This window comes from Canis lupus, chromosome 31 (assembly GCF_003254725.2).
Source record: "Canis lupus dingo isolate Sandy chromosome 31, ASM325472v2, whole genome shotgun sequence".
NCBI lineage: Eukaryota > Metazoa > Chordata > Mammalia > Carnivora > Canidae > Canis > Canis lupus.
Genome location: NC_064273.1, coordinates 5,927,804 through 6,504,519, shown reverse-complemented (window position 1 = coordinate 6,504,519; position 576,716 = coordinate 5,927,804). Strand labels below are relative to the sequence as shown.

General features: G+C 36.3%; 1 protein-coding gene and 3 long non-coding RNA genes across 6 annotated transcripts; 2 read left to right on the top strand and 2 right to left on the bottom strand.

Annotated features, from left to right (window-relative positions):
• Window positions 1-120,762: 120,762 nt before the first annotated feature.
• Window positions 120,763-388,792, bottom strand: GBE1 (1,4-alpha-glucan branching enzyme 1). The gene is given in 17 exon segments (XM_025449943.3): window positions 120,763-123,408; window positions 132,043-132,160; window positions 154,271-154,340; window positions 154,343-154,400; window positions 155,993-156,177; window positions 193,971-194,142; window positions 197,141-197,251; window positions 201,624-201,722; window positions 206,290-206,417; window positions 210,913-211,028; window positions 255,332-255,541; window positions 258,965-259,055; window positions 261,208-261,343; window positions 262,148-262,273; window positions 306,266-306,381; window positions 338,834-339,003; window positions 388,417-388,792. Coding segments are annotated over 17 exon segments (2,097 nt in total). The 5' UTR covers window positions 388,551-388,792; the 3' UTR covers window positions 120,763-123,351.
• Window positions 149,555-154,250, bottom strand: LOC125754163 (uncharacterized). Its single transcript, XR_007407689.1, has 2 exons — window positions 154,126-154,250; window positions 149,555-153,974 (listed from the first exon to the last, which is right to left on the bottom strand). It is a non-coding gene; the product is annotated as an uncharacterized LOC125754163 (long non-coding RNA).
• LOC112661561 (uncharacterized) lies at window positions 387,832-478,382 on the top strand. Of its 2 annotated transcripts, XR_007407688.1 has the most exons (7): window positions 387,832-388,056; window positions 430,611-430,731; window positions 440,033-440,083; window positions 464,766-464,799; window positions 468,033-468,115; window positions 470,969-471,021; window positions 478,101-478,382. It is a non-coding gene; the product is annotated as an uncharacterized LOC112661561 (long non-coding RNA). The 2 variants fall into 2 exon arrangements; XR_003137790.3 differs by lacking the exon at window positions 430,611-430,731.
• A 2,609-nt stretch (window positions 478,383-480,991) lies between these two features.
• Window positions 480,992-532,910, top strand: LOC118353053 (uncharacterized). Of its 2 annotated transcripts, XR_007407687.1 has the most exons (4): window positions 480,992-481,235; window positions 482,367-482,444; window positions 529,581-529,661; window positions 532,775-532,910. It is a non-coding gene; the product is annotated as an uncharacterized LOC118353053 (long non-coding RNA). The 2 variants fall into 2 exon arrangements; XR_004811213.2 differs by lacking the exons at window positions 480,992-481,235; window positions 482,367-482,444 and adding an exon at window positions 515,846-516,000.
• The last annotated feature ends 43,806 nt before the right edge of the window (window positions 532,911-576,716 follow it).

The window sequence follows — 576,716 nt, the reverse complement described above, 5'->3', positions numbered from 1 at the left end:
TTATTAAGACATGTTTTATAGCTTAATATTTAATGTCTTTAACATTATATTTTAAGTGACCTTCTTGTGACAGCACATATTTTGTCCAATATGACAACTTCTGTCTCTTAATAGTGTGTGCTTCATGCATTTGCATTTATTACAAGCCAATCCTCTAATTCCCATGGACTTGCAAGAGCCCTGCATAGCTAAAACAATCCTGAAAGAGAATAAACCTGAAGGAGTTAACTTCTTGATTTCAAAACCTACTACAAAGCTACAATAATCAAAAATTAATGGGATACCAGCATAAGGATAGATATATAAACAAATGGAATAGAACTGAGAATCCAGGAATAAACCTATGTCTTTATAGCTAACTGATTTTTCACAAAATTGCCAAGTCCATTCAATAGGGAAAGAATAGTCTCTTCAATAGATGATTTCAAGACAACTGAATTTTCACATGCAAAATAATGAATTTGCATTGCTACTTCACAGCATGTGCTGTACAAAAATTAAGACTTAACCAATGATCTAAATATAAGAACTAAATCTATTAAACTCTTAGAAGAAAACAAGGGTAAAACCTCATGACCTTGTGTTTGGCAATGGATTCTTTTTTTTTTTTTTTAAGGTTTCATTTATCTATTTGACAGAGAGAGAGAGCACAAGCAGGGACGCAGCAGGCAGAGAGAGAGAGAGAGAAAAGCAGGCTCCTGAGCAGGAAGCCGAACTTGGGGCTCAATCCTCGGACCCTGAGATCATGACCTGAACTGAAGGCAAATGCTTAACCAGCTGAGTCACCCAAGTGCCCTGGCAATGGATTCTTAACATGACACCAAAAGCATGAGTAACAAAAGAAAAAGAAATCAGCAGTTTGGACTTTATCATAATTTAAAATTTTTGTGCATTAAAGGACATTATACAAAAAGTAAAAAAGACTTACCTAAAAAATAGAAAATTTTGCAATCATATATCTAAAAAGGATTTAATATTCATAACATGTAAGGAAATTTTAAATCACAAGAATAACAAAAAAACAACCAACCAACTTAAAGAATGGGCAAAGGGCTTGAATAGTCATTTTCCAAAGAAGATATACAAATGGTCAATAAGCACATGAAAAGATGCTCAATATCACTAGTTATCAGGGAAATGCAAATCAAAATCATGATGAAGTATCACTTTACACCTACTAGGATAGCCATCATGCAGACAAAAAAAAAAAAGGAAAGTAAAATAAGTATTGCTGAGAATGTAAAGAAAAGGGAATCTTTGTACATGGCCAGTAAGAATGTAGAATGGTGTAGCTGCTGTAGAAGCAGCTGATTCCTCAGAAAGATAAACATAGCAATTCTGCTCTTAGGTATAAACCCCAAATAACTGAAAGCAAGCACCCATGCAGATATTTGTTTGTTTTTTAAATATTTTATTTATTTATTCATGAGAGACACAGGGAGAGAGAGGCAGAGACACAGGCAGAGGGAGAAGCAGGCTCCATGCAGGGAGCCTGATGTGGGGTTCTATCCCAGGACCCCAGGATCACGCCCTGGGCTGAAGGCAGATGCTCAACCACTGAGCCACCCAGGCATCCCTCATGCAGATATTTGTATACCAGTGTTCAATAATTCACAATAACTGAAAGGTAGAAATTACCAAAGGGTACACCAACAGAATGAATAACAAAATTTGGTTTTATACATGCAATGGCATATTATTTGGCTGTAAAGAAGAAGGAAGTTCTGATACATGCTACAACATGAATGAGTCTTGAAAATACGATACAAAGTGAAATAAGCCATTCACAAAGGAAAATATTGTTTAATTCCATTTATATAAACTACCTAGAATAGGTAATTTCCTAAAGACAGAGATTAGAGATTACCAGGAACTGGGAAGAGGGAAGAGGAACAGATTTGTTGCGTTGGAAGATGGGGCAAAGTTGTGGTTCAAAGGACCAGCATGAGAGACTTTTTTGGGATGATGGATCTGTGATCCACAACTCTGCGTGTCCATATTCATAGAACTGTACACCAAAGCATGTGAATTTCATTGTATAGAGATTTTGAAATGTAACTCACCCCCCAAAAGTAAAAATGTTTTAGAAATAGTCAGTAGAAATAGAATGTTTTAACCAACTAAAATGATTGATAGGATTCAATAATTTTCCAGGAAGTTGTGATTTTTGTGGATATTCTTTACTGGGACTGTTTCCTTACAATTGGAAAATATTTCCAAATTGTATGAAAAAAATATAAGTGCTTCATTTGTGGGGACCCCTGGCTATCCATCCAGGTTATAACTATAATTTACAGAACATGCACCAGTATAGCATTCATGAAAATTGAACAAGAATATTATTAAGTGCCTCATCAAATAGAAGGAATTTCATGATTTTCTGATGGAATGGGTTGGCTCAATCTTTAACAACTGACAGGCCAACCCCATCATTATATTTAAACCTTTACTTTGTCTCAGGTTCAATTCTGTTCCTGTTAAAGGACAATGACCATTGGTCCTTTGAGTCCTGCTGTTAATCATTTCCGAAGTTATGCCACTAAAATGTTTAGTAATTTTCATAAGATTGAAGAAGTGCTCTATTTTTTCCACTAAGATAAAACTCTAGCTATCTTCTTTATTCTGTTTCTTCCTGAAGATTCATGAATCACATTATCTGTAACTATTTCTGATTTTTCGTATTAGAAGTAATCATTTTTCTCCCAATGTATTTTTAATAAGTCCAATAGTGAGGAGTATTATCATTTCAGTTCTTTCAAAGTGACTAAAGTGAATAGTGGCTATGCTTGTCATAACTGTCTCTCAGACTTTGAGTTCTTTACCTGACTATGACTTCAGCTGCTAGTAACTTCCAAAACACACCCTTTTCTTCAGAGAATCATTCCACATTCCATCTTTCAATTCCACCAACTCCCCCTGCCTGTACTACTAATGCAGAGTTCCTCTAGAACTGCCCTCTTATATTTGTTATTTGTAAATACACCACCATAGGCAAAAGTTCAGAATCAACACAATCCATTCTTTATTAGCCATGATTCCTGATCTCCCGAAATGAAACAACAACAAAAAAACTCATAACTCACAGAATTGCACTGAAGTTACAAACATTCCATTCAATGCCATATGGAAACACCACTCTCATTATTGATCTCACAATAACCATACAAAATGAGATTTGTAGTTACCAGTATGAACTTGGATGATCTGTAGTAAGTATGCCATCTTTATGGAAATCCCATTGGAAAGAAAACTCATGTGTATTTCTTTCCAGTATGTAAGATTGCTTTTATTTGAAACATTGTTCACTGAGCTGAAACCCTGCACTGTGATTTATTGTACTTCATATCTGGATTTTACAGTTATAATCTAACAGTAATCGAAGCAGAGTTATCTACATGCACTAAAGTTCTTGTAATATTCTCCCCTGTGTTCTGAGGCAAGGCCTATTACAATGTATTTACATCTTATATTTGAAATCTTTTAAGTTACACATTACATATTCACAGGTTTTAAATTATCCACATCTACTTGAAATAATGTTGACAAATCTATGGTTTCTCTTGGGTCTTTAATAGATCTTCCTCCTCCCCACCATCAGGGTTTAAACAAAGGTCCATGAGTAAAAATAATGTTTATATCTTTTCTGCATTTGTCATGCATGGACACACATATACCATGGCACTATGAGGTATAAATGTAAAATGAAAGAGGATTTAATGGGAAAACTCACAAGCAGAGAGGCAGCAGTGTTCATGACTCCTCTATCCTCTCAGCACTGAGTGGAGGGGCATGCTTGGGTAGAGCACAGTTGGAGAGCCTTTGAGCTTAGCTTCTGGTATCAGGCTGTTTTACCATTGAGCTAATTCAAAACTGCTGTGCTAGCTGCTTGCTAAGCTACCAAAAAGAGTGAGTTGGGGGCAGGGGGGCGGGGGAGAATGAGCCCCAGAACCATCCAAATTTGTCTCTTCTCAGTCCACCACCATGTCCTTGGTGGCTCATTAAGTGTGAGTCTTTCCATTAGCTCTCATGGATACTGGTTCACAGTGATTCTTGCATAATTGTCTGGAAGGTCTCCTGCAGCTGGGACAGATAGCAAGCCACTGCTTGAAACAATCGTGAAAGACAATTTCAGCCTTTTCATCCATATCTGAAATAGGAAATCCACAGACACCAGACACTTTCTGGGGCTCCGAGGTGTTCGTGCATGACTAATTAAGGTCTGTCATTCCTCTCTGTTTATAAGTTAGGCTGTATATCCAGTTTACTTTTTTTTTTAAGATTTATTTATTTATTTATTCATGAGAGAGAGAGCGAGAGAGAGAGGCAGAGACACAGGCATAGGGAGAAGCAGGCTCCCTGCAGGAACCTGATGCGGGACTCTATCCCCAGACCCGGGATCATGCCCTAAATCAAAGGCAGATGCTCAAACCGCTGAGCCACCCAGGTGTCCCTATATATCCACTTACTTACTTACTTACTTTATTTATTTATTATTTTTTTATGATTTTATTCATTCATTCATGATAGACACACAGAGAGAGAGAGAGAGAGAGAGGCAGAGACACAGGCAGAGGGAGAAGTATGCTCCATGCCGGCAGCCCGACATGGGACTGGATCCTGGGACTCCAGGATCACACCCTGGGCCAAAGGCAGGCACCAAACCACTGAGCCACCCAGGGATCCCCTGTATAACCACTTTAAAAAATTACAAGATCTTCCACAATTTAGGAATTATTTTTTGTCATCAAGGCAATTTCTGGACATAGAAGATTTTTGTACAACCATGAGAGCAAAGTCACTATTCAGAATTATGTCTTTCCAGATGTCCTCAATCTGGACTATATATCTTATCCGTCCATTCACCAAGGTCATAAATTGTTCATCCATATACCATCGCCAAAGCAATCACCAATCTTAAAGATATTGAAGATGGCAAAAATGTTCTTCTTCAAACTTACTCAGCTTTTTACCCCCATGACCCATGACTTCTGGGTGCATTGCTGTGCAAGGCAGATATAACAGTATACAACTTTTAAAGAACAGCAGCCAGCAAGCCCAGACAGAAATAATTAATGGAGAGGCTAAAATAAGTGACAAAAACAGGGTTCTATGAATGTCTAAGCTTTTTCCCATGGGGCATTATCATCAATTATTCCCGTTCAGTTCAGATTTTAACAATTCTATTCCACTATTAAAATATACTAAGGAAAATATTCAGTAGGAGCATGGCAATGGATATGGGGAACTAATGTAATGGGAACTTGTAGAAAGAAACCAGACTCAAATTCAAATACTGCATTGGCAAAAGGAAATTTGTAACCAAAGAACAGGGTGAAGGTCCATGGATAAAGAATTATCATGAGCGGGGGAGGGGGGATTCTTGCTGAAATCAGGCCAGTGTGATCAGAAACTACCTGGGGCATAGTGGAGGATGAAGAGCTTGATTAGTTATTGAGGGTGAGAGGATACGGATAAAACATTTTTTTAATCTGTAAAAGTACATTTTTAATGGCCAGCTAATTATACCACTACATTTTTGTGGTAATACAGTATTCATTTTAGCAGTTAAAAATGGAAAATAAAGATTAAATTACAACATGGTAAATACTTGGGTTTTATACAAATAAATCTCAGGGCCACACTGTTGACATGTGATAGTGCTATGATACAACAGATAAACCTATAAGCCTACAAAATAAGTAAGCTGTAATTAAATAAGAAACAAAGTTAAAAAGAATATGTTAAACAAAACTGGTACTAGCAGGTTAGAATTCTAAGTAGCAACAAATGTATTCACTCAGCTCCTGTGTATTTCAAATTTTACAGTTAGATTAACCAACCTAGTAGGATTTCGCTAAAAATGGACAACACAGAAACAAACATGTTAGTCTAAAAATGAAAGTCCAGTTAAAAAGTTCAGGGGAGCCTGAGTGAAGTTTGGTCCAGTAGAGACTCTTTATCATATACTATACATCTATGAGGATGTTTATGTCAATTCTAGGAATGCAACTCTATCACATAAGGACCAAGGCACCCAATTAGTGGCCAAACTTGACTGGCAGGCCACAATCTTGAGAAGAGTTCAGATAACAGGTCCTTATCAGGACCATAAATTTTAGGAGGACTAAAATTGGCAGATAGCCAGGGCATTCCATAGGATTCCCTCACCTTGGCGGAGGGTTATGTCTTTTGTTTTGTTTTGTTTTGTTTTGTTTTGTTTTGTTTTGTTTTATCATCTTTTCTTATAAGACATGATTGAGTGAAGATGCTTTACAGGAAAAACAATCTTCTTTTAGTGAGAATAATTTGCCTTCAGTAGGACCCAAACACAGGCTAGCAACTGTTGCTAGATCTCAGAATAAAGTTTTCAAGTACAAAAGCCCAGAAGCCACTGAATACCAGTGGAGAGTTTTATTTGTTTGTTTTATTTTGATCTGATTTTGGTTGTTTTTGTTAAGGCTTATTATAGTCATAAGATTGGTTCTAAGAATCTGAATTTGGGATCTAAAGTAATTGATAACCCAAGGATAGAACTTGTCTTACTGTTATCTGAACACTTCTCAAGATTATGGCCTGCCAGTCAAGTTTGGCCACTAATTGGGTGCCTTGGGATGGAGATTTTAATAAAACTCCATGCATTTCCTCCAATATCCAAACAGGTCAAACAATTGGTAGGAAGCAGCAATTCCTTTACAGTGGGAGACAGAAAGACTAGCAAATTATACTTAATAGGTCATGAAATGTCTGTAAAGACAGCAGTCCAGTTAACCCCCAAAGTTAGTTGTATGGCAGAGCCTTAGAGTCTGCCCTCATTTAAGGTTCCATTCATATTTACTCACTTGTGTTTGGATGCTATGTCATGTAACAAGACATTTCACAGTGGGGACTACTATCAAAATATCAACAATATTCTAGACTGTTTAGACCTCACCTAGAAATCTACACTGTATCTAAGTTTGTCCAATTCCTGATGACACTTCCCAAGAAGGTTTGGGTGAGTAAAAACATACTGTGTTACTTGTCAAGTAATGAACAACTGATTTGGGGGATTTTTAGTTAAGAACTACGGAAAAGAGAGCATTAGCAATGCCTAAGGTTACATACAAAATATCATTCATTGGTGACAGCTATTTGTTTAGTCACTGTAATGAAATGCTGCATTACAAAACAGCAGTTCCTTCTTAAAAAAATGATTATATTTATTTATTCATGAGAGACACAGAGAAAGAGGCAGAGATAAAAGACAGAGGGAGAAGCAGGCTCCCTGAGGGGAGCCCAATGTGGGAGTCGATCCCGGGACTCTGGAATCACGATCTGAGCTGAAGGCAGATGTTCAACCACTGAGCCACGGAGGCACCCCCAGCAGTTCCTTCTTTATAAACCTCAACACTCCAGAGTAAGTCTCTAAGTACCAGTGACTTTTAATGACTTTTCACTGGCCAGAATGGGAGGTTGTTTTTACAGCTTCCAATGGTACTTGTATGAGAAGAGTAAAATTTGCTGCTTCTTGTGAAAAAGGACATTATTTCAGTGTCACACCCTTGGCAACCTTAAATTTACAAGTCGATGCAAGCCATGCATTCAAACACTTGAGAAGCCACCAACAAGAGTCACAGTGAATGTACCTTGATCAGTAGGTCCAGATACGCATGTACTCATAACATGCATATTAATTAAAGGTAGGATAATACAGAAGAACAAGCATAGTCCAGAATCCCCTTCTCTGTTAGTCCAGAATACCCTCCTCCCAACAAAATGATTGACAACTTGTAAGAATGAGATTTCCTCATAATTTCCTTAAATCCAATCATCCACATTTTCACACTAATGCATTGGGTTGTTTACATTTTTCTCTGCAAATGTAGCCAAATAAATTCCAGGTATTGATATCTGCCAATCAGCCTGGATGTACTTCTGAGCAGCCCCTACCTTGTTTTATCCCAAGTATTTTTATTCTCTAGAAGTTTCTGTCTTTCCTTCCCCAGAGTGCTAATATTCTTAAATCTCTTTTAGGCCCCTTCATCCTTAAACACAGCCACTGGCCCCAGCATTGCTCCTCTCTGTAATAGTATCAACTCTCTGACCATCAGCTCATTTACATTGAATGGGACTCTTCGCACTACCCAGTTCATCCTAACCCACCCAGTCTCAATCCTGCCTCCTTCCCACCTTTTACTGACAGCTTCATTACAGCTTTATTTCCCGGGAAATCCATCATTCTGAGATTTCAGATCACGGGATTTTGCTGCCATCTTCCCAACCACTGTATAGATCTGAAAGACACCACAGAGAACCTATTGTCCTTAGAGCTTGGGATACAAAGGGTAGCTCACCTAATCTGGGTCTATGTTACTCAGTTTTGAGCTCTCCCACTTTCCTTAGTTTGGAAGGGAATATAGCTGAGCTCCTCTATTCCCCAAAACACAAAACCCAGAATGGAGTGGTATAAGTTCCCTCAAGGTTGCTTGCTATTATGTAAAAGACTCATTCACCCACCACTCCAAATGTAAAATAAAGTTCTTTTAGAGGAAACTCAAAGGCGATGAGATAGGTGGGATGGGGAATCAGAGGTCAGCTATAATTGTTAATTTGCTTTACCCAGAGGAAAAGCAATAATGGGAAGTAGTTTCACAATTTAGAGCAAGGTATCCCGCCTAAATTAAATTCTTACTCTCCTACAGAGACTGCAAAGACAGAGGCGTTATGTTCCTTGATTACATTTCAAAAGGATGGCTCTCAGGTCCTTGAGAATGACTATGTGGGGTTGTAAAACTGGCAAGAAGCTTCTTAAAGATTTACACCTCAAAGGGGCAGGGAAAGAATTTACCATTTTACTAGTTTTCTAAAGTAATTGTTCTAAGAAAGGGGAGATCAGAGACTTGGAGATTAGAAAAAAAACGTATCTAAATTTATTCAAGCTGAGGCAAACGTTAAGGTCTTCTTGGGTACCAGATGTCCTGCCTAGACCTTACAGTCACCAGCCTGGAAACTGTGAATGAATGGACAGTTGGCTTTAAGCTCTGACTCTGATCTATTCAAGTAAATATCTATTATTCAGAGAGATACTATACGTTGAGCCAGGAACACTGAGCCTAAGAAATAAAGTCAGAAGTAATTCAGGAGTGGAGGATCCAAAAATTACCCATCTTGAATAAAACATGGGATGTGTATGACACACACATTTGGCAAGGGAGCCAAATATCAATGTGACATCTCCTGGCTCAGGACATGACGTTCTTCTGCCAGCCATTGAACACCTCAACCTTGGCATCTTTCTTCAAAGACTCTGGCATCAAAATAGTTTTTCCAGGGAGTCTGTGGTCCACTCTTGTAACAGCTGCATTCTCCTTAATTTGAGTGCCCTTAAAACATACTTTAATTGGTAGTTCAAATTCATCCTGATTAATGCCAATTAACTGAGTCTCACACATTTTTTTTTAAATTTTTTTGCAAAGCTATCAAGTCTTAGAGACTGATGCTTTCCTTTTAGGCCACTCAGGAGGTAAGCACAAGTCAACAGGGCATGTGGATGGAGTCTCCAGAGTAACTGGGGAAAATAAAAGTAGCAGATGGGCATGTGAAATCAAGCAGAAAGGGAAGGAGAGAGGCCAACCATCTCCCTTCCTTCTACCACATGCGCTATTACCTGGAATTGAATCAGTTGATACATTTGCCATTTTTCACCACAAAAATATTAAACACATTTAGTTTCATCTTATTTCAAATGGAATATTGAAATTCTCCCTGCCTTCAAATAACACTTGATGCTGCCATTTAGCTTTTTAAAACTGAGAAACACTCCCATCATTCATTCCCTTAAAACTCTTAATGGCTCTTCCCAACTTTAGAATAAATTCATCAAATTCCTTCCCCTAGCAAAAAGGATAATGCATTGCAAACATTTCTTCTTCCCCATTCCACATCAGTGGGGCCTTGCGTACTGGCCCCGTATGAAAGGTGGTTGCTGGAATTAGACAGTACACTGAAAATTTGCAACAGTTCTGTTCAGCTGTTCCCTGATTGAAGCTGCCCTTCCATCCCACAGAAGACATTAATCACACACTAATATCATTATTATTTGAAGCAAATAATGGAATTCTCATCGATGGAGTCAAAGTGTTTCATTTGATCTCCCTTAAAAGCAGAACATAACCTTTTTAGGGATTAGCTCGATTGCATTCATCTTTTGTCTATACTGCCTTTAGTGCAGAGCTTGGCTCATGGTTGACCCTCAATAGGACTGTGCCAATTGAATGAAATTAATTAATCGTGAATGAATGAGTGGATAACTAGTTAGAATTAACTTATAGCTCTGGAAAAGAGAAATGCAAATATGCACTCCAAGGAATCAAATTAATGATGTTAACCTGCATTAACCATGCTGGATAACTGAGTTAATGAGCCACAGATTCACCCTACACAGATACACAAAAACACCCATATATATACACGGAAAAGAATGGCACAATGCCAAGAATTCTTTTATCTTATTCTCCTACTTTTTCGAAAAGCAGGAAAATGCATTTTGTTTCCTGAAATCACTTTCCCTGACAATTTTTTTTCAGTCTGTTGTATTGATTGATCTTCATCAGTTTTAGCCTTGAAATGATAAAAAGGGTGGAATATAAACAAAGAGCTGCCTGCACAATATTTACGTGGAGAACATTCATCAGCGTGAACAGCTCTTACTTAAAGGCAGTAAGAAGAGTATTCCCCCAATGCCCAAGTACAGTTCTCAGCTTTAATGAAAAAGAGACAATTAGAACAAAGGCACTTGCTCACTTCAAGTCACAATTCATCAAGCTGTCAAAGACAATAAAATGCTACATACCTAATCTTTCCTGTTAACCATAATGTAGGCAATGCAATTACATTGTTGCAGCAAATTGGCAAGAATTAGAGGAAGAATTAATGTAAAAACCTTGTGAAATTTTCTGTTCCAGTAAATGGTGTCATTTATATTTTAAAATCTGGTAAAGAAATATTAAGTATTAAGTGAATTAGAGATAAATACTTCTTATTAAGCCCATTGTCTTGCTCAGAAGTATTGGAGTTTTTTTAAGTACATAAGCAAGGAAAAAATCAATTAGGACTACCAAAGCCATCTATTAAAATTAAAACCAAGAGAAAATTTTAGGTGAAATGGAAAGTAGCAACACAAACACTTTATAAAACTTAGAAATACAAAGGAATAGATACATTTAATCTCAAAGATGGTCAAAATGCTTTAAGTACATTTCTTCCAAAAATGGTAGATCCATATTCTCACAGAAGAAGAAACTAGAGACTATGAAATCATATAAATACAGAGCTTTCTCTAAATGACCTCTATTTGTGAAGCTCAGTTCTTGACGCTGTAAGGAATACAGAAAAGGAAAACAAGTCCCTTCCTCTAAAGGTGCAAACATTAACTGAGGACCTATAAATGCTGGGCCCAGGAACAAGAAAGATGAGGAGGGGCCATGTCTGACCTGGAAGAGCCCACAATCCCCTAGAGGATATTAAGTATAAAAACCCATTGCAATTTATACTGCATTCTTCATGTATGCCAAGAAAATGAAGGACATTTATTTGTCATGTCTGATCTAACCTTGCTTCAAGTCTGCAAGACCCTGGTGCATAACAGTGACAAGACTGGTTTCTTGAATTTGGTTGATATTTTATTAATTATTCAGTTAATTCAAAGTTAAACATCCATCATTGCTGTTTCTCCTACCTCCAGTTCTTCATAAGAAACCAGTGCATATATGGAGAGGTGGGGCTTAAAGGACGAGAATTTGGACATCCTCCAACTTACATCCTGTCCTCTGAATCCTGGCTGCTCCCTGCTGAACCCAGCTCTCCTTTGCTCCCCCATCAACACCTCAATTCTTGTTGCTGTTTGGGTTCTCCCTTGGTTCTCAGTATTGCCTTGGCCATGTTTGTACTCTGCCCCACCAGATCAAGCTTCCTTCCTCATCCTCCTTCAAGCTCATCAGCCAACAGTGCCAGTCACCTGCTCATGGAGGAACATCTCTACCCATTCTGCATGCATACCAAGACCACCACTTGCTCCAGCTCCGTCTCTCTGCTTGATCAAATAGGATAGACATGGATTTCTACTCTGATATAGATGCCTCGTGTGGAATTTTCATCCTAGATTTCAAATTAGAAGTGGGAAAAAAGGGCACTCCCTCTATTCTTTTTTGTTTTTCCTTGACAAAACACTTGACTACATCTCTCGTGTCTATTCTGTAAATCTCACACTCCTCTAGAGAAAAAGAACTTTCTTACACTATTTTCTGTTGGCAGATATTTTATTCTTCTCATGTTACTTCCAAGAGGCATAAAGACACATACTTTAACCCTAATTATGGACAGATTTTAAGAAGAAGAAACACTTCCTTCCAGTAAGCAAAACACATACAGAAATTTTTTGCAAGTATTATCCCTGTTAGGACATAATCTCATCATAAGTATGGCAGAAGAAGACAATGTCAATGCTGTGAAAGAAAAACAGAATAAGGGGCACCTGGGTGGCTCAGTGGTTGAGTATCTGCCTTTGGCTCAGGTCATGCTCCCTGCAGGGAGCCTGCTTCTCCCTCTTTCTGTGTCTCTGCCTCTCTCTCTGTGTCTCTCATGAATATATAAATAAAATCTTTAAAGAAAGGAAAAACAGATTAATTTATGAGTCTGAAGAAGGTTTGGGGGCAAAAAAGAGCATTTAATTACAATGCTAAGGATGAGCACAATTTCCAAAAAATGAAATGACAAATATTAAAACCCAAAGATCTACTTATATCTATGCAAGTGTATTTATTGACTGACAAAATACAGTAAGAGTTGTACGGAAGACACAAATATGTGTTGCCAGAGGCATTTCTTCGAGAATGAACTTGCTGCTAAACTACAGCATATTCAACAAGTAGCCTTCAGTTGTTAGCTCCTCCGGGATCTGCCTCTGTTTCAGAAATCACATCATTTTTGAGCCCATACTTATTGACTGAGCAAAATGAGGGTATAAAGTCCCAGGAATTGGGCCTGACTCTGGTGGTCATTACTCACACCAAGTTGGTTGGGGTTTTGTAAGCTTACATCACAATTCAGTGACTTCCATAGCAAGATTTTTCCTCTTCTCCCTTTCATAGAAGTTGATCCTTAATAAACACTTTGTACCCCAAACTCTAAATCAGCTCCTGGAGTACCCAGAAATGGGGTCCAAGTACACAGGCCATAATAAGAAGCCCTGGAGCTAGCTGACCCAGCAATGAGGACCCATCACTGGTGGCAAGTCAAGAATGTTCCTCCAGAAAGGTGGCAGGTAATGCTTTCCAAGTGCTAAAATGGGAGGCTATACCAGGGAAGGAGGGAATACATTAGTACAGGTGAAGATCAGGTGCTACAACTTAGGGAGGAACCGGCAGCTGTAAGGATAACCAGATGAGGTGGCTATGGCTACAGGCCACCAATGCTCCATTTAGGAAGGAAACAAACAGCTGAGGTTACAGGCAACCAAAAGCCAAATAGGAATGCCAGAAGCCTACAAAGTCACTCTTATCATTGCCTACAGAGGCAGTCTTATCATCTGCTTGGCAGGGCAGAAAAAGCCAAAGACCAAGTACAGGATCTAATAGTCCAGTGGTGAAATGCCCAACAACTGACAAACACAAAATGCTCAACAAAGGCAAGTCAGTTTCACTCCAGTCAGGGCTCTGACTAGGAAAACCTTGGACCCTGGCACATGAGATAGAGCTTCTCTCTGAATATGTACAGAGTGGATCCTGTGGAGCAAGGGGACAGGGGTAGATGTGGAGATGAGCCACCGCATCCTCCTTGAAAGAAGACGTGACATGGGGCGTAGACACTGGCCACCAGACACTGGCCAGCTGTTATAGGCTTCAGGTCTGCCTCAGTAGTAAAGAACAGCCTACCCTGAGGTCACACTCACTCCGGGCAGCCCATAACTGGTTACTACATGAGGAGGGGGTGCAGAGAGTTCAGCCTGATGTGCGACACTCGAGCAGGTGAACTTGCTCCAGAGCCTGCACTGGTCTGGTGGGAGCCTGTCTAGTCTGACTCTCCGTCTGCCCAGTCTGCCTTCTGCCTTTTGCCCACACAAGTTTCCCTCTCTAATATACATCTTGAATCCAAATTGCATCTCAACTGCCTCCAAGATTACCAGACTGCACTCAAACAGTTCAAATAGAAACCGGATCCAAGAATTAACGTGCAATTAGAAGGTATTTGTTTTGTTGCCTGTAGTTTATAGTAGATGCATATTCGATAGGAAGTGTTTGGGCTGATTTTGGGCACTTCTGAGAAAGAGTTTTCTCCTGTGTAAAGCTATCCAATGCTTCAGTGGTTTGTAACCTCAAGAATTTCCCCCAGTGAAATCTGAAACCAGCCCCGAGACACGGAGGGCAGAGACAGACCAGAGAAAGAATCAAGCCCCCACCGCCCAGACTGATAGGCAGCGGTTAACAGGAACTTATTTGCAAGTCTTGTGCTGGGCAGCCACGTGCATGAGGAAATCTGCGCACCTGCCCACCAGGATCTTGGCTTTCATTTAAGAACCATTACTGTGTTGAACCACATATACTGGCAAACAACACCCTATTTTCATAAGGCCGTATCCTTGAAAATGGTTCTCACTGTGGGAAGGGAGGGCAAAATGTAACTCCCAAGGATAGGAGGGGCTAGGAGGAGCCTCCAACTGCTCTCAGGTCACCACAGGGTCATGTCCTTCCAATGACCTCCTACCACACTCCACCCCACGTGCCCAACTTTTACCTTCCCAAAAGCTCCCCACAATGGTCCTGAGCATCAGTGAGGCATCTTATTGGCATGGAGGCGGCTCTGTGGCGGCCATTTGACTGCAGTGGAAGCAGATGCCACAGTAACAGTGTAAGTACAAGCAAGAGAAAATACAGAAAAGATAATGATTCCCGATGTAAGTAACCACTTTTTTTTTTTTCTACCAAGAGTGCCATGATCCGAACCATTGATTTACTGAGTCCCCTGGGCTGGGGTTTTCATCACTCAGTGCATTCACTTGGGTCCTTAGATGATTTAGCAAAGATGATGCATTGGCAGGTTCACCAGCTATGAACACACAATATTCGGTTTGGATAATGGCATAGGTTCCTCTTTGAGAGGCAATAATGTCCAAGTCCATTTTATTTTAGAGGACAGTTTTTCTCATTAGAGATATTTCAGTGTTTTCAGTAAAGACAGGCTTTGCCAGCTATCATTTAAGGCTTGCTGGGGGAATGGAGTAAAGGCATGCACGTGTACTAGAATGCCCTTTAGACCAATGCAAGGGACAAAGAAGGTGGTCAGTGCAATACAGAATGTGCCCATCTGGCCTTGAGCAGAAGGTTGAAAATTGTTACTTGTGGGGCAGCTTTTCCCTGTGTCCAAGGGAAGCCCATAGCCCAACCACTCACGTAGAAGCCATGGTCAAAGATTTGTGCCATACAATACTGGGCCCCTTTTGGGTCTACCTAATAAATGCTGGCACAAAGATGGGTCAGTGCCAAAGTAGTAATAATCCTTTAATATGACAGACTGACTACATGGTTCCAGTGATATCCATTCCATATTCCTGTACCATTGAGTTAGCTCTGTTTAGAGTGATTTTTCAATTCCCAACATAGGGGTACCAGGGTATTCAAATGTCCATAAGCCAGGCCATATGAACCCATCCCAGATCAGCACACAGCCATGCATAACTCTAATGGTGATATGTTTTAAGTAATATTTTTTCTGGTGATATTTTTCCAGTCAGTAGTTTGATGAGCTGCCTCTGTAGTTTGACCAACAGAAAAAGAATACTCATGTCCAGGGTTATTAACCACACTGTTAATACCACAGGCCAAGTTTCTGAATCAGCATTGACAATATCTCATGAATCAAGAGTACCGGACCTACGTTGTTCTCCCTTAATGTTCTGCTTTAGGGCCTTTCTGGTTTACAGATGTGGCCTTGTAGGATATCAGTGCCTGATGTGTTCTCTGGTGTTGGAAAGATAAAAACCTATATTCATGGAGGAAAATATGCCTGGTTTGAGGTTTCTGACCATAACCATTTGTCCTCTGTAACCATTGATGGCTCTGAAGGGGTGAGGAAACTTCTGAGGGTTCCATGAATAACCCTCATTAGAGTACATTCAGCTGCACCATCAGCCAGAACCATCCCTTTTAATTTATTTCTGAGGGACCAGTGAATATTGAGCTTAACATTAGGCCTCTGATCACCTCCAACAGCACCCACTGGAGTCAGTTGTGGCCTGCACCCTATACGCAGGGTGTGGAAAGCATCCACCTGACCAGGACTAAATCTCTCAGGCTTCCACTGGAGCAGGTAGGTCATCAGGTGGCCAGCCAAACCATGCACAGTAGAGGCCAGCCTGCTGTGGCAATCATTCCCTTCTTTGTCACAGGGTCCTACGTATATTTCCTCAAACAAGTGAATTAGACTTGTGTTTTCAGGGTGTCCCTGCACTCATGTGGTAGTTCGCAAGCATCTGATGTATGTGGTATCCCTCCCGAGCCTTTCCCTACAAATCCCTGTTTTCCAAGATTCATTCCTTCAGCCTCCTGGTTGACTCACCAACTGTTGCTTTGCAAACTCTGGAATTTCTTCGATAGCATCTGAAACTGGCCGCCATTCAGGAGGGCATGGAGAGACTAAAGAAAGAAGTAGGCCTAGGCCACTCCAGACTGATAGCTGGCAGTTTTAATAAGCAAGGGAACTTAGATTCAAGTCTTATCTTTGATAGCCTCAAGACAGGTAGATCTCTGAACCTGCTCACCAAGACTGTTAAAGTTTATACAGAGGTCTTAAATGGGTTCAGTCACATATACCAACTGGTTGGTCTGAACAGTACATTGCTCTCTTTGCACTTTTGAAACAGCTCCCAATGTAAGATGATGGGCACCCACTGTACATTCCAACAACAGGGGAGGAGATAAGGAGTCTCTGATTGTCCAGGTCCCACTCTTAGGTCAGGGAGTGGTCACATCTTGTCAATGGCCACCTCCAACATTCTTCCAAGTACCAAAACAAAACATTTTATTATAAGCTTCCATCTCAATTGTCCTTTGGGGTGTTTCTATGTCTTTGGTTTAGTCTTAATATACTATCTTCATTCTTAGTCTTAAGACTGACAAAACTTTGTCTGGGCCTTGAATTTTATACGATTTCACTGCCCATCCTCTCATTTACAGATATTCCAGCAAATTCCTCAGAATGCTCTGCAGCACAGGCAAGTCTTTGCTTGTTAACATTATATCCGTGACAAAGTATATGGATTCTCTCGTGTTCCTGAGATAAGTGAGATAAAGTGCATATTTAGAAGGTAGATAATGCATATGAATTGACCAAGATGAATATATATTTAATATAGCATAGCTATAACAATAATTATTATTATTTTATAACCATTCACTCTACCTTTGTTAAGGTTCAAAATAGGAAAGCCATGAAATTAGACATGATGAAGGAGTGAGTATAGAAAGAAAAACGAAGATGTCTGTGGGCTTCCAACATTAAAACGTCAGGTTGTTGAAGAGGAACTGAATGAGCAGCCAGTGAGGAAAAGGGGAACCTACTGAGCACGTGTGCCATAAGCCAAACAAACAAGAAGTACAATTAGCAGTTGATTTTGGAATGTGGAGGTCATTGGTAGCCTTGGTGGGGCATTTTTTATCAAATCAGAGTTACAACATTTTTACCAACTAAGAATTACAATTAGCAGTCGGATTTTGGAATTCGGAGGTCATCGGTCGCCTTGGTGGGGTATTTTCACAGTTGGCACTGTCGACAAACCTATTGGAGTGGATATAAGAGAAGATCAAATAAGGTCACATCTATAGCTGACTCCTTTGAAGCTCTTTGTTAGAAAGAGGATGGAGAAGTTGGAGAGTTGCTGAAGATAAAATGGAGAAACAGAATGGATGAAAAAGATGACATAAATGGCCTCTAGGCTCCCTTTGAACTTCAAGATTCATGTCATGATCAAGTGAACAACAGCAACACAAATGCACTATTCTGCCTGGCTGGATTAATTTTTTTTTCATAGGGAGCTTTTACCAAAGACTTTAACGCATAAATGCCATTAAAAAGGATTCCTAGTTTTCAGTCGAGCACTTTAAATTATGATCCACTTCCTTAAACACCTGCTTACTTATAATACGCTTCAAAACAACTCATTGTTAAACACCCAAGTTAACTTATAATATCTTAACTGGTTAAACACTAGCACTTAACTCCCAAAGTATATTTGCTACAAATTGAACATTAAGTAAAAAGCACTCAAGGCTATTTAAGGCTTTTGTGCCTTTTTATAAAGGTATGGTATTTGCAAACAGATATGGCTTTCATCAGCTGTTAGGAAAATAATCCAGAGAACAATGTTTTTAATTGGCATTATAAGATAATGTTTCTCTTGGAGCAAGAGCTGAATCAAGATGAAGATTTGGGTTAAAGTAAATGACTCCCTTATTTCCTGGGCCCATTTATTTGTATCTCTCTCTGGTTGTTTGGCCAAGTATAAGCAGGGACCCTGAAATGCAGGTTATATTTAATTGACTCTGCTAGTAGCTGTTTGCTTTGGGAGGCAGGTGAGTGTCTGAGCATCACCAGCACCCACTGCCAGAATCAGTAGACCTCTAACTACTCCTTTGACTCCTGGCAGTAACTGCATTACTACTTTCCTTTCCAATTCCCTGCCCTGCTGCCCCAAGATGAGTGTTAAATGCCCAGGGCTCAAGGTGAAGAGACTGAAGCTACGGCGAAGAGTTATCCCAATTTCCAGTGAATTTGTATTGTTAACAATTTAACTTTTCAACGGATTTTGGAGTAAAGCAATCAACTCTCTGCTGGAGTTGGGCAGGACACAAGGCTGAGTTTGCTGAATCAATATGTGGAAACCTGACTGACAACTTAGGTAATTTGATGCAGGATTTGGGACAACAACTGGAGATAAATTACTTAACACAGTTAGGAACCAAAATTGTGTTCAGAAAGAGATTCGCATTTCCCTGAGAGGAGTGAGGAGAATTGTACTGACAGGGAAGTGATGGGCAGGAACTAAACTCCTACAATGATTCTATATGCAACTGTGTAAGTTCTGATGAATCTCTTTGAACTGTGAATCAGTATTGTGAAATATATGGACATCAACAGTGGTATGAGTGCCCACTCTTTAAAGTATGGAACTACAGAACAGTTAGGGCTGAAATATATGGAAGGACTTATTTCTTGGAGAGAAAAAGACAGTATATATAAAAGCCGTATTTTTGTTTCTCTGCATCATGAGGCAGTGCTTTTAGAATTCAATTTGACTATGACAACCATGTAAACATACTTTATTAAAGTTTATTTGTGCACTTAACCTGCTTGTATTTGTGTACTAAAAGAAGGTTCTTCCCACCACTCAAACTAACATCCCTCTATAATGCAGAATATTCAGTAGCTGCGAAAATCAAGATGAATAAACCTGGCCAACCCTAGAACCTATGAAGTGAAGACAAAGGAAAGGAGGATGCAGAGAGGGATAAGCTCAATTAATAATTCAGTCACGGTCACTGCCAATTAAGAAAAGATGCTTCCTCTTAATATGAGTGATCAAGCAACTGTTTGGAAGGGTTGCTTCATTGCTGCATTGCTTCAGTGAAGACTTAAAAAAGAGAAAGGTAAATGCCTTCCAAGGTGTAGGAGAGCTTAGTTTTTGACTTTTCAGATTTCACTTCCCTTTTTGAATTGAATCTTGAGATCCTTTTGAGAAATTATCTTCTCCACTATGATCTGCTGTTGCCACATTCAGTAGATGACATACACCATGAGCTAGGTCAATCAGATATTTCTCCTGAGCCAACAAAGACACCAGAGATCATTGGAATCCATACACTCTAAAAGCTATAACTCACCCAGATTGTTACTATCCCTAGACTTTTGTTGTGCTTCTTGCTTTTTGGGTCTCTGGGGCTACTTGATCTGCTTAATTTCCAAGTCCTATGTTCACATGTAGCATTCCATGAATTCTGTAATCTCCCATTATTTGGCCAATAAATTAACTTTTGCTTAATTTAACCTGAGTTGATTTCTGTCATTTGCAATCAAAAGTTTCAAAATTCATAACAAGGGGCACCAGCCTGGCTCAGTTGGTAGAGCATGCAACTCTTGATCTTGGGGTTGTGAGCTCAAGCCCCACATTGGGCAGAGAACTTAAAAAAATTTCATACACAAGATCATAATTGGCCCCAATGCTGACAATTCTATCTCAATCCTCGAATAACATACGTGTGTGGGTGTTCATGTGTGTGTATGAAAAACTCAGTATGAGTTCTCCAACACTGTGCTACATCTCAGCCACTCCCTTTAGTGTCTCTAGCAACTTGGGCATATGATGGTAGCAAAACTGACCCTTCTTCTCAGCATCTTTTTTCGATGAAATTGGTTAATAAAGAGTACAATTACAAGTGGCAAATACCTAGGAATTATCTAAAATACCTCCCTCCTGTATTATAAGTGAAATAAGTCAATCAGAGAAAGACAATTATCATATGATCTCACTCATATGATATGTGGAATTTAAGAAACAAAACAGAGGATCATAGGGGAAGGGAGGGAAAAATAAAACAAGATGAAATCAGAAAGGGATACAAACCATAAGAGACTCTTAATCATAGGAAACAAACTGAGAGCTGCTGGAGGGAAAATGGGTGGGAAGTGGGGTAACTGGATGATAGATATTAAGGAGGGCACAGATGTAATGAGGACTAGAATAAGACTGATGAATCACTGAACTCCACCTCTGAAACTAATAACACACTATATGTTAATTAATTGAATTTAAATTAAAAAAATAAATTAAAAAAATACCTCCCTCCCTTTCACTGCCTTTGTCGGATACTTTACCAAGTCTTAATGATTATAACTTTTAAATATCTCTCAGATCTGTATAGAGGACTCCCATCACTACTGCCACTGCTCTGCAAGATGATTGTTTCTCTTCTGAGATATTGCAAGTATTGCCTGAAAGTTCTGTTCATATTTACTTCTGTAAATCTATTCTTCATATATGACCACAAAAACAATCTTAATGAAATAATGATTTAAATGTATCACATCACACTCTGCTTTGAACACTTATGTAGCCTCTCAGAAGTCTTGGGACAGTGTTCAAAATCTTTAATATGCCCTTCAAGCCAAGTACCCTACCACCCCTCACTCAGCCCTTTACTCCACGTACCATCTGTACACATTGCTCTTTCACCTCCAGGAAAGATCTGTTTCCTTCCATCACAGCATCTTTATACTTGCTCCCACCTATTTTGCCCACTGGTCTCTCCCATCTTTTCTAATTAAATTTTAAGCATTCTTCAGATGTCAGCTAAATATCTTGTCCCCAGAAACACTTCCTATCCTCACCAAGAAGATTAAATCCCTCTACTATGGTCTTTTTGGAACTATGAACTTTTCTTGACACCACTTATCCCAATAGTATTTGATTAATTACTACTCCTTTTCTCTCTCCCAACAATGGAGTCTAAGCAACATGAGGTCAGGGACAAAATCATTGGTTTTCATCATTGTTTCCCTAGAACTAAGTGCAGGGTCTGACATATGTTAGGCACTTGATAATTCATGAATAAGGTCAATCTTCCCTGTGAAAATATGAATTCCTTGAGAACAAGAACAACGTCTGATATAAGTGTCCAAAAAATCAACTATTGATGTAACTTCCATTTGGGCTCAGTAAAGGAATTCTTTATTGTAACCACTGATGAAGCTTACAAATGTATTTATTATTCAAGGTCACATACACATTTTGACCACTTTCTTATATTGCATAATTTTAAAAAGTTATTTTCAGATTCCTTTTGATTAGTCAGACTCCAATAAGCCAGGTAAGCAGTCACTAATCTTTCAACAGTCCATGATATTCTTCTTTGACAGAGAACATCTCAATCTGAAATCATCAACTTCAGCAAAACAATTAAATTTTCCATTAAAAAATTACTTTATTTGAAATGCTTATTAAAAAGCTCTTAAGATATCTATGTAAAACCTCAAATCAAATATCAACCTTGTCCCAATTAACTGCCATTGATGTATCTTTGATTTTCTGGAGGCAACCTAGAAGTATAGATTCAAACTCAAATCCCAATCCCAACCCCAATATTCACAATCCTCCCAAGAATCCCTGTGCTTGATGAGCCTTGGTCTGCTCTTATTTTTCAAAGTTTTCCATGATCCTCAAATGCTGACTAGCATTGACAATTGTTTCTGACTGAAGATGAGTCACACTTCCCACAAAGGTGACACTGTCTTCACAAAGGGAATAGCAAGTCTCTTTTTCTGGGAGCATTAGTTCTCACCTGAACTTCAGAAAGATCCAAAAACAACAAAAAATGTTTCAGTAAACCAAAAGACCTTAATATCCATTTGATATATAAAGCCAGGAAGCATATTGCTGTTGTGTATAGTTGGTATATAGTAGGCCCTTAATAAATACTTGTGGGATTAATAAATAAACTGTAGTGGAAAGAGATTCATTCTTCTCCAGTCATATTGTGTTGTGCCCTGGCGGGAGGGTTTTAAAGTTACTTCATTTAATCTAAACTAAGAGAGATAGTCCATTTTGACACAAGAAAGTTTTATTGGCCTGTAGATACTCTATTCTGGAAAAAACACACACACACACAAAATCAAAAACTACATGTCTGATCTTCTGCCTACTAAGGAATCGCCAGGGATTCAAACATGCTTTCAGAAAGCACCTATAATATCACACCTATCCCTTGTCAATCCAAACATGCTCTATTAGACTAGTTATTTCCTAATCCTTAGATTAAAGAAGATGTAGAAATATGTCTTTATCCATTACACTTCAATAATAAAACATGCTCTGGACAACTTTGAAGCACTAAACACATGTTGGGGTTCAGTAGTCATCATAGCTGATCTATCAAAGCTTACACTGGTATCTAGCAACCTGGCATAATTTCATTAGAGGAAATCATCCTGGAGCTCCTTTGTGTCAGCAGGAGCCAGGCCTCCAGATCATGAATGCATTCTTGAAGAAGACATCCAGTAGGTATTCATGAAAGTAAACCTTGGAGTATTTGGCTGTGCTGATCTACAGGAAACCTGTGGACTTTATTGGTTAATGTCTGCATGGCATGAGAGTAGTTAAATTATTCATAAACTGGGTTTAAGCTTTGATTTGATCAGTAGGAAGTATGTATAGAGGGTATCTTTCAAATGTGAATTGAAAATAACCCTCTTTTCTAGGCCCTTACCAGGGCTGAATTAGACCCTATGGGAAAGCACTAGAAGAAGACTTTAACATTCTCTAATTTTATAATTCATTATCAATCAAGATTAAGCACTATCAGTGCAGATTCTCTGTTTCATAGGCCTCAACAGGCTGCTAAAAAATGTGGAGATGGGCTGCCAACCATCTCCCAAAAATAGAGAACCATTTCCTTTATAGGAGAGGCCTGGCAGCCTAGGGCCATCCCATGCTATATGCCACAAAAGGGATGATTTCACTGTCCCCATTTATCTTTGCCCCTTTCCACCCTAGATGAGGGAGGTCGATGGATAAAATGTTCAGGAGTAAGATTCAGAGTTGCAAACAGCATAACGAAGCTAATCTTTCAGCAGATATTCAAGTGTTGGGACTTTTATTCCCCCAAGACACAATATATTAACCACAGGGTTTGGAGTATTGGAAACTCCAGAAGGTTGGACAGCCATCTTGTGGCATTTGAAGCTGAAGAAGGAAGGCAAAACTAAGAGAAAGAAGTCAAAAAAGTATAGAAGATATTTAGTCCATGATGAAAATGTTTCAGCCTCAGACCATATTTATTCAATTATGTGAGTCAATAATGTTTTTCTTTTACTTACATTAGCTTGCTACATTTTCAGTTCCACGCATAACTGGCCTAAGATCTGCCAAGTATGGTATGTGGTGCTTAGATATTTTACTCCAACTCCCAAAACACAAGTCCACTCAATGAGAAAAGATAAACAGTGGTATCTGTTCCAAAAACTCAAGGAAGACCACTAGGGAAAGAGAGTCTCAGGTAGAAGTTTTCTGCTCTTCTTATTCCTTTGCTTTCTCACACTTGATGATAAGGAAGTCTTTTGATATTTCACTGTGATTATGTTGAAAGACTTAGGCCCAATTCCTACCAAAGACATGAGGACATAGTTGCTGTCAAGTACACCTGAGCCTGCCCAGGATGGAGCCAAGGCCTTAAACCTTAAACCTCCCTGTCAGGATGGAGCCAAGGCCCCAAGATCCTGGTGAAAAGGGCACAGATACCTAGAAAAATGCAGAAGAAACTAAGGCATCGGAGTTGGGAAGCAGTGGAGAAAAAGAAAGTATGTCGGAGAAAGATGGTTTCTAAATGCCCATTTTACCTAGGTACAACCTGTGTACACTGAAAGGTGGCAGGGTAAAAAGAAAAGAATGTTTTGTATCATCTACAGTCTCTGTGTGCTTTCTTTTTTTATGAAGAATAAGATTGTGCTCCCTCTACTAACAGACTGTTCCTGCAAAGCCTTTTAAATTGTGCAAGTCATAGCAAAGCAGTTAGAAAATAAACAGTCCTAGAACATGTTTAAACATTTCTTCTCCACTCTTTCAGCATTGAGTCCCACTTCTGGCACCCTTTGAGAGTGTCTTTGACTCTTTTATAATAAATCAATAAATCATTGATCTGAAGGCTATATATATCATTTTCACAAGAGAAGCTTTAAAATGAAAAAAAATACCTGTTGCATATATATATGGATAATTGTAAAAAGTTATATATATATATAATATATAATATATATACGTATATAATATACATATCATACAATTGTCCATTATAAAATTTGTGCCAGAACCTATACTTGGTCTAACATATGAAGGACCCATTTTTCTATGTTTTGTGCAAATTTCTTCTTGCTTATCTGTTTTTTTAAATTAATTAATTTATTTATTTATTTTTGGCTTATCTGTTTTTATACTTCTTTTCCACCTCTCCCTGACCATCAGAATTGTTGTGCAATGAGATTTTACATAGAAATTGTGGCAAGAAGTCAATATTTCATTGTTGGTTTTAAATAGCATAGTTATTTATGATTAAATTAACTATATATGAAGCACATTAATAGCTCAACATTTTACAGACAGAAAATATTGTAAATTGTTCTTAAGGAGCGGTAGAAATTCAAATCACTTCCAAATACAGATACCACCGATTCATAAAAACTTGGAGTGCAAAGAAAGGAAATGGGGATATATTATCTACCCTGTGTCTGGAGGGCAATTGTTTTCTTCCGACTTGCCAAGGAGAGAAGTGAACTGAAAAAAAGCTGCTTACCCAAAGCTGCCATGGGTATGTAGATGCTTTTGGAATTTTTCCAGAGATTTTAACCAAATATTCAACCCATAACAAGTATTCCCTGTGGCACTGTTGAAGCATGCTGCAGTTACACATTATAAATGGAAGCCAAATCACACACTTATGTAAAATGACTGGTATAGCAGAAAAACAAGTTATGTATTTAATAAGCACTCTCAAGCTTGTAATGTAGTGAAACCCACTTGTAATTTCTTTCATAGTTGTTTTCTTCCTCCCCGCACATACTGTTCATTTTTAAAGTTCTCTACAAGGCTTTTATAAAAATCAACTTAGTCAATATAACATCACTCCAATTTCCTTTGCCCATTGCTCTGAAAAACTGTGCTCCCATTCACAAATATTAGTCATATCAAAATGCATGAAATGTGGTTGTACGACATGCCTTAAAGCATGGCTTTTACTTACAAAATATGCACATTACAGGAAGAAGCCCTCCATACATGCTTACACTCCCTATAGGCATGCTTTCTATCTTCCCAATCTGTAGGTTACTTTTACACACGAAAGCCATTTATCTGTTTTGTCTACCAAATGAAGGTTGTTATAGTTTATCATACTGACATTTACTACCCCATGATTCTGAGTGCCTTCACAAAGAAGCATAATGGGCATTTTTGCCAATTAAACATAAGGTTATTGTTAAAAATTAAAATACTGGAGAAGGCAATCAGTTCTGAAACAACTACACTGAAATTCTGCCAGCAAATTTAAGCTGTCCATTCAGAGGGGCACCTATTCATTGTGGCTTTCTGCAGACCTTTTACTAGTTGGGTTCCCTCTCTCTTGAATTGCTCATTAATTCCTGTGACATTTTACTTTTCTTTAATTAGATAATTATCTAATTCCATTTTAGCTATTTGTAAATGTGTTTTCATGCATCCAGATCCTCAGAACACATTGTTTTCCATCAGAGAGGGGAAAAAAATTATATTGATAATTAATTTCCCCCTGGGACAACACTATAAGAAATTTTCTTTCATCAACACTGATTGAAAAGAAAACAAGACAGTATTTTGCCAGTGAGTGCACATTGGCTTAGATTTATGGTGTATTTTAGATTTATTTTTAACCTTGGCTTTCTGTTTCAGCCAAAAAAGATCATCTTCTTCCTGAGGATTTTTCTCCTTTTTTGCTGATTAGCTATAGAATGAGAAGAAGCACCTGACAGGCCCACATTAAGAAGGATGCTAAGCGGTTTACAAGTCTCAGTAATTAATGACTATTTTTATCACAAAGAATATAGACTGGCTTCTTCCATCTATCTGAGACTCAATGTAAGCCCCTATAAGCCTCAATGCAGCATAATTGGTGCAATAGAGCTGAAAATGAGATGGAGGATATAATGCAGCTTCAGTAATCCTGTCTTTAGCTAAAAGGGAACAGTAGAAGCCCCTGGCAGCCTCCAGTATGGTTGCCACTAAGATTTAAAGCCAACCAGCTGTCTAGTGCTCCTTGTGAAACCCATATCACTGTTTATATCCCTAAATAGAGTTCAAATGTTCTAAATAATTATATTTATGAGAATGATTCACTGTGGTAAACAATTTGTTTCCAGCCTTTTGGCTCTAATTTGGTGTTTTCTTCGATTAGGAACAATCATGGACCATGTACTTGTGTCAGTTTTTATTCTGACCACCCTGTGCTTATAATGTGCTCTCAAACCTCTTTGGATGAACAAATGGGTTTTGCTTTCTCAGTGTTGTTATTTAAAAAAAAAAAAACAACCCACTCTCTTGTAAATCATAATGCTAATAATAGGTCTGGGCACTCAATTGGGAAAATGAAAAAAGCTACACATTCATGAAGGCATGCTAAGTGAGAGCACAGTAAGTGCTGGGGAATGTGTTCATTTTAGATTTGTGACCATCCCTTCTATAGCCCGGATGGCACTGAAATGTGCAAACCAGCCATGATCACAAATAAACTCCTGGTAGGTTTCTACAGTATGACTGGAAAGAACACTCAAAGCAAAAAAGCAAACAAAGGAAGGGGATGGAAATACCTTCTCAGAGATTCAGAGTCTCGGGTATTTTCATAATGTGTAATGTGTTTCACTCATGTTCTTCTTCACAACGCTGGCACTACCAACTAGAAAAATAAAGATTGTTGTCTTCAAAAGAGGGCTATGTTTGGAAATCTAGTAGCAGCATCTTCCATGAATATCCTATGGCAGTTACATGCCACCTCCCTGTGGATATCAAAAGTTAGAAAGTCTTTCTAAAAGCATCTCTAGAGGATATGCCAGCTATCCAGAAATCAAATGATTCACTGAAGAAGCCAAATGGAAGGAGATTAATCAGGAGCGTGGTTAGATTTAACATGATAATACAGATAAATCTAACAGAATAGAGATATACATTGTAGTTCAAATTATTACTGATCTACTATAAATTATTATATAATAATTGCAAGAATTATTGTAGATGATGAAATCCTATGTTAGGATGGAAGTCCCAAAGGCTACCTATTCCATTATCCCATTACGTATAACGTGATGGTTCCAATGTGAGTTAGAGTCTTCCAACAGATGTTTTCTACTACCCAGTTCCCAGCCTTAGTAGAGGAACAAATTCATGAGGACTTGTGGAAGAAGGTCCAAGAATGACTCCAACTGTTGAATGAAAAATGAAATTTGAATTCACTCGGCAAAAAAAAACAATCATCATAACAGAACACATTAGGTTTTATCTAATAGAGGTTAGAGATTATTTTCCTCTATTCCCATAAGGTTAAAGACTTTGGCAATCTAAATTACAGTTTCTTGTGATATAGATAGAGATGAGCACACAAAATTTCATTCCTTTAAACATAAACCCAAATAGTATTAAGATTTGAAGTTTTTTTTTTTTTTTTTCTTTTTTTTAGCCGCAAAGTTACAGCATCCAGGCAATATTTACAGCAGTGATATAGCACAACAGTCAAGATTCCTGGACTCTGGAACTAGATTACCTGGGGGTGATTCTTTTTTTTTTTTTTTTTAAGATTATTTATTTATTTATTCATAGAGATGCAGAGAGAGAGGCAGAGGGAGAAACAGGCTCCATGCAGAGAGCCTGACGTGGGACTCGATCCAGGGTCTCCAGGATCACACCCTGCGCTGCAGGCGGCGCTAAACCGCTGCACCACCGGGCCTGCCCCCTGGGGGTGATTCTTATTTCTGCAAATTTCAGTTGTTTTATAAACTTGGGCAAGTTCTTTACTTAATAACTAAAATGTAAATAATAAATTACCTTAATAGATTCTATTCATTATTAAGTAAGTTAGTGAACAGAAATAGAGTATTATTTAGTAAAAGAGTAAATAGAAGCCCAAACACATAGGTCACCTTCCCAAGATCACATAATTAGGAAGTGGGGTGGAACTGGTGATTCAGAGATGCCTCCACCAGAACCTCCACACTGACTTTATAAAAGTACTGAAGATTCTGATGAGAGTGATTCTGGTGATGGAAGTATAGGTGAATGTAGGGACAAGTAGTCAGAAGAGGAAGATACAACATAGGTTGTGAACAACTGAAATGAAAGATGAACATAGAAAGGATTAGAAGATCAAAGGAAGGTACTAAATGTTCCACAGCAGTGCCCACCCAGGTAGTTGATTGGAACTATTATATATTATATCAGGCACTTCCACTAAATCAATGTGAAGCATTGCTTCAGGTGAATCATGTACAACCTGTATTTGCATTTAGTCCTCTTCTGCCCTGCACATCTATGACACTTTACATACAGGGTTCCGAAGAACTGCTAATCTCTCAGTCTCTTCCAACTTCAGTACAGTCCTGCAACTGGTTGGTCAGTCTATTCTAAACACCCCGGCATTCCTTTTAAGCAGATTTTCAATAATATAAAAAGTAAATATCATGTTTGCCTCCTTTTTAATTGTTTAGTTTTGTAAACTATTCATACTATTAAAAGCTACTGGCTATTCTGCATAAGAATGCTGATAATGTGGAACATGTCATATATTTGACTTATTCATCCTTCCAAAGCATTTTCACCAAACACTGTCTATGCCAGAAATGTCTTCTTTATTAAAAAAATATTATCAAATCTCACATGGAATGTTTTGAAAAAAATTATTATTATTATTATTATTATTATTATTATTATTATTATTTTGCCATTTGGCACTTCTGCATCTGATTTAAAATGATTTCTTTACCAGATAACCTTGGCTACATCTGACTCAGGACAATGCCCCACATTTTCTACAGGATTATCATAGTTCTATTGCTACAGTAATATTGCATTAAAATAGTAATGCACCCCAGATAGGATTCCAGATTATAAATTTTTTAAGGCAAGAAAATAATTCATTTTCCCAACCATCTTAGGATTTAATATTTTCATGAACTTATTGTTATTTGTGTTTAGAATACCTATACATCAAGCTTTACTTATTCTCTTGCTTACTTCTTCAGTCTCAGACTTTCATAGAGACTTTTGTTACATATTTTGGTTACTGCAGAATTGGAATTGATAGGTAGCTGTTAATAAAGACAAATACCTACTCAATAATAGAGTATTAAAAAATTACAGTGGTCTCTGATTGGTGTAGATGCACAGATGCCTTAAAAGAATAATACTTTACTGCTATTAGAAACATTTAGAAGAAGCAACAGATCTATCACCAATATTGTAGAGAGGATTCCTGAATCAAATGAAAGATTAAACAAGGGCTTATTAAGATTCCATAATTGAATGAGCTCACAATAGATCAAAGAAAAAAAAGTTAAAAAAAGAAGTACTAATTTTTAGTATATTTTCTACTTGATATTTGGAAATCAACTTATTAGGTTATCATTGTGTAAAAGCAAGTCTTGGACTCTGGAGACCTATGGACTTGACTTTGAATGACAGATTTGACATTTATTACTTATGTAATAAATAAATTAGTAAATTTACTTTACCCTTGGAAAGTACTTTTTTTTTAATTGGTAAAACAAGACTAATAATACCTATTACATAGGCATAATGTAAGAAATCAATAAAATAACCTTAATACTAATATAATTCTCAGCAAAGAGTGAGTGCACAATACATAGCTGCTATTACAACACCTATAAATCAGTAGAAATAAAACTTATAAACAGCCATATTACTGAAAATATTTCAAAAAGTTCTAAAATGCAGCATGCCTGGCTGGCTCAGTTGGTGGAATGTGGGACTCCTGATATTGGGTTCATGAGTTTGAGCTTCAAGTTGGGCATAGAGCTTATTTAAAATAAATAAAAAATAAATATATACAAAAAAACAAACAAGTTGTAAAAGACAATTACACTATGGCTGTGCATAGAAAGGATTCATTGATAAAATAATTAAGTCATTTTTTAATTAGATCAATGTTTATTCCTGTGTTTCAATTATGACTTCTTAATCTGTTAATATTTCTTTGTTTGTTTATGTCATCTAAATTGTTATCTTGACAGCCTTTGAAATCAGTTTAAATGAATCAAGTAATATGTTTTTGTCTTGTTTGGCAGATTTACCTTTTTGTAAAGCTATAAATTCAGAGACCATTAGCACTGATGGATTTGAAGGAAGTTGGGAGGGCAGTGGAAGGCAAATAGAAGTACTCCCTGAGGCTGTGGACTGTGGGCCGCCGGGGTCAGTGAAGGATCTCAAGATGGCTGGGTGAAAACTTGCTCTAAAAACCATTGACTAGGTAGCTTTTGGGGAGATCATACCCTGAAACCAGAGGCCATTGCCAACTCCCTGAAATCCTGGAATGAGATGCTTACCTCCAGTTTGGCTACTCTTCCTGAGAAACCACCTGCTATCGACTGGGCTTACTACAAGGCCAATGTGGCAAAGGCTGGCTTGGTAGATGACTTTGAGAAGAAGTTTAATGCCCTGAAGGTTCCTGTGCCAGAGGATAAATATACTGTCCAGGTGGATGCTGAGGAAAAAGAAGATGTGAAAAGCTGTGCTGAGTTTTTGTCCCTCTCAAAGGCCAGGATTGAAGAATATGAAAAAGAGCTGGAGAAGATGAAGAACATAATTCCATTTGATCAGATGACCATTGAGGACCTGAATGAAGTCTTCCCAGAAACCAAATTAGACAAGAAGAAGTATCCCTATTGACCTCACAAGCCAATTGAAAATTTATAAACTTGAGTTGAGGAGAAAGCCCTGGCCCTCATATTATAAACGTTGGACATTAAAAATAATGATATGGAAAAAAAAGAAATACTCCCTGAAAAGAACCTGTTTAGTACTGAATACAGAAATAAATGTTGGCATATAGAGAATAAAAGCTTTAAATAAATGCAAGGAGAAAATCAACCCTGAGATTCTAAACACTAAATAGAAAATTAAGAAGCCAAGGAACCCAACAACAACAACAACAACAACAACAACAAAATAGGATTTATGAGAAAACTAGTTTAAACTGAGGATAATGCCCTTATGAAATACTCATTTTAAATTTATACGTTTTTATATTTGGACTATAGAATCTTAGCATGGAAGAATGAAGGGAGCATAAAGTTATCCGGTCAACCTCTCTGCCTATATCAGGACTGAAGCATTTCTAGAGCATAATGAAGACAGGCAACACAGATAGTGGACTACACAAAACACTTTCCTTGATCTTAAGCTATTTCAGGAATTATTTATTGGAGAAAAGCTACTTAATCATAACTTATAAATTACCGTCAGACATCAGTTATTTTTTTATTTACTAAGGCAGTGGGCAATAAAAACTTATATTTATATTTCATTGATTTAATTGATCAGTATCAATAAAATCAAAAGAAAAAGAAAATTAGTATCACCAAACAACAGAAATGTTGAGTAAACTGCACTCAGCCAGAATACAGAAATCGGTTTCAAGTCTTCTTAATTCATACATATATATGTTTGTATTTACTTATTTGTATGTTTATTTTTATTTTGGCAGAGTTGACACACAATGTTACATTGGTTTCAGGTGTGCAACATAGTGATTCAAAAGTTAAAGCATTATGCTATGTTCACCATGACTGTGGCTACCACCTGTCCTAAAACATCAGTATTAACCATTATCATTGACTATACTCCCATGCTGTGCCTTTTATTCCTGTGACTTATTCATTCTATAACTGGAAGCCTGTGTCTCCCACTCTTCTTCAGCCACTTGGTGCCCCCCTCCTCCTCTCTGGCAACCATTAGCTTATTCTCTGTGTTTATAGGTCTGATTCTGCTTTTTGTTTCTTCATTTGTGGGGTTTTTGTTTATGTTTTTTTTAGATTCCACTTTATGAGTGAAATCATGTTGTTTGTCTTTCTCATTCTGACTTATTTCATTCAATATAACACCCTCTAGGTCCATCTATGTTGTCTGAAGTCTTTTTTATAATCTCTAAAATCTGTTTCTGTCAGAGTTTAAGTCATAAGACATTAATAAAGCAGAAACATTTGTCTCCCTTTGATTCCCATGTTACTTAAGTTGCTTCACTACTCCATTGACAACACTCACTGTCCAACATACCTCTTTGGTTCTTCTACTCTTCTTTCTGCCCTATGGTAGCTGAAGCTTGCAGATTTAAAAACCAAAATAAAAATACCAATGGTTTCAGCCTTTCTGTATCCCCTTGTCATGAAAGACATTTCTTGCTCTGCCTACTAATTTTCTTCCTTTTTCTTAGATGATGAAGAACATTCTGAAATTCCAAACATATCTTTGTATTATTGTGATACAATATTATGGGGAAATTGGAAGAAATTGCACTAGAGGCTGGAAGGATGGGGAAGGTACTATTATAGGTGATTCAGATGTTGGGGTTTGATATTGGTTTTGTTGAAGGTAGATAGGAGAGTAACATCACAATGAGCCTTGTATCTTTTTGGGAGTTTGAGACATGTAATCAATTTATGTTGATATTTCTTTTTTGTGGCTAGTGTCTGTTTTTTTTTGACCAACACAAGACCAAAGACTAGATGCTTGAAGTGTGGCAGCATTATCTACACAACATTTTACTACCAGTTTATTGAATTCTTACAGTCACAAATGAAGAGAACTGTAAACAATGTGGAAGATGAAGCATGTTGGTACTGTTTTCAGCAAAATCTGCCCAGTATAGGATCCACCCCCACTTACCTGGCAGTGGTATTCAGCTGTGAGGTAGTGCTATTATAATGGTGCTTGGAAATTAAGTGTATAATACAGGTTGAATCACATGAGGACATTTAGATCTACCTTGGGGATTAGATTTTGAATCAGGTTTCATAGGCGCTTATGTTGCAGACAAGCTGGAAGGTCACGAGGAGAGGAATTTGAGTTAATTTCAAGTACGATGAATTACAGTCATAAGTTCACCTGAGCTCCAGAACACTGCATACCATTTGCTTTGCCTACCGACGCTCACCATATGAGTGTCCATAATAAATGACCTTGTATACCCACAAAGCTCTTCCTGGCCTACTGGTTGGCACATCTGTCTGGAAGAAAAATCCAAGAACTGGGAAATGGAGAAATCTCTCCATTTAACTTAAAGTGGCCTAGGATGAGAGAAATTGTTGCAGTTTGACCTTTCTATCCCCTAAAAGGGTAGTGGAATATAATATAAACGTTATATTCCAAGCTCATCACATATATCATCTCCTTTAATGCCAACAATGACCAAATGCAGTATGAATTATGTTTATGTTTTATTAATGAAGAAACTATGATGTTCAGAACTAACATTTTCCAAATCACACAGCGAGTTTGTTTTAAAGCCAGGATGGGAATAAAGCATAACAGGGTGTTTTGGTTTTTTTTTCATATTACAGTACATCCTTTCATACTTGCTTCCCTTTTTCTCATTGTTTTTCCATCTATAATAATATGCCTTTCTACACTTTCTACTATTTGTTTTTCTATCACAACTATTGTAAGAACAAGGGCAGTATTATCATTATTGAAATAATATACCTTATAATAACTTGTTGGAAAAAAAAAAGTCTAAAGCTTTGGTTTATATAAAACAAATTACCCTAACAATCAGGCTTTTGTCCTAAATTCAAACAGCCAGATAACTTAAAAACTAATTTTTCCCCAAGATTGCAATGTCATTAATGAGGATCCTAAATTGATGCAAATTTTCTAAGTGGCTTTGAAGCCATTAAGGAAATATTAAAATATCTTTAGTGTGGTATTGGTGTTGTATATTTTTATTGCATTATAATACTCAGAACAATTTTCAATTTATTTATGGTGTATATTGTTATTCTTGGCCAATACCCTGATTGTGACTTATAAATGAAAGTTTAATAGAATTATCTTTATTCAAAGCTACAGGGTCACTGAGCTTCTCCACTGCTTTTCTGTACTAAAATATTTACCTTTAAAGTCCTAGAAATTATAGTACGCAGTGAGAAGAGAAATATTCTTTCTACCAGGGTTGCAGAGTTTCCAAAATAAATTGAAGTAGAATCTGCATAAATATTTAAATACTCCTTGGCCTATTAGTATCCTTGTGTTCATAGTATAAGATTCATCTGTGAAAGGAATCAAAGGCTGAATTTAAATTCTCTAGCAAGATAATTACCCATTGCATCTAATTTTGAGGGTAAGTTATTAAAGAAACTGGGGTCATCTACTTGTAGAGGACAGACGTTAGCTAGAATCAAGGTATGACCCTTCCTGTCATATCTTAAGATTAATATCTTTCCCTCATGGTCTTTGTGCTTACTTTCTTGCTGCATTAACCAAAGAGTTTCCAGAGTGTCCATTGAGAACTGATGTTTATTTGCATACAGATTCTTACTGTGAAAAGTTATGTGGTCATGATGGTCATGATTCTGAAATAATCCTGGTGGGTGAATGTGGATACACCAATATTCTCTGGTGATGTTCTTAAAAGATTCCAAATGGATCAGATGGAACTCAGGCTTTTAAAGAATTTCGAATCTGTATCTACTCCTGGATGCTAGCTGCCAGCATCAATTTCTTTACTTTAAAGGACTAATCTCCTTTTAAGGAAGGGCATTAACTCACCAAAAAGGAAATGGTGTGCTTGTAATGACAAATGAACATGACTCTTCTTTTCTATTTGATAGAAGGGCACTTGTTCTGTCTAAATTGTATATTCTTTTGTAAACAGACTTTCCAGCCCTCTGGCTAGAGGAATCAATGCCCTGTGCAGATGGTGCCAGACCTTTATTCAGAAATGTATGCACTTGATTTATATTAAAGTTTTGATATTTAACCTTCTGTCTAAACCTTAAATCAGGGCCCTAGGGCAAGGACAAATGTCTTCATCTTTTTAAATTTAAAAATTTGTTTCAAACTATAGAAGAGAAATTAAAATCCCAGAATGATGTGAGTCTGTGAGCATAAAAATAGCCCTCTAGCATAGTATGCATTTATAACGAGAGTCATAATCTAAGGATCAGTCTCACAAAATGAGAATGAGAATCAAAAAGAATTAGAGGGAAAAAGTTGTGTCTATAGAAGGACATGTATAAAGCCCTATGCATATAAAAACCAAGCCAACCCAATTAAAATTCAAGCTTATTTAAATACATCTCTATACCCTGTTCTCCAACATACATACAAATATACACATAAAAAATACAATATAACCTAAAATTATGCTATTTAGAATTTTTAAAAAGTAATTACAGGACTTAACTCATACGGCAGCTAGGGAAATTATCACAGGTTGTAGCTACTGCCACCATAAGAATTGGTTTCAATTCAGCCTTTAATGAGATCAGCTATTTCTATTCATTTTCATGGGTACCTACTTCTGTAATGAAAAGGATTAATTTGAAGTTCCTAGAAATGCATCATCTAGCTCATGTTGGAGTTGCTAGTCTGCTGGCCATAAATATAAATTCTTCAAGTAGTAGGTTGACTATTTCATTAAAACTGATGATGTTTTAGTATTTCATATGCAGAGCCATGCAAAGGTTGTATAAAACAGGGTTTTAATATAGAATGTATTTGAGGAGGAAAAGCTGTTATAGAAAGGTGATTGTTAGTTACTCAGAGATGTGTAAGTGAGGGTTAGGGATGCTTCCTTTGTCAAGCAAGTGCAGAGTTATCTCTGAATCTCAGATGTCTCCTATGGATAGGACAGGCCCACAAACCATCCCCACATTTGACACACCCAATACAAAGGCAGAAGGCCTCTGTGATCTGGCTACCATTCAAATACCTATGGTATTAATTTATTTCACTTTCCCCTGAGTAAAAATAATAATGACTAGAGGGCAACATTTGTGGTTTGGGAGAAGACAGTGCACATAGTAGGGTCACCCAAACCTCTGGATGCGGACATTTCCCAGCAGTCCTCCTCCAACCCCTTAATCAATGCCTGTCAGATAGACAGCATTGGCAGTGGCAGCTCACTGTCATGCTAAATAAATATGGAGGAAGCTGCAAAACTGGCATTGGATCTGTAATGCACAAGTTCAAGTTTGTGGTTAAATTCCCAGAGAAGCCTGTTGTGACTCAGAACCTTGTGTCATGTAATCGAGCAAGGAATTTAGCCCCAGTTCAATCAATTCACTGGGGAATAAATAAATAAATAAATAAATAAATAAATAAGCCAGTCTCATACAAAATCAGGGGTAATTGGTGTCCTGGACTTTTCACCAAGAGTGTTACAGACATGTTTTCCAGATTTCTAGTTTCCAGGAAAAAAAGGAGTTGACTAGGATTTTGAGAAGTGACTAGTAAGGACATTTAAATATCAAAACTTATTTATGGAATAGTGATTAGCCATCTACTTTGTTAAACTGGAAATTTTGTAGAAAAATGATAAAACGTATATTTCTTTGAAAATTCTTTCCAGAAGAATCTTAACATAGCATGAATCTTAACATAGCATTCATCATGCTGCAAGTGGATAATAACCTATAATGATTCTTGGCCCTCCTGCAGAAATCCCAGTTCGAGACCAGCATCTTCTGTGACATCCATAAACGAATGACAAGACAAGATCACTGATAATGATGTCCTGGACAGCAATCAGCCTTAAGGTACTAAGCCTATCTGGGGTTACTCTCTTCCCTTGCACCAGACAGGTGAGGAGGGAAATTTGTAAATGATGTATGAATCCCTCTGTTGTACCTAACAGATGCAGAGTGTTTATCTTCCTAAATTTTTGTAAGACTCCTGTCACTTAGATATATAATACCCCAGGAAAACAAAAGGGAGAGGAAAAAAGGAAGCTTAAAGAAATGTATCTTTCAAGCCATTGTACGTAGGAGTATTGGAGGAGGGGTGACTGCCGAGTCTGAGTAGCTTTTCAGTGAATGTGTTGATATGAAATGAAAACCATAAATTAATTCAGTGAGAAGAAGAGAATGAAAAGAATTCCAACTTCATTATTTCCATAACACAGTGCAAAACACTGACTGACTTTTTCATGCTCAAGTATTCATTCATTGGTTGTTTTGTAGGTGTCAGAGCAATTAAAACCACAATTGATAGAATATTATATGAAATCAAAGAGCATTCATTTTTTTCAGCTTTATTGAGGTATAATTGACAAATATCACCTTCTCTTAAATATCCAACTAATGTGGATTTTAACCTCTAAAAGAAAACATTTATTCAACCTACAGCTAAGCACAACAACACTTTTATCTGTTCACAAGAGAGACTTATGGATGTTAGAGCTTGAAGGATCTATACAATTCACCAAATCCAATTTGAATATTTCAAAGACTAAAGCTAGAGTTGAGAAAATGGCCCCATCTAAATATAACTTCTAAAATAAATCATGATTTTATCTCATGATATACAATGAATAAAGCAAATACACTTTTCTTAGTTGATAATTGTGTACATGAGCAGCAACCCATTCAACATTCATGTCCCCTTATGTGCTATTGTGTTTACTAAGTGGTTGAGGGTAAGGTGTGTAATAAGAGCTGGTTTATGATGTTATACCCAGTTCCCAAATATAGTGCCTCTATCTCCTAGGACTATAAACAGGCAATTACTTTATCACTCTCATCCTGAGTTCCATCCATAAAATGGGATGGATAATTCACTCGATGGCTATAAAGATTAAGTGAAGTAACATATGTAGAGTGAGTAGCATATTACAAGCACTAAGTAAATATTAAATGTCATTATATTTTCACTTCTACAAGTACAAAATGGTTTTAGTAAATGAATTGGTAAAAATCAACTTTTCCTTAATTCAGACAATGGAGCAAGCATTAGTTACAGTTTGAAAAAAGTAGAACAGAAGATTACAAGAAACTGAAGATCCAGATAACTATTATTCACTATAATTGAATTTCCATTTGTGATTAAACTTCAGTTTCTTCATAACTACGAAGATACTAGAATAATAGGTCATAACATCTGTTGTGGACATCCCCACATGTGAAAAGACTGATTGTTTCTGACTACAAGACATCAGAATACTTATAGTGCACTTCACAATTAGGATCCCAATGTCAGTTCCTGATTTCATATGTGAATACAGTGGAAAAAGCCTGGGCAATTTGAAACTCAGTGTATAAACTGTATTTTTGTTTTCCTTTAATAGCTCATTTTCTTATACAGTTAGTTATTAATTTAGCAAATATATTTTGAATAGCTACCATGTGGCAAACACAGTGCTAGTGTTAGCAGAAGATACTAAAGTTAATAAATATGATTGACACACACATTTGCAATTTGTTGAAAATATTGAACAAGATGGTCAGCCACAGATTCTAGAGTTCAGTGGGATTTTGATAGAGATTAAGGAGAGAGAATTAGGGGCAGAAAGAATAACACAAACAAATAGCCAGAGAATGAAAACATCATATCTGATTTGTTCTTTTGTTCTTTTTGTTTTGTCAGCTAAAATCCCATTCTTTCTTCAAAATCTAATACAAATTTTAAACTGACTACTTATTTTCTCCCTTCTGTTCTTGATTGTCTTCTTCCCATAACAGTTTTCACTTTGCATGAGTAAGACTTCTCCAGATCAGGAACAATGAATTGGCAGGGTTTCCTCCTCCAGGACCTTATATAATACTGGCACATAATAGTCACTAACACACATGGTCAGGCTAGAATAAGAAGAGTGAGGAAAAATGAAAACTTGTCAAGTCGTTATTTATAAAATTATAAAATCTATCTATCTACCTGTCTGTGTATGTATGTATGTATCTATCTATCTCTCTAGATTTGGTCTCCCTCCACATTTTAGGCACAGAGCTCCTAGAACTCTTGGAATTTTCTAAGTGAAGAGAATGATCAAGGTTTCTTTTGTTATGTTAATGAGATGACTGGTGGACCTCACCTAAGGATGGCAGCTGGTTGCTTGGAGAACAAACCATGTAATTAGAGAGTTAGAATGTTCTCTCCCACCCCCAACCTCCAGGGAAGGGCAGGGGGGCTGGAGGTTGAATAAAATACCAACGGCAAATGATTAATCGATCATACATATGCAGTGAAGCCTCCATAAAAAAGTCTGGCTTTGGAGAGCTTCCTAACTGGTGAACACATGGAGCTGCTGGGAGAGTGATGCACCTGGGAAGGGCATGGAATCTCTACACCCATTTCCCATACCTGGCCCTATACACCTCTTCAGCAGGCTCTTCCTCAGTTACATCCTTTTCTAATTAGCTAGTAATCTAGTAACTACAAGGTTCCTCTGAGTTCTATGAGCCACTCTGACAAAGTAATGGAACCAGAGAAGGAGTTTATGAGAACTTCCAACCTGTAGTCAGTTCATCAGAAGCAGAGATAATAACTTAGACTTTTGACTGGCAGCTGAAGTTGAGGATGGGGGGTAGTCTTGTAAGACTGAACCTTCAACCTGTGGTATCTACTGTTTTTGGGTAGATAGCATCAGAATTGAGTTGAACTATAGGATACCCAGCTGGTATCTGGAGAGTACTTGGTGCTATGTGGGATGCCCCCAAACTTCTCACTTTGAAATTTGTACCAGAAGCGGTTTAGAAGCCAAGTTGACTTCTAGAATTTAAATTTCAATGATGGGTGGTAAAAAAAAAAATAATGAGGTATCTTAATTTGAGAAGGGGAGTATGGTGACTCTAGTTTTGATGACCTCTGAATGGCCAAGTGAAGTTTCTGGCCAATATTTGCATATATAGGAATAGAAATAAAAAGGAAGCCAGGATTTTAGAAAGTTATTTGAGGGTAGTCCACATAATGCTGTGTAAAATGAAATGAGGAATGCTCTAATAAAAAACAAGCAAACAAAAACAAAACAAAAAGCAGAAACATTAAAGAACACCTATTTAAGGGATGGAAAGAAAATGAGAAAACACATGATTGAAAAAATTAGGATAATAGCTAGAGAAGTTTATTTATTGTCAGAGGACCAAATGGTAAAAGAAATAGAAGAGAGATCAAGAAGAACAGAATTATGAGATTTTTTACTTCTGTGCTCATTGCATACTATCAAAAAATATTTGGGGTCAGAATGAAGGGCCTTTTAGCAGAAGGAAAGTTTTTTTCCCATGTTGGGTATACTTAGATCTAGGAACATCATATCACAGAACAGAGTCTATAAAAAGTAATATGATATATCAATAGCTGTACAAGGAGTGAAAAGAAAGCATTTATTCAAAGCAATTTCAATATATTACTATGATTTGCACAGTGACACCATTTTAATAGTGCATTAGATAAAGATTTTGCACTTTCTTATGACTTTATAATAGAAATTTTTTTAGAAACCTATCATTATTAACACTCTTAAAAGTCAGAAAATTTACACCAACTATCACAATTAAACTACAATGGGAAATCATTCTTGATGCAGGAATAAGAAGCCTGCATGCTATTTTGGAATCAGTGGTTACTATTTTTATGAAGAAAAGTAGATGGACTTATAAAATACAGTAGGCGGAAAATCAGACTACTTACAGGTAATTTCGCCTGCATGTAGCCTGAATGTTTTGCATTTTGGAAATTGTGTATAGCTTGAAAGGGTAGGAGTGTAAAAAGTGAAGAAATGAAAATCTATGACCAGCTACCCAGACAATCTCCCTGACCTAGTTTGCTGTAAGTATGTAATTAGATGTTTAGATTATTACTTTTAACCTTTAAATTATTTCAATTCTATTGAAAGTGGAAGTCAAATTACAAATTGTAGGATCTGGTTAGTTGAGCTAGTTTAAGACAGAAAAAAATCACACTGAGCATGACTTTCTATACTGTTATATAATGAGCAAAGAAAACATTTTCCGTAGTAATATAAAGGCGAGTACATTTCTGCAGTGAAAGCAACTTAGTAATCTAGATTTATGTCCTGTGAAACCACGTAGAAGTCAGTATATTATCCTTTTCCCCTTTGGTGTAGATATTTATTCAACCATCCACTGATTCATCCATTCAAATAATAATTGGATGTTTATTATATGTCAGGCATTATGGTAGGCAGTGTTCGTATGGTTATGAACAAGATTCATCTTTTACTCTCAAGAGCTGAAAACCTAGAAGTACTTCCTAGATTTTTCAAAAATTGTTAAAGAACATTAATAGAACAACCTTTAAAACCCAATATATATGCCATACGACTACCATATATCATCCTATTAACCAACATTCTTAATTAGTTCTGTGATGATGTACCTGATGTCCATAGCATACCAAGTGCTATGCTTGGCACTTTGACTCATCCTTTAAAAACTAAAAAGCAAAAAACAACTTTGGTCTAACATTTAAAAAATGTTAATGAACATATATTTATAGGTTTTAGCTTAATAGAAAAACTTTAATGTATGCATATAACAAATTATCTCATGATTTCTCACTGTAATCAACTTTTTTAGTTAATTGGCCTACTTACTACCTACACTGCTTGCTTCTGATGGAAGGCTTTTTGCTATGCTAGCCACAGACAATCCTAAAGGTACACGGATATGGCATAAAGATGCTATGTACTAACTGCTTCTATAGGTGGATATTACTTTGTTACTTTAAAACAGAGAAAGATGTTTTTACTTCCCAGTGTGAACAAAGAAATGGGAAGTTATCATTCAAATTACAAAGAACTCACAAGGACCATAACTGCTTCACACACGAACATTTGTCAACTACTTTATAAAAATGAGTACAATTTAACTTGTCACATAATACTACCCAACTTCTAGAAAATAACCAAATGTGTTATTTAAACTCAGTCTGCGCTTAGGGGAATACTTTCTTTTATGAAAACACTTTTTATTGGGAAAAATAAGAACTTAGAACCTCATAGCCCTAAGGTCCTATTTTATGCTTTCTTCTTAGAGGCACAACACTTCTCTCAGTTGATGGATAAAAAGTTCACGTAGGGGAGCCATGAGTAGGGTAGCATGTCTCTAGTAAGAAATGAGATATGATAGCTTGAAAATTGAGTTTTCTATTGAAAAAGTTGAGTTATTTAATTCTCAGTGATTCAGAGTATTGGTAAATGTTTTTACTTGGAATGCACATCCTAGAAGGTTATGTTGTAAAAATGTCCAGAAAATGGGATCTGAACACCATTTTTCTTCCATTACATACTAATAGAGCAAAGAAAAACAAATGTGTTTATATACTCTACGCTTTATTAAACTATCATGACTTCAGTTGTTGCCTATGGCATTTTTATGAGAAACTTTTCTTATTTTACTCACACTTAGGTATTTACTGGTCATACTTATTCACCACTTATTAGCTGACTTACTGACTTAGTTACAACATAAAAACTAAAATAACAGTTTAAACTCTAAAAAATGATCCTCAGAGGATGAAGATTTTCTCTTGTGAATCTCTTTGGAAAAGAGAGAAGCTCTAGTGTACTACTCATTTGGTCTAGAAAAGATATATAATTCAAACTATGACTTTTCTTTCCCATTTTTTCTTTCTTGTTTTATCCCAGTTGCTGACTTTAATAAAGTCGCCATTTTATTTAGCTATCTCCACCATTTACTTTTAAATCTAATTGTTTAAACATCAAATTCTGTCGATTCTTCCTTTCCCATTTCATTCATGATTTTCAAAGCTGCCACCCAAGGCAAGGCCCTCTTTAGTTTACACCTGACTAGCTGACATGAGTGTGCTAGGAATTCACTTTAGCTCATTTCCTTTCGCGGTCCACACCGTAGAGCATTTCCAGATGAATCTTCTTCAAAAGTTGTTTTTATCACTTAATTCTGCTTAAAGAATAAATAAAGCAATCTCCTGACAACATCATTTATCTAAATGCCTCTTTTTGTTATTCAAAGCCTTCTGTAATCTGTTCCCACTCAAGCTGATATTACAGTCTCTTCTAATCTACTTTTAATTAGTGTGGGTTTTTAATATGTAATTTCTTAACAGTAGCATAAATCCCATAGCTTAAAGCAGGGATCTGCAAACTATGGCCCATGGATCAAATCTGGCCTATTGTCTGTTTTAGTATGGCCTGTGGTCTAAATATGGTTTTGATGAGTTTTTAAAGTTTTTATTTAAATTCCAGTTAATTAACATACAATGTAACATGAGTTTCAGGTATACAATAGGGTGACTCGACACTAACATATAAAACCAGATGCTTATCACAAGTGCTTTCCTTAATCCCCATCATCCAACCTCCCCGAGGTCCCCAGTGGTATCATTTTGTTCTCTATAGTGAAGAGTCTGTTTCTTGGTTGTCTCTCTTTTTCCCCCTCTTTGTTTTGTTTCTTCAGTTCCACATATGAGTGAAATCATATGTTATTTGTCTTTCTCGGGCACTTATTTTGCTTAGCATAATACTCTCTAACTCCATCCATATTGTTGCAAATGGCTGGTTTTACACTTTTAAACGCTTGGAAAAGAAATCAAAAGAACGATATTTCACTATATGTGAAAACTGTATAAAAATTCAAATTTCAATGTCCATAAATAAAGTTTTATTGGAACATAGCCATGCTCACTTGTTTATGTATTGTCTATGGCAGATTTCACACAACAGCAGAGTTGAATAATTGAAACAGAGACCATATGGTCTACAAAGTCTAATATATTTACTGTCTGGTCCTTTACAAAAATATTGTCAACTCCTGGCCTAAAGAATATCATGTCAATTGATAGTAGACAATTACAGCATATACATATTTCCCTTTATTCAAAACAATGTGTGCTAGCCATTCTTATATTCTACTTTGTGAGTAATTTTAAATATGAATCTCTTTTCAGCAAACTTAGAAAAATGCTTTCATCAAAATGCTACTTTGGGTTTAGTGGAAAATAAGAAGGAAAAAAAGGGAAGAGAAGAGAAAACATTCACATGGAATAAGAGGAAATTTAGTGAAAGAAAGAGGTAAATAAGTAGGGCAACAGAGAATAGTTTTTGTAGACATAGGAAAATAGAATCAGAATTGTTAAGGGAAAGTCAGAGCAATATGCCTACATGTAGCCAACTCCTACCATGCTGCCTTTTCTCCCTATTAAAATAAAACCTCTACTTATTAGTTCTTATTTATTAAATTTAATTATATTATCTCAATTAAGCCTCAAAACAGCCCTAATTAAGGAAATTACATTATCCTAAGTTAAAGATGAGGAATGTAAGACGTAGAGATGCTGGCCAAAAATGACAGACCTGTAATTGTAACTCAGGTATGGTGCTATCACCCATTGTTATAACACCACACTGACTTTCATTATTTTTCAGTATTGTGCTCCTTATTCAAGAGTGTATATTTAGTTCTTTAGAAAATCATGCATTTTTAAAATTACTGCGGAATACTGTCAAATTGAAACTCAGCTTGCCTCTTACACTTAATAACCTCAAAACCTTCTTGTAAAATCCAGGTGTTGATTTTTACCTAAGAGTCTCTTGTCAGAAAGAGTAATCGAGATTTTGTTGACACAGAGAAATAAACTAGACTGGTAGGTTTCAAGGCTATTGACTGGTGATTAAATATCCATCTAACAGTGATTATTTATTGGCCTCTTAATAGGCTTCAGTCATTCTTTTCTCACAATAATCCTAAAGAGAAGGTACTATTATTATCCCTATTTGCATCAGATAATCGTATAGCAGAAAGGTTTTAAGTAAGTTACCCAAAGTTACAGAGCTCGGCAGAAGCTGATATGAATTTAAGTAATCTAATTCCAGAGCCATGAGATTAACCATTAGGCCAGGCTGAGAAAATCTTTAAAGGAGTTAAATATGTAAAACTCATGAGGACCTAAATCCATGAGACGTATATTAGTGGATTCCTTTTTCAAAAGAAAATGAATTACCTTTCCTTGATAAGGCAAGAATTTGAATATATAATAAGACTTTTGAAATATATACAACACTATTTTTGAAAACAAAGCAGCACAGCATCCTGACTAAAAAAAACACATGCACACACACATATATACACTATTAACAATTGCAGTGGTAAAATGTACTCTTGTGGTCAGGAAAATCCCTTGTGGCATTACGCTTACCAACTTACTAGTAAATAGACTCCTGCTATGATAAACTGCGTGTTTGGACTGGAGTAAGAGGAATTGCTTTAGGTTCAAGAAGTGTCTGTCCTTCAGGCAACACTCCAAACCAGTTTTCCTCATCATCAGATCTTGATACTGTTAACATAAAATGTTTGCTGTCATTAGTGGGCTGTGAATGGTGCATAATGAACAATCTGCCACGGGAAGCCACAGTTCATGTAGTCCCCAAACACTGATGAGCACAGAGATTGAGCTATCTGTTCAACTTTATTACTGTTTTTAAGTCGATTTCAGGATATAAGAGGTCTCTAGAATGAAGTGGAGGAAGCTCACTGCTGCTGACATACCCTTTTATCGGTAAATTGCCTTGGATATTTTATCAACACAATGCGCTGCAATTCACAGGAACTTATACAATTTAAAAAGACAAATGTTAAAATTATAATGTAATATTTAGCCACTCTTCTCCTGGAGGTCATTGTGAGGACGTGGAGTAATCACACCATAACATGAGATACTTAATTACAGAGGTACCTATTACCTCCACTGAGAAAATCATTTTTATCATAGTAATTTCTTGTTCCTAAGACACACTCCCCCCTTCCCATATAGAATGTCTGACACCAGAATGCATTTTAACATCCTGAAATCAGATGTAAATGCAAACATTTAGTGAGGTGATACCTATCCCCAAATATTGATTATAATTCTAAGGTCCATCTTACCTACAGGGCTTCTTAAAACTGAGGGATGTTGGGGGGGGGGGGGGCGGAGAAATGAAATAATCCAATATTGGTATGGTATAGAAATAATTTCTAAAAATCTAAAGAAAGCCCTTGAGTGTTTTCCACTGCTGCTTAAAATTAAGCATGTTTGTCTGTATCACATGGAATGTTCACACCTCCTCCTGACTACCGAAAGCATCGATAGTGGCAGCAACCATAACGTCTTGCCTCTCTTACTGCCAGAACCAGCACCCTGGGACGTAGTGAGAATTAAAAGTTCCCAACCTTCAACTCAGTTGATTGGAAAGTTTTCATTAGAAGTAGGTTGTACTGCGGCCCCATAACCTACATTTTAAAGCTCATTATCCTCTGTTTTAGCACTGATAAGCTGACAACTGTAAAACATTCATGAAAACACAATTGCAATCTTGATAAATGCCTCCACTGTGTAATCTATTGTGGCAATGATCTATGAATTACAATTACTTCTTAAAGTACCAGAGATTCACAAATACACATTGTTTACACAGGCGCACATGAGAGCCTACATACACGCACATAAGGATAGAGTTCTAGGCTTTAAAACTTGGCTTCAGATTATGCCTTTGTCTTTCTTTTATGATCAAAGAATTTTGCATTCCCTACCCTTCCAGTTATTTAACATGAACAACTTTCTTTCCATCCATCAAGCAGTAGTACTGACCAAGAATACAAATAACCTAAAGACAGTCCACCCTGATAGTCAGGAAAATGTGAATCATTATATGCGCCTTGGTACATTTACCAACCTGCAATGTATTATTTCCTTTTTTCTTATACGAGGTGAAGAAATTTGTAATTGGTCTCAACTAAAAGGTTTCTTATAATGTAACTACCAAAATGGTTATATAAATAAAAAATAGAAAGAAATGTACTTTCATTTAAGTTTTAAAGTTCAAAATTTAAAATATCCTGTGTAGATTCAATAATAAAGTAAATGTTCTCCGTTTACCTTAATCTTTATCGTATTAAGACATTAAACATTTAAATATCAGGACTTTAGATTATAGAAAAAGCATCTGAAAATACTTTCCAAAATATACCCCTAAAGGCCTCTAGATGGCAAGCTTTAGCAAATGTTTAGGACTGGATTCAGTTTCTTACCAATTCTGTCTAAACCACCTATTGAAATGATTTTCTGTTTAATAATCTGCTCAGATGTATTTGTGCTCTTATGGAACAATGCATGAGAAACTGAATTATAATTTTTTTTCTAAAATTTAAGCCTTTATTTTTGGAAAACCTAATTGTACCAAAATGGTATCCTAGTCTCTTTGGTACACTGCATAGCCTGGAAAAGTTTGACCTGACAAAGTATTTCAGCTGGCTTCTAAAATCAACTATTCCTTTATAATTTAAAGATTAGTTACAGTTTTTATTATAGAAGTTTCAGAGATCTCAAATAGCAGTAACAAGGTCTTCTTAGAAATATAAAGTAGAAGATAAGTGTATGAGTCTTATTAGAACCCTTTCCAACCCAAGCATGTCCTTTACAAAACATATAACACAATCAATTTCCAAAGCATGTATCTTTTTGTGATATGCCATTCATGTCTGTTTAATTCTATAATCATTGTTATTCCTTTAGTTGAGTTAAAAAATATTTATTTTAATGCCAGCTATATTCAAGAATTGTTGTGGAATGAATAGAAATAAAATTAGTAAGAGAGCTGATCATTAACAAGTATGCAAGAGGCATTGAAAAGAACAAGTCTACTTTGCATGTAATATTGTCAGCAATAATGTTGAAGTATAAAATCCAGTTACAGCTATGATACACATGTTAAATTTTCAACGGGAGCTTGAACTAATACCCTAAAGCTACCACTAGCTATGAGAAAATCCATTACTTAGTGTGCTGGATATTGGAGAACCCCGTTTCTGAAAGAGAGTTACTCCTCTATACACATAGGAACTACGATGTAATATTGGCTGACAAGAACTGGGCATCTGACCTAAGTGGCATAAACATCTGACAAAAGCTGGGACAAAGTTCTTTTCAAATTTCAACTTCTGGTTACTAGGATGGTTCCCTGATCCAAGATGAACCAATAAGTGTCTTTCTCCAAGGACTATAAAACTAGACAAAGGAGAACAAACCTCTCGCTAGTGTCTGAAGCTATGCTATACATAAAGATGTGAGGTTTTTGAGTTAGAGGCAGTCATTTTGGATTTGGATTGGAGAGGTGGGGGAGGTTGAACTGGGAAAGACAGGGAGAGAGGCAGATAGAGTTCTGAGGGTATTAGGCCCCTGATTCCAGTTTTTTGTGAGGCTGAGCTCTCTTCTTATCCTTCCAATCTGTAAGACAGACTAGAAGCTTCCATTAAGTTTGCATTTTACTTAAGCTTGCTCCAATTGTATTTTGAACACTTGAAACTAAAAGAATCTTAAGTAATCTTCTTTATGATTTTGTAGTTACAGTTTTGAAGGTAAATCATTTTAGAGGTAAATTAAATTGCTAAGTTTTAAATTCTTATTTATGCCAATATTAACTGAGAATGAACCCACTGTAAAATATGACAAAAGCAAGATATACCATCTTATAAAATCCAAGTATATTAGTTATTAGTTATAAGCAATGAAATAATACATTTAACTTAGGAGACTTCAATATGAAGAAAAGTTTGTGACTATAGAAATGTACAGACAACCCAAGTGAATAAAGATGGTAAGGTTTTGGGGTGCTTGGGTGGCTTAGTCAGTTAAGCATCGGCATTTCATTTCAGCACAAGTCATGATCTCCAGGTGGTAGTATTGAGACCTGCATCAGGCTCCACACTAGGTGGAAAGGCTTCTTGGGATTCTCTCTCTCTCCCTCTCCCTCTGCCCACTACCCCTCCCCACCTTCAAATAAATAAATAAGTGTTAAATAAAAAAAGATTGTAAGATTTTCTTTCATTTACATTATAAATGTCAATGAGTTTTTCAGGGGATACATATATGTAACATCCTAGAAAAACAAAGACAGAATTTTTATAGCTCTTGTAAAATATTTTGAGCTAGATTGTGCATGTTCAACTAAAGCGAGGCATAAAGGTTGAGCCCTGGTTTGAGTACAGCTCTTCTAGTCACAAACTGGGTGTTCTTTCAAAAAATTTTTAAACTCCTATTATTTTCAAGTGATAGAATTCCTCTTTTCAACACAAAACCTTGAGATTTTTTTTAGATGCTCATGGATTTTCTCTTAATTTTGGATGGTGAAAAGTGCAGATGATTTCCACTAGGGACTCCTAAAGCCCTGCAAGTTGGCAAACAACTGCCTGAGAGTTATGTCAATTCACAGAAAGAAGTAGAGTGGAAAGACCATGCCCTGAAGATATCACTTAAGCACATGGATCCAGTTGTGCCTAAGTCAGTTCTGTTCTTTGACTACATTTATATGAGCTAATAATTTCTTATTTTTATCAAAACCTTGTGTATGGTCTCCTTAGGAACCAAAGGAGTCTTAAAAAATAGTCAAATGCCACTTTTCTGACTCATAGTTTTCAGTGGAATCTTTTATTCTTCATGGCTCCAAAGAGCAGAATCAGAGCTAGATGATAAGAGAGAAATCAAATGTGTGTGTTTTTATTTTATTTATTTATTTATTTATGATAGTCACACACAGAGAGAGAGAGAGGCAGACACATAGGCAGAGGGAGAAGCAGGCTCCATGCACCGGGAGCCCGACGTGGGATTCGATCCCGGGTCTCCAGGATCGCGCCCTGGGCCAAACCACTGCGCCACCCAGGGATCCCTGTGTGTGTTTTTAAAAAATATTTTCTTTTATTTATTCATGAGAGACACACAGAGAGAGGCAGAGACATAGGCAAAGGGAGAAGCAGGCTCCCTGTGGGGAGCCCGATGTGGAACTCAACCCCAGGACCCTGGTATCACAACCTGAGCCAAAGGCAGATGCTCAACCACTGATCCACCCAGGTGCCCCTAATTGTGTCTGTTTTTTTTTTTTTTTTTTTTTTTAAGATTTTTTAAATTTACTCATGACAGAGAGAGAGAGAGAGAGAGAGAGACAGGCAGAGGGAGAAGCAGGCTCCATGCAGGGAGCCTGACGTGGGACTCCATCCCAGGTCTCCAGGATCATACCCCCAGCTGAAGGCATTGCTAAACCTCTGGCCCACCCGGGCTCCCCTGAATTGTGTTTTTAAAATCATTCTTGTTATGCTGATGGCTAGATGGAATTACAAATGTAGATGCTGCATAAAGATACATCAGATTACATATCCAGACATTTGTGTTCAGAAAAATTTTATTGACATATAACGATTAATCCAATAAGGTCTTTAAAAATTTTGAGAAGCTAAAAGGAAAAAGTGGTCGATACTTGAAATATGAAATCTCAAAGATATTTATTTTATAACATAAGATTAGTAAATCCAACCTAACACATATTTTCAAGTGAAAAACACAGAGGGTTTTTTCAAGGAGCTGAAAAGACCTGCACTCTGAAAACTACAAAACACTGATGAAAAGAAATTGAAGATGATATTCCACGCTCATAGATTGGGAGAAAAAATATTGTTAAAATATCTATACTGCCCAAAGAAATTGACACATTTAATGCAATTCTTATTAAAATGCCACCAGCATATTTCACAGAACTAGAACAAATAATCCTAAGATCTGTATGGAACCGCTAAAGACCCCAAATAGCCAAAACGTCTTGAAAAAGAAAAAACAAACCTGGAAGCATCACAATTCCAGATTTCAAGGTATATTACAAAGCTGCAGTAATCTATTATCATGACAATAGACAGAGGAATGGAACCGGATAGAAAGTCCAGAAACAAACTCACAATTATATAGTCAAATTAAACTTCAACAAAAGAAGCAAGAATATATAATGGGAAAGAAATCCCATCAACAAATTGTGTTGGGAAAACTGAATAGCAAAACAATGAAATTGGACAACTTTCTTATGTATACACACACAAAAATAAACCGAAAATAGATTAAGGACCTAAATGTGAGACCTGAAATCACAAAAATCCTAGAAGAAAACATAGGCAGTAATTTCTCTTATATCAGCTGTAGCAACATTTTTCTAGGGATGTCTCCTGATGCAAGGGAGATAAAAGCAAAAATAAACTATTGGGACTTCATCAAGATAAAAACTTCTGCACAGAAAAGGAAACAATCAACAAAACTAAAAGACAATCTACAAAGGGGAGAAGTTATTTGCAAAGAACATATCCAATAAAGGGTTAGTATGCAAAATATATAAATAACTTATAAAACTCAACATCCCAAAACCAAATAATCCAATTTAAAAATGAGCAGAAGACTTGAACAGACATTTCTCCAAAGACGACACACAAAAGGCCAACAGACACATGAAAAGATGCTCAACACACTCATCTCAGGGAAATGCAAATTAAAACTACAATAAAATATCTCCTCACACTTGTCAGAATAGCTAAAATCAGAAACACAAGAAATAACAATTGCTGGTGAGGATGTGGAGGAAAAGGAACCTTGTGTGTTGTTGGTAAGAATACAAACTGGAGCAGCCATTGTGGAAAAAAATATGGGGGTTCTTCAAAGCATTAAAAATAGAACTACCCTTTGGGCAAATAATCACACTATTGGGTATTTACCCAAAACATACATAGCCACTATTTCTAAGGGATACATGCACCCCTATGTTTATTCCAGCATTATTTACAATAGCCAAAATACAGAAGCAGCCCATGTTCATGAGTCGGTGACTGGATTAAGAGGTGGTCTATACACACACATACAATGGAATATCATTCAGCCATAAAAAGAACGAAATTTTGCTATTTGCAACAACACAGATGGACCTAGAGGGTATAATTCTAAATGAAATAAGTCAGTCAGAGAAAGACAAACACCATATGTTTATATGTATAGAGTTATCGAATCAATATGTTGTATACTCAAAACTAATATAAAACATTATATTAGAGAGAGATTTTCCACTTAGCTATTCCAGTTAACTACACTGAAATTACAATTAAAGATGTAATTAAAAAAAAAAAAACACAAAGACCACAAACCTCAAAAAAGAGGGGGGGAAGGTTTAGATTATTGCAGATATCCAAAATGACTAATGTGGCTTAATGAAATAATAACAGTTTAATAATGACATTAAAGGGAATATTTTGTCTATTTTCCTTGGTTTCCCTTAATCTGTAATATAATTTTGCTAAATTCTGAGTACCAAGATATTCATAAATGGAACACTTTCAGAAAAATGTAATTGAAAGATCACATAAGGACACTTAGGTAAAAAACAGAAGTAATGCAGATTAGAAAAGAGAAAACTGTGGGGAAAGACCAAAAAAATAACATAATGTCAAAAGACCTGCAGTTTTTGGCCTGTCAATCGCAAGAGAGCATCTTGAATAGATTGCCTGATATCTCTATGGATCAGTGTCTCCATCCTTAGAATGAGATTGCTATAATAGATCATAGTGTGACTGTTTTCCCAACAGCCTGTCCGAGACACTATCCACCGTCCATATGGCAACTGTGACACAACCTTGTGTATAAGGGACCTTGGGAATTTCCTGGGTGAAATCTGAAACCGACCTCCATACACAGAGCATGAGGAGAAACCAAAGAAAGAGGCAGACCACTCCGGGTTGGGTAGGTGACAGTTTTAATAAGGAACTTATATATGAGTCTTGTCTTGGGTGGCTGGAAGATGACTAGATCTTAACTAGATCTAGAGAGACCTTAACTAGCTTTAGTTGAGTGTACCACCCAGATGGTCTCAACATCGTACCTTCTCAAGGCTATGTCCTGGAAACAACTCCTAGTGTAGGTTGTCGGTCTACTTTTTGAGTGGGACCCTAGCAGCAATGAGATCAAACCACATTTACTTCTGAGTGACTTTTACCAGCCCCTTTACAGCTAATTGGGATCGGCTTTGGCTTTTTGAGCTCCCTTTCTGCCTTGAGTCTTTCTCACAGTTTGTACCTTCCTAGGATTTGTCAGTTTCTAACAGATCTGCAATGAATTGCTCAGATCAAAAATGTCTTGTCCCAGGACACCTGGGTGGCTCAGTTGTTAAGTGTCTGCCTTTGGCTCAGGGTGTGATCCTGGGTTCCAGGACTCCATCCCACATCAGGCTCCCACAGGGAACCTGCTTCTCCCTCTGCCTGTGGCTCTGCCTCTCTCGGTGTCTCTCATGAATAAATAAATAAAATCTTAAAAAAAAGTCTTGTCCCATAAGTGGTCTCAGTATGGATATAGGCATCTCATACCAGATGCTTGGGCTTGACTCCAGACTATCTTAGCTTTCATTCCTTCAGTAAATACAACATGATCAAGGCATTCAAAGACAGGAGCATGGATGGCCTGTCTCATTCCCAACTACCTTAAAATTTGTTGAACTTTCTCTATAGATTTCCAGGAGTCCATGTGCCCTGGGAGATTCCTTTCATTGGGCCAAGCCTTTCTGTGGACTAGAAAAATTCACTCTATAAGACAGCGTGTACTTTAATGCCCTCAAGTCATAATGTGGGCACTGCCAGACAACAGGATATATGATGATATTGCTCATTTTCTCTGCCTTCTGTCTGGTCAGAGAAATACCAGTACTCTGATACTGGTAGTACCAAAAGTAGAAATACTACTTTTGTAAGTAGTTTCAAATGGTAGCACCAGGGGAAATGATTTGGTAACATTTAAAGGGAGAAAGTTCAGCTCAATACAAGAAATAAGATTTTAAAAACTGGAGTTTTCTTCTAGTTTTCTGGCGTTCAACCCTAAAATTCTATGACATGAAATCTCCATGATTTTATCCCAATGGCTGTGCCCATTCTAGCCTATGACAATTTTTCCTTTGCTCTATTTTTCCTTAGATAAAAAGCTATCGTTTTAAGTTTTCCATCACCTTTGTTTAATACCCACACAGATATTAAACATATTTTGATTTCCTCTCTATATGATATATGTATATAGTTTTAAACCAGTGATTCTCAAAAAAATAGTGTAGTCAATGATTGTTATTCCTTTTCCAGCACTAATCACCTTTCTTGTGGCAAGAAGAAAAGGTTAAAATTTAAGGGAACCATTCATCCCCATTCTATGTCCATGTTTTTCAGTCGAATCTGAATATTGGGCTGGGATTATTCAGGACTAGAGAATGTGCCCTCAATTAAACCCACCCTGTATTGAATTTCCTGCTCTTAAAAAAAAAAAAAAAAAAAAAATCAGTTAAGGGACAGGCCCATAACCTAAGCTAAGTCAATTAGTGTGAAATCAGAAAGTTGCTCTGGACCAATCAAATGCGCCATCAGGAATTTTGCTGGGAATTTGAAAACCAAGTTTTTCTTCCCTCTGTTGTAGGTGTCTGGCCCTAGAATCTCCTGACAATCTTCATATACATGACCATGAGGAAAACTCTCACAGCCTAGGAGCTTATTCCCTTAAAAATGGAGAGGAAGAATAAACCAAAACTGTGTCCTTGATAACCAGGTTGTCTGTGGATTGAACCTAATATTAAACCCATCATAGGGACGTCTGGATGGCTCAGTGGTTGTGTCTGCCTTTGGCCCAGGGTGTGACCCTGGAGTCCCCGGATCAGGATCCAGTCCCACATCAGGCTCCCTGCGGGGAGCCTGCTTCTCTCTCTGCCTGTGTCTCTCCCTCTCTCTGTGTGTCTCTCATAAATAAATAAAATCTTTAAAAAAAAAAAAACTATCATAGAGTTCAAATTTTATATTTCTTTTTATTGTTTAAGACAGTTTGAGCTCTTTTGTCTTTATCTTGTAACTGAAAGCATCTTAACGCAAGTGAGGGGAATGAAAGAAAGTCAGAATAGGCAATACATTGGTATATTCTTTGGCATATTGATTACTTTGACCTAAAAGACTTTGAGAACCAGTATATGTGGGAAAAGCTACAAAGACAGGGCACAAGTTTTCCTTTTGTAAAAGATATTTACATTTATGAAGGAAATCTCCATTTGTAAAGGTTTTTCCCTCTCCTGTACCATAACTGTGGAGAACTGGTAACAGTTGTTCATTAGAGAAGGTAAGACAAATCTGTATAACAAACCTTACTAACATCCCTTATTTACCATACTTTTCCTAACCACCTTCCTAGAACTTGCCACCCTGGGACAGAAATCCAAAACCTTTTTTCCCTTTGTTTAGCCTAAATTGATAATGAGCCCAAATTCTAACCATCCTTTTGGGCTACTCATCACTAGATGCTTCCATGTGTATGTATGATACATATGTTAATAGACTTCTCTTAGTTTTTCTCTTGTTAATCTGTCATTTACCAGTGTGTGGGTCAAGGACAAGCCAGACCAAGATGGGCCACTTTGGCATGAAGATTATTTTGAGTGAAAAAGCATTCAAAGTGGTGCCTGGGTGGCTTAGTCAGTTGAGTCTGATTTGGGCTCAGGTTGTGATCTCAGATCCCTGAGATTGCCCTACATCAGGCTCCCCTCCCCTGCTGAGGGAGTCTGAATCTGCTTGTCTCTCTGCCCCTCCTCCACCTCGTGCTCACTTGAGTGTACACACTCTCTTTCTTTCTCAGATACATAAATGAAATCTTTAGAAAAACAAAAAAAAAGAAAAGCACTCAAAACCCAGCAGATTCAAGAGAATCTCTTTACCTCCCCTACATTTGCCTAAAAAGAGTATAGATAGAAGACCTGCTCTAGGAAGAGAGCTATCACTATCGATAATTACATTATGATATAATTAGGTATGGTAGATAAGGAGGACCCTAGCAAGGCCTGTTTGACCAAAGTTCTCTGTGTCCCTTTGTTTCTCAGTAGCCAGCAAACATTTACTTACCAAATATTTACCTTTCTCATCTTCTGTGAGTTGCATTTCTTCCCTTTGAAGTGTCAGACCACTACCCTCTTCTCCTTAGTTCAAAGTAACATATATACCTCTTTTTGCTGTCTTTGCAATTTCCATGTCTGTGTGAATTCTGCATGTGTACAGGATTACATTCGGTTTTCTCCTGATTATCTCATGACAATTTGATTCTTAATTCAGCTAGAAGGCCCTTAAAGGGGACAGAAATTCTTGCTCCCCACATTCTGTCTAATTTAGCTCTAGCTGGAGAAACTAAGAAGGTAGAGCAAAAATATTTTTTATTCCTCCCTTACATGACAACACTGCCCCCACTATCTTGGTACAAACCTTATACACCTGCACAGTCTGACATTTTATCTAGTGACAACATTTACAAAATCTACCAAAGTAAAGGTTGAGACAGTAAAATTTCAAAAATAAAGTTAAAAAGTCTTGCATAAAATACTCATTCACATGTCCATGGACTATGAATTGCCTGGTAAATGTGACTGAGAAAACAACAACATCTGGAGTTCCAAATGAACTTATATAATACTTCCGTGTTGTCAGGACCATATTCCTCCCCTCTCACTCTGAACTTATGCCTTCTTCTCTGAAGAAACTGTGAAGATTAGTAATGGGAAACCTCACTAAAATGGAGTTGAGAGGTTAGGTGGGGGGAGCTCATTCTCTACCACTCCTAGTCAATTGCAGACCCAACAGGAAGAGACAAATTTGACCTACATAGACTTGACCTTACACATGGATTCTACTCTCCTTCTCCAGGGGCAGAAAAAAGATGCTTTACTGTCCCCAGTGCCCAAACAGCTCAGCCTGTGAGAAAGCACCACACTTCAAACTCCCACTTTACACTAATGGATTTTTAGTTTCTAGCAGCCTTCCCAATGTATTCCTTTCCTCCTCATAAAAGCACACTTCTCTTCTTGTTCCCTGGACTTGGCTACAGTCTTGCCACAGCTTGTTTGACCCAAACAAAACCTATCCTTTGCTGATAAAACAACTGGCAGTTTTTGTTTTCAAGGCTAACAAAATATATACCTAGAATATACACGTTTCTCATCTGTAACCACACATGTGTATTGAATACTTCCTGGATTTTGGTATCTCTTGTTTTTTCTGCAAGAACTACATGTGGATGGGTATTGGGGTGGAAAGGACTTTATATTTAGCCACATTCTAAGACAGTATGCCTGTGTGAGCAAACAAAAGTAGAACTCCTGTAATAATGTTTATAAGAACAATTATAACAGAACATAACTGAAACTACTGTAAGAGATACAGATCTCATAGTCCACAGATGCAGGTGAAAAAAACAAAAACAAAACTTGTTCATCACTTAATTTCTATCTACTCTCCTCATTTTCTCTTATGACAAAACACATCTTTGCCTACTCTCTGCCTTCTATTATTATCTCCCTTCTGGGAAAGGACAAGGAGATTACAGATGCTGAATTTAATTTGGAAATGTAAAAAATAAAATTCTGTTTCAAAATGTTGTCTACCACTGTTTTTACTAGTAAAGTTCTAAGAATTGAGAATTCTGAATTCTATATTGCTATATGTAATGAAACTTTATCTTAACCCAATTGCTTTATCTTAACCCAATCTTAAACTTTATCTTAACCCAATCTTAAAGCCTCACTTTACCAAAATAATATTAGTTTGTGGGTATAATTGGAAAGACAGTACTACAGAAAGCAGAATGAGTGGCTAATGGTGAAATCTCCAACATCAGTGATTAGAAGACAGGAAGCAGACTATTTACCCTATGCTAACAAAAGGATTCAGAAGAGGGGAGAGATAGAAAGGAATTTTTTTTTCAAAGAAAGTGTCTGATAACCAGAATTTGCATACAGTTTCCAGAAAACGGATCTGATAAAGCAAGAAGAGAAGGTAATGAGCTGGGACATTTCTTCCTCTCCTGCAAGTCCGTGCAACATCATCAAAATTAAACATAACCTGGCCTGGCTACAAGTCAATTGGTAAAATAAATTACCAAAAATATAATTAAGCAAGCAGAGAAGCCTGGGCAAGCTTCTTGGGCTTTTTTTTATATCAAAGCTGTAAAAATGGAGTTTCCTGGGGTCATTCTATCAAAATCACTAACAAAGCCTACATCTGGCTTGACTCTGACCAAAGATCTCTCCTCAGAATCAATTAGGACAATTACAAACTAGTCGTGCACAAGGGCACATCTGTGGTTAATTGAGTAAAACATACTTAATCAACCTTTCTGAGTAATAAGCATGTAGGCAATCAAAATCTCTGGTGTCTGTTGGCTCTAAGTCCTGCTACTTAAAATCCAGCTCTTTTATGGATATAGGGAGGAAAATGTTTGAAGGAGGAGAATGAATGTATCAGGGTGGCTTTTCTGGCATAAGAGAGAATTGGAGGAGTCCTCTTCTTATCACCATTAAATGCTTTCCAGTATCAGAAGATGCTTTTCTTTATGTCCTAGTGAGAGCACTAGCTCTAGCACATGTAAACACAAAATTAACCAATCAAAAGCAGCTAATCTATAAATTGCATTGGTCAACAAGCTAAACATGAACCTTGATCCAAAATTCTAGCCCTTAAACATTTTTGCAAGGATCCTAATTTGTTCTCCCTCCCCTACTGATGACATAGTCTGAAAATTAAGTTTAAAAAAAATGCTACCAGTTTATTAACTTAGCTCAGCACTCCTATTTTCAAGCTATTCCAAGAGGCAAGGCCAGAGAGTGCCTGCTTTGGCAAGATAGCAGAAAATATAACTCATGCTGGAATCCTGCATTCTCCAAATAGAACATTTCAGAATCAATCTCCAATATATCTATCTCATTTTTTTGAAGATAGCTCTGTTATGAAAAGGATAGCCAAAAACCATTTCTACTGGGCATGGGAGGAGGAGCCTAAGAGTAAAGTATGAAAGAATCAGGGTAAACCATCAAAGTCCAGAGGTAACACATTTCTCACCTCAGCTATTTGAAGAGTGAGCCCCTTGTATCTATGGAAAGACTACCCTCTAATTGTTATCTAATGCAGTGGGCAAATAAGCAAGAACTATTTTAAAGAATCCAAACAGCTCACATTCTTCTCCTGCTGGGCACACTTCTAACAAGTTGGCATTAGCACACACCTTTCTCTGAATGGAAGAGAACAAAGAGAAAGAACAAACGAGATATAAAACAGAAAACAAAAATGCCCTAGGGTTGTTCTGAACTCCAGCGGCTCAGACTAGGTGAACTGTGCTTCATCAGCACAGTGGGAAGTTCCCAAGCAGGCAGGTCCAGTGCCCTAGAAAACACCTCTGATGTGGATCTCCAATCAAACTAAACAAAGAATTTTAAAGAGAGGATTGGAAAAAAAGAAGAAAAAAGTAGCGTGTTTTTGTGGGAAGAATATTATGCTGCCTTACCTTCTCTGGAATCCGCACTCTGGCACCACACAACTGTGTGGAGCTTTCGTTCCCAGCAAAACAGGGCCCAAATTATTTATGTTTTCATTGTGTCACATTACATGAGGCTACAATGCAAAATAATCAACAAAAAGAAGCCTCAGGTGACACAGATGGTAGTACCAATTGTTTAAGGAAAAAAAAAAAAAAAAAACCTGATCACAAGCTTTGCATTAAAACTACTCTGACAAATGAAATCATCACAAGAGGAAAATAGAACTTTGATTGAATAATAATTCTGAGTAAATGTCAACCTCCCCCATATCCTCATTCATCTTTGGCATTAAAAATGGCTTTGGAATAAAATGAGAGGGACGTTGTTTCTTGTTTCACATGAATAGACATTAAGTACTAGAAGAACCAGAGAGAAACAAGGAGAATTCCTGCCAGGTACAGATGCGCTCAGATTTTAGAAAATAAAGATACAGGTATGTGCTGCCTATAAACACACCATCGTATCTTCACACATGTACTGTTTCTTCGTGTTTAATATCTCAGATTAGTGGAAATAGGGGCCAACACATTAACAGAAGAAGAGAAGGGAAGAGGCTAACCTAAGCTGAAATGTATTTTCCCATTTTTTTCATGGCCCACATGAGGTGGCAGTGTACATAAAAATATCTGCTACATAGAGCACTTAGACAACCTTTTCTAAAATGTGTATGGCTGTGATCTCATGTGGAGAGTGTCATTTGGATAGCCTTCATATTTAAGATGTCGCTACAGCTCTTTAGTTTTTTGACCTTTATATTCAACAATGACACAGATGACACTGACAGTATCAAATACAGCTGTCAAGTTTGATAGATAACCCAGGGATCCTTGTAACCCTGGGTTCAAATGACCACAACCCTGCATTTACAGCTGCAGGCACTCTGGGCAGGTCTTATCTCTGCGTTTGACACGGCTCCTGCATCCTCAACGTGGATTCTCTGTTCTCTTTTCTGTCTGTCTGCTTCTAGGGAGCTAAGCCAAATACTTCTCTTCTGTGAGTCTTTTTAGGTCTTGTTGCCTGCCGTTCTCAGGCTGCCCCCCTTTCTCATGCTATCCATAAGCTATTTTGGCATCTGGCTGTCTTCTCTCCCCTGTGCGTGACTTGCCTTACGAAGCTCACTTCCAGCTGCACACTTTCCATGCTGGTTGGCAGGCTAAGCTGTAGGATTTCATTTTTCGTGATTGTTGTGGTATTTCATGTCCCTTCTGATGTAAATAGAGCACCACTGTTCAGAAAAAAAAAAAAAAATTGGAGCATTCCCCTTAAAGCCTTGTAAGTAGAGGTAGAAGGCTTAAAGGAGATTAATCAATTTGTCCCACTCTGGATGAGTTCCCCAAGTGGACCCAGAGTGAAAAGTTGGTATCCATGACCTGCTCTACTGCCTCATTTTTCACCGTATCAAAGGGTGGCCTTGAAAAAGGGGATACTGTTTAATAACTGCCCCCAGTGAATTCTCAAGCTATTTTAGCACCCCCAACCAAAGGTTAGATCTCTTTTCTCACCTACTGCTATTAACAATAATTTGTCAGAAGGCTTACAAGTCAGCAGGCAATACCGACAGCTTTCATGTCTGCATCTCCAAGGATTATCCTTGGCCTTGAGAATGGTCATCGTGGTGCAAGGTGATGATGTTATTTCAGTTTTCCAAATGAAGACACTCTCCTCTGTGTTTCTGCTGTGTGTGGCTGGCTCTGAATTTCTGGTGAGTTATAGTGTATGCATAATGGTTCTGAATGTCATAAAGATGTCCATAATTTTTTGAGCTGGAAGGGCTTCCCCGGAGGCCAAATTTATATTCTAATAACATAATCCTCATTTCTCATCTCCCTAAGCAGACCTTCAGGAAAAGATGATCCTGAAGCCAAATCTACAAGCTATTTATACTTCTATACCATTAGCAATGGGCAGTGGCTCTAACACAGCCCTCAATTGTCACCCACAAGGCCATAACCTCCTGTACTAGCTTTGGATCATAATTAATTCTATTCATACCCATATCTATTTAGAAGTACCACAGTTTTGGCCTGCTAATAATTGAAAACAGATCCATACAAAGTTCTGAGACACGTTTCTAACTATTCAAATTATTTCTTGTATTTCCCTCCTAGCAAGAAAATACTTTCCTATTGCAGGCAAGAACTACCAATGACTCTGACATAGTTATTTCACCCTGCACAGTAACTGATCGAAAGCAGCCCATTCAGGGATTGTGCCACTGCTGGAGAGAGATGACAAGTCCTGCCAATTGCTACAGTCAGCATTTCTACTCTCTTCTTTACAGATGGTGGTGGCGGGCATGCTGCATCCCGAAACACAGTACCAGTGCTTTATGGGAAGAATCCTGGAAATGTCGAAGAAGCGCCTTCTTGTTTAGAAATCCTTGGCAAGGATGTGGCCAAGTCCGATGGCTTCACTATTTTCATACACCTTCCTTGTCAGCTTCTAGCAAAGTTTAAAATTATCCTCAGCAGCTTCTTGAGTTTTCTGTGTAACAGAGAGCCTGATGCATGATGGTAGAAGCCTTTAAGGAGATTGATAAATTATTACTATTCAGCATTCCTTCTCCAAAGGCCCTCACAGTGAAGGGGTAAACCCCATATCATTTCTGTCACTTGCTCCCATAAGATATTTCAGGGTACCAAATCAGGAGGAGCCCAGCAGAGGTGTGGGAATATAGAGAAAAGCCAGAAATGGCTTTTCCCTCACAGTAGGTGTGAAAGTTTGCTCCTTTTGACCCTTAACAGTCTGTCAGAGCTGATCTTCCATGATGAGTGGTTCTCTTTGAAAGGAAGGCAACTTAGGCTTAGTTTCAAGCTTAAAAGTTTGGAGTTTGGGTCTGAGCTTTGTCATGAATAGGTTTTACTTTCTTAGCTTCTAATTTTCTATATTTTATTAGGAGATGTTGTGTGACTATCACAGCAAATCTGTCATGTGTGGCTTACAATTTAGGGTTTTTCTATTTCTGAGTTGAAAGAGCCATGTTGTTGAACAGAATGATAAAACATTAATATTTTGATATTTTTCGAGGATGTCCAGAACCATACATCATAGCTAAGAAGAGCATAGCTCATCACAAGGGAAAGAACAAGAAGGAAATTCATTAAGAAAGGTTTTTTTTGTTTTGTTTTGTTTTGTTTTGTTTTACGCACAGGAGCAATAGCATTTCTTGAGCGTGCACCTCATGCTAGGCACAGTTCTAAGTGTTTTTCATATTTTCACAACTTAATACTCATAACAAAATTTGTGAGGTACTTGCTATTATTTTCCACATTTTATAGATGAGAAAACAAGCCTATCATGAGTTAGTAGATCATTGAGGTCAAATTATTAATAAGTGCAAAAATGAGGTTAAACCCAAGTAGCCTGGCTTTAGAGCATGCTATTTTAACCATTTACTCCATACTGTCTATGGTCAACACTAATTATGGCTTTGTTTTTGCCAGGAGTATAGCTTCATTAAGATCACCAATCATCATAGGTGTGTCACTTCTGTATTGTGACAACATTGCATAATAAAACACCCAAAACTTCAGTGGCCTATAATAATGAGCATTTATTTGTCATGCATCACTGGGATTCAGCTGATGTAGGATAGACTTGACAGGGTTTGGCTGGGCTCATTCATTCTTCTGTCAAGTGGTTCTAATTCCTATGCTTCTCCACAAATCTCCGCTTATGTCTTGTGTACCCACATTTCACTGTCCTAATGCAAGTCACAGGGCTGAGTTTAAGAATCACAATGTAAAGGTCATATCAAAAGTATATGATGATAGATATGGACACAGGGAGAGCTAAGGAATCAGGCCATATGTCAGTCTACTATAGTTTGTAACAAGGAAAGTGAATTGGATTGGGAGCAAAATTCTATTCATTCCCCATTCATCCAGTCAGTAAACTCCCTTCAATTTCATATAAGCACTGTCCTTACGTCTTAGGCATATCAAGGTAAAATTCAGAATTTCTCCTTCAAAAAGGCTTGTAATCTTATAGCCAAGTCAATAATTACAACACGCCATAGTGTTGCCATGAATATTATGACAACTAAGACTGAAGCTCCAAAGAAAGCTTATGTTTAAACAGAGGAAAGAAGAAAGGGCGAGTGACTCTGCTACGATAATGTTTGTGGTGGACCTTGAAGTGTAGGTAGTTTATAAGAGATCAAGAATATAACATCCATTACATGCTGCAGGATGTCATGAGATGACGATATGGAAGTCAGATCATGAAGGGATTTACATATCACCCTAAATAGCTCAAACTTTATCCTGAAGGCAATAGGAGGTTATGGAAGATTTTTGAAAAACTATTAAACTTTGCATAAAAACTATAAATAATGCCTGATTATTTTTGATGGATACTTTAGAAATTAATATAAAAATAAGTAAGTGGTATCAAACCTTCTATAACATTTCTTCATTTTGAAGTCCCCAAAGACGCTGTCTTATTAATGTCTCAGAATGGGATCAGGTCCTGAATGGACTAGTTCACGGTTACTAATAGACAATATGTAAGATAAATACAAAGGATAAACTTATTTATATGTACTGAGAAATACAACAGTCACACAAACTATATATATTTGAGTTAGTGTTGGCACATTGGCTCCCAGTGGCCAAACTATATGGCCATACAATAAGCATAATTAAAGTCTGTTTTATTGATTTACTGTGAAATTGTAGTGACAGGACTGAAAAACAGAAAAGGAGAAAGATATGGGAATCAGATTTCTTGGTGAGTATGAGATCAAAACTAGTTGTCAGATGATTTCAATGCTTAATGGCAACAGGTGAGAATAGCTGTTGTTTCATCTCAAAATAAACTTGGATTATCCATTCAGATCAGAAAGACTTGAAGGCCCTCTGGCTCCAAATCTAAGGGCCAGCCTTGCTAGTGGGATATAAATAACTTGATATCCAATGACTAAGGTCCTCTTTTCATTTCATGATGGTTACCATTTGCCCCAAGACATTGCTTTTCCTGCATTTCCATGGTTCACTGATGCCCCTTCTGTGCAGCACCTTCTTTCTTTAAATATGTTAATACTTCATCCAGAAGCCATCTGGTCTCTCATAAATCTGCTGACTGTAATCTAATATAGATTTTATCATTTACCTCTCTGAGAGCCAATTACTTCCTTCATTGTCAACATCCCTAGTGGGCTCCTTATTGTAGCTTCTTAACACTAAAAAAAAAAAAGAAAGAAAAAGAAAAAGAAAAGAAAGAAAACAAAATAAAACAAAAGAACAAGAATACTAAAGTGTATTGTTGTATTCAACAACTATTATAAAAACACACTTATGCAGTCAAATTGAAAGGATAAAAAGACATTTTATGGGTATTTAATGATGGAGCTTCACTGGTGAGTTTTGGCCTGCAATAAAAGCATATGAGTTTCCTCTAAGTTATTTAGATCAATATATTCATGAAAACCTGTTTTTTATTCACCAGAAATTTTAACTTCAAGTAATGCATCTTACTAATTATATAGTAAAGGGCAACGGATACCTCCAGGTAATCTTTGAAATAGAAGAAACAACTTGTTTGTTCTGTGATTTCTCATCTCTTTCTTATGTTCTTTATTACAGTGAGCAAAATGTTTGAATGAAACAGGATTTTTGTTTATAGATGACTGTCTTCTGTTAATGTGGAGAAACCCTCCTGACTCCTCAATAATACTTTAATTATATTCCATATGCTTCCCTGGCAGTGAATGAAGAAAAGAAAATAAAGTAACCAATCTCCAAATTGCTCATTGAGATTGACTATGACTTCAACTATGTCGCTATGAGATAAGCAATTAAAGTAAGGTATTGCATTATCCATGATTTACGCATAGGCGATCAGAAGACAGTTTCCACTTCTATAGAAATATTACTGCTTACTTGATCTGTTCCTGTTTCTCTTTCTTCTTCTTCTTTTTAAAGATTTATTTATTTATTGGAGAGAGAGAGAGAGCATGAGAGGGAGGACCAAAGGGAGAGGGAGAGAGAATCTCAAGCAGACTCAGCACTAAACACAGAGCCCCATGTGAGGCTTGATCTAACAATCCTGAGATCACAAACTGAGCCAAAATCAAGAATGGGATGCTTAACTGACTGAATCACCTTGGTGCCCCTTTCTTCCTCCTCCTCCTCTTACTCCTCCTCCTCCCCTTCCTCCTCCTCCTCTCTTCTTCTTCTTCTTCTTCTTCTTCTTCTTCTTCTTCTTCTTATTCTTATTCTTATTCTTGTTCTTATTCTTCCATATATGATTTAGGGATTAGAGAATGGAGGATTGTCACATTTATCAGAATGCTTTTGTTTGCAAATAATAGAAAACACAACTTACATAGGTTTAATTAGTGAAGGTACCTTATTGCTTTTGTTGCTAAAAAGTCTTTCACATAGTCTTGAACCACAGCTTAAAATGTATTACCAGAACTTATTTTATTCATTTTGTATGTCACTATTCCTTTATCTCAGTGTGTCTTTCACTCATTAAAGGCTTCTCTTCTCATAGTCCAAGATGGATGACAGTGAATCCTAAGAAATCATACTCTGCATTCCTAGCCAGTGAAAGAGAGCAGCTTTGCTACAATCTCCAAATAAATGTCCAGAGATCATTCTGATCAGACCAGTTAAAGTGCAGATCCATCTCTGAATAAATCACTATGCCCAGGGAGCCCATGTGCCACCTCTGTACCTAACAATAGAGTCAGCTTCTTTTTTCAAAATTAATTAATTAATTTGAGAGAGAGAAAAAGTGTATGCAAGAGCAGGTGATAGAGGCAGAGAATCTCAAGCAGACTCAGCACTGAGCCCCAAGCTGTCTGGGGCTCAATCTCACAACCTGAAGTTGGAGACCTGAACCAAAACCAAAGGTTGCTCACTCAATCAACTGAGGCATGCAGGCACCCCTAGAGTCAGCTTCTTGAACACACAGTCTTCGTGGGAGCAGGAGATGCTCGTTAAAATCAAAAAGAAAGGAAAGAAATTCAGGAGTCCAGTAAATGACTTCATGCTCTGGCTTTAACATCAAATACACATGCGAAAATATTACTACTGCTTGTAGGCATACATTTGAGCAACATGAGTAGGGCACACAAAGAAAACTATTTCAATTAAAATTTTTTTAAAAATTCACTTGTAAAAAGGATTAGTGGGAACAATGAGAGAACTTCACTGGGCTAGATTGAGGTCATTGATGTTTACCTTCATCTACAACAGAACTTCATAACCATTTCCATCAGTCTTTAGGAGATCCCAGATTACCACTGCTAATCAATACCTGTTGCAAGCTCAGTTCAACTTTTCTTTTCATCCTCTAAGTATTCACAAACCCGCTGTCCAGTTTTGCTTATTATCTTCTGCCATCCTCCTTCTCTACACCATAAAATGATGAATGATAAAAAGCCCCTAGTCACTGGCAAGGAACAAATGGTTCACCTAACTCCAGGGTGTTGAGTTTGCATCTGATTAGGAAGTTTGGTTGTTTAAAAACCAGAAAGCATCTATTGCATGAAAATGGAGACATATTTCTGCATTGTAATACTTTATAGCTGTTTGTTGCTTGCTTCATATTTTACCTTGCTTTAAACTGCTTCTACTGAGAGATTTACACCTTAAATTTTTCCTAAAGAGCTACTAATTTTCCTGAGGTAGTGACTAAACTAAAAGTCTGAATCTCTGTCTTCGGGGCTATTTAAACCTGTTCTATCTTTATTTGTTTCCATTTGCCAGGAAGCATTTATTCTATTTCAAGTGGCACAGAAACCTTACTGGTTCCTGCAAAAGTAAGTTCTTTTGCATGTAATCTGAAAACAAGGTAAAGTGACTTGACAGGTCTCCTCTTTATCCTCTTCCAAGATGGATTGCCATTTTCCAGGTACTTCTAGCTAGGAGTGGGGGGAAATTTTCAAGATGCCCACTTCATAGCATCTAGACTTCACTGAACTGAACCAACAAGCTGTTCTGTGCATTAAATAAATTGCATCTTGGCAATGAATATTTCTGTAGTCAAGGTTGGTGTTACAAGGATTTAAGATGCAGAAGCTCGGCAATAAAAGTGAATATATATAGTCAATAGCCTTGGAAAATAATTGATTGAATATGGGTTTAAAAGCAAGTTTTACACAATCTCACGAGTGCTTAATGAAGCATTAGGTGTTTTATTCTAACGGAAACTTGACTTCTATGCTAATCAACTAAGAGAAGATGTATTTGCTTTAGATTAATACTTCTATATAACTTGATTTACTTTCAAAAGTTCCTCTTTTAACTTTTGCCAGCTTATACATAATAAAGGAAAAAATCTCGTAAGTCACTGTTAACTTTTTGAACTAGTAAGATAGTCTATTGCCTAATCACAACATAAAACTCCTTATCCATATTTATTATAACCATAGCTGACTTCAGGAGAGCTGTTGATAGTAAAGAATGCTTAATTAATTGCATATATTAGATGAATAATTGAGATTAAGAAAAAGGTGAATGGAAAAGGAGGTTCCGTGTACGTTCTCATAATTCATATTCAAATTGTTTAATTTGTTTTCTCTGTCCTTTCTGCTCAAACTGTCTTAAATATTCCTAACTCAGAATAGAAGCCGCTGCCAGCAGACTGGTCTTTCCAACATCACATACTGATGATGCAGGGGTGCTGCCCACAGGCTTCCCCTTCAGGAGCCATACACGTACTCCCCAGTTTCTGAGAGTCTAGACTGCTGGCAATTTTCAGCCAAGTCTCTTTCCAAAATTTCCTGAAGCCAATGGTTCTGAAACATTAACTTGTATTAGAATCACAGAGAGAGTTTAACACACAGATGGCTGTGCCCCCAGACTTCTGATTTAGTAGGTCCACTGTGGGGGCTGATATTCCACCTTTCTACTAAACAGCAAGGCGATGCTCATGCTGATGTTCTGGGAACCACACTTTGAGAACCACTGCCCTAAGCTGAAAAGAGCTGCCTCATCCAAAGTCACACCTTCCTCCACAGAAGCTGCCCAGATCCCAGATTGGGAGTATAAAAAAGCCAGGCTTCCTTGCAAATGCAAATTGCATTACCATTTCACTATTCGCCTTCTCCCCCTATTGGTGTTGATCCTACATGTTCTGTGAGACCAAAATTGATCTATTTAAAATACCTATCTAACAGTTTTTTTTGTTTTGTTTTGTTTTGTTTTTGATTAGGGAACATGGGGACTGCAAGAGTAGGATAATGTAGTTCAAATAGCTTTGAGGGAGTATGAAGGAGTGCAAGGCCAATAACTGGTATGAGGTGGAGGTGGTTAGTGAAGGTTTTTGTAGTGGCCAATTCTTTGAATTGCATTAAAATATTAAAATAGTTAGGAATATGCTTGATTTTCATCACTTGGCTACATACACACACACATCTTTAAAATGCCACCCAAGCTTATGTGTATCTTTTGCATTCTCCCTAGTTCTGGGTTAATAAAACTACCAAGCTCCTACTGGCTATTGAATACCACTGGGGAAACCATGTACAAATTCATAAGGTCTGGTTCCAGATGAGCCCGGCACCCTGCCTGTTAGTACTAGAATATGTGTAGGTAGTTTCCTCTCCCACGGTCCACATTAACATTTTTTTTCTAATTTCTCCCTACCTCCTACCTCACAATTTTCTAACACTCTCAGAAGATCATATTTTCATCACCTTACCAATTACATGAACCAGATGCCCACGTCATCCTCCATAGCCCTCTCCTTTAAACCCCAAATCGAGCCCAATATCAAGTTCTGATGAATCTGTCTACAATACATCTTTCCAAATTTTCCACATCTCTGCTTCTCCACTACTCTATTCATATTTAGTGGAGGCAAATACTATTTCTCACTCTGCTAACATTAAAGTTTTCCTGACCAGACCCAGGCTTTTGTCATCTTCAACCTGGTTCTCCCTTGGTGAAGTTTTTAAACAAAACCTTTCATTTCTCTCTTTAATGAACTCTCTCTATTGTCTTCTACCATAAACAGTCTCATGACCCACCCCCACTGCACACATATACATATTGATCTTAGGATAAAATTCAAAATCCTTAACTTGGCTTACAAGGCTGTTTACATATACATTCTGCTGATAGCTCCTGTCTCATTCTGCATCCCCACACAGTACGACGTGTTTCAATTTATACTGAACAACATGAAGTTCTTGAGCCCTTGCATAAGCCACTCATCCAGAAAAGTGCATCCAAGTTCCCAAGGCTATGAAAACAAGCAAACAACAACAACAACAAAAAAAACTTTATGGCAACAAATTTTAAAGCTTTCCAATCCTTGAGTGTATATCCTCAGACCCTGAAAGGCTGGTCATGAATCCCAGGTTAAGAAACACTGTCATAGATGCAATACTCTAATATAAAAGCAAAAAAAAAAAAAAGAATTTTAGGGATAGAATTGACATTAAATAAAAGCAAGTCTAACTCTCTTATTTTCTAAATAAAGAAAATGATGCTCAGAGAAGTTCTGATGGTTCAGAGAGAACCATGTGCAGTGGAGGTTAAAGGAGTCAGAACTAGGTTTGGAGGAGGGTGGGAAAAATTGAAGAAAATTTATAAAATAAAATACAAAAGAACTAAAAAAAGTTGCAAGGGTGTCACCATCGATTTTTGAAATCTGATAGAGATAAATTCAATGTGTATCTGAGGTACAGGGGACAGACGGGGGGGCAAAATTCCAAATGGTCTCCAAGACTGATGCCCTTTCAGAGGCATTGTTGCCAATGCTTCCTTGTTAAAGGCCGTGGAGGCTTGGAACGAGAGGATTTACTGACATCTTTATCTTTTTGAGTATGCTGGGCATGGCTCTAATACTTGCTGTCTCAGGAAGAAGCCTCTGTTGTATTATGAACTGGTATACACACACATGAAGCAAATATGCCCGTGCTCACAACTAAATAATAAAACCTTTCACGAAGCAATGTTCTGTTATTTTCTACCTTGTTTTGTTCTATTCTAAATCATTAAGAGGAAGGATAATTATGACCTACTTAATTGTCTTCATCATCCATTAATGGGTTGTATCCTACTGTTTGAAAAATAATGTATACATAATTTCTCATTATTTACTCTGAATTTGAGGTCTTCTTTGCATTCTTCTATCCATAACACCAATAATACTTGATAATAGCCCTAGCATATGTTGCTTTCTTGGTAAATTGCATTTAGTCCCCCAACAATCCCTCTTATTAAGATTAAGCCATGCAGTAGTAGGAAGAAGATATAACATATCTTCATCAGCTTTGGCTACCATAGTAGAACACCAAGACCAGGCAGCTTAAATTTTATATATATATATATATATATATATATATATATATATATATACACACACACACACATATACATATACACATATATATATATTGTCTTACAATTCTAGGGGCAGGACGTCAGAATCAGGGTGGCAGCATGATCAGATTCTGGTGAAAGACCTCTTCCTGTCACTCAGCCAGCAGCTTCTTGCTGTGTCCTCCCAAGGTAGAGAGAGAGAGAGAGAGAGAAAGGAAGCTTTCTGATGCCTCTTTTCATGAGGACACTAATTCCCATCCTGAGGCCTTTTTCATGACCTCATCTAAACCTAATTACCTTTCAAAGGTCTCCTCTCCAAATACCAACCACATTAGGTTAGTGCTTCAACATATGGATTTGGGGAGGACATAATTCAGTCCATAGCATAATGTGAAGGGATACCCTTCCTAAAAGAGTCCTTCTAGTCTTGGTGGAAAGGAAGTCATAGGGAAAGGGAAAGATAATCCTTTGAAACAAAAATCCCATCTGCCTGAGGAATCAAAATTCTAGGCTAGATTGTTAAAATTACCCATATACAAGGACAAGGACTTATTCCTCATTTTTAGATTATAACCTACAAAATTTCAAAGTTCTTTGAAGAAGCAGCCTGACAATACAAGATAGTATGGTGACATAACACAGATAGGCAGTGAACAGATCCTGAGATGGTGACACCTTCATTCTCCATAGCCTGGGAAAAGTATGAAAGAAATCTAGAGGTTTTTGGTTGACGTCTCAGTGGTTGCATGGTAGATAACCCAAAGTCAGAGAGTTTCACATCATAGTATCAGAAATCTTTGTGAGGATTTCTGTTAGAATTAACTGAGGTGTTTGTCACGGATAACAGAAGGAGATGGCCAGCATTCCAGGAATTTTCTTGTGCAGAGAGAGAGATACATTAAGACACTTCCAGAAGATACAGCAAGGACAGGAACCAGATCTGGAAACCAGGCAAGATGATTTACATCTCAACTGGCACAACCCAGAAGCCAATGGGGAAGGACGACATAACATTACATCTGTTCTGTGTGCCTAAATGTCATCCTGAGAAAGGAGTGAAGTAGGGGAGATGGAAACAAAGCATGCAAATCTGGATAGGTACCACAAAGATTTTGAAAAAAGCAGAAAGAAATTGTTAAACTGAAATCGACTGTGATATATTTAATTGCTAAGTTTGTGACTTAAAAACGTGACATTATTATACTTCACTTTTCTTTCATTGCTCAATCTCCATTAAAGTATTCTGACTTGTCATTATAACTTAAGAAAATTATAAGGTGATTCCTAAAAATATAACATAGGTTATCATAAAAGCTTGGGTCAAAAACAATGTGATTTTATGCTAATATTTTTGGAACCAAGTAGTTAACTCCTCATTTCCCTTTACTTCAAAGATGGTGATAGATTGATCTATGTCACATGTGAATATTACAGGTGTCACACAGATTTTCACACAATTGTCATTTATAAAGCTGGTGTTCTTTGTATTGTTCTCTATAAAAAAAAATCCCTCTACTTTTGAAAGTCCTTCAAAATGTGCGAAAAGATAACTGTATAACAAAGGCTATATCCAAGATAAATAGTGTGCCATTTCTGGATAAATTTGTAAATCAGAATACAAGAACTCCATTTGGTCATGGAACACCATAATACTTCAGCCAAGTGTGCAACATTTAGCTATTCCTAAGTCATCACTGACTTACTTACACCTACTAGTACTTCCCGCTGTGGTAAATAGGCACTGAGGATGGAACTGACCAGGACAGAATTCCTGCCCTATCAAAGTGGATTGCCTAAACCAAAATAAGAGAAAAATTAAATAGTTACAAACATGAATATTGTAATCTGTGGCATGTTTCATGTGCTAAGGGAGTGGGAGGCAGGGTCTTGGTTGTGCAAGGGGGATGTGTAGGGAACATTAGAAGGGACATCTTCACAAAGAGGTGGGTGATAACTGGACTAAATTTTATGTTATGGAAAGGAATGTTGTGGTAATATTTTTTTGTCTTGTTTCCTGTGTGTGTGTGAGTGTGTGTTTTAGTGTTCCTTTTCTACATTAAAGAAATTTGACAGAATAAAGTGAAAATATTAGAATGAGGTAAACTGGTGCCCCCAAAATATGGAGATTTAATTTTGTGGGTTGGGTGCTATGACAGAAAAGCCATGTGAAGATAGCTTTTAAAATCCATGCAGTAGGGGTGCCTGAGTGACTCAGTCGGTTAAGCATCTGCCTTCAGCTCAGGTCGTGATCTCAGGGTCCTGGGATGGACCCCACATTGCACAGAGCTCCCCTGTGGCTGCTCCTCCCTCTGCCTGCCACTTCCCCCGCTTATGCTTTTTCTCGGTTAAATAAATAAATAAAATCTTAAAAAATAAAATTCATGCTTATTTATTTTGTTATTTATTTTGAGGAAACTGCAATATACCTTATAAATATCAACAAATACCAATGATCAGAATGACTACTTGTAGCGCGGATAAAATATCAAGCAGCCACATTGTGCACCACTTCAAATATTTTTGTACTTTAAAATATGTAGACAGATGAAGATAGGTAACCTAGAAAACTTTTTGGTGATTCAAAAATGGTTCAGGTAATGTTGATAAAATGTGATTATACATGAGTAAGACCTTGACCCAGGTTCAGCCAATCAAATTCCCTTTCTCAAGAATGACCCAGGTTCAGCCAATCAAATTCCCTTTCTCAAGAATGTTAAGTCGGAACAGATTCTATTTGGCTTTGGGTGCTGGCCTCTGCAGATCCTGTAAAATTAGGACTGGGATGATCATGCCTGCCTACCAGCTTTGTTGGGCAAGCAGTGAAAGTCGAATTTCAGAAGAGTAAAGCACAGAAGAAAGCAGAATGAAAGGGCCACATAGTCCCAAAGGGAGGGAGGGAGAGGCAAGGATTTCTGGGTTGTCCTGATTGCCTAGGTTTCAGGGTCTGGCTGCACTCCTCATGCTTGGATTTCCTGAGATATGGCAAGATTGCTCCAAGTTTTGCTGGGTAATTATGGTTGGATTTTGTTCCATCTAAGCAAATAATACACTATGTCTTTAAAATATATAGATATATACATAGAAGGTAGCTCAAGAGCAAGCAAGAGAAGGCAACAAATTGTTCAAAGCACAATATATGCAACCTCCCTATCACTTTGTGTTATTGATGCTGCTGAATGAAAAGCAATAGAATATAAATAAATTCAAATGCTGCCTTTATAGTCCCTTGGGGCATACAGTAGAGCTAAAATCATATATAATCTTAGTTGAATGAAATGGCTCCATAATTTTAGTCATAATATTTAGTTTAGAGAAAAATTATTCATTTTATCATCTCCATGTTTATTCTTTTGGTAAGTAGATTAAACAAAAATGCTCAGATGATCCCGGAATTTCATTTAGGATTATGGTTCTTTCCATCTGGAAAGAAGGTTGAAAGAAGAGTGGTTGATTAGTCAGTTACTTCCAGATACTTAAATATATTGAGTGTCTAACTGAATTTTCAATTATCTAGACGTTGGATATACATAAATCTTAAAAATAGAATAAGCAACTGCCACATGATAAGTCATAGATTAGGGCAGCATTGCGCATAGAAAAAACTTTGCAGAGGCAAATGTGGTCTTGATGACATCAACGAATTTTCCTATTGAGTGGCTACCCTCACGATCCTGTTCTATTATTCAGGATCTTTGTAGAAGCTCTCCTTGCCACTGGCTCCCTCTAAATTCCTTTTCTTATTAGCTCTTCAGAAATGTATTCACACAAAAGGGATTGATAGTTGCTCAGTGTAAGCCCTCCCAGGAGAACTGTCACTTTAAGCCTTTAATTAAACAGAACAATCTTTCAGTGCAGGATTTTTCAAAATGTAGTCGATAGAAAAGGGAGTATTTGAGGAACAGGGGAAGTTTCCTTGCTGCCTCTGACTGTGCCACAGAGGTGACTGTCCACTCCATTTCTCTCCTTTAACAAATCAGGCCTTGTTTGGCAGAAAAAAAAAATATGAAGCCGAAGGAGTTCTTATACCAATTCTGTCTTATCTTTGTAACCATTATTATTACTATTCTCATTCATGAATCTTTTTTTTTTTCCACATTGAAAGTTTATATATTCTCCCCTAAGGAGAAGAAGAAAAAAGTTGCATTCAACTCAATGAAGGATTAAGCAGATGGTATCAAGGAGCTATGGCACCAATGGCAATTTTTGTGAACACATATAAAATAAAATTATACAAACAATAATGGTAATGTACATAGAAGGTATGAAGCAACTTATTCAAATCTATTTCCTGCATGTTGGTCCCTTGCAAAAGTTCCATGAAACCTGGCGGTGCGGGTGCTTAAGGCAAATAATGCTTGTAGAGGGCTGAAGCGGTACTCGGCCACTGTCTACACCTGACTGTAACTGTAACAGCGGAGAGAAACTCTGCTCCGTGACTGCATCAGACAAGAGCTGGTACTCCTCTAACCCAGACGGCTGAGCTGGCAGGACAGGCCTGCGACCAATACATCACAGAGCTATAACCACAGGGGTTGGACCTGTGATCATGACTGTTTAAAAACCCCACAGCCTAAGAGCTGAGGTCTCTCTTCCAAGTCTGATCTCTGTTTCAGCCAGAGTGGAATGGGCAGCAGAAAAACCCACATCTGCAACTCCTATTGTTTTGTGAATGTTCTAAATAAACACTTCCTCAGGTCAGGTATGTGTAAGGTCTGACCACTTGCATGTGTTTTTATGAAAATAGAAAAATATAAAATGTAATATAGAGATTTAATATATGTACATCTCTATTGCTTTATCAAGTACTTACTCTTCACCCCTCAACAAACAATTTCTGTGCCAAAAACTGTGTTTCATACAACACATATAGGCACTGGAACACATGGCAAAGAGCAAGAATGGGCTTTGGAATTAGGGTGACAGGGTTAGAGCCCCAGTGTTGCTGGTGACCGACTGTATGACTTGAGCAAGTCGTACTCTCCAAGCCATACTTCTTGTTCCATACAGTAGATATGCTTGCAAGGTTGTCATGGGGATTAATGAAAACTTATGAATAGCACCTAATGTTAATATGATAGCTATGGTATTGCATCTTGATCAGTTTGTTCATATTATTACATTTTACTCTGAAAAAGAATTCTGGTAATCAGGACATGTACGTAAATTCTTAATTTCAAAAACATAGGTGATCAGACAACAAATTAAAATAATATTGGATCGGGCAGCCCTGGTGGCGCAGCGGTTTGGCACCGCCTGCAGCCTGGGGTGTGGTCCTGGAGACCCGGGATCGAATCCCGCATCGGGCTCCCTGCATGGAGCCTGCTTCTCCCTCTGCCTGTGTCTCTGCCTCTCTCTCTCTCTCTCTCTGAATAAAATATATAAATCTTTTAAAAAATAAAATAAATAAAATAAAATAATATTGGATCAGATTAAAAAATAACTCTTCAGTAAAACATGGGGGTGCTTTTTATTGAATTAGTCTATTAGAGCATAGATGCATAAAACTAAGAGTATTTTTAAATAGTTTCTTTCCAAATTCACGTTGCTAACTGTTAATTATTAGACCATTAATCAGTAGGAAATATATCCATTCTTAGTAATAAGAAAAGAGAAAGAGTGGGGGCTTCTCAGAAAGCTCCTCACACACAATTCCATAGAACACATCTAAATAAGTCAGTAGTGTGGGTGGGTTGCTAGGGAATGCTGTAACTTAAAGTACTTATTTTATAACTTAGAAAACATGGGTCCATGTGGAAATTAAATTATAGGAATTAAGTGGTCAAAGCCATCCACACGTACATATTTTGGAGATATTGCCTACTGTCAGATTGTACAAACTATCCCACTTGTAAGCTATAATAACCAGGTGATTTCTGCTTGAAAACATACCCAGGATAGAGCTGAGAGGATGTTCACTGTTTAACAGGAATGGTCTTTGTCATACCTTGCTCTAGTTACAGCTTGAAGATCCTTAAATTTAAGCAAACAAGCCCAAAGCCTCCAGTCCAGGGCTCCGAATTCAAAGATCCCTCAGGGATGTGAAGTAGCAAATTAACTAAGTTGATTTATTCCCTCAGGAATTTACTGTCTAAAAGTATTCCTATTCCTATCCATTCCTGAGGAATTTATTTCCTCAAATTATTGTTATATAATGAAGTTAACTTGGAGTCTATTTATAAGAAGGCATAAAGAAAAAAACACGTATTTTTAACAAAAAAAAAAAATGCATTGCTTGCCTATTTTTATGAGCCAGACTTACTTCAAAACAGGACCAGGACATCTTTAGCATCCAGTGAGTACACTGTCAGTTAAGTTAGATGTTTTGAATACAATGTAGACTAATAGTATAAGTACAATATTTATAGGTGTTTTGTGGGAAAAAAAATAATTTAAATAAGTAGAATATATAATCCTCAATTAAGTATTTAGAAGCATAAATAAATAATAAGCAAAAAAATAAATCATCATTGTTCAATGCTTTAAGCATATCATATTTTTCCATCTTCACAAGATTTCCAATTCCGAAGATCTTCTCCATCATTTTACAGATGAGGAAACTGACACATTGTGAGCCTTTCCTACACCAGGAGGCAGTGATGGAATGTCAGTATTCTAGTTACGGTCACACCCTCAAATCAATCATCATTGCAAAGGGTATAGGTGGAAATCAAAGGACTATTGAGGAGATACATAAAATGTACTCATGCAATCTGATCATGGAAGAGAAAAGGTGACTGAAATGTATTTCCTGTTACTGAGACTAAATAAAGAAAAATGATCTAGTAGGTGGCATCTAACTTGATTGGTGAGACACAGAACAGGACTGAAGTAGTTGAGCTTCCATGTGAAGGGACATAGGCTAAACTTGTAAAGGGATTAGGTATTGTTTTTAAAAACAGTGAGTTTCACCTTGAGGCATTGTCATCTCTACTGCTTTCTTCCTTACCTGAAGATAGTTAAGCAAGTTAGTACTTTTCCCTAAATTAAAATTAAATTCATAGATGGAATATATTTTTGAAATTAAGATCTATAATAAAGAATGGATTTTACAGAGCTTCTATAGTTTTGCCACCATTTTTAGAGTACACAATTGAATCAGCTAAAGGCTTGGAAAAAATACACTTCAGGGAGCCATTTAGTATTGGCTAAAAAATACACTCTGTTTTAATGGGGTTTTGTTGTTGTTGTTGATTTTATCACTTATTTTGAAAATGCTATGATCAAGCCCTTGGAAATCCTGACTTCTCAGTTTCTTACATGGATTCTATGGGAGTGCAGAATAATTTAAGCTTTTCATCTGAGTTAGGATCTTCTGTAGTTCATCAACCTTATCTGTCACGTATATGTCACTGAAATGAGAAAAACCTTAGAAGGCAGGAAAAAAATTAAAAACAAATTAATGTGGGAAGATGATATAAATCAAGTGGTGAAGCCAAGAGTGAATTATCAAAAGATCTTTCATCAGGAGTGAATACATTTTTCTTTCTCAAGAGGAACCCATTATGTGTTTTTGTTTGCACTATTATACATCAAGTGGCATATTAAAGAAATAGATTTATTAGGATTTAGAATGTGTTTTACTCTGATAGGAAAGAACAGTGGTCCTTCAAATTTAATTTGAAAAGGCTTAAACCGTGAAAGTCCACATAGACCCTGTCTAGTAATGAATGCTAAGAAAAACAAATACTATTTTTAACTCAAAAGACATGAATGCCAATTTGAATGCCTTTAATGTCTTTTTGTTGTCTGATTGCTGAGGCTAGGACTTCCAGTACTATGTTGAACAGCAGTGGTGAGAGTGGACATCCCTGTCTTGTTCCTGATCTTAGGAGAAAGGCTCCCAGTGCTTCCCCATTGAGAATGATATTTGCTGTGGGCTTTTCATAGATGGCTTTTAAGATGTCGAGGAAAGTTCCCTCTATCCCTACACTCTGAAGAGTTTTGATCAGGAATGGATGCTGTATTTTGTCAAATGCTTTCTCTGCATCCAATGAGATGAATGATACTCTACATAGAAAACCCAAAAGTCTCCACCCCAAGATTGCTAGAACTCATACAGCAATTCGGTAGCGTGGCAGGATACAAAATCAATGCCCAGAAATCAGTGGCATTTCTATACACTAACAATGAGACTGAAGAAAGAGAAATTAAGGAGTCAATCCCATTTACAATTGCACCAAAAAGCATAAGATACCTAGGAATAAACCTAACCAAAGATGTAAAGGATCTATACCCTCAAAACTATAGAACACTTCTGAAAGAAATTGAGGAAGACACAAAGAGATGGAAAAATATTCCATGCTCATGGATTGGCAGAATTAATATTGTGAAAATGTCTATGCTACCAGGGAAATTTACACGTTTAATGCAATTCCTATCAAAATACCATGGACTTTCTTCAGAGAGTTAGAACAAATTATTTTAAGATTTGTGTGGAATCAGAAAAGACCCCGAATAGCCAGGGGAATTTTAAAAAAGAAAACCATATCTGGGGGCATCACAATGCCAGATTTCAGGTTGTACTACAAAGCTGTGGTCATCAAGACAGTGTGGTACTGGCACAAAAACAGACACATAGATCAGTGGAACAGAATAGAGAATCCAGAAGTGGACCCTGAACTTTATGGGCAACTAATATTCGATAAAGGAGGAAAGACTCTCCATTGGAAGAAAGACAGTCTCTTCAATAAATGGTGCTGGGAAAATTGGACATCCACATGCAGAAGAATGAAACTAGACCACTCTCTTTCACCATACACAAGGATAAACTCAAAATGGATGAAAGATCTAAATGTGAGACAAGATTCCATCAAAATCCTAGAGAAGAACACAGGCAACACCCTTTCTGAACTCGGCCACAGTAACTTCTTGCAAGATACATCCACGAAGGCAAAAGAAACAAAAGCAAAAATGAACTATTGGGACTTAATCAAGATAAGAAGCTTTTGCACAGCAAAGGATACAGTCAACAAAACTCAAAGACAACCTACAGAATGGGAGAAGATATTTGCAAATGACCTATCAGATAAAGGGCTAGTTTCCAAGATCTATAAAGAACTTATTAAACTCAACACCAAAGAAACAAACAATCCAATCATGAAATGGGCAAAAGACATGAAGAGAAATCTCACAGAGGAAGACATAGACATGGCCAACATGCACATGAGAAAATGCTCTGCATCACTTGCCATCAGGGAAATACAAATCAAAACCACAATGAGATACCACCTCACACCAGTGAGAATGGGGAAAATTAACAAGGCAGGAAACAACAAATGTTGGAGAGGATGTGGAGAAAAGGGAACCCTCATACACTGTTGGTGGGAATGTGACCTGGTGCAGCCACTCTGGAAAACTGTGTGGAGGTTCCTCAAAGAGTTAAAAATAGACCTGCCCTACGACCCAGCAATTGCACTGCTGGGGATTTACCCCAAAGATACAGATGCAATGAAACGCCGGGACACCTGCACCCCGATGTTTATAGCAGCAATGGCCACAATAGCCAAACTGTGGAAGGAGCCTCGGTGTCCAACGAAAGATGAATGGATAAAAAAGATGTGGTTTATGTATACAATGGAATATTACTCAGCTATTAGAAATGACAAATACCCACCATTTGCTTCAACGTGGATGGAACTGGAGGGTATTATGCTGAGTGAAGTAAGCCAGTCGGAGAAGGACAAACATTATATGTTCTCATTCATTTGGGGAATATAAATAATAGTGAAAGGGAATATAAGGGAAGGGGGAAGAAATGTGTGGGAAATATCAGAAAGGGAGACAGAACGTAAAGACTGCTAACTCTGGGAAACGAACTAGGGGTGTTGGAAGGGGAGGTGGGCGGGGGGTGGGAGTGAATGGGTGACGGGCACTGGGGGTTATTCTGTATGTTAGTAAATTGAACACCAATAAAAAATAAATAAAAAAAATAAAAAATTAAAAAAAAAACAGAGGGCTTGCAACTGGCATAAAAAAAAATAAAATGAGATGTGAAAACAAACAAACAAACAAAAAAGACATGAATGGATCCTCTCCCATAAGAAAGAAAAATACCAAAACAATACCATTTTAGAATAAGCATTGTTTATTTTATCTAAACTCCTCAGAATTTATTTAGTCAGATATGGTAGTCTAGCGTTTTTGTGGTAAATCATGCTCTGTTTACCGAAAGGGGAAAGAAACAATTAAAACAAGGATGTTCTAAGCTTGTTTCTCCTCTGGGGCAAACGGATTGGCTTTACCAATGGGTTCTGAAGGATGCATCTATGTAAAATGGAGATCTCAATAAGGGTTCGAGATGGCCAAGCAATTTGGGAGAACATCAAAGGGACACAGAAATTCAGAGATAAAGAAAAATTTGCTTTTCTTTGGTAATCTCCTTGTAACTTGCTCAATCACCACACCTGTTCTTTTATTAGAGAAATAGAAATAGCCATATTGGAGTCTTTCTGGAGAAGAGTATGTGTGAAGGGTGTGTGTGGGGGGGAGGGTATGTTCACGAGAGATTGAGAGGGAGGAAGAGGATTGTTGGGGAAGAAGTGTGTAGACATCTGATTTGGTCTAATGTAAAGATTAGGGTCTATCACAAACAGGAGAATGCTCTAACCAGATATTTGCAAATGTCTTACATGTTAAGCAGAAAAGGGATTTTCTTTTCCAGGGAGAAGGAAACAAGCTAGAAAGCACCAGGTGTGGTAACGTAGGATTGGGTTGTCCTGATGGGACAGTGGATCAGAGAATGTTTTGCTATTCTTGACCAGCCTATTCTTGACCAGCTGCCCTTCGGTCTGTTCATATGCTCACTCAGGCTGAAGGTGAGTCAAGGTTCAGGTACCTGGGGGAGGAAAAATACTTAAGATACTTATGTTTAGTTAACCATCATTTTGTTCTGATTGCTCAGAGGTGACAAACAGTTCAGCTAAACAGGTTTGAGACAAAACAAAAGTCTGAAGAATCTGTCTGGCCTTGTTCTAGGTAAACAAGGGGATGTATATCAAAGTCGTATTTCATAGCCTCGTTCTCTGAAGGACATTGCTCTCCGGAACAAAAAGGGGAGGGGAATTTCTTTAATCCCCTCTGTGTTCCAGGATCACAGGGGCTGGGGTAAAACTTCCATCCTGTCAGTCTTGATGTCACTCTCAACTCAGCCTTTTTCCTTGAACTTGCCCTAAAGAAGAAAGACTCTCCCTCATCCTCTCCTGCCAGAAAGATCCTGGAAGAACCAGTTCCCTCTACCAAAGTGCTAGGGGAAAGGTCAGGAAAGAAGAAAGACATTGGAAAATCTTTACAGAGGAAAGGGACTCCTTGGGACAACAGTAGCTGAGCTGGGAACAGCCTCCTAAAATAATCGGGGTTCCACTAACAACACACAAAAGCCTGAGGGACCTATCATGTCATAAAGTCCCCTCAGCTGATCAGAGGGTCGCTGCTGGGGTGTGTGGCTTATTTCCAGAGCTCTGAGCATGGGAGGCATTAGATGCAGCCTCTGGGCAGGCTGGCTGAAGAAAACACAGCATACAAGGAGTTAAGTGGAGGTTTGAAGACTCTTCCAGGCACATGTTGGTGACCGGGTTTGGTCTGAACAGAAAGAGGTAACATCTGACAGGAGATTTCATCAGAGTGAGAAAATATATACCACTGATTCTATTATGTCCCAGAGGCTCAGAGAGAGGAGGCATCTGAAATTAAGCAAGTGGTGATACTTTTTTTTTCCCTCCTGGGAAATAAATACTGCATAAACTTGAATAAAATTCATAAACCTTTGAACTCCTTGTGTTTCATTTTCTTAATCAAGAACCCTATTTACCACCTCGATGACTAGTAAGCTCATTCTGTGAATTTATAGGCACCTAAGAGCTTGAGAAAAAGTTCTTCAAAGTAGAACACCCAGGATTGTGATAGTTATATACACTACTACCACCAAAAGCAGCAAAAATGCATCGTTCCTTACATAATTAACTCCATAAGGGTGAAAAGAAATTAGTTCTGCTCATAGTAACAAAGAGCTGATAACGCTCAATCAATTTTGCCGTTTAGGAGCATTTAGACCTTTTATCACTATTGTGATAAATTAGAAGCAGGAATGGAGTCTGTGTTTTTTGTAATTTTGCAGTAATAATGCCATTTCTGACATACTTTGTTTCTGTCATTAGGTAATATGATTTGCTTCTTAATTACATTTCTGGGTGAAGGTAAAATAACAAAGAACCACACCAATGAATTCTTCTCCCTAGAATACGTGTTACGATGAGCCTTGGTTAATGCTAAAGAGATGGAGCGGAGAGAGGCTCAGGGAACCAGATTAGATTTTCCCTTTTTTTCTTACTTGTCCTAGTTTACAGAATGTTATTATTCTGCATTCAATAAATTAAATGTAATTACATTTTACTGTCATCTCCATTTCTCACAATGTTGCAGTGTTCATTTCAGCTTACCCAGAAGCCTTAAATGTGGTGCACGGGAAGTCAGAATGACCAAAATCATTCCCATCTGGTTTTCTGTATCCCATTATCAAAGAAAGCTTCATTTAACCGCTCTCCTAGAGGAGGAGCAGTCGTACCAGAATCATAGCACCCGTTAATGGAGATCACCTAGAGAAACTCCAAGTCTCACGCACAGTAATTTTTAGAGATTTTCCATTATCTTTTAATCAGAAATATTCACAATACCCCTCTTAGTGATGGGTGAATGATTACAATTCTAAGCTTCCCTTTCTCCCCTAATCTCCCCTTACCTGCTGCAAGGTCAGGAAAGTTCTAGTACCCTCTAGGGCCCCTCTTAAAGCTGCCCTATCTTTGGACTGTTATGGTGTAGACTTGAGCAGAACAAGGAGCACCAGAGACTAGGAAAAGACCCTCTTCCTTGGCCTCACCCCCAACCTGGAAGAGCCAGCTGAGAGCAGTACTACAGCGCAAGCTGACCTCAGTTGGCACGCCAAAAACATTTATTTAGCACTGCACTTGATGTGAATAGAAATAAAGATAAATAAATACAAGGCCCAAGCCCTCCAGAAGCTGACAACGTATTAATCCACTTGGGAAGATTTGATAAATTTATTCGCACTAAACTGTTATTAGCTGACAAGTGTTGGTTCCATCAGGTGTGATTGCAACAGGTTTCTTAGCAACACAATTTCTCTTTCCTCCATTGGAACGTAGCAGGGGGAGAGGCTGGGTTACTGGGTATTGTGCAGGAACAGCTTCAGAGAAAATCTGTCAGAGAATTATAAAGTTGCCCAACAGAGACTCCAGAGAACCGGCTGTCATTTTATTTCATCCTGGACCTTTTACAGAATTGGCTCTCTGAAATTTCCCTTAACAGATTCTCCGCCAACTAAAAGGGCAAGTATGCAGAGCTGACCTTGGAGCCAGAAGTCTCAGGAGACTCATTTTCTCATTAAGGATTTTATTCCCTTTACAAGCACCATAATGTAGCTTGAAAAACTACTTTCCTTTAAAAGCTTGGTTCACAGCCTGATGTTCTTTTCAGGGTAATGGCCATAGGATTTAGGTTCAACGGGCAGTAAGCCTAAAGGCCACCATGTCCAATGTTCAAAACATTGGGAATTTCAGGCTGGAAATAAAGTGGTCTTCTGAGTGAATTTCACATTTCAGTGAGTAGATCATGAGGTGTCCTCAAATAAAGCTTTTAGGGGAAAAAGTCTAGGTGATCCTTTCTATGAGAAATATCTGGATTTCTGTCTATAGATATTTTTAGATCTATATACCCAAAATACCATATGTGTGTATATATACACATATATAATCTCTTATATACATTTATGGTAATTTAACAGTTAAACAAAAAATGAAAACCAGACGCCAACCTGCTTACACAAAATTAAATGATAAGATATTTCTTTTTTTTTGGTCTATAATTATAAGAGAGTAAAAATATATAACAATAATAATGATAATAAAACTAGGGACTATACTACTTATGTAAGTTTTCCTGAAAAAAATTTACAATGACTTCTATAATTTAGGGAGGCCATTGAATGCATATGGGTTTAAAATATATAAGATCTGCCCTGCTGGTCAAAGCCTTGGCCTGTTTTCTTGGAATAGGATTATTTCATCTCTGAATTTATAGATTCAATAAACTATTGTTTTGGATAGTATCTTGTCTTCCTATGCCCTAATACCAAGGTATAACTCATATTAAATAAACAGAGAAGAAATGAAGACTACGGGGTGTTCTGTCCTCTGCATATTTTGTAACTTGTCATGAAATTTTTCATGACAAAATTGTTACCATGTAACGTCCAATAGCAGATACAAGAAGGCTCACTTCTCAGAGGCTCCAGAAAAGAAATAAAGTGCTGTAATTGAATATTTACATTGCCTGCCATGTCAAGTACAAAGATATGAGATAAGTCATCTCAGGAGCAGAAACCAGATGTTTGAAGGAACTTGAGGATGTCTGAACACTCTTGTGAAGGGGGCTGGATGAGTGAGGGGTTGAGATGAGATCAGCAACTAGTTCCAGTTCTTGGAGCCCTACCACCGCCAGATTAGAATCTAATATATAACAAGTTGACTATAGTTGATAACACTGTATTGTAGGATTGAAATTTGCTAAGAGAGTACAACTTACATGTTCTCACATACAAAAAAAATATATATAAATATATAAGGTGATGGATGTGTTAACTGATGAAGGGAATTCTTTCACATTATATACATTAATCATCATATCACACATACTTTAAATACTTTACAATTTTATCTGTCAATTATCCATCATAAAAATTTTTTTGAAAGAAAATAATGTGCACTGTATTTAAATATTAAAGTTATCCAGAGGAGAAAATGAAAAGATCTTGTTAGAAAAACTTTTCTTTTTTTTTTTTTTTAAAGGTTTTAGTTATCCACTCAGGAGAGAGACACAGAGGGAGAGAGAGGCAGAGGGAGAAGCAGGCTCCATGCAGGGAGCCCGATGTGGGACTCGATCCAGGGTCTCCAGGATCATGCCCCGGGCTGCAGGCGGCGCTAAACCGCTGCGCCACCGGGGCTGCCCAGAAAAACTTTTCTGATACCTAGCTCCTCAACTTCTGAAGGTTTCACTCAATCTTTAAAAAATTAAGTATTGGCACCTGCGTGGCTCAGTCAGTTAAGTACCTGACTCTTGGACTCCCTTCTGGTCCTGATCTCAGAGTCATGAGATTGAGACCAGTGTTGGCTCTGTGCTCAGTGGGGAATCTGCTAAAGTTCTCTCTCCCTTTCCCTCTGCCCCTCCTCTGCCTTGCTCACTCTAAAATAGATGAATAAATCTTTTTAAAAATTTTAAGTATTAATGAATCAGAACCAGACAAGAAGGGAGGGGCCCTGAACTTAATCAAAACAATAACATACCAAAATAAATAATGTAAGGTAGGCATTCAACAAATGTTTTTATTGAATAATAATGATAATAAACAATGTCTTTGAGGAACTTATTATCTGTTAAACACTTGGCTAAACACTACATTCATGTGGTTCCAACGTTGAAACATATATATTATAACTCATTTGATAGTAACACCTGACCTAAGCTTCTATGTGGCTATTTCTAGTCTTGGTATGCATATCCATCATATCCATATGTTTTCTGACAGAATTGCCAATACGTTTGACTATGCTACCCAATGCCAATGGGGCATTGTGTAATACATTGTATATACTTCATATAAACTTCCTTTAAAAAATAAAAATTTCTTAATTCTAGGCTACATCTAATCTCAAGGGTTTTAGACAAGAGTTGTAGACACTAAGTGCTTCCGATCACCATTGATTTAGTATTACTATTATATTTATTTTGTTGAGAAATTGAAGCACAGAGAGGCTCAGGAGTTTCTTTTAAGGTCACGCAGCTAGTTGGAGTTCTGAGCTCAATTTAGGCAGTTTGTCGCCAAGACCTATCATTTCTATCCACTATTTTATTCTGTTTCTTATATAGATGATGAAATAATCAGGTTTAAGAGTAAGACAATGGAATGCCTATGTGTAAGCAATAAAATATTTTATGAACACATATTTCTACTACACGTTTGACAGTCTAATGTGTTGATTAGGAGCTATAGGCACCTTAAAGCAAAGCTAGATAGAAGAGGAAGTTGTCAGGTAGCAGGGCCTGGGACACCCAGGAGGTCAAAAAAGAAACAATTATCGAGGCAAGTCTTAGGGACCTTTGTGTTAGAAGCTTAGAGAAACCTCAAGGCAGCTGCGGAAACGCAGGGACCCGAGCAATCAGGAGAACCACAGTCCACAGAGGTCCAGGAGAGAACTGGGAATCTCCACTTCCTTTTTCAATGTCTTGTGAACACTCCTGGATTGCAAGGCTCTGAACCAGCTGGCTACTGAAAGCCTATCCTCTTACTTCTCATTGACAGGCAAACACATTCCAAGTCAAAGAGCGATGTCACTATGGGATGCTCCCCACTCCCTGTATAAATGTCACAACGGGTGGAGGCTGGGGTAGAGGTTACAAGGGAAAAGTGAGACAAAGAGAAATAGCTTGCATGAGGTTATTCATCTTGAGAGCATCTCTTTGAAAACATGTCTTCAACCTGTTTTTCATATTTAGGAGTATATGTAAAATGATAAAAAAAAAAAGGAAGATGAGATAGAAAGATGGAAAGCAATACCTACAGCAACAAAGGAGAGAAAAAGGGTACTTGGTTATGCGTGAAAGGGGCTGAGGCGGCAAACAGGTACAGAGGGCATGCAAGGGGAAGCTGAAAAATCAGATGCTAATAGCCATTAGATAAATGAATTTTCCAGAGAGTTCTGTTATATCATGGTATGGTATGTTCTGGCGTTATTAGGGAACTATCTGTACAAGTAAGAAAAGGGTAATTGAGTCTGCTAAGTGCTGGCCAATAGAATGGATTGCCTAAGGCACTGTCTGGAGTGGTGTCCAATTTATTCTGGGACACTCAGGTCCTGACTGGAATTAGGAAGGCAAGTTCTTAAAACCAAACAAAGATAGTATTGAAGTACATGGCAATTCATTTTCCAGCATGTTTTTTATTTTTTTATTTTTTATTAAGCCATGGTATTTGAAGATAACCCCTAGAGTATCCTAAGGACAGTGACGTATTGTGGTAGTCACATTGATCCACAGAAATGCAAAGCTATTTTGTCAAAATAAGATCAAAAGGTGATGTTAAAACAAGTTTGCTAACCTTGAGATAATGTTGGAGTTAATTAATATGTGGACTTTGGATGATTTGAATCAGAGACTGAAAAATAACTTCAGAAAGATTTAAACTCTCCTCTTCTTTACCCATATAAAATGCCCTTCTCCAAAGACTTCCAATGGGTTTCTAATATCAAGTTCTTACAAGGCTGAGAAATCAGCTAACTGGACTTTTTAATCACTGTGAAGATGAAGCATACTTGCAGAAATCAGAATGCCAATTATTTTATCTAAAATTTCTTTCAGAGAAATTACATTGTAAACTATCAAAACCCAGCCTAGAATTGATTATAAAAGATCAATGGATCCAAAAAAAAAAAAAAAAAGAAGATCAATGTATCCATACTACTATTGCTACTGGCCAGAAATGTTATTGAACAGTCAAAAATATCCATTGTTTGATATCCAATCATACATGTCACAAGTTTTTTTTTTTTATGTCACAAGTTTTAATAAGATAAATGTGATACAGTTTCAATGTTTTCAGATAAACTCTAAGTACTCATTGTACATCAGAGATACCTTGAAATATGTTGCAAGAAGAAACTGGATGTTTTCTTGCTCTGGAACAGAAGGGAGGTGAAAAGTAGAGAAGAAAGTTATGGAATGAGACTTCTTTTAAAAATAAATGCTTCAGCATGTTTATCTAATTTGACTACTTGATATCCTCAAACTGCAGTAATAGTCTTCATTTTGTCTGCTTAGCATGCATTGTCCCTTTTTCTGGAAATGAGCAACTCTATTTTTCTTTGCAAATTAATTTAGGTAAACCTGGCTCTAATCCATCTTACTCTGAGGGATGGGAAGTAACCTATACCCAGTCAAACAGATTTATAATGAGTAGCTCAAGGACAGGCATGTGGCTGAGTCAGGGAGTTAAGGCCAAGACTTTAAGTAATAAGAAAAAAGAAAAGAAAGAAAGATTTTAGGGGCATCTGGGTGGCTCAGGGGTTGAGAGTCGGCCTTTGGCCAGGTTGTGATCCTCAGGTCCCAGGATTGAGTTTGCATCAGGCTCCCCACAGGGAGCCTGCTTCTCCCTCTGCCTCTCTCTGTCTCATGAATAAATATCTTTAAAAATATATTTTAAAAAGATTTTGTTTACTTATTTGAGAAAGCTAGAGAGAGAGCCCAATCTGAGGTGTGACAGAGAGGGAGAAACAGACTTTCTGCTGAGTGGGGAGCCTGACATGGAGCTGGATCCCAGGACCCTGGGATTATAATCTTAGCCAAAAGTGGATGCTTAACCAACTGAACCACTCAAGTGGTGCCTCAAGACCAAGACTTTTTTTGAAGAAATAATTGGAAAGAGAAGCTGAGGGCCACTGTATGGTGAGAACCTGTTTGAGAATGAAATTAACATGGAGAACGAAAGAGCTAAGAGATGGATAGAAGTGGTCATTGGAAAGAGGGGTGGGAAATGGGAAGAAGCTGATGAAGGCCTGAGGGTACTCTTCAAATATATGGAGCTCTTCCTCAAGCTGGCTCTCTTCCTCTGGATTTTTCTGTTATATAAATTAATAATGATCCTCCTTGTATTTATTGTTATTTTAAGCAAGTTTAGGATTGAGATTCTGTCATTTACAGTTAAAAATTTTAAATGTACAGAAATTGATACTTGCAGGGGGTAAAGTGCAAACTTTTGAATTAGCTGAGTTAAAGTGGAATATGAGAAAGCTCGAATTTGTCTACCCTAAGGAGATGATTGACATGATATATTATGCAGTAACAAAGTGTGGTTAAATTATCTCTAGCGATCTTTCAGGAGTCTGGTGATATATACTGTAGCTGGAATTTTAGGTCACTAGGTGTAAAAATATCAGGAAGACAACTAAATCTTTTATCCTGTGTTCTTAAAGATAAAGCACGTGACCAAATGTGGCATACCTAACCACAGGCATGAGGAAAAAAGAACACTGCTCTTATTTGTTTATTAGTTTGTTGTTATGAAATTATAGTAATCAAGACAGGTCAGTATTGGTAGAATGACAGACAAATAGATAAATGGAAGAGTAAGGAAAATCCAGAAATAGACTGATTTTTTACAAGGCTTATCCAAGCAACTCAATGGGGAAATGGAAAGTCTGCCAGCAAATGGCCAGGAAAATGGCATAGATGTCTGAAAAAATATGGACTTTTAAGCACTATCTCATAAAAGTAAAAAAACAAGTTGAGATGTTCATAGACCTAAAACATTAAGCCAAAACCATAACATTTTTAGAAGTAAACAGAGACAAATATTTTCTGGGGACCTTATGCAGCAAAAGATTTCTGAGAGGAGATTTTTTTTTGAAAAAAAAAAAAAAACCCAAAAAACAAAAACCAAAACACTACCAAAAAAAGAAAAAACATGCAATGGACTTCATCTAATTTAAACGTTTCTGGTCATTAAAATATACCATAAGAGAATGAAAAGGCTAGGAAAATATTTGTAACTCATATGTCTAACAAAGGATTTGGGTGCAAAATACAACTCAAAAGAAAAACAATAGAACTGAAAATGAGCGAAATATTGGAAAACACTTCACAAAATAACAAATCTAAGTTGCTACTTAAGCCCATAGAAAGATACTCTATATCATTAGTCATCAGGAAGAGGCAAATTAAAACCACAGTGAGCTACAGCATCCGGTCAATTAGAAACAAATTGAAGGAAATGGTACCAAATGTTGGCAAGGGTGTAGGACCTCTGGAATCTCACACATTGCTGGGGGAGACAGTAGAAAGTGGAACCACTTTGGAGATATGTTTCACATTTCTTATAAAGGTAGACATTAACTTATGTCAAAACAATTCCTTCTCTAGATATTTACCAAAGAGAAATGAAGAAAAATTTACGCACCAAAATCCATGCAGGAAGGTTTATAGCAGCTCTAGTCAACTGTATCTCAAACTAAAAAGAGTTCAAGTACCCCTCAGCAGGAATTTAGAAACCAGTGTGTGTTGTAGTCATACGCGGGGTGGGAGTGCTATTCAACAACAACAACTGTAGCAACTACTGATACATAAAATGCAGTGAATGATTCTCAAAATATGTTGAGCAAAAATATCCAGGCACACAAGATCACCTAGTTCATGTTTTCCTTCCTATGAAGTTCAGGAACAGAGCGTGTTCTGAAGCAAACCCCAAAGCACTTAGCTTAGCCCTAACCCTGTCCTTAATAATATGGCTTCCCCAACACCGGGCTTTCCTATATCCAAGACTTTCTGCTGCCTTCCAAATCAAAATGTTCCATACCAACTCCACCTACACTCCCAGATTTCCTACCCTAGATAGGGTAAAGGAGAAAAGGAAATGCTTTGGTTGATGCATTCTATGACTAAAAGTTTTTAAGATGAGGGGCAACAAAGAGCCTTTACTCTGCACTGAGTAGATACTGGTTTTTTGAGAGGGCAGTGGTGAATGCTGCTACTATTTCTGACCTAAAAACTTGGCAAGAGGGGAAGACTATGATAATACTAACCTATGGTGGTAAAATAAGAGCAGTGGCTGCCTGTGTTGGGTAGAAACAAACTCGAAGAGAACTGGAGGTGACTTTTTGGGGTGATGGAAAGATTCCTGACCTTGACTGGGGTGTTGGATACATGAGTGCATACATTTAAAAAATTCATTAATTTGTATACCTAAGGACTTTTCATGGCCTTATATATAAGTTTTCCTTTAGTGAATAATGAAAATTGATGTGTTTAACAGTGTTTTTGTTTGTTTAACTGGAAAAAACAAAAAGATTTGAAGGTCATAGGTTGCTTTGTGGCTAATAATCTGTGATGCCAGCAAATCAAGTGATCGAGTGTTATAAGACTGAAAAAGCTGAATTCTGTGTAATATGTTAGCTCCAGCGGGAAGCAGGATATAAGATTGAAACCAAGGAAACCAGAACTTGAACTCTCATACCCATTCCTCTGTCTCCTTCCTGCTCGAGGAGTTGGTGGAGCAACGTTTTCACACTTGTGATGGAACAGGGCTTTCAACCTATATTAGACTCAGCACACTTGTTAACAAAGTGACTAGAATAGAAACATTTTCAGAGGCAAAAAAAAAAAAAAACTCAAAGAATTTTACTATGTAATATTCTTAGGAAGCTCTTGGAGGATGTGCTTCAAGCAAACAAGGAAGTAGATGAGGAGATAAGAAGTCACCACTCTTAGGAACAGGGAATCCCACTGGGATCAAGGAAGGGACACAAGGAAATCTCAGAATGGTCACTGTGTACTACATGTGACCCGAATGGAGGGTGGGGTCACAAGACATCATCAGACAGTACTTTACTCAATAGAGGCAAACGCGCAGATTGGAGATCACCACCAAGTCTCCATGAAAATCTCTAATAGGATCCCCCAGAGAACCAGGCCATTTATACTTGCCGCACAAAGGACTATAAATCATACAGAAATTGCAGTGGCTAAATTACAGAAGTGCCAGTGACATAAGGCCCTTGCCGCTTTTGCCCTTGACCCCTTTTGCCATCTCCTTCTCCTCCTGCAGGAGCCAGCAAGTATGTGGCCTGGGGTGAAAGCTGGAGAAAGAGAAGGAGCAGAGCATACAACCCCTTTCCTTTAGAGCGTCTGAGCCTAGCCCAAGGCCTCCTGAGTTTAAGGCAGGAGGAAAATTGAATTAGAGGTCATGCTGCAGATTTGTGTTGGAGTGGTGGGGACGTGTTACCCAAGAGTGGTCACAGTTAACTTGCTCTTACAGATGAAAGTGACTAGAAGGAGATGGGGTAGGAGATCTGATATAGTGGGCTTAAACATGGTGATAGGGAAAAGCCATCTCTCCTCTGTTTTGAGCTTATTGAGTCTGGACTGTGCGATAAGCTACTTACAGCATCTGCTTCTTGCCTGTTATGATGATTGAACATTTAGCTTCACATTTTTGTTATCACCACCTATATCCCGTCCCTAGTTACCAAATGGACTTCTACCCTAATATTTGATTCAGTGTATTTACTGTTTACATCATCATGACTATGTGAGAGGATTGTTCAACGTGAATCCAAATAGACTACTATGATCACATTTGTAAAAAAAAGTTTGCATTTTTTCTGAGTTATATCTTGTCTTGACTTTTCAAAACTCAATCAGAAAATCAATGACTATGTTTTTAGCACAATAAAGATCCTTAATAACCTTTGGAAATGTGTGTATATTTGTTAAAAATACTAGGTATGCATCAGTTACTTGTGTTCATTTATATTGTTTGAATTTCTTTCTTTTTTTTTTTTTTACTCTTTCTTTTTGAAATTAAGGTGTTGTGTATTCTGAGTATAGTGTGGTTCAGTCCTACCATTTTGACAGTTTTTTGCTCATGCTTAACTTCTGGCCATTTGCATTGGTTTATTGAATGAAATAGAGTGAGTCTTCTTACGTAAGCTGCACCATTTTTAAACAGTTCGGCATCTACCTATTATTGGCCATAAAACAATTAGATAGATGAAAAGAAAGATAGATATAAATATATATGACAGTAAACAAATATTTATTATATATCTAATATGACTTGTGTAAAATTGAGATTAATTACTTCATGATATTATTATAAGGATTTACTGAAATAATTTATATAGAAAGTATTACTTGTCAGGTAAGTGCTCAATAAATACTTTTTACTGTTTTTAGGATAATATATCTAAAATCATTTTCTCATACTGTAGCATATTGAGAAATATGGACATATTCTAATTATTTAAGAAGTACAGAACACAATATTGAGGTTTACAAAACAAGATTTTTAGTCCTAACTTCTACAACCAGCTACCTTTGTGATTGTTACTAAAATGTTCCACCTCTGTGGGCCACAATAAACTGAAAGTCTAATATACCCTTTCTCTTTAAAGTCTACTTCAAACTCTAACTTCCATGATTTTCTAACTTTAATAGCTTTCCAACCAGGGAAGATTTGTAAAATTGAGAAAAACTAAAGGGGAAAATTAGAGGCAAGGAATAAGGCAAGAAAATGCATTTTGCAGTAGCCAATCATGCAAAAGACTCAGGCAGAAGTCAAGCAAGTTTGGGGTTGTTACCTTTAGTACTTATGGAATACTTCTCATTAGCAAGGCTTCTTTTGAAGCACTGGACTCAGGGCTGGGACACAAAAGGATTCCTGCCAATTTAGGAATTATATTGCAAATGATATTCTACATTTATTAAAATACATCTTAAAGCAATGAGTACAGCAGCTTATTTATACAACTATTGCATTTCTTTTTTCTTTTCTTTTCTTTTTTTTTTTTTTTTGAGAGAGAGAGAGAGAGAGAGAGAGAGAGAGAAAGGTGGGTAGGAGGCACATGTGCGGCAGGTGGAGGGGTGGAGGGGCCGGGGAGTAAGAATGCCAAGCAGCCTCCATGCTCAGTGCAGAGTCCATTACAAGGCTTGATCCTGTGACCCTGAGATCATGGCCCTACCAACTGAGCCAGCCAGGCACCACCAACTGTAGCACTAGCTCTAGCATCTTCAACTTAGACAGGTAAAGGACCTTAATATGAAATTCTAGAATTTGTTTTTCTCCCTTGTGACATTTAGATGCAAGTCCATCAGCCATTGGCCGACTCTGCAGAAACTGGAAAACAACTTTGGGAACCAGTTCCTGCTTCCAGGTGGATTTCTGACAGATGTCCTTGCCTTGTGAATTCCACCTCCTTACTTCCACTGCCCTCCTTGGCACTAGCAACAGGAGTCACCCAGGCACCAAATGCATCTGTGGAAAGCTATGTAGATCAGTCGATGGAAACACATCCAGATTAGGATTGCATTTCTCCCCTGACATACAAGCACAAAGTACTTCATGTGGCTTACTTTCTCTGTTTCAGGGTTGTTTGTGAAGGGCCTGGCAACTTGAGAGGTTTAACACAATGACATTCTAAACACAGGACCACAGGACTGACATTAAGGCATCAGAATGTATGAATGTATAAAAGCTGTCACCATTGAAACACTTCATTAGTGGCCACGCAAATTTTTTCTTTTTCTTTTTTTTTTTTCTTTTTTTTTTTTAACTTGGGATAAATAGTGTTCTAGTGAAGGGTCTGAACCATTCAGGAGTAAATCACATCTGGTCCCTTTGGAATTACACTGTACCTGCAATCAGGATTCTGATTGGAACTGATTTCAAATACTCATTTTTAGGAAGTTCTCATTAAAATCAACAGTGGTGGGCAAAAAGGTAAAATAACACATGTTTATTTCATAGGGTAGATAATTTTATCTGATAAATGCTGTGTACTCACACAGCTTTTGTACGATAAGTACAAAGCTAAATAAAAATGGAAATTATTTTGCAAGCCTTCCTACAACTTAAAAAAATGAAAGAAAGATACCTTGGGACTTATTTTCGAGATACAGATTCTTGAAATTCTTTATTCTTTTATCAGCTCTGTTGCCCAACGGGAAATCTGTACAACAGACATCATATGTCTTTAATAATGAAGCAAACTACTGTAGCTCAAATCTTTGGAGCAGCTAAAAAAACCAATTGTGTGTATGAAATGCCAGAAGAGTTTGTTTTACTAGAGCTATAAATTCAGTAACATTCAAAGGGTAGGCTCATTTCAATCGAAGGCAGAAAGGCAAAACTGATGAAAACATTTTAAAGGATAATCCATATGGACTGAATCTGAGAGAAATTTCCCATGAAGCAAATACCGTCCATATGAACCAGAGAGTTCTAGAATCTTCCCCTTTGTTTAGAGGTTCAAACTCCACAGGACTTCACCAAACAAAGTTTCATCCCTCTTGAAAAAAAAGGAAAAGAAAGATATTTTAAGAGCTTCTGGTTAAATTTCTCCAAGTGAAATGTTTTTTCCTTGATCCAATTTATATCTGCATTTCAGATCGAAAACTGTAAAATTGGAGTAAGAAAATTAGATATTAAAGATTTTGCTTCTAATAACACTTTGTTACACCAGACAGCACATTATGTGTCTTCGCTGGAGCAAGCTGCTATTAAACAAAGTAGATACATTAAAGATAACCGTAAAAATAAATGTATTTAAAGCTTTGAGTAAATATTCTAGTCATCATTTCCATATGGTCTTCTTGGAGTTTCAAATTGATGTCATATTAAATACTATCCATTGAAAGCCAAACTCAATCCGAAGATGTTCATTCAAAGTATTTCAGATTTAAACAGTGTTTAGGCCAATAGTTCATTTTTCTTTCAGAAATATTCATTCAGTTGAACCAAGTGTAATTTTCGTGAAAGGAAAGGAACATTTTACTCGATGTTTTTGTGTGGGGGATCAGGACGCTGTGGACAAAGTGGCCCTGCTAACAGACCAGCTCCGTCATGAGCTGGGAATAGCTAACAGAAACCCATGACAACTGAGTGTGCATTCAGGAGTTTGAAGGATCAAATGAGATGGTGACTAATGTGCCTTCTAGCTCAGGATTCCTCACAGATCTGAAATTTACATGTCAGTTTGGCAACAAGCCTACTTCAGGGCAAAATCCAAATTAATTCAGTGCAAATATTACTCAAAACAATCCCTTCAATTTTAAGAGATTTAACAGAAAAATCCCTTTCACACACAAGTGAGCTCTTTATTTTGTAATTAGCAAATGGTAAGATCGTTTCTCCTGACTCCCATCTGTCCTGACGTCTTTAAATAGCCCAAATGAAATAACTCAATGTCTTTGTTCCAGAACTTGGTAATATTAGACAAATCCTTTCCTAAAAACTCTTGACTTTTTTTTTTTTTTTGACACAGTTCTAAAAGGCGTGCCGATTTGACTTTCTAATCTAGAACAGGTTAAAGCAGAAAATTAGAAGGGGGCATGACTGTATTGGTGGGACATCAAAGAGCAGCAAGAAATGACAAGTGACAGCCTGACAGGGAGGGGGCAAGTCAGAGGAACCGTGAAAAAACAAAATAATTACAAAGAGTAAATACAACCCCCTCTAAAAAAACAAAAAACAAAAAAACGAAACAAAACAAAAAAAACACAGAATTTAAAAGGCAGAGCACCTGGATGCAAATGTCTCCTCAAATAGTTACTTTACTACACACTGTACAATTGGTGCACAGGTCAAGGGCTCTGAGTCACCAAGGAAACATGAAATTGTGCATCCTGCCCCAATAAGGCAGGAAGTATTTAACACCTCAGACAAAAATTCCTATAAAAATACTTAGCTTATTTAAAAAAAAAAGAAAACAAAAAGAAGAAAGCTTGATTATTCTGGGTCAGCTTCCCAGGAGATAGCTCATTCCCAGTGATGTCAGGCCTCTGAGGCCTAAGCACATTCATACCAGAATATAAAAATTTTGATATGACTGCCAGATGCCCCCTGATAGCTCTGGTAATGAAATGTGAACAGATCATTTATTTTTCACCTGAAAAGTATCCTATGTAGATGTGGGATACATCTCTGTAGTCTGTAGTCTTTATGGACATAACATTTAATGTCACCCAAATATTTCTTTGAGTGAATATTTAAACATTTATTTTCCCCTCCTCTTTGGTTGGTCATTTATGTTGTTTGCAATGATATTGTAATTAAAGCTCCATGTCTCAGGGTGTTTTGTAACATAAGCAATGCAAGGAAAGGCAAGAGATAACTTAAATCTGAAGGACAAGCATTTGTTTAGATTGTTGTATATACAAAAATAAGAAAACCTTCCATGCTTTTAATACAATGGTGCTGATTTCATTTCTCTGTGACTTCTCAGCTGTGCCCTTCCAGGGCCATCGGCCACAGGACTGGCTTCTTCAGTGCTTACAAAATGCCTCCAGTAGTACCAGACTCCACAGATCCACAGATCAAGATAGGAAGCAGAACAGTGAACTTCCCCCAGCCCGACCTCTCTCATGTAAAAACTCAGTAGACTTCTTTTCTGTCACTCCCAGGAAAACTCCCTCCAATTTCATGGTCATGAGTTACATAAATCCTGGTACCAGAGCCCTGTGGCCAGCAGAAGGCTCTTCACTGATTGACTTCAAATCTGGGTCCTTGAACTGATCACGAGGACATTTCCTTCAGAAAATGACCTTGAGTGCAGAGGAGTCAATACCTACATGAAAATCAGGTTACAAAAATGATGGGGGAAAAATGAATTTTAGGTGGTAACAAACATTGACTGTTACATTAAAATGGACAGTGTATGTAAAGCACTTTCTCTTTTCTTTGGATTTTTTCTTTAATATGGTTTATTATACATAATAAAAAATAATAATTTAAGTCTTTTTGGTCACAATGACTGGAACCCAGTTGAATCTGTTTAAGCAAATGAGGAAACATTTTGGATCATGTGAGATATACATTTGTATCTTGTTTTTCCAAAACAGTACCCTATCTCCTTCCTTGGGAAAATTTTTTGAAGGGAGCAGGTTTATTAGTCGTTTGCATGCTTGTACTTTCCCAGCAATAGTGACTGGTTGAAAAATGAGTACCTGATCCAGGTTCGGCCTGTCCTAGTTCCCTATCTCCCTGGCTAGATTGTGATTCATCCAGGGTATAGACATGTGGTTCAAGCCTGCTTAGGACATTTTCCCAAGAGCTTTGCACCTAGGTTTTGTAGGTGTCAGGGGAGGGTGGTGAAACAAGTGCCCTGAAGGCATTGACAAAGATTCTCTCCTCTACCAAATTCTACTCAGGCTCCCTGAACTTTTTCTTTTTTTTTTTTTCCCTGAACTTTTTCAATGAGGCCTCCACTTTGGGGCTTCCATGATCATCTTTGCCTCATCTAATTTTAGCAAGAATTCTACTTATCTTTATCTGATCACCTTTGATATCTCATTGAGTTCCTCATCCTTCACCGTTCCCCAGAAAATGTCTGATCACCCTGGCCTTCCTTCATCAAGACGCCTCTTACGTTGGTTTAGCCAGAATCTTCCCTCACTCTTGATGTTTCATCTCAGCAATTTTCCATACACACTTTGCTCCTTTTCCTATGAATTTTCAATTATCTATGCTGTATTTGGAGTTGAGGCCAATCTCTCCCACTGCAAGACCCCATTGTAATGGTTCCTTCCTTCCTTCCTTCCTTCCTTCCTTCCTTCCTTCCTTCCTTCCTTCCTTCCTTCCTCCCTCCCTCCCTCCTCCCTCCCTCCCTCCTTTCTTTCTTTCTTTCTTTCTTTCTTCTTTCTTTCTTTCTTCTTTCTTTCTTTCTTTCTTTTTCTTTCTTTCTTTCTTTCTTTCTTTCTTTCTTTCTTTCTTTCTTTCTTCTTTCTTCTTTCTTTTCTTTCTTTCTTTTTCTTTCTTTCTTTCTTCTTTCTTCTTTCTTTCTTCTTTTAATTAAGATTTATTTATTTGCAGGGGTGCCTGGGGGGCACAGTTGGTTAAGCATCCAATTTTTGGTTTCAGGTCAGGTCATGATCTCAGGGTCCTGGGATCCCCTGCGTGGGGCTCCAAGCTCAGGGCAGAGTCTGCTTGAGAATCCCTCTCCCTCTCCCACTGCCCCTCCCACTCATGCTCTCTCTTTCTCTCTCAATAAATAAACAAATCTTGTTTTTAAAGATTTATTTATTCTTAGAGAGGAGGGAGGGGCAGAGGGAAGGAGACACAGAAAGAGAATCCCAAGCAGACTCCCTATTGAATGGGGAGCCTGATGTGGGGCTCGATCCCAGGACCCCAGGACCTGAGCCAAAATCAATAGCTAAATGCTTAGCTGACTGAGCCACCCAGGTGCCCCAATTTTCCTTATTTCTATCGTAGTGAAAGCCCTCGACTAACATCTTCCTTATCATCTTTAACAGTCTCATTGAACAATTTGTCTTTTTCTTTAGCAAGATGCAAGCACCTAATTCTAATTGTGTCCAGCAACATTCTAGCCCTTCCCATTTATTGAGGTAGGCAGTTTCCAGAAATTTTGTCTTCAGTTACTTAAATAGATATCTGCTATATACTGCCAATTTACTTTCCCAAAATGTCATGACTCACCAATGTATTTTGTCATAAATCAGCATGTACTGGTTATTTAAGAGATTACAAATAAATACCTCTGAAATGCACATAGAATCACAGAAAAGTAGAAGAAGAAATCTGTTAAGGTGAAAGGAGTATAGTTTTCAGAATCAGGCAAACCTGAATTCAAAACTCTACTCCTGCTTATTATTAACCATATAATTTTTGGACAGTCATCATCAAGCTAAGTCCAAGGTGGTAAATGCATGAGGTTTTGGTATTTCTCAGAAAACTGTCTCCAATCTTTATATTCTCTGCTCCTTTTGATAATACTTGGTTGCAACAAATTTATATCTTTGGGGATTTAGAGGGTACATTTAGAAAAATGGAAGATCTACCTGTGTGAAATCACTGGCTTTGTGAAGTTCCCAATTATACACTCAAAATGTATACAATCATATAAATTTCATGTGTTAATGAAATTTTATAATAAAATAATAAATCTGATTTATCAGCATTCTTATATTGGTATCTATTTTTTGTAGATTTTTTCAAGTTAATTTGCAAGCTCGATAAGAAATATTCATTAGTATATATTCTTGAAGTTTGAATTATTTTTAAAGATTTAATGAATCATTTCAGCAAGTTCTCTTTAATTCAAAGAGAATACTTTATTGCTTGCCTTAAATTTTAAATTTATATGTATGCTCACTTCTGGAAAGCACCTTAATTATTTAAAGCTTTCCTTAACATATGCAGATATAAAACAATAGTTTTTTGAAGGCCGAAATATTTTTACATCAGAAGAGACCAGTAAAAAATGGATAAGAGTAGAAACACTGCTGTTTTTCATTTCCTTACATGCTTTGTCAGCTAAAGGTTACTTTTCAGGTCAAGAAAACTTGTACGTTAATCCCTTCTGATGAGAGAATCAAGGAACCATGTTGGGACTCTGGTTTTCTTAAGTAAAAGAATATTGTAATACTCAGAATAGTAGAGACGTGCAAACATGGTGTTACATTTAATCTAATTTCTTCCTTATCTGTATATTTTGGTTGGCTATAAGCATCAATAATCCACACACACACACGCACACACACACACACACTGACACCTATCATTATTTTTATCTGAAATTTTGTTTAACAGTTTTCAAGACCTAAGTACCTTTGTAATGCCTACACTGCCACACATAATCTGGAAAGCCTGTAGGCACACTTATTCTAGGGGTAAAACGATCAGACATTGCACAAAAGTGGACATGCAAGGGGAAGAAATTTGAGAAGTAAAAGGATTAGAGGAAATTGAAGGGGGGTGCAGAGTGTGAGGGTTGATTTGCATAAAGTGAGCAATTTGATTCTGCTTTCACTTGATCTATATTATTCCCTAGGAAGGAACACACACATCTATACCCACAAAGGTGCGTACACACAGAGCTCACTATGATTAGAGAAACAGTCACTGGCAGTTTGTTGTTTTTTCAGAGAGTGGACAGAGATATTAAAAATAGAAAATATTTGTCATTTTCTTCTCTAGATGTATTCTTGAATATGAAGAATTCACTAAGATTAAAGATTGTGAATATTCTTATACTGAGTCTCGAATAGGTAAGAGGAGGTGGTAGATTTTGGCACAAATTCAGGAGTGGAGTTTTGCTTTGTTGGTATCATGGAAGGTCAGCAAGGGAGTTGAGAGTGTAAGTGTGTCACTAAGTATTTTTGGTAAAGGCAAAAACAGCTGTCATTGGGAAATTATTGATATCAGGAGTGAAGGTATGAGAGAGATGGAATGAAGATATATTGTGGTTATACCAAGACATGCCGGATTTCAAAATTTCAGAGGAGGAATAGTAGCTCTTCATGTCAGATCTTGGAGAAAGGAAGCAATGATTAAGGTATCAATATCTCAAAAATGTTTAAGGGTAATAGATAATCAAAGAATGACGGGGTAGAGTGTGGCACGAAATTCAAAAGAAGAAGAATCCCTTCTGTACAAGGGTAGGAGAATAAATGTTGGGTAATTGTAATGCTTTCTATCATAGTGAAAAAAAAAGATTTGATCCCTCTTTGGCAGTCTCGAAGGGGCTTCTGTAAAACATAGTGGGTACGCATTCCCTCGGCTGCGAGCAGTATCAGGTGAGGCCACTTTCCTGTTATTCACTAGCCTCCTACAGACTGGGTTGACATTGATACATTACTTTTTAATGAATAAATTCATTGAACAGTCAAGGTGGCAGAGCTAGGTAAACACACCGAACATTTTATTACTCATTAGAGATATTTGGTCATTTGTAAGGTTGGCATATTGCTGACTGTGTTTTCACTTCCATTCTCTTCAACTAAGTCATAACACTCAATTGTTTTTTTTTCCTGAAACTCTCTTACATTTATACATTCCTCTCAGTCCTTTTTCTCAGCAGTCATTCAGAGTTGGAAACCTGTAACTGTTTTTTCCAACTGTCACCTCTCTCCCTTTTCAATCATTTTAATGCATCAATCTGATTAACCTTTGCAGGAGGGTGATGTCACTAACTCACTTCCCTGCTCAAACACACACACAATATTGATTCTCCACCGAGTACGGTATTTAGTTTTTTTAAGTCCTTTGCAAGTGGATGTCTTCAGCATTATTCCCCCCAAACTCCCCCCAAGCATGGTCTATTCTATGCAGGCTGATGCTCCCTCCGTCCTCTGACATACAATGTTCATGCTCACATTTGTGCCTTTGCTGGTGTTGCTTCATTTGCTTCACTTGACCTTGCTTTTCTCATAGATGAGTCCAAATTCTGCCCTACTCTGTGCCCAAATTAGAACCCAGTTTCAAGAAAAAAACTTTTTAAAAAATATTCCAGCCTATTATAACTCCTCCCTTCTCTTACTTTTATACATATAACCATTCTCTTATTTTGTATCTCCAAATTGATTTTGAGCTATTTGAAGGAAAGTGTCATATACTTCTTGTCTAGGCCAGGGTGTCCAGGAACATGATATTGGTAGTCTATGTGAATCACACCCAGCTGTCACTGTGCTTTCAGTACACCACAAAAAAACTCAATACATCTCTTGAATGATTACCTTGACAGTTTTTTTTTTTTTTAAGATTTTATTTATTCATGATAGACACGGGGGGGTGGGGGCAGAGACACAGGCAGAGCGAGAAGCAGGCTCCATGTAGGGAGCCCGACATGGGACTTGATCCCGGGACTCCAGGATCACGCTCTGGGCCAAAGGCAGGCACTAAATAAACTGCTGAGCCACTCAGGGATCCCTACCTTGACAGTTTTTAAAGAATTTCATCAACTGTTGACTACTTAGTATAATACTTTTTACGTTGCTCGGTTCTTCTTTGTATCAGAATTTGCCCCAAAATACTGCTAACGTCAGCTCATAATAAAGTCACCACTGAAATTATTGAGGCCAAAGCACAAATGGACTTTGATTATAGCTGGACATTAACTTTCAAAGAGCAAGCTTTGACTATTCAATTCTTAAGTTTCCATTAAAAGACACCCTGTGACCTCAGCCTTAAGCCCCAAGAGAATCAATCTAATTTGTACTTCATAACCTAGGAAGGCCAGATGCTGGTCTACTCAGTTCTGTGGCAGAAAGATATTCAGAAGCATCTGAAGGTCAATCACGAGGAAAAACTCAAGCTCAATAAAAGAAATTAAAAAAATGAATAATTTAAAGTGATGCATAACACACCATTTCGTTGCAGTTAATTCTATTTTCCACCTCTTTACTGTAAAACAGTCCAAACATAAGAAATTCTAATTCTTTTCATACCCCGGAAAACATTTTTATGAAGAATTAAGTGTGAAAGTGACTCAGGTTCAAAAGTAATGAAATTATTCCTATGCCTCAAATTCATATTGTAGAAAATCCAAACAAATGAAATTTCTCCATTCAGGTCAGAAAACAATATATTTCAGGATAGACAACAATCCTGCATAAATGTTATGTGACTTTTGTCTTGGTTGTTGCTACTATTTTCCTCCAATGTCTTTAGGACATTAAAGTCATCTGAGTAAACATTCTTGCTCCCTCACCTGCAAAATGAAAGAGCTAAATCCAATCAGCCCTCCTAGTTTGCACCACTGCAAAATGGAAATTAGATTATTGTCTCAGTATATCAGAGTCAGTGACCTGCATTACACGAGCCTTTTGTAGGCAAAATATTGACAGAAAATTTAAGACAGTTAGGTGAAAATTCTCTCTTCTATTGGAAAAACTATTTGTTCACACAAAAAATTGAGCATATTCTCCTGTCACTGTGTGCAATACGTTGCATTGTGAGTTGAGAAAGGAAGGAAGGAAGGAAGGCAGGCAGGCATCTCAATATTAGGAATTGAATTTCAAGATTTCATAATACAGGGGTCCCTGACTTACAATGGTTCAACTTAACAATCTTGCTACTTTACGATGGTGTGAAAACAATACACATTCAGTAGAAATCTTATTTTGAATTTAAAATTTTGATCTTCTAGGCTAGTGATATGTGATCCGTTCCTCTATCATGACTCTGGGCAGTGGCATCTAGCCGCAGCTCCCAGCCAGCCATGGGATCCTGAGGGTAAGCAACCCATACACTTAACAACCACACTGTACCCATACAACCATTCTGTTTTTCACTTTCAGTATAGTATTCAATATATTACATGAGATATTGAACACTTTATTATGAAGCAGGCTTTATGTTAGATGATTTTGCCCAAACGTAGGTTAATGTAGGTGTTCTGAGCACATGTAAGGTAGGTGAGGCTAAGCTATGATCTTGGGTGGGCTAGGAGTATTAAATGTATTTTTGACTTACGATATTTTCACTTTACAATGGGTTTATCAGGACATAACCCCATTATAAGTTGGGAAAGAGCTGTAATATAGGTAAGGAAACAAGACACAAATACATGAAATGCTCATAGCAATGAACTATTATACTTAAATTAACAGACGTCACTAGGAAATGTTAAACACCATGAGTTCAGGGTAATTGGTGAGTTAAGAAATCAAATTCATTTCAGCTGTTGTATTGAAAACCACTACATCCCATATGCTAGATGCTCTTCATACATTATTTTCTTTAAGGAAATTCAGAGTGGGTTTTGAGCAAGCAGACTATGGCACAAGAGGAAGATTGAAGTCAGAAGACTGATGGGACTGCTGAACATGCACAGGTTAGCAGGAGCAAAGATCATTCTGGAAGTAGAGGCATATTGGAAATTAATCTAGGGCTGTACAGAGAAATTGAGATACCTTCATCCCTTCATAGCTACCAAATTATTGTCTTCCTGAGACCCCTTCACCAGTTCATTGTCAAAGGTTTAAAGGTACTTTTTTGGGGGTTTCAAAAGCATTGTATAGTGAGTATTCTTTCCTTGTGGCTTGACTCAGTACATCACTAGCAAATGCCACATAAAAGCATTTTTTATCCAATCTTTTGATAATTGTGAACTGCTATGCATCCCAGTGCCAATAAATATAAATAAAAAATATAAATATGTTGCATGCACATATTCATGTGTAGATTTATTTCTCAGCCATTTCTTGTTCATGCTCAGTCTCTTGGTTGGCTGTCTCAGTTCATGCAACTTTTCTTCTCCCCTCTGTCCTCTAAGTGTGCTGTTGTCAAACTTCATTCATAGGCCAAACACCTTTTGGGAACAGTAGTTAAATCCAGAAAATTACTGTTAGAACTTTGCCAATCATGCAGAGTCCTCAGGTCTATTGTGAATTCACTTACACCTTTCATGAATATATTAGGGTTCCAATTTTTATCTTTAATACATGTACGTTGTATGTAAGTTAAGTTCTTTGATTAACCTCCATTTAGGACATTATATGTAAAAGAATTAATCTCTCTTTATCCTCATAAGCTCAAAGCTTCATCCCAGTTAGGTTTTCTCTTTTAGTCAAAAGTTTTCTTTTCCACAGGTTCCAAAGCAAGAATGGCAAATTCACTGCTAAAACTGAAGTGCGCACATCTACACCAAACTCTCAACACAAACAGATATGGCTCATTTCCTTGTTTGTGGTCATCAAACACCATACTCAAATGAAAATAGTCCTGTGGAAGGAAAGATAACCTGTAACTTGTTCCGTCCAGTTCATGTACACAAAGCTATTAGGTGTTCTTAAAAACAAATGAATGAACAAACAAAAGGCAAAATCTCTCTTTTCACACAATAGTAAGTTTTTTTTAAAAAGCTCTGGAATAATCTATTTGATAGAAAAGAAACTAAAATGAAGTTACATTGAATAATGTCAGAAGTGAATCTCATAAAGAAAAAAGCTTCCCAAGAAAAAAGCAGAAGATCCAATAGTCTGACATAATTTTCTGAAAAAGAGATAAACACATGCAGGGCTTGAACAGGCAGGCACCCTAGAGTTGTATGAATATTATTATGTATTTGAACTTGAAGATAAAGTATTTGACATTGGCGAACATTCACTGAACACCTGTAAAGATAAATGCTTTTTTTTTCAACAAACAATTGCTTGCCACTCCTTAATAAACTTGATATTCCCTATCACCCTGTCTTATAGTCAACATACATTCTCAGTTCTTTCACACCGGCTTTACACTTCTCATTCAGACATCGTTTTAAAAATGTTTCCTAACACTAAAAGATCACTTTCTCACTTAACTTCCTGCTATATCACTATCCCTCTAGGAATACTATTGTTCCTTTTTTTTTCAATTCAACTTTCAGGTAGCTAAGAACTGAAATTAAAAAAAAAATCATAAAAATTCAGCTTATCTGTGGGTCAAAGTCATGTGATCTGACCTATGAGATAAGGTTAAAGTAATATTGAACAACCCCTTTGGCTATGTTTTACCAGCTCCTATAATGAGTATTATAAACCATTCTCAGCTCTCCACAAGTTCTCAACTAGACACCGCACTATTACTTTTCAAGGTGAAGAGAGGAGCTCCACCTGTTTCCTTCTTTTTCACCTAAGAATCTTACTTGATATCTCCTTTTTTCTCTCTCAAGAAACATTACCCTTACTCAGGTCCAAGTCATACTCAATCTGTTCTCGACTCCAGACATCTCCACTTCTTCTGAACCTATATCTTCAATTTTTCTCTTTCCACTGGCTCCTTCTCTGTAGTAAAATGTATCCTCTCCTCTCCTAAGAAAAGAGACTATGCTTTCTTGTCCAGGTGCATTACCAAACTCTCCTTTCTTTTTCTAACCAATGTCTCAAAAGTATAACCCACATTTGCTGGTCATCAACATCTACTGCTCATCTCTCATTTTTTTCCAGTCTCTTTCTCCTCCTACTCCTAGCTTTTTATTGCTGGTTTTCTCTTAAAGAATCACCATGGACATTCTAAATGGGAGATCTAATAATGGGTTTTTACTTAGAACTTGTCTTGCTTCAGTTCTTACTGTTGCCTACCTTTCGTCATTGTTGCTGTTACTTCTGTTCTAAATACTTACTTTCCTTTGTGACATGATTTTACCTTTTCTGGATCCATATTGTCTGTTAGAATGCTACTATCTTCCATTCTCTTGGTTTGTTATTTTTTACATACCAGATATGTGTCAGATCTTGGAAAGGTCTGCGTTCAGCAATTTAATCTCCTAACTTCATTTACCATCTCTTTATGGATGGCATTCAAATTTATATCTCTGGTTCCTAAATCTCCTGAAATATGAATTGAAATTTTAATAGCCTGCTGGCTACTTCCACATGGATTATTCTTCAGGATCTAAAACTTAGGGATTTCAAAATCAATATTCTCATTTTTTCCTTAACTTCTCTACCATTTGTTTCTATGTAGTTGTGTCAACATTTTTCCTCTTTACATTTTTGAAGTCGCCATTGATGTTTTTTTTCTTTTCAACGGTTACTCCCCACATCATTACAGGACCCCAGTTGATCACCAAGCCAGGTAATCTTCCCTTTGCAAGGTTCCAATATATAAGAATTTGGGTCATTATGTTTTAGCTAAATAATACCAGTTCTAAATAAGGTTCAAATTTCAGTTACCATGGTATATTTACTGTGTAATTGCATAAAGTCTGAACTTTCTGATAGCTCTTCATCATTAAGTAAGTAACGGCTTGGCATCATGGCTAGTGGCCAGTAACAACACTTCTTTCAAAGTATGTTGATTATTGGTCACTGTACGTCTGGTTTTCCATTCATGCCCAAATCACACGTAGTTGTGTTGACTTCTGTCTTTCATGACAAATCTATGGGCTATTTTACAGAAATGAAGAGTTGGAAAAGGGAATTGGCCAACAATGGTGAAAGTACAGTAAAGAAAAGGTAAGTGATAATGACGGAAGGAAAATTAGAATCAAATGCAAATGATGTTATAGAAAAACATTGCTGACTGTGGGAAAGTTGCCACCACCGACATTCGAGAGACTCTGGATATGTAGCCAGATACTCACTAGTCTACTACAGGTGGCTTACTGACATAAATGAGGCAAGTGGTTGTGATGAAAAGGATAAAGGTGTTCCAGAGGAAGTGATGCTGGCAAAACAACAACAACAACAACAAAACCTACATTCAAGGAATTTTCAGATATTTCATGGCACCGAAAGTTCAAAGCATAAAATGTTGGAAGCTGATGTAAACCTAGAAAGGGGTACAATTCACCCAGGCATAGAAAAGGTGTTTTTGCCATACAGCACATTACATGACACAAAGGCAAGCCCTGTTCAAACTACTCATCAAATGTTTTACAGAGAAAAGTCAAACACACTCATCTTCAATGTTTCAAATGTTCAAAATTACTGTGTACTAAATAAGTATTAATTTTGCTATTTTTTCCACTTCCCTTTACATTTATAATCTAGAGTAAGAGAAGTTTTAATGCTTTGATGAACATTTCGAAAGGCTGTATAACAGTGATAATTTTTTCTTTCTGGATTAGGAGGTCCTTTTGCATAGTTTCAGCGTGTACAGTCATCTTTATGATTTCTTATTAGTACGCAAAACAAGAACTGCAGACACTGTCGATTAGGTTCCAATAGTTTTTGCATGTGTCCTGTCCTGTATTTTGGTATTTTTGCTCAGGAACTTCCTTACTCTTCTCACAGAAGGGCAGCAACAGATGGCACAAGGGGACGTTTGCCAGGGGCTTCTAGGCATTCTCCTGAGAATTACCTACTTCAGTGCTATAGGCAGCTGCAATAATCAACAGCAGCTTCTAGCAATATCTGGGCATCCTCCTGAGAGTCACCGGCTTTGGTGTTGCAGACAGCCCAAGTTTATTAGTAGTGGCTTTTCTGTAAGTCTTGTATTTCTGGAGTTTCTGAAAGCCAGAAGTAGTCTTTCTTACCTTTGCTTTACCAGTCCTTTCATGTTCTTAAAATAAATCGCTTTGTATTTTTTTAAAAATATATATTTATTTACTATTTATGATAGACATAGAGAGAGAGAGAGAGGCAGAGACACAGGAGGAGGGAGAAGCAGGCTCCATGCCAGGAGCCAGACGCGGGACTCGATCCCGGGACTCCAGGATCGCGCCCTGGGCCAAAGGCAGGCGCTAAACCACTAAGGCACCCAGGGATCCCCTGTATTTTTAATGCCTGTAGTGATGTCTGTTTTCCTGACTGCCTCTGACTGATTCAATATTTGGCATCAGAAGAATATCCTAGGTAAAGAGTCACCAAAAGATGAGTCTCTGTATTAGTTATCTTGCATAGTGAGAATTGAAGGTAATAGTGACTCCATCATTAGTGGAAAATGAGATGGTAGTCCATAAGATACGGTGAAAGACAGTTATTTAAATTATCACTGGTAGTTATCAGAATGTGAAGCCCAATGAAAGCAAATAAGGAGACTCCAGGTGCCTCTTGGAAAACAATGACATGATACAGATGAGCATGAGGACCGTGGGGACAATATCTATGTCCAAGCATACTAAGATTAAGAAAGAAAATTCTCGGGGTTTTAGAGTCACAGGTCAAAATATGATCAGGAAATTAGCTTGAAATAATCTTTCATGTCTGATAGCCTCAGGACTGAAGAGTCCAAATATCGGACTGAAAAATCGAGGCTCCAGTTCGCAAAGTTACAGTACAAGCTCAGTTTCCTTCACTGGTTCTCTTCAGTAGCCAGTTTCCCAGCCACCAACATTTTTCCCCTGCAAAGTATACTTCAGAGCATCTTCCCGAGGCTCAGCTCTCTGAATACCTTAACATAATGGGGAGTGTGGCTAATGTTCTGTACACGTGTGGTTAAGTCCTAACTTGCAGTGGGATCATGGGCAAAAGGCTCCTCTGAGTCAAAATTTTCCAAAAGTAGAACGAAGGGTTTGGTTGGTAGATTTCACATTCTTTTAGCCTTGTAATAGTCTCTTCAAAAAAGCACCATGTGGAATTACAAACATAAAAATGGGTGTCCCCCATAGCACATTTTAAAAAACACTAGAGTAGCCAATTTTAAGGTCTATTCAGCTCTAAATATTACTTTTTCTTATTTTGTAAATAATTCTAATGACCATTTCATAAGTAAAACAGAAACCAATCTTCTTAGCTTACGCATTGAAGGCCATTTAGAAACCGGTTCTAACTTATCATTCCTCCGTTCTTCTTTATCTTTTTCTTCATAGACTCTGAACTAGTAAGTCATGTTGAATGAATTAATGTGTTAGAGAATGCTCAATGTAACTTCCTACTTCTAATATACTAATACACCTTCTCTCTGTGTATTGACAGCCTTATTCACCTACTTACTGGAATCTTATACACACAAGACCTAACTCTTGATTTTTTTTCATCAGTTAGATCATTTTGTTTCACTAGAAGTGAATCATTTATGTGTTTAGCTGCATGTAACAGAAAATCTTAAATATATGAGTAAATATGTAAGGGCTTATTTTTCTTTTCAAAAAAAAAAAAGAAAGAAAGAAATCCGGAGTAAAGGTGGCCCACGGCTGTATAATCATCAAGAATCTAGCATCTTCTTTCTCTTCTATCATCTAGCATGTAAAGGTGTCTCATGAACTAAGAGGGATGTAGACCTCCAGTCATTTTGTCTACACACCAAGGAGCTGGAGGGAGAAGGTAGAGGTTGTTATTAGGAAATACCCTAATTTTCTATTTTCCATCTTAAGAAGTCTTCCTGAAAGTTCTACCCAGCTTCTTGTTTTTGCTTGGAAGTTAGTCACATGCCTGGGAAGTGAAGTCTTTTGGCACCTGAATAATGATTCTATTATTATGGAAGACAGAAGAATGGACATTGGATAGAAAACCTGTAGACTCTGCCACAACGACAATCTATTTGCTCCTTTGAGACTACAGTCAGCATACTAATTTGTGAAATTCTATTACTTATTTATCTTTACATTCCTAGCACCTGGCCCAGTATCTCAATACATGGTTGAATAATAATGAATGAATAACAACCTTATCTTTTTTTAAACTGACATTTGGCTAGCCAGCCAGAATGTCAAGAAGGGGCCCACATCATGCTAGGACTCTGAGCAGTACCAGAAATAACTGGCCAAGGGGGACAAGAATGATTTTTATTTGGGAATGCTCCTTCAAAAGACAGAAACTAAAGCTGAATATTACTAACTTCATTTCTGTAACTGCCTGTCAATAAGCATATTTTATTTTACCCATTTAATTTTTAGTTTTGTCCAATATTGAGTTTATCCTAACTTTTTATATTACCTTCATATTTCTACTATAATACATTTTAAGAGGTGTGTGTGTGTGTGTGTATGAAGTTTGATAAAGTACACAAAATAATTTATTATTTTTGTCACACAAGGAAAATTCATCATTTTTTCACATATATTTTAATATGTTTCACACATCATAATTAGATTTAACATTCTGCTGCCACAATACTGCATAGAAATCTTCATGAATCTAGAAAATCCAAGTTTTAGACTAATGAAATATCAAGGGAAGCCCCTATACTTCTCATTAACTCTAAGTGGTTCCTCAGCAACTAGTCACAAAATACAGAAACACATAGCTACAGACTGTGCAATCAGAACAACAAAAGCCATATTTAAAATATTTATTCATCTGTCTACCTGTCTATCTAATCTATGATCTATCTACAGATCATCTATTTACTGCCTTACCCCCAAAATGATTTAGGTGGCTTACAAATGCATACTATGATAAGTGATATAAAAATGAAATTTAAATGTACAGGTAAAAATAATCAGAGCAAAAGAAAACTAAGAGTAAACCAATTCAGGAATTAGGTAATTAAATGACATGCATACCATGAAATTTTATTCTCTTTCTAGAAGAAGTCAGCCATCAATCTGGTTCTAAGATTTCTGAGAATCTGGGGAAACTGGCTTCACAGAACTGTGAGGTCAGGAGAGGCAGACCTTAGGGATATCACAGGTGCAGGCACAGACCATTGCAATACAGCTAGTATTTCAATAATGTGAGTCAAATTAATTTTTTGGCTTTCCAGTGTATGTAAAAGCTATGTTTACATAATCCCGTAGTCCATTAAGTGTGCAGTATCATTCTTTCTAAAAAAAAAGTACATAATTTAATTAAAAATACTTTATTTCTAAAAAAAATGCTATCATCTGAGCTTTCAATGAGTTGTCATCTTTTTGTGGTGGAAGGTCTTGCCTCAAAGATGATGGCTGCTGACTGATCAAGGTGGTGGCTGCTGAACGTTGACATGGCTGTGGCAATTTCTTAAAATAAGACAACAGTCAAGAATGTCACATCAATTGACTTTTCCTTTCACAAATGATTTCTCTGTAGCATGCAATGCTGTTTGATGATTTTACCTATAGAACTTCTTCAAAATTGGTCAATCCTTTCACGCTTGGCTGCTCCTTTATCAACAAAGTTTATATGCTATTCCAAACCTTTTGTCGTCATTTCAACAATCTTCACAGCATCTTTACTGGGAGTAGATTCCATCTGAAGAAACCACTCTGCTCATCCATCAGAGTCAACTCCTCATCTGTTAAAGTTTTATCCTGAGATTGCAGCAATGCAGTCACATCTTGGAGCTCTACTTCTAATTTTGCTTCTCCTGCTGTTTCTACCACATCTGCAGTTACTTCCCACACTGAAGGCTTGAATCCCTCAGTCATCCATAAGGTTGGAATCAACTTTTTCCAAACTTCTGTTCATGTTGATATTTTGACCTCTTCCTATGAGTCAGGAATGCTCTTAATGACATCTAGAATAGTGAGAATCCTTTCCAGGATGTTTTCAACTGACTTTGACCAGACCCATCAGAAGAATCACTTTCTAGGCCAGCCATAGCTTTAAAAAATGCACTTCTCACATAGTAAGACTCATAAGTTGAAATTACTCCTTGATCTGTGGGCTGCAGAATGGATGCTGTACTCCCAGCCATGAAAACAATATTAATCTCATACATCTCCATCAGAGGTCTTGGGTGACTGGGTGCATTGTCAATGAACAGTTATATTTTGAATGGTATCATTTCTTCTTAGCAGTAGGTCTCAGCAGTAGGCTAAAAACATTCAGTAAAACATGTTGTAAAGAGATGTGCTGTCATCCAGGCTTTCTGTTCCATTTATAGAGCACAGATAGAGTAGATTTAGTATAATTCTTTCTTTTTTAAGGATTTTATTTATTTATTCATGAGAGACAGAGAGAGAGAGAGAGAGAGAGAGAGAGAGGCAGAGACACAGGCAGAGGGAGAAGCAGGCTCCATGCAAGGAGCCTGATGCGGGACTCGATCCCAGGACTCCAGGACCAGGCCCTGGGCCGAAGGCAGGCGCTAAACCACTGAGCCACCCAGGGATTCCCAGATTCAACATAATTCTTAAGGGTCCTAGGATTTGGAGGATGGTAAATGAACACTGGCTTCAACTTCAAGTCACCAGCTTCATTTAGCCCCCAGATAAGAAAGTCAGCCTATCCTCTGAGGCTTTGAAACCAGGCATTGACTTTTCTCTAGGTATGTGAGAAAAGACTGTCCCATCTACATTGAAAATCTGTTGTTTAGTGTAATCACCTGCAATAATGATCTTCACTTTATGTTCTGGATAACTTGCTGCCACTTCCAAGAAAGTTAGGTCTTTGCTCTGGATTAGACTTTAAGGAAATGTTGTGGCTGATATGATCTTCCATCCAGACCACAAAAACTCTCCCTATTAGCAATATTGCTCTTTTGCTTTCTTATCTATCATTCATGTGTTCCTTGGAGTAGCACTTTTAATTTCCTTTTAGAAGTTTTTCTCTGCATTCACAACTTGGCTAATTGGTGCACAAGGCTTACCTTTTAGACCATCTCAGCTTTCAATATGCTTCCTTACTAAACTTAGTCATTTTTAGCTTTTGACTTAGAGAGATATGTGACTCTTCCTTTCACTTGAACACTTAGAAGCCATTGTGGGGTTATTAATTGGCCTAATTTCAGTATAATTGTGTCTCAGTGAATAGGGAGGTCCAAGGAGAATAAGAGAAACGGAGAAACAGCAGGTCAGTGGAACAGTCAGAACACATACAATAGTTATTAAATTCACCATCTTTTCGGGGTGCATCTCCGAACAAATTTTTGGCATCCCCAAACAATTACAGCAGTAACATCAAAGACCACTGATGACAGATTACCATCACAAATATGATAATGAAAAAGTTTGAAATATTGTGAAAAGTACCAAAATGCTACAGACATGAATTAAGCAATTGTCGTTGGAAAAATTGCACTGATAGATTTGCTCAACTCAGGGTTGTTACAAACCTTCGATTTGGGGGGGAAAAAAAACACCGCCACAAAACCAACATTGTATCTGTGAAGTGCAATAAGAGGATGTATTGGAGGATTCTATTAAATACCTACCAATCAGGAGATTTCTGAATCTAGGGAAATAAAATTGTCCACTAGTGGTTAAATTATGAGATCAAGAAAAGATTTTGATGGTAACATTGACTCCTAGATAAGCTGACTTGGAAGTGAACACACACACACACACACACACACACACAGATTTTGAGAAGAATTGTTGTACATTGAAGCACAGAAAAAGGAGAGCTATGTATCTTCAAGTTAGTGCATCCAAATGGGGCTTAAGCAAACATAGTGCTTTTTTTCAAGATATTTATTGATGTTCCTTGAGGATAAGAACCGAGCTAAACAATGTTAAAAAAAGTTTGGGAAACAATGTTAAACTAGTTTCCTTACTATAGAAATTCACAGGGTATTTAATATTTAATTTGCATTATAAACCTGTAAGGGAGAACTAAGCACGTAAGATTTTCCAAACTTAGTTGACAATTCTGGCAGATGCAATGCTATGTTTTTATTACACTGTTTCCCCTTCCTGGACACAGAAAGATCCTGACTCCTCAGCAGTTAGGTCAGGACAACGTAACTCAATTCTAACAAGGTGGGACAAAAGGAGCACAAACTATTTCCAAACCTGGTCTTGTTTTTGCAATTCTTCAGTTTTCTCTTCTTTTATTATGACTCTGGAGGCCACATATTCCAGATAGCATAGCTACAAGATGGAGGGTTACCTGTCCTGCACTGAAATGTGATATGAGTGAAAAGTAAACTTTCATTTGTCTAGTGATTTTTAGGATTTATGTGTAATTTCAGCCTAACTTTGTCCAGCCTGAGGATTGTAGTAAGCTCTTAATTTTTGGAGGACATTCATAAGCATTTTATTTCTTAACATGAAATATTGTTCTAAGAGAGATGGTTGAAAGCTATATGTCCAACCAGCTAAATGAATGATTTTCCCTATAGCATTGCTAACAAGTTATTTCTGAAAGACATTTTACCAAGAATCCTGAGTATTGGTTTCATAATGTTTTATTTGTGCCCTTGGAGGGCATGACCCATATAAAAAGTAGAATGTCTCAGAGGAAATAATCCAATAACAACCAACAAGACGTAAGTTTTAGACATTTACTTCCACGTAGTCATGATTTTAGACTTTTGCTTTATCTGTTGGTCAGGAAAGAAGATGGTGAAAAGACAATTGGCCAACACTATTTCTGTCACCTCAGAGTCATGTTTTTAGGCTCCTACGCTTGTCAGTGTTGTCAGTGTTGGTTTGTCTCCCAGGGAACACTGGATGTGATCTGTTGTAACACTACCTTTCCACTATAAAGAAGAATTTATATAAGAATTTATAATAGTGTATAAAAATTATGTAAAAGAAGACATGTCTGTTTAGGCATCTGTCTTCTTTTACATAATTTTATTATACACTATTAACTAAGCTACCTCTTATTTGAATTTCACTAGTTTTTTCCCCAATGTTTCTTTTGCTTCAGAATCCCATTTTGGATATCAGAGTGCATTTAGTTGTCACACTTCTTTAACCAACTCTGGACTGTGAGAGTTTCTTAGACCTACCCTGTTTGGCATTCCTTACCTGGGGAGATATCTCTATGATGATTACTCTTATATTAAATCAACTTGGCTAAATTATGACACCTGGTCATTTTTGTTAATAAAATGTTCAACATCTTCAGGGTTGACTTTAAGTAAAGATTACTTGATTATGTGGGTGGGGCCTCATCCAATCAGTTGATGACCTTAAGAGCAAAAACTGAGATTTCCCAGAAAAGAACTCTGTTTCAAGACCACAGTATCATTTCTTGTCCAAGTTTCAAATTCTCCAGCCTGCCCTGAAGGTTTCAGATTTGTCAGTACCCATAATCATAGGAGCCAATTCCTCAAAATAAAACTCTTTATATATGTTGTACATATTATACACAGGGATATACACACACGTACATGAAATCTAACACACACAATCTTATATGCATAATCTCCTGATATATAATTGATAGACACACTAGCCCCCAAATTTTTTATAATTTTTTTTATGGTAAGACTAGAGTTACAGGTTTGGAGGACTGTATTTTTGTCATTCTCCTCACTTCATCACATCGTATCAGGAGTACATGCTACCAACATGACTCACTGATGATGCTAACCACAGTCACCTGGCTGAGGTAGTTTTTCAGCTTTTCCCACTGTGATTTATTTTTCTCCTTTCTTTGTCTTGAGGAGGGGATCACTAAGGGCAGCCCACACATAAGGGAGAGAGTTGGGGTTCAGGTTAGGGAGAGTCAAGCTCTCCCTTTTATAGGGGTACAAATTATTTAGCATTCTTCTGTGCAGGAGATTTGTCCCCCCCCCCCATTAAGTTATTTATTCAAGTATTTATATCAGTATGAACTCACGGGTACTTATTTTATACTTTTTGCAGTAATACATTATTTATGTATTATGTATTATGTTGCTCAAATGGTTTCAGGTGTAGCTGTTGGGTGCCTTTCAATTGGCTCCTGTGTCCCTTTGACATGCTCCCGTTCTTTTGATTTGGGGGCACTTCTTCATTTTCTAGCACTACAAGAAACCTCAGGTTCATCTTGTATATTCCCTGTAGCTGTAGAATCAGCCATCTCTGCAAGGAGTCCTAGTTCCTTTTATTGGAGAAGAGCATTAGAAAGCAGGATCTGGGAACTGGGTTCCCAGATTTTTTATCTTTTTTTTTTTATGCAATTCATGACAAAAATAATTGCTGGAACTTGAATACCATCAAACAGAGTGTGGGGCATTACACACCCCAGTGTGATTTCACAAGTCCCCCCATTCCCTCGTCAAAGACATTCAAATCCAATCAAAGACAAACTAATACAAATGGGAGCCAAATTTCGGCTCCTGATTTAGACATTGTCAAGGATCTGCTGTGGAATATGGCAGAGGGTAATAGGATGAGGAGCAGCACTGACGCAAGCAAGGGTAATTATAAGCATTTTGCAGAGTTTAAGAGACTCAGTGATAAGTATAATGTACCAGCACAGGGCATGGGGTAAGAAGAAAGCACTTAGTACATGACAGCTAATACGGTATGTCTTAATATATATTTTACAGAATTAGGCATTCTTCTTCTTTTTTTTTTTAAGATTTTATTTATTCATGAGAGCCACACACAGAGAGAGGTAGAGACATAGGCAGAGGGAGAAGCAGGCTCTCTGCGGGGAGCCTGATGTGGGACTCCATCCCAAGACTCCGGGATCACGCCCTGAGCCAAAGGCAGATGCTCAACCGCTGAGCCACCCAGGTGCCCTAGAATTAGGCATTCTACTGCAGTTTTGATATAACTGAGTGATAGAGGGGATTGAAAGTACATATGTTTGGGGGACTTCTGTATCACATGACTGGTTTTAATCAATAGTTGACAACGCAGCTAGAGGCATTTATGAAATGAAATTACATGTAGTATTTTTCACCATATATATTGCTGGAGTGAATGGAAAGTGACATTACAAACTCAGTTAAAAAGAAACCCTAGTGGACATACATAAAGAAGTAATAAAGGTATTTCATTCCCCTCCTCTTCTTTTTCTCGAAGAAAAATAAAAGACTCATAGCCAAGTAGTCTGAAGTGACAAATTCTAAAGGGATTGAAATACTTACGGCATTTCATCCCAAGATTTGAAAACTTCTTTAAATCCAAATAAAATCACATGTTTAGATTTGATGTTCATATTATGACCAGAAAAGTAGCCTACATTACGTAGTATCACACAAAGATCACACAATTCATTAGTTCAAGATAAATATTAGAATCAGTAAACTTTGTGGGTTTTCAGTTTACTTACAAATTCTGCATGTATGACTGCATGTATTCATGGAGCCCTATATATATGTTATAAATACATATATAGGTTGGATCGCTTTATTCATGCATTTACAACTATTTCCTGTAAGACCTTAGGCAAGCATGCACAAACAGTTTGAAGACATGTCACCTAATTTACATCCTCATGTGGTAAGATAATTTAGGGTGGTAGCTTTTTTGCTAGTTTTCTGCTATGCATTGTCTTACTGTAAGTAGCAAACAACTGTGGGAATTGCAGGTCAAGCTCCCCCTTCTTGAAAAAATTACTATTTAGTTGTGCAAACATTTATGTAATAAATATGCGTATGTCTGAGAGAGTACAGACTTTCAATCCCAAAAATGATGGGCCAAAGTGTTTCTAACCTAAGCTCTCTTGTGCAATTCTTAAGAGTTTCCTCTGCAATTAATTCCCTCTGTTAGTAGTGTGAGCAGAAGGGGAAGAAGGAAACACAGACCCCTTTAGCACGTGGTTGCCATCCCTCACTGGAGGGCACCTGTGGCTATTTCATTGCATATACACTTTCCCTTGCCCTGTTGGGTACCAGAAATGGGCTGTGAACTTCCATTCACAAGGCTGAGTTATGCAAGTGCAAAGTTCAGAGGGTAATGGACCACTAAGGAGGCAGAACACTGGCTGCAGGGGAATGGAATTCACTGGAATGTCCCAGTGCACTCAGAGAGAAAGCTAAAATAAGCAAAGGAAAGCAGCGGTGGAGGAGGATTGACATTTGGTCACTTGCATTGGGGGAGGAAATGCAAAATGCCTTTCTCTTTAAAGCAGCCCACACATTCCTGCCTGGGGGAGGGCGGATAACTCAGTGCAGAAGCTTTGAAGGATAGGCAGGTGATGGTGAGGTAGTGTGTCCCTGACATCGAACTTCAGACTTCAAAGATGTTCACCATTCATTTGGCTGTTGATCAAACAATAGCATTTATAAAACCGATGGTTGTTGTTGTTTTTTTCCCCTTTGTCTTATTGCCCTAGATAAGAACTAAGAGTCAGTGAGTGCTTTCTGACAGGAGGCTCTGAAAGGAAGAGCTGTAACTGGAGCACAGGCCTTCTGACCATTGTATCGCATGGCTCTTGTAAAATACAGTGCAGGCTTCTAGGTGAAGTGGTCTATCCAGAATATGTGAGGGCCAAATAGCTCTCTCTGGTCTGGCACAAATCACAAGAAAAACTGTAGATCATAAGCCAACTTCTGAATGACATGCCCTGTAGCATAAGCATATCTATCACAAAATACATTTTTTCATGTAAATAAACATTACATTCTCTACACAGTTTTTGCCAAGAGTTAAAATCCAGATGTAATGTTTTAAATTACAGAAAGGCAAAAACACTTAGAGCTACTGTATCTTAATTTCTCACACTACCAATTAAGAAATGCTGCCCTTAAGTATGAATGTTTCTCTGCAATTCTCTACAAATCACCATTAATAAGATAATAGAGCAAAAAAATTAGTAGGGAGTTCATTTGATTTTTTCCCTCCTGAAGGCTGGCTTTAGTGGGGGAAATTTATCTACATTTTAATTCTAACGCATCGTGAATGATAAATGAACTCTGCTGAATAAAGGACATGACATTGCTAGGCTTAGATTTCTATTTTCTTTCATCAAATATTCTACGTAGCAAAGTTCTTAGCTCAGGGCTTGTTTCCCTAAAAGGAATCTACAGATTAATGAAACCCAAGACTCTAAAGAACCCCAGTTCAGGATATGACTCAAAAGAGGCAAAAATAAATCGTCTCAGAGGTGTGAGGCCAGTCAGAAAGCTGCTTTACTGTTTTGGTTTCTATCAGGTATATCTGCTTTGGCTTGCTCTAAACAGGAAGAGCAACAGGAAACCTATTTTATGTTGCTTTCATCACAGGATTCAATGGCTGCAGGACCAGAGACAGTGAAAAGATATTTGCCCTGAAGCCGCAGCTGAACATGAGAGGAAAACATATTACCCTTCATCGCTTCCCCGAGATCTGTCTGCATTCTCTTCTGTATTATTTGAAGAATAGGCTCCTTATTCAGACAACCTCCTGTATGATCCCGCATAGCAATGGCTGTAACCCTGATGGTTGACAAATGTTGAACCGATATTGCTAAGGGGAGTGCTCGAGTCAAGAGGAAAAAATACATGCATTCTTTCACAGTTGCCTCAAGAAAAGTCAATTTATTGTCACTGGTTATTTTTTGAACTTGAGGAACATGGTGGCTAAATCCCTCATTTTATGTTAGAGATGAATGCATCAGCAAAGAATGGGACAATGTAAGAAACATCAAATGTACAGGAAAAAATCATATGAAAGGAGTTGACCCTCAGAGTTCAAGTGATATCAAGTGGGAAACATTCTAGGGAAAATGTTTACAGTTCAGTTTTTGATTATTAAAGACTGGTATTTTCCACAAGAGCTACTGTTAAAACATTCAACATCATTGGCATTAGGGGTAAATTCTATTTTGGATAAAAGAGTAATTACTAGCCATTCACTGATATTAAAAAACAATGGAAAGATATCTGTAATCATATGTTTTCTAGAACATACAGGAGCAGAATGGTAAAAATATTTGCTCTAAAACAGTCAACAAAGAGGACTCTCAGTTTTGGTGTGAGTGATAATCATATTAGAGGACAAAAAAAATTATAAGGCATAGAGAGTAAAATTTTGTATCTCTCTGTGGTGATTGTTGAAAATGTTTCACCAGTAAAAACACAGAACTTCTCACTAGAGTACATGATGAGAAAGTTTTTGATACAAAAATGAAGACCCGTATAGAGAAATGCCATATAATATTATTAGAATGTTCTAAAAAGGCTGTCTGCTCTGATAGGAAAAACACTAACAACAAAACTACATTCTATTTTGAACTCTTACTATTTCGTTTGCATGTATTATAGTTTCTACCTCGCGACATCTTTTTATTGTTCTTTTTTTGTGTGGGGGGGGAGCATTTGACAAAGGCAACTTAGATTACATTATTAAATTTGAACTTTAGACCAATAAAGTCTAAAACTCATATTAGTAAAGTCAATCAATATAATGAAAACATAGCATTATACTTTTTCTGGTCTTTTTGATTTTGCCGCAGAGGTCACAAGGGAATGAAAATGGGCTCAAGGTGTGAAGCAACTTCTTGTTATTTTCAAGGAGCTGTGATAGAAAACTCCCAGTCTCTTCAAACAAAAGATATGCAAAAGTAAGAAATTATAAACTAGGACACAAAACATCTTGGTTGTACATTGTACTGTTATCAATAATGGGTATAATGTACACAGATCATGGCAGTGCTAACATATTCATAACATTCCTGTAACAGGCAAAGCAACACAGAGGCTTTCGGCAATGCTTCCTAGGATATATAATCCTCAGCTGGCATCACTGATTCTTTCAGGAAATCAAACTATTATTCTACTTTGAAGTTATAGCAAACAACATGTTTCAGACCTAAGTTATAAGAAAAATGGTAAATATATGGTAGGTTTAGCTACAGAAGTCTCTTTTACTAATCTTTTCTAGTACTGTATAAGTTTTTAATAGACAGACTTCCAAGTACTGTTCATTAGTCACGAATAATCAGGCTAAAAGCAAAAAAAGGAGCAGTCATTATTAATGTATTATTGTAAAGGGAAAATAAGATCTTTAAAAATGTGACAGACACTTTGTCTTATAAATGCATCATAATTTTTCAGTTATGAATGAATTATGTATCAATGATTTTAGACCTGTGTAGCCTTCTATTTAATGACTTGACTAGCAATTTCATGATTGAGTATCCCACTGAGTTGAGATAGTAAATTCAACTTCTACAAGTGCTCAGGTTTACAGCTGCAGGGTAGCTTGGATATCTGAATTAGTATGATTTTACATTACAAAATGGTACCTAAAGAAAACATTATTAATCCCAATGCCTAGTCCATTGGGCAGGTGTGCATATATGTGGGGAAGGTATCAGAGTTAAGATAAGCATTTTAACATTCATTCCAAATCCATCCCTGCGGTAGTACAGCTAAGTAAACATTAGCAAAGGCAATTCTGCATTTTTTTTAATTGATCCAAAGTAAAAGACATTTTCTGAAATGTTACAATTACTAATTCAGGTCTTCAGAATGACGGACATATCAGCATCCACCAAGATACTAAGTGAAGCAGAGATCACAAGACAAAACTTATGCAAAATGAAGCATGGATGAGTTTATAATGACTTTATATTATCTTTGATCCAATTCTTTTTATATTATTACTACATATTTATTACAGTATTTCTAAACACAATTTGGAAAAAAAAAAAACATAGTAGCAACCTTGGTGCTTTGTATTTTAAACCAAGATATACTTAGAACAAATAAAGTCATGAAATGTTCATCTTTAAAAAGTACTGTGTACATTCAACAGTAATTATCATACATGACACATGATTCAAATTTGAACTTTAAGTATCATATATCGACCTAGAAAGTAAAGTTGTTTAAAGACATTACATATAATACTTCATTTGGGAATCGTAGCTGCTCAGATGCCTGGAAAATACAGTCTAGCTTCCTTGAAATTTCAAAAACTATTCCCCCCTGCACTTCTTAAAGCAAAATGTGACATTCATTTGCATAAACCAATATTAAATTTCAGACATCTGACGTTTCGTCTAGACAACTGTATTTTGAAAAGCTTGCACACTAGAAGCTCTGTGACAATGAGAAGACGAAAACAAGCGCACATTTTCCTGGAAGCTGAAATCCCGTGGGTTCAGTTGGGCATATCCACATTCTGCAGGATGAGGCCCACTCGGCTCGGAATGTACACCTAAGTGAACACAATCATGTCAGTGCAATAGGAAGAAATACCGGACACGACAACGTTATGTCAAAAGGACAAGATGCAGTCTCACATTTGCTTCAGGTTACGGGTTCTTTAGGAGTCTTGGGGCTCCCAGGAGGCATCTTTACGATCCTGGCGTCCACCTGAGTCTCTTTGGAGGCAGTCACCCTAGAGGGCTCTGCAGTGTCCCCCCCACCACCCCAGCCTGCGGAGGAGCACCCCTCACCTCCACCCCCTCACCCCCCAGAGGGCTCCGCAGTGTTACCCGTCCCCCCGCAGCCTGCGACGGGGGCACCCCCTCATACCCACCCACCCTGCGGTCCGGCTCAGCTCTGTCCCAGAACCCGTCTCCCATCCTGGCTCGAGGTGGGGGACGCATCTCCTCCTCTCCCCTCACCCCTCGCTCCCTAAACCCGGCACATCTTCCCAACTCTGGTCTCTGCTCCGAATGCTCTTTGCTGTGCTAGCCCCTTAGCTCTTGCATTTTAAAAAGTTTCAGCTCCACAGAGCTGTTGTCCCTTGACAACGCTAGACAGTTTCTTCACTTCGTTTGCTATTAGTCCATTTTTGTTTGCTTCCTCCTCCTCCTCCTTTTTCATTTTTATTTTTATATTTTCCTTCTTTTTTTAATCTGGGTCACCATGGCTATGTTGCTTTGCCTCCCGGGTCCCAGAGTTCCCTTCTGTAACGTGAGGATGCCAAACGATGACAGCAGCTAACAGTTGCTCAGTACTTGTTTGGGACACACGCGACATTAGTCTATGTGTCTTTTTCTTTTAAGTCCTAGTTCATTCAATCCTTACAACAGCCCTAGGAGGCAGTACTGCTATCACCTCCGTTTTTCAGATGAGGAAATGGAGGCATGGGGCAGCTAAATAGTTTTCCCAGTGTCACACACTTGGTAAGTGGCAGAGACAAGAGTTGAATCCGAGTTCTCCAGTTAAAGGGCATTGTAATTTCTTTCTGAACATCTAACAATTGTGATTTTTTCACATTTATGATCGGTTCTCCCCATCAGACTATGAACTTTACAAGGGCAGAAGCCCTATGTCTTCATATTTCTAACTCTTAGCAGGTGCCAGTGGGCAAAGTAGGTGCCAATGATGACTAACTAAAAGAATAAAGTGGGACCAATAAATGCATATATCATAAGATATTCTTTAATATACTTACTTATATATGAAAAAGTTTCTTATAAAATTGAGAAGTGATCTGAACTGCTTGATATTTATGTCCTATTTTACATACAACATGTTTACTATTAACAAATAGCCAAAACAGGGACACCCACGGCTCAGTGGATGAGCGTCTGCCTTCCACTAAGGGCGAGATCCCAGGTCCAGGGGTGGCGTCCCACATCAGGCTCCCTGTGGGGAACCTGCTTCTCCCTCTGCCTGTGTCTCTGCCTCTCTCTCTCTCTCTGTGCCTTTCATGAATAAATAAATAAAATCTTTAAAACAAAACAAAAAGAGCAAAAATAATGAGACTGCTGTTATTGTGACAGTATCTCTCCATTTCTAACACTGCTGGCATTTTATTATTTCAGTCATCTTATCTTTAAGGGAAAGTCTGACTGATGAGTTAAAAAAAAACTTTATAGTTTAAAATCAGGATGAAAGATGCAAAGCAGGCAGAGCTTAAGGAAGAAATAAATAAAAGAACAACAGCTGATTTTCACTGAATGAGACTATGGTATGTCCCAATATATCTCAAGGCTGCAAATGGACACAATGTTTTCCCCTAAGATTTTTGTGATAAAGAACTCTCACAACGCTAAAAAAAAAAAAAAAAAAAAAAAAAAGAAAAAAAAATCAGATACACTAACATAGTTGGTTGGTTTTGAACAATAGATTAAAGTGGTTGTAAAATGACAGCACTTTAAGAAATTTATATTATGATTGTAATAACTAGAGAAGAGTTTTTCTAATCTTCAGTTAATAGTGATTTAGAAAATGATCATCATTATCTGAGAAAAATTTCACAAATGCTAACAGCCACTGGGTAGTTCAATGTCTCACGGTTTGATTTGCTTCCAGTACTCCCAAAAGACAAACATTATATCCTTGAAGTCATTAAGTGTGGAGAAACCCTGTATGTCAATGCCATAATTTGTTTCCCTGTATTTTCCTTATAATTTATAGGTTCAACCAAATCTCTCTCCAACTCTTATCAAAATAGGCAGCAGTTGAGAGATAGTGTTGTGCCCATTCAAAGGAGTTTGCCATGTACTTACTGTATTCTATGTGGGTTGTTTGGGGAATCATAGGAACTAGGAGGAACTAATCAGTGGGGCAGCAGGTTATAAGAGAATGATTCTGAACTAAGCATTTTAAAACAGAAGAGCAATCTACATTTTTCAGTAGCACCAAAGACTGGACAAAAGAATCTCAGTTCCCTTTACATTAAAAACATGTCTCTGATTTTAGATATGGTCTTATATGAATATGAAAGGATTCTGGTAAGTCCAAGGCTCTCTAGGCAGGTGCCATGAAACAAACAAGTCAGACCTAAACAAATAACGACAGGTCTCTGCTCAGTGTGGCCCAGGGATCTATCAGGACAGGTCACATCAATCTCCTGTTTGAATCCTGCAGTTTTGGTATCTACTCTGTTGGATGCATAACCTCGTAACTCATTTCATTAATAAAATACAGATGATAATTATAAACCTGTAATTTAGAAACAATCTTACCTTCTGTGATCTTTTGGTATTTTAGCCACCTCAAATTTAGGAAGAAAACAAAAGGGATGACATAAGAAGTTCAAGGCTTGCAATATATGCATTGAATTTCCCTATTTTGGCATTTGATGGTTAAAAAATGTTCTAAGAACTCTTACTAAATGAGGCCAGTCATTTTATGTAAGGAGCTTTCTGATGCCAATTCCAGTCACACTCAGAGACCTCTTAATATTATCTGCTCAAAAACCTTCAGTTGATAATTGTATAGTATCATTAACGAGAATATTGTGTAATTATATTTTTCACCACAGTATTAATTACTAGAATGTGTTTATGTTGCTCTAGAGCCCTTGCAGTATAGGCAACATGAAAAAATTTCCCCAAGCAAGTGATTTTTCTTAACTATGGCTGTTTATGGAATTTTGAGTTTTCTTTTTTATTAGGGTTCTGAGTATGGAAATCAATTTTCTTAGTGGTTAGGAAATGACTAGCAATTATAGTAAAGGATTTAAGATAATCAGAACTAATCCTTATGATGAGACAATTACAGACATGAACAGTTTGGGGGCTCTATAATTTAGTGCTAAGTATTGGCTCTGTAACTCATTTTATAATTTTAATTCTAAAAATAGTTTTGATTCATACAGCAAGTAAAAAGAAATATGAACATAATTTAAGTAGGTTTAAACATAAAAATGTTTAAGCATATTTAAATATAAACAATTTATATTTAAGTACATGTACATAAAAACTGTTTAGTAGGCATATCACAGAAAATATATGCTGATCAACATATTTACCATGCCCATGTGTTAGCATTAAGCCCTAAAGATTTTATAGTTAGGATCACATTAAGGACATATGAGACAATGTAATGTATGGCCATGAATTTAATTTTTTTTTGAATTTTTTTGACTTTAATTTTTTCTAGCTATATTTATAGTCAACACTTCAGAAGGAATCAGAATGCAACAGTATAATCCAATTCATTTATTAAGAGAGACAAAATGCATACTAATCTATCCAGTTATTTTGACTACCTTAATGACTTAATCACTATGCTGAACACTCACATGGCCAAAACAACAACAACAACAACAAAACCAAAATGGATCACACAATAATCTACTATATTATAAAGGCAAAGTATTATGTTCTTCTAGGATTGCAAAATTGAGTCATAAAAAGTAATTATACAGTTTTTGAAAACAGGTGTCACAAATTTGAAAACTAAATTTAAAGATGACTTTTAAATAAAAAATAATTTTAAATTTTCTTAGAAATTGCTAAATTTAGTAATAGCACATAATTCAAGAGTGAAAACATCATTTGATGAAAAGGGCATTAGACCTTTAATAGTCTACATACACATATTCATCATAAAAGAATTACAAATTATTTTGAAAAATAAGTGTGATATATAAAATAATTTTAATTTTCACATATGTGTTTTAGTTCATAAAGTGTTTTCTAAGAAAAAATAAATCTTATTCTAATTCATTATTTTGCATTAAGAGAAAAGTGATGCTAATAAATATTTCTGTTTAGAAATCTATATTATCTAATTTAGAAATATTAAAAAAGCTTTAAGAATCAAATTTGATTTTTTTCTTATCTGAAAAACCTAAACATGTTTATGATTTTGGATAGAGCAAGAGACACTTCCCAATTGTTAAACTGTATGTTCAATACCTAGGACAATAAAAGATACATCTACACCGAATTCCTTACTTAAACCAAAAGTCTACTTTTGAATTCCCAAATTTAGAATAAGAATAAACAGATCTACTTCTTAATGATAAGGAGTCTAACTGGCAAAATAATAAATGCTAAAATTACTGCCTTATTTACATATCACCCTTGAGACTACTTGAGTTACTATAAAAGAAACGAATTCATTTTAGGTTCAATAATCTGTTCTTCCATTTGTGCCATGGAATTTGAATTTATGAACCAGAGAAGGGAAAGAAAACCTCCCTGCTTCCAGTGCACTGACTGACACATAAGTAACATACAAGTTCCTCTATCAGAAATCAAGATATAGAGAAATGGGTGTGCTAAAATGGAGTTTTCAATAATTGCCAGTAAAGCAGAATGGAGAAATTCTGCCCTAATGCTTCTTGGCATTTGTGGGATACTCTGACCTTAGCAAACATGTCTCAACAGTAGTACACATACAGTTCTCCTCTGGCTTCATAGTTTCACCTTACGGACTATATAATAAGGAAGATGCTAGAATGGTACCTGCTGAGGCTGCAGCTTGTATGGTTATTTTAAGATTCCTTCATATTTTAAGATTCTTTCAAGCTGTATTTGTTACTATCTTTGAAGACAGATTTGACACATATTCAGCAGATCCTTTGGATTATTGAGCTTGCAAATTAAGCTTTAGTAAATACTGCAAACTTGTTTTGATGGGCAGAAATTTCATGGAGGAGGAAAGAAGGCTTTGTTTCTCCCCCTTATTCCAGGCATGTGAGAGGCAAAAGTGATCTCACAATGGTGGTGGAATAAAAGACCTGTAGTGCCTACAGTCGTGTTCAAGAAACCTGACTGGATCCCAGCACATATGACCCAGTTTAATAAAGAATTCTATTATAATGAGGCATTCTTAGAATAGGTTTGTTCTTTAATGTGATTTTCCCCCCTTTGGCTCTTCAAAGGATAAGTCTGGCAAGAAGGAACATGTTTTATTGGATTTTCTGGTCTATTTGGGCTCCCTTATTCCTATATTAAAGCCAGTAATCATTTCACCTAGAGCCCAAAGACATTTAAATGAGTGTTTCCTGAATGCCTGAAGTTATTATTTTTTTAAAGATTTTATTTATTCATGAGAGACACAGAGAGAGAGGCAGAGACACAGGCAGAGGGAGAAGTAGGTTCCCCAGAGGGAGCCTGTTGTGGGACTCGATCCCAGGACCTTGGGATCATGACCTGAGCCAAAGGCAGATGCTCAACCACTGAGCCACCCAGGCACCCAAGCACCTGAAGTTATTGAAACAAGATGCTGCTGCTGGGAGGACAGAGCTAATTATCACCTTTGTGGACCAAGTTGGATCAGAATTCCAATGCAGGCAGTGGTTAAGCTATGTTCTATTTTTCGTGTGTTTGCAGCACTGTATTCCTCTAACTGGTATCAAGGCTTATGTGATTCTCTCCACTCCACCTGCTAATTTAGAACTGTGCATTCCTTATTTGCAAGTAAATTCAATAAGTACTTGCCAAATAATCTCCTCACTGTTGCTGCCACTGGTTAGTTGGCTTGCTTTAATTATGATAGAATATTTTTACTCTTACAAAAACTGAAAGGATGGCAAGATATTTTCTGCCCATCTCCAAAGATTGTGAGCCCTTGCCTAAGATTATAATTTCCCTCAAATTGGGAGAAAGTCTTTTTAACTATGTGTCCTCAAAGCACCTAGTATTTTGATGTGGCTTAAAATACTTAAAAACATAACTGAATAGCCATGACAATTATAACTTTAAAAATACATGTGCAATAGCATGTTGCAGTTTCCAAAAATATTGGCCATATTAATGAGTTTATGCTGCCTAAGAATCTCTTGCTGTAGAAAGTATACTATTACTGATCCTCACTACACAGGTGAGGGAAAAATGCAGCACAGAAAGGTGAGTTCTCATAGTGACTAAGTAGAAGACAGGGGGCTCGATCCCAAGTTTGCTGCCACAACATTCTGTGGTCTTTTCAATGTACTACCAGGCCTCTCTAACCTACAGAATCTTCCCTGGATACGCGAAGCTTATAAAGTTTGCTACCTACGAATTTTGCCTGCCTCTTCCAAATTCCTTTCAGCCTGGTTTGATTGGTTCAAGTTCCACTTTAATGCAGCCAAGATTCCTCTTTGCAAGCTGAATGATCTTCCTTAATCCCTCAGGGGTTTCTAACTCTTGGTTATTGCAGAACTTTAAGATAATTTTCCTAAGATCTTATTTAGAGAGAGAAAGCATATGAATGGGGTGGGGAGGGACAGAGAGAGAAGTAGAAAATCTGAAGCAGACTCCATGCTGAGTATGGAACTGGACTTGGGGCTTGATCTCACTACCCTGAGATCATGAACTGAGTTGAAACCAAGAGTTGGATGCTTAACTGACAGAGCCACTCAGGACCCCTCTAAGATAATTTTAAAAATTCATTTCCGAGGGAATTAGCTTAGTGCAGAATTAGCTTGGGATTCTCTCTCTTTCTCCCTCTGCCCCTCCCCCTACTCATGTGTTCTCGCTAAATAAAGTCTTAAAAAAATAAAATTCATTTCAAAAACTGTGTTTTATCAATCTTTATATGGCAAAACTGAATATTCTGACAAACTACAATAATTATTCTTTGTGGAGAAAAAATCTGATAGTACCATTAAGTCCTCCCTCTTAAAAATGTGTATGTATCTACACCTGTATCTAAAGCTATATAAGTATCCCCATCATCACCACCTATATGCACACACACAGAGGATAATACGCAAGTCTCCTGTGGCCATTACACTTTCCTCAGAACCTGCAATCAGCAATTCAATTTTGCTCATCTCTGCTCTTTTCATTTATTTTATGCCACTGTCTTTGGCAAGCGAATTCTGTATATAACATGGTTGACTTACAGAGTGATGTACTTGCCACCATTTTAGGAGGTGGGAATATATAGAAAAATGAAGGAACCAAGGGTCCCTTACAGATGCTCCCTTTTGACTTATACCTAAATTTTTGGAAAATGAAACAATTTAACAGCTGTGATAAAGCTATCTATACATAGGTTAGATACATCCTGGCCTCACAAAAGTGAAACAAATCTTAATCCAAGACCTCTCATGGTGAAAAAAATGCAGATCTGAAGCAGAGTGACAAAAGAGGAAAGGGACAAGAAAATGAGAGTTGCAAAAGATAGGGAGGGAGGAAGGAAGGAAGGACGGGGAAAGAGAGGCAGAGGGAGGGAGAAAGAAGGAGGGAAGGAGAGGGAGGGAGAATGAGGAAGAGAGAGTAAAAGGGAGGAGAGAGAGAGGGAGAGGAAAAGAGGCATAGGACTAATCAGGAAAAGGAAAAAAAAAAAAAAACATAATGTAGATATATAGACTTTAGACCTGAGCTTACTGTCTGGACGTAAATTAAACAAATTTTCCTCCAAATCTGGATAGTTTCTAAATTCTACATTTTTAAAAAAAATTGAAACCTTGTAGTTTAAAGCAATATTCTTTCATATGTGTTATCAACACAAAGTAAAAGTTAGTCATATGATTTAAAGTTTTCCTTAGTGACATGAGGAAATTAGAAACTTTTTAAGTAGAATAAATTCAGTCTTTAATTACTACAGGAAAGAAAAAAAGATTGTTTTAGACCCTCATAAAGTTGTTTTAAATCAAACTTCATTAGAGAATCAGTAATATAGAAATCTGCTGGATGTAAAATATTATACAGAAAGTAACAATAGGGGCACCTGGGTGGCTCAGTGGTTGAGCATCTGCCTTTGGCTCAGGTAGTGATCCCAGGTCTGGGGATCGAGTCCCACATTGGGCTCCCCACAGAGAGCCTGCTTCTGCCTCTGCCTGTGTCTCTGCCTCTCTCTGTATTTCTCCTGAATAAATAGATAAAATCTTAAAAAAAAAAAAAAAGGCGACAATAGAAGGGAAATAAACTATTGCATAAAAAATAGAAAAAAAATGCCTTCCCTTTATTTTTTGAGAAATAGTTTTTAATCCTATTAATGTCCAAACTTCCTCAACTGTCCACCAAATACCCCTTAGTTTCCAACACCAAATTCAGCACAGCACCGTATTTCAGCTCACTTCTCCATCAACCCCACCGAGTTTTGATTTGGTTTTGTTTTTTGCATGCCACTTTGTTGAAGAGTTGTTTCTTTGAACAAAAACATTGCTTTAAAAATAAAGGGTTAAATGAAAATGCAATGAAAAGATCTTTTTAAAGACCTTACTTACCAAAAGAGAAAAGGGACGCTCATTATGTTTAAAATCTTCAGAAAAAAAATCGGTATTGTGGTCCAATCTCTGGTGTCCTCCATATTCTGCTGCGTCTGTATCTAGCACAATTCTGAATGTACAACTTTTAAGGAATCACAATGGTACAGTAGTGAAATGAAACACTATAAATTTGTTCTGAGATAGCAATTTAAAAGCGAGTATTCTGAACACTGCGAAATCATGATTTGTGTTATATACCCACGCCTTTTCTAACATTTCAGATATACTCATGTTTGAAAGGGGTGTTAAAGACCATCTGGCCCAAACACCCATGGGATCCTTGCTATCCTATCACAGCTTATCACATGATCATCCAACCTGGGACTGACATACCTATTAATAACAGAGAATCTACTTTTCTCTTAATACAGCCCATCCCATTCATTAGAAATTCATCTCTATAGTGAATGGAAATTTGACTTCTTGAGACTTTTCAACCCAGAAAAGCCAACAAGAATAAATTAAAAAAAAAGTAACCTTTCAAATATTTAATAATAGTTATGCTATCTCTATGTGTTCTCTACATATACATACGTATTATTAAATACATACTAAATGCAATCCCAGGACCTTTAAGAATTTCTCATTTGATATGGTTTTTTACTCCTTCTTTATCTCCAAATTCATTACAGTTTTTTGGTTCCTGGTTATCAAACTGAGGAACACAAATATGAACCAAGGGTCCGTGTGTGGTCTGAAGAGTGCAGAACCAAGCAGGCCTCCTCCTGCTAACACACAAGATCATGCAAATATACTATCCATCCATGTTACAGGTAGATTCATGTTGTAATCATGTGGTCTGCTACAATTTAAAACCTGGCTCTTCAGGTGAGTTATTAGACATGTTTTATACTGTATTTACAACAAAACAAAAGTGATGGTTATTACATTCAAATTTATTATGCTCTGAACGTCTAGACATGATATTTAATACAAAACTGCTTCAGTAAATGTACCTCAATACACTGAAATCTTACCTTTCTTCTAGCTTCAGGAGGGATACAAAGAGATTTAAGTGCTCTGTGTTTTCTTCATCTGGTACATAAATTTTTAACCCAGAGATGTTTGTATATTTTCATTAAACAATACCACATTAAAAGTACACGTGGTGACAAACAGTGACCATCATTTTCACGCCTAGGAAACACGTCTGTCTGGATAGGGGATGTAGACAAACTCCCTAAAGGAACTTTTGCTGGGAGTGGGTGGCTCCATTTCACTCAATTTAGATCAGCCTGCTCTGACTCAAATTTAAACTGGTAATTTGAATGTTAGTATTTAACAAGAGAGGGATAAAGAGAGAAAGATTGGGATTCAAAAGATGACTACTGGGCACAGGCACCTTTTAAAGTCACTCAATATAGCTGAAAATTACCTGAGTGTACCAAATCACTTAATGGCAAAAAACAGATAGTGAAAATAGATAACCGGAGACATTGTAAATAAATGAAGCCATGTGGGATGAAAGAAACAATTAAAATAAAAGTTTAGCTTTTGTTCTTTTTACCCTAGTTTGTTAAATACTTGTACAAGTATTCAAAATGCAAAAGCAAGAACAAAAACAAAACAATTCCAGAGTACTTTCAAAACTTTTGAAATATAGTATCAATTATTAAATTATGGGGGATCCCTGGGTGGCGCAGCGGTTTGGCGCCTGCCTTTGGCCCAGGGCGCGATCCTGGAGACCCGGGATCGAATCCAACATCGGGCTTCCGGTGCATGGAGCCTGCTTCTCCCTCTGCCTATGTCTCTGCCTCTCTCTCTTTCTATCTCTGTGACTATCATAAATAAATAAAAATTAAAAAAAAAAAAAACACTTGACTTTAAAAAAAAAATTATTAAATTATGAGGTAAGGTCACAGATTTTTGGTAGTAGTGTCTGAAGAAAGCAAGTATCTCATCAGAAGCAGGGGGTTCCAACCTGTGAGCTGATATTCACTGGTAGCTGTGTTATTATGAAATCTCACCGAATGAGTAATTATGTTGTTATAAGGGACTGAGAATCTATATTTGCATCAGGCACTGTCTGAAGATTAAATTATGTTATTATACACATTTGATACTGTATTTTAAATAACATGCATCTCTTTTGATTACTAAAATACAGACTCATTTAAAAAGTCACAAGTTTTAGAGTAAACTAAAACTATATATTTTTTCAATAAAGGATACTGAAAGAACAATTGTTATAAAAGAGTCCCTTTCAGGGATCCCTGGGTGGCGCAGCGGTTTGGCGCCTGCCTTTGGCCCAGGGCGCGATCCTGGAGACCCGGGATCGAGTCCCACGTCGGGCTCCCGGTGCATGGAGCCTGCTTCTCCCTCTGCCTGTGTCTCTGCCTCTCTCTCTCTCTGTGACTATCATAAAAAAAAAAAAAAAAAAAAAAAAAGAGTCCCTTTCTTTTTGATATTGAAAGGGATTATCACACTTAAAATGGTTGGAATCTAACCACTGAATATATATAATTTGTAGTCCTAAAGCAAAAGCTTACAAAAGCCATAGTGAAAGTTTTAGAACATCAGTTTGGATTTGTTTCTCTGATGTATAATTAAAAAAAAAAAATTCTGCTGTGGCCACTTTTGGAATTACTCAGCCCTGTGTCTATCTTACTCAGGGAACATAATAACTTCCTTTAGAAAAGCAACCCTTAAACTCCAGAAGTTACAATAATTTAAAACACAAGATTAAAAGTAGTAATTGTGGAAGAGCCTCATATTTGTGAATTACTAACCATGTATTATTTGAGTATTAGAAAACCGTAAGGGACACTGCTTAGAACAATTTTACAGTGGTTATTTGAGCAACTGGATTGACTGATTTCTGGTCTCGCCTTCAAGCATTCCCTTATTCCTTCTCATGAACAAACACACAATAGGGTACCCACACAACACTCAAATCCCTGCAAACCCCCATCTTTCACTGAAGAATATCTCTCTGAAAATATAACTGAACCAACTTACACCTATTTTAAATTATTTTTTTAAATATGGTTTCCAATTCCATAGCAGACAGAATAAATTTAGCAGGATAGCTCAAAAGCCTCTCTTTCATTCATAGCTACCTCCTGACACTTAGCAGAATGTCTTTTCATAAAAAGTTCTCAATACATCTTTGAAACATTCAGGAAAATTCTGATTCACCAAGAAAGGTCAAATTCCATATCTTACATTTTTGTATTCGAGGAAAGTAGAATAAGTTATCTTTACTCCCCCACTCATTTACTAAATACACACAATGTATAAGGAACTGTGCAAGATAAAAAAAAAATGACTAAGATATGGTCTTAGTTTACATACAACTTACAGCTGTAAGGAGAGATAACACATGCTCACGAATGTCAATAAATAAAGCAGAAAGCAATATGCAATGAGAGCTGGAGCCAAGGAGGAAAAAGGTAGGATTGATTGTCTATAAAGAGTTTTCAAGGCTGGGCTAGGATGTTAAGATTTAGTTTCGTAATTAAATATGAGAATGTTGACGATTGGTGAGAAAGAGTATGACAACCAAGAAAATTAACCTGGAAGTCGGGAGTAGAATAAGATGGACAAGAAAAGGACCAGGTCAGGGAGAAAAATCAGGTGTCTTACCATGGTAAGGAGAGTAGTATGGCTAAACTCAGAGAGGATGAATGGAGAGGCACAGAAACATCAATGAGATTTGGGATGGAAAATATGGACATTGATGCACAATTTGGGGAGACAGAAGCAGAAGGGGACAATGTGTGTGCCCAGAGACACACAGCTAGTTCAGTGGCAGAGGTGGGACATACTCAACAGTCAAATGTAATCTAATTACCCTACCCTCTACACCTGGGCACCTATTCTATATGGAGACTCAGCCAAAGTCCTTTCATAAACAGTTCCTTGTTTAATTCTAAAGTTGAGATTCTTAGGATAAAAATGCCAGAATGACATGAGAGGAATACAAATTTAAAAAGCAGATAAAGTGATATTCATTTAAATGATTTAATCTAGTTAAATTCAAAAGACTGATGTTAAAAAACTGAATTCTTAACATTCCTTATGGAGTCTGGATATCTGAAGTTTATTGTATTTGTTCTAGATCCATTTTTGTTCATTAGATTCATTTGGTCATTTTATTGGTGAATACAAAATATTGGAACAAAAAGTTTACCTCGTTCAATTTGGGAAAATACAGCAAGAAAAAAAAAGAATGATGGAATTATCTTATGATGATTTCTTTTTTCTACAAGAGAGATCAAATAGGTCCTTATCCATTTGAATGTCATTTAAAATATTATGATTTCCTCTTATTTTAAATTCAAGTGCTTCCTAAGTATTTGACACAGCTATCAACAGGTTGAAATAGATAAGAAGTTTTAAGCATTATTGTATAATCTATGTCCTTAAATTTGAACCAAGAAAGAGCCATGTTCTGAAGACCTGTACTAATAAGATTAAAGCAGAGTGAAGGCATGAAGACTCTTAAATTCAATGGCTCTTCAAATACTTCAAAAGCTGCTGTGTTTGCTCAGCCACTTGATAAAGTGTCTGTTCAAAGTATAAGGATTTTGCTGTAAGAAGTACTATCATTTATATCATTCTGCACTACACTCACTTCACTCCCGCTGATGAAGCTAAGGAAATTTATTGTAAGGTACAACCCCTGAGGTTTCAAATTGAGTGACAATGAAAGGGGTTCTCCAGCCACAAGGTGACCATAAAGATGGCAAAGATGGTAAGTTACCATCTACCTTTACATCTAAGGCCTCATCAATTTTAAGATGAATTATTTTATATATCCCCAATAAAGAGAAAAAAAAATATCACTACCATGCCATTCATTGTAGGACACATCCCAATTGAAGACATGCTAAAATGTGAAAAAAATGTACCTTAGAATATATGTATTTATTATGTCATTTTCAGATCTGATTCTTTAATCAACCCACCCATATTATAATAATTGTAATTTTCTTCTGGGATCTCAAAGACCCCAGGAGAGAGAAACTATATCACAGGCAGGAAACATTCCATATGAAATTTTAGGGAACTGGTAAAGTAAAAACAGGTTGCTGGAAAGCAAAGACAATTTTATCTTTTTACCAGTCTAAAAACAATTATCAGCACAGCACTAGCTCCAGTGTTCTAACATAATCCTCTTTTTATGTATCATGAGTTGAATTTTATTTATTGCCAGCTACCATACACAAAATCTTCAGTTATAACTGTATACTATCTTAAATAGATGGCCCTTTACTTTATAAATATAGCTAAATTATGCCTAGGCAATACACTGGGCCAAACATTACATCTCTTAGCTGCTCTCTCTGGTTTTTTTCCAAATGCAAAAGTAGCAAAGACTTGTGATGTATTGCTGTATATTTTATGAATCTGTATGTGTGTTAATGTGAGGTAGGTGTGTGTGTGTGTGTGTGTGTGTGTGATTTAGGCATTCCCACATCTACTTCTGTCATCTAAAATATATATATGAACTTAAAAATTCATCATTGAAAAGGAATTCTGATATTTTAATTATTTTTCCCAAACTATTTTATGGCAATGTGGCAATTGTGACTATGCTTTCAATGGAAAATATGCATTTAAAATTTTTCTTGTCTTGACTGTAGTTTTAAAAAATCCCAAATATTATATTTTTAAAACAAAATTAAAACAGAGAATAATGTGAAAATAAATAAGGGAATTTATTACTGACTATAACTAAAGTGTAATTTAAGATTTTATAAATGCCAACACAACTTCTCTCAAGAGAACACTTTTTTTTTTTTTAACTCTTATTAGTTCATATTAAAATTTTGGTGTTTTTGTAAAAAGCTACATATGCATTCAAGTTTGTGAGCAATGTCTTAATTAAAAGTTTAAATGACAACCACATGTTTTAAATAAGTACATAATAGAAGTATATTTCTAGTATATTCTAGGATGTGCTCGTTTCATCAACAATAGGTTTCTGCAATTAACTATAATTCCTTCAAGTTTACTTTCTTGGCTGTAAATTTTTAAGAACTGTATAATGCAGAATAGCAATAAAACAAACTCAAAGAATGAGGGGCTCAAGTATTATCTACCATGTTAATTAATGATTGCTATGTTTTTTGAAACAAATTTTCATGCAAATTATTAGTTTATGCTTAGGCATGCTTAATGACATATACCAGTAAATAGCAAATTGAATGACAATAGCAAGTATCGAGTACCACATATTTCTCTATGCATATAGAAAAATTATTCTAAATGTTCTACAGAATACTTTGACTAACCCGAGGAACTTTTCTTTATCCTAGAAGATTATATAATTTGAAATAAACAATGTCATTGTTTTTCAATACTGAAGAGAGAATAATAATGAAAAAATGTGCCCACAGTTAAAGTATAATAATGAAAAAATATGCCCACAATTCTAGCCTAACCATCTTCTAAAATTGTTGCTTTTTGTCTGTGCCATTAAGGATTAGCTAAAGAACTTGTAAATTCAGTTATTTGATGAAGCAATAGCAATTATTTAGAATTGAAAAAGAAAAAAAAATAAGATTTTCTTCACCTTATAACCACCTACTTTGTCATCTAAATGAGTTTTGACCATGCAGATTCAACACTTTTTACAAACACATTGTGCTTTTGAACTCAAAATAATTTTGACTTAGGCTATAAAGAAACGTCTTTTCCCAAACTTACTTTAATATAGCCTTCAATGGAATCCATGAAATATATATAAATGGAAAAAGATAATTGGAAACTTCAAAGTCCCTAAAAAATAATGACAATTATAAGCAGTAAGAAAGTATCATCTGAGCTATGTCTTGCAGACAGACTGCAAACCTACAACAGGAAAACATGGTGGGGACATCTGTGTACTTTGGAGTCAACAATTGCATTCTAATACCAATTCTGGCAATTGCTAACTATGTGTCCCTAAGAAAGCTACTGAACTTTCCAGTGGCTCAGTTTCTCATTTGTTAAAACAGGGGTGCCCATAGCAGAGGGTTGCTGTGAAGCAATGTGTATCAAGTGGTTGGCACTGTGTCTAGTGTGGGGGAAAATTCTCAAGTTATTAGCTGCTATTTATATTATTATTATTGACCCTGGATCATTTCAACTGATATCTTAAGTGATGAAAATATAAAATGGGTCTATTTATTCTTCTACTTTTTTACACTGAATTTGGCGTCTTTTTCTATAATGACCCATACTTCTGTGCCCTTCTTTCCTTCTCTTTGTTCCACTAGGATTCAAACATTTTTCCTGTTGTAAAAAATTTGTAATATTAAAGATTAATAGGACAGAATATCAACTGTTTGAAAACTAGATGCCTTTTAAAATTTTAGTTTTTTTTTTTTTTTTTTTAAAGAAAAATCTCCTTAAGCTACTGAGAAAGGTTGAGAAGCTATCTCTGAATACCCTGAGAACTAAATACCTCCCCACACCCTCTTCGTACATGTCCTGGGTTTTTACCACATAATTAGCAACCTTTGACACACTATAAACCTATTTCATTTTCCTGTCTTCTTTTACTAAAATACAATTTCCATGGAATTTCTGTCTTCACCCATCCCACCCCTCACCTCCTCGCTACTTAGGACCTAGATTAGTAGCTAGCATATTTATTGAGTGGGTCTTTTCATTATTGGGACATAACTGTATCCTTCTTGGGTTTTATCTATGCACGCTTTTGCTAAACCTGAAGAAATAATTTAATACTACTTTGGTTATAAAAAAAGCAACCTTGATTTTCTTTCCTTGTTTTATAGAGTTAACATTTAAGATCTGTACAATATCCCTTCTAACACAATCCCATTTCATAATCTATACAGTTTTACTTGGACATTTTAAAAGATTTCTTTCCTTCTTTTTGGAGAAGTCACAATAGTAAAAACAAATGCATATCGGTTTGAAGTAGTTAATTCTTAAAGTGAATAACTGTGATTGGTACGAGCCCTGGAGATAGACATTTTGTATATGTGGTTAGTTGAACTGGATGACTGATTACACATTTACTAAAGTCAGCATATAAAGACCGGCATTATCAACCTGGTCAATTAGCTTTCTTTATACAGATGATTGAACTTAAGCATAGAACATCAAAACGAGTAATCAAAAACCATACATATACTTATATATATATGCATATATATAACAAAAATATACAAAATATAAAAATATATGTATAACAAAAATATTTTTAAAATTATTTGGAAGGGCCAGGATGTACATCTCATTATAATAAGTTCTAGCACTCTACCACCATCTGCCATTGAATGACTGCAAAGTTTGTGAACATTAAAATAATCATTTGAAAGCTGATTATCTTAGTAATCAGCTTTCAAATGATTTGGTAGTAAACATTTTTTTTTAATTTGAAGTCATAACTTACACGTATAGTTAATAGATATTCCTCTTTCTCTTGTAAGTTTCAGGCCAAAGAGAAAATCATAATACTCTAGGGTTCACTCAGTGCTTCAGAAAATTGATTGAGAATGGGCTGAGCTAGCTTCCTATGAAAAATTATAAAGAAAAGACTGCAGCCGTGTGTGTGTGCATGCATGCACCCATATGCACCCCATCACCCCCCAGTTATTCCTGAGCACTTCTGGGCACCCAGCCCATAACTCTCATAACTGTATCTAGATTAATGATTGTGAGGGAAAAGATTCAAAGTCAACATTTCCCCATAGGCACTAAAATAATGAGTGTGAGAGCTTTAAACATACATGTGACTGCTAATAAATTTATTTTCCAGGGGCCTAATAAATATAATATGGTAGTTTGCAATCACCTTTAAAACAATCATATTGGTTTAATCTTACTTGGTAAACATGGGAAGTAATACAAGCAAAGAGTAAAGTTGCTAAGTTATTTCTGCAAAGTTCATGTTTGTACCGTTCAAAACAAAATCAACAAATATTTTGGCTATAGTCAGACATGAAATGACCTATAGAATTCAAATGAGCAAAATTTCTGGAGGTTTTGAATCAATTTCTATTTAATTATTTATTTTCAAACTTATTTCAGAAATGTATTATTTAGATTTTATTTATTTTTTTAACAATTTTATTTATTCATGAGAGACAGAGAGACAGAGAGAGAGAGAGAGAGAGAGAGAGAGGCAGAGACACAGGCAGAGGGAAAAGCAGGCTTCCTGTAAGGAGCCCGATGTGGGACTTGATCTCGCATCCCGGGATCACGCCCTGAGCCAAAGGTAGACGCTCAACCGCTGAGCCACCCAGGCGTCCCTATTTAGATTTTATTTAAACTATCCAACTATTATTAAATTCCAAAGTGATGAGACAATATGGTCATGAGAGAGTTACTCGAATACAGTGATATGATTCTATGTATCCTTTAGGTAAATTGCCTGAGGCAGCCAGCAGACAAAATGTCACCAGGGATGAATTTCCTACATTCAAAATTAAGGTGAGAAAAGGAAATATATACAGTTATATGCTTCTAATATAAATCGACATGGAGGCTCGTCTCCCTAAATCTGTCGTGGACCACTGTGTGTGGCTAAAACAAATTATAGAGCTGTAAACCTGTGCTGGTAATCTGGAACTAGCACACAGATCATAACTCCCACTACTCAAGGAAGAACACAAGCAACAGCTTATCAAGAAAGCTGATGAAAGCAGAACTCTTTATCTCTCACCTCTTTGCAAAGTGTTCTTTTCTCTGTTTTATGGGATGTTTAGTCCCCAAACCCTTTTGTCCTCTAATATCCTTCAGGATCTACACTTTCCCAGTCAGCGCCTGAAAGCTGAAATACACTTAAGTTTATATCCTGGTTTAATAAAAAAAATTAAGTAGCCATCTTTTTCCATAAAAAGTTACTTTATCCTTAAAAAGTTTGTTTCTTTATTTGTATATGAGAGAGAGAGAGAGCACACAGGAGTGGGGGGCGGGAAGGGGAGAGAGGGAGAGAGAGAATCTTAGGCAGGTGCCATGCCCAACGCAGAGCCCAATGCTCCATCTCAAGACCCTGAGATCATGACCTGAGCAGAAATCAATAGTCTAATGCTTAACTGACTGAGCCACCCAGGCGCCCCCCCAAAAAGTTTTTAAAATGAGCAATTGGTTTAAAAAGATCCCATTTAAACTGATCTGTGTTTATGAGTGTGTTAGAAACTAGGAGAGTATAACACTTCAGAGAAATGACATTTAGTCAGAGGCATCATTAGCTCTTACAAAGAAATGCAAAGAAAACATAAAATTATAAGTAATTAGTGTGAGACATGCTTTACCTATTTTAATGGCATTTCAACAGGGCAACAAGTGAATTATCTGGTGCTCACATGAAAAACTAGGCTGAAATTAGGGGAAGCAGATTTAAATAGTATTTGTTCACTTACTAGGAATATGATCTTGTGAAAGTTTTTAATCTTTCTAGTGCTCATATTTAGGTTGAGGATAAGAATACTTGCCTGATCCGTATCGCTAAGATGATGTGAAGATAAGCGGACTCAATGTAAATAAAAGCATTTACACACCATAAAGTATTATGCAGATTTAATTTTTGGTACTAATTTGGAAATCATGTCCTAAAACACATGTTCTAACCCAATCAATTTGATCTAATTTCAATGGGCTAAACCAGGTCACGCTAGAGTTCTTCCCCTTGTCAGAAAGCTACGATTCCATGCTGCTGGGTATTTCCTAAGGGGCATTAACTATCACAAAATTATAGTCGGTGAACAGGGCACACCTCCAAGGAGGAGGGGTGATTAGGGCCCATCTTCACAGGGCTGGAGCTATGAGTATGAGTGAGTTGTGCAAGGAAGAAAAAAGAATAAATAACTGGATTTGGACCTGAGAGAACAAGATAGCACAAGAGAGGAGAGGGGGCTCAAGATAACGCTGCAGCATATGGAGCAAGGGGGTAAGGAAGAAAGGTGAGCCAATCATGCAAGTGTGTGGGAAGGATTTAGCCAGGAGCAGGAGACTTCATTCCAAGACTGTGACAGGACAGAAGTCACCTTGTGGTGGTGAACTGGTGAATAGGAAATGAACAAAGCAGGACCAGAGAATTGTAGGTAATCGAGAGGATTAGGATCTACTCCTCTCACCCCTTCCTTTCCTTCCTTTTATTACAAAATCTCTAAGGCACTTTTAGAGCGCTGATGAGGGCAGTAGTGATAACCACAGCAGGCAACACTGCCTGAGCTTACAGAATGAGCAGGACACTGCGGCTGAGCCTTTCACAGGCATCAACTCATTTAAGTCTGACAATAATTCTACAAGAAGGTGTTTTGCGGATGAGGAAACTAAGAAACAGAGGTTACTTCCATAACATGAATAGGTGGGAGGTTTAGAACTTGAATGCTTAGACAGTCTGGTTCCATCTAAAGAGCCCATGCTTTTAGCCACTATCCTAAGTAATGTGAACAAATTCCTCTATGTTCACACCTACAAGAACTGGAAACACTTATAACTACTGAGCCTCTGGGAGACAAAAATGTTAGAGTAAGACAACAGACTGAAGAAAATACTGTTTCAGAATCAGAAAAGAATGCTACCATCAGAGAAGCTTCTTTTTCTTTTTTCCTTAGCTGGAAAGACAGGAAGAGTGTTGAAAGGGAAGGTACTAAACTGAAAATAATGGACTATCTCCAAATATAAATGTATGAAGAAAAAAATTACAGTGATGTTTATCATTTAACAGACAAAATATTTTTCTGTTCTAATGTTCTTTAATGAAACACTTATTGTGTGTCAGTGAAAGCTAATGTGATTGCATTTCATTAAATTACACGTTAAATATTTTTTTCAATAACATCTAAAGAATACTTTCCTTATTCAATACCATATAGCAACTGATTTCACAAATAAACTTCACAAACATAATAGGAATTAATTTGGTATTTTTCTACCATTTTGCCAAGAAATACTACATTAATAGAATTGGAAATGATTCTCCCACATGGTTATAACTGAAGTCATTGTCTCCAAGAACACATTGTTCATAGCTCTACATTTTCTACTTTTCTCTGGAGAAGTGGAAATTCTACCTTTGGTTGCAGCATCCATATATTCTTGGGAGGACTTAAATAATTATAGTGTACCAGTAATTATATCATGGCTTCATTTTATGAATTTTTTGGAGAATTCAGGTACCATTTGCACATATAAGTGAAACACTGACTACTCAGTTTGGCCCTGTGAGATTCTGAGTTAGAATAGCTCAACAGAAAATAATGAAAATGAAAATACCTCATTTATAGAAGATCTAAACAGTTTTATGGCAGGCAGGAGATAGTTACTAAAAAAAAAAAAAAAAAAAAAAAAAAAAATTGGCTATTTTCTACTGAGATCCAGAAGTAAAAAGTAATTTAACATTCAATATTAGAAAATTTATTTTAGACACAGAATGCTCTATTTAAAAAACACTGGCGGGATCCCTGGGTGGCTCAGCGGTTTGGCGCCTGCCTTTGGCCCGGGGTGCGATCCTGGAGTCCCGGGATCGAGTCCCGGGATGGAGTCCCGCGTCTGGCTCCTGGCATGGGGCCTGCTTCTCCCTCCTCCTGTGTCTCTGCCTCTCTCTCTCTCTATGTCTATCATAAATAAATAAATACATCTTAAAAAAAATAAAAAACACTGGCATCAGATATAAAGAAAGGTGATGAATAAAATTATATAATTATTTTTCCTTTAAACAGTAGAGAATGATGTATTTTGGACTTTTTTTTTTTAAAGGACTATTTTAAAGAAAAGGTTAGATATGGAATTTTTTAGGTCAATGATTTCATTGTAGATTTTCTTTTTCTTTTCTTTCAATTAATCAATCAATTAATTTTAAAATATTTTATTTATTTGAGAGAGAGAAGGTGCAAGTGCAGGAGCAGGGAGGAGGTGCAAAGGGAGAGGGAGAAGCCAACTTCCTGCTGAGAAGGGAGCTCGATGCAGGACTTGATGCAGGACTCCATCCCAGGACCGTGAGATCGAGATCTGAGCTGAAAGCAGATACTCAACTGGTTGAGCCACCTGGGTGCCCTCATTGCAGATTTTCATATTTGCAATACTATTTGCTAGGAAATGAAAAGGTCTACTAAATGAGATAATGAGTGTGAAGTGCTTGCAGAGTGCAGGCATATAATAAGTCTGTAATGGATGGTAGACCTTATTATGAAAGTCTGCTCAGCAAGTATTCTGACAATACATTTTAGTGTATTAATTTTGAGTCGTACAAAATCATGATGCATCTTATTGATAATATTTCATCAATTTTTCCTTTCTGCCATTTAATTAAATATCTACTTTAAGGGAAACCCAATAAATTCTAGCAATTTTTGTGCTTTAATTATTAATTTTAAACAACCCTAGGGGTTCTTTTGCCATTAGGTAGTTGTATCTTCCATCTATCCACCTCATCTATCCGTCTCTGTTCATACATTCATCTCTCCAACACCCATCCGTTCATCTATCCATCTGCTGCTTCTGTCTGTCCATCCTATTCATCATCCATCCAACAGAAATTTAGCTTTATGTGTGAGAACCTAATACATTTTAACTTGAGATATAATTGCTAATGTGCAGGTAAGACTCTGAGTCTTACGTGTATCTCAGAGTCAATTTCCATATACTCATACCTCTTTTTACAAATTGGTAATAATAATCAACCTAAGCACAAATGGTTTTCCCCCTATTAGCAATACAATTGTTATGTAAGTGTGTATTGTTTTTAAAAGTTACCATAATGTTTCTGATTTCTTTTTTCCCATAGAAGGACAAGAAATAGAGGGCAGAGATCTTGACTGAGCTATTGTTAGATGAATTTCCGGAACCTAGGAGACCATTGCCAGACAACTGAGCTATGAAGCAAAACAAACCCAGAAATGCTGTTGAATACCGCAGAACACTGAGACCCTGGAATACTACTCAGATATTGAAGAAAAAAAAAAAAGGAAAAAAGCCTCACATCTAAAACCATTTGCGTTTTAAGGGTTTGCTCATTATTCATTACTGCCTATAGTCTTATGAATATATATTAAGCCAACCTAAAACTGTTATAACTGTAGCAATATTTTAATCATGCAAAATATTTTTCTCATTTTGTGATTCATCTTAAATTCCTGGGTAGAAAATGATGTTAAATACAGGCTCTTTCTTGCCAGTGGAGGTGGGGATACACATCTGTCATTATCATTAAATCACAGGGATATCTGGATAGTGTTTAACAACAAAAAAATGATCAAAAAGACCTCTAGATAATGTTTAAAAGTATTACTGTCTTCTTGAAACTAAAGAGGGCTAACCTGGCAAAGAATACACACCCACTTGGAAGCTAGAAAAACAAAAGTAGGACCTATATTAAATATGAAATTGTTAGTAGGATCATCTCTGTTCACATAAAGAATAGCATCATTAAATTGTAGCATAGAGTAAAAGCAAACATACATACACAAGGAAAAGAAACATGCTTGCATCTGTTCAAAGTGATTGTTGTAGATCTTCTTTGAGAAAATCTTGTATTTTTTTTAAAGTTTTTTTTAAATCAAAACATATGTAACCTAGAAAACTAGAAAGTTGAGATGCTCTATTTTTTGTTGTTGTTCAGAAATTAACCTTTATATATAAATTCTGGATGGAATATGGCATTTAGCTAATCCTAAATTAAGACTTTTGTTTTTATTTGTTGCATAAAGCATAGATTCTAATAAACACAGGGTGTTATATAACCATGCTTCAAAGGCTTCTGTAAACTAAGCAACTCACAGCCACATCTCTGCCTTCAGCAATCACACTCCAGTGAATCATCCAAGTGACCTTATTTGCTCATTAGAAACTCTGTGTACAGGTTGCAAATGTCAGAGTCTGAATTTACATTTTAAAAAGTACATCTTGAGGCAGTTTAATGAAAATATTTCAAAGATCTCAGGTCAAATTCAACTATTTACTCATCTGTTCCCTTAGCTTTAAATATTTTTGGCTGGGATTCACATATTTTTCACAAGACATACTTTATGATCACTCCTCTTAACATTTCAGTATTGTAACAGTTTGAAACGCCATTTGGAAAGGGGGCTGCTATTACACTATTATTTCCACCCCCATCTCAGCATGGTGACAAATAATTTAAAAACATTTGATTTTAGTGTTGTTTATGTTCTCAGAACAGTATGAATCTGCACATACCCAGACACACACCTTACAAACAAAGTGTGAAGGCTTAAATTTCACTTTAAATGTTATACAATATACTTAAATTGATGTGAAGGCATCAAAGGGGTCTAACTTTGGACATGGAATGAGGATACATTTATATTCTACTCTAGAATATAGAGAAATCACATTGACCTGTACATGTACATTCCAGTTTTTTTTTTTTTTTCTTATCTGGTGGAGGATGATGTCAGGGATCATAAGGAAGAAAGAATTTCTGGGGAGGAATTTGTGTGGGTTATGGTGGGTGCTGAGAGAAGTTAGTTGAAGAGAGAGAAGCTTGCCTGAGCCATGAACTTGTGTATTTGATACGCAGGATATCCAGGTTCATTTTCTTATGCTACCTATTGCCCTAGAACAATACAAAAATTATTTTAGCATTACAGAAATAGGTCATCATCAGCAATATCACCACTGTTACCACCACCAACCACACATAGGCACCCATGAACAGAAAGAGGCTTCAGGTACAGTACAAAGAACTCGAGCTTTGCAGTACACTGCTCAACCTTTGTGGCTGTGTCCTGGAGTGAAGTTAGGTAGTTACAAAGGCCTTGGCTTATTGACCTGTTCCATGAGGCTAACACAACCTACCTCATAGGGTCACTGGGGATATTAAACTAGATACTTATTAAAAATGGCCAGCAGGGGATCCTTGGGTGGCTCAGCGGTTTAGCGCCTGCCTTTGGCCCAGGGCGTGATCCTGGAGTCCCGGGATTGAGTCCCATGTCGGGCTCCCGGCATGGAGCCTGCTTCTCCCTCCTCCTGTGTCTCTGCCTCTCTCTCTCTCTCTCTCTCTCTGTCTATCATAAATAAATAAATAAATAAATAAATAAATAAATAAATAAATAAATAAATAAATCTTAAAAAAAAAAAAAGGCCAGCAAGCATAAGGTCCTCAGAATAGGTCCCCTAACACCCACTTTCCTTTGTATCACTCAAAATGTGGTACCACCATTAATGTTCTTCAAAAGGGATTAGAAAGATAGGTTTGTCCTTGGGGACTTAGCAGTTCTCTGTTTGATTTGATACCGTTCTAAGCAAAGAAATGCAATGGAAGAAAGACAGTAATGATTCTGATAATATAAAGGGCATTATGTTTTTTTCCCTTTCTTTCTCTACAGCTAAAAAATGTGAAATCATAGGCAAATGATACACTAAGAAAGTGTGCTGTATCTTCATAGTATGAAATGTGTGACCTGCCTACTTGTCTAGGATGTTTAGATCTGAGTTCTGCATCACCTACATTGATATTTACTAATTAAAGAGTGTTGGTGGGTATTACACTGAAGATTAGTAGCAAAAAGACCAACATGAGACAGTGTATAAGTAAAGGGTTTTGCTGTGTTTTTTAAAAAAAATTCTAGATTATGAGCTATAGATTCTTTTTCCACAAACAATACTGTCTTTTAGCAGTCACCACTAAGACCACATTCCAAAACCTTAGTGATACAAATCAGACTTCCCTTTTAGCTTTCCAAAATGTATCATCTTATTTTGAAGTGATAGGTAAAGGTATCCTTAAAGTGTTTCTTCTACTTTACCTGGCATTATTCCCAAAATAGTTTACCTTACAACAGTTTCTTGGGAAGATAGTTACCACCTATTCTCCACAGATTTGAGTGAAAGTTGATGCCTTGCTATTGACATACAGGATATACAGGTTCAAAAAATGGAACTCCTCAAGAATTCAGATATGTTACCCATTTGCAGTTTATATTTCACAGTGACAGAAGATGTTCAAATGACTTCTTTAGAAACTTTCATTTTGTTCTGGCACCAAATCCTCTTCTCCAGAGAGTTAAAAATTTGATGAATTTCTTACCTTGATTAATATATCCCATCTTGCCACTGTGTATTTTTCACAGTGAAAAATCTGTATTCAATTCACTGGCTCAGTAGTTGGAAATACCAATGGCACAGAACACTTTGGCAAAATGAGAAAATACAGCATAGAAATCCTAATTTCTTGTACTTTCCATATCTGAAATGGTTCTATAATGCTGAGCTACAATGTCATATAAAGGTATAAGAATAAAGTCAGAAAGATGAAAGACCAAAAAGAACTGAGACTTGTAAAATGCTAAGGATAATAAAAAGAACTCTTAAAGCTAAGCTTGGAACAGAAAGAACAGCAAGAAAGCACAGACGTATCTGCTATTATGGAACATGGTACAATCATAACAATAAGAGAGAACTGTTGCCTTCCCTGTTACTAGGTTAGAGGCAAAAAACAACATCTCTATTTTTTTATGTTCAATGTTAAATTTCAGGTTTTAGGCTAAAGTTATTAGCTGAATAAAGAATAAGGGAGCTTGACATCAGAGAAGTACACATTAAGAAAAACTAAAGATTTTTATTTGATTGCAGATACAAGTAGAAAATGTGATGGCTGCCAGTATAAAGCTATTTTCACTTTGGCCGTATTAACAAGAGAGTAGCAAGATAAAGGGAGGTAATGAGGGTACTCTACATCATACTTGCCAGACCCTCCCTGGAATATTGTGCTGTTAGTTCTGGAGACATGTTGTAAGAAGGATGTGCACCATGCTGAGTGCATTTTGATCAGAGACGGGATGGTAAGAGGTCTGGAAAACATCATGAGAATCTGTTGAAGAAACCAGAGGCATTTGGTCTGGAAGGAAAGACTAGGGAGGCAGTTACTGTGGGCAGCATGCTAAGTGCCTTTCTGACTTGAGTAGCGGCATGTACAACAGGTGTTGGGTCCAGAGTACAGAATTTATGCATTTCTTTCAATACATTTAAAGCAATATTTAAAAAAATTAAAAAATACCCACTTTGAATTGTTTACCTTATGAAACAGTGAGATTCCTAAGACTGGAATGTGTTCTCATGATGGTTAGCTATCACATGTGGGAGGAACTCTTAAATGGTATTTCTGCACTGAACTGGGTTACTGGAGTATAGGACATCACAAATCCAGGAGATTTTAAGATCACTATAGGAGTTAAAGCTGGGGTTATAAACTTTCAGCTAATTAGGTATGGTTTAAGGTATGTTGGAGTCCTCTCCTGCTCTTCTCCCCTCAAAAAAACATCTTTGTTATAAAAAAATATTTCATTAAATAACCAGTCCATCAGGTCTTGTATATTTCTTGAGTTTTCAAAGAGACCATTATTAAAAGGTATGTATCTTCAGAGGAAGCAGTAACTTATGGGAATTAGTTACATACAGCTTGTCGACAGAAAGACAAGAATGAGAAAGGTAGCAAGAACAAATAAGGTCTAAGTGGGCACAAATCGGTAGAAAACAAAATCCCTATAGGAAAAGAACCAAGAGTATTTTCTGCAAGGTTTTCCTGGAGATCCAACTGATAGAACCAAGGTTTCAGGTATTACTTATATATTACTTATATGAAAGTATGGCCCAATTTTCCAAGGTGTCTATATCATTAGAGCTTTTAATAGTACAGTTTCTGAAAGGGGTCACTAACCTAAAGCATTCAGTGTTTAATACAGAGAATTTCTGTATAACAGACGCCTATAGACATTTAGATAAATAAACCAAATTTCAGAATACTCAATTTGTGACAAAGTTTTATCAAAACCAAACCAGAGGGGTACCTGGCTGGCTCAGCTGGTGACTTCAAGTCCCATGTTTAGTGTAGAGATCACTTTAAAGCAAAACAAAATACAAAAAAGCAAACTAGACTTTCATGTATAGTGTAATATTGTATCATTAAATAAAATTAACTTTGGAGTGGGTTCTACTTCATAAAATGTGCTATATTATTATTTATATTTTCACTTAATAATATTTGTTAAAGTTACATAGTTACATAGGAGATGAATGTAGCTTGAGTCAAGATTTTTCTTCTAAATATTATCATTGAAATTGTATGTATTTCCATTTATCAAAATTCTAAATTAAACTTATATTTTAATATATATAAATAAATATATATGTATATTTTTAAGTGAGTTCTGTACCTAACATGGGGCTTAAAGTCACAACCCTGAGATCAAGAGGCATATGCTCTATCAACTGAGCCAGCCAGGAACCCCCAAACTTATATTTTTATTCCTCTAACTGGTTATTCCTCCTTGCTTTCTTGCTTTGGTATCCTAAGTAATAATACCACTACCATTCTTCCCTTGGTCAAAATGAAATCTTATATTTTCTCTTTTACATCCCAAGTCCAAACAATTGCTGAGTTCTTTCACTCTAAGAAAACGTTCATATACCTCTTTCTATCCTATTGTCATTCCTTTAGCTCATGCGTTAATTATCTTTTACATGTACTGTAATTTCTCATAATTAATATCTATACTTCCAATCTCTTTCCTCAAGAAAGCTCTCCTACACTCTGGGTACATGAGAACTTTTCCTAAAGCATGCATTCTTATCAAGTAGTTCCACAGCTCAAAAACCTTCAGTGATTCAATATAGAACTATGGAAGAAGTCTAAACTAATTAATATAGCATTGAAATCTTCTATTATGTGATCCCAATCTATCTTTTCAGCTTTATCTCTTATTCCTTTTTAGGGTCATCATTCTCCAATTAATACATTGTGCTATTCATTATCTGAGAATATTCTATGCTCTCCTACAGCTGAGATAGCCTTCCTCATTTTTTTCTACTATGATTTTTATCTATTTCTCAAGGTCCAGGCTTAAAGGTCTTTTCTAAATCAACCCATCAATCAATTTCTGGCTCTCTGGCTGTCTCTCTCTCTCTCTCTTTTTCTTTTATTTATCTCTTCTTTGCCCATGGAACATTCTTATCCCCTTCCCATTTATTGCATGATGCCGTAGTTTGGTTCTATACATCTCTTCTCTCTTACTGACTTAGGGTCAAGGATAATGCTTAACAAAGACTGCAGGGTAGATCCCAAGTGTACTGTAAATGTATTTTGGTTTGATTATAAAAAATTATTGACTGCAAATTGATTATATTAAACTTCCAGGTAAATAGGCATTTAGTCTAGGGGCATTACTTCAACAGTTTGGAGCTGAGAGGGGTCACGTAGAGTGGCTACATACCTAGCATGTATTTGCATTTCTTTATAGAAACAGTGAGTATATCTGCTTCCTGGAACAGTGCAGCTCTTCTTTAGTGCAGGTAATCCCATCACACCGAAGGGAGCATCCCCTGTGTTACCTGAGGCACATGTGGGCCATCAGCCACAGCCACAGCCACCTCACCCAGATGCTCTGATGCCACATGACACTGTGATCTGCCGGGCAAGAAAAGGGTAGGGAACCATCTCTCAGTGCCTTCACTGAGGGTAGGGGGAGGTGCTGCCAGCTACTTAACTGGATGGCATGGGCCCCTTCTCTTTTACTGTTGGAGAAATGGTCTGTCTGGGGAACCACTTCTCCAATGACTTCACTTCCTGAGCCCACTTTCCACTTCCTGGAAACTCCAGGGTAATTCCCGTGATTCAGCCAGTCATGGCAATACACTTCTCCTTGCTAGAAATTTCTTTGGGGATATGTAACTGAATTCTGGTCAACAGAAAAATGAAAGAAAATTTGGTAAAGTGATTTTATTCTTAAAAACAGGGACACCTGGGTCATTCAGTGGTTGAGCATCTCCCTTTGACTCAGGTTGTGATCCTGGAGTCTTGGGATTGAGTTCCACAACTGGCTCCTTGTAGGGAGCCTGCTTTTCCCTCTGCCTGTGTCTCTGCCTCTCTTTGTGTGTCTCTCATGAATAAATAAATAAAATCTTAAGAGAGAGAGAGAGAGAGAGAGAGAGAGATATTGAGAGACAGAGAAAGTCTATTTGGCTTTTGTCACGTCTGAAGGTTCCATCCAGAACCATAGCTGCTCTTTGCAACTCTAGCAGGTGCCATCCCTTGGACGTTGGTGGCACCCTGAAAGTTGAAAGCAGAAAGACAGAATGAACCAGGGAACTGGATAACATTGTCACAGTGCAGAGGTCACCCTACCGTAAGACTTTTTCTTGTGTGGCAAAATACATCTTCCTCACTCTTTGAGCCAGTTGAGCAGACGGTTTCTTTTTTTTTTTTTTTTTTTTTTAAATTTTTTTAATTTATTTATGATAGGCACACAGTGAGAGAGAGAGAGGCAGAGACACAGGCAGAGGGAGAAGCAGGCTCCACGCACCGGGAGCCCGACGTGGGATTCGATCCCGGGTCTCCAGGATCGCGCCCTGGGCCAAAGGCAGGCGCCAAACCGCTGCGCCACCCAGGGATCCCCCGAGCAGACGGTTTCTATTATTGTAGGTAGAGATACCCTGACGCATCAGACTTCATGTTGGCATCAGGCACCTTGCTCAGGTGGCAGACGTTAATCATTGTCAGAGCGTCAGGGGAGAAGGACATTGTTTATAGGGTCTGCTTAAAATTTTTTGCTGGGCTGTTGCTAGGTCCTCGATCTGGTAAGTTATAATCTTAAAATACACTGCACTTTTCCTTTTGCAACAATTATCAAACCTAGAGTTACTAATGCTTTTCCTCTTCACTAGTTTAAAAGCTACATGAGGGCAGTGACTAAGTGCACCAGGACAGGGAGGGCACACAGGCGTTCAGTAAGAAGGTGCTCAGCAATTATCTGTGAAACACGAATGAGTAAATGAATATACAAAATAACAACAACATTCTCCTTATTTCCTTTGCTCACACTCCCATGCCCTGATTCCTACTCAGTTCATGCCTTCAAAAATAAGCTACGTCCTGCATTTGAGGAGACAGGAAAGAAGAGGGGAGGAAGTTACCTTTATAGCTACTCTCTCGGTGGTGAAGGGGAAAGGAGACAATTCTTAAAGGTAACCTATGAAATAATTTCATAAAGAAAAAACTACAGTTATCTCCTGGATTGCATATTGGCTCAAAATATTGTTTTAAAAAATGTTCAGAATCATTTTAGAACCGGAATGAAGCTTAGGATTGATTCAGTATAACCAAGCAGAGCAAAGATTTACCAATCAACTATCTCAAGGCCCTCATTTTTCAAAAGAGGAACTGAGAGCTACTGTCACCAAGATCTGCACTGGTCTTTCTTATTCTTCATGATGTAATAAATAATTGAATGCAGACAGTTACATTCTACAGCAACAAAAAGGATATTTTCCTGGCAATGTCGTTCCCACTCGGTAATCAGTGTAGCTCTTGCTTGGATGAAAGTTGAAAATAAAAGAAGACCTGCTCTCTCAAAAGCGATGATCTTATTGCCTTCATGCTTTTCACTCACATAGGCCTGCAAGAATTAACACATATATTACATTATGACATTATAGATGCTGTTATAAGCAAATTAATTATAAAATTGTTTGTGTGCTTATTAGTAACCTTGTTATTAAGCCAACAAATGAAAATGTACTATATTTTTTTGAAACTGTTGCAATTTGCCCTATCAAACTCTACACTAACAAAAGTCTCAAAAACAGCTTAAAGAGTCTAAAAATCTCACTAGCCATTGACAACTTCAGACAAAGCATAGAGGATTAGCATTGTGGCTCAGGTTTTAGAACACAGTACCTATTACATATAAAGTGTGTGTGTGTGTGTGTGAGTGTATACTGGATCTGTTTACAAGTGAATTTTCTTTAAGATTTTTAGTCCCCAGATCAATGAGGTAAGGTACATGAAATTACTTTAAAAAATGTAACATTGTTATTGTACTGAGATTTCTGAAGTTGTAGTTATCTTAAAAACTTTACCTTATTGTTAGATTTGTTAGATTTTGTTAGATTCAATGGCGACCTAATGTTCTTTACAATATATCTTTTTTTCTAATAAAAGGGAAGATCTGAAAAATTATATCTACAAAGTCTCCCATTTTATAACCCATGTTTTATAGTAGGCAGTGAGAAGCCTTTGCTTTTTCAACACCACCCTCTTGCAGCTCCAGCTTTGAAAGACTTATTTCCATGCATATGAGCACCACCTACTCTTAGTAATTTAGCAATGTGAACTAAGGCTCTAGAGTAAACAGCATGCCTTTGGTATTCAACATTGTTCCTGTTGAAAAGGAGCATCATTTTGCTCTCTCTTCTGGAAATTGCATTACTAATAAACGTGATTAGGGTATTCGTGTCATGTAGCCAATCTTGGTGAATATATAAGTACCTTTGTTCAACCATTAAAAAAAAAAATCATAGATACCAAAGTAAAAACACATCAACAGTAATTTCAAACAGCACCAGTAAAAAGTAAATGGATTATAAGTAACACATACTATATGCTAATTTTTGCAAGGGAAAAAAAGCCGGTATAAAATTTGCACCTGTTAATTACATTTTCTAAACTTATTGAAAACTGAGACTTTAATTCCAGAGGAGAGTCAGGCTCATGAAAAATACAAAACAGCATGCAGGTCTAACGGCATCTATTGAGATGACAAGTTAGAGACCAGTAAAGGAAGGGGCAAAAAAAAAAAAAAAAAAAGGAATAAAGAAATCTACATGTTGTCAAAGTAGTCTCTTTATGACAGCAAAATTATTTATATAAAGAAAACCAGTCAAAACAATTAAGATGTTTCCACAGCAATTTCCAAAATGGACTCCATGCTGAGCTTTTGTTATTTTAACCAATTGAAATAAAAATTACTAAATTTAACCAACAACAAACTAAACAGGAAAGTAAGCAGGGCATTGTGCTTAAGATTTTCATTATCTGTTGGAGAGACTTCAGTGACATGTTTTGACAACCTGAAGTATGTTTCAGGGCACTACACACTGAATAATAAAGTAGTGTTTAAAAGATCCGCATATAGATTTAAATCGATTGCCATTCCAAGCATGTACAACACTGGTGACTAAAACATAACATTTAGAATAAAGAGCTTACCTGTGGAGCTGAAAGCCAACCACATCTTTCTTCCAATTTATTCATATCTCTGTCAAAGTTATTTAGGAACTTATAGCGAAGGAGGTCATCGTCAGTTAAATGAAATTGCCTTCTGGCATAATGATAACTCTCATTATTTCCTTTTCTTGGGAAGTCTAACCATTCAGGATGCCCAAACTCATTACCTGTGTTAAAAAAAAAAATTATATATATATATATATATGCGCCTCACCCAGTAATATTGCATTTCTTATTAAGGTGACTCTGTAATTTTACATGTTAAAGTCCTTAAAATCTGTTTAGGTTATAATTTACTACAGCTGTGCCCTGTGAAGGATATACGACCAACCTCAGTTCAAAAACAGCACAGCGTATCCCAATGAGTAGTGACCGCATCTGAACTCAGAATACCAGGGGCCAGTTCTAGCCCAGCCCTGCGGCCTGTGGGACACATCTTCTTCCCCTCATGCATGAACTGAGAAAGCTATCTCTATCATACTTAAATCCTCTCTGAAACAATCTCATATCTCAGAGTAATTTCTGAAATTGCTTTTCCATAATTTCTGTAATGTATACAATGCTTTACAATTCCCCAAGGCTTTTGATCCTCAGTGGGACTCTTCATTATATCTAACTCACAGATGAGAAATCCAAAGTTTTAGACAGTTAAGAGATTTGCCCAAGCTCACACAGATAATAAGTGCAAAAGCAACCATTAAAATTTAGTTCTGATTAAAATCCAAAAATTTTAATGAGGTTCTTTCTACTTCATCCAGAGAATAGACAGGTACATTTTAAACTTCAGGTGCCAGGGATCCCTGGGTGGCTCAGCAGTTTGGCACCTGCCTTTGGCCCAGGGCATGATCCTCAAGTCTCGGGATCGAGTCCCACATTGGGCTCCCTGCATGGAGTCTGCTTCTCCCTCTGCCTGTGTCTCTGCCTCTCTCTCTCTCTCTCAATGTGTCTCTCATGAATAAATAAAATAAAATATTTTTTAAAAAGTAAATTAAAAAACAAACTCCAGGTGCCACAGAAACCCAAGTTATCACTCTTATTATTCATTTTTCCTATTTTTTCATTTTTCCTATTTCTTTCTCAGATCTACATGTTAGCATTAGATGTGTATCTTTAATTTCAAATGTATCTGCATGTATGTGCATGTGCATGTGTGCAGCTAGGACACTTGATTTGGAACCATTTAAATATTGTTTATCACTATAATGATAAGAACCAGAAACTCAATACATTGAAAAAAATGAAATAAAATAGTAACACAAAAATATTATCCATTGTCAAAATTAAATTTAGATATTGGTTGTCTAGTAGACTGGATCCTATTGTTGTCCCTAAGATGGATTTCTAACTTTACAGTTTCTTTTTTCCCTTACAAATTAAATACTGCTTTCCAAAATCTACTTTGATTTGCCACTTTAATGCTGCAATTTTCTAAGCCATGAACTTCTCTTTTGTGTCAGAAAGTATAGCCAATATAAGAATGTCCTATTTTATTTAATTTAAAGATTTTATTTATTTATTCATAAGAGACAGAGAGAGAGAGAGAGACAGAGACAGAGACAGAGACACAGGCAGAGAGAGAAGCAGGCTCCCTATGGGGAGTCCAATGTGGGACTTGATCCTGGGACTCCAGGATCATGCCCTGAGCTGAAGGCAGATGCTCAACCACTGAACCACCCAGGAGTCCCAAGAATGTCCTATTTTAAAGAAGCTAATGTATTAATATTCTAATAAAAACTAGTAAACTAGGGTGTAATTCAAAATGATTTATTGTAGGGTTGCTTTAAATGGTAAACTTTGCTAAGAAACACTGGAATTTGCTTTGAACTTTTTGGGACTGTAGTCATCAAAATAAAAATAGCATCCAAACAAATATGTCTGCTGCAGTTTCGTAAGAATTCAAGTATCTACAAATATTTTGCTAAATTCTAGTATTTCAGCCTACATAACGCTTCTTGCAACTTTACCTACTATGTGACAGAGGAGGGGGATGAAATTCTGACTCTGTTGACTTGAGGATGCATTCTTTACCTCTGCCATAGGGCAGTCATAGCCAGCCTGCTCGCTCATCCACTCCACTGGCAAACTCATACACCTTCAGGATGGTAAGGAGCACATTCCTTACTGATAAGGAAAATTGTATGTTTTAAGTACTAGTGAGATTTCAACTAGTGGAGAACTTTAGAAAGACTAGAAATGATACGAGGTAGCTCAAGTATAGTAGCCTCCAAACTAGGTCCAGGCTTTCTATTAGTACAATACTTTTATTTTGGTATGACCATGAACTCTGGATTGACTACAGAATTAAACATTTTTTTTTCTGATTTTATTTATTTATTCCTGAGAGACACAGAGAGACACAGGCAGAGACACAGGCAAAGGGAGAAGCAGGCTCCATGCAGGGAGCCTGATGTGGGACTCGATCCTGGGTCTCCAGGATCAGGCCCTGAGCTGAAGGCAGATGCTCAACCACTGAGCCACCCAGGTGTCCCTGGGTTGACTCACAGTATTAATAAGCAATTCCTTTCGCCTTTTCTGGGGGAGAATGTTACATCACTGTCATCATGATCATCACACTAGAGGCAGCAGGCATATGCTTAATGTCTGCTTAGTATTTGTTAGGCACATGCATTGTACGTCAATTTATTCTTTCCATCTTCAGCAACACTAAAGTAGGTAGTATTATTGTTGCAAGTTTCTAAGTAAGGAAGCTGAGTCACAGACATTTATTCAGTACTGGGACCAAGAACCCAGACAGTCTGGTTTCAGCACCCTGACTCTTACTACTCCAGCATATCATCAGAAATAAATACCATGGAAATACCATGCAAATAACGACCAGCCTCCCATACATGGACAGAGACTCCAAGCTAATGGAAATGTCATGTGCAGAAGTAAGAAGGTGAGATGTAGTGAGGAGTCTGGTTTAGCTATCTATCAAAAAGGGTTAGTGGTGATAAAAGATGAGACAAACAAGATGAAGTTAAATTAGGATAGGCCTCAGAAAATTAGGACATTACATTGCAGGCAATAGGGAACTAAAGGCTATTTTCTAAGTAGGGGAATGAGAAATTCAGATGCATTTATTATTAAAACAGCTATAAAGCTGTGAAAAGACACTGGATATTGAGGATGGTTAAACAGAAAAGCTAACATGGAATCCAAAGTATAAAGTAAGAGATGACAAGATGCAGTGGGAATGAGGAAAAGAATGATTCAAATAACATGTCTTGTACACAGCTGGCAGGAATGTGAATTGGTATAGGCACTGTAATAAACAGTATGGAGGTGCGTCAAAAAATTAAAAGTAGAATTACTGTACGAGCCAATAATTCTACTACTAGGTATTTATTCAAAGAAAACAAAAACACTATATCTGAAAGGTATATGTGCCCCTATGTTTATTGGGGCATTATTTACAATTGCCAAGATAAGGAAGCAACGTGTCAATTGATAAACGAATAAGGAAGAAGTGGTATATGTATGTATGTGTATGTATGTATGTGTGTGTGCGTGTGTGTGTATGTGTGTGGGGGGAAACAAGGAATATTATGCAGGCATAAAACGGATGAGGTTGTGTCACTTGCAACATTATGGATGGACCTAGAGGATATTACGCTAAATGAAACAAGTCCGATTGAGAAAGACAAATACCATACGACTTCACTCAGATGCAGAATGTGAAAAAAAAAGAAGATATAAACCACAAAAGCAAAATCAGAAATACAGAAGTACAAACTAATGGTTGTTGGGGCAGGATGGGCAAAATAGGTGAAGGGAATGGGAGATATAGGTTCCAGTTATGTAATGAATGAAAGGCACAGCATAAGGAACAGAGTCAATGATATTATAATAGTGTTATATGGTACTAGATGGTAGCTAAGCATGTGATGAGCACTGTATAATGTATAAATTTGTCAATCACTACGTTGTACACCTGAAGCTAATGTAACATTGTGTGTCAACCATACTCAACTCAAACCAATTAACCAACCAAACAAAAAAACAAGTGACATTTCTGAGGAGGCAAACAACAGAATTTGATGACTGCCTGATGAATGTAGGTTGTAAAGAAAAGGGAATTCTGAGTGCAGTTGTAAAGTTTCAAGCTCACGTGACTGAGTAGTGCCTGCATTAACCACACTGAGGAAATACAGTGATGGGGTAAGTGTGTGGGAGGAAGATAATGAGTTTTTTGGGCATGCTAAATTTAACATCGGAAGAATACACAAGCATTCATGGATATATAGTACCATTGATAAAAACAAGGTACTGCAATTCAGTAGAGAACTGGGGATGAGGACCGAGAGCAATTTGTTAAGGCCTCCATAAGAAACAGTGGTTGCAGCCACAAAAGGACAAAGGCAAATGGACAGCATCCTAAGGAACTGCAGGCAGAGATTAATTAGAAAAGACTGAGTAATGATGGTTAGCAAAGTCAGGGGGACATCAACAACTATATATTATTTATATTTATATTTATATTTATATATGGATGGAACAAATATATATGTTTATATATATAAAATTTGTTTATATATATAAAATATATATATCGTCCTTTTTGAAATATATATATAAAATATATATACCATCCTTTTTGAAACTCTTCTTAGCCTTCTATATATAGAAGAGTTTCAAAAAGGATGGTCAGTGACAAATGCTACAAACACACACAAAACCCAAAACCCAGACCTTGCTATATTACCACCCATTTGGTATAGGAATGAAATAATGTACAGCCGTGCTTTTCAATCTATAGTATGCTCCAGAGCAAGCATACAGATTCCAAGGAAGCTTGTTAAAAATGTCATCTTCCCTATGAACATTCATTACCTGATTCATTCCCTTTGGAGACAGTCCCAGGCAGAAATCTACATTTTTATCAATTTCCCTGTACTGAAAGTAGGTGGGCTAAAGGCCATTTCCTGAAGGTAGGAGAGTACAGATTTGAAAATTGTTTATATGTCTAAGGAGAAGGCAGTTAACGTAACATGATGCCCATAGACACAGCGAGATTTGGGTTTTAATTCGAGTGAGCCACTTACAAGTGAATTTAGGCAATTTAATCTCTCTGGTGCTCAGTTTACTCATCTATAAGATAGGACAATATGTTTCATAAAAGCTCTTTTAAGATTCAAACATGGTAAATGAGGCACTGGGCACAGGGTCTGGCACCCATCAGCTTTCATGTATGGAAGCTTTTATGTTACACATGTCTACTTATTACGGATATTGTTCAGGAAAGAATTACCTACAGGGTAATAGATGAGAGTTATAATAAAGCTAAAATCAGAGTGAAGGAACTGACCAGCCCTACTGTGCAGCAAACATACAAGTAACTGGGATGAATTCAACAGGCAACTAGTGAAGTTGGCTCTTCTTGACTTAGTTTTCATAGTGCAACTTTATTCCTTCCTTTAAAGTCCTGAAATGGTACACTGATGCATTTATTCATATTTTAATAATACAAATAAATTTCCCTGAGCCTAGTGTTAATGACCTTTGAGTTATCCACTATTTTAGATTTTTAAGAGGCATAACTGAATGTGAAAATAATTTTGCTACAAGACACCCACAGGGACGGAGCAAACCAGATTGCTACGTTAGGAATCTCCTCTTCAGTCTCTTCCTTCATTATTCTTACATGTTCACCTTACAAAACCTCTGAACAAGCTCTCAAGGAGAGAGTGTATTTAAAGTATATATTTATAGTATATATATTCTTAGTATATGTATTACATAATACTATAGATAGCATGTACATTTATATACCTTACTTATATGGCATATTTATTACTTACTTTCTATATTATATATACTTGTATATATGGTATATAGTTGATTATATTCCACTTAACATTTTAGGAACCTTCTAAAACTAGAGTTCTCCCTCAGCTGGAACACTACTGACATTTGAGGCTCCCCATCTTCTGATTTCTCTCTACCCTTCCCGAAAATATGACCTCAGGTTATAGCTTTTGTTGCTTACAATCTTTTCTAACTGTCTCAGGTAGACCAAGAAGGTAAAAATGTAAATTCTCCACTGTATGGTTTACTTGCTCTCTTGGTATTCCTCCTTGGAAGTATAGTTTTCATTAGTATAGAATCGAATAGTTAGTTTGACCAAAACTACTTAGAATGGTATGAACCCATCTCACAATCTGATTAAAAGCTAAGTATCTGCTCTCCAGAAACACACACACGCGCGCGCGCACACACACACACACACACACAGGATAAAACCTTAAAGGTTCACAAATTCCACAAGAAAACTAATACAATGTGAAATCACATTGTTACGATTTATCTCTAACATTCTAGCATGAAAATTCACATCCTTATGATCTATAGCATACATTAGGACTTAAGAATAGTGCAATTATAATGAGGTAAGATGTACAAATTAGTAGAGTATAAAACACAAGTATGTGACAATAAATATTAGTCACTATTATTATGGTATTATATTTTCTCTTATTTTATTATATAAGTAACAAACACACAGACATTTTTTTAAATATACACACACAATCTAAAATCTTATAAAACAGCTGCTTGCTATGGTCTGAATGTTACTGTCTCCCCAGAATTCCTGTTGCAATCCTAATCCTCACTGTGAGGGTATTAGGAGGTGGGGACTTTGGCAAATGCTTATGTCATGAGGGTGGAGCCATCCTGAATAGGATTAACGTTCTTCTAAATAAGACTCCACAGAGCTCCCTAGAACCTTCCACAATGTGAGGATACAACTAAAAGTCTGGGAATGGGAAGGGGGTCCTCATTCAACCATCCTGGTCCTTGGACTTCCAAAATCCATAAAGCATGAGAAATAAATTTCTGTTTTTTATCATAAGCTACCATGTCTGTGGTATTTTGTTATAGCAGCCCAAGTGGACTAAGATACCACTGCTTTCCTTCTGGTCAATATATTATTTGTTTTCTATATCTAGAACTATAAGCCTACATTTCTCTATCCATACATATCCATCAACCCATCTATCTTATCTACAACTTGTTTTGAACAAAAATAGAGTTATATTGCTATTTTGAATTTTGATATTAGCATTTTCTATGTCAATAAGTATATCTCCTCCATGATGGTACCTCTTAGGTGCATACAACACAATTTTATTTAATCATTTTCCTCATGTTAGTCATTTTGGCTTTCTCTACTACTTTAGTATTATAAAACATTGGCAATCTTATAAATCCATCTCTGTACACTTGTCTAGTATCTCCCTAAGAAAACTAACTATGTAGAATACTTGTTGAGAAGGTAAAAAGCAGATATGATTTTAAAAGATAACATTTCCCATTTTGAACATTAATCATTTGAAGACACAGGTACAAGTTAACAAATTGTTACTGGAAATAATGTTCAACACACACGCAAAATTATATTCCTTAATGTATATGTTCATTTTTCATCATTTAAACTTAAGATTTCATTTTATTGCACTCTAAGACTCGTCCATTTTAAACATTCATCTTTTTAATAGCATAACTAAACATTAGTAACAATAAAAAAGCTTATTACATGAGATGAAGTTAAGTGCTTGGAAAAATAAAGGAAAAAGATGAAAGCAAGACAAATGTTTGGTGTTATAATCCAATTTAGGATTTTTATGTATTTTGATTTTCACTTCATTTATCCTTTGTTAAGTATAAAGTCACTACTTTAATATATATACCAATATGCATATTTATATGTTATGGAATACAAAATTGAAATTCTAAGTTAGAAAAAAGAGCTATTTAAAAAAATTCAAGATATGATGAAGACCCTATTCTATTAGAGAATTATTTATTAATCTCTATTAGAGACTAATTTAGATCTTCTGAAAATCTTTTCCTGGAGAGGCTTCTTTTTAAACTGGAAGACATAGAAAGTTGCAAACAACAAAGAAATAGATAGAAAAATTACATTAGTGATTGCAGACAAAACATTCTACAGGGTGGCTTTGAATGTTATCTCTGTTGTAAATGAGCTGACAAGGGGCAAATTAAGTTTAATGTAGACAAACGCAACATTAAATTTCATATTTGGTTCAAAACTGTAAACACAAGCATAAAATAAATGGAAGCAAATCACAGAAAGACTTTCAAAGTGACCTTGGAATAATAGTGAACCATTCTCAGACTGAACAAAGAAAACTGGAAAATGCCCGTTAGTATCTTATACTAGCTCACAGCTCACAAACCTAATGAAGAAAAATACTATCATTAAAACAAGTTAAGAATGTTCTTCTCAGCTATGGTCTACAAATTACTTAGGAAATGTGGCAGCACTTGAGACAGTACAGTGAAATATGGCCACCCAAATAAGCTTATAACTAAGGGCTGCTATATAAAGATAGATAAGAAATCTAAATGTATTCAGGTGATGGCAAAAAAAGGTAGTTGATTTGTTTTAGTATAGATAACTTGCTGGAATAGGAAACACATAATATGAATAAGTAATTTAACAAAACAAAAAATATATGTAGGTATATATATTTCTAAATTATATACAAATGTTATGTAAACATGCATATATAATATATGTATATATTCCTCAATGAATGCAACAGGCATTTGTAACTTGGAGCTCATGTATTGATTTCCTGATATTTCATGTGAAACACTGTATGCATGTTCATCTGTGTGCTTTTCTGAGGACAGAGAAAGGTTTCCTTTACATTTGCCAGGAACCTGAGCCTTAAAAAGGGTAAGTACCACTTATTGTATTAGAATATTAGTAACTAAAGAATGGGTCAGAGGTAAATTTCTAAGCTATATAAAAAATTAAAAAAAAAGTGAAAGCCTAAATTGAGAGAAGCATTTTTCAAACCTTGGGCTGGTTTATTCAACAGATAAGAAGCTTAGAAAAATCACATTTAAACTAACTCTAGCACAAAGAGGCAAAGACTGTGACATTTGGGAACAATACTTCCAAATCAAAAATATGCATTGCAAGTAACCTGGCACTAACCATCAAAGGAGATATTTCTACTTGTTAAGTTATGATTATGATCACTAATGTAATACATAGAATGTTACTTATTTCAGAATGAAGGGAAGACAGTAATTTTTTGAGCTGTCACTTGGGATACTTTGTAAGAAAATTCACAGTTCATGCCGTGATTCACTGCATTCACTATAATAACAGAACTCGGTGCTTCCAGATATGAGAAGACAGAAAGCTCTGGGTAATAAGTAACCTTAAAACCAAAACAGGGAAGCAAGTGACTAACATTGCTATAATTAATGATTCCAGAAAATTCTACCGAGTTTCTTCTCTCCATTTCCTCTGTAAACAGCACCATTCATGTCTGGTTAATTGTGTAAAACCTCTAGGCACAAAATTCCTATTGGGATTGCTTTTCCTGTAATTAATTTTTTGTTGTTTGATGTAAAGGTCCAAACTATAAATTGACATGAAGTCAGCTGGTACAGTGATGGAATTCGAGACAATACAACTAATGAAAAAAGCCCCAGCTCTATTAGCTGAACATTTTGATTAGCAGGTTTGTGTGTTTTGTTTCTCCAAACTGTAATGCATACTAATTTTACCTAGGAATTAATTAAAGCCTATCACAGCCTCCATGCTGTGGATATGATGCAACTTCTTGTTGAAACTATGCTTATGTATATATGAGAATAAGGTATAGTCCTCCCAAGAATGTATAAAACTTTAGTTCCTACTCCTCTTAACTGTACTGAAGACCAACTCTTAAAAGGAAGTATCTGTTTTCAAATCAAATGCTTTGGTTTTCCTCTAGTCTTTTACTGGGTGTTCAACTCTTCAAAGGGTGGGGCACAACATAGAATATTTTTCCAAATCAGAGACTGTGGTATTCCTTTTTAGAAAAATCAACTTGCTATCATTCCTCTGACCCACTTTTGATACTGATTAATATGGCTCTGAGCAGGGGCCACACCTAATTTTTTTTTGTTTCCTCCATAGTATGCTCCTACTACACTAAACCTACAACAGGGGCTGCCTTAATATTTGTTAAAGTTGGATTATTCCCTCTACAGCTGTTAAAGAGCTAACATCATCTCTTTTGAGAAATAGAAACAAAATAACTCAGATAAAGAAGATGACATAAAGGTGGCCTGTCACCTGAGGCAAGCAAAACAAAACTCATCAGTGCTGCTGAGAGCTTAAACATTAAAGTCTACCACTGCCTCTGTGCTGTGGACTTGCAGTAACTCATTGTTGATATCAAGTATATCTACATATGCACTTTAAATATTAAACATAGATTTGTGTAAGAATATATATGTGTGTGCATGTACATATGTGTATGACAGTCCTGATGAGAACAGTAAAAACAAACTTCAATGCCTATTCCTCTTAATATCCTGAAGACTATTTTTTAAAAATTAATTATATAATTAATTAATTCATGAGAGACACAGAGAGGCAGAGACATAGGCAGAGAGAGAAGCAGGCTCCCTGCAGGGAGCCCAATATGAGACTCGATCCCAGGACCCCAGGATCACGACCTGAGCCGAAGGTAGACGCTCCACCGCTGAGCCCCCCAGGTGACCCTCCCGAAAGACTATTTTGAAATCAAACGTTTTGGTCTCTAGGTCTCCAGGTTCTCTTGTGGGGTCCGTCTCGTGCACATTCCTCCTTTAAAAAGTACAAGTCATTTATTATATTCTGAGCCCTAGGACTTGCTCTATTGGTCATATGCACAACTATAATAAAAGATTATAACTTCAGAAGTACTGAAGTGCATCCTGCGTGTCAGACAACCTGTTTGATGTAGGTCAGCATGATCCCTGCCCTCATAATGCTTATAATCTAATAGGGGAGAGAGGCAGAATTGAACAAGTATAAACATACCTATTTCCTTTTGAGAGGGTATGGAGGAGAGGGCTCGAAAGACAGGATAAAAGTAAAAACAACTAAGGGTTTGTAGGGGCGGAAAGGCGAGAATACTAGTAAATCTCATGTTCATGCCTCTAACCACATAAAGATGTGGAGGCGCCTGGGTAGCTGAGTCAGTTAAGGGTCTGCCTTTGACTCAGGTCATGATCCCAGGGTCCTGGGGCCCAGCCCCAGGTCAGTGCTACACTCAGCATGGAGCCTGCTTCTCCCTCTGCATCAAACCCCCCTTCATGCTCTCTCCCTCAAGTGAATAAATAAAATCTTAAAAAAAAAAAAAAATAGAAGAAGAAGAAGAAGATGTGAAGGCATTGAGATGGTGGCACAGAAAAGTAGAGAGGACAGGCCTAGAACTCTGCCTGGTATGCAGGCGGCAGGGGAATGGCCGTCTTAGAAAGTCCATCTTGGAATTCTAGAAATTACTTGTGGTGTTAAGAAACAAAAAACACCTTTGCATACTAGGCACGTAGTGGCTTTTACAAACCTGTGGGGTAACTGATGCCCCGGGAGTGGATGGAATTGCCTGGGAAGAGCAAGCAGGAAAGAGTAGAGTGGGACAAAGCCCAAGAATCCTCCCATGGCAGGTGGGGCAGAGGAAGAGAGGCCTGGAAGGAGGCCTGAGGAGAAAAGGCCAGTGAGAGAGAAGAGGATCCAAGAAGAAACGATGGTCAGTGGTAATAGGAGCTGGTAGTTGAAGTAAAACCTAAAGAATAAATACACTGAGTAATAAGGGAACATTCATGAACTGAAAGGAAGCAATGGCAGTGATGTTTGGGGCAAAACTAAAAAATTGAAAACTGTGTTGTGAGTGCGAAGTGCTTTGTTTTTCCTTTTTGTTTATTCTAGGATATTATGACAGGTAGTATTTAACTAAATTCCTGGGAGTGGATGGTCTGTCCTAATCATAAGTAAACTTTGTATTCATGAATTTTGAATTCTGAGGTGTCTTATGGTATATAATACGGGCCATATCTTAAGACTAGTACACTATAAGGTTTCCTTAAAATTCCTATAATAAATTTACAAACTAATATTTTGAATAAAATAAAACACATGATAAAGTTCCAGTTCTTCATCCCCTTGACAGGGGTGGCCTGAGTCACATGTATACCTGTTCTCCCACTCCACCTGGCATTACCAGCCATGCCTCCGACCCTGTGATAGGTGGTAAGAGGCCAGGAACGTTGCTAAAGGTTAAAGCCACTGTAGCAAGGCTGGTCAATACCCTCCTTGTGTTCTGCTCTCCCCAGTTTTCCCCTTGATAAATTATGCATAAAAAGTCTTGAGGCAATGGCCAAATGACCTCTGAGAACTTTGGAAAAAAAAATAAAATTCCAACTTGAACTATGCTTGGACCACAGCCAAATCCATCAATCCCTTTACTTATCTACAAGATTATAACTGCTTTAAATGGTAAGTTCCTATCAGCAAGGAACAGGGTAGTAGAGGAAGTAAATACTCCGGTCAAGCATACTGATGAGAAGGTTGTCAAAATAAAGCAAATGTAAAACATTTTTAACTATCAATGTCCATAAGTACAAAATAAGAATAATTTTATATTGCAAATATATGCAGTAAAAAATGAAGACACACTTATAAACCAGTTTTAGTGGAAACACTAAAGAATTAGCCTTATTATATGGAAGGGTCATGATATATCTCACAATGCTTTTATTTAAACCAAGACTATGGAAGAACATTTTAAATAAATGAAATCATAAAACTATCTTAAAATAATAAAAGCAACAGTAATTCTTGAGGGCCCTCTATGTACATGGACTCTGGGCTAGAATTCTAGCATTTCAAATGACAGTCACGAAAACCCTTCAGTTTGGGAGGGGACATTATTCCCATTTTAAGACAAAGATCAGGAAGGTAATGCGACATTCTACAGTTATGCAGGTACAAGGTTTCAAAGTCAGCATTCAAACTTAGATTTGTCTGTATTCTTTCCATGGTATCTGGCGCTAGGTACTTGAGTGGAGCAACATTAGCTGAAACCTATTACAAATACATAGACATTAGGGAAGATAATAAAAGAGCTATAAAAAGATATATAAAGATGTATATCCAGTTTTACTATGACGTATACAAATAAAGTATATTTATTATGGACCTGTGCTCCCTTTGTGCTTTGCATGTTCTGCTATCTTGATGTTATTACTCCATGCTACAGCTGTTCGGTCTCCATGAGGCCTTTTTAAAATCTTGCAGGAAAACTTTGGTGTCTGTGTTTCCACTTATACTTAGGTATATTTTTTTCGTTATTAAAGCAATTATTAAATAGTGTGATTTTTGTGTGTTCGTTGCTTTTGCCTGTCTCTACTCAACTGAGGATAGACACACTATGTTTTTATCTTTTATCCTTACTGCCTACTTTATGTAATTGTAGGCACACATTAGAGGATTTATTAAACACGTGTTGAAAGAAGAAAATGAAGGAAATCATGTCTGCTTCCTATAGCAGACTATATACTACTTAGGGAAAGTTCTAGCTTATTTTTGAATACAAAGGGGAAGGACTCAAAGAAAGTGTAACAGATGCTTCCTCACTGATTGCAAAATGAGGGCTTTAAAAAACACAGAGGAAAGTGCTAAAGGATAGAAAGGGGGGCAAAGGAGGAGTCCATCGATACGTGGGGAGAAGAGGGGATGTAAATCAGGAGAGAGAATATAGTCACTTGGGTCCTGTATTCTTGAGGCTTCCTTGGGTGCTTTCCTACTCTGAATGCCACGCCAATAAGAGGTAGAATTTCAAAGGGCTCATGTTACTATGTGTGCTTTGACCTCATGCAATTTTTGTGGCATGGTTCTGATTTAAAACAAATAATAAAAGTATAATCAAACCAAGTAAAAATGAACAAAACAAACAAGACTAAATTGAGAAAACCTGTCATTTTTGGACAAAAGTAATTTCTTAAAAACTACACATTATTTTCTTAAAAAAATTCACAGCAACAGTGGTGGACTTTGTCCTTCATTCTGAAACCATTTTGATGCTGCATGAAGCAGAAGACTCAGAGTATTCTTTAAGGGGGAGAAGAGGGAGAATGACCCACACTAAGGAAGAGAGATGGTGGGAAAGAAAAAAAAAACGAGGTTATTTAATACAATCCTAACTGAATTTGCATTTTTCACAAGTAAATTGCAAATGCCTTAGAAAATGGTTTGCTAATGGGCAGCATTGTAAAAAGGGTAAAAGTTTTGCATGTGAATAGGGCACCAGCTGAAAGACTCCACACCTTTTTTGGTGGTAGAAAACAAGAAAACAGGAATGTGAAAAATAATATATGTATGACTACAAAATTGATTATACACATGGGATTTTATGGCTATTCTAACTTTAGGCTTAGACCCCCAAATCTAGTAATTGAGTCGAATTGTGCTATTTTTCCCTAAAATTTACCTATAATTAGGATAAGCTACCACTCACTGCCTCAGAGTTAGTTCCTTTTATCACATCCAACATACATAGTGATAGAGAGTAACAAATTTCCCTAATGGATTATTGAGAGCGAAGCAGAGACATTTAAAGGGGAAGCATATAACCACAGGAAATATGACTGGAAAGAAACTGTTCACTTAAATCCTCTGTATGGCATAACTGACATCAGGTTAATTCAATCCTGATATCATTCCAGGCTAGATAGATGAGCCTAAGAACCTCAGGCTCTTTCAAGACACAGCCTGCTACAGCTTTCCTAGGTTTCAATCTCCCACAGCCTTTCTTCTGTAGTCAGCAACTCCAACCCCCTAGTAGAGAGACTTAACTACCTGCTTATAACTTAATCAAAGGGCCAGTATCAGTTTGCCTTTGGAAGATGCTTCTATTGCTCCAAGTTCCTGCCAACAGCTAGTTAGCCTTCTCTGCTTCCCTGCTGTCAGCTCTTGCTTCCTCTCAGGCCACTGGTGCCAAATAAATGAGAAAAAAGTTCCAGAGCAGCATGATGGCTTGCGGCGAAACACTGTGAACTTCTTCCCTGAGTAAGAAGAAAAGTTCTCAGTATTTGCACTGACTTGCTTCAGGTGTCTCCCTTTGCTCTGGCTAACCCTGATTTTGAATATCAAAAATAGAAGGACGTTATGAATTAGCCTATCAACTGTCTTTGAAGGCAATTAAAAAAGAGAGGCTTCAAAACCACACAAACAATTTTAAGGTCTTAAAAGTTAAATTATCATACACAAATGTCCCAGAGAGATTTGATACAATGTAAACTACCGCCACCTCCACTCTCCATATAAACCAGAAAATTTTCCATTGGTTTAAATCATTCTCTGCACTTCCATAAAAGTTAAAATTCTAAATGAGAGAAACAGTTTGGTAAAGAGAAGAGAACACAGAAACAAAGCAATAAATTTGATCAGCTTTGTATTTATATCCAAGAATTTCATTAAACCATTCCATTTAGAGATACTTATTATTTGTCTCTGGTTGAGGACATTTCTGTGCCTTTGAGCCTTATCTCCCAATACACAGATCTTGCTTCAATCAAAAAGATGACCCAAGTAATATGATCATGGCCAGTGTTTCCTGCCTGTACATCTTCTTTCTAGTCAGTCCTTGACTTGTAATGCTTGTTTTTGCCTCTAGAAATCCTGTCTATTCTTCAACAACCAGGTTAAATGTCATCTCCTATGTTAGAAATACATCTCTCCTTCAGTCTGAGAAACAGTTTGTATTTTTTTCTAAACTGCTTTCAAGAAAAGACACATTTTTCTAACTTTCCTTTTTGGCTCTGGATCTAAGTTTCGTCCAGTGATATACAAGCAGAATTGTTATGAGAAGATTGTTTTAAGAGAGCTGATATATATGGGAGATATTCACTTTTTGTTCTTTCCTCTTCCTGCTTCCTTGGAGGAAAGGGTGTCTTGGCAATTTGATTGGACCATACAGGAAGGGCAGCATTTTGGTTTTGTGCCTTTCATTCTGTACAGTGAAATGTTTGTACATACAGGCATACAATTGGGTGAATTTAACATAACTGTACCAAAAAGCCTAAGGGTGTAACAGATATCTATCTAAGTGAACCTCCATTCTTCAAGTTATAAAGTATTTGTATAGTGCAGAGAGAAACAATATAAAATATGCTATTTCCAAAGAACATATTAAAGTCAGTATGAAACAAATATATTGTATTAAATTTTAAACAACATAAAGAAAGCTATTTAGAAATAAATGCTACAGTTTGCCTAAAAGGTAAAGAAATATCCAAGAGACTCTATACTAAAAAGAAGATTAAAATAAACATCCAGAATTATGGCACAATAATATCTGGATCCTTCATGAACTGTCAAAGTTTTCCCCAAACTTCTTGGAGCTGAACAAAGAATCATTTAATGAAAAAAAAAAAAAAAAAAAAAAGAATCATTAAATGTGTCAGGTATTTGGGGGGGAAAAAGAAGCTTTTAACATTCCAAGTGACAGATGTCAAGACTCATGAATATTTAAATATTCATAAGTTAGAAGACATTCTAAACAACCATGTAGGAATATATACATATTTGCTTTAATGCTATTCTTGCGATCCATTATAAAAAGTTTATAGGAATAGTGGGAGCACAGAGTGATAACACATTAAAAAGGTAAAATCTACTAACTGACGTACAGAACTACAAATTCTGGGATGCCTGAGTGGCTCAGCGGTTGACTGTCTGCCTTTGGCTCAGGGCATGATCTCGGGGTCCTGGGATCAAGTCCTACATCAGGCTCCCTGCATGGAGCCTGCTTCTCCCTCTGCCTATGTCTCTGCCTCTCTCTGTGTGTCTCTCATGAATAAAGAAATAAAAATCTTTATAAAAAAAAAGTCACTTAAAAAAAGCTACAAATTCTATTGCTCGGATTTAGGCTTTCAAACACTTTTCTGACTATAAATTAGGCCATCCAATAAATTAAAAAATTCTCTTTAGAAAATAGACAAAATTATGTGTCATTACAGTATGGGAAGCAGGAGATATGGGTACAAAAGATATGAATTTTAGGACTCAATTTCTCACTTATGATACCTTGTAACTTTCTCTTACTTGTAATATAGTTAGAACTTACAAATATAATATAGTTTATCACACATTTAGTACATGTTAGACATTACTGAAAACTCTTACCATCATTAAATATTTTAATTCTTTACAAGTGCTAAATAAAATAGTTATCATTATAATCCTTATTCTCGAGATTATGAATGAGGTACAGAAAGATCAAGTAATGGGCCAAAGATGAAACAATGAGGAAGTAAAGTAACCAGGATCAGAATCTAGGCAGACTGTCTCCAAACCTCAACTCAACCATTATGTTACACTGCCTCAAATTGACATTATAAAAAGGATACTGACTTCACAGGTGTCACTGTGTGAAATCATGTATGTGAAAATGCCTGAAAACTTTAAAAGTCTAAACAAATGCAATATACATAGAAAATCATGTGGGAATGCATATAGAAAAAAGGAAATGGATAATAAGGATGCTGTGACTTAGCTACTGGCTGAATGTTAAGAATAAGGAAAAGAAAGGAACAACTGAAATGGGTCTTAGAGTTCAAACACCGGTTACTGGAAAAAGATAATGATACTAATAGTAATAATAATTTTAAAAGGCATTGTAATTTGTAGGGGGGATGATTTCAGTTTGGGTTCAGTAATTTTGAGGAGCCACAAGATACCATGCAGAGATCTCAGGCACATAGTTTCAAAATTTATATTTGTTGTTTAGAGCAAAAGTTTTGTTGGATTTTCAGATGTTGATTTGAGAATGATCTATTTAAAGGGATGTCCAAAGTCTAAAAGTAGATGAGCTTTCTGAGAAATAAGGAATAGGGCCGACATAATAGAGGCCTGGGACGACAAAGGAGCAAATGAGAACATGGCAGGAGAAACAAGATGAAAAGAAGTGTGTGAGACAGGGAGGCACTGTTGGTAGAACAGAGAAGGCAGGGAAGGAAAACACAAGGAAAGTCAACCAAACCAGGTAAAGAAGGGAGTTCAGGGAGTGGGTGCAAAGACCTGCAAGCCAATGATGACCTTGGAAACCAGATTTTCCCCCTTTGTAGAGAAGATAGCAGGATACCTGCAATGGTCTGAGTGTTGAATATGAGAAAGCAGAGTTAGCGTACGTAACTACATAATGGAGTCTGGCAAAGTAGAGGGAAAACAGATAAAAGATTAGCTTCACATGTTAGTAACCTATTTCTCAATTTGCAAAATGTGCATTTTAAGTAATGTTTCTAAAGTTTCTAATATTTTCTCAGATTCATTTCTTAGTTATTTTATTATAATTATTAAGATAATTAAATGTGTATCAAAATCATGGTAAAAAAAAACACATCCAGTCCAATGCCTACTGTTGACATTGCATGTTTAGCCATATCATAAATGGAAATATTTACTGTTTCATTTAACTACAATTTAAAGACAAAAACTACTTAGGTGTTGCTAATGTGTATCACCAATTTGCAGAGGAAATGCTGCTCAGTATAAAATATCTTGTGTTAAGGTCAGAAAAGAGCAAATTGCTGCTAATTATTAAAATGCAAAAAGATTTTTTCTACCAGTAAGTCATAATAATTATACTTGCCTTTCATACTTAATCTTTCCAAGACAAAACAAGGTATCACTTATGAAAATATTCTTGACTCATAAGAAAACAAGCATTTTATGTACCAAGTTTACATAGATAGAAAATGATATTGGGAACAAAACTGTTTATACAAGTGGATTTCAATATTAAATGCTAATGTGTACAATGATTACAGTATTTTCATCTCTAAGAAAGTAAATAAGTTTTACAATATGCATATAATAATATAGAGATATTAGAACTGCTTCCAATTTAAACATGTGACCTTAAAGTCAACTGATTCAATATGAATGGATATCTTTTTCTTTTACTAAAAAAAAAAATGATGGGTGTCTACAGGAAGGAAAATTAGAATTTAAAAATTTCCTTTCTTTATCTTAAATTGTATTGGCCTTTGATGTTATATTTGCTCAGGCAACTCTTGCCCTCCTTCAGTCAGTGGCAGCAGATGCTAGTAAGGGAAGGAGAAAAAAGCCATGAAGAATACAAGAATTAAGTTGGAAGTAAACTGGCAGCCCCAGAAAGACCTGCCCACCCCTTCCCACCCCCCACACTTTCAAAAACATTTAAAACCTAAACTTGTTCATTTATAGTTAGTTGAGAAATATTTTCCAAGGGAATAAGATCTCATCAATACCTACTGGGAAAAATATGAGGCCAAAGCCTTTGTTTTATTTTACACAATAGAACATCTAGTTGCATGGGAATGGCTGAGCCAGGATTAAAATCTTACCTGTCTATACTAAAAGTAGAAACTACACATCAAACTGGAAAATGGAAATGATTATCTCTGAGATGCTATTTTAAGAAACAGAACCTGATGGGCACTACTTGAGGAGAAGCCCCAGAAGTGACAATGAAGAAGTGTTCAGTGTTTCCCAACCTTTCTGCCACTGTTTCTCTTCCCCTCCCAACTCCACACACACTGAGGAGCCTTTTCAGACATTTTGTTCCTAATAGCTTCCACCCCATGAAATTTAAATACTACAGATGGTGTTTATATGCAGAGGTGTTTATATGCTGTGATGCTCTGAAGGACAAATACTGTCAAAATATATAAGATTATCATTAATTATGTTTTCCCTCCCTTAATAATGGATTTTTATACCCCTTCAGTGATATCACCCCTGCTGAGAATGCATGTAAAGGCATGTTTATGAAACTAGGAAGCTAGACATCTTCCTGGAAATGGGTACACATATTCTCTATGTATAGAAGGTACATGCTGTCTGCCTCAGGTAGTCAAGAAATTGTTTGATTATGCGTCTTCAAAGAATATATAAAGGGATCCTACCTCATCCATGTGATCACTGCCCCTGGATTTTAGCCCCATCAAGCTCTCTTGAAGAGCTGTTGTAAAGGTCTGGATCCAAAAATACTGAGATTGACTAACAAATATCATAGTAGTAGCTTTCCAATTTTGTCGGTAAAAAAATATGTTCAACTATTTTTATTTATTCTGTTAATATTTATTCGGTCTCATTTATAAGAGAATTCGTATACACAGAATTTAAGTCTCCTACTTAAAAGACAGATTATTATTAGTTCGCATAGCTTTCAGAAGACTCTGGCTTTAAGAAATAAAATGTCTTTCAAAAAGTCAATAAATGGATTTTTAAAACTATACCAGGGTTACAAATGTTTATTTGCTCAACATGTAATAATTAAGTAGCCACATCATACTACTATTTTAAAGTCTAAAGCTAGGGATAAAATAAGCTGATCTGGGATGCCTGCCTTTGGCTCAGGGTGTGATCCCGGGGTCCGGGATGGAGTCCCACATCAGGCTCCCTGTGAGGATCCTGCTTCTCCCTCTGCCTGTGTCTCTGTGTCTCTCTGTGTATCTCTCATGAATAAATAAATTCTTTAAAAAAAATTAAGCTGATCCTTAAAAAAATATTTTTAAGTGCACAGCATTTTCACATTATAATAAAGAAAAAGGAAAGACAATATAAGATGTGGGGTGAATTTTTAACCACATAATTTAATATTTTTTATTAAACTGTATATAATTGATTTTAATGATAATCCAAGATATCTAGATGTTTTGTTTGTGGAAAGGTGTGATTAAGGTTGACTAGTGTGGTGGGAAGGCAAGATCATGACAATAAGTCAGTATAACAACCTCACAATAAATTTACTTACCCACGCTATCAGTTTGTTACTAAGTGTAACATGAAACTTTAACTCATGACCCATACATAATCAAGCATGACGTATACATGGTTAAAGTATCAAAAAGGTGTGGATTATCTAGATTTTCAGACTTTTATTTTTCTCATCTCATTTCTTCAACACAAAATGGTCATCTCAGCACGTGTCAAATGATAGTGGTTTTGTGTGTGCTGATGAGGCTCAAACACCTATCATTTGTTTTTATTAAAGGTAAAGTCAAGAGTCTATTAGACAATGGTGTGCAAGCAAAGTTGTAAGGTTTGTTTCTGGGTTATTTCTCCCAAGCTATAAAATTCCTCTATAAAATTGAATGTTGGCTTATATTTTCAAGAATAATCACATAAGCTTTTTAGTTAATTGTCAACAGATTTCTTAAATATAGTTCTAAAGGGAAGATAATTATTGTAGGCATTTCTACAATATAATTAGAAGCTATATTTCTGCTTTAAAGCTATATTACTCTTTTTCATTTGTAATTTATGCTTCTACAGGTACAACCTACTTTAAACAAATGTATGAAAGTGTTTTCAGGAAAGATAAATCAGGTGATAACTCTTGACTATATCACAGAATTCTTTAAAATATCATTTTCATTTATACCTCAAATTATTTGTTATATAACCTCAATATTAAAGAAAAAATTTCCAAATGATAGTTACTGTATAATATGAGTTATACCTATACTACTTTATACTTTCAAAATTACTTAATTAGCTGGATCATTTCTGAGTTATGAAATAAAATGCATATGTTGATTCAAACTTGCTCAAAGAAACATGTCTCTTACATAATCCACATTGGACAAAAAAACTCCAAACAAACCAATATTCAGCATTCAAGTGTTTGGTTACATAAGAGGGAGAGAGAGAGAGAGAGAGAGAGAGAGAGAGAGAGGAGTGTAAAAATAACTTGCCTAAATAATATAATGTTATTTTTATCTTGTATTACATAATTTAGGCAGAGTTAACCACTAAATATCGCTTTCATTTTGGTTCATAATCAGCTGGATCTTAGTATCTGTGTGACCCTAAAAAATGGTGACTTTATTTTCCCCATAATCTTAAGAAAAATCTTACTTAAAAAAATAAATGATTTTGAACCCATAAAATAAATTTAAATATATTCAATTTATGGAGTTATGTGAACAGTGTGGAAAGAATTTAGACCTGCAATTTTATACCAATTTTAAAGAATTCCAGTAGCAGAAAATCTTGCAGTGCTATATTTAGTTTGAGGTGACTGCCCCTTCAAATCTATCTTTCACATTTTTAGTTGAGTAACATATCTAAACTGTGGCTCTGACTCTGTCAATCTCCTATAAAACCCTTCAGTAGCTTTCTATAACCTGGCCTCTGCTCCCGTCTATAGCCTTCTCTCTCATCATTCATGTTCTAAATTAATGGGTCCCTTATTCTGTCTCACCTTCTCAGCTTTGTGTAGGTACCAGTCCAGTGAGGTATCAGGATAGAGGAGAAAGGGATAGTCTGAACTCAAGCCACTGCAGTAAGCCTTCTCTGACAGCCCAAACCTACTCCTTTCCTGAGTATCAGTTCAGTGTCTTCTAGAATGTGCTCTGTGCAGATTGTGAAGATGACACATGTCTGTCTGCTTTGTTTGTCTCTTTCCTGGACATGGACCCCTTGAGTGAATGGCTAGGTCTTCTCTTGCTTACTCAGGTCCTTGGCTAGTGCCTGACCCAGCAGTAAGAATAAGCAAAGAGGACTAATAAGTGATTTGTAAGACTGGCTCAAACTTTGGCAATAAGTCACTTTCTCCTTTGATTCATGTTACAGATCACTACACAATACAAAATTTATTTTGCTGTTTTCCTCTTTGATTCATCTCTTCTTCGTGGATATCTCTAGTTAGAAATTTGCTAATACCACAGACAATCTTAGCACTCATTTCAGATAAAATAATAATGTTGGCTTATATGGGATGGTGTGTTTTGGAGGCAGATAGACCGAGGTTCAAATTCTGACTTCTGTATTAAAGATTTATCTTCATTTTCCTCATGTGCAAAATGAAGGGAATCATTCTTACTTCTCAGGGCTGCAACTCAATTTAAATGAGATATAATAAATAAAGCAATTAGCATACTGCCTTGCACAGGGTAAATATTACAGACGTAGCTATTTTAAGAACAGTACGCTCAAAGATACTAATTTGACAATAGCATGAAAAATTAAGACAGATCACACAAACAATCTGCATTCCCCAAATGCTCACCGAAAATATATTCCCAAAAGAGAAACTTAAGTTTCTCCAGTAAAAAAGTAAAAAAAAATTATGTTTTCCAAGGAACTCAGAAATTATAAATTACTCTTCTCTACTATTAACTGAGATTATTGTGTATAGTTCATCTTTCTGCTTTGTTTTGGGAGTGAGCTGGGGCAAGGTAAGACTCAGATAATGATTTAAAGTTTTAGAGGCAGAGGAATTTATTTTCTAAATTCTTGTCTCCTGTTGGCAAGTGGCTCAGGAGAAAGGTTGCCAGAGCAGATTATTTGTGTTTAGAGCACTCACAATCACATTTTAAAAGATGACAACCATATAGCTCACCAGCTCTGGCAATGTAGAATCAATCACATTTTGTATCCTATGGTCACAAGGATCTTTACAGCCTGCTTGAATAATACTGGAAGAATCAGCATGTACTCTTTTAGCTAAAAATACTCCCTGATCAATTCTTTTTGGAAAGAAAATCTGTGGTTTTCTTGATAACCTCTAGAAACCTATGGAAACTTCTAAGAGACTGTGAGCCAAATAATGAAACTTAGTACACAGTGAAACTAGAAAGGAGAGAATCAGTGAAGGTAAAAAATAATCCAAGAGCCCAACACCACAGAAGAAATACTAGGAAAGCATGAAGAAAATACACACCATGGGATGGGTTGGAGTGAGTGCGATACTATTCATTCACTGGCATCTCATTTAGGATGATTCCACCAATGAGATGAGCTTATCACTCAAATGGGTCTTTGGAATTAGATTGGGAGGAAGTTTGGTTGAAGATGTAAGACTGAATTAGGAACTCAGGGCTGGGCAGCCTGGGTGGCTCAGCGGTTTAGCGCCGCCTTCAGCCCAGGGCGTGATCCTGGAGTCCTGGGATCGAGTCCCACGTCGGGCTCCCTGCATGGAGCTTGCTTCTCCCTCTGCCTGTGTCCCTACCTCTCTCTCTGTGTCTCTCATGAATAAATAAACAAAATCTTAAAGAAAAAAAAAAGAATTCAGGGCTAGGTATAATGCCTGTTACATATTAATTTATTTTTACTCACATCTCCTAGCATAACATCCTATTTTTCCTTCCTTAGGAAGACAAGCTATTTGACAGAGGATCCTGGACCTAGCTGACTTTCTGGATTTAGGAGAAGCTTCTGTGAGATACTGAAGTTCATGAAGTGAGGCTCTGGAGTTCTTCCAAAATGCTTGGTAATAAATAAAGAAGGTTTGATAAAATTTCTGTATTTCTAAACATTTCCAAAAATTGCTAAAGTACTACAAATGCAACTGTTTATAACTCAGCAATGGAGCTGGTGAGGTTTACATACTATGGGTCTCCTTAATCCAGGGCTATGTAAAAGTGAGTCCAATCGATGGTGTGTCTATGTTTTGCATATGTGTGCACATATATCTGCAGTGTGCATGTGCATGTGTGTGTGTGTGTTTGTGTGTGTGCTGGCCTAAGAGCAAAGAATTCAGATGTTAACTTTAGAAAAAATTGCACTCTCTTCATGTAGCTTATTCTAAGATCCAATCCCACTTTATCATTTTGTTAGATTAGGAAATATGCTCTGCAGCCTCCAGGTACAAATTCCTATTTTTGATGACCTCATCTTGAAGAGACAGAGCTGAAAAGAAAAAAAAACAAAAAAACAAAACAAAAAAAACAAGTGCTTTCCAGTATATAGGGCTTTTATTTCTTTATGATGATATGATGATATACCTTCACTAGGAGAAAAATCAATGCCCTAGATGGTAGGTTTTGGTTTAAAATCTGTGACATGTGAGGGATCATATAGAATGGGTTTTGCATGTCCTGCACAGAAAAAAAAATTATTTTACCAACAGGTCTTTATAATGAAGATGAGAAACTAATAGCAATAATTATTATCTCCACTTTTCTGGCAGGCTTTTACAGAAATAAACCAAAGAGAAAGTTCCTGCTTTTAGAGGCTTAGAGGCAGCAGACCAGATGCATGGACCTTGCTTAGATGAAAAGCTGTGGTGGGTCCCATCCCACTGCTCTCTTTCTTTGGAACTTCAGTAGGAGGTCATCCTGCTGAATAGCAGTTCAGGAGGAGCCATTAACACGCACACATTGAGGGCCAGAGACAACCACACACATCCCAAAAGAAGAAATGCAGGGACCATACAAGTATCCTACCCTGAGACCAAGGCTGAAAGAATTAAGGACAGAGAGTTAGGTTCAGTTGCTTCTTTTTTCCTCTCAACATTCAGATTTTTAGTAGACCCTTTTCCTATTGTAAAGGTGTGATGTATTCAATTTGATCAATGTGAGCAGGCCAGAGAAAAAGGTAGATTAAGTTACATCAGAAACATTCCCTACTAGTTTAACACATGATTTCTCGAAAGTGACTCCGCTTCTAGGTTCTGATTGTCAGCAAAGATTTGAAGGTTCTTTTATGAAAAGTAACCTGGCAGAAAGAACACATCCAGTACTAAGGAGGGCATTTAAGTCACATGGGGAGACGAAGAGGAGATTCCATCTGCTAACTTCCAGTGATTCTAGATCTATTTCTGTCCCGGTGTTTTTGTTTTTTATATTTCCCTCCATCGATGGAGTGGATCTCTATGTAGTAGGTCCACATATTAAAATCACTGGGTGAGATTTTTAAAAACTACTACTGCTAGAACCTCACAAGAGGGATCCTGACTCAAATGGTTGGTGTGGGGCTCAGGCTTCAGTATTTAAAGCTCCCCAGGTAACTGTAGCAGCACTTCCTTAACTCTTAGCACAATGTCAAACTCACGGTAAGTTCTCATCTAATGCCAGCTGATACTGGTTATCAGTGTGCTGTGAATCAAACCAGAGCCATTACTTGTAAGTCCTATGCCATTTAAAATAGATGCTACTTGTGTCTCTTGAGCACTTTAACAGGGCTTCACGCCATTCACAACTGCTCATATTGAGAATTTTGCAGTTTTTCACAGCTCAGTTTTATAGACATTTACTAGTCCTGTTACATTCAGTAAACTTGCCTCAACAAGCTATGAGAAAATGCCAAAAATTAGCACTCCTACTGTTCAGGAGAGTGTATTTTGTCTTCCTATAACTGCTTCAATTCCAGCACTTAGCAGGAAGGCATTTAAATTTTTATTGTATTCCCATCTACTAGAAAAAAAGGATTTACAAGTCTGACACTAAACAATCATAGATGGAAATGTGAAGTAAGATCACACATTTGACCCTGAAACATAATGGAGCTATCACTGGATGCAGACGGACATTTAGGACAAAATCCATCCAACTTTCCCAGTGACTTCAGTGAGAATGTGACATACTCATTAAAGAATGTCCCCCAGAATTTCAAATGTCAAAATACAATATAATCATATTGAGAAAATCCTTCAAATTTAGTCATAGAGATTTCATTATACTGCTGAGAGAGAAAATTGCCAGTTTGTAATTATGCCTCTTTCTCCACAGGTATCATTCATTACAGAAACTAGAATAACATCACGGTAATGAGATTCCTAAACAAGAAAGTAGTAAAAACACATGTGCACCTATCAGATGACCCACATTATGGACAAAATAGAGTTTGTTCTCTATTCTCATGATTTTAGTTTGTTCGTAAATAGAGCAAGTAGTTTAAGAAAAGCATAAAATGCTGCTGATTTAAATTTTATCTATTGATAAAAATGTATTTGAGAAAGCTTCTTAATACCAACCAGGAAAACTCCAGAAGTAGCCCCAATCCTGCTTTGTTTACTTCTAGGAAATCCAAGTCTAGCCTTCTGGTCATTGATTGACAGTTGGCACCCATGACACACCACCATCTGTCCCAGCTGGCCTCTTCCCCCTGCGTCCTCCTCATGTGCCTTCTATGGTTTCTGTCCTAGAACCAGGGGACTTTCCTGTATCTTTTATGTCATCTTGGAATTCTCTTCACATCGTAGCCTTAAGAATCGCCTGAGAATCTTTTAAAAATTCCAAAGCCCAGGCTATGTCCAACACTAATTCAATCACAATTTCTAGTTTGTTTGTTTGTTTTTTAAACTCCACAGGTTATTTCAATGTGCAATTTTAAGAACCAGTTGCTTACTGGTTCTAGATTATGTGAGTTTCTTTTCCTAATACCTTCAAAATGTGTCCTTCTTTTTGACAGATGCCTGACAAAATTCCTATTTTTGATTAAACATGCCTTCTAGAAAAAAGTCACACAATCAAAAGGCTGATGCAATTTACAACCTTGATTCAATATTACCTAGACGTCCTACTATGGTTTCCTAGTATTTTCATATCTGGAGTGGTTTATTTCATGCTTCTACTTTTTTTCCCCAAGCATCAGTTATTCCTTCCACTCCCAGATGATGACCTCACTTGAGAATATAAAGCTATCAAACCTGAACTTCTTCGCTTTCATACAACTCCACTTATAACTACCCTATACCTGTATCCAGAAACTGAAATGAAAATGAGTTTAATTTGAATGAATGAATGAGCAAATGAATCAATGAGTCCCACTGATTCCAGATTATTTTTGACATTTCAGTTTAGGCATTAACATCTGATGTCATGGAGAATATGTGTTTTATGATTATGACATGAGTTTTCAGTTTTCTGGACTATTGTGCTATATTAGTGAAACATTACCACTTTTGTTGATTTAACTTTGCTAGTTCAGTATTTTTTAAATGAGAAATTTGAATCATTTATGTTTTGAGAGTTATATGCAGCATTAATATTTCAAGTTGAATGAAGGTGTACTCATTTAGAAAATGTTCTTCTATAACTCTATCCCCAAGAGGAGGAAAGAAAATGACAACCGAGAAAGCAAAGCTTCTGTTGCAGGAATAATTCTTACTTTAGTTCAAAGGCTTTCTGAACAAGTGGATTGTGAACATGACAGTACTGAAAGTGATGCATTCACTCTGCATTTGAATGTCTATCTATATGTGATAAAACTAAAGAAGATGAAGTCAAATCAGGGGGGAAACGAAACAACTTTCTTTGAAACAAAACTGGCACTTCTCAATAAAAGTTCTCAGTAAAAGGATTTGCATTCTCTACCCCCCAAAAAAGTTATTTAAAAGGATTTTCTTAAAGTTATTAGATAAAACACTTGATTACCTGAGGATGAAGAAAATATCTGGAGTTAGTTGTTCGGTGTAACTTTCTCTGTACCACTGCCTACACTTAGGATGGGGTTACAAAGAGCTTTCTGAAAAGCCACAACATTTTCACAAAAGCCAACTTGAAACTCAGGGATGGGGACATTTTAATGCAGTTTCTTTTTTAAATTTACATTTAAAAAACTATTAAATGATATTGTCATTTTCAAAATTATGATGGATTTTTTTTTCATTTTGTTTGGATACCTGATTCTTAAAATTTCATTCTGCTTTGTCTGCCAGTATTTTAAACCTGCCAGAGATGTGCTTAAGGCTTAGATTTTAATTTTTGCCCTAGTTGGTATTGTAAAATGTTTATATATTTTATATTTAAATTAGTGAAATGTTGTTTCTTCTTTTTCCAGAATTCTAAACAGTCTTTAATAAAAAACAGTATCAATGCCATTATTTTGGCATTATATGAAATACTCTAGTAGTCTTTCCTTATTTATGGGGATATTCTCCAAAAACCCCTGAAATCACAGATAGTCTCAAACCCTATATATACTATACATACTATTCTTATACATACATTCAAATCTATAATGAAGTTTAATTCATAAATTAGGTATAGTAACAGATTAACAAAAATAAATAATAAATAGAATTATAATAATATGCCATAATAAAACAATGTAAAAGTGTTCTCTCTCTCTCAATAAATCTCATTGTAGTGTATCTACTCTTTTTCTTCTTGTGATGGTGTGAGATGATAAAATGTCTACACTACAGATGAAGTGAAGTGAATGACTTAAGCAATGTGACATAGCTTAGGCTACTACTGATTCTCTAACCACAGGTCAGAAAGAGGATCATCTGCATCTGGATCCAAGTTAACTGGGTGGTAAACTGAAACTGCAGAAAGCAGAACCTAAGGGGGACCATTGTTATCAGTACTTCTTCCCTAGTAGATATAGTACCCCACATGCTTGCCTGGCCACACCTCTTTATAGCAATTCCTGATGAGTCACATGATGAAGTACTGTGACTACTCTCGTTTCCAGTGACTGCATTTGGAAATAGCATTACTTCCAGCATAACCAAGTAGTTACTAGAAATCTGATCAAAATATATCCCTATCCTCATTTTCTTCTCCTTTGAATGGCTTTAGGAGTTTATCCACATGCAATGAACATATATTAGTGAGGTTATCCTATGTGTACAGCAGATATTTTTTATGTTATATTTATTTTTAGCCATCTATTAAACATTCTTAAGTAACCTGTGTTTACAAAGGGGAGCAAGACATAACCACATATTTAGTTATAAATACAGAAGAAGGTAAACCATAAAGCCATTCAGTCATCAACACCCGGTCTTTCTTACCGAAGGATTCATGATATGTTAAAGTGATGACAACCACATTTTTTCATTCAACTTTCTAATCAACAAATGACCATTAAAATTTGTTTCCTTAGATCCCACTTTTTTCATTTATTTGAAGTTTAATATTTCCAAATGACTTCAATCTCACTCTGGTATGTTAGTTCTATTCCTATCTGACTTTCTGATTTCATTGCCAGGCTTCCTTGTGCCTTTGTATTCTACATTTGTCTAACTGAAGTTGCTCATAAGTTCCACCACCAATCTCCTAATCCAGTTTCCTACATATTTATATGACATTTTCTACTTATCCCTGTCATAGTATCTAGGGCATGTACTAGTAAAAAGATACTTGTCTGCTTACTTGTCTCTATTCCCTTTTGGATTTTGAGACCTGGAGGGCAAGAACTGTTTTTCACCTCAGAATATCTGCCACTTAGTGATACTTGGTACATAGTAGATACATTTACATGTCTGAAGCATGAAGGAATTTTATAAATTGTGTTAGAACGCTTTCTAGAATGTGTTATGCATATGTTAGATTTATAGTTTAAATCGATATATAACTCAAATTTTTAAAATTGCATTTGAGTCAATCTGCCTTCTTTTTCTCTCTGTTTCTGTGTATATAGAAATTCTCTGTACAGGTATGCCAGAAAAACCTATTAAATTTTATCTAATGCCTACACAGATTAACACATGAATACCACATAGCAGATACATAATAAATGCTAACTGATCAAATATATATCCTAGAAGTCATCTAGAAATGGAAACTAGCTGAGGTAACCCTCGGACTTCATTGGACATGAAAGCTAAGTAAGGGGTTTTGGCAGCAACATTCAGTAAATGTCACTATGAATTAAAAACAAAAGAAGTGATATTCACTCTTAGTGAGGCTCACTATAGAAATGGTTTAATTTACCACATATATCAACTTGGAAAGTGTCCTTTGATTTCTAACAAAGGATTATTACATTTACTCATGTTTTAAAAATGAAATGAATTAAGGGATTCCTGGGTGGCTCAGCGGTTTAGCGCCTGCCTTCGGCTCAGGGCGTGATCCTGAGGTTCTGGGATCGAGTCCCAGATTGGGCTCTCTGCATGGAGCCTGCATCTCCCTCAAATCTGTGTCTGTGTCTCTGCCTCTCTCTCTCTCTCTCTCTCTTTCTGTGTCTCTCATGAATAAATAAATAAAATGTTTAAAAAAAATGAAATGAATTAAACATTTTAAGAAACTTTTACATTAAACAATATACCATTAGGCAAGATTCTAAAGAAATTCTATTAGATGGAATTGGAACATCAACACTCAGGACCTATTTATTTAATGGAATAATTAATAATATTAAAAATAGCTAATAGTAAATTTAATTTTAAATTCAACTTAATTTAAATAAAAGTTAACTATGAGCTATGTGCTTGGCAGTATTCTGAGTCTTGTAACCATATTAACTCATTTCACCCTCAAAATAGTCCTCTGTGGCAGGCAGTACTCCATTTTATCACTGGGCAAACAAAGGCCCAGGATGGCAATGTATCCTACCCAAGTCACGTAGCTAGAAGTCTTGGAGTCCCACTTCGTTTTCTTAACCACTCTGCTCTATCTTTTCCTAAAAAATCTTCATTAGTTAGACTTTGGTAGCTAATCTACATATTGATATAAGAATTTTTTAAAAATTTTCTCAAATTGGACATAAGAAAAAGACAACCAACCAGCTGCTGTATTTTGTAGCTGTACAACATATCACGTGTCCCTTTACCCTTACAAATTGCAGTATTGGCAAAATGTGACTTCGGACGTTCACCTAGCAGACCTTAGTACTCCTCTAACTTTTCCACAAGGCTTCTTTTGAACAAAGACATGATGTAAAGAAAAAAAAGCTATAAAGATTAAGTTAGAAGATGCATATGAAAGTGCTTTAGAAAGTATAGAATGCCACATCAATATAAATTTACTTTTATTCATATTTTTTATTTTAACTCTCGTATGATCAATGATATAAAAATATAAAAATAATGTAGCCATCCCTGCTCGCCTCTCCATTATTTGATCTTTCAGATGACTACATGGGAGAAGAATAAGAAATATAAATGTATTTATTCACAGCCAAATAAAATAATCTAGGAAACAAAAAAATCACAGCAAATATTCCTCTGCCTTAGCCAGAGTGAAAGAATTTTTTTGAAACTCAAAATTAGGAATATATAAGACAAAAAACAAGCAAAACAAAACAAATCAGCCAAACTGGTATCATTCTGAGAAAATCAGTATTGATCTTAATGATTTGTTATGAAGAGAACACATATCTAAGTGCCTAATGAATTTATATAAACATGTTTTAATAAAAAAACTATAAAAATGTGTTTTCTTCCCTTAACTCATTCTTCCTCTACTAAAGAAAAATAAAAATAAAGTTCCAGAAAGCTAACAAGTTTAAAATGCCTGCAACATGAATAAACAACCAGGTTGTTCCTCAGTCTTGAAAATTTCTTAAATTGATCTTTTAAATATTAATTTCTTATATGCCACTTGAAAAAAATTAGTCTGCTTATAACTACAACTGGTGATTGCAGCTAATGAACTACTGCTAAAAATATTACAAGGTAATATTTTATATATATATATTTAACTATTTATTGCATATATATACATCTACCTGATAACCTTTTTTAGAAAAATGTGAAAACCTTGTGATGTGCTAGATACTGTGACAGTTGCTACTAGTTCTTGGAGATATTATAGTAAATAAGATACAGATAATCCCTATTTTCATTGAGTTTTAAATATGAGTCATATATTTAATAGTTTTTCAAATATAATTTTGTTAAGTGCCATGAAAAGGAAGTATAGAGTAATATAATAATGTGTAACAGGGAAAACTAACATAGCCTGAGGCCTTAGGAAAAGCTTCCCCCAAGAAATGAGATTTGCAGATAAAAGAATTTGGTCAGGTATGGGAGGGAGTGTTTGAATGGAATGTTTCTAAGAAAGGAGAACTGCAAATGTATGGAGCTCATAGTGGAAGGAGTTTGGTACATTCAATGAACTGAAAGAAGGCTTGCTTGGCTGGAGCAGAGTGATCTACAGGAGACCATTCATGTGAGACTTACAGGTCAGCTGGAGGACACTAGTCATTGAAGTCATTAAGCAGGACAGTGTCATGATCAGGAAATGGAGAAAAAAAATATTTAAAGTCATGATAGCTCATAGGGAAATATTAAACTTCATAAACAACATCAATAATCAGAAATTATAGAGCTATTTGAGGATTATTGATTTTAAAGTATAGAGAAATGCTAGAAAAAAAAAGAGAAATGCTAGGTTTAGATAAGATAATAAGCAGAAGGAATAAAAAAAAGATGTTATATTGGTGTTAAATATTAGGAGCCATTTGTTTTAAGGATAAAAGATAAACTTCAGAGATCTCTCAGTCCTACATCAAAGAATAATCTCAAGATTATATTTGATATCACATATATGCTCATTGAATAGACCTTATAGAAAGAGATGGTAGAAATAATGATGTTTATTTATTGCTATCTATCTATTGTTACTATGGGAAGAGTTTCCAAAACGGAACACATGCTCAGCCTGCCTTAGATGGAATATATACAGTTAAGGTGATCATTAATATGCAATCCCTATCAAAATGCCATGGACTTTCTTCAGAGAGTTAGAACAAATTATTTTAAGATTTGTGTGGAATCAGAAAAGACCCCGAATAGCCAGGGGAATTTTAAAAAAGAAAACCATATCTGGGGGCATCACAATGCCAGATTTCAGGTTGTACTACAAAGCTGTGGTCATCAAGACAGTGTGGTACTGGCACAAAAACAGACACATAGATCAGTGGAACAGAATAGAGAACCCAGAAGTGGACCCTGAACTTTATGGTCAACTAATATTCGATAAAGGAGGAAAGACTATCCACTGGAAGAAGGACAGTCTCTTCAATAAATGGTGCTGGGAAAATTGGTACATCCACAATGCAGAAGAATGAAACTAGACCACTCTCTTTCACCATACACAAAGATAAACTCAAAATGGATGAAAGATCTAAATGTGAGACAAGATTCCATCAAAATCCTAGAGAAGAACACAGGCAACACCCTTTTTGAACTCAGTAACTTCTTGCAAGATACATCTACGAAGGCAAAAGAAACAAAAGCAAAAATGAACTATTGGGACTTCATCAAGATAAGAAGCTTTTGCACAGCAAAGGATACAGTCAACAAAACTCAAAGACAACCTACAGAATGGGAGAAGATATTTGCAAATGACATATCAGATAAAGGACTAGTTTCCCAGATCTATAAAGAACTTATTAAACTCAACACCAAAGAAACAAACAATCCAATCATGAAATGGGCAAAAGACATGAACAGAAAACTCACAGAGGAAGACATAGACATGGCCAACATGCACATGAGAAAATGCTCTGCATCACTTGCCATCAGGGAAATACAAATCAAAACCACAATGAGATACCACCTCACACCAGTGAGAATGGGGAAAATTAACAAGGCAGGAAACCACAAATGTTGGAGAGGATGCAGAGAAAAGGGAACCCTCTTGCACTGTTGGTGGGAATGTGACCTGGTGCAGCCACTCTGGAAAACTGTGTGGAGGTTCCTCAAAGAGTTAAAAATAGACCTGCCCTACGACCCAGCAATTGCACTGTTGGGGATTTACCCCAAAGATTCAGATGCAATGAAACGCTGGGACACCTGCACCCCAATGTTTCTAGCAGCAATGTCCACAATAGCCAAACTGTGGAAGGAGCCTCGGTGTCCATCGAAAGATGAATGGATAAAGAAGATGTGGTTTATGTATAAACTGGAATATTACTCAGCCATTAGAAAAGACAAATACCCACCATTTGCTTCAACGTGGATGGAACTGGAGGGTATTATGCTGAGTGAAGTAAGTTAATTGGAGAAGGACAAACATTATATGTTCTCATTCATTTGGGGAATATAAATAATAGTGAAAGGGAATAAATATAAGGGAAGAGAGAAGAAATGGGTAGGAAATTTCAGAAAGGGAGACAACATAAAGACTCCTAACTCTGGGAAATGAACTAGGGGTGGTGGAAGGGGAGGAGGGCGGGGGGTGGGGGTGAATGGATGACGGGCACTGAGGGGGGCACTTGACGGGATGAGAACTGGGTGTTATTCTGTATGTTGGTAAATTGAACACCAATAAAAAATAAATTTATTAAAAAAAGTGATCATTAATAAAAATATTTCACAAAGTTTATGAAGTTACTGAGATTTGTTAATGTCTTAGCTGTCCATGACCCATTTTTACCCTCATAGAATATACACCAAGACTCTTTCTATCTTTCTTATGTTTAATGAGCAAATAGTAAAATAAAACAAACTCTAGTGATTAGATTAGATTAGATTAGATTAGGGGAAATAATTCTTATTATAAATTTATATTGGACCTTTCTTATTTAGAAGTTATCAATATTAATTTAACTCGGCTATTAAATCTGTCAAGTGCTTGCCTACAGGTTCTCTTACATGCTACATATAGGCCAGAAATGTTCTTCAACAAAAAGGACAGTCTCAGGAAAAGGACTTTATTAACTCCTTCCAACTACTGACACTCTCCCCCCACCACCGAGATGACTGCCTACAAACTTCCAGGCAAAGCAGTAAATTGAGTCAAGATTACTAGAATTTTTTTTTTTTAAAGGATCTTTTTTTTCTTTTCAATTATTTTTTTTAAGTAGGCTCCATGCCCAGTGTGGGGTTCACACTCAATAACCCTGAGGTCAAGAGTCATGTGCTCTACTCACTGAGCCAGCCAGACATCCCAAGATTACTAGAATTCTTGAATGCAGTGGGTTTTGGGAATTAACGATGTAGGACTGACTGCATAAACTCAGCGGCTTTATTTTAGTTCTCTGTTTAGAAAACTGTTTTAGTTTCCACACATACAAGGGAGACCTTTCAGTTTCTTTCTTTCTTTTTATTTTATTTTATTTTTTATTGGTGTTCAATTTACCAACATACAGAATAACCCCCAGTGCCCGTCACCCATTCACTCCCACCCCCCGCCCTCCTCCCCTTCCACCACCCCTAGTTCGTTTCCCAGAGTTAGCAGTCTTTACGTTCTGTCTCCCTTTCTGATATTTCCCACACATTTCTTCTCCCTTCCCTTATATTCCCTTTCACTATTATTTATATTCCCCAAATGAATGAGACCATATAATGTTTGTCCTCCTCCAATTGACTTACTTCACTCAGCATAATACCCTCCAGTTCCATCCACGTTGAAGCAAATGGTGGGTATCTGTCATTTCTAATAGCTGAGTAATATTCCATTGTATACATAAACCACATCATCTTTATCCATTCATCTTTCGTTGGACACCGAGGCTCCTTCCACAGTTTGGCTATAGTGGCCATTGCTGCTAGAAACATCGGGGTGCAGGTGTCCCGGCGTTTCATTGCATCTGAATCTTTGGGGTAAATCCCCAGCAGTGCAATTGCTGGGTGGTAGGGCAGGTCTATTTTTAACTCTTTGAAGAACCTCCACACAGTTTTCCAGAGTGGCTGCACCAGTTCACATTCCCACCAACAGTGTAAGAGGGTTCCCTTTTCTCCGCATCCTCTCCAACATTTGTGGTTTCCTGCCTTGTTAATTTTCCCCATTCTCACTGGTGTGAGGTGGTATCTCATTGTGGTTTTGATTTGTATTTCCCTGATGGCAAGTGATGCAGAGCATTTCCTCATGTGCTTGCTGGCCATGTGTAGGTATTCTTTGGTGAAATTTCTGTTCATGTCTTCTGCCCATTGCATGATTGGATTGTTTGTTTTTTGGCTGTTGAGTTTAATAAGTTCTTTATAGATCTGGGAAACTAGTCCTTTATCTGATATGTCATTTGCAAATATCTTCTCCCATTCTGTAGGTTGTCTTTTAGTTTTGTTAACTGTATCCTTTGCTGTGCAAAAGCTTCTTATCTTGATGAAGTCCCAATAGTTCATTTTTGCTTTTGTTTCTCTTGCCTTTGTGGATGTATCTTGCAAGAAGTTACTGTGGCTGAGTTCTAAAAGGGTGTTGCCTGTATTCTTCTCTAGGATTTTGATGGAACCTTGTCTCACATTTAGAATCTTTCATCCATTTTGAGTTTATCTTTGTGTATGGTGAAAGAGAGTGGTCTAGTCTTTTTAAGCCATCTTAGATTGTAACAACTAAATGAATTGCATTTGTAAATGAAATGAAACATTAAAAAAATCACTCACTAAACTCCCATTTCTCCTTACTTTCCATGGAGACATATTTATACAGGTTCATAGGCCCTATTTTTTATCAGGATATAATTCAATGAATTGATTGTGCAAGTAAGGCCTTACTGGAATGGCTGTATTTGTGAACAATGTTCTTTTTTTTTTTTTTTTTTTTTTTTTTTACATTTTTAAATTTATTTATGATAGTCACACACAGAGAGAGAGGCAGAGACACAGGCAGAGGGAGAAGCAGGCTCCATGCACCGGGAGCCCGACGTGGGATTCGATCCCGGGTCTCCAGGATCGCGCCCTGGGCCAAAGGCAGGCGCCAAACCGCTGCGCCACCCAGGGATCCCTGAACAATGTTCTTTGAGTCAGGGAGGACCAGTTGCTTTTAAGAAAATGAGGCTGATTTTACTTATGGATATAATGCCTGCAAAGTTCACTCAGGGAACTTGGCCTGCAGCCTGGTAAGCACAGTGCAGTCTCCCAAACAGGAAAGTCACTTCTGGACAGCTTAGGGATATTAACAAATTTTGGTGATCCTAGGAGCAGAGGAATACACCCAAAGGTACAGGCCATCCAGGTGAAATCCAGTGTATAGTTTATAGGTTTGGGCTTCCTAAGCTCAAGTAAAAGTCCAATCTGAGGTTCTCTATACAAATTTCCAGATAGAAATGAATTAATTTAAAGCCCTAAGGCTTTTACTATAGAAAAATAAGTCAGCCTCCCATACACATTTCCCAGTCTATCTCTCTCTAGCCTAAAAACTGGTAAAATCTCCTAAAACTTAAATGCTCAAAAGATCATTGTAGACCAAATAGAACAGAAAATACTATTAGTTAACTGCTATATTTTATCATTCAAGATCCTTTGGACAACAATGACCTTTGAAAATTCATAGTTTTCCTATTTTATATATATATATAAATATACTTTATATATATATATAATAACTCCTTTGCTTTATATTTCACATTTATAATATAAATATACTAGTGTACAATTACCTCAAAGACCAATAATCTTAGCTTGACATGTTATGACATGACAATTATGTCTTTCTTATGTTTAATGTGCAAATACTAAAATAATAAAACAACCTCTAGTGATTAGATTCAGAATAATAATTCTAAGTTTTAAAAATAGTTCACTCCACTAGTTGACAAAAGCATTAAACAAAATGCCAGCTTATCAGACTGCTTTTTATCACATATTAGTATAACAGTGATCTTATAGTAATTTAATTTGTTCAGGTCATATATGACTGTGTATTAAAGAAACAGGGCTGTAATTTTCTGTTTTCAAATCTGAACAGCCAATTCAATCTATTCTACATGATTTATGTCACATGGAATCTTAGTTAATGTTCTGAACGTAGATGGGATATGTGTTCAACTCATACTTACCCATGAAATTGAGATAACCTTCTCCACCAAGAGCATGAGTAATGAGTCGAATCATTTTATGAAGTTGTATTCCACGATCAATAACTGGAGTAAATGGGGTCAGAACACTCATGTTGGTATACATTTCAGCATCCATCAACCAAAATGCCAGTGTCTTATCCCCAACAAGTGCCTAGGGAAATAGAAGTCACTGAGATAAGTACAAAGAATAGGTACTAAGCAGTTGTGTTTTATATTAGAATAACATGTAATTAATCACGAGTTGGGAAAGAATGTAGGAGAGGTGTTTGAATTAGTATTAATTTCAGGTATTTTCCAATTGTTGCTTTCTACACCGAAAGTGAAGTGGTAAAATCAGGTGAGCTGGTCAGAGATCAACACCATCTATTTTCAAGATATATTTTTATTTTTAAAGAGCTTGGTGAAAACTCAGGATAAGAGCCACCTGAATATTAGACCTGAGGTGATGTTTCAAGTTTTCTCAAATTGGAATAAATATTTATTATAATGTTGAGAATACTACGTAAATTTTAAAATAGTTTGTGTTACTATGATTTTGTTTGTTTTGAAAGAATGGAAGACTTAAAAATGATTTATATGCATATGTATTTATATTTATGTATGTGTATTTATATATAAAACATAGGTACATAAATACAGTAAAATGGACCCTATTTACCCTTTAGCAGAGGGTTGACAGGTTTTTCTTAAAATGTAAAGTTTGCTTTCTCATTGAATTTGGCACCTAATCTAAAATTAGTTTATTTTATATGAAAATATAACAGTTGATAAATAGGATGGGTAATTCAGAAACATCTTGAGTAGCAGAAGAGAGCCTTCTTAAAAATCTTAATTATTAATGGTTAAGAATTGGCTAACTAATGCAAAGTATTTTTCATTGACAAAAAATAATATATAGTGAAACATATAAGAACGATTAAACCATTAATTTCCTTACTCTATTATAATAATTTTAATTTTTAGAAAAATATTTTTTACCTATAAACCTGTTATAATTTCCAAACAATTTTGATTAAAATAACTTTTCTTTAATATACTGTTAGAAGAATGTCTACTTATTCTGTGGGTTTTGTCCTTATTTTAAGGGCCAATAAAGAATTGCCTCAGAATATGGTTCCGGGCATTAGAATTCTCAGAGTTTGATTAGATGGTAATCGTCATCTGTATTACTTGAGTTCAAATTATTTTACTTTATCAAAGTAGACTCTTTGTTCTCTGACTTAGAGGTAAGTATTTTAAATCTAAACATATAAAGTGAATGTGTACAGTTACGGACTAAACTGTGCCTTCTTCAAATTCATGTTGAAGCCATAACCTCCGATATGACTACATTTAGAGAGAGCACCTGTAAAGAGGTAATCAAGATTAAAGAAGGTCATTAAGACTGTGACTTTATTCTAATATGCGTGGAGTCCTGATATGAAGAGGAAGAAATTCTAGGATGAGTGTGCATGGAAAAAAAAGACTACTTGAGAACAGAAAGATGATGGCCATCTGCAAGCCTCTTCAGGAGAAACTAAACCTGCTGACATCTTAAATCTTAAATCTGATAAAATTATAAATATGTATGTTTATTAAGTGAATAATACAAAAAATATACAGCAGAAATATCGAAATAATTTTGTAATAGGATCATAGGTTAAAGAGATAAACATATTTACACATAAGAATATAATCAAATGATTCAAAACAAGGGAAAAGGACAAACTGTTCAAGAACCAGTACTGTCTAATAATTATTTAGCAAATACATCATGTATACGCTGTCTCCAAACTTCTTTAACAATGAAGCCTATTTCTGAGCTACACTTACATGGTGGTATCTTATGTGCCAGATTGAAGCTGTATTTCATTGGTACGTGTGTCAGTCTGCTAGGGCTGCCATAACAAAATTCCACAGAAAGGGTGTATATAAACACAGAAATTTATTTCTCACAGTTCTGGAGGTTAGAAATCCAGGATCAAGGTGACACTAAAACTCTACCTGTTTACCTTAAATGGTCAATTTCTGCAAAAATAACAGGTTTATTGTTTAAGCTTCCATTTTCTTAATACACATAATGTAAATAATTTTTTTTTACAGATTTTATTTACTTATCTGAGAAAGAGACAGAGAGAGGGAGAGGAAGGAGAGAGTGTGAGCCAGGGAGAGGGGAAAGGGGCAGGGAGAAGAAGAGAGAGAATCTCAAGCAGGCTCCAAGCTGAGCACGGAGCCTGAGATCATGACCTGAGCTGAAACCAAGAGTCAGCTTAGAGTCACCAATAAACATAATACTTACGTTTATTGAACAGTAAGGCTGGAAATATAAAGCTAATGGAAACAAATATTCTGCCTAAATGTGATGAAAGCATGAAGGATGAGGCAACTACTTTTCCCTATACAACTAGACAAAATCTTGAGGGAGAATATGACATCTGAAGCAAGGTGGCAGGACTTCATAGAAACTTCCCAGGGGCACTAGGCATTTGCAGGGGTGTGTGGGAAAGTACAGGATTGGAACAAGGTTGGCTTATTCAAGAAAGGTTGGGAATTTTATCAGATTGAAAAATAAAATGCTTGGGGAGTTGAGCAGAGAATGAAGGCAGAAACTTTGGCTTAGGCCAGAATATGAGTAGCCTTGAATGAAAAGATTTAATCAAAGATCTGGGTTGACAAAATGAGCTTTGCTCTTTGGAAAATATCTCAGGCTGCATTAGAAAGGATGAGCCAAAGCTGGACAAACAGAGGTCAGGGCAATTACTTAGTAAGATATTTCAGTGATTATGGGCAAAAATGATGAAAGCTTGTCAAAAAGCATAAAAGAAAACCTTTAGAAGGAACCCTAAAATGGAAATTAAAATTAATCTGGATCAGCACCAATATTCCTCTTGCTACAACAAAGGAAAACACATAAGAGAACACTTGCAACTGTCATTTACCATTTTTTAATTACAGTTTGGCAGAATAAAAATAGTACTTCATTTTGAAGCTGGAATTTATAGATCTGCAAAATAATTTTAAATGTTTTTCAAATATGAAAAGTTTTCACATAAAGGTATAATTCTATTAGCTGTTTTAAACTATAGATACTTGCATTTAGATATGTTTGTGTTAGATATGTTAATAAATACATAAAGAGATACAATTAATTTATACACATATTCATTTACCTGATCATGACTCTCTGCATAAGCAATGCATTTTTCAAGGTAGCGTCTGTTTGTGAGTGTGTACACAATATTGCCCATATTCCAATCTTCGTCTTTAAACTCTTTAAGTAGCTAAATGCAAGAGAGAAAATAATTTGAATAAACCATTACTGTTCTTACCTTAAATCACTATCTGAGGGCATTCATCATATCAGTTCAAGCTTTTTGACATATAGATACAAGTGCACCCCATGTAGCAAAAATATCTTTGGTTAAACTTTCACTAAAATCACAGCTTTTATACAGACTATTCAATGACAGTGATATGGTGTGTCCGTGCGGGTATGTTTGTTTTGTGCAGATCATCGCACTTTAGGATTTTTTCGACCTTTTTTCCCCCTGTAACAACTGCTACCTCTTGGTTAATGACCACAGTGAAGTGTTATTGTACACGTATCTTTCTGTAACTTTCACAAAAGAGAGATATTCTTGCTACATTTTTAGATTTGAATAAAGAAAATTTTAGCAGGAATAATGTTGTGTTCCATTCTTTAAAAAAAGATAATAACTAAACAACAATTGTTATTTCAAAGTTTAAAGGCTAATTATCATGAAATAATTACCATCTTAACAGACCAGACATTTCCTTCTCCACTTCAGTTATACTCAGTCTACAATCTGGCTTCTGCTCTATTTCAGTGCAAGTGACCGTCCCAAGATTGCAGATGACTGCCTCTTAGGTAATAATTTCTCTTCCTTAGGCAATTATTTGCTGTACAGGTTGAGAGTACTGACTCCAACCCTTCCTATGAAAGACTTTTCTTCTTAGTCTACTGGCGTGAAACTCTTGATTGTTTTGTTTTGTTTTCTTACCACTCTAGGCATCCTGCATTTTCTTCTTCTGCCTATCCTATAAAGCTGATGTTCCTGGAAGCTGTTCCTAAAAATAACCTCTCTTTTCTAATTAATACGTTCTTTCTGCATGCATTCATTTCTCTGTCCAAAGTGTCAACTGCCCTCCAATAGGCAGAATTCTAGATGGTCCTCATGATTCCTTCTTCCCCATATTCACATCTCTGTGCAATCAATTCTTTACCTACAGTGGAGGTAATATGATGGATGTCCTTTGAAGAAACCATGAGATAGCAACTGAGTAATGTTTTAAGTTATTAGGTTTGTGGTAATTTGTCGAAGAGCAACTAATGCAAAACTAATGCAGATTTTGATACGAGAAATGGGGTTCAGGCCTTCTTGAATCTTTATTTTCTGACTTTTGCCCTATAGAATTCAGATGTGCTTAGCCATCTCTCATAATTACAGTGTGAATCACTGAGCATGAGATAGCAGACTGTGTTAGGCAGAATAATGGCCACCTATAGATGTTCACATCCTAGTGCCCACAGCCTATGAATGAATATGTTGTCTTCCAAGCAAAAGGACTTTAGAGATGGAATAAACTGTAATACATTGAGATGGAAAGATTATCCTGGATAACTTGGATAGGTCCAAGGTAATTAGAGGTAATTAGATCCCTCTTTGGATCTTTCTCCAAAGGTGGCATAAGTTGTCAAAACAGGAGAAAGGAAGGAAGGAACTTGAATAAAGAACTAAGTCTTAAACATTGGTTGAACAAAAATTAATCCAAAATGGACCATGGATTTAAATATAAAAGTATAAAATGTTTAATAGAAAACATAGGAGAGTCAAAGAATTCTTAGGCTTGACACCAAAAAAGGTCTTTATAAGAAAAAAAGAAAGATAAATTGGACTTTGTCAAATTTAATAGACAAAGAACTTTTGTTCTGTCAAAGTCTATATGAACAGAATCAAAAGGCAATAGACTGGGAGAAAACATTTGCCAACCACATATCCAACAAAAGAGCTTAATTTAGATTATATAAAGAACTCTCAAAACTCCATAGTAAACAGATGATCCAATTAGAAAATGGTCAAAAGATATGAATAGACATTTCATTAAGGAGGACATATAGAAGGCAAATAAACACCTGAAAAGATAAGCCACTAAGGAAATGCAAATTAAAACCACAGTTAGATATCACTACACACCTATTATAGAAAGACAAAAATAGGTGCAAGGATATACAGAAACTGGATCTCTCCAACATTGTTGATGGGAATGTAAAATGGTATAGTTACTCTGGATAAGTTTGGTAGTTTCTTAAGAAATTAAATATCCAGCTACTCAAATAAATATTCAATTACTATATGAGCCAATAATTACACTTTTTGGCATTTATCTTAATTAAAATTTATGGCCATACAAAATCTTCACACACTTGTTTATAGCAGCTTTATTTATATATAATAGCCAAAACCTAGAAACAGACCTGCTGTCTATAATGGGCAACTGATTAGGCAAACTGTGGTATATCCATACCATGGAATATCATTCAGCAATAAAAAAGAATAAACTACTGATACATGCAACAACCAATATGAATCTCCAGAGAATTTTGCTGAGTGAAAAATGGCAATCCCAAAAGGTTGCATATTATATGATTTCATTTATATCACATTCTTGAAATGAAAAAAAATTACAGAAATGGAGATCAGATTAGTGGTTGCCAGTTAAAAAGTGACTGGGACAATATGAAAGAACTTTATGGTGATGGAAATATTCTATACTTTAATGGTATCAGTTGTCAGTATCATAGATGTGAGACTATACCATAACTTTACGAGATGTTACCATTGGAAAATGCTGGTAAAGGGTATCAGATCTCACTGTATTACAACTGTTCTTACACTAACTACATGGGAATCTACAACTACCTTAATATAAAAAGCTTAATTAAGAAATTTTATATCATAAAAATACAAAATGCTTAATAAATATTTGGTTAAGTTAATGAATTCAATTAAATACTTAATTTAACATAAAAAGGTGATAAAAGGTAGATAATAAAAATGATCAACTAAATGAAAAGAGATGCTACAAATTCGGCATATTTTAGATAGGCAAGTATTTGTTCAGTAAGTGATTAAATATGATTAAATATGATATTCCAAACTACTGACTTTGAACTAATAGAAGTAGAAAGTGGTAAATAATTTGTTTTTGAACAACAAGAACACGAATGAAATTTAGCATTCAAACCTAACTCAGACCCTATCGGTAGATCACGGTGATTACCATATACATTCTGAGTACAGCTATCATTTGGATTGATACTCTTGTGTGCTTTACTGACATTTGGAGAAACAACAGTTATTTATGGAATTTTCTTTTTAAATGTACAAATTATAAAAGTAGAGGAAATCACTGAGTTTTTAAAAAATATTATTTTAGTTATCTCTTGTCTTATTAACTGAGTTTCCTGCTTTGGTGATAAAAAAGATTTTTAAATAATTACATAAAACAGAAGATGACATCTGTCTTCAGAGAATTCATGATCTAACAAGACATTATGGTCATATCCTAAACATAGGACAATACATTTTTCCATTCGTATGAGGTACTAATTCAGTACCTTAAGGATACAAGGTACTAAAATGTTTTATAAGTTAAATTAATTTTATTTTTTAAACTGTCATCATTGTTCAGAAAATGAAATATTCTTGAATCTGCACAAAAACTGGTAAAGGCTTTTCAGTAGGAGGTGAAAAAAGGAAGATTTGGCTCTTGTGAAGGGAAAAAAGTCTGCATGGAAGATTAGAAATCCTAAAAGATGGTGGGTAAAGACCCTTAAACCAAGGTGAGAGAACTGAAGATCACAGTATTTTTGTGCAAATTCAAGAATATTTCAAGGTGTACATCAACCTAGAATTATTCCCCAGTCACAGCCCACACTGGGATATTTCCTTATACATATTCATACTATGATTATGGACATAGCCACTCAGAAATGTTCTATGTCAAATCTAAGTCTATATAACAACATTGGTCTTTTAGGCAAATATTAAATAAAACAAAATATAATCCAAGGTACTTAAGCGTCATTAAATTTAATAAAATTGCATTAGAAATTATATGCAAAGTATAATGTATTCATTCCTAGGGCTTGACACATGGTAAGAATTTCTATAAGTTAAATAAAGGAGTAGATGAATCCAAATCTGTTGAGGAAAACAAATACTATGAAGCAAGTAGTGGGAATTAAGGAGTAACTTCTACACTGATGGTCTGGAGGCAGAAATGGATGCCTTAATGATGTTTAATGTGTTTAAAATAGAGAACTAAAGTTTCATAAAACTTCAATGATAATTGTACAATTCCATGTACACAGCTAACATTACATTAATATTTTTCCCTTGCCTGAATAACTCAAGTATGAATACTTTAAACTAGAACCTTTAGAACTTTAAGTACCTTATTAAAGAGGACAAGAATCAACACACTAATGGGAAGATTTAATATTTCAATTAGAATAGTTAATAATATTTATAACCAATGACCACAAATTATAAGATAAATCAAAGACATAATAAATAAACCAACATAATAATAGTATTTGCAGGAAAAATAAATCATATGAAATCTTACCTGGATCCATTTATCTGGAATTGCCATGGCTAATCGATAATCAAAGCCAACCCCTCCCTGGGAAATTGGAGAACAGAGAGCTGGCATTCCTGATACATCCTGAAACAAAATACACCAGCATTATCAGTTCATATCGCTCAGATTCTTGCTAAATATTCCTCTGACGGTAAATTCTAGGCCAATAAATAAAAACAGTAAATGGGAGCATGTATTTTTGGAATGTTTCAGCAGGATAATTGTGATGGTAGTTTCAACTATGACAGTAAAAGGCAAAAGATTTATTCGATCTGAAGAGAAACCAGAGTATAGTATATCTCATTTCCAAGTAAGGACAGCTTCAATCTCATGAGGCGATTTTTTTTTTTCTTTTTCTTAGTATCATAAAGTAGACACAAAAGAGTAAGACGATTACTGCTAAAATAGTTTTTTAGACTTATTTTTGAGCTACTGTCTGAACATTTTCCTATTGCTTTCATCAAACACAAAAATGCACGTGGAATTTATCTGTAACACTTATTCTCTTTGTATATAGTACTGACATGGAGTGTATTTTGTGAGCACCTAGCTTCTGAGGAGATTAAAAGAAGACAGTACATTAAGAATGAAACAATAAGATGGCTTTCACTATAGTCAGCTATACTTGAAGTGGGTCTTAAGGTTATCTGGGGGATCCTCTTCATCTAGAAGATACAGAAACTGAAGCTCACTCAGGTGAAGGGATCTTTAAAGATATGTGTCTCAATGGTAGAGTCAGGACTCAGATGTCAGGCCACTTGACAGAGTGTCTTCTTCCTCTGTCATGCTACCACTAGATTACTGATAATCGAAAAAACACACAAGAGGAAAAAAAAGGTGGTGTAAAACCCCAGATGTAGCAAAAATATATTATACCAGCAACTATGGTGAAATATGAGCCACATATTAGCAACTCTAACTCTATAATATCTCTCAAATAAATCCTTTTCCCTTGCTTCATTTCTATTGCCATTGTCTCATTTAATCTTCATTACTCCTTACTTAGACCATTATGCTTCTAAATGCAATTCCCCATCTCCAATTTCCCTTCACCCAAACTGCAGCCAAATTACCATTTCTTGTTTTTAAAGATTTATTTATTTACTTTAGAGAGAGCATGAGAGCACGAGCTGGGGGGAGGGGTGGTACAGAGAGAGAAGGGGAGAGAGAGAGAGAGACAGAGACAAGCAGACTTCCCACTAAGCATGGAGCCCCACATGGGCTCAATCTCACCACCTTGAGATCATGACCTGAGCCAAAATCAAGAGTGGGACACTTAATCAACAGCCTCCCAGGAGCCCCACAAATTAACAATTTATGAGACCGTGCCCTATCACTGCCCATCAATAACTTCCAATAGCCAAAAATCAAAACATCAAATTCTTTAGCTAAAGATTCAATTCAACAATCATGCTTTAAGCACTGATGATATAATTTCCTATTTGATTATCTGCCTCCTTACTGGCTGTTAGAATGTAAGATCTACAAAGCAAGGGTTTTGTGGTTGTTGCTATTGTTGTTTACTGACTGACATGCCAAGAATTCAGAGTAGTAGAAGAGTACCTGAAATAAAGCAGGAACTCAATAAAATTTTTTGAGTGAGTGAATAAAGGCACTGTCAGGAATTTAAAGGTAAATAAGACATGATATTTTACCTTTGGGATTCATAAACTAGAACCAAAATAAACATATACACATTCATTATCATGAGATGATAATGTAATATAGTTGTTACAATTGTTAACTGAGGTACACAGAAAGCACAATGGAGAGATCTATATCTTTCCACCATAATTTCTACTGCTATATTTCAAGTACTAAATATATCACTCACTTTGAAATATTTACTCTTTCCTGTGCTTGTCACAAGCTCTTCTATGCATGTCACTGCCCAAACTCTTCCATGTATTATTATCCTTACTTTCTATAAAAGACTGTCACACACTCTGAGCTCTTTGAAACTTGACTCAAATGCTTCTTCATCTGTAACACCATCCCCAAACTCTTCACACAGAAGAGTGTGAAAAAAGGAATATATGACCTCTTTTGACTTCTAAAATAATTTAATTGTTTTCTAATGAAAGAGAGAGACATTTAAATATAGTACATAATGGAATTATTGGTAAGAAAGTGAAATATTTGTCAATAATATCTTATTTCTACATAGCACTTCATAGTTTATAACTGAAAAAAGGACAAAAAAGTGAAAAGGATGAATGCTTAAAAGAAAAAAATGTAAATGAGATTATATCTACCAAATATGTCACATTTTCACTAATATAGTAGGCATTTAGTTTGATTCTTTATAAAAACTAGTTGAATATGTATTAAATATCAGGCTCTCGAGTAATTATAGACAAAACGCCTTCCCAGAAGACTTTTCCTAAGACTGGTGATAGGCTAGTATTAAAGACCAAGATAATTTTTCTCAAAAAACCTTAAGGAGCTTTCTATATTTGTTTTAAAGGTAGTTTTAGGAAATACTTTGATAGCTAAAAACAAAAAAATAAAAAACTATTTGTGGACACCAAATGGTCTTGACTCTTAATTCTGAATCCTAGAAAGTTACTCTGTTAATGCACATGAGACATTTATAGCTCTCTTTTGAAAGAGAAGAGTTCATGACTTTTCTTTTAAAATCTTAAAAAAAGAAAAAAAAACGGTAAACATAAAGATCACTAAAATAAATATACTTTAAATATAAAAAATTCAATACCTACCAACAGAGCATATAAAAATGATTATGTGTTCCAAATAAAGTTGAAATACTTTTATTTTTTTAATATCTAAGGTTTGCTATGACTATTCCAAAAGGGAAAGAAAATATCAATCACAAAATATTTTTAATTAATATAGCAAAGAAAACCATGGGAAATGGTAGATACATTCCAGAAAAAAAGTCTTCAATTTTAGTAATTGTCATTATAAATAAATTTAAATTTCTACTATAGGACTTTATATAAATTACTTATGTTATACCACATTCCTTTCTTAAAAAAAAAAGTTCATGAGGATCAATTTTCACATTGAAGAGACTCCCACTAGACAGAAAAGTGATGTACTGAAATTGAAGTAGTTTTCAATTTAAGTAGAATAAATTGAAGACACATCTTGTTAAAAAAAAAAAAAAAGTAAAACCAAGTAATATAAAGTAGGCTAAAGTCTCAAAGTTTCATTGGTAAAAACACTGATAATCAGACAAGGCTCCCTAGATGATGAAAGTATTTGACTTGAAATGAACGGAAAGATCAATGTAACAATTTTAAGTTTCATGTATTAAATAATTGCTTCTTTTTCTCCAGTACCCACTTTTGATTTGTACTGTCATTAATTGTTTGTAGTAAATTTTCATTTATACTGTCTCTGCTTTGAATTGTCATAAATATAATTGACAAAAGTTTTTTTTGATGTTTGACAGATAACAATATAGAAAAGACAAAATAAAAGTTTAAAATACACTCTGACATTAAAAGATTTTCGGTACATAAATTAATTAGTGAGATATAAGATATGACCAAAAAAAAAAAAAAAGATATGACCAAATGTAGGGAAGAACAGAGGGTAGAATAATACAGGTTTATCAAAATGTTATTATAGTTGTGTTTTTTATAATTCTGTATAAGAATTTATTCTAGAAATTTAGGGTCCATTTCTCTGTTCCTAGAGTATATTTAGAAGACAAAATGTAATAACTGCTCTCTATCCAGGGATAAACAAGGAAATCATTCCACCTAGTTGAAGAGTCAGGGTTTTGAGAAAAGATGTATAGAAAAAAGTCTATACAAATAATAAATACCACAGAAGGGAGATTTGTCACTACTACATTTCCATGAACTAAATGCCGACAATGTGCAAATACAACTGAACTATGACTCTTTGAACAATATTCTTGCTATTTTCATATGCCAACCACTACACTTTGTACAGAACAGTTTTAACACACTAAATTCAATTTTAATAATAATTTCTAGTAAGAGGACTCAGAAAACCAGAGGGATTTTAGAACGAAATCTAAATTAGCATAAGCATTTAACAAACTTCTTAATTTATCACATTTATCACCAAGAGGGGAATTGTCAATTATGCATATACTGAATTATATCATTACAGTGCAGCTTTGGGACAGTTAATCATGAAACTTCAGTAATCATGAATAACTAGTGAACATTTGGCAATCCAAGAGCAATAACGTAAACAAGAAAGGTAATCACATCAGAACAAGAGAGACTTCAGAGAAGCTTGCAGGCAGTGAGCCATGCCATCTCTAATGATTAAACCAGAAAAGGAAAAATAAATAAATAAATAAATAAATAAATAAATAAATAGACACACATTAATATTCAATTCTTTTCTCTGCTGAAGGTCTCACAGTGAAAGGATCTGTCCACTGATTAGGATATTTTACTTTCTAACCACTGGCATTTTCTTTTGTAACAATGGAATGATAACAAGTAATTAGTGCACACTATCTCCTAATAAGAAAACACTGAATTCTAAATAATGTGCCACTCATACAAGATAGCTGCACTATAGTGAGGCTATAATTTCAGTTATGCAATTATTGACAAGAGATTAATCGCTCCAATATTGTATGCTGACAAAATGTTCTATGTTAAAGGGGGTCATAGGGTAGAGATGATCATGGCTTTACCTCGGCTACTGTTATAGAATCTGGATATAACGTGTGAACCAAATGATTTGCCAACATGAGATAAACCAAGGCATCTTCATCTACTTGAAGTCCAAAATATTCATGGTAATCACCTGAAAAACCTTCACCTAGAAAACAGAAAATCAATATAGATGCATGTTTTAAACTTGCAAGTCTTAACTTAGCATAAATGCCCCCACCAATCGGCTTGTTGAGATCTGTTTTGTTATCATAGTAAAGTGTAATGAGCCTTAAGCCTTAATATCACGAAATATTATCATCAGCAAATATATGTTCTAGCTTAGAAAAGTTCTACATATCAAACATTCAGATTTCAGATAATCCTGCAGTTCAAGTTTTGTTTTTCAAAAGCAAACACAGCATTTTAATTGAAAATTTTAATGTAATTTCAAAATAACAACAAAAAAATGAAATGATACCAAAGGGAGTTCTAGATTTCAATTTTTAGAAACTTTATTATTATTATTATTTTTTTTTTTGGTAAGGAGATGTTAATGTTATTAGCTGGTTACTATTAGATCCCTTTGAAGTAAAGAAAAGCAAATATGAAAACCATCATAACATTGAGAAATAGTTTATATTTTTTAAATATGTGCTTCAATTTATGCAATGCAGATTTACTATATGAAAAAAATTTTAACATCTTCCCAATTTTCTTCTGCCTTCCCTTCCCACACTCCTAATTTTGGTTGCTTAGCACTTAATGGGGTTATACTACTTACTTTCAATTATTTGATTGTTTACTCACTTTTAATTAAATCAAATTAGTGTCCAACACCTGCCTTCTTCCTCCTGTTTCCCTATACCAAATTTTTTATTTTGACTCACTTTTTTTTTTTCCAGTTTGCTGGATTTCATCACTAAATGATATTCTCAAATATAATTATGGAAGTTTTATTCCTCAAGCTCTTTCAAATTAATATCTGAATAGCAATTCAATTATCAAAATCTTGATTCAAATTTTGTTTCCTAAGAATTTTGTAGACATTGCTTTTGGCAATAGAAAAGTATGAGTTCAGCCACTGTTTTCATCCACACAGGTAAATTGCTTTTTCTGTCACCTGCTGAACTTCTCTTTATCACTAAATTTTATATATTGAACACTTTGTGTCTTGATGTTAATTGCTTTATCTCATTTTTTTTTTTTTTGGTTCATTTCCCTAACTACACAATTCCTTGGGAAATACTAAGGCCTCAGAAGAGAAAGTTTCTACAGGGATATTGCAGGTGTTATAATCTAGGAGAGGCTCTTTCTTGATCTTTGCCATGCTTTCCTTCTTCATCCTTTAAGTCAGCTTCTCTCCAAACTCGAAGCTACCAGTGAAACCTGTCATGTTTTATAGATACAACTTCTTTCCTAGGAACATTTCATGGGGGCAGCACCATGATTAAGAGCAGATAACAGGGCATTTAGAATATAGCTTCTTTCCTTAGCAGCCACTTTTCAAGATTTTCAGTTTAAAGTCCCTTCTTCAGGTTGGTTATTGCTGGTAAATATTTGCCCATTAAAAATAAAAATTATTTACCATATTATCTGCTGAGGGATTAGGATCTGTGATCCTACTTCTTTGAACAGTTCTTAAACTGAAGATCTCTGATCAATGTTTTTTAACTACAAATTAATGTATAATTTAATTTTAACTGTGAACACCTATATTTCAAATACACACATTTTTGTCAGTGTTTAATATGCAAAGGGACCTACACATTTACAAATATTCCTATTTATTTATTTATTTATTTATTTATTTATTTATTTATTTATATGTTACTTAGTTCTCATTGCAGTGATGTCATGTTCAAATTCTATGAGTGCTGCAAAACATGGTTGACTTAGGAAACATTTTATTTCTTTGGCTAGGACTTCCAGTACTGTGTTGAATAAAAGAGGTGAGAGTGGACATCGTTGACTAGTTCCTGATCTTAGAGGAAAAGCTCTCAGTTTTTCATCATTTTCAGTATTTGCAGATGACACACCATATACAGGAAAACCCTAAAGATTCTATGAAAAACTAACAGAACTGATAAATGGATTTAGTAAAATTGCAGGAAACAAAATTAATATGTAGGAATTCACTGAGTTTCTATACATTAATATGAAGTAACAGAAAGAGAAATTGAGAAAACAATCCCATACTGTTGCACCAACAAGAATTAAATACCTAGAAATGAACTTAATCAAGGAGGTGAAATACCTGTACTCTATAAAACAATGATGGAAGAAATTAAAGGTAATACAAACAAATGGAAAGCTATTCCATGTTGATGGAATGGGAGAAACAGTACTGTTAAAATGTCTATTCTAGGGGCAGCCCAGGTGGCTCAGCGATTTAGCGCTGCCTTCAGCCCAGGGTCTGATCCTGGAGACCCGAGATCAAGTTCCACGTTGGGCTCCCTGCATGGAACCTGTTTCTCCCTCTGCCTGTGTCTCTGCCTCTCTCTCTCTTTCAATCTCTCATGAATAAATAAAATCTTTTAAAAAATTAAAATGTATATTCTATCTAAAGTAATCTTCAGATTCAATGAAATTCCTATCAAACATCAATAGCATTTTTTCACAGAACTAGAATATATAACCCTAAATTTGCATAGTACCACAAAATCCCCCACATGGCCAAAGCAATCTTGAAAAAGGAAAACGAAACTGGAGGCATCACAATCTCACATTTCAATATCTACCACAAAGCTGTAGTAATTAAAACACAACTGTACTGGAACAAAAAACAAACACAGAGATCAACAAACAGAATAGAGAGTCAGAAATAAATCCACACTTTTATGGTCAATTAATCTATGACAAAGAAGGCAAGAAAATATAAAACTGGACTCCTTTCTTAGACCATACACAAAAATAAACCCAAAATAGATTAAAGACTTAAATGTGAGACCTGAAGCTATAAAATGTCTAGAGAAAACACGGGCAGTAATCTCTTTGACATCAGCCATGGAAACATCTTTCTACATAGGTCTTCTTTGGTGCGGGAAACAAAAGCAAATTAAACTACTGGGACTATATGCAAATAAAAGGCTTTTGCACAGTGAAGGAAATCATTAACAAAACAAAAAGACAACCTAAAGAATGGGAGAAGATGAATGCAAATGATGTATTGATAAGGGGTTAATATCCAAAATATATAAAGATGTATTGATAAGGAGTTAATATCCAAAATATATAAAGAATTTATATAACCTAACATCAAAAAAAAACAAATAATCCAATTAAAAATGGGCAGAGGATATGAATAAAGATTTCAAAGAAGACATACAGACAGCAGACACATGAAAAGATGGTCAACACTAATCATCAAGAAAATACCAATTTTATTTTTTAATATTTTATTTATTTCTTCATGAGACACACACACACACACACACACACACACACACACACACAGAGGCAGAGATACAGGAAGAGAGAGAAGCAGGCTCCATGCAGGGAGCCTGATGTGGGACTTGATCCTGGGACTCCAGGATCCTACCCTGGGCCAAAGGCAGGTACTCAACTGCTAAGTCACCCAGGCATCCCCAGAAAATACCAATTAAAACCACGATGAGATATCACCTCATACCCATCAGAATGATAAAACTAAAAAACAAGAAATAACAAGTGTTAGCAAGAATGTGGAGAAAAAGAACCCTTGTACAGTGTCGGTGGGAACGTAAGTTGGTGCAGCCACTGTGGAAAACAGTATGAAGGCTCCCTCCAAAATTAAAAATAGAACTGCTATATCATCTGGTAATTCTACTATTATTTACCCAAAGAATACAAAAACACTAATTCAAAAAGATATATGCACCCCTATGTTTATTGCAGCATTACTTATAATAACCAAGATATGGAAGTAACCCAAGTGTCCATCCAGAGGTGAATAAAGAAATTGTTATTATACACACACACACACACACACACACACAAAATGGAATACTACACAGCCATAAAAGAGTGAAATCTTGCCATGTGCAACAACATGGATGAGCCTAGATACTATTATGATAAGTGAAATAAGTCAGTCAGAGAAATACAAATACCATATGATTTCACTCAGATGTAGAATTTAAGAAACCAATAAAATGAACAAAGAAAAAAAGAGACAAAACCAGGCTCTTAAATATACAGAATAAATTGATAGTTGCCAAAGGAGAGGTAGGTGTGGGGATGTATGAAATAGGTGAAGGGGATTAAGTATACACTTATTTAAATGAACATTTAGTAATGTACAGAATTGTGGAATCATTATTTTGTAGACTTTTAATCTAACACTGTATGTTAATTATATTTAAGAAGAAAATTTTAAAAAAAGACATTTTTAAAGGAGAGCTACATATTAAGGATAACATATTATTAAATAGATATATTTCAAAGAAAGCATTATCATTTATTTACTTATAAAATGCATTTATATCCAACTTCTTGCCAAAAAGGATTAGAAGTCACTAGATAAAGGACATACACAATGGAACTAATAAAAATCAAGCCAACAATAATGGTCATTGCAAATCTGCAACTGAACTCTAAATCTAGTTTTAATCTTCCAATAAAAAAAAAGATAAAAAGAAAAAATGAAATCATTAGTTGCATCTGTAATATATCAGGCTACCTACCCATTCCGTGGTGATGATAGAGCATGGATGTAACACCATCAAAACGAAATCCATCAAAGTAATATTCTTCTAACCACCATCTTATGTTTGACAGAAGGAATCTTAAAACTTCCCAGCTAAAATATTAGAAAAAAAATTGAAACATTGTATATAAAAAAATAAAAAAATAAAAAATAAACATTGTATATAGTGGTTTCTTTGATTGTTATACATTGTTTGCAAAGAGTATTAATTATGATTATAAATATCTTAGTAATCATGATGTCCAAAGAAATATATAAAAACTAGAAAGCTATTATTTATTACATTTGTTTGACGAAATTCATTCTAAGAGATTATTAAATTTCTTTAGTTGCAAAATCACTTGATATCAAAGAAAGGCTGAAAAAATGTATGTTTGGTCCAAAGTACAGGGACTCTCTTGTTCAATGCTGTGTCCTCAGCAACCATACAGTGATTACTACATAGTATTGCTTACAACAACAGCAATAAAAAAGACTGTTACTTATCTCTAAATTTTTATCAAGATTTTTCATGCAACATAACCATAGTTACATAGTTCCTCCTTTTAGAAAATATAATTTCATTATCATTAGAAAAACTACCTTCAATGTTTTCTTAAGATATTTCCTCATTCTACAATTTCAAGCATACATTAAAAATAAAAAATTTTAAAAAAGACTTAAAGTCAACCACATGATAACCAATAGTACATTTACTAGACTATTATGTTTTGTGAGGATAAAGAAAAAGGAACCTAATTACTAAAACACACTTGAGTACTAAAGTAACAAGTTTATCAAGTTAAAGAGTCCTACATCCATAAAAACAGAAAGAAAACAAGGAACTGTTATAACTCAATTAAAACACCACACAAAACAAGCCTATTTTGGACAATTGAAAAAAAAAGGCATTATCAATTAGTATTTTCTTTAGTCATACAGCTATGGTTGAATTCTCTATCTTATTATAACTCTGGTTTTAAGACTTTAATACCTCATTTAGTTTAATGACAAAGCAGTTATAGCAAACACAAATCTTTAACCCAGTTAAAATTTATGTATATTTTAAACCTTCCATAAATTAAAGAGCAATCTTACATAAGTGGATATTAAGTCAACACAATCAACTTCAGAAAAGTAAATGCAAACTTTGGGAAAAGATGAATTGTTCATAATTAACTGCTTTAAATAAGTTACTTTGACTTTTGCAAACTTACTGAAATAAAAAAAAAAATAAATGAAAAAACAGAAATACAAGCAATCCAGTAGATCCAAAAAGGTAGTGAGGAGGTTTTAGATTGCTAGGTCCAAGTCATGATGAAGGTAGAATTTGCTTGCTAATGTTTCTACGAATGCATATTCATTTAGGAATTAAGGGAAAAACAACAAAAACAACAACAAAAAAAAGTTTACCAAAAAGAAACTAATAAAAACAAAGAGGTATTCCACAACTGAACATAATCAAAATTAATTTATTTGTATAGGACTTTCTACCATCTACATAGTTTTTGAAGTTTTATTTAAATTAAAAAAACTTATTTTTAGAGCCATTTTGGTTCACAGTAAAATAGAAAGGAAGCATGTCTATATGTTTTAAACAAAGTTGCTATGGGAGTACTCCAGAAGCATATCAATAATCCTTAGTAAACAATATTTTGAAAAGAACATACTTTTCTAATTTGATTATTCAACTGGTAATGTATATTATACCTCTGAAAGGTAAATGGAAAGATATTTTTAGTCATAAATACCCAAGAGCAGGAACAAAACCTATTTAAATACTATATATCTTGGGTAAATGAATGAAGATATGAATGTGTAAACCAGAGGTCACAAACGGTCTCTGGGCCTAATGTGGCATGTACTACTGTTTTGTCTACCTTGCACAGTACTTCAAATCCTCCCTTTGAATGCCAACTCTTCCCAGTCTCTGTCACTCCATGTTTACCAATTCCAGCCCTATTTACTCATTTATACCACTAGCTTGGGCTTATGGACAGTTGCTATCAATTTATAATATAAATATTATGGACTGAATGTTTTCTAGGTAGACTAGACACAGATTTAAATGTAAAAACTGTGTCCTAATATCTACAAAGATAAAAGAAAAAAAAAAGAGCCAACGATAGTGGAATTCAATAAAAACAAAAAAGGGGGATAATGTAAACTTAATAACTGAAAAGAAAGTATTGCCCAATATCATTTAGTTGATTATAGGCAGCATTATTAATGACCTATTCATTCCTATCACTGCAAAATTTATTCTCTTCTTGACCAAAAAAAGCTCAATGTATTAAAAGAAAAAGACATATTTAGCTGAGTAGACAGATTCTTGGCATGGATAAACAGGAAACAACTCCCTGTGATAATCTGAAAAGAAACAACAATGACAATGGAACATCCAAATTTTGGAAATCTAATGGGTTAAAAAAATACTAAATCCTACATGTAAAAGCTTAAAATGTTCTTAACCTGAAACAATGTCTAATCCATATTAATAGTCCTGGAAAAAATTACTGTAAGATTGAATTGATAGGAATGAATCAAATTTGTACTGCTTTCAAAATTATTCATTTTATTATATCTTTTAAATCATGGGTGAAGCATAAAATAGCTGCATTATCTGTAAAGACAGAAAGAGACATACAAAATTTTATGGGAGTCCAAACTACCTAGAACAAAAACAGTAAAGAAATAAAATCTAGAAAGCTTTTTTTATAACAAAATATCAGGAAACACATTCAAAGGAAAAAAAAATCAGACCTAAAATTTTGAAGTTGTTAGCAGCAAATGAAAAGTAAAAAGTCAAAAATATTAATCCTCTGGTTATATACATTTTCTAAAATTAGGTTATTAAGAAGAGTTAAGTAACAACAACAATTAGTCTTATAAGAGTAATATTTTATAATTAACTTTTGTTGATTCAGAAAAAATAAATTACTAGTGCAGGAAATAAGGGGAAAGACAGACTCATAAATATGTACTCAATAGTTCTGTGATCCCAGTTTTGTGTCTCTTACCTACTTACCAGATAAATCTAGACAGACTAATTCACTCTTGGTAAACACCGTACCCTGATGAAACTAACTTGAAAACACAGATTGCTTGTACAAAATGAGAACTTTAGAGATCTAAACAAGACAGAACCAGGAAGACTGAGATTTGAGTCTATAAAATAACCAGACCTTTCATGGACACAATCTGGAACTCAAACTTGAAAAACAGTAGGTCATGGAGCCTATATTGTCATTGGAATGAAGATGTAGCTTCCCCACCCTTTTCTTCTTACACTCTGTAAACGTCCAATATAATATAGACAGTGTATTAACTATTATATAAATAGATTTATCCTAGGTTACTGAACTTAAAATACAAGAGGAAGGTTATGCCAGGGGTCTTCAGAACCTCCAGGTTCAGGATTCACTAACAGGACACACAGGACTCAGCATATACTTGTGATCATGGCTATGATTTATTATAACAAAAGGATAAAGAGCAAAATAAGCAAAAGAAAGGGCACAAGGATGGGGCAACGTTCAGAGGAGTCTAGACACAAGCCTCCAAGAGTCCTCTCCTGATGGAGTCACACTTCAGCCTTCCAACAACAAACTGTTACAACATTTGTGAAATGCCTACCAGGGAAACTCATTAGAAACTCAGTTCCTAGTAATTTTATTGGAAGCTGGTGACTGGGTATCCTCTGCCTTAGCAATATCAAAATCTAGATTTCCAGAAGGAAACTGGGTGTTTGGCATAAGACATACTGTTTGTAATAAGTGTTTAGGTACAGTGATTCACTGTTTTCACAGTACTGGGAATGGCAAGAACCCTCTCCAAATTCAAGTCCCCAGTGGCTAGCTAGGGGCCAATCTTGCAGGCAGGCATTTCTAAGAATAGCAATCTTAATTGTGCTATACTCTTTTCTGCATGAAGCACAGCCTAAGATATATTATATAATCCCAAAATACTTAGTATAGGTAACTGGAGAAAACTTCTAAAGTCATTTTCTCTCATGGGTATTCAGATTTCAAAGCCCAGTGGAAGAATCTAAAATACATATTAAAAATCTAAACATGTTAGTGCCTGGGTGGCTCAGTGAGTTAAGCCTCCCACTCTTGGTTTCCTTGGGTTATGGTCTCATGGTGGTGGATTTAAGCCCCCCTTGGGCTCCACATTCAGTGGGGATCTGCTTGAGATTCCCTCTCCCTCTCTCACTCTTCTCTCTTTCCCTAAAATAAGGAAATAATCTTTAAAAAATATCTAAATATGTAAGGAGTCCAGGTTGAGGCATTCTGCTCTACATGCTACCTTCCAGCATCACATGGACAATGAAGTCAAGAAGCCTGTACCTGAATGAACTAGTTCACTGAATCTAAGATTTGCCTTTTAAAGAGGACACCAGAACAAGTTTAAGGAACACAGTAGAAACACAGGTTTTTGAGAGATGTTTATTACTATTTCCACTAACATAATTTTCAAATTCTGTACCCATCAATTCCATTTTTCCTTCTTTGAGAGGGGGTGCTGAGAAGAAGAAAGGTTATGATGTATTCCAAAGTATGACTGAATTAGAAACATAACTCAACATGCCCCGTGGTAATAAATGAACTTAATCATCAATTGTATGGTTTGCCTTGATCAAAGTGTGAAAATGTCTGGCAAAGGGTACAATAAAAAAGGCAATTTACTTCTTCTACCTTAAAATGTCATCAGACAGCCCATAACACAGTTGATATATCCTGTTGATTAGAGTTCCATAAAAATATAAAGCAGAATTTAGGAGCACGGTTTTATTCTAGTGAGTTCTAGCAGGCAAGATAGGCCTTTGATTTTAAGATTTCTCCATTGATGCAAGGTTTCTAAGGCCTATTCTTGGAAACCAAAGGGCAGCCTGGTTTCCAGACACCTGGAAGAGTTAGATGCTAAATTTTAGAAGATGATGCCAAACTTTGGAGGCCAAGACTAATGTGTATGAGAAGTAACTTATTTTAGTTATTAGCCTTCTTTCTTAATTAACATATAAGTTGTTAGAAACTAATATTGTCATCTATACTGCCAAATAAATGGATTCGTTTACTTGTATTTTTTTATTAAGTAAAAAAAAAACTGCTACAATCCAGAAAAAAGATAATAAAATGCAGCTGACTTTGCTATGAATCATAAACCATTAAAAATATTTAAATCACAGGTGTCTGGTATAAAAACTGAATATATGGCTAAATAATATATACATTTAAGAATTCTGGCAATCAAAATAATCAGGATTCTAATTGGTGTAGCTGTCTGAAATATTCACCCTGTAATCAAGTAATGAAGATTTATTAAGGAAATTTTGTTACACAGATAACTCCAATATTAAGGTTTCTAGAAAATATCCTTAAAATAAAAAAACTGATGATTGTTTCATACTCTGCCAATGAACTTTATAATGAAATAAAACAGTCAAATTTTTGTGGTGAACAAGGATAATCAGATATAAAAGTATTTATTAGAGGAAGTTACATCTTGTAATTTAAGCCTATTTGTCTAAATGTTGTTTTTACTTGTGGTCCTGAGATTCTGGGATTCTGGGATTCTGATTCTGGGATTTTCCAAATAAACAACTTTGTCCACTGGATGTTATTAAAACTACTAGTGATGTATAATTAATAGGAAACATTATTAAGGAGTCTTTAAATATAAAAATCTAAAGAATTTTGTAAATTCTCAGTTATTCCATATCTTTGAAGCTGAGTGGCTATCAAATGGTACATCATAACACCATGAACCAAAACTATACATTTTGATCTGGGTACTTCAATTCAGGCAGCAGGTTGACCTTGAAGACAGAAGATACTTTTAGACTTTTTCTTTTATGAAGAAGATATAGGATGTAGAATAAAAGGACAAAGTGTTAAATTATGATAAAAATAACATTTTGAAAAATAAGATACTCTGTTGAAGCTGCTGCTGTTGGAAAGCAGGTAATATCTACCTACTCCATTTTTAAAAATTAAAAAAAACCCTCACCCAATTTAAATTTCATTTAATTTAATGAAATTTCATTTTTAACTAAAGAAAAATGTATTTTTGTTTTTAATTTGTCAACAGAAATTATATTTTGTCAGTCATTGAAAAATGATCAATATAATCTAATGATCATATCTAAAACTAGACAGTGGTGTTATTGATCATAAAATGCATCTGGTTTTTCAGACACTGAGAATTATACTGAAGCTATTGTATACATTAATTTCAAATAAAATTAGGTAGCAATAGCACAAAACTCTAGTGAGACAGATTGTTAATTCATGTACTAAAAATCTGTAATAATATAAATTTCAGAACATAGACGGTTATTATAAGATATGATTTTGAAGATTTCTTTTCAGTATCACATTATTTTCTGTATTTCAACCCACACAACTTTATTTTATGTAAATTAATATGTTGTTTAATCATATTATATCCACTGAGCCCTGGTTATGTACATTCATTATTATAATAAATTTTTTTCTTTCCCTGAAGGCCTAAATTGTACTTAGCTTATTAAATATTGTATAAAAATTACCACTATTTTTAGTATTTATAAGTCCAATCAGGTATTCTCTAGGAAAGAAGTATGAAAAGACAGCATAATGTACTTGTAGATGCTAAATGCTTCCAATTATACCTTTGCTTAAAAAAAAAAAATACTTGAGAAATTTTCAAGTCTCTTTTTTCTCTAATTTGATCTATTTCTTAACAAGCTTGGTCATCTGCTCAAATAAGATTAGGAAAAAGTATACTTGAAGGGGCGTGTGTTTGTACCGGTGTATGTAGGCATGCATGCAGTTGGGGAGTAGTGAGAAACCAGAGGGATCAGCAGTGAAAGCAAAAGTGAAAGTTTTCAGTCTGATATAACAAAAAAGAGACAAATATAAATCAATAATAACCCAACCTAATAGTGACTGCCCTTGGTGATTAAGAAAATAATATATCATTTGTTTTTAAATTGGATCCTATTCTCTGCTTCCTCACAAAGACTGTTACTAAAAGTGATTTTTCAAAGCATTACTGCTTATAAAATATCCTACTAAAGTTTGGAGAGAACTTAGATCTTTTTCAAAGTAGAAGATCCAAAAAGTTGAGTAGGCAAAGGTACAGAAAGTAGAAAGCCAAACTATGTCACCCCCTCTGGTGAAGCATAGGTGAGGTATTCTGTGAAATTATTAGACATCTCATCTGAACAAAACATTGTTTTTCTCCAGAATAAGTCACTGTAAATTAACTAATTATACTTGAAAACATATAGACATAGGCACCTAGATACACACATATCCATGTCTTCAAACAAGGTTAAAAAGCCTTTTGTTACTTATGGAATGAAGCTAATTACTGCTCCAGATCAAAACAAGTGACAGTGATTTGAATGTATATACATATACATCATTGATAAATACTAAACTATAATAGGTAACCAGCTTTTAAAAGCTTATTTTAATTGTATAAATTTGGAGACATTAACTATTCATATGCTTCTGATTTTCATTTTTTCCCTTCTAATTGATTTTTTCTAATAAATTAACTATGATATTTAAGTAGGCTATTATAACACTTGTATTATAGAAAAATACATTCCTGAACTTGATAATTGCCTATTATCTTATTAAAATTTAAAATTAGGTATAACATGTTTATTTGCTTTTATTTAGCCAGATTCATTTCAAAAGATGATTTGAGGGAACTTACAGATAAATATATTTGAACATCAGCAAAAATAAATGAAAAAAATACAGGTGAAGGAGAATAAAACCTTGCAGATATATAAGCATAAAGCATCTGGTAATTGGTTTTCTTCTCCAGTCCAAAATAATCATGATTTCATAGACTATAGTAACTATAAGAAGATTTTCCTCGACTATCACCCCCCAATAGTGAATATTTTAGGGCAACATTCGAGGTTTATATAGTTTATATACAGATATTTAGATATTTAAATATAGATACTTAGAACTCCAAGTAAGTTGTTTTCAATACGCAACAATGTGTGACCAAAACCAGACAAATACTCCAGAGAGGAGATGAACTGAAGAATACCAGTAACATATCAATTAATAGGGATAGAGGTAAGGCAGGATATAAAAAGAGAGACATCTAGTTCCTCAGTAAGTGGGTGTGTGTGCACACCCATGCGCACCTGTGTGTGTGTTCTGGGGTGTTCAGGGAAAACTGGTATTAGTCATATTTAAATTTCAATCATATCCCCTTCAGCAGAGTTCAACTTTGCCCTGAACATGCTAAATAGTATATAGATCTCTAATGTATATTTGCACACATTCCTACAAATAAAGGGAACTGATTTTGGCAAGCTGGCTGGAGTAGAATAGAAGGGAGAAATGTAAATATTAAATAGGAAATAAAAAGGAATTCAAACTTCTTGAGTGTCTACTGGCTTCCAGACTCCACATATTATATACATATGGTCTCACTTTAAGTGAAGGCTGTAATATCAAGTATGTTTTATGGTTTGAGGAAACTAAAATTTAGAAAAGTTAAATAAAATGCTCAGGGTCACCCAGGTAATAGGTACAGATGAAATCAATCTTTTGAGCCCAAAACCACAATTCTCTCTTTTATAAAAAAATATTTTATTTGTTCACGAAAGACACACAGAAAGAAGCAGAGACATAGACAGAGGGGGAAGCAGGCTCCTCACAGGGAACCCGATGTGGGACTGGATCCCTGGACCTGGGATCACACCCTGAGACAAAGGCAGATGCTCAACCACTGATCCACCGAGGCATCTCTCATTTTTTTTAAATTTTATTTATATATTTGACAGAGAGAGAGAGAGAGAGAGAGAGAGAGAGCAGAAGTCGGTGAGGGAGGGGCGAAGGGAGAAGCAGACTCCTTGCTGAGCAAGGAACTTGACATGGGATCCCAAGACCCCAAGATCATGACCTGAGGTAAAAGCAGACGCTTAACCAACTGAGCCACCCAGGCACCCCCAAAACTGCAATTCTTAAGTATAATTTTATACTGCCACATTTGGTACGACCATGAATACATTAATTCTTGTTTTGGCAATTTCCTTGGTACACCAACTTTTTTAACACTGTGTAAATCCCACATATTTATTGCTCTTATATATAGTTATATTAATTGTATGAACTTGAGTAAGGTATTTAACTTCTCCGGGACTCAGTTTTCTCTACTGTGAAAAGGAAGATAACTTCAGCACCCTCTTGAAGGGGATTAAATGAGATAATGGGATAATCACATTATTAGCAGTTTAATATACAATAAGGAATTAAGGAGAGCTCCATTAGATAATAAACCGATTTTAAATATGCATTTGTTTAAATAATAGGTTAAATATAAATTGGAATAAACCAATGTGTTCTAGTACTATATCTTTTATATTGAAAATAAATTTTCATAAAGATAAGCATGTTTTGGGTAATATCAAAACAAAACAAGCCTTATTTTTTAAGTCAGCTTTTTTTTTTCCTGGAGTAGTGTAATATTTCCTTATTGATGCATTCAACAATTATTTCTTGAGTACCCGCATTGTGCCAGGCACAATGCTAGGTGCTGGAGGTATAGTAATGAGTATGAAATACACAGTATATTTTCATGGAGTTTGGAGTCTAATGGGAGAGATGGATATTTTACAAATAATACCATAAATACATTTAATTATAATAGTGAATAATAATACTGATGATTCTATAGGATAAATTAGACAATATATCACTCATTCAAATTTATAAGAAATAAATTAAGTTCAGAAAAGCTGCCAATCCATTTTTGACTGATAGCAGGAATATGTTTCTATTACCATCAGTCCTTTAGTATAGTACTTAACATTGATTCTTTAAAGTTGATTCTAATATGTGGTCAACAAAATCATATTTTGTAGAAAGGTATCATATTAGTCATCAAATAAACAGGTAAAAGTAAGAAATTATAAGATGAATATTTTTATGTGATCACTTTGTGACTGACCTCCCCACATAAAGACTGATTATTCTTCCCTGTTTTAATCATGTTTCCTCCAGAATTTTTCTCTTTAAAGAGAATACCTTTGGGATAGTATTCTTTCTAGCAATATACATCCCTGGGAATTCTCTACTATATGTCATAGACTCTTTACCTATCAACTTTCACTCTGTTCTTAACTCCTTCCCAATTCTTATCTTTCAGCCCAGACTCAGATCTACCAATCTTGAGAATCCATTCTTTCCCACTGCTCTCTGTGGCTCCTTTACCCCTAAACTAGCTTTCCATATGATCTTTTCTTCTCTTTCCTTTTCCTTCTTTAATCTTTCTTTTTCTCTCCTTTTACTCTCTTGTTAGCCTCTTTTCCTTTTAAACCTTCATTGAAGAAGCCAAGATGAAAGCCCATCAAACTAAACCAGCTGTTGCTTGAAATCCATTAAATATATACATATATATATATATATATATATATGAATTTGAAAAGTTACAGATATTAGGTACTCTGGTTTGATGCATTTTATGAGAAAATTATGCCTTACTCCACTTAATCAAAATTAACGAAACATTTGTAGTCACAAAGAAACAGCAGTAAATTAGGAGTCAAGAAAACTGTATTCAAGCCAATTTTGCTAAAATGAGTATAAACATATAATCCCTCTGAATCTTAATGTGATAATTTTTTAAAAGATTGTATTTATTTATTCATGAGAGACACAGAGAGAGAGAAGCAGACACATAGGCAGAGGGAGAAGCAGGCTCCACGCAGGGAGCCTGATGTGGGACTTGATCCTGGGACTCCAGGATCACGCCCTGGGCCTAAGGCAGGTACTCAACTGCTGAGCCACCCAAGCATCCCAATGTGATAACTTTTAAAAGAGCGTATTCTATTATTTGTTCTCCTAATCTCATAAACTTTTTGTTAAAGTAAAATATTAAGATAAAAAATCTGAGTTTTAGGGTATAGACTAAATAATTTGAAAAATTTCATTATACATTCTAACAGAATCCAGACCAAAAGGTTTATCACATCAAATACTGTGCTTTAGACATTAGCACAATTCTGGATGACCTGGAAAAATAAACAATCACATTCAAAAACAAAACTAAAACTGTCCAGTGTATATCCCCTTAAGGATCAAAAAGAATCATTTGCTATTTCTCTCCTATCCAAATATATTCATTATTCAAAACCTGGCATATGCTTCACAAAATATTTTTGACAATTCTTTAAAATAATGCTACATAAAAGACAACAGGAGATAAACTGGTTCATGCAAATAATAAACTTGGTCTTCCCAACTTAACCATAAATGTCTGTGTGGTAGGAACTTACGTCCTAGATATTTTTTTTAAATTAATTTTAAACAAATTGACCTGAATTAATAAGGTGCATGAAGAAACTCAAATAATAACATTTATTTTAAAAAATCAAACATTAATTCTGAAGCACTAAAAAATGAACAAAAAAGACAAACTAAACTAATACATATTACTTAAGAAATGTTATTTTCGGGGTGCCTTCATGGCTCAGTAAGTTAAATCATCTGCCTTGGGCTCAGGTTATGATTCTGAGGTCCTGATATTGAGCCCCGCATTGGACTCCCTGCTGAGCAGGGAGCTTGTCTCTCTTCCTCTACTTGTGCACTTTCTCTATCATATAAATAAATAAAATCTTAAAAGAAAAAAAAAGAAATCCTATTTTCAGAGTCAAAGAAATAGGAAATGAAAAGTAAGAACAAAAAACTATTTCACTGGAATAAATGCAACTTAAATGATGATTATGATACACCTGGACACCTATGAAAGTGGCTCTGTAATTAGTATGGCTTTTAGCAAGATATTCTCATGAAGAAAACAAATTCAGAAATTACTTAATTGGAATACTCAAATAAAGGATTACCCCTCCCCCCCCTCCTCCCCCATTTATAATTCTTGTTTAGGGAACTTTTACATGTTTACCACTATGAAGAGTCAATTATTAAACTCTTCACTAATCATATTTCCTTATCAATGCATGTATTTGTTTATTGTAAATTTTAATACACATGGGCATTTTCAAACATATTCTCCAATTAAAAAAAAATTAGAGGCTTACTCTAACTATAGGCTGGATGGACTCTAGTCAGAGTAAGTTCAGAGTGGCCTGTATGTATAGCCTACACTGGAATAAGACTGCTTATGATTAAATATTGAAAATTTCCCCAAATGTTATATAAATCTCTGGTGATGACAACAAAAGGAAGAAACCACAAAAACATCAGTATCCTTAAGGAATCATCAGTTTCTTTTTGTTTGCTCCAGTTATAAATTTTGCATTTGCACATTGCTGCCTAGATTTTCAAAGGATCCTGCAATGATTAATTTAACAATCTCCCCATATTGCTGTAATATAGTCAAGGACTTTTACCTATATATAATTTATAATATCCATATCAAGGACAGATTAGTGGGCAAAATAAAATTTCCAACATCTATTCATGTAGAAATGGGCAAGTGTTACCAGAATATTACAACTTAAAAACACTTCTCAAACTCGGATGCTGGGTACCCCCAAAAGATATACATAAAGATCTATCTTCTTGAGAGTCAATTTCACATGATTAATTTGGAAGTAAACAAAATGAATTTTTAAAAATTCTCATAATTACAAATATATATTCAATAGTTACTACATGCCAGGCCTTACATTAAGTGTTTCCACACTCAGACATGTATAGTATAATTTCAGTTGGTGAAATTTTTTTTTTTTTTAAGGGTCGGATATAAACATTTTAGGTCTTGTGGGCTATGTAAGATCTCAGTCTATGTTGTAATGACTCTGCTTTTCCGGGTGAGAGAGGTAATAGGCAATATGAAAAGGAATAGGCATGCCTGAATTTTACTAAAACTTTATTTACAAAAATAGGCAACAGATTTAGACCAGAGTTTGCCTCCTTCTGCCATTAAAAGTCACTTTTTACCAGTGTCCGTATGTAACATACACACATCCACACAGCTGACTGGTGATGAAGTAAGAATTTAAACTCAGGTCTCCTTCATTGCAGAATCAAAGCAGCTGGGCCACTATGAATCTCTCTCTCTCCTGACAGCAATTGAAGGAGCTATTTAAGAGTAAAATAAACACAAATATATTCTAGAGTAAAAGCAAAGTGACATGTTTGTAAAAGCTAAAACAATAGAGTAGAAAAAACTTTGCATTTGCAATGGATGCAGGCCCTGGGAAATTAAAAAAAAAAAAAAAAAACTGCTCCTCAGAATATCAGGATATCTGGTGAAAGATCTAAGAATTTAGCCTATGCTTACAAAATGAGTTTTAAAAAAAGCCACAAAATTATTTCAAAGTTTCATGATATGTTTTAAGATTCCTTTTCCAATATAATGACACAGGATGAACTACTAAAACCACTTGGGGAAAAAAAATATATATGTATATTTAGTTACAGTTATAGTATTAGAGGTATTGTTCCTAATGCCCAGGCACTTTCCAAGTGTGCAGTGTGATGCCAGGTAGAGAATAATGACACATAGTTTGGCTAAAATCCTATCCATTCAGAGTGACACTACCTACTGAATCAAGTTCTATCTCACTTTGAATAAAATCCAGTGTAGAGCTGATTACAAGGTCCAGTGTGACCTGGCACTGTCTAATACCATGACTTTCTCCCCTCCACTAAGCACTGGTTACAGTGGCCTTCTTTCTGATACCTCAAGCACATCTCAACTATAGGGACTTCACACTTTTGCCTGGAATTCTCTGCTCCTAAGTGGGACCCCAGCTCAAATGTCAAGTAGATTTTACTAGATAGGACATCAGAGAGGTCTTCTTTGGACACCAGGCTACTCTACCAACTACGTCTTCATTCTCATTTGTTTTGCTTACCAGTAATGTGATACAGTGATCTTTCTTCTGGTTTATTATTTGAATTTTTTGTTACGATTGTTGTTCCTTTATTTTCTACATAACAAATATGTAATACTGTATGGTTTTAAAAATTACCTTTTTATCTTTAACATAATAAATCTATGCTTCTGAAGTAGAGGTGGCCTGTTAAAACTGCTGCATCCCTGAGCCTAGCAGAGTGCCTGGCACATAGGAGCCACATACATGGAAAATGAAGGAATAAATGAGAGAGGAGAGGAGCCCAGACTTAGGCATCAGAACTCACAGCCTGTTATGCACATTGTACCACAGGTCCCTCCTGCTTATTTACTCAACATTGGAGAACCACTCATAGGAAAGAAGAGAAAAAAAAGTGTCTAGGCCTCATGGAAACTATGCAGTTTATAGTATGCTTTAACTCTTTGTAATTAAAGTTCTCAAAATTTCAGCTTTGTTTTAATTAACTTTTTGATAGACCTTTAATCATTTCTTACTATTTCTTTAGTATTTGTTATCATTTTTAGTTTATTGTAGGACAGCACAGAGAGTACAGATAAATGGGGATCACATATAAGAAGAAATGTCTTAAGCAGGAGTGTTATAATGCTGTTCATTTATGTTTTTAATAATTTATTTATATATTTACGTGAGAGAGAGAGAGAGAGAGCAGAGCAGGGGGAGAAGCAGAGGGAGAGGGACAAGCAGACCCAGTGCTGACCGTGGAGCCAGAGGTGGGGCTTGATCCCAGGACCCTGATCAGGACCTGAGAAGAAATCAAGAGTCAGTTGCTGAAATGACCAAGCCACTCAGGCATCCCTAATGCTGTTCATTTACAATTAGTTTGTAGTGGCCCCTCAAGTTCCTCAGAACTAAATCTGCTACTTTTACCAAAATTAATTCTTGCTGCTAAAAACCACTAGTTGGATACTTGTTGAATAACGGTAGGTCATTACATCAACAATGTTTTTCTGGATCAGTGGTTAACTTTTCATAACGAACCATTTATTTCCACCAAGATGGAATCTACAACCTGTGCCCTATAGTTTTCTCCTTTTTAATCACTGGTTATGGCTATGCCACATAACATTACTTTTGCATGATATGGAAGGAAAATTAGGGCAGGCACTGTAGTTAAATATACTGTGCTTCTTCCACTGAATATTGTTCTTGAGAGAAATTTTATTTAAGAAATATAAATTCTGAATGTTATTCTCTGATTAAATCAGGCATTTAGGAAAGCTTTTTATTTGAGCTACAGCATCTTTTTCCTGTAAAGGGAAAAAGCCCTCCCAAACTACATTTTCAATACCTTTTTCAACATCGTGCACTGAAAGTCATCGAATAGGTTTCTGATATTTGCTTTTTCACTGGCATATAGAACTGTCACTGTGAACAGTTTCCACTACATTACTCAATGACACTCAAACAATAAGCAATATGAGATAACTGGCAGTCATGATATATATTTTGTTAACTCCTGAAGATGATTTCCTCTCCTCTTTGGCTGCGGGCAGTTTCTATGCTGAGGAAACAAAGAAAGCACAGAAGAGGGGATCCCTGGGTGACTCAGTGGTTTAGTGCTTGCCTTTGGCCCAGGGTGCGATCCTGGGGTCCTGGGATCGAGTGCCACATCGGGCTCCCTGCATGGAGCCTGCTTCTCCCTCTGCCTGTGTCTCTGTCTCTCTCTCTCTCTCTCTGTCTCTCATGAATAAACAAATAAAATCTTAAAAAAAAAATAAAAGAAAGCACAGAAGACTACCTTAAGTATACCACAGATCTATAATGGATCAAATGCTTTATCCCTTTAATTATATTTAATTTTCTCCTTACACTTATAGTAGAGAGTAATATACTTGAAATATAGATGAGGAAACTAAAAAAGAGATGTTGAGTGACTTCTCCAAAATTACCTGGGCGGATGGGTGAAAGACTGGGACACTGGTCCACATCTGTCCAACTATCCCCCTTTCAAAACGATGCTCAAGGACTAAAACCAATTACCTCAGATTTCATCCTCAGACACAGCAAAATATACCAATGATTATAACCATAGATTTCCCTGCCTCCAAAATTATTTTGTCATTTTGCTTTCTAGGCTTTCTCTTTTTTATTTTTTTTTGCTTTCTCTTGTTTTGCTTGTTATTAATTTCTGATAAAGTTAATAACATTTTAGGTCTATTATAGGAAGCTCATGGAGTGTACCCCAATGTGCCACTTTACTAGCTATCTCAACTTGCCTTTTCTAGAGCCCTCTTGTTCACTAATGCTTTCTTCTAACTTACTAATTACTGCCACGATATATTTCATTGTTGATAGTGTTGATTGTTAATGGTCAAACATAACTTTAGAAATAATTATGAGAGTAGTTTAATACAGATGTCAGAAATTGTAAACATAAAAATTTCTTACAACAGAACGTCAAATAGCTCAAATTTGGCACTCCAACTTTTAATTAACCTAAGAATGTGATTCAGATTCATTCACAGCCAGTTACAGGAGGGATAAATGAGACAAAAAGAAAAAGAAAGGATATACAAAATTAATAACGATATAAATGTGAATAGAGGATAAAAAAGACATGTAGGCAAGTGGAAAGGTCAAGAAAACATGGCCTTACACAGAAATTAGTATTGCTCTGAAATATAAATTCTTATCATAATTTTCTGATTTTTCCCCCAACTATTATGATGTCCCATGTTACATGTCTACCCCATTGGTTCAAAATACACCTTCTCAATCACTAGAGCAACAGCAGTATTAAGCCAGCGAAAGCAAGTCTGAACATGATGTTTCCACATCTCTCCATCACCATACAGGGATACAATTCATTGACCTTTGTTTGATATAGCAAGTTAATCAAAGAATAATTTGAAAGATGCTTTCTTTTATAGATACTTGTTAGTCTTTGGCAATGATTTATTTCATGAAAAGTGTGTGTCTTTTAAAGATGAAATAGAGGAATATCCAGTTGAAGCAAATTAATTTTTTGTGAGTTAAATATTTGTCATGTTTGTAAGATAAAGGGCTACATTTTTTCCTCCTAATTCATAACACTTCATAAGGAAAGACTTCTTTGAAGGTTTATGATCTTATTAAAACAAGAAAGAAAAAGCAATTTTGATAAATTAGAGGTGTAATATACATTTCTAATGTGGCTTTTAAGTGACAGAAGTTTGAAAGTGGCCCAGTAACCTCTGAAAGGCTATTATCACAATGGCTGGCTGAAGCAAAAATACAATAGCTCTCTGAAGCTCCAAGACTTGTTGATAACACCTATGATTGCTGGTGGCTCCACTTGAAAAGAAACGTACCACTTTCCTCTTCAGTGGTGAGCACTGTGCTCTACAGTGGGTCAGAGGTGACCAGGGTGCTTTTAAGTTCAGTTTAATAATTCTGAAAAACTGGACTGTGAGTACGGACAAGTTTCCAATTTAGCCTTTTGAAAAGTAAATGGGATCTGCTTTTCCTCTTTTAACATACTCCATTCATTCACTAAGTAGAGCAGGCGATTTAATCTAGTGACCTTTTGGAATTAAATTCAAATTCAATGATTTGATTCAATGATTCAGTGATTAGTTTTAAGATTTTTGACTAGATAAATATTCAAGTCATTTAAAAAAATTTTTTTTTATTTATTTATGATAGTCACACAGAGAGAGAGAGAGAGAGAGAGAGAGAGAGAGAGAGGCAAAGACACAGGCAGAGGGAGAAGCAGGCTCCATGCACCGGGAGCCCGATGTGGGATTCGATCCCGGGTCTCCAGGATCGCGCCCTGGGCCAAAGGCAGGCGCCAAACCGCTGCGCCACCCAGGGATCCCTCAAGTCGTTTTTTTAATGTAATCTTTACAATATTCTCCATGGAGATTAAAAGAGGTTAACAAACAAAACACAACAAAACACTGTCATTAAAGAGTGATTTTTCCTGTTCCCTTGCTTACAAGTTATTTAGAAATCTAGAAGCCACAACAGCACCACTTCTTAATACACAACTTGCATTCTGACACAGATGCAGTCTTGAAGTATAAAATAAGTAGCAAACAACAAGGATACAACACATTCCTATACTGGGCAATGGCTAAGATACTCTGACTAAAATGTAACATGGTATAGTCAGAACCCATCTGGTATATGACATTGATTTCAGGATCCCACATTTAAGAGGGACATATACAAAATTACATTTGCTAAATAAATAAGAATTTGAAACCCTGTAATGCACAGGAGCAGAAAAACAACTGCGGCCGGGCCAGGGTTAGGGGGATGGAAATACATGCATTGAAAATAGAAAGAGCCCCAGGCTATAATATTCAAAGAATATGATAATATTCTTATCATAAAAATGATAAGAATATTACAGAATGTAGAATATTACAGGATGTAGAAAAGTGACTGGATCTGTTTTGTGAACTTCCATGGGTTACCAATTGGTGGACAGATTTTAAACTCCATATGACAAAACATTTTCTAATTGAGACACCTGTCCAAATATGAAGTGGGCTACCTAATGAGGTAAGTTTGACACTGATGAGGACATGTAAGGGCAAGCAGAATCAGGATTACTGAAGAAAGGCCTAAAGATTAACGATGATACAGAGGCTTCTTCAAAATCTTGTGTCTATGAATTTTCTACTATGAGAGTTCTCTACAATGAGACAGCTCCCAGATTGATAAAGAGAGCCTCTCAGAGTAAAAAAAAAATACAAGCATACAATGAATAACATAAACTAGCAGCAGAAATACACATAACTAAGATACAGTTTATGAATCCTTTTTTTTAAATGTGGGGTTAGGGAATACCCAAATATAATCAAGGTGACCAGTATGAATTGTCAAAACTAGGATGTACCAAAAAATGTGAGAAAAATCTCAAGAAAATTAGTTTATTGAGACAAGAGCAATGATCTTCATTATGCCTGGTAAAACCAAACACTATTACTAATCCTACTATTACTAATATGCATTAGCCAGTATAAACCAACAGTGAGGAGAAAAGGAACACTCGTTAATAAACCCAAACTTTTCAGTTTTATAGGGGTAATAACACTCGTTAGACACAAATGATTCATAACAAATTTACTTTTTTTTTTTTTAAGATTTTATTTATTTATTCATGAGAAACAGAGAGACAGAGAGGTAGAGACACAGGCAGAGGGAGAAGCAGGCTCCATGCAAGGGGCCTGATGTGGGACCCAATTTCGGGTCCCCAGGATCATGCCCTGGGCTGCAGGCAGTGCTAAACTGCTGAGCCACCCAGGCTGCCCAGAAATTTACTTTACCAAGTTTATCTATCTTATAAGATCATGTAACTATTATACTGTTACTTTTATGCTCATTTAAAAATCCGTAAAATTACTTATTTGGATTGAAAAATCTTTGGAATAAAACAAAGGTAACTTACTTTATTGAATGCAAGGATCCCAAAAACTTTCTAAGGCATATAATCCATCTACTATTATTAGATTAGCATATTTTTTATACCTTTCTCTTATGAGTTCAGTGTGTTTTCTCTATAGCTCATTCTAATCTATGGGGAGAATTTTTGAACTTTAAAATTGAGGATCAGTTTTGAACCACAATGATTTTAACTGGCCTTGATATTCTAAGCCTGCATGCACACCAGATGTCCTGATTTCACTAAGTTTAAACACAAGTTACTTCTTAAAAGTAAAAAATTATTACCTAGGTCAATATGTCTTTGAAAATGAAGATCACTATCAAGTCCCTATGAGAGGTAATAGTTAAATAACCATTAACATTTTCATATATTTTCTCCCAGCCACGTTCTTTTGCAAAGAGGCTTTTAAATTTTTTTCAAGTTTTTACTTAAATTCCATGTAGTTAACACATAAGGCTTTAAATTTTTTTAAACTTTTGATTTTGAGATATAGATTACCATACCATAGGAAATAATACAGAGAGATCCTGTGTAGATTTTACTTGGTTTCCCCAAATGGTAACACTTGAAAAGCTATCATACAATATCACAGCCAAGGTATTGCCATGGATATAGTCAAGATACAGAACAATTACAACAAAGAAGCATTCTACTGATGCCTTTTTTGGTCACATATTTAACTCCTACCTTCCCATCATTATCCTTGATCCCTGGCAAGCACTAATTTGTTTCCATTTCTTTATTTGGTCACTACAAGTATGACATATAAATGGAACCAAACAGTATGTATGTGCCCTTTGGGGATAGTTTTTTCTCCATTTAGCATAATCCTCTGGAAATTAATCCAAATTGCTGTATACACCAGGCAGGTGTCCCTTTTTTATTGCTAAATAGTATTCCATGGTATGGATATACAACAATTTGTTTAACCGTTCATTCACTGAAGCATACTTGGGTTGTTTCTGGGTACTGGGCATTATTAAAAAGCTGCTATGAATATTGATGTAGTTTTTTTTTTTGTTTTTTTGTTTTGTTTTGTTTTGTTTTGTTTTTGTGGCAGGGGGTGGGCAGTTTTAATTTCTTTGGGATAAATGTCCTTAAGTGTGATTGCTGGGTTTATGGTAGTTGCATATTTAGTTTTACAACTATCACACTGTTTCACAGAGTGATTGCAACATGCCACATTCTCACCAAGAATGATCATCTTTTGGTATCCTCACCAGCATTGGTGTCATCACTATCTTTTACTTTAGCCATTTGGATAGGCAATATATCATTGTAGTTTTAGTGGTTAATGATATTGAATGCATTCTCATCTGTTTATTATTATTTTTATATGTATATCTACTGTTCATGTCCTCTGACTATATTTATATATGTACTGACTATATAAATGGAACATATAGTACATATGTATGTATGTAATGGCATTTTATATTTAAATTTTAATTATCATATAGTTGTTGCTAGTATATAGAAACAGAATTGATTTTTGTATATTATTCTTGCATTTTGCAAGATTTAGAAGACGTTGGAAGATTTTTGTTTGTATTCCTTGAAATTTTCTACATATCTCTGCAAATAAGGACAATTTTATTTCTTCTATTTTAATCCACCTTCTCTTCCATTCCTTTCCCTTCCCTTTCTTTTTTTCATTGGCGAGGACTTCCCTTCCAACACTGTGTTTCATAAGAACAGTGAGACCAGACTCAGTAATCATGCTATAGCATTTTTTAAATGTAAATCTTGACAAATTGTTTCCTAAAGGAATTGCAGAGAACTATACTGTGAAAAGTGATGCGCAGAAGTTATCCCTACTCCTAAAGAGAGGGTGGACTAGTTCGCTTCAGAAGATCCCTACAACTCCTTAGTCTATGAATTCAAATGATACCACTGAGGATCATTTATCATATCAATTTTTAAACATGACTATATTAGTCTAAACTAAGTTCTATAGAAAAACAACCACCCATCATTTATGAAGTTTATGAGAACACTTATTATAGGAATTAGCTCATGCAGTTGTGGAGGCAGACAGGTCCCACAATCTGCCTTCTACCAGCTGGAAACTAGGAAAGCCAATGATATATATACTTCAGTTCAAGGAGAGATGTGTAATTCCCAATCCCAATCTGAAGGCCTGAGAACCAGAGGGATCCTGCTATAACTCCCAGAGTCCAAAGGACCAAGGACCTGGAACTCTCATGTCCAAGGCGAGGGAAAGATAGACGTCCCAACTCAAGAAGAGAAAGAATTTTCCCTTTCTTCACTTTTTTGTTCCATTCAGGTCTTAAAAGTACTGGATGATACTGGCCCACACTGGTTGGGCAGAGCTCTTTACTTAGTTACTGAACTGAATGTTAATCTCTTCCAGAAACACCCTCACAGACACTACCCAAAATAATATTTACCAACTATCTGGACATCCCCCAGGTGAATTAATACAAAAATTTCACTATCAAAATGACAGAGAATAATAAACTTTGAATATTAGTGAGAAGTTTATTTTGCCTTTGACATTCTTAGCACCTGTTTCTCCCACTCTATTTCACGTTATCACCTAACTTCTCTCCCACAGCTCAGAAATTTCATTGGTGACATCTCCTACACTGCATTTTCCTTTGTATAGACAGGTTAGGGATTGGTTTATGCCATGCTGTATTTTATAACTATAGGATAAGTCCTTGAGAAAGTAAAATTACTTACTTACATCCCTACTGGAAAAGTTATGACTAGAGTCAGAGATATTTTGTTCCATTATTGATTTTTAACTTTTAGTAAATCTACTCATCAAGCACTTTTCTGGGCCTGAAAAACTGCTACATACCCAGAAACACCTTACCTAATACACCCTTGAAAATGTTTGAACTTGTATACGAGTCACTCTTCAAACACTGATTCTTTACATCAAAATAATAGGTAGAAAATTATTATAATTTTGCCACATATTTAAAGAAAAGTAATTTTTAATTCATTTATTTTTCAAAAGAAATCTTGTAAGTGGTAAAGTCATTAACAGTGATAATATTGACACACTGGTCTCTGCCATTATAAAAGCAGTATAAATAATGATTTTGTGTAGATATTTAGTATTGTGGCTAAACTATAACTGATATTCATTCTATGGAAAACATCCTTCCCATCATTAACATCTATATTAACTTGACTCAAATTTATCTTGCAAAAGTATCTTAATATATACATTAAGATAATCTATTTTTCCACTTAAGCTTGGAATGAACATAGTGGTTTATGGTCTTCTACTGTATTTGCCCATGCTGAGGTCAGAATAAAGAGAAATGAGAAAAATACATCTGACACATATTAAATATTCAATTACAGGTTATTATGCTAATTAAATAAAATTGGCAATTATTGCATATTTAAGTGCATATTTCTGTATTTTTATATTTATATAGTGTTTATAAATAAAAATAATTATAGCAGTTAATTATATGCCATGATAGGATAGATAATGAGATGGTATGTTGGAACTTATAAATATTTTAACATTTAACATATATTTCATGGGAGGTAGGTAAGATAAGTACTTGACAAAATTATGACTTTATGTGGAATGGAGAAAAACTGCAAAGCAAACAATTACGCCCATAATTGTTTGAAAATTATCTTCTAGGTCAGAGATATCACATTTAAGAATTCTTTAGGGACTTAATTAAAACAGAGTTATCACTTCTCAAAAATATAATCAAGAGACTTAATTTTGGTTGTTCATGTTTATTTTGACATTTTTAAATGCATTTTAATGTGAGAAAGCAAAGCATCATTTTACATTTAAAATAAAGTTTTTCTATTTACTTTTTAGTAATAGGTCTTTTTAGTAGGTCTCTTAGAGTAAAACCTTTCCATCATAAGTAAAACAGTAAAGTGTTAAAATGTCATGACCATTAAGATGTATACAAACTTATAAACTAAAATATCTCCATACTTAGGAAGAAGTAGACTTTATAAATGAGTTGTATATTAAAAAATATCTCATCATTTCCTATTTTTTCCAAAAAGTATTGCTTCCATAGATTACTCAGAGCATTTATAAAACTAAAATGGAATGATACAAAACATATCAATTAAAAAGTCTGTACTATGTGGTAGCATAGGAAGATGAAAATATTTTTTAAATAGAAATAATTGTTAATATCAAAAGCCAAAGGAAATGGCAGAGCATTTTGCATAAAATATCTCAAGAAATGTACAGAATACTACTATCTCAGGATACATACTTTTATTTTAGGTATAATTCTTTTTGTTTTTAAAGATTTTATTTATTTATTCATGAGAGACACAGAGAGAGAGGCAGAGACACCGGCAGAGGGAGAAGCAGGCTCCATGTGGGGAGCCCGATGTAAGGACTCGATCCCAGAACCCTGGGATCAGGCCCTGAGCCCAAGGCAGATGCTCAACCGCTGAGCCACCCAGGTGCCCCTATTTTAGGTATAATTCTAACAGTTAATAAGAATTTGCACTGAAGAGCAAACACATGATGTGGAAATCAAGTCAAAGACAGTTTGCTTAGGACACCTGGCTCACTTAGTCAGTAAAGCATGTAACTCTTGATCTCAAGGTTGTGAATTTGAGCCCTGCTAGGGCATGGTGTCACTTAAAAACAACAACAAAAAGGCAGGCCACTGAAGTGACATGTTGTCCAGTAGAAAAGACTAACATGGGGAGTTTTTCAATGTCATACCTTATTAGACCTATAAATGCAGTATTTAAAAAGGGGAAGTCCAGATTAAATCTGCTACAATGAAGAGGGAGAGAGAGCATTTAAGGGGGCAGGGACTGAGATGGTAATGGGAAGGCTTTTATGAAAGTTTCCTACAAATGGAGATAAATATTTTGTCTTGAAATAGAAGATACTCCAGAAGGTATAGTAGAGTAGGAAAAGCTTTCAAAGGAGAAGGAATAGCATGGGTAAAGACACAGAGACTCAGTATAGGAGAGGAATTCCACATTGTAGAATTTAGAGAGGTAGAAAGAGGTCAGACATTAATTAGAGCTCCCAGTTTGCCAAGATCCTAGAATTCATCCTCTAGCACAATTACTTTAAAAATATGATCCTTCCCCCTCTAGGGCTTTAATGAGATACCTCAGCACCCAGTGGACAGGAATCAAGGGGCTGAAGGAATAGGCAGTCAAGGAGACACCCAACCTTGATGCCTCAAGACACACACAGGGATAAGCCATTGTCACTACTGCCTGTTGTTCTTAAGGTGTGTACTTCTTCGCAGAGCTGGCTAAGGGCACACCTATGATGTGGGAAAGAAATGCAGCCACATCCCTATTACAAACACCTTTCAAAAATAGTATCAATTTATTTTAATACGTGTATTTTCTTAAAATTTAGAATTAGGTCCTTTTATATATCAAAAAGTTGTCATTGAATGTATCCAAGGGACCGGAGTTTCTGCCCTGGATAAAAACCATATAAGGAGCTAGGATTCTGCTGTCACACTCCACATACTATCCCAAACACATGTACACACGCACACACAGACATTTGTGTACATTTTTACATAATGCACACACATGCATGAACACCAGACTTTTCTTGACATAGCTGCAAACCAGACAATGCCCTTGTGTAGTTTCCTACTAACTGAAATTCTAACCATCTAGTGAACAATGCATTTTCTTGTGCTCAGGACCATTCAGGCATTCAAAGAATCCATCTTTGGTTAGTAGGATTAGAAACAGTAAGGATAATGTCTAAGAAATACTTGGGATCCTACTTGATATGGATTAACTGGCACATGAAACCCTCTTTTCTATGTCTTTGGGTCCCATACTTCTATCTTATGTGATCAAGTATCATGCCGTGACATCATCTATAAGGAGGAGCCAGTCTCAAGTGTGAGAGACTCTCCATTTTCACCAAAGCTGTTAGCATTCATCTGTTTAGAAGCAACTGCCACAGGCTATAGTTTACCACTGAATGATTTACCTTAGTGAGTCACGTACCAAATTTGCAGTTGAGGAAGATCACTCCAATAATACTACGAAGAATATGCTTAGTGATGAAGTGAGTATATTCCAATCAATTGTCTCTCAAGCTTACTTGTCATTAATTATACCCTCTGCTGAGACTTAATACCTAACAGATCTGACCTGAATGACTGTGACTCTTTTTGTTGTTATGATTAAGTTTCTGGAAAAATTAACTCTGAAAATTTAAGGGAAATGGAGACAGCAAAATTGTCTTTCACAAATTTATTGAGGGAGTCTTAGGAGACTGCCCTTCTCTCAACTTTAAAATAGCTCTCAGTGGGATTGAAGAGAAGGCTCCTAATCCTAGCAGAACTAGCCCTCGTCAAATCTAACCTTCTGCTTAGCCAGGACCAGGTTGGTCCTAAGAATTACTCAGGAATCCCATCAAATTTCTTTGATGAAACAATTCCCCCACTCTCTCAGATGACAATTTTATACCTCTTCTCACCTGGAATTTCCAAGACCTTTCCCTTAACTTTTCACTTGCCGCTGACTGTCTGCTTTTTTATTTAACTGGAAAAATAGAAGCAAATAGAAAACACCATCAACCTCCTATCAAATCTACCTCCCTTGCTACTTAAAACCCATTGACTGTCTCTTTGTATATCAGAGAAATTGTTCCTGCACTTTTCCAAGAGCAACTCTCCATGAGGTCACCAAATCCCATCTTTTCTTCCTTTCTGAAGGAGTTTGCACCTGTCGTTACCATTCTCTACTGACTTAGCAATTTCCCCTTCTGTCAGCAGCCCAAGTGTCCATTGATAGAGGAATGGAATTCAATACTTCATACAACATGCTGTGCTCATCACAGCAAATGCCCTCCTTAATCCCCATCACCTATTTAACCCATCCCCCCACCCACCTCTGTTAACCCTCAGTTTGTTCTCTATAATTAAGAGTCTGTTTCTTGATTCACCTCTCTCTCTCTTTTTTTCTTTTGCTCATTTGTTTTGTTTCTGAAATTCCACATATGAATGAAATCACATGGTATTTGTCTTTCTCTGACTTATTTCGCTTGGATGATACTCTCTAGATCCACCTATGTTGTTGTAAGTGGCAAGATTTCATTCTTTTTATGGCTGAATAATATTCCATTATATCTATATATCTATATAGATATATATCTCACATCTTCCTTGTCCATTCCTCTATTGAAGGACACTTGGGCTACTTCCATAATTTGGCTATTGTAAATAACGCTACAATAAACATAGGGGTACATATATATCCCTTTGAGTTAGTGTTTCTGTATTCCTTGGGCAGATATCTAGTAGAATGACAAAATTAGAATTTTAGCCCAACTATTGGGGAGATATCTAGTAGAATGACAAAATCAGAATTTTAGCCGAACTATTCCACCAAAAACCCTTTTTAGTCCAAACAAATGACCATCAGTCCAAATCAGCAGTCTTGGGCTCTGCAGATGCAGCTGGCATTATTGGACACTCCCTCCTGTTTCACTTGCAGACTCTTCTCTTAGTTGCCTTCTGTTTGTCTTCTTAACCTCTGCATGCGAGAGTAACTCAGAGCTCAGGGTTGGACCATATCTCTCCTCACCCTCACTCTTCAAGTGCTTCTGATATAATCTCATAAGTTGAAATAACTTCTTTTGAAAATATTTATTTATTTATTTATTTATTTATTTATTTATTTATTTATTTATTTGAGAGAAACAGAGAGAGAGAGAGTTGGGGGGGGGTGGGGAAAGGCAGAGGGAGAGAATCTTCCAGCCGACTCTCTGCTGAGCGCGGAGCCAGCTTGGGGCTTGATCTCACAACCCATGAGATCATGACAGCCAAAACCAAGAGTCCAATGCTCAACTGAGCCACCCAGATGTTCCTTGAAATAACTTCTCTTAACAGATATTTTTTTATTTTATATTGCCAGCCCATTGATTCCATACCTGCCCCCATACCTTCTCCTCCTTTATCCTATAGTAGGCAGAATTATTTTTTCAATATTGTCACATCATTCCTGTGATCCAAATCTTTTAACAGCTTCCCATCAAACAGAGAATGAATTTAATAAAAGAGAAGAAAACCAAAACTCCTTGTAAGGGCCTACCAGGCTTTCCATGATCTGACAACTGCCAAACTCTCTGGATCTTCCTAAAATTCTCTCTTGCTTACCATTCTACATTTCTCTTGCCTTCTCTTGAACAAACCAAGCCCATTTATTCCCCACAGAGGGACTCTGCAGTTGCTTTTCTTCTCACAGTTTATACTGGATTTTACATTGCACTCTTACATTTGGGTCTCTATTTAAATATTACCTCTTCAGAAATGCTTACTTTGACTACGCTAAAAGACAGCTGCCATGCAACATACGACTGAATTAGTTGGCTTTGGGTTTCTTCAGGTACCTGCCACTATCTGAAAATTTGCTTTGTATTGTCTGTCTTCCCCACAGATAGGGCTCTGAGGATTGCTGTCCTACTATTTTTTTACTGCCTCATTCCCAGTGTTTAGGAATGTTGGGTACACAGCAACTACTCAATACATTTTTCATTAAATAAGAACTTGCATATACCAAAAATATTTTTGATAAGTGATTCTCAGCAACAGATTATTTAATCATTAATATGTGTCCATAAAGCCACTGGCCTGTAACACTTATTTACTCATTTTAAAAAGCAAAGACCTTGAGAAATTCACTTTATGTTCCTTTATATACAGTTTATATATACACACATACATACATGCTTATGTTCCCTAAAGACATTTACAGACATTTTGAATACAGAAAAGGTATTTCATATACATTTCTTTTTTTTTTTTTTAATTTTTTTTTTTATTTACGATAGGCACACAGTGAGAGAGAGAGAGGCAGAGACACAGGCAGAGGGAGAAGCAGGCTCCATGCACCGGGAGCCCGATGTGGGACTCGATCCCGGATCTCCAGGATCACGCCCTGGGCCAAAGGCAGGCGCCAAACCGCTGCGCCACCCAGGGATCCCCTCATATACATTTCTAAAACAAAACTTCCTTTGCTTTAAAACAAATCTAACTTGCACAGCTTAAAAATGTATATTCTTGTCCTGTCTTCTATCAATTTTAGGGGTGTAGAGATTATGAGCTATAGTTAATGGAGAGATACCAAAACATTAATTTCTGACTAACCTGTATAAACATTTGGATTTCAGATGTGTCTATACACATATATACATATATACACATTTATATATACATGTATATAAATCATGAGAACACAACCTAAGTGCATAGTCATATGAGCAATATCTATATGCTATATTTATATGCCTAGTGCAATATCTATATGAATAGTGCAATATTCATATGCCATATTTACATGACAAGATAATTTATAAATACATACAAGAATCACCTTTCTATTTTCTCCAGGATTTTTAATACATCTTGCATAAAGAGTGGATAAAAGGAACAAACTTCCCTTAGGTTTGTTCCCAACATCTCTACATTTTAGGTTTATGCTCAAATGGCCTGAAAGGTTCACATTTCTTAAGGCAAATTTGTCACCACAGCCTTTTCTACCACATGCTAAAATAATTAGCACTGGAGAAAACAAAACCAAACAAGGAAGACAAAAAAGGAGGACCAAAGAGAAAACCATAGTTAATCTGACACACATCCAAATCCTCCTTTGTCTTAGAACTTTGCCCTCCTTGTATTATTATTATTTTTTAAAAGATTTTATTTATTTATTCATGAGAGAAATAGAGAAAGAGGCAGAGACATGGGCAGAGGGAACAGCAGGCTCCTCAGGGAGCCTGATGTGGGACTCAATCCCAGAACCCCAGGATCATGACCTGAGATGAAGGCAGATAGATGCTCAATCACTGAGCCATCCAGGTGCCCAGCCCTCCCTTGTATTATTATTATTAAAAAAAAAAAAGTGGCGGGAGAGAAAGGACAGAAGAAAGAAGGTGGGGAGGGGAGGGTCAGAGAGGAAAGAAGGAAGAAAGGAACAAAGGTTACTGAGGAAGAAAACAGTGCATGATTCCTGCCTTGATGGGAAAAATTCTTAAATCTTAATCAATTCAGAGATTACAATGGATAGCTTCTTTTTAAGAGTATTTGTTTCTGAATGGGGTCTTATTTTTGCATTCGCTATGCTATTTTAGTATTGTACACCTTAATTTCTTTTAGCAATTGGAGCCTATATATTAAGAGTTTTTAAAAAGAACATAACAGATAATTTTCCTTCAGCTTGTTCCAGAAATTGACAAGCATGGATAAAAAAATAAAATCTTTATTTTTTTTATTTTTGGCCATCTTCTTTTAAATATCATAAAGCTGAAATTGCCAAATGTACAGCTGAGATGAGAGAGAGACATGAGAATGAGAGACAGAGACAGATATATTCTCAAATATTTTCTTTATTTTTTTAAGATTTTATTTATTTATCCATAAGACACAGAGAGAGAGAGGCAGAGACATAGGCAGCAGAAGAAGCCTATGCTCCATGTGGGGAGCCCGATGTGGGACTTGATCCCAGTACCTGGGGATCATAACCTGAGCCAAAGACAGATGCTCAACCACTGAGTCACTCAGGTGCCCCTATTATTTTCTTTAAATAAGTGTAAATCCTGAAGCAGATTGTGATATTTTGTTCTGCTTGAGGAAATAACAGTAAAGAATAGTAAAGTAATAATAAATAAGTATCATTTTTCCAAAATGTACATTATAAATAAAGAGTACTACAGGTTGATGGGTTTGGGAGTGGTAAGAAGAAATGGAAATGAAAAGAGCTCAGTGAAGTAAACAATTAAAGATGATGACAAGCACCCCTCAAGAAGGAGTAGCCACAGCTTGGACACAGCAGAACTTGAATGCCAAAGCCACACTATCCTAATTCACTCCCTTAACTACCACATGTCACTGTCACTATACATTCATTGCTTAAAGGATTAATGAAAATTTGTGTTTTACTTCATATGCAGATTTCAAAAAAGATATATTTTTTTAAGATTTTATTTATTTATTTGAGAGACAGAGATTGCAAGAAAGAGCATAAGTGGGAGGAGAGGAGGAGCATGCTTCTCGCTGAGCACTGAGCCAGATGTGGGGCTCATCCCAGGTCACTGGGATCATGACCTGAGCCAAAGGCAGATGCTTAACACCCTGAGTCACCCAGACACACTCAAACAGGACATTCTTTACAAAAATGTAAAGCTACCATCAACAATGTTTGTATGTGATGTTTTCACATGCACATTGATCCAATGGGAAATCGTCTGAATTTGGGATCAAAGGAAAAATCAGTAAGTGATAACTATTTTAAAATACAGAATGAAAATACAATCACAAATTTTAACCACAGATTATCATAAATAAATGAAGGATGAAAAGAGGGAACCATGAGAATTTACACTGGTAAAGTTAAGAAGGGGCTTTTCCACTCTGGACTAGAAAATCAATAGGAGATGGTCATACAAGGGAAATACCACAGGCAGAGGGAGAAGCATGCACAGAGGTCCCGATGTGGGAAAAGCACCAGGGATGGTAAGAGATTAATAAGTGAGAGAAAGAGTATTTAAGATGAGATCAGATCCAGGCCCTTCAAAAACCTCTTAAGCCATGTTAAGATTTTAAAAAAATCTTTTCAAAGTGCATTGAAGTACTCTGAGGTCAAAGAAATTTGAGAAATTAAGTATTATTTTATAGGACTTACTTGTAGGTTCAAAATGCACATTAGCTAATTAAATATTCCAAGAATTTCAACTATGAAGAAATGTGTTGAGCTTGATTTAATTCAGGGTTTTCCAAATTTATTTGAGCTTTGAACACTCTTCATGTGACACACATTGATAATTCTGCTGAACTTTCCTCTTTGGTGGATCATTTCCCAAAGTAGTTATATTGCAACAAAGGGCACTGACAAACCTAGATGCTATTGTTACTTCATGAATTAACTGAAACACCATTTGCTATATCTGGGTATAAAGGGAGCTAAAATATTCAAAAGCATTACATGGTAGAGATAATGGGTTTCATTGTTACTCAGCTGGACAAACATTGAACAGTCTACTCTGGTAGGTTCTAAGGGATTATGCTTAACAATGGGGTTATAAGATGTATAAAACCTATATTCTTATTTGGAAGACTTCGAAAGCATAAATACATTCATCCATTTATTTATCCATCCAACAAATTTGTGTCTAAATGAGTCAAGCACTCATTGTTCTAGCCCTGAGGGCTAACAAAAAAAACAAGACAAACACTGTCTTTGCCTTGTTGAAGCTTACATTCATGCTTGGTGTAGAGGAGAAAAGCCAAATAATAATAATAATACTAATAATACTACTACTACTAATAATAATGCAATCTAGTAACTGATAAAATAAAACATATATTCACAGGTAAGAGAGCAAAGAGTGAAGGCAGATAAATAAGAGCATATAACTCAGGGTGGGGAGTAGGAAAGACAATCTTTATTTGAGAAATAATTTGGACATACTATAAAGAGGAATTGTAATTGCTAAAGGGATATATGTTCATAGATTGCTTGATACATAAATTTGAGCTCAACAACTTAGTATGGATGTGGAGCAAACAAATCATGGAAGTTTTAAGAAACAAAACTAATTCTTATAATAGTCCAGGAACTATGTTAAGATTTGCACATATTTTTAATATTTAAAATCTTCCAACAGCTCTATGAGGTAGGTTTCTTTTTAATCACTACTTTAGAGATGAGCGTAGACACTAGAACATTTTTAAATTATGTATGTGGTTTGCATTATATTTCTTTTTGACAGTATTATTCTATATGAGCCTCAGCAGGACTGTTGGGTTTCTATTTTGCATGCTTCTTTAGTGTACATCTTCCCTATAATTTCCCATTTTTCCCAATAACCATGCCAGCCAGCAGCCTGGTAGCAGAGACGGCACCCTCAATGAATCTTGCACCACCCCTATGGTCTGAAAGGGTCTGCTATGTTTATCTATCATTTTATCACTAAACTCCCTGAATTCTCTTCTTGTACAGGAGATGTTAGATACCTTACTTCTGGAAAAGTTTTGGGAAAGATAGAGAGAGAGACTATTTCTGATAGCCTTTCAACTGTAACCACACAAACTAGTAGATTAGCTCATGGCAGAATCAAGGACCAACTGTAGGTCAAGCAAAGCCCATGCTAGCTTATTATAAGGCAATTCTTAATAATAACACTTTGCCAGAAAGAAAAACATCAGGGGTAAATGCCATTCCAGACTGGGCACAGAAATAACAAGCATAAAGGTATGATCTCCACACTTATAATCATGGCCACAACAATGGTCACTCAAAACAGAAAGAAAAGAGGACTATAAGAATGAAGTAGGCCCTTCCTGAGTGAATTAGTCTAGATACTACTATCAAAAACAGCCTGGCCATTACAGTAAAAACAAAAACAAAAACAAAACAAAACAAAACAAAACAAAAAAACCCAACTCCATTATTGGGAAAGACTAAACAATCTGATGTACAATAAACCTTCTGAGACTCAAAATCAGAATGGAGTACCATAAAATATTGATTGATGAAAAATAGAAAAGATGGTCTCTGATTTCAAAGTTAATTCAACACTGTTTAATACAATGCCTTTTGTGCCAGAAAATTTAAAAATAATAATTAGTAGAAAGATGTTTTGCTTACTACACGGGAAGGGAACAAAGAAGTCCACTCAAAGTTTTCATGGTGATCCTCATTAAAAACAAAAAACAAAAAAACAAAAAACAAAAACTGCTGACAGATAACTTTAACTTAACCCTTAAAACAACATTTAAAATTTTAACATGTTTAGCAGCAATACTTCAAAGTTACATTTTCCTTTTGCCTGCCATCTTAAAATTTTCAAACAAAACATTTATTAATGACTCACATTCATTATGATGATTCTACACTGCAGTTTAATGATGCCCAGAGAGATACCAGAGTGTGGAACTGTCTGCTGTTGCACCTAAGTGGCCTTACAGTGCTGTGCTTTCCATTCTGGTTTCTGACCTTAATGGGTTTTCTCTCTCTCTACCATTGCTCTTGTCTGTGACCATTAGATGTTGATCATCATCAGTCATTTCCCACAAATGTTCCTAATTTTGTGCTTCTACCACAAACAAAATAGCTTAACATGCTTTTAAAATATAGTATGAGACGACATGAAGAAAGATCCACAGTGATTATGGGACATATTTTGGTTCATGAAAAAAAATGCCATTACTTGTTTTCAGGCCTCTAATTATGTTTCAGAGGATGAGGCTGGCTGGTTAATCTGTCCACAAGAAAATTATGACAATGATGATATGGCAATGATGGTGACAATGCAATTATCACAACTGCAAGTCAGACATGGGGGTAAATGTGTCACTAAATCTTCACAGTCGTAGGAGCAAGGTACAATTAAAATATTTTTTTTTAAGAGGAGGAAATCAAATTTTAGAAAGATTCATGAATCTGACTGTATTTACATGGTAATCACTGGTGGAACTAGTATTTGAGTCCAGGCTTCCTCCCATTCCCTATATCTGTACTGCCTCCAAATATTGATAACCACATTTACAATTTTTTTTTAGAGAAATCACAACTTAGGTGCAAGGTCTTAAAAGAAACAAAGGTCACTGCATTTTAACTATGTAGATTTCTTTAATAAATGTACATTTTGTTTTACTGAGACTGTCTTAAAAGGCACTTATTTTTTGATTCCTCTGCTACTTGAAATCAAGGAGATGTTAATTCTGAGTGATAATATCCTGCAATCAGGTTAAGTTTAAAAAATTCTCATTGCTAATCCAAAAACAAAGAATTACAAAGAATCCTGTTTATTCTATAGAAGTATCATTGTCCTTATCATATTTGACTCACTACTTAATTTATTACTTAATTTCGGAAATTTGGTAGAATCTGATATATTCACAACCCAAGGTTGTATCTTAGGGTACAAAGATAGCCCCAGTGGTCCAGGAATTATATCCATCTCAAATTATGCTCCTTTGGTCTGTGTGGTAATTTCAAAATTTTAAATTAATTGCTTTTTGACTGCAATCTCAGGGACCTTCTAGGTATGATCTGAGACTGGAATACATGATCTGGTGGGGAGACAAGAAAGAGGCAGGCTACTTCAGATTGAGAGGGGGCAGTTTTAACAAGCAAGAGAATTTAAGTACAAGGCTTGTCTCAGGCAGCTGCAAGATGATTGGCTCTCCATACCTGCCCATCAGAATCTTAGAAGTTTGTAGAGGGGACCTTAACTGTGCTCAGGTACACACACTATCCAGATGGTCAAAAACACTTCACTATCTCAGAGCTTTGTCCACACAACAGTTCCCACTACGGAAACGGTGGGCAGTGTACATTCTGTACTAAGGAGCCTGAGTCTTGCATGCAGGTCTATCCGCGGTTACATCCTATTGCTTACCCCTTCCAACAATGGAGACATTTAAAAATGGAGAGATTTCTAAAGATTTTATTTATTTATTCATGAGAGACACACAGAGAGGCAGAGACATAGGCAGAGGGAGGAACAGGCTCCCCATAGGGAGCCTGATGTGGGACTTGGACTCAATCCTGGGACTGCCCCTGGCCAAAGGCACATGCTCAACCGCTGAGCCACCCAGGTGTCCCAAAACTGGAGAGATTTCAAATAAAATGTGGATGTACAGGTCACGCTGTCACAAGGAAAGTGGCAGCCCATTCAGACTGAACCTGTTTGCACCAGATTCCCAATGGCACCATCCGGCCTGCTTCCCTCGGTTGCCTTGGGTTTGTAAGGTAAGCCCTGCTTGCCTTCTTTAGTAAAAATCTGAAAGTACAACTCCAAACTTTCCTTTTGCTCCACTTTGTATTTTAGTTTACTGTGCATTTTCAATCATTATTTAAAGTAGTCTGAACGGCTGCCTTATGGCACATAAAAAATATCATTAAGAGTTCTTTATACAGGAAATGGATTCAAGCATTAAGCTACTTGGCTCATGATCCAAGTCACCCAATTTCAAAACCCCCTACTTTATATTACACCAGATCTTTACCATTTTTTAAACATTTTTTTAAATTTATTTATTTACGATAGTCACACACAGAGAGAGAGAGAGAGGCAGAGACACAGGCAGAGAGAGAAGCAGGCTCCATGCACTGGGAGCCCGACGTGGGATTCGATCCCGGGTCTCCAGGATCGCGCCTTGAGCCAAAGGCAGGCGCCAAACCGCTGCGCCACCCAGGGATCCCACCATTTTTAATTATAACAATATTAATTATATATATATAAAATTATATATATTTATATATAAATAAGTAAATTTTATTATAAATAAAATTTATATATATACATATATACATATATATGTGTATATGTGTGTGTGTGTGTGTATATATATATATATATATATATATATAGGCTGGTGGTACCTTTTGTAGCTTCCTTCACTGAATTCAGTTTGAAAGAAAATACAACCCCACCAAATCAATACTGTGCAGCATCACTTTCATGGGAAGCAGATTTGATAGTGAAAAGCTTGTAAGATAGAGAAAACTCAAGACTGCTTTTCTTTAAATCAAAGATATTCTATAAAAAAACAATTATTTCACTTTTTTATATAATACAAACAGCTCATATGACATGAAAATGAAAAACAGTACCTACTTAGAATGTCACACATAAGTACAATGGAGAAAAACGAGAGAACAGGGGAGAGGGAATGGTGGGGAGACAAGAGGAGTCGTTTTCTTATGTCAGGTAGTCACGGAAGGAAGTTCAATAATTCCTCCAAGCTGAATGTCCCTTACCAACAGTGACCCCTGAAATCATCATTGCTCCATAGAGACCAGAGGAACACACCTGCACAGCCAGTCAGCTCCATTTGCTACCCCTCACACAGTACCAGGAACAGAACTCAAGCTTTAAAAAGTTGGCTATTATGCTATTTTGTTTCCTGAAGCACTCAGAGAAAATGTTAACTCTAACTGCTCCTGAGGTTTACTGATGCTTTCAGCAGACAGAATTTTGAAAGACTACACAGGCAAACATCTGATCTTTGGAAAACAGATTAACCTGGAAGGAGACAATGAAATAAATCCTGAGGTGGAAGGCTTCTCTTACTAACAATGAAAGAAAAATAGGCCTGATCGCTAATCTATACGAATAGGGGAAAGGCCTCAAAAATGAATAATCTTTATATTACTTATAAATGTGTCCTTCCAAAATTATGAGATACCTATATTTTCTGAAAATAATTGGTTCAATACAACATGGATTATTTATCTGCAGCTTAATGCTAAGGAAATCATGTGACTAGTAAACTATGAAATATTGCTTCGTAACTTCAAAACTGCTAGTCCATACCCTAGGAAACAGACACGCTGAAACAAGTTGTTTGTTACTCTCAGATGGAAAATATTGTTTTCACTTTCTACCTGCCTGTTTAAAAAGTCATAAACAAAACAAGGTACTAACATTATAGACTCCATGTTATTTCCACACTTAAATGAATAATCATTGAATAGGGACTTTCAGGCCATTTTCACTAACATGGACCACTGTCTTAGGCTAAAGAAGCTACATTTAGAGCGATCGATGCACAGCATTTTCAAATTTAGGGCAAATTACCAAGTAGAACTGTCCTACTTTACAGTAAGTTTGGATTTGAGAATGAATGTTACAGGTGAATAAGACCTAAATACTCAAAATATTTTCACAATACCCTTGTGCACCTAAATTTTAGACTTGAGGGGAATAAACGGGGCAGATAATACGAGGAACAAAGTTCATACAAAGACTGTAAATCCTGACCCCTGTGCTGTGCTCTGCATCAACAGAAACCTTTCTGCTAGGCTGAATAATCTCATAAACCCTGTGAGAGAAGTTACATTCCTACTATTCACACTCAATTCCAGGCAGATTAGATTGATATAGCAACTTTCTTAATCTCTTTTACAAAAGAGAATTAGTCTGTCTGAATTTTGAATCTAACTTTACTTTCTTTGAAATACTAGATTTAACCATTTTCTTTAATCAAGCTGAAATAAGGTTCTGGTTTATACAACAAAGAAACACGAAAAGGAAAAGAAACAAATACTATGAAAAAAGAAAACAAGACTTTTTATGGAATATTCAGCATTCACTGAAGCTATTAACAATCTTACTGTGAGATTTTAATATTCTTAATGAAGAAGAGGCTATTATTTGTTTCTTTTTAATTGTCTGTCTTTGGAATAGTTAGCTGTTTGCTAAATCTATGTCCAAAATTGTCTTTTAATTATCTATCATTTGCTTTATAAAAATCATCTTTTTTCTTTTTGTCAATTTCAAAGCAAATAGGACAGATACTTGTCTGTCTAAAAAGATGATGTATTACTTCAATTAAAAAGTATGAAATGTTTGGCAATCTATCCAAAGAAATTAAAAACATGTATTTTATTTTAGGGTTTGTGTTACATTTAAATATATTGAAAACATCATCTCTCTGAAGACATGACTCTTGGTAGATGTTTAATGTTAAACAAGTCAATAGAATAAATGAATTATTCAGAAAAAGTAGTTTATTTTTTAAAAAATCTATGTCAACCTAACAAGTTTATTTTTAAAAAATCTACAATGTTAACCTTAATTTACCTAAAAAATGGTCTAATTCAGTGATTTGTAAACTTTTTTGTTGTATGCCTTATCAGTGAAAACTTTTCAACACATTCCTCCATATATATATTTATTAATTGTATATCTATGCCACTTTTTTAATACATTAAGTGACTGTTAACTCATACACACAAAGACACTAATTTTAAAATAAAGATAAAATAATCAAGAGTCTGATTGAAATTAAGAGTCACTTTAATATGTGATGTTAATGCTTGTCCTGGCTGTAACAGCTCGCTAAAATACACAGATGTAAATGAGAGGGTCAATGGCTATGATTATTATGTTATAAAATTCCTTTTTCAACTCCCTTCATCATCTACCATCTTTGCTGAAATGTGACTTGTATATTTCAATTTTCCCTGAAGCTAGGTTATTTTTGCCAAGTAACCACAGGAGGATTCATTTATATTTATATTTAGAACCATTGGGCTTAAGATATACTAAAACTGAACCCACTTTAAAAGTTTGGGGGATCCCTGGGTGGCGCAGCGGTTTAGCGCCTGCCTTTAGCCCAGAGCGCGATTCTGGAGACCTGGGATCGAATCCCACATCGGGCTTCTGGTGCATGGAGCCTGCTTCTCCCTCTGCCTATGTCTCTGCCTCTCTCTCTCTCTGTGACTATCATAAATAAATAAAAAAACTTGAAAAAAAAAAAAAGTTTGGTAAAAACTACCTCCAAGATTTATGTGTATGCAAAGAACTTTTATGACTAAAACATTTTATGTGGCTATAAAATCACAATGATAGAAATTTTTTCTTGGTATTTTCCCCAAAATGTTTTCTTCATAGCAGAGATTTAAAGACCATTACTTCAAGTTAATTTTTAAAATATCACCTGTATCCCAAAGGGAATGACTTTGGGGTCTATTTTTCCCCAAAGTTCTGATAAGTATATGCTCAAGAGTTAACCAAGCATATATACTCTGTAACACATCCTAGGACATATGACTCTGTAAGTTTTCTAGATAATACCAAACTGTTTTCAAAAGTAGTTGCACACATATACTTTTACTATGCTTTTATCTGTTATTGTAGTCTTTTTTTTTTTTTTTTTTTTTAAAGAGAAAGAGCATGTGAGAGCAGGGAGCAAGGAGGGGCAATGGGAGAGAGAGAGAGAGAGAGAAAGAGAACCTTAAGCCAGCTCCAATCTGCACTTAGCATAGAGATCCACCTGAGGCTTGAACTCATGACCCTGAGATGAAATCAAGAGTCAGATGCTTAACTGACTGAGCCACCGAGGTGTCCTATGGCCATTTCTACTACAGAAAAAATGAAATTATTTCACCCAATGACATGGTTTTCTTTTTTTTTCTTTTTTTTTTTTTTTTTCTTTAAGAAACCACATAGAAGTATATGACTTTTAAGTTCTCTTTAAAATAATAATTTTAGGGCAGCCAGGGTGGCTCAGTGGTTTAGTGCTGCCTTCAGCCTAGGGCGTGATCCTGGGGACTCAGGATGGAGTACCACATCAGGCTCCCTGCATGGAGCCTGCTTCTCCCTCTGCCCGTGTCTCTGCTTCTCTCTCTGTGTCTCTCATGAAAAAAAAAAAAATCTTTAAAAAAAGAAACTTCCAAAATTATTGTTTTATTTTATCATTTTTAAAGATTTTATCTATTCATTCTCATGAGAGACACAGAAGGAGAGAGAGACAGAGACATAGGCAGAGGGAGAAACAGGCTCCATGCAGGGAGCCCCATGTGGGACTTGATCTCTGGACCCAGGATCATGCCCTGAGCTGAAGGCAGATGCTCAACGGCCGAGCCACCCAGGCATCCCTAGAAGTTTCTATTCATGTCCTGAATACTAGTTTTTAAACATCTTTCTCCTACTAGCTAATATATCAGTGCACAATAATCCTTAAATTAAGATTCAACATTAAGAACTGATTTGGTCATGGTAAAACATCATTTATTAATATGCTAAAATTTTGTTCAGAATATTAGCAACTATGTTCATGAGGGTTTATCCCAGGAATGCAAGACTGGCCTAACATTCAAAAATCAACAAATGTAATTTACTATATTGACAAACCAAAAAAAAAGGAAAAAAATATGATACCATAGACTGCTTAAGATACAAATATCCACTCTAAACAGGGCAAGCCCACATGAATTTTATTCCACATTCTAAATTATGGAAAAGTTATTAAAAGTTTTATTAAACTTTTATTAAAAGGATTAAAAACCCAATTATTATAGTGTTTATACTATGAAGTATTTGATTAAGACCTTAAAAAGCAAACTGGATTTACTTTTGTTTCTAGAAGGAACTCTAGTAACTCAAGATAACTGTAGAGCATCTTCCTATCTAATAGTTGTTTCATCACAAAATCATGCTGATGGAATAGGATTGTACTACCTTTGTACCCAAATGTAAGGTTCAGAGATAATATGAGCATTAGCTCTACTATGTTATCTCCTTTGAGATCCAATATATCTTATCTCTGATAGAAATATTTAACAAAGAAAAGGTACTCATTTGAAGCTTTAGTAATAGTTAAGGCATAATAATTGTTTAGGCTCAACAAATCTGCAGTTGTCTTGTTATTTTATCAACTACATTTACATGCCAGATATAATTCATCTGTGCCAGATGAATATGCAAAAACAGAATCTAAAACCAAGACCTCTAAATTGTATCCATTATTTCTTAACTCTATAAACTTCAGAAACTTATAGATGACAGATCTGTCAGAAAGTTCTCTTTACCAACTAAAGTAAGGACAACCCAATCTCTGTTATGGACTGTCATTAGTAATTTAGCGGAGCTAGAAGGCAGTTCAGCCGAGTAGACAGAAAATTAAAACATGGGCAGCTCCTGATTGGAAATTTATTCATAGCAGGTAATGAAATAGTGCAGTCAGGATCTCTGGTATTACTCAGAGAGAGAGATTTAATTCTGATAACTTGATGATGGCACTTGAATCAGAGATTATAAACGGTGACAGGTTGTGACATATAGATAGGATGAAATGAGCATCAGCAACCTATCTCTACAGAAGCTGATTTTATATAAGATTATTTTTTTCAAGCAGTAAATATATAATTTCAAAAATTATTACAAGTTTTCAAAAAAGAGACTTAGGCCTTACATAAACCAGGTACCATTTTCATATGTACTTTTCCATGGAGTATAGTAAAAATCAACAAATCAATGATAAGGGGTTGAAGAGAACTTATCTTTTAAAATATGTAGTTTCTGATTTCACCTGGATAAGGAACAAACCCAAAATCACAGGCAGAGTAGCTATTCTATGGGGAGGTGGCTGGGTTTTCATGTGTTTATTTACATGTTTAATGAATTTATACTCATTAAATGCACTCATGTACAAAGAATGCTATTTATATTTACTAAGAAAAATAAGTTTTTATTTTGGAAAACGTGTGCCTTTTTATATTAATTAATTATCAACAATGACATTACTTTTATAATGAAAAGTATATTTTTTTAAAAAATTGCTTATAGACAAAGCTATAACAAAAATATGACAAAAAAGTATTTCCACATAGACAGGTATTTCAAAATTTTTTTTTTAATTTGTGAAGTGGCATATTTATTGTGTATGGTCAAAACTTGTTAGATGTGGGGGGTTTAAAACACAGCACAAAAATTCTTTAATGCTCCTGCCACTGAATGAAGGGGTTCATGTGCCTTGTCCTTGAAATTGTGTTTGACCTACAGTTTATAGCAAGAAATGAAGCTAGGTCAGTTTCTCCATCCAGACCATAAGAAATGCAAGCCATTTGGAATATTCACTATTGTAAGAAAGCTCAAGTAACCTGTGGAGTGAGCTCTAAGAAGAGGAACTGAGGCCTGCTGGCCCATCATAGTCATGGCTGAGCTCCTAGCTGACAGCCAACACTATGTCAGTCAAGTAAGTGAACCATCTTTAAAATGGACACTGAAAGATCCGCCCCTTAACTGAGCCACTCCAATTGACACAACGTGTAGAAAGGAACAGCTATCCCTCTGAATTATGCCCAAATTGCAGATTTGGAGGCAAAATAAACAACTGCTGTTATCTGAAGTCACTAAATTTTGAGCTGGTTTGTTAAGCAGCAATAAATAACTGAAAGGACAGAAGAGGACTTGAAACGTGAATGCTGATTATAAAAATGGCTTTAGTATTGCAGCAGAGCAATGTTATGTTACATATACTCTAATCAGAAGAGAAGAAAGAAAATGTAAAAGAAAAACCTTGATAAGTTTTATCAAGCTAATACAAATTTTGTTTAAAAAAAGCTTTTAATAAATAACATAAAGTATTGAGAAAATAATTCAGAGTCCTAGAATCTGTAGTATTTTATATACTGAGAAACCTAAGTATTAAAAATTATTTGTTTAAATTTGGTGATTTAAATTGTTTAATTTTGCTTTGTAGGGTTGTATCTATTTTATATAATGATGTTACAACCAATAGTATAAACCTATATAGAAAAAACTAATTCTACTAAATTGGAAAAAAGAGATATTATCAAACAGAACTATATAAATGCATTTTAAATAAAACTATATTTACAAAGGACTAAGCCTATATGACATAATGCAACCAAAAAAATTAGTCATAATATAAATAAGCCAAAACCATGCTATATTATTTGCCAAAAGTAAGCACCTGAGAAAGATTAATAGTTAATTCCATAACAAAAGAAACCAAGTATTAAATAAAATGTTACATATGACTTAACTTCTACAACAGAGATGTTTTTTAAAACAATTACGTATAATCCCTTTTATTTAGAAAATTGTATAACTTTTAGTGGACTATGAGAGCTCGAGGTACAGAAAAACACACTATAATAAATATTTTAATAAAATAATCATTTTTAACATAAAAATTCACCCACTTAAAGTATTTCTTTTTAAAGACACAGTTCTACAGAATAATTGGTTCATAACACAAAAATTTAACCATTTAATGAATGTCTTTCATAAGGCACAGTTCTATAGTATAAAGTCCACTCTGACTCATCTAAATAAGAACCAGAGAGTTCAATTAATTGTATCTTTTGCCCACAATCTACTTTTATAAGATTTTTTCAATAGTGGAGTTATACTATAGAATTAGCACAGGTTTAGTTCTTTTTACTTGTTGAAAATCTGTACTAGGAAAAGCAATGTTCAAAAAGGTGACACAGATACAAAATACCGTTACAAAGGGAATTGTATTAGCCCCTAAACACTGCCTCCTCTTATAATGAAAAACCTGAGAACCAGAATGATTAATCGATTTGTTTCAGAATGAAAGTAGGCCTGGAACCCTGCCACCTGCTTCTACCTCTTGTGTCTTTTCTCATATGTTATGCTGCTTCGTCTGGCGTGAGTGAGTCCTATATGGTTATGAAATATAAAGCAATGTATACTATTCAGGAAAGAGCAAAGGAAAACAATGTCCTCCATATGAAAGTCATCTAATTTATGGTGAAAAATTAGAAATCTTCATTTTGTCAAAGTACTTACTAAAGCATTTTTCTACACTGCTCATTTTCCACACATGTGTATATTTGTGTATAATGCAACATCCAAAAGAAAATTCATTAAGCTTCTTTCAAAAATATTTATTATAAAAATTAGTTACACATTGATGCTCTGCTGGTTTTGATATTCCTGACAGCATGTTTTCATTATATTTTCACTTATAATCAATAACAGATATAAACTGATAGTATTTTTGGCTTTTTAAAATATTTTTGCCATGTAATGCTATTTAATCACCTAAAACACCCTTTATTTAAATGGCAAAAGAAGTCAGAGATGTGTTTAATCTTGTTTCAACATTAAGCCTTAGTTTATTTTTACGTAACATGGTCCTAACAAAAGGACTTACCACATTTAAATAGAGATGCTATGCAGAATAAGTAAAATAAAATATGTAGCTAGGACAGCTCCAGTGGTTCAGCAGTTTAGCGCTGCCTTCAGCCCAGGGCCTGATCCTGGAGACCTGGGATCTAGTCCCACATTGGGCTCCCTGCATGGAGTCTGCTTCTCCCTCTGCCTGTGTCTCTGCCTCCCTTCTCTCTCTCTGTATCTCTCATTAATAAATAATTAAAAAAAAATCTTAAAAAAAATAAAATAATAAATATGTAGCTAATGTATCTAAAACATTTGACATCATATCTGATGTATTACATCCTAACAGATGTTAGTTGTTATTACAGTTATATTAATATAGCTGCGATCAAGAACATGGCAATATTATTAAGATAGCAAAATATGAAGTACAATTTTTAAAAACAGATTACTTAAAACAATGCATATTTATTAAAGAGATGTACTATAGTTAATTCAACCTTAGAAAGTATTCTTTTATATACTAAAAAACATTCATATTAATCCTTTTAAATGCTATATAACCAATATGTTTTAAATGACATAAGATTAGTAAACCTGAAATTTAGTGCAACTTGCGACAAATACATACGCTATTCAAAAGAAGATAAATTCTTCTATGTAAACATTCCTTATAAAATTTTAAATAATCGGATTAAGAAATTATATACCAGTGAAAGACTACACACACAATGAACTTAGTAAAATTCCTTGAAATGTTTTTTAAACAAAGACATTTCCATATGATAGGTACCTACCTGGAGTAGGCAAACAATCGACTATCCCAAAGATCATGATTTCCTCTAGGTCCAGAATGAAAATAACAGGAATCTGTCCCGTCAAACATATTTAATCCATCTTCTGAATTTTTTGAAGCATGGCTGTGCACCACATCTAAGAGGACTGTAATACCCATTGAGTGAGCTGTGTCAATTAGTTCTTTTAGCTCTTCAGGTGTTCCATAACGGCTAAAGGTAAAGAATAAAGTAAAAGCAAAATTGTATCTTTAAAGCAAACAACCAATCATTTACTGCATATCAATTGTTTTATCAGTACAGTCCTACTTTAAATATGCAAATTCAATATGATATAATACTTAGATGCAAGTCAAAGTGGCATAATATTTTCTCTTAAACAAAATTTAAAGGCATTAGATAAAAAATAATAATTTAAATACAGCAATTAGATGTAGACTTATATTTCAGTAAAAATTCATAATTTAAGTAGATATACAGTAAATTCTGCTTTCTATACTCAGAGATTTTGATTTCCTTCTCCAAGCCTACATAGCCTGAAGAGAATGGTCATCCCTGTTTATATACTTGGCCATTCCTGTGAATGTGTATGCTTGAGGATGGGGACTGTTGGAGTATTTCTTTGAATAACCTTGGTGTCTTGAGTGAGGCCAGCTCTCCTGCACTTCCTTATTCCCAAACTGGAATGCCCGCAGGAACTAGAAGGCCAAGAGAATATACCATGTCTGTCACCACCCAAGCAGAAAACATGGGTAGCTCAAAGGCACATGTGTTTGTATTAATAGCAGTTTTCTAGTCTACATGAAATAGAAAACAAAAATCACTCCTAAGGGGGAAGGTTTTTCTTAACCTATGCAAAATCTTAATATTGGCCTTCCATAGCATCAACTTTGCCTTTTATATAAATAATCACCCAATCACCCTTGTGATTATTTGTTGTCTCATTTCTTCACTAGGCCATATTCTTCTTGAAAGCAGGAGCTGTGACCATCTGGTTTCCCATGATACAGTACAACACTTAGTATATAGCAGGTCTCCTGGTAGCCAACTCCCCTAGGCAGTAAGAACTATCTTTAAAAAATGCAAATGTTATCATTTCATATTTACCTAAAATTATACTTGCATTCCCATGGTCCTTAGGATAAGACTGTGGACTGCACTGCCTAATTTGGCTCCTTCCAATAACTTTAGATTAATGACACTTTACTGTTTTCTCTCCTTATTCCAGCCACCTAGCCTTTTTTTCCCCCTATGCAATGAACAGCGTGTTCAATGAATAAATAGCCTCAAAATTTCATTCATTCACTTGCTTTTTTCAACAAATACTTATTAAGCTATCTACCATGTGTCATGAAATTTTCTATGCTCTGGGATTTAGCAGTGAACAAAATAAATATCACTGCCCTTATGGAATTTACATTCTATTTGGAGGACTACAAATAAATAAGCAAAACACGAGGGATGCCAGACAGCAATAACTTCTCTAAAGAAAAAAAACAAAACAAAGCCACTGGTAGAAAGGGTGGGTTTGCTATCTTAAACAGGGTTATGAAGTGAAAGTTTCATGAAGAAGGCAATGTTTGAGGGAATACATGAAAGAAGAAGGGAGTAAGGCATGTGAATATCTAAAAGATAGAAGGTTTAGGGAGAGAGGGTACTGGGGAAATAAGCTGGAACACCTGGAAGAATAGCAAATAGGCTAGTATGTGGCCAGAGTGGAATGATCAATAGAGATGAGGCCAGAGAGTCAGCTAAGACCCAGATTATATGGGGTCTTATGGGCCAATATAGGGCCTTTCACTTTTAACCTGAAAGAGTTAAGGAATCATTAGATGGTGCTGAGCAAGAAAGTGACATGATCTTTTATTTTTTAATTTTTTTAAAATTTAAATTCAATTTGCCAACATTTAGTATAATACCCAGTGCTCATCACATTATGTATTTTGAAGTGGTTACTCTGGTCACTATGCAGAAAGTAGTCATGTGTATGGAGGGAGAGAAGGCCAGGGAAGGGGAAGGAGAACAAGAGAAAACAGAGTGCTCAGTTAACTGAAATAATTCACGTTATAGATAATGGCAGCTTGGACCAGGGTGATAGCAGTTGAAGAAGCCAGATTTGGGATACACTTTGAAGTTACAGGTGGTTAGGTTTTATGATAAGCTAGATATAGGAATGGGCAAAAAGGGAAGAGTCTGGTATAATGTAAAGTGTATTTCGGCCATAAGAATGGATGAAACTTGATGAGACTCCCCAACATATGTTATTCATATACAGAGGAGAATGGAAATGAGGGCTGAGACCTGGAAGTTCAACATTGGTGGTCAGGAAAAGCAAAGGAAATTTTAAAAAATTAAAAAGCAGCAAGAGAGATAGGAAAAACACAAACAGGAGAATAATAGTTTTCCTGAACACTGAAGGAAAGAAAAATGTCCTAACAAGGTACAGGAAACTAGTTGTGCCAAGTGCTGCTGACAGTTCAAGTAAGTTAACAGACGATCAGTGGACTTAACAGCCTGGAATTCATCAGTACACTTGACAAGAGCAATTTCAATGAAGAGGTGAGGAGCCTACTTGGAATGAGTTCAAGAAAGAAAAGAGAAATGAAAGATTTAGAGTTTATAAATACAGGTAATTTATTGAAGGAGAAGGACTATCAAAAGAAACAGATAAAATGATCAGTATTTTTTTCTCTAGCCTGGAATGCTATCTCCCTATCTCCACTTCATCCTTCCTCCCAGTTCACTCTTAATTATGTTCTGGATCTCAGTTCCAACATCGGTTCACATCTAACCTAAACCGATTAGATACCTCATTCTAGGCTGTTATACCATCCTGTCATTTTCTTCTTAGTTTTTATCATGGGAAGAAATCAATATGTATGATTATTGGATTAACGTCTATGTGCCACACAGTGTGAGCTCCATGAGGTGGAAGCACTGTTAAAGTTGTTCAACTTGTAGTCATTCAGGTCAGCACTTCTTCAATTACATAGGACTCCTTGGTGTCTTTCTGCCCAGAGAGACACATTCCTTGGATTTTAGCCTAGAAAGAAGGATAATCTTTCTACAGATAGTAGTATATCCTTTTTTGTGTGTGTATTTTTTAATTGGAGTTTGATTTGCCAACATATAGTATAACACCCAGTGCTCATCCCACAAAGTGCCCCCCCTCAGTGCCTGTCACCCAGTCACCCATCCCTCCACCCACCTCCCCTTCCACTACCCCTTGTTCATTTAGAGAGCTAGGAGTCTCTCAGGTTTTGTCCAAGAGCCTTCTGAGTCACATTTCTACAGGAGTCAATCTCTTTCCAGAAAAGGATGTGAGCCCTAGCAATAATGACTTCCATGAGACATGATTTTCTGACTAAAGCTTGGACCTCCAAATGTATGACAATTTTAGTAAGTTAACTGGATATTCTTCATCTGAAATCATTTTATGGAAAGCAATGTTGAATCACGGCCAACCTCTAAGGCTTGACGCAAAGCCTATGATCTCAGTCCAAAAAAAAATTCTCAGCTTCTATTAAACTCTGGTAACTCTAAATGAGGTTACAAAACAACATCATATAAAAGGTAAAAATTCATTTTATTTTTTTCCTCGAATAAAAATGGTTATATGTTGGACTTTCATTTTACCTTGAAGCTGCAAAGAAGCTTGTGATCTGGTAACCAAAACTTGCATAGTAAGCATGCTCCATGATTGCCATCAACTGAATGCAGTTGTATCCTATACAAGCAAAGGTCGAGTAGAGATTAAAAGCAATATTTTTAAAGAAAGAAACGAAAAAAATATATAAACACAGCATCCTTTTTCTAAAGACATTAAATTTTACATATGATCATTTATATATAAATGATCTGATCACTTTGAAAAGTTCTACTTTAAAATATTTTGCTTGTCTTGACCTTCTAACACAAAATTAGACAGTTAGTTCTTGAGAGTTGTACTCTAACTAGCTATTTGAAATGCCTTCATTTAACATGTAATAAATGATATGCAAATATACTCTTAATTTGACTTTAGAATATTAAAGATGGCAATCTACATATGCTAAACTTCAGTTGCACTTGTAATATTCATAGTATAGATTATGAAAGCTGAAAAAAAGTAACCAGTTGCATGCCACATACTTTTATTTTACCTTTTCCTGTTTCAATTATTTCTACCACAGAACATAAGATTTTCCAGTTAAGTTCATTCTTCCACAAGGTAGCTTTTACAAAACCAGCATTAATTCTTTTATTTTCTGCAATTTCTTAACCCATATAAGAACTCCAAAGTTGGATGTGTGCACACATGGGCACACATAACCTTAAAGGCATTTACTAACATGTTTTTAATATAAACAAATAATCAAAGAGGAAGAAACTTTTGACCTTTAAAAAAATAACTGAGATAACCATTTTTTTCTTCAAGTTTGGTAAAATTTGGCAAAATTTTCAAATATGGTTTGACTGCTCTGAAAGTTACATTGCTGTAACATACATAGAAAATACTCTCTTCTCAAAGTCCAGTTGATGTCAATACAGTCTCTCAGGTACATATTTTCGTACATTACTAATATTGGAACAATTGCAAAGTCACATTCAGAATTAGAGACTTCTGTTTAAAGAATAACATAAACTATGGGTCATAGCTGTTGTTGGCTTTTTCATTGTAAAAACAATCTAACTCTATCACATTTCCATCATGGTAGAAATATGTGTATAAACTCCCGCTCGGATTAACATACATCAATTATATATTTTATAACAATATACACTTTGTAGTTTATTTCTCTAATGTGAAATATTATTCTTATGATCAAGCACCAATCTATAGTTTTTGTTATTAATTTTATGGCATTACTCATTCTTAGATTCATTTATGTTCAGAGTCCTGGGCTTTTCAACTCAAACACAATGATGAACAAGAAAATCCTTGCTCTGTCTAGCTTCTGCAAGACCAGGGGCATAAACAATGTGTTACAATATTAAATTGTAGAACATCCCAAACACGACAATTCAAATATAGTATCTATAAAACACAATCAATATTAAATTCTTCATACCTTTAATTAATTTAAGTTTCTGGAATCTGACCTTACCATTATAGATAACTAAGATCCATGTATAACCAAAAACTTGAACAGTGAGTTGTAAACCTTTCTTCTAGCCAAAGTTTAGACTGCCTACCAGAAACAGAATAATTAAATGTGCTTTATCTCCCTGCCTAGCTGTTGGAGCAGGTGCTAATATGCTGTGAAATGATTAAAAAAAAAAGCATTACCTATAAAAAGAAAAATAACAACTTTAAAGCATACCAAATCAATAGTTCAGCATTATACACTAACTCTCCTAGTTGTTCCCCTGAAGACGAGGATCTGTGTCATTACAGTCCAACATATAAACATCTAGAACAATGTGTCTTAGAAGAAGATGCACCATAAATATTTGTCAAGTAAATCATCCAGACTATATATATGTATATACTTTCATACAAAATGAATTCCAGTAACCTTAAAAAATGTAAGATTTTTTTCCCCTAACAGACTAAAATGAACAGGCTATAATCAATGACCACTCAAATTGATAAAAGTTCTCTCCTGTAGAAAAGTAATTATGCTTACATATTTATCTACAGTTTGGAAGCCATCAGTTCACATTACTTAAAATTGAAATTGGAATAATATCTTGAATTCTTATGCTCTATCTTATTCCATTTCTCTTTTCTATGCTATCACTATTACAGGGCAATTTGAGAAGCCTAATAAAATGCATTTCTATTACATATTTAATCTCTTAACACACACAAAAAAAGACACTTGTAATTAGCTTTTCTAATAAGAGAACAGACTCATTAAAATTTTATCTGAATAAAAATCACAGTTATTACTTACCAAGGTCTTTGATTCTTGGTAGTACATTGCATGTAAAATGTTTATAAGAAGCTATTTTTCCTTCATATGAAGAAATTCCCACATGAGATTCATAAATTCTTAGACCTCTTGGTTTCTTTGGCTTGGAATGCTTAAACTACAGAATATAAAATTATATAAAGAATTAGATCAGAAATTCAGGTATGATACTACCTGATTAAGCATGTTAAGTGAAATCATGAATCAACTCAAATAGTTTGGAACTGTTTTTGCATATAAAAGGCACTTGGCTAATCCATTAAATTTTCTCTTGAAAATAAATTCCTTTTTAGGAAAATGTTAATAGATCTGTTTTAAAAGAGTAATCACGTAATGGCTTATACCTTATCATTGAGCCTTAGAGAAAACATAAAACCTTAAAATGCATAATTATTAAATGCAAAGCATTTATCAACAAGCTCTAATAACTTAGAAGATAGAAGGGTGAGTTCAAAGATACATATAAACTTTGACAATAATATAGCCTTAAAAATAACCCTAAATAATACACCATGAGATATCATGAGATATCTTTCTTCCCTATCCCTTGCTTCAAAGCACACTAATCCTGCTTCAAACCAATGACAATGAGAAATACTCTATCACTGAGGTATCTGTGATGAATCAGAAATTATGATTAAAAAAACAACAAAAAACAGTATCCCTTTCAGGTCCGTATGTAGAGATTTCTTTCTCCATCCTAACCTCAGAAACACATGATAAAACAACTCACTTCTATATTTTACTGGCTACAGATGATGGACTCTGATATATGTATAGCATATCAGGTACACTATGATGTAAAATATAAAACTGGCAGTGAAGAGAGAAGTTGAACATTACTATAAAAGTTATGGAAGTAAAAATTAATTTTCCTAGAAATACTGGAACAAGAATTTATTTAAAGATTTGTTGTTCTCACTTTATATGGGTGTTCTGGATCCCAGTGTATCCAATCATAATTCACATTATCACCTTCACGAGTCACATACTTCGCCCATGGTGAAATACGATACAAGATCTCTCCACTTTTACTCCTAATAACTACCTAAAAAGAGAATGAGATGTTATTGCTTTAAAACACTTTGAAAACTCTGAGATAATGCATAAGAGTTTATAAGCACTGCTACAAGTAAGAAAAGGAGGCATGGTCTTAAGAATTTAAACTACTATATAGATGTGTACCCTTAAAGATGTATAAATTCCATGGACTTTACTTTCTTATCTGTTATAGTTATGATCATTAAACTCAATTCCACTTGAAATATTTTATAATTCTCTGGCACCTTCCATCATTGTCAATCAGCCATTAGAGTGGTCAATTAAAGTAAACATAAAATAGATAGTAAAAAGACAAGAATATTGTTTGAAAGCTACCGTGAATAAATCAACAGGAGGACATAATCTTACTATATATTAAAAAAGTAATGAGCTATGTTGCTAACTCTTTCATTTCATTTTTCTAGCAATAATAACATTTTCAAGAAGCTAAAGGAGAAAAATGTGTTTTGATTAACCTTTATATTGTGCACACACAAATATGCATACATACATACATACACACAGATATTACCCTGCAAATATTTTCTATCTCTTTTCAACTTCTTCTATACCCTATTCATAGTATGCTTTACCATATAAAACCAAGCATTTCCCCTTTTAGATATCCATTCTTATATTTGCCAATAGTATCACTATTGTTATCAAAAATAAAAAACAATAAAATGTAAATACACCCTTTTAGACTTACACTGAATAAAATAGCACAGATAACAAAGTGAGCCACATGAGCAGGGTTTCTAAGTGGGGTAGGGGTGGTAGGGTTTTTTTTTAAGAGATTTTTAAAAATTAAATCTTCTAAAAGTAAGTATAGGATGGTCAAAATTGTTCAGATTAGGAGCTATATTATGCCCTTAGCATTGACAGAGAATATGTTCTTGAGTCTCCTTTAGTAGAGAAAAGCTCTAGCATACATAATTCTTGGTAATTAAATATGTGTGTAACAATTTACAGTTTTGAAAGGATTTTCGTCATTATACCTTAACTCGATTCTAGAGAATATAACCCAAATATCAAGCGAGATTGAGTTGACAAAAGTCACTGAATAGCAGAGCCGAAAGCTAAATACAGAGCCTCTGATACTTACTTTCTTGCTCTTAAAGGCAACCATAGCACTTTCTACAGATACCAAAAAATAATGAATCATGATTTATGATGTAAGAGCAGGTAAGTGGTGAAAAGCAATGTCTAAGTTACATGAACAAAATTCTTTCTCCTTCATTATGCCTCCTACTTATTTTTTTTTTAAATTTTTATTTATTTATGATAGTCACACAGAGAGAGAGAGGCAGAGACACAGGCAGAGGGAGAAGCAGGCTCCATGCACTGGGAGCCCGATGTGGGATTCGATCCCGGGTCTCCAGGATCACGCCCTGGGCCAAAGGCAGGCGCTAAACCGCTGCACCACCCAGGGATCCCTGCCTCCTACTTATTGAAGCCAATGACAGCTAACTATTGCTATCATTCAAATAATTATCACAAAAAGATGAATGAATAGAATTCATCCATTTTAGTAGTGTTCATTTCAAAAGATATGTCCCTTGAGCCATATGAATTTCAGGTGTAATATACAATAGTAACATGTTTAAGAGAAGGTCTTTTGTCTCACTCATCAACTGAGAACAGGTCATGAGGAAATAAAATACAGAAATCAGTTTTCAGTAAATAACACTCTGCTTAATCCATCTATCTTTTCTCTCTTTTGCAAAATTGCTCTACAGTCCCTGTAAAGGATATTCATATACCCATAATTATTTGTGAAGGTGCCTGATGGCAGAGAGAATATTTGAAACTTTACGTAGAGCACATCAAAAATCTCCTCACGCTGAAAATAATTTTCACATTCTTTAGAACATTAATTTGCTTGTTGTTGGAAGGAACAGTCCTTTCATTGGTCTCTCATGTTCCTACGTATGTTGCTGAGTATACCAAGAATACAAGGTCCTGACAGTTATTGACAGAAGCTATTTCTCAGAATTGTGTTTGTAGCATGCAACCATGACGGAAATGTCTCCTCTGAAGATACAGAACAGGTTTGCTTATTGCTTGCTATGAAAGAATGGATTCCTCAAGATAAATATTCTGGAGCTATGATGCAAACCAACTGTGTGAGTATCATCCATCTGGATCACTTGATGTCACTCCATAAGATTTGGAAGACAAAGGGAACCATACTGCTTACTGTGTTGCAATTAATAAAATAATTTGTCTCTAACCCAAGGGTTGTATGTATTCTGCCAGATTCCATGAAACAATAACAAGTTACAAGCTTGTAGGTAGGGTAAAATCAAACTCTACACCTGACGAATGATTATTTATTTAATCATTCACTGAATGACTTCAGTATTCTTGTTTCCAAAAATGCTGTTTCTTCCTTCCCTGTCATTTTGATTAGTATTGTTTCTTAGGGTGGAAACTTCTAATATCCAATTTCTTTTTTCCTTCTCAGTAACAGAACTAAAGGGTGGGTCTTTCAATGATATAGTAAAGCAAAAGTTCCCACCAAATCTGGAACACTTATCTGTGATCATTACATAAAAGGTAAATAAATTTCTGTTCTTTAGGCCCCTACATTTTGGAGGCTTCTTTATTACATTAGTTCAATGTTTCTTAAGCACTCCCCTGTAGAAGCCACTTAGTTCATTTTTGACTTGCTGTCCTTAAATTGTCATGGCACAGCTAAGAATATTCTAGTAAATCTAAATATAATTTGAGAGGTGTTCCAATGAATAAGGAATATAATCTTTCTTGACTAAATTCTGCTCATATGTTTTGGGGGAGAGGGCAATTCCTAGATTTTGTCTTTCATAAGTTCAGATTCAGATGAAAAGTTTTTTAAGTCATGAGATAAGACTACATCATTTAATTTACAACATTAAAATAGCAAATGCTATAAAGCAAATTGAAAAGAGATAGCTTGATAGATCTTTCAACGATATTAAGTCTAACAGCTGATGAAGTAGAAGAATTTACTTGATACTACTAAATTGAAAGTCTTATACACCGCTAGTATAAGTATGAAATAGTATGAAAGCTCTGAATAGCAATTTGGCAATATGCATTAAAAAAAAAGTAATTCTCAATACTTAGCAATTCTAATTACAGAACTTTGCCATGGAAGTAATTGGAGATCTGTCCAAAGAACTATATCCCTGTCTATTGATCTTACTATTAATTGGCAAAAAGTGATAGACTAAATAATATATAGTAGTAAAACTATAGTACTGAATTATATTGAAGGTTATAAGAATATTCTTTCACGTTATGAAAAAGAATGTATTGTCTCCTAATGTAAATGCACAGAAACCCATGGACTAAAGCATTTTAATAAATAGAAAAAAATATTTAGGTGAATCTATCTATGGATAGATTATTGGTAGCTTTTATTTCCTGGTTGTATGTGTGTATATATCACTTCATTTCATTTGTGTAACTTTTTTTTCCCTAAATATCTATTTATTTATTTTAGAGAGAAAGAAAGAGCGCATGTGAGTGGGGGTTGGGACAAAGGGAGAGGGAGACAAGCAGACTCCCTGTTCAGCAGGGAGCCCATTGCAGGGCTCCATCCCAGGACCATGAGATCATGACCTGAGCTGAAATGAAGACTGGAACACTTAACTAATGGAGCCACCCAGGCATCCCTTCTCTGTACAACATTTTTGATCTGAAACAAATAAATATTTTAGTAAGTATTGTGAATACATTAATTACATAACTGCATATGCATCTATGGAGCTGTGCTATTCCGGTTGCATATAGTATGTACCTTAAATATACTGCCAGAGTATTAAAATAAAACTTCAAAAAATATGTCAAATTACTTCAAGAAATATGCTAATGAATACAATATCATGATGAGCTTTTTACAGGGCAAATGTATATTTTATAAAATTATAACATTTTGTAACATGGTAAAAATATAAACAGGCTTTTTTAATAAGTCAAAGTATCTCTTTGACTTATGGGACGTTACCATCCAAAGATATTAATCAATAAACAAGTATATAAACGAAATCTCTACCTGTGCAAAAGTCAAACTGACTTAGTGTGAGGATCCCTGGGTGGCTCGGTGGTTTATCGCTTTCTTCCAGCCCAGGGTGTGATCCTGAAGTCCCGGGATCATGTCCCACATCAGGCTCCCTGCATGGAGCCTGCTTCTCCCTCTGCCTGTGCCTCTGCCTTTCTCTCTCTCTCTCTGTGTCTCTCATGAATAAATAAATAAAATCTTAAAAAAAAAAATGACTTAGTGAACTATTTGAAATCAAATTTTATTTAGAAAATATCACTTAGAACTCAAACAATAAAAAAAAAAAAAAAAAAGAACTCAAACAATATAAGAAATAGTTTGGTAAAACAGTGAAGAATTTTTTTAAAAAAATATATGTATACATGTATTCATTCATTCTAGGAGTATCTTTTGAAATGCTTCTTGCCAAAGATTATTGTTCCTATGGACTGGAAAATTATGACATAACATGCTCCTCAGGTGGTCAACAATTTAATATAAAAACAGTGGACATGTTCAACTGGTTAGAAGTATTAGCATACTCTGGAAAACAGCATTTGAATGTAACTTGGTTTCTTTTATTTTTTTTTTTTTAAGATTTTATTTATTTATTCATGAGAGGCACAGAGAGAGAGACAGAGATGTAGGCAGAGGGAGAAGCAGGCTCCCTCTGGGGAGCCCGATGTGGTACTTGATCCTGAGACTCCAGGATCATGTCCTGGGCCAAAGGCAGACACTTAACCTCTGAGCCACCCAGACATCCCTGTAACTTGGTTTCATGACTGAATTGTAGAATACCAAGGGAAAAGACACAGATGTTGAATATTATAATTTAATTTTCCTAAATAGTAGCGATGTGATACAAGGAAAACCTTTCTTTATATTAAAAAAAAAAGTTAAAAGCAGGGTTAATTAAAAATATAGTAATAAAAATAACTATTTAGTAGCATACAGTTTAAAGTAAATAACCAAGCAGAGTCATTTCTAATATATAAAGCAATGTTATCTCCACTTTTAAATTACCTCTAATTTATATAATATCTAATGTAATCAAAACTATATATAGAAAGCACATAAATATAATATGTTGAAATAGTACATATTATATGCTAAAATATATCAATACATATAAATATATACAAATATAATACATATATACTTTGGTATTCATATCAATATATATGAAAACATTTATAAAACAATGGGTACAGTCATACACAATGCACCATAATGAATATGAATACTCTGCCTTTGTATGTTTAAAATGTGACTGAAATATATATATGTATATATAAATATATACATTTACAGAGAAAGAGAATGATACATACATAGAAAATATACTGTAATTTATTCTTAAGTAATTTTTAGAAGTATGGGAGATGGGCTAGATGAGTGATGGGTATTAAAGAGGGCACTTATTGTGATGGGTAGTGGGTGTTGCATGTGAATGATGAATCATTCAATTCTACTCCATAAATCAATATTGAACTGTATGTTAATTAAAATTAAAATTTTTTTAAAAGTTCAGGGAACAAAAATAAAGATCAATTTTTAGAAAAAGTAATCAATGTTCATAATTAAGTAGGAAAATAAGTGATATATTCCAGAGAATGTACTGATTCTTTCAGTGAGCAGAATCCTAAATAAATGTTTTTAATATTTATAAATATAAGGTAAACATTTTAAATGCATAGATATAATTACTAAAGCTTTAAAATAGCTTAATATAATTTTAAAAGGACATCAAATCTCATTTTAATTCAACTATGGCTTTCCTACTAACCTTTGTTTTAAAAATGACATATGAGTATACTTTTTTCCATAGTTTTGTTTGTTTGTTCTTCCCACTTGGATCACTTTTAAGATTCACTAACATTATATAAGAATGAATCTCTTTGCTATTTTGGGAGGCTCAAAGTGGCCCCTCAAAAGATACTCACTTCCTACGCTCTAGATTCTGTAAATGATACTTTATGTAGCAAAAAATGGGTCTTTGAAGCAATGATAAAAGGATTAAAATGAATGGATTATCTAGAGCATCCAAAAGGGTAATCACATTAATCCTTATAAGAGGAAAAGAGGGATATTTACACACAGAGAGTAAAGGAAAAAGTAATGTGACCAAGGAAGTAGAGACTGAAGTGATGCTGACACAAGCCAAAGAATGCCAGGAGCCACCAAAAGTTGGAAGTGGCAAAGAACAGAGTCTCCTAGTCCAGAGAGACTGTGGTCATTCCAATACCTTGATTTCAGCCCAGTGATACTGATTTGGAACTTTTGGCTTCCAAAAATGTGGAAATTTCTATTGTTTAAATCCACCAAATTTGTGTAGCAGCTACAGTAAACTAAATTAAAAGGGAAAAATTAGAGGCAATCAGTTTTTAAGAATAAAATGGAATGTACTTAAATTTAATTAAATGTCAGTGTTAGAGTTAAAAAATAAAGTTATTTTAGTGAATAGTCTAAATAACATATTTTATCACTTACTAACTTCCTACTCCCTAAATGAAGGCATCTACCAATGTATTTCAGTAACCTTCACTAAACAAGTCTCCTTGACAATTCCCAGGAAAAGCAAACTCTTTCAGAATAAATGTTGCTGAGCTTCAGAATTATAGAAAAGCCTACAAAAAAAGTGGATTTGTAATATGCAGTTTTTATTGCTAGTCTACCCACATGTAATTATATTCAAAAATTGAATAAAAGGGATTACTCTATATGATGCAAATAAAATTTCTGAATTTACCATAAACAAAACCTAAAGGGCTACTTTCTACCCTATATTTGATATATTTGATTCATTAGAGATGAGAGTATTTCAATAAACAGGTAATCAGCAATAATAATAATGTTTTTTGAAAAAATTTCATTCTGAATTTTCTAGTTAGGGATATCAGAAACACTATCTGATATTAAAAGATATTTCACTGTGAATTTTAAGTTTATATTTCAATTAATTGATGGGGAAAAAAAACAAGATACCAATAAAAGTATCAAGATAGTTTTCTAATAATAATAAGTCCATAACATGTAAATGAGTATTTTATAGATATACTTTCATAAAACTACATATATTTAATTGGTAAACTTATATAAGTTAGGTTTATATGTGAACTATATATAATTGGCATTACCATTGTTTACATATTGAGCCTGCTATGGGGACTTGAATTTTGTTATGTGAATTTTTTTTATAATGAATTTTTTTACCATTTTATTTATTTATTTATTCATGAGACACACAAGGAAAGAGAGAGGCAGAGACACAGGCAGAGGGAGAAGCAGGCTCCATGCAGGGAGCCTGCCGTGGGACTCGATCCCGGGTCTCCAGGATCAGGTCCTGGGGTGAAGGCGCTAAACTGCTGAGCCACCCAGGCTGTGCTGTTATTTGATTTTTGTAAAAAAAAAATTCTGCTAATTTAACTGGATAACAAAGTTCACACATTTTAGAGATCTCCATTTTTGATCTCATAATTTAGATAATTTTATTTAATCAAACAACCTTATATAAGTTATATGCATATAAAATCATCACAAAAATTATCACCTCTTTAAAGACACATGCAGATTGGAAGTGAGGAGATGGAGAACCATTTATCAGACAAATGGATGTGAAAAGAAAGCCAGAGTAGCAATACTAATATGAGACAAAATAGACTTTAAAACAGACTATACCAAGAGACATAGAAGAATAATTATTAGGGGACAATCCAACAAGAAGACACAATTATAAATACTTATGTACCCAACATGGGAGTATCCAAATACACAAAACAGTTACTAAAAAATATAAAGGAATTGATAGTAACACAGTAATAGTTGGGGACTTCCACAGCTGTGTCTGTCTCTCTCTTTCTCTATCAAACAAATAAATAAGATCCTGAAAATAAATAAGTAAAGACACCAATGGAAAAAAACAAACTATAAGCCATGACCTCTGAAGAACATAGATGCAAAAATCCTCAACAAAATATTAGCAAACAGAACTCAAAAATACAGTAAAAAATCATTCACTATGATCAAGTGGGATTTATTCCTGAGATGCAGTGGTGGTCAATATTCACAAATCAATTAAAGCGATACATTACAACAATAAGAGAGAGGATAAGAATCATATGATCATTTCATTAGACACAGAAAAAGCATTTGACAAAGTACATCCATTCATGATAAAAACTCTCATCAAAGTAGGTTTAGAGGGAACATACCTCAACATAATAAAGGCGATATATGAAAAACCTACAGCTGACATCATATTCAATAAGGGAAAACTTAGAGCTTTTCCCCTAAGGTCAGGCACAAGACCAGGATGTCCACTCTCATCATTGTTATTCAAAATAGTACTGGAAGTCCTAGCCACAGCAATCAGACAAAAGAAAAGAATAAAAGGCATCCAAATTGATAAAGAAGCATAACTTTCACTATCTGCAGATGACATTATATATAGAAAATCCTAAAGACTCTACCAAAAAAACATATTGGAACTGATAAATGAATTCAGCAAAGCCACAGAATACAAAATCAATCTCTAGCACTACACTGTACACTAATAATGAAGCAGCAGAAAGAGAAATTAAGACAACAATCACTTTTACAATTGCACCAAAAATAAGATAGGCATCAACCCAACTAAACAAGTGAAAGACGTGTACACTGAAAACTAAGAAACACTGATGAAAGAAATTGAAAAGCACGCAAACAAATGGAGAGCTAATGAATGAAAAAGAATGAAATCTTGCCATTTGCAATGACATAGAGCTAGAGAGTATGATGCTAAGCAAAATAAGTCAGTCAGTCTAAGACAAATATCATATGATTTCACTCACTTGTGGAATTTAAGAAACAGATGAGCAAAGTGAAGACTAGAGAAAGAGAGACAAATCAAAAAACACTCAAGTGTAGAGACAGAGGAGAGGTGGGAGGGGGCATGGGGAAATCGGTGATAGGGATTAAGGAATGCATTTGTCATGATAAGCACTGGGTGATATATGGAATTATTGAATCACTACATCATGTACCTGAAACTAATATTACACTGTTAACTAACTGGAATTAAAATAAAAACTTTTAAAAATGCTTTGAAATCAGCAGACAAGAAATTATCCAAATGCATATCTGAAGTTAACATTTCACATATAGTCATCTCTCCCTATTAAACCATCTGTTTAATCACTGTCTCATTTCTTGATGGGTGTACTTATTTCCTTATCAATATTTATATTAGCCTATTTGTAGATCTTCCCCTAATACCATGGATACCTAGGAAAATATATGTATTTTTGAATGAAAAGAGAGATGAGGGTTAGCGTTCTAATCTATGAGACTTTAATATATAAAGAATGTTAAATATTCAGGAAGAATTCTTTTCATCATTAACTGTTTGCTTAGTAGTCATCAATTACATTGTTGGAGATACTAGACTCAATATGTATTAAATACATGATTGTATGTTTTCTCAAATCTTGTAATTTTTACAATTATGTATTTTGAATCTAGTCTCTATAGTTTCTCTACATATCTTCTAGGGGCTGAATTATTTATTTTTCTCCCCCACACTTTCTATCTTCCTCATTGCAAAAGCACTTCATATGATTGCTTAAGCATCACATTTTTTTCTTCAAATGATTCGATTTATCACCATATAGACTTTTGTAATTAAACTCAATAAAATATTTTTAAAGAGAACTTTAACTCATCTTATGATAGTACCCCCTATTCTAGCACTTCTGAAAATACTTCAGATATTTTTCTATTGGCATTATACCAGGTTATAACTCTGTTTACTTAATAGAATTCTAGCCTTCACTGCACATGGATGAGTCTCTTTGAAGCACACTTTTTCAGTAATGAAAACTCACTGATTTTTTCCCCTTTTCATAGCTTTTTTCTTTTATTACTGTATTGATCTTTCAGTATCTTGGAAGTTTAAATCCTATATTTTTATATCATGTGTAATTCATTTGTTTTCTAGTCTAAGACACTTAATCAATCTTTACCTGATTACAACATTTTAGCATTGTTCCTATTCTTTTCACTTAGGAGTAGTTATTCTCACTTGCTCAGGGGTATCCTTTTCAGTGCCTGCTTCCTAAATCTCGCATAATCCCTTTGGATTTTGTCTTTTTATAGTGACCTCACTTTACAGGGTTTTTGTTCAGGTAATGTACTTGAAATGAAGCAAACACTTTATCAGTTCTACTTAGTTGTTTATTTCTTTAAAGATTTGCTTCAGTCAAAAGACAAAGTAAAAATATTATAGTTGTAATACTTCTTAACTAGACTAGAAGGTTGGGAAAGTGGGGTGGAAACCTTAGGGAGTAATACTCCTTTTTACAAGTACAGGTGCGTCTGTCGCCTTAAAAATCATTCTAAATAACGATCTGCTTTTATAAGAAGCAACTACTGATCCTCATTAATTTCTTTTTTACAATATTCTGAAGTCTCTTCCCTCCCATGTGTAAGTATTACAGAAATGAATGTTTATATCTCTGTAATTCTACAATTGGTGTTAAATCAGGAGCAGAGTAGCTATGAGTGTTATGTCTCAAATGTAATCTCTTTTTGTTCTGTATATTGGTGTCCTTGATGTCAAAGTTTGGTATAATTTGATCTGATACTCCTCTGTGTCATATTACAGATTTATTTTTCATAGCTAGCATGCTTAATCTTTTCTTTTAAAGACTTTTCTTAAAGTCTTTCTTGGCTTCATTTTTTTGAAAGAAATACTTTATTTCTACTTAAGCCATTGTTACTGGATTCAACATTGGAAAAAATTTCTTGTTTCTTATGAAAGAAAGAAACTGAATTATGATACCATATTTTAAAATTAAAAATCTCTAAAAAGCTAAAATAATGGTAGTCAATGAAAATTTATCAATAGATTATCGCTTTCAAAGTTCAACTGATTTCTGTATATTCTTAATTAAGCTACTAGGAAAGATATCACCTTTTATTTTCCATAGTGTTGAGTACTGCATAATATAGGAGTTTATGGGCTTAATCAAATCACTCAATCTCTTTTCCATTTACCTCAATCTCTGAATGTTGTGGATATACAGTATATCAGAAGGATGTGATCATTTTTTTCAGTTGTTTTTTTAAATTTTAGTTCCAGTGTTGCTGGCATACTGCGTTATATTAGTTTCAGTTGTACAACACAGTGATTCAACAATTCTGCACATTAGTGCTCATGAAGATAAGTGTATTCTTAATCACCTTCACCTATTTAACCCATCCTCCAAGCCACCTCCCTTCTGGTAGCCATTAGTTTGCTCTCTATCATTAATACTCTGTTTTTTTTGGTTAGTCTCTTTTATTTCTCATTCATTTGTTTTGTTTCTTAAATTCTAGATGAGTGAAATAATATTTGTTTTGTTATTCTCTGGTTTATTTCATTTAGCATCATACTGTCTAGCTCCATCTGTGTCTTTGCAAATGGCAAGATTCATTATTTCTTACGGCTGAATAATATTCCTGTTTGTGTGTATTGGAAATATATTTATTCTTCTTTATCCATTCATTAGTCGATGGATACTGGTTGCTTCCATGTCTTCTCTACTGTAAATAATGCTGCAATAAATGTAGGGGTGCATTTAATATTTTTGTATTCTTTGGGTAACTGCCTAGTACCACGACTGCTGGATGATTTGGTAGCATGTTTTTATGTTTTGGGGGAAATTCCATACTGTTTTCCAGAGTGGCTATGTCAGTTTGCAGTCCCACCACCACTGCAAAAGGGTTCCTTTTTCTCCACATCCTCACCAACAACTACTGTTTCCTCTTTTTCATTTTAGCCATTCTGACAGGTGTGAAGTGATAGCGCATTGTAGTTTTCATTGGCATTTTTCCTAATGATGATGAGTAATGATTAAGTTTCTTTTCATGTGTCTGTTGGCCATCTGTATGTCTTCTTTGGAGAAACACCTGTTCATGTCTTCTACCCATTTTTTAATGGATTATTCATTTTTCAGGTGTTGAGTGTTAGAAGTTCTTTACATATTTTGGATATGTCATCTGCAAATATCTTCTCCCATTCAGTAGGCTGTCTTTCAATTTTGCTGATTGCTTCCTTCACTGTGCAGAAGCGTTTTATTTTGATGCAGTCCCAATAATTTATGTTTGCTATTGTTTCCCTTCCCCCAGGAGTCTTATCTAGAGAAAAGCTGCTATGGCCAATGTTAGAGAAGTTACTGCCTGTGCTCTCTTCTAGGAGTTTAATGAAAGTGGTCCATTCTTTTGCAGGTAGCTATCCAGTTTTCTCAACACTATTGGTGAAGAGGCTGTATTTTTCTCATTGCATATTCTTTCTGCTTTGTGGAAGATTAATTGGGCATATAACTGTGGGTTCATTTCTGGGTTTTCTATTCTGTTCCATTGATCTATGTGTGTATTGTTGAGCCAACACCAGTGTTCTGATTACTAATTCTTTGTAATAGGTCTTAAGTCCAGAATCGTGATGCCTCCAGCTTTGCTTTCCTTTTTCAAGACTGCTTTGGTGATTCTGGATCTTTTGTGGTTCCATACAAATTTTAGGATTTTTCATTCTAGTTCTATAAAAAATGTTGTTGGTGTTTTGACAGGGATTGCCTTAAATCTGTAGATTGCTTTAGGCAGTATGCACCTTTTAACAAAATTTGTTTTTTCAATCCATGAGTACGGAATATTTTCATTTGTGTCATCTTCAATTTTTTTTTCATCAGTGTTTTATAGTTTTCAGAGTACAGGTCTTTCACCTCCTCTGTTAAGTTTATTTCCAGGTATTTAATTATTTTTGGTATAATTGTAAATGGTGTTATTTTCTCAATTTCTCCTTCTGCTGCTTCTTTATTGGTATATAGAAATGAAACTAGTTTCCGTAGATTGATTTTTCTATCCTGCAACCTTACTGCAATTTTTTGGAGGAATTTTTGGAGGTTTCTCCATATAGTATCAAGTCATCTGTAAACAGTGAAAGCTTTACTTCTTCTTTACTGATTTAGATAATTGTTATATCTTTTTGTTGTCTGATTGCTGTGGGTAGCACCTCCAGGACTATGTTGAATTATACTAGTGAGAGTGGACATCCTTGTCCTTATTCCTGACCTTAAGGAAAAGCTATCAGTTTTCCCCAATAAGGCTGATGTTAGCTATGGGTTTGTTGTATACGACCTTTACTATGTTGAGATATGTTCTCTAAACCTCCTTATTGAGGGTTTTTATCATGAATGGATATTATACTTTGTCAAATGCTTTTTCTGTGCCTATTAAAAAGATCATATGCTTTTCACCCTTTCTGTTTTTGATGTGATGTATCACATTGATTGATATGCATTTATAGCATTTTTGTAGGTCATATAATAGGGCAAAGTATTGAAGTGATCCTTTTGATAATGGACTGGAGGTATTAACAGAGATGACAGGAAGAAATAGTGGTAAATAACAGGAGTCTTCACAACAGAGCTATTTACTTTAAACTACCCTAGCTCAAGTGTATTTAAGTTATTAAACATAGACACTCCCATCTTATGTAGAAAAGAAAGGCAAAGGACAGCAAATAAGCTTTAACTTCCAAATCTTCTGGAGAAGGAGACAAGACCTCTGGAGAAGTAGGGAAACTTCTTTGACAATGCAATCCATAAAGTGTAGGTTAGAGAATTGCCCACCAGACTTCTCAGTGAGGCTCAGAGAATATACATGTGGGAAGATGCATGACCTGTAGTTGACTTTATAAACTCATCTGTCTATCTATATCTGTCCATGAGCTTTTTTTTTTTTCCCAATCAGAGTACACGGAGTCACTTAAAGAAATTTATAGCTATTAGCATATAAGCACAGGTAAAGATGAATAGATGGAAGAGTAAAAAACAAACAAAAATAAACCAAAGAAACTACTTTAAGTAGAAGAGGATTAAACATTAATGCTGACATTTAACATACATTTAACTGTGCTACTCAATAAAATAACTTAGTTTAAATGTAAATATTTAAATCAAAAAAAGATTATATACTATATACTTTACCATGAGAAAAAGGTTATGTCCTATAGGCATACCTTTATTCACTAATATTTGAAGGCTGACTTTGCCAAAGTGCAAATACTTCTATTAAATATAACGCAAAATAATATTCACCTTAACAGTTATAAAATGCAATTTTCTTCCTTTTTCTGGCACGGTATTAAAAGATCAAATCCTAAGTAAAAGCTCTGTAAAAAAAATAAAAAACAAAAACAAAACAAAACAAAAAACCCTAATGCCTACATAATTTAGAGGACAAAAGCATGAACTACTTTTATTAAAAAAAAAAAAAAACAACAAACAAACAAACAAACAAACAAAAAAACTCCTAGGGATGAAAGTACTCAATTCTCCAGACTTTATAATCATATTTAAAATCTAGTATGCTCTGACTGAAGGACAAAAGAAGTTTATAAAATAAGTGTAAGATATTTCATAGTGCATGGATATAAGGAAAAGAAAGTCTACTAATACATTTAAAGTATTTCTAGAATTAATGTTGACATCAAGAAAGCAATCAGGCAACAGGTATTTATGGGCAGTCTAATTTTCTAGATACCTGTGACTTACTTCTATAAGCAGTAAAGCTGGAGGTAGAAAATAATATTTTTTAAGTTATCTTTCTAAAATGTATTTTACATTCCCTTGTGGCTTTAACGGAATTAAACACTTGTTGAAATTGATTTATATATGCTGAACTGTGACACGTTTGAAATATTAACATTTTCTCCCTGAATTCAGTAAAGAGACTATTGGACTTTTATATGTGTCTCTGGCAGCAGTTTTCAAGCCTGGATATGCAATGAGGACTACCTGAGGAACATTTTAAAATAAAGAGTCCTATTTATAACCTGTACCACCAACACTACCTATCACCCTTGATTCTGATTCTGTGATCTGCACTCTCATGCCTTAGCAGATGAAAGCCATACCTGAAACTAACAACAACAACAACAAAAGTCCATTTAAAAATGGAAAGGAAGGAAGGAAGGAAGGAAGGAAGGAAGGAAGGGAGGGAGGGAGGGAGGGAGGGAGGGAGGGAGGGAGGGAGGGAGGGAGGGAGGGAGGAAAACTCACACCAGAGTTATAGGGAATGGATTCTCTAAACCTTGATACTAATAAATACCTTTACAGATGATAAAAAGTATTTTGCAATAAGATCTGTCTCAATCTCTACTTTGAATTTTTCATTTATTTCTTATTCAGTAATAATTTACAATTCTTTTCTCACTCTTCATAGTCTAATCTCCCTACCAATTTGTTATTCTCAATCATCTTGTAAACTTAATCTCACTGAGTATGTCTATGAATGTCTTCACATCATCTACTTTTCCTAAATTTCCACTGTAGCTAGGAATGCCTTCAGAAAAGGATATGGTGAACCTATTCAAGTTTTGGATCTTACCCTATAGTTGCTACCCATTATTTAAAAAACTTCACAATTTCTCTACCATGTATCACACAAATCATTTAAACAAAACAAGATTTATCATTGCTATTTTAAATTTCATCACTAAAACTGGATGATTTTCTTTTCAACACTATGTTCTTAGGAGTTCCATTTATAATTTTTACTTAAAAGTTGTAGCAGGGACACCTGGGTGGCTTGGCGGTTGAGTGCCTGCCTTCTGCCCAGGGCGAGATCCTGGGGTTCCAGGATCGAGTCCCACATCAGGCTCCCAGCATGAAGCCTGCTTCTCCCTCTGTCTCTGCTTCTCTCTCTCTTTCTCTCTCTCTGTCTCATGAATAAATAAATAAAAAATCTTAAAAAAAAATCATTGTAGCAGATACTGTCTCTTTCAGTCAAATCACTTTCTGACATTCTTTCCTATAAACGGAGGATGTAAAGTTTAAAACCACATTTAAAAAAAAATAAAATAAAATAAAACCACATTTTTCACACTCCCTTGCAGCTAGGTTTCTACACCTAGAAGATGTACCTACATAAACCTTGGGAAAAAGGAACCAGTGCATGAGAGAAGTCATATGATCAATCTTTTTTTGCCTAAGAACACTGAATAATGCTTAAACTAATAAAATGCCATTATCTCCATAGGCATGAATAGTGGAAAACTCAAAGATAATTGACATGCCACAATTAATTAGCTCACACATTCCTTTTTATTTTTAATTTTTTTAAAATTTTTATTTATTTATGATAGTCACAGAGAGAGAGAGAGAGAAAGGCAGAGACACAGGCAGAGGGAGAAGCAGGCTCCATGCACCGGGAGCCCAACGTGGGATTCGATCCAGGGTCTCCAGGATCACGCCCTGGGCCAAAGGCAGGCGCCAAACCACTGCGCCACCCAGGGATCCCAGCTCACACATTCCTTATTTCCATTTGTATGTATACATTCAAAATCAGCCTGTTGATGGGACACAATCACAAAAAGGTGTTTGGCATGGAGAAAGTTCTTTTCCTTCCTCCTGCATATGGTTTCAAAGTTGAAATTTAAAAATTTAAATTTTATATGCAGAGTTGATAAGAATGTCACATGGAAAGAAACAGACATTGACAATACATAGGAATCCTCAGGGGGCAAAAAGAGGATTGAGAGGTAGGAATAATCTGTATCTAAATTGGGATTTGAAGCAGTGCTCTTATCATGAAAAATAAGAGGAAGATGCAAAATAAGTTTGAGAAAAGAAATAAAATAAGCAGGCTCATATGACAAAAAGTTGGAAGTAGATCTTCAAAATTGGAGACCTAAAGATTTAGAGAAAAATGGACCAAACTTTGAGATTAGATGGGAAAAAAACAGAAAACTCCTAAGATGTGTTTTAAAAGTGCCAGCAATGGGGCACTTGGGTGGCTCAGTAGTTGAGTGTCTGCCTTCAGCTCAGGGCGTGATCCCGGGTCCAGGGATTGAGTTCCACATCGGGCTTCCCGCATGGAACCTGCTTCTCCTCCCTCTGCCTGTGTCTCTGCTTCTCTTGTCTGTCTCTCATGAATAAATAAATAAAATCTTAAAAAAAAATTTTTTAAAAATTGCCAGCACTAAGACAAACAGCATAATTAAGTACAAACCTGGGCCTCAGATGGCAGCTGCCTCAACCCCTCCAGCCAAGCTGGTAGTCTGTTAAGCTTTAGCAAGCACCCTTAGCCCCTGTGATTGATCAACTAAACTTTTTCGGATTATTTATCAATAGTGCATTCTCTCCAAGAAAGAACAGAGTACTTCCACATGACATCAGGCTCTCTTGCACCATCCTCAGCACCAGAGAACCAGATCCCCTTGTATGATCTCCGAGCACTGCAATAACATCTGTACTTGGCACCACTGAGACTGCACATAATCAAGAATTGTCAGACCCCTGCACTCCCTTGACTGATTAACTGCCCTAAATCCCTTTAAAAATCTCTGGGCCAGGCAGAAACCAGAGTTGGCTCTTAGACAAGAGTCCGCCTTCTCCTCAGGTGGCTGCCCTCCTGAATAAAGCTCTTACTCCTTTCCATCAAAATTTGTCTTTTGAAAATTGGCCTTTGGCTTTTGGTAACAACCAAAAAGCTTTGGAAAGAAAAAGAAAACACCTACAGGATTAATTTCTTCAGACATTAAAACTATTCCCATTATAACTATTAATTTAAAAATAAGTTCATAAAAAAAAAAAATAAATAAAAATAAGTTCATGTCTCAGGAACAAAAGGAAAGGGTTGCCCCCAGCTGAGAAACAACTCTTTATAGCTGTTGCTTTAAAAAAAAAAAAAAAAAAAAAAAGCCCATGTTTATGGGATAGCTTACAACTGCTTCAATCACCAACCAGATATTTATTAAAAGTACCCACAGTAAAATTACTTATTTGCCAGAAATAATGTTTCAAGTTTGACAGTTGAGTGAGGTGTTACTTTCATCTCTGACTTATAGATTCATTTGAAAGAATGGTGAAAATATCCCCATAAACAAAGATTTGCAAAAATCTCCCACTGTAATTACAAGTGTAACACATTATGAATTATGATTTCATTATTACTATTATCACAAACCTCTCAACATGACTATTTGTAAATGTGACTTCTTAAGTCAATGACAGAGAATTAATTGGCCATCATAAACTAACAATATTTAGCATAATGACAGAGTAAATCCAGTTTAATTAAAATATGCAAATGTCAATAACATTGTTATTTACAAAGGTAACAAACAAAAGGCATTATCTGTATATTCTTTTTTCTTTTAAAGATTTATTTATTTATTTATGATAGACCTAGAGAGAGAGAGAGGCTGAGACACAGGAGGAGGGAGAAGCAGGCTCCATGCTGGGAGCCCGATGTGGGACTCGATCCCGGGTCTCCAGGATCGCGCCCTGGGCCAAAGGCAGGGGCCAAACCTTTGAGCCACCCAGGGATCCCCATTATCTGTATATTCTTTGACTTATACTATTTCATTAAATTCTAATGTGTATATGAAATAAGGCCTATTCTAACAGTTTTTTTCCTTAAATTCAGTGGCAGTTCACAACCATGTTTCATAAGTTACATATTTATGTGTGTATATCTCACATATATTATTGTATATTCTGCATATATTGTATATTCTATTGTATATTCTGTAGGCTGAAGTAATGTTTTCAACCTCTTAGAAATGATGATTAAATCATTAAGTTCTAACAATATATGAAAATTAAACAAATTAAAACTACCAAGTTGATATAAGACGTGTGACTTTTAAAGTAAAATAACCTACTTGATTCTTGCAAATAGTGTCTTTTTATTTTACATGTAAGCAGTCTTCTTGTGATATGGTATTGGTTAACTGAAAATCTCTAAATCTGAATCCCTTTACATTCTGTACACAAAATTGCAAAGGAGCACAAAACAAAATCTAATACCGTATCCAACAAGACCCTCAGCACTTCCTAAGGTGCAGATGCAGGCTGCAAAGAGGGCAGAAGAAGAAAATGTTCTTCTAAACAAAGGTGGTACAGGTAAAGTCCCGATTTTAATACCTCAAGAAAGCACAAAATTATTATAAAATTAGGGTAGCTATTAAAACAGATTTGTGTGATATATATACATTAAGTATACTAATAAACTTTTATTTCTTTTTGTAATAGTTTGTTAGGCCAAGGTAGAATGCAATTAGTTACTAGCTTGTAGGCATCACTTGATTAATATGAGTATCGAGTTGATTCAAGTCAGTAAAACACTAATGTACCTTTTGAGATTTGTATGATATATGGAGTGGGGAGGTTAGGTGGTGGGTAAGAGAAAGAAACTGGAATAATTTCATTTCAGAATAATCACATTTTATGATAATAAAAGGCATATAAATACAGAGAAGCAGAGTGACAGGGAGGAAGACAGTTTATAAATGCCTAGAAACACATCAGAAAGAAGACCCACGAAAACTCAGTGGGTGGGAAGGGAGAGGCCAGGCTGTTAATTATGAGAAGAGCTACTTTGCTGTTCTCTTGCTCTATGTCTTAATTGCTTTAAATTATGTTTTTAACAGACATTATAAATTATGTTTAATATTTTTGCTTTGACAAAAGAGTAAAACTGATTCTCTCGAAGTAAAAGTGAAAGCATTTCAAATACGGAAATAAAGTTTTCCTGGGTTCAAACACACATCAAATGGCCTGTAGCTCTCAAGCTTAAACAAATAAATATGTACATATGTGCAAACAAAAGTTTTACTTTTTCATTAACGTTAAAAAATTCAAAAGGAAAAATTATTCCAAAGAAACATGTTATTTTTACAATTGTTTGCTCAGAAAACTTTGTAAACTGAAAATCTACAAATAATTTAATTGCAATCAAATGCCATGCCTTGACTTTCCAAAAGAGGGAGATATAACTCCATTGCCACAAATGTATTGATTGGATGCATAAAATATATATTCAAACACAAAACTTACTGAGTTACTTAAAAACAATTTTAAGAAAAAACTTTAAATTATGTGTTTATTTTATCCATATGATTTTAATTGCCTAAAGAGCAGAGTTAAACCTATGAAAAATATCATGATTCACAGTAATAAAATGGAAGCTGCTCCAATTGTTTGACAAAACTCTCAATTGTAGAATAAAAATATATGACAGAAATCTTATACTGTTATAATTTGAAAATAACACAGATTTAGAGACCACAGATGTCATGGGTACTAAAAATTATGAGCTCTTATTATTATTTGAAAATAAGATTTAGTATCGTTCAGAACTAGAGACAGAACGCCATTTCCTGCAGTGATTATTAAAAACATGAATATCAAATGCTGTACCTGGGGGCTTCCTACTGAAAACAATGTTCACAGAATCTGCTTCATAAATTAAATCAAATCTTAAAAAATGTACTGCATCTCTTGAAAAACAAAAAGAATATAACCTAGTTTCTAGATTACAAAAAATATCAACCAATGAATTAGAAAAGTCAAAGTAAAAGAATATATGAGTTACAGCCAAGAAGACACACTAATGATGAAAGAAGGGATATTAGTATCAAATCCCAGATATTAATTCAACTTGATAACACAGCACTGGTATCATTCTCTGGAAAACTATATTCTAAAAAGGATGTGAAATTGTTCCAGGTTAAATACACACACATATACATTTAAATATGAAATGCAAGTAAGCAAAAACAGTTGAAAACAGGGCACCTATTTCTTCAGAATGCTATTTACCATATTTATTTGTCTTATCCACTTTCAATATAATTACAGTTAAAAATAGATGGTTTGTTTCTCTTAATCAGCATGTGAGCAAATCACTAAGTTTCCACACATATAATTCAAGGTTTGAGCTAGCTGATTACCACAGTTCTCCTCAACTTCAACATGTAAGTCAGTATATCTCAGAGAAGACACTGGAAGATTAACATTTCAGTTTGATTATTGTTTTAGCCGCTTATGACACTGGACAAGACACTTAATCTAGCGAACATCCACTTTCTTCAGCTAAAACTAGGAATAATTATAGTATCTATGCCTCATAGGACTGTTAAGTAAGGGTTATAAACCAAAACAAGCTGTTAAACAAATAAAATGTACCTTTAACATACTGAATACTCAAAATAATACTTTCTAAAATTTCAACAAAAATGCTCTAACAATTTAAAATCACAAAAGAAGAACAGTATCTGTGGAAGACGATTCACGGTCAGGAAACATACAAATAAAAACAACTGTATTGATAATATTTCCTTATTTAAACCTTAAGCAACTACAGATGATTCATTTTGTGATAAGCATGAGCTGGTATTTTGTAGGTTCAGGTCTTACTAATGTGAAGAGATGCATGATCTTGGGCAAATTATAACTTCCCTGAAATTCAGTTTTCTTAACTAAATCAAAAATATTTGACGAAGATGATTTCAAAGGTTCCTTCTTGTTTGCAAACTCTAGGATTGCTCATTAAAAGAGAAAATATTGTGTGTATGTGTACATACAGACTGATTTACATATGTACAGATATACAGAGAAAGAACAGGATAAGGATAAGAAGAGTAAGAAAAACAACGTATGTAAGTTCTGAGGTTATGTGAAATAGGTGCTTAATCACAGTGTTATTTCATTAAGAAGAGACTTCTAAGCCCCTTTGAAGAAAGAAATGGATCTGGAAAGGCAAAAACACAGAAAATGGGCCATTCTAGGAAGTGAATAAAATAAAATAGATATTCAGAGGTGGAAACAAATTCAATGAGAATAGCAAAACCCGATTCTAGAAGATCACACAAAACTCCAAGTAAGAAACTGGCAAGCTGAACACAAGAAAGTTTTAAACAACAGCAATTAATTAAATTAATGAAGAAAATGAAAATGCCACCCTGAGGAGTTTAAGATTGGGTAACAGCTAAAAAAAGTTACCAACTCCTTAAGGCACCAACAGTATGATAAAATATTAATGACAGATCATTAGATCATTCTTACCTTTAAAAGCTATCTTCACAAAGTCATTAGGTGGGACATGTGAAATATAAATAGATTAAACACATAAACTGAGGGACCAAGATATAAAATCAAATAGCTAATTACTAATAGTTAAACAACAACCCAAAGTGCCTGACCCCTTGCCTAGTGTTATTTCTATAAGGCCCGGTAGGTTTATTTACTTATTTATATTAAAGACTTTATTTACTTGAGAGACAGAGCACACGCACAAGCAGCGGGATAGCAATGGGAGAGGAAAAGGGAAAAGCAGATTCCTTAATGAGCAGGGAGCTTGGTGCAGGACTGATCCCAGGACTCCCGGATCATGACCTGAGCCAAAGGCAGACACTCAACCAACTGAGCCACTCAGGTGCCAAAGTGAGGTAGTTTTAAGCTTGCCATCCACCAATATCATTGAGAGCTGTTTAAAAATACACATCCCTCCTCCTTTGTAGTGGTGATACAAAAGCTGCCTTTGAAGACTACTGTCTGCTGTGGTGGGAAGGAAAAACCACTCCAGTAATTCAGACAAAAGGCAATAAAGGCCCAAGCTTACAAGTGAAGAGAACAGTATTCCACAAATCCTACAGAGGTAAAATCAGCTAAATTTCTTGACTGATTGAATGTGATGGTAATAGAAGACAAGAGATAAAAGAACTGTACCCTTACAGTTTGGGGGCACTAAGAGGATGCCAGACCCTTTGAGAATGATAAGGCAGATGAAAATTTATGCTGTTTTACAACTGTTAAAAGCCAAAGCTAAAGAGTTAAACTGTATTAATTTCATTATTTACTTCTCTTAAAAAAATGTTATTTTTAGTTCATTAGGTCAGCAAAAAAAAAAGTTCAATAAGTCTAAAATTATGGGATCCCTGGGTGGCGCAGCGGTTTAGCGCCTGCCTTTGGCACGGGGCGTGATCCTGGAGACCCGGGATCAAATCCCACGTCGGGCTCCCGGTGAATGGAGCCTGCTTCTCCCTCTGCCTATGTCTCTGCCTCTCTCTCTCTCTCTCTCTATGTGACTATAATAAATAAATAAAAACTAAAAAAAAAAAGTCTAAAATTATAAAAATCCTTACTTTCAAATATTTGTTATCTTCGAAGTTTAGTCTAATTTAAATTAGTATCCTTCTAGTAAATCTAGTAGAAGCTTTCTCCTCATAAACAATATAAAGCACTTTGTTTAAGTAAAGCAAATATTTGCTTGGTAGTACAGAATACATGTGTGAACTATTCTTCAATAAAGTTGAATCACATTAAAGTTAAGGATCCTTTTGCAGTGGTATCTTTCTTTTAGCATACATTCTCATTACCTATTGGCCTAAGAAATTTGTTATATTTGTATATTGCTTATAAATTATGATAAATTAAGACAAATTTTGTTTTTTAGGCAAGTTTCAAAATAGTATGTTTGGACATATAAAACACAAAATAATTGTATTAAATTAGGTGGGACATGTGAGACGATTTGCTCTGTAGTTGATATAGTTGATAACCTTCAGAAGGCATAAGCAGCAACAGCCACATTTGTTCTTGTGACTTGTTGGAGGACACTGAAAAGAATGGTCTTCACGGAAATATGAAAGGCTCTCTTGGTTATCGGATGGGCAAAAACGTGTGTGCAATATGAGAACAGTATCCAAGTTCATTCCAGTGCTCACAGTTTAATACATTTCCTATGATGTGTTTTTTCACATTGATTAGAACTTATTGATCATTCACATCCAGTCCTTGTATTTGATTAGTTTCAAAACATCTAGTTTCTCATTTCCAATAGTTCCTTTCTTCATTAAGGATTCTCTATCCATCTTCACTGTGGTAGCTTCATTTTGGTCTCAGAGTCTCCTTGATCTCTCCCATAACATTTCATTAAGATTTCCTTTAAAGTTGTACAGAGATTTTATGCATAGTTTCAAGATTCTTAGAATGTAAACTTTGAATTAGAAAAATGAATGCTCAAAAGCACATAAAATTCTTTACATGAACAGGCACTGGGCAAAGCACACAGTTTTTATAAACACTCCTGTGAATTTTCAGATATTGGTGGAGTGATCCCATGAACACACCAGCTGAGTCTCAGGAAACAGAGCATTTGTAAAGGAGGCAGACAATGCTGATTTACAGACTCATCAGATACTGCTTTATTTTATAATTTATAAAATATTTGGCCTGTACTCACAAAATCAGCAAAGATGTGATTACTGAAAGCATAACAAGCATGGCTCTGAGCACTTGTGTGCAAAAAAATATGGTTGAGATTATAATTAACCTAGTACCAATCATTGCTGTAAATACTTGCACCTTCTCATCAATTCCATGGGGTACTATTATGAATCCCAGTTTAGGGGAAGGAACTGAGATACAAGAATGATTAGCCAAAGGTCACACCAATAGCAGGTGCTGGAAACATCAAGGGAACGTAAACAGTAAGCGAACATAAATATGGAGTCCATATTTATATAAATTATGCTTTTACCACTACTCAAGGGAACACAGAGAAACTTATACTCTGAAATACAGGGAGGACTGGCATGGACATAAAGTCAAAGCCTTCCACTGGGCAGAGTGCACAGGAGGAATGTTACATGGCATCAGTATTCAGATGTATTCAGATATTCAGGTGAGAAAAAAAAAGATATTCAGGTGAGACATGGTGCACTGTTTTGAAGAATGTTATTGGGCAGTGTACTCAAAAGAGACAATTTGCTCTGTAGGAGTATTATGAGAAGACAAAAATTTTAAAAATGAAATATATTCCTTGAGAGAATAAAAACAATCACCATATTTCTTATTTATTATGAATATGAAAAACTCAGAAAGCTGAAATCTACTTGAGTACTATTTATTTGAAAGGTTTTTGAAAGAATAGTTATATAAAAAAAAAAGAACAGTTATATATTTTTTTAAATGTAAACTGGGGAATACTCAAAAGGTGCAGACATATATCTTGCTCAAAGCCATAAATGGCATATAATAAGCTTTTATATTCCAAAGTCTTTTATTCAATTCTCTATATAATTTGTCATGACACCTAGTTAATAAGATAGTAAATGGACCCTTCATAAACACTGACTTAGTTATTTTAACTCCTACCCTGATGCTTTGCCTATAGAAGGATTCCCAGGCTGGCTTAACATAAAGTAACTATATGAGTTCATGTATCCTAATATTGCATAAGGGGAGAAGGGCTGAAGAAGGTCTCTATGACTTTAAGGAATTCTGCAACTGTGATTGTCTGAGTTTCACCAATTATAGTGATTTGATGGGACAGTAAAAGAGCATACTTTGAGTAGTAAGGGGAAAAAGGCATTTAACAGAGTTTCCCTTGAGTTTCTTGGTTCAATACAAAATCTTATTCAAGCACCCATTTATTGCACCTTGCCCATATTCTTCAAAATTCGAATTTAAACAGTTGTATACAACTAATCCAAAAAGAACCCAACATATTTTTTCAAGAGAACTTGAGATCTACAAAATAAACAAAAAACCCAAAGAAAGAAAACGAAAAGAAATAAGATCTGAGGACACAATTCTGTCTTTTTAAAGCATCATCAACTAGAGGCATATGCTCTACAGTAACAGAATCCCTGAGCAGTTTTCAGTGTGGTCTCCACACCAGCAGCACTGGCATCATCTAGGAACTTACAAATGCAATTTCTCAAGTTCACCCCAGACCTGTTGAATCAGACACCCTGAGCAGTATCTTTTAATACGCCTACCAGGGGATTCTGATCGACACCAAAGTGTGAGGACCAGTGCTTTAGGGTACTGTTATACAGTTGTGAACATGCAAGTGGATGGTATGCATGTTGGGAGTGAAGAGTTTATGAGCAGGCACAGATCTGCAGTATGGTCACCAGAGCAGGTGTCTGAGAGTCATAAAACTTAGAGGAGTGAGTAGAGAGGAGGTGAGGAACTGAAAGGGTAGCATGCTGACAGGTCTCTTAGGAGGATACTGAAATCAACAAAATTCTTTTTCCTTAAAATATCCTCTCAAGGCACCAGGGTGGCTCAGTCAGTTAAGCATCTGTCTTTAGCTCAGGTCATGATCTTAGAGCCCTGAGAGAGCATTGCCATCTGGTTCTCTGCTCAGTGGGGAGTCAGATTCTCCCCCTCACTCTCCCTTGTCTCAAGTAAATAAATAAAATCATAAGCAAATAAATAACCTCAGGGTACAACTGAAACATTTTGATATACGTCTGTCCTTCCCATATTTTATGTTTTTTTCCCTAAAATACTTTTTAATCAAGATAAATTTGAAAATATAATTCTTATTTCAGTAAGATTCAGTTTACTAATGGTTGCCTTTAAAAAGTTTAACCAATTTAGCAAGTTTAGACAGCAGTCCTCTTTCTAAAATGATACCATATAAAATATTTTTAAAAGTCCTCTCATTATTATAATTTTACAGATAAATGCTGGCTCATACTTTTTCCTTATCTGATGCTCCTACAAATTTATTTTAGAAAGTGAAGAATTAAATAAACATTTGTATTTAAAAAATGCTCACCACCAATACAAAAGATAAGTGATTAGAGCCAATATTTATTTAGCTTTCTTAAGAAGGGAAGGAAAATCATTCTTCTTAAACCTTAATTTAGATTTTAAGTATCTTAAATGTACCAATCCAGTTATCCTAAGAATTCTCAGTTATACAGGCGATTGGTTTATGTGCTCAGTTTTGATATTCAAGAAAACCAGTGTAGGGCCTGGTTGCTGTCCCGTTGCAAATTCTGCTCAGTATGCTTTTACATTCCACACTGATATTTACATGCAATGTTTTCATTAAAATCCTACTCTTACTTTATGCAGAAGTTGTTGTCAAATTAAAAATAGCATTAAAAGTGCGACTACCATTTCATGATAATGTGACATCCTTTAAAAAGTGGCAAAATTTTAAGCCTCATGTAATATTTTCTAACAAATTCCAGATTGCTTTAGGATTTTACTTTCACTTTACTTGTATAATGTTGGAGTTCACAATGATCTAAAACAAATGATTATAATTTTACATTATTAACAATACTAGTTATATCTTTGAGTATTATCAGCTGTCTTCTCTACATTCTTATTTTATTTTAAAAACACCACTCTTTTTCTAAGTTATAATGATTGAATCATAACTTTTTAAACATTTTAGGTTTTAAAGGATATATTATTTATAGTTGATAGTTGATCTGAGAAGTATATGAAAATAAGTTTCTAGCACAAGGTTAATTCTTCCATTTCCTTAAAAAGCTCCTTTCAAATGGCTATGGCAGTAAATGCTAATTGCATTTCAAAAGCAATTCTTTTTGTTTTTGTTTTTCTTTTTTTTTCTTTTCTTTTCTTTTCTTTTCTTTTTTTTTTTTTTTTTTGAAGACAGAACCTGCTGAATTTTAGTTGGACAAATGGCCCCCAACCTAAAACCACAGTTCCCAGCATTCCTTGCAGCTTGGATGGCCAATGAAACTAAGATCTGGTCAAAAAGATGTGTATAGAAATGTTGTGTTTACTTAAAAGGGAATGCCTTGACTTTGTTCTCCTCTTTCTGTAGGAAACACAGAGATAGCAAGTATTGTTTATCATGTGGGTAACATACTTCTGGGTGACAGAAGGCCAACAGGAAGTAACAAGGCCACTGGTCTAAACATACACGTGGAACAGAAAGACACAGACTATCCACAGAGCACCTACTGACTTGAACTTTTACTTCAGAGAGAAATGAATCATCTATATTGATTAAGACACTGTTATTTTGATGCTTGACAAAGCAAAATAACCAATATCTTACTTAACATGGTGACTGAGGGCAGCCCCGGTGGCACAGCGGTTTGGCGCCACCTGCAGTCCGGGGTGTGATCCTGGAGACCTGGGATAGAGTCCCATGTCGGGCTCCCCGCATGGAGCCTGCTTCTCCCTCTGCCTGTGTCTCTACCTCCCTCTCTCTCCCTCTCTCTCTCTCTCTCTGTGTCTCTCATGAATAAATAAATAAAATCTTTAAAAAAAATATGGTGACTGAGAAAGATGTCTATGTCCCATTGAAACAACCTTAATACAGACAACCAAGTGTAGTCCCAGGCCAGTAAAACACATTACCAAGACAAAAAAAAAAAAAACAAAAAACAAAAAAGCCCCACCAATAACAAAAATGGAACAACACGGTGGAGCCCCACTCACCACACTGACCATTCCAGGTTCATGTCACACCTTGTTTTGTTTCTTGAACCACATTTATTATGGACTTCTCCAACCATCCACTGTTTAGCCACACAAGCTTTACAAACAACGGAATTTACTTCATCCTCTATCTTTTGCTTTTCTGTGTGGATACGTTAGTCTCCTTCTTTTTTGACTCTATAATAACACCAATGTCCTTCCAGGTATCATGTCTGATCTCACCCAACCACTAGGTCCTTGCTTTCTGAGCTCCTTTGTCAGTGCCCAAGCTGACAGGTCTAGTCATAAAGGTAGGACATGGATATATGGTCACACTAGGGATAGAGACTAGTCTAGATTTTAAAAAGAAGTAAAATCCACCTTACTTTAGAATGCTCTGGCTTACATAGCTATAAAACTTAACTATACACATATCTACTGCCATGTATACATACTACATAGTGATTAGCAATATTGTAAGATCAAGCTATTTCAATCTGTGTGCATAGCTTCCTTTGAGGATCTTCACTATAATCTGCCTTCACTGTACTCTGCCCTCACATCATAGTAGTTATGATTCCACAAATACCTAACTTGAAATATATATATACTTTACATATATAAATACATGTATATTCAATATGTTTTATTGAATGTTCCTAACAATTAAAAAGGTATCAGACTGGTTTTGTTTTGTTTTCTCCCAAATCTATTACTGGCATTGCATTGCCACTTGCTCACAGGAAAACGTGTATTCTAAAAAACATATCAGAATTTGCAAAAGGTTTATCATTTAAGCGAAGGGCTATGCTTAGTAGTGTTTTTAAATAAACTAATCAAGAAGTCACAGGAATTGTAATTAAACTAATAAATTACAGCAACACAGCATAATGGTTAAGGGCATAACCTTTAGAGCCAGACTTCCTGGGTTTCAATCCCAGGTCTACCAACTATGAGCTATCAGCTAGCTAGGGGACATTGAGCAAGCGATATAATCTCTTAGTGCCTCTCTCTCCTCATCTGAAAAATGGGAATAATGATAATAGGACATTCTTGATAGGGCTGCATTGAGAACTAAATGAATTAATATTTATAATGTGTTTAAAATACTACCTGGGACATAGTAAGTTCTATAAAATAAACAAAGGAATTTTTTTACAAAGAAACAAACATATTTATAGCCTAGCTTAGCCTATAAATTCTGTATACTCAATCACTGCATATATTAAATTATGAAAGAATTATTTTATATACTAAATTCTTAAAAGAAGGAAGAGGAGAAATGAAGAAAATCAACAGGTTTATGAGATTTTTTTCTTGTGCTTGTCTCTGAAGGTGACCTTTTGGGGAAAACGTATGTTATTTGTTCTCTGAGCTGTGTATGATTAGTTTCTTCATCATACACAGACAAATTAGAAAGGCTGCTGTGGTGCCCAGAAGTCATCCGTTAAACAAAGTCAAAATTAATGATAAAATTGAGTTCCCTTTGTGTTTGATTTTCATCTATCTGCACTCAATTATAAACGAGCTACCAAAGAACGCTACCCATTAGCTGTTAATTCATAATGACTTCAGAAAGCAATCCCTATACTGCCAGTGATATCTCACTAACAGCCTCTTACTCTGCAGGGCTTTAGCTTGAAAACGGAAGGGGAAACAAAACTACATACTCCAAGCTGCTCCTCATCCTGCCATGGAAAATTCTAATGCTTTATATAAAGCTATAATAAGATTGCATCTATATATCTAAAAAAGACTTGAACCATTTTTTTCTTTCATCATAATTGATTGTAGCTTAAGCAAAATAGACCTAGATATAGTAACAGTGCATCTCACATTTCTATTTCATCGTGTCAAAAGTAAGTATTCCTCAAGGTTAGAGAAAGTTTTCAATGAGGAAAATGTCTAAAACAGAGATGATATGTGTCTCACCTGGAGAGAAATAACATACGATTATTAATTTGGGATAGGATAAGAGTGACATCATCCCATAATTGGACTTGTCTCTTTTCACAATACTCATCTAAATATTCTGACCTCTGGCACATCCCATAGTAAATCCATTTTGTGGTCTCCTAACTGACTGGTTCTGAACTATAAAGAAAAAGATTTAGGCTCCATTTATTTACTCATAGGTGATGTAAAGAAATATTAAAATTTGGGTCTTGATTGGAAGTAAAATCAAGCCCTTATTCACAGCTTTATATACTTTAATTTATATTCTGACTTTAAAATAGGAAAAAAGACTTATAATTAAATATATATGTATATATAATGTAATATTTAAAAAGAAAATTAGAAAGAAAAATCAACAATTACAAGGCAAATAGTCAGAAGGCAAGAAGGGCTAGAGGGCAAGGAGGCAAGATAATGGTATAGGCTCTGGAACTGGATGGTTATTGCAAAGGTACATTTCACTTAATTTTAAGTTTTCTGATCATGAGATAAAGATAAGCATTTTGAATATTCAGAGAAAGGCAAACTTTTTCTAATACCGAGCTGCCTAAACAATAACTCTCAAGGATCTTTGTATTACCACAAAAAATGCTAAAGACTCATTAAAACTAGCTGTGATTTCCAGATTCTAATATTTGTTCGCTTGTTTTTAACCCTGATACCTATAGGATTCTTATAAATAATAAATCTATAGGTCAAAGATGCCTAAGCTCAAAGAATATAAAGTTACTGACATACAACTTTATAAATCTATTTCACTTTCTGTATAATGTGCAAATGCAAAAATATTTCCAACAGTGGCAAATGGACTTACCTGATGGTCTGTACCTGTTTCATCCATAAAGTTAATAAACATTTATTAAGTACCTTTTATTAGACATTACTAGGTCCCAGAGACATAAAGATGACCAAGACATTGACCCTGTCCTCAAAAAGTTCACAGTCTAAAACTATATATCATCACAGTGAACAAGGAGGGAACAGGCTCCAGAAAGGTTCATGGTAGAAGGGGTAGGTGGGTTAATGGAAGTAGAGTTTGGCATTATGGAAAACTTCACCAGAAATAAATAGCACATAAATTCTATATCAAAGACTAGGAGTTTGTCAGACTATAACAGGGGAAGCCATTCCATGTATAAGGGATGTTGCCTTTGCATTTGCTGAGACATGATGCGAATAGCATTTGAGCAACAGCAAGTACTTCACTGTGGACTATATACTGGATTGCTATGAATTGAATGTTTGTGTCCCCCTCATCCCAAATTCATATGTTGAAATCCTCCCTGCCCCCAATGTGATGGTATTAGAAGACAGAGAGTATAGGAGGTAATGAAAGTATAGGAGTATTAAATGAGGTCAAGAAGGTAGAGCTCTCATGAATGGGATTAGCATTATTATAAGAGTTCAAGAGCTTGTTTCCTCTCTCTGCTGTCCACCATATGAGAAGTTGCCAATGTGAAGCTGACAGTCTGTAACCCAAAAGGGCGCCCTCACCAGAACTCTACTATGTTAGCATTCTAATCTCAGAACTTTGAGAAATAAGGCTCCAGAACTTTGAGAAATAAGTTTCTGTGGTCTGTAAGGCACCTCATCTATAATACTTTGTTACAGCAGCCCCAATGGACTGAGGCAAGGATAAAGGCAAAGCTGGAGGTCCAGAGGTCAGGGTATGGAGGGCGTGGTAGGCCAAGCTTGAGAGTACAGAATTTAAACTAGAGGCCAGTGTTTTTCAATTCTTTCAAAACAGAAAAATTATTTAAACATAATCATACATAGGAACCCAATGTAAAACAGAAAAAGGATCTCCTTATTTCAAGAGAGTTCTGGGGACTCTGAAAACTTACCAGGTCAGATTCTTCATACACAATGTGAAAACCCTGGCTCTAACCAAATTAGAGGTTGGAGGAGCTCATCACAAAGGGTTTAAACCAGAAGCATAACATGAGCAGATTTCAAATCTTAGAAAGATGACTATGGCTATAATATGAAAATGAACTGGGGTATTTCAGGAGTAGAATTTAGTGATTCATCACTTACATATGATATCCCAGTGCTCAACACAAGTGCCCTTCTTAATCGCCATCACACATTTAACCCATCCCCCTGCCTACCTTCCCTCCAGCAACCCTCGGTTTGTTATCTACAGTTATAAGAGTATCTTATAGTTTGCTTCTCTCTCTTCTTTTTTCTCCCCTTCCCCTAGGTTCATAAAAACAACTTTGAATCTAGATGTTCATAATAAGTAAACTTTATCCTAGACAAAATGTAAAATATAGAAGATCTCAAGCCACTGCTGAAAGAATTTCTAGGGTAATGTGCATAAGAAAAGAAAGTGTTAACAAGTAAACTACAAAAACAATGATTTATGACAAGTTTGAGTTGGCAGGTGGTACACAGCAAAAGGATGTACTTCTTCCAAGAGCATAACTAGAAATGATCCTTCAGAAACTGCAGAAGATTGAGACCCTATCATAGACCGTGACACAGTAAAACTCATTTACGAATTTACGAAATATTGATGTAAATATATGGTTCAAATGATTTATATTGTTAAATGAGATTTAAGGGAGGATAAAAACCAACGAATGGGAAGTAAGGATATGAAAAGCACATGTACATGACAGTAGGTTTTTCTTCCCAAGTATCTCTACCATACAAGAGAAAAAGAACATTCAGGGTCCAGTAACAGTAGCTAACTTTTGTCCACTGGAAATAAGATTATTTTTATATGCTTTAGAAGAGAGAACATGAATTTTTGTGAGGAAAACCATGAGATCATTAAGGGTCAAAATCCTGGGGGGGAGGAAAACACAGGTTAAAGAATAATTCTTTATAAAGAATTATAAATTATTGAAGTTTTAAGAAATGAAGGACTTGAAAAAGGCAGAATTAAAGAAAAAAAGCAAAAAAAAAGTTTAGCAATTATATTGTCTGGCACATTTTCAGACTATAATTTCCTCAAAGAGATGCATTATTATTTTTTTTTTAGTCTCCTGGTATATGATATCCTCATAAGTCAAATTGGCCACTGTCTCCTACCTAGAATTGTTAATTCCTGTTCAATCTTGCTTGACTTTATATTCTTTTATTCCCTAATTGACCCTTGACAACCTATTAATCTACATCTATTAACTCCCACAAGACCAAGCTTAAAAAGTATCTTCCTATAATCATTTCCTAACTATTAAACCTGTGACCTTTATTCTCCATCTGTCCACTTGCCCAAGAATCTATTTCTAATTCCTTGTTCTTTCTCCCTGTTATCTTCTCTCTTGGGTTCCTTTATGGCCCCATCAATATTTAGCCCAAAGAGAAGAGAAATAAATCACTGACAAATAAAAAAAGAAATGCCCCCCCCCCACGTATTCCACTTACTTATTCCTCTTTTTCTGTCAAAACTTCCTCAAGAAATACAAGCTTCTTCCTCTACCTTCCTCCCAGCCACAGATTGCCCAAGCAACTCATTTGTTTATGGGAAGTTTTCTCCCAATAGACAATCAATACAAAGTACAGGCATTTTATCATTTATCTTTTCACATACATCTGGGAAAACAGTACAATACATCAAGTGTAGAAAACATCAAATTAAATATATGTTAACTGAGATATTAAGAAAGAAAAAGCAAAATTTGATGAAGAAATTAATGTGGAGCAAACTCAAAGTAGGAAAAAAACACTCCCACTTTTATTATATTGTTATTTATTTTTTTGTCTGTATTTTTTATTGGAGTTTGATTTGCCAACATATATCACCCAGTGCTCGTCCCATCAAGTACCCCCCTTAGTGCCCATCACCCAGTCACCCCAACACCCTGCTCACCTCCCTTTCCACTACCCCTTGTTCGTTTCCCGGAGTTAGGAGTCTCTCATGTTCTGTCACCTTCACTGATATTTCCCACTCATTTTTTCTCCTTTCCCCTTTAATCCCTTTTTTTTTTTAATATTCCCCAAATGAATGAGGCCGTATAATGTTTATCCTTCTCTGACTAACTTACTTCACTTAGCATAATACCCTCCGGTTCCATCCACATTGAAGCAAATGGTGGGTATTTGTCGTTTCTAATGGCTGAGGAATATTCCAGTGTATACATAAACCACATCTTCTTTATCCATTCATCTTTCAATGGACACCAAGGCTCCTTCCACAGTTTGGCTATTGTGGCCTTGCTGCTATAAACATCGGGGTGCAGGTGTCTCGGCGTTTCACTGCATCTGTATCTTTGGGGTAAATCCCCAACAGTGCAATTGCTGGGTTGTAGGGCAGGTATATTTTTAACTGTTTGAGGAACCTCCACACAGTTTTCCAGAGTGGCTGCACCAGGTCACATTCCCACCAACAGTGCAGGAGGGTTCCCCTTTCTCCTCATCCTCTCCAACATTTGTGGTTTCCTGCCTTGTTAATTTTCCCCATGCTCACTGGTGTGAGGTGGTATCTCATTGTGGTTTTGATTTGTATTTCCCTGATGGCAAGTGATGCAGAGCATTTTCTCATGTACTTGTTGCCCATGATTATGTCTTCCTCTGTGAAATTTTTGTTCATGCCTTCTGCCCATTTCATGATTGGATTGTTTGTTTCTTTGCTATTGAGTTTAAGAAGTTCTTTATGGATCTTGGATACTAGCCCTCTGATATGTCATTTGCAAATATCTTCTCCCATTCTGTAGGTTGTCTTTTAGTTTTGTTAACTGTTTATTTTGCTGTGGAAAAAGAAAACATTTATCTTGATGAAGTCCCAATAGTTAATTTTTGCTTTTGTTTCCCTTGCCTTCATGGATGTATCTTGCAAGAAGTTGCTGTGGCCAAGTTCCAAAGGGTGTTGCCTTTGTTCTCCTCTAGGATTTTGATGGATTCTAGTCTCACATTTAGATCTTTCATCCATTTTGAGTTTATCTTTGTGTACAGTGTAAGAGAATGGTCTAGTTTCATTCTTCTGCACGTGGCTGTCCAATTTTTATGATTTGTTCAAATATGCTTTCTGGTCCTCTGTCCCTTTCGGCGTCCTCTGGAATCCCAATTAAACATAGATTTTTTCCTTCTGAGGCTGTCATTTATTTCCCTTAACCTTTCCTCATGGTCTTTTCATTGTTTTTCTCTTTTTTCCTCACCTTTTTTCTCTTTTCTTCCTTGCCATCAACTTGTCTTCTATGTCATTCACTCTTTCTTCTACCTCATTATCCCTCGTCCTTAGGACCTCCAGTTTGGATTGCATCTCATTTAATTGATGTTTAATTTCAGCCTGATTAGATCTAAATTCTGCAGTCATGAAGTCTCTTGAATCCTTTATGCTTTTTTCCAGAGCCACCAGTAGCTTTATAATTGTGCTTCTGAATTGGCTTTCTGACATCGAATGGTAATCCAAATTCTGTAACTCTGGCAGAGAGTACTGTTTCTGATTCTTTCTTTTGGAGTGAGTTCTTTTTTCTAGTCATTTTGCTCAGTGCAGAGTGGATAAAAACAAGTTGTACTTGTTTGAAGCATAAACGCTTCTCTCTGTAGTGTTCCAGCTGTTCTCTCTTTAAGTCTCAGGTCTCTTTAAGTTTCTCAGGATGATTTGAAAGTTATCTAGGTAAGTTGGTGGGGACAGGTGACTTGGGGACCCTACTCCTCCTCCATCTTGCCCTGCCCCCCCACTCCCACTTTCTACCTCACCCATCCTCTCTAGGCAAAAAGAGTTACTCTTTAGACTGGCAAATAGACTCCTTTGGAAATTTAGATATTTATCTTGTGTTTCTACCAACATTTTAAAGAACTTCTGAAAAAAAGTAAAGAAAATGAATCAATTAACAAACCTTTATTCATATCTACAGAGGAGGACCATTTCCTGATATGCTATTTAGGTTTATTAACATTCATATTGTATTTTGCAAACACAAAGAAGTACAATCTCTGTGGTAAGGGAAGGAGCATCTAAATCTAACTATGCATTCTCTCACAAATTAGATGTTTCAGGGTCTTAAAGGTTGATTAAGTTGAACACGGTAACAAATGAAGTGAGTAGAGGATTTTCTATGGTCATAAAGAAGAAAATTTTTATCACATATAATAATATGTAAAGATATCACAAGCAAGAAATAATCAGTTTGGACAAAATCTTATAATCACAGCATATGATAAGAATACAATGACCTAACTGAGGTGCCAGAACTATAAAATATTCTTCTATCCAGTAGATGTGCTTTGCTTCTCTTTCCATTTAAAGGGGGTTTAGAAATGTGAATTTAAAACGACAAGCCTAGGGCAGCACGGATGGCTCAGCGGTTTAGCACCACCTTCAGCCCAGGGCCTGATCCTGGATCAAGTCCCACGTCAGGCTCCCTGCATGGAGCCTGCTTCTTCCTCTGCTTGTCTCTCTGCCCCTCTCTCTCTCTCTCTCTCTCTCTCTCTGTGTGTGTGTCTGTGTGTGTCTCTCATGAATAAATAAATAAAATCTTAAAAAAATAAATAAATAAAAATAAAATGACAAGCCTAACAAATGCCTGTTGAAATTAACAGCAAAGCAATACAAACAGTATTAACAGAAAAGGAGGCAAAGAGAACAGAAATTCCAACAAATTTTGGAAGTCAGAAAGCAGTTAAAGGGGGAAGGAACTAAGGCAAAAATTAAAACTGGATACTGCAGAGGAAAAACCTGAAGAGAACTGGTCAATCTGCTTCATACCACCAGGAAGCGGCTCGGCATCCATAGGCTCCTAATACTACCATGGAAGAAGGAAAGATGCTGTGTTAAACGAGGGGACTGTGGGCTCTGGAATGCACCTTCTACCTAACCTATATAGACAAGCATATATACCTCCAGAAAACCACCTCTTACCCCTCAAACAGATGATCAGAGGTTCATGATCTTAAAAACAATGAACTAGGAAGGCTCCAGAGACAATGAGTACAGATGACAGAGGTGAGTCACATGATTGAAAGTAGGAGGATTACGTGTCTTTGTGTCAGCTTTCAAGGTGGAACCCTCCTCCAACTTTCACTGTCCTTATCCAGGAATGCCAACAGCCAGGTATAAAGTCCTCCAGTTCAACACCCCTTCCACCTGCCCCTATGGGGACCTGGAAGATTCATCTGGAAAGATCAGAGGGCAGTGCAGGTGGCTCAGCAGGTTGGCGCCACCTTCAGCCCAGGGCATGATCCTGAAGTCTCGGGATCGAGTCCCACTCAGGCTCCCTGCCTGGAGCCTGCTTCTCCCTCTGCCTGTGCCTCTGCCTCTCTCTCTCTCTCTCTCTCTGTGTCTCTCATGAATAAATAAATAAAATCCTTAAAAAACAAAAACAGGAAAACGAAAAAGAAAGATCTCAGAGAAAAATCTTCATTTATTGTTGTCAATTTAAAGGCTGGCTCATTTTCTGACTGCTCCACAGTGAAGTTCACCAGGAATAAAACCCTGTTTATGTGCATAGAATTTTCAAATGTTTTTTCCTACCTCATTCTAGAATATGACCATATAGCCATGGATTACCAGGCATTTGAAAATAGCATGCAAAATGAAAGAGTCGAAAAGAAACACGGGAATAAAATTCGAAAAAAAAAAAAAAAAAGAGTAGCAGGCTAGGGAATAAGAACCAAATTTGGGAAAAGAACATATCTATAATAATTTTCAAAAAATAGAATTATCTGGCATTTAACATGACAGAATCCAGGCAAAAGGAAGAACATAGGCATGTTATTAGAAATCTTTAAAAATATGATTATTAAAATGAAAATAGTTAGAAGATAAAGTAATTTCTTTGAGTGGAACAAAGAGTCCAAATGATGGGCAACTTGAAAGAAAAAGATAAGAAAACAAGAGATTCAATATCCAGATAACTAGAAATTCCTGAAACAGTGAACAAAGAATGCAGGGACAAGAAAACTGGCATAAAAATAACACAAGAAAGTATTCCAGAAATGAAGGATAGAGCTCTTAGATTTGTCTTCTTCTCCCCCCCACCCCCACCCCCAAGGATTTTAGGAGCTATATGCTAGGAACTGGGACAAAGACCAAATATGTTTGTCTTATTGTATCAGAGAAATAATTCACAGAATGTGACATTCACCCTTTTAAAGTATTCAGTGGTTTTTAGTATGGCTTACAAGGTTGCATGGTATATAAACAACACCATGATCTAATTCCAGAACATTTCATCATATTAAAAGGAAACCATATACTCCTTAGCAGTCATTTCCCATCCCCTCCTAGCTCTTGGCAACCACTAATCTACTTTCTGTCTCTATGGGTTAGCCTATTCTGGATGCTCATAAAAATAAAACCATACAAAATCCGACTATTGTGACTGGCTTCTTTCCCTAAGCATAGCGTTTTCAAGGTTCATTCATAATTTATCATGTATCAGTACTCCATGTGTTTATATGGCTGAATGATACTCCACTGTATGGGTTTCCCATATTTTGTTTGTAGAGACGTTGACTGACATTTGGGCTATTTCTACTTTTTGGCTCTTTTGAATAATGCTGCTATAAGCAATCATGTACAAATGAGAATTTATCTTCTTAACCAAATATTCAGAGAGTAATTTTCTAACATGTCATATCCCTGCCCCAAACTACCCCATGGCATCCTGCTGCCTAGCAATCTCATTCCAGCTCTCAATTAGCAGTTTCACTTTACTTAACAAATCTGATATTTTACCTCCTAAAATCCAAACTTTGTCTACAAATTACCTATCTCCTTTCTATTCTCAGGGAAGGTCACTTCAATAGTCTCTTTCTCAGCACCCTGAAAATTGGGGGTAGTGGTTTTCACACAAAAAAGTAAAGATAAATATGGTATAAAGTGATTTGCTCAATCTATGACTCCTGTTTTATTTCCTCTGTATCACTTTTTTTCTTTCTTTTCTCTGGCAACTTTTAGCCTAAAGGACATTGCTGAAGGACACTGTAACGTAATGGTTAAGAGTGTGGACTTTGCTGTCAGATAATCCTGAATTTAAGTCCACAGATGAGTGTAGGTCACATACAGAAATATATAATAACAATACCTTCTCTTATGGTATTACCATGAGGAGAAAAATTAACTATGAATGTAAAGCAATCTCTGGTGTTTTTCATTGTGTCTAAGAAAATTCCAAATGTATAGGAATTGGGTTCTATGTTCCTTTTCTACTTATTGATTGTGTAACATCTCAATATAACTAGAAAAGCAAAATTGTCTGGTCTGAATTGTGCTCACCTTCAAACTTATATGTCAGAGCCCTAACCCTATACTGTGATAGTGTTGAAAGATGGATCATTTGGGAGATAATTAGATTTAAATGAGGTCATGGCATGGGGGTCCTGATGATGGAATTAGAGCCATGTGAGGACACAGCAAGAAGGCAGTCATATGCAAGCCAGGAAAGGAGCTTTCACCAGAACCCAACCATGCTGACTAGTAGTCTCAAACTCCCTGCCCCCAGAACTGTGAGAAAATAAATTCCTGATATGTAAGCCACACGGTGTGTTGTATTTTGTTATAGCATCCTAGGCTGACTAAACAAATTCACTGAAAATACCAAAGGTCTAATATCAAGAAACCTCTGTTGTGGGACACTTGAGTGGCTCAGTGGTTGAATGTCTGCCTTTGGCTCAGGGCATGATCCCAGGGTCCTGGGATTGAGTTCTACTCCCTGCAGGGAGCCTGCGTCTCCCTCTATGTATCTGCCTCTCTGTCTCCCTCTCTCTCTCTCTCTCTCTCTGTCTCTCACAAATAAATAAATAAAATGTTAACAAAAGAAAGAAAGAAAGAAAGAAAGAAAGAAAGAAAGAAAGAAAGAAAGAAAGAAAGAAAAGAAAAGAAAAGAAAAGAAACCTCTGTTGTAGTCCATTTTTGTTACTGATTGGCAAGGAAAAGCCAAAATATACAAACATCCTAGACACTAAAAAGAAGACAATTCTCTTTATTGGCAGTCATTTGAGTATTAATCAGAATGAGAAAAGAAAAAAAAAAAAAAGAGCATCAGAAAGAAAAGAAAAAAATTTTCAGTTTGCCTCCAACCCACCTTCCAGGTTTACTTTCCCTGACCTCTTACTTTTTCTGACCTGAGGTTTCACGACCTCCTCCTGAGCTACATTTTACTGATTAGGACAGAATCACTTCACAGCCAGCTCTGCCCAGGATGCCAACCCATGTGGACCATATTCCTCAGAAAACTAGCTTCTCTTTGGGTTTGGCCAACGTGCAGTCCCAGTAAAAGATCAGAGAGAGGGAGAGGAAGGAGAGAAGAGACTACTTGTTTCTTTATTCCCCTGACTCCTTCCCTGCAAGGTTGCCACAAATTAACTGTGTGTGTGCTGCTCTCAGCAGAGCTCAGGGCTTCTTTCAAGATGGCCAACTCTCTCTCCCTGTAGTTCTAGTACTTGATCCCTTGTTCCCCGTGGCCTGGGCACGGTAACAATTTGAGTGCTACTAAGCCCCCTTACCCACCCTCCTTTGAACTTTTGACTGGATCCCCTGGATACTCAACTTTGAAAACAGCCTCTGGAAAAGCAAACAAATAAACAGACAAAAAACATTATTCAAACTGCCCTATTTCTGTGTGTGTGCTATATGCTTCCTGTTGGGACATCTATCAATACACATATTTTTATTCATAAAGTACTTCTTCCCTCTAATTCAGGGGCCTGAATGTTGCTGCCCCTCTGTTAGTTCCCCTGTTACCAAGGCAGAAGAAATAAACTGTTTGCTAATATTTTGCTCTAACAGCACTTTATTTTAAAAGCACACACAGCCCACATATATATCACAATTCAGTACAAGCATCACATATCAAGGACAGCAGCTGACATACAGCAGTCAATAATCGTGTTAAATTTCTATGAAACAACTTGAGAAGTTTTTTTTCAATGTAACAATGCTATTAAATATTTATATTTTGAAATAGTGAACAACAATAAAAATACCTTTAGGTATATTAGTTTGGCTAAGTATCCTGGAAGAAAAAGTACTGAAGACATGAATAACATAGGTCTCATTTTCCTTCAGGAATGTAGTCTTCTTTCTTTATATTTCTATAGTCTTGAATATTTAATTTGCCTTACTATATAAATTTTTAAAATTTTTTTTTATTTGGTAAACTCATAAACATACAAAGGAGTCATTTACACGGCCACATAAACAGTTAGGTATTTTCTTCCAAGGTATTCAAATGAAAAATGTTTTACAGAGAAAACAAAGCTATTATCTCAATGGTAGGTAACATTTCTTTGTTAGCGGTTACCAGACAATTCATAAGAGAAATATCCTCAAGTGAGTTATAAAGGTCAATCCCTTGTGAACTGAAATAAATTTTCAAGTTCAATTTTAAACAAGATTTTTAATTACCAAGATAGACTATCTAGGGATAACTTGAAATTGAAAAGCCAAAACCTCAAGTTAGTTGATTTTTTTATAGAAAATTTAACTCCTCCCTCAAAGAAAATCTTATACATAATTTCCCATAAATGAAAAACTAATTATATCACCATATTAGCAGCATCTGAATGTTTTCCTCAATATTTGAAAACATCTAAACACTATGAATAATATTTTGGGCCTAAATTTCTAGTTAATTATCCTTCTGGAAACTTTTAGAGAATAATAATGAAGAATGATTACACAACAGTTTACTTGATACTTGTTGAACATTTGTTTATGTTAACCATAGATTTTCAAAGCCAAGTGAAAAGGTAAAAGCTATTTTTTTTAACATAGGATCATTTCCTCTCATCTAAGTCAAATAAATTTTTAAAAGAAAGCATACTATAGTACATAATATAGTGTACAAAACATATTAATCTGTTTGGGCGGCTATAGCAAAATACCACAGCCTGGGTGGTACACCCAGCAAACCCAACACCCAACAAAAATCCAATTCTCACAGTTCTGGAAATTGGAAGTTTGAGATCAGGATACCAACCTAGTTACATGAGGGCTCTCTTTAGGGTTGCAGACTTTTACTTGTTTTTTGTTTTTTGTTTTTTTTTTACAATTTTTTTAAATTTTTTTTTTTTATTATTTATTTATGATAGTCACAGAGAGAGAGAGAGAGAGAGGCAGAGACACAGGCAGAGGGAGAAGCAGGCTCCATGCACTGGAAACCTGATGTAGGATTCGATCCCGGGTCTCCAGGATCGCGCCCTGGGCCAAAGGCAGGTGCCAAACCGCTGCGCCACCCAGGGATCCCGGGTTGCAGACTTTTATATCTTCACTAGATGTAAGGACTAGGGATCTCTCTGGACCCCTTTTTATAAGGGTATTAATCCTATTCAGAAAGCTACACCCTTATGACGTAAGTACCTCCAAATCCCCACCTACTAGTAATCATGACGTCAAACATCAGGATTTCAACATATGCTTTTTTGGGAAGGATCCCAAACATTCAGACCACAGTACAAAGTATAAAAGATTTGGAATTGGATGGGAGAGGCAAATGTTTACTATTTTTCCCTGTATATATCAATAATCATTCCTTCCTGGTAATCAATTAATTTTCCCCATGTATAAAAACAACTTGTCAAAATTAATTCAGTCACCATTTAACACAAGAAGTAGGTAAGGTGTCAGAGCTCATAAATTTTTCTAATTTAAAATGGCAAATTTAAAAAGGCAAAAAAATAAAATAAAAAAGTTAGTAAATTCAGTTCTCCACACAACCTAAAGTGACAATGAAAGCAGTACTAATAATAATTGCCTTGCCTCACAGTTTCCTAAAATCAGGCCACATAAACTATAGAAAAATCAAGCTCTTTGGCTTGATTCTTTCAAAGACTGGGCCTAAAAATGGCTTTAATATTTAATAAATATTTCTTGAGTGCCTACTCTGTGCCAAACACTGCTCTAAGAATTGAGAATGGCTAATATTAAGAAACAAAACAGCATAGAGGCCCCTGCTCTCGTGGAGTTCATACTGACTTGGAAAGGGATTATTTACACTAAATGTAAATTCCTCTTATTGTATAACTGTAGCTGTTTTTTCTCCTTTTTCACTATAGATTAAGAACCTTGGCTGCCATCCCATGTCAAAATGTCTCTTTATTCCAGACTATATGTTCTTTTGGTAACCGTATTATGTATGGCAGTATTTCAGATATTTTCTGATATGCTTATAATTTCATGAATTGTTAAAAAAAAATCTGTAAAATAGCCATACAAATACATTTTTATTTTACTTTAAGTAACTGAGTTAATAATGTTAAATAATAAATACCAATAAAAATAACAATTCGGTCACAGGATTTATCATGATAAATGCTTTGAATGTAACCATATGTCCAAAGAAGGGGAAAAAAAAGAGACATGGAAATATTATATAAATTCATGAGCATGGGATAAAATCAATTAAATGTTAAAGAATTTAGATAACCTTTTTTATAATCAAACACCTGAAATCTGTAATCCAGGCTTTTGGACCCATCCTTCAAACCTCCCTTGAGGAGACATGACAGGCTGGCTGTGTGGGCTCTGTAAACCCTGGATACAAAAATTATGGTTAGCCAAAGTAGAGAATATGTGAAGGACAATGAGCCTGCCTCTGACAGACAGGCCCCCAGGCTAATCCAGGTAGGCATAATACAGGGGAACAGGAAAAACTAGAGCCTTGATGTTAAAGACCAGAAAAAAGAATAACCAAGAAAATCATGTCCCCAGAAGGCACAGATCTGCAACACACAGTATTACCTCCCCCATTCATGTAGCTCATCACAGAATCAATTTTATAGGTAAATATTCTCTCCACATTTGTCGACTTGAAGACAGGTTTTCATTTTTCTACTAAAATTTCTGTTCTTCAAACTAGATTTCTGCAATCACTCAATCCCTCCTTACATCACGTTTCCAAAGTCAATAATAATACAATTAATAAGTTCAGGGCTTTACCAAATAAACAGCCCCAGTGTAACTCACTCTGTTGATGACATGTCTCTTAAGTTCTCATCTATTTAAACATTTAGACTGTTTCTCCCATAATTATCATGTTTACAATCTAAAATTTTAAATCAAATTTTAAATGAAACAAAAAGAAAATATAAGTTCACATAAGAACAGGAGGGAAGAATGTACCTTTAATTTGGATCCATGAGGGACAAGTAGAGATTTATTCTGCTTTGGTGGGATATAGAGCTCCCACTTCCCATAATCCAGTTTTTTATATGGGTATGAAAATGGATTCCAATCATCTAAAAAAAAAAATTAGAAAAGATCAGTTAACAACAGCATGGTAGGACTAATATTTAATGAATTTCAAGCAAAGCGTAATATGCTGCCTACTTGTACAGAATCAAATTGCCTAAGATGTTAAGTTTTCTAGGGTGTTAGGCAACATACTCTACTAGCTACTTAGGAAAAAAAGCAAGCTTTTTTTTTTTTATTTTTAAGAAATGTATTTGAAAGTTTGCCTTTTGCATCTTAAAATTAAAAATCGCAACATTTTCAACTGTCCTTCCAATTCTGTTATGTCCATCAATAAATAGAATGTAAAAGAAAATAATGGGTCCTCGTATAGAAAAAACCATCAACAATGGAAGTTAATATGAAAAAACAATGTATTCTTGGTGATTAGAGAAGGCACATCTCAGGTTAGAAAAAATTATGAAAAATAATTACAATCATATTACATTTATTCAAATCTACAGATGTAAGACAGAACTGAGTTAAAAAGCTAAAGAAATGGAGAAAAGCAAGAAAGAGAGGAGGTTACAAACTATAGGGAGCAAAGGAAAAGTAGATCGCAGATCCTGGAGGAAAGCCAAAATGAAAAATAACAGATCCATGCACATGTGAAAACAGAATCAGTAAGTAAAGGACATACCACTTAATAAGCAGTGCTATGACAATTGGCTATCCTTATGTAAAAAGAAAAAAAAAGAAAGGAAGAAAGAAATAATCTCTACCTAATACTATACCCAAGAATCATTTGAGCACAGACTGATGTTTAAATATGATAGGCAAAACTGCAAAATGTTTACGAGAAAATACAGGGAAATATATATATAATCTCAGGTATAGAAAGTGTTTTTTTAAACAAGATACAAACATAAAAATTAGGAACAAGCCTGATAAATTTGAACAGTAAAATTATAAATTTATTTTCACAGATAGATGCATAGATAGACAGAATAACATACATTCTGTGTATGGGAGAATACATTTTTAATGAATATATCAAGAAAGAATATCCAAAATATATGAAAAAAATGTCTATAACTCAACAAGAAAAAGAAAACACACCAAATGAAAAATGACAAAGACATCTGACAGAGGACAAATAAATGGCCAAGGAACGTGTAATAATACTCAATCTCACTTGTAATTAGGGAAACACAAATTAAAAGAACAGTGAGACTCCATTTACCACCCGTTGGATTAGCAAAATTTAAGAGTCTGAAAATATCAGGTAGTCAGCAAGGATATAAAATAACACGGCGACTGAGAGTATAAATTGGTAAAACAACTTGGCACTGTACAGAAAAGTGGAAGATACATTCACTCGAAAGTCCAACCATCCTCCCCCTAAGGTAACAGCCTGGAGAAATTCTGACAAATGTGCACAAGACAGCATTCACAAATGCTTGGTAAAGAACTGTTTGTAATAGCAAAAGATGGAAGCCATCAAATTGTAAGTCAGACAAGTAAATACGTATACTGGTATAATTAAACAATGGAATGCTATAAGATAATATAGACTAAATGAAACAGAACAAATATATATGGGCAAATAGCTAAAGCATAAAAGTTAATTTTAAAAGGGTACAGAAGAATACCATTTATATGAAGTTGAAAAAAATATGCAAAAGAGTGTTATGTAACACTTATGGATATATATGCATATAGTAAAAATATCAAAAGAAAAGTGAGTATGTTAAACACCAAATTCTATGAGTGATCTCCACTGGGTAAAGGAAAATGAACACAGGAAGCTTCAATAATATCTGTAGTAGTTTATAACTTACGGGAGGTGGTGTATAGGGATGCTTATTACATTATTTCCGATTTGTTTATACCTAAAATATTTCACTGTAATGCCATTTTTCTGTAGTGCTATGATATTAGATTCTCAGCGGAGGAGGTAATAAAAGAATCCGGAAGCTTGTTTTATGCCATGATTTCCTTCTTTACACACCAACTCTTTCACTCCATCAGTTCCAAGGATCTTTACCCCCAGACAGTTTAAATGTTGGGGACAGAGTGGGTGTAAGAAACAATATTTATATAAAGACCCTTCTAAACATTTCCCTACTCCTCATTATTACAACATTCTGAAAATGTCTTAAGATTTATATTTAAAAACAGCTCAACAGGCTCCATTTTCCTAAATTCTCCTGCTCCTAAAATCTCAAATGTATCTGATCTACATACGGTGTGACATTCCTTTACCAAAGCAAAGAATTCAGGGCATAATTAGAAAACAAAACAAAAAAAGCTTGAAATACAAATATCTAGGTACTGTAATACTTCATACATTTACTGAATTTCTTTTTAAGCTAGTCACTTAAGACAATTAATAAACTTAAGACAAGCTGGAGATCTTTTCCTGGTTAGTTAGATCTGAAAATAAAGGGTACAGTTCATTAGTTCATTCATTAAATATGAACTGAATGCTTATCAGGCCCTGCTCAATGCCAAACTCAAAATTAGTGTTCAGAATGACAGTCACATCGTCTCAAGAAAATGTTAAACTGAGTAACAGTACACCAAAATGAATAAATTTATAATTTGCAGATTCACTAAAAACTCAACTATAAATAAGATTTTGTTACTTTGAAAGTGAATCTTCAATTATATGGGTAATTTACATATGCAGATTTATTTAAAAGCTGTTTTCAGTACTGCAAAAATCAATGTGCTTTTGAATATTACTGTTTGAATATCAGTTTAACTGGTTCTTCAACTTGCATTCCCTTGAGTTTTAAGGTCTATTTAAACAAGTATTAATATTTATATAAAGAAAATATTTTTACTGAATCACATTTTCCTTTTATAATATCTTAAAGTTCTAACTCTCCTAAAGCACATGTTGACTATTTGTAATTCTACACTGTGAATTTCTTTATCATCTTCAAGAGTCTTTTTTTTATTAACACCTCTCCTACTCATGAAAACTCAGGTGTTTACTTTTATGTTGTTTTTTTTTTTTTTAAGATTTTATTTATTTATTCATGATAGAGAGAGAGAGAGAGAGAGGCAGAGACACAGGCAGAGGGAGAAGCAGGCTCCACGACGGGAGCCCAACGCGGGACTCGATCCCGGGACTCCAGGATCGCGCCCTAGGCCAAAGGTGGCGCCAAACCACTGAGCCACCCAGGTATCCCCTCAGGTGTTTACTTTTAATGCAGTTATTCAATGTTCTGTTATTAATGTGTATAGATAATGTTTTCTATAATATTCTCATCAAGAGATCACTTGGTTAAAATGTTTGGCTCACTGATCATGAATAAAAATTTGAAGTATTTTATCTAGAAAAGTAATATTAAAGTTTCAAAATGTTGACATATTAACTCATTTTCCTTTCTATGTCTCATTTCTCACCATAATACAGACATAGCTAGGTTCGAGGGTTAGGAACACCCAAAAGAATGTGTTTAGTTATTCTAATTTTGGTCAAATTTCAAGATCATGTTTCCTGCCTACATAAATTATTTCATTATAACATTTTTTAAGACACTTGATATTTATCAAGTTATGATGACATGACACATTTTTAAAGCAAACATGTTAATAGGTATTTTATTAATAACAGGCTAAAATTTATCATCATATTTGATAATGTAAAAGATTCTGTTTGTCCATAGACTTTAGACCAGCAGACAAAATTCAAATCAAGATATGGAAAAGAAACAATGTGTGATGCACAGTTTAATATGAACTGCAAACACACATTCGGTACAGGCCATCAAACATTAATGTAAGGTCACTGCATCAGGAGAACAGACTCTATATTTATCTCAAACCCAACAACCTTTCTTTTTCTATGTAATAGTCCTCAGTAAAATTCCTAAATGTCAACCTCCTTCAAATATTCCCAAACTCTTTGACTCACAGTGAAGTATTTTTCTTCATCAGCACTTAGCTACCTCGTTTCTGTAGAATTCTTGAGTTTCATACAAAATTTCCTTCTGTATGGTTGAAATTGTCCCAACTTACTATGTAGAGCCTTACATCTTGAATGCGGATGCTAGTGTGCTACAGAACATGGTCCACACTTTGGCCAATCCCTGCCACATAGACTTCACCCAGCAGTGATGTAGATCCCAGGTGAATGCAGCAGATAAGTCTAATAAAATAAAGCCACCACCTGTATGGCACATTTCAGTCATTTTCCATCTGAGTGGATATCCCTTATGTCATAACAGTTGTAGAATATTTGGAATATCACCTCCTCAAAACAACAAAACACCCTTCCTCATCATACAGTATTAACTATTTCAAGTTGATATCATGAAGAGTTTACATAGATTTATGCAAAGTTAGCTTGCCAAATGGAAGTTTTAGGGACTTCTCTTGTGCCAAGAAAGCATCTGTTCTGTTCCCAAGAAATCACAATGTTCAGAACTGAAGCTTCCTATGGCATTGCGCCTACTTAGGATTATGGGAGGACCGCACAGCCTTTATAGGTGGAAGACAGTGGTCCTTTCTGATGTAAACCCCTGTGACTTTTTGATCTCCTTTCTTTCTCCCCCAGATAATTCTTTCCCGTAATTGGGTGCCTGGGAACAATCATTCTTCAACTTCTTCTGGCAGCTGGTACCCTGGGGATAAGCTTATTAAAACCTCCAGCATTATTTCTTTGGGGAAATCCTCTTAATATATATTAGTTAAGGCTACCACTTCTTTTCAAAACCAAAATCTAGAATATCTACAAAGATAGATCATACAACAGAACACCTCTTAGAACTGAGTTTTGAGTGGTAGGCTCTGAACAGAGCAATAAATGGTGAGGAGGGGGCACAGCTAGGAAGGGGCACTTCAAGCAGAGCAGCCTTGCTTTTACATGTTTTATGTAGTTTTCATAGTGGAGTTTTCCACAGTCTATTTTGAGGTATCTGAATGGTTTATAATATTAAAAATAAATAGATTGGTAAATTAGTAGCTGGATTAATTACCACCAAACTGGGCCATAAAGTACACCACATTTTTTATTTTATTTCAATGAAACTAGAAATAAATGAAAATATTTGAAAAATAAATATAATACCCACCACTCAATTCTTCCCAAATAATAACAGGAGAAAAGAGAATAATCAAAAGTTATAATTATTGCCTGTTTTTTTATTTTTTAAAGATTTTATTTATTCATGAGAGACGGGGGGAGGGGGGGGCAGAGAGGCAGAGACACAGGCAGAGGGAGAAGCAGAAGCAGGCTCCATGCAGGGAGCCCAATGCAGAACTCAATCCCAGGACTCCAGGATCATGCCCTGAGCTGAAGTCAGGACACTTAACCGCTAAGCCACCTAGGCATCCCTATAGCCTGTTTTAAAAAGAAATGAGAACACTGTGTATCAAAAACTATCTCTTATAGCTGGGACAATAATGAGAGACAATTTTTTCATGTTGGTTCCTCATCTGATCACAGAACACAAAAAATGATTCAAATGTCTATTTTCTGAATTCTCTGAATTCTGGCCATGAGTACTATTCTAGATGTACTGAAGAGAAATTAATTTATTGCATACAGTGGATCTTTTGGGCCTTAAGGCCACATTCTCTTAGTGATCCCTGGTTGAGCGAGGCTGGCATTGCCTTGTTAAAATTATAATCCCCAGTATTGATGAGGATATGGGTAATTGAGCATGCTCATGTGCTGCTAGTGGAAATATGAAGTGCTCTGGTTGAAGTGCCCTTTCCTAACTGGGCCCCCAACTCACCAGTTATTGTTCCGTTCAGAGCCTACCACTCAAACTCAGTTCTAAAAAGTGTTCTGATGTATGATCTGCCTTTGTAGATATTCCATATCCTTGAAAAATATTTGTTTTAAATCCTCCATTTATTTTTAGTTTACTTGATTTAGCACAAGTTAAGAAAATACTAATTTCCATCATGGCAATTGAGTCTGAAAACCTATCCAATTTCTAGCAGTTCTTGCCATCTATACTTGACCAAAAGTAAATGTTACTTGGGACCCAGGGATAATGGCATTTATCTTTGCTGTGACTTCTATTATTGATTTCTATGCCATTTTACCTGGGTTTGTTTTTGGTCTGGAATTGACTATCCTTTTATTTTATAATCTTTAAGTGACAGTAAAGCAGGGGGAAATGAATAGTTAAACCTAGGAAGTGGTACAATATTTGCTTAAAAAGAACATAGGAAAAAAAACAAAATAGGACAGGGAAAGAATGGGAGAAAGGTACTATAATCCATTACAATTAATCATCAGAGGCAGCAATATCATCCCATAGGCAAAGAATGCCCTTGATTATGTTTTAACTGACTAGTATATTGAACTGTATTCCTCCAGGTCAGTAAACATCTGGAGCTGAGTAGAGAGGCTCTCTTAGAGCCCATACTTCAGCTCATTCTTATGTGCTATATATCACTATGGATCACAACTTAACCCATTTCTGACTTCCCTGGGTTTAGCACAGATTTGAGCTTAGAAACTCTTCTCTACACAACTCCATCTTACACCTTAAGATATTCTACCTGAACTAGCCCCTGGGGTGGATGCATGACAGAGATCAACAGTAATCAGGAAAGCAATTATACAAGTGACCCTTCTGACCCTATAGCCACTTTCAAAAGTATACCAATGGAAGCAAAATAATATTTTCTACTATGTTCAGCAATGTAACAATCCAGGTGTCTGTGATCAAGTGATTTTCGACAAAGATGGCCAAGATCATTCAATGGGGAAATAGTCTTTTCAATAGATAGTACAAGGACAACTGCATCTCTACATACAATAGGATATATCTGGACCCTTACTGCAAAACATGCACAAAACTAACTCAAAATGAATCAAAGACTAAAATATAGGGGTTCTTGGGTGGCTCAAACTTCAACTTTTGATTTTGGCTCAGGTCATGATCTCAGGGTCATGGACTTGAGCCCTGAGCTGGGCTCTGAACTCAGCAGAGTCAGCTTGTCCCTCTCCTCTCACTCTTTCTCCATCTCAAGTAAGTAAAATCTTTTTTTTTTTTTTTTTCAGACTTAAATGTAAGAGCTAAAGCTATAAAGTTCATAGAAGAAAACACAGGGGTAAGTCCAATTCACAATTCAATTCTTAAATATAGCACCACAAGTACCAGTAACAAAAGAAAAACACGATATATTGGACTTCTTCAAAAGTAAAAATTTTCTGTGTCAAAGGACACTATCAAGAAAGTGAAAATATAACCTACAGAATGGGAGAAAATATTTGCATATCATATATCTATTAAGAGACTTAGGTCTTGAACATGCAGAGAACATTTACAACTTAAAAAGATAAATAACCATTTTTTTTAAATGAGCAAAGATCTATTCAGATAAAGATATATCTTTCTACAAGGAAGGTATAGAAATAGCAAATAAACACATGAAACGTTGTTCAACCTCATTTGTCAGTAGGAAAATGCAAATCAAAACCACAATGAGATATCACTTCATTCACAATGGGATGACAACAGTCAAAATGATAGATAATATTTATTGGTGATGGTGTGGGTAAATTGGAAATCTCATCTACTGCTGGTGGAAATGTAAAACCGCACAGCCACCTTGGAAAACAGTCTGAAAGTTCCTCAAAAAGCTAAAGATATAGTTACTATTTAACTCAACAATTCCATTCCTAGTTATATACCCAAGAGAAATTAAAAACATATATCCATATAAAAACTTGTATTTGGATGTTCACAGCATTACTCATGATAGTCAAAGGTAAACATATACATGTCAATTAATTAAGAAATAGATAAAGAAAATTTTGCATATTGATACAGTAGAATATTACTTGGCCATTTAGAGGAACTACTGATAACATGCTACAACACGGAACCTTGAAAACATCATGCTAAGTGTATGAAACCAGGCACAAAAGACCACATAATTACATTTATATAAAATATTGAGGATAGGCAAATTTATATAAAGTATTGGTTGCCTAGGGCTAGAGGAGGGATAGAAGAATTATGAGATGATAGTTGTAGGATACAGGGTTTCTTATGGGGTGGTGAATATTTTCTAAAATTGATTGTGGCTATGGTTGCACAACACTATTTTTAATACACTAAAAACCACAGAATTGTACACTTTAAGTAATTAAGTTAAGTTATATAGTATATGAATTCTATCTCAATAAAGTTCTTAAAAATAATACATATTTTAAAGGTCAGATAGCCTTTATCTGCTTCATTTTTACTGAGCTTTTGCCCTACACTAAGATCAGATTGTATCAGAGATATCAAGGGAAAGACTATGTAGGGAGACATATATAAAAATTTAATGCTGAGAAGATAAGATTGGTCAATAAGTAGAATAAAGAGTCAAGTTAGATAGCTGAAGACTTCTTTGAAGAGAAAATGATTAAACGTTTCAAGGCTTCACAAAGGTAGAACAACTTAACGATATGAGAAGATAGAGGGAAAACAGGCTTTTGAGAGAAAAAAAAAAGATATATCTTCTTCTGGAGCCCAGATTAGCAAGATTTATGGATTATTACCAAAATAAATATACAAGCTGCTGCTGATGTTAGAACCTACGTTGGACTCTGGAAGAGCCTATAAAGAAAATAAATCTATAAAACTATCACAAAACCCACTCTCTTAAAAAAGATGGTTTGAGCAGAGGCTGTTTCAGATGATACAGGAATGGAGAGTTTTATTGTGATAGAAGAAGTAATAAAAGTCATTACATTAACAAAAAAGAGGATGACCTGGTGACACTGGTGGCAGCAACAGTAGTTACGGATTATCCTCAGAGCTTGACATTCAATATCTAATTCAATTATCTCCAAAGTCCTATAAAGCGGTACAGATTTCATTTGATGGATGAGGAAACAAGCTCAAAGAGTGAAAGCAATAAAGCCAAAGTCCCACAGCTATTAAGTGACAGAGCAAGGATTTGAATCCATGTGAGTAGGACTACTGCTTCTGGGTACTCTTACCCTGCGGGACATACATAAACAGTCTGGACCCAGTCCGGCATCTCTCTACATCGGAAATGTACATAACAGCCCTTGGGCTGTTAACTAGATTTCATGCCTGCACTATGAATTAAAGCTCTTCATCTGGGATCTCATGTTTTAGGAAATAAATTCTGCATGTGGATTTTTCATCAATAAAAAGCTTGGCAGTAAATGTTTGTAAGCCTTGGAACAGGTAGGCAGCTCTGTGGCAGTCCCAGCAGAGAAAGATCTGCAAGGGTCCACCAGATACAGGGCACTCTGGACCACAGCACCACTCCCAGCCAAGCAACTCACAGAGCAGGTGACTCAGGCTGCTCCCTGGACACTCAACCTTAACGGTCAGCAACAGTCCCATTGTTATCCTCAGTGTATAGTCATAGAGTGGACAACCACAGAAGAAAAAGAGAGTGACAGCAAAACAGAAAGAGAGAGGGAGTGATGGTAGGAGATAGAGAGGTAGAGAGAGGAGGGGGGAGAGAAAGAGAAAAATAAAAAATGACCCCCTTCTATTGAGTAGCTTCCAATAGGTCCACAGAGAGGTAAGCATGTATACTTCCTTCCTTGCAGCAGAAAACTTTGTTTTCAACTTCACAGAGAAAACTAGGGCCGTCAGACAAGAACTCCCTCAGCTTTCTGCTTTCAACCCTACAAACAGATACCAGCAGCCATCTTTACCTCCTTCCCTTTAGTCTGTAGAAGAGGGTTTTGCTTTAGCAGTTTTTTCTCTCTTGTTCAAGGCTAGGTTCTACATTGCATTCTTTCCTTTTGTCTGCTTTTAATTGTTTTTCATGTCCTGAGGTTTTCAAACACTCTTTCTATAGGCTTGTTACTCTTAACATTCAAATATGATGAACTGATATACTCACTAATTCTCAAATAACATCAAGGACAATGAAGAAAACCTCCCTTTTGATCCAAGTCACTGTCCTTCTCCTATCACTGATAGCCCTTTTTTTTTTAACTACTATCTCCACTTCCTCTACATCTTCATCCCCTAAAATAGTTCCTGAAATACTCTGTCAAATTTTACCAGTGAAGACCTCCAACCTTCCAATCCCAACTGTTTTCTTCAGACTTCAACTTACATGAGCTTTCAGAAGCATATGAAACCCCTGGTAACTTCCTCCTTGGGGGTCAGTGATTATCTACCTCAGTTGGTTCTCTCATATCACAAGATTAAAGATGGGGAGGAAAAAGAATGCATTTAAAAGCTATTTCAGAGTTGAAATTGATAAGAAGGTATTTGGTTATTAGAGGAGATAGTGATAATTTCTTGCTCCTAAAAAAGGACAGGGAATATGGAAATAAGAGAAAAGAGAGTTCAAAAGGACAAGAAATGGCCAACATGACTGCAGTAAGGTGAAATACTACGGGAAAGATACCAAATGGGTATCTATACCATAAGAGGTTTAAAAAAGGAAATCATGTCCATGAGGGTACTATTGTTTCTCTATATTTTTCTTACTAGAAAATATATATTCTGTATAGAATAAAAGGCAAAAAGTACAACTAAAAAAAGCACTCATATATGCAACTCTCTCATTAATATCTTAGTACAAAATTTTTTTTACTATACAAGTATTTACATGCACATACATGTTTCCACATTATGAATTATATATAAAAGCATGTGTATACACATACTTTTTTAAACTTACAATTTTGTAACCTTATTCACTTACTAATAGTCAGTGTTATTTCTACCAATACATATTCATTTATGTATTGTTCCATTGTTGGAATAATGGAACAATACATAAACCATTGTTCCCCAACATGGCTGCTTTCAAAACACTTTATTTATTTATTTACTTACTTATTTACAACAGAGAAAGAGAGAGAGAGAACCAGTAGGTGGGTGGGAGCAGAGGGAGAGAGAGAATCCCAAATAGGCTCCATACCCAGCCCTAAATCCAGCTCTGGGCTTGATCCCATGACCCTGATACCATGACCTGAGCTGAAATCAAGAGTCGGACACTTAACCAAGTGAGCCATCCAGGCACCCCTCAACATGGTTGCTTTTAAATTTAGAAATCAATAGACTCCATCCCAGAGCCTTGAATCAGACCCAGGAGTAGGACTGTACTTTTATAAAGCTCCCTAGTTTTTTGCTGTGCACACACAGGTTTGATAACCAATGATCTACAGTATCATTCTAGAAATCTGATCAAGAATTAAAGAAGGGATTGTTTTTAGTTTTCTAGTATATTTGAGGAAGGAAAGATGTGAAAAACCTTATGTGCAGAGAGAAAGGAAGCAGTAGAGCGAGAAGCTGATGGGAGAAAAAGAGGTAAACAGATGTACCATAGGAAGAAGAAAAGAGAAAGGAATTCAATATAGGGATTCATAACATCAATTTCTTTTACTACCTATTGAAAGCACGTGGGAAGGATGAATAGATCTCTTCAGGGAAATGATTTGGAAGTTGAAACTTTCCCTTCTAGTAGCTTCTACTTTCTCTGAAAGGAAAGAGCAAGTCTTATGCTAAGGGAGAATGAGGAGGCAGTGAAATGAGAGATTCAGAAGAGGTAGTGAAACTCAATAGTTCCTGTGGAGGGTGTAAGGAAGGGCGGGCTGGGGGGTGTGCAAATGGTTTCTGTGGAGTGTTAAAGGCCATGCACCCCTAGAAGCAGCAGTACACATGGCTGTGTGATTATTCTTCACAGGACCTAGAAGCTGTGCAGGAACAGAGATATTAGACAATCTGATACAGATTTACAGGGCAAATGTGGTAGGCCAATGTTCAAAGAAGAAACTTGCAGGAAGATAGTATTTGGAGAAGTTGAAGCAGACATCAGAGACCTACTCATGTCAGAAGGCACCATGGATCTAGAGGTCTCATTCAGTCTGGAATAAACTGGATCATGGAGTCTGGAACAGGAAAATGCTACTATTGCAATCTTTGCACTTTTTTTTTCCTTTCACCTTTTACACAATGAATTTTGATAATGCTTTGCAACAATTCCCCCATCCCTCATCAGCAACCTCATCCCCCACCAAAAAAATCTTGATTGCTACCCCATCATTTTCCCTATGTATATCCAGACCTCTACAAACCAAAGCCACCCAAGCAGATCCATCAATACGTGAGTAAGTAATAAACGCTACTGTTGTTACATATGACGTTTGGGATGGTTTATTACATGGCATTAGTATGGCCACAGCTAACTTATGTACCAAGTAAGAGTATGTGCTACCTTTCTGAACATCCCACAAGTAGCCTAAATCTATATCTATTACAGCACTTATTACATGTGTCTGTGTTGATTTTTTTTTTACTATAAGCTATCTAAAGGTAAGGATCAATTTTTATCCATCTTTATATGTCAACATCTAGTATAGTACCTCCCTCATAATAAGGGCTCAACAACTTTTAATGAAAGAATAAATACGTCAATCTTTTAATAGCAAATTGGATTCATAAGATAACTAGGCAACTTCAAATTCACTAAAGAACAGAATTAACAAAAAAAATCATTTCCTTTTAGTTTTGCAAGTGAACATAAATAGTATTTCCTTTAATAAGATTTCATTATACACTAAGATTTTTAAAAAGTATCTCTATATTTAGGAAGTAGTATAAATGATTAAGAAGCACAAACATCTAGGTAAGTCCTTTTTATTAATCTTTTCAATTAATATGTATCACTAATTAAATTATGTAGACTTAAAAGCAAAATTATAATAATTAAAAGAAATATGAATGTATTTACTTGTATTTTAAAAGAGATCTTGATTTTCTCCTTTGTGTTCTCAATTCTAAAGCCATTATGTGTAATTTATATAATAAATAAACATATTCCAGAAGATCACCTTCTTATGAGTGGCAATATTTAATAATGTATTAATTATATGTAATATATAAAGTAAAAAAGCTATAAAACTCAGTTTTAAAAGTGTGTGTATATATTATATGTAATATAATATGTAAATATATAATTAATCTACCACATATAATTAAAATATCACTCAGGAGCACCTGCCTAGCTCAGTCAGTACAGCATGCGACTCTTGATCTCAGGGTCATGAATTCAAGTCCCATGCTGGGCATAGAGCTTACTTAAAAAAAAAAAAAAAAAAAGTATCACCACTCAAAGCTGATTTTCTTAAATGTTCAATAAGCTGTCAATCTAACGATTCACAAAATGCCTAATTATCCCTGTCTACACACAAGTAGCATCTAAAATAGACCTCTATGTGTGATTTCTACATTTATAAAACACACAACACATAATTCATTAGGCTATGCTCCTTCTTTTCTGAAATCCCAAATCCAAGAAAATTGAATCACTTTTAAATGAACCAATGTGTTTATTAGATCTGTAGGGTGTAAGAAAACTTCAATTGCTGCTCTGTGTCATGCTGATATAGGCATAAACTCTCAGGTTAAACTTCTCTCTTTGTAGTACAAGTTTCAATTTGGATTTTAAAAAGCTTGAGGCCATCAATTTTCACATCTTTCCCCACTCCCATTTCAGAAATCAGAGAGCCAATTTCAGGAAAATACTGGCAAGTTATATGGAGGTTTAACATGTTCAAGAATAAATCTGACTTCCATTAAGGCAGTTCCATTAAAATAAAGCACATTGAAACCACTTACTATTACCAAGTTTTCTGGCTTCTAATTTAATACCCATTTATCTAAAGTCAAACAAAGTGAATAATCATGTTTTTCTTAACTATTGGACTGAACAGATTCAAAACCTCTAAAATTTGAAACAAAATCATTAAAATGTTTCTGTCACTTTTAACCACCTCCTAACAGAGCCCAGGCTCTACCTGCTTTATCCCATTAACACTCTCCCCCATCACTGGAGGGCTAGTCCACTGCACTACTTTTTTTTTTTTTTTTTTTTTTTAAGCAGAATAAGCTCATTTCATCCTCTCTTGACCACTCCATTTGCTCATTTCACAAATCCCTTGAATCTGATACTCAGACAAAGAACTATCTGCTTTCTCTGTGCCTGCCCCTGGTCTCTACTGAACACAGTACGGAGATCTCAGTTATGGGCACGGCTATCCTACTTGAGGCTATGTGGACTCAAGTTCTCTGCTACTCGGTGGACACTCAACACCAACGGTAGTCATATATACGTCCCTTTAGACCTTTATACGTCTATGTGCATGCTTTCTCTCTAAATTCCTCTTCTTAAAGTTCCCAAAGAAATGAATGAGCTACATCTCAGATGTAGCACTATCAATCAGCTAAGACAGTAAGAGCTAGATACAGAAGTAGCAACCACAGAGTAATAAGGTAGACATCTCTCCAGCTCTAGTGGTGGATTTGGCACATAGAAGAAAATAGATGTGTGCATTAAATAGTTACCAAAACTACTCATTATTGTATAGTTACAAATGTATATTAAATAATATGCATTTTAAACTACAATAGTGATATATTCATCTTAAAGTCTGTACTAAATGTTTGCTAATTATTCATTTTCTTTTTTATCATTACTACTTATCTTAACTAAGTATCTCCAAAATATTCCACAAAGTAGCATAGTTTTAAATAATTGTTTTTTTTAATTTTCTGCGATTAAATCTACAAGATTCATCTATGAGAAGCATCTATGATTCTCTTTATTGTCCTGTTTTTGCTATACTAGACATTACCATAGTTGTGTGATTAAATCTAACATAATTCAACTGACCACCTCCTCAAAACCCCCTCTTCCTCTAAAATAATCCAAGTCATGTGGTTCTTCTATAATACCTAGTTTTCATACACACACACACACTTCAATAAATTCACACACACTTGATACACATATTTATAAGTATATTTATTTATAGAAACAAAAGGTTCTCTGTGTTGTATATGTTTGTATCTAAAAATAAATGCATAATATTGCATGTTACATGTTCTGTAACTTGATTTCCACCTTTCCCTCACCCACCATATTCAATTTATCATTAGGTCATGTCATCAAACAAACAAAATTTCTTTGAAACCTCCTTGAAGTTTCAAAATTACCTTGAAAGGTGAAATTCACACAACAGGAACAATCCAGTGAAACTATATGTGGTTGATACAGCCAAATAAGTTTAGATTTGAAAGTGGTAAACCGAAGTCCAAAACAAATGTAATCTTAATGATATGAAGTTTGATTCTTCAAATACTTTGAAAAAAAATGAAAAGAAATTAAGTATATAGGAGTTCTCTTTCAAGTCAGCCCACTTTGGATTTTCTTGTCTCACACCTCATAGGTAAAGAATGTAAACCATTTAATTATTTATATGTCTATTGTATTATATATGTATAAAATGTCTTACACACACACACACTCAACACTGATGTCTTAAAGTTTAGATACAATATTATCTCAAAAGTATAAATCAGGTTTGAGAGATATAAACATGAGTTTCAGATGTATATCATAGGAATCATATGTAATTCAAAGATACAAAATTGGGATGCTCTATTAGTTAGCAGAGCCTTGATGGAATGAATATGTGTAGAATACATGTAGATAAATCTTTCAATTACTATTAATTTAGATATGTGACTTTTGGCAGATTATATAACTTCTTGAATTTGAATTTCCACATCTGGAAAATAGAGAAACAACTCTCTGTTACAGAACATTTCCTATCACTACCCAGAAGAGTTGCAAATGAAACTCACTTTCCTTAACGCCTGTTGTCCTCAATTCTCTTCTAGTTCAGTGGCTAGAACACACAGACCAAATGGTTTGAATGAAATCCTGACTCTGGCATGGGTTAACAGGTGTAACTTCCAGAGTCTAAGTCTCAGTGTACTCTCCTGGATTGTGAGGACAGTAACAGTATCTACTTCAATGGGCTACTGGGAAGATTTATTGCAAGTCTATATTAAGCACCTACTGCACAGTTAAGTGTTCACTATCTTTTAGATATTAAGATAATAATATTGTATACATCCATCTCTTCCTTGAAACCCCTCTCCTTTTTCTGTATTAGAAAAGGACACTCTCCTCATTTTCCTAACACTGTTTCTGCTTTCATGCCTTTACCACCTCTTCATCATCCTATTTCCCTATATGTGAGCTTTCCATGGCTCTATCTTCAACTATCTATTAATATTATTCCAATGACTTCTAAACAAAATATTGAAACATTTGGTAAAGGGATGAATCCAAATTCCTTAAGAAAGGAATTATCCTGGAGAAACAAGAGTGGTTTTAGCAGGTACAGTCTAACTATCCCATAGAAAAAAAAAATTGTTATGCTTTCAACTTGAGACAATATCCTCACCAATAAGCCTAGCCAGAGAGTCCACAACTTCAAAAAGTAATCCAGCAAGGGCATGTTTTGACCATCTGTGGACAATAATATTCATGTTCTTCATTTAAACTGGAAAATACTAGACAAAGGCAAAAATTAGTTAATCAAGAAATATTTGTTGTGAATGCACAAGACGTCAGGCACTGTGCTGGGAGCTCTTACACACACATTTTCATCTGGTCTTACTTGTTCTATAGCACTGTACAGAGCAGGCTCTTCTCACATGGCTAATGATGAAGGTGTGAAACAAAGTCTAGATGAGGATAATCTATATGCTTACAACAATGAATTTCCATTTTCTGTATGCCTAACATGGCCATGCTTTCTCACTAAGCCTCTGAGAGTGAATGAATCTCAATCTTCATTGAGAAAAGATTAACAACTATATAATGTGCAATTACCTTCTGGGTAATGGTGGTATATTTATAGGAGATTGCAGTTTGTGATTACCTTACCCCGTAGAGAGGAGGGAAAGGGGGAACAAATATGGACTATTTTCTATAGAAACTTTTCCTTTAAGAAGAAAATGAAAGTTATAGTGAATAGACTTAACCTTTTGAAAGAGTTTGATTTAATATGTACAGTTAATCTGAGATATTTCTGTGCTAGTCAGCATGACCTAGCTATTAAAAAGAAAGTTTTAATTCCTGAGAAGAATACAGAGTAGATCCAAAATAAAACCACTCTTCTGACTTTGTAACCATTAGAAAAAAAGTTGATTCATAGGAGCCATGGGCCTGATGACAGACCATCCTCCATCTCTACTCCTCTGGCTTTTCTTCAGTAAGAGAACTGGCATGGCCCAAAACACAGCCCAAACCTCTGAGCCTGCTCAGATGAGGGGGTAAATGAGGTCCTGAACTACAGGATGTATTTCCAGGGCTAGGAGGTATGTTCAAAATTAGTAGTTAACTATATACAACCTTCTTTATTTAACTTATTTGTTTTTAATGCCTTGAACTAAGGATGCACAATTAGGTAAGATCACAGAATGAGCTTGGAGCATTCTAATTTCCTCTAATCAGCCTAAAACTGAATCTGTAGTATCAGAGTTCACAAATCTGGCACATGTGTATGCAAATGTGCATACACACATATGCTCATTTAATTTCTACTTTGGTAACTTCATTCTTCATATATTTCAACTTCACAACAGTTTTCAACAGTAAACAGTATTATGAATGAGAAACCAACCCATCAGGTGTTAACAATAAAAGCACCAGGAAATATAATTTTTACTAATTAAGGAGTTGTGTCGATGAAGCATTAGGAGAGTTCAGGATGCAGATCCCCTTTTGGTCTCTCTTTTTAGTTCAGTGTGATAAGTTTGGTTACTTTCTCCATCGGCAGAAAAGTAAACCATATTTTGATCCAATATACAAAGTTATAACATCCTTTCAGAAACTTTCTTTATATGTTCACTGTAATAGTTCAATTAAAATGTACCTTTTTGGGGCTAAACCTTATAAAGAATCCCTATTAAAGGCAAGTCCTGAATACAAGTTAAATACAAACTAACTATAAATTTAATTTAAGATTTTAAACCTATTTCTAACTTAAAGAAAGGTTAAAGCAATCTACTTTTAATTAAATATATCTATGGCAACTTAATTCCAAATCTTAAGGTTCTGCAACCCAATTTCTCATGATAAAAATATTACTAAAACTCATCTGCATTGAATGACAATCTTCCATTCCTCTCGGCTCTCTGAATCCATTATCTCCCTCATGGGAATGAATGCTTTGCTATGACTGATGATGAATAAGATATATAGGACAAATGATGCACTTTTTCATTTAAAAGACTAAAAAGGAAATTCACTTTAGTCTCCTTTCTGCCTAGTTTCATTAAAATCTAAATACAGCTATTCTAAGAGATTTTTTTCTAGCTCACTTCAGTTTGACAAAAAATGTCTCATGTATCATTTAAATCAATTACAGACTATCTGGAAATATACCTCAAAAGTTTCATTTCCATACTTTTGATTTAAAAATAAACACACAAAATATCACCGAACTAAATAAGCAATAAAATAAATCTTACAAAAAACCTAGTATCCTGAAAGAGTATATTGTTTATTACTAAAGTATATTCTAAGAGTTGTTTCAGCTTTAGAAAGTACTTAAGGAAATATCTTTACATAACTCTTTAATTCCTAAAATATCTTTGTAAAGTGGTATCTTTAATCATTTATTTATTTTACCTAAAAAGTCATATAGCAATGCCCACAATACTTAGAATAATATCAAAATCCCAGTTTAATTTCACCACCAGATGACATTAGGCAATTATTGCTAGTTAAAAGGAGACCACCCATTTCCCCTGCTGGATGAGAAGGTTATTTCCTCTCTTTTGCATCAGTGAACTTCCATTACTTAGCACAGTAGAAGGTGCTCATAGAAAGTGTTCAATAAATATTGATAGTTAAGGGAACGGAAGATAGGGAGAAATGAAGGTGAAATTGTAGAATTTAAATTCCATATCCTAACTTCAAAGACTCTAGATTTTTTTTTAAATAAACCTACTTTTAAAAAAAAGTCACTATATACTCACATGCAACTGTGTATTTAGTGAATTGGAATATTATTTGAGAGACACTACAACTTTAACAGAGTAAACACTTTAAGACTATATTCTGTAATTCCAGCAGGAAAAGGAAAAAAGAAAAAACTAGATTTTACTTGCTCATATTTAAGATGTACTGGTAATTGTATATACATTGTTTTTTTTTAACATTGTTTTATAATATCTTAGAAGCCTTTGATAAATTGCTACAAAGTTAATTGCTTGCTTTACGTAGACTAAGAAATAAAAGTCCCATCTCCTTTTCCCTAAGAATTCAAACCCTTTTGAAAACCTGAAACTCTTCAGCTTCTTAATATTAGCTATTAGCCTTGTTCAGGAATGTTATAGCCACCAAAAAGAAGGAAGAGAGGGTAGAAGGAAGAGAAGAATGAAAAGAGAGAGGGAGGATGGGAGGGGAGGACAGGGAGGGAAAAAGGGATAGGGAGGGAGCAAGCAAGGCAGGAAGGAAGGGGGAAAGAAACCAATGTACCAAAAATGTTTTCTTCCTCTTTGAATGGAAATGCACTTAATACACTGATGTTATTTAAAGAAGTTGTGATCACTTAGGAGAAAATAAAGTCAGAATGCCTCCAGTAATAGGAGTCCCCTCTAAATCAGGTTAAGAGAAATCTGGGTAGCGATCCTGGTTATTCTCCATTTCTCCATGCTAGTAACTACTTTAAGATCCTTCTGAATTTCTCAGACCTGCTCGAGGCCCTGAGGCTGACGTCAGTAGATGGCAGTGCCAGGACTCCCTTGTACTCCGGCAGCAAGTTGTGACTGGCCAATGGTGGATATTGGCATAGGAGAAATGGAGATATTTAACACCTACTTCATCCTTAATTCCTCCTGGCAGTGGCTGCTTTTCTCTCTGGCCCCAGATCCTGGATCCTGTAACTAGACTTTTATGACTTCAGCCTGAACTATGTTCCAGTAACCACTCCCTTCTTTCTCATACCTATGCCCAAAGAGGCAACAGCTTCCAATTCTACTTGTTCCCTTAACCCTCACCAGCCTTCTGTAATAAGCCCTTCATTAAACTCTCTCCAGTGAAACCCCTGAGCATGCCATCTCTGTCCTACTGCTCCATGACTAATAGAGAAGCTAAAATCTTGTGACTCACAACTAAAACTCTTCAACAGAAGCAAGTCTGTAAATAATTACCACCTAGAGATGACACCTTGTTCATTGGAGCCAGGCACATTTATCAGTCAATTGATATAGCAAGAATAGAGAAAGCAAATTAGAGTAGCCTGTTTTAAAAACCAAAGCAAACATATAAAATCCTATAATGTGCCCAGGGTTATCAATCTGCACATGGTTCATTCACCATCAGTCCCAATTAAGAACTTTTGTCACTTCTTTTTTCTAATTAGGATAAATAGTTCCATCCATATTTCATATTTCCATCCATAAAGCAATATCTAAATTAAGCATATATCTTCCCAGCATATCTGTTTCATCAAGTGGCAAGTATATTAGATATATTACACTGATATATATATCAAATAGATAGATATAAATATTTATCACCATGTACATTTTTAATGAGTAGTCTTTAATTATACGGTCATGGTCATTCATATAATGATAGCCTTTTAAAAATATCTTCCAAAATCTTTCAGTATTATTTTTACAAAAACAATTAAAACCCTAAGTGTTTAGTGATACCTCTACAGGTTAATTAAAAAGTTAAAAACTAATGAATGGTTCTTATGTTATAGTAAATATTGTTCATTGCAGAGCCAAGTAGAAAGCTAGGATTGCAGGCTTCTCCACAGTAAAATAACATGACCATGTGTACTCTATTAGTCTGTCTGGGTAGCCATAACAAAATGGGTGGCTTCAACAATAGACATTTATTTCTCATAGTATGAAGTCTGGGAAGTTCAGGATCAAAATGCCAAAAGATGTGGCTCGTGGTGAGGGCCCTCATCCTGGCTTGTAGACTGTCACCTTCTCTCCATGTCCTCACATGGGACAAAGACAGAAAGAGTATTCTAGTCTTACTTCCTCTTATTTTAAGGACACTAATTCCATCACAGGGTCTCCATGACCTCATCTAAGCCTAATTACTTCACCACCTTCAAACACCATCACATTAGGGGTTAGGGCTTCAACATACAAATCTACTCGAGGCACACAAAACTTTAATCCTTAGCCACCTAAAGAAGACTCTTTCCAGCATCATATTTAAATTGAGCCTTACTTTTTTCTTCTACTGCAAAGCTTGATTCATATCTTCAAGTTTTCTAAATTCCCAGATGGTTTCTCCATTCTGCCATTTTCCTCCCAGGGAACACTGTGGAGTCTTCTCCACCTGGTCCCTTCCTAACTGTCTGTTCTCTTATCCCTGTTGCACAACCTAACAAATTCTCTTTCCCCTTTACTCTTGCCTGAACCTGAGTCACGGGTTCCTGCATCCCATGTCTTCCTCTTTCTTGATTTATTCCCTTATTTTGCTGGTATCCATATGTAACATCCTAAGAAAGAAAATGCTTTGAAGATAAACTTTCTGCATCCCTATATATCTGAAAATGTCTCAACTCTGTCTACACACCAATAATAAATTGGCCAGGGCATAACAACCAAATTTCCTCCACCCCAGGAATCTGAAATAATGTTTCATTGCTCTCCACTTTCCACTTTAAAATGTGACCATCTGATTCTTTGGAGACAGTTTTTTCCTCCTTCTATAAAATCTTTCTAAATAAAGAATATATAGGTCACTTCTTTTAGGTTGCACATTGCTACTATGTGTGAGGAAAAGAAACTATGTCTATAACTTCCTCACGAAAATGGGAGTGGGGGGGAAGATGAAAAGGAGGAATATATGACACTAGCCACTAGCATCTAAATGATACCAATCCTCAAAAAGGAGGTTAATACATCATCAACATTAAACTCTACCCTAAGACTGTGATTCAGAAGATTTGTTATTTACCCTGGAATCTTCATTTACCAACACCAGGTTACTCTGCTACAAGTGACATATGGACCACACATTGGGAAAAGTTGTTTTAGATTTAACAAAGCATGATGAAGATGAAACTATTCTCTAATAGAGAAAACATCAAAATCCTGTTTAAAGTAAAGCATAACTAATTTGCTATAATATAAAAAATAGTTTAACAATATCTCCCATTACTAAGTTTTCTAGAAATTTGAATAACATAACTGAAATTCTGGAGCACCTGAGTGGCTCAGCTCAGTTAGTTAAGCATCTGTCTTCAGCTCAGGTCATGATCCCAGGGTTCCAGAGAATCAGGCTCTCTACTCAGTGGGGAGTCTGCTTCCCCCTCTGCCCCTCCTCCTGCTTGCACTCTCTCTCCTTCTCTCAAATAAATAAATAAATAATATCTTAAAAAAAAGAACGGAAATTTTTTAATACATATCTCTTTATCACAAAAAAAAGATTTAAAAATTCACAAAGTTAATAAACGTAACTTTTAAAAAAATCATTGAAAATACTAAGTAATATTACTACTACTAATGGAGACAGAGCCATTGAGCTGAACCATTCCAGGGGTGCTTTAAAATATCTACAATACAATGTGAAAGGTGTCCTGTGTATTTGCATAACTCAGTGCTCCTGATGGAAGGGAAATACTATTCCAGAGATGAGAAGCCAGAGTGGAAACCAAGCTACCTATTTCCAAGAAAGAGCCTGGTAACTGCTTACACAGAAAGTAGAAGAACTAAGAATTCAAATAGAGATGAGCAAGAACAGGAACCTGGTGACACCCCTAAAGGAGAAGCAGGATTAACTGGAACTCAGAAGCCAGGGCCATTCAACAGAAGCTGGCAGTAAGGCAAGCCTAGCTGGCGGGAGCTGAGCTCAGAGAGAGAGAAAAGCAACAAGAACAAGACACAACTGCTGCTGCATGAGAAACAGGTAGTCTCACTTTAGACAGAGGAGTAGGCAAGGGATTGAGGAGAAGTCCCTGGCTTCTCCCTCCTCCTACCCTTAAGTAATCCACTAGCACCTCCCACTAAGCCAACTCCACAGAAGTGGAGGCCTAGAGAGTTGGGGAAATGTGGTGCAGAGCAAAGCAAGGTAGATAAAAGGATCTTAGGGCAAATAATGATAAGAGCATCAATTATCAAGGCGCCCCAAGAGAACTGAAAGCACATGTTCATATAAAATCTTGTACACAAATGTTAATAAATTTAATGCACAAATTGCATTTTTCGCAATAGCCAGAGTGGAAACAACCCAAATGTCCTGCCACTGAAGAATGGATAAACAAAATGTAGGTATGTACATCTATGCCATAGAATATTATCCAGCCACAAAAAAAGAAATAAAGGACTGTCACATGCTACACTCTTAATGAACCTTGAAAACATTATGTAAGTGAAAGAAACTGGAAAGATGGGCACACATATTATATGATTCCATTTATAAGAAATGTCCAAAACAGGCAAATTCATAGAAACAGAAAAAAAAATAGATTAGTAGTGGCCAGAGAATGGAGGGAGAGGACATTTGAGACTTAACTGCTACCAGTTAGATGTTTCTGTTTAGAGTAATGGAAATGTCCTGGAATTAGGTAGTGGTGATAGTGGTACAACACAGCAAGTACACTAAAAACCACTGAAGTGTCTATTTTGAAATGGTAAACTTTATGATATGTGAATAACAGCTCATCTTTTAAAATGTTAAAAAAAAATAATGACAGAAAATAAAACACTGAGAAGTGGGAGTATGTAATAAGCCTACAAAATTTAGGTCAAACATCATTTAGTCTCCACGGTTGTTAGGCAGTGACACTGCACAACATATCACTACTGAAGGTCACTGACACTTGCTGAGAAAATGTAGTATTATTTTCACAGGTTCCTAATTTCTAAACAATGTATCTGAGTTACTTCTGCCACGATTTATAAGCAACCAAGATGGCTAAGTGACTTTTTCAGGAATCTATCATGACAGCTGGGTCTCTGGCAGTCAAAATTAAAATTAATATTTTCAATTTCACGTGGGGGACTGCCACACAACAAAGAAACAAAATTTTCCCTTTTAATTTTTTTCAAGGTCTACCCAAGCTTAAACATTCAATATTTTTTCTTAAAGAAGAAAATTGTTGGACAGGGATTGAAAATGTAAAGAATACAAGCTAGTCGTAGGAAAAAGGATGTGAAGAGAGAGCTACAAATTCAAAGCCTGGCAGTAAACAAGACAAAGCTTTAGGACCCATCAGCAAATTTCAGTTGACCTGCCTGGGACAACTGTTTGGATAAGAAAAACAAACAGTATTATACACCTTTTACAGATTGACTACGTTTCTATAAACTTCTCCACAGTGCAAAATGATGCTCAGGTATGTCGTCTGTGGCATAACAAAAAAAAAAAAAAAATCAACAAATTAAATTGGAATTGCCTAAAATGTCTATCATAAGTGACAGCTTCTTAGAATAATGCAATTTGAACATAAAATGAATAGTTTAGTTATGATCAGGATACAGAGATGTTGACATATGTTATCATCAATGGCACCTGGGGCTAGATATGACTATTAAGAAAAAACCAAAACACTTCTTTGAGAAAACATCTAACTTGATAAAAGAATATTAATTATGCACTGTCTTGGGGTAAGTAAATGGTGAGTTTAATAAAGTCACTTCAGTGGATAAAATTATGAGCACTTTCAAAAGACAAATGCTGATGAACAACCACAAACAAAATAATTTTACACACCTTAACTTCAGGGGAAATACCAAAACTGAAACCTAACAAAAAGTATTGTAGTATCCAAACAGCATAAATTTTTAACAGGATATTTATGAAAAACCAACACAAGATTAGAAAATTATCATTTATGTCACACAGTTCAAAATCTACCTTCTAGCATTAAGGTCTCTAGCAGCAATTTCCTAAAATCCCGGGAGGTAAGGATGCTTCCCTATAAAAATAATCCCATTAAGCATTATAACAAAGCTCTCTGATTCAGCACAATTGGGGCAGAGTTGGTACATATATTGAAAATATTGGTTAAAGCAGAGAATGATAAAATATGTATAACATGTTTAAACACACACAAACAGTAAAAACAAAATTGTTTTACTTAAAATACAAATATAAATATTCACTCATACTCTGATATAAGATTAAAGCCATTTTTCCTTAGGTCCTCTGATTAGGATTTTATAGTATTTTTTATATATGAACCTACAGATACAATGAAATATTTATATTTCCAATTCTCTTTGACTTATAGAGGCATAAAAGCTAAAAGGTACAAAGTAATCTGCATGTCAAATTGTTAGATTTATATCATTTTCTCACAGTTCATTTGTGCACACTTAATTCAAAATCATTTTTTTCAACTTGTCCTTACTGAGAGTTTCCCAATACTTAATAATTTTCTTTGTTCTCACACTTAATAGTTCATCACTTTATATATTATATTGCAGAATTATAATGAGAAGAACTGGCATTCAGAGGATTTGAAGGGGGTGGGAAACTAGCTCACTACTAAACAGAACTGCATACATACAGTAGACAACAGTCAACTACCCATGTGTGCTTAGTATCCCGTGGAAAGCTGTCAGTATCATTGTGGTGAGCCTGTCAAGCAGAAGTAAATTCACTAAGTTTGGTAAGTAGACATTAGCTAAGTGAACCTCCACTGTACCTCTACTCCTTGAAAACAAATATTCTATCAGTGAAAATGGATAAAGGGGGTGAGTATATCAACAACAGGTTGGAAAGCTAGAGAAACTCCTGACAACTTTCTACAAAACGCCTGGGCTGATTATTTATTTTAAGTTTACATACATCAATGAGGCCATTTCTCAGTATTGGTGTTGGTTTGTTAATAGTCCTAAAGCTTTCTACTTCTACGTAGCAGTTGCCACCTCTTTGCCGAAATAAATATCAAGAGTCTTCGGAACACCCCAGAAATTTGCTTTTTAGAAACATCACAATCTCCAATGAGCCAAACTTATGAGAACCCATATAACAAAAACGCATTCACAGAGGACCCACAGAAAGTTGAAAGTATCTACCTGACGAAAAACTCCTTGAAGTTCCACTTGAATCCAGAGGTCAGTAGAGACTCCAGCAAAAAACCTCAACAATTAAGGTGGAGAGAAGTACTGCACCCACCTAACCAACGCCACTCTGATTACACTTACACACACACATGCATGCACACACACACACTATATGACATCTAGAGTATCAAAAAATCCAGAAATTTTACACTTTATGAATATGTGTTTTTGGGCATGGGGAACATTCATACTATTCCCAAATTTTCATGAGCCTCCATAAAAGAAGATTCTGCTTCTGTGCCCTATTGACATAAGGCTTGGCCAGACTATTTGGTTAATGTAATGGAAGTACAAATCACATTTGTCACTTCTTAGCTGAAGCTTTTAAAGCCATAACAGGAGGTCATTACTCTTTCTCTCTGTCAGGAGATCAGCATGTTGCAAACAGGGGCTGCTCCATCATCTTTGATCCTGGGAAGAATCTGACCCTTGGGACTGGTGCACAGCTGATAATTGTAGTCTTGGCTGTTGCAAACCATTATGTTTTTTGTAACATGCCATACCACAGCGAAAGCTAACACAGCCATGTTAGTGGCTATCTATCTATCAAAGCAATGGTAGATTTATTTCAAGGAAGACTCTATAAAGGAGGTTGACACCATAACTATACCTTCCAACCATAAAAAACTTCTAAACCAATAAATAATCACTAATTTTCAGATCAGTGTTTCTCCAACCATCTGTGATGATGAATGACTTACCTATATATATAAAAAAAAATCTCCAATCTATTAGACCAAATCTTATGTAAAATGCAATAAAATGATTTAAAAAATCAAAAGAAAAAAAAAGACTTTCAAAATTTAAGCCTCAATTTTTATATTATCAATAAATTCACCAAAAAAAAAAATTCTCTGTCAAACTGCAACTAAAGTTTCTAAATGCTTGCAATCCCAATTTCTGTCAACACATCACTGCAAAACAATTACAGTGCACAGAACCACACTGGTCCACAGAGTATGCTTTCAGTAGCACTGTTTCAGAGCATGGGGAATTAAGAAATACAAAGGCTTTAATGATGATATAAACTTCTGGGCAAATGTATAACTGAAAACAAAATTACAGACTAACTTTGTCCAGGAAGCAGGCAAAATTTTCCTTAATATTTTTCCTACTCTGCAAAAATATCTGTGATTCCTCTACAGGCATAAATCAGGGTGTTATTTTTTCCTTTTTTTTTTTTTTTTTTTTTTGTACATCAGTGATAGACATTTAGCTTATTTGAAAAGTGCCTAGCTCCCAGACTTAGTAATTTTAAATGAAATGTTTTCAGTTATAGCAAATAGAACCCAATTATTTTATATTGACATATGTAGTTTACTGCCTTTTTCTCTACTTATTATCATCTAGCTACTGGGAAGCACCTAGTTTTCCTCAATTATATAGCAACCTGCAATAAACACAGTTTACTTCCAAAACTCCAAGAATATTTTAAATCGCATTTAATTTTCTAAAGAATGAATCTTTGCTGTATTGAAGATGATTCAAAGTTTTAGAAATTCATCTCCAAACTTTAAGTAGTTTCTAGCTCGCCCAGAAATACTTTTGGGTGGTAAGATTCCAATGCTGATGAACGTCATTATCCATCCACTGTCCTGGGTTGCTGTAGCAGCTGTAGCTGCTTAGAAAGCTAGTTTTAAACAAAATGACTGAAAGGAAAAGAAATTATTGTTTCATTTTCTCTCAAATAAATAAAAATATATGTAATATATTTAAAGTGAAGTTGTTCTCCAAGTTTTAAAAATGTGGATGGCAAAAGCTAGATCTACTTCGGTTTGGACAACACAGACTAAATCACTGGACTCAAGCAAGAGTCAACTGTCTTTTGAAGTTAATAGTAATTTATCTAATAAGAAAAAAAGACCCTTAAAATGAGAGAAGTTTTTCAATCTTGTCAATTAAAATTTCTTTAGCACTGAATAGGTATTAAAAAGGTTTTCACATTTACAATCTAATTAATGTATCCGACAACCCAGTTTAGACAAGTAAGATAAATATCATTACTTTATCCTCACTGAGCCAAAGGAAGAACTGTGTTTCAACAGTTCAACTATGATTTCAAACTTTTTTTTTTTTTTTACATATCAAATCGTGGCAATTTCCTCCTTAAAGATCATTTGTATTTAACTGCTCTAAGTAGTTGTACCTAAAATATCTTCAAATCAGCTGGCAAAAAAATACAACAGAACAACAAGAATTTACTAGCAATATTATGAACAAGCCCAGAGAAAGAACACAGAGTACAGTCCTTTTCTAAAATGATTAGAAGAGAAAGACAACACAGTAAGCTAAAGTATTTCGATTACAACTATAATTTTTCATAATACAAAATTAAAGTCTAGACATTCTTTAAATTCTTCTGAAAAAATACCACAAATGTCTAATCATGTAGGTAAAAACTCAATTAAGAAAATTTCCATTTTCAGGTATATATTAGTAATAGTCAATTTAACTATTAGCAGAAATAAAGTTTTTGTTACTGGTGTCTGAAGATCTATTTTATATTATTATCTTTGGGGGTTGAGAGAAGAGGTAGCTACAAAAGCAGTATTTTATATTTTTTTATTTTTTTTTACAGATTTTATGTATTTATTCATGAGAGCCACAGAGAGAGAGGCAGAGACAAAGGCAGAGGGAGAAGCAGGCTCCACTCAGAGAACCCAATGTGGGACTCGATCCTAGGACCCCAGGATCACGCCCTGATCCAAAGGCAGATGCTCAACTGCTTAGCCACCCAGCCATCCCAGGAATATTTTAAATTATAGTACACTTTGATGGTAAAAATATAAATAAAATTATGTTACTTTTTAAATCTCTGCCAATAGGTGAACCAATTGTTTTTATTTAAAGCAGTATTTCAAGTACGTATAAAGTAAAACTGTGTTAAAGGAAAAAGAATTCTAAAAACTGATCAGTGTTATAGTTGGAGATTAATTCTATATAATCTTTTAAGTTTATTGTTGTCAACCTATCAGTTGATAAATGTGAATACAGTCCTGAATATAGTTAAATGTTTTAAATTTTTTAAATGTTTTTTAGAACATTTTAATATGATCAGCAAAACTACCAAGAACAAGATTTTAATTAATCTTCATACGCATTTTGTAATGAAAAAAGATACTGTAACTGTTTAGCTAATTAATATCCATTTTCTTTTCCTTTTGGTTTAGTACAAATTTATGCATTAGAAGACTTAACAATAAAATTATGTCATCTATTTTTGATCCTGAGAAAAAGCTCAACAAAGAAAAATGACTTTTTTCTTGTTCAATTCTCCTTAAAGAAAAAAAAAAGTAAAGAAAATATAAATAGGGAAAAGCAAAATATAGAATTCCTTGTGTTAAAGGCATGGTTAGCTCAGTTATGTTAGGGTACATTTTCAGCTAAGTTATTATCATCAAAATTCTGTGCTCTACACAATCATAACAAATTAATGCTCACTATTCACAGGTACACTTTTTTCCAAAGACATTCTTTTAAATGCATTATTAACCTAAAAGCTTGACTCTACTCTTAATTTTCAAACTTTTTCAAGTGAAAACTCCTTAGTGAGAACAAGTTGAGATCTTATGTATACAGAGACTCTCAGACCCTGTAACTTTAGGCAGAAAAGCTATTCTTTCATCTAGATAAGAAAAGAGATTAGTCACTTAAATTTTCCCAGCATACTGCCTGTTCCAATTTTCTATCACAGTTTCATGTATCTTAGTTTTTCCCAGCTCTCCAGTAAAAATAAAGGCTCATTGATTGGGATCCATGGGTGGCACAGCGGTTTGGCGCCTGCCTTTGGCCCAGGGCGTGATCCTGGAGACTCGGGATCAAATCTCACGTTGGGCTCCCGGTGCATGGAGCCTGCTTCTCCCTCTGCCTGTGTCTCTGCCTCTCTCTCTCTCTCTCTGTGACTATCATAAAAAAAAAAAAAAAAGGCTCATTGATTAAATCTGATGTTCTTCATGTTCTTGGACATGAAGTAAACATTTGCTGATGAAAATAATTTACCAAATGCTATCCCAAGTATGGAGAGATTTTAAATTATGTGATATACCTTCACAAAGGATAGTTTTTTTTTTAATAGAGGGCATTTTAACATTAAAATAAGCAGATATTTTTAGTTTTCTGTTTACAAAATTTTTTAATTATTATACTTTTAATATATAAGCAGTTAAATCCTAAATAAAATTTCAAAATGCAGTTCTCCAAATGCACATATGGCCCAACTATAATTACAAGGCACAATTTGTAATAAATCAGCAGTAATCCCTATGCTAGTTCCTAAATCTAATTTTCATATAGTTTCTTTCCCATATTTTTATGTTTCTAAAACCTACCTAGTGGGATTAATCTTAAATATGTGAGAGGGGGTACCTAACGCAGGTACCAAATTTTAACTGAGGTTCTTATAGTAGTTTTTGTATCTCTATGTAAAAATTAACTTGCGCACATTCTCAATCAATACTTCTCAGTCTTATAAATGGCCGGAAAAAGAAGTAATAAAATAGAATGCCAAAAAGTGCCTTAAAGATAGGTTGATATCTAAATAGTCTTTTAACAAAAAAACACTAGTCAAAGCAGTTGTATAAAGAAGATGGAGAAATATTAATGTCTGTGTGTAAGAAAAAAATTATTAATGACTATTTTAACAATAATTTAAGAAATCTCTTATCCCCATAATTTTATATAATTTCATAATTTTCATCAGGCAAACAAAACAATCTAAGTCAGCAGATCACATGGTCTTTCTCAAAACTTTCCCTGAAGTTTTCAATAACTCTGAAGAAACAGGCCTCATCTAATTTGGGGTACTGAAGTCCTTAGACTTGTGTTTTCCAATAGAGTAGCCAGTAGACACATGTGGCCATTGAGCACCTGAAATAAGGTTAGTGCAACTGAGAAACTGAATTTTAAATTTTATTTAATTTTACTTTATTAAATTTAAATTTTAAAACTATTATTCAACTCCATTACTAGCACTTTTAATAATGTTGGAAAAAACTTGGGTTTGTATTGTTAAACTGAAAATTTTATTAAATCTAAATATAGATCAAGTATTGCCAATGAAAAAATATCAGAGCTAAACGAATGCAAAAGAACAAAAATAGCACAATGAATTTTATACCGATTATATTAATATTAAAATATTTTGATATACTGGATTAAATAAAATTTTTCATTATTAAAATTCATTCAACTGTCCTTTTACTTTTTATTTTTTATTTTTTTTAAGATTTTATTTATTTACTCATGAGAGATACAGAGAGAGAGGCAGAGACACAGGCAGAGGGAGAAGCAGGCTCCCTTCAGGAAGCCCAATGCAGGACTCGATCCTGGGACTCCGGGATCATGCCCTGAGCCAAAGGCAGACGCTCAACCACTGAGCCATCCAGGTGTCCCATCCTTTTACTTTTTTAATATGGCTACTAAAAGTTCTGAATTACATATGTGGTTTACATTATATTTCTATTAGTACACTTTTAGACAACAATTATAAAACCAAACTTTTTAAAAGTCAGCTTTTTTTAAGGTATAATTTGCATGCATAAAATATACTCTTTTAAGTGTATAGGTCTATAAATTTTGATAAATGTATGCAGTCATGTAACAACCAGCATAACTGGGACATAAAATATTTTCATCACCCCAAGAAGTGATCCTGTGTAATCAACTCACAACTCCTACCTCCAAATCCTGACAACTCTGTCTTCTGTCCTTAAAGCTTTGCCAGTTCTAGAATGTTATATAAATGGAATATACTAGCATATCGACCCTTAAAGCTGATAAAATCAACTTTTAAATACTATAGTACTCTCACAACACCAAAGGATGATAATTATTCTGATATTTCCTTGTATTATGAACATTTTGCCAAGACCTATTTATCATTATTCTACTTCCAAAACTGAGTTTTCTTCCTTGTCACTATTATAGTAATTTATTTATACCACTAGAATAAAACTGAGCAAATTATATTATAGTTATTTACATACAGGTCCCTCTTCCCACTGGACTGTAAGCTAGAACCCTGCTGTCTAGACCAACTATGCTTTCCATAGGGTTTCCTGCCTAATGAAACTGATGGGGCAAATAAGAAGGCTGAGAAGATACTTGTTACAAAAAAAAAAAAAAAATTGAGATTAAATTATAAAAAACGGAAAACAAAAATAAAAAGAACGGAGTGATGAAGTTTACCCTTTAGATTAGATGCCTACTTTTACTGAGGTCTCAAAAAAGGATATTAGGCTCTAAACGTTCTAAGAACTACAATGCCAGCTAACCAGGTGCAAATGCTAGTGGAGATTTAACTTACACCAGTATTTTTACCAGATTGCTATTGATTTTGTCAGGGCTTCCTAACAAAGTCGGATAAATTTCAAGCAGTCTGCCTCGCACTATTTTTCTCATAAACTCTTACTTTTAGTATATGATTTTACAGAACATAGAAGTTTTTCAGGAACACATGCATTACATTTCAGCAGGAACACCAGTACCAAGTGAACATAAGGACTTAACAAATCATATAGCTCTATCTGAAAAGTCAGATATTTGTAATCATTAATTTTCATATAAATATATGAAATATAACAAATCTATGTTTTTAAATGAAATAGTATAACCAACTTTAAATCTTTCAAACACTTACTAAAGTCTCCAGTAAGAAAAACTCCTTCTGCTCCTGGGGCCCATTCTTTGCAGTATAAACCGCCATCAGCACATCTGTGGACACCAAATGATTCATAACCTCTGGAAAATTTATCAATACCACCTTCGTTCTCTCCAATGTTGTTCAAAGTCTCATTAAACCGCTTATACCTTTGAAAAAGTGCAAAAGAAGGAAGTTAGAAAATAAAATCGTCTTCCAGGAAAGCGACTGTAATTAATGCTTTATTTACTCTTATTCAGGAAAAGAAATGCTTTATTTACTCTTATTCAGAAAAAGAAAGAAAAAAGATATTAAAGAGGAATAATGTGAAAAATTTCACATATAGGTAGCAGTTACCTCATAGAATAAAACCATTCTTAAACTGAACCAATCTAAAATTTTTTGGCAATTTCATGCATTTTGGTATAAGAGAGAAAATATGATTGTTCTATATGTTCCATGAAATTTTAAAAATCAGCATTATAGCAACTTCTATGTCAAAATAGTATAATGAAGGAGCCTCCCTATGTGTCTCCCTATGTGTCTCTCTCTTCTAACCCCTAAGAAAATAAAAGAAAAATAGTCAAAAGCCAGCAAGATAAATAAAATTACCCTACAACAGGGTTTGGCACTTTTCCTGTTAAAGGGTATATAGTTGGTCCATTTCACAAATACTCAACTATCTCTCTGAAGCATGAAAACTGCTGTAGACAACATGTAAATGAATGAGTATGACTGATGCCAATAACACATTATTTTTGAAACAGTTATTGGCCAAATTTGGTCTATAGGCTGTACTCTGCCAAGTTCTGCATATAGCAACTAAGCATGGGAAGAATATGCTACATCATGTCAAACTGTAAAAGCTAGTGGCCATGAGAAGAAATCGAAGATTCCTTCCCAAGTAGGACCAAAAGTAGCACATAGTTGTTCCTGGCCCTCTCCCAGATCCACAGAGTCCATACAGCTACACTTAAAAAATGTTACTATTGTCACTAATACCAACAGATTAGAACAAGGAAGCAATGACATTTATGTACACAATGATAATCATTATGGCACTATTTACAACACCAAACCATGAATAACCTACCAGATCAGCAACTGGAAGACTAGCTGAATAAATTATGGAACATTCAAACAATAAATTACATGAGTCATTAAGAATGAGATAGAGGGGCCCCTGAGTGCCTCAGTCAGTTAACCATCTGCCTTCAGCTCAGGTCATGATCACAGGGCCCTGGGATGGAGCCCCACATTGGGCTCTCTGCTCAGCAGGGAGCCTGCTTCTCTCTCTCCCTGCTGATCCCCCTATTTGTGATATCAGATAAATAAATAAAATCGAAGAAGAAGAAGAAGAAGAGGAGAGGAGGAGGAGGAAGTGGAGGAGAAGGAAGAGGAGGAGGAAGAAGGAGGAGGAGGAAGAAGTAGAGAGAAGTGGGTTGATATGCAAAGATGCCCAAAACAGATTGCTTTTAGAGAAAGAAGTTATAAAATAGTATTCTGAAAAGCACATATTTGCATAAAGAAAATATAGATATAGTTATGATACAGATACAGATCCATTTTCACAGGGCCTTTTTCTCAGCTCGAGGGGTGGGGTTCCAATGGCCTGAGGTAGACGGGGGCCTTAAGACTTCCTACCACCACCACAGTCACCACATTTGCTTCAATGACAGTAAGAAATGTACTACATAATCAGATCAATGGAGTGAGGTGGCCTATAGGAGTGGTAGGCGTGGGTGAAATATTTTGACCCCCTTTTGTATTTCTCTGTATTTTTATGTCTGTTGTTCATTTATTTTTTATATTTCACATATACATGAAATCATAAGGTATTTGTCTTTCTCTTATTTCATTAGTAGCTAATACCCTCAGGTCTATCCATGCTGTCACAAATGGCAAGATCTTATAATCTCTTTTCATGACTGAGTAATATTCCATTGTGGATGTATGTACACGTCACTTTTTCCTTGTTCATTTACCTACTGATGGACAATTAGGTTGCTTCCATACTTCAGGTATTGTAAATAACACTGTAGTAAACATAGGGTGCATATATTTTTTTGAATTGGTCTTTCTGTTTTCTTTGTATAATATCCAGTGGTAGAATTAATGAATCATATGTTGTTTCTATTTTTAATTTTTTGAGGACCCTCCATACTATTTTCTACAGTGGCTGCACCAATTTACATTCTCACCAATAGTACACAAGGCTTCCTTTTTCTTCACATCACTGTCAACACTTGTTATATGTCTTTTTGATACTAGCCATTCTGACAGGTGTAAGAAATCTCATGGTTTTGATTTGCACTTCCCTGATGATTAGTGATGTTGAGCATCTTTTCATGAGCATCTTTTCATAACCTGTTGGCTATCTGTATGTCTTCTTTAGAAAAATGTCTATTCATGACCTCTGCACATTTTCAATCAGATTATTTGGGGGTCTTTGGTATTGAGTTGCCCTTTTGTATTGTATATATACCCAATACATACAAGTGCACTCACATCCACACATATGTGCACATCCATGGTTTTATAAGTATAAAAATTATATTTAATCCATGAACTAAAACAAATTAGATTTTTAACAAAATGGCATAACCCCAGTTTCACTAACAGTCCTTACTCCCGGGGACACAAACTGAACCATCCACAGGAACCAGACAGGTATCACATATATGAGAAGCTGCCCCACATAAGAAACACAAAAGTGCAAGCCTGATGAGAAAAGATGAGGTTGGCCTTAGAGTATGGAAAATAATATAGAAAGGAACTCTGGTAAGATGGTAAGTAAAAACCCCATGGAAAACAAAAGCTTCTACTTAATACCTGAGCCCATTGTTACCAAGCGTAATTTGCCAGATCAAAGTTTTCAAGAACAAAAAAAAAAAAAAAAAAAAAAAAAAAATTCTGAGATTTTTCTATGAACCCTCCAAATTTAAACACTGGCAATGTTTCAAAAATCCTTAAAATACTGACCTCGACCAAAAACAAACAAACAAAAAACAAAACAAAAAAGATCTATAGATATGAGATACTAATATGCAAACCCTCTCATATTCTCAGAGTTCTATGAGAATATGCGTTTTTTGGTTTTTTGTTTTGTTTTTACTTGTTACAAATTTATCATTCAGCTATAATTCTTGAGTGTATGAAAACTCTAACCCATATTAAACAACATAGTAACAACATTCAAAAAAATGATAAACAGTAAGGACCAATCAACAAAATTAAGTTGGACTTAGGGTCAAAAGAATACAAACACATATATACATAATACAAGGAAAATTAGTGATAAAAAAGATAGAACTCTGGGAGATTAAACAAATGTGGCAATAATTTTATTGTTAATATGAGCCTAATATCTTAAAAACACACTTAAGATTTAAGGTTTAAGTTAAAAAAATCATTCATAAGAACTTTCATAAAATATGTACAAATGTCTCATTTACCAAAATTTCAACAGAAACAGGATTATAGCGTTATATTACTTTAACTAAATATCTTGACTTCCCTCAAGGTCAGCCCTATAGCTTCTGATACAGAAATACACATTCCACTTTGAAATCACTGTGGCTCAAAAAAGAAAATGCCTGAGGATACAGCAAGCTCATCATGCCTGTGCCCTCTCCTACTACAGTCATCTCTCTTAATATTTTGCTATGAATTTATAGGATATTTAAAAACTAGGTCAAATTCTTAGTAACCAAAGAACATAAAATGAAGTTAGTACAGCAACTAGCATTTTGTGCAGATATAAAACGCTATAAATATCATCAGATTTGATCTCTACATTGATGTTTTTAATCCTTTTTACAAAGGAAGAAACGGAGGTACAGATAAATATGTTAAGTTGTCCAAGGTCGAGAAGGTAAAAAGCAATAGAGAGTGAAGCATCATTCATTACAAAAGGTATACTTGAAGTGAGTCAAGAGACCAAAATCTCAAATTAAATGTCACATTTTCTATTTAAAGAAAGTCCTTAAAGTTTCATTCATAAAGCTATTAATCTTTTAATTAAGAGAATCAGCTTAGTCTTTAGAAATAAAGTGTAGGCTATATCCTAACACTGTTATATACTATATGTGATTTCGAACAAGTCACTTATCTCCCTTTTCCTTAGTTTCTTCCCCTGTTAAACAGGGAAAACATTATAGGCTCTAAGGAATTAATAAAATCACACTGGGAGCCATCCCCACAGTAGCCAGCAAGTGCTCAGTAATTGTTGGCTACAACTTTTCTCTACTTCAGTGAGAAGCAATGCTGTAAAATGCTTTTTAATTTATAGCATTTATTTAGATTTTAATACACCTGTTAATTATCAGCAAACATTAAGGATTTTTTCCCCTTAATTCCAAAAGTGTTTGAGAATCTTACCATCTTTTTTCCTGCTATGGAAATTACAAATAAAGGCATACTAACACATAACACTAAGTACTCTATATTGACTTTAATGTATGGATTATGGAAAGTTTGGGGAAAAAATTAAATAGATTGTGTTGACTGGGGAAAAATGGTTATTTTACAGAAGTAGCAAGAGATAAATTGAGGGGAAAAAAATGAAACAAACTGAAATCTTTGCTTTCCTGGAAGATAGTTCATCTTAGATCAGTACTGAATTTCTAATTTCAGGCAGAGTTGAGAACATAGGAGAGATAAGTCAAGGAAGATGGATCATACATTATCTAGAAATGTCTAGGATGTAGAATCCTTTCTCAAGTGTTTCTGAGTGGTCTTGAAACCTAAGGAACCCATGGGGGAAATTCCATTCCTGCTAGCTTAGTTTTCAAGATTTTATATTGTCATTTGCTTCCCCAGGGAGACTTGGGTTAGAGGCAAGAAAAAGCACAGAAGCAAAAGCTCACCAGGAATTTTTAATAGCTAAAAAAGGAGAAATATGGTTAAAAGAGGGGTGAATGGGATTTTTGAAATAAAAAAATAGCTTTTTAAATCAGTCTTTAAAAAGACTTCAAGATTTCTCGTAGAAACTTTCCTCTCAGGTGAAAACTATCCAGAATATGCAAAATTATCCACATATTAAAACTGTCAAGTGAAGATTTAGGTATTTGGAACTTTAAAGTGAACAGTTTATGTCTCTTAATTAAGGATAAATATTCTATAACAAAAATGCAAAATATTTATTACAGGACAAAAGTATTTATTGTGTACAAATAATTCAGTTACATAAAATAAAAATCCTTCCCTTTAGAAGCTCATTAGTGCAATGGAAGAGTGTTCAATTCACCACAGAAGACGGCTGGGATAAGTAAGCATTAACTAGAGAGTATGCAAGACACCAGAAGGAATTAGTGAGAGAAGAGGAGGTTGAAAAGGCTTTATACTGTATCTTGAAGGATAAGTAGTATATTTTGAAAGCTAAAGACAGAGAAGAACATTACATGTGTAAAAACTGGGAGGTTCTTGTTGACATGACAGGAAGCTGTGTGTAACCAGAGCAAGAGAACAGGTAGGAATCTAGAAGCCAATCAGGATGGAAAAGACAGTTTTCAACTAGACAATAAAACAAAAAACAAAACCCTTAAAGACTTTAAAAAGGAGACAATTGATATGATCAAAGACAGGCTTTAAAGGGAGCAATATGAAGGATGAATTTTGGTAGGCAGAGTCCATATTTAATGAAATGTTCATTAAAATAGACTCAATAGGGGATCCCTGGGTGGCTCAGCGGTTTAGCAGCTGCCTTTGGCCCAGGGCGCGATCCTGGAGTCCCGGGATGGAGTCCTGCGTCAGGCTCCCAGCATGGAGTCTGCTTCTCCCTCCTCCTATCTGTCTCTTTCTCTCTCTCTATGTCTATCAAAAATAAATAAATAAATAAATAAATCTTTTTAAAAAATAGACTCCATATTAAAAGCACAGGGAACTGTAGACTCTTCTGCTATACAAGATTGATCAATTAAAAGAATTTTGAGATTGGTATCATACTACATGTGGTTTATTATTTTTGAATGCTTTTCCTTATTTTTAAATGTTTAAATGTCATAATCAACAAATATATGCATTTCCATGCTTCCATTTAAAAATCCCTATCACTCTCCTAATCTCTATTCAATTAAGTGTATACACAACTTCACCTATCAGGAAACACCAGAGATGCGACCATTTAAGTAAAGGAGATGAACAAGGAGTGGCAAAATCCATCCATTTATTCCATATGTATTACTGAACATCTACTATAGATCCACTGCCATGCTAAGCACTGCAAACACAGAGATGAAAGACATTAAAACATCCATGGCTTCAAGACATTCTTCGTAATGTGTAGAAGACAGTAAAACAAAAAGCAAAGTGGGAAAGCATTACGTAGGGCATTGGTAAAGGTTTTTAACCAGAAAACAGAAGTAGCTAAAATATAAATTCCACAAAGAAAGGAAAAACTATCTGTTTTGCATGCTGATGTAACCAAACATCTAAAGTATTAGCACATAGTAAGTACTCAATGAAAAATTTTTGGTGAGCACTTAACACATTCAGATTGTGGCTAAGTAACAGTGATACAATGGTTAGATTTAGGTTTAAAATTAGAATTATTATGCTGGGATTTGAATCCCAATCCTACCTCTTGCCAGCTATAACTAAGACTAATAAATTTCCTAATCTAAGAATAATAACAGAACCCACTTCACATAAGGTTGCTTTGATAATCAAATGAGATACTACATCTAAAAATGCTTAGTATGATACCTTTGCATGAAATGAATAAACACCACTTGGACAATAAAAGTATTAAATATGACTGCTGCATTTGAGATCAACATAAAGAAGAGTCTCTTAAAATATAAGAGAGTTACAATGCACTGTAACTGGACTACACTCATGGACTCACTCTGTCCCACTGGCCATCCAGGCTTCGTGCACTCCTTTTATTGGATTGATGGAGATTGTGGCTTGCAAGCAACTGCCAGTGGAGGTCAGATTCTACAACATGGATGTGTGGAGGAATAAAGGCTTCACGGGACAAACTTTGACCAAGAAGATCTAGAAAATGGGTAGGAGTCCTCAGAGAAATCCTTTCCCCTTCTTCCTAAAGGTCCTGTGTGACCGAACAACCAACTTTGTAAAGAAATACATGATCTCGCATAAGAAGCCGATTCGTCAACTTGATGCTGTATCAAGATCAATATACAGAATCATAAAAGTGAACAGCAACCCGGAGGATGTGATGACCCAATAAAGACAGCAACTACTGCCAGGAGCCAACCTCCTCCTCAGCAGTTAGTACTTTTTTTTTTTTTTTAATTTATTTATTTATTTATGATAGGCACACAGTGAGAGAGAGAGAGGCAGAGACACAGGCAGAGGGAGAAGCAGGCTCCATGCACCGGGAGCCCGAGGTGGGATTCGATCCTGGGTCTCCAGGATCGCGCCCTGGGCCAAAGGCAGGAGCTAAACCGCTGCACCACCCAGGGATCCCAGCAGTTAGTACTTTTAAAGATGAATGCAAACCATTCTGTGCTTTAGAACTAATCAACATACACAGGTATGTGGTTTTTATTCAAGTAGTTTGTCTATTACAATTCTTACCAATACCTCTGTTTATGCAACTGGGACTTGATGTTAATTAAAATAATGATTTCACATATGGAATGAGCCTAAGACTAAATGGTATGGACCACCTACTATGTGCCAGGCATGATGGCATACTAGAAAGAACAGACTTTAGAAATAAAAGATTAGGTTCGGGACACCTGAGTGGTTCAGAGGTTGAGTGTCTGGCTTCCACTCAGGGCATGATCCTGGGGCCCTGGGATCAAGTCCCACATCAGGCTCCCCAGAGGGAGCCTGCTTCTCTCTCTGCCTATGTCTCTGCCTCTCTGTGTCTCTCATGAATAAATAAAATCTTTAAAAAGAAATTAAAAAAATAAAAAATAGGGTTCAGTTGATAGGTCCATTAGCAAATTGCCCTTAGCTTTTTTATACTTAATGATCTCAGAGGTTCAGCTTGCCCAGTAATTAAGCAGAAAGAGAATAAAGAGAGAAGAGCTTGCCCAGTAATAAAGCAGAAAAAGAATAAAGCACCCATTGATGGCAGGGTGGTGCTTACTGTTAACCTTTGAACAACATAGGTTTGAACTGTGTGGGTCCACTTATACTGCTATATATATATATATATATATATATATATAGTTAGTACAATGCTATAAATGTATTTTCTCATCTTTACGATTTTCTTAATATTTATTTCACTGGCTTACCTTATTGTAAGAATACAATACATAATATATACAATACAGGATACATGTTAATAGATACTATTGGTAAGGCTTTCAGTCAATAGTAGTAGGCTATGGGAGTCAAAAGTTAGATGCTGATTTTTGACTGTGCAGGGATTTAGTTCCCCTAACCTCATCATTATTCAAGGGTTAACTGGATTAATTATTTATAAATTTATTAAAAATAAATTACTTATGGCATATTTCTTAAAAAAAGAAAAAAGAAATTAAGGGATTTCTAATTAGAGAATCAATGAAACATTCAAAAAAATCAAATAGTTCTATCATGCTAATTATAGTGCAATACTAAAATCTAAATATATTCAATGATAAGCAAGCATTAAGTGTATTAATTTTAACTTTTTCAAAAAAACCTTATTCATTTTGTATCGTATCTACAACACAATCAAATGCACTGAGCCAATCCGATAAATATATCATCAGATCACATTTAAGAACAAATAGTTGATCTCTTATTTATGATGTTATAGAATAAAAGCTGTTTAAATTTAAAGCTATTTAAATTAAATAACTTTATTCTTACTTGACCTAAAGTTAAGTGTAATTTGACTACTTTGAGTTTCAAATTAATAAAATAGATGTAGAAATCATGATTATATAGAAATCATTAACCCCTTCTTTTTTGAGGAGAGAGGGAATGGGGAGAGAGGAACATTTCAAAACTGTTAAAAATTAACTCTTAAAAGTTAGTTGCTACTATTTAAAATACGGTCTTGAAAGTAAATAGTGGTTGTTATTTATTAAATGTTCTTTCCTAATTCTGGCTCTCAATCATAGAGGTGAAGGGGTCGAGGTGAAGTTATTGCTGAGATCCTGCCAGTTCTAAATCCTACAAAACCAAAAACATGAAATATTCTTAATCAATGAAAAACTAGAAATACTCTGCTCAGTGGTGTTACTGAGCTGTATGCAATACCCTATTTATTTTAATAATAAAATACTTATTTCTAGAATCCTACATTTAAGATAATGGAAATGATATTTAATGACACAATTTAAAAAGCCTACAATATAGCCATTAATGTAAACATATTTTTACTTCTTAACAGATTAATTAATTAGAATAAATTAACAAAATGTAGCTAGAAATTAATTTTAATCACTGTGCCTTGTCTCTTGGTTGCAAATAAATTAATAATATATTGCCCTTGCATTTTACCAAGGTATGATTAATGGTCAATATTAAAATTTCTGGGGTCTTCTGGCAACGTGAAAACCTGACTGCCTAACTAGGAAAAAATATCATGTGAATGTAATAAATCAGAATTACTGAAGGTAAGCCCTGTGAGACGGCCCATCTGGTCAGGCCTGGAAGTGTCAAGTATTGTCCCAAGCACTTTGAGCAGCCAGCCTCTTTATCAGCCACTCTCTTTCCAGTCACGCTCCTGTTCACGTCTTTGCTACATGCTCTGCTGATTACCTTGGAAAAGGGCAATGCTGTAACTGTTCAACTGACCTTTCAGTTTATTTTCTCTCGTGTAATATGAAACATGAGCTAACACAGTCTTAGTCTACTGATTTCTAGGAAGAAATCTAACTTAATGTTTCAACAGTTCCTGGCTCAAATAACATTCTGTTCTGTGGTCAGCTTTCTCTTTTTGGAAAAATGATATGGCAAAGACCACAGGTTTGGGTTAGAGAGGGGCTTTAGATGATGATGGAGACCACAACCTACACAAAAAGCTATGTTACTGAGAACATATGGGCAACTAATCTGCTGGGAAGCAATTCCAATCTTCCCAATCACCACCAGAATCTTCTTCCTAACATGACTCACCGTAACAACAGATCAAAATCAATGATGGTTAAGTCTTTTCATCTCTTAATATGAATGTCATTGTTACTCAAACACTGTCAAAAGTTCTTTACTCACCAAAACAGAGAGGGAGGTTAAGAAGTCAAAAGACACAGGTTCTAGACGGAATCTACAGCATTTGACATATGAACTTCAGTTAAGATAACCACCCAAAGCTTCAACTTCCTCTGGTAAAACTGAGGAAGCTGAATTGAAAAGTTCCATCCAGGGCTAAGAAACTGGAATTCATACTCTAATCTTCTCTGATTCAAAGTTGGGTCCTAATACCAACCAAGAAAGTAAAAAACACATTTCAATACAAAGGCTATTTTAGGCATCTCCCACATATGTCAAAAAGGGTATATTTTACCATTGTGCAAGTGATATAAATATATATATATTTTTTTAGAGATTTTATTTATTTATTCATGAGAGACAGAGAGAACGGCAGAGACATAGGCAGAGGGAGAAACAGGCTCCTTGCAAGGAGCCCCATGTGGGACTGGATCCCTAAACCCAGGATCACACCCTGAGCTGAAGGCAGACGCTCAACCACTGAGCCACCCAGGTGTCCCTATATTTTTTTCTTAAAATATTTTAAGCAGCATATAAGCCATCTATGAAATATAAAACACACAGCAAATAAAACAAGAAAAAGTCTGTCAACAGAAAAAAATTATAATAAATTATAAATATCACAAATCATAAATGATAATCCCTAACCTCGTGGAGTATTTACTATGGTCTAGGTTCTGTTAAGTAGTAATTTACTTAAACTCTCACAATAACCCAGTATGAGGGAAACTACTGTCAGTCTCATGATACAGATGAAGAAACAAGAGGTTAAATAATTTTGCCAAGGTTACACAGCTATAAAGCGGGTGAAGCTGAAATGTAAATCCAAGATTTTGTTTCCAGAGTATCTGACCTTAACCATTAGCCAGAATACTACCCAATACATTTTGTAGTTTACAGTTTCCCAGTTGATTAGGACTTTGTACTAAATTTGAATTGTTATTTAATATTTGCTAAATAATTTTAATACGCTAAACTTCTGAAGGAAAAAAAAATCCTTTTGTTCTAAGCGTGGTATAAATGGCCAAAAAATAAAATCATCAGAAAACTCACTTAAAAAAAATAAAACTCATCATCTTTACACTGAATAAATCCAGAAAGCATTTTTTAAATTTATTTTTTAAAGCCAAAAAAGAGCAGAAATTACAGTGGTCCTGGATTCTAAATGCCTGGAAATTTTTATTTGGGGAATGGATATATCTGTCACAATGAATCTGAATTCATTTACTAAAGTAAAATATGCAAACAGATACTATTTATACCTCTGATATATATGTTTCAAACTGGATGGTAATTATATTTATTGTAAGATAAAAACACTTTTTTTTAAGCTAAAAAATTGCTAAAGATCAGATACTGACACTTGAAAACAAATTAACAAATCCAATCACAGTTTTGAATTTATTAAATATAGCCAGATAGCCATGAACTTTATCCTTGTGTATGTTTTTAATATTTGAAACAGGATAAATGAATCAATTTTCATTTTGACAATGGCATAGAACACACTATACTAATATATATCAAAGAATCCAAGGAGATAAATATATATATATATATATCTCCAACAAAAAAATCCACATCTTTTGCACTAAATAGCCATGAAATATCAAAGGTCTATCAAATACCCTGACAGTTCTTTGCCTTTACTGAGGGAGACAAAGGTTTCAAAATTCTGTCAGCTACAAAACCAACAGATCAAAGAGCTTTCACAGTGACTTCCAACATATTGGCAAGATCTCTTTTAAGTTAAAAAAAAAAAAATCCAAGTTTCTTTCTATCCATCCATATATCCATACTATAAATATATTGTGTGCATCATATATGCTTATATATACACATATATATTATGCATTTATAGAAAATCATATATAAAAAATACACACACATGAAAATTTCTTTTTTTTACATTCAATGACCTAAAACAGACTGAACAGGATAGATCTGCAACCATTGTATAGTTTGTGTAGGGTGGTCTGCTATATTGTTTATGTGTCCCAGTTAACTATTCCTCCCAAATTACATGTTTTATTCTTTTAAATATTTCCAAACTGAGACTGAGATTAAAGTACTTCACTATTATTGAGCTTATTACTCTGTAAGTTTATAATGAAGTATGGATGTAAAAGAACATTTATAAATTTGACTTACCATATTACCAAGAGACCCTGCACCAAATTAAACTACTATAACCAAGACCATAATGCTATAAGCAGATCTGCAAGAAAACCCAACATTAAAATCCATTTAAGTACAAGCAAATCTGTTTAATAATGCCACCCCGAAGCTCAATTTGGTAGCTTATTCAACATCAGTAAAATGGAAGCTTCAAATTCATCTAGGACTCTTATTGCTTATGGGCCACTGTTTCCTAATTTGATGCTCCCAAAATGCTGTGGCCAGATCACACAGTGGTACTTATAATTAATATGACCTACTCATAATCAAAACTACTGGAATTGTGAACTCATAGATTTCTCATTGCTCATGGGCCAACCATTTCCAAGGCAGAGTTCACAAAGAGCTCTGGTCAAACTGTCCCAATGGTATAATTATACAGTTTTACAAATTTCCCTGCTGACGTTTTTCTCCACCAGATTATGGGTACCATAAAGCCAACGATCATCTTTTGTTTAATTTTACATCCTCAACATCTAGTACAGCATCCATTAAGGTATACTGACTGAATAAATGGTTCCCTCAGTAAATTTCACCATGAGGCATTTACAATCACAGACAATTGTCTTAGTAGCCTGGGGAGATTTCAACAATAACTGTTAATTATTCCTGAGCACTTACCATGTACCTAGCATTGTGCCAAGTTCTCTACAAGCAATATTTCATTTAATTCTCTCAATTCTATGTGCTGGAAACTCTATATTACACAAAAATGAGGAAGAACTCAAGCATCAGAGACTAAGCAACTTGATCAAGATCACTCAGCAAGTTATTGTCAGAACCAATTTTTTTTTAATTTCTTTAATTCCAGTGTAGTTAACATACAGTGTTATGGTAGTTTCAGGCATATAATACAGTGATTCAACACTCTTAATACATTACTCAGTGCTCACCATAAGTGTACTCTTTATTCCCCATCACTGATTTCACTCACCCCCCATCCAGCTCCCCTCTGCTAACCATCAGTTTGTTCTCTCTAGTTAAGAGTCTGTTTTTTGGTTTGTTTTTCTCTCTTTTTCTTCCTTTTCTCATTTGTTTTGTTCCTTAAGTTCCAAAAATAAATGAAATTTTACAGTATTTGTATCAGAAACAGGATTTTAAAAGATTTCTTTAATTCTATGTTATCTTAAAAATAGTCATCATTGTAATACAGTAGCCCAGCCTCCCTTATATACTGTTCTGTTGCTCACTGGTTTCAGTAAACTATTGTCAACCATGGTCCAGAATCAGATGATGCTCTTTCAGACTTCAGAAAGTGAATAGTAGCCTAATGTTATGTTACAATGCCTGTCATTCACCTCACTTCATCCCATCATGTAGGCATTTTATTATCCCATATAATAAGAAGAAGAGTGAGAACAGTACAATAAAATATTTTAAGAGACCACATTCACATAACTTTTATTAAGGTATATTGTTATGATTGTTCTATTTTATCGTTAGCTATTGTTGTTAATCTCTTACTGTGCCTAATTTATAAATGAAGCTTTATCATTGGTATGTATATATAGGAAAAATATGTAAATATATATTTAAATATATATAAATCTATATATATAGTTTGGTACTATCTGTAGCTTTAGGCATCCACTGGGGTTCTTAGAACATATCCCCAGCAGAAAAGGGTGGACAACTGTAATGATGTATAACAGTGGTTAATTTTTTGGCTGGACATTCAATTCAATTTCAAATTCTTTTTAAGAATTCCCAAAGTTCATGTGGAATAATTTGGCCATTGGGATTAATATTCATACATAATATCTTCAAAATTTGTAGCACCCCCATGCAAATCACAGGTATGATTTTATTGACTATGTATGCTATGTCACATATAAAATATACATTTTTTTAAAGATTTTATTTATTTATTCATGACAGACACAGAGAGAGAGAGGCTGAGACACAGGCAGAGAGGGAGAAGCAGGCCCCATGCAGGGATCCCAATGTGGGACTCGATCCCGGGACTCAGGATCACACCCTGGGCTGAAGGCGGTGCTATATCGCTGGGCCACCGGGGCTGCCCTAAAATATACATTTTAAATCTGTATTTACTGACATAAAAAGATGTTTGTAGCACACTGTTATGTGAAAAATAATAAAAGTTAATAGGTCTTTTGTTATTTAATTATAAATGCATAGAAAAGTATCGAAATGTTAACTATCATCTCAAGATAATGAAGTTATGAATAACTTTACTGTATTTTTGTCTTTATTTTTCTATTTGTTCCTGTCATAAAAATGCAAACACAACAGAACATGAAGTAAATTATGAAAGGACCTACAATTATGATTTTAAAGTGTATTGTCTAAAAAACAATTTAAAAGTTCTAAGGTAGAGTATATTTCATCTAATTGTCTAATTTAACAAAAGTTTGAAAGGCAACTTGTTGAAAAGCAAATGAGGAAGATACTGGGAAGACAACCAAATAATGAAAACTTACCATCTCTTTAGCTCTTCTACTATTCAAATCATTGTAATAGAAGGCATAACTCTCCTAAGTCAATAATATGATCTGCTACCACAGATCACTGTGCTGAAATGGAACGCACAAGGCCCTTTAAAGCCTTAAAGCTTGTGCACTGTGCTTGTGCGTTCCATTTCAGCACAGTGATCTGTGGTATTTATGATACTGATGTTTATATTAATATATGATATTAATATTTATGATATTGATTCTGCCTATACACATTTCTCCACTCCCTTTACCCATGTATTAATTCTCCTACTTTCAATCTCCAACTCCTAAACAGGTGCCTAACAACAGCAGGTGCTCCTGAAGAAAATATCTCTTGAGCTAAAAAGAAAAAAATAAAATAAAATGTAATGCCTGTCTTCAAGAAAATTCAGTTTGGTAGGGCTTCCAGTATTATTTGCTTATGGCCTCACTTCCTGAAGTATATAACCTACCACAATATTCCTGATTCTTCCTTACTTGCTCTCAAAATGTCAAACTCACCCCACAGCAGAAACTGACACACATCCTATTAAATCGAATTAATGACTTTTTTAAAAAGAAGACTGCAATATCAAAGGTGCCATGTTTAAATAAAGACTACCACTTGAAGAACAGTAGAATGAACCATTCAATTTTTTCACCATATATTTTTTTCTTTAAAAACACTGCAATACATCTTAAATTACTTCACTGCTTGTTGCACAGACAGTTCCAGTGATAGATCTATTTTATTATTGTTTGCTTCAATACCTATTTCCCTCCTTTCTTCTTACTTCCAGCAACATTCTCAAAACCACGGTTACAAACAATAAATACTAAAAGCAGTGGCACTGAAGCATGACATACTCATTCTCTTCTAAGACTGGTTACCACCAGAGCACAAAAGTCCAGCTCTGCACCCTCTAGAGTAACATTATTTCTATTTTAAAACCCCAGAGAAGACGGAGGCAGCCATGTAATTATGTATCTGCAGCCGTGCTATCTGCCCTGCCTCCTGCTTTACAGGCAGTAGGCAGTACTAGGAAAGGCATTAGTCATTCCGTCTCACAAATCAACCCAAAGTCAAAGCTCTGGTTGTGTGTTTGCTTGTTTTGCTTTGTTTTATTTTTCATCCCTGGAAAACACTGGGTTTCAAATTCCTTCCCTTTAACTTGCTACTAGAATGAACACCTAAACAATAATTGCACCCCATCAAGAACCGGGCAGCTCAACAACTGCTGAGAAAAGTATGTTTGACATTTTTCTCCACAAGACTCCATTCTTGGGTCCTGTACTGGTTCAGTGAACATGGCTATAATTGCGAGAAGTCCGAATGCAAAGAAAGATTCATTTTACAGGAAATATAGATGTATATCTTTAAAATATTTTATACAACCCACTTTAAATGAAACTAGATTTGTTTCCAAATTCACACTAAAAATAGATTTGCCAGCATTTTCGTATTAACTTTCTAAATGTAAAAGATCAAAATGCTTCCAAGTATGATCATAAGTGAATTATGATACTGTTCACTAATTATTTCCTACAGTTCTATGGTATCAAGATGGGACTTAAAATTAACATATTTAACCAAAATCTCCCACTCTCCAAGATCATTTTAGTCAATAAAAAGAATCACAGACAGATTTTCAGGACAGAAAAAAATGTTTTCTGTTGTTCGAGGAGGAAAAAAAAAAAAAAGCTAAAAGTCTCAACCAGTTACAAAATAAGTATTCCAAAGTTCAATGTCCTAGTTTCCACAACTCCTCTACAGAATTTGAAAACCCCTTTGTAGTCATAACACCTTAGGTTAGCAAATAGTGCTTTAATATGCACATATGAAAATGTAGTGTCTTGCAACGGGGGGGGGGGGGGGGACGGACTCATTCATCGGAAGCAAAAATTAATTTTTCTGAAAGTATAAAATACAAATATTAAATATGGGGAAAAAAAGAAAACGTCTTCATATCCAAACACTCTAAAACTAAATACTAATGCCAATTTTAGATATTTACATCATACAAATCATTTACAGCCAATGAATGTATTTTAACTTCCATAAAATTCCTAAAACCCGTGTTCCTGTAGTGCTGTCCTTACTGCATCCAACTTAAATGGGGTGCTTACCAGAATCAAGATTTTTGAGAGGACTGCCAAAATACCTGCTCCTAGACCTGATTTCTGGAGATGAGGCTCACAAACAGCCTTATAAACAAAACTTTTCCACATTACTAGTATATCAATCAGTTTTAAATGCTTACTAATGGGTAGGTTGATTGTTTCTCAAATAAGGCTACTTTAACTAATAATGAATTTTTTTTTTTTTTGCCTCTTAAAAGAATAAGATGAAACATCAATAACCCAATTTTACCCAATGTCCCAATTTTGGTAAAATCCAAATACATTTATTTTTTCACAAGATCCTATTTCTCCTTTCAGGGTAAGAGTCTCAAACAATTCATCCCCTCTTCAGGATATTTTTTTTTTGTACTAAAAATTACTTTGGGACTCTCCTGAGACACATCAGCATTGAGAATATTTATATTAGAAATATCTCTTCTCCAAAGTAGGCCGTTAGTTTCTTTTTAAGTACAATGAGATGTTCAATTCTGGACAGGAAGAGGCAGAGATCACTCAAAGTGTTATATATAGAAGTTGCTAGGCAACATTGGCTTTATATGAATTGTGTTTGAAGTCTGTACCAACAGAGGGATTACTCTAAATGCCCCAGCAATACTTCCCAGAGCTTATGATGTGCACTTACCTTGGGCACCAAACAAAGTGATGTTGCCCAGCTAAAAAGATGGCCTTATCTTGGTGACTTCAGAGAGCGGTGCCAAGGGAGGAGAAGGGATATGAGTGAGAGGTTTCTGGTCCCTTCTGCTCTCATTCCTAAAGCAGAAATGATGCCCATGGTGATATCCAAATCAACCAAATTACCAAATTGAGACAATTTGGTAATGGGCAAGATACTTGGTATTTTTTAATGAAAATATGAAAATGTAAACTTGCTTATTAATTCCTAGGCAAAATTCCCTTCTAACAGGTATTTTGTAATCATCATAATTCTCTTCCCTTGATGGAATATGTGTAGCATCTTCTGAAAAGAGGCTAACAGATCATATCTTTATTTGAAACCAAAAGTCACAAATTACTAATCTATTATGAGAACAGGAAAAAAATTATCAATCGTGTGGCATTAGAGATCTTTAAGCCAATAGATGGGAATTTGATCAAGCATTCCCAGAACAACTACTTTTTATGAAGTATTATCAAACCAGACATGTTAACTTCCTATACTTAAATGTTTATAAATAAGTAATTTTTAATCCCCTGCCACTGAGCAATCTTCACATAATATAAAGCTAAATATCTCAGTGCAATTCTTCCTACGATAAGTAACTTTAACAACAATTTTCAAGCTAAAATATAAAAGAGAATATGAATGTCATTATAAAGCAAGACTCTCAGCAAAAATAGTGGGGAAAAAGTAGGCAGTATATTTTTAAGCTTCTTTTGGAAGATAAATTCGTGCTGAATAAATTGAAGTGACATTTGGTTTCTCATAATTCTAGCCTGTCCGGATGGCCTCCAAAGTAACAGATTCTTAAATGTAGCCTTTTTTTCATGAAACCTGACAGCTAGCCAGAATTGTCAAGAAAAAGATTATTTTTAAAGATGCTCATATTATGATTATTTAGAATCATATTAACTAATTATATAGCAGAATTATCAATTACCTCCTAATTACCACAGAGTTACCAGTAAAAATTAGTTTCTCGGCAATACCTATTTTATGTACAGCTTGGGACTGTTAAATCATAAACATTATAAAACATTGAAAATGAATCAAAAGATAAAGTACTGAGGAGAAAAAAAGGATGATATGAAAACTTTCTGAATTTAAAAGGTCTCATTGAGCAAAAATCTGCCTATATATATGTGTGTATATATACACACGCACACACGTATATTATAGAAATAAAAACATCTGCCATCCTAAATATAGCTAAATGTGTTGAAAGTGATTTGAACTTTGTAAAAAAAAAAAAAAAATTTAGTAATAATGAAGTAGGAGCTCTACAGTTGGGAGTGAGGAAGAACTACAATAGTGTTAGGGAAACTGATTTATTCCAGCTATAGGATTTCTAATTACCTTGCCCATAGACTTAACTCCATGTAGATAGATAATGAAAATAATATGAAACTACCTCATTCACTTTTCCCTCAGAACAGCAGAAACAGGCAGGTATTAGCAGAAAGGAAACAAGAAATGGTCAATCTGCCAGCTGGGAATCAGCAGTCCAGTCTGGAGCTCACTGCTTTAGTTTAGCCATATACTGCAATGGAATATACAACTGAAATACATACTAATTATTATTTGGCCATGTGGGGGGCGGGGAGGAAAGAAAAAGAAGTAAGAGTCTCTGACAAAAAAAAAAAAAAAAAAAGGCACAAGAGAAAAAAGACTCCTTTGAAATTAAGTCTAAATTCTAATATCAAATCAAATCATTACCAATGTCCTCTCATACAAAAAAATACAACTGAAGAGCTGATTAAATATTTATCATTAAAAAGGTGAGGAAATTCTTTAAAGAGTTCAAAGTATGCCAGATACCTTCCCTTTGCCCCTCCAAATTCACGGTCCAAACTTTTCTACCTGGCCCTCTCACCTCAAGAAGCTAATATATGTGGTTTGCATCAAAGGAAACTCATGTCATTCTCTGCAGACAAGTGCTCTAAATTGAAAAGCAGCTCCTGGCTTACTACTACTAGGTGCTAGTGGAGATTAACCACCTTCCCACTAACATCTAGTGACTATGAGATTTGAATTGCTCATGTTAAGGGATACCTGGGTGGCTCAGCAGTTGAGCGTCTGCCTTTGGCCCAGGGCATGACCCTGGAGTCCCAGGATCGAGTCCTGCATTGGGCTTCCTGCACGGAGCCTGCTTCTCCCTCTGCCTGTGTCTCTGCCTCTCTCTCTGTGTCTCTCATGAATAAATAAATAAAATCTTAAAACAATAATAATAATAATTGTTCATGTTGAAGTAGGTATTATCTGATCCACCAAACCTTCCATTCTGGACATACAGGATGGGATTCCATTACAAAACTGAAGCAGTATATACAAGTAAACCAACCCATACAAAACAAGAGGCTCAGACTCCCAAGGCACTTGCTCCTACTACATTGCTGCCTCTCCCTCAACCTGCACATCTGGCCTCAGGCCAAGATCCCAAAGGGCCAGGAAACAGGAAGAAAAAGCTTGAGCTTGGATAATGAATGCACGTGCATAATATGCCTGTATAAGCTAGGAGGGTACTATCATTCCATTCAGCAGTAACCTTCCCAGTGAGCAAAACTAAGTTGTACATCTGGTTTTCTACTTTGAGTGGAATTAGAAGTAAATACAAGTACAGTCTGACACTGCCTTACAGGCTAGTAACTACAGGGTCTAGCCAGTAAGACATCAATTTGGAAACAAATTTAAAAATCAGTGACAAACAGGTATGTTGATTGATTTCTAGGAATAAGTACAGAATATGATGATATACATGCCAGTCAGCCATCGTCCTCAGCCCATGTTCATGTACAAAGTTGCTAGGGTGGTAGTGATGGATGCCTGCATTCATCTTCCCCTCCCCAAGTCTAATCCAGCTACTACCCAAGCTGAGTATGCAGCCAGCCAAGAGCAGGTTGTCCCAACAAAAACCCAAGAAAATTACCATTTTCTGGCCTGATCAAGTACTTGGTAGTGGGCTGATTACATTAGACACATCACATCAAGGAGGGACTCAAGGAGGGATTCAAGGAGGGGCAGTATTTTGTCCTTATAAGGATAAACATATTCTGGGTATAGATCCACCTTTGATTTACCTTATAATTTATCAGTTGTCATGTTGGATGAAACAACAGTGCTTCTGACAACAAGATATATAATATAGATAATGAGCTAATTCTTAGGCAATTTACTAGTACTACTACATGTTCTGTCACCCGGAAACAGCTGGCTTTATAAAATAGTAGAATGGCCTACTGAAGGATAAATTATGACATCTGGAAGGCAACAGCCTGAGAGGTTGAGGTATGGTCTTAGAGGATTCAGTACATGTTTCAAATTTGCAGCCAACATATGGTATTCTCTCTCTCCAGAATACAGGTCCAGGAATCAAATAGAGGATATGGGCATAGCCCCTCTCATTATCATATCTGATAACAGATACAGGAAGAATTTTGCTATATACCAACTTGGGCTTGGTGGGTGTGGAGGTCCCAGTTCCCAAGGGAGGAAGAATTCTTCCAACAAGAAATATGGTCATATTTTTGATTAACTGAAAGCTAAGACTACTCTCTGGCCATTTCATACTCCATTTGCCATTGGACCATGGGAAGACTAGGAGGAAAATGAGTTGTAGTTTCACAATGGAGGCCAAGAAGACAATGTTTAAAATCAAGGGAAATACTGGGATGCCTTACAGTCCCAACAAGATACAGCCCAATCAAAACAAAGCTACCAAGGACTCCCATAGAAAAGAACCTTGAAAAGGTTCACCATAAAGGTTCACCTTGCAAAGAACCCCATTCAGCCAAGATGGAGGGTGATTACAATAGCCTGTAGCAATTATGTTTTATATTACTTAGTCATTTTTTTCTCCTATTTTTTTTTTCTCTGAAGAATACTTTCGGTAGCCAATGCTTTATATTTCAGTGAGGATAGGACCACTCTGACATCACCTGATGGTAGCACAGTTGATGGGACTTTGTGCACTGCCTACATTAGGATCACAAACATTTCACCTTGAAAAAGGCTGAGTGTAGGCTGAGGCAAAAGGGGCAAACTGTCCAAACATCTTTCATTTGCTCCTCCAGGCCCATTCTCCATCATTCTGCACACTGTTCTCTGTTCCAATACCAACCCATATGGACTATATTATCAGATCTCTGGCTGCCAATAGGGTTTGGCCACTAGAGAGATCCAAGAAGGGGCGTGGGGGTGGATATCAGGAGGTGGATATCAGCTCCCAGCTCCCTCCCTGCAATTGAGTTTACCATGTCCCCTGACCTAAGATCACTGCCCTTCTTAAAATGGATGTCTCTATATTATATTCTCCTAGAGTTATATTGACTCCCTTTCCCTTATTCCTTCAGACTACCCATGTAAGCAACTCAGAAGCTAAGCCCTTGTATTATCCACTGAGGCTTCCCTACCACCAATCTTCATAAATATTCACTTAATAAGTAAATCAGGCTTAAATTATACTGCTTTCATTGACATCTATTTCCTGTAGAAGCCCTGACAGATATGTCTAAAAACTTATATTTATTCTCCAAATAAACATTAATTTTTGTATCCAATTCTATAGGAAATAATGGGAAAAACAAAAACAAAGCAATAACAAAAAAATCTTTAGACATACTGATTATAACACTATTAAGACAACTGTCTACTTCATGTTTATTCTTTAGCCCAGACCTAACATAATGCCTGAGACATAGTAACTATTGAAATATAGTTGTTAAAATCAATGAATATACATAACACATGCGAAATGCATTGAGCCAGGTCAGTATGTAAAATAAAATAGAAACCTACGATTAATAAAGATAATTAACACTCAAAAATAGGACATTAGACTATAATATAATACCTTTTATATCAGGCAAACATATACAGCCAGTCCATTTCCATCTAATAGAAGTAAAATCTGAGATTCAACTATATAAAAAAAACTGACAAATGTAGTCACTTAAATTCTTTCCTCTTGTTCATAACAAAAACCTTGGAGTTATCCTTGATTCCCTTCTCTTTCTCATATCCAATCCATCAGGAGGTCCTTTTGATTCAAATTTTGTAACAGATCCATAATTCAAACACATTTTATCACCTCCACTGCTAAATTACGAGTCCAAACCACCATCTTCTTGCTCACTTGGATTATGTAACAGCCATAATTAGTCTTCCTGCTTGCATCCTAGTCTCCCACAATCTATTTTCTGTCTCCTAAGATCTATTACCCAGATATTTGGCTAAACATTATTTCTGGGTATGTCTGTGAGGATGTTTCCAGAGGAGATTAGCACTTGAACCAGTAGACTGAGTAAAGAAGTACGTTCTCCCCAATGCAACTAGGTATCATCCAATCCACTGAAGTCCTAAACAGAAAAAAAAAGGTGAGAAATAAAAAAAATATCTCTGCCAAACTATTGAGCTACACCTTCTCCTGCTCTCAGACTGATTTATAACATCTGTACTTGTGGATGCCTGGTCAGGCCTTCAGAGTCAGACTAAAATTCACACCATCCATTCTCCTGGTTCTTAGGCCTTTGAACATTTACTGGCACTATACCACTACTGTGCAGCTTGTACACAGCAGATCAAAGACTTTTCAGTGTACATAATCACATAAGCAAATTCCTCATAATAAAATTTTCCTTTATTTGTTGGATGAGAGAGAAGGAGATTATTGATCTGTTTCTCTGGAGAACCCTAATACAGTAACCATAAAATCATGTCATTTCTCTGCTCAGGACTTTCAAGTTGTCCAAACAGTAAGAACCAACCAATCTTTCAGTAATCTACAAATACTTGTATAATCTGAGCCTTACTCAATTTATCTTTCTATGCCATCTCTTAGTGCTCTGCTGCTACCTAGCTCACTATGTCCCAAGCAGACTATTCTTTTTTTTTTAATTTATTTTTTATTGGTGTTCAATTTACTAACATACAGAATATCCCCCAGTGCCCGTCACCCATTCACTCCCACCCCCCACCCTTCTCCCCTTCTACCACCCCTAGTTCGTTTCCCAGAGTTAGCAGTCTTTACGTTCTGTCTCCCTTTCTGATATTTCCCACACATTTCTTCTCCCTTCCCTTATATTCCCTTTCACTATTATTTATATTCCCCAAATGAATGAGAACATATAATGTTTGTCCTTCTCCGACTGACTTACTTCACTCAGCATAATACCCTCCAGTTCCATCCACGTTGAAGCAAATGGTGGGTATTTGTCATTTCTAATAGCTGAGTAATATTCCAAGCAGACTATTCTACTACAGTTTCTTAAATACTTTAGGCAAACCCCTAAGGGCGTTTGCACTGGCCATTTCCTCTGTCTACAACATTCTTACACCCAATAACTACATAACTAATTTCCCTTCACATCTTTGCAGTGACTATCTTAAAAAATAAATAAATAAATAAATTTTAAAAAGCCTATATAAAACTACTGCCCCATTCCTGTATCCTTTATATTTTTCTATGTTTTCCTTTTGCCATAGTATTTATCATACAATATTTGTTACATTTATTGTGTATCACCTATCTCCTCCTTATAAAGTAAGCTCCTCAAATGTACAGATTTTAGTCTGTTTCTGTTCGCTCGTATTACAAATGCCAATAACAGCACTTAGCCCATAGTAGACACTAAAAAAAAAACTGCTGAAATAAATTCCATTCCTTTACATGAACAGAGGGTGGGAGATGGAAAGATTTGCCTCTCTTACCTAGACATTTGTTATTTTACTAAATAAAACTGAAATTTTACTTGCTTAAAAGTATAAAATTTTACTTGCTTAAAAGTATTTTACTTGCTTAAAACTTGAGGGACACCTGGGTGGCTCAATGGTTGAGCCTTTCGCTCAGGTCATGATCCCGGGGTACTGGGATGGAGTTCCACATCAGGCTTCCTTCAGGCAGCCTGCTTCTACCCCTGCTTATGTCTCTGCCTCTCTTTCTGTTATCTCTCATGAATAAATAAAATCTTTAAAAACAAAGATAAAACAAGTCAAAAGGCTCTAGAACTTTTTATGTTTCAGAGGTTTAATACTATAGAAGTTGTTGAAAGTGAGTACCCTCTTTCCAAATTAATGTAAAATTCTTTATTTTTCTATGTTTAATTAATGCCAGTCATTTGGAGAAAGGAATAAAGTTTATAGACTCAGAAATGTTAAACCAATATTTGAAAAGTATATTAAGTTAAATTGTGCAGGATTACCAGTTTAAAGCACAGAGTTTAACATCTACCATCTGGCATGTGTGAATCCTTCTAAGGCATCTAACCTGTTTGCTACTCCCTACTCATCAGATTCAAAAAGTATGGTATCTCTACTGTACTGGCACATGATGATGTTTTCTAGATACACAAATGATTAAAATCTGTATTAGTCTGAGTTCCTCGGAGATACAGAACCAATAAGAAATTATAGGTATTTATTAAGGAGATTTATTATAAGGAATTGGTTCATGTGCTATGGAGACTGAGAAGTCATAAGATCTCCAGTGGACAAGCTAAAGAACTAGGAAAGCCAATGGTTTAGTTCTGCCAGTTCAACTATGAAGGCCTGAGAACCAAGAGAGCTAATGGTATAGTTCCAATCAGAGCTCAAAGGCCTAAGAATTAGAGCTCATGGTGTAAATTCTGGTTCAAGTCCAAGTCCGAAAGCAGAAGACCTATGTTTCAGCTCAAAGACAGGCAGGGAGAAAGAGAATACTCCCTTAGTCCACATCTTTTTGCTTAATTCAGGCCTTCAATGGATTGGATTAAGCCAACCCAGAATGGTGATGGCAGTCAGCTTTACTCAGTCTACAAACTCAAATGTTAATTTCATTTACAATTTCCCTTATAGAACCTGTAGGGTAAGATTTAACTGAATACATGGGCAACCTGTGTTCCAGTTAGGTTGACAAATAAAATTAACCATCATAAAATCACTATGGGCCATATCATGACAGAGATCAAGAACACCATCATTGCACTATCCTAAAAATATAAAGGTTTTTCAGCTCTTCCTGCAAGTTGAAGAGGCCATCTGCCTGTGACTGTCCTTAATAATTGGCATAGAGAAAAAAAAAATCCCAGGTCAATTGCTACATATGAGGTATCAAGGACTGTACTGATACCTATTTTAGAAAGCAAAACAATTGGAGCCAGTCTAATTAGGTTTATTTAGTCCACAGTTGTTCTGAGATCATTCATCAAATCAGAAAATCAAGAGAATGTTATAGGACTCTTGTATCTTTGCTGTACCATTCAAGTCTTTGAAAGTGACCCTACTTGCTACAATGTTTCCAGAGATGTAATACTGCTTAGGATCTTTCTTTTTTGTTAGTGAGGGGCAGTTCTAGAGGCTTCCACCTGGTTCTTCCTAAACAGTCCTAACTCCATAAGAGGTCAGTGTGAAAACTGTGTCAATTCCCAAGTCTGTTCCAACTATGCACTCAGGAAACTAACTACAATATCTGTCTGCCAAGCCATTTGGACCTACAGTGATAAAGATCAAGTGACCTACAGAAGCTTTAAGTTTAACTGATATGACACTGTGGCATTTATATCCCTAGGATTACTCTAGATCCTGTGTTTATTAATTCTCAAAAGTCTGAGCTTTTTCCTGGTAAATAGCAGGTCTCCTTGGGAAAGCGTTGAAAGATTTTAAATATATATGTTTTCTATATATTTGTATATAAAATATGTATTTTACACATATTTGCATATGTATAATATATTTTATATATGTGTATATAAAATATTTATATATTTGTGTATACAGCATATTTTATATGTAAAATCTATACACATATGTACATTTGAGGTTGAGATATATATGGTGGTATCTTACGTTCTTTCTCAAGGGAAATCAGCCTTTCTTTTAGTCAAATGACTTCAAGAGAAGTGGTTCTTCCTATTTCAAGTCAAGCTTCTTCTCAACATATCTAGAATTTCCCCAGTTATATGGGTCAGGTACCAATTTAGTAATCTACCAATATATCATATTCCTGAAGACACTATGATCTATTACCCACACCACACAACCCTACATTTCAAAACAATGACTGCCACTCTACGCTTGAAGCCTATTATGCTAATTATAGTTAATCAGTGAAGCCTAACACTGTCAAAGCATTTTGCTACCAGATCCCATAATCCCCACTAAAATCAATGAATCCAGTTCAAAGTCAGCATATCCCAATGACATTTCGAAATCTGTAGCTACTACCACAGAGGTCTATTCCTCTCATCACTACATTTTTAAATTATTGATCAACGGTGTGGCTTTATCGAGGACAGGGTGACATGGTAGATGAGACTGTACAGGATACGGTCTACCATTCTCATCTTCCCATGCCTCTCTCCTCTTTCACAGCCTAGGAATGGCCAGGCATCTCAACCTCATTAAATGTTAGCTGTTGTTGAGCTCAAGTTCCAGTCAAATAATCCAGAAAACTGCTGGAGTCATTAAGTTAAATCTACATTAAATCCAGATTCTTAAGAATATTCATATAGAGGGGCACCTGGGTGACTCAGTGGTTGAGCATCTGCCTTTGGCTCAGGTTGTGATCCCGCAGTCCTGGGATCCAGTCCTACATCATGCTCCCTGCAGGGAGCCTGCTTCTCCTTTTCCCTATGTCTCTGCCTCTCTGTGTCTCTCATGAATAAATAAAATTAAAAAAAAAAAAAAAGAATACTCATATAGATAAATTTGGCTCAATCTAAATTAAGTATACACATATCAGTATGTTCCTTCCTCCTTGGTCTACATTTCTTAGAATTCAACCCAGTACACTATTTCCAGGTTGCTGCTAATATAAATAAGCTTGCTACCTAAAATGCCAATCTTCCCTGTGAAAAGGCTAGGATCGGACTCCATTATGGGCCTCAAGGAACCAAGAGGCATACATAGATCTTGAGAAGAACTGTATTCTTTTCTCTATAGAAGCAAAAATGGTCTCCATACCTCTGGTTTATTTATATTGATTTTAATACCTGTAAATCTTTTAAATCAGTATTTGTTTTCCACTTACACAAATACCACCCCAATCTAAGCTATCATAATCACTTGCCTAGAATGCTGCAATTTCCTCCTAACCCTTTGAAAATGTAATTGTTACATACCTCTCAGCCAAGGAGATTATAATTAAAATATAAAGACATTAGAAGTTTATAAAAAGATTTACTTTTTCCAAGATAAACCATTCTTGTAGACATAAGGGTGGGAGGTGAACAAGAAACATGAAGGCAAGTTCCAAATTGGCTCAGACATTGATGGTGGGGTGAACTTGAGTGTTAACACTAGAGATTAGAAACAATGGTGAGATTCAATAGGACAGAAATGAGCTGGTTGGGGGAGGAGCAGAGAGGAAAGAGAAGAATCAATAATGGTAGGTAGATTTCTACTGAATAGTACAATTTACTTAAAAGAGATGGTCATCACCAAGCGTGCATCTAAAGATCAGAGAAAAGATATCTGGGTATAGATATAAATTTGAAAGTAAATCAAAATATACATTAACGCAATACTACTCAAACGTGTGATCCAGGGACCAGTGCTGAGACGCCAACTATGTATCACTGGTCCATGATGACATAAGTGGAGAACTTGAGAATAAGCATCTAGAAACTGTTATAGCAAATGCACAAAGTAATTCATATATTGTAATTGTAATTTTTAAAAAAGGGCTTTCATTTTATATTTAATTTTTCTAATAACTTTTGTTGAATTTTCTAAAAGTATTAGTCTTTATTAGATTAGAAATTTTTTAAATAAAAAAAATTTATATAAAAGACCAATCTTTCTCCATGGGTTGGAAAACACTGATTTAAAGCTATGGTAGTAGATGCAATCATTTAAGGAAAGAAATCTAGAGAGAAACCCTACCTTTTAGGGATTGGGGATGATTATATTGTCAACTTTCCAATCAGACAGTTTATATATTTAAAAAAAATATATTGCATGAAGCTCAGCAAAAACACCTGCATACATTTCTTCCAGAACTAGGAATTTATTTATATCTTGGTTTTATTTACATCTTGGTTATCAGGAAAGTTTTTGTATACTGGCATTTATCACTGGATTACTCTTAGTACTTCCAAGTAGGCAATAATTGCTCAGAAAGGAAAAAAAAAAACAAAAAAAAAAAACACATGTTCTATAACCTAACATACTACCTAGTAAACATTGAGTGAATTAATGCATATTTCAGGAGAGTTTGGATCTAAGAAGCTAACTTTTCCTCACAGAAAAATAATTTAATCTATTCATCAACTTAGGCAACGCAATAATGTGATCATACTGGTTGTCTAGGTGACTTGATTTTATTGAGAGTGTTCTCATTATTGACTCGAATCCTTTCCATTAGGTTTCCCAAATGGGTTAGGCCAATTTTACCCTGGCTCATCATCCTTTAAGAACTGACTCATATATCTACTCCTTTAGAAAATATCTCTACTAGTTTTATTTTTATTTTAAAACATAAACACATATCGAACCTTATACAAATTAGGCATGGCTTTTGCCTAATTTTCAAGAATACCTTACTATAGCCCATTATAAATAATTAAAAATAAAAATTAAACATTATATATTACAGTGCTTTTATTTAACCTATAACTTTTTCCATTTTTGTCTCACACTTGAATTTTTTCTTAGCTCCAAGAAAATATAATATTAAGTAATATTAGCAATGACTACTACTTATTTCAGTGTTTAGTATCTACCAGGCAACATGCTGCATGCCTTTAATACATCTTCCCACTAAAGTTAATTCCTGGAGCAAGTCTGGCACATAAGTTTTTTTTTTTTTTTTTTTTTTTTTTTTGCCTCATTTTCACATGTGAAAAAACTGTGGTTCAGTGAAACAAAAAAAAGTCCCAAGGTAGAGCCAAAATTCATACCCAATCTCATCCCAAAGTCCATGTTCTTAATCTTATATACATATCTTCCCTCTTTAGAACACAAACTCCCACTGATGACCACTTCTGCAGAGAAGTTTGCTAACATATATTTTCTTGCATTAATTTCCTCCAACAGATTATAATACAAACATTTCCTTCTCTAGATTTGTGGGCATATATTGGATACTGGATAATTTTTTTTAAAAAGTCAGGTGGAAAAGTGGATGATTTTCTAATTAAAAATCTGAATTATGATTCATTTGTGATGAAATCCTGACCTGTTAAGTCTGTTCCACATGCAAAAAACTCTCTGAAAGACATCAGGAATATGATCTGAAGTAATGCAATTTCTACAGGAATGATCACTAGAATATCTCTGTTGGTTTTAATATGAGATATTTTAGCACAATGTAAAGATTACTAGAGTAAGTTTCAACCCTTATAGAGAGAAATTCTACCCTCTTAGATGGGCTACTCCAAGTGGCAATAGCACTGGCTCCTTAATTATAGAATAGCGATAAAGGCATAAAATCAACTTTAACCCAAAGATCTATAAGAATTTTGCAGCAATGTATTTGTATGCATTACTAGCACTACAAGAAAAAAGGGAAAAGAGAAAACTTTAGATTCTTATAATAAATTAAAAGACTATGATTTCATTGAAATATAGGTAAATATGTTTTGGTTAACTGAAAGAAGAAAAGAATAAGTAATAATTTGGGGGGAGGGGTGCAGAATGGACATTCAATACGATCAACAACTTCATGCACTCCTTGACCTTGCCACTCAGTGTGGTCCAACAGCATCACCTGTTAACTTGTCCAAATGCAAACTTGCCAGCCCCTGCCCAAGCCTACTGTATTTTCAATCTAACAAAACCCACCACAGGTTATCTGGAGGCACCATTCTTAGCTATCTGCATAGTTAGGGAGAGAAAGCAAAATCTCATTATGGCTCTAGCTATCTCATACTCCCCATTTTCAATTCCAGGCTTTATCTTGTGGCCTTTGGTTTGTTAGTGCGAGCAATTTCCCTTCCTTACCCCTCAGTCTAGTATGTTTACTAGGAAAAAGTAATCAGAACTTACGTAGTCTCCAACATGTAATAGCAATAGTGCAGTTCATGATTGTTTTGTTTTGGGCTTTTTGTATTGTTTTGGCTTTTCAAAAGGGTCAGCATTACACAAAAGTGAGCACCAGTTTAAAAACAAAAAATGCGGGATCCCTGGGTGGCGCAGCGGTTTGGCGCCTGCCTTTGGCCCAGGGCGCGATCCTAGAGACCCGGGATCGAATCCCACGTCGGGCTCCCGGTGCATGGAGCCTGCTTCTCCCTCTGCCTGTGTCTCTGCGCCTCTCTCTCTCTCTCTCTGTGACTATCATAAATAAATAAAAATTTAGATAAATAAATAAATAAATAAATACATACATACAAACAAAAAATGCTCCCTGGCTGAAAGTTCAACAATTCTCAAATGGCTGATCTTGAATTAGCCTGCAAACACCATCATTTAAATGTATGTAATATATAATGATATAATATTACGTTATTAACAGCTATTATCATTTTACCTCTAATTGGCTGATCAGCCAAAAAATCAACTAAAGGTCACAGAAAAGAAATGGAACCAAAGGAAAGCAAACAGGAGGAAAGGAAACAGAATAAAAGGTTCAGTTAACCACAAAAATATGTCTAATATCTAATGAATGTTTGTCTCTGAAATTAGTAATTAGCTTTTATTGATCATTGAGAAATTATGTAGTAGGGTCTCCACCTTTCATCTATGCATCTACCAAAAAGGCAAATACTTCCCTATTTAATACATTCAAAAACATATCCCAATCCTACCACACTGCACTATGCAGAAACATCAAAATAAGACACAAAGAAATCTAGTATAGGGATCCCTAGGTGGCGCAGCGGTTTGGCGCCTGCCTTCGGCCTAGGGCGTGATCCTGGAGACCCGGGATCGAATCCCACATCGGGCTCCCAGTGCATGGAGCCTGCTTCTCCCTCTGCCTGTGTCTCTGCCTCTCTCTCTCTCTCTCTCTGTGACTATCATAAATAAATAAAAATTAAAAAATAAATAAATAAATAAAAATTAAAAAAAAGTTTATAAAAAAAAAAAGAAATCTAGTATAAATTATTTGCATCCTTTCCTTCTTTATAAGTTAAATGCGCCTACAGATTTCTAAGGACTCGGCAAAGAGGAAGGTGAAAAGAAGTACCTTAAGGATCTTGTTCAAAAACGTTAAAATGAATGCTTAATTGTTGGTATGACAACCACTTGTATCTGTTTAGTACAGAGTTAGCACTATATTTATTGTTACTTTTTGTTAGAAAATCTAAAATGCAGTAAATGCTCTTAAAATATCTGTTCCTTCTCAGATCTTACATAAACCTCATTTGCATTGTTCTTATTTTTCTCCAAAAGAATTTCATTATAATTTTTTCAACTTAAGGAAATAAACAGCTTAACTATTCCTTCCCAAGGTACCCGATGAATGAATTATGTCCACCTATAACCAGACCTCTGCCTCACTTCCCACGAACCCTGGAACATTTAATGCTCCCAGTCTTTCCAATTTGACGGTAACAAATTTTGGGGGACCTGCACTATTCTTTTTTTGCCTTTCACAGTACTTAAAATGAATGGCCTCCAAAACCTACCACTCCCTAATTTCAATCATGTAGCCTTCATTATTAAAAGTGATTATTAAATTATCACTAGCCTCATGACAATGACAATGACCTTCTGCTGTATTGCCCAAAAGTGCCAGAAAATACACATGCATGCATAAACGTACACACTGTTTAAAATCTAAAAACTAATTTTATCCACAATATCGATCACAAACATTAAGAGCTAGAAAGCCTTGGGGAATTGTTATGAACTGTATGCTTGCGTGCCCCTGAAATTCATTTGTTGAAACTCTAACTCCAATGTGATGGTAGTAGAAGGTAGGGTGTTTGGGAGGAGATTAGGTCATGGCAACGGAGCCCTCATGAACAGGAGTGGCCTTATGAAAACAGGTTGGAGAGAACTTACTGCTTTTCTCTCTCTCCTGTCAAGTGAAGAAATGAGTAGAAGACAGAAATCAGCAAACCAGGAAGAGTGCCCTTACCAGACACTCCTTCTGCTAATGCCTTTATCTCAGACTTCTCAGGGTTCACCATATTGAGAAATAAGTTTTTGTTGTTCAAGCCATTCTGGTGTTGTTATAGCAGTTCAAACTGACTAAAACAGGAATCCATCACCCAAACCTGTCAGTAATTAAACAGAGGTGTAGGCCACTAATTATTCAGCCAAGAGAGTCTCTCTTTCCTTCACACACACACACACACACACGCATGTGCGAGGTGTGGGGAAGAGTGAATGAATGCCAATGCTCTGGGATTTAGAAAGTTTAAAGGAAAAAAATCATACAGCACCCAATCTATTTGTGGCTATTCGCAGCTTATCCACATTTTTATCAATTCCAAGGTTACAAGTGAACTTTAATTAAAAAATAAAGTAAAATAAAATAAAACCATAATGTCATTAATATTTTTTTAAAGATGTATTTATTTATTCATGAGAGACACAGAAAGAGAGGCAGAGACACAGGCAGAGGGAGGAGAGCAGGCTCCATACAAGGAGACTGATGTGGGACTTGATCCTGAATCCGGGATCACACCCTGAGCCAAAAGCAGACACTCAACCACTGGGCTACCCAGGCATCCCACCATGTCATTAATAAATAGCAATCAGTTCATGGTACACCCATATGAACACATCTCTTAGATGTAAAATATTAAGTGCCTAAAATTTTAATATTTATCATTGTGTTTTCATCCTTAACTTTCCATTTATGAAAATTGTTGTTAATAATATATAATAATGAGTAGTGTTATAAGCTTGAGAAATATTTCGTTCAACAGTTTTTGTTGTTGTTGTTTGTTTGGTTGCTTTTTTTTTGGGGGGGGGGGGGGGAGTTGGCCAAAGAAAAAATACTCAGACCTGGAGTGAATCACGATGTGATAGAACCTCCATTGTATTTTAAAGTGTAAATTCTGTTTTAAGCTTTTCCACTCTACTTGAGAAAGAGCAACGACAAAATTCCCAAATGTCAACACAGATGGAAGTTGAGAGGAACAGCAATGAAATTTAAAATGCAAACTATAACCCAAAAAAAGAAGTACTCTTCCTTTCTCCTTTTTAACACTATGATGACTATCCCCAAAGAAGAAAATCCCCATTTTCTGCCCTGTTTTTACACAGATATTAGCACACTGAATAGGAAAACATTTATTCTGACTCAGATGAGACACGATATAAAAGCCATTTATGCACACACACACACACACACACGATACGTATGTATCCACAAATACATAATACGTATTTACAGCATAGCCAGAGGTTTTCTTTTGAATGCCTGTTTACCAGACTTGCCCCATTAAAAACCTAAATCAGTGCCTGTAGAGGATATAATTATTACTGAATTCAGACCCAAAATCACCTCAAGAACCTCAATTTATAATGCTGCTTTATCTCAAGCCAAAATCAAGCCTGAATCCAAGCCAAAATCAAGCCTGAATTGTGATCATTTGGGATGGCAATCCAGATAATCTATTTCACTCACTTTTAAGAGACCACCTTAAAAAGGAATGTGCTACCTATTAAGTGAACTTGAATAACCCCTTTTTTAAAGTTAGTGAAACAGCTTCATGTGCTACTGTTAATACTGTTATTCAAGAACATTTTGTAGATGACTTTAACAGTTCACGTGACAAGTTAAAATTCTAATTCATTAAGAAAACAAAGTCTGGTTTACAATCTAAATAACATTGATTTGAAACAGAAAATAAAAACTACACACGTCTTCCGCTTAGTAATAAAAGAGAAATGATATTTTGGTAAACCAAAGTAATATCAGCAAATAGAAGGCTTACACATCCTAGCATTTGCTATGCCATAAAAAATAATAACAATAATAAAGACGTTCCTAGGAAATCTTTATAAAATTTTAACAGTGAAGGTGAATGAAGCCAGCAAGGATAGAAATTACTACTGGCCTGGCTGGAAAAGCATGTTGGGCCTGAGGCGAAAGAAGTTTTTTAAATAGGAGAATGTTCTGAAATAGAAAGCATGTTAAATAGAATTGCCTGAGGACGGTTAGGAAATGAAAAATTACACTAACTGCATTGGGAACAGCAACCTGATAAAAGCACAATGCACAAATTACAATCTTCTTCACAAGTAGTATTAGACATGAGAAAGGTTAAGCTGTATGTGAGAGAGGTTTTGCCCACCACAGGCCACTACATGATAGAAGAATTACTTTCAAGCATTTCCAGGGACCTTCCAACAACTATGGTAATAAATATTTCTGTATTTCTAATATCATAGAACAAGCGGGACCAGACCCTCCATCAATATCTACTTGCAAAGCACCCCCTGAATAAAAGCCTCTAATTCTAAGCTCTCTGGAAAACACCTAAAAGGCATAATGTGTTCCCTAAATATATTCTTCTCTTCTTAAACTCAAGACACACTTTCAGCATCTCAGAGATGCACAGTGAGTCAGCATGTACGGAGCAGCTATAAGGTGGAGAACATAATACTGAAGAGAGAAGGAAAACAGCATTCCATTGGAAGAATTTGATTAGCACTTCTTCATGACCACAAATACTTTTATAAACAGTAATTTTTTTATTATCACAAGGGTAACTATTAAGTATGCAAAGTAAGCAGGAGCAAAAGAAATAAACAGTATAAACACTGAAGAAACTAGCATACAGAGGAAATAAGAAAAGCAAGTCATAAAGCAAGTCATAAAATATAAAACACTCGTGTTCATTCACACACACCCATCCACAAGTCTGTCAATAGTTTGAAGGTGGTCAAGAACAATCCTTCCAACCCTTCTCTCTTACAAGCAGAGACCAACTCAGGAATAATGCAAGTCATAATGAGTCAGTGCAAATAAGCTAGATTCTTAGGACAACAAAGTTAGGAACAGCTGTCATAGGCTGAGTCAAAGTAAGGCTGGCACATCCTGAAAGGTCTAGGGACATTACAGCACAGAGGTGCTACCTAATTTCACTTTATCAAGAAAAACCAGATTTACTTTGGCTGTTTAGTTTCATTTTGTGTTTGTTTTTGCCTTATGGGACAGATTAAATGCATTTAGCATATGAAAATATGACATAACTAAGAATCACCCAAATGAAAAGGGCACTGTGGACAAGCCGTGTCAAATCACTTGGGGAAGACATGGCTACCTAGTTGGGCCCAGTTAATTAAGTACGTGGCATATCTCCATGTTAACGTTTACAACATCATCCATTTATATTTCTCTTCAAGTATTCAGTATTTAAAAAAAACAAAAGTCACCACTCAATAATTGCTAACTCCCTCTCTTAGGCAAAATCAGAATCACTATGGGAATACTTTCCTCTGTTATCAAGAACACAGAGCTGACTGAACCTCTCTCCTTCCTTAGTCTTCCCTTTCATTGTCTTCATCAGTCATACCACCTCTTTCTAGAAAAACTCTTCCTCCTAATACAATATTTTGAATACATGGAATTAAACAATACATATTATAAGAATTCATTTTATACATTTCTTTTTGTCTTTTTCCATGAGGTTACTAGACAATTTGAAATTACATCTGTGGCTGATATTATATTTCCTTTCAGTAGTGCTGATCTAGATGAGACACTTAGGGTGGGGGCAGGAGGAGGCCCTCAGCATTCATGTGCATTTCTGAGACCTTTCTGACTGGGTGACAATCATCAAAATATCTCCCTAATTCAGGAATGGGTGCCCTTAACTTACTTAGGAATTGCTTCAGTGCCTCTAAAGAATCCGCAATCCCTTCCAAAATGGGTTTATCTGTTAAAGAAATATGCTGATAGGTTATCAAATATGATTTATGAACTATTTTAAAGGCTTCAGTTCTTTCATGCAATTCTTACACAATCATATTTTGCAACTGAACAATTTTTGCAACTTTCACTTAAAAGCAACAAAAACTGTATAGAGGTCATATGATAACTTCATTATAGTTTTAATGAAGATTGTTTTAACTATCATATACTTTGACTCCTTCCAAAAAAGTCTCAGACGTTGTCCACACTTGTCAAGACTCAGTCCCTCTTTTTTTTTTTTTTTTTTTTTTTTTTAAACATGACTCAGTCCCTCTTTTATAGAGAAATGGTTTTAAGAATTTCAGGCAACTCAAATGAACTTCTACATGGTACATACTCCCCTTCCTTAACAGAATAGGGTATGCTTTCATCTGTCTTATACTGAATTTTACACACAAATATCTACTATAACTGCATTTATTCGTTGATCTGCCTAGTCCAAGCTCCCAACAGGGAGGAAGCCTACTTTACTCAAAATTGCCTTACTATAACATAGAGAAATGCCTAAGACAATAAAGATATTGAAAACAGGTTAAATAAGCAAATTAATGAAGAAGCCTATGACCCAGATGCACACATATATCCTGGAACACCAGTGTGGGGAATAATTTTCTCTATGTAGTCACCTTCTGTACCTTATCCTAAAGACCTATATGCAACATTGAAACTCACAATGCAGGTGTTAAGAAAAAGTAACTTTGATAGTGATAAACTAAAATCCCTTTACCAATAGTAAGTAGAAAAATCATTTTGACCATTAAAAAATTAAATAATCTGGTTAGCTACCTGGGTATATATAGACTATTCATTTTCAAAAAATTAGAGCATATAGCTTAAATATTTATAGAATAAAATTTGGTCCATTACTAACTCAGTTTTAAATTGAGATTGGGGTCATGCTGTGCCTTGCTAATCATAATATCTGTGAAACGGCAGCATCAGCACCACCTGAGAGCTCCTTCGAAATGCAGATCTCAGACCCAGTGCACATAAAATGATGCATACATAAATCATAATTATTATTATTGTGATGATGACAACTTATTATCAGTAAAATTGGCAGACATCTCTTAGATGCTCAGCGCCTCATATTCATCACAGTGAGTAATGAATGTAGAATGAACAATCCTCAAAAGTTCCACTTATTTTTCTGCTTAAAAATGGGTAAATTTTTAGCTATCACACTCATAAATTCTACAAATTTTGCCAAATAAATGTGCTAAGAACTTTCATCTCTCAACATCTAAGCAATTTCTGTCTGGAAGTTGACATGCTCTGATTTCTATTATATTAATAGCACAATGAATCTGACAAACATCAAAGTAAATATTAAGATTGAAGTAAACCAAAGGCTAATTTCAGTTAGATAAAAAGCAGCTCATCTTAAGGAATATTAACATTACCTTAGCTAAGATTTAACACATTCATTCCTACAAGTAAAAGTATAGCAAAAATTTTTTGAAGATTTGCTTCTTATTTAAGCCAAGTAAACACAAAATGAATGAAATTTGTTCTTTTTCTTTGAAACTTGTTTTTTAAAGCAACATTTTTACAATACAGAGCTGAACAATATGTAATACTGACAAGCGGTTCTAAGATATGAAATAAGAAAAACCTTAAAAAGTCAAATTAAAATTCAATCTACATACATTTATAATATATATCAAAAAATGTTATGGTATAAGAAAAAATATGAAAAGTAAATATTGAAAAAACTGTAACACAAGATAACATTGTCATCATTCATATATTTCAGTGATACCTAGCTAAATACTAATTTATTTTTGGGCCAAGTGACTTCCTAATACAAGTCTGTCAGTTTATGATCTTCAAAAAGAATCAAATAACCATAGGCAATAAAATAAACCTCAACCCAAACCTCAAGCCTTACATAAAAATTTACTCGAGATGGGTCATATATTTGCATGTAAAATGTAAACCAATAAAACTTCTAGGAGAAACGTTAGAGGAAATCTTCAGATTCTAGAGCTAGGCAAAGAGCTCTTATACATGAGAACAAAAGCACAACCCAGACAGCAACAACAATAAAAATCAATAAATTGGACTTTATGAAAATTAAAAACATTTCTGTTAAAGACCCTCTTTAGAAGATGCAAAGATAAATAGTTACAAAACAAATATCTGACAAAGAACTTATATCTAGAATACATTTTTTAAAAGTCTCAAACTCAAAGGTAAAAAATAATAATAATAATAATCAACCCAATTAGAAAATGGACAAACAGCATGAGAAAACATTTCACCAAACAGGACCTATAATTAGCAAGTAACATTTAAAAAGATTTTCAACATAATTAGCTCTTAGAAAAATGCTAATTAAAACCATAATGATCTATCCCTATACAACTAACAGAACTTTTACTATTAAAAAATGTGACTAAAACCAAATGTTAACAAGGATGCAGACGAACTAGATCTTGCACATATATCTGGTTGGAATGCAGAATGGCACAGACACTATGGAATAGTTTGGCAATTTCTTATAACACTAACATATTCTTGCCATATGAACCAACAATCACACTCATGGGCATTTCTCCCAGAAAAGTAAAACCCGTATGTAAATATTAATATTTCAAATTTATTGAAATATTTTAATAGCCAAAAACTAGAAATAATCCATATGTCCTTCAATAGGTAAACAGTTAAGCTGTGATACATATACACACAGTAAAATACTATTCAGTGACAAAAAGGAACAAACTAGTGATCTATGCAGCTTGGATAGATCTCAAGAGCATTATGCTGAGTGAAAAAAGTCAATGACCAAAGATTACATACTGTAGGATTTAATTTTCATATCATTATAAAAAAGGAAAAGAAATGTTACACAGATGGAAAACAAACCACTGGTTGCCAAAGGTTAGAGATAGGGTAAGAGGGTAGTGTGAGTAAAAAAGAATGAGGGAGTTCCTTTCCAACTGCAGATGTAATAGTTCCATATCATCATCATCATGGTGGTGGTTACATTAATATATACTTGTGATTAAATTGCAAAGAAGTAGATACACACAAATAAGTGCATGTAAAAAAAAAAAAAAAAAAAAACTCATGAAATCTGAAAGAGGTCTGCAGATTGTATCAATGTTCACTTCTTGGTTTTGAGACTGCAATATAGTTATGCAAGAATACTGCCATGGGGGCAAGCTTGAGAAAGGGTACAGGAGCCTTCTTTGAACTATTTTGCAACTTCCTATTAGTCTATAATTATTTCAAAATATTTATTTTTTAAATCCAGCCTAACACAATTTGCAGTTCTCAAAATTCACTCTATTTTTAAATGTCTTCTAACCTTTTTTTTTTTTTTCTTTTCTTTTGGCTTATTGTTTTTTGTTTGTTTTTAATGTCTTTTAGCACTAAAGGTACTCTGGACCTGCTACAACAAAACTTCAGTTATTTTAATACACTTGCTTCTATGTACTTCCTGCTTCTCCATTGTATTTATGAGTAGAGGTTTACCTAATACTGCATGAATAGCATATAGTTTTCAATAAAGGGCACCTTGGGGAAGTGAAGCAAAAAAAAAGATCTGTTAGTTTCATTACATTCTTATCGCTAGCAAGCACAATTTTAAACAACCAGCATAACACTGCCAACTGAAACGGTCAAGAGGATTGAAGACTCCCATGTGTAAATAACAACAACAACAAAAATATACAAATAACAAAAGTCTCAGAGATTTTTAATGCAGAAAGATGAGAGCTGGAAAAAACATGGAATTGACAAACATGAACTCATTCGTGAAACTCCAAATCCTGGAATAATAACTAACCCTCTGGAGAGAAGACTATAAAGCAATTAAAAAGCAATAGTAAGTTAGACATAATTACTCATGATCTAAATAATGGTACACAATAATCATGGGTAGTAAGATCATAATCTCTTAGGAGAGAAAACTTTTTTTTTTTTTAAAGATTTTATTTTTGGGGACGCCAGGCAGCTCAGCGGTTAAGCATCTGCCTTCGGCTCAGGGCGTGATCCTGGAGTTCCAGGACCCAGTCCCACATCAGGCTCCCCGCAGGAAGCCTGCTTCTCCCTCTGCCTGTGTCTCTGCCTCTCTCTCCATGTCTCTCATGAATAAATAAATAAAATCTTTTAAAAAATAAAAAGATTTTATTTCTTCGAGAGAGAGAGAGCACGAACCAGCACGAACAGGAAGGGCAGAAGGAAAAGGAGAGAGTGAATCTTACACAGACTCCACACTGAGCATGGAGCCCAATGTGGGGCTTGATTCCAGGACCCTGAGATCATGACCTGAGCTGAAACCAAGAGTTGGATGCTTAAATGACCGTGCCACCCAGGTGCCCCTTAGGAAAGAAAACTAATACGACACTAGACACAGCAATGATCTTCTACTCTGACATCAAAGAAGAATTGTTGTACTCTTCCACAAATTGCTCTTTCATCCTATTATCACAAACAAAACACTAAATTTGCCTATAATGATAAAATCCTATATTTATATAAAAAGTCTGTGCTAGGTATGTTGTAAGAATGACAGTTACACATCTGAAGCTTTCAAAAGAAAAACATACGAAGGTATATTGTTAAAGCCCCATAAACATATAAGTCATTACATAACGAAACACAATCTGTGTTTAAAGATTGAGCATAAATTAACTGACATCTTTTAGTTCTTCTTTCTAACCTCACAAATACAATATAACTTGAAGATAAATCAGATCATTTTTAATGAACCCAAGAATACATGAAAAAGTGCTAGTAATTGACAAATTCATTTCCTCCCAAAATATTCTCATATTTTTAAAGAGTAAAATATCTGTGAAATTAAAAGGAAAAGATAGTGATGTGCCCAAGTCTTGGAGCCAGGTAGCTGAGGAGACCCAATCAGCTCATTTTGGACCAGAGCAGTCAAAAGTCTCTATATTCCCCTAAGAAAATAATCCAGAAAAAAATACTGATAAGTTTTAGAGAAATGAAAGCCATGACTCGGGGACTGATAATATTGAGGGATGTGGCTCTAGACTTCTCCTGAGATAAATGGGTTTTGCTGGGTTCTGCTCAGAAGGTTTGGTATACAGATGTGAGATTAGAGAACTACAACATATATTCTCCCCAGGACTTTTCATCTTAGGCAGAAGTAGTGTCCTTTATGGAGAAAAGGAAAGAGTTCTGGGATGCTCTGATTAGGTAAGGCCAAAGGACTTTTCTCAGAAAGATGTGAATAACTAAAAGCCTTGACTACTGAGGCTCACTTTCAGCTAAGAATGACCATGAGACAGTTCCAGTCAATAATTTTTAAAGTGAAAGACCTAGATGGAGTTTACAGGAAATCTAATGTATGCTTGGCTAAAATGGACAAAGTAAGCTGGCATGAACATGCTCCTACTGGGAAGACAGATGTGAGGTTTAGATGTGCCCCACCATCTTCTAAGCATAAGAATAAAGACCGTGGGCAAAGGAGAGTAGAGCAGAAAGATAAAGGGCTCACTGCAAAAGCCCAAACCATTCACCTCCACCTTCTTTGTGAGAAATACGAAGTTCTACTTTAATAACTCAGTTTGTGGGATTTTCTGTTTATTGAGGGTACATAGGGTTTTCTGTTATAGAGACCTACATAAATAACTGATTTTATTATGCTTCTGCAACAGAGAACGTACCTGTATAATGCAGTTATTCATAATTAAATATAACCTGTGGCTGTTGTTTACAATTTATGAAAATGAAAATAAATTAGATATGATATTGAGTAACATATGATTTCACTGGTAAAAGAAATATTTAATTCTCACTTGCTAAATATTTGGAAAACTTCAAGGTTACCTATACAAGAAGTGTACCTGTAGACTTGGTTTCTGATTCTCATATTTTAGATTACAGACCTAGAGTACATACCCATAAACTGTGACTCATTGTAATTTCTGTTCAACAGATCAACTAAAACATACATGAATATTCCATTTTTCTGTTTTTTATCTCATTGCAAAATAAACATATCAAAAATAGCTGAACTCATCAAGTAAAGAGAGAGAAAAGACAAGGCAAAATATAGTATTTAAGTTTTATTCTTACTAATAGATTATATGTTCCGATTCCACTGGACAATTCTTTCATTTTCAAACTTTTAAGCGCTGTTATATATTTTCCCTTATTTTCAAAGTTATTCCTGTTTATCAATAAACCTGATATAACCATTCCTCCAACCATCCAGAGTTCAGGAGAAAGAAAATCCCAGTAGCTGTTTGATGCCCAAGAATATGAACAGTTAGCAGTCAGATCAAAGACGAGAAAAGACAGAAAAGAAAGATCAAAAGAAGAGTGATTGTAAGCTTCTGCAGGCTAGCATTTACCTCTCTCTCTAAAGGGAGTTTTGTGCTCATTATATCCAGGACTCATCTTGCCTTCAGCTTATAGTAAACAGGCAATTGCCTTATCATTTCCTCCCCAAATTAAAGGATCAAAGTTTAAACATATTCTTTTCCTTGTATACTAGACTATAATTAAAATTACTACTTCCAAAAAAAAAAAAAATATTACCACCTCCTCACCTCATTCACACAATGCTCTACTAGGAAAGAGAAAGAACCCCTAAAAGTAAAGACACCATCCAACAAAATGAAGAGTTGTGGAGAATTCCTGGTCACGTTATTTATCTGATGCTTGATTTTATGATATAGCATTAAAGAAGCTAACAGTAATAAAATCTTTTGAAAATAATATCTCAGTGAATATTTATGATGGAAGGCTATGTTGCTTATATTATTATCATCATGAAATAACTATTATTTATTCACTGAGGATCTTTAATATATCCCTAGTCTCCAAGACACTCCTAGAAGATAGGTCCCACCCAATTCTTTCCAGAAGAAGAAACTGAGGCTCACAGAGTTTGGTGAATTTGCTCTCAGATTCAAAGCTATTAGCACACATGAGAGCTCAAATTCAAGCTTCATCTCACTCTTATACTTTGCAACACACACACAGCAATATTTTTATACATTTTCCCATTTTACATGTTAGGAAACTAAATCTAGAACCTAAATTATTCTAATTACTTAAACATCAAAAACACAAGTTTTACAAATTAGTCACTATAACTTAAATAACATCAAATAAGATGCAACATAATTATATAATAAATTAATGATTGCAAACTGTATAATAATGTATGTTTAATGTGGTTTTACCTTTTATTAATGTACTTAGTTCCTGTTACTCTAAACACAAAACAGAATCTGCTGCTTTGGGATGTTAAGCACAAAAGAACCCTGGGTTCAAAACAGTGGTAAGCATCTACTGATGGGTAGACATCATAAGAGGAGAATGTACTCTTCAGTAAAAAATAAACTTACTTCAGAATGAACTGGTAGCAGCAATTCTCTCCAATGAAAACACTTTCATGTTTTCCTTTAATATCTATAAATGTATAATTGAAGTTTAATCCATGCTTTCAAATAACAGCAGCATGATATTCTTATCAGTCTAAAACTATAGCACATTTCACAGGGACTATATTAACATCTCGCTGACTAACTAGGGCCAGCTTGGTGGGAGCTGAACTGAATCCTCTAAGAAGTTATCACATAAAGAGTCATTTCTCAGGAGGTGGTACAGCAGGCACCAGAGCCTAAACTAAACCAAAATGCTCCATCAAGTCATTTTAAGGCACTTTGAAAATGAAAAGAGGTCAGAGCCTCTTGCCCACCACTGTAGAAAATTCAGGAGTAACTGGAATTGGTACAGATCTCAGCTGCAAAGGGCAAATAAATCTACTAGTACAGAAGACTGGGCAAGATACATCTTGTAATCTTCAGATTTTCCCCTGCCTTCTAGAATCACTGACATTTGACTTTCCTCAGAGCCAACAACTTGGCCAGGTACTGAGAAAAAAGTGCACCATGCGGCTTTGATGTAAAACTTCTATGCTGTGAGAATCAATTTTTGGTGTGGCTGCTGATACACCAAGTCCAAAGTACTTTGCCACTCTGATTAGCTACCAATGCAAAAGCTATTTTCATCTCTAACAAAATAGAGATGTTCACTGTAATTGTAACATGTAGTGTACTTGGGGTCACAGAAACCTCTCCTCCCATTCTTGGGCACACAATCTGACATCAGGTTCCCTAAAACTGAATACCCTTCAGTGATTAAACCTTTAGGTTCTGTGAAAGTATCTAATTAATAATGGTTTTCTTGATTTTCTCTAGTTATCTTCAACTCTTTACTCAGACATATATTTCCCTTCCCTAGACTGTCAAACATCATCCCTGGTAACTACTGCTTCTTTTCTGTTCATCCAAGCATTCCCAACATTTTTAGCTTATCGTAAGTTGACCTGAGACTCATTGCTATGAAAAAAGAGAAAAATAAATAGACTCAGAACACATTCATTCAAATACTATACTGTTCCCTATAAACCAGGTATACTAAACAAACAATACAGAAAAAGTGCCCACCCGTGGGAGCAAACAATCTAGTAGGGGATACAAAAGGGCAGAAAGATAATTACATTACAGTGGATGAACATCCATAGGACGAGGGTGTTCAAAGTGATACTTAAGAAGTCAGGCTCCTCATCCAGCCTGGAAGAAGGTGTAGGATGGGGAGAAATCAAGGAAGGTCTATGTCTCTAACCTGTTTCCAGAAGCATGTATAGGGACATATAAGATAAGCAAAGTATGCATAAAACAGAACAAACAGCATGTACAAAAGCACAGCTAGAACCATTATCTAGACCAAAACACGTGGCCTCCAACACAGAATATTCTGGCACACTTTCAACTGATATTCCTTCAACATTTGTTAAAGAACTATTTAAGGACGACTGAGTGGCTCAGCAGTTGAGCATCCACCTTCAGCTCAGGGCATAGTCCTGGAGCCCCAGGATCGAGTCCCGCATCAGGCTCCCCTCCAGGAGCCTGCTTCTCCCTCTGCCTCTCTCTCTCTGTGTGTCTCTCATGAATAAATAAATATTTTTTTAAATCTATCTAATGGGGTAGAGGAAAATTATATTAGTAAAAAGTATATAAAAGGATTCACTTGTTCATTCATTTCCACTAAGCTAAAGGAGTCACTTCTGATAAAGATCAAAAATGTATCCAATGCTTAATCTTTTGCCTTTTTTTCAGTGATTTTTCTAGACCCCTAACTTCTTGTGAGCCCTCACAAACTAAGAAATGAAAACTTTCAATATTTTAAAAGTGCATGTGTAAAATGGATATCATGTTTCCAATTTATTCTAGTGATATTTAGTGCCCCTTATAAAATGGCTCTCGGACATCTCAGCTACCTCTCCAGACCCATAGGCTCCCTCTGGTTAGATGGTACAGAGTGAGAAGGAAGGTCCAAAGATGAGGCTATAAAGGTAGACAGAGACCAGATAATACAGACTCTTGCACATCATGAGAAATAGTCTGTAATGCCTTAAAAACCATGGGGAATTATTGAGAAAATTTGAAAAGAGGGAGCAACTATGTGACTGTGCAAACCAGGCTAGAGATGCTAGAAACTTGAGTAGGATGAAAGCAGTAGAAATATAAAATGGCATGTAGTTGAAAAACAGGAGCTATAATTAACTAGACTTGGAGATAAGAAGAAAGAAGAGGTGAGAATTAAGGATAAGTGTTAAGTTTTTAGGCTTGAGTAGTTGGTAAATAAGGATACCACACACAGAGATGTTGAATTTTGTACCTCTAGGACATCAGAAAATGAAGCTATTTATAAATATGACCAAGACAAGGAGATTTGGGGTTGAAGATAGACATGGGCAGCCTCAGTATATAGATGGAATCCAAAGGATAGGGGAGAATGCCCAGGGAAAGTATACAAAGTAGAAATACAAAAAAGGACATAGGGAAGAGCCCTGAGAATCTCTCAAGTTAAACGGTCAGAAAGAAATAGAGGAAAAACCATTAGAGATAATAGAAGAAAAGCAAAAGATTTTCATGACTCCAGGGATCCACAAACTGGCACAAAATGTCCAATGCTAGAGATAAAGAGGAAAGAGGTATTCATTAAATTACCAAGAAGTCATTGTTTGTAAACTTGTTGAAAATAGTTCTAGAAAGAAAGATCAACCCCAGCCACAGTACTACTAACCATGTGAACTTAAGCATTTGACCAAATCTCAGATTCTTCATCTGTAAGTCATGAAAAATAAAAACCCTTCCTACCTCATGGTTTTGTTATCAGGATTAAATCAAAATCTAAAAATACTATGTAAACTTTAAACAGGGGGTAGAGACAAGTGTTATTGCAATTGTGCTGTTCTTCAAGCCATTCACAAATGTCAATTCTCTGCGTTCACACCCATGGCTCAGAAGTCAAATTTGACTTTCACTGGCCCATATAATGTGTCAGCAGAAGTGACTCACTCCTAAACAAAAGCTGTAAGAAACAGTGTATAGTTTAACATGTTCTGTGCTCCCTACAGCTAACATTATAGAAGCATATTTCAAACTGAAGCCTTCATCATCCTAAATCCTTGAGTGATGGCCATGAGAAGAGCCTAACTCACGATGACATGTAATACAGGGACAATTAAATGTTACTGTTTTAAAACACTAAGATTTTGAAATTATGATCACAGCAGCTAATTGCAGTATAAATAACAGATGATAAAAGGACAGCCAAAAGGAAAATCCCATCTTAGAAGGTAATCAATGAGACATAAGGGCTATCACAATGCCCTTATGTACTAATTTTTATTTCTCAGAGTAATTCATTAGTCCTCACACTTGATTTAACAGTCTTACAGTTACAGAAAAGGTAAATAGATGTACTTAACAGAGTTTCTAACAAAGATACCTTGGTTGGGAAAGAATGAGACAGTCCATCAATGACAAGAAACTGTCTCCCTCATCATCATTCTTAAATACTGTTGTTTGTGCTATATTTTTTTTTTACTCCTTAGTTAGCTCTACTCTGCCCCTAAATGACTGGTTGTATATTTGTGTTAGGCTGAAGACACAACACCTCAGTGGTTTATTAGAAATAAACAGAAAATATAAAAAGTAACCAGGACCAAACTTTATGAGGGAAGAATTTTTTATTCTTTAAATGTTAACAGTAAAAGTTGCCGCTGCCAAATGCCAAGTTACTATTTGATATGCTTAAACGCAACATGTGTGCTGGAAAATGGCAACTACTGAGAACCAAGGCCAGAAGTAGAATCCAGGTCAGAATGAGCCCACTGGACCAGCCTTTTCACCAAGAACATTGGATTGCCCCATCTTTATTCTGGCCTTTGTCCCTCTCATTAGTTCTGACAAACCATGAAAGAGGATGGTAACTGCTTCAATCCCAATGGAGCTGAAGTGAATTACATGAAAGAAACACTTACCAAGGGTTGTCCAGCTGTAACCTCTTTTTTTTTTTTATGGGGTGAGGAAATGTAAACAAAATCTTTCACAATTCTTCTTTTAGAAATGTCTTAAGTATCATTTCCAAAGCATAGAAACAAACTAGTATCATCATAAATAAGCACATTAAAGTTTGTCCACCATCTTTCGCTCTAAAATTTTTGACTATTTGTAAATCAAATCCAATTTTGAACTATGAAGATTATGCACTTTGAAAGCATAAACTGTAAATACTGAGAGCAATCTCACAAAGCTGTAGAAGGGCCCAACCTGATGAGCCCAGCAACAGCTCAAGCGGACTACTCTGAGAAGGGCTCTTTCAACAGGATATACAAACTCTGCAATGAGATGTTACATTGAACTTTGTGTTCCTTTTTTGTTCATAGGGAATCCTTAGTAAATGGTTGCTGGGGGGGGGGGGGGGGGGAACACCCGGGGGGTTCAGTGGGTCAAGCATCTGCATTCAGCCTGGTCCCTGATTCCAGGGTCCTGAGATTGAGCCCAGCATCCAGTTCCCTGCTGAGCGGGGAGTCTGCTTTCCCTCTCCCCACACCCCTCCCCTGCTCATGCTCTCTCTCTCTCTCTCTCAAATAAATAAGATCTAAACAGTTGATGGATTAAATGCAGGTAGTAAGGGACAATGCCAAGACATGAACTTAAGATTTTTTTCCAAATTCCAAATGAATCCTGTTTCATTACCCCCAATACTGCGTCTGGCCAATACTTAACTAGCCATTTTCTACTACTTGAAAATTTGATCATGCATGTTCTGTTACCACGGACGTTTTTGTGCTGGAGTCACTTGGCTAAAAGGGCAGAAACCATTAAGTCATCATGTGCTTATCTCATAAATCTAACTACTATAACTAATATAACAACTATTGTAATCTTAAAAACTATACTTTGAAGTTGAGCACACGACTAAAATTGTCCTAGCGACTTAATTGTCCTAAACCAATTTATTGCAGCAAAAGAAAGCTAACAGCACCTAAGTCGACCCCTAGAAGTCTGGCTTTCCTGGCCTTCCTCCCTCTTCCCCTCTGCGGGAGGGCAAGGCCGAACGCAGACAAATGTTGCTGACAAATGTTGACTCATCAACGTTGGCCCACGGAGGTGGGAAATAAAGCGGCCAAGATACACTTCCTGCTCCCCAGGAGGGGAACTATTAACAAGGGAAGAACAAAAACTGCCTGAAAGGATCCAGTTGGATGTAAAAGTCACAATATTTGCAATGAAATACATGAAAGTCGTACAGGCGCGATCACACACGCCGGGCGTTAAGCACAGGGAAAGCTCAAGGGCACCCCCTCCCCCCGCCCCCGGGCATCCCCCCTCCCCCGGGGCATCCCCCCCCCCCCAGGCCCTAGCGGGGAGCCACAGCGCGGGCCAACGGCGCAACACCGCGGATTCGAAAGCAAGGGAGGGGGAGGAGGAAAGTTTATTCAGAGCTGCCACGTCTAGTCCGGGGGCCAGAGCCGTCACACCCGCACTCCCGCAGCCCCTGAACCCAGCTCACGGAGCCGACCCGGCGCAACCTCAAACCGGGGCTACCCTGCAAGGTCCGGCGGTGGGCCCGGGCGGGGCCGGCGGGGGGCGGGGCCGGCGGGGGCGGGGCCGGCGGGGGCGGGGCCGGCGGGGCGGGGCCGGCGAGGGGCGGGGCCGGCGAGGGGCGGGGCCGGCGAGGGGCGGGGCCGGCGAGGGGCGGGGCCGGCGAGGGGCGGGGCCGGCGGGGGCGGGGCCGGCGAGGGGCGGGGCCGGCGAGGGGCGGGGCCGGCGAGGGGCGGGGCCGGCGAGGGGCGGGGCCGGCGAGGGGCGGGGCCTGCGCGCGCGGAGCCCGCGCCTGGAAACGCAGCCAGCCTTTCCCTTGGTGAAGGAAGGGGGGATGGGGAGGAGCACCCCGAGGTGGCGTCGGGCCGTACCTGCGCTGGAAGTCCGGGGCGAAGGGTTTCAGGTACGGGTCGATCTCCAGAAGCCGGGCCAGCTCCGGCACGTCCGCCAGGGCTGCCGCCAGCGCCTCCTCGGAGCAGTCGGCCCGAGCCGCCGGAGCCGCCATCTTCTGCCGCAGCCCGCGTAGCCGAGCCCGAGCGCGTCGATGGGAGCCCGAGCGGGCCCCCGAGCTCTCGCTGGAGGGAAGGCGGCGGAGGCGGCGGAGGCGGAGCCGGAGGACGCCGAGGGAGCTCCGGCGGCCCTGGGCCCTTTATAGCCGGAGAGAACGGCCGTCGGCCCCCTCCCCCCGCCTCCTGCGCGGCGGGCGGAGCGGGACCCGGGGTGATCCCCGGACGCACGTCCCGAGGCGGGCGGGGCGGGGCGGGGCGGCGGGCGGCGGCGGGCCCCTGCGGCCGCGGAGCTCGGCCCTGCCCTCCCCCGGCCCCTCCCGCGCGCGGCGCTGGGCCCAGGTGGGTGTGTGGTTTCCTGGCCGGGACCTCCTCCGAGTTCGGAGACCCGGGCCGCTGTCGGGGAGCAACACCCTGGAACGTGTGCCCCGTTCCCTAACCGGAGCCCCTGCGGGCTTTCCTGTCGTCGCAGGGATCAGCCAAAAGAGTTAGGATGCTGGAAAGGTCCCACGGAAACTGGGATGTTCCGGCACGATTCAGTGTTGCCAACGCAGAGAGTTGAAGCCGTGGCGAGAACTCTGACCACCATTCCCCAGACCTCAGAGAGAAACGAAAGGGGGAAAAAAAAGCAAAACACCTTTTTGCCTTTGTTTATAATTGTAAGAAACGTTTTTCAACGATTAAACTGAAGTATCCTTGGTAAGACAGATGGTATACGGACGATCATTAAACATTAAATGGGGGGATCCGTGGGTGGCGCAGCGGTTCGGCGCCTGCCTTTGGCCCAGGGCGCGATCCTGGAGACCCGGGATCGAGTCCCACGTCGGGCTCCCGGTGCATGGAGCCTGCTTCTCCCTCTGCCTGTGTCTCTGCCTCTCTCTCTCTCTGTGACTATCATAAATAAAAATTAAAATAATAAACATCAAATTGGGTTTCAACTGCACCACTTACTAATGCAGTGCTCCCGCAGGAAATCCCTCTTCCTCTTGGCTTAAGAAGAGAGGCCCCTCTGCAAACTTCCCCGATTGGAACTTACTTAGTTCTTTGATTTCTGCTGCTAGCTCAACAATTCTTTTTTGGAAAATACAGAATCGTATGTACGTGGAGAGAATTGGACCCACCCACCCAGGAGTCTCCAAATTGCTTTGAACCTAGGAACTGGACTCAAGCCTCTTTCCCCGTTAAGACTTGGGTGTGGAGAATCCTAGGGGCTGTGGAAAAGAAAGAGCATTGATTAAAATTGGCCTTGAATTTTAAGACCTTGAAAACACTTTTTGTGAAAGGGTTTATAAAGGACTTGATGAGAAATACCTAGCAACAGAGGACCTCAAGTGAAAGAGTGGAGGACTTGAACAACTTTCAGGAAGACGAGTCTATTTTCCATGTACATAACAACATGCAAATGTCAGTAAAATGTAAAACAACATTGACACTCAGAAACAGGTTACCCAATAAAACCACAAATCTGTATCTCCAATCCTCAACTTTTCTCACAAATCCAGATTCACTATGTGCCAGCTGTAATCTCCCCCTCTAGCTGGCTAGTAGACCTAAACCAACTATCTCCAAAATACATCCTAAATCAGTCTTATGTGTGCTGTCACTCATGCAAGTAGTCTCTCATTTGGACTAACATACCTAACTGGTTTCTTTTTTACATTCTCATCTCTAACCCTCTGTCGGGTGTTTTTTCAAACTAATGTGCATATGAATCACCTGATGATGTCATTAGAAGTGCTTCCTCCAATTTAGTTCTGGGTGGTACCTCAGATTCTGCAATTTAAACAAGCTCAGAGGCAATGCTGCTGTTGCAGGGTAGGGGCACAGTTTGAACAGTTAGGATCTCCACAAGGAATAAATCATACAACTTAGATGACATACTGGTTCACCCAGAGTTAAACTTCTTACCATTCCCTAACAATGCTTGTATAATCTAGTCCCCAACTATCTTTCCACCACTTTTCTCTACTTCTTCTCTTCTTATCTGGCTTTACCATTCTTTAAGAATACTGACTTTCTTGGGACTCACGGAGCAGTTTGTAGCCTTGGAGACTTTTTACTTGCCCTTCTCTATTGGGAATTGTCTTCATGACTCAGCTCTCCATGGCTGGTTTCTTCCCAGCATTCCTTGAGATCTCCACATAAATGTCAACTCATCTAGAGAAGCCTCTGCTTTTACTACTTAAATAAGATTCTTCAGTATCTATTACAGCATGTTCTCTCCTATGCAACAATTAACAAGATTGAGGTGTTTATTTTTTCTCTCTCTTTTATTCTTTTATGTACTGATCTCCCCCTTTAGAATGTAAACTCCAAGAGAGCTAGGACCTATTCTCTGTTACTCACTATTGAGAAGTACTTAATGAAGTCCTATGTGACAGCCAGTTCAGTTTCCTAGGTACTGGGATTAAATGGTAAGACAAGCCTCAGTTGTTACAAAGCTCATATAGAGGGTGGGAGGGGAGAGAATGTCAAATAACATATAAGAAATGCTTCTCAAAACCCACAAATGCCCAGTTGTAAATAAATGCAATAGTAATAAATGTAGCTTAATTAAAATTAAGCTAATATGCCTGCTTAGTTCTGGTGATAAAGGAAGGCTTCTCAGAACTGACATTTAAACTGAAGTGTAATGACAAGGAACAAACCATAAGAGGAAGAGCATTGCAAGTAAAGAGTTTGTGCAATGGGAATGAGTTGAGTTGATTTAGTCACAGAAAAAGAATTTTTGTGTACCTGCTAGATAGTGAGAAGGAGAATACCAGGAAGTACGGAAGTACGATGTGAGCTAGGCAGCTGTTTGATCATATAGGACCTCTAATTTTAGTTTTATACGATGCTGTTGAAGAGTTTGGGCAGAAAACTGATTTAATTTTATTTACATTTAAAAAAAGGTTTTCTTTATGGAAAATGGATTATAGGCTTACAAAAATGAGAGCAAAGAGACTATTAGGATGACACTACAATGCCTAATTGGATATGTATTCCTTTAAATGCCTCTATAAAGGGATGCCTGGGTGGCTCAGCAGTTGAGCACCTGCCTTTGGCTCAGGACGTGATCCCGGGGTCCTGGGATCGAGTCCCGCATTAGACTCCCCACAGGGAGTCTGCTTCTCCCTCTGCCTACATCTCTGCCCCTCTCTCTGTCTCTCATGAATAAATAAATAAAAACTTTAAAAAATAAATAAATTCGTCTATAAAAATGTGCTAAAACTGGATGAGGTAAAGTTTACACAATTCTATAAGATTACCAAAAGTCATTGAATTACACATTTAAAACAGGTGAATTTCATAGTGTAAAGTATACTCTATGAAGCTAGTTTAAAATTTTCTCTTATGTAAGACTGTAAGACTCTCCTTACAGTGTATATAATGGCTACCAGGTTTTGATATCCCGGTCTTCAAATGATAACCATTTATTTTTGGATTAAATTCAGCAGAGGCAATAGTCAGCTAAAGTTCCTCTCTACACCTACCTGCCACACTTCTCAGAGGACCTGGGAGGAACAGATTGTCATTTTATCCTCAGACTTGTTCACCCCCTAACCTCTCTCTAGATGGCCAAGTGGTGGGTGTTCAATGTGATGGTAATTGTCACCACCTGGAAGTCAATGTGAGGCAAACAACTTTTTTCAGAGTACTTAATACTTTTTAGATGATAATGATTTTCAATTACTTTGGTCACAAGTTGGAGGAGAATCAGTGACCTAAAGGTGAAAGGCTCTAACTTTTGTGACAAATCCTCTGAACTTTTTGTCCTCTCCATTAAAACTTAAACAATTTTCTTTGGTCTCAGACCTACCCAAGCAAAATGGCAGTTTTTATTTAACTCAGAGTTACAGACTTCCTTTATGCCTTTATGTCATCTCTAGTGATTATTTTTTATGTATGAAATTTTCAGTATTCTTCAACTGTTCCTTATTTTACAAACATTTTAGGCATAAAACCTTGTAAATGGACTTATAATGGATTTATTCTGAAAGAAGACTGTAGTGCTTCTTTACAATAATAGCTAATAATAATAACACACTGCTTTCCACAGTCTAGGCACTGTTTTAACCATTGTATGATGGGATGTCTGTGCGTGTAAAATCCTTAGTTAACCCTACATTTGTCAAATGTACTTAAAGATGAAGAAAATTGCTTAATATAGCTAGGAAGAGGCAGTCAGGATTTGAATCCAGATACATCTTTTACAGTCTATGATTTTAAGAACTATTTTATCCTGCCTCTCAGAAAGATGAATATGAAGACAAATAAGTAAAAGGTTTTTTTTTTTTTTTAAGACTTCAAGACAAGAACTGAACAAAATTTAAAACACCACATATCTATGAACTTGACCTGAGTGAAACCCAGGTCCCCAGCAAACTTAACTGGTCCACAACAAAAGAGCCAGGAAGTAGATGGAAAATAAAAAGACTTTTTACAAGTAAAATTTAAGTCACGGGACACCTGGATGGCTCAGTGGTTGAGCATCTGCCTTCAGCTCAGAGCATGATCCTGGGGTCCTGGGATCAAGTTCTGCATCGGGCTCCCCATGGGGACCCTGCTTCTCCCTCTATGTCTCTGCCTCTCTCTGTGTGTCTCTCATGAGTAAATAAAGTCTTTTGGGGAAAAAAAAAAAATGTTTAAGTCACAAAGCCCATGGATTAAAACCTCATGCAACTACCATCACCTATTCTGGTGGCTTGAGTGGTGACTCCCCAAAAGATATGCCCATGTCGTAATCCCCAGAATCTGTAAATGTTAGCTTATTTGGAAAAAGGTGCTTTGCAGATATAATTAAGTTAAGGATCTTGAGATGAGGAGATCATCCTGGATTATCTAGATTAGCTGGTTCCTAAATCCAATGACATTGTCCTTAGAAGAGACATGCAGAACAAACAGACACAAGAGGAGGAAATAAAGTGACTGTGAAGAGATTGGAGTGATACAGACACAAGTCAAAGAATGTCAATAAGCACCAGAAACTGGAAGAGGCAAAGAATTAATTCTCCCTAGAGTCTCCAGAGGAAATGTGGCTCTGCTGACACGTTGATTTCAGATGACTGATCTCCAAAACTATTAGTGAATAGTTTTTTGTTATTTAAAACACACAGAACTGCTGTAGGACACTAGTTGGCATATCTGGATACCACCTATTTAACAAAAATAATTTGAGGTGGCTAATAACAATACTTGGGGGTGCCTGGGTGGCTCATTCAGGTAAGTGTCTGCCTTCCACTCAGGTCATGATTCCAGGGTCCTGGGATGGCTCCCCACATCAGGCCCCTTGCTCAGCGGGGAGTCTGCTTCTCCAGCTCCCTCTGCCCCTTCTCTCATGTTCTCTTTCTCTCTCTCTCTCTCTCTCAAATAAATAAATAAAATCTTTTTAAAATACATGAAATAAGTAAAACAATACATGACAAAAGCAAATAACAAAACAAAATCTTAGAGAAAGTCTAGGGCATTTGAGTTCAGACCTTAGTTCTCTGGTTCCCAGGAGCAAAAGCTAAAAAGACAGTTTAAATTTTTATACTTCTATAAGCTTTAAATTGTCCCTTCTAGGGATCTCTGGGTGGCTCAGTGGTTGAGCATCTGCCTTCGGTTCAGGGTGTGATCCTAGATCCTCGGGATCAAATCCCATATCGGACTCCCTGCATGGAGCCTGCTTCTCCCTCTGCCTATGTCTCTGCCTCTCTCTCTCTCTCTCTCTATATATATATATATATGTATAGATAGATAGATATTTAGATATTTAAGTAAATAAATAAAGCAGCATTGACAATAGCCAAATTATCTAAAGAGCCCAAACATCAATCAGCTGATGAATGGATAAAAAAGAGATGGTGTGTGTGTGTATACACACATATATATGTATGTGTATATATATATATATATTTATACATATATAATGGAATATTAGCTATCAAAAATAATGAAATCTTGCCATTTGCAATAACATAGATGGAACTAGAAGACATTATGCTAAGCAAAAGATGTCAGAGAAAGATACCACATGATTTTATTCATTTGTGGAATTTAAGAAATAAAACTGATGAACATAAGGGAGGGGGAGGAAAATAAAAACAGAGAGTGAGGCAAACCATAAGAGACTCTTAACTATAGGGAACAAACTGAGGTTGCTGGAGGGGTGGTGGCAGGGAGATGAGTTAAATGGGATGGCTATTAAGGAGTGTGCTTTTTGTATTGAGCACTGGGTGTTACATGTAAGTGATGAATCAAAGTTCTATTACTGAAACTACTACTACACCATATGTTAATTAACTGAAATTTTAAAAACTTGAATAAGAAGAAAAATGGCTCAGTAAGTGGTAAGTATTGAGAAGCGTTTTGAACCATGTACTCGGAAGCCAATTTTATATAAACACAAGGAACTTTCCAAATAGTTTCTTCTTGTGGATAGCAGTGTGACAAGGCAAGGACACAGACTTAAGAGCCAGGCTGCCTGAGTTTGTATCTCAACTCTGCTACTCACTATGTGATCATGGGAAGTCCATCTCTTTGTGCCTCAGTTTCCATTTTTTATAAAGTAGGAATGATAATAGTACCTGCTTTCATATTGAGAGGATTAAATGACTTAATACGTGTAAGATATTTAAAACTGTATGTAACATATAATAATGATTTAATAAATGGTAACATTTATATTTCTGTAAAGGCAATACTAAGGAAAGAAGAGAAATATCTTCCATATAGGATGCTTTTCAATAACTTGGATTAGTACAAAAGTAAGAAAGTGTTAAGATTTGAGGATTGTTAACACATCTCCAGGTGGAAAAAAAAAATATGTCAGTGAAACCTGACTTAGAATGTGATGGGCACTAACACTGAGCTGAGGTCTTCTAAAGGAATCCTCTAACCAGTGACCAATATGGTCCATAGATCAATGCTGGTAAACAAATGCTTGGGACCACTTCACAAACAGAAAAATGCAGAAATTGAGAAAAAATGAAAAAATACAATATCAATTTGAAAAATATAAAATATAACCAATTCAAAATTGGATCTTGTGTTTGGTATTTTAAATTTTGTATTTCTTTGGAAAAATATTTTAATTTTATTTTAAGAAGCTATCAATCCATTACTATTCATAGGGGGAAAAGAAAAAAAAAAGCTTTTCTTTGATAAGCTTGGTGCTAGATAGAACCAGAACTATTCTCAGAAAATTATTTATCTGTGCAAATGTCCCAATGAGTACATACTAGATGCTCCCAAATCCTCATAAAACAAAACAAAAATGGAATAGGAATTAGAGCAACTTCAAACATTTTAATGAAATTACACTTTTATTTCACATGTTCAAAGTAAAAGCTAAATTATTCAAGTAGTGCCAATCTATTCAAATTGTAAGATAACCATGCCAAGTTACCTACAGACAAAAGACAAATTATAAACTATTACAAAATTGACTAGAATAGGACCCTGTTTATATTTTTCAGGTAGAAACATCTCTAGAGTTGCATAGTTTGAGCCAACTGACAGTGAAGAAATAGACAATGGATGACTCAAAGACTATAAAAAATGACTAAAGCAAAATATCTGGGTGTCTTAATCATGCACCCAACCATACTGTATTATTCTGCAGTACATGAAGTTCTAACACTTATATAATTTTTCATATATTTGGACTTTGGATACAACTGAATTCTAGCTTCAGCTCTATCATTTATAAACCATATGACCTTGGACAAGTCACTTTCAGAACCTCAGTTTCATTTTCTATAATATATAGTAAAGCACGTCATTGGGAAGATGTGACATTAAAATATTATATCAAGACCATGACAAGAAGGGTAGCAGACCAAAGCAACTCAATTAATTTAGAGGGGAGGAGGCAGAGTTGTGCTATTGTGGCTGTATCTAATAAAAGTCACGGCAGGTAGTCTTCCCCAAGTCTGCCTTCACTCTTGTAGAACTTGGTACAATGCTGTACAGAACTTGGTACAATGCTGTAATTGGTCCACTTAAAAGGTAAAGAGCTCTGATATTGTAGTGAGTTATAATCTGATGGATTATAATGCTTTAGAGTACCGTTCTGTAAAAATTAATGACAACTTCAAGATGAACTTTTGCAACATTACATTTCTAAATTCCATATTGCCCATATTATGTTTTTTACTCAAGATAATTCTTTTTGAAACCACGTTATTGAAGAAAAAGAAGCTAAACGAAATTAAATTCAGAAAATATTGTTTTGACTGGCTACGTTAAGGGTAAAAACAAAATGAACTGTACATAAACACTATATTCTAGTTGGTAAATTTATTTTTCACAGTAGTGTGGACCAGGAATTCTAAGGCTCCTCTGCATGCATACCACAATTGGTTGAGCAAATAAGTAAATAAGTTGTGGATAACTTGAGCCAGATTTCATGCCATCAGAGATAGAAGTTACAAATGAGTGATAGAATAAACACTGCAGTTCTGAATTTAGAGTCAGAGGTAGTGATATGAGCTCACCTACCCCCCTATACACACCTACAAAGAGATAAATGTGTGTATATGCATTTTATAATACGTATATTTCTTAGCTCTGCCTGCTGAGAGGACATGGAAGCAGTGACATCACAGTAACAACAAACATACCCAGCACTGAGATCTTAGTTTCTGAACACCATTCTCCAACAAAAAGAACCAGAGCTCCTTAAAAAAATGGTGATTCTAGGGCTTGGTAGAGAAAATGTAAGATAACCTGGAGCATTTTAAGAGTGCCAGAAAGAGAGTGTTAAGAAGGAGAAGAAGAAGAAAAGGAGGGGGAGGAGATAGAAACAACAGGGGGATAAGTCAGAAGGACAGAGGAACCAACCAGAAAGAGTCCCAGATAGAGAAGGAATCATTTGAGCAACAAAATAAATAATAGTAGTATTGGACTCTTAGTAGTACACACATACCTCATTTTATTGTACTTCACAGATACTGCATTCTTGCAAATTGAAAGTCTGTGGCAACCCTGCATCAAGCAAATTTATTGGTGACATTTTTTCCAATAGCATTTGCTCACTTCATGTCTCTGTGTCACATTTGGGTAATTCTCATAATAATTCAATTTTTTTCTTATTATATTTGTTATAGTGATCTGTGTGATCAGTGATCTTTGATTTACTATTGTAATTTGGGGTGTCATGAACCACACTCATATAAAATGGTGAACTTAATAGGTAAGTGTATATGTTCTGACTTCTCTACTGACTGGCCATTCTCTCTCTCTCTCTCTCTCTCGCCTCCCCTCCCCCATTTCTTGAGACCCAACCATACTGAAATCAGGACAATAAATGACTCTACAATGGCCTCTAAGGAGTCAAGTGAAAGTAAGAGTCACATGTCTCTCACTTTAAATCAAAAGCTAGAAGTGATTAAGGATTGTGATGAAGGCATATCAAAAGCTGAACTAGGCCAAACACAAGGTTTCTTGTGCCAAATAGCCAGTTTATGAATGCAAAGGAAAAGTTCTTGAAGGAAATGTAAAGTGATACCTCTGTGAACACACAAATAATAAAGCAAAACAAACAGCTTTATTGCTGATTTGGAGAATGCTTTAGTCATCTGGATAGAAGATCAAGCCAGCCAGTGTTCCCTTAAGCTGAAGCCTAATCAAGAGCAAGTCCCTAACTTTCTTTAAATTTATAAAGGCTGAGAGAGCAGAAGCTGCAGAAGGAAAGTTTGAAGATACCTAAGGCAGTTTCCTGAACTTTAAGGAAAGGAGCTTTTTCCTTAACATTAAAGTACAAGGTAAAGCACCAAATACTAATGTAGAAACTGCAGCACATCATCCGGGAGTCCTAGCTGGAGTAATCAATGAAGATGGCTACTCTAAACAATAGATTTTTAGTGTAGGTAGAATAGCCTTCTATTGGAAGGAGATGCAATCTAGGTCTTTTGTAGTTAGAGAGGAGAAGTAAATGCCTGGCTTCAAAGGCTGACTCTTGTTAGGGTGCTAATGCAGCTGATGACTTGAAATTGAAGCCAATGCTCATTTACCATTCTGAAAATCCTAGGATTCTTAAGGATTATACTAAGTCTACTCTGACTGTGACCTATAAATGGAAAACCAAGGTTTGGATGACAACACATCTCTTTACAATATGGTTTACCAAATATTTTAAGACTAGTGTTGAGACCAACTGCTCAGAAAAAGAAAAAAAAAAGATTTCTTTCAAAACATTACTCATTAACAATGTGCCTAGTCAGCTAAGAGCTCTGATGGAGATGTACAAGGAGATTAATGCCTGTCAATTTAACATCCAATCTGCAACTATAAGAAATACTTTAAAAAAAAAGATTTAATTTAATTTATTTATTTAAGAGAGAGAGAGTGAGCAAGCACAAGCAGGGGGAGGGGGAGAGGGAGCAACAGACTTTCTACCCAATGCAAGTCACTATCTCAGGACTCTGGGATCACAACCTGAGCTGAAGGCAGAAGCTTAACTGACTGAGCCACCCATGTGCCCCAAGAGTGCATTTTTACAAGGCTATAGCTGCCAGAGATAGTGATTCTTCTAATGGATCTGGGAATAGTCAATTGGAAACTTTCTGGAAAGGATTCACCATTCTAGATGCCATTAAGAACATTTGTGACTCAGTGGAAGAGGTCAAAATATCAATTTTAGAAGTTAATTCCAATCTTCATGGATGACTTTGAGAGGTTTAAGGCTTCAGTGAAGAAAGTAATTGGAGATGTGGTGGAAATAGCAAGAAAACTAAAATTACAAGTGGAGCCTGAAGATGTGACTGAATGGCTGCAGTCTTATGATAAAACTTGAATGGATGGAGAGTTATGGATAAGCAAAGAAAGTGGTTTCTTCAAATGGAATCTACTCCCAGTGAAGATGTTTGAAGATTATTGAAAAAAAGACAGTTTTTCTGACAAATGGTGTTGGGAAAATTGGACAGCTACATGCAAAAGACTGAAACTGGGCCATTTTCTTATACCATATACAAAAATAAACTCAAAATGGATTAATGAATGACTTTAATGTAAAACCTGAAACTATGAGACTCCTAGAATAAAACATACACAATAAGTTCTTTGACATTCCTCTTGGCAATTTTTGTTTGTTTGTTTGATATGTCTTCTCAGGCAAGAAAAAAGAAAAGACAAACAAATGGGACTACATCAATCTGAAAGGCTCTTGCACAGTAAAGGAAACCATCAACAAAACAAAAAAGCACCCTATTGAATGGGAGAAGATACCTGCAAATGATATATCTGATAAGGAGTTGTTACCTAAAACAAAAAGAGAATTCATACAATTAGGTGACAACAACAACAAAGAACCTGATTGAAAAAAATAGAGGACCTGAAGAGACATTTTTCCGAACAAGACATACAGATGGCCAACGGAGATATAAAAAGTGCTGAACATCAGTAACCATCAGAGAAATGTATATCAAAACCAAAATGAGATACTATCTCAGACATATCAGAATGGCTATTAACAAAAAGATAAGAAATAATAAGTGTTGGTGAGCATATGGAGAAAAGGGAACCCTGGTGCACTATGGGTGGAAATTAAATCGGTAATCGGTGCAGCCAATATGCACAACAGTATGGAGATTCCTTAAAAAATTATTGCAACCCAGCCATTCCACTTCTGGGTATTTAGATAAAGAAAAAAATGAAAAGACTAATTTTAAAAGATATATATATATATGGGATGCCTGGGTGGCTCAGCTGTTGAGTATCTACCTTTGGCTCAGGGTGTGATCCCCAAGTCCTGGGATCAAGTCCCACATTAGGTTCTTTGCATGCCCTCTGTCTGTGTCTCTGTTTCTCTGTCTCTGTCTCTCTCTCTCTGTCATGAATAAATAAATAAATACAAATCATTAAAAAAAGAAAATATATATACCTCTATGTTCACTGCAGCATTATTTATAATAGCCAAGATATGAAAGTAACCTGTGCTTATTGATAGATAAATGGATAACACTTATATATAGATGTTATTTAGCCATAAAAAAGAATTGAACCTTGCCATTTATGACAATATAGATGGATCTAAGAGGCTGTTGTGTTAAGTCAAATAACTCAGAGGAAGACAAAAACTGTATGATTCTACTTATATGTGGAATATAAAAAAAAACAAAACAAATGGACTAGCAAAACAAAACTGAAACAGACTCATAGATAGAATAAACTAGTGGTTGCCAGAGAGCAGGTTGGTGGAGGGATGCACAAAATCAGTGAAGGATTAAGAGGTACAAACTTCCAGTTATAAAATAACTTAGTTATAAAATACATAAGTCACAGGGATATAATATACAGCAGAGAGAATATAATCAATACTGTGTAAGAACCTTGTGTGGTGACAGATAGTAACTAGACCTACCATGGTAATCATTTCATAATGAATAAAAATAACATCACTATCTTTTACACTTAAAACTAATGTAATATTGTATTTAATTTAATTCAATTTAAAAATAAATAAAATAGGGGCACCTGGATGGTGTGGTTGGTTAAGTGTCTGATTCTTGGTTTTGGCTCAGATTGTGATCTGAGGGTCATGAGACCCAGTCCTGTGTGGGGCTCCAAGCTGAGTGTGGAGTCTGCTTAAGACTCTCTCTCTCTCTCTCTCTGCCCCTCCCCCCTGCACACTCATTCTCTCTCTCTCTCAAATAAATAAATGAATCTCCAATAAATAAATAAAATAAAGATTAATGGAAAGAAAAAATATATGTATAGTTCTGACAAAGTTTAAAGTTGTGTTTGATAGAAAATAAAAGTACATACATGCATACATATGTACATACACATACAGGTAAAGTGATGTTCTGGAATGGATCCTAGAATTTAAAAAAGGTGAAATATTAATAAAATCTGCAGCTTAGTTAATAGCATTGTGCCAGTGTTAGTATCTTAATTTTAATATATGCATTTGTAAAAGATGTTAGCATTGAGAAAGTTCAGTGAAGGTATATAGAAACTTTATACTGTCTTTGCAATTTTTCTATAAATCTGAAATTATTCCAAAATAATTCTTCTTAAACTTCTAATACCTATATTTCTAAAATCTTACTATTTATTAGTTTTGGAGAGAGAAAATATGCAGGTTTCAAAAACTATTGTTATATGTATTTTTCTATAATTTTAATTTTTTTCTGAAAGAAAAATATTGCAATATTAATTTTACCCTCTTTGCTAATGGTATTTAGTGCTTACACAAGCTTTAATATTAAATGAAAACATGATAATATTAAGAACGTCATAATAAAAAACTTCTGACTCTTCTAGTGAATTAAGTGTAATGGATTTTTTGAGCTTCTGTTAACTGAGTTTACAAGGCTGCTGCTTAGTTATCTGGTGGCATAGTGCTCTGAGAAATTTAAAGGAACTGCTACAAGTGCCTAATTAATCCTTACAAAGTTGAGATAATCTGATTCATTAAAAGAACAATGTGTGCCTGGTACTGAACTAGAAATTTTTAATTACCATTTTGTACTTTGCTGATAACTTGATCTTCAGTGAAAAAAAAAAGTGACTGTCTCTAGGTGACGCGTCAAAAAGTTTAAAGCACAAAACTACAAGAAATATAGGAAATCTCAGGTAAATGACCTAGATTTTAAGAATTTCTTTTTCTTACTTTGAGGTCATTTATTTTCCTTAGACTATTTGATTCTCAAAAAAATTTTAATAAAATCCCTTTTTCAAATACAAAATTTTCATAACACTGAGTTACTTAAGCTATTGAACACTTTGAAGTTTCTTTCTAATTTAATTCTTCCACTATTTGCTTCCATCAATTTTTATTCAAATGTTTCCTGCTTTTCTGGAAATGTATCCTATTTTCAAAATTTTCTCTTTTTTTTTTTTTATTAGCAGTTGCGGTAATGCCTTAAAAAATTTTATTTTAGAAAGAGAGCAGATTGGGGAGAAAGGGACAGAAGAAGAGAGAGTCCCAGACTCCTACTGAGCACGGACCCTGGGGCGGGGCTTGATCTCAGGACCCAGAGATCACCACTGGAGCCTAAATCGAGACTAACTGTACCACCCTGGTGATCCTGTAACAATGCCTTTTAAACTTGAAAAGACTCCTAGTGTTCAAAGATATTACAGTGAAACCAAGGTTATTTATTTGATATTGGTTTTAATACTAAGGATGTTTTTAGACAAACATTCTGTCTTTAGATGAAATTAATAATCTAAGTATGAATTTACCTATATTAAAACTTCTTTGGGGAACTTCTTCGGAGATAATTAATCTTGGAGATATCTCTGCATTACCTGCATTCACGAACACCTCCTAAAATTAACTCTTGTGTAGGAAGGTAACATTTCCTAGGCCAAACTTACTAAATTATTTCATGAGAGAGTTTATCATTTCACCTGACTCAGTACTCTACTAGCTATACTATACTTTTGATCCTAAAAAAAGTATTTGACAGGTAAAGGTTGAAATTTTTCCTTAGTGGGATGAGGTCAGAAAATTCTTTAAGATCTAAGAATAGTTCTAATATAAAAGGATTGTAGAGGAGGGATTTGAGGTGTACATTTCTATGAAGTTATCACTACCTATTAAATGACAGACACTCTGGCAGTATCAGGTTTTTTGTTTGTTTGTTTGTTTGTTTTTTTCTTATTTTTTAAGCAAACAGTATTTAGAATTGAATTTCATGCTCATTAAACTTGATACTTCCTCAGAGTAGGATAATGTAGTTTAAATAAAAAAGATATACATATGTATGTGTATGTAGAAAGAAACTTTGATTCAATATTTTACCATAAGCTGGATTTTCTGCAGTAGAACTATATATAGATTTCTTAATCTTCCAATGTCCCACTTCCATTATTAAGATCAGCTGGGACTTCAGTTTCAAATCAGACAGAGTAACAAGGACTTGATTTACCCTCCTGCAGGAAACAACAACAATATCAAATCACGATGCTGGGCATTGGGCAACCAAAGACAGTGATCCCAGGAGAGAGAAAATATCTGAGGTAATCCCTACAAATGTCCCAGCTACTTCCATGAGAGAATTTCTAAGCTATGGTTCAGAGAAGAAGAATACAGGCAGAACCTGGCCTGGAGAAGTGGAGATCCAGAGAGAAAAGCAGCCTAGAGTTCACAGGACAACACCACAAAAGAGAGACCTGTATAGACAAATAACCCAGAGTCATGTAGAAGGTCTCTGATGAATATTCCCCAGAGTACTGATAGCATTTGCTTTTGAGAAGATTGCCAGAGGCAGTGAAAACCATCCAAAAGAATTAAAGCAAACAGTGCACAACATTCACACAGGCCAGGAAAACTACCTGTTCCATATATCCATGCCAGAAAAACTCATAATTCATGTAGCATTGGGTAGAGTACTCAGAAAAGCCTTGGCTTAGTAATGGGGGATAATTAGCCCTGTGCTGAGTACTTTTCTGGGGCTACCTAACAAGTCATAAAAGCAAGACTATTAAAAAAAAAAAAGCAAGACTATAAAGGATCTAATCCCAAGATCCTTTAACTGCATACAAGAACAAAGCTTAAGAATATTTACATGAATAAGAAAACTCAGAAAGTAAAATCCACAAGGTCTGGCACCCAACCAAAGCTTTGGAGACATGCAATGAAGCAGGCAGATCTGATACATACTGAAGAGAATAATCAATCAATCAAAACTGACGTAAAACTGACATCAATGTTAGAATTAGCAGACCCAAGAAATAAACATGGGTTATTTTGCCTTGAATACATGTATCCAAAAGTTAAATAGAAATACTGAAGATATGAAAAAGACCCACATCAAACTGGTAGAAGTGAAAGCTACAACATCTGAAGTGAGAATTTAGGGTACTGAAGAAAGAAATAGAAACTATGCAAAATTTAAAACAGAAAATATGGGGTGCCTGGGTGCCTCAGTCAGTTGAGCATCCAACTCTTGATTTTAGATCAGGTCATGATCTCAGGTTCATGGGATCAAGCCCCACACTGGACTCTGTGCTGAGTGTGGAACCTGCTTAAGATTCTCTCTCTCTCTCTCTCTCTCTCTCTGCACCCCCTACCACCACTACACAAGCACGTTCTTGCTCTCTCAAAAATTAATCAATGAGAAAATACAATTTTTTAAAAGAATGCAGGCACATCAAGTGAGTTCTGGAACAACTTCAAGCAACCTTTTAAATATGTAATTGGATCCCTGAAGTAGTGAAAAGAGAAGAAGCAAACAAAAAATTTAAAGAAACAATGGCCATTTTTTTCAAATTTCATAAAAATTAAACACCCACATTCCAAGAAGCTAAATGAGCTTTAAGCACAAAAAAAGTGAAGAAAATCACATCAACACACTTCATAACGAAATTGCTTAAAACCAGTTGCAAAGGAAAAATCTTAAAAGCAGCCAAAAAGGATATGTATACAAACAAAAATAAGGAAGACAGCAAATTTCTCATTGGAAAAATTCAAACAATGAGGGACATCTTAAAAAATGTGAAAGAAAGGACAACCTAGAATTTATTACCCAGTGAATATATTTTTCAAAAATAAATGCAAAAAATAATAGCTCAGACATATAAAAGCTGAAAAAATAATTTTGAGGGGACTTATGCTACAATAAACTGAAAAGAAATTTATCAAACAGATGAAAAATGATGCCAGATGAAAATAAACATCTAAAGGAATGAGGAACACTGGGAAAGGTAATTAGATGAGTATAAAAAAAAAAAAAAAGAGTTTTTGCTTATAATTTACAATTCTTCAGAAGACAGTTCACCATTTAAACAAAATTACTGTGTGTTTTATAACATGTGTAAGTGAAATAAATGAAAAAATAGTAAAGACTAGAAAGTAGAAATGAAAGTAAACTGAAAGTAAACTGTTGTCATCTTCCATGTACATATAGTGATATAAAAAAATCACTTTAAGTGGAATGTGGTAAGCTAAAGATATATACTATGAACCTTACTACAATCAATAAAAAAACCAAAGAATTATAACTAATGATCCAACAAAGAAGATGAAACAGAATCACCAAAAAATACTGAGTCCAAAAGAAGGTAGAAAAGGCAGGAAAATGGAACAAAGAACAGAAAGGACAAAAAGAAAACAAATAGGAGATGATAAACTTATATCTAATATAGCAATGATCATATTAACTTTAATAGGTGCAGACATTCCAATGAAAAAGAGATTGTCAGATTAGAAGACCCAACTCAATTTTGCCTATAATAAATTCACTTTAAATATGAATATACAAAAGAGATGCTATGCTATTACTGTTCAAAATGAAGTTGGAGCATCCAAACTAATATCAGACCAAGTATTTCAAGGCAAATAATATTATCAGGAATAAAGAAGATAATTTCATAATGATAAAGGGATTTATTTATCAAAAAGACACAGTAATTATAAATCTTTCTGCATCTAATAACAGATTTTTGAAATACATAAAGCAAAAACTAATAGAAGCAAAAGAAGAAATAGACAAATACAGTATTATCAGTAGAGATTTCAATACCTTTCTCTCAGGATACAATAGAATAAATAGACAAGATCAGTAACAGTATAGAATATTTGTATAACATTTTCAACGCACTAACCTAATGGGCACTGCTATAACACGCCCTCCAATTTAAGTAGAATTCATACTCTTCCAGTGCACATGGAAAATTTACCAAGATAGATTATTATGGATAAGACAAGTCTCAATAACTTTAAAGGATTAAAATTATAAAGAGTGTATTCTGTGACTATAATTAAATGAGAAAACAACAAGAATAACATATCTGGAAAATACACGAATAATTGGTAATAAATAACACACTTCTGAATAACACGTGAATTAAATACAAAGTAATAGAATTGGAAAATTTTTTATAATAAATTGCAATGAAAACACGATATAACAGAGTTTCTGGGATGCCACTAAAGTGGTACTTAGGAGGAAATGTATAGCATTAAGCACCTGTTGGAGAAGAAAGGTCTCAAATCAGAGATCTCAGCTTCTACACTAAGACATTAGAAAAAGAAAGGCTAACTAAACCAAACTGAGTAGAAGAAATTAAAAGATGAAGACAGAAACCAATGAAATGGAAAAAAAAATCAATAAACCAAAGAAATCAATACCGAATTTGTTGAAAAGATTGATAAAATTGGTAATCCGATAGCCAGATTGATTAAAGGGAAGGAGGGGAAAAAGGAAAGGAGGGAGGATAAACACAAGTTACCAATATTCCAATATCAAGAATGGAGGCAAGAACATCACTATGGATTCTGCAAATATTAAAAAGGCATTAAAGGGTTGTTATGAGAAACTTTATGCATATAAATTCAATAATTGAAACAAAATAGAAAAAGCCCTTGAAAAACACAAACTACTAAAGCTTATTCAAGAAGAAAAAATTTATAAATATACATGCACACACACAAATATGTATATGTATATATATGACATCAAATTTGTACTAATAAATTTCCTGTGAAGAAAGCCCAGGTGATGTCATTGATTAATTTTTAGCAAACTTTTAAGGAAGAAAGAATAACAATGCAGCACAAACTCTTCCAGAAAATTGAAGAGTGGGGAATACTTCCCAGCTCATTCTATAAAGCCATCGTTACCATTATAACAAAATCAGACAGAGATATTACAAAAAAAAGAAGAAGACTACACACCAATATCCTTTATAAACCTATATGCAAAAAATAGTTCTTTAGAAAATTATTAAATAAATTTTAATCATATTTAAAAGGGATAGCATATCATGAACATGTAAGGTTATCTAAGGAATGCAAGGTTGGTTTAACACTTATAAATTAACCAATATAATTCACCATATGAAAAATCATTTGATAATTTCCATAAGCACAGGAAAAGAATTTGACAAAATCCAACATCCATTTCTGATCATAATTCTCATCAAAATATGAAAAGAAGGGACCTTCCTCAACCTGATGAAGGTCATTTACAAAAGTTCTTCTGCTAACATAATGGTAAAAGACTAAATGATTTCTTTCTAAAATCAGGGACAACACAAGGATGTCCATTCTTTCACTTCCATTCAGTATTGTACTGAAAGTTCTGGACAGTGCATTTTGGGACATAAATATGTCATCTAAATTGGAAAGAAAGTACTTATTTGCAAATTATGTGATTATCTATAAGGAAACCTGGAAAAAACCTATTAGAACTAGTGAGTTTAATGAAGTTACAGAATATGAGATCAAAATACAAAAATCAATTGTTTCTGTACATTAGCAATTAATGAGAGGTAATTGAAATTTTTAAAAGATTGCAGCTGCAAGAACATTTTTAAAAATATGAAGTACTTTAGGGGTGCCTGGATGGCTCAGTCAGTTAAGTGTCTGTCTTTGGCTCAGGTCATGATCTTGGGGTCCTCAGATGGAATCTTGTGTCAGCTCCCTGCTCAGTGGGGAGTCTGCTCCTCCCTCTCCCTCTCCTGCTCCTTTCCATTTGTGCTCTCATTGTCAAATAAATAAATAAAATCTTTAAAAATAAAATATGAAATACTTCAGAATAAATCTGAATTTAATATTTTTTTTCCTTTTGAGAACATTTGCCCTTTAATTTGCATTTAAAATCAGTTTCTTTAAATATTTTAGTTACAAGTTCTGAATAGTGAAGACAGAGTAGATGCTGCAGGCACTCAGTATCAGCTCCCAACCCCCTCCTCCCCCAAGCCTTGCTTCTCTGCTCAAGATCCAAAGGGGCACTAAGTGGCTCCTGGTGTCAAGTGGCCACTGCCTCAGGCCTGGATGCAGCTGGATACAAAGTGATGAAGCTCAGAAGCTTTCGTGACAAGTATTTAAACTTGCTCCAGGCAATTCCAATGATTGTACCCAGACCCAAGGGACAGTATCACCTCAGAGGTGTGTTAGCATCTTGGGGCTGGTTTCAACCACGGTCCACCCTCCCCGAGACCCCGCGTTCTACAGATGAAGCACTTAGGCCCCACTCCCCAAGGGCCATGATGCAGAGAAACAGCTGCCGCTTCAGTCCGAGTGCTTCCACCCAGGGCCTGTAAAAGCTCAAATCAATCCAAGCCAGTCCACAGCAAGCCTCCTCACCCCAACCTCACCAGGCTCTCGATCTTGGCACCACACCCTGTCCCACTGCCATGTGCTAGAATGGTTCCAAGCAGCCCAGAAAGGTCAGCACGATCACAGCTGTTACTGTGCCAAAATAGAGTTCTGATAGAAGATGGGCTCTGTTCCTGTCCTGTCTACACCATACTACCTCTGAGGAGGACTCTGTACCACTCCCTTTAACAGGGACCTACTCCCCCCTTCCCTGAGCCCCTGGCCTGTGTTCACGTTCTGTACACTGAAAGCTACAAAATAATGTTTCCAGACACTTAAATATAGAGACACAACACGTTCAATGATAAGAAGAATCAATATTAAAAAAAAGAAGAATCAATATTGTTAAGATGATCATTCTCCCCATGCTAATCTATAGAATCAATGAGATCCCAGTGAAAATCCTGGTAAAGTGTTTTTAGAAATTTCTAAATTGATTCTTAAAAAATTCGTAAGGAAATTCACAAGATTTGGACTAACCAAAACAAACATTGAAAATAATACATACTACCTGATTTACAATACTTATTATAATGCTGTAATATAATGACATTGTGCCTTGGAGCAAAGACATAAATGGACTGTTGGGACAGAATTGAAAATCTACTAATAGACCCACACCAAGTGATCATTTGGTTTATGACAAAGATTTTAAGGCTCTTTGGTGCAGAAGGGATATAATCTTTGATACAAAATACCTGGATTTTTATATGTATTCCATGTGATTCATATCACTAAATAAACACAAATTTCATTAAGGAGAATCATAAAACTAAATGTTACACCTAAAACTATTAAAAGTGTAGAAGAAAACATAGGGCAAACGCTGACCTTGGGTTAGACAAAGATTTCTTTGACTCAAAGGAAAAGCATGGTCCATAAGTAAATATATTGGTAAATTTAACCTAATAAAATTAAACTTTTCTGATCTTTGAAAGATACTCTTAAAAGACTAAAATAATGGGACACTGACTGAAAGAAAATATTTACAAAGCATTTATCTGAAAAATGACTATAACCAGAATACGTAGAACTTACAAAAACAATGATAAGGTGGTTTGACTTCTGAACACACTCTCAGCTCTATCGTCTCCTGGACAGTACAAAGAGTGTTATGGAATTATCCACAGGCCAACTAGGCTGTGGTAATAAAGTCATAGATGGAAACTACCCTGCAATATTAAGTGTAATATTAAGTTAAAGCACAAGGTATTCTGGAGCTAGGAAATATCATTGGAAATGGCAGAGTAAAGCAATGCAGGAGCATGGAACTGGGACCTATCTCATTAGATTATGGACATAGCTTTGACCAGTTAGCAAGGATCAAAGCACAAGGTCTACAGGTGGCTGTGCCAGTATGTGGTTCTACTAGGGTACTGAGGTCTTTGTTCAGAAAATTTCCTTTAAGGGCCTTATTCCTAAAGGAAGCTAAAGCACTATATATATATTTGTACTCACAGTTGAAGACTTGAGACAAATACATCCTTAGAGGACAGATGCAGAAGAGCCAAAAAGAGAGAGAACAGGGACAGAGATGTTAAAAAAAAAAAAAAAAAGTAAAAAACAGGATATTTACAGATAATCAAGGAACAAAAAAGATTCAAAACAGACTTCATTAAAAACTTTAGTGAAGTCAAGAAGGGGACATTAAGAGTTGATGAATAGATTATTATTTGTGACCTGTAAGAACATAGTACTAGTAGAGAGGTCAGATAGAGAATTGATGCTATGGAGACAAGGTTGGATTAAGGTTGTTCAGGTTTAAATACCGATTTTCTCCTTTAAAAATGCTGCAACTTTGGCCAAGTTGTTTAATCCTTCTGTCCCAGTGAAATGAGTATAATATAATTGTAATTACATCATAAGTTGTCAAGACAAAGTAAAAACCTTGTCATTAGTGAGTGTTCAGTAAAACTAGCTATTAAAGCCATATATTTATTTGAGAAGTTTGGCTATGAAAGGCAGAAGATAAATAGGTACATTTCTCTCTTTTTTTTTTTTTTTGGATCATACCAGTTATAGAGAAAATTAACGATCTATCTTACTAGAATAAGCGATATCTCATCCTAGATCAGGAATGTTTTTTTATTTTTTTATTTTTTATTTTATTTTTATTTTTTAAAGACTTTATTTATTCATGAGAGAGAGAGAGAGAGAGGCAGAGACACAGGCAGAGACACAGGCAGAGGGAGAAGCAGGCTCCATGCAGGGAGCTCGACATGGGACTCGATCTTAGGACTCCAGGATAACGCCCTGGGCCAAAGGCAGGTGCTAAACCGCTGAGCTACCCAGGGATCCCCCAGAAATGTTTTTTTTTTTTTTTAATTGAGATTAGAACTCCATCAGCCTTCCTTGCTTTCTGCCCTTAACTCCTATATCAGAAGATATTTCTCAGTAGTCCTGTTTCTTAAATGTCTCATCTGTTGGCTACCCCTGCTGTTCCCAACCCTATCCTCTTTCTTCTTCCACACGGGTGCCACTGATTCTCCTAATGTCTGCCCATTAACATGAAGTCACACAATGAAGGGTGTAAGAAGGCTCTACTAACAAGAGTGTAATTTGAATATAAATATTCTTAAATTATATCACTGTCAAGAATCATTAATAATTTTTTGTTATATTTATAAAAATATTCATAAGAATATGTGCACCAAAAATATATTCATTCTTGTAATTATACTATCTTATGCACTTCAAACTTCTTTACCCTGGTCTTCTAGCAATAAAGAGTTGGGGCAGAGACATAAATAAATATTCCCACAAATACTTTATGTAATCGCAATAAAATCTGGTCAACTAAAACTAAATAGTCAAACAAATAAATTTAGAAATTAGTAAGTTAGTGGATTGGATTCTGGCAAATTGTGTTCCCTGCCTGCCCTTGGGTTCATTGAGATTTCTTTTTTATGCTTATATTTCCTCTCGTTTTATTTAAATTATTTAAGATGAGTTTTTATTACTTGTTTTCAAAAAGATGTTGACTAACATACACTCTCATATCTGGCACCTTCCCATATGCATGTTTCATATCTTCCCTTTCTCTTTCAAATTCCTTAAATGAATTTATATTCTGTAATTTCATACCTCCCTTTGCAGTCATCCTAGTGGTTTCTACTGGTACTCTGCTGCCAAAACAGTCTAACCACACTTGTCAGTCAGTTCCATGTCAGTAAATCTGAAAGAATTATTCCAGTTTTTGTCTAGCTTGATTTTTCAGCAGCATTTGAAATTACTAATCCTCACTTTAGAAATTCTTTCCTTGGCTTATTTAATAATTTTTTCCCAGATTTTTTTGTGTACTGATTCAGCTGTACCTTTTTGATCTCCTTTGTCACACTTTCATTCTTCTCTGACCTTAAATGTCAAAGTTCCTCTAGAATTTCCCCCCCTCCTTCTGTTTTCTTTTTCTTCTTTTTTTTTTCTCTCTGGTTTTCTTTTCTTTTCTCTTCTTTCTTTTCCTTTCCTTTTCTTTTTTTCAGAAATGTTATCACCACATACCCAGTTACTCAAGAGAGAAGACTGGGACTCATGCAGTCCTGTAGTCATCCTTGATGGTTTCTTTTTCTTTACTGCCCTTATAAATCTTGAGTCTACCTGCAAACTGCTCTCAGATTTATCTATTTTTCTTTAGCTTCACTGCTCTGATTCTCACCATCACGGTCCCACCTGGACTTGTTGCAGTGATCTTTAAGTGTTCTCCATTCATTTGATTCCTTCCCTAAACTATTCTTTAATCTCAGTTATAATTAAAAAAAAAACTTTTAAAGAATGATTTTTTAAAAATTTTAAAGATGAAACGCCGGGACACCTGCACCCCGATGTTTATAGCAGCAATGGCCACAATAGCCAAACTGTGGAAGGAGCCTCGGTGTCCGTCGAAAGATGAATGGATAAAGAAGATGTGGTCTATGTATACAATGGAATATTCCTCAGCCATTAGAAACGACAAATACCCACCATTTGCTTCCACGTGGATGGAACTGGAGGGTATTATGCTGAGTGAAGTAAGTCAATCGGAGAAGGACAAACATTATATGTTCTCATTCATTTGGGGAATATAAATAATAGTGAAAGGGAATATAAAGGAAGGGAGAAGAAATGTGTGGGAAATATCAGAAAGGGAGACAGAACGTAAAGACTCTGGAAACTCTGGGAAACGAACTAGGGGTGGTGGAAGGGGAGGAGGGCGGGGGGTGGGAGTGAATGGGTGACGGGCACTGGGGGTTATTCTGTATGTTGGTAAATTGAACACCAATAAAAAATAAATTTAAAAAATTTAAAAATTTAAAAATAGAATTTTAATGATTTTTTTTAAAAATTTAAAGAATTAAAAAAAATTTAATTTAAAAAAATTTTAAAGAATTAATGAATTAATTCTTGCTTAAGACACTTCAACAGCTTTCTAACGGTTTTAGATAAAGTCCAAACTTTTAAAATGATTTACAGGGCTTCCCACAGTGTGGATGGTCCCCACTTATTATCTCCAACCTCATCCCTTATATGCTTCCTTTAGATTACATTCGCATTTTGTTTCCTTTGGCTCTAGCAAGTTATTAAGCTCTCTGGCTTACGGGCCCCCAAAGAGATGTACTTCCTCAAGCCTGGATAAACCATTCCCTACTTTCTTTTTTTTTTTTTTAAGATTTTATTTATTTATTCATGAGAGACAGAGAGACAGAGAGAGAGAGAGGCAGAGATACAGGCAGAGGGAGAGGGAGAAGCAGGCTCCATGCAGGGAGCCTGACGCAAGACTCGATCCCGGACCCCAGGATCACAACCTGAGCTGAAGGCGGCACTAAACCGCTGAGCCACCCAGGCTTCCTCATTCCCTACTCTCACCAAGTTTAATATGCACCCATCCTTGAAGTCTTAAGTAAGTTGTCATCTCTTTGGCTCTTGACACTGGCTGAGTCCTGCACATCTCTTTTATAACATCTATTTCACACACTTATTTAATACCTACATTTTTCTTCTATATTATAAACTCCATAAAGGCAAAGACTGAAACTACCTTATTGCCGTGTCTCTAAAACCTAGCCTATGCCAGGCTGATAACAGATGTTTAAAAATATTAAATGAACGAATGAATTTTTTTCCAGAATTTATTGTGTGAGGATAAACTGTATTATATTTGCAAACAATACTGTAAGCTTTTCCTTGAGATGAAGCAAATGCTTTCCCTAAACATAGGTTGGTGCTTGGCATTAATGGCTTAAAGTTCTATCTTCTGTGGATGGATGAAAGGTCCATTCGACCCAAAATATCTTACCTGGTAACCTATCACATCTCTCTTCCTTACTATTTGTTTTAAAACTGCCCTGTTTCCAATCATACTCATTTGGAATTCTTAATTATGGGACAAAATATTAATTGCTTTCCAAAATGTCAGTGTTAAATGTGTATCAATTTTTTTCTGGGGGCAGAATCCCACTTCTCTTTCTCTGGCCAGTTGGAAGAATTATCAGATTCTCTAATTGCTAAATGCTACCCTTGAGGATATGAGAGAGAGAATACATAGCTATTACTAGGGGCTGTAAGTTTAGCCCAGAACAATAGGGCACCCTCTGACCTTTATGTTTTGGAAGGCTAAGTAAGAAAATTGGCAATCAGAATGAAGGATGGCACTGATGACTAACTTTTCCTCCCTCACAGTTTTGTAGAACTAGTCCAAATGCCTTTGAAATGGATATATATTTTGGAGTAATCCTTTTAATATGGAATAAGAGTAGTGCCCAGACACTGCACCCTTGTGCCAACTTTTCCTGATATCTATGTCACTGGCCAACTGAAGGCAGAATAAATGAAATTAACTCTGCAGGAATAAATGGTGCCAAGTTCCATGATATAGGTTGGAGGGCACCCAAGCACAGGCTTTAAATTGCATCTTAAAATCAAGGCCAAATCAGCAAAATAACTTGCACATAAATATGATATGAAAAAAAGAAAAATGAAAGAGGCAGGTAAGTAAAATATACTGTGTTCAAAAAAATATATATATATACTGTGTTCAGTCGTTGGGACTAGAAGTACTACAAGGGAAAAAGGCACACCAATGTACATAAGCTTACCACATTTCACCAACTCTATGGTTACACCCCTTTTCCATATTTCTCATCTATGAAATAGAGGTGTTTCTTATAATTGACAATATGTCAAATTTACATGGGAATATGTGTTCTTTCTTAGTGGTGCATATAATGATGTGCCTTATACTCAATGACATCTTAGAATGATTTATTGAAATAAGGTATTTTCATATATATATATATATATATATATATATATATATATATACTGGTACCATATGTTCACTGCCATATTTTCAGTTCATGTCATAATCGATCATCTCATTTTTATTTTTGGCAGAATTTTCACATAAATTATAGCCTGTGAAAGAGAATGAGAAACTTATGTAATAGATATATCTGATGGAGAGTTATAACGTGACACAACTTCCACAGATAGCAGCAATCCAGAAAGGGCAATAAATTTGAATGGATCAGTAAAGACCCTGTATTCTAGAGAAATAAATTATTAGAGATACATAGAGAGGGGAGGATAAGTGAGGGGGTTAAGGTGGAGAAATGGAAGGGGGTGAAGAAGGAGGGCACGCACATAATACACGGATTTATAAAAGCACCAATATAGTTTTCTTCTATTTAAAGATGACAGGGAAGAAGTTAGGCAGCAAGAAATACTTTTTTTTTCTTACTCAGGACTTTCTTTTTTAAAGTTTACATTGAGTGATAACATAATTAGTTGAGTTGGAAAATGCCAAATGAAATGAAAAATCTAACACATGCTGCATATGAGTGTCTTCAGAGGAAATTCTTGTAGATTTTTTTCTTGTTAAGCAGTGTTTATCTGTGAACTGTACCTAAAGAAAGATGACTATCAAACTGGTAGCACCAAAAATAGTCAAAATATACTCAGCTGTGCTCAAGAACAGCAGAGAAAAGTAGAAGAGCACAATATTAAAAAACAAAACAAAACAATCCTTTAGTGTACAAAGAGCAAGAAATAATCACAAAGAAACCTCAGTATTGTCTTCCCACAAATGTTATTTACAGCACAGTGCACTATTTTACAAGTCACTATCAATTAAAAGTTACTTTCAATAAGGTATGGCTATGACTGGTAAATGGCTTACCCCAGTGGACTCTTGATTACGTGTGTGTATTTTTCCTGCAAAGATATGAAGATTTTAAAAATATGGCATGCTCTTGCATGTTACAAAAAGCTCCTGAGTACATCAGAATTGAGAGCAGGTAGAAACAGCTGCTGCTGCTACTCATCCTCCCCCACCCATCCCCTCTTCTCTTCCTCTTCCTCCTCTTTCTTCTTCCCAACAGTGTCAGATTAAGAACTGACTATAAGATTTTTGTTGTTGTTGTTTTTAAGTATAATTAACACACAATGTTATATTAGTTTCAGATGTACAACATATTGACTAAACAATTCTATACATTATTCAAAGCTCACCATGAAGTGTAGTCACCACCTGTCACTACACAACTTTATTACAATATTATTCACTATATTCCCTATACTGTACTTTTCAGCTCTATGACTTATTTATTTTATTTTATTATTTTATAACTGGAAGTTTCTATCTCTTAATCCCCTTTATCTGTTTCACCTCCTTACCTCCCACCAACCTCCCACCAACCTCCCTTCTAGCAACCATCAATTTGTTCTGTGTATTTAAGGCTGTTTTTATTTATTTGTTCATTTTGTTTTTGAAATTCCACATATAAGTGAAATCATATGGTATTTGTCTTTCTCTCTCTCACTTATTTCACAGGTTACATTCCCACCAACAGTGCCATGAGGGTTCTTTTTTCTTCACATCCTCACCAACACTTGTTCATTCTTTTCTTCCTTTCATCTCCTCTATCTCTCTCTCATTCTTGTTCTCTCTTTTTCTTTCCTTCTTTCTTTCTGATTCTAGCCATTTTGACAGATGTAAAGTGATATCTTGAGGTTTTTATTTGTATTTCCATGATGATTTGGGATGTAAAGTATGTGTCTATTCATGTGTCTGCTGACCATCTATATGTCTTCTTTGGAAAAATGTCTATTTATGTCCTCTGCCCATTTTTAACCAGATTATTTGAATTTTGAGTTATTTACATATTTTGGATATTAACTCCTTATTGGATATATCATTTGCAAATATCTTCTCCCATTCAGTAGACTGCCCTTGTTTTTTTTTTTTTTTAAAGACTTTATTTTTTATTTGAGAGAGAGAAAGATGCAGAGAGAGCAATTGAGAGCACAAGCTGAGGGAGATGCAGAGGGAGTGGGATAAGCAGACTCCCCACTAAGCAGGGAGCCCAACACAGGGCTCAAAGCCAGGACCCTGGGATCATGACCTGAGATGAAGGCAGACATTTAATCAACTGAGCCACCCAGGCACTCCGATTATTGCTTTTTTTGTGTTGTTTTGTTGATTGCTTCCTTCACTGTGTAAAAGCTTTTTATTTTGATGTGATCCCAATAGTTTATTTTGCTTTTGTTTCCCTTGCTAAGAAAACATATTTAGAAAAATGTGCTAAGGCCAATGCCAAAGAGATTACTGTCCATGTTTTCTTTTATGACTTTTATAGTTTCAGGACTCACATTTAGGTCTTTAATCCATTTTGAGTTTATTTTTGTGTATGGTCTATAAAAGTCCAAATTCATTATTTTCCATGTAGCTGTCCAGTTATCCCAGCAGCATTTATTGGAGACAGTGTCTCTTCCCCATTGTATATTCTTGCCTCCTTTGTCATAGATTGATTGACCATATAAACATGGGTATATGGCAGGGGTCCATTCTGTTCCATTGATCTTTGTATCTATATTTGTGCCATTATCATACTGTTTGATTACTATACTTTTGTGTAGTATATCTTCAAATCTGAGATTGTGATACTTCCAGCTTTGTTTTCTTTCTCAAGATTGCTTTGGCTAATCAGAGTCTTTTGTGGTTCCAGATGAATTTTAGTATTATTTATTTTAGTTCTGTAAAAAAGCCTCCCGTTGATTTTGACCAAATAAGCTTTAGAAGGAGACAGTGTGTTAGCATTACATGGCACCAAAAAAAGAGTGATGGTGCTCATTATCCCTAATGTTCCAGCTTTGGTTTTAATTTTTAACACTGTCAAGATATGGTTCTGTACTTCACAGTGGAGGTGGCAGATTATTGCTTGGCTGGTCCTGACGCTTCCTGGACTTTGGATCTGGTGCTTCCGTGCAGCTTATTTGCTTTTTTCTATGTTTCAGAAGAGTAGGATCACCCTGTAAGAATAGCACTTTGTGATCCAGGTAGCAGAATTCAACTTCTGTATATAGTTTCAACCCTAATTTTTGTCATTGGAAGAATGAGCTGCTCTTCAAAAATCAATTTTCCAGAATGTTTAAGATGAGAAACGGGGAGGAGGGGGGATTTCTGGATTGGCTTATTTCCTTTTAAGTTACACTTGCTGAGCATGGAGATTTTAATTTTATTTGTTGCCTTGAAATGAAATGAAATTTAGCAGTACTAGAAAATAAAACATTTGTTGTAATCTGCAGTACCCAACCTATACAAAATTGTTACTTTGTCTTTTTTTTTTTAAATCAAAATGCTTTTCATCCATAATAGCTTGGCATATATATATTCTCCTTTCCTCATCTCCATTATTGGGATAGTATCAAATAATTTTAAACATCCCCTATACAGTTGGAAATTTTAAATTTCAAATCTGTTAGCATCAATACAGAGATTAAATGTTATTAAATTTTGTAGTTTGGTTTTATTCTAGCCAAAACGTAGTACAAATGCTAAACAAAAAAACAATAGAGTAGGTGGCTAATTATTATTTGAAATAAGCAAGATCACACATACTTTCAGCTTTACTTGAACAATCAATTTTAATGGCAATTATTAAAACAAAAATCTTATCTAATTCAAAATAGAATTAATATGACATCACTTTTCAACTTGCTAAAGCTAACCTAATAGGGTGAAATTTAACTTCAGTCAACTTTTGGAAGTTTTACTTGGTAGTTCTGGAAATCAAACTAAGCTTTTAAGTGTGGTACTACCTCTACATTAGCTTCCTGGATTTGTTGAGTTAATGTGTCATTGGACTTATTCCTCAAACTGTTATTTTTCCATTTTTGAAGAGTAATGTTCTTGGCCAGTTCTGTATGATATAGACTAATGATTGGACTCTCCATCCTTTAACTGCTATATCTGTGACATAGCCCTTAATCGGCAAAGTCTGCTTTTGACAATTGAAAACATAAACATAACAGATAGGATAATGATACATACACATCAATTAAATTGATTTGAGCTTGCAATGTTGATGCCTCATTTAGTTTTGCAGACAGGTATCTTTAATCAGACAGTGCAGGAGCTACCTTTGGTTCCCAGAGAACTTTTTTAGAGCACTGAACCTCAAATACACTTTAGCACTACATTTATATTAATAGTCCGTGGTGATGCTTGTATTTAAAGAATGCTAATATTCCATTGTAATTTTGTCAGTAATCTTGAAGCACTTTGTGAATTTTGCTTTTAAAAAGAGGAAAGAAATACATCAGAGCCGTCACAAATCTCTCATACCCTCAAACCCTATTCCCCCTCCAATCCACATCTCTTTTATTAAATACCACTATGCCTCTGTAGGAAATATGAATAGTCATTGAAACTGGTTCAATGCCAGGATTTGAAAGCTGATACTTTGAAGAATGTACCCAGTGTATATTAAATGAACACCAAACTCCCTGGCAATGAGAGGAATAATATGAGACGATGACACAGTTAAATTTAGAAACAGAATGCAAAATAGCCACTGCGTTTTCATTTCAAGGTCATTCACAGACACAGTCTCATAATCCTGTGGAATTCCATCCCAGTTGGATTCCATTTCACGTGTGGTATAGTCTTTTATTTTTCAGTCTATTAAGATTTTTGAGCACACAAGAAAGAAAACCATTATTTATTAAGTATCTACTGGAGACCTGAGATTGTGCTTGATACTTCCCTTTATATCTAGTGATTACAGTAAGAATAATAGCTAATGTTTTTTGGACAACTTGCTGGGGGAAAGACAGTATACAAAGCAATTGCCACTCCTACTTATACCTTTTCCTCACCTAAAGCTAATGATTTTTACAAATGAAAAAAACTGTTTACAAAAGTTTAATAACTGATTCAAAGTGACTGCTACTTTTACTAAATGGCACAAGATCGGAACCTGAGTTTTTTTCTTTCCAGACCCATATTCTCAAAAGAATGTCAATACAAGGGTTTTGGATTCAGACTGTTTAATATGTCTTCATTTGTGAATTGCTAACAATAATAATACCTACACTAAAGGATTGTTATGAGGATAAAATTAGTGAATATAGGTTTTATATTGATAATGCCTGGCACGTGATAAACATCCAAGAGACATTAGCTGTTAGTGTTTTTGTTTAATGATAACAATAGTTATTAGGTTGTTATATTCTAAAAGATAGTGGTTTTTTCTTTACATTTTACCTTATTATATTATTAAAAATGCAAAGCACTAAAATTTTTAAAAATTCCCCTTTTATTCTAACTTCCCAGTACCTTAAAATAGTTAAGTTTGAAATATTTATGCTAAGTATTATTTAACAAATGTAATATTTTGGGTTTCTGTGACCTATTATGTAAAATCAGCATGTCACAGATCACAATATTTCAAAAGCAACATCCACTAAATGCTTTGCTATTTGATCTTCAAACCACTATTTCATTTTTAAAATGTTCATCATCCCAGAGAAAATAAGAAATTGAACGTAAGACACTGTGTGAAACTAACTATGCTGTTAGTTGTTTGCATCACACAGATAATGTTTTGAGATTCGGACTCTGATGGATCTTTTATTTTATTTTTTAAAAATATTTTATTTATTTATTTGAGAGACAGAGATAATGAGCAGTGGGGAGAGGCAGAGGAGAGAGAGAAAGGGAGAAACAGACTTCTCACCGAGTAGGAAGCCCTTCTCAGAACTCGATCCCAGGACCCAGAGATCATGACCTGAGCTGAAGGCAGATGCTCAACCTACTGAACTACTCAGGGGGTCCCTATTTTTTAAACCATCCCTAAAATTCTTTTCTCTCATATCCTTCGTGGACCGGAAGATGGTTCCTGTATTGGAGACTTCAGTCTATTTCTCAATTGATTAGTTACACATTGTCTGGTAGCAGCCAGTCAAAAGGTATTTAGGCAAAACACCTATCCTTAAAATGGCTGTTTTCAACAATGCCTTGATGAAAGAACTTTAAAGACCGAAATGAGTCTTAGCTTAAAGCAACGATAACAGTATTTACCTGTTATTCTCTTTTACAGACCTTTGTTTCCCAGTGAGGCAGCTTGCTTGCCAAGAGCTGACCACTCCTGCTGAAGTGTTTTTGTAGCTGACATCACTCAACCTCTCAAAATAGCAGTTTTATCCAAGCTTACAATTAGCAGAAGGCTTTTGAAGTGCACTGGAACTTTAGCCAGGCTCCTCAGCAGGAGGTGGATCTTGAGAGACCTTCTTTTACCTTTGCAGGCCAGAAAAAGTGTCCTATGAATATTACTTTTTTAGTTACGGTTGTGTTTTAAAGAGGTCAACTCTTAAATGGGTTATCCAATCAATAACAGTTGCCTTAAAAAAAAAATAACAGTTGCCTTTACCTCAGTGAGGTTGGCGCTGTAAGTAGTGTGGAAATCGTTATACTCTTCACCAGCTCTTTCTGTGCTGGCTGCCTGGGGGGCTTTTCTTTCCAGATTTCCTTTTGACTTGGCTTCCTCAGGGGGAGTCCATGTGACTAGTCCTGGCCAAAGGAGGCAAGAACATTACACGGGCCACATCAGGGCCAGAGCATTTAATTGGCAGAGTGAGATCCTCACCAATTGTCCTTTGTGCGCTGCCCCAGGATTCCAGGTACCAGCTACAACCTGAGCTCTGAAAGTCAATGAAGAGGGGTGCCTGGGTGGGTTAGTGGTTGAGCATCTGCCTTTGGCTCAGAGCATGGTCCTGGGATCAAGTCCCACGTTAGACTTCTGCAGGGAGCCTGCTTCTCCCTCTGCCTGTGACTCTGCCTCTCTCTCTGTGTGTCTCTCATAGATGAATAAATGGAATCTTAAAAAAAACAATTAAAAGACAATGAAGAGCAAACCCCCCCCAACTGCTCTGTTGTGCAGAGGGAGTCAAAAGATGAACATCTGTTGTGTTAAGCACTGAGATGTTTAGGGTTGTTTGTTACTATAGGATAACTAAGCCTACCCTGACACATGAGCACAAGAATTACAAATGAAAATTTGTGGCCCTTTAAAGGGCAAGCTGGATAAAGCAAGCAGGCAGGTTTAGATTTCATTTTTAGCCTTCAATGACAACTTTGGCTTATTGCATAATAAGGCTGCCAATTTTGTTTCAGATGAACTTAAATCCTAAAATCACATCCATGACTTATGAAGTCAATACCTAATACTTTAGTAGTCATTATGAAGCAAGCAATCACAATGAATTTTTGTACTATCTTAAACTTTATTGTAAATGTATGCATGATTATAATCTTTTCTTTGATTTTTTTTGTTTTTTTTTTTGTTTTTTTTTTTTACTTAGAGTGAAGAACCAGAGTGAATTGTCTTATAAATCAATTATTTCTTAAACTCATTCAAAATAATATTTCTTTGGATCATTCATTTTTCTTGATAGTCTGTATTATGGAAGTCAAAGTGAAAAAAAAAAGAAACGTAATAATTACAGACAGGGGCACTGGATGGCTCAGTCAGTTAAGCATCTGTCATTGATTCCAGTCATGATCTCGGGGTCCTGGGAATGAGCCTCATAAGCTTCATGTCAGGCTCCCCACTCAGTGGGGGGGGGGCCTGCTTCTCCCGCTTTCTCTGCCCCTCCCTGCTGCTTGTGCTCACTCTCCATCTCTCTCAAATAAATTAAATCTTAAAAAATATTATAGACAAATTGTTATTTGCACAGGGGCACCAAGGTATGGTTGCTTTCCTTGCTTTGACCTGAAGTACTTCTCTCAAGCTTATTTCCTATAGTAACCAAATTATGCACCATTATCCATACATATCTAAATCTGGCAGGAATTATTTTGTGTTTTTACTATATATCATCTCCTAAGGTTCAACAATCACCTATGTTTAGAACTTATTATGAAACGAAATGCTTAAAAAATAATTCTTAGTTTTTTTCTAAACATCTTCCAACACTGAGTTTATTAGAAAAGTCACAGTTCAGCCTATTATTCTTTTGTATATATATTTTTTATTGGAGTTCGATATGCCGACATATAGCATAACACCCATGCTCATCCTACCAAGTGACCACTCAGTGCCTGTCACCCAGTCACCCCATCCCCTTACCTCTGCTTTCACTACATCTTGTACGTTTCCCAGAGTTAGGAGTCTCTCATGTTCTGTCACCCTCTCTGATATTCTCCACTCATTTTCTCTCTTTTCCCCTTTATTCCCTTTCACTATTTTCTATATTCCACAAATAAGTGAGACCATATATCGTTTGTCCTTCTCCGATTGTACTTCACTCAGCATAATACCCTCCAGTTCCAACCATGTTGAAGCAAATGGTGGGTATTTGTCCTTTCTGATGGCTAGGTAATATTCCATTGTATACATAAACCACATCTTCTTTATCCATTCAAGTTTCGATAGACACCAAGGCTCATCCACAGTTTGGCTATTGTGGACATTGCTGCTAGAAACATTGGAGTGCAGGTGTCCTGCCATTTCACTGCATCTGTATCTTTGGGGTAAATCCCCAGCAGGGCAATTTATGGGTCATAGGGTAGCTCTATATTTAAGTCTTTGAGGAACCTCCACACAGTTTACCAGAGTGGCTGCACCAGTTCACATTCCCACCAACAGTGCAAGAGGGTTCCCCTTTCTCCACATCCTCTCCAACATTTGTGGTTTCCTGTCTTGTTACTTTTCACCGTTCTCACTGGTGTGAGGTGGTATCTCATTGTGGCTTTGATTTGTATTTCCCTGACGGCAAGTGATGCAGAGCATTTTCTCATGTGCTTGTTGGCCATGTCTATGTCTCCCTCTGTGAAATTTCTGTTCATGTCTTCTGCCCATTCCATGATTGGATTGTTTGTTTCTTTGCTGTTGAGTTTAATAAGTTCTCTATAGATCTTGGATACTAGCCCTTTATCTGATAGGTCATTTGCAAATATCTTCTCCCATTCTGTAGGTTGTCTTTTAGTTTTGTTGACTGTTTCTTTTGCTGTGCAGAAGCTTTTTATCTTGATGAAGTCCCAATAACTCATTTTTGCTTTTGTTTCCCTTGCCTTCATAGATGTATCTTGCAAGAAGTTACTGTGGCCAAGTTCAAAAAGGGTGTTGCCTTTGTTCTCCTCTAAGATTTTGATGGATTCTTGTCTCACATTTAGATCTTTCATCCATTTTGAGTTTATCTTTGTGAATGGTGTAAGGGAATGGTCTAGTTTCATTCTTCTGCGTGTGGCTGTCCAATTTTCCCAGCACCATTTATTGAAGAGACTGTCTTTTTCCAGTGGATAGTCTTTCCTGCTTTGTTGCATATTAGTTGACCATAATGTTGAGAGCCCATTTCTGGGTTCTCCATTCGGTTCCATTGATCTATGTGTCTGTTTTGGTGCCAGTACCACACTGTCTTGATGACCACAGCTTTGTAGTACAACCTGAAATCTGGCATTGTGATGCCCCCAGATATGGTTTTCTTTTTTAAAATTCCCCTGGCTATTCGGGGTCTTTTCTGATTCTACACAAATCTTAAAATAATTTGTTCTAACTCTCTAAAGAAAGTCCATGGTATTTTGATAGGGATTGCATTAAACGTGTAAATTTCCCTGGGTAACATTGACATTTTCGCAATATTAATTCTGCCAATCCATGAGCATGGAATATTTTTCCATCTCTTTGTGTCTTCCTCAATTTCTTTCAGAAGTGTTCTGTAGTGTTCAGGGTATAGATCCTTTACTTCTTTGGTTAGGTTTATTTCTAGGTATCTTATGCTTTTGGGTGCAATTGTAAATGGGATTGACTCCTTAATTTCTCTTTCTTCAGTCTCATTGTTAGTGTAGAGAAATGCCACTGATATCTGGGCATTGATTTTGTATCCTGCCACGCTACCGAATTGCTGTGCGAGTTCTAGCAATCTTGGGGTGGAGACTTTTGGGTGTTTTCTATGTAGAGTATCATGTCATCGGTGAAGAGGGAGAGTTTGACTTCTTTGCCGATTTGAATGCCTTTAATGTCTTTTTGTTGTCTGACTGCTGAGGCTAGGACTTCCAGTACTATGTTGAATAGCAGTGGTGAGAGTGGACATTCCAGTCATGTTTCTGATATTGGGGAAAGGCTCTCAGTTTTTCCCCATGGAGAATTATATTCACTGTGGGCTTTTCATAGATTGCTTTTAAGATGCTGAGGAATGTTCCCTCTATCCCTACACTCTGAAGAGTTTTGATCAGGAATGGATGCTGTATTTTGTCAAATGCTTTCTCTGCATCAATTGAGAAGATCATATGGTTCCTGGTTTTTCTCTTGTTGATATGATCTATCACGTTGATTGCTTCATGAGTGTTGAACCACCCTAGCATCCCGGGGATAAATCCCACTTGGTCATGATGAATAATCTTCTTAATGTACTGTTGGATCCTATTGGCTAGTATCTGGTTGAGAATTTTTCATCCATGTTCATCAGGGATATTGGTCTGTAATTCTCCTTTTTGGTGGGGTCTTTGGTTTTGGAATTAAGGTGATGCTGGCCTCATATAACAAGTTTGGAAGTACTCCATCCCTTTCTATTTTTCAGAACAGCTTTAGTAGAATAGGTATTGTTTCTTCTTTAAGCATTTGATAGAATTCCCCTGGGAAGCCATCTGTCCCTGGACTTTTGTGTCTTGGGAGGTTTTTGATGACTGCTTCAATGTCCTCCCTGGTTATTGGCCTGTTCAGGTTTTCTATTTTTTCCTGTGCCAGTTTTGGTAGTTTGTGGTTTTCCAGAAATGTGTCCATTTCTTCTAGATTGCCTAATTTATTGGTGTATAGCTGCTCATATTATGTTTTTAAAATCGTTTGTATTTTCTTAGTATTGGTTGTGTGCTCTCCTTTTTCATTCATGATTTTATTAATTAGAGTCTTTTCTCTTTTGTTTTTAATAAGGCTGACTAATGTTTTATCTATCTTATTAATTCTTTCAAAGAACCAACTCCGGGTTTTGCTGATCTGTTCCACAGTTCTTCTGGTCTCTATTTCATTGAGTTCTGCTCGAATCTTTATTAACTCTCTTCTGCTGCTTGGTGTAGGTTTTATTTGCTGTTCTTTCTCCAGTTCCTTTAGGTGCAAGGTTAGCTTGTGTATTTGCGTTTTTTCCAATGTTTTGAGGGATGCTTGTATTGTGATGTACTTCCCCCTCAGGACTGCTTTTGCTGTGTCCCAAAGATTTTGAATGGTTATGTCTTTATCCTCATTAGTTTCCACGAATGTTTTTAATTCTTCTCTAATTTCCTGGTTGACCCTTTCATCTTTAGCAGGATGCTCTTTAAGCTCCACGTGTTTGAGTTTCTTCCAAATTTCTTCTTGTGATTGAGTTCAAGTTTCAAAGTATTATGGTCTGAAAACATGCAGGGGACAACCCCATCTTTTAGTATTGGTTAAGACCTGATTTGTGACCCAGTATGTGGTCTATTCTGGAGAAAGTTCCATGTGCACTTGAGAAGAATGTGCATTCAGTTGTGTTTGGATGTAAATTTCTGTAAATATCTGTGAAATCTATCTGGTCCAGTGCATCATTTAAAGCTCTTGTTTCTTTGGAGATGTTGTGCTTAGAAGATATGTCATTTGCAGAAAGTACTGTGTTGAAGTCTCCCAGTATTAGTGTATTACTATCTAAGTATGTCTTTACTTTGGTTATTAATTGATATACTTGGCAGCTCCCACATTTGGGGCATAAATATTCATGATTGTTATGTCCTCTTTTTGGATAGATCCTTATGATATAGTGTCCCTCTTCATCTCTTACTACAGTCTTTGGGATAAACTTTAATTTACCTGATATGAGGATGGCTACCCCTGCTTTCTTTTGAGGACCATTTGAATTATAAATGGTTCCTCAACCTTTCATTTTCAGGCTGTTGGTGTCCTTACATCTCTAATCAGTCTCTTGTAGACAGCAAATAGATGGGTCTTGCTTTTTTTCCAGTCTGAAACCCTGCGTCTTTTGATGGGATCATTAAGCCTACTCAAGTTCAGAGTAAACTATTGAAAGATATGAACTTAGTGTCATCATAATACCTATTCGGTCCCTGTTTTTGTGGATTATTTATTTGGGCATCCTCTTTCTTTTACAGAGTCCCCCTTAAAATTTCTTGCAGAGCTGGGTTCGTGGTCACATATTCTTTCAGTTTCTGCCTGTCCTGGAAGTTCTTTATCTCTATTTCTATTCTGAATGAGAGCCTTGCTGGATAAAGTATTCTTGGCTGCATTTCTTCTCATTTAGGACCCTGAATATATCCTGCCAGCCCTTTCTGGCCTGCCAGGTTTCTGTGGAGAGGTCTGCTGTTAATCTAATATTTATCTCAATATAAGTTAGGGATCTCTTGTCTCTTGCTGTTTTAAGGATTTTCTCTTTATCTTTGGAATTTTCAAGTTTCGCTATTAAATTCCGAGGTGTTGAACGGTTTTTATTGATTTAGGGGGGGATCTCTCTATCTCCTGGATCTGAATGCATGTTTCCCTCCCCAAATTAGGGAAGTTCTCAGCTATGATTTGTTCAAATAAACTTTCTTGTCCTCTGTCCCTTTCAGCATCCTCTGGAACCCCAATTAAACGTAGATTTTTCCTTCTGAGGCTGTCATTTATTTCCCTTAACCTTTCCTCATGGTCTTTTAGTTGTTTCTCTCTTTTTTTCTCAGCTTCCTTCCTTGCCATCAACTTGTCTGCTATGTCACTTACTCTGTCTTCTACCTAATTATCCCTCATCGTTAGGACCTCCAATTTGGATTGCATCTCATTTAATTGATGTTTAATTTCAGCCTGAATAGATCTAAATTCTGCAGTCATGAAGTCTCTTGAATCCTTTATGCTTTTTTCCAGAGCCACCAGTAGTTTTATAATTGTGCTTCTGAATTGGCTTTCTGACATTGAATGGTAATCCAAATTCTGTAACTCTGTGGCAGAGAGTACTGTTTCTGATTCTTTCTTTTATGGTAAATTCTTCTTTCTAGTCATTTTGCTCAGTGCAGAGTGGCTAAAAACGAGTTGTATTGGAAAAAGGAAGAAAAAGAAAAACAGAAAAAAAATTAAAACAAAAGCAAAAACAAGGAGGGGTATCCTCTGGTTCTATATACTGTAAGTCCCTCGACTTCCCTTGGAGCTTTCCAACGCTGCTCGGCCAAGAATTTGCTCTTCCCCTGTCCTTCCAGCTGGTCTTCTGGGGGAGGGGCCTGCTGTGCTGACTCTCAGGTGAGTGCACGGCTCAGTGGGAGCCTTTTATCCTGTGAGGACCTTGTTCCTGGTGGTCCTGCTCCTCCCAGGCACAGGGTGACACCAGGAGGAAATCACCACCCTGGCGGCAGCCAGTTTTCCAGCCCTGGAGTCAGCTCCTGCAGTAACTACCACAGTCTCCCAGGGGGCACTGGCCTGGATGCTCCCAGGGGGCAGGGGGTGCTGACCTGCACAATTTTGGGGCGCCTGGCAGCAGGAGGGTCCTCGCTGTCCTGCGCCCTCCCGACTCTGCCTGGCCCTGGGGGGAACCACAGGCTGGGGGCTGTGTCCCCTGGTGCCCTGGGCTCTGGGGCCTATGCTGGTGGAATCGTGCTCCTGGGGCGGCAGCTCCCAAAAGCAGCAGAGCGCAGCCCCCTCTACCCAGAGCTGCCGCCTGAACTTCTCCCTAGGCCCCACGGAGTGCCCCCTCTAGCCCTTCACCGAGCTTGGTCTGCCGTCTATGGTGGGCTCTCCCCGGGGCGCCCTCTTCTCCTTTTTTTTATTTTCATAACTTTTTTTTTTTTAAGATTTTATTTATTTATCCATGAGAATACACAGAGAGGAGAGAAAGAGAGGCAGAGACACAGGCAGAGGAGAAGCAGGCTCCATGCAGGAAGCCTGAGGTGGGACTCGATTCAGGGACTCCAGGACCACACCCTGGGCTGCAGGCGGCGCTAAACCGCTGAGCCACCTGGGCTGCCCCGCCCTCCTCTCCTAATCACCCTGGGAACCTGGAGACTCTACTGCCCCTCCTGTGGTTCTGTCCATGTTCTCTGCTGAGAGCCTTTCTGTCCGGGAAGAATCCCATACGGATTTTTAAAGTTCCTGCTTCTCCAGGCTGGGCTTCCCTCTCCTGGATGCTTTCGTTGCCCAGCCTTAGCCCGGCTCCTCAGGGGGCCCCTCCGCCACTGGATTCTTTTTTAGTTTATTTTTTTCCACCTTCCTACCTTGTTAGGAGCGCAAACTCTTCTCTCTGTAGCATTCCAGCTGTTCTCTCTTTAAATCTCAGGTCAAATTCATAGGTTTCCAGGATGATTTGAAAGTTATCTAGGCAAATTGTTGGGGACAGGTGACTTGGGGACCCTACTCCCCCACCATCTTCCCCGCCCCTCCCCAGTTCAGCCTATTAATATATCCCATATTTTAATTTATTTCAGTATCATTTCCTCTATTCTAGGTTTTGCAGGCTTAGCAGCATCAACTATTTTAGTCCATTCTATTATGGCATCACTTTTTTTTAAAGATTTTATTTATTTATTAGGGAGAGAGAACATGAATGATGGAGGTCAGGGGTGGGGGACAGAGGGGCAGAGAGAGAGGGAGAAGCAGATTCCCGACTGAGCAGGAAGCCCACTGCATGGGGCTGGACTCCAGGACCCTAATATCATGACCTGAGGGGAAGGCAAACTCCTAACCGACTGCCCCTCTATTATGGCATCACTCTTAATCTTTCATCCTTTTCATTATCCTTTTAAGACTATTGTGCTATCAAACATTCAAACAATGACCAAGTATCATAAATGACAGCTTATAATAATGTGGGATTATGTTATGTTCAGAAGAGGAACTAAGATTGTCAATTCTAAAAGAACTCAAATTTTTTAACTTTATAGTTTTATAAGGCTTATTACTTAGGCAGTATTTTCATTATAACCTGAACTAGCACTTTCCCTCAGAAAATATCTTCAAATATTTAATTGTTCTTTCTCATCCATGCAATAACATGCTATATTTGTCTGCAAAATGGTATAAAATCAAATTTCCTGAATTAATGGGCTTCAAAAATTACTATAACGCATAGCAAGGTACACACCATGAAACAAACCATCTTTTGGTTGTTAAGAAATGAAATCACTCTATCTTGGATGAGTCAACATAAGATGTGTGAAATTAATTTATTGCACAACACAAATTTGAAGTAAGGTACTGAAATTTAGTTTTTTCATGGGAGGGTAGACAGTGATTTCCTTCAGAATATATACCTGACTTTGATTAAAATTCTTCTGTTATGCTGCACAGATGGAAAAAAAAAAACAACAACAACAACCCAAAACTATTTTGTTTTAGATGCTAGCACTGGGTTCTGTAACAGCCTACAAGATAAGATGCAGATTTCAAAGGGTAGTACACACTGTGTGCTAATGCATGTTCTTAAAACTCCATACCACAAGGTCAAATGAAAATACCAGTGACCATTTGCTGTTTGCTGTTATGTGACAAAACAGATTGGCAATAGCTAATATTTCTACAGCTTATTTTATGCAAATTTAAAACAAATGTTAATCACAACACAAAAGCTGCATCAACACAAACTCATTTCTACTTTTGCCTGCTGATTAAAAAGTAATCTCCCACCTCTGCTATTTTTCAATATGATTAAATAATCCATATGGATAAGAAATGATACCTAATGTATATTTAGTTATCAACTACCTAGGATTTTGGAAAGTTGAAGCAACATAGGTAGTTCAAAATTATATAAAATAAAAACTTTATCATATGTTTTGAGTGGAATGAACTGCATTTTATTTACATAGCATATGCCAAATGGAACCAAAGGAGGCAGATCAGAAAGGTCCAAGGTAATCAGCCACATATTACAAAATTGTCATGGACAACCTACAAAATAAAGGATCTATGTACAAAGAGTCATAAATGGTAAGTTTAATCCATCTATTTTTTAATAAATTTATTTTTTATTGGTGTTCAATTTACCAACATACAGAATAACACCCAGTGCTCATCCCGTCAAGCGCCCCCCTCAGTGCCTGTCACCCATTCACCCCCACCCCCGCCCTCCTCCCCTTCCATACCCCTAGTTCGTTTCCCAGAGTTAGGAGTCTTTATGTTCTGTCTCCCTTTCTGATATTTCCCACACATTTCTTCTCCCTTCCCTTATATTCCCTTTCACTATTATTTATATTCCCCAAATGAATGAGAACATACAATGTTTGTCCTTCTCCGATTGACTTCCTTCACTCAGCATAATACCCTCCAGTTCCATCCACGTTGAAGCAAATGGTGGGTATTTGTCGTTTCTAATGGCTGAGGAATATTCCATTGTATACATAAACCACATCTTCTTTATCCATTCATCTTTCGATGGACACCGAGGCTCCTTCCACAGTTTGGCTATTGTGGCCATTGCTGCTAGAAACATCGGGGTGCAGGTGTCCAGGCGTTTCATTGCATCTGAATCTTTGGGGTAAATCCCCAACAGTGCAATTGCTGGGTCGTAGGGCACGTCTATTTGTAACTCTTTGAGGAACCTCCACACAGTTTTCCAGAGTGGCTGAACCAGTTCACATTCCCACCAACAGTGCAAGAGGGTTCCCTTTTCTCTGCATCCTCTCCAACATTTGTGGTTTCCCGCCTTGTTAATTTTCCCCATTCTCACTGGCGTGACGTGGTATCTCATTGTGGTTTTGATTTGTATTTCCCTAATGGCAAGTGATGCAGAGCATTTTCTCATGTGCATGTTGGCCATGTCTATGTCTTCCTCTGTGAGATTTCTCTTCATGTCTTTTGCCCATTTCATGATTGGATTGTTTGTTTCTCGGTGTTGAATTTAATAAGTTCTTTATAGATCTTGGAAACTAGCCCTTTATCTGATATGTCATTTGCAAATATCTTCTCCCATTCTGTAGGTTGTCCTTTAGTTTTGTTGACTGTATCCTTTGCTGTGCAAAAGCTTCTTATCTTGATGAAGTCCCAATAGTTCATTTTTGCTTTTGTTTCTTTTGCCTTCGTGGATGTATCTTGCAAGAAGTTACTGTGACCGAACTCAAAAAGGGTGTTGCCTGTGTTCTCCTCTAGGATTTTGATGGACTCTTGTCTCACATTTAGATCTTTCATCCATTTTGAGTTTATCTTTGTTCATGGTGAAAGAGAGTGGTCTAGTTTCATTCTTCTGCATGTGGATGTCCAATTTTCCCAGCACCATTTATTGAAGAGACTGTCTTTCTTCCAAAGGATAGTCTTTCCTCCTTTATCGAATATTAGTTGACCATCAAGTTCAGGGTCCACTTCTGGGTTCTCTATTCTGTTCCACTGATCTATGTGTCTGTTTTTGTGCCAGTACCACACTGTCTTGATGACCACAGCTTTGTAGTACAACCTGAAATCTGGCATTGTGATGCCCCCAGATATGGTTTTCTTTTTTAAAATTCCCCTGGCTATTCGGGGTCTTTTCTGATTCCACACAAATCTTAAAATAATTTGTTCTAACTCTCTAAAGAAAGTCCATGGTATTTTGATAGGGATTGCATTAAACGTGTACATTGTCCTGGGTAACATTGACATTTTCGCAATATTAATTCTGCCAATCCATGAGCATGGAATATTTTTCCATCTCTTTGTGTCTTCCTCAATTTCTTTCAGAAGTGTTCTATAGTTTTAAGGGTATAGATCCTTTACCTCTTTGGTTAGGTTTATTCCTAGGTATCTTATGCTTTTGGGTGCAATTGTAAATGGGATTGACTCCTTAATTTCTCTTTCTTCAGTCTCATTGTTAGTGTAGAGAAATGCCACTGACTTCTGGGCATTGATTTTGCCACGCTGCCAAATTGCTGTATGAGTTCTAGCAATCTTGGGGTGGAGGCTTTTGGGTTTTCTACGTAGAGTATCATGTCATCGGCGAAGAGGGAGAGTTTGACTTCTTCTTTGCCAATTTGAAAGCCTTTAATGTCTTTTTGTTGTCTGATTGCTGAGGCTAGAACTTCCAGTACTATGTTGAATAGCAGTGGTGAGAGTGGACATCCCTGTCTTGTTCCTGATCTTAGGGGAAAGGCTCCCAGTGCTTCCCCATTGAGAATGATATTTCCTGTGGGCTTTTTGTAGATGGCTTTTAAGATGTCGAGGAATGTTCCCTATGCTCTGAAGTGTTTTGATCAGGAATGGATGCTGTATTTTGTCAAATGCTTTCTCTGCATCTAATGAGAGGATCATATGGTTCTTGGTTTTTCTCTTGCTGATATGATGAATCACATTGATTGTTTTACGGGTGTTGAACCAGCCTTGTGTCCCGGGGATAAATCCTACTTGGTCATGGTGAATAATTTTCTTAATGTACTGTTGGATCCTATTGGCTAGTATCTGGTTGAGAATTTTTACATCCATGTTCATCAGGGATATTGGTCTGTAATTCTCCTTTTTGGTGGGGTCTTTGTCTGGTTTTGGAATTAAGGTGATGCTGGCCTCATAGAACGAATTTGGAAGTACTCCATCTCTTTCTATCTTTCCAAACAGCTTTAGTAGAATAGGTATTATTTCTTCTTTAAACGTTTGATAGAATTCTCCTGGGAAGCCATCTGGCCCTGGACTTCTGTGTCTTGGGAGGTTTTTGATGACTGCTTCAATTTCCTCCCTGGTTATTGGCCTGTTCAGGTTTTCTATTTCTTCCTTTTCCAGTTTTGGTAGTTTGTGGCTTTCCAGGAATGCGTCCATTTCTTCTAGATTGCCTAATTTATTGGCCTATAACTGTTCATAATATGTTTTTAAAATTGTTTGTATTTCTTTGGTGTTGGTAGTGATCTCTCCTTTCTCATTCATGATTTTATTAATTTGAGTCTTCTTTCTCTTGTTTTTAATAAGGCTGGCTAATGGTTTATCTATCTTATTAATTCTTTCAAAGAACCAACTCCTGGTTCTGTTGATCTGTTCCACAGTTGTTCTGGTCTCGATATCGTTGAGTTCTGCTCGAAACTTTATTAACTCTCTTCTGCTGCTGGGTGTAGGATCTATTTGCTGTTTTTTCTCTAGCTCCTTTATGTGCAAGGTTAGCTTTTGTATTTGAGTTCTTTCCAGTTTTTGAATGGATGCTTGTATTGCGATGTATTTCCCCCTCAGGACTGCTTTTGCTGCATCCCAAAGATTTTGAACGCTTGTATCTTCATTCTCATTAGTTTCGATGAACCTTTTTAGTTCTTCCTTAATTTCCTGGTTGACCCTTTCATCTTTTAGCAGGATGGTCCTTAACCTCCACGTGTTTGAGATCCTTCCAAACTTCTTGTTGTGATTTAGTTCTAACTTCAAGGCATTATGGTCTGAGAATATGCAGGGGACTATCCTAATATTTTGGTATCGGTTCAGACCCGATTTGTGACCCAATATGTGGTCTATTCTGGAGAAAGTTCCATGTGCGCTTGAGAAGAATGTGTATTCAGTTGAGTTTGGATGTAAAGTTCTGTACATATCTGTGAAATCCATCTGGTCCAGTGTATCATTTAAAGCTCTCGTTTCTTTGGAGATATTGTGCTTAGAAGACCTATTGAGTATAGAAAGAGCTAGGTTGAAGTCACCAAGTATTAGTGTATTATTATCTAAGTATTTCTTCACTTTCGTTATTAATTGATATATTTGCAGCTCCCACATTCGGGGCATATATATTGAGGATTGTTAAGTCCTCTTGTTGGATAGATCCTTTAAGTATGATATAGTGTCCCTCTTCATCTCTCACTACAGTCTTTGGGGTAAATTTTAGTTTATCTGATATAAGGATGGCTACCCTTGCTTTCTTTTGAGGACCATCTGAATGGTAAATGGTTCTCCAACCTTTTATTTTCAGGCTGTAGGTGTCCTTCTGTCTAAAATGAGTCTCTTGTAGACAGCAAATAGATGGGTCCTGCTTTTTTATCCAGTCTGAAACCCTCCGCCTTTTGATGGGGTCATTAAGCCCGTTCACATTCAGAGTTACTATTGAGAGATATGAGTTTAGTGTCATCATGATATCTATTCAGTCCTTATTTTTGTGGATTGTTCCACTGAAATTCTTCTTAAAGGGGAATTTTAAGAGTCCCCCTTAAAATTTCTTGCAGAGCTGGTTTGGAGGTCACATATTCTTTCAGTTTCTGCTTGTCTTGGAAGCTCTTTATCTCTCCTTCCATTTTTGAATGAGAGCCTTGTTGGATAAAGTATTCTTGGTTGCATGTTCTTCTCATTTAGGACCCTGAATATATCCTTCCAGCCCTTTCTGGCCTGCCAGGTCTCTGTGGGAGGTCTGCTGTTACCCTAATACTCCTCCCCATAAAAGTCAGGGATTTCTTGTCTCTTGCTGCTTTAAGGATCTTCTCTTTATCTTTGGAATTTGCAAGCTTCACAATTAAATGTCGAGGTGTTGAATGGTTTTTATTGATTTTAGGGGGGGATCTCTCTATTTCCTGGATCTGAATGCCTGTTTCCCTTCCCAGATTAGGAAAGTTTTCAGCTATGATTTGTTCAAATACATATTCTGGCCCTCTGTCCCTTTCGGCGCCCTTGGGAACCCCAATTAAACGTAGGTTTTTCTTCCTTAGGCTGTCGTTTATTTCCCTTAATCTATCTTCATGGTCTTTTAATTGTTTGTCTTTTTCCTCAGTTTCCCTCTTTGCTATCAACTTGTCTTCTATGTCACTCACTCGTTCTTCCACCTCGTTAACCCTCGTCGTTAGGACTTCTAGTTTGGATTGCATCTCATTCAATTGATTTTTAATTTCTGCCTGATTGGATCTAAATTCTGCAGTCATGAAGTCTCTTGAGTCCTTTATGGTTTTTTCTAGAGCCACCAGTAGCTGTATAATAGTGCTTCTGAATCGGCTTTCTGACATTGAATTGTAATCCAGATTTTGTAACTCTGTGGGAGAGAGGACTGTTTCTGATTCTTTCTTTTGAGGTGAGGTTTTCCTTCTAGTCATTTTGCTCAGTGCAGAGTGGCCAAAAACAAGTTGTATTGGGAAAAGGAGAAAAAGAGAGGAGAGAAAGAATGTAAGAAAAGAGAAAAAGCGAAAAGAAAAAAGGAAGAAAAAAAGAAAAAAAGAGAAAGAAAAAGAAAGAGGAAAAAATGGGGAGGGGGAAGCAAATAAATCAAAAAGAAAAAAAATATCATGGGGGAGTGTCTTCTGATTCTGTGTACTTTAAGTCCCTTGACTTCCCCTGGAACTTGTCCGTCTAGCTGGTCTTCTGGGGGAGGGGCCTGTTGTGCTGATTCTCAGGTGTGAGCACTTGGGGGAGCTGCTCTGCCCCTGCCTGGTTCAGGGCTCAGTGGGGGTTGTTCACCCCGTGAGGCCCCAGGAGGAACAGCCGCAGTGGCGGGGCCAGCTCTGCAGCCCTGGAGTCAGCCCCCGAAGTAGCTCCGCAGCTCTCCGTCTGCAGGGCCTGGAGGCTCCGGGCGGGGCCGCTGATCTGCTCAGCTGGGGCAGGAGCGTCCTCGCTGTCCTGGGCCCTCCCGGCCTCTGCCTGTCCCGGGGAGGCCGGATCCTGGGCTGTGTCCGGCGCCCTGTGCTCCGGGGCCTGCGCTGTTGGATTTGCGCTCCCACCCCACAGCCCCCTCCGCGGAGCCGCCCCCGAGCCCCCCGAGCTGCTCCCGCCCCGCAGCCCCCTCCGCGGAGCCGCCCCCGAGCCCCCCCTGCTGCTCCCGCCGCGCAGCCCCCTCCTCGGAGCCGCCCCCGAGCCCCCCGAGCTGCTCCCGCCGCGCAGCCCCCTCCTCGGAGCCGCCCCCGAGCCCCCCGAGCTGCTCCCGCCCCGCAGCCCCCTCCGCGGAGCCCCCCCCCCCCGAGCCCCCCGAGCCCCCCGAGCTGCTCCCGCCCCGCAGCCCCCTCCGCGGAGCCGCCCCCGAGCCCCCCCAGCTGCTCCCCCCCGCAGCCCCCTCCGCGGAGCCGCCCCCGAGCCCCCCGAGCTGCTCCGGGTCCCCCGTGCGCGCTGCAGCCCTTAGGGAGCTCGGCGCATCTCCCGGGGCGCAGGTGTCTGTTAGTGTCCCCGGGAGCCCGAGGGCATCCCCGCCCTCCTGGGTCCTGCTCCACCTCCCCGCGAGCCCCTTTCCCCCGGGAAGGTCGGTGCAGCTCCTGCTCCTCCGGGTCGGGGCTCTCCTGTCCTGGGGACACTCGCCCCGGCCTCAGCCCGGCTCCTCGCGGGCCCCTCCCCCTTGGAGGCCTTTTGTGTCTTTATTTCTTTTTCCCCGTCTTCCTGCCTTGATAGAAGCGCGAACTCTTCTCACTGCAGCATTCCAGCTGGTCTCTTTAATTCTCAGGCCAAATTCGTAGATTTTCAGGATGATTTGAAGGTTATCTAGGTAATTTGGTGGGGACAGGGGACTTGGGGACCCTACTCTTCCGCCGTCTTGCCCCTCCTCCCTATTTTTTAAAAGATTTTATTTATTTATTCATGAGAGACACACACAGAGAGAGAGAGAGAGAGGCAGAGACACAGGCAGAGGGAGGAGCAGGCTCCATGCAGGGAACCCAACGTGGGACTCGGGACTTGATTCTGGGTCTCCAGGATCAGTCCCTGGACCAAAGGCAGCGCTAAACCACTGAGCCACCAGGGCTGCCCTAATCCATCTATTTTGAAACAATTTTGAGGGAGTTTATTATATAAGCACATTTATAGGAAATGTTAAACCATCAGTCCAAAATTAAAATATACAAATTAAATTGTAAAAGGTGAGGATGGGGAAAATTAAACAAAAAAAAAAATCTGTTAAATAACTTCCATGTAATTCTTTACACAAATAAAAAGCCTTGGATAGCAATCAAAAGATTGACAAATGAATATTTATGTGTTATATTAAAGCATATGTTTACTTATGTGTATGTAATTTTTTATAATTTCCATATTTTCCAGAAATTTCAGTTAACCAACCAGATTCCAATTGTGTAAGGAGAAGAGGGTAGCTAGTGCATTAAGAATGGTGATAGAGGAAAATAATAGCATTTGGGTATAAACTTAGTTCCAAGCAGAGATGGATTTGTCATGTAGCTAATAAAGCCTAAGCTTTAAAATCTCTGAATTTGGATGACACTCTTCCACAACGCTGTACCTAATTTTGTATTCATGATTCTTTTTCTTAAATAGGGTTCCCTAAATTATATATACCTGAGGTCCCATCCACAACGCTTGGATCGATTTCTGGCTTTAAGTTTTTTGGAAATTAAAGAAAAATGTAGTTGATCTCACAATGCTTATGATAGGGACATTTCCAGTTTATCAAGAATAATAAACATTTTTTCCATTGATATGCTTATAGAGAAATTTGCTATTAAATGCTTCATGTAAAGGTACTGAAAAAAATAGAATAAAGTTACAGTTGCTTGGCAACCCTGTTGCAAATGGCAATATGTCAGAAAAATGCAACATTACTTTACCTATAGTGTTTCTTTATATAGGCAGTAAAGGCATGCTATTAGAATATATTTCACATACAGTTTTCTCTTCAGGATGGGACAAAGGAACCCTGGAGTCAAGTTTGCTGGAAAGTTTGTTACGGGGGGTGGGGGGGGTGGGGGTGGGGGGAGGTTAAAAAAGAATGATAGGAAACTCAAGAGGGAGGACAGCAAATAAAATATAAAGAGATGAGCTTAAAGAACAAGCACATTGTGTATGGAAAGGATATTACCCAGTCACAGTAAAATGAAAAGATGAACCATCTTGTGGAACTGCAAGATTCAACAGGTTGTGCAGAATTTTCCATAACCATCATGTATAAAATGAAAGCAATAAAATTTAGAGCATTAATGGTCGTGTGGAACCTGAATTTTCAACACAACTCACTGACAAGATGTTATAAAAGTAATTGGTTATGAGGCTATTATTTAGCAATAGTAATGGTTGTCTATTAAAATAACTGCTTTATCATAAATGAATTATAAAAAATAATTGTTTCATTGCAGTATATTCCTATATACCATATTAAAGAGAACAATAACTATTTCAAACAGTTTGAATATTATTTCCCAACAATAATCATTAAAATCAAGATTCATTCATCACTATATTACTGACACATTGAGAGTGTTTGACATTTACCAGTTTCTCATAAATATTTTTAGTAAATTCAAAAAAGCTCTCATGACACTAGAGAAATTTAAATGTAGTGTAGTTATGAAGGCATAATATGAGTATAGATACACTTACTCTACATAATAATTATTTAAAAAGGACTTAGTGTGTAATAAACTATATATAACAAAAAATCACAATTTAATATATTACAATCTAATATAATATTAAATATTATATTATTAATATCAACAATCAAATTTAACATATTACAAACTCTTAGCTAATCATAGTAAACATAAATTACACTATGCAACCAATAATTTGCTTAGAGAACACTGGGAACGGAAGGTGAATCTGCTGGTTTACATCACTTTAAAAAACTATCCAGTGAAACTTATAATCCCATTTCATTTTCACATATAGCAAATGGAAATACTTAAAGTCATTCACTAAACTCTAGAAAAGCACTAAAATTTGAGAAAATTTTTTATAGAATTAACAACTGAGGTATGTAAGTGTAAGAGTTGCATCAAAGGCTTTAGTTGGGAAACTCTAGGGAAGTGTTTCTTAATGATGTTAACTTCCTTTTTCTTTGTACCTTTACCTCTATACTCCCAAAGGATAGCCTTGAAGGGTAAAAGAATTCAGAAAAGAACTAAGACTATTTCTTCAGGGGCACCTCAGTGGCTTAGTTATTGAGTGTCTTCCTTTAGCTCAGGGCATGATCCCGGGGTCCCGGAATTGAGTCCTGCATTGGACTCCCCACAGGGACCCCACTTCTCCCTCTGTCTGTGTCTCTGCCTTTCTCTCTGTGTCTCTCATGTATAAATAAATAAAATTAAAAAAAAAAGAAATAAAACTATTTCTCTAGAAGTGTGTGTAGAAAGCAGATATAAAATGGCACAGTCATCCTCATCTGTTTTTGCAATAATTGGTGTTTACATGCTTATTATATGATAGTGCCTATTTAAGCATTCCCTGACAAAGTCAGTTTCTGACTCTCTATTCTCAGCTTGTGTCTTTGTCTAGTGCCAGGAGCTTGGGACTTTACCTTAGACATTATGGAATAAATTAAAGGTAGGGTTATTTAGATTATTTTGAATGAATCAGTGCAGAAATTCAGAGACTTTTAGTTAGGATAAGTATTTCCTATTTAAATTTCTATACAGTAAAGATTTGCTATTCCATCTACCCTTTTCTCCTTCAGGCTAGAGACAACTTCTAGATGATAAAACAAGAAAGAGTAAGAAGATAGAAGGTATTCTTTTTTGTTTTTATATGCCTTTTACTAATTAAAACAATATATCACTACATGTGTTTGAGTGGTAAAAACACATTAATAAATTACCACCTGAGTCAGCCATTTCAACCTTTAAATTAAGTTACTTCATGACTAAATTCACAGTCTGGCAAAGTGATTCTTATGTGTGTATAAGCTGATTTACTACACTTTCCTAATTTTGAGTTATGGAGCATGATATGATCTTTAAGTTATATAAGTGGAACATATTGATTCTTGCCTATCTAATTAAAATTTTGGAAAACATTTTATGGAAATTTTAATTCCCATTATTTTAGGGAAATCATAGATGTTTGGGAACAAGAATAAGCAATAACAAGGTTTTCTATATTTGAGATAAAATGTTTTTGGTTTAAAACAGAAAAACTAGAAATGCATCATTGTGTGTATTTTGGGGACATAATTATTGAATCTTAAAGGGCAAGATCAGGCTCTTAAAGAGAGTTATCAGCTAAAGTAAAGTGCTGCTTAGGTGTAAGGAAAAAGGCATAAAAACATGAAAGCAAGTACGGATAGGGCAGAGAGCACACACATTGGAAATAATCTAAGGCCTAAAAGTAGGCACTTTCCTGAAGCAAATACAGAATTAATCAAAAGACTGACATCTAATTATAGGAAAGTCCTAGGATAACAAATACAGGAGTCTATGAAAAATAAGAAAATTAACATTTAATCTGAAAGGGTTAAACCTGGCAATGATTATCTTAGAAATTGAAATGGAAATGTTCCTTCCTGGCTGTAATGAATCAGCCCTAAAGTCTGAAGCTGTTCATGACCAAGGACAAAGGCAATTCAATACAACCACATAGATTTTCTCATCTCACTTGTCTGAGAATCATATATAATCATATAGCTGGAAATGACTTTAGAAATTATCCATCCCAACTCCTTTGCTTTACAGATAAGAAAACTGAGGCACAAGGTTATTACTAACTTCTAACTTCTCCAGGCATTCTGTTATTAGGGAAAAAGTTCAGTTTAGAATCTAAAGTCTGTTTTACCTGGTACAGTGTACTCTGAGTCATTCAAATATGCAGAATCACATGGACACGTATTAAAAAGTAATTTATACTTGGCTTTTGTGTATGTATTTTGAGGTGTGTGTGTGTGTGTGTGTGTGTGTGTGTGTAGAGGTTAATAGTCTAAATGAACAGAGAAATCTCTTTCTAAATAGCCCACTCTAATCTCAAATGACCAGGTTGACCACAAATGACCACAAATCACAGATTGTTTCAGACAAAAATTACCCTTTCTAATTTTGGTGCACTGATTTGGAAATGATCAGAAGAAAGCTGCCCAAATGGAAAATATATCCTCAGATTTTTCCTTTGGCGAGCAGTATTTTAAATATTTGTTGGGGCACCTGGGTGGCTCAGTTGGATAAGCATCTGTCTTTGGCTCAGGTCCTGAGGGATCCCAGGGTCCTGGGATTGAGTCCTGCAGGCAGGGCTCTGTGCTCAGTGGGGAGTCTGCTTCTCCCCCTTGCTCTCCCCTGCACTCATGTTCTCCCTCTCACTCTCTCTCAAATAAATAAATAAAATCTTTAAAAAATAAAAAATATATATTTACTTTTCTCCGTGGATCTCTGAATTTTTTTATTCTTCAACAAATATATAGTATATGTCCATAAACACTGATCTTTGTTTCTGGGTGCCTTGCTCACATATCAATTATAAATTGAAACAATTTGGGACAAAAACTTCTGGAATTTCCCTTGCTTATAGATTGCATACCTGCATAAACTTATTAGGATGTCCCTGTAGGTCTCGGTTCTCTTCTTGAGCTTCACAGTTGTAATTGTTGAAAAGGTTTTTTTCTTATATTTGACCAAAATCTGCTTCCCAGAACTTTAACTCACTGATAACCTTAACTCATTAGTAACCTTGAAAGTGTCTAAGTTCTAGGATTCAGTAAAACCAGGGACATATTATACACCTCTGGCAATACAGACAATCTAGCTGATAGTTTTGAGCTTTAGTTTCCTTATCTGTAAAACAGGAATGGCAGCGCAGCATATGTATATGCTTGAATGAAAAACATACTAAGAGTTTGTACATGTTGGCTCATTCCACCCACTCCCCTTTTTTCCCTTCCTCAAAAAGTATCTCCTATCCTTGAAGATGGAAATGATTGAAATAATTAATGAACAGTATGTCTGTATGTAATTAAGCATTTAATTGCTACTATATCTAAATATACGTGTTGATTTGTGGGACAGATTATAGTATACATGTTGTACATTTAACTTAGAGCCCAATGCTTTTCAAAAATGTAATAATGTTCCTCTGTGACACTTGGAAGTTTATTTTTTTTTCTTTCTCTGTTTATGGACGTGTCTGCTAACTACTCCTACTGTCTCTTCTCTCTATCCAATCAATTACCAAATCTTATTGATTATATACCAGTGCTGTTGCACATTTGATACCCTATTTTCTCTTCCACTTACAGCTCTAATCCAGGCCCTTGTTAACTCCTTCCTAGACTATAGCATTCCATTCCCAAACTGGTCTATTTGGCACAAGTTATGTCCTTCTTCAGTTCATACTATAGACTCCAGCTGGTTTAATCTTCCTAAGCAGAATTCTGACCAGGAAATTGCCTTTATCAAATACTCTCAATAATTTCTTACTTTTTCATGTTCTGGAATGAAGTCCAAGCACCTTTTCTTGGAAATTAATATCATCTAGATGAAACTTCACCCTGACTTACTCCTGTCTTACTCTTCACTGCCCTGCTTAACAAACCCTAAGGCCCTGCCAAATGTGATATTTGCTGCTTTCTTTCCTTTTGAACTTTACAATTCTCATCTCTGAGCAACGCTTGCCTATCATCTCAAATTGTCCTTCCCTCTTTCTAGAATTTTTGCCATCTTTAATTGCTTCCACCAGGTATTTCCCAAATGCCTCTCTCTCATTTGTGCTCTTACAACTCATTGTGGGCATTTAAAAACATTCAGTCTGGAGTGCCAGCTGAGGTTGGTTAAGTATTTTCCTGTGGCTCAGGACACGATCCCAGGGTGGTGAGATTGAGCCCCACAGGGAGTCCACATCGGGCTTACTGCTCAGCAGAGAGTCTGCTTCTCCTTCTCCCGCCCCCCCCCCCATGCTTGTGCTCTCTCTCTCTCAAATAAATAAATAAAATCTTAAAAAAATAAAATAAAAAAATAAAACACTCATAATCTTTTGCCCTGCTTACATGAATATGTTTCATATGTAATACCCAGCTGAGTATTATAAACTGCTTTAAAGGTATCTGGTAAAGCTCCTAAGTTAGCCAAGTTTTAAACATGTAGATACAGAATATTTCTTTTGACAGCTCAAGAGATGCCTGTGATTTGGAACAGCAGAGTTTGTTTCATGAAGGAAGACAGTCTTTGAGTTTGGGCAGAAGAGAATTTAAGGGAAGACTTTTCATGACAAAAGTTTATATAATGGAAGGCAATTTACCCTGAGTAATGATTTGTGTTGAGGGTAAAGTTGGAAATAAATTCATGTACTTATAAAGGTGTCTTATTGTAAAGATCTTGAAAAACAGAATAGTTTAAAAAGGTAAAAGATGATAAAGTAAAAACATTACATCAGGAATCAGGAGACCAGTCACAGTTTAAATTCTCATATGTTATGAGACTTCAATAATGATTTTATTGGCCTCAGTTGCTATTCTGTGAAATTAACAGAAAAGATTCAATGGTTTCTAGTCTCTTCTAGCTTTAAAATTTAAATTTCCTTAGCCTATAAAGAAATAATGGGCTACAGTATGTTTTTGGGCAATTAATGGCATATAAAATCTATACTTAAGGAAGATAGAAAAAAGATCAATGAGGATAAAAAACTTTATAAATATAATATTTTAGCTACTTTATTATTTTATATAAGTAGAATATTTAATAACTCTGTAGATATCTGTAATCATATAAATAAAGTGTTACCGGTTAGTAAGTGTGTATCCTAATTTTTGTCAGTTTATTATTTACTATTTGAATGTTGAAAATCCTTAATTTAGAACCATAATAGTCTGGAGGGGTCACAACTGTTATGCAGACCAACACTCAAATTATCCCAGACAAATGAGGTTCTATCTTTGATTTTAAATACCTCAAGGCAAATGGCACAGTCTTTTCCCGGCTCAAATAGATCCAATTACCTCTAATGACCTTGCTACAGTTTATTGAGTAATACAGGTGCTTTTGCTGAAGTGTAGAATAAAATTTTATATCATTTTGTGAAAACTCCTGGACAAAATGAATAAAAATTACTGAGACTCTTTCCTACAAAACTATTTTTTATTTGAATATTATTGAGCACCTACTGTGTGAAGGAGATGTGCTTGGCCCCACAGAGAAGGCAAGGATGAGTAAGACAGCCTTTGATCTGAGAGAGCTCATTCTTTGCTGAGGATGCATAAAACATGCAAACAAGACAGAGCTTCTGAAAGAATGACGCATGGCAGGTATTTCATAAATGCCTTGACAAGTCAAATAGGGCAGAAGTTAGATGATGATATGTACTACTAGAGAGATGCAAAAAAGCAATGGGAACTCAATGTCTTAGGATTATCAGAAAAAGTTTGTCAGGCAAATTGTATTTGAGCCTTGAAGTTATGTTCCTACTAGAAGTAAATGCTGGAGGGTCAACAGTGTTATAGATAACAGGAGAGGAAGAGTCCAGAAAAAAATTAAAAAGGAAGGAGAGCTTAGAGTAAATTTTAGAAATAGGCAATGGCTTAATTTGACAATTGGATAAGAGAGCAGTAAAAAATAAATTTAGAAAGGTAAACGGTTAAAATGTTCTTCATTCTATAGGCAATTTGGGAGTCATCAAACATTTTTTACTGCAAAGTACAATATAAGATCTTGCTTTTTCTTCTAGCCACTACACTTTAATGTACACAGGTACATTGGGTGATTCTTTAAGGCTTAGAAATTCATGCCCTGAAAACATAAAGCAAAACCAAAACCAAAATTAAAAAAAAAAAAAGATTTATCATCCTTTTCATTTCTTATCACTCTGGGCAACATTGTTAATATCAAATGGATTGGGGGCTGGCTGGGTGGCTCAGTTGGGTACACATGGGACACTTGGTTTTGTCTCAGGTCATGATCTAATGCCTCATGAGATCAAGTCCCATGTGGTGCTCCGCGCTCAACGGGAGTCTGCTTGAAGATTTTGTTTTCCTTCCCCTCCTTCCACTCACACGTGCACTCTCCCTCTCTAAAATAAATAAATCTTAAAAAAAATCAAATGGATCATTTATTGAAGTTTTCATTCAGCCCTCAAAGGGACTGTATATGGTGATTGTACTGAACATTACATTCCAGTGTATTTGAGTTTCTGTTGACATTAGATTCATTATCATTAAAAAAATAAAAAAGGCCTATGTAACAAAATTTTATAATAGAACATTCTATAAATTATATTAGCAAGGTATTTTTTCTTAACACACAAGAGAAGGATTTCTATTAGGATTCTATTATTGGCCACTTCTTGCCTCAAATTTATTTTAGAAAAAATGTTATTTCCATTTGTCAAGAAAGAAAGTACATTTTCAAAGAATGGCATTTATCATTAAATAGTTTATTTTTTTTAAGATTTTATTTATTTATTCATGAGAGACAGAGAGAGAAAGAGGCGGAGACACAGGCAGAGGGAGAAGCAGGCTCCATGCAGGGAGCCCGATGTGGGACTTGATCCCGGGACTCCAGGATCATGCCACTGAGCCAAACCACTGAGGCGCCAAACCACTGAGCAATCCTCATTAATTAGTTTAATTTTTCAAATGGTGTTGGATGTTGTATTCATTTGGTTCTGGTGGATACAATCTAAATGCATACATATATTAACAATCCAACCACATGTTAAATGTGAGTTTAACCTAAACTCTTACTCTAAACTGCATAAATTCTGGCTCAAATTTCAACTTTAAATTCTTATTACAAGTGGATCATTTTACCTTAGTGATCAAGAGTTCATTCCTCAAGCTCTGCAAATATATTTATGAAATTTAAAGCAATGAATGCCTACTATAAAATATTATGGGGATATTATGGAATATTATTGCTCCCAATTTCTCATTCCTTCCCTGTTCTAGAATTATATACTGAAGCCCTTTGCAAAGTAATTTTTCATTATCTCCTACCAGGATAGGTAGAGTATATTTTCCTACCACTCTGATGTTGGGAAACATGGGACCTGCTTTAACCAATAGAATGTCAGCAGCCATAACATGAACAGTATGTTTAAGCTTGAGCTTTTGGTCTTCTATTTATCATGAGAAAAATATACCCTGAGTAACATCTAGTCCTAGAGTGATGAGGACAAGTGAAACAGACTTGTTTCCTACCTGAAGCCTGGAGTTTAATCAAGCCTGAGCCCTGATAAGCCCAGCTGAGATTGGTAGATCTGCAGTCAATCCACAGACTGATGGGGGGGGGGGGAGGTTGGAATGTTTGTTTTTTAAATCACAGATATGGGGCTTGCTTATTATTCAGCATAGTGTGGCTGTCATTGACTAATACATGCATTATTTTGTGGCATTTTGATAGCTATGTTTCCTAAATAATGGCAAAATATAAATGGGGTGTTAGGAACATGAGATTTGTTATAATAAGTCATATGTTAATTAAGTACCTCAAAATAAATATGTCTCAGTAAAGGTAATATAATTTTGATAACTAAAAATGCAGTCTTCTCTGGAAACCGTTTTTTATTTTTTTTTATTTTTTATTTTTTTTAAAAGATTTTATTTATTTATTCATGATAGCCACACAGAGAGAGACAGAGAGGCAGAGACACAGGCAGAGGGAGAAGCAGGCTCCATGCAGGGAGCCTGACGTGGGATTCGATCCCGGGTCTCCAGGATCGCGCCCCGGGCCAAAGGCAGGCGCCAAACCGCTGCGCCACCCAGGGATCCCTGGAAACCGTTTTTTAAAATTGATTTACTTATTTAGAAAGAGAGAGCATGAGCAGGGGGAGGCGCAGAAAGAAAGGGAGAGAAAGAATGCCAAGCAGACTCTGAGCAGAGTGCAGAACCAAAGGGGCTTGATCTCATGACACTGAGATCATGACCCCAAGATCAAAACCCAGTAGAAACCAAAAGTCTGTTGCTTAACCAAATGAGCCACCCAGGCGTCCCCTCTGGAAACCATTTTTATTCTTATGGGCCCCACAAGAAAGTAGAAACTGAAAAAGAGATTAGGCTACACAGTATGGGAAAGCTGTAAATCATTTAAAAGTTTCTACTCTTCAAATTAACATTTTATACATTTCCCCCTCTTAAGTTAAAGAACAGCATAAAAAATTGCTTATCTATTTAGATAATTCATCATTGAGCATTGTAATTTCTTTATAATTTAGTTGTTAGGTATCATGATGCAGAGCATAAATTATCTTTGTTCTAATGGGGATTTGGAATAAGTGGCCAAACGATGTAACTACATATAAAAATTTTATGACTTTGTAACTATGTACAAATATTTGGCAAGAAAAAGTTCCGATGTCATATGAGGATATACTTAGGAATTATAGACCTAATCAAATAAATTCCTCGATTTTAATGGATGGCCTATACAATTCAAATAAGCTCATTTAATTTTTTTAGCAGGAAAAAAATATAAAGTTGTATTATACGGTGAATATTTTCATTTCAGATGTCAAAGGCATCCTGTCAAAAGCCAAGAACTATGAGTAAGTGGATGAAAATAGTTTGCTTCATAATCAAGTTGGCCTATTTTATATGGCCTACTTTTTTAAGGAGGCAATTTCCTTTCATGGGTAAGATAGTAATTGTTGAACAATTAAAATATTATTTCACAATAAAATGTGAAATAGTAAGTTCAAGGACATTAGGACCATTTCCTTTCAAGAAGACTAAAACCATTTTCTACATATTTATCTATCAATACATAATAAACTCATCAAGTAGATGTTTTCCTATAGTGCATCTGTAATTCAAATTTCTCAGTTTCAGGAAGAAATCTTCTGAAAATATTTTGAATAGGTTCTTAGTGAAATATTTTTATTAAGATTTCCACTTTAAAGTTATGGTTATGATATAGAACTGATTTAATAAAGGCTATATTTAGTTGGTTAATTCTTGGATGGAAAAGGAAGTAATTATAGTTAGACACCTCACTTTTTAAAACATATATGGTTTTCTTGGATTTTGAACATCATGGGTACTTTGTTTTTTCTTTTTGCAAGATCATAATATGCTATCTCTATCCATCCTCCAATTAAGCACAGACACTTAGTTTTGTAAATAGTTATACATATATTTTTTTAAGTAAAAATTTCAGTACTTAAAACAACATAATTAGGGACAAGGAAGATAGACTTAGCTAATGAACATAGTGTTGAAAAATAGAATTCCGAAAAATTAAATAAACTCTTGCTTTACATGTCAGTAAAAAACCTTTTGTTATTTTTTGGCAGTTATCTAGATAGACAGAAGCTTTCCCATGTACTGACAGAACTGTGCAAAACCCAATTAGCTCTTCAGCTTTACTAACGTCTGTTCTTTCCTGAAAAGTAATTCCAAACAATTCTTAAGCAAGCAGAAAGTTGTGCACATTATAAAAAGTTCAAGAATACTTTAACTTAGTTTTATTTTGGGCTTTGTAAAGGCAGACAGAAACTGTTACAAACACCAGCTTTAGACAAAATGTACAGTATTAGGCCTGGTGCTTCACCCACATTAAAAAGATTAATAGCCACACTAATGGAGAGAGACTGTATGTACAGAAAGTCAAAGGAAGAAAGCAGATGAGAAATAAAATATTAGAAATGTATGAACAAGTATATATTTCAGATTGCACGTCAATTTGGCATTTAAATTATATAATTGCTGCATTGTTCTGTATTGTCTCAAACATGATAGTCATTTCCTTGACTATGAGGTAAACTCCTTGAAGCAGACTTTATGTTTTATAGTCCCCTTGTATTCTTTAATACAAGCCAAGCCTACTGCTGAACATCCAATAAATAATTATTGATAAATTGATTAAGGTCATAATTCAGATTTGATAGGGCAGTGCAGCTTTAGATTATTGATTGCAAAAAACACATCTGTTAGGAATTCAAGCTGAGGTGAATAGCTTTAGGTCAGCTCAACATTATTTATTTCTAATTTTAAGACTGCTCTTGCTTAATTGCTACTGACTAGAATTTATAAGACAATTTTCACTCTAGTTAAAAAATATTTCTTTCCATGTAAATGTGGTCTGTGTGTTTCTTTTTTTTTTAACTTTTTATTTTTTATTTATGAGTCATAGAGAGAGAGACAGAGAGAGAGGCAGAGACACAGGCAGAGGGAGAAGCAGGCTCCATGCACCGGGAGCCCGACGTGGGATTCGATCCCGGGTCTCCAGGATCACGCCCTGGGCCAAAGGCAGGCGCTAAACCGCTGCGCCACCCAGGGATCCCATGTGTGTTTCTTTTTATTATCTTTTCCTCTTCCTTTGGTTTTGTGCAAAAAGGAAAGATACATAAGAATTTCTTTCATCTCTTTCAGACACCATTATAATCTGATGGAGGAAGAAGACTACCATTTTAATAATCCTTTCATCTTCACCCTCTCACTAACGTTTGGGAAGAAAACAATTATTTACATTCAATAAAGAATTATGGGAACCCCAGCCTTCTCTTCTCCTTATCCCACATAGGAAGGAAGTTGAGCCAAAGGAAGTCATAAGGACACTCAGTTTTCATTACTATGTGACATTTCAAAGTTAGAGGAGAGAGAGGTGATACAGTGGGTATGCCCTCTCTCAGACTCAGATCTTATCACAGAGCTCCAAACAGGGATATGGTTATGGAAGGACAATCCTCTCTCCTATGGACCATATTGGATTCATAGGAAAATTCTAGTATAGACTATTGACTTTGTGGTTCTGTATATATATAAGATTCATAGCTTTGTGTTTGACATAAATAATCGAATTTGACTATAACCCAGTCTGTGTCAGATGACTTCACTGGAATTGTGGGTTTTGAACTCAGTTCTCCTTTCCTTGGGTCCAACAGTGATCCTATGGTGGACCCCCTTGCGGAGACAAAGAAAATGACCTAAGATATGTTTCCAAGTTGTGAATTATTTTTACACAATCTTGTGGAAAGGAGTAGAGTAAGATCTTTGCAAAAGGAGCAATGGTCTTTATTTAACCTGATGTCTAAAAGTATTACTGGAGAAGGTCATCTTGGGTGATTGTGTTGTTGGTTATATCTGACTCTAATTCAGGAGATATTGCTTTGAGAAAATAGTCCCTAGACTATTAGTGACATTTTCTGTATCACTAACCATGGAAAAGCTGCCATGATTTCAATGTACATGTCTTCCTTGACTTATGATAGGGTTATGCCCTGATAAAACCCTGATAAATGTTGTAAGCTGAAAATATCATTAGTCAAAAATACATTTAATATACCTAACCTGCTGAACATCATAGCTTAGCCTTGCCTATTTAGGTATACTCGGAACGCATACATTAACCTGAGGTTGGGCAAAATCATCTAACACGAAGTCTATTTCATAATTAGATGTTGAATATTTCAGGTAATTTATTGAATCCTGTACTGCAAATGAAAAAGGGAGTAGTTTTATGGGCACAGAATGGTTGTAAGTATATCAGTTCTTTACCCTCATGATTTCATGGCTGATGGAGCTGCAATTCACTGCCATTGCCCCGCATCAGGAGGATTGAGCTAGCGCGGGGAAATATCAAAATTCAAAATTCAAAGTAAGGTTTTTGCTAAATGTGTAGCACTTTCAGACAATCATAAAGTTGAAAAATCATAAGTCAAACCATCATAAGTAGGGGACCATCTGTATAGTAAGTGGCATATAACTTACATACTTGTTTGTATGTGATTTTCACATGTTTTATCTTTTGGCTTATTGGACATAGGTCAGTGAAAAGCAAGCATAGTTAGCACTAGGGGAGCTTTCTACACTTTATGTCTTTAAATTCAATGAATCATTCTCACATCCAAACTGGCATTGCACTGTTTATACTGTCTAATCAGGAATATAATTTCACAACATGGAGTTGCAGCACAACCATAGCATTGCAATTTAGCACACATTTTGTTAATGTGCTTTGTATCCCATTAAAGCCTCATCTTCACAGCCCAGTGCCATATGTTACTGGTCTAGAGTAAACCTCTTAAGCAAGAGGAAATAAAAAGGAGTAAAATTACAGTGTGACATATGCTATTGGTTATCTACCAACAATCAGTCCTCTCTTCTTCCCTAATAAAACCCTAATTGTGTTCAAGTTTAGGAAAAATGTGCTCCAGGAAGAGCTCACTTCTAGCCCAGGTATGGCATATGAAGGAGCTCAGCCATAATATCATTCCCCTTTCAACCAGGGATTCACTTGGGATTTGTGAGTAACTGAACTGTGGCCAATAGGACATGGAAGTCTGTTGCAAGACTTCTGGAAAAAGTATTTTTCCCGATAAAAGAAATATACGTAAGGAGCAAACACCTCGATTCCCTTTCCTTTCCAGCCTTTGGATGTTGTTATGAGGATTTAATGCATAGAGTTACTGCTGCCTAAGGGGTTGGGGATGTGGGAGATTGAGGACATGCAGAGCATGGCAAAGCCGAAGGTTAGAAAGAGCATAGATATTTTAAGGCATTATTAGTCTGGGGAGTCAATTCTTAGATATGCTTCTCTCTGGACTTCTTCTGAATGTCATAATAAATGTCTTTATTGTTTAAGCCACATTTAGCGGGGTCTTCTGTTACTTACAGACTAAAGCATTCCAACTGATAAAAGAAGTAAGTTAAAAGAATGCAGTTCATACCAGTGTGGTTGCTTTTCTCACAGGCAAAGGCGAGGCAAAGAAGAAAGGGTATAACTGGTTTACTAATGAGCTTTTTGTGGATGTGGTCATTTAGAGCTTGAAATGTATTTCCCCATAGAAATGTTATAAATGGTGTCCAGGTTCCCAAGGTAAACCCATAAGGCCTATTTAATCCAATAATGCCACAAAATCTGTACAGTCTAGGAGAACTGAATCACCTTGAAAAACAATGTTTCCTTTGGGACGAAAAGGAAATCAGGAAAAAAAAAAGTGAATTCAGAGATCTAGCTTGGCAAACAGAAAATCATCACCCCAAGAGCAATTAAACTGCGGACTTGTCTTTGCTAAGGATTGGTCAGTGGGACAGTTATTAACCCATATCTCAAAAGGCCTCTGTTGCCTGAAAGTCAGTCTGAGAGGGGTCAAAGGCTAGCCATCATACAGGAGCAGGGTAGAAGCTTGGCAAGGGGAAGGGTTAAATGCTTTCTTTCCTCTCCACCCTTAGTTTCAGGAATTTACCTGCCTGTTTCTATTTCTTTGCTACTACCTCTACTTTTTCTTTGTCTTTTGTTTTGCAGTTCTATGATTTTCTTTCTGCATTTTAAAGATTTTATTTAAATTCAACTAACATATAATGTACTATTGGTTTCAGAGGTAGAGTTTAGTAATTCATCAGTCTTACATAATACCCAGTGCTCATTACATCATGTGCCCTCCTTAATGTCTATAACCCAGAGACCCCATCCCCCCATCCCCTTACCATCCAGTGACCCTCAGTTTGTTTCCTATGATTAAGAGTCTCTTAGGATTTGTATCCCTCTCTGATTTCATCGTTTTATTTTTTCCTCTCTTCTCCTATGATCCTTCTTTTGTTTCTTAAATTCCACATATGAATGAGATTAAATGATAATTGTCTTTCTCTTACTGACTTATTTCCCTTAGTACCCTCTAGTTCCATCCACGTTGTTGCAAATGTCAAGATTTCATTGTTTTGATGGCTGAGTAGAATTCTATTGTATAAATATACGCCACATCTTTATCCATTCATCTGTCGATGGACATCTGGGGTCTTTCCATAGTTTGGCTATTGTAAAAATTGCTGCTATGAACATTGATACCTAGTAGTGCAGTTGCTCGGTCACAAGGTAGCTTTATTTTCAACTTTTTGAGGGACCTCCATACTGTTTTCCAGAGTGGCTGTACCAGCTTGCATTGCCACCAATAGTGTAAGAGGGTTCCCCTTTCTCTGCATGCCTGCCAAAATCTGTTGTTCCTGACATGTTAATTTTAGCCATTCTGATAGGTGTGAGGTGTTATCTCATTGTGATTTTGACTTAATGCCGAGTGATGTTGAACATTTTTTTCCATTTTTTCATGTGTCTGTTGGCCATGTGTTGGCCATGTGTACATGAAATGTCTGTTCATGTCTTCTGCCCTTGATGAAGTCCAAATAGTTCATTTTGCCTGTTTCCATTGCCTTTGGAGATGTGTCTAGTAAGAAGTAGCTGGGCTGAAGTAAAAAAAGTTGCTGCCTGTTCTCCTCTAAGATTTTTTTTAAAAGATTTTATTTATTTATTCATGAGAGACAATAAGAGAGACACAGAGACACAGGCAGAGGGAGAAGCAGGCTCCATGCAAGGAGCCCGATGCGGGACTCGATCCCGGATCCCGGGATCATGCCCTGAGCCGACGGCAGACGCTCAACTGCTGAGCTACCCAGGTGTCCCTCCTCTAAGATTTTGATAGAGTCCTGTTTCACATTTAGGTCTTTCACCCATTTTGAGTCTATTTTTGTGTATGATGTGAAGGTGAAGAAATTTTCCAGTTTCATTTTTCTGCACGTGGCTGTCCAATTTTCCCAACACCATTTGTTGAAGAGACTGTCTTTTTTCCATTGGATATTCTTTCCTGCTTTGTCGAAGATTAGCTGACCGTAGAGTTCAGGGTCCATTTCTGGGTTCTCTATTCTATTCCATTGATCTATATGTCTGTTTTTATGCCAGGATCACACTGTCTTGATGATCACAGCTTTGTCAATAGAGCGTGAAGTCCGGGATTGTGATGCTACCAGTTTCAGTTTTCTTTTTGAACATTCCTTTGGTTATTCAGGGTCTTTTCTGGTTCCATACAAGTTTTAGGATTATTTGTTCCACTATCACTACTGTTGTTCAAGATAGTACAAGAAGTCTTAGCCTCAGCGGTCAGACGTAAAAAAAATAAAAAGAATAAAAGGCATCTGAATTGGCAAAGAAGAAGTCAAACTCTCATTCTTTGTAGATGACATGATTCTGTCTGTGGAAAACCCAAAAGACTCCACCCCAAGACTGCTAGAACTGATACAGAAATTCAGCAAAGTGGCAGAGTATAAAATAAACACACAGAAATCAGTTACATTTCTATACACTAACAAAGAGACAGAAGAGAGAGAAATTAAGGAGTCAATCCCATTTACAATTGCACCCAAAACCTTAAGACACCTAGCAATAAACCTAATCAAAGAGGCAAAAGATCTGTACTCGGAATACAATAGAACACTCATGAAAGAAGTTGAGGAAGGCACAAAGATGGAAAAACGTTCCATGCTTATGGATTGGAAGAAAAAATATTGTTAAAATGCCTATGCTACCTAGAGCAATCTATGCATTCAATGCCATCCCTATTGAAATACCATCAACTTATTTCACAGAATTGCAACAAATAACCTTACCTACTGTTTCTAATAAAGCAATTATCTTCCTTTCTTTTCTCTGAAGTATTAATAACTTGTGGCACATTCAGGCAGAATTAAGAGTGTCATGTTAATATTGCGTTTGGTTTTGTCACTCTGAACACCAGATCCTAGATGCTAATGGTGAGAAATTGTCCACTACCTAAGGTATCTATATATAAGTAGAGCTATGGGGGAGGATATTTAACTTGGGATCAAGTGGCAAGGCATTCTACCAATAGTAAATTAATTTGTGTTTTGTTCAAAGCAATGAACTGGAAAGGTGAGAGAATTCTGTTGGTTGCTTCTCCCTAAGACTCAAGAACCGTGTTAGGTTTTGTGTTCTGAGTTATGAACTTCTTGCTTGTGGATTTCTTGACCACTCTTACATGGCAGGGCCAAGAGCTGAAGACAACTCCCACTCTTGTCTTTGTTTATTTGTGTTTTCTCTAAACCTAAATTTGTAGAGGAGAAGGTAGACAAACTGGGGCGGGGGGGGGGGGCGGGTGGGGGGAGATTGGCTTTCCAGGAGTTTTCTCAGAAGCTTAGGACATGAATGAAGATATAAGAGGGTACATTCACTGAGAGAAACCTGAAGCCTGTTCCTACTCTGAACACTTAAGATGTGTCCAGATGGGGTAGGGAGCAGTGGAGTTTAGTTCTTGTGATAGGCAATAAAAACGATTATAATAATATATAGAGTTGATCACACATAAATAATATATAAAAGGTTATATGTCTTATATGTATCTGAGGAATTCTCTGCTTTTTCCAATTTTCACCAAGTCCTGTGAATATGAACATGATTTCTACTATACTGCACTTAAAGTCTCCTTTATGCAAAACCCAATATCATATGGATTTCTTATGCACACAACTCCTTCGAGAATTGCTAGAGATTTTTAATGGATAATAACCACAAGGAGTAGGAAGTAGGGATTAGGCAAATGATTCCTTTTTTTTGCTATTTTAACACTATTTTCTTTTACTTAGACCTTCACTTCTATTTCTATGTCTTAACCTGTCCAGGCTGCTGTAACACAAATACCATAGACTGGGTGGCTTAAAAACAACCAAAATTTATTTCTCACAGTTCTGAAGACTGGAAGTACCAGCATGGTCAGATTCTGGTGACAGCTCTCCTCTGGGTTGCAGACTGCCAATTTCTTGTTGTATCCTTACATGATGAAATATAGAGAAGAAAGACATGGTCTCATGATTTTTATAAGGGTACTAATCTTAATCATGAAGGTTCTTCTGTCATGACTTAATCTTTATCACCTCTCAAAGGCTTCACCCCCTAATACTTATCACATTGGAGGGCAGAATTTCAACATATGGATTTTGGGGGATACTACATCTTTAACTCCAGGAGCTACTAAAGAAAGAGACATGAATTAGGTCCTTAGAATTCTGAGAACTGATGAAAAAAAGCAGTCTTACAATTACATCTTGCAAAATTATGCTTTATACAATAAGCTCAAGAAATACATCCTCACAAAAAGTAAGTGAGAATATATTAGGCTGGGGAAAGTCCCCAGTGAGGCTTCTCCAGGATCTTATTTTTCATAGGAAATATATTTGGATCCCAGCAAGGGTCATCTGCCTCAGTGAGGTTTACCAAGTGTAATAGTGAAATAATTGTCTATTGCTGTGTAACAAATTAATTCAAACTTAGCGGCTTAAAACAAACATATTTCTTAATTCATAGTATCTGTGAATCAGGGGTCTGGGCAACTTTTAATGGGCCCCCCGCTTAAGGCTTCACAAGGCTGCAAAGTGTCCACTGGGCTATGTCCTCATTTGGAGAAATACTCACTTTGAACCTCATTTACCTTGTTGGGCTTATAGCTATATGACTGAGGCTGGTTTTGCTGGCTCTCATCTGGAGGCCACCCTCAGATCCTAGAGGACACTTGGAGTTCCTACAGGATACCCTCAGTTCCTTGCCACATAGACTTCCTCAACATGATTGCTTACTTCATTAAGCTAGCAATGAGACATCCCTTCTCTCTCTAGTCTGCTAAAACTGAGTCTTGTGTAATGTAATATAATCATGAGAGTGACCTCCTGTCACCTTTGTGATATTCTACTGGCTAGAAGCAAGTCACAGATCCCACCCACATTCAAGGATGGGGGCTTATATAAAGGCATGGCCACAAGGAGACATCAGGAAGTGGAAATTTTTGAGGGATCATCTTGGAGTCTATTTACCACATCAAGATTAATAAACCTCAACTATACCCTAAAACTCTGAAATAATTGCAGTATATGACTGTAAAAATTGTCTTTAGCACATATCCTAGATCTGGATTCTGGGCTCAATTTCTTACTATGTCATTAGCATCATCTTGTACCATCATATTTCAACAACATAATCCTGAGCAGTCCGTACACAAATACAAATTAGGCCAAGAAGACATTGGACATGCAATGCTTTGCCAGGTTCCACAGGTCAGCCCTGCTTTTCTTTTCTTTTCTTTTTTTTCTTTTCTTTTCTTTTCTTTTCTTTTCTTTTCTTTTCTTTTCTTTTCTTTTCTTTTCTTTTTTTCTTTTCTTTTCCTTTTCTTTTTTTCTTTCTTTTCTTTTCTTTTTTCTTTCCTTTTCTTTCTTTTCTCTTTTCTTATTTGTTTCATTTTATTTTTTTAATTTAAAAATTAGATTTTATTTAAATTCAAGTTAGTTAACTGTATTATTAATTTTAGGGGTAGAATTTAGTCATTCATCGGTTGCATATACCACCCAGTGCTCATAACATCCAGTGGCCTCCTTAATGCCTATCACCCAATTACCTCATCCCCCCACCTATCTCCCCTCCAGCAACCCTCATTTTGTTCCACCTAGTTAAGAGTCTCTTATGGTTTCCCTCCTACTCTGTTTTTATCTTATTTTATTTTTCCTTCTCTTCCCCTATGCTTATCAGTTTTGTTTCTTAAATTCTGCATACAAGTGAAATCATATGGTATTTGTCTTTCTCTGACTTATTTTGCTTAGCATAACACACTGTAGTTCTATCCACATTATTGCAAATGGCCAGATTTCATTCTTTTTGATGGCTGAATAATATTATATATATATATACATATACATATACATACCACCTCTTTATCCATTCATTGATTGATGGATATCTGGGCTCTTTCCATATTTTGGTTATTGTGGACATTGCAGCTATAAACATTGGAGTGCACTTGCCTCTTTGAATTACTATTTTTGTATCATTTGGATACAAATAGTACAAAATATCCTTTGGATACTAGCAGTGCAATTGCTGGGTGGTAGAGTAGTTCTGTTTTTAACTTTTTGAGGAATCTCCATACTGTTTTCCAGAGTAAAGTCAGCCCTGCTCCTGAAAGCCAGGTAGAGAGAGGGATTACTACAAGGGTCTAATCAGTTCATTGTACTTCTACCACTGTAGAGTTACTATTGAATATGATTGGTTTTCTAGTGATGGTGTATTAGGTGGTTTAGATCCTTGTGTAAACTATGCAGGAGCCCAAAGTTTATAGCTTTTGGTCACTGTTTTTACAATCATAAACCAGGACAATTATAGCCTTGCCTCCTTAAGGAATCCCACTGAGCCCAGATCAAACATATTTTTCTCTTTCCTCCCAGTGAATTCACCTTAGGGATATTAGGGTGCCAGTGGGCTCTCAGAGTTTAGACAGGGCTATGTCCCTTCATTAAATAGTTTTCCTTAATTTCTATCATCAGGGAAAAGTGGTTGAGATTTTGCATCCTTTGTTTACCAAGGGTTCCTAATGTAAATTGGTGTACCCACTTCTGATGCTCTGATTACCAAGAGTTAGGTGCAGCCCTGCTAAATCTAACAAAAGATTTATTCAGTGAGAAACGACTTTGTCTTATGTCTGTATAACTGCATAACTGCACAGAATAGAGAAGAATGGTTTTAAGATGACTTTTTTACCTCTGCCTAAACAGAGGAGCAGCTGGTACTATGCTCAGTAAAACAAATTAAAGCCCTGCCTCACTAGGCATTCCAGGCACTGCATTACACTGGTATTTTATTATATACATCTTTGAAGCAGTCTTTAAGTACTGAGTCTTTATCACTTGAATTCTATGGGAGGTTTTACTCTTCTTCATTATGCTGCCAAATGCTGGCTAGATGCTACAATTTTGTCATTGCATCTCCAGAAATCTTTGCTTGCTTTCTCTAACGCATGTTGTAGCTATAGGACTAGTGTTTTAAGGTCCTGTTTTTGGGAAAAGTCCCAACTGAAAACAACTGCCCCTCTGGGCAGAAACAAAGAGGCCGTGGCATTTCTTATGCAGCATGTTATTTCCGGTGTTACAGGTTAACTTTTTCACATAGTCCCAATATGGTTATACAAGTACATGGGACTTGAGACTTTTCTAGATCCTTTAATAGCTAAGAATAAAGAAGTAAGAAGTGGAAGTTGGCTAAAAAAAATTTTCTGGTCTTTGCTATTTATACTTTGCTTTCTACTTATGCCTCTCCCTGAAAATCCATGAATATCTAAATTTTAGGTGTCTATTTTTCTCTAATTAAATCTATGAGCATATGAATGCTGTGATAACTTTTGAGTGCCGAAGTTAGAAGAGTTTATATTTCAGAATATATCTTGACTAATACCTTTCAGGAAATGTTAATACAGCAGAGGAAAGGACCTGGTACCTTGAGGTGAAGAAAAAAAGGATAGAAAAGTAGGACACGTGTCGAGTTGGGGATGCCATTCCTGTCCTTATAAGATCTCTGTACTAGAACTGAGTGTCTAGGGTATATTGAATGGACACAGTTGTTAATTGTGGTCTTCCTAGCTACCGTTAATCTTCCTATTACTGGCTGAACTTGGGCATAAGAGATAGTCTCAGGAAGTATTAATCGAGTGGAGCAGAAAAGGAAGTCAAGAGAGAAATCCCAAAGCCACAACAGAGAAAAAGGGAGGGCATAAAATTTCCTGTAGGCATCACTCTTCACAGATAGGATAGCTGTTTTTATAAAAAGCCATTTATATATAAGAATGTAACATACCCACACGCATGCGCACGCATGCACAAGCCCAGTTAAAACTGCCTACGTACCTTTTGGCTGATACAGCTAATGCAACTTATTACAATCAGAGTTTCTAGTTACAGACAACAGAACTCTAGCTAATGAAAGCAGAAAGTGATTTATGGAAAGACATGGTAGCTCCTAAATCAGTGGGAGAGCTGAATACTGAATGCTATGACAACTCCCAAAACCATGCCGTGGAAATGGAGTACCCTCTGCTAAGATCAGAAATTTGTTGAATCAGGAAGCTGCTCTTATAAGTACTTGCTCCAGAATAGCCACCTCTGCCAAGAAACTGTATCAGTAACATGGCAGATCAGTAATACAGATATCATACTACCTGTGACTAAATTCTAAATTAGAGACTTAAGACGGTACACCTGGATAGGTGAACCTAAATCATATCTTGAAGCTTAGCTACAAGGGAATCTGGGAAATATTGTTTTTTTCCTATTCTGCCAGCCTCTGCTTGCTAGGAATCGCAACAAGTGTTGATCAAGGTGCACTGTTATATTCTATCACTCTACTGGAGGCCATGGCATTTCTTAGTAGTTAGTAGAATAGCAAAGAATCCTTATTCAAAAAGGAGGAAAGTATGACACAATTTAAGTAAAGAGATAACAACAAAACAAAACAAAGCAAATTTAATCATGACTGGTCAATAAGATCAACAGAATATGGCTTGTGACTTCTGAGCCTATACGATAAATAGCATTGCCATTTCTGCCTTGATCTTTTGGACTTCTTGCTCTGGAGAAAACCAACCTCCATGTTGTGAAGGCACACAGGCAGTTCCATGGAGAATGCTGTTTGGAGAGGAACCAATTTGCCCACATCAACTTGCTATGATGTAAGTGAGCCACTGGGGAGGTACATCAGCAGCTCTAGCCGGGCCTTCGGGTAACTGTAGCACCAGCAGACATCTGACTGCAGCCTAAAGAGTCTGAGCTGGAACACCCAACCCAACCTTTTCTGAATTCCTGACAGAAATGGAGGGAGAAATACATGATTGTTGATACTTTGAACCACTTCATTTTGAAGTGATTAGTCGCACAGCTGTAGGTCAGTAACAGAAGCTTCTTCTGTAGTGAGGCCAGGAAAGCGTCTCTAAAGACATATTTGGTAGGATCTGAACAAAGAGTAGTTACCAGCTATTTGACACTTAAAAAGTTAAGTCTTTCAGGCAGAAGCAGTAGCAGATAGTGACCACAAGGTAAGGGAGAACTTGACTTTCCAAGGGACAGAAGAAATGTGAGTGTGTGCAGAGCATAATGAGTGGAATCAAAGAAGGAAGAAGTAGGGAGAGATAAGTGGAAGTCAAAAGTCAAATTCTTTAAAGTATTATAGGTCCTGATAAGGAATTTTGATTTTTTTCTAAGTGCAGTAGGGGTTATCAAAATGTTTTAGTCCTGCTAGTGATGTGAGGTTAGAATGGTAGCAAAGGAAATGAGTCTTCTTGATACACTTAATTGAGAAGTTCTGTTGTGACAGAGGAGAAGATACAGGGTCAAGTGATTTTTTTTTTTCTTTTTACAAATAGGTACAATTAAGGCCTGTGTGGATGCTGATAGAAATGGTTTTAGAGTGAGGGAGAAATTAATGGTGTGGGAGATCAAATAAATAATTGAAGGACAGTTGTCTTTAAATAGGCAAGATGGATAAATCAGGATGAACCGAAGAGGCTATCCCTCAGTAGAAGGAAAAGCAGAGAAGAGGCCAGATACATGAGACATAGGCAGTTAGACTGATGAATCTGGAAAAATGAGGTGATTTTGTCAATTGAATCTAGTTTCTCAAGATGTTTGGTTTAATTGTGAGTTAAAATTGGGGATGTAGGAGGTTAGATATTTGTGCTGCCTATCTGAATAAATGGAACTCTCAGTTGGAATTTCTATTGCTTTCCACTTCTACAGAAAAAAATGACAAAAATAAGAAAAACAAGTTGATATGAGTTATTTAGTCCAAAAAAAGCATGGCTAGTGGCAAGGGAAGATACTAGTGGCAAGGAGGAGAGAATGAAATGAGAGAAAGTTTTCTTATCTTATCCTCCCTAAAATCCTAGAATGTTAGATTTAGAGGGAAGCTTAGATCAATAATATTTAGGCAAAAGAACACTGTCTGAAACTTTTTTTGGAGAGGGGATCTTTTCTGTTCCTTTTAATTTGGTTGGCCCAACCAAGCAGGTATTTATATTCATAAAATGAACTGATAATTTCTGTTTTTGTCACCAGTGGATCCAGCATGATCAAAACTAAAAACTTGGGACTCTGCTGAGAGGCACCAGTAATTATCTGGTGGGATTTATTCATTCACCAAAATTGGCTAAATGCTTACTTTGTTCACTGTGGTGTTCTACGTCTAGGTGATAGGAAACAACAATGAGTAAATAAGACAAACTTATTTTGGCTGGGTCCTATTCTGGCATTCATCTACCATGGAGATAAACAAGCATGTTTTCCATCTTTCAGCTACATAAAGCACTTCTGCTATACCTAGACACAGTATAAAGTAGTGTTCAGAGTGTGGACTCTGAGACCAACAAGGTTTAAATCCTTAAGCTTTCTGTACCTTATTTCCTCATCTTCACAGTGGGTATAGTGATAGAACACCCCTCATTCAGTTTCTGAGATAATTAAATTAATTTTTCACATAAAATATTTAGTGCAGAGCCTGGCACATAATAATTGTTATGTAAGTGATTCTTATGAACTAATATGAATGTATCTTCTTCATAAAATTAAAGACTCAGGTTTTTCAAATAAATTTTAATTTAAACCAGACATAATTTAGAAATAAAATGGTATGATATAACCTGTTCCCCACTCACATAATTATGTAAGGACTTCTAAGGCCAGTGTGTCTCTGTATATATAAGCCTATTTATTTGCACATTCCACTCTCCTATGGAAATTATATGTTCACAGGAGGAATCTGGTATTGGTTTTGATAATATTTTTATTCTGATAAAGTTTATTTTCATGTCACAATTTTGGAACTCTATTTCCCAACTTAGTACTAAAATTTGAGTTAGTGCTGGAACTAAAAATGTCGAATCAGAATCAAACAACCCCACAAATCAATCATTCAATAATTTGAATTCATACAAAGTGTGTATGTTGTTTTGCAAAAGCAAATCACATGAATATCAGGAAGTCTCTCCATCAACATTGCCCTTCTAAGTATAATAAATGCTTCAATTGTATTTATGCCTTTAAAACCTAGCTTCTCCCCATCCCCCACTGATGAAAAGGTACATGTTTCCATTTAAGCCTATACAGATCAATTATTTAGCTTTTTGCAGGTTTCTTTTAAACATAATTACCTTGAGAAAGAAAGATGAGTTCATGAAAGCTTCTAAGGAATTTATGAAAAAAAAAAAAAGGTGTCCAAGTTGCTTTTCATTTTTAGAGGGCTTTTTTCTCTATATATTTAAAGACTACATTATGCAGTCATTCATTCTGTAAATTAAACCTTTTGATTCCGAGTAGCATTATGCAAAGCCAGCTTATTGTACCTATTTGCAAATACACTATATTAGTGAATGCTTTCTTTTTCTTTGCCTAAATTGCCAAAGTGTGTCACAACAAAGGACATCTTAAATGTTACCAAAATAGAGAGTTTTGTGTAAGCTATGATAAGCACAATTTATGGTATAGTCACTCAAGACACCCAAAGAGATGTGAAACTATGAGATGGAAAAAAAAAAAAATGAAAGCACTGTGAAAAAGTTAAAAGCACAATAACATGAATGTCATGGAAAAGTCACCTAGAGGCACCTAATCGTTGAAGCCCAACTACTAATGTGAGGAAAGTTTGATGAAACTAGGCTTTGGGGATTTTTTCCCATTCCTACTCTTTACTTGCTCCAAAAGTAACTGTTGGCATTTCAGATTCCCTGGGGTCTTCTAAGGTGGGGCAAGAGACTTGTTGGAACAGATTCTCAGAAACAGAGCAGAGGAAATATAGTAAAGCTGAGTTGCTTGGATATTCCAGACAATTCTGTCACTATTTTTGAACTATTATTGATCCACTAACCCTCTCTCCTCTGTTCCCTTCATTCTGTTAGTTGTATTTTAATAATTACTTACGTGGGACATCACAAAATCCCAGTGATAGGACAGGCTCTGAGGAGCAGAGATGGATATGATAGAGCGAAGATGTTTCTGTATCTTTGTCTGGTCTTTAGCCACCATATTTAGCAAACAGAAAATTAAAAACAAAAAAAAGGACTTGAAAAGTGCTTTGTGTTATTCATGTAGAGGGAGGAAGTTTGCACAGGGCCAATGAATCAGGGAGAAAACACAAAAAAGAGCTGAGTGCAGAAAAGAAAAAAAAATCTTTTAAGATTTTAAGAGGAAAAGGAGCTTAGATTATGTTATCTATACTAAAGCGTTGTCCACTTAAAGGTGCTTTTGTTGAGTCAAGATACTCTCAGATACTTATACACTGTACAGATACAGAAAATATTTAAGAGAAAACACATAAGAAGCATTGTCTGATGGCTATTCCTAAAATAAAAATGCACTTCTAGCTGAATTTAATATAAATTAGATTTAATATAAATCTCAATATAAATTAAGAGAAAAAAGAGAAACATGGACTATTTATGGAGGCAAGGAGATTAAGGAACAATCTAATATTCAATAGTTTTTCATTTATCCATGTTATATATATGTGTGTGTATATTTATTTTTTTTCATAGTTTATTGTCCTGGGTGGTTTGTTCATTTGCTCGACAGTATTTACATTTCTACACTCCCTTGGAGTTCTCATATCACTTCTGCTACTCATTACCTCACCTCCTTTAACTCTCCGAGATACTGATGAGGTCTTCTTTTGAGAAGAGCATGAGATGAAAATATTTAAGTTCAGAATATGATTTACATTGCACTTGGGAATACTGTGATAGTGAAAAAAAATACAAATTCATAAACAAATCACTGATGGAGCTTCAGAATGTTTTGTTTTTTTACAGACCCTGCATGTGTACGATTTCAGTATAGTTTAACAGTGATACAGTAAATGTTTGAAACTAATTGTGCCTTAAAAAGTTTTTGTTGTTGTTGTTGTTTGTTTTGTTTTTGCCTACAGAGAAAAAGCATTTGAAGATGAAAACGGATACTAGGTATGGCGTAACTTGAGTTTTACAAGTGAGCCTGTGTTCTTCAGTGATACACTTGTTCATGATAACCTACGGGAGATGTGCAAATTTATAACAAAAAAAAATCTGTTTTCAATAAGGTCTATACAACTGACAGATAGAAAGCAAATGGAAGAGAAAAATTTTGGTCTCTGGGGCCTAGCTTGCAGAGATCTTAATGCCCACAGGCCTGAGTATGGCTGAGCAAGCCCACCAGTGGCCAGAGCAACCCCCCTTCCCCAACTGCCCTTGGCCAGTCTTCTTTGGTCTTAAGCTGTATCTGTTTACCTCAGAGTGTGGTATGCAGTACATGTATTACCATTTTAAGATAGGAAAACATTGCCCTAAGGAGCCATGACTTCCTGGGTCTGAGAACTGCTTTGCATTTCTTTCTGGAAAGGAATAGTCTTTGATTGTACTCCCTGCTGTATCTATGCCTGTGTCTAGGTCTATATTCTTATCTATATCTCTTCTACAGATATTTCTTGAGCTCACACAATATGCCACCCACAGTATAAAATAATCAAAATCTGATTTTGATGAATGCAATGCAGACAAGCAATACATAAAGTGAAGACACAATCTGCAACCAATAATGACTAGACACTTTGTCTAATTTATACAATATTTCTATTATAAAGTGAATCTTTTTATTCTTTTTTTTAAAATGCATCCCATCTTTCTTGTGCCGTAACCTAGGTAAGGTTAATATCCTGGCATTGCTGAAAATCAACCTCAGATTTTGCTTGTGCTTCAGAGCCAAAATATAACCTGAAGACAGAGTTTGGGATAAAGAGGAACAATAGCTTTGTTGCTTTGCCTGGCAAAGGACGCTTCAGCAGGCTATGGCCTTCAAAAAACTTCAAGCCCTCCAGAGAAAGGGGCTGCAGGGCTTCATAGAGAAATATGGATCTAGCCAGTTTTGACAGGAATTGTGTATGTGCTGCCAGCCTCATCAATTAGTCATTTTCAGGGTTTTCAGAAAAAAAAAAAAAAAAAAAGATTCACTGAAACAAAAGGCTAGGAAGAGAGGGGAGGAGGTGCACAGAAGAGAGGAAAAATGTTACTTCAAAATTGAGCTTCGCTGAAACATTAGTGGAGCCATTTTGATTTCTGTTCTTCATTCTTTTAAGCAGTTTCACCTGCTTTCGAAATATGAGACTTTATTCTGGTTCATGTCTATGAGACTGGATTATCTGTTACTCTTAATATTATTGATTTTGGAGATCCTTATCTTGGTATTTCTAAGGAAAGAGCCAAAATATCCTGGTATTTCTGTTTGTGAAGATTCAAAAGCAATGAAGCAAGATATTTCCCTTGAATGCTGTTACTCACGACAAAGGAGCTAACTGCTTAATTCCAGGGGTCTGTTATTATTTGTAAACTGGTTCTTAAATAAGGATACTTACAGATGCCTCTTGCTCCAGATGGTACCATTTAACTGCCTGTGTCACTCATGAGTGGTTTTCTGCTTTAGCTTTAAACAAATACTCAACACAGCAATTCTGTTATCAAGAATTCTCTCTTAAAATTGGAACAAAATCCTAAAGTGCTGCATGAAGTGACAGCAAAAGCAATTTCCTTCAGCGTGGGACACATGGGTTAAAAATAAACAGAGCATAAAGGTACTGATTGGGATAAAAAAAGAACTGTAACCAAGTGGAAAGGGAAAAGATCTCTGGACTTACTCTGAAGATCTGAGTACAAATCCTTGCTCTGCTACTTAATACCTGGTACCCTGATAGGTCTCAAAAAATGTAAGGATAAGGTCATCCCTTTTACAGGATTTGAGGACTAAATAAAATAATCAGTAATCCCCCACATTATATCTGATGGATGTTGGTAGATGTGACCATGGGAAAAAACATGTTTTGTGATCCCCCCAAGAAGACGTATGTGTTCCTTAAACTTGTTTGGCCCTCAACCAGCACAACTACTTGGAAAAGTGTTCTCCCATGGAAACATTTTGGGAACTTTTACTCTAGTCACTAAAATGCTATTCAAACTTAAGCTGTTAAAATTTTAGATGTAACAGTAGACAGTAATCTGGGATCTGAATTTTACTGATTTGTGTTCTGAGGAAATTTCCTATCTGATTCTCTAAAATAAACAAACAAAAAACAAGACAAATAAAAAATCTTTTTGAGCCCACAGGCTCAGAGAATGCTAGCTATACTTCTTAGCTTTATGTTTAAAACATAACTTGATGCTATTTTGCCTCCTTCAAGGAATTTTTACTCTGGAATTTTCTTAGTATGGCTTAAACTGAAGCTCTGTGAAAACTTTAATGTTATTTTTGCATTAATTTTAGTAATACCTAAAAAGTATGTGAGTATTAGAGAAATAGCTTAAGTAGTCAGTAAATCTTGGATTTAAACCCTAAAAGCCACTTGTTTTGTGATCTTTACAATTTATATACTTCTCCAGCCTTGGTTTTCTTATATATAAAGTAGGGATAGTAACATCTACCTTCTAGAATATTTGGAAAGTACAAAGAAGGAAATCATTAGATGAAAGCAATTGACACGCAACTATGATACTTTTGAATGATAATAAAAAGTCATGCATTCCTCTATTTAAATGAAGATGTTCTTAGCAGTGGGAATTAGTAGACCACAAATTCCCGGTTTTTAAAAATTAGAAACAGGGGCGCCTGGGTGGCTCAGTCAGGTGGTTAAGTGGGTAAGCAGCTGACTTTGGATTTTGGCTCGGGTAGTGATCTCAGGGTCTTGGGATTGAGCCCCAGGGCTCTGGCTCCTTGCTTAATGGGGAGTCTGCTTGAGGATTCTCTCTCTCCCTCCCTCCTCTCACTGCTCACACTACCTCTCTCTAAAACAAATAAATAAAAATCTAAAAAAAAGTTAGAAACAAACATCTTTACTAAAACACCTTTACTAAAACAACTCTAAATGATGCAGTTAAATTTCAATTTATATTGCAAAGAATAAAAATATCTAATTTATGGAACACATCTGTATGAGAATCTTTCCTCAGATATTTCTTTCATATTTCTTCTCTGTGTCCTTTTGCATGCTCATTGTTCCTTAGCTCTTGTATGGGATTTGAATTTTAGCAGTTGTGCTTTTAAAGTTCTAAACTATCTTTTTCGCCTCATTTTATTTTATATTTTTGATGGTCTCAGGAATAATATCAAGTATATTGATTGTCTCATTTTAAAATTTTCTGCCTCTTATATTAACACTTTCTTCCACTTTCAGTTTCTATTTCATCAGTCTAATAATCACTGGCACATGTGAAAATCCTTATGAACATTGGTTCAGACTGTAGGGGCCTCACAGAGGTAAGGATGGAAGAGGTTCATAGCTGATGGTTGTGTTTTAAGACCCATAAAGAGGTTGTCATTGTACCTCAAGTACTGTTCTATTAGCAAATGGTAACCTGGAATAAAGCTCCAGCACCCACTCTGGCATCTCCAGTAGCAATGCCAGATTCCTTTCTTTTTAGAAACCTGTCCTAAGGCTTTACCCTTGAGACAAATGCTATGGCAAATCTGAGAGCAAGGAGCTCACATGGCTGCTCCATAGCCCCTCGATTAATTTACATCACAAATTGCCCCAGAGTTCTGTTTCTCAGACTAGATTATTCTGGAGTTCTGAGGGAAATAGTCACATAGGAGCAAGTCTGTATTTTCCCTATATCCTACTAATGGTTACTAAGTCTTTTAAATTTTCTCATCTATCTCCAAATATTTTGTATTATCAGAAGTTCTTTAACTTTCTGGTCAATACTATGAGTTTATTATAATTTTCTAATTGCTTCTTTCTCTCCAATAGGATATTTTTTTTTTTTTTTTTGGCGGGGTGTTGGAGACAGGGAGAGGTAAACTCCTTATCTTGAAATGGGTAACTTTAAAAGATTTATGTCTTTTTAAGATCATGTTTTTGAGTCCATACATGGTCACAATGAGAACTGTTCTCATTCTCTTTTTAAAACATATTTGACTATAACCACCCAAGAGTTTTATTTCTTAACTTTTGTATTGGTTAAGTTCTTCAACAGAAGAAATTCTTCTTCAGAGTTGAATATGCATTATTTATGTATTCATTCATTCATCAGATATTTGTTAAGCACATCATAGATACAAGATGATGAAGAAATCTGGACAAAGCCTCACTAACAGAGAACTCCACTTCTTTTCTGTAAATGCAGAACAGGTTTTCTTTATTTTTGCCCATGAGAAGAGGGGATTTGTCTTTACTTTTCTGCTTATTTAAACTGTTAGCATAGCATATGTTTAGTTTTTGTTTTAAAAATTTTGCTTTATTAGATAAAAATCTTCATTCTAACCTAGCAATTGAAAAGAATATTTAAGATTAACTATCAAGCTTCAAATATAACAGAAAATTCAAATATAACAGGTTTTAATTTCACCATTTATACCATGTATGTTCTAGAGACATCCTAATAAAATTGTTGTCATCATATAGGATATAACTGATGGCCCTAGTACACGTGACAGTTTTTAAATTAAATTATCAGAATTTATTTATTTATTTTTAATTTTTTTAAAATTTTTATTTATTTATGATAGTCACATACAGAGAGAGAGAGGCAGAGACACAGGCTGAGGGAGAAGCAGGCTCCATGCACCGGGAGCCCGACATGGGATTTGATCCCGGGTCTCCAGGATCGCGCCCTGGGCCAAAGGCAGGCGCTAAACTGCTGCGCCACCCAGGGATCCCCAGAATTTATTTTTTATAGGTTTCCCAAGACATGTAGAATTAAAATATATTTTGCCTATTTTGAAGAAGGAACTTCCTGAGATTAAAATGGGATGAGTTTCCAAGATTGTTTATGGAAATCCTTTTCTGGAGAGGTTATGGAACAATGTGTCCTCCTCTGTCTTTGGTAATTTAAATGTGATTATCCTTGAAGTCCAGAGACTAGACAAAGTAGCCTCCTATGTACGGTCCCTTTCAATCCTGTGACCTGTGCACAGCTCAATCTCATCATCTGCACCAAGTGCAGTGTTTGTGAAAATGCCAAATGCACATGAAATTACCCTGTGCATATGCAAATGGGTTTATAGGATAAGAGATAGCTTGTTAATCCTGGAGGTCTGTGCCTTTCAAACTGGAAGGTGCATGACCCCAAGGATACGGAGTGCTATGCCAGGATATATCTGAAGCTGGGTTATGCACATGGTCTGTCTTCTTGTCCTGTCAATAATGCTAAATATATTAGAGACATACATTTTGATTTTCAATTTTATTTTTAGTATAATAAACATGGATATATTATGGAATAGGAATCACAAATTGTTTCATTAATTAATAAATAAGATGTAAGTTCAAAAGAATTTCAGACAACTTTGGATTGTTCCCCCAGTGCCTCTCCAGGGGCACTCATTCACTCTCTTTTCCCATACCTTGATGGCAATGGTCTCAGGGCTTTTATGCAGGCCATAAATGTATGGCCTGAAATACTGGTTTCACTGCCATCTTATTATCACAGCTTGAGTAACAATGTTTTTTTAATGGTAGTGGTTAATGTATCTAGATTCAATAAAATTTTGCTTTGAGACTAGCAGATTAGAACTTGATCTTTTTACAATTTGATAAAAGGGTAATATACCAGCCTCATGATCATATCTATATCTCTTTTTAAATTTATTAGTTATTTTGAGAGTTTCAAGCATTACCATCTGATTGACAGTTAAATACCAAAATGCATCAAACATGCAAAATTGTCCTTAGAACCTTTATAGATTATGCTGTGCATGGTTAGTTACCAGCCTAGCACCAGCCCAGCTCATCTTCTCCACTTTGATTGTACTCAGACTCTCTTTTTTGTGAATCTCTAAGTTATCATCTCAAGGCTTTCAAATCTGACTCTCTAGATGGTATTAAAATACCCTGGAAATCATGAAGAAATTTGAGATAAACTGCATGCATATTCAAATTACTGAAATGACAGTTTTATTTTTAGTTAATTTTCATTTATGGATGCCTCTCAATTTTCTATCAAAACTTAGATAGACAGAGCCATGAATTCCGACAATTTTTTCCATTTCTGGTGTCTCTTTTAGAGATCTTTACAAATAGAAAAATCTGAAGAAGAAAAAAAAAAAGAAAAAAAGAAAAATATGTAAATACAGCTACACTTGTTAACTTCACACCTTTTTTCCCCTCAGTAAGCATCCCTACCATTTAAGTCCAAGCCAGAGCCGGATATAGACTCTGAGAGGTGAGTGGGCACATTATTTTTCTTGCTTATCCTATTTCTCTTTAGAGACTGCTGGGGAAAAATATTGATTCTCCTGTAGCTTTCCTTTTATATCTGTGGGAAACATCAGACTAATGGAATATAATAAGCCAGTCCTGATATTTCTACTTTTTGCCAAGAGTAAAAAACATTGAGATGTGTACTGTCCTGCCCAGTTCATTTTTAAGCAGTCCTCTCTCTACCCATGTGACTCAGCAAAAATAATTTCATGAATGAATTTTGGCATACTTGATTTGAAATTCTGAATCAGGAACCTATAAAAGCAAATACCTGATAATCAAAATAATCATCCAAACGTTAGAGTTGGAAGGCATCATTCAGGTCCAAATTGCTATCTAAGGTCATTCAGCCTCTTGGACATTTTCAGTAAAAAGTGTCACTTTAAATACTTTTAGCAAAAATTCATTGCCCCAAATGGACAATCACATTGGCAAATTTCACTGTTAAAAAGTGTGACCTTAAAATTAATCCCAAATCTGCCATTTTATATTTTATATCTACTGCTTCTGGTAATGTTCTCTGAAATAAATAGTCTTATCCTTCTTCATGGTGTATTTCAAATATTTGAAGAAATCATATCTTCTATTAATCTAGTGGTTTGCTAGACCTAGCATATACCAGGTTACAAGAGCTAATCTTTTAAATTTTTAGGAAGTTTACAAACTGGTAGTTAAAACTAGCCATTATTAAAAATTAAATTATACAAACTTAAATAAATTATATTTAAAAGATAACATACAGCTCATCACCTCCTAATTAGTTTACTCTTATCTATGATTTAGGTTATTTATACCTATAGTTGCATGATAGAAATACTATATATTGTTGTACTACTGCATATCTCTTCCCAATCCTGCATTAAATGATCGCATATTGGTAGTTTGAAATTGGCCATGGTGAGAGTATTTATACTATAGAAATTAACAAATGCTAAAAATAAGGCTTTTCTCTCTCTTTTTTAGAGAGCTGCTGATCATAAATTTACTCTACATCATGGCCTCATCTCTGATCTATCATGAACATTTAATGCAATTCCTTTTATCATCTTATAACCTTTCAAAATTAATTTCTGTATAATTTTATGAGTAGCTCTACTTCCCGCATAGCTCCTTCCAGGTGTCCATTAGTTTCTATTAGTACCCAGAACCTAAACACAAAATTCAAAATGCATTTTCCACACAAAAAAGGCCAAAATTGCAAGTTGTCCCACTTACAACACAATTTTTGAGGGGCTCCCATACTATAAATAAAACAGAATCATGAAAAAACATAGTGTGTTACAGAAATCTAAAAAAAATTAGACTTTACTAATGGCACAGGCCACAGAAGTAATATAGCGACTGTAAGCTTCAATGGTCAGAACAAATGTCAAACAGTATTCTCAGTCTCACTGCCTCATTTTAATAACAATGTGGATAAATTAAATCCTTTGTAGGGTACCCAGAATGGTAAGGAATCCAGCTTTGATTTTGTTATTCTACTATAGGCTTAAGTTTTTAACTATTTTTGGATTAAACCAATACTAATATTTGTTTATATCGTGAAGTGATTCACTAAAATTATTAAATATATAATAATTAGATAATACACCCATTGATAACTGCTGAGAATAGATTCTATTATAAGCTGACTCTTACCAATTAAAAAAAATAGATAGTATAGGTAAAGCATTCTTAAAATTAAGTTAGTTTCCATCTTCACATTCTTAAGATAATCCTCCATATTTTCAGAACAAGAAAGAAAATTACAATCTTTTAGAAGGGTGGAAATTCAAACTTTTTGTAGCGGAATAGGAAACATCAAAACCTATTCTTTGAAGTGTCATCTTATGTAATGAATACAACCAAGTAAATATGATAAAGCAATATAAACAGAGGAAATTGTGTGATGTGCAACAAACTAGATTAATATATTAAGGAAAGATAGAGACATGGAACTGGGGGGCAGAAATGAAATGAAAAAGATAAGGCAAAAGGTACTGGGAATTGGAGGATGAGGTTGCAAAGGCTGTGAAGGATGAGCTTAGTGAAGATATCCTATTTATTATTAAAGATTAGAGAACACACTTTTTATGTAGGAGGAGTCACTAAAGACATTTTAAAAAACTGTGTAGCAGTTTAAGCAATGGTATTTTACAAGTTAACACGGGCAATGTTGTGAACTGTATTGGGGAAGAGAGAAACTGAAAGGCAACATGGCCAGTAATAAGTGGATGACAATGCCATAGTCAGATCAAGTTGTAGAGACGTTTTGAGGAGTGCCAGTGGAAGGTGAAAGAGAAAAAGGCAGATTTGGCAATCGACACAGGGGTAGTAGCTAAAGCCATAAAACATAAACACGTAATAAGCAAAACCGCCAAGGGAGTAGTAAATATAAAGAAAATATACTTTCATCAGAATCTTAGGGTAGGGTGAAAAGAAAAACAAATTCAAGAAGAGAGTCTATAATGTCAAATATTGTGAGTGAGAAGCAGAGTAACACTTTTTTTTTATATTTTATTTATTTATTCATGAGACATACAGAGAGAGAGAGAGAGAGAGAGAGAGAGAGGCAGAGACACAGGCAGAGAGAGAAGCAGGCTCCATGCCGGGAGCCCGACGTGGGACTCAATTCCGGGTGTCCAGGATCAGGCCCTGGGCTAAAGGCGACACTAAACCGCTGAGCCACCCGGGCTGCCTTATATTTTCAAACAGTATTGTGCATAAGCTTCTTCATAAATATGCCATATCACTTTAATTCACATTTTGAATTGATAATTTAGACTCACTTTAAAAGACTGTGTATTATTGTTGTAAATGGAAAAAATTCATAGAAGGTCATTATAAAATTAGTAGAAAACTACTAAACCTAATAAGAGAATATTATAAGAGAATATTATATATCACTGAAAACTGACGTTTGGAGACCCAGTGGTTTATACACTATATTTCAGGGAATACAGGACTAAGAAAAGCCATTCTTTCTCTCTCTCTCTCTCTCTCTCTCTCTCTCTCTATATATATATATATATATATATATATATATAGTCAAGACTTGAAGGAGTTCAGTTTTGAGGAAAAGAATCAGATTCAAGAGAATCGATAGTCTGTGAGCAGACTGAATATATCAGCTTGTCCTTGAGGTTAGCTGCAGTATAGAGAATGGAGGATGCAACTATGAGCGACAAGACCTAAGTGCTTTCTGATGCTTAAGCTGGAATTTGGATATTTATTACATTAGAGCATCTGAGAGATGATAACTTTCACCTTTCAAACATGTTGCAGTTTTGCATTTCATGCAGTTGTATCTTTAATAACATTAGTTTCCATCTCCATTGGGACATGTTTCTTCCTAAAAAGACTAAGAAATAAAAGCATGTTCCAACAAAGGATGAAACAGGTAAACATAGGGCCAAGCAATAGTTCTAGATTTGACACAACTGTATTGAAAGACAATGGTTTTCTCTATTTAATGTTAAAGGATGCAATTAGAGTAAAAGAAAATTTTTTTGAAAAACACCTCTTTTCCCTTTTTAAATCCAAGTTGCTTTCTTCAGGAAAATAACCTCTCTTTTTATAGCTGTTTGTAATGTTGAGGAAAGAAGGGATTTTTTTTTTTTTTTTTTGGCAAAAGGATATGCTGGAATGTACATGTCCTTCCAAATGTTAAAAACTTATTTAGATTTGCAAAGAAATTGTCTTTATACAATGAAAACCTCTCAGGAAGTCCAACTCCTTATTTGTTTGTTCTTTCAAGCGAAACAAATCATCATTAAAAAGGTTCAGCTTCAAATTAAGACCTTTTAGAAGCTTAGAGGGACTTGCTCACAAAAGTTCAAATCCCTTAGAAAATGGCTCATTGCTGCCTCAGAGAAAGAGAAAAATAGCTACTGATGAGATTCAAATCATTCTCTATCCTCTCTTTCATTAATTTTAAACATAATTCATAGGCCATTATGCTCTGGAAATCAAAATAATTATTCCTTATTGTAGCCTACCATTTTTCATCATTATACACACACAATGTCCAATTTCACCCCACTCGTCCAAAATGGCGCTCAAAGCAGGCAAAAAAGATTAACTCCAATCCTTACATTTGGCTTTAATTCATAGCTTTCTAAAGAGTTTTACTAGTCTAAATATGTATTTACACAATAGAATATGATGAATCATTTCTAAAGTGTAAACATACTAGTTTAAAAAATTGCTTAAATATGTATTTCTGCCTGAGCTTCCCTCAGGATGTTCCTATAAGATTTTCAGCAATAACTCCCTAATATTTGGATCACACCACTTCTTAGCAACACAAGTAATTAAAAAGGAGTGGGCAAAGGGTAGAGGTACCTCTCAGAGTAGTGAAAATATTGTAGTTCTTCACCTTTCTCCATGTTGGCCAGCCATCGGGGCCCTGTCCGTTATTTCAACTGGGATCACCTTTAATCTAGGCTGACTCAACTTTTTAGCAGGTTGTTGTTTAAAAAACCTACTAATGAAATATCTGGGCAGATGGATGTCTCAGAGAATAATAGTGTTTACTTTCTATAGATAAACATCTTGCTCAGCACGTTGGCTTTGGTTCTTGGCTAGACGTACATTTCACTGCACCATCGGCACAATCTTTGCTTTTAACCAGTCTGCAGCACCTTGAGAAACATCTCATTTTCTATTCCGGTGGGGGTGCTTGGGTGGGGGCCAGCGTCCACGCTGTCTTATGTCTGCTGTAACATGCCACTGCCGGTTCCAATTTTGGTCCAAGATGAAGTGGAAGTGAATTAGGATGGCAGAGTCCCTGGGTATGGACATAGAAAGAGCGGAAGCAGAGGCGTGAGACTCAATCTGGTTTTTAATCTCTATGTTATTAATGATACCCATTTCTACCATAGGGTAGTCTAATCTAAACATTGCTCCAAGCAAACTATTTTGTAAATGCCACATGCTATATCTTTGTCTTGAGCATTCTCTGCAAAGTTCTATAGATATATACTTGACTTATCTGAAGTTGGAAGACTCCCCCACTCCCATTCTCTCCTCTCTCTGCACCCCCAATACTTTATAAAGTAACATCAGACACAGGCTGATTGTTCTGGGAAAGGACTTTGAGATGCAGAATTTTAATGGAGTGATTTTATTGGACGATGTGCTCTGGTTAAATAGTCATTGAAGAAAGAATAAGCAAGACTGGACAGAAGGACAAGTTGAACTAGAAAATAGTCCTAATAGACGCCTCAGTGAGTCTCATGGAAGCTCTAAAGCTGGGATGTCCCCTCAGATCTGTCTTGTATTGGGAAGGGAAGGAACAACTACTGCCTTGGTTAGGAGCCTGAGGATTCAACATTTGGGGTTCTACAATCATCAGTACTACTTGGTATCAGATGTCAAATTTGCTATGAATTATATCAGGAAATATTTTTTGCAGAAACATTTATGTTGATGCTTTTAGGACCTCAGGCCTCTGCCTCCTTATTAGGAGGGTGGTTGAATTTATTAGTTCTAAAAAACATTTATTGAGGGCTTATGAACCAAGTGTATGATATAAATGTCATCTCAATACTGAAAGCCAGGCATTATATTTTTTGTATTTTTTAGATGAGGAAATAGATTCTAAGTGTGATCAAGTGAACTGCCAAGGTTCACACAGTTACCAGGCCTGCATGCAAACCTATGTTTTCCTGCTCAATGGTTGCATTGTACACTTTTATAGACTTTGGAGAGAGAGAGAGAAAGAGAGATTAAGCAATGCTGAAGGCTGAGAAGTCCCACAGTGTGTTCCCTATATTTGTGTGAGGTGTAATTCTTCTGCTCACCTTATCGAATGTTGAGTGATACAGAAATTAGTATCTGAGAGTAGGTGCTAACATAACAAAACCTGAAACCATAAGACTTTGGGGGCATGGAGTGAGACTCAATTTTTTTAAATTGATTTATTAATTTTAGAGAGAGAGGCAGGGTGAGGGGCAGAGGGAGAGAATTCAAGAGGACTACCCTACATGAAGCCTGACAGGGGGCTTGATCCCACAATCCATGAGATCATGATCTGAGCCCAAACCAAGAGTAGGATGCTCCACTGATTGAGCCACCCACACACCCCAATCCAAAACTATTTATAGAAAACTCACAAAGTTTTTAAGAGGCTTTAACTAGAAAGCATACCATGTAGTCAGACCCAAAAAGGATATTTTAAGCTGAAAAAGGGCTGTAGGCTCCAAATTTCTATAAGCAGAAAGCAGGCTGAGAGAACTTCTCAGATTAAAATATGGACTTTTTTGGGGGGGGAAAGGTAAAGTATTTCAGAGGGAGGTGCCAAGTCACCAGAGAGTGAAGCCAGCTGAGAATAATGGATTAAGGTACCATTGTCAGAGAGCAAATCTGGGACTAATCAAGAAATGTTCTCTGCTCCTAGTGAGATTGGGAGATCTGAAAACATGTTTTTAGTCTATTTTACTCTATTCATTTCTCATTTCTCTCCTCCCCTCTTCTTTTTCTTTCCCTTCCTTCCCTTTTCTTGCCTCTTTCATCTCTGCTTGCTCATTCTTTCCTTCTTTCCTTGTTTGCCCAGCTGTAGTTTTGAAATTGCTATGAACTCAGGACTATGATTTCCGTTCTTTTCTTTTGTGAATAGAAGTGTCTGTTATAGTTGTGTCATCCCTGTCTCACCAGTGCATGTTGGTTGTGCAATGGTCAGATAACTTGTATTTTTAAGTTCAAAGGTTTTTAAGGTTAAAAGGTGTTGTATCTGATAAGCCTCATCCATATTTGGACCTAATTTAAATGATGAAATCTTGTACTTTGAGCCATCTGATGCCACGGTTGAATAAAACTTTGGGGCTCTTATTTGGAGATGAATGCATTTTGCATATGTTAGGAATGTGAATTTTGGCTAGGAAAAAAAATTCCTCCCAAGCCTAGACTTGCCACTCCTCTCATCAAGAAGTGGAATCTATTACCTTCTTGAATCTCGGCTGGATTTGTTACCTCCAGTTAACAGGGTACAGAAGAAATAATGCTGTGCCGGTTTTGGACCTATCCTTTAATGGGCCTGCAGTTTCTCTTTTGCTTTCTTAGAACCCTGAACCACTGTGTAAGACATCTTATTACTCTTCTGGAGAGGTGAGCTCAGCACTCCTAAACTATTCCAATCATCTCAGTAAATATGAGAATGAGGTCATCCGGGAGATTCCAATTCCAGCAAAGTCCCTGGCAGAATGAAGCTTCATGAGTGACCCAAACCAGATGGAGCAGAAAAAACAGCCTAGATGATTCCAGTCAATCCACAGAATTGTGAGAAATAATAAATTGTTACTGTTTTGAGCCATCAACTTTGGGGTAATTTGTCGTGTAGTAATTGAAAACGAAAGACATAAATAAAATAAATCAATGAAAGAACGAAGGAGTGAATGATTAGAGCAAAAGCCTCTGTAAATGGAAATAGATTATGTTACCTGGGATATCACTGGGTGTGTTATCACAAAGGTGTGTTACCTTTACACCTGTGATTGCCTATGGACACCAGTGGGCAGCAGAAAGGTTCTGAATCCTTGCATGTGTTGAGATAAAAGTGAGAAAAAAAGAGTGTTGTTGAGTTGCCCTCAAAAGTTCAGATCAGAACAGCTTTCTTCTTTTCTGCCCCTTTTCAGGGCAATATCATGCCCATTACTAAAAACAAACAAACTACAAAAGCAAAACATAACAAAACTTTATTTCTACCAAATCTTGAATTTATTTCAAAAACGAGTTAGGAAAACCTACCCTCAATAAAAGAAAAGACATGTGGGAGAAAAGTAATTGTAGGACAACGGCTAAAACAAATTCAAAGGATCTAATACACTGAAACAATCAAAATGTCATTCAAGGACTTCCTATCAGCATCCTGTGAATAAATACAAAGCACAGAATATGGCAAAGTGATAGAGAAAGCTTCCTTCAAAATAGAGGATCAATTGTAGTGTAGCTGAGGATTTTCCATTTGAAACTCGTTGTTTGGTGCCTCACTATTTTAGTGACTAGATTATGTAAATGATAGAGATAAGGAAATCCTTAGGAAGGAAATAGATAGACTTTATAGATACTACTAAAAAAAGCAATAATGAGGAATGATTTAACAAAATTCAAAGGTTTCAGATCATTTGAGAGCCCAAAACAGCAGATGGTAAATATAGTTCAATTCAGACAAACATTAAAAAAAAAAAAAAAAAAAAAGATGCATAGCAATAGAGAACTACAAAAGAAGGCTGTGGAAACACAGTTCAATGTAATCACCCAGTATGCCAACCAGAAAATATCCCAAAACTTTTAATTATCAGCTTGGTGCAAAGAAATGGTCTTCCAAGATGAAGGCCAGAATAAAAAATGTGCTTCAGGTTTTTAGTCTTAACTGTTGAGGGAGGGGTGGGGAAGTGAGGATGAGAAAAAATACTTAGAAGTGGGAACAATAAAGATGCTCTAGGAAACATGAGATTCTTAGTCACAAAATCCAGAGGATTTACTTTTCTCCATGGAAATAAACGAGCATTTTGATATGTGTGTTAACTTATTTTATAGGGAATATTTTAGTACCTTATGTAAGAGACTATCTGAAAATGGCCAGGAGACCTTTTTCTCCAGGTGGAAATGGATGATACAGTCTGTAAACTACCAGTTGTTTACCTGGTGGGTCCTGGTGACAGAGGAGCATCCATATACATTTATATGGTCAAATAGGCTGGAACATTTCAAGGCATCTGTTTCCATGTGGTTTCTGGATTTAGACAGGCACTTCTTATAGAGGAAGCTAAGTAGAACTTTAAAGGCTTCACTCCCATTCTGTTAATAACAAAAATCTGTCATTAGGCTGTTCTAGGTTCCACGATTTACTCAGGGACAACAGAGTTGGTTTTTCTAACTGTAGCATTTTCAGTATGTTATTAACGTGACAATCATGTTTTTTGTTTTCCTTTTTACCTTCAGCAAATATTTTGGGTCAAAATGAGGCAGGCTCATGTCATCTTGTCTTTCTTTGGAGACAATTTTGACATTAACAGTCATGTTAGTTATGTATTTCTGAATGAACCCATGATGTCATAGTGCTTTTGTCTGTCACTGTCATGGTTTGGGACTGAACTTAAAATTATCCTGTAAGGCATATCTGGAACCAAGACATAGAGGAGAAATAGAGTGCTAGGTGTTGAGGATGTGGAAAATTTTAAGATAGGAAAATGTTGAAGAGATGTCTACCGGGATGTCTCTCTAAATATTCAAGTATTTTATTTCCTTATTCATGAGAGGCGGAGGCACAGGCAGAGGCAGAAGCAGGCTCCCTGCAGCGAGCCGATGTGGACTGGGTTCCAGGGCCCGGGGGTCCCGAGCTGAGCCGAGGGCGCCCCGAGCACGGCTGCGTAGGAGCGACTCCGGCGTAGGGTCCAGAGTCCGCTGATGGCCTTTGCAGGGCTCCTCTGAACTGATCCTTCTTTATTTTTTATTTCTTTTGGGGAGAGTTTACTTGCCATGAGAACCATTTTCAAGAAGATTGACTCCCCCCCCCCCACGTGTACGCCGCATCGGTGGCATCGGTACCACGGGGCGTCGCCGCAGGACAAAGAGCGCGGGCGGCAGACACGCTCCGGGAGGGCGGCCCTGAGCGGGCGGAGGGGCCACGCGGGGCAGCGGCGGGCTGGCCCGGGGGCGCGGCGGGGAGCGCGGGCGGGTGGTGCCACGGGCGGGCGGAGGCCGCAGCGCCAGCGCCTCCTTCACCCACGCGGTCGGCGGAGCGGCCCGAGCAGGGTCCCGCCCCAGGGCCAGGGCTCCGCGCTGAACGTGCGCACCGGCTGCCGGGCCGCATCCCCCCCACCCCCCGCCGGGTCCTGCTGCTGCGGAGGGTCCCCGGGCGGGCGGCCTCCCGCCTCCTCCCGCCCCGCTGCGCGCGCCCTGGCCCGGGGCCCCCGCACCCCTCTGGCCGGAGCCGGAGGCGTGGCCCCAAGTGCACGGAGGCCGACTCGAGGTCCGGGTCCACAGCACAGTCCGCTTCAGCCTCGGGGCGCCGTGGCCGCGGTGCCTGCTGCCCGCCGAGCGCGCCCAGCGTGGCCTGGATCCGGCCCTGCGCTCGCGGCCCGCAGGTGCACGGTCCCCCGCGCCGGCCCAGGACCCTCCCTGCGAAGGTGCGGAGATGCGCTCCGTCCACTGCCAGTGCCCTTCGCCGCGACGACCGCCTTTCGCATGAAGAATGTAAGTTTCCACGGTGGAAGCATAAGCTTTCGGTGTACTTTGATTCTGTGCTTTATGCCCCATCCATCTGCTGCGGAAGTGTATTCTACTTGGCCCCCTGACAATTAGCCTGCATACTACGTGCTGTTTAAACATTGACATATTATAAAAAAAACTTATAATAGGGAAAGTGACACAATATAGATATGTTTCAAGATTTATTTTTGTCTAATACAAAATAGAGATGGTCAAGAATAAGAAATCTAATTTTAGGAACTTTAAAGTATAGTTGGGATTGCTAACTAGAGAACTTCTCTTTTCTTCAGTTGGCATGTTAGACAAGTACACCTTCTGTGCTTTCCCCACTAAAAAGACCGTGACCATGATTTCACTAAAGGCACGATTCCTAAATCATCCAATATATATATTTCTAATTCTGTGCCTGTAATAGAGCTAGCTTGTAGATGATGGTAGGAGGGCAAATATCTGTAAAAATACATAAACTCTAATTTAGCACTTCCCTGTGGTTTTAAATACAATTATAAAGGCAGAAGTAATTGAATAAAAAAATTCAAATGACTAAATATTTTAATTCGAAGAGCTAAGAGAGGGTCACAGGAAAAAATCAGAGGGTGCTAGGCCCCTACATTTTTTAAAAAATCAAGTGCCACTGAATTTGTAGAGTAATAGAAAGTTATATTTAGAAGTAGACTTAAAATATGACAGTTCCTGACATGGTATTTATTAAGGAACACACTTCACATATGGGAGCTGACTTTTTGCTCTAGGATGCCTTGCCTTATACCTCCTTTATATAGAACAAACAAAAAGGCTTTTTTGTACATGACATTGTGGCAGGGCTTCTCAATTTAATTCTCTGATGTAGTTACAAAAAGGCTTTAAGTAGGTAACCACTGCATAAGTTGCCATTTCAATATTGATAGAAGCCAAATATAAAATTGGCATCAGTAGTGCATTATGTTACTGAAAACTTCTGATTTTTTGTTTGTTTGTGCGTTTGTCTCTAATTTTGACATGCCCTTAGTAATCATCTGATACTTTCCTCATGGGCCACCATTCCCATGCTCCCTTTAGCTGACGGTAGAAATAGCAAGCTGTCAAAAAAATATTTCTCCCATTCTTCCATTGTAGATTTGTTGCTGGGCCTGTGGTTGCTCATCCAGAGACTGTATTTCTTGGACTCCCTCATAGCCAGATGCGGTCCTTCAGGTACATTTTCACAAATTTAGTGTTACTAGAAGTGAAAGGGATGCTTTCAGCTATGGGCCTTGAAATATTGGCTATGTGAATTCTTTATACTTTCCCCTTCCCATGAGTTGCAGTAGCATCACTTTTGGGATTCTAATAAGAGTAAAATTTACATTTGTATTTTGAAGCCTCTGTATCATGGACTATCTTACTAGAGCAGCTTCGGCGTCTCCCTAACTAATACAGTTGGGCCCAGCAACAGTTTTAACTCACCGTAGTCCCAAATGAAACCAAACTATAACTCATTGTTCTAGATATAGAACATCTTTCCTTTGAAAACGACCCTCCGAACATTTAATTTTATCTACTGAAAGGTGAATCATTTTGGAGGTAATATATTCACTTAAATAGTAGCCATATAAAAACAATATCCCACTTTGGAGTAACTGTTGGAGAGAATTTCAGGCCGAATTGGAGTGAAAATATTTAGGACATTGAACAATCAATCATCAGGTGCTGTGTAGATGCGAATTCCATTTTATAGGATACTGGGAATTCCTTAGTTTTACAAAGCACTGCTCTCTACCAGTGACACTTGACACTTTTCATGATCTTTGCTGCATTTATACTACTCTACATGACCACCAGGCTTCAAAATCTTAACATCATCTCTCAAGTCCACCTGGCTTTGGGCAGTTGTATGGATGATCTCTTCCTTGACTTTAAGTGAACTGATAGGAGGTTCATTTAATGATGTATGCATTTATTCAGCAGATGTATATTAAGTGAATGAATGAACAGATATTTACTGAGAGTTTACCTTGAGACAGGCACTATTCTATGATGAGATTCAATGTTTAATGAAAGAGACAAAGTTGCTGCCCTCATGGAGCTTGCATTTCAACTGGCAAAAACAAAATATATGAGTAAACAAATAAATATATTCAGATATTGATAAATACTATGAAGGAGATAAAAAGCAGGCTGCTATAATAGGGAGTGACTCAGGAGGAAGGTTCTTCAGATAGGATGCCCCCAAATTCCTCTCTGGAAACGTCATACGAAGCCGAGATCTAGATGGTAAGTAAAGGCAGGCATTAGAGAACTGGCTGAAGAGCCTAGGAAGAACAAAAGGTGCTAAGTCTTTGAGGGGATTCACATTCAATGTTGATGTTATGTATGTGATATTTATCTAATTATTGTATAACAATAACAAGCATATGAGTGTTATAAAAGTACAGATCAAAAGAATCAATAGTTCTACAGAGAGCCTAAATTAAAATATACAGAACTTTAGTTTGTTTAATATTGGATGTTGTGTGAATCAGGTATACAGGGTTTATAACTGCTGGCAAAGAGTTAACATCTAAAATTTTTAATTTTAGGGGCTCCTGAGTGGCTCAGTCAGTCAAGCGTCTGCATTTAGGCTAGGGTATGATCTCGGGGTCCTGGGATTGAGTCCTGGGTTGGGTTCCCTGCTCAGAGGGGAGTCAGCTTCTCCCTCTACCTTTCACCTTCCTCCTGTTTTCTCTCACTTGCTCTGTCTCTCAAATAAATAAATAAAATCCAAAAAAAAAATTCATTTTAGATGATGATATTTAAACAAAGGATCTTGTTCAGCAGTTTATTTTTTAATATTATTTTTCATGCAAAATCCAGTCATTATGAAGTATTATTTTATGAGGTTTGATAGGTATGATTGGTATGCAACTGCCTTTAACTAACTAGTAAAATAAAAACAAAAAATTTTAAAAGATTTGCTTATTTATTTGAGAGAGGGAGAGAGTGCATGTGCGCATGAGTGGGCAGGGAGAGGAGCAGGCAGAGAGGGAGACAAACAGACTTTCTGCTGGACAGGGAGACCCAGGCGAGACTGGATCCCAGGACCCTAGGATCAGGACCTGCGCTGAAATCAAGAGTCAGCCACTTAACTGACTGGGCCACACATATGTCCCATAAATAAATAAAACTTAATAAAATCTTGTTCATTGCAACTTCATTTTTAATTTCATGTACAAAAAATGGCTGTACTGATTGCATAATAGGTTGAAGAGGTCTGAATTTAGATGAAAAATCTAATAGATATAAATATAATTAAATAGCAGTAATTTAGCAAAAGGTAGAAAATCTGAGGTGTCTTCTTGATTAATGCATATTAGGAATTGTTGAAAGATATTGGAGATATGCAAACTATTTTTCCATAAAAACTCCAAAAACCTGAACTTTAACACTTCTAATCATAAACCTATTAACATATCACAAGAAATGCAATCAGTATCTTGCAGAAACTAGTAAGGACAATTACACTGCTGAGTACAGTATTTGTGACCTAGAAAACAATATAAGGATTAAAAAAAATGATTTCCAATAGTTCTTTTAATAAGTTCAGGTAAATTGGAAATCAAGCATGCAAGATGGCTCTTACTTTACCTCTATCCTGCCTGAAATGCACAAAAAAATCAAAATAATATTTGCCATAATACAACATGAGCCAATCTATGAAATTTAATGTCCCAAAGAAGATTCAGCATGCCTGCACAAGAATACAATGAAGAAAAAGTTACTATAATTATGAACCTTATGACCATTAAGTTATTTATGCTGTATATATTTGCTGTATCTTCTTGTAAACCTTTAAATAAGCAATCTAAGAAAATAATTTTCTGGGAAATGACTGAGATAACCACAGATAAGAAATTAAAATGAATTATTTGGCAGCTACTGTATAATAACATTAGATTTAATTCTACTATTGAAATTGCTTCTGTATTATAAGCAGTTAGAAAACACTTTCTCAAATCATCAACATCTATTTCCAAAAGTGTAGTTACGGATAATATGCATAGTTACAAATCATCATGGACCTCCTTCAAGAATCAATCTAAGGAGCAGTATTCAGACAAACAGATAACTTTTAATAAATCAAGTTCCAGCTGTGAACTTCAAGACAATCATAAGAGATAAACATAAATACAAAATAAGTAAGTCCTATAAAACTGGAAATCTGCCGAGTTCTAAATCCTCAGAAATCCATAGGATGTCCACAAATGTATTTAGAGGGCAAGACTTTCAAAGCTAATATAAAATCTGACTCATTATCTTTCTGTAATTTAGTATTTCCACTTAGAAGAATTCTAAATAAAGGGTAGCTAGAAGAGCTACATTAATCTAAACTTCTTTTCCATCAAAAGTTCATTACAAGCGCCCTTGGCTCTGTTCTCATCCCTTCATCCCTACACATCTCTCCTGCATGACTTCAAAGAGAACTCTCCACACAGGAGATAGAAAAGGGAGGCTAGGGGATGAGAACAGGGCCACCTCTGTTAAGAGAGAAGCTTAATTAAGTACATATTTGAAGAGTGCCTTTGACATGAAAAAGCAGTAAGAAAATTCAGTACTATTAACACCAGACGAGAAGTGCTTGGTCCTGGGAGCAAAGCCTTATAGAGATTAAGAAAAAAGTTTATATTCTCCTCCTCCAGGCAAGCATTTTTCAATGGGGTTCTTTATTGATCTGTCATCCTAAGAGAGTCTGTAAATCTAGCATCTGCATATAGATTTCTGGTTTGTATGAAGGGAAGCAGAGAGTATAAAAGATACATCTTTCTTAAATCTGAATAAAACTACAGAATGCATGCTTCAAATGTGTATGCATTTCTTTACAAAAGGACTTATAGTACAAGTAAAATTTGAAGGAGAACAGTTTGTATAATAAAGGAGGATCTTTGTTTTCATTTGTTATTTAACAGAAATTTAACTGGTATGTTATTATCAAGATGACCAATATTAACATAATAGCACGTGAAAATTGGAAGCACTGTGATTCCACAGATATAAAATTCTAAAGTGAGATGCCAGATTGAAATGCAAACCATCCAAGAAAAATATCTGGCTAGAAGGCTCTAAAACCCATAATGAAAGGATTGAAAAAGAAAGCAGAGTAAGGAGAGAATATTTGTGTAGAGATTTTCTTTAAGAGCTAATTCTGTATTCTTCGTCCCACCACCCATTGCATGGATAAGGAGTGGAACTTCTCCTTTCTCTACCCGAAACCTAGAATGAGGAGCTTCAGTGGAAGTGTTTGGAGAGCTTGGATATGCCCTCACAATTTGAGGGATCCTTTGGTCTGCCATCTGACGAATGCCCTGACATTCTTCAGGTCATGGCTTTCTGAGGTGGTTGGGGTTGAGAGAAAGAAGAGGGTTCATTTGTGAAATAACTGCATTCTTACTAGGAGAAGAGAAAAAATTCATGAGCTTTTCCTGTAGATCAGATGTAGATGACAAGGGTGGAGCCATCCTGGAAGTTGTTTTGAGTTCTGTTCAGTTGTAATTCCAGGATAGGCAATAGGACTTTAACTGCTAGTCTCTGTATAAAGTAGACACCTGAGGGATTTGGGATATGGGAGATGCAGGCACCTGAAGAAAAGCTATTGCATGAGTAGTCACAGGCATTGTAGCCAGAGGTGGCTTGCCTCCAAAAAGTCCACAGAAGCTTTAAACATATGCCAGGCCAAGTTCCTGCAATGTCATCTTGTGATGCTACCTGTCAAAGTAAGAACTTCCCTTGTAAACCTTTACAAGGGGAACTTCCCTTCCCCCATTTGGCCTCCACGTGTATCAACTTAGGTGTGGCATTTACAGGAACAGGTGAGTATAGGATGAGATGAGTGAGACACAAAGACCAGTTACACTCTAACCTCCATATGGCCAGTTGATAGTCAGGCTCTGGCTGAAGAGAGAAGATAGGATATACCAAAGTCAGAGTTTTGATCACTGGGGACTGAACAGTGTGATTTCTGACACAAGACTGTGATTGTGATATAGACTGTATAACCTACAATTATCTAGAACTAACAAAAGAATCATGAGAACTTCAAATGTTTCATCCAGTATCAAGTGAAAACTAATCCCAATAGCAAAGAAAAAATAGTGGCATGAAAAGATACAGTTTTGTTTTCAGTTTGCCCCATGAGTCATAACTGATTAAAAATGAGACATATCTGTCATTTTGCTAAGTAATCAAATTTGTCACCAGAGGACAGAAACTTATTATTCTTTAAAGTTAAAATATGATTTTAAAACTCAGAGAGAGCAGTTGAATAAAAACCTCACCAAGTCCTTCAGCTTTATCTTAAAATGTAATAAGCAAAAAAGTTCACCTATTTATGATCGTACCTAAAAGGCCAATTATTCAATGAAAAACCAATAATTAAAAGACCAATCATAGCAATACATAGTAACTATTTTAAGACTACCTTCATTTATTAGAAATACAGAATTATATCTTAGACCAATGTAAGTTTTTCATTAGAATGGAGACCAGGCCGCCACTATCTAATGGTTCAAATAGAAGATATACCATATTGTGGAAGGCTGGCTGGCTGCCTCCCTTGACAAAGGCTTCCAGGGTCTCTATTTGCCTGAATCTTAAATGCAGACATTAGTAGGTAGACATCATCTATTCGTGGAAACCTAAATATTTACTAGTGCTGCCATGTTGCTTTGGTTGTAAACTTGAAATCAACTGAAATTTCTCTGCCATGATCCGTCAAACATCAACTTTTTTCTGACTCAAATAGATTTCGTTTATTGGAATCAGTTTGGGCAGTAACACACTTTGATTCTATTAATTAGCTGCCTTGCCTCAGCAGAAAACTGAGTTTCTAGTTTTTTGCTTTAGAGATCAAAGCCTCAGACAAAAGACGATGTTATGTTATTGAAATAGTAGCAAAGAGATGGATAAGGCTCGAGCTGCAAAGAACAGTTTCAAAAAAGTGGTTCTGTGCAATCTTTGGTCAGTAAATAACGTCTGTACAAATAGTTACTTATGAAACTTGTATTATTTTGTTTTTTTTTTTTTGAAGTTATTTTCAGGATTGATCTAGAGCTTAGAAAAATGACAAGTGAATCTGGTTTTGAATCTGTCAGTTTTTATTCACACTGTAGATCAGATCAGACCTTCCATCTTTCAACTGGAGTTTGACAGTCCCTTCTTTTTCCATCACTTTCTGTACTTCAATGTTGCTTTCCTCTCATGGACCTTCCACTGTGTAGACAGATTTTTAAAAATAGAGTTTATTTACCTATTTTTAGAGAGATAGGGAGTGCAAGAGCACAAGCAGGGGAAGGGCAGAGGCAGAGCAGAGGGAGAGGGAGAATCTCAAGCAGACACCCCCTGAACGTGGAGCCCAACCTGGGGCTCCATCTCACAACCCTGAGGTCATGACCTGAGCTGAAACCAAGAGTCCAGCCCCTTAACCAACTGAGCCATGCCAGCATCCTGACAGGTTATCTTTTAATGAAAATCTGTTAACATTTCTTCAGTGTCGAAATAAATAGTTGGTCTCCTATTTCCTCAAGGAGTACTTATCATTTAAAAAAAAATGTCTTAATGTACATATTCATAGGGAAGACAAACTAGCTTGGGAACAATTAGCTTCAGTCTCATTAGCTATTTGCTCTGCTGGTTTTCTTCCCACTCACTCAAAAAAGCGTGTTAAAATGCAAGGGTCTAAAAGAGAAAGTAGAAGGGTAAGCTTTTTTTTTTTTTTTTTTTGAAGAATAATTTGTGACTTTAATTCATTGTTATTATTAACCAATACTGATATAATAGGATGTCAATACACTAAAGTTTAAAAATCAATTGGACTCTAGGATAAGTTCAAATTCCTCAATTTGGTATCCATAGTTCTGGTCAAACTAATTATCTGCTCCTTCCTCAGTCATATCTGTTTCTGATGGGGAAATAATACAAATTACACTGGAGAGGAAAATTTTCTGGGAGGAGGAACATATAAGAATAGGAGAGGCCACTTGGGTGCCTGGGTGGCTCAGCAGTTGAGTGTCTGCCTTCGGCTCAGGGCGTGATCCCAGAGTCCCAGGTTCAAGTGCCACATCGGGCTCTGTGCAAGGAACCTGCTTCTCCCTCTGCCTCTCTCGGTCTCTCTCTGTGTCTCTCATGAATAAACAAATAAAGTCTTAAAAAAAAAAAAAGAATAGGAGAGGCTAGAGGCCTGGAGAACAATAACCTCACAGTTTAGCTAAGGTTAGTTCTATCCATGAATCTTCCATACATTTTCAGGAATCTCTTTAACAGGCATTGTTATATTATTGGCAGCCATTCAGTTTATAATTCTGGTAAAAGAATAGAATTTGAAATATGGATCTAGGACATAGTTGCTAAACCTCTTAGGAACTAAGATTAGAACTTCATAATTTAAATTTCATGGTCATGTACATTTTTTACTAACATGTTAACTTTTAGAGTGGCAGAGAGTCACAAGTAACTAGATTTCAGTTATTAAGATTATATTTGAATACCTTATATATTTTAAATAAAATATTAATAATTCTATTCCTATGAGATTTACAAAAATAAGATTAATTATTGTATCTGGAGGTAGAGTAATTTATCAGATCTGATAGTTGGTGAATTCCTGTCTCTAAGATCAATTTGTCTTTTAATGTTCTGTTCTAAACTGAATGAGTGAAAATTTCCCTTTTGATATCAGAAAACACTCTTCTTAGCTAAGGACTCAGTGAAACTAAAATATCCCATGTGCAAATTTCTAAGTTATAAAAAGAAAAAGTCCATATTCTTAAATTCCACATATATCTTTTTAATACAAATTTTCCTTTTTAGGTTTAATTTTCTTTTTAAGCCCTCACTTCACAATTAGATTTTACTGTGAGTCTACTTTTTTATGAAGTTTTCCATCTTCCTAACTAAATTATGTTTTCTTTAGAGAAAGAAATATGTATTCTATCTCTTTGTGTTCCAAATATATAGTGCAGTGCTTTGGGGATACTAAGGCAAATTTGGTTGAGAGGAAACTAATTTTGAGAGGAAAATTTGTGAGATTTTTTTTTTCAATGTGACTCAACATCATTATCAGCAAATGTTTGGATGTAAGAACTATCCTGTATATGGGGTGTTTTGTGGCACTTTCCCTCAAAGCATTTACAGTCTGTTTATAGAGACAAGCTGCATAGCTGCGTACCCAAAGCTCATTTATTATATGTTTTCATTAAAGCATGGGGACAGGACCCATGGGAAGAGCTGCCCTGGGATTGTGAGGAGCAATTGATTATCATTTTAAGGCTCATTCACAAAAGAATATAGACATTAAGAGCTGGAAAAATTCCAAAAAAGGATGTGACCAACCTAAATAGTATTATCAAGGAAATTCTTAGATATCTGGGTGGAATTAAATAATATTCCTTGCAATTTTAACATTTTGAACTCATTTAATTCTCTGAGATAGTGCTTCCCTTGGCACATGTATATGTGAACATATCACCAATACTAGTTTGAGAATAAGACTGCCCCTTTATTTCTTCATTGCACAACCATACTTTCTAATAAGAAGTCATGCTCATTTTGTTATGTGAAGTTTTAAAGTTACAAAGAGCTCCAATTAGGGATATGGGAGTATTGCAGTCAAATTTACTGCTACCTTTGCTTTGGCAGTTAAAAAGTCCAAAGGCCAGCAATTGGAGAAAAATAGTGGTAAAGGCCTTCATTTATAAAATTTAATGAAAAGTAAATTATTTCTATGGAAATGGGCAATATTTCAAGAGTCTTGCATTGTCCTGGATAAGCCCTATAATTGAGACAAGAACAAAAGCCTCTGATTTCCAATTTTGGTTTCATTAAATTCCAAGATAAAACGAGTTCTGAGAGCTCTCTCATTCAAGGTATATCACCTGGACTCCAGCTCCCATTCTATTTGACTTCAAAGCCCATATTCTTTTCCAGTTTACCATTTTAAAATTAACCTGTCATTTATGCATGCATGCACAAGTACACACACATACACCTACACAGACATGTGCACACACAAGTGTGAGAGAGGCTTAGTTTTTCTAACAGGTTTGGGAAACTTTTTAAGCACAAAGTATTTCTCTTAGTTGATTAATACCATGTTAAGAATTACATATCGAGGATTCCTATCTTAATTGTTCCTGTCGTGTCTTTGGATTTCTGTAGTCAGAAATAATATTTGTTCATTTATTCATCACTCATACATTCTGCGAGGTGCTGATGATGAATGAGGAAGTCTCTGTGTCTAGCAAGTGGGAATTGGGAAAAATAAATGTATAAACAAATATATGCTACAAGTAATTAAGATGAAAGTAGTTTCTAGATTCAGTGAAGAGATAAAGGAAAGTGGACGATCATTAGATGTGGGTTATAGTAAACTGGAGTCTCTATTTTGTGTGTTGGCTGTACAGATAAGACAGTCTTGTTACAAGGTCCTTTTCACAACCATGGTTTAGGTTTACAAAGGTCTTGGATGGTGTCCAGCACAGACCTGTCAAATGGTAAATTTAGTTTTTTCTCTTGTGCCTTTCTTTAGTCTATACATAATTCTGTCATAGATCTTGAAACATTTTGGTCTTTCTTATTTGTTTAAATGTTCTAACTTAACTAGAATAGTAGTATCTCCTAAAGCTAGAGTTTTTATTCTCTGTGTAGGTAAAGCCTAACACAGAATCAGACTTAAATAAGGCATCCAATGAACTTTTGTAGAGTAAATGAAATAAATCTCTTCATAAAACACATAGGTATTCATGTATATATATAAATCTTTTCAAAAAATACATTGATCATATTTGTACACATATAATGTATATGTACACATATGCATGCAAACATACAAATCTATATGTATGTATGTCTATTTATATGTGTGTATATAATACAAAAGTATATAATAGGGAGAAAATTACATAATTAAACAAAATTTAATCTGAATTATTCCCTAAAAGTGATAATTATAAGATAGATCAGGGACTGATAAATTCACTTCATATATTAAGAAACTAATGCTCAGAGAGATTATTAGGACAAGTTCAGATATAGGACACAGGCTATAGGACCTAGCCAGACCTAGGACACAGGCTTACTGATTCCCAATCAATGTCCTTCCATTTTACCATACTAGTAAGTGCATTAACACAGGAAATAAGAATAATGGCACCTATTTTTTTTCCTTTCACCCAAGGTTCTCAGTATGCCTTGCTAATTGTATATACAGTTAGAGAAAAGAAAGCTCATATACCATCAGAATTTTGTCTAATTCATTCTGCAGCCAATGGCTGAGCCCAAAATACAGCTCTTCCTTCATTTTGATCAAAAGATCATATTGGCTGTGCCAACCTATTAGTGTCTAGAGAAGCTGTGAGTTAAATTTTTGTGCTTCAAAGGATAAAAAGCATCATTTCTGTTTTGAGATGTTATTAAAAAAATTCTGCTTGTAGGAGGTTCATTCAGCACACACTTCTAACATACTTTTAAATCCATCTTAAAATAGAAGTCTGTCTAGTTCCTCTGGATCTCTTATAAATTGCTAATGCCAATACTAAGAATATATTATTTAGTTGGAACTTTTAAAAGCAGTAAAGTTTATAAGTTAAGAATTATTGTTATACAAGACCTCATTTAGGTTAATGTAATGTTTAAGCACTTATATTTTCCACCCTCATATTAGTCTTGAGAGGTAGTATCTATAAACGATACTTGGTGTTCTATAGCCATTCTTTAATTTAGTCCTTTAGAGGAGGTGATGATTGCAATCAAGTATTTATAGATAACATTTCTGGCAATAAGTGTATACATGATAAAGTAATAATGTATCTAATTAGAAATAACAATTATAAGTCTAAAATTATAATTGTCAGAAAATTATGGGGAAAAGTTTTACTTCCTTAAAAGTTTATGCAACATGTATATTTAAATAAATTTAAAATTTTGCCCTTTGAGTCTTTGACTCAAATCATCTATCATATCTGAATTAATTCAACTGTTACTTTTTCATTGTATAGATCCTTTGGGGTAGGCAGACATGAGATAGATTTTCTCTTTTCAGAAATTATCATTAGTGATCAAACACTTAATTGAATCACCAAGTAGTCTAATTTGGTTATAATGGCAAAAATAATGAGGTGGTTTTCTGGTTCAAATATTGACACTATTATGTTGTCTCAACTATTAAACTGTGATACTTTTGGGGAGTCTCCTGTTGGTAAATTGGGATTTACTGATCAAACTTCAATAACTTGTGGTAACTTTCAGCACTAATTGCCCCCGTGATGCAATCCTTTATCCTCTATGGAGAGCATCCATCTCAATGGCAACCCCTACTTTGGAATATTTTTGCAATGTGAGCACAATTGGCTAATCAATTTAAAGACCTTAATTATCAAGTACCTTAATATAATGGCATTGTGTTAATTGTGAGAATACAAAAATAAACATCATATGCCATGTTCTCAAGGGACTTAATATCAGAATAGAACATGTCTTTAGTTCAACTATTGTATAAGAAAGTTCATGGCAAATAAATTGAAGGTCATGTAAATATAAGACTAGCAATGCATAAAAAATATCAGATGTAGGATTGAGAGCCACTATAATGTATTAATTTTGAATATTGCCTCTGTCTATACTGCATTAGTTTACATCTCAACTTGTTAAAAGTTGAGTGACTTTGGGCAAATTACTAGAACTTTCTATCAGGTATATAATATATATTACTTATAGTGATATAACTAGTGATGATAATAACATATATGTACTTCAAAGTCTTCTTATCAGAATTAAGTAAGTTAATATATGTAACAGTGACTGGAACATAGAAATGGTGTATGAGCATCCACTATTGTAGTAGTAGTAGTAGCATGGTAAAGAATAAGATCACAATGTATGTGAAGTGCTTAGCAGAGTGCATGTTTCATAGTTATTAATTGGAATTTTTAGTTTATCATCATCATTATGATATGTGGTGGGTTGCTATGCTATGTTTCGAGGAAAGTAAAACCAAACCATACTGAAAAACACACACACACACACACACACAAGCAATCCTTCCAACTACAACCCTCTGAAATAGGTACTACCGCCATCCCAATTTTACAGATGATGAATCTGTGACAAAGAAAGGTCACTGACTGTGATCAAGGTCACACAGCTGGAAAGGATTAAACAAGGAAAAAAGCCATTATGGTCTCAGAGGCCACATCATTACTTACTATAGAGTTGGTGTATAGTTGTACAGAGTATCACTCATAAAACTCTAATAAGCCTTAGGTGTAACTTCTCAAAATGGATTACAATTGTTTGCTTTTGTTTGTTTTAATAGATGAAAACAATTAGCCTATATTTAAATATGTGATCTTTGCCTTATTACCATGCTTCTCTAACTCCAGTCTTAATGAATAGTAAAGCTGAATATAAAGTATTGTCATTTATCCTTCTTCATTAGTCACAATGATTGTTAGTCTTTTTAAAAATTTCTTTAAATTTTTTTTCAAAAATAAAAAAGTTATTTATTTATTTATTTATTTATTTATTTATTTATTTTTAAATAAACTTGGGACACCTAGGTGGCTGTCAGTTAAGTGTCGGACTCTTGATTTCAGCTCAGGTCATGATCTCAGGGTCGTGGGGTCAAGCCCCACTCCATGCTCAGTGGGGAATCCGCTTTAGAGTCTCTCTCCCTCTGCCCCTCCCCCTACTCTCTTTCTCAAAAAATAAATAAATCTTTTTAAAAAACTCTATTAAGACAACTTACATATAACAACATTTATCAATTTTGAGTGATCTGATGAGTTTTGAAAAATGAATGTACATACTGAAAAATATAGTCATATATCATAAATAGAATATTTTTATTACCTCAATAATTTAACTCAGCCTCTTATCACTAAATTATCCCTGTGATCTCTTGCTTCTGATGACTACTGATAGGCTTTGTCTCTATAGTTTCTTTCCTTTTCTAGAATTTCATATAATTATGCTTTCACTTGGCATAATGCTTTAGCTATTTATGTTGTGTGCATCAGTAGTTTATTTATACAAAAGTATACAATAATTTATTTATCCATTCACATGTTGATGGACTTTTGGGCTGTTTCCAATATTTGGCTATTATGAATAAAGCTGCTTTGAACTTTTGTGTACCAGTTTAATCTCTCTCTCCTTTTTATTCTAAAGTTCATAACTTATTTTGAAAGTTATGGTTAATTTAAAATTTTACCATTACTGTGAGGTTGTGATTTTTGGTTGATTTATTTCCAATGTTGCCTTCTCTGAATTACAACTTTATTTTAGGTTCAAGTATTTGACTTCATGAACAATTACATTAACACTTTTTATTCTTGATACTTTATGTTGGTACTACTATATTTGTTACAGGCATGTGATCACTGTCTTTTGTTTTTTAATTATTGCATGTTCAACTATTTAAGCCTCTCTCATAAATCCTGTTTTAGTTCTGTCATATAAGATAGCTAGGACTGAGCTAGTCAGTCTCTCTAGATCCTAGTGGTGATAATTCAGATCTTGTTTGATAGATGTATAAGCTATGCCTTAAGGCCAATGGTCCTGTGTCAGAAAGAAAGAGGACAAATTAGTAAATGAATAAATTATCCTTCTGTTTATAATTGAATTCCATAATCTAATTTTGTTTAAACAAAGCCTTACGCCTTTATCATGAGCATAGCATATTAAAGTGATGACTGATCTTTGGCTCCTCCCGTGACCTGTAAGACATGAGATTCTAAAATATTTAGATACTTAGATACAGTTTTATTTATTGCTCACTATAATGGCTGATAATCAAAGCATAACCCTTTTAAATAAACAATTCATTTTGAGAATTAAAGAACATGCAGAAGAATAATTTTTGAGTTTTCTAATTATTGTTCTCTCCTACAGATAATGAGAGTTAAACATTTTCTGTCAGCTATGATTTGTAGGCACAATATTCATTGTATCCTGATTCCTGTGTACTTTACTATAGTCTCTCTACCTTTCTCAAATAGGACATTTCCTGAAGATAGCATTAATAATCATTCTTATTAAGAAACAATAAAAGGGAAAATACCCTGGATTTTATTACTGAGAAATCTTGACCACACTGGTGATTTTTAAAAACATTTTTTAAAAAGATTTTATTTATTTATTCACGAGAGACACGGAGACAGAGAGGCAGAGACATAGGCAGAGGGAGAAGCAGGCTTCTTGTGGGGAGCCTGATGTACGACTCAATCCTGGGACTCCAGGATCATGTCCTGAGCTGAAGGCAGACACTCAACTGCTGGGCCACTCAGGAGCCCCTCTTTTTTTTTTTTTAAGATTTTATTTATTTATGAGAGAGAGAGAGAGGTAGATTTTTAAAAACATTTAACATTCTGGTGATAATTAAGGATTTTCTTTCTGTACAATCACATCTCTCTTAGCATTTCTCTTTATGTAACTATATTTGGTATTTTAAGCTAAAAATACAACACAGTTCATCCATATTATGTCATCATTTATTATTAAATGATTCAAATTTTAACTGCACTTTTAACATCGGAAACCAAACATATACTGCAGAAATCTAAGGTCATCTATAAAGTTCAGGAGGCTTTCTGGAATGGTAAAATTAATATAAACTTTAAGGGAAATGTCAATTTTATTCTAAGCAATCACAGTAAAAAATGAAATACTTTAAAGATGCACATTTTGAAAATTGAAAGAAGAAGAAAACAAGATACCACTTTTTGGTGTGATGTTGACATTGGAATAGTCCTAAGAAGTTGGTTGTATGTTAAAGTTTTTCCTTCTTTCTTCTTCTTTTTTTAATTAAAAAAGAATAGATAATATTATAATATTTAAAACCACTTGCTTCTCCCACAACTAAATAGTCAATTAATCCTTGATAAAACAGGAAAGATTACCCAATGGGAAAAAAGAATAGCTCTTCAACAAATGGCTTTGGGAAAACTGGACAGCTATATACAAGAGAATGAACCTGGACCATTTTCTTACACCATATACAAAAATAAATTCAAAATGGATGAAAGACCTAAATGTGAGATAGGAAACCACTAAGATTAGAGGAAAACACAGGCAGTGATCTCTTTGACATTGGCCATAGCAACTTCTTTCTAGATATGTCTCCTGAGGCCAGGGAAACAAAAGCACAAACTATTGGGACTACATCAAAATAAAAAGCTTTTGCACAGCAAAGGAAACAGTGAACAAAACAGAAAGACAACCTACGGAATGGGAGAAGATACTTGCAAATGACATATCTGATAAAGAGTTAGTGTTCAAAATATACAAAGAATTTATAAAACTCAACACTCAAAAAATGAATAATCTAATTAAAAATGGGCAGAAGACATGAGTAGATATTTTTTCCAAAGAAGACATACAGATGGCCAACAGAAATATGTAAAGATGCTCAACATCACTTACCATCAGGGAACTGCAAGTCAAAATTACAATGAGATATCACCTCACACTTGTCAGAATGGCTAAAATGCACAACACAAGAAACAACAGGTGCTGGCGAGGATGTGGAGAAATGGGAAACCTCTTGCCCTGTTGATGGGAATGCAAACCAGTGGAGTGAAAATACAACTACCCTAGGATCCAGCAGTTGCACTACTAGGTATTTACCCTAAGAATACAAAAATATGGATTAAAAGGGATACATGCACCCAGATGTTTATGGCAGTATTATTTACAATAGCCAAGCTATGGAAACAGCCTGTGTTCATCATATGCCAAATGGATAAAGAAGAGGTGGTATATATAATGGAATCTTACTCAGACATAAAAATGAATGAAATCTTGCCATTTCCAATGACTTGGATATAGATAGAGAGTATTACTCTAAGTGGAATAAGTCAGGGCAAGAAAAAAGCATGTGATTTCACTCATATGTGGAATTCAAAAAAACAAAACAGAGGAGCACAGGGGGAAACAAAAGAGAGCGGAAGGCAACCAGAAAGGAGGTGGGGGAGGGTTAAATAGGTGATGGGGATTAAGGGGGGCACTTGTGATGAGCACCAGGTGTTGTATGGAAGCGCTGAATCACTATATTGTACACCTGAAACTAATATCACACCGTGTGTTAACTAATGGGAATTTATATAAAAACTTAAAAAAAAAATGAAACAAAACACCAGTTGCTTCATTTCGGAATCTTTTGTGTATCATGGCTGAGCAAGAGATAGTTTTCTTGAATGCAATAAAATGTGACTTAGTATTGTAAGTGTGGTCTTTAAAACAAGGTGATCTCGTAGAGCAAAAAGTGTTTTAGGTAGACAAGACTTACCTGAAAACATTTAAATTGATGAATAAAGCCAAATTTAGGTACCAAGTTCATTAAAAAAAGAAAAGAAAAAAGAAACAAAACAAACATTCCAATTTCCATAGGCAGTTTGTGGTTTGGGGGATAATTGCTTAGAGCATGTAACGTATAGTTTAGCTTCTTATTAAAAAGTAAAGAATCAGGCGCACCTGGCGGCTCAGTCCATTAAATGTCTGCTTTCAACTCAGGTCATGATCTCGGGGTCCTGGGATGGAGCCAGCCCCGCGTGGGGCTCCCTGCTCCTCCCTCTGCCTCTCCCCTGCTTGTGCGCGCTCCCTCTCTCTCTGTCTCTCTCTCTCAAGTTAAGAAATAGAATCTTAAAAAAAAAAGAGAAACAGTAAAGAATTGAATGTTTTATGGCAGAGAGTTTAGAAGAGCAAATGAATTTGGCATTGACTTTGCTGGCACTTGGGAGGTTTTCCATTTCATGGTTCCTGACTTACCTCAACTATTCATTTTTTGTTTGCTTTTCAATTTTTTTTTCTCTACATTCCTTTGGATCCAGTGACTATCTTCCCATACACCTAAATTATTTAGCATGTGCTTTTGGGGTAGTTGATATAGGTGTAAGGTACACAGAGGTAGACGTGGAAAAGGCACTCGAGAGTGACGGGGACCTTGGAGAAGAGCGAGAATGCGTGGGAGCAGGTTGGCAGTTAAGTCCACGTTCCCAGGTTTGACATTATGCTGCATCCTTATGAGCAACTGGGGACAATCCATTAGCCTCTTTCACGGTTCACTCTTTTCATCAGTCCACAGGAAAAAGACGGGGCCTGGAGAAATATCCTTGAGAGGGCTGCTTCGCGGTCTCATTACGAGAATGAGATCAGATATGGTGCGATGGTACATTGTGACTCGATATGCACTATTTGGGCACTAGTGGGTGTCAGAAAACTAGTGCTACGAATTTTGGGATTCCTGATAAATATTCCAAGATGTCTAATGGCTTCTCTGCAACATAAACATTGACTGGAAAACAATTCTTATGAAACCGCAGGTACTATTTGGATGACTCAGTTTTAACAAAGTATCAGTTATTTTCATTATAATTTCCCAAATATGAGTTGATTGCAGGGTGAAGAGACCTACTTTTCCTCCTAGAGCCTGATAAGAAACTCTCAACGTTCCTGATTCTTCACTGAGTAATCACACGTCTTTCTTTTCCTTTCATAAAGCATATCTGAGCAGAGAGCAATCTGGAAACAAACCCTGTTTGACCAAAATAGTGCAAAACAACAAATACAAAAATAAGTGTGAAGTTTTATTTAGGATGAGACAACAAATGAAAACAAATCAGATCCCTCTCTTCTCAGATCTTTTTAGACTATTTATTAGAAATGCTTTATGATTGCAGCTTGACTTCCCCTCCTCAGCTGAATCTTTATAATTCCCAGCAGCTCCTAATAGCTGTAGAAACCTGTGCAAGGAAGGGACCCTGACTGTGTGGGGGGGGGGGGGGGAAACAAATTGCATTTGTTGTTTCTCTTCACTAAGTTTATCAGGGCAACCTACACAACTCTTGAAAAAGCACACTAAGTCTCTCTTCCAAGGATTATCACCTCGATCAATCCCCTTCAGTGTAACTGCTAAGTGCTATCAGGCAAGGGCCCTCAGAAAATCCCTCTTATAGGTAGTTTTCTAGGAATTTAAATAAAACTTCCCAGAGGTTAGATCTGGAGGTTACTTTGAATGACCATCTGTTTGTACCTCATCGGTGATTTTTACTTGTTTTGTTTTCCTATTGCCCTCTCCCTCAAAGCAGGGTATCCCTCATTTTCTAAGTATCTTTGTTTCACTGCATAAAGCAGTACTTGGTACTTGGCTGCACACCACCCGGGGAACTTTTAAAGCTACACAAATGGGGTAGGGTATTATTATTTATTATTATTATTATTATTATTTAATTATCTGGGGTGATTTTACTATATAAGTTGAGAACCATTGTCTAAGATCCCCACACTCTGTATTTTTTAAAATTTTTACTGGTATTTGTTTTTAAGGGAACAGAATGGCTGAAAATGCTGAGGTGAATATGAATATGACCCCACTAATTTGTACTCTTTTTTTGTTGAAAAATAAAAGGGCTGCTGAACTATTTTCACAGTCTTGAAGATAATTGACAACTTACTGAGTAATTCTTAAAACCAGTTTGGATATTGTATATGTCCTCTTAACCATTGGAAAGATGCAGAATCTGGTCTCTGAATATATTACCTTTTCTAATTTTATTCAAACTAGATGACTGGATTTATCAAGCCAGAAGTTTTTTGTCTGTTGCTTCGTTTTGTAAAGATTTCTTAAAATTGTATCTTTGATAATTCTCCTATTTGGGGAGAGTCAGTGCCTAGAAGATGAGGCAGGCTGAATGGGAAAGTTGGTGTGTGGTCCTGAATCTAAAATCCAAGGCAAATACTAGCCCACCTGGAGGATGGAAACTGGCTTTTGTGATCTATAGAGTCTGGAGGGGAAATGAGTATACGGAATTACCTTCTGGCACAAACCTGGTATTACAGTGAAAGGACCAAGATAAAGAGATATCTTGGTAGGTGGTCCCAATAGCCCTTAAAGACCTGAGATGTGATGCTGAACTCTGTTTTTATCAGACTTGTTTCTGTGAGTGGATTTGTAGGCTAGAGGGCCAGAGGGCATGCTCCTCCCTAGGGGGAGGCAATGAGTTCTATAGGATCTTCTACAGGAGCTGAAACTGAAGTAAAGGGTTACATCTTTTCATGAGTAATGTGATCAGTTTAGGATGTTGTGACCAACGTTGTAAAGAATGAAATTGAGTAGAATTGGTAGGAAATGTGTGGGTACCTGTAGCTTCCCAGAACTTAAACAGATGAACCTAAAGTCAATTTATACATGATGTTTCTTTCCAGTTAAGTGTAGTTAAGAGAGAAGGGACATACAATGAAAGGAATTCTGATAATATTTGGTACCTTTAGTTTTAGAATATCTCAGCAAAACCTAAGAATTGTCGGTAGAGTAGTGGAAGACTAGGAAATTATTTCAAGGGTTTCATCTGGGGGTAAGGGAGAAAATGGGAGAAATACAGTATTTTAAAACTTTCCCATGGAGAGTACTGTGGAAGTTGGCGGATGAAAATAGAGTGTTTTGGGAAAGAACAAAGTATATCTTTTTGGGAAAATGAATTTTCCTATTTTGAAATGTTAGTGAAGTGTGAAGTCTTGGTGAGTCAAGAGTGAGCAGGAAGAGTGAAAGATAGCCAGTAATGGAAGGAGAAGCATGATAGAACTTGCATAGTCCCAACAGGAAAAGGAATGATAAGTGGCGACTTGGTCAAACTAGAAAAAGTTAAACAGGAGGTAAAAGCCATGTATAATAAATAATAAACCCGAACTAAAATGAAAAAGTAAAATTGTTTAAGGGTCCCTGGATGGCTTAGTCAGTTGAGTGACTGACTCTTGGTTTTGATCTTGGATCATGATCTTGGGGATATGGGTGGAATCCAGAGTCTGGCTCCACGCTCAGCAGGGAGTCTGCTTAAGATTATTTCCCTCTGCCCAGGCATGCGTGTGCTCTCTCTCTTAAAATAAATAAGTACTTAAAAAAACAAAATTATTTAAATCATTATATAACAAATGTAATATTTGTTACAAATTATCACAAATTGTAATAAATCCAATACTTCTATTGAAAGAAATATCGAGGATAGACTTTAAAAAAAAAAATCCCAAATCTCAGTCAAACACAGCTTATAAAAATCATTATGCCAATGTAAAATGTATATCTGGCTATGTGTCATGTAAAATAAGTTGAAAGCCACTGTTTTAGAAAGTTGTATATTTCTAACCTGAGAGTTACCCGCTTGGGTAGTTTGTTCGTTGACTCATTTATTCTTACATTTGCCCAACAAATACATATTAAATTGTCAACATTCTCCAAGAATGGGGAAAAGTGTTTGAGTTACAAGAAAAAAAAAGAAAAATGTGGTCTCTCATTTTAGGGAACTTATGTTCTAATGGAAAAAATCAATAACAAAGAAGTTTAGGAAGCCAAAAATAATTTTATATTATGATACAGGTTGTATGGGAAAGAGTCAGTGTGCTTGCTGTATAATAAATGGAGGTGACATAATACAGGTCTGATCAGAGAAGGTGACTGTGTGAGTGATATTTAGTTGAGTTCACTTCAACTTCTGTTAGACACAAGATTCAGAATTTTTACATTGATATTTTATAGCGTGTTTCCTATTTCTTAGTCATGAATTTAATAAAATTTATAAAGAGAGTTATTTCATTTCCTTCTATAAAATGAGGGTCTAATCTTTTCAGGCTCATAATAGGCTCATCCACTTAATTATAATATTTGGAATTAAATCAGACTTTTTATTTGCCTTTAAGTTTAAAATACATCTGACTGAAAGTAAATTGAAGGAAAAGAACCTCTAAAAAATTCTCTCTAAACCAGTCTTCTAAAAATAACATCAAAAAAAATCAAGTAATTAGCTAAATAGGCTTCATATTCAAAGAGAAATTACCAATTAACCTTCCTCTGGCCCCCTATCAAGCAAGACAGCTAGAGTTGAAAAGTGAGGAATTCCTACAGAGGGAGGATCTGATCCATTTTGAGGGATGCCCTTGCTGGAGGCAATACTTACTTGAAAGAAAATCCCAGTCACTGATTCCACTTAAGTTTAGGAACCTCTTAAGGGCTGAAAGAGAGAGTTCTGTTTGCTGAGAGTAAAACAAATAATCACAAGGAAGAGGGTTGGTTGACAAAGTCTGCCCAGAGCCAGATCAGTTTTATGTCAGTGGGTTTAGGTTTGGCACTGGATATAACCACGAAGATTGTATTTTATTTTGGGCTCAACATTAGTGAGATGTAATATGCAAACATTTTCTAAGCTGCATAACCTTAATTTGCTGATAAGAGAGGATGTACTATTTGTGTTAGAATCAGAAGCCTTTCAGGAATTCAGATACTGTGTGCCAGCCATGCTACTGGTTCCCCTTGGTAGGGTATGCTGTCTTTTGTCACCTACAGAAACAGCTCATGTTAAGAAATCCTTATGTGAAAAGAAAGAAAGAAAGAAAGAAAGAAAGAAAGAAAGAAAGAAGAAAGAAAGAAAGAAAGAAAGAAAGGAAAAAGCTGGTGTTCGCATTTCATCGCTCTCTTAACAATGTATTTATCCCTCTATTTCTGTATTTAATGAAGAGATTTAAAACTGTTTACTTATAAATGTTTTTCTCTAGATTATGAACTCTTTGAGAGATTTTGTTTATTGTTGTAATATCTAACAATGTCTGACCTATTTAGAAAGCAAAATTGAGAATGCAACTTTATTTAAAATATATAAACCCACTCCAGCTTGGTCTTTTGCCCCCACCTCTCTGACAAAAGTACTTACATTTTTCGGTAACCTCCATGATGCTAAGTCCAGTGGTCAATACTTTACCTCTTGGCAGTGTTTGGTATCATTGACTATTTCTTCCTCCTGAAAACATTTTCTTTGTTTGGCTTCTAGGACAACATATACCTTTGCCTTCTTTCCTCAAGCACCGGAATGACTCAGAGCTGAGTTCTAGGATTCCTTTCTCCTCACCACTTGCACAGGATCTCATCTGTGTCCTACAGGCTTCCACGTTCACTCTGGAGCCTTTACCTTGAATACCATGCCACTTAGGCAGTAGCTTTTATGTAGTAACTTAATTGGCATCTCAATTTACTCTATTGAACATCAAAGTCTGATTTTTTTCCCTCAAGCCTGTTTCTCTGCAAATCTTTCCCACCTTAATAAATGACAACCCTATTATTCAGGGGCCCAGACCCCAAATCTTAAGAGTCCTTCTTTGTCCTCTAGACCACATATTTCATTGACTAGAAAATTCTTTGTCTCTACCTTCAACATCTATTCAGAAACCGACTGTTTCTCATCATTTCCATCACAACTTCCCAAGTCAGTGTAATCTCTCATTTGGATTATCAGTAAAATGTCCTGGCTACCCTGCTTCTGCACTTGGCTTCCTGTTATCTTTCTTCATGTGCTGGCAGGCATGATTCTGTTAACTAAATCCTGTTTATGTCACTTCTCTGACCAAGCTCTCCCCTAGCTTTCCATGTCACAGTAAAAGTGGACCTGCTTAAAATAGCTCCTGACTCTGTGACCTAAAACCCAACTTTCTCTTTGACCTTATAAATACTTCTTTTTACCAAATGTCCTCTTCAGTAAAGAGTAGTATCACTTCCAAAGGCTCCTCCAACCGGCCAAACATACTTTTTGCTTCTGCCTGGGATGTTCCCCAGCCCAAAGAGCAGCCTCAGGGCTTGTTACTTAGTTTCCTCTGGTCTTTACTTCCAGGTCACTTTATCAGTTAGGACTTTCTTGAGAGTCCTGTTTAAAAAAAAAAAAAAAAAAGTAGTAACCATTCCTTCTTTCTTGCTTTATCTCTACTACTTTTCTCAGTAGTACTTTTCATATTCTATAAATTTTACATGTTTTATTCTTATTATTTGTGTTTCTCTGCTAGAGTATAAACTCCATGGGGAAAGGATTCTTTCTTTCTTTCTTTCTTTCTTTCTTTCTTTCTTTCTTTCTTTCTTCTTTCTTCTTTCTTTTATACCTGTTTTCTACATTATTTCTTCAGCACATGGAGAATGTTTCGTGTGCAATGCAGGCATTCAATGAATGGTCACTGAATGAGTATATTTAGGTGTTGCAACATTTTATTTATTTAAATTACTAAAAACTTTGTTTTGTCTATCAATATACTATGTAACTCTAGCCTGTAGAGTAGTCAAGTTCATCATTGATGATGAGTAGGATAATTAATATCATTAATTGAAATGCTGGAATCCCAGGAATGACAGGGAGAAAAATGAGTCAGAATTTAGATGAATCTTTTTCCTTAGAGTGTGGCAGAGGCTAGCAAAACCAGCTCAAGTAGGCCCAAGAGGCTGACATTGGCTCTCTAAGCATAGGGTCCAGTGAGTGTAATATTCCAAGTTTTAATTCTCAAAGATATTGACCCTTGCAGTTGATGCAAGGAGGCAGAGGGAGCATTGCTAACATGAATCAGGAGTTAGGTGGGACTCTGATTTGGGGGGAAGAAGGATAGAATTTAGCATACTGTAGTGTTTTCACCTTCCCAGTGGTCCATAAGGATACCGAGGCTTCCTGAGGAAGATTGGCAAGAGCTAGTCATGGTACCATGGGTTGAGCTTTAGAGTGGTGTGCTTAAGAACCAAGAAGGGAGATGGATTAGAACAAAAGAGAGAGGGCTTAGTGCTATCCTGTTTTATAGTCTGGGACCACAGAGGATAAAGTGAGCAGAAGGGGTTAGAAGTGCCAGAAAAACTCTGAGGATATGAAGTTGATCATTTGTGCTCTGGAATTTAGGTCACACTGATAAGAAAAATGGGAAAAAATATATCGAAGTCCTGATATCCAGTCAAGGCCATTTACCCCTGTGCCAGGGAACAAGGCTTCATTCTAAGTCTCACCAGATGAAATGGGAGTTTGGAAGAGGAAATAACCCAGGTAAATTTGACTTATTTCCATTGTAATTAACCTGGTAGTACCAAAATACTTATCAAGCATTTCCTCTATACCATATGCAGTATATTCATTTTCACTTAATCTTTAAAATATTATTACCATTTAATTGGCATCCAGATTTAATAGATAGCTGTCAATCTTATTCCCAAGGTCATGATGTGGAAGTGCATGAGTTTGAAATTTGAATTCAAAGATTAAATTACAAAGTTTGTGCTCCTTTCAGTATTTCTAAGTTGTCCTCAATCCTAGTTATGCATCAGAATCTCCTGGGTAGCTTTAAAAAATAACATATCCAGACATTATCCCCAGATATCCTTTTGTAATTTGTCTAGTAAGGGGCCCAGGTGTGAGTATGTTTCTTATTTTGGTAATCCTCCCCCATAATTCAAAGGTATAGCTGGGATTAAGGACTATTTTTTTTCTTTTTAAAAGATATTAATTAATTAATTTAGAGACTGCACATATGCATGATGGTGGGGGGCAGAGGGAGAGGGAGAGAGAGAATCTCAAGCAGACTTCATGCTCAGCATAAAGTCTGTTGCAGGGCTCATCTCACAGTCCTGAGATCATGACTGGAACCAAAATCAAGAGTTGGTCATTTAACAGTCTGAGCCACCCAAGTACCTGAGGACTAGTGTTGTGTGCGTGGTCAGAGGAAGGATAAAATTTAGTATACTGTAATAGTTTTAAAATGTGGTCTAGGATCAATAGCATCAGTCTCATCTGATGACATATTAAAAATGTAAAAACACTGAATTAGAAGCTTTAGGGGAGGGGCTCAACAATCTGTGTTTTAAGAATGTATGTTAAAATTTGAGAACAGTTGGCATAGAGATTAAGGGTCGTGGGTTTGAGCCCAAGAACAGGTAGGTTATTAGTGGCTTTCAACATTTAACAGCTATGCACATTAAATCAAGTAACTTAATATCTCTAGGTCTCAATTTCTGCAGATGTAAAAATAAAAAGATAATGTTATTTATTCCTCTGACATGTAACAGGATATTTATGTAGGTCACCTGGCCCATACAATTGTTCAATAAATAGTAACTAATACTAAGGAGTAATTATTTCAGAAAGAGTAATGTGTCAGAAACTGATCCTATAAATGGAAGATTAAATGAGTCCATCTTTAAAGATATGGGGAAGACAGTGATGAGAATATAAAGCAGGTAATCGAGAGTTGCATGAGTGCATTATGCCTTAAAAGATTCTCAATCAGTAATATTGAAAAATGGACAAAAATGTCCAGCTTACTGAAGACCTAAAGAGTTGTCTTTAACAGGACTTTAACAGGTCTTTAACAGGACTGAAAATACCCGTTATGCATAATGTTGGATATGCGATGGTTATATAATAGTCACTAACATTTCCAATTTTTTCATGTGGTTAGATAGAGATATTGCTGATTTGCTTTTAGTTTTACTTGTTTAAATACTCTGAATGTTTAGATAATAGATTTAGTCACGCAAAGTACTGATGACAAATGGGTTAGATTTGAACTTTGGGCTTAAATACACTTCCTTTTTTGAGCCAAAGCTTATTTCCTCCCTAGTCTCTCTTAGAGACCCAGAGTCCAAAAGCAAGTACCTTATCAGAAAGAAATCATGTACTGAAAAAATGAAAGAATTCCTGATATCTTAAATTAGATCTACCTGTTTACTTCTGAATTTTTTTAAAAGATTTTATTTATTTAGGGGATCCCTGGGTGGCACAGCAGTTTGGCGCCTGCCTTTGGCCCAGGGCGCGATCCTGGAGACCCGGGATCGAATCCCACGTCTGGCTCCCGGTGCATGGAGCCTGCTTCTCCCTCTGCCTGTGTCTCTGGCTCTGGCTCTCCTTCTCTCTCAAGAATAAATAAATAAAATCTTAAAAAAAAAAGATTTTATTTATTTATGAGAGAGAGAGAAAGCATGAGAGAGATAGAGAAAGAGAGAGCAAGTATGAGTGAGGGGCAGATGGAGAGAGAGAAGCGAGAAGCAGACTCCCAGCTGAGCCCCAATGTGGGGTTGGATCCCAGAACCCTGGGATCATGACCTGGGTTGAAGGCAATTGTTTAATCAACTGAGCCACCCAGGTACCCCACTCCCGAAATTTTTTTTATAGTTCATTAGTTCATTGAAAAAAAAAAAAAAACCTGTATGTGTGTGTGTGTGTGTGTGTGTTTAAGATATCATTAAAAAGTTACCAAAGATCATTATGAACAAATCATCTGGGCAGGCATGCATTTGAATGATCAGAAAGGGAAAGAGTCACAATTTTGCATTTAAGCAGTTTTCAATAATAAATCACTGTGATATTTATAATATCTTGAGTTCTAAATCAGTACTTTAAATAAAGAAATCACACCTTTATGTAAGTACTTGTACCTTTCTTCTGAAAAGTATTGGTCACTACTTTTCTCTTTTATATTTGTAAAAAAGAGATATTTATAGTTTAATTCTATTATGGTTAACCTTAACTTGTTAATAGATTATTCAAGATTTGTAATACTATTTACTAATTAAAAAGCGAGGTTGCCATAGTAACTAGGATATCTTAATACTCTGTAACCTCTGAGATTTAGAGCAGTTTTTCATCTGAATTCTTTTGTAGCTACACTGATTTCACATGCTCTTTTGTACTTTGGACTATAAAAGAAAATACTTTCTTTACTGATTAATCAAATTGGAGTATTTTTAGACAATGTGTAATATAGAGCAAGTGCTTCTGATGTTTGTGAGGTTTTAAAGGTGGAAATAATTTAAAAGTGCTTTCAAAAAGACTGGGAATAGTAGAGAGGTGGTGTTAGAATATTTGTTTAAGTAACTGTGGACTTAGAATTTCAGTTTCAGAAAATGCCTTGAAGTAAAAAGGATCAGTCATTTGATGACTATGTTGTTCTGAGGAATTCTTCTACAGGAGAGATCACATCTTGTTATTGGGAAACTATCTTATTAACTCAAACATGTAAAGAAAAAGAAATCTTGCTTAACTCCTAATAAGGTTTTCTGCAAATAATATATGTGATTTTTTGCACTGAATGAGTGGACTTGGAGTTCTGGAAATTTAGCACACTCTTCAGATGGCTTGTTTTCTTTTAGGTTTTTCAATATGCTGTTGCTTCTGCTTGGAATGGTTTCATCATTTCTGCATATCTCCACCCCTACCTTGTCCCTAATATTTCTTGGTCTACTCTATCTGTTCTTTTAAAAATATTTTATTTATTTATTTGAGAGTGGGAGAGAGAGACAGAGACAGAGAGACAGAGACAGAGAGACAGAGAGAGGGAGAACAAACAGGGAAAGCCACAGGCAGAGGGAGAGGGAGAAGCAGGCATTCTGCTGAGTGGGGAGTCCAATGTGGGCTCCATGCCAGGCCCTGGAGCTGAAGGCAGACGCTTGACTGACTGAGCCACCCAGGCTCCCTATTCTATCTGTTCTTTAGATCATAGCTAAAATGTCATATTCTTTGGAACTATGGGTCTGAGTCACCAAGACTAAGGTTCTTTCTACGTGCTCAGGTAACACCTTTTAAAGATAGTTCCATGCCTAATTGTAATGGTTGGTTCACTTCTTTGTCATCCACTCCCTGAAGTTCCCTTGAGGAAAAGATTAAGGTCCTATTATGTGCTGTGGGCTCAAAGACCCACTTAGTGCCTGGCCTATATATTAATACATAGATACACATTATATTAAGTAGCTGCATTAGTTTTCTAAGGCTGCTATAACAGAATACCACAAACCAGATGGCTTAAAGCAGCAGAAGTGTATAGTCACCAGTTCTGGAATCAAGAAGCCCAAAAACAAGATGTTGGCAGAGTTGATTGCTCTTGCAGGTTCTGGGGGTGAGTTGGTTATATACTTTCGCACTAGCATTTGGCAGTTTCTGGAAATCATTGATATTCCATGGTTTGGAGACATATTACTTCAGTCTCTGCCTTGTCTTGACATGGTGTTCTCCCTTGTGTATGTTTCTGTGTTTCTTCTCTTCTTCTCATAAGGACACTGGTAATACTGGCTTAGGCAGGACCTGCCTTAATTCACCATGATGTTACCTTAACTGGATTGTATCTGCAAAGACCCTAGGTCCAAATAGGGTCACAGTCATAGGTACCAGGAATTAGGACTTTATTATATCTTTTAGGGGACACAATTCAACCTATAACAGTAGCCATAAGCACAGTTACTAAATGGCTAACAAGCTTAGTATTTAGCCACTTCACTCATCAGGGTAACATTCTCAGAACAGCAAGTACTTTATTCCATTATGTCAATGGTCTCAACATCCAGACTTGATAAGCCCTTCAAAGGATTTTGTTTTTTGGTAATAGACCCTTTGATTCATTTACCAAATGTAGGAACTAGTTTGCTGTATAGGCACAGCTTAGACAATTCTAGAAAGGAAAAATTCATATGTAGTGATTTTAGAAAGAATTAGGCCCAAATAACTGCTCTATTCAGAGCTGTTACTTCTTATGTTTAACTCAAAATCTTGCATTTCTAATTTGGGTCATCTTTATTTTATACCCACTGTGAGGCAGGGGGAGAGGAGGCAAGAGGAAGAGTTATTTCTTGGCATTTAGCAATTAGTTGATTAACATGCAAATTTTATTCAGAGTAATATAAAATATGCATCTATTATTTTTGGTTCATCAGATTGGGTTATTTTTAATTTTAATAAGATGCAACAATAATTAAGCGATTTAAAATATATAATTTAATACTGAACTAGTTTCTTAGTAGTGTTGCACATGAGGTTCCAGGGACACGCTCAGCTACAAGGTCCAACAGAAAGACAGCAGGCGAAGATGGAGCCTGGAAAGCAGCCCATGTTGGCGAGGACTAGAGAGGATTGCAGAATTCCAGGGAGGAGACAGCAAAAACCCAAACTGGCACTAGGGAAAAGAGGGATTTTGGCGTGTGTCTGTGCATGTAAGTGTTATGTGCCCGTGTGTATGTTGTATATAGTCTTGGGTTAATGAGTTAATATGTTTTTGGATCCAACAGAAATGAATGTGCACAGCTGGAAATGTGTATGAATGCTAGGGGTCTGTACATTTGGTGCGTAAAAGAATGTTGCTGCTACTAGATATGTCGCCTAGATTCTCTAAGTTACTAGGATTTTACTGTCTTAAATTCTCAGAGGGGTCTTCTTATTTTTATTATTCTGCTAAACCAGCAGGGGGAAGTCACACATTATACTTTTTAGTGGGATTTTGAAACATTTCTTCAGACTTTTTTTTTTAAAGGTCTATCCTCTTGTTAAAAATAAATAAATAATTAAGATAGAGTGCTTATTGTTATGATTCTCATAAGTACACTGGTATCTTCTTAAAGAGCAGTCTTACACTTAAAGTTTCTTGTTTTTTCTAATTAAAAAAATGAAGCACCCCAATATTCCTGGAAAAAATAATTGTATTATTGATGATACTCATAATGCTCTCAATTGCAAATTCCATTTTTTTAAAGATTTTATTTATTTATTCATGAGAGACACAAAGAGAGAGAGAGGCAGAGACACAGGCAGAGGGAGAAGCAGGCTCCATGCAGGGAACCTGATGTGGGACTCAATCCCGGGTCTCCAGGATCGGGCCCTGGGATGAATGCAGCACTAAACCACTGAACCACCAGGACTGCCCTGCAAATTCCATTGTGCCATAAAAAACTTAATTACTAAATTTGCATGACACTTAAAAAGTAAAGGGGAATCTATTAGTCAACTTTTAGTTCCAAAAGTAAATGATTTAACATTTGCTACTGTAGGGACGCCTGGGTGGCTCAGCGGTTGAGCATCTGCCTTCAGCGCCGGGTGTGATCCTGGAATTCTGGGATTAAGTCCCACATTGGACTCCCTGCATGGAGCCTGCTTTTCCCCCAGCCTGTGCCTCTGCCTCTCATTCTCTTTCTCTCTCTGTCTCTCATGAATAAATAAATAACATTTAAAAAATATTTGCTACTGTATTCATCTACTTTTTTGTAGTTTAAAAATAATCTGAGGAAGAAGGGAAACATTTTAAATTTCAAGACATAAACAAGAATAGCTCTTTGTCAACATGAAACAATATAGAGGCTGTATGGCTAGTGTTTCTGAGAAGAGCTGATTGCATCATATTGTCTGCATTCTGTAGGAGAAACACTGTAATGCTTCCATGACTAGTAATGGTATGGTCTAAGTCAATTTATTGTGCAGTTTTGAGTGACATGGAAGTATAACACCATTATTCTTTGTATTTTAGTCCCTGTATTTAGTTAATCATGTTCACTGTTCCATCATCAATTGTCACTCACTCATTATGTAAAATTTGAGAATCTTCATTTACTGTTATTGTATTGTTTTTGTTTACTACAGCTGGTTGCAATAAACTCAAGTGATAATTTCACAGTTACACATAACAGGTCACAAAAATAAACATTCAAAATAGAAACATCTTACTTTGCAGCAAGAATTTAAATATGAGTAAGATGTCTAAAGTTATGAAAATTGGAATGAGTTTATCTCCTTATATGTAAACTCATCTATTTGAAAATATACCATATATATTTTTAAAAATAAATGGTTACGGTAACATTTATCTTTGAAATAATAAATTCTCAATTGTTATCATTCTATATTGTTAATTGCATATGAATGCTTAAATTATTACAGAGAGAGGTAAGAAAATAATGACTATATATTTAACAAATATGAAAAAATACCCAAAAAGGTAATTATGAAATAATATTCAGATCAAGAAATATAACTCAAAATAGTAAAATAGCTCTTACCAGAAGAACAAAACTATACAATTTGTGTATTTCCTATTTTGGAGACTTTTAATTTTTCTACACACACGCATACACACACAAGCTAAAGTGCAGCGGAAAAACTTTGCAATGGAAGGGCAAGCAGAATGAAAAGATGACAAGGTAGCTATACCTACAAATCTGTATCTTATCACTGGGACTTCTTTGAAAGTATTAATGCAATAGCACACCTCGCAACTAGCTCTCAGAAGGATATTCTTTACTGCTATTGAATTAAAATCACAAATGGCTAATAAAATAGGAATGAAATAATTATTTTCTTTCATTGATAGAAATAATACTGAGTTGTGAGGGTTTCTTCTCATTCCTGGTATTAAAATTTTAGCCATTCTATTTTAGAAAGAGTGTATTATTACTAAAGGTTTATGAATTTTAAAACTATGAGAACAAAGCATTATATGTTAAGTCTAGTGCAAACCAGATCTAGATTATTTTCATTTATTAAAAATAATGAAGAAATATCAATAGCCTGTAGAGATTGGCAAAAAGACCTAGAATAAATGGTAATCTTAAGAAACAAATGAGGCGTCTAAATATACTGACAAATCTAGGTCAGAATAATTAGAGGGAATTTAGTTTAGTTAGATTATATTTTCTTTAACAGTAAAGTTTATAACTATCATATCTATTTCCTGATCAGCTCTTCCAAGCATAACTGCCATATAATAGGTACTAAATAAATGTTTTTGAATGAATGGGTTTCCTTTCAATTTATGTAGTACTTTAATTTGGAAAAGTAATAATAGAAAATCACCCGTTTTTAGCTCTGCTGATTGGAGATTAGAATTGGTATTATAGTAAACATGATATAATATGTAGTAGACCCAAATGCATTGATTATATATTACCCAAGATTTATTTAAATTTCCTGCATTTTCTGCTGTTATTTGCAATATCTTTATGTCAACATGCTTCATGATAATTTAGGAGCAGTTACATAGTCTCCTCCCCTAATACTAAAGCTCTTGGCTTTAAAACGTTCACTTGCACTTAATATTATGGAAATTTACATGTTGGGTTTAAGTGGCCCGAAGTTCAAGTATGTAAGATAAAATGGAAATAATGCAACCTACTGCAATCATATTGTGCCAATATTCAGGCAGGGCACAGAGGAAAGACACAACAGGTTTTGAAACCAATCAAATTAATCACAGCCTAAGCTGGGAAATAGAGAGGGAAAGATTGCTGCTCATCAGGTCATGCTGTGCTGATGAAGGAAACAGATCTGGTCATTTGATTACAGGGTTATAGATACAAAATTGTGGAAACCTTTCCCAAGTAACTAACTTCTAGTAATGTGAGAGTATTTCTGCAGCCTGAGAGCATGCGTTGAATCCCTCTTATAACTCATGATACATTTTTAGGTAAGGGCCCTAAATACAGCCAAAACCACTTCAGTCTCAGATCAAGCAACAATTTATGATACACAGAAAACAATACAGGGAAGAGAGCCAAATAGTGTGAAATTGAAAAACAGAGGACTAGAGTAGAAGCTCTTGAGGTATATGAATCAGAGACCTATAAATACAAGGCCTTTGCCTTTTGTTATAGTGTCATGTTGACCTCTTAAAAACGTTTTTTTGGTATTCGATACTCAACTCTACTTCAGGGAGATAATTTAAGTGTCTGGAATGCTGGCTGACGAAACATGTTGGAAGTTGAATAAGGCCAGCATTCTTCTCCTGTCAGCTCCAATATGTTTTCTCCTTGAATTCCGTGGTGCCATTTAAAGAAATCTCTGAATGACACAATGTATTTTTAATACTAAGTATTTACCTATATAATGAAGTGATGGTGGGTAATAGCAGTCTCTAAGAATTTTTAAACCCAGGTGACTTTGAGTAAAATTTCCAACCTAATAATCTCTAACTGTGTGACTTTGGGCACGTTGCTTATTCTTTCTCCTCAGTTTCTTTATTTATATAATAGAGATGTTCGCATAAACTTCATATGGTTGCTATATAGATAATGAAATGATATATGTTAACTGCTTACTGGACCATGTCACAGGTAGAAGACCTTAACTGGCTAACAGCTATTTAGTCCACAGATCTCTTTACTATTTGAATCTTCATCTTTTGGAAGTGGATGATCTCTTCAAACTTAGGTGACATTAAATACATTTTCATGCTTTCTGTCCTTAAAATACGATAGAAAATAAGCTACCACTAGAGAAATATTGGCAATTCACAAACCTTTCAAATAGTCTTCAAAGGCTATTTTGGGGCACCAAATTATATAAGCCAAGACAAGTACTTGTTCTGTATTTTAATGAGTGAAGCTGATATCATAACTTTTTAATGTGCTGCATTTCCATGGCTCCTGTCACTGTGAAAACCAAGTGTTCAAAGAAATACATTTAAAAAAGAAATGGATATGTGAATGCTTTTGGTCCCCCCTCTCCTTAGCCATGACAGACAAAGTGAGTGATGAAAGGAGAGCTCATTATTTTGAAGAAATGACACCTTAAATTAAAATGGCAGTGTTCTCTTCCTTTATTAGAAGTCCCTTTTAGAGTAAGAGCCAAACACCTGTTATGAGTTCAGTTGTGTCCCCTCTAATTTATATGTTGAAATTGTAACTTCCAGTTCCACAGAATATGATCTTATTTAGAAATATCATCATTGCAGATGTAATTAGTTAACATGATCTCATACTAGAGTAGAGTGGGTCTCTAATCTAATATGACTAGTGTCCTTATTAAAAGGGGAAATTTGGACACAGACATGCACAGAGGTAAAAGACTACAGAACCTGATAGCAGAGATTGGGATGATGCTTCTACAAGCCAAGAATGCCAAAAATTTCCAGCAAGCCATAAGAAGCTAGAAGAGGCATATGGAACAGATCATCCCCATAGCCTTCAGAAGGAACCCTACTGACACCTTGATCTTGGACTTCTAGACTCAGAACAATGAGCCGATAAAATTCTATTCTTTAAGTCATACAGTTTGTGGTGCTTTGTTATGGTAGCTCCAGCCAACTAATACAACTCCAGACCATTTATTGAGTTATGAGTTCTGGAGAATTGTGTATAAATCTATTTTCAATTTCTCTCAATTTATGATTGACTATATTACCATTTCTCATACTTAAACACTTCTGGAGTGCACCTGAAGTAAAGGTAAAATGTTTAGAATTATATGGGGCAGAAAAATAAAAAATATTTTTAAATTATAAGAATGAAAAGAAGGGAAAATAAAACTGACCAGAAATATTGACGTATTTTTATTTAGTTCATTCACTGAGAGATACAACTAAATGTAATTATGAAAGGGTCAAAGATGCTATTGTAGATGAATTTGGGGAATTTTAATTAAATACAGTTGGTAAAATATTTTCAAAGTCTTAGATTTATTTATTCTGAAAAATATTAGCTATTGTGATTCAGTTATAATTTGGACATATTGTACAACTTAAATTGCATTCCAGTTAATATATTTTTCTAGGTACACGTTCAATAGATAAAAGGGAAAATATTTCGGAATTTAACTCAATTATATGTGATTTGATTCTATGATAAGATGAAGAACTATATTCTCTCACCTTTGTATCTTTAAATTTGCAAAGCTCTTTCTGAAGTTATATAAATTGATTAGATTAAATAAACATTTCTGCAGGGTAAAATAAAAGTATACATATCATATAAAAGGGTTAGTTAACAGAGATTGGTTTCTAAATTTTATGTCCCCAGACAGCCATGAGGCAGCCAGCAGAAAAATGCATTTTGAAGCCATCGAGTCTTCAATTTTTATCTCTGACATTACGTTGAGATTCGACAGATGGAAGCCCAGCAGCAGACATGCAAAATGGATGCCAAATGAGGCACATATACATAGCAGAGTGGTGCCCTACCCAGGTGGTCATCTTCTCCTTTCCAAACCTTTAACATGGCTGACTCCAAACTTGACTATGCTGTAGCGATATTGACACATTCTTCAGTCATTGGTGAATGTCAGTGGGCTCTTGGCTCTCTGCATTAGGAACTTTAGCACGCTCTCTGCTCTGTACATATGTCCAAGTTGGCAGCCAGTTGGCATGGCTGCTGATGCGTCTCTATCTGTCAGATCTCCTCATCACCTCTGGGACAGAGATAGACGATTTGAGTATGTCAGCAAGAATGTTACCATTGGCTGTGGAAATATGTCCAGGGAAATAAAAATTAGAAATTATCTTTACCATCTAAACCAAAGGTCTACTTATATTTTAGAATACAGGAAAAATCCAATTAAAATAGTAAAAAAAAAAAATCATGATAATTTTAGCCAAGACTTTAAGTAGTCTTGAACAGTTAATGGATAAAATACACCTTGTGCAATTGAGCCTAAGAAAGTTTATATCAAGCTTGTGAAAGACCAGAATAGTTTTCCTAACACAGTATCAGGCAGGGTGTTAAAAAAAACCAACCTTGGTAACCGACATTTTTAATTGATTAAAATTACAATAATAGATTACATGAAACAGAATTTTGCAGATGTCCTAAATGCTCTGGGTAATAAATTTTCAGACATTCTTAGAATGATGTGTCTATTTCTACACTCACATGCACATATGTCTGTGTTTTGCATTTGCCCTACCCATTGCCCAGCTAATAAACAGCACCAAAATCATTTGCTTCAAATTTGTCAGGTAACCTTGAAATAATTGGTTGAACTGGTTCCATTTTAAATTAACTTCTCTATAATCTTTTCATCTCAGTGATGTTATCTTTAATTCATCTATCCATTTATACCAACAAATATTTACTGAATTCACTATCACTTGTCTAACCTTTTAAGCAGTTCCTCTGATTATGTTCTCTAGTTAATTTTATGAAATCAGTATCCACTCATTTATTAATTTGAGACAAAAACTTGAGAATCATCCTTGAATTTTTCCCTCCACTGACCTCTCACATGCAATCTGCTCTTAGTCTTCTTAATTCTATTTCGTACATATCACAGATGAGTCATCCAATTTCCACTGCCAGCAGTAGTATTCTCTGTGTATTCAAATGCTCATGAATAGGACTCTATAATCCGGACTCTGGAAAATATACCTATGTCACCCTGTTTCATGATAGTAAGGATGCATTTTTCACAAAGGGGATAAATATTATAACTTTTAATCATCCTGGGATAGATTAATTATGGAATAGCAATAGAAATAGAGCCTGGAACAAATGTGGGAAGGAGTTTTCCCTCTTGCATCTGAATGGAGGTGGTGAACAATCATGTTTCATTTTTAAATGTGGAAAAGCTGTCAAAAAGTTTTTTTTAAAAGTAAACATCTTATCTTACTGACACCCCTAGATTATGGATGGAAACCTTAACCTTGGCTTTTTGTAGTGATCTTGACAGCATAGAAATAACAGAAGAGAACAGCGTGAATCCTGGACAATATCTCTGCTCTCCTGCAGGTCAAGGGGATTTATTTGAGTTCCAGTTTGATGAGTGTGAGGGGTAAAAAAAACCAAGAAAACAAATAAAGAATACTAAATAATAGTATAATAATCCTTTGGGGATTCTAGGGCACAGCAGATGAAGGAAGGATTGGACTTCATATTTACCTAGACAAGTGCTGGCTGGGGAGCCTGACATCAGTTCAGTGGCTTGAGTCCTACATAGTTGTAGCATAATTTAGTGGTTACAAACATGGGATCTGGTCATAGATTCTGTGGGTTTGAATTTGAATCCTTCTGATCTTTACCAAGTAGTTTAACTTCTTGAGGTCTCAGTTTCCTCATGTAAAATGACAGGTAATGATAATGATAATACCCATCTTGTGATGGTGTGGTGAAGTTTAAACTTCACACAGAAGCTTTTAGAGTAAACATCTTTGCCATGGAGCAAGTGATAAATTGATTGAAAAGATGTGTTATCTATGACCGTAATCTAGATCAAATAACTGAAAATGCATACTGACTTTACTTCCACATTCTATCTGGCCTTCAGGTTGCCCTCTTTGACTCATCCTTCACCAATGGTAACAGAATTGCCAGAATGTGCTCTTTAAAACCAGAATTGATTATGTCATTCCCCAGGTTAGCTTTCTTCAGGCACTCTTCATAGTTTTCAAGGTAGACCAACATTTCTTACCAGAGAGTGTAAGTAGGGTGACTATACAATTTATCATTTAAGCATAGGAGTAAAATATACACTACTAGTATTTACTTTGGGGCAGTAAACATAACTCAGGTTTATTGCAGGTAAACAGACACGTTTGGTTATTAGGAGAAGCCTTTTTTGTGATTTTGTTTCCTACCTCACCGATAGTTCCTGATCTTCTGCTGTAGCCTCCCAGACCCACCAGCAGTCCCTAAGGTATCATGCTTCTCTGTGCCTTTGAATATGTGGCTGTTACAATTCTCATTTTCTTCTCTCCATTCCCTTACAAGATTTATACTTGTCATTTTAAGCCACTGCTGAATTTGGGAAACCTCTTTAGATTCATACATTCTGAGTCATTTGTGTGTCTGTATGTAATATGTGGGTTTATCTTCATCATAATAATATAATAATAATAATAAAAATAGTTGCCAGACACACCAGTACCAGGATAAGTGCTTTGTATGTGTGTTTCTCTAAACAATCTTTTGACAGAGAGAGTGAGAGAAAGATCAGAGAGAGAGGACAAGCAGGGGAAAGAAGCTGAGAGGGGGAAGGAGAAGGGAGAGGGAGAAGCAGACTCCACACTGGGGAGGGAGCCTGACATGGGGCTCCATCCCAGGGCCCTGAGATCATGACCCGAGCTGAAGGCAGAAGTTTAACTGACTAAGCCACCCAAACACCTCTCTTTCTTTCTCTCTCTCTCTCTCTCTCTCTCTCTCTCTTTAATTATCTGTACTTTGTATAGTGCTGGCACATGGTAAGCACATAACACATGTTTGATAGATGAATGGATTACTAAATCTTGACCAATTCAGTGGCTCTGAACAGTAGCCACTTTCTTTCCATTCAAAGGCATCCTTTCTGAGTTCAGACACATTCCTCAAACTTGGGGCTCTGGTTCCCATATCTTGGTTGTCCACCTAACAAGGTTTTGAAGCTAGATTAAAGTACATGCAAAAAAAATGGATGCCTGGGTGGCTCAGCAGTTGAGCATCTGCCTTCAGCTCAGGGTGTGATCCTGAGTCTGGGGATCGAGTCCCACACCAGGCTCCCAGTGGGGAGCCTGCTTCTCCCTCTCCCTATGCCTCTGCCTCTCTCCCTGTGTCTCTCATGAATAAATAAATAAAAATCTTAAAAAAAAGTACATGTAAAAGAATCCAGACAAATCTACACGTACAGCAAGGCACAAAGGCTGTACAGGGGGCTGGTGGATCAGGGAAATAAAACATTTACTATATAATACAAGAGGGATTTATGTAGATTGACTCCATTGTTTTGTCTCAGAATTAACCAGAAATATTCTTTTTCAAAAACTTGCTGAGATCATTAAGGAAATGGCAATTGTGATAAGAATAGGAAGAGGAAGAATGAGAGGTTATTTTGGAACATAAGGTTACTGTGGAGGAGGCCAGGTCTTAATGGGATTTTAAAGCAGGGGACTTTGGCTAGCTAGATGACAGTATGGCAAGACTGACAGTATGGTGGCACTGGGGGCCTGGTAATTTAAGGAAAGGAGTGTTAGGTTATGAAAGAGGCAGTGGCACAGAAAGGTGTTTAGTAAGGAGTGTCATACATAACCCTCACTGTTCAATCTTGCTTCAGACTAGTCCTTACCTCCTGTGAAAACTCAGGGGCAAAGCGAATCTGCCATTTGACTCCTACTCCTGTCAACTTCAGGGTGACTGCTGCAGACACAGATGGGATGTCTCACTACAGAAAGAAAATGGTGCAAGGTACTTTATGACACAAGTAGCTGTGCCTGCGCACAGTCTGGAAGAGCCAGTACAAATCAGTCACCTTTAATGTTTTGGGTTTAAAAATGTTGAAATCTTCCTTTCCTTTCTCAATATAGTAGAGGAATCCTCCCAGTTTTGATGTCTACTTCAGGTTTATCTATATTTACCTGTATGTAGAGAAAGACATGCAAAAATCAATGGGATGCAGTCCAATAGTGAGAGCATCACAATTTAGATGGCTCAGAGGTGGCTTCAATAAATGAATGGTCAGGGTCCTGAAACCTGGATTTGATTCTTGACTCTGCCATTAATGAATAAATCTCTTGGCCTTCTTAGGTTTCTAGTTCCTTATGTCTTAAGGACACCATGAAAGATAACCCCAAAGGTACTTTGCAATTTTTAAAAGAATTGTTTTGGAATGCCTGGGTGGCTCAGTGGTTGAGGGCCTGCCTTCAGCCCAGGGCCTGATCCTGGAGTCCCGGGATTGAGTCCCATGTCGGGCTCCCTGCATGGAGCCTGCTTCTCCCTCTGCCTGTGTCTCTGCTTCTCTCTCTCTCTCTCTTTGTGTCTCTCATGAATAAATAAATAAAATCTTAAAAAAATAAAAAGAATTGTTTTATTCTTAACAAAGTTAGAAATGCTGAAAGAACATGGAATTTTGGTGTCAGACAAATCTGAGTTAAATCCTTGAACCACAACTAGATGACCTTGGGAAAGTTTTGTATCCTCTCCATGGCTAATTTTTCATCCGGAAAATGGGAGTATTATTGCTGACCTCATGACCATTAAATGAGATTCAATGTGGAGCTGAGAGCGTATCGCCTGGTGCATAGGAGGTATTGATGAATGGAGGTCGTTATCAGAGAACTTTTATAGGCAGAGGGAAGTCTCATTTCTTACGAGAGGTGTACCAAATGGGACACTCAACTTACTGGTTTGCATTCCTCACCCGTGAAGGTGTCCATGAATTGAAATTAGCACTGTGTGTGAGCCTCATGGGATTCAAGTGTTGCTAAGGCAACCACTAATTTCCAAATCAGGGTAAATAGTTTCACAGAATGTACAGTTTCCTTTAACAAATTGGCTTCCAGTGAAGGGCACACCTTTTCTTCCCCTGCTGCTCTGTATCCAAGTTAGGGCTGGAGCACCTGCAGCTCTATGTGCCAGGGGCTGCTTTCATCTTCTGCCAATGACACTTGGAAGGGGAACAGCCAGTAACAGAGATCCCTGAGGTCTGTCAGCTTTACCCAGTCTTTACCTTTTGTACTTTGTCAAGTTATAGTCACATTTCTTGACTCACACAGTAGGGCACTGAAACAGCTCGTTGGCACATTCATGTAATAGACTTCTAAGCAAAGATGCCATGCGGTTTGCAGCCATCTCGGTGTGCCTTCTCTTCCCCACTCTGCAACCATCCTCATTTCCCCTACTCACTCGTATGAATTCCTGCCAAGAATGAACCTATTATTAAGCCGGCATTGCCTCTCCTGCTACATTCTTGTGTTAAATTAGTCCTCTTCATTGTTGCAAATAATAGGCAACCACTTATATATCAATGAAAATTCGCTGCACTGCTGTGGGATTATTTCAGTCCTCGATAAACGACACATTCCTGCCATTGTTTATGGGGAGTGATTTTAAGTCTCTATTGCTTCATTTTAAATTTTTTCTTTTGGGTGGGGTGGCCAATTTTCCCCAAGCACTTGGCATATTTTCTCCTTTAACCCCTTGGAATAATGGGTACTGTAGCACTGACATCTTTTTTTTTGAAATAATTCATAGTCTTGGCTTCTGCTTTTGAATATGCCAGTAGCAAAGCATGAATACAATAATAAAAATTCATGGAAGTATGTTAATTGCCTTCCTTAAGAATATGAGAGGAAATTCATGATTATTTCATTTTTTTCTGGTCAAGTCTTAAATTCAGAAAAAGCCTCACCTGTTTTTTTCCACGGCTTTATGAGGAAAAGACTTGACACTTTCACTGAAGTTGTCTTCATGCATATCTCTCATGCATACTGTCTCCTTGAGAACTTGAAACACCTCCAGAAAGTAGCTATTATTATGTCCATTTCACCAATATGGAAACTGATTGGAATTTTAAAGAATCTTACATTAAAAAAAATATTCAATTTGGAAAGCCATGTATCAAAATTACTGATACAACCACAAAGCAAAACATTTCTCTCCGTGGTAGGAAAAGCAGAAATAAGAAAAAAAGTATATTGTACAGAAAAGAAAAAAAAAACTGTTTATATTTAGTCTAAAGAATGATGATAAAATGGACACACACCATTCTCTTAAGAGAAAGCACCTACCATCCTGAGGTGCCTGTCCTGGGCTTATTGGCCCTTAGATCTATGCTCTGTGTCACTAGAGGGAAGCACTTTCAGGTTGCATTATGCCGGTTCCCTTCCACCTGTGGTAGATCATTGTGAACCATGGCAGATGGTAGGAGGACAGGAGGAAGGAAGAATCCAGGGCATTTTCTGCCCCTGGCCTTTCCTTACACATACACCTGGGGTGAATATACAGCCACTCTGACATAGGCCGTTGTGGTTCCTGTCTGGGCTCTGGTAATACCATCTCCTCTTTGTTTCTCTGGCTTAGACATGATAGTGGATTCTTGCTTTCCCTAGTTTCTGGTTTACCTCACTCTCTATTTGGTTTCTCAGCTCTTCCATCATCTAGGTCAGTAATTTCTTATTAAATTTCCTATAATAAATATTCTTGAAATGGTTTTATTTTTTAATATTTATTAAATATTAAAAATATTTATTAAATAAAAATATTAAATAAAAAATATTAAATTTATTTAATATCCTGACTAATGGACCTTAAAAGCCCTGTGTGCTCCTCTTTGATCACACCTCTTACCCAGTGGTTACCCAGAAGTAACCACTATTCTGATTTTTAATTTTAGCATTCTCTCGATTTTCATTCTAGGTTTTATAACTATGTATCCTTAAGCACTATATACTTTTCTACTTTTTTGGTTTTTCTCTCTATATAAATGGAATCACACAGTATGTTCTCTTGTATGACTTGCTTTTTTCCTTCAACAATATGTTTTTGAGACCCATGTGTATTACATATGTATGAGTTCATTAATTTCCTCTGTAGCATAGTATTCTATGATATTAAATAGCACAATTTATGCATTCTACTGTTGAAAGACATTTGTCTTTTTCCAGTTTGCACTCTTATGGACATGTTACTTTGAGCATTTTGCTGTGTGTCTCCTGGTGACTACGTGTGAGAATTTTTCCAGTACAGACAGCCTTTGGGGCTATAGACCACATAAATGTTCAGAATTACGTGATAATACCAAACTATTTCCCAAAGCGATTGCACCAATTTACAAATCTACCAGCAGTGAACAAGTATCCCAGTTATTCCAAGTCCTAGCTAGCTCTCAGTTTTCTTGAGTATCAAAGATTCAAATGAAGACAAATTCTATGTAACATATCTAAATAAGCTATTTTCTTTCTTTTTTTAAAAAAAAGATTTTATTTATTTATTCATGAAAGATACACGGAGAGAGGCAGAGACACAGGCAGAGGGAGAAGCAGGCTCCCTGCAAGGAGCCCCACGTGGGACTTGGTCCCGGGACTGGGATCACGCCCCGAGCCAAAGGCAGACAGACGCTCAACCACTGAGCCACCCAGGAGTCCCTAAATAAGCTATTTTCTATACTTTCTTACAGTGGGATATTCCTGTGTTAATACTTTTTGCCAGTCATGAAAGTAAATGTAAGCATTTCCATAGTGTCTATGTATAAAACTCTTGTTGATTTGTAGATTAGAAGACTCTCATAGGTCATTACAATCAACTTTTCATCTTATGGAGGTTAGGTGATTTGTTAAAGGGCGCTTTTTAGAGGAAAAGAAGATGTAAATTTGTAACTCTCTGTATCTCATATTTCACTGAGGCCCCAAGAGGAAGAGATACAAGGGGCAAAGCATTCCAAACAGGTTCTAGACCACTTACTCATCATTTGCTGAGGAGAGACTCCAAATAGGTTTTGTAACTTTTAGCCCAACATTAATTTAAGGGAACAAAGTATTGAATTTGGAGAGATAAAGAAAAATAGTCCTTTGGAGAAATGTGTTGCATTCTGATAGTATTCACACCACCCTCAGGAGAAAGGAATAAAGTGCTTTTGCCACCTTGTGCTGAATCTGAGGAGCTTCAGCTGAATGCCTTGGAGAGCTCTACCTGGGTTACCTGCCTTTTTAGGCACAATGGATGACACCAGCTCCATTCCTGAAAATCATAAAGGCAAAGGTTGTGGCTGGGTAGCTGCTCTGATCAGAGTGAAGGGATATGCTGCATTGGAAGTCAACCGCACTCCAAATGTTTGTCAAGTCAGTAATCTATGGACTGAAAGTGGGCTTGAGAGAGAACTTTGTGCTAGAAGGTTTAACTTAAAGGACTGAGAAGGGTGGATTGCCAGAGGTTGAGGAGGGAGATGGAAGCAATACCATAGAGAGTCATTGCTGTGTCAGGTGAACATTTGGTGTGTGTGCATAAGGAATGGAATAGTGTTTTCCAAAGCATCTACAAAAGAAGTCCACAAAGGAAAGATTCATCTTTGAACATACACCAAGACTAGAGAGCACCAACTCCAGATCTTTTACATACCAGTGAATGAGTAAAGTAAGACCTGTCTTGCTCTGTCTTGTCTCTGCTCCTTCCCCTTCCCAGTTTCTAGAGGAGCTAAGGGATGGATGGTGGGAAGAGAAAGAAGAGCACAAAATGGGGAAATAGAAGAAAAGTCAATTGCGTGTACTGTGGGGTTCAGCATGAAGAATGCTGGTGCTGAGTCAGAGCACAGCTTCAAAATTAAATGAATTTCTGAGTTTAGCTATTACAGGTACTAGATAACTTAATTACTTGAATGAAAATGTTTTGTGAATAAGAATGACAGAACCTTTGAAAGTGATGAGAAAAATCATAGGGGAAAAATGGCAGTTTGAGTATAAATAGATACCTCTTTTCTATCTGAAATTCCCCCCAAAACTTTAGTGTATATATATTTATAATAAATATATAATAAAATATAAGCAAATAAATACAAATATGTATGTGTATATTTATACAGTTTTTAAGGCATAAACCCACTGGGACAAAGGGAGTTAGAGTGGAAGCAATAGCAGATCCAACAGTAAAAGTTTTTGAGGCTGGAAACCAGCAGGACAAGTGGTAACCAACAAGGCGGAGCCAAGAAAGCTGAGTAACGCAGTGGGAGGACTGACGATCAATTTGATTTAATTAAAGAAGTACTAAAAGGCTCAGAAGTTTGATTAACACTAGTGACACACAGAAGTGTAGGTGAGGTTGGATGGAGTAGAATTGTTTGATGTCTGTTTAAAAACCATTAGAATTTCTAGATTCCCTCCAGATTGTTCCATGCCCTTCCTCTGTTCTTCCATAGCCCTTGTATATTATTCTGTATTTCCAAAGAATGTACTTATATTGTCCTTTGTGACTTTTCACTTTTATGTAGTATGTTTTGACTTTTAGCCATTTACTTCCCCATACATTTTTCTATCCTTGACAGTTTTACTGTCATTTTGGATGATTAATATATCATGTTTAGATTATGACTATGTAAATGCTATTTACTGATAAGCCATATAGGTTACTTAATTATTTCTCTTGAAAACATTGTCGTTTTCCATGACGTTAATAAATGACTTTCCTTTTAACATTTTTATTACTTTTACATACATCGCAATATCCAGAGGAATAAAATAATGAGTCATAGAAGATGTTCAGTTGGATAAGAACATCCATATTCACAGGACCAAAGCTTTTAGGAAAATCTGAGTTTGAGGTAGGGCAAGAGAGTCCAGAATTAAAACCACTAGGCAAATCATACTGACTGGGGAGGTTGGATGTCATTTAAGTTCAATTAATCTAATATAGTATATTCTTAGCACTTTGTTAGGCACCTAGAACACAAACATACTCATTTTCAATATGGTCCATGCCTCCTCATCTGTCATATTAAAGTGCTGACAGAAAGACAAATAACCACATGTTATATCACAATGTATCTGAATAATGGTGTGGCAGTTGAAGTGATGATAAATCCCAAAAAGCTTTTCAGGTTCATGAGGCTTGCTGACTCTCATGAGACAGGTAGGAATTCAGTAGACGGAGTTAGAGGGGAGTGAAGTTTCAGACAAAGAGTAAATATTTAATGAGTCATTTGGTATAATATTTTAGAGAAAAATTTTTCAGTGTTGTTGAAGATTAATTTGGAGGGAATTAGATCAGTTTGGAGCTACTGAAATAGTCTAGGCAGAAGTCATGAGGGCTTAAAGTAATACTGTGTTCAGAAAACAAGGAAGGAACTGATTTGAAAGCTAGTATAACATTTGAATTAATAGGATTGTGTTATTACCTGGATTTTGGGGGATGTAGTTGATTCTTGGGTATCACAGACCCTATGTTTGGAGTTACTTGATGGATAAACATGGCATTCACTGAGATACGCACATAGGAAGCAAATGGATTTGGTTGGGAGATAATGACTTTTTGCCCTATTGAGTGTATATTGTTTGTGGAAGATATGTAGAAGAGAATGATGAGATAGGATGGCATTTTGAGGTGTCAATGATATTTTAATTCCTTTTCTTGGAACCTGTTGGTCTTTCTCTAGCCCAGGGAGTTTAGAGTATTCCTTCTACACTACCACAAGACAAGAGATGATTACTATAAAGCAGATCAAGAGTTAATTCTTAGGTTTGATTTTCATAAGCTTAAGCTTTACCATAAATAAAAGACTTCCAAATTCATCATGAAGAAAAAAGATGAATATATTTCTTTTCTGCAAATCTCCTTTCCTTCCTAGAAAAATATCATGGCTCCAGAAAGGGACCTCTCTTATTCAACTCCAGAATATGGAGATTTGGCAAATTATAGAGTTCATTCACAACATGCAAGAACAAGGGCAGGAAAAAATCTTCTCCTGGTATACCTAAGCAGATTGGCTAGAGAGGGCTTCACAGACTTTCCCACAGCCCTGAGAGTACTTTCCATGGGCCCTAGAATGGCTTATACATCATTGCTGGAAATGGGCTGAATTTAGTGAGTTTGGGGGGGGAGGGCGGAGGAGGTTGCAACACTGATTTTTTGTGGATTAATGAACAAAGTACAAACTGAGAATATGGACATCTCAGCAAATGATAGATGAGTATGTAAACAGATTGTCGTCAAACCCTACTGTGTCCCCAGAATTTAAAAGAATTCTAGAGAGAAAGCAGATTGCTCCTTCAACTGACTGAAATTAAGTTTCCATTTTCAGGTGAAATGGGCTCTTAAAATACAAGTCAATTATTGAAAAATGAAGAAAATCCATTTATTTAGCATGTAGTTTTGTAGACTGGGATTTATACCTTTTATATACAGTAGGCAATTGGATATGTTTTCCTGGGATACGATTGATAAACCTCTTCTGGAGGTATTGACTTGTAAGTCATCAATATATCTGTAATGGTTGAAAGCCAATCAATAATCAGATTACCTTGGTAACACGCAGAGCAGGAGGAAAACAGGTTAAGGGCAAAACTGTCTGAAGTACACCCAGATTAAAACAGGTGGAAGAGGCTGGCCTTTAAGGAACACTGAAGAAACATTTTTAGAGTGGCCTTTTGAAGGAGTAGCCTATGTCTGACGGCCTAACATTGCTGGCTGTGAATTTCAATTCAAAGATTTATCATCTAACATGTCTAGGTTTCATGAGAAATATTATATATGGCTTTCTTGCCTTTCATCATTCACATAATTAAGCTAAATGACTCCTGCAATTTCTTTGTTTTATATTAATTTTGACTTCGGCCAGAAAAGGGAATGTGAGTGTTGATATAAACATATCAGTGAGCTTTTATTAAAACGAACAAACAACAATGCTTATCCCACCCCTCAAAAAAAAAAAAAACCTGAACAAACAGACACAAAGAAATTGCCTTCAAATATCGCATGTCAAATTATGGGCAAACCACGATCCATTATACATAGGTATATTACAGAGTATTCTGAAAAGTTAGAGCTTAGTGTCTTGGTAATTCTTGAATCTTCATTAGAGTTTCAATTGTTTTCAAGTAACCTGTAGTAATAAATTTCCTCTGGTATCCATGCAGGTACTTTTGAGTACTTTAGAGATATAGACTCTTATTTAGGATGAAACTGAAGAGGCTGCCAACACTTCATGTGTCAGCCTTGGTGGAAACTGATGTTCATGTGTTTCTGTCAGTTGTCACCTGGGATGGATTTCAGTTGCCATTGTGAATATAAAAAGCTCACTATCCCATTACAAATTCCCATGAGTTGTTTAGTCCTGTCTTTCTTTTTCTAAAGGTTAAACTCTTATCTTTCTGCTAAAAAGTTAGATAATTAACATTCTCCCTTACAATGCTTCTATAACATCTGCAGATTATGCACCATTAATCAAGTTCCTCTGCAGGCATGATTGACTTTCCCAAAGAAACTTAGGGAATAAATCCTTTCTCTTTAGTAATAACTTTGTTGTTATTATGGTTTAAAAATTCCCTTTCTGAGAAACTCAATTTGGAGTAACAGTCTCTTGCTACTTAAAATAGGTATTATAAAACCATATAACAGAAATAAGAGTAAATGATGTATTTTAGAATCTTTAAGAGTGCTGACATCCATGCATTAAGAACTTTAAAATCTGTGATTTCCAAAGTATTGCATATTTATAAAATCATTTGTATTGACATTTAAATTCTCCATTTTCAAACGACAGAAGCAAATATTAAGCATATATACTTTATTAGCATTTTATTTTTTTATTATTTTTTAAAGATAGATTTATTTATTAATTTATTTGTTTGTTTGTTTGTTTATAGGCAGAAACACAAGCAGGCTCCATGCAGGAAGCCCGACGTAGACTCAGTCCTGGGTCTCCAGGATCACACCCCGGGCTGCAGGTGCCAATAAATCTCTGCACCACCGGGGTTGCCCTTTATCAGTATTTTAACTTGAATTTAGATTTCATTTGTATGGAAAAGATATATTAAAGAAATCAGATTTTTAACATTTTAGAATTTCTGTGCCTGAATTATTTGTCAAGAGCACCTGCACATGCCAAGTGCTGGACGTTTATAGAATATATGTCCTAGAAACGATTTGTTCATGGAAAAAATCTGTTTTATATCTGTGATGTTTCCTTGACATTTTGTTTCTGCTATAGGTTTCTTATAATACTTCCTTGATCTGTCTGAGTAGATAGATTGTGAGAATTTTTTGGAAGCTTTAGAGATCTTTTAAACATAGAAATAAAACTTCTTTTCCATCATGAGATTTTGTTTTCCATTCTCTCCCTCATGTTTCCTTCTTTCTTTTTACTTCTCCTAAGTAAGCAATAGAGAAAAACCAACGTTTTTGAAGAAAATAGCATAAGAATTTGTTGTTGGATAACAGAAAGCACACATAAACTGAGTCAATAAAACTAAATGTTAGTGTATTCTGTCAAAAATATTAATGAAATATCTTGACCTAAATGGCTCTTCCTCTAAACTTTAAATATAATACAAATTTTCACAGAAAAAGATTGACAACCTTGACACAGAGACATATATATGTTTTTTTAATCTCAGAAGTAGTCAGCTAATTTTTTAGGCAGCAATCCAGAATTTTGGGAGAGAGAGGTTATAATTAAAAAAAAGAAAACAAGGAGATGCCTATAAATTATGATTAGGTATACAGATATTTATCTCCTAAAAATTAAGAATTAACCTGATCTTTGGTATTAGACTAAGTTCTCTAAAAGGTAATAGGTAGAATATTTAGCCATCAAGTAACTTGGTTCTATAAAAAAATGCTTGTGAAAATCATGACATTTAGTGTTCACTCCAAGTTCAATCTTTAATCATACTGAATCATTTGCAATTACCTATATTTTTAAAAATCTTCATGAATTAGCTTAATTGACCTCTACTTCTCTTCCTGGTGAACTTCTACTCATCCTTAAATAGCCAAGGAAAGTGTTTTCTCTGTGAATGTTTTGTAACCCTCTTATACTGAAATAACCCTTTTTCTTGCTACTGTCATTATTTGGAGCAGAGCTTAATTAATCATATTGCATTTGCATCTTAACTTTTTGTTTGTGTGTTTTGTTTCTGCATATTAAATGAGATCTCAGCAAGGGCAAGGGCCATATTTCAGCCATCATATTCCCAGCAATGAGCTCAGAGCTCATTTTAAACTGTCACAAGCAGTCATAGTTTAAAAATATATAAGTACAGGAATTTATATTCATAGTCGGTAGAAACAAGAAGGGTCACAGTCAGTATCTTGAGCTTAAGAAATTCTTATTTCTATTTCAGCTATAGACAGCCTCCATGATTTATTATTATTTCTTAATGGAAGAATAAAGAAATAATTGAAAAAGAATAAGAACAGAGATTTAAGTTGCAGACTGATGAAACTGTACAATTCAAACATTATGAGAAAAAAACCTATGATATAAATATTTTTTAAAATTTTCACTTAAATAAACGATTATTTAGGAAAAAATGTGAGGAAAAGAACAAATTAAGCACTTAGAAAAGGAGAATATATTTCTAGCTTTACCTTACTTGACCTCTAACCAATAAACAAACACAGCGATGTTTAGTTGAGGATATCAAGTACCAATTGTACCAGAACAAATGATTGAGTACTCTTAAAGGGTGTTATACTAAGTTCAGCAGACGTAGACACAAATAACTCTACTAGCATATTTTCTTACACATTTGAATATTAAGCATGTGTTCTTTTATTTTTAAGTGTACCAAGAGCAAACTTGACCAAGGGGATGAAAAGAATTTGTTCTTTTAATTAAACTTCTAGTGTAAGCACACACAACTTAGTTCTAATCCTCTTTCTCTCTCGACCCCATCTCTTTGTCTCTCTCTCTGTATATATTCTGTTTGTACAAGGATATTTATTTTTTGGTATATTTTTTTTCACTACTGTATCCCCAATCATTAGAACAGTTGACACATAGTAGGAACTCAATAAATACTTGTGGGTGGATATATATTTCTTTATTACCAAGGTAGGTTGCCCATAGAAGCAGAAGACATGGTCCTTGTTTGGTAGCTGGTGGTAATACCTAGATGACTAGAAAACCTGTAATACATATACTCTCATCAGTTTCTCTAAACAGCCTTTCTGCTAAAATTAGAAATATCTTCATTTTGTTCTTTGTCTTAATAAAGATAAACTAATTATTAGGCCTTGTGAGTAAGGCAGTGTTGGTCTCTATCCTCAAAGTCCAGAAGCCAAATTGTTATGAACATTAGCCTATTTCTTTTAATAAGTCAATTTGAACATTGATTCAAACTGTAATATGATAAAAAATATTTTCTAGAAGATGTAACTATAAATATTGTCAATATATATTGTCAGATATCAAGTGTTTACTGAGTTGTCTACAGACCTTCCACAGCAAAGAGAATGTCTCTTTAAGAATAATGTATAAAACGTATGGGTATTTAATAATTTTAACATTTTAGAATTGAAATTTTAGAGCTTAGAAAAATCATTGTTTCCAAGATCTTACATTTTAAAGTAATAGAATGAGATGTAGAACATTTAGGTGACTGAACTGTGACACAGAGGTCAATGATGAGCCGTCAGAGGAGACTTCATGACTCCTGACAACTCCATTTAATGTTGGTTTCAGTACACTCCTATTGTTCAGCATACTCCATAATTTAATGAAATCCATATATATCCAAATGTAATAACTTAATCATTATTATAAGGTAGACTGAAAAGTCTTAATGTAAAGCAAATCAGAGCAGGCAGCCATGTTTATATTAATTGAGGGAAAACCACAGCCTCGGTATAATACGTATATCGTGGGGAGCTCCATCATATGGAAATTTTGAGAACTTCAATTTAGAAGGACCCATATTTCACAAACTATTGACATTATGATAGGTCATGATCTTCCTTGAGTTGCCCCAATTTCTCTAGCTCTTCGATTGGATTTTTGTTTGTTAATTTTTAAAAAAATGTAATGGAATTTGTTTTTGTTTCTGTTTCTGAACAGAGAATTCTTCAGAATCTGTTTCTGAAAGCTATTTTGTGCCACCTTCAACTGACTGGAAGACTATGTTTGGGAGAATGATGTGAAATGTTATCTTTGGATGTTGGAGATAATTCTTTAAAGCACTGTAGTATTTGGAAAATGGTATTTGAATCAATAAATAATTAAATTAATGATGATCTTTTGGGGAAAGTATTTCAAACTGAATCATTGAGTTAGTCTTTCAACATTTCAAAATACTAACCAGAAAGGCAGACAATGGAACATTTACAAATTAATATCTTGGTCAGGTGGAGAAGTTAAAAAAATCCTTTAATAGAACTGAAAGTGTAGCTATTGATTTCTTAGGAGATAGGATTGCTAAAGGCTGAATTGCTTCTATGATTAAATCACAAGCTTCAGCTCTGGCATCAGTGTTTCCTTCAGTCAAAATCACAGAGGATATCTGCAGATCCCTAGAGCTGTTTCTCTGAGTAAACTAGTAAAACATAAATATTTCCCTGAGGGGTTTTGATCCAGTGCTAGATTAGCTGCCTGAAGTTGATCATTTCAGTTTTTCTTGGAGAGATCTATAGAAGCTAGTTACCTACTTGACTTGCCCTTCTGTATCTGAGAATTAAAATGGATAACAGTTGAAACCTCTGCATTTATTTAGTGCACTGCAGGGCAAGATGGAAATGTAGGTTCCTAAGGTATCAGCTTTTTATGTTGTTTTATTTTATTTTATTTTTTTTACCTTCTGGGTTAGATATTATTACTTTTGGTGATTGAAAATATTATATTCTAGAAAAGGAAGGGAGTTCTGTATTTAGAGCTCAGAATTCATTACCAGACACTCTTTAATCTCAGGAGTACAATAAACTAATATTAAAAAAATAATCTTGTGAAACAAATTACACACACACGTACATACAACACACCTCAAATCCCCCAAACCTCAAATAAGCCTTGTAATAATGACATGGTGGAAGACCAGGTAAGTTTTTAATCAGATAAGTTTACTGGACAAGCTAAACTTGGTGATATACAAACCCAAGATAGTTTAATTTTCTCCAATCATTGCTTCAGCCATGCTTCACTGATTATCCTTTTTCCAACCCATAATGACATCTTGGGAAATTCCATCACTTTCCTGTCACTTTCTGTTATTAAAAAGTCTTGTTCAATCTAAAACTTCAATTTCATCCCCTTCTGTCCTCCTAATGCTGACCAAGGAATGTTTCATTTCCAGGACTTTGCCCCTTTACTCTTCTTTCTGGATTTGATTACCCCATTGACAGTGGTGGGAGGAGGCAAGGCAGAAACCGGCAATAATTTTTTAACCTCACTGGTACATTTTCCCTGCTGTGAATACTTATGAACATAACAATGGTCAGCTGCGGATGCCCTTTAACAGGCATCAAAGGCTGCTCTCCAAAGCGAGAATGCAATTCTTTGGGAGCCATGAGATTTCCTTCCCATCTCACAATCCCAGAGGCAGGAGATTCACTCTAATTCCTCTAACTACTTTTCCATCCCTCCATCTCCAAAAGCTTCAGACCTGTTCTCATCTCACAGCCTTCTGCTTTCTGTATCCAACTTTCAGTGGTGGGGGACCAGGGAGATAGCTCAAACCTGAGTACCTTTTCTCATGTCTATTTGACTCATAGAAATGAGCTGCATTCTCATCACCTCAAACCATGGAAATGCAGGCTGTTCTATTGTTCCCATCTCTTCACATGGTCTTATCTAGGCTATTACTATTATTATTATTATTAATTATTATTATTATTTTGCCTGCTCTTATAGGCCCCAGAAGAAGACTAGTGAGCTTATGGCATAAAATGATTTCCAGGAAACTATGATTCCAGTCTCCCCATCTGGAAAGAGTTACTCCTTACTTGGCTGTTGGGTAGGGTAACCATATGTTTCATTGTCCATACCAAGTTACTTTTAAGAATAAAAGGGGCTAGAGGCATAAACCAGGATTTTCCTGGGCAAACACAGAGATATGTTACCCTATTAATGGGAAGGTAGAGAGCACTTTTGTTTGCAGGACTCCACCTTGTGAGCAGAGTATCCTCCTTGTGAGCTAAGTATACCATAGCACTTTCTTCCTAGGATGAGGTTTCAAAACTAAGGAGATTCACCTCTCTTTACTTCCATAGTATTTGGTTTAATGGAGGTGATGGTGGAGGAAGAGGGAGGGATAGGGGAGTGGACCTTAGTGGTGTGAGTAGCAAAGTGAGTTTGGCTACAAGCAAGGCGTTTGGCTCTCAGTTATTTCTGCTTCAGTTTAGAATATTAGTTATTTGAGGCCCCTTTGTTTTTAGATTTCAATCCTTCGTATTGGTTATAGGCAAGAGGAAACAAAGCATAACATCAACTTAAATATAGAAATTTAATTGTAAAAATCAGATATTTTAGGAATCATGATTTAATATAGGATTAAATGTATCCCAATTATTTTCAATTAACTATATAGTGAGGAATGTGGTTTTCCAGAGAAAGGACCCCAGAACTCCAAGACTCTTACCTTCTCAATAACTTCCACTCCACAAATATATCATCTATCTCATGTATCATTGATTTTCTCCTCTTTAACTAGATAATTTTCCTCAGCCTATATATATATACCATAATACATTATCTCTCACCTTTTCAAAAACTCAGTTTGTTTTGATTCCACCTTCTGTGACTGCTACCATATATTCTCCATGCTCTTTTTTCATTTCAAAACTTTTCAAAATAATTATCCATGTTTTTGAGCTTACTTTTCATTTTCTTCTCAATCTTCCAAGTTCATTTGTTTTTTTTCTTCTACACTCAAATTTCTCTTGTTACGGTTGCCAGTTGCCAAATCTAGTGGTTACTTCTATGTTCTTTTCTTGATCTCAGCAGAATTAGATAGTGTTGGCCTTTCCTTCTTGAATACATTCCTTTATTTGTGGTCTGAGATATAAACATTAGTGGTTTTATTTTTATCTCAATTGTGGTCTACATCAAACTTCTTTATGAAATTCTATTCCAAGTCTTCAAATTATACAGTGTTTCAGAGATCATCCCTGAACTCTCTTATTAGGTAATCTACTTATATAGCTGAAAATAGAATCTCTATGTAGGTGATTTTCAAATATGTTTCTATCCCTGGTCCTTAGAGACCCATATAGCCATTGTCTTCTCAATATCTGTACTCCTAATCATCTTAAACATTTTGTTCAAGACAGAGTTCATGATTACTTTTCCCTCCTCTCTGTATTCCTCAGATCAAATATATGAAACCACAAACATCCAAGCAAAACTCCTAAGAGTCAGTCTTGATTTTTCTTCTCTTATCTCTCATGTCTGATTCATCAGCATAGTCCAATAATCGTTATTCCAAAGTTTATAATAAACCTGTTCACATAAGCTCTATCTTGAATGCTAACACCATAGTCCAGATAATATGGATTCTCTTCAACTAGATTATATCCTGATATGTCTAATCATCTTAATAGGAGCAGAATCATTTTTATAAGTAGAAAGTTCTAAACCATTCATTTTCTCTGACATCACAATATGGATAATTTAATGCTCTTTAGGATGACTTTTATTTTAACTTCCTATTTGCTACAAATTTCCAAAACATATTTCTTCTTTACTCTGGAGAGGAAGGCAAACAAAGCCTATAAGTACAACTCTAAATCTCCCTAGATCTTCCTAAGTTTAGTCTTGAAATCTTTTAAAAAAGAATAGTTAACTATCATTTATGTTTCATTATGTTACTTGTACTTTATCTTATTCATACCATTAAACATCTCTTGGATGCCAAAAATATTCTGTGTTTACTTAGTAATTTTATTAACATGAGTTTTTACTCTGACTGAACTGGAGAGGAATGGGGTAGGGGACAAAGCCTTCAAAATATAAGCAAATACAAGATGTGAACCAAAGGTGAATATGTATAATGGCCATTGCAGGTCTTTTCTCAAATCTATTCTTTTGTCTCTGGGTAATTCCTTTTACAACTTCTGAGAAGCCCAAGATTTTATGGAGGAAATTGACTTTATCTCTTGATCTGGGGTTAGGTCAAGTGGCTCAAACTTAAGTCCATGAATATAAACCAATCCCTTAGGCATAGACTCAGGAGAGGTTACATGATTCAAGATGAGCTAATGAGACATGAGAAGCAGTTTGCTGAAAGATCTCTGGAACATAAACTATACCTTCAAGAAAATTTCCAAAAGTAATTGTTTCTATGTGCTTAGATTAGGAAGTATGTAGTCTTGGGAGTTGATGGTAACCAATTTGTGTTAGTAAGCCAACCTTAGTGTAAAGCAGCAATTCAAGGAGGCAAATCCATGATACAGAAACTGGTTCATTCTGCTGTGATATCAAGTCACTTCTGAGGCTCCCCATGCCTCCAACCAGGATAACCAATGGATCTGATTTTATTGTTTAAGCCAATTTCAGCTGTGTTTTCTGTTGGTTCCATCTGAATACTCTCAAGAAGTGTGGTGGTTTAGAAGAAAGAGTGGTCAGCTCTGCTTCTTTTAGTATTTTCCATAATTTGAGAGGTGAAAGTTTAATGGGTTGGGTTAGGGGGTGAGATGTGTCAAGATCCAGTAAAGGCAAGCATTACTACAGCTTTCTTCACCTCAACACTCTCCCCCAGTCCTACTATACTTTTGGATAAGAAAATGAAATCATATTAATATTCATTTTTTTGTCATTATGGCACACATTTTAATCTTTGAGCCAGTCAGAACTCAAAAAAAATTCTCTCAACAAGAAAATTTGATCTTGCAATCAAATTTTTAGGCTTTTAAAAAGATCATCTCTATTTTGACAGTCAAAGATTTAGGATTCAACACTTTGTATTCCTACTCTGACTCTCTTGTAAGGTCCCATTTTAACTGCAGAAGGGCCACAGTAAAAGACATTTCTAAGAATGAAAAATTCCTTTGGGTTACTATTTCCAAATGTTGTTACTGAATTCATATAAACTAAAGGTTTCACACATCCTTCCTTTCCTTTTCAATGAGTGCTTCTCCTATCTGTTAGGTATTTAGAAGTTTAAGCTTATATGTTTCTCCATTTGTTTTATGCAAAATGCTCCTCTCTGGCCAAAGCTCTTCGGGGCTGCTTTTTGGTGCTGTTGATTATCACTTGTTTTGCAGTGATAGTTCCCTTAGTGAATTAATAGCTCTTCTTGATTGGGTCTTGATGCAAATGGATGGAACAGATCTTTTGTATTTATTTCACCCTGTCATTCAGCTTCCAGAAGACTAATACACCAAACTGCAGGTGTATGTAGGCAGGGAAGTTCCATAAGGAAATTACTCAAAGGAGAGAAAAAAAAAAGTTTTAGCCAATTGGAACTTCCTTTTGAATCTGCTATCCAGGTCAAAATATGACCTTTTGAATCTGCTATCCAGGTCAAAAATATCCCTTAAAGTACATCTTAACTAGGAGAGGGACTCCACGCAGTCTCTCCTTTCCAGACCTCAGGTTTGTTATGTTCCAAGTTTCTTTGTCTGAACTTTGATTTATTTCCCTCTGAAAAGTGCCAACTCTTCCAACAGTTTGAACCTGTACTGCTTATCTTGGTCTTCAGTCCCACAAATTCAACAGGGCTCCCTTCTTTGGGTAGATGGGCCTGTCTGTCTGCAATTTCCTAGTCTCCCAGGTCCCAGGCCCATGAAAGAGGGTCAAAGTAAATCTTTCAACTTATATTTATTTTCCTCCTTCACACCATTGATCTCACCATTAGACAAACTGTTAGGAAAACTCATCTTAAAATATGAACTTTTTCTCCTTTTAAATTCAGCATAATCTAAACCTATATTGGGGAAAAATATATATTGGGGAAAAATATTTCTTCCATTAGCAAAGCAATGCACTGCCAGTGGGTCTGCAGTACTATACAGTGGAGCACTTGGGGTCTGGCATCAGCACAAAGAACCCCAGTAGCTTTTAATGGTTGCTTTCTCTGTTGGGTAGGGAATGGCCCAAGTCTCAAATTAATTTCTGGGATTTAGATTCCTCTGATATGGAAGGGTGGGGTTGTAAATTCCTGTCACACATCTATGTGGGGGTTCCTTTAAAGTCAAGCCAAAAGTTCAGTAAGTTTTAAAAATTTCTTTGCTTTTGTTTCGACTTTAAAAGGTTTTTGACCTTAGGCAAGATATAATGCCAAGCTTGGCTTTATAATTTAGCAAATTTAGCAAAGTTAGTAACCTCAGATATTAGGAAACTTTTAATATATTGCATTTTGTTTGTACCTCTAACCGAATATTTACCAAACTCTGCCTTGTTTTGTAATTACATAATTAATCATGCATTAAGAGCCTTCTTTAATAAGGCAATGCTCTGCTAAGCAATGCGAAGGAATAGCAGTATGTGCATACATACACATTTTTCTGTCTTCCACCAGGTGGTGATATCCTTGAGAAAAGGGTCTTATTAATTATTGTATTTCCTATAGCATGTAGCACAGTTCTTTGTTCAAAATAATTCAGAGATTAGCCATAAGTACAGAGGATGAGAAAATTATTTTCCCAAATTTTGCTAGGCTATTATTAAAGTATGTATCATAATACACTGACCTTGCTCTCAAATGGATCAGAGGAAAGTTCAGATCTTTGACTCCTGTAGTCTAATCATAGACCTCGACATTTTAACCAGGAACAGAGATTAGCATAGCTTTTTAAAAAAAAAAAAATTAATCTTTTTTTTCATGGCTTGTTGGTTGTAACTGAGTTGCAGGGTCTTTACTTGTGATCAATTAGAATTCTCTCTTCCCATAACCTACAGGTAAGGGTCATTTTCTTTAGAAGAAAAGCTCATAATTTTTTAGTGTTTTCTCTTTTTCTTTGTCTGATATGATATTTTCCAGACTGTAATTACTTAATGAATATTAAATGATAATTTCTTATTGACCTGACTGGGTTTTGGGAGCTTTCAAAATTTTCAAAGGTTTTGTGATCTTTAAGACTTTAAAATAGAATTTTGATGATTTGCCCAAAGAGAGAAGGGAGAAAGTTGCTCCAATCTTAAAGCTAAGAAGTTAAAACTGATACAAATGGTCTCTTTTGATAGAGAGATGAACCTTGCATTACATAACTGACGCACTGTTAATTCTGATTTGTATTATGTGCTGGGGATGGTAAAGCACAAAATGGCCTCTGTGGTATAAAGTTGAGTGGAGAGTCAAATAAATGCTGCATAGAGAGCCAAACTAGGTAACTTAGGTTCTTCCCATATTCTCAATGTGAATATTGGTGCCAGTTATGATGCTTATAAACCTATGGCGGCTTCATCACTGCCGAGACGCAGTGGCCCTGTAAATAGCCCTATTCCACTTGTATTTCCTATTGCTATTGTAAAAAATTACCAAAAATGTTTTGGTGAAAAACAGCAAAGATTTATTATCTAACAGTTCTGGAAGCCAGAAGTCCAAAATGGTCCTATTGGGCTAAAATCAGCAAAGCTATATTCCTTCTGGTAGCTCTAGGAAAGAATCTGATTCCTTAGTTTTTCTAGTTTCTAGTGGCTAGCTTATGTTCCATGGCTGATGATCCAATTCCATTATCTTCAAATCAGCAGTGTAGCATCTTAGAATCTCTCTCCTGTTCTGACATTCCTGCTTCACTCTTTTAAGGAAGCTTATGATTGCACTGTACCCACCTGAACAATCCAGAATACTCTTGCAATCTCAAATCCCTTAACATAATCACACCTGCAGAGGCAAAGTTTCTCTCACCATATAAGATAATATTTGATAGATTTTAGAGATTACAATGTAAATATCCTTGGGGGTGGGAATTGTTTTGCTTACCACAAGCTAAAAATAGTCTTGAATTCTTTTAAAAGGTAATTTTATATTATGATGCTGTTTTCAAAGTAGAAGAGCAGAAGATTATTTCAATATCAAAAGAATAAAATTAAAAGTTGAGCAAATATGATGATTCATGTGGTGTAAAAAGTGGGTTTTTGATTGTTCTGGGTTTTAATCATGCCTATGCTGGGTATTTACTGAAGATTTTGTTATCTTTAATTTCATTACCTAGATAATAAGCTTATGATGCTTACCTCATAGGATTTTTTGGAAAGCCTCATGCTTTTTTTTGTTTGTTTGTTTAATCAACTAGCATGGTAATTTCTTGGCTTCTAATTCATTAACTACCTAAACAGGATCAGCTGAAGTTTTAATTATTAAATCTGTCAGTACATTGGTAAGTACATGGGCTGGTCATTAAATGGAACTAAAAATAGCATTTAGAAAGTCCTTGGTGTGGCCCTGCAAAGAAGGATGTGCACATGTCTACGGTGTGCTGCTAACTACTAGGATTACACAGACAGGGGGAAAATAATATTTCATTTGGCTAATTCCACTACTTGCTGGCAAGTTTTGGCTTTAGAGTCTTTATGAGAAATAAATGCAAAGCTGAATGTTTAATATCAGAGTATTAGGTCTATGATCTTATGGGTGGGTGACAGGACATTAGTCAAATTAATGTCTTCAGTTAAATAGATTCTGTTGAAAAAGTAAAACAAATGAGAGCTGATAGGTATTTTAGTCAGTTAATAAATAGATAATTGTTACATCCAGAAGAAATGGATAAAAATTGAATTTACACAATAAAATATTTTTAGTTTTAACGTCAGATCAGCAAGTACTTCTGTCAAATTTTTTTACACCTAACTTTTCCCTTTAATTTTGTTATATAAATATATGAATTTCATGTTCTCTGGATTCCATTTGAGTTTATCTGCAGTCCTCATCTAATACTATAATTAAATTGTCATTAGATTTGAAGAGCTATTACAATTTGGAAATATGTACCCGTTAAGTGGCCACCTTAAAAATTCTGGAAATTTTTTTTTTTTTTTTTGATGTTTTGGCTGGTCATGATTTCTCAAGATAAAATACAGTACAATTGGAGAAACTATAAGTACTGCCATATTTCTAATTTTAGTAGTGCATAAAATCATGTGTTTTAGAATTGATGTGCTTCTTGAGAGGGTTAGTATTAAATGATACATTTTGATTTTGTTACCCCATTGGTTATATAAAATTACTATTTTTTTAACGTTGAATACATTTGTGTAAATGTGCCATCAAATAGCTAATAAGGTATAAAGAAATCATTTAGCCTTTCTTCAGAAAGATATCTAAGCTGGTGAACTATAAAATTTTGAGTTCTTCTGAGTGTCACTTGGAGTTCTGGGGGATGTCTCTCTTTTGAATTCAGAAATCATAAATTGAATATCTTGATATACTTGAGCAAGCGGGAAATGAGCACTGCTTTTGCAATTGACTCATAGATGTGATCCTAAGCAGGAGGGCAAGGATGAAGAGGGTAAGAATGAATAATAAATGTATTTGAAAATGAGATTTAACTTGTAGAGAGTACCAAATTTTTTTCCAGTACTCCTCAGATAGAGCTGCTGCTGCTTCTTCTTCTTCTTCTTCTTCTTTTTTTTTTTTTTACCAAGCTTCTTAGGGAATAGACTATGTGAGTAATCAGTTATTTCATCCTAATTAATTATTATTCTATCCTAAAATAAAAATAGTCTTTAGAAATATTTCTTGTTGCAATAATGCACTCAAATGGCTCTTCAGTTTACAAATCTCAAGTAGAAAACCATATTTCCCCTAAGGCTTTCTTCCATTAATATTTGCAGTTAATACATTTAAAAAATTTTTGCAGAAATTTACTTCGTTTACTTGACATTAGGGTTAAGTTATCACAATTGCAAACAAATGAAAGTGGAATCAGAAGTGTGCTTTATGGGGTGGAAAATTTCCTCACAACTTCAGCTTCTTTTTTTAGGCTTAAATTTTCCTTTCATTTTTTTTTCTTTAAGAATTCTGAAGAATTCCAGCCTCCCTACTGTTGCTTCTTACATAGATTCATGTTGAATATGTATTTCCCAGCATCTAGAGATGCTGATTCAGTGTAGTTGGTGACAGGTGTCTCAATGACAAAGGCAGGAGGCCTTTCAAATCTTCAGTTTGGGAGTGTCAGGATGGGTATGACATAGGCCCATGCTGACAATCTAAAATGAAGGCTCTTGGCATAATTGCTTTTCATTCAAAAGTTAAGAAATGCAGCTGCGTCCTCTTCACCTCCAATTCTCGCAATCTCTATGCATGGAATAGAGAATTGCCTCCTTCATTTCTGAATTTCCATCCCCCCCTTCTTTAAAGCAACTAAAGATCAATGAACTTAGTGCTATTCTGGTTCTTACTAAACTTAGCCGAGCCAAAATAACCCATTTAGCTGCAAAATAATCTAATATAAAGTCTGTGTTCTCATTTATAAAAGAGCGAATATCTCTTTTCCTTTCAGTGACAGGGGCAAACAAGCGTGCAGCACAACCTTAGGCAAAATAGAAAAAGAAAGGAGAAAGTAGTGCCTTTCTCCAGGAATGACTCACAGTATTTATTCAGATGACAGGAGGCATAAAGTAGCTGAAGTTTTATAGGAATCTATTAACTCTTGTGCATGAATTGTAGGTTAATTGAACTCTGAGTATATGCTCATCCATGAATTGTTCTTAGCTGTGCATGGCAAGCTGTGTGGATAAACACACATGTGTTAATCATTTTTAGAAATAAACCTGACTTAAGAAAAACAATAGTCTGCAATAGGTTGAAAATGAAGGTATAATCAAATGGAATCCTATATTTCTTCACATTGATTAATTACTCACATATTTTCTGCCTGACTTTATCCATACATACAACTCTTCATAATTTAGTAAGGAAGCTTTTGTCTCAGTGACTTCCTATACAGTGTTTTGAGTTGCTGAATAGAGGCTCTCCATAAATGAACATCATTATAACCTCAGGGCTTCTATATAATTTGAATCAGTTTTTCAATCTACGGTTAGGTAGTGTAAAAGGAGCCACTGATGGTCATAGGAATGGCCTTGACAATTGTCAGCCTACCATACACCTAGTGCAGTACTTCTAAATTTGATCACTGTCAAGAACAAAACATAGGTAAATGGATACCAATTCTGATAATGAAGCAAACTGAAATGGCCCAAGACTTTCTTACTAAATTTAAAAGAAGGCAGCATCAGAGCCAAATAGCTGTTGCCCAGTCAATGTTTTTCTTTTTGATTACACTATATAGTAAGGTGGAGAGACAGGGAGTTTTAGGAATGTGTTGAAGCTAGGGGTGAGGTTAGCGTACAAATTCATTACAAAGCAAAAAATATCCTCATGTGGGAATTTGAAGAATAAAACATGAGATAATTAGAGGTATATAACTATTTAAGTCACCATTATCATCAACTACTCATGGGTGGGTTCAAATTATGAGCTGTTACCTTTGAGCAACACATTATATTTTGTGTTATATGAAGCAAAAACTCCAGTGTAATTCTTGAATGTTATTTTCAGATGGTTTGTTTCCTTCCCTCCTTTCCTCCTTCCCACCTTCCCCTTCCCTTCCCTTTCCTTTCCTTCTGTTTTTTAAATTATTTTATTTGCGGTTGGTAGAATGATATCTTAAATATTAAGACATGTGATTATGAAAAACCTGCAGATGAAATTATTTAAGTAGCATATTTGATAAAGTAGGTCCAGAAAAAAGTAACATGCTGACCTCTGCGATTGTGACCTAACAAGACTCTTGAAAAGGCCCTTAAAGATTTAGTACAAGCTCTTCTCTTGGTAAATATATTATCCCGCTTAAAAATAGTGATAATTATTATGTTCATTTAAATGTGATAATATTCAAAAGCTTCTGTGTGTTTCAGAAGGAAGTCTACAGGTTCTCCTTTTTCCTGTGTTTTTCACGTATGCTTCAATGTGTGGATCCCTCTGGACTATGACATTTGAGGAATGCTTTTGTACCCCGTGTTTTTTCAGTGTACCAGCTGTGGAGTGATTAGTGGATCATTTAGGACATTACATACTAATTGCTAAAATGATTAAGGCTCTTCCCTCTCCTGCACTCAATCCCTTAACCCATCATTTTCCACTTTCATAATTTAAATGCAGAGTATAGAGATTGTGAGTCACTAACATGCTCATTTAGCTGAAGATCAAATTTTGCTTCTGAGATATCTGCATCAGTTTTCCCTGATCTCTTGGTACTGAAATGGCAAATCATCATTCTTGGCCAAATGAATGGAAAGAGAATGGGGAAGGGGAGGTAGACGGGGAGGGGAGGCAAGGGAGGAAATTGGCTTATTGTAGGACTGACTTTGGAGCTCGTCTATCTCACCAAGAACTGCACTGAAATCTAAACACGTGAAGGGAGGGCGAGGCAAGCCCGGGAGGAGCAGGGTCCTCCCCTCACCCGGCCCCGCCCACTCACCCAGATAACTTCCAAACCATCCTGAACACCTAGGAATCCGGTCTGAGATTTAAAGAGAGGATACCAGACGCTAGAGGGAAGGGTTTTTGCTTCTAACAAGGTAGGATGGCAGAAAAAAATAAAAAAATAAAAAAGAATCGAGTGGGGGAGGGGCCCATGAGGAGCAGGCTAAGGGGGGCGGGGGGAGCCTCGGGACAGGCGAGCTTCAACCTGGAGTTGCTGGAACTTTAAAAATCCCCTCGGATTCTTCCCCAATGGAAAGTGCTCAGCAGGGAAACGGGCAGAAGCGCAGGAGGGGCGGGGACCCTCCAGTCTCCGGGGTCACTGGGAGAGGAGGGCTCCGGGGAGAGCGCACCCACACCGGGGGACCTCGGTCAGGGCTGCAGCGCACCTGGCGGGGCCTCGGGAGAAGCCGGTGGGTCAGGCGGGGGCTCGGGGGGGGGGGGGGCTGCGCCCCAGGAGCGCGATTCCAGCAGTGCAGGCCCCGGATCCCACAGCGCCGGGGGACACAGCCCCCACCCTGCGGTCCCCCCAGACAGGCGGAGGCGGGGAGGGCACGGGACAGCGAGGACGCTCCTGCCGCCGGGCGCCCCCAGCTGTGCAGGTCAGTGCGGACTGGGAGCTGCAGGTGGTTACTGGGGGAGCTGACCCCTGGGCTGGAGACCTGGCCGCCGACAGTGGTGTTGTTCCTCTTGTGTCACCCTGTGCCTGGGAGCGGGGGGAGTCCAGGGGACAGAGGCCTCACAGGGTCAACAGCTCTCACTGAACCCAATATGGGTTGGGGGCAGCTCCCCAGGTGCACACACCTGAGAGTCCGCACAGCAGGGTCCTCCCCCAGAAGACCAGCTGGAAGGACAGGGGAAGGGCAAGTTCTGAACCCAGCAGTGCTGGAAAGGTCCAGGGGAAGTCGAGGGATTTACAGTATATAGAACCAGAAGGTACTCCCCTTTCTCCCCCCTTTTTCCAGTACAACTCGTTTTTATATCAGACTATAAATTTTTCTCTTTTCCCACCTTAACTACAATATTTTACCACCTCTTCATTTTTAAGATTCTTCTTTTTGACTTTCATATTTCTACAATTACATGTCTTAGATATATATTCCACTTCTAGATTCCCTTCAACACACTCAATTTAATTTTGGGAGATATATGAGATGTGTTTTTTTGTTTTCTGTCTTTTGTTATCTCTGCTTCCTTTTGTTATACAATGGTGGAAGTTAATACCTTCTAAAACATGACCAGCATGCACCCAGAACCAAGTGGGATACCATGGTGGTTCATTCTGTGAGATTAAATTCTCTCTGCCTTCCCATTCTGCCCCCTTCTTTTATCTCATTGAGTTTTGGTGGTCAATGGTGGGGTCCTCTACAAGTATTGCTGGTTTATATAAATTTGGGACTGAGCATCTTCTAACATACAGAACTTAATACACTCATAACCAAGAGGATCACCCTCTAGGACCCCTCAGGTACACTACATTCTCCGTCCACTACCACTTCTTCACCACCACCATCTCCCAGTCTCCCTTTTCATCTTTTTTTTCTCTCTTTTTACTCTTTACTTTTGCTTTTTCCCTTCTTTTTTTCTTTTTTCTTTGAGGTTCTTTGCCTTTTATTTTTTTACTACACTGTTTTAAAATTTGTTTTTCACAAATTTGGTCCTTTTATTTTGTTCTATCTTTGTTTTCATTTTCTGGTCTCTGACCTCTTCAGAATCATCTAGGGTGAAATTGACTTAGGTCGTGGTTTACATTCTTGACTTAGCCCACTCATACAGTCACTCTGCACTGAGCAAAATGACTAGAGGAAGAACTCACCACAAAAGAAAGAACTAGAAACAGTATTCTCAGCCACAGAGTTACAGAATATGGATAATAATTCAATGTCAGAAAGCCAATTCAGAAGCACAATTATAAAGCTACTGGTGGCTCTGGAAAAAAGCATAAAGGATTCTAGAGACTTCATGACTGCAGAATTTAGGTCTAATCAGGCTGAAATTAAACATCAATTAAATGAGATGCAATCCAAACTGGAGGTCCTAATGATGAGGGTAAATGTGGTGGAAGAAAGAGTGAGCAATGTAGAAGACAAGTTGATGGCAAGGAAGGAAGCTGAGGAAAAAAGATAAAAACAAAAGACCACTAGGAAAGGTTAAGGGAAATAAATTACAGCCTTAGAAGAAAAAAAAAACTGCATATAATGGGGGTTCCAGAAAGCACCTAGAGGGCCAGAGGGCCAGAAAGCATATTTGAACAAATCGTAGCTGAGAACTTCCCTAATTTGGGGAGGGAAACAGGCATTCAGATCCAGGAGGTAGAGAGATCCCCCCTAAAATCAATAAAAACTGTTCAACACATCGGCATTTAATAGTGAAACTTGTAAATTCCAAAGACAAAGAGAAAATCCTTAAAGCAGCAAGAGACAAGAAATTCCTAGCTTATATGGGGAGAAATATCAGATTAACAGCAGACCTCTCCACAGAGACCTGGCAGGCCAGAAAGGGCTGGCAGGATATATTCAGGGTCCTAAATGAGAAGAAATGCAGCCAAGAATACTATATCCAGCAAGGCTCTCATTCAGAATAGATGGAGAGATAAAGAGTTTCCAGGATAGGCAGAAACTGAAAGAATATGTGACCACCAAACCAGCTCGGCAAGAAATTTCAAGGGAGACCCTGTAAGAGAAAGGGGGAGCTCAAAGAAATAATCCACAAAAACAGGGACTGAATAGGTATTATGATGACACTAAATTCATATCTTTCAATAGTTTACTCTGAACTTGAATGGGCTTAATGATCCCATCAAAAGACACAGGGTTCGGACTGGATAAAAAAGCAAGACCCATCTATTTAGTGTCTACAAGAGACTCATTTTAGACCTAAGGACACCTACAGCCTGAAAATAAAAGGTTGGGGAACCATTTACCATTCAAATGGTCCTCAAAAGAAAGCAAGGGTAGCAATCCTCATATCAGATAAATTAAAGTTTATCCCAAAGACTGTAGTAAGAGATGAAGAGGGACACTATATCATACTTAAAGGATCTATTGAACAAGAAGACCTAACAAGCATGAATATTTATGCACCGAATGTGGAAGCTGCCAAGTATACCAATCAATTAATAACCAAAGTAAAGACATACTTAGATAATATAACACTAATACTGGGAGACTTCAACACAGCACTTTCTACAAATGACAGATCTTCTAAGCACAACTTCACCAAAGAAACAAGGGCTTTAAATGATGCACTGGACCAGATGGATTTCATAGGTATATACAGAACTTTCCTTCTGAATGCAACTGAATACACATTCTTCTCAAGTGCACATGGAACTTTCTCCAGAATATACCACATACTGGGTCACCAATCAGGTGTCAACTGATACCAAAAGATGGGGATTATCCCCTGCATATTTTCAGACCACAATGCTTTGAAACTAGAACTCAATCACAAGAAGAAATTTGGAAGAAACTCAAACACGTGGAGGTTAAAGAGCATCTTACTAAAAGATGAATGGGACAACCAGGTAGTTAGAGAAGAATTCAAAAGATTCATGTAAACTAATGAAAATGAAGATACAACCCTTCAAAATCTTTGGGATACAACAAAAGTCCTGGGAAGGAAATACATCGCAATACAAGCATCCCTCAAAACATTGGAAAAAACGCAAATACACAAGCTAACCTTGCACCTAAAGGAACTGGAGAAAGAACAGCAAATAAAATGTACACCAAACAGAAGAAGAGAGATAATAAATATTCAAGCAGAACTCGATGAAATAGAGACCAGAAGAACTGTAGAACAGATCAAAAAAGCCAGTAGCTTGTTCTTTGAAAGAATTAATAAGATAGATAAACTCCTAGCCAGCTTTATTAAAAAGAAAAGAGAAAAGACTCAAATTAAGAAAATCACAAAGGAAAGAGGAGAGATCACAACCAATACCAAGGAAATACAAACGTATTTCCTGCTCATAATACAATTTTAAAAACATATTATGAGCAGCTATACACCAAAAAATTAGGCGATCTAGACGAAATGGATGCATTTCTGGAAAACCACAAACTACCAAAACTGGAACAGGAAGAAATAGAAAATCTGAACAGGGGCAGCTTGGGTAGCTCAGTGGTTTAGCGTGGATTTCAGTCCAGGGCATGATCCTGGAAACCCGGGATTGAATCCCACATGCTCCCTGCATGGAGCCTGCTTCTCCCTCTGCCTGTGTCTCTGCCTCTCTGTCTCTCTCTCTATATGCCTCTCATGAATAAATAAAAATCTTAAAAAAAGAAAAAGAAAAAGAAAACTTGAACAGGCCAATAACCAGGGAGGAAATTGAAGGAGTCATCAAAAACCTCCCAAGACACAAAAGTCCAGGGCCAAGATGGCTTCCCAGGGGAATTCTATCAAACTTTTAAAGAAGAAATAGTACCGATTCTACTAAAGCTGTTCTGAAAAATAGAAAGGAATGGAGTACTTCCAAACTTGTTTTATGAGGCCAGCATCACCTTAATTCCAAAACCAGCAAAGACTTCACCAAAAAGGAGAATTATAGACCAATATCCCTGATGAACACAGACACAAAGGTTCTCACCAAGGTACTAGCCAACAGGATCCATCAGTGCATTAAGATTATTCACCATGACCAAGTGGGATTTATCCCTGGGATGGAAGGCTGGTTCAACACTAGTAAAACAATCAACCTTATAGATCACATCAACAAGAGAAAAAGCAAGAACCATATGATCCTCTCAATAGATGCAGAGAAAACATTTGACAAGATACAGCATCCATTCCTGATCAAAACTCTTAGAATGTAGGGATAGAGGGAACATTCCTCAGCATATTAAAAGCCATTTATGAGAAGCCCACAGAAATATCATTCTCCATGGGGAAAAACTGAGAGCCTTTCCCCAATATCAGGAACACGATAGGGATGTCCACTCTCACCACTGCTATTCAACATAGAACCAGAAGTCCTAGCCTCAGCAATCAGGCAACAAAAGGACTAAAAGACATTCAATTGGCAAAGAAGAAGTCAAACTCTCCCTTTTCGCAGAGACATGATGCTGTACATAGAAAACCCAAAGCACTCCACCCCAAGATTTCTAGAACTCATTTAGCAATTCAGCAATGGAGCAGGATACAAAATCATTGCCCAGAAATCAGTGCCATTTCTATACACTAACAATGAGACTGAAGAAAGGGAAATTAAGGAGTCAATCCCATTTACAATTGCACCCAAAAGCAGAAGATACCTAGGAATAAACCAAACCAAAGAGGTAAAGGGTCTATACCCTAAAAAGTACACAACACTTCTGAAGGAAATTGAGGAAGACACAAAGAGATGGAAAAATATTCCATGCTCATGGATTGTAAGTATTAATATCGTGAAAATGTCAATGCTACCCAGGGAAATTTACACATTTAATGCAATCCCTATCAAAATAGGGATTTCTTCAGAGAGTTGGAACAAATAATCTTAAGATTTGTGTGGAATCAGAAAAGATCCCGAATAGCCAGGGGAATATTGAAAAAGAAAACCAGAGCCGGGGGCATCACAATGCCAGATTTCAGGTTGTACTACAAAGCTGTGGTCATCAAGACAGTGTGGTACTGGCACAAAAACAGACACATAGATCCATGGAAAGAATAGAGAGCTCAGAAGTGGGCCCTCAACTCTATGGTCAACTAATATTCGACAAAGCAGGAAAGACTATCCACTGGAAGAAAGACAGTCTCTTCAATAAATGGTGCTGGGAAAATTGGACAGCCACGTGCAGAAGAATGAAACTTAACCATTCTCTTACACCATTCACAAAGATAAACTCAAAATGGATGAAAGATCTAATTGTGGGACAAGAATCCATCAAAATCCTAGAGGAGAACACAGGCAACATCCTTTTTGAATTTGGCCACAGCAACTTCTTGCAAGATAGATCTATGAAGACAAAGGAAACAGAAGGAAAAATGAACTATTGGGACTCAGTCAAGATAAGAAGCCTTTGCACAGCAAAAGAAACAGTCAACAAAACTGAAAGACAACCTACAGAATGGGAGAAGATATTTGCAAATGACCTATCAGATAAAGGGCTAGTATCCAAGATCTATAAAGAACTTATTAAACTCAACAGCAAAGAAACAAACAATCCAATCATGAAATGGGCAGAAGACATGAACAGACATTTCACCAAAGGGGACATAGACACAGCCAGCCAGCATATAAGAAAATGTTCCACATTAATTGCCATCAGGGAAATACAAATCAAAGCCACAATGAGGTATCCCCTCACACCAGTGAGAATAGTGAAAATGAACAAGACAGGAAATACAAATGTTGGAGAGGATGTGGAGAAAGGAAAACCCTCTTGCACTGTTGGTGGGAATGTGAACTGGTTCAGCCACTCTGGAAAACTGTGTGGAGGTTCGTCAAAGAGTTAAAAATAGACCTGCCCTACGACCCAGCAATTGCACTGCTGGGGATTTACTTCAAATATACAGATGCAGTGAAACGGCAGGACACCTGCACCCCAATAGCAGCAATGTCCACAATAGCCAAACTGTGGAAGGAGCCTTGGTGTCCATCAAAAGGTGAATGGATAAAGAACATGTGGTCTATGTACACAATGGGATATTACTCAGCCATCAGAAAGGACAAGTACCCACTATTTGCTTCAATGTGGATGGAACTGGAGGGTATTATGCTGAGTGAAGTTAAGTCAATTGGAGAAAGACAATCATCATATGGTTTCACTCATATGGGGAGTATAAGAAATAGTGAAAGGGATTATAGGGGAAAGGAGAGGAAGTGAGTGGGAAAAATCAGAGAGAGAGACAAACCATGAGAGACCCCTAACTCTGGGAAACAAACAAGGGGTAGTGGAAGGGCAGGTGGGCGGAGTATTGGGGTGACTGGGTGACAGGCACTGAGGGAGGCACTTGGCGGGATGAGCACCGGGTATTATACTGTATTTTGGCAAATAGAACTCCAATAAAAAATATACATATTTAAAAAAGTCATAAACACCAAAATAAATAAATAAATAAACAAACAAACAAATAAATAAATAATAAGCACATGAGGACGTTGTTGGCTTTCTCCTCCATAAAGGATAAACCTCATGGCATTTGAACACTGAGTAACATTCCAGACAGATGGAGTCAATAACATATTTTATTTTTTTTTGTTAAGTTTTTATTTATTTATTCATGAGAGACAGAGAGAGAGAGAGAGAGAAGGAGAGAGAGAGAGAGAGAGAGAAGGAGAGAGAGAGAGAGAGACAGAGACACAGGCAGAGGGAGAAGCAGGCTCCGTGCGAGGATCCTGCCATGGGACTCGATTCTGGTACTCCAGGATCTTTCCCTGAGCAAAAGGCAGGCACTAAACCATTGAGCCACCCAGTGATCCCCAATAACATATTTTCAAAAAACTAATGAGGGACCATTTAGTTGCAAACAGTTTTTTTTGCACAAAACATTCTCAGCATCTGAATACCAGTGTGTAACACCCGCCCCCCCCCCCCCCCAAATATCATATTCATCTCCGGAGATAAGAAAATGCTACCACATTCTTGAGAGCAAAGAGAAAATTCTGACTGATAAAATGGTTAAATAGGGCTTGATAACAATTTATTTCTGACCTTTTAATGCCTTCTGTTCTTAATGATTTTCTGTCATTTCTGTCTAGTCCAGACTTGAAACTCAGTCTCAGAGGTGCTTAGCTTTATGTTGCCACTTAGCTTTCAACTTCCATTTTCAGTACAGAAAGGTAAATCAGTAATTGTCACTTTGGCTTCTCAAGGTTTGTCAGGCACCCAAATGGGATTATGACTTAGATCTGAAGGGTGTTTCATATGACTTTGACTTTAATTTGGATGTAATCATAGAAATGTCTTCGAACTTGAGGAACTGAGTCATCCTGTTAGCCTTACCTCTTTGTTTGCTTGGGTGTTTGGTGACTCCTCCCTGTCCCCCTGACCTTTGCAGAGGTGACTTAAAGAAGAGGAACAAATTCAGGGACATCTTCAGTGAGATGTCTCCTTAAGTGACAATCTTCTCTTTCTCAATGCATTCCTTTCCTTTTTTTTTTCTTTTCTTTTTCTTTGGTCATTTGTTTCTAAGAAGATAGAATTTCTCCGGTTTGGCTCTCAGCAGAACAGTTGTAGACTTGGAGGACCCACCCTCCTGAGAAGTTGGTGCATTGTCCTTTGTTTCAAAATATTTTGAGTCTGATTCTTATTTTCTCAATTGGAGCCCAGAGTAAGACTGTAATCCATCTAGAGGCCTTCTTAGGAAGAGGGAAGAAATGGGAAAAAGGAATCTCAAAGAAATGTGTGAAGAACTTCTGTCTTGAGAAGAGAAAAACTTATGTTCTTAATATATTTAGTAAGATAGACTTGTCTACATATCTGTGGATTTAGATTGTTGCATATGCATATTAATAAAAACTTCTTCACCTACAAGTGAAAGAAACTGAACTCAAACTGGCTTAAGCCAGGAAATCCTTAAGGAGGACAGGACTCAGGAACCCCAGCAATTTGCTAATTATTTCTTGTTCTCTCCCCTTCGCCCCTTCCCCCCTTTTTTGTCCTCTTGCTTGTTTCTGTATCTTTCTGCCTGTTGCCCTTATTTCTCCCGCCAAAGATTATCTCTCTTTGTGTGATGTGAGAGGTGGCTAATGGAAGCCCCAACACAAGAAAAAAGAGATACTTTTCCCCCCTCCTAGAATTCACAGAATATCTCATGAGGAAGTATTCTGATTGGGCCTACGAGGATTCCATGACCACTCCTTGGCTCGTTCACGGTGGAAAGGGGCCTGGGATTCTGGATCAAGTGCTCATCTCTGCTGGTAGGTGGTATCCCAAACCTGTGACTGATGGTCCTGCTCCATTGGCTGGGAAAAGGACAGCTCAGCAAAGGGAGATGGTGTCCTACTACCAGAAGTAGGAGTACAAGAAAGCATGTTAGGAAAACATATTTACTAAAATACAGATCTATGTATATTGCTACATGTATAGCAAGCCAAACATTTTAGCATACCTAGAGGGATATTTTATTTTTTTTATTTTTAAACCTTTTTATAATGTGCATGTATGATATTATCTGGCTTTTTGCCTGTAATGTATTTCGTGGTTACATTTTGTAGCCTAGGTATGGGAAAATTGAACTAGCTCTAAAAATAACTATTATTATTTTTACTCATACAGAAAACACATTTATTAAATACCTACTATAGATAGCAAATGGTTCCAAGAGCTACTATCTACTTTTTTATCCTGACATATAATAAGTGCACTTTGCATTTTCATGGTGGCTTCATATCTGTTGTCTTAGGAATTCTCCGATATTGTTATTCTGTTTTTTTTAAATAGACAAAAAACAAAAGGATGTGTTTTTTTTGGTCACCCATGCTAAGTTTTGCCACATTTTTAAACAGTTGTTTATAAAAACAATTCCTATAGGATTTCACAAGTATATATATTTAACATCATATTATAAATAATGGAAAAGTACCTTAAAATTACTGTCCTGAGCAGTTATTGCCCTTGAGTCTTATTTCTAGACCTCATCGATACATTGTTAACACTTAGATCAATAAACAATTATTGTTCTTTGTGAGATGCTGAGAGTAGATTTGGGAGAGTTTGCAGGTAAAAAGCGTACTTTACCAAGGCTGTCAAATGTCAAACGAACAACTAAAATCTATCTATCTATCTATCTATCTATCTATCTATCTATCTATCATCTATCTATCATCATCTATCTATCATCATCTATCTGTATCTCTGAGTCCAGAAAGATCCGTATGTATCTATCAACCAAGTCATATAAAATATATTTGAATTTTTTTTCTTTCTATAGATTTCCACAGGGAGCAGAGCTGATATTACTGGCTCAGAGCCTCATGGTGAGTTACAGTAATAATGGGGACAGCAGGCTTCTATAACTCTGTTTAATAGAAAGCAGGGTACCAGCAGAGATTTTCTAACTCTGCATTTAAAATCCCCCCCAATAGCTATTATTACTTCTTAAAACCATTTGAGAATTAGCACCAAATCAAGTGGAATAGTTTCATTTAAATAATTTAAGGGGCTGACTGATGCTCTCACATTGGCCATAATAAATAATATTATTAATTGAGAGAGAGAGAGAGAGAGAGAGAGAGAGGAGGATCAGAATATTGTGATTTTGGTTTTCTTTCAACTGAAAAGTATTTTGAAAAGGATTAAAGGAACAGATTTTCCTCCTCTGAGTTTGACTCTCTGTGTATCCCACCTCTGGTCCTTTCATAGAAACCCCACCCATTGTGTTTCGCCCCATTTCCCTGCCCCTGCAGGGCGGTATCCTGTGGAGAGAAGTTTTAGTCTTCTGTGGAACAAGCTTATTGATCAGCAGGGTTTGCTCAGTCAAGTGTAAGGACATTCTGATTCTTTCCCTTGGGTTTTCTTTTCCTTCCTGAGAAAACTCTTATGAAGAATTCTTTCACCCCTCTTATTGTGTTTCCAATCAATCTTTCATTTGATATGATGTGAAAAAACATGAGGAAAAAAAAACACGTCTTAAGACTTATGTCCAAACAAAACACTGTCTACCTACGTAGCTTTGCTTACGCTACCTGTATTTTTTCTACATCATCAGGTAGTCATCATAACTCTATTTTTAAAGGTGAACTTTTGAGGGTTTTTAAAAATCTTTTCTGTGTTGCCAATATTCAAGTGCCACTATGTTTCTCAATATTGTGATTATAAAAATATTTGAAAATACACATTCCCAGTTTTCTCCTTGAAATTTGGATTTAGGGTGTCTAGGGTAGGGCTTGGAATCAGTAATTTTAATATTTCTGGATGATTTAAGTATGGGAAATACGGAATTATCTCCTATAATTTGAAAAGTTAATGACAATTGCATCATTTGATATCACAAAATGATTATCAGCACTTGTTATTTCACTTTCTTCTTTCTAGTATTTCGTGCTTCATATTTCATGGAACTACTACTGTGATTTCCATTGAATCCTTTCATTTTAGTACTGAAGCTGCCTCTGCTCAGCTATGGTCTCCTTTGAGGTGAAATTTGAGGGTATTTGGTTACTTGTTATGGACTAGAGGAGAGGAGAGGAGAGGAAAAGAACTAAAAGGACAATTGCCATAATATGGCTGATCTAGCACTAAGGATGAGGACCAACCAGGAAGTAACGCGCTTTGATAAATGTATAATGAAAAATTTACTTGCAGAGAAAACAAGGCTGGAGATGGCTGGGAGCCAAGAACATCTGTGTTCCTGGTATCCCAAATGTGTGGAGACAGCAGATGTAACTGAATATATAATAGAAACCCTGGCACAATTCCTAATAATGTGGAAGAGAGCTATGGATATTACAGAAAGTTTTCCAAAACTACCCCCTCCACATGAAAAAAGGGGGAACTCCTAAGTAGTATTATTAGCTATCTTGAGATAGCATATTGAAATGGCTCAAGACAATAAAGATGGTGTATTTACATAAGAGAAAGGGAAGCTACCCATTGCACACAGCTGATAACACAACTCAGGAAATATATTGTGTATAAATACAATAATGCAATTATATTTAAGCACACATATGGGAGGTGAAGTGTTAGATTTTTCACACATAATCCTGACTTTAAATAGTTCTTCAGACTTATGGGCTCAGCCAATACTTTTTCTTCTTCTTCTTTTTTTTTTTTTTTTTTAGATTTTGTTTATTTATTCATAGAGACACATAGAGAGAGAGAGAGAGGCAGAGACACAGGCAGAGGGAGAAGCAGGCCCCACACAGGAAGCCAGACGTGGGACTAGATCCTGAGTTTCCAGGATCACACCCCAGGCCGCAGGCAGTGCCAAACCGCTGAGCCACCGGGGCTGCCCTCAGCCAATACTTCTGAGAATGACTGGACTGAGGAGGAATGAGGAATGTGAAATTAGAATAAAATGTAAAATGCAGACTATGAAAAGACAGATAATAACTGTTGCTGTTTTGCTTATTCTGTTACATTGAGAAAATTTATTTTAAAGTTCTTATGAAAAGAGCATCTAAGTAGGCCACAGAAGTTGGCACACTCTTAGCACTGTAGATGTGGTTGGAGTGGATAAACAGCACCTTTTTCTTGACTACCTTCTACATAGGACTGACCATGTGACATAATTCTTATCAATGTGATGGAAGTGGAATTCTGTTGGGTCAGTTTTTGTTTTCCTGATAAAAATGGATAGACCAAGTTGGCATGCCCCTTGGCCCTTTCTTCTTCCTGCCTGCAATGTGGACATGATGCTCGAGATACAACCATATTGTGATGATGAAGTAACAGCCATAAGGATGAAAGTAGGCCATTGAAACATGACACAGTAGAAGGACCCGTATCAATTCCCTGATGGCCTCTGTGCCAACAGTAGACTGCTATCTCCAGATTTTTGGTTATGTGAGAAAAAAGGAACTAATTTGTTTAAGCTACACTTGGTCAGGATTTCTGATACCTGCCACTAAATGCATTCCTAATGGATGTAGTAGTTATAAATTATTAGTAATGCCAACACTGTACAAAATTTTAAAGTAAGTTTTCAGTATTCTTAGCCTTGCTTTCCTACATAATTTCCTCAGAGTCAGTACTGTCAGAGCTGTCTTCAATGAATACACCACTTACTTAGGACTTTAGTATTCTCGTCTACTGTGTTATATTTTCTAAATAAGATTTACTAAAAGGGCACTAGGTGGTTCAGTCAGTTAAATGTCCGACTCTGGATTTTGGCTCAGATCATAATCTCAGAGTTGTGAAATCGAGCCCCATGTGGAGTCTGTGCTGAACAGACTTGAGATTCTCTCTCTCCCTATGCCCCCCCTTCCTCCCCCTACCACTAGTGCACACACATTCTCTCTCTCAAAAAAAAAAAATTACTAAAAAATACATTGCATTTAACAGTAATATATGTAAAATTGTTAAGAATGTGATCTCAATTCAAAACATCCTGCAAAGTGACTCTGACATGAAAGCTTTCTCAAAAGTGAAAGTGTTAATTGTGGAGTTTTAGTCATAAGCTAGAAATGGGGGGAATTTTGGCAGTGACTGGAGGGTAAGTAGGGAAAAGTCATTAGTAAGTCAAATCACATACAAATTTCTGTTCTTAAGACTAATGCTGAATAAAGATTCTTACCTGGGTTAGATGGATCAGCTATATTAAAGCTTTATTTTATGTGCTTTCCTTTGTCATTAATCCTAAATTTCTTGTCATTATATCGAGGTTCACAATCAAATTTGTTTAAAATGATTATACTGTAATATTTCCTGCATTCAAAGGCTTAGAGAAGTCATCAAATTCCCTATGTAAAACTAGGTTCCAGATATCGGTTGAACTCCCATGGTTACAAGTCCAACTGAGTGAAGGAGGAAAAGAAGGTTGAGTGGAAATGTTATTGACTGCCACACCACTGAAGGAGAATTCTGCAAAGCTGTTGGGGACTCCTTCAGACAAAGTTGGCTGTCAGAAGAGTCTCAGGTATGAGGCTGCCTTGGCATTTCTATCTACTTAGTTACTGCCTTTGAGCACTCTATGGAAAACATTTGCCTCAGGACAAATATAGTGATGGATTTCAGAGCTCAGCGGCTGTGGCTCTTGGTTATTTACACTCCTATAGGTAGAGGCTGGAAAGGTATATTCTCACTACCAAAGTAGGTTGTAAAATGTCAACTTCTAGGGGAAATAACTTAAGTTTTTCTTAGAATTATCAAAAAACAGCCTAAAGTATTTAATTACTAGAGAATAATCTTTCAAAAAAAAAAAAAAAAACACCCACTCATGATGATAAACAAGAGTTTTAAGAAAGTGAAAGATCTTTTAAATCAATTGCTTTCTCAACAATACATTTCATTTTCTTCTTTTAGAATCACTTCTGATTTTAGGCAAAGCTATTTTCGAGAAGATAGGAAAGAAAAATATCTCAAGTTGTAATAATTTATTCTAGACAAAGATGTATTCATTTATTAAGTGTTTATTGAATACCTTCTATACATTGGGTATTTTTCCATTTGATAAAGATACAGCACTGAACAGAAAAAACAAAGTATCTCAACTGTGGGAGCTTATTCGTATTCATTCTGGTGATCACAGAATGGCTAGATATTTTTGGTCAGAATAGGTTATGCATGTGATTTTTAAACTTTAGCATGCAACCTACAGTGTAAAAAAATAAACCTCAGATTACTGAGCCCCAACCCCAGAGTTTCTGATCCAGTCAGTAGATATAGAATAGAGCCCTACACTACTGTGGGGTCCCAGAATATGAAAATGGATAAATGGGATATTTGGTAAACATTACTGCTTCTACCACAAGTATTAAAGGTAGAGAATGAGGAATACATTTGAATAATTATTAAGAGGTATAAATATAAGCAAAGCTACTTGGTCAAAAAATTCAGATATTATCGACATCAACTCAAATGAAAATAAGAAAGACATGTTTTTCAACATTGTGGATAACATACAATTAGGAGAAACAGTTAAGCCATTCATTAACATTTGAAATTACAAACCAAACCAAAGGACAAAATTCACTAAAAATATTTTTTAAAAAGTACCATCAAATATGGCATTCAACATTTATTCATTTACTCATTTGACAACGAATTATTGGTAACTAGTATGTGCCAAGCATGAATTTATGTCATGGATACAGTCATTATTCATTCCCTCTCTGGATTTATTGAGATATTACTGACATATAGCATATATAAGTTTAAGATATATAGTAGGATGATTTGATATACGTATATATCATGAAACGCTTATCACAATAAAATTAGTTAACACCATTCCTTCACATAATTACTTTTTTTTTGTAGTGACATAACTTTTTGTGGTAAATTTAAGATTTATTCTCTTAACAATTTTCAAGTATGTAATAAATACAGTATTGTTAATTATAGTCACATTAGATCTCCAGACTATATTCCTCTTATTGCTAGAAGTTTGTGCTCATGATCGATGTCTTCCCGACTCCAACCACAGGCAACCCCATTCTACTGTCTATGAGATTGGCATTTTAGTTTCCACACATAAATAAGAACATATCATATTTGCTTTCCATGTCTGACTTGTTTCACTTAGCATAATGTTAAATTTTCTTTATCCGTTTATCCCTCTTTGAATGCTTAGATCATATCTACGTCTTGGCCATTGTGAATATGCTGCGATGAGCAGGACAGCGTAGATATATCTTTGATATCCTATGTCATTACTTGTAGATAAACTCCCAGAAATTGGATTACTGGATGATAATAAATATGGTAGTTCTATTTGTAGTTTTTTTGAGGAACTCCATACTGTTTTCCATAGTGGTTGTATCAATTTACATTCTCACCAATAGTGCATAAGGGTCTTTTTTTTTTTTTTTCCCGTCACAGCCTCACCAACACTTATTTTTTGTCTTTTTGATGATAGTCATTCTAACAGGTGTGAGGTTAGATTCTGACCTGATTCTGATTCATTTTCATTTTCCTGATTCTGCATAACTCTGCTTAGGTTTTCCCCCTCTTATATAATATCTTGAACACAAATTCTTGAGCTGGAAATATTTGTGAACTTATCTTCTCCTCCCCCTAGACTAGCTAGCTTCTTGAGGACAGATCTGAACCATTTTAGAATCCCCTATCATATGGTCATTCATAATTTATTAAATAACACTAATTAGGCATAGGGGAAAATGTTAAAAAACCAGATGTTATGATTTTTCATAAGATTTATGCATGACAACAGAATATTATTTCACTAAGCACCTAATCCTGTTTGGGGTGAGGAGATTAGAAATTAACACAAGAGGGACACCTGGGAGGCTCAATGGTTGACTGTCTGCTTTCTGCTCAGGTCATGATCCCATATTGGGCTCCTCACAGGAAGCCTGCTTTTCCCTCTGCCTGTGTCTCTGCTTCTTTGTGTCTGTCATGAGTAAATAAATAAAATCATTTTTTTAAAGGAAATTAACACAAGATTGTTTTTGGTGTTTTTTTAAAAACATCATCTGATTCTTTTAAAAATTGAAGTATAGTTAATAACAGATATTATTTTCAGGTGTACAATATAATCATTCAGCAATTCTATACATTATCCAATGCATATCATGATAAGTGTACTCAATCCCCTTTATCTATTTTACCCACCCCTACTCATCTCTCCTCTGGTAACCACCATTTTATTTTCTGTGTTTAAGAGTCTTTTTTCTTGTTTGTCTCTCTTTTTTTAAAATTGTATTTATTTATTCATGAGAGACACAGAGAGAGGCAGAGACATAGGTAGAGTGAGAAGCAGGCTCCATGTGGGGAGCCCGATGTGTGACTCGATCCCAGGATCCCAGGATCTGCCGAAGGCAGATGCTCAACCGCTGAGCCACCCAGGTGTCCCATCTTTTTTTCTTTTTGTTTAATTTGTTTCTTAAATTCCACATATGAGTGAAATCATATATTAGTTGTCTTTATATGTCTGACTTACTTCACTTGGCATGGTACACTGTAGGTCCATCCATGTTATTGCAAATGGTAAGATTTCATTTTTTCTTATGGCTGAGTAATATTCCATATTATGTTTTATATATCCATATTTATATATATCCATTCATCTATCAATGGACACTTGGGTTGTTTTCATATCTTGGCTATTGTAAATAATACCATGATAAACAGAGGGGTGCATATATCTCTTAGAATCAGTGCTTTTGTTTTCTTCAGGTAAATATCCAGTAGTGAAAGTACTAGATTCTACTTTTAATTCTTTAGGAAACCTCCATATTATTTTCCCCAGTGGTTACACCAGTTTGCATTCTCACCAATAGTACATGAGAGTTCTTTTTTCCTCCACATTCTCATCAACACTAGTTATTTCTTGCCTTTTTTTATTCTAGTCATTCTGACAGGTATAAGGTGGTACCTCACTGTGGTTTTGATTTAATTTCCCTGATGATTAGTAATGTCGAGCATCTCTTCATGTGTTTGTTGGCTATCTGTATCTTCTTTGGAAAAATGTCTATTCAGATTCTCTGCTCATTTTCATTTTTATTTATCTTATTTATTTTTAATTTTATTTATTTATTTATCAGAGAGAGTGAGAGAGAAAGCAAGCACAGCAGGGCGAGTGGCAACTGAGCAAGGAGCCCGATGTAGGGCTCCATCCCAGGGCTCTGGGATCATGACCTGAACTGAAGGGAAATGCTTAACTGACTGAGCCACCTAGATGTCCCTCTCTGCTCAGTTTTAATGAGATTATAATTATTTTTATTTTGGTGTTGAATTGTATCAATTTTTATATATTTTGGATATTAATCCCTTAATGGATATATCTTTGGCACGTATCTTCTTCCATTCAGTATATTGCCTTTTTGTTTGTTTTGATGGCTTCCTTCATTGTGCAAAATCTTCATTTTGATGTAGTCCTAATAGTTTATTTTTTGCATTTTTTTCTCTTGCCTCAGGAGACAGATCTAGAAAAATGTTGCTAAGGCCAATATGAAATAAATGACTGCCTGTGTTTTCTTCTAGGGGTTTTATGGGTTCAGATCTCACATTTAGATCTTTAATCCATTTCAAGTTTATTTTGTGTATGGTGTAGGCAAGTGGTCCAGATTCGTTCTTTTGCACGTAGTTGTCTAGTTTTTTAGCACATTTTATTGAAAAGACTGTTTCTTTCCCATTGTATATTCTTGCCTCCTTTGTCATAGATTAATTGACAATATAAGTATGGGTTTATTTCTGGGCTCTCTATTCTATTCTGTTGATCTATTTTTGTGCCAGTAACATACTGTTTTAATTATTACAGCTGTGTAGTATATCTTAAAATCTGGGATTGTGATACCTCCAGCTTTATTCTTCTTTCTCAAGATTGCTGTGTCTATTTGGGATCTTTTATGGTTTCATACAAATTGTACTATTATTTGTATTTGTAGTATTATATATCATTGTGGTCTTGAATTGCCTATTCCTGATGATTTAGTGGTGTTTAGCATCTTTTCATATACCTGTTGGCAATTTGTATCTTTCTTTGGAAAAATGTCTATTTGGTTCTCTGGCCATTTTTTAAAATGGATTGTTTAACTTAATTATTTATTTTTTGCTATTGAGTTACATGAAGTGTTGTTTTTTGTTAACATGTACATCTTGGATATTAACTCCTTTGGATAGATGGTTTGTAAATATTTTCTTCTAGTATGTAAGTTGCCTTTTCAATTTGTTGATTCTTCTTCTGTGCAGAAACTTTTTCAGTTTAATGTAATCCCATCTGTTTGTTTTTGCTTTTATTGCTTGTACTTTGGGTATCACATCTAAAAATGTTCCCAATACCAATGTTAAGGGACTTTTCCTTGTTTTATTCTAGTAGTTTTGCAATTTTGGGTCTCATGTGTGTGTGTTTGATTCCTTTTGAGTCAATTTTTGTGAATGGTATAAGATACTCAATTCTATTATTTTGCTTGTATATATCCTATTTTCCAAACATTGGATATTAAATAAACTCTCCCTTTCCCATTGAATATTATTAGTTCCTTTATCAAATATTAGTTGACTATGGATGTGTAGGATTATTTCTTGGCTCTCTATTCTGTTTTATTGGGATATGTGTCTTTTTTTATGGTACTACCATACTATTTGATTACTATAGCTTTGTAATATAGTTTGAAATGTAGTTAAAATATAGTTTGTGATGCCTTTAGTTTTGTTCTTTTCTTGTGATTGCATTGGCTATTCTTGGTCTTCTGTTTTGCCAGACATAGGACCCTTTGTTTTATTTCTGTGAAAAACACCATTGGGATTTTGACAGAGATTGCATAGAATTTATAGATGGTTTCAGGTAGTATGAAAATTTTAACAATTTCATTCTTCTAATCCATTAACATGGGATATCTTTCCATTTATTTCTACCTTCTAAAATTTATGTCATCAAAGATTTTATTTTTTAGTGTATAGATCTTCACCTCCTTGGTTAAATTTATTCCTAGGTACTGTATTGTTTTAGATGCCATTGTAAATAGAATTGTTTTCTTCATTTCTTTTTCAGATACTTTGTTGTTAGTGCATAGAAACACAACAGATTTTTGTATGTTGATTTTCTTTTTGCAACTCCATGCACTTTATTGATTAGTTCTAACAATTTTTTCATTGCGATTTTCTATTATTAAGATCCTATCTTCAAGACAGAGACAATTTTGTCATTTTCAGATTTAGATGACATTTGTTTCTTTTTTTGCCTAAATGCTCTGACTAAGACTTCCAATATTATGTTCAGTAGGAGTAGTGAGACTGGGTATCCTTGCTTTGTTCCTGACCATTGACTATGTTAGTTATGGATTTGCCATGTATGACCTTTTTTATGGAAAGGTAGGTTTCCTCTATCTCCAGCTTGTTGAGAATTTTTATAATGAATGGATGTTGAATTTTGTCAAATATTTTTTCTGAATCTTTTGAAATAATTGTATGATTTTTAAAGTTTTTTATTCTGTTAATGTAGTGTGTCACACATTGATTTGAATACGTTGAGCTATCCTTGCACCTCAGGGATAAATTTCCCTGATCATGGTGTGTTATCCTTTTTTAAATATAGTTTAGAATTTAGTTTGTTAGTATTTTCTTAATATATGTTGTATTTATATTCATCAAGGATATTGGCCTATAATTTTAAAAATATACATATAGTGTCTTTATCTGGCTTTAGTATTAGGTCAATGCTGATATGAATATGAATGTATTTTCTCCTCTTTAGTTTTTGGAAGAGTTTGAAAATGGTGTTAATTCTATAAATATTTGATAGAATTTACCAGTGAAACCACTGAATTGTGTGGTTTTCTTTATTGGGAGGTTTTTGATTACAACTACAATTCTACTTACTTGTTATTGGTCTTTTCAAATTTTCTATTCCTTCATGGTTCCGTCTTAGTAGATTGTATGTTTCTAAGGAATTTATCAGTTTCTTATAGGTTATCCAATTGTTGGCATATCATTAGTTAGAGTAATAGTCTCTTATGATTCTTTTAATTAACCTCTTTCTGTGTTTCTTTGCTTGTTTCTTTGTTTCTTTCTTTGTTTCTTTTGAGTGTGTGAGTTGGGGGAAGAAGCAGAGGGAAAGGGATAGAGACAATCTTAAGCAAGCTCCACATACAGTGCAGAGCCTCATGCAGGGCATGATGTCACAACTCTGAGATCATGACCTGAGTTGAAATCAAGAGTTGGTTTAGTTGCTTGACCAATTAAGCCATCTAGCCCCAATCTTATTTCTGTGTTATCAGTTGTAATGTTTCCCCTTTTATATCTAATTTTATTTATTTGAGCATTCTCTCTTTTAAGTTAATCTATCTGAAGTTTTGTCAATTATATTTATCTTTTCAAAAAGCAGGGGTTTTATGTGGGCTTTTTTGTGGTTTTTTTTGTTTGTTTGCTTCTTTTTGTGGGGGTAAGGGGCACACCTGGCTGGCTCAATCTGTAGAACATGTGATTCATGATCCTGGAATTGTGAGTTCAAGTCCCATGTTGGGCATAGACCTTACATTAAACAGCAAAAATAAAAAAACGAAAAACAAAAAACCCCAAACCAAACAGCTTTTAGTTTTCTACTTTTTCTCTGGTCTCTATTTCATTTATTTCTGTTCTGACTTTGTTATTTCTGTTCTCCTGGTATCCTTGGGTTTACTTTGTTCTTCTCTTTGTATTGTTTAAGGTGTAAAGTCATGTTGTTTGTTTGTGATCTTTATTTTTTCTTAATGCAGGCATTTATCATTATATACTTCCCTCTGTTTTGCTGAATCCCATAAGTTTTGGCATGCTATGTTTCCATTTCACTTGTTTCAAGATATATTTGATGTTCTTTTTGATTTCTTCTTTGACACATTTGTTGTTCAAGAGTGTGGAAAGTAATTTCCATACGTATGTGAATTTTCCCAGTTTTCCTCTTGATACTGATTTCTGATTTTATGCCATTGTTGTTTGAAAAGATAGTTGGTATGATTTCAATCTTCTTACATTTGCTAAGGCTAATTTGGTGACCTAACATATGATTTAACCTGGAGAATGTTTTATATGCACTTGAGAGGAATGTTTATTTTGAAACATTGAAATATGAAATATTCTATACATGTTTGTTAGGTACATTTGGTCTAAGTGTAGTCCACATTCGTGTTTGCCTTATTGATTTTTTGTGTGGATGACATATCCATTGTTGAAAGTGGAGTATTAATGTCTGCTACTATTATTATATTGTTGTCTATTTTCCACTTCCGAATTATTAGTATTTGCTTAATAGGTTTAAATGCTTCAGTATTGGGTACATGTGTATTCATAATTGTTATATCCTCTTGATTACCTGACCCCTTTATCTTTATATAATAATCTTCTCTGTCTTTCTCTCTCTTTTTAGTTGCAGGTGGACGACTTCATGCTTCAACACTTACATAGAACACCGAGTGCTTATCACAAGAGTACTCCATAATCCTTATTACCTATTTAACCTGTTCCCTCACCCACATCCCTCTGGTAACCAACAGTTTGTTCTCTATAGTTAAGAGTCTATTTCTTTGTTTTCCTCTTTTTCCCCCTGTGATCTTTTGTTTTGTTTCTTAAATTCCACATATGAGTGAAATCATATGGTATTTTCTTTGTCTGACTGATTTATTTCACTTAGCACAATACTTTCTAGCTCCATCCATGTCATTGCAAATGGCAAAATTTCATTCTTATGGATGAGTAATATATATATAAATAATTATATGTATATATCCACCTCTTCTTTATCCATTCGTTAGTTGATAGACATTGGGGCTCTTTTCATAAACTATTGTTGGCTATTGTTGGCTATTGGCTATTGTTGAATGCTGCTATAAATATTGGGGTGCATGTATCCCTTCAAATGAGTATTTTTGTATCCTTTGGGTAAATACCTAGTAATGCAACTGCTGGATCATAGAATAGTTCTATTCTAATTTTTGAGGAAACTGCATACTATTTTTTAGAGTGGCTGCACCAGTTTGCATTTCTGCCAACAGTGTAAGAGAGTTCCCTTTTTGATCTTCTTTGTCTCTTATTACCATTTTGACTTAAAGTCCATTTTTCTGATATAAGTATAGCTATCCCTGCTCTCTTATGATTTTCATTTGCATTAAATATCTTTTGCCATCTCTTTACTCAAGTGTAGGTGTATCCTTTAATGTTAAAGTGGGTCTCCTGTAGGCAGCATATAGTTGGGTCTTTTTTTTTTTAAATTCATTCAACCATTCTATGCCTTTCACTTGGAGAATTTTATCTATTTATATGTAAAGTAATTATTGAGAGGTTAGAAATTACTAATGCCATCTTATTAATTGATTTCTATTTTGTGATTCCTTTCTTTCTTTCTCTTTTGCTGTTTTTGATTGTGAATTGATGATTTTCTGTAGTGGCATACTTTGATTCTATTCTTTTTATGTTTTGTTTATCTACTGTAGATCTTTGCTTTGTGGTTACCCTGGGGCTTACATAAAACATATTGTACATATAATAATCTATTTTAAGCTGATAGCAACTTAATTTTTGCATATATTTCACATATAAAAACTTTCTTTTACTGTCCCCATATTTTAGGTTTTCAATGTCACAATGATCTCTTTATTGTGCATTCATTAACAAATTTTTGTAGCTGTAGTTATTTTTTAAACTTTTCTCCTTAAAACCACTATACTAGAGTTAGGTGATTAACACACCATCATATTACAGTATTGGAGTGTTTCAAATTTGATTATATGATTACTGTTAAGTTTTTCCCAAATGAAGGGCAGAGAAATTAAAAACGGCAGAGCCAGGCAGTAGGTTAGAGTGTGCTTTAATGGGAAGTGCTCCCGGGCGAGGTTCCATGACTTGGAGAGGCTTGAGTCAGGGAGTCGCGCCCAAGCAAACCGCAGGGGGGTCTATAAAGAGTTTTTGGCAGGAAGATGGGGACAGAGTGGCATTCTGATTAGGGCAAAGGTTACAGGTCTTGTAATCTAAGTTAGGGTAGGGCGGAAAGGCAGCATTTTTGGGAGGTTGCTGGCCTGGGGTCAGCTGTTTTGAGGTCCTCAGTCTCACCAGCCCAACATTCTGATCTTTTTGTTTTGTTATAATGGGGCGGCAATTCAGATCTGGCTGCTTCCTGCTGATATAGGGGCATTGTGGGGCATGTTGGAGGTGGGCAGGCAAGCGTAGGGGTGTAAAAGAAGTTGATTAACTTATACCCAAGATATTTCATGGATTCGTTTCTTGATGAATCGGAGGAAGCAAGGGGCCATCATTAATAGTATGCCAATGATTAGGAGCGGGCTTAGGAGGGGGGAGGAACCATGTGGTTAGTGGGGTCTGCCACCATTGAGGTGTAGTTGGGTTGACAGGGTGATACTGTGTTTGGAGAGAGTCACAGACTTTGGCGAGGGTGTAGAGATTGGTTTCAACTACACCTGTTTTGTTGATGTAGTAGCAGCATTCTTCATTGAGAAACATACAAGTTCCTCCTTTTTCAGCTGTGAGGAAGTCCAAGGCACATTGATTCTGAAGAGCTACCTGGGCCACCGAGGTTATTTGGCATTGTAGGGAAGCCAGAGACTCTGCCGAAGCATCGATAGCCATTTGAATCTTCTCAGATAGGTCCCTGGAGGAATCTATAGAATGTGTCAAGGCCCCTGGACCCAACCCTGTGGCCACCAGTGTTGAGGCGAGGGAGACCCCAACAACCAGTGGGAGAAAGATCACTTGTTTCTGCTTTTCCAGGGGGCTGGTGAAGAGAGCTACTTCTGCCTGACTATAGATAGTTAATCATGGAACCAAGGAGACAGGCAGACAGAGGAGAGAGGCAGAGGTATTGAGAGATTTAGAAAGGATGCCATTGCCCCAAAAGAAACTGCTGATAGGAGTGTGATGAGAGGTGACGCTTGACCAGGTGACATTGCAAAAGGATGAGTTAGGGGTGGAGTAACAGAAGGGGAATTGATAGTTGAGAGGGTCATTAAATAGGGGATCATCAGTGAGAGAGGTGGGGTGCCGGGGACATGGGTGTGGGGCTGGAGTGGCTGAATGCATTAGGGAGGTGAACGGCCACAAGGGGAGTTTTGCCTAAAGCGGCACAGATGAAACAATGGGACAGATTGCCCACGCCAGAAAGGTTGGCAAGGGAAGTGCCTTGTTGGATAAGCCTCACCCAGGAGAAGGGATCCTGGTCCTGAGTTGAGTTGGTCTGTAAGTGGGTTTGGAGAAGTTGTTCCTGTGCACGTATGGTGTCAGCTTGATATTTTAGGGTGGATTGTTTCTGTAAGACTCTTATGTATGATCTATAGATTTGGAGGAAGGCAGTAGGATAGGAGAAATAACCCCATTGGTAAAATTTCGCCATTACCCCCGTTGTCCAGCAGGGGTCCCAGGGGTCTGGGACAGTTAGGCCATATGTGTGTGTGTGTGTGTGTGTGTGTGTGTATATATATATATATATATCTATATATATATATATTTTTTTTTTTTTTCAGTTAGGCCATATTTACTGGACTGTTGGTAGAAATGACAAGGTTGACGATGGGCCATAGAAGGACCGGTGAAGGGGCCTTGGCAAAGGTGATGGATATTGCAGTAAGAATAAGGACAGCCTCCATTAGTTTGGACCCAATAGTTTTGACAGTTAGGATGAGTCTGATCGTAGGTGAAACAGATTATGGGATCAGAACTAGGATTAGGGCCAGGTGGAGGGAGAGAGTAAAATCTATCAAAGGTAAAGTTGACGCTAGCCTGGCAACCTAAAGGTTGACAATCAGTGGTAGAAATGAGGCTGGACCAGCTTCGGTTTCCCTGGCTCCTGTCATATAAAACCTCCATCTAAACCTAGAATCAGAAGTGGGGTGGCTGGGGGGTAGGGTCAGGAGGAGGATGATGGCATGAAAGCTGCATTTTGGTAGGCCCCAGAGGTTGGGCTGTCCACTCATCTTGAGAGAGGGCCCGTTTTAGTTTAGATAGGTGGACCCAGGAGGGGTATCCTAAAAGTTTAGCTGCAGTTGGAGTAGTAAGGATTGCTGTATGGGGGCCTGTCCACCTGGGTTGTAGAGTCTTAGGGTGTAATTCTTTTAGTAAAACACTATCTCTGGGGGACAGGTCTTGCAACGTGTCAGGAGTCGGTGGCAGGAATGACATTCCTGGGGCAGGAATGACAGAATCAGAGTGGGCCCGGAGGAGGGCTCTCAGGAGAGTCAGGTAAGGTAGATAGGAGAGGAAAGGAGAGGGGGTGGCGATGAAGGAAGGTTATGAGTAAGTAGAAAGGGTCGCCCGTACAGTAATTTGAAAGGGCTAAGTCCCAAGGATCCCCTTGGGGTTGCCCTAAGCCTGGTTATGGGCCATGACAAGCGTGTTTCAAGGATTAATTTGGTAAGCTGTTCCTTGAGAAGGCTGTTGGCCCTCTCTACCTTACCCGAGGACTGGGGATGGTAGGGTACATGCAGTTTCCAGGCGATGTTGAGACTTTTGGAGACCTGCTGGGTGATGCTGGGTGTGAAAGCCGGCCCATTATCTGACTGTAAGGTTCGAAGGAGGCCAAATCTGGGAATGGTATGTTCAAGAAGTATTTCGGCAACAACATCAGCAGTCTCTCGAGTGGTGGGGTAAGCTTCGATCCAACCTGCAAAGGTATCCACTAAAGTTAAGATATATCAGAAGGTTTTATGATGGGGCATATAGGTGAAGTCAAGTTGCCAGTCCTCACCTGGTTGGTGTCCCCTCAGTTCGTGGTTGGGCCCCGGTGGATGGATCCCTCCTTGTGAGTTAATGGAGGAACATGTTTTACAGGCGTGGTGGACAGTCTTATAGCCCTACAGAGATGAGGGTGATATAAAAGGGGTGACAGGAAGTGATATAATGCCTTAGGTCCTATGTGTAGAGACTGATGGATTTCAGTAAGTAGGGTGTGGAGGAGTTTGTTTGGGAGAGCAATTTTTTCCTGGAGAAAGATCCATCCCTTATCTCCAGGTTTGCCCACCCATTTGTTTGAGGGTGTTAAGTTCCTCATCTGTACATGAAGGAGTGTGGGGTGTATTCAGGAACAGGAGAGGTGCTGGGGAAGTTTCTTTAGTCATTTGTCTGGCCACAGTGTTGGCTTTGTTGTTCCCTAGAGACGAGGTCCTGGGATGTCCGATGTCCTTGACAATGTATAATGGCCACTTTGGTAGGGAAGTCAGGGCCTCCAACAATTTGGAGATAAGGGGTCCATTAAGTATGGGTGTACCCTTGGTGGTTAGGAATCCTCATTCCTGCCAAAGTACAGAGTGTGTGTGTGAAATGAGATAGGCATATTTAGAATCTGTATAGATGTTAACCCACAAATCCTTGGAGAGGTAGAGTGCCCTGGTGAGAGCAATCAACTCAGCCTTCTCGGATGTAGTTCCCAGAGGAAGAGGAGCTGCCTCAACAATGGTCTCCAGAGTGACCACTGCGTATCCAGCATGCTGCTGGCCATCTGGAGCCATGAAGGAACTTCCATCTTACAAACAGTACTCGGTTGGGGTCAGGGAGAGGCTGATCGAAGAGACCCAGATGAGGAGTTAGATGGTCCAGGAGTTGTGGGCAGGAGTGGGTTGGTTCAGACGTGAGGGAGGGTATAGGTAGAAGAGTAGCAGGATCGAGATGCAAGGAGGTAGGTAAAGAGACCTGAGGGTTTTCAATAAACAGTAGATGATAAAGTTGGAGGCGTGAGGAGGTCAAATGGGCCAGGGATCTGTGGCCAACCGGGTCTATTAATTGGTGTGGGGAAAAAACAGTGAGGGGCTGCCCCAAGGTGAGTTTTAGAGCCTCCTTAGTGAGGGAGGCAGCTGCTGCCAGGGCTCTGAGACAGGGTTGCCAGCCCTTAGTTGTGGGGTCCAGCTGTTTGGATAGGCTACCGCCCAGTAGGTTGGCCCAGCCGGTTGGGCAAGGAGGCTGGTAGCAGACCCAGATCATTCGTCGGTAAAAAGATGAAATGATCTAGAAGGGTCTGGGAGGGTTAAAGTGGGTCGGTTCCTGAGTTTGGAAAACAGGTTCTGGACTGCTGTGGGGTTGGTCAGGGGACCGTGGGGGGTTTCCTTGGCTGCTTGATATAGGGGTCAAGCCAGAAGGGTGAAGTTAGGTATCCAATGTCAGAAAAAAATCACCAATCCCAGGAAGGAAAGGATTTCGGTGGTGCTTTGAGGGGGCTGGAGGTCCTGGAGGAGCTGAATGCAGTCCTCTGTCAAGGACTTGGAGGTGGGAGTTAGGGAGATACCCAAGTAGGTAACAGTTGGGGTGCACAATTGAGCCTTGGCTAGTGTGACCCTGTATCCCTTGGACCCCAAAAAGTTCAGTAGAGTGGTGGTATGGTCCTCTGAAGAAGAGAAGGAAGGGCTGCAGAGAAGGAGGTCATCTACATACTGAAGATGTAGTAGTTTTCAGAGAACATTGTTGGAGGTCCTCGGCCAGGGCCTACCCAAAGAGGTGGGGGGTGGGGGGCTATCTTGAAAAACCTGAGGAAGGACCATCCATGTAAGCTGCCCTGAGATGTGTGTGTGTCTGGGTCCTCCCAGGTAAAGGTGAAGAGAAAGTAGGAATTGGGGTGTAAGGGGACAGTGAAGAAGGCATCCTTGAAGTCTAGGATGGAAAAATGAGTGGTGTTGGGTGGGACGTTGTAAAGACGAGTGTACGGGTTAGGTACTACCAGGTGAAGGGGTATAATGGCCTCACCGATGAGTCTTAGGTCCTGAACAAGGTGATACGCCCAGTGGGTTTCCTTACACGGAGGGTAGGGGTATTACCGGGAGAGCTGATAGGTACGAGGAGCCCCTGTTGTTTGAGGCGGTCTATGATGGGCTTTAATCCTTGTCCGGGTGTCCGGGAAATGGGGAACTGAGGACAGGCTGGATAGGTAGATTGGTCTTGGAGTCTGATTTTTATAGGTTGATGGATGGTGTGACGCCACAGCTGGCTTTGAGGTATCCCAGACGGGGATCGACAGACGGAGGCGGGAAGGAGGTGCAGGGCGTCCGGATGTCAGAAGGGGAAGAGTAAGGTGGCTAGAGGTGGTGGGGGCGGGGCAGAGCCGTGTAGTGGCCCTGAGTTCGTGGAGGATGTCCCCTCCGGGAAGGGGCGCCGGCGAGAGGGGATGATCAGGGGGTGAGCAAGAGGGAGCCCGTCCGGGCTGCAAGTGAGGGGCGGGGCTGGCCTGGGACCGAGGGAGGTGCCGTCAGTCCCATCACCCGTCCCGGGGGGCTGACTAGGTCCCGAGTGGGAGGCCGGGACACGACAGGTCGCCGCCGCGTCCAGCACGGGGGGTGTGGGCTTAGCCGCTGCCTGGAGCGCACCCCTGGGCTCGGGCGGGGAGCGGGGCGTCGAGTCTGGGCGCCCTCGGGCCCCTCCGCACCCGGCGGTCGGGCAGCGGGACTCGGCAGCGGGACTCACCGCTCCAGGGGCTCCGCCACGCGCGTGCCCTGAGGATGCCCCGCGTCCGGGCCAGTCGCGCTTCCAGCGGCCCGTCGGGGTGCTCCGGGGCCGCGGCCGAGCGGGTGCCTCGGGTCGGGACCGTGACCCGCCTTTACACGGGGCCCCGAGAGCCGCGGCGTTTGCCGGCCCCGGGCAGCGAGCACGGCTTGGGGCTGCGACCAGACCTTCTGGGGCGCGGCTCCCCTTCCGTGCGCAGCCTTCGCCGGGTGTAGGGACTCTCAAGGCCGTTTCCACCAGGTCCGGGATGGGGTTTGAGGCCCCTCCTCAGCTGGTTTCTCCTAATGTCTGGCGCCGACTGGGAAGTGGGAAGTAAACCGGGCCGCAGCAGTCGCCCCGCCGGGGGAAGCGGCCCCAGTGGGCACGTTGAGTCCGGGCTTCGTCGCGCCATTTACGAGCCCGGCGGGGTTCTCCTCGGGGTTCCGAGCCATTTCCCGCAGTTTGTCGTAGTGGACGCCGCGTTTGAGGCGCCCTCGTGCCCGCCAGGAGGCCTGGCGCCCGGCGGCCCCGCGTGGGTGGGCCTCCCGCGGCCTGCGGACCCCCCCGCCCCCCCCGCCGGCCGCCCCCACCCCCACCCCACCCCCGCCCCCACCGCTGCGCGCCCCGAGCGAGGCGCCTGGCCCGCGTGTCCCCGCCGGAGGGAGCCGCGGTCTGCGCCCTGGAGGTCGCGCGGGGCGAGGCGGAGATCCCGAAATCCTCCGCTGTGGCTGTCGGGGCTGGCGAGGAGGAGCCCGGCGCTCTTGGGGGGGGGGGGAGGATCTCGTAGGGAGAAGGGGGCGCGGACGCGGACACCCCCTCGGCCCCGCCACCCCCGCACGGGACAGACGAGGCCCGCCGGTGGCTGCTGAGACCTGGTCGGGGGAGACGCGGGGGGGGGGGGGGTAGGGGGGACGCGGTTGGGTCCAGGGTGACGGGGAGGTGGAGGAGCCGTTGGCCCCCAGCGGGCAGGAGGATATGTGAGGTTCGGGGTCTTGGAGAGCGGAGCAGGGAGTAGGGCCGAGGTCCTTGGAGTTGGCAGGGGAGTGTCGGGAGGGGGCCGCCGGGCAAGCAGGACCGGGTGGCCGAGCATTCCGAGCAGAGGGAAGACGTGGGGCTGCACATCCCTGAAAGCTTGTACCTAAGGAACCTCAAGCCATCTGCAAAGATGACCAAGGTCCGTAAGGCTCCGATGGTGCAAGCCCCCCCGAGGCCCCTGGGACCGATTGTCCGGTTGGTATAGAGGCCGCTGCCGGCCAGTAACGGACAAGGCGACGCCTCCTGCGATCGTGGGGACGCCCCGAGACTCCAAGGTTGGCCAGTAGGCAGCCCCTGGAGTCCTGGGGTCAGGCCGGGACTGGGCGGAACCCGTGGCTGAAGCCTGGCGTCCCAGCTTGGCCCTGGATCACGGAGCGGCAGTGAGGCCACCAGGGCGAAGGGGACGGCTCCCTGTCGCCTCGGAGCCAGGGGAGCCCCGGCGCGGACCCGGCAGAGCCGCGGAGGCCCGAGGACCGGGAACGCGAGCACCGCGGAGGCTGGTGGTCCCGGCGGGGCGGGGAGCCGGCGCCTCGGGGGCCCCGGTGGCGAGAGGAGAGGCCGCCGCGAGCGAGGCCTTAACCTCCTCCCGGGTCTCACCAAAAGTGAGGTTTTCCCCACAGGAACGGCGGAGGAATTCTCGGCAGCGGAGCCAGGCGGCGGGTCGGGGCGCGCGGTGGGGCGCGGTGCCCGGGGCCAGGTTCCGTGACCCGCGCGGGCAAGCCCAGGAGGTTAGGGCGGGGCGGCGCGGGGCGCTACTGGGAGGTCGCTGGCCTGGGTCGGCTGTTTTGAGGTCCCCAGTCTCGCCAGCCCAACGATTACTGCTATATGACTTTTTTTTTTCCTGTTACTAATTAACATCTTTTTATTTCAATTTGAAGAATTCTTTGTGTCATTTCTTGTGATACTGGTCTGGTTGGTGATGGATTCTCTTAGCTTTTGTTTGGTGAACGTCTTTTTCTTTCTCTCCCTGTCTGGGTAAAGTATTCTTATTTGTGTTTGCTTGTTTTTGTTTTTAAATTTCAGAACTTTGAGTATATCATCCCACTCTTTTCTGATTTGTAAGATTTCCACTAAGAAATCTGTAGATGGCCTTATAGAGGTTCCCTCATTTGTATGATTTTTTTCTCTTGGTGCTTTTAAAATTGCCTCTTTGTCTTTGATTTCAAACAATTGCAATATAATGTGTCTCGGAGACACATTTGGGGCTGAAATTTTGGGATAACTTGTTAACTTCTTCATCTTGAATGTCTAAATTCGTTGGGAAGTCCTCAGCTATTATTTCTTTAAGTTAGCTTTCTGCTTCTTCCTTTCTTCTCCTTCTGGGACTCTAATTATGTGTAGATTTTATTTTTCCTTTAATGGTATCACATTATTCGCATAGGCTTTCTTTACTCTTTTTCATTCTTACTTCTTACTGTTCCTCTGACTGGATGATTTCAAATGATCTCTGTGCAAGTTGACTCATACCCATTTCTACCTAGTTGAGTCTGCTATTGAAGCTCTCTATTAAATTCTTCAGTCATTGTGTTCTTCGACTCTGGAATTTCTGATTTATTATTATTGCTGCTGTTACTGTTTTCTGTTTCTTTATTGAAATTATCATTTTGTTCATGAATTGCTTTCCTAATTTCATTTAGCTGTCTAATTATGGTTTTTGGTTTGTTTGTTCATAATTCACTGAATTATTTTGAGAGGATTGTACTGAATTCTTTGTCAGGCTGTTTATCCATATTCATTTCTTTAGGATCAGTCAGGGGAATTTTGTTAGTTTCTTCTGGTGGTGTTAGGTTTTCTTGATTATTTATGATAGTTGTGGCCTTATATTGATGTCTGCACACTTGAAGAAGTAGACATCTCTTCCAGTCTTTATAGACTGGCTTCAGCAAGCAAAGCTCTTCACCAGTCAACCCATCCAGAGATTCTGGGTGGACCATCTGGTGGTGTCCATAGGTGAATTTGCTGCTGAAGTGTTTAAGTAGGCAGGTTTGGTGTCTTGGTCAGCAAATGGGCAGGCCTGATGCTTAGGTACATGGCTACCAGCCTGTTGCCTGCGTAGGGTTGGCCTGGAGCCTGGATTTACTGGACGGGCCAGGTGATAGAGTCTATAGTGATGGGTCTGGGAACTGGGTTGCATGTACAGACCTGGATCCCAGGCTCACATGGACCAACTAAATTCTGG